The sequence below is a fragment of the Leucopleurus acutus genome, assembly GCF_964270905.1.
Source record: "Leucopleurus acutus genome assembly, chromosome: 12".
In the NCBI taxonomy this organism is placed as follows: domain Eukaryota; kingdom Metazoa; phylum Chordata; class Mammalia; order Artiodactyla; family Delphinidae; genus Leucopleurus; species Leucopleurus acutus.
Window position 1 is genome coordinate 74662103 of NC_139154.1, and position 576716 is coordinate 75238818.

Consider the following 576716-nt stretch of genomic DNA (forward strand, 5'->3'; position numbering starts at 1 on the left):
AAATCTAGATTAAGCCATTTTTAAGATATTTAAGCCAGCAATGACTTCTTGAGGATACTTTCTCTAAACACTATATATATGAGAGGCCGCATCTACATGAAGTAGCTTTTGTCTCCATTAGAGATTTTTAAGCAGCTAGCTTGGTTTCAGCTGAGATATCGACTGCCCTCAGTCCTTGGGGCAGCTGCTCAGAGGCCCCGGCTGTTTGTCTTCAGCTGTAAGCAGCTTCTTCTTCTTGCCCCAGTGTGCATAACAAATACTGTATTATCATTTCTTCTTTTTTTTTTAATATTTATTTATTTGACTGTGCTGGGTCTTAGTTGTGGTGTGTGGGATCTTTAGTTGCAGTGTGCATGTAGGATCTAGTTCCCTGACCAGGGATCAAACCTGGGCCCTCCGCACTGGGAGCGTGGAATCTTAACTACTGGACCGCCAGGGAAGTCCCTGTATTATCATTTCTACTTGTGCCATTTGTGTTGAGAGGCATTGGTTCATATGATCTGTAATGATTTAGTACAAGGGGCAATAATGTTTTTAACTCCATCTCTCCTACTGACTAAACAATTTTAAATAGTAGCTACCCGAATTCAAGAGATACTTTATCAGATGGAAGGGCAGAGCCAGAATAAAAGCAGATCTTTACTTTGAGATTCCTGATACAGATAGGGAGGATTTCCGTCAAGAGGGAAGACGAGGAAGGACCACAGACCTCACACTCAACTCATCATCCTCCCATCCAATCCATCACTGAATCCTCTAATTTCTATCTCTTAATCGGACTCAAATTCATCCTCTCCACTGTCACTGTTTCAGCTCAGGCAAATGTCATTTTTATGTGTTTGCAATAACCTCTGTATTAGTTTACGAGGGCTGCCATATAAAACATGTTTAAGCTGGGTGTTTTAAACACCTGAAATTTATTTTCTCACAGATCTGGAGGCTGAAAGTCCCAGATCAAGGAGTGAGCAGGTTTGTTTCTGGTGAGGCCTCTCTTTCTGACCTCTGGATGATCACCTTCTTACTGTGTCTTTACATGGCCTCTTCTCTGTGGGAAGAGAGAGAGACAGGGAGAGAGAGAGAGATCTGGCATCTCTTCCTGTTCTTTTTTTTTTTTAACGTCTTTATTGGAGTATAATTGTGTTAGTTTCTACCGTATAACAAAGTGAATCAGCTATACGTATACATATATCCCCATAACTCCTCCCTCTTGAGTCTCCCTTCCAGCCTCCCTATCCCTAGTTGGACAAAAAGCACTGAGCTGATCTCCTTGTGCTAAGCGGCTGCTTCCCACTAGCTGTTTACATTTGTTAGTGTATATATGTCCATGCCACTCTCTCACTTCGTCCCAGCTTACCCTTCCCCCTCCCTGTCCTCAAGTCCACTGTCCTCAAGTCCATTCTCTACGTCTGCACACATATATACAATGGAATATTACTGAGCCATATAAAGAAACGAAACTGAGTTATTTGTAGTGAGGTGGATGGACCTAGAGACTGTCATACAGAGTGAAGTAAGGCAGAAAGAGAAAAACAAATACCGTATACTAACACACATAGATGGAATCTAAAAAAAAAAAATGGTTCTGAAGAATCTTCTTGTTCTCATAAGGACATCAATCCTAAAGGATTAAAGCCCTACTTTATGACCTCATTTAACCTTAATTCCTTCTCTAAAGACCTTATCTCCAAATTCAGTCACCTTGGGGCTTAGGAGTTCAACATATGAATTTGGAGGGGACACAATTCAGTCCATAACAACCTCTATGCTACAGTCCAAGTGACATTTCCAAAACACAGAGCAGCAAATAGAGATAATTTTACTTCTTCCTTTTCTGTTTGGATCCCCCCACCCCGACCCCCAGCCCTTTTTTTGTCTAATTTCTTTGTCTAGGACTTTCAGTACAATGTTGAATAGAAGTGGCAAGAGTGGGCATCCTTGTCCTGCCCCTGATGTAAGGGAAAAGGCTTCAGTCTTTCACTGAGTATGATATTAGCTGTGGGTTTTTCTTAGATGCTCTTTAGCATGTGGAGGAAGTTCCCTCCTACTTTTAGTTTATTCATTGTTTTTATCATGAAAGTGTGTTGGATTTTGTCAAAGTTTTTTTCGTTATCAACTAAGCTGATCATGTCATTTCTTTGCTTAAAATCTTTCACATTCTGTGTCATTTAGGGTTCTTTGATGGAGAAACGATTAACACTGATCATCTTAAGGGGGTTTCAGGAGCTTATAGGAAAGAAGCAAGGCTGAAAACGCAACTTGTAATGAAGCAGTTCCCGAAGGTTTCAATGGTAGTGATCCCTGGTTGGTCTTGTTTGGGTGCTTATGCTGTAATGAGTAAACTCTATCTGCTGTTTCTCTCCTTAAGTCACACTGCTCAAAATACTAAGTCCCTGGTTGGAGGACATTGTGAATGTACTTGATGCCACTGAATTGTGCACTAAAAAATGGTTAAAGTGGCAAATTTTACATTATATATATTTTCCCACAATAAACAAAAAATTAAAAATGATCTGAATGTAGCCAAATACTGAAAATTTTCAGGAAGGTGATCTTAGAGCAACAAAGCATAAATATAGCTTTTAATCTTTCTAGGGATTAAATGGCACATAATATATGGAATTAAACAAATGTGATCAAGTTAAATAAAATTGATACAACTGTGTTTGACTTTGGAGGTAACAAAGAGAGGTCAACAAAAAGTCAGAGAAACACAGAAGGTGACCAGACCTTGACATTTTTTCTTTCCTCCAATGAGGAAAATACTTTTTTTCAGGCCTTGTCAGTTTCAGTACTGGGCTCTGAAAGGACTTTTAGAAAGCATCATTTATAGCACAAAGAAATATTTTCATCAAACTAACTTAAATTAGTCTAATGGCTTATATTAGTAATACTAGAAAATATATTCCTTGATGTTATACCTCTAAGATTTGCTTCAGAAAAACCTGGGGACTGGAGGAAATGGAGAAATGTATACAGAGGTCAGATTGGCCATGAACTGCTCATTGTTGAGAATGAGTGTGAGTTCATGGAGATACACTGTACTATTCCTTCTACTTTCGTGTATGCTTGAATAAAGTTTATTAAATTCTTAAAAAAAAGTTCTAGGACAGAGAGTGTAGTTGTTCTAGTTTAGGTCACATACCCACCCTTGACTCTCCCAGGGAGGTGAGAGGAAAGCTTTTCCTCAGACTTATTGTACAATAATACAATACAGTATTATTGTAATAGTAAAACACTGGAAGCAATCTAAAAGTCTCAAAATAGAGTACTGGTTAAGTAAATACATGCACGTAATGGAACATTATAAAGCAGTTGAAATGACTGGTTATTTATTCCTTCATACAAAAATAAAATAGGTGGCAAGTTGTCCTCAAAGGGTTATATTAATTCTCACCTTTCCCAGCATTATACCTGTATCTTCAATGACAACAAATATTATCATTTAAAAAAAGGTGTCAATGGTATCTTGTGTTGTTTTATATATTATTTTCAAAGTGGAAAAATGCTAAAATTATATGTTTAAAAGATTAGCAATTAGGGAGGAAAGTACACCAGGTGCCATGGTTGAATATCAGTGTTTTTATTTATTTTAATTCCTGTAATTGGATGTGGCTTAAGCTTTGAATTTTGTTAATTTGGGATAGCTTTTGTCCCTAAAAAGAATTATTCATTGAAGGCCTAATGATATTTTGTTTGTTTTTTTTCCTAACTTAACCCTATATATTTGAGTCATTTAATCCTGATTGTCCATGAACGACAGATTTCTCATTTGCGTGTATTTGTATTCATCTAAATAAGGAATCATAGCTAAAACATAAAATGAGCCTTTAAAATGTTCCAATATTTAGGCCCAGTAATGATAGTTCTGAAAATAAATGCTAGGGCTATAATCCAAAATGGTTATAACACTGCAAAATTACCTAATAGTAGAGGAAATGTAAGAAAATTATATTATGTTTACAAGGTGGTTTAAGAACATGGGAAAATGTTAAAATGTTAAATAGGAAAAGCAGTAGATTAAGCTTGAATATTTATGACTATGTAAAATAAGCATTTAAAGTACTGCAAAATCTAAAATGCTAACCTAGTTATACTTGAAGCATGAGAGAGAATAGATCATTTTCTTTCTTCTTTCTATTTATCTATATTTTCCAAATTTCCTTTATGGTGAGTATGTGTTACCTTACGTTTAGAAAAATTTAAAAAATAAAGACTGTCTCAGTTGAAAGGGACAGAAACACAACTCAAATTAATTTAAGCCAAAAAGGGAGAGGAGTTGAAGGGAGGGTGAGAAAGAAGGAAAGAGAAGTTCATGGAAGGACTTGGCTTCAGGCCCACATGGAAATATCATCAGGTTTCTCTCCTCTTCCCTCCCCCTAATACCTCAGCTCAGCCTCCTCTGTGTGGTGACCTCATTTTCTTCCATCTTCCAGGTTGCCAGAGAATTAGGTTGCCCACAGCTCTAGGCTTACATCATCTGCATTAGGAATCCCAGTGGAAAGAGATCTCTCTCCCCCAGTGTCCACATATCAATTCCAGAGAAGAACTCTTATAGGCCCTGCTTGGGCCACATGCCCACCCCTATACTAATAATGATGTCTGGGGAATGGGGTACTAAGACTGGGTGGGCTGGTGACATATGCCCATATCTGTTCCAGAAGAGAGGATCTGATACTGGAAGAGAGAGAGAGCATGCCAGCCAGCCAAATTAAGAAAGATATCATGCAGCACAATATGCTGTCACAGTTCACTGTTATCATCCACACTCTTGATTTTCTGAACATGCAATTCCAAAAATGTCCCATACTAAATTTAATGCAAAACCTCCATGTACAGTTCATCTCTCAAAAGACAACCCACATTGTCTTAAAGTTTAGTATCTTTGGGCCATATGCTTTCTTCTTGGTCAGGTGGAAATCGGCTTCCTCCTGGTCCTGCAATGCAAATATCATTTTTTAAAAAATTTTATTTATTTTTGGCTGCGTTGGGTCTTCGTTGCTGCGCGTGGGCTTTCTCTAGTTGTGGCGAGCGGGGGCTACTCTTCGTTGCGGTGTGCAGGCTTGCGGTGGCTTCTCTTGTTGCAGAGCACGGGCTGTAGGTGCGCAGGCTTCAGTAGTTGCAGCACACAGGCTCAGTAGTTGTGGCTCGCGGGCTGTACAGCTCAGGCTCAGTAGTTGTGGCGCAAGGGCTTAGTTGCTCCGCGGCATGTGGGATCTTCCTGGACCAGAGATTGAACCCGTGTCCCCTGCATTGGCAGGCGGATTCTTATCCACTGCGCCACCAGGGAAGTCCCACAAATATCACCTAAATTGCTTCCCTTGCAGTGAAGTTCTTTAGTGATTCAATCTTGCTGCCCATGAGTCTGCACATGTGAGAAGCAAGTCTCCCTCATCCAACATGTTTTAGGACAGCACCAGTTCGGCTACCAACTTCTTATTGGCCTCATTATGGAGCCTGGGTATTGCCTTAGGCTTTGACCATTCACAGGCTTGTTTCCAAGTTGGGTTTTTCTGGCGATACAACTCCCTTCAGATCTCAGATGGCTTTTTGCCAATTCATACCTGGGGATTCCATAAACTAGGCCCCAATACCAGAAATCTTACCCAGCCCTGTAGTTTCTGTCTCTTAGCAACAGATCTCAGCTTTGCCCATCCTATAGGCTCTCAATTTACTGTATCCCAAAATGGCTACCCTGACCCTCGGCTGTAACCCAGTGGATAGTGTTTTCCCATGGGCATGATTACTAATTATATTTGGCAGGGAATAGCACAGTTGTTTAAGAAGAAGGGACAAGGGAAACAGGGTTTCCTAATTTTTACCAAGTTTCTGGTTGATTCCTGCCTCCTTCCTTTGTTATCAATTTTAGATTGGAACATAGATTTCAGCTTTTTCAAATCAGTGAGAAGAATTATTATTTGACCCTCAGTGGTCCTGGATTGCTGGCTCGAGGCAGAAAGGGCCTCCCAGTATGCTGTTGCCTTTCTGCTTTCAGATAAGTGAGTCTGGATTCAAGCTTGTCCCTTCCTCTTTGTTTAGCAGGGTTCTTCCTAGTGTCTCCATGTTTGCATCATCCCGGTTTGTCAGTACATCCAGAGAAATGGGGTACCATGTTTGACTGGGCCTGGGTCACGTGTCCATGTCCAATTTGATGGGGTCTCCTGGAAAAAGGGACAAGGTGTGGGAATGCTGAGGTAGAATACAATTTAGTACTTCATATAAAAATCATCAAATCTATGGACTTCCGTGGCGGTCCAGTGGTTAGGACTTCACGCTTCCACTGCAGGGCGCACGGGTTCGATGCCTGGTCGGGGAACTGAGATCCCGCATGCTGGTGGCACAGGTCAAAAAAAAAAAAAAAAATCAAATCTAAAACTGAAAATATATGAGGAGAAAAGTTTCTTAGGATCACACCCTCATGCTTAAAAATTGCAAGGTGATGTCAAATAGAATGAGAAAGAGCCAGAACCAGAGAACAAGGAAAACAGCAGAAGACTTTGTCACTCCGTCTTCACAACATCAGAAATGCAAGAGCCAATCCTATAAATATTCAGTAGCTTCCTTAGCTTTTGTCAACCGGCAGCGTCCAAATTTTTGACAGTTAGAGTCTAGATTTCAAAAGTACTTTTAAAAGGTACTTTTAAAAGTACTGGTTTTTAAAAGGCATCAACCAGTGTTCTACCCAACATTCTCATCTACATATATGTTTTGTTTTTATAACACTGTTATTAAAATCTTGTTTGTAGATTTACATTAACATTTAGTGGCCACCTATATTCACAACCTAGAGATTTCCCCTCCTTCTACCAGCTTTGCACCTCCTCACCCAGAAGCTCTCTTTGTTCCAGCCTCTTTGGTTTTGCATCTTGGTTCTCTGTCTTGTTTTCCCAGATAGCCCCAAGTCCAATCCAGATCCCTGGAACTGTGAGCCTGGCCTCTTTACTCATGGAGATAGACTGGAAAATATAACTTCAACACGCTGCTAAATTTTTTGTTTAAAAAAACTTAAAATTTCAGAGTAATTTTAGACTTACAGAAATGTTGCAAAGAACTGAGAGTCCCTATATCCTCCATCCAGTGTTCCTTAATGTTAACACCTTACCTAGCCAGGGTATATTTGTCAAAACTAGGAAATTAACATTAATATGTTATTATTAAGTAAACTCCAGACTGTATATGTATTTCACCATATATTTCCACTAATGTTCTTTTCTATTCCAGGATCCAATCCAGGACAGCACACTGAATTTAATCTGCTAAATTTTAAAACAAATTATTTTCCAAGTCATTTCCAATTAAGCCGTGACAGTTATGAAGAATTTGGCATTTTAATATTTAAGATAAACAATTCATTAGCAAAAACAACACAAGTTGTCAAGATGTTATTAGTTCTGTGATTATGAGCTCCTCTGGGGAGGAGTCTCTATTATCTGTTTGGCACATTTTATCTATATATAGTTTCATACATTCTCTACAGCAGGGGTCCCCAACCCCTGGGCTGTGGACTGGTACAGGTCCGCAGCCTGTTAGGAACTAGGCCGCACAGCAGAAGGTGAGCAGTGGGGGAGCCGCTCCCCATGGCTTGCGTCACCGCCTGAACCATCTCCCTACGCCCCTCCTTTCGTGGAAAAATTGTCTTCCACGAAACCAGTCCCTGGTGCCGAAAAGTTTGGGGACCCCTGCTCTATAGATGTAGTTTTCACAGCAGTAAAATGTAAGTACAAGAAAATTCAAAGCATTCTAACTTTTAGGGGAAAACAGTTTCATTCTTCCTAATGTAATTAGTAGAGTTAGAATTTTATTCCAGTGACATGCTGTAAAGGTAGTGGGAGTATAATTTATGAAAACATTACAGGTCTGATGCAATCATCACAGTCTAAGCTACAGAAACCACAAAAGACCACAGGACCAGATTCTTGTCCAGTCAACTTCTCCAGGGGGACAAACACTTGCCAACAAAACCCAAAAGTTCTCTTTAAGAAAAGAATGCTCTCTCTAGGAGTAATATCTGGAGGAATTTGGGGGAAACTGAAAGTTACTTGCTTCCCCACCCCCTGTACCCCATGGCTTGTGGGATCTTAATTCTCCTACCAGGGATTGAACCCACGCCCCCTTCAATGGAAGCGCCGAGGCCTAACCACTGGACCGCCAGGGAATTCCCTGCATTTTTACATAAAGCTGTTTTCAGACCTATTGAGGCTATCTTGACATAGGGCCTATTTTTTAAAATTACATGTATTTCATTTTAAGAGAACAATATTGTGGGTATTATAACAAAAGAGCTATAAAGAAGTCTACTTGAAGTCAGTTCAAGGACTTATCCAATCCAAGAGAAGTACAGAACTTTGCTAAGTATTATTCCATCTTGTTCCTAACACAATTAATAGTTATCTTCAGGTGCCGTCATCAATTACAGGATGACATGTAAAATTTCTGTAGAAGTCTCTCTCTTTCCCCATCCCAGAAAAAAATTAAAGACATCTAAGCGAAGACACGTGAGAAAAGTAACAAGAAACAACAAAATATTTTGCCAAGCATTATCCCATAAATAAAGGCGGCCAATAAAGATATTATATATTCAGATTTTCACTTAGCAGTTTGTTTTCTGGAGAAATAAGGAATATAGTAATTTACCTAATTAAAAAAAAGAAAAACTTAAAATAAAGGAAAAATGAATATTTACATAGTGCCTTATTGCTTTCTAATCACTTGCTCATCCATGATATATTGAATAGTTAAATCATGGCTTTATATTTTAGGCACAGATGTCATGGATGCTGGCACAAAGTATAGAATGTCTAATTGTCCTGATGCCACTTCACATGTAACCTCCTCCATGAAGTCTTCTGATTGCTCCCAGCCCCTGCATTTGCATCAAGGAAGAATTTGCATTCTTTCCTTTGTGCTCCCAAGATACATGGCCACTTTTACATAATTCTATGATAGCACTTCTTGCATTGTCATCTCTCTTAGGGACAGCCTCTTACTCAACTTTTTATCTTCATAGGTAAGTTGCAGTGTTATTGGCTGAATTGTGTCCCTGTCAAATGCATGTATTGAAGCCCTAATCCCCTGTACCTCAGAATGTGATTGTATTTGGAAATGGGAGTCTTTAAAGAGGTGACTGAGCTAGAATGAGGCCATTGGGGTGGGCCCTAATCCAATCTGACTGGTATCCTTATAGGAAGAAAAAATATGGAGACACCAAAGAGACACCAGAGACGAGCATGCACAGAAGAAAGACCACATGAGGACACAGTAGGAAGACCGCCATCTGCAAGACAAGCAGAAAGGCCTCAGAAGAAACCAAACCTGCTGACACCTTGATCTTGGACTGCTATCCTCCAAAACCATGAGGAAATTAATTTCTACTTAAGCCATTCAGTCTGTGGTATTTAGTTACAGTAGCCCTAGCAAACTAATACAGATAGTCACAGGTAAATGATATACAGTAAGTGCTTAAAAATAGTAGCTATTATGTGTAATCTGCAGTAATTTTATATATATGCCCTCTTGTATATACATTATGCATATGCTTAGCAAGTTTTAGGAATTTATGTGCATTCATGTCTGTTTTATGGTTGTCTTTAGGTTCTATGGGTGTTTCTTTGTGTGTTAGGCAGTTGAGTGTATTATTTTTTAAAGGTTTGCCTGCAAGAAATTTTGAAAGGATTCTTACCCATTACAAAGACTTCTATCATGGATAAAATTGATTCCCTGAGGTAAAAAATTTTGTTTTACAATTCAGTTGTGCAAACATTTTATTCAGATAAAGGGCATAGAAATTTTCAGGATTCAAATCAATTCAGGAGATAAGTAGCTCTGGATTTAATTTTTCAATTATTTTTCATAAATATTAATGTTTTCATAATTCATTTAATTTTATCATAAGAAAAACACAGATTGGGGAAATAAAGAGTTGATAATTTTTGATAAAACCATGAGGACAAAAATTCTTAGAAAAATCTTATTCACAAAATTTCATGTCTTGCCTGTATGATTTGTGGACCAAAGAAAAAAAGGTAAATGCAATCACCCCATTCTCTGTTCTCAACACTGCAAGCCCTTCGACTCAACATTTACCTTGTCATGAGGGCCATGGATGATCTGGCTGCAGACTACCTGTTCTTATTTTCTACCTTGTTCCCCTTTCTTTCTTTTCTTTAGGCTCAAAAGCATCCCTGTGGATTCTGAAACAAGCTGAACTAATTCTACTTGTCAGAAGGACTACTTTTCCTGAGAGTCACATGACTTACTCTTCCCCTTCATTCTAATCTCTACTTCAAAGTCATGGGATCAGGGAGGTCTTCCCTGTTCATCCAGCAAAAGAGCATCCCCTGTCATTCTCTATCTCCTTAACTTTTTTTTTTTCCCGGAGCATCTATTATACACCGGGGCATTATGTCTTTGTTTATCTGCTTTTTTTTCTGCTATATAACAAAGTGATTCAGCTCTACGAATACATATATCCCCATATCCCCTTCCTCTTGCGTCTCCCTCCCACCCTCCCTATCCCACCCCTCTAGGTGGACACAAAGCACCGAGCTGATCTCCGTGTGCTATGTGGCTGCTTCCCACTAGCTATCCACTTTACATTTGGTAGTGTATATGTGGCAATGCCACTCTCTCACTTCATCCCAGCTTACCCTTCCCCCTCCCCATGTCTTCAAGTCCATTCTCTACGTCTGTGTCTTTATTTATGTCCTGCCTCTAGGTTCTTAAGAACCTTTTCTTTTCTTTTAGATTCCATATATATATGTGTTAGCATATGGTATTTGTTTTTCTTTCTGACTTACTTCACTCTGTGTGACAGACTCTAGGTCCATCCACCTCACTACAAATAACTCAATTTCGTTTCTTTTTATGGCTGAGTGATATTCCATTGGGTGTATGTGCCACATCTTCTTGATCCATTCATCTGTTGATGGACACAAAGGTTGCTTCCATGTCCTGGCTATTGTAAATAGTGCTGCAATGAACATTGTGGTACATGACTCTTTTTGAATTCTGTTTTTCTCAGGGTATATGCCCAGTAGTGGGATTGCTGGGTCGTAGGGTAGTTCTATTTTTAGTTTTTTAAGGACCCTCCATACTGTTTTCCATAGTGACTGTATCAATTTACATTCCCACCAACAATGCAAGATGGTTCCCTTTCTCCACACCCTCTCCAGCATTTATTGCTTGTACATTTTTTGATGATGGCCATTCTGACTGCTGTGAGGTGATAACTCATTGTAGTTTTGATTTGCATTTCTCCAATGATTAGTGATGTTGAGCATCCTTTCATGTGTTTGCTGGCAATCTGCATATCTTCTCTGGAGAAATGTCAGTTTAGGTCTTCTGCCCATTTTTAGATTGGGTTGTATGTTTTTTTGCAATTGAGCTGCATGACCTGCTTGTATATTTTGGAGATTAATCCTTTGTCAGTTGCTTAGTTTGCAAATATTTTATCCCATTCTAAGGGTTGTCTTTTCGTCTTGTTTATAGTTTCCTTTGCTGTGCAAAAGCTTTTAGGTTTCATTAGGTCCCATTTGTTTATCTTTGTTTTTATTTCCATTTCTCTAGCAGGTGGGTCAAAAAGGATCTTGCTGCGATTTATGTCATATAGTGTTGGCTTATGTTTTCCTCTAAGAGTTTTATAGTGTCCAGTCTTTCATTTAGGTTTTTAATCAATTTTGAGATTATTTTTTTGTATGGTGTTAGACAGTGCTCTAATTTCATTCTTTTATGTGTAGCTGTCCAGTTTTCCCACTACCACTTATTGAAGGGCTGTCTTTTCTCCATTGTATATTCTTGCCTCCTATATAAAAGATAAGGTGACCATATGTGCATGAGTTTATCTCTGGGCTTTCTCTCCTGTTCCATTGATCTATATTTCTGTTTTTGTGCCAGCACCACACTGTCTTGATTACTGTTGCTTTGTAGTATAGTCTGGAGTCAGGGAGCATGATTCCTCCAGCTCCGTTTTTCTTTCTCAAGACTGCTTTGGCTATTAGGGTTCTTTTGTGTTTCCATACAAATTGTGAAATATTTTGTTCTAGTTCTGTGAAAAATGCCATTGGTAGCTTGATAGGGTTTGCATTGAATCTGTAGACTGCTTTGGGTAGTATAGTCATTTTCACAATGTTAATTCTTCCAGTCAAAGAACATGGTACATCTCTCCATCTGTTTGTATCGTCTTTCATTTCTTTCATCAGTATCTTATAGTTTTCTGCATACAGGTGTTTTGTCTCCTTAGGTAGGTTTATTCCTAGGTATTTTATTCTATATGTTGTGGTGATAAATGGGAGTGTTTCCTTAATTTCTCTTTCAGATTTTTCATCATTAGTGTATAGGAATGCAAGATTTCTCTGTGCATTAATTTGTATCCTGTCTCTTTACCAAATTCGTTGATTAGCTCTAGTAGTTTTCTGGTAGAGTCTATAGGATTTTCTATGTATAGTATCATGTCATCTGCAAACAGTGACATCTTTATTTTTTCTTTTCTGATTTGGATTCCTTTTTCTTCTCTGATTGCTGTGGCTAAAACTTCCAAAACAATGTTGAATAATAGTAGTGAGAGTGGGCAACCTTGTCTTGTTCCCGTTCTTAATGGAAATGGTTTCAGTACTTCACCATTGAGAATGATGTTGGCTGTGGGTTTCTCATATATGGCCTTTATTATGTTGAGGTAAGTTCCCTCTGTGCCTACTCTCTGGAAGGTTTTTATCATAAATGGGTGTTGAATTTTGTTGAAAGCTTTTTCTGCATCTACTGAGATGATCATATGGTTTTTCTCCTTCAATTTGTTAATATGGTGTATCACATTGATTGATTTGTGTATATTGAAGAATCCTTGCATTCCTGGGATAAACCCCACTTGATCATGGTGCATGGTCCTTTTAATGTGCTGTTGGATTCTGTTTGCTAATATTTTTTTGAGGATTTTTGCATCTATGTTCATCAGTGATATTGGGCTATAGTTTTCTTTCTTTGTGACATCTTTGTCTGGTTTTGGTATCAGGGTTATGGTGGCCGCGTAGAATGAGATTGGGGGTGTTCCTCCCTCTGCTATATTCTGGAAGAGTTTGAGAAGGATAGGTGTTAGCTCTTCTCTAAATGTTTGATAGAATTTGCCTGTGAAGCCATCTGGTCCTGGGCTTTTGTTTGTTGGAAGATTTTTAACCACAGTTTCAATTTCAGTGCTTGTGATTGGTTGGTTTATATTTTCTATTTCTTACTGGTTCAGTCTCAGAAGTTTGTGCTTTTCTAAGAATTTGTCCATTTCTTCCAGGTTGTCCATTTTATTGACAACCTGTAGTAATCTCTAACGTAGTAATCTCTCACGATCCTTTGTATTTCTTGTAGTAATCTCTCACGATCCTTTGTATTTCTGCAGTGTCAGTTGTTACTTCTTCTTTTTCATTTCTAATTCTGTTGATTTGAGTCTTCTCCCTTTTGTTCTTGATGAGTCTGGCTAATGGTTTATCAATTTTGTTTATTTTCTCAAAGAACCAGCTTTTAGTTTTATTGATCTTTGCTACTGTTTCTTTCATTTCTTTTTCATTTACTTCTGATTTGATCTTTATGATTTCTTTCCTTCTGCTAACTTTGGGGTTTTTTTGTTCTTCTTTATCAAATTGCTTTAGGTGTAAGGTTAACTTGTTTATTTGAGATTTTTCTTGTTTCTTGAGGTAAGATTGTACTGCTATAAACGTCCCTTTTAGAACTGCTTTTGCTGCATCCCATAGGTTTTGGGTCATCGTGTTTTCATTGTCATTTGTTTCTAGGTATTTTTTGATTTCTTCAGTAATCTATTGGTTATTTAGCAGTGTATTGTTGCACCTCTATGTGTTTGCATTTTTTACAGATTTTTTCCTGTAATTGATATCTAGTCTCACAGTGTTGTGATCAGAAAAGATACTTGATATGATTTCAATTTTCTTAAATTTGCCAAGGCTTGATTTGTGACCCAAGATATGATCTATTCTGGAGAATGTTTCACAAGCACTTGAAAAAAAAGTGTGTTCTGTTTTTTTTTTTGGTTAGAATGTCCTATAAATATCAATTAAGTCCATCGTGTTTAATGTGTAATTTAAAGCTTGTGTTTCCTTATTTATTTTCATTTTGGATGATCCTTCCATTGGTGAAAGTGGGGTGTTAAAGTCCCCTACTATGAATGTGTTACTGTCGATTTCCCCTTTTATGGCTGTTAGCATTTGCCTTGTGTATTGAGGTACTCATACATTGGGAGCATAAATATTTACTACTGCTATATCTTCTTCTTGGATTGATCCCTTGATCATTATGTAGTATCCTTCTTTGTCTCTTGTAATAGTCTTTATTTTAAAGTCTATTTTGCCTGATATGAGAATTGCTACTCCAGCTTACGATTTCCATTTGCATGGAATATCTTTTTCCATCCCCTCACTTTCAGTCTGTATGTGTCCACAGGTCTGATGTGGGTCTCTTTTAGACAGTATATATACAGGTATTGTTTTTGTATCCATTCTGCCAGTCTATGTCTTTTGGTTGGAGCATTTAATCCATTTACATTTAAGGTAATTATCAATATGTATGTTCCTATTACCATTTTCTTAAATGTTTTGGGTTTGTTTTTGTAGGTCTTTTCCTTCTCTTGTGTTTCCTGCCCAGAGAAGTTCCTTTAGCATTTGTTGTAAAGCTGGTTTGGTGGTGCTGAATTCTCTTAGCTTTTGCTTGTCTGTAAATGTTTTAATTTCTCTGTCGAATTTGAATGAGATCCTTGCTGGGTAGAGTAATCTTGGTTGTAGGTTTTTCCCTTTCATCACTTTAAATATGTCCTGCCACTCCCTTCTGGCTTGCAGAGTTGCTGCTGAAAGATCAGCTGTTAACCTCATGGGGATTCCCTTGTCTGTTATTTGTTGTTTTTCCCTTGCTGCTTTTAATATTTTTTCTTTGTATTTAATTTCTGATAGTCGATTAATATGTGTCTTGGTGTGTTTCTCCTTGGATTTATCATGTATGGGACTCTGTTCTTCCTGGACTTGATTGACTACTTCCTTTCCCATATTAGGGAAGTTTTCAATTATAATCTCTTCAAATATTTTCTCAGTTTCTTTTTTTTTCTCTTCTTCTGGAACCCCTATAATTCGAAAGTTGGTGCGTTTAATGTTGTCCCAGAGAGTCTCTGAGACTGTCCTCAATTCTTTTCATTCTTTTTCTTTATTTTGCTCTGTGGTAGTTATTTCTACTATTTCATCTTCCAGGTCACTTATCCATTCTTCTGCCTCAGTTATTCTGCTATTGATTCCTTCTGGAGAATTTTTAATTTCATTTATTGTGTTGTTCATCACTGTTTGTTTACTCTTTTGTTCTTCTAGGTCCTTGTTAACTGTTTCTTGTACTTTCTCCATTCTATTTCCATGATTTTGGATCATCTTTACTATGATTACTCTGAATTCTTTTTCAGGTAGACTGCCTATTTCCTCTTCATTTGTTTGGTCTGGTGGGTTTTTACCTTACTCCTTCATCTGCTGTGTGTTTCTCTGTCTCATTTTGCTTAACTTACTGTGTTTGGGGTCTCCTTTTCGTAATCTGCAGGTTTGTAGTTCCTGCTGTTTTTGGTGTTTTCTTCCAGTGGCTAAGGTTGGTTCAGTGGGTTGTGTAAGTTTCCTGGTGGAGTGGACTGCTGACTCTGTTCTGGTGAATGAGCCTGGATCTTGTCTTTCTGGTGGGCAGGACCGAGTCTGGTGGTGTGTTTTGGGGTGTCTGTGAACTTATGATTTTAGGCAGTCTCTCTGCTAATGGGTGGGGTTGTGATCCTGTCTTGCTAGTTGTTTAGCATGGGGTGTCCAGCGCTGGAGATTACTCGTCATTGAGTGGAGCTGGGTCTTAGTGTTGAGATGGAGATCTCTAGGAGAGCTCCCACCGATTGATATTACGTGGGGCTAGGAGGTCTCTGCTGGACCAATGTCCTGAACTCGGCTCTCCCACCTCAGAAGCTGGGAGTGCAGAGTTTATTGAATAACAATTAAATAAAATGAAAATTCAGTTCCTCAATGTACTAGCCACATTTCAAGTGCTGCATAGGCACATGTGGCCGATGGCTTCTGTATTGGACAGTGCCTCCTGGCCATACTTGATTGGAGCAGCAGCAGCCTTCTAACCACAGCTCAGCCAATCAGTTTCTCCCTTCCAGGAATTTGAATTTTGAACTGAGGTACGTACACAGAGATGGGAAAAGTTTGGCTCTGAATCATGTTAGTGGCAGAATTCCACAAGGAACGTTTGTGAGCAGCTGTTGTTAGGGTCCCCAGAGCTTCCCTGCCTTCTGCCCTTCCAGAGGCCTGGTTGGTGGTTCAATTCTTCTTTGGATTCTGTGAGAGAGCCTAATATATTTCCAGTAAGTTTTTATTTTCCCTTGAGCCAGGTCAAGCTGGTTTCTGTTACTTGTAATGACATTAATAAAAAAATAAAATAAACAAAAACTCATAACAAATTTCTTTAAAAGGAGATGCGTAAGAGTACATAATTATGCAGAAGGGTATATACATTTATGCAAAACTGCTTTGAATACCTTAGAAAAATCATAATTGTCCAGGCAATTATCAACTCTCAACAGAATGGAGCAGTACGTAGATGATTCAAAACAGTAAATTGATACAAAAAGAGCATCTATTTGATTCTGGAATGCATTTGTGTGAATTGGGGGTGGGGATGGGGGCAGAGCAGAAACAAGATACAGCTTCCTAATTGTTTTACAGAAAATTTAATCAGCACGAATTCTCCAAGAATGACGTTGATCACACAGCAGGTGCTTGATAAATGCATGTTGATTAATTGACTTAGAATACACCAGCTGTCGGTGAAAGAATGTGATCCACAATCAAACCACTTGACAGAAGAAAGCCAGGATGGCTTTTAAAATTAGTAACAATGTGGAATTCTACATGCAAATAATCCAGAGATGGTGTTGCTGTCTTTGGTTATCTTCCTAGATGAGAAGAAGATAATCATACTCTGCTTTGGGAGGAAGGTATTTAGTGTTTAAGGCTGTAAATCTAGGTAAACATATTCTCCAGTCATTTGCTCCCAGTATCTGGAAGGCCTTTAGGTTGCATACACCACATCTGTGGGAATGAGGGGGTAGGAGAGGCAGATGTAATTATAAATGATCTCTCCTGATCCTGGGGAGTTTTGATTTTCATCTCTTCTCAGCATCAGATAAGCAATACTTACATTTCACAGGGTAGAAAAAGAAAAGTTAAAAAATGTTTCAGAATACCATGTTTAAGTGGATGGAGGTGAACTTAATTAAGCCTCTAGTATTAGTACCCGTTTACAAAAAGTATCAGAATAAAAATACACACAGGGATACAATCAGCCAAATCCAGAATATGGAAAATCCTACAGAACAAATGACCTGGTGTTTTCAACAAATAATAAATTCTATAATTACCATATATTATAAATGGCACAATTACATTGGAGGGTAGTCGTGCCTCTGGTAGACCGTGTTTTAGGGTGGGTTCCCTTCACACAAATTCTAGCATGGAGAGTTGCATGCAGAACTTCATTAGAGAGATACCTCTGAGTGGGTAAGGAAGGTGGGACTGAACAGTGGAGAAGCTGACCCTGGTGAGGTTTCAACTGAGGCCTCAGTCATCCTATGGGGATTTCTGGAGGGGGGATGACCCTTCAGAGTTGTCCCAAATTGAGGCAAGGGGCCAGATTTTGTATTCATTTGATATGCGCTTCCTCCTAGTAGGGGGTATAACCTTGGGAGAGGCAGATCCCTGCAGCCAAGAGGTGTTCCCACCAGGGGAGGTGGCTGTGAGACAACAGCAGTCAATATTCCCAGCAGCCTGGGGATGAGAGTGCTGGCCCTGAAGGACTCTCATTGGAGCACAATAGTATTCAGTTCAATGCAATGTGGTATAAAACAGAATTAAGTTTTGAGATTATTAGTGACACTTAGCTAATCTTTAACCCATAATTTGCACAATAATAGCTATTTTATTTAAAAATTCTAATGGAATGTCACTGTACCATAAAAATTCTGGCATTTAGTCAGTGGCTATAGGGAAATAAACTATTGTGTTATATTCACTTGTTAAACACTTTAGTTGTACTGCCAGTTTTGGAACACTGGGTTGGGGGACACTTTGTTCATTTGCTTCTCAGGCTGCCATAGTTGTTCTCCTCACTGGCCTTTCCTTCCTGGCTTCCTCTGATGACTTCTCATATCTGGCCTGTGAACTTTGGAATGCTGTAAGGCTTAGTTCTTAGATGTCCTTTTTTCCTTTTTGAAAAAAATCTTACCATCATTTCCTAAATATTCCCATGCAGACTCATGCCTTTAAATATCATGTATATTTAAATGATGATGATTCACAGATATTTATCTCCAGCCTAGTCCACTTCCCTGAACTCCAGACTGGTACATCTAGATACTGGTACATCTAGACAGTCAACATCTCTACTTGATTATATACACACTAGTTGGTTATCAACACACATCTTAAACTTGACGTTGTCAAACCAAGTCCCTTACTTTCTCCCACTCCCATCCCCTGCAAAACTGCTTCCTCCTGCTGTCTTCAAATACCTCAGCAAATAACAACCTCACTCTCCTGGCTGCTCAAGCCAGAAATCTTGGACTCATTCCTGAGTATTTTAAAGAAAACTTTGGACATTATGTCAATTCACTCATAGATACTTCATTATACATCTCTAATTGATAAAATTTTCTTCCCCAAGTCATCATCATGCCTAACAAAATTAATGTTATTGTTTAATATCATTTAATAACTGGTCTATATTCAAACGTCCCTGACTTTCACAAAGATGTCATTTTACAGTTGCCTTGCTCAAATTGGGATTGAAATAAAAGAGAAAGTCAATAAACAAATATGAAATATGTCAGGTGGTAATCAATACTGCAGAGTAGGGGGATAAATAGTACAGAGTAGAAGGGACTAGTTAGTTGGTCGGCTATTTAACCCAGAGTGCTCAGGAAAGGCCTCTCTGATAAAGTAACATTTGAGTTTAGAATAGTGTTTTAAGGAAGAAATGACCAACTATGTCATATGATGCAAATGGGTTAAATGCAAGGTGAAGACTCATTGTTTAGAATTAGGGAAATAACCATCAAAAAGCCTTGAAACAGAAACAATTAAAAGTGATTCCAAAAAAAAAAAAAGTGATTCCTCCTGGGAAATTGAATTAGGGGTGGGAGGGGATGGGACAGTAAACTATGGTTTCATCATAAGCCCTATTACATTTTTTCCGTGTGTGATTACTGTGATAAAATGTTTTAAAATAATGACATTTTAAGAAAGCAAGAATGGGTTACAATTCATAGTGCCTGTACAAGCACAATAAAAACCTGGTGTTTGAATTATGTCAGTTTCACAGTGATTCCAGAGTGGAATTGGTTATTACAGGATCTACCAGCAGGAACAGCAGAGGAGCCTCATGTAGAGGGGGAGGGGAGAGGGGATGCTGGAGACGGGGCGGGGGCGGGGGGTGGAGAGAAATAAGCTTACTGAAATAAAAGGTTTGGCCGTTAGAGTAATTTTGAGTATGGTACAGTGTATTAATCATATTATTCGCTATCCAATTGTGTCTTAGGAACTTGAGCCAAAGCTCTGGGGAAAGACGGCTATTAATTTAGAAAAGAGTGAAATCCCTGGAGCCTCTGAAGGTGTGAGATGTGCAACGCAGCACTGCTCTGTGGGCGTCTGGAGGTAGCAGGAGATATTGCTCATGGCTCAGCAGACTAGGGACCCAGGCTTCAGACATACCAAGAAGGATCCTCCTGGGAACCCCAGGACTCCTTGCAGAAGCCCATGAAATACCTGGTGGATTTTGAGAGCTGAGGTCTTGCATTGCTGTGGGTGTAGGCTAAGCTAGAAAAATACTGTTTTCTTAATGTTATTATAACCCCTAGCAGCCACAGGCTGGCATGGCCTGTAAAAACATGATCAGCATAGCTGATTTTGTAGAAAAAGCATTAAGGGAGACAAACAGTATTTTATCATGATTAAAGATACATTTAAAAATGGAAACATATATGCTATAATGGTAAGTCTCAGACGTAATCCAACAATAAAACAGAATTTTGAATTGACAGAGATACAAGGATAAACCTTTTTGGTTGAGGCATTATGGGGGATAACATGGGGTTAGATTCTACTGTTGTTTCCTACTACTGATTGCCCTGCCTTTGAAAGGATTATGTGATCAGGTTTAGCCTTATGACTTGCATTGGCCTAAGGAATGCATGGAGAAGTGATGTATGCCCCACATCTGAGCAGACGCTTTAAGAGACATCCTGTGGTTCAGCCATGGAACAGCGTGTCTCACATAGAGGCTGTTCCTTCAGTCTACATCTTGAAATAAAGATCCCAGAACAGAGCTGTAGCCAACAGGTGCAGTAAAGGAGCACTAAACCATTGCTGCTGTAAGCCACAAGGATTAGGGGGATGGTTTGTTCCACAACATAACCTAGTGAAAGCTAACTAATACACAGTATAATCGTCAAACCCTTTTGCCACCTTTTGCTACCAATACCTAGAAAAGCTAACTGAGTTATAATAAACATAATTTTAAATTCACATTTAAACTCCACCAGGACCTCAAATTAAGGGGATACTAAAACAAAGGGTAAGTGCTTGAAATGATACTGCAGCTATAAATAGTAATAAGGAAAAAAAGAGAAATGCAATAAATTAACACAAAAAAATCTAGAAAAGGAAATGGGTAATATCTTAAGAACAAGCACAAAAAGGGAAATATTAAAAATAAAAGCAGAAATGAACAAATTGAGCAATAGAAAGCAGAACACTAAATACATGTACCCAACGACTATATCTATTCATTTAAAAATTGTTTCTAAAATGTATCCCTTCCCTGTTGTGGTCCCTCTCTCTTACTGTTAGGCTTAATTTACAAACTGTCATGGATTTGATTTTCGCTTTGAGAAAACGAATACATTTTTAGTATGCCAATAAATAACATTTAATAACAATGAATTAAGGTTACATATAGAAACTATTTAAATTCTGAACAAATTCTGCTTCCTTTAAAAATGAAACCGAATTGGGACTTCCCTGGCGGTCCAGTCATTAAGACTGCACTTCTGCTACAGGGGGTGCGGGTTTGATCCCTGGTTGGGGAACTGAGATCCCACATGCCATGAGGCGTGGTCAATAAATAAATGAATAAATAAAATAAACAGAATATATTCTCCATCAGAAACTCTACGTCTTGACCATAGAGTTGTCATGATCAAGGTCAGTGTTTTTCAGCTGAAGGTTGCAACCTGCTAGTGAATCATGAAATCAGTTTAGTAGGTTGAAATTTACACTAATAAAATAGAAGAGAATAGAACTGAAAATATCAGAGTGTAATACATGTAGTAAAGCTAAATACTGTTTCAAGAAACATTAGTTTCAATTATATAATTTGTGTGTGTGGGAATGTGTCTATGTCCTAGGTTGAAATAAAAATGTGTATCATACTGTAGGTGGGCTGGAGTCAAAAAAAGTTTGAAAGTCACTGATTTAGGTCCCTGAAATTGAAAGTAATGTTCAAAATATTTCACAACTGGTTAAGTTGGGTGTAGCCCAGTCAGAACTAAAGCTGGGGACTTCCGTGGTGGTCCAGTGGGTAAGACTCTGCACTCCCAGTGCAGGGGGCCTGGATTCGATCCCTGGTCAGGGAACTAGATCCCACATGCATAACGCAACTAAGACCCGGCACAGACAAAATAAATAAATAAATAAGAACTAAAGCTGGCTGCTGTGTTGGGACAGGGCTCCAGGGAACTTCACCATGCCAGGGGTTACCCCTTTGTTACTGGATTGAGAGTCCCAAGAGGAGGGTCAGGATGGCTGAGGCAGCAGTGGGCTTGGGGCAATGGCTTTGTAGGTATATCAGTTTTCTATTTTTGCAGTAACAAGTTGCCATAAACCTAGAGGCTTAAAATAACACAAATTTATTATCTTACTGTTCCGTAGGTCAGAAATTAGGCACAGGTCTCACTGACCTGAAGTCAAGGTATTAACACAGCTATCTTTCTTTCTGGAGGCTCCAAGAGAGAAACTGCTTCCTTGCCTTTTTCAACTTCTAGAGGCTGCTTACATTCCTTTATTTATGGCCCCCTTCCTCTGTCTTCAAAGCCATCAATATGGGCTTCCTTGGTGGCGCAGTGGTTGAGAATCTGCCTGCCAATGCAGGGGACACGGGTTCGAGCCCTGGTCTGAGAGGATCCCACATGCCATGGAGCAACTGGGCCCATGAGCCACAACTACTGAGCCTGCGCTCCGCAACAAGAGAGGCCACGACAGTGAGAGGCCCGCGCGCCGCGATGAAGAGTGGCCCCCGCTTGCCACAACTGGAGAAAGCCCTCGTGCAGAAATGAAGACCCAACACATCCAAAAATAAATAAATAAATACATAAATTTATTTAAAAAAAAAGCGATCAATATTACATCTCCCCTCCACCCTTCTTGCATGGTCACATCTCACTCTAATCACAGCTGAGAAAAAGTCCACTTTTAAAGACCCATGTGATTAGATTGAGCCCACTGGATAATCCAGAATAATCTCCTTATTTTAAGATCCTTAATCGCATCTGAAAAATCCTTTTTTGCCATTTAAGATAACACTTTCACAGGTTCTAGATGTGCAGGAAATGGACATCTTGGGGACCATTATTCTTCCTACCACCGTAGGTATGAAAATGTCTCGTTATTTGAAGAAACAGCACAGCCACACCTGTGCAGATTGCCTGACTGGAACTAAGTACACATCATCTGTGAAACGACCCCTCTGGAATCTCTATGAAGTTCTCTGTGACTGTGTCTTGAATGTTCACCCTATTATCTCCAAGAGGAGAGAGGGTTAAGTTTAAGTTACACAAACCAATATAACTTAATCCACTGCTTTCACCTTTCCAGTATTTTCCTAGGAGGATTAACTATGAAATGGGTTGACTACTTCAGACCCAGGAGAACTGGGAGAGAATGGTGCACAAACTTAAGAAAAGTATCTGACAGAAATACTCTTCTTTTTATCATGTGAAAATTTAAATATATATATGAACTTATTTCCATATTAATTTTCATTGATCATATAGTATGCATTTCATGATGACAGCAAGTAGCAGCTTTAAAAAAATGAAGCTCTAGAAAGATATTTCAACTTTAATAATTCTAAAACATTTCATAATTCTGAAAGAAGTTTCTAGAACAGCACTGCAGAGTGGTATCCCACAAAATACAGTCATAAATTTAAGATACATATATATTATATATGTATATATAATATATATACACGCATGTCCTGGCAGGAGCAAAGTTCATTTTAAAAGATAATGCTCTACATTCATAAGATTTAAAAAATTAAATTTGCTTTACTACAGAGTAGAATTTTCAGAAGAATCTTTGAAAGGATCTATACATGTTTAGTCATAGAGTAATCATCCTGCCCTGCATTGCTCATTGAATGTTTTTCATGCCAACTAACAAAATAGGAATTAACTCATTTTTGAGTCATATAAGCCATAAAGCCCCAGTGAACTCTAATAAAGCATTTTGTGAATCAGAGTGAAAGTGGTGGAAATATAAAGAAGTTAAAAAAAATTCCACATCAGGTATCAACTGATGGTAATGTGAGCCTTTTACAAACTCTAGTGGATGTGCCTGGATGGAATTTGAAAGGAAGTTAATTTGGGGACGACTCTATTTGGCTGTTTCACTTGTCTAAAGACACTGAAGGTGCTAATTTATGTAGCTTTGTATTTTTGCTGACTCATTTTTCTTCCATTATACAGGAGAATTTGCATATAATTAGCAAGCTAGATTCCTGCCTCACCCCCAGTTTCTTATGAAACTCATTGGCTCTTGCTACTCAGACAAAAAGAAAGGTTTTTATTGTTGCCCTACCTCCACCCTCAATTTTAGAGACAAAATATTTTTTTATTAGAAAGAGGAAGTCTTTTTCAAAATCCATACTGGCCTTTCATCAAGTTAATTATCCATGTGTCTGCCCCTGGACCTGTTCTGTCCTGTCCATTCTTCCCCTTTTCAACCATCCTTGACTCTCTGTCTTGTGCTAGTACCATCTTAATAAGTCTCAAAAGCAAGATTTCCCAAGAAATGAAGGGAAAGTGATTATTGCTATACACTTATCCAATCCATTCAGAAGTAATTTTATACCGAATGTAATTGATTAAAATGATTAAGGATCTACCTGAGAATATTACTTTGCCAATTATTTTTCTGCTGGCACAATGCCATACTCTCTCTCCCTTCTGTATTCCATAATCATAGGGGCTAGAAGCCTGTAACTCCATTCCCCAGAATCCTTTACTAACTGGCTACCGGTCAGGTTTGGCCAATGGGAGTCACTGGCGGGAGAAAAGAAGAAGCCATTTTAAGACTGGTACCAGTGGTAGAGGGGTCTCAACAGCAGATTCAGCACGGGCCACAGGGTGTCCGTTCTGTGGAGGTGGAGTTCCTGCACGGCTACCCAGTAACCTCTGGCAGCAAATGCAGCTGCAGGGCTCCAGCCTAAGCATGGTGGTAGCAGCCTTCTCAACTCTGGGTAACATTCCTTCTTTTTTCCTCTAGCCCTCCCAACACCTTTGTAACCATTTCTTAGAATTAAATCCCTTTCTGTTTGAACTACATACGGTGGTTTCTGTTTTCCTGACTGGACTGACTGAATGATTATAGACCAAATTATTTCCTAAAGTATCAGAGCTTTGGGAAATTGCAATGTTTATAAGTGAAAATAGTGGAACATTTCTCTGGAAACCACTGCTCCCCATGAACTGTTATCAGGCAAGTTTTACAGTTCTTAGTCTTAAGCACATGAGGCTCCACACAAACGTAATGGATCATGGAGTTTGAATCCTGTTTTTGGGGTACAAATGAGATAGCCAGTGCATGGTTTGGATACCCTGAACATTGGCTATGGGCATCAGTGAAAGTCCTTGGCCTATGGGTAATACAAATAGCTTGGTTTATCTGCTGTTCAGATACTCCAGACTAAGATCTCAGGGTCTAGTAGTTCCTTGAAAATTCACTGAGAATATTTAGTAATTTGCAAGTGGGGAATTTCCATTTTTGGGAGAGGAATACAGAATACTTTAAAAAAAAATTTATTTATTCATTAATTTTGGCTGCATTGGGTCTTCATTGCTGCGCGCGGACTTTCTAGTTGTGGCAAGCGGGGGCTACTCTACATTGCGGTGCACGGGCTTCTCATTGTGGTGGCTTCTCTTTGTTGCGGAGCACGCGCTCTAGGCCCACAGGCTTCAGTAGTTGTGGCATGCAGGCTCAGTAGTTGTGGTACACGGGCTTAGTTGCTCCCCGGCACATGGGATCTTCCCAGACCAGGGATCGAACCCGTGTCCCCTGCATTGGCAGGCGGATTCTTAACCACTGCACCACCAGGGAAGTCCCCAGAATGCTTTAAAGAGCTCAGAAAAATGTTTGGAAATAGGTGGATATATAAAATTGAAATAACATTCATATGTACTAACAATACCCAGTTTGAAATATGTAATTAGAAAGGAATCCTAATGTGTAATAGCAGCAGATATGAATATATGTTAATGAACTTTAATGGAAAATATATCACCAATATGAAGAAAATTAGATCTTCCTGAAAGATATTAAGTACAAGAAAAGTAGTACCATATTTTAGACTAATATTTTAATAATGCCATTCTCCTACCAATTAAAATACTTAAAGCAAATAGGCAAAATCCCAATTTAAAATACTTTCAAATAACTTGATAAAATAATTCTGAAATTATGTGAAAAAATAAACAGGTAGGGAATTCCCTGGCGGTCCAGTGATTAGGACTCCATGCTTCCACTGCAGGGGGCCCGGGTTCCATCCCTGGTAACTAAGATCCTGCAAGCCATGCGGAGTGGCCAAAAAAAACCCCAAAACAATAAAACAAAAACAGGTAAAAATAGTATCCTTAGCCATCATAAAAAATTATCTTATATTACATTAACTTTTAAATGAGGCAATCATACAAAAATAGATAAATAAAAAGGATTGTCTCATGTTTTATATTATTTCCTGTGTTCACACTATTATTTTGTTAGCAAAATGTTTTCCTAAGAAGCAATGAAAATTTAAATTTTATATCATGAATTGTGAGTTGGTGGGGACCAAGGTAATAAGATTGCATTTTATCAAGAAGCTAGACTAATCTTCTCAGTTACTGATCTGAGTGAGGTGTAGCATCTCCTTTCTGAAGAGTTTGTGAGTCACCTCTCTCATCCCTATTAGAATGGCCTCAACCACCAGACTCAGCATCTTTATAGAAACTTGTTCTTTTAAGTACCTAGCCAGTCCAATATTTTGATGCTTTCAGTATCTGGACTCCAGTCACAAATAATTTCATTTAAAATTAGCCTTTTAAAAAAATAGGTGGCTACCACTATTCTCAACTACTAAAGCTTCTGACTTGAATGATGAATTAATTTATTAAATGATGAAGCTTTAGCTTCAAATGAGGGGTTATTCCAATCTCTCTAAAATAGTACTTTGCAATCTGTTAATCAAAAGATAATTAACTGAAATCATTCCCAGATCTTATTAGGTCATTTGAAATCATAAAACTTGTCAAGTATACATTCAGATTGCTGCTATAGAAATACAAGAAGCAGGACATGCAGGATTGTTACAATAACATAACCACCAAATCTTAAAATTTTAATAATAGTGGCACTGGATGTGGAGAACACATGTAAAACTGGTGTATACTGAAGTGCACATTTTTAGAAAGTTTAAAGTATAATTTGGCTTCATCTTGAAAAGCAGTTCAATGATATAGCTGCAGTTTCCTTACTAAAGTGCCAATTCTATTTTTATAAATTCTCATTAAAAATTTTTGCAAATTCTTCTTGATCATATTTTACCCATGATCATCTTACTGTTATGATTCCGATATAATTATCCATAATTCTACATGGCAAAATGTTCATGTCCAATTTTTAAACCAAATCACTTTTTTTTTAAAGAAAGTACCAAAAATTCAGTAGGTTTGGATACAAAATTACAAAGACACCTAATGACAGAGCTAAAAGCATGTAAACAAAGTGGAACAACAACAACAGCAAATGCCAAGACAGGAAAAACAGAATACGTCTCAGAATGGCGAAAGAAGGTGGCTCAGCTGGGAGCTAAGTATTAAACCAAGTTTTTAAAATGCAAGTGTATACACAAAAATAAGCTCAAAATGGACTAAAGACCTAAATGTAAGGCCAGAAACTATCAAACTCTTAGAGGAAAACATAGGCAGAACACTCTATGACATAAATCACAGCAAGATCCTTTTTGACCCACCTCCTAGAGAAATGGAAATAAAAACAAAATAAACAAATGGGACCTAATGAAACTTCAAAGCTTTTGCACAGCAAAGGAAACCATAAACAAGACCAAAAGACAACCCTCAGAATGGGAGAAAATATTTGCAAATGAAGCAACTGACAAAGGATTAATCTCCAAAATTTATAAGCAGCTCATGCAGCTTAATAACAAAAAAACGAACAACCCAATCCAAAAATGGGGAGAAGACCTAAATAGACATTTCTCCAAAGAAGATGTACAGACTGCCAACAAGCACATGAAAGAATGCTCAACATCATTAATCATTAGAGAAATGCAAGTCAAAACTACAATGAGATATCATCTCACACCAGTCAGGATGGCCATCATCAAAAAATCTAGAAACAATAAATGCTGGAGAGGGTATGGAGAAAAGGGAACCCTCTTGCACTGTTGGTGGGAATGTAAATTGATACAGCCACTGTGGAGAACAGTATGGAGGTTCCTTAAAAAACTAAAAATAGAACTACCATATGACCCAGCAATCCCAATACTGGGCATATACCCTGAGAAAACCATAATTCAAAAAGAGTCATGTACCAAAATGTTCATTGCAGCTCTATTTACAATAGCCCAGAGATGGAAACAACCTAAGTGTTGTCCATCATCGGATGAATGGATAAAGACGATGTGGCACATATATACAATGGAATATTACTCAGCCATAAAAAGAAACGAAACTGAGCTATTTGTAATGAGGTGGATAGACCTCGAGTCTGTCATACAGAGTGAAGTAAGTCAGAAAGAGAAAGACAAATACTGTATGCTAACACATATATATGGAATTTAAGAAAAAAAAATGTCATGAAGAACCTAGGGGTAAGACAAACCTACTAGAGAATGGACTTGAAGATATGGGGAGGGGGAAGGGTAAGCTGTGACAAAGCGAGAGAGAGGCATGGACATATATACACTACCAAACGTAAGGTAGATAGCTAGTGGGAAACAGCCGCATAGCACAGGGAGATCAGCTCGGTGCTTTGTGACCGCCTGGAGGGGTGGGATCGGGAGGGTGGGAGGGAGGGAGACGCAAGAGGGAAGAGATATGGGAACATATGTATATGTATAACTGATTCACTTTGTTTTAAAGCAGAAACTAACACACCATTGTAAAGCAATTATACTCCAATAAAGATGTAAAAAAAATGCAAGTATAAATAATTTTGGAGAAGTGAGCAGAGACTGATATTGATTCTCAGTTGTCAAAATACCGGCAAGTGAAATTTATTTATGCATAATAAGGAAATGTTTAGTGGTGAAAACATTCTGGATTTTTTAATGTATCCCTACTAATTAAATTTTGTACCTTGAAAGTTGAGCTGTCCAATTTGGTAGCCACTAGCCACAAGTGGCTATTTAAATTTAAATTAATTAAAAATAAATAAAAATAAAAATTTAGTTTCTCATTTGCACTAGCCACATTTCAAGTCCTCAGAGCCACAGTAGACATTGGACACAGAAACAGAACATTTCCAACATGGCAGAGAGTTCTGTTGAACAAAGCTGTGATCTGTCAGAAGAGCCATAATGAATTATGAATATTATTCATCTGGAAGCTTACCATAACTATTTGCCATGAGCTACTTCTAGAGGCAAGATGTACACCTAGATAAAACAAGAGTCAAAATTCTTTATTGCCTTTTTCTTCCCCCGCAAGAAATACACTTCCTTGGAATATTATTATCTACCAGCACCTAAGAAATGCAATAGCTTATTGTGAAAAATATATAGGCAGCAACTTTTGACTTGGTATAACATTTCAGATGCTGAATCACTAGGCATAATTTTCTCACCATGATTGAGCAGAACAGCTGAGAAAAATAAAGGATTTTGTCTGCTTTATGTAATAGTATAACCCAGAGCACACTCAGACAGAGATAATCTTTTATAATGGGTTTGGCAGGCATTTCTTTAACATGTTGGGGTGGGGGAAATAACCTTTATTACAGTTCTTTAAGGTTTTGAATTATAAAACATGTTTAATACAAGCATTTGTTTATTTTCATTTAAATTTTAAAAACTGCATTCTTTTCTGATCAGCCTTAGAAACATAATAATAATAAAATAGATAAAAATCATTACATATTTATTCCAGAACATAAAACAGAGAAAATGATTGGGTGTTATCCAATTCTTTTATGAGCTAAACATAGCTCCGACACTATAATCTAATAAAGATGTGACACGGAAAAAAAATTTAGACAAACCTAACTTATGAATGTTAGACACAAAATAAATAAAATGCTAGCAAATCTAGTTCAAAATACACTAAAACTTTAACCCATTGAAATCAAGGAGAATTTACCTTAGACTGGAAAGCTGACAATACGAGAAAGCATTAATAAAATAACCATATCAATTGATTAAATAAGAAAAATCATATGATCCTCTCAGTAGATGCTAAAAGGCCACCAGGTGAAATTCAACATCCATTTATATTCTTAATAAAAACATATTACTATATAAAATTAAAATAAACACGATGAGTGTCTACTCCAAATAAAAAGTCAATTAAACATACTAAAGATACACTATTTATCATTATTAAATATTTCATATTTTATGCCATTTTTAGCCAATGTAATGAAGTATGAAACAGAAATAAGAGAAATAAATAGTAGAAAGGCAAGCACAAGAATTTTGTGATGCTTTCCAGATTAAGTCATTCCACAGCAGGGCAATTAAAAAGAACTAACTCATAGTTATTTCTTAATAAAAGAATGCAGAGTAAATATTAACCCTGCAGAAGTCAATATATTTCTATGAAATTGTCAAAATCCAGTTAGCATACATGTAAAATAAACCTGTTCCCAAGTGAAATTTTTAATGAGTGATGTGCATGATCTTTATAAGGAAAACTGTAATCCTTATTGAAAGATATAAATGGAGACAAATAAATGGGGAAAACATGTTCTTTCATGGGGAAAATAAATAGTATGAGGATCTTACTTTTTTCAAATTAACTTATAATTCTGATGCAATTCCAATTAAAACATTATTTTTGGAGCCCTAGAGATTCATAGAAAAAAATGAAAATATAAAAGATATTTAATCTGATAATAAAATGCATCAGATAATAAATGACATTACTATCAGATAATTAAATACATCACTATGGTTTAAAACAATGCCTTTGACTAATCTGCCCGACCCCCCCCCACCTCCCCCGCCCCCGCACTACTAATAGGAAACAAAGTTCCCTAAAACCTTTGGGCCATCCTGAAGCTGGGTCTTGGTAGGCATAGATTTCGTCTCCTTTTTCTTTTTCCCCGTGGTCTGCCATCTGGTGGCCTCAATTAGCAATTACGTTTTCACTGCTGCAAGATGCCTAGGGTTGGCTGTTACCCTTTAGTTTACACTTGTTCTAGTTAGCCAAAGAATTAGAGTTGAGTGCCTGAGTCAAAGGGCACTAAATGACATCTTCCAATCTTACGTAAAAGAACTCTATATAAAATGACATAATGGGTTTGGAAAAAATGTTGGTAATTGTTGAAGCATGGTGTTTCTTTGGTGTATGTGCAAATCTGCATAATAGAAAGTTAAAAAGAAACAAAACGAATATTGCTTTCGGGGCTTCACTTGGTGGCACGGTGGGTAAGACTCCGTGCTCCCAATGCGGGGGGCCCAGGTTCGATCCCTGGTCAGGGAACTAGATCCGCATGCATGCCGCAACTTAAGAGTTTGCATGCCACACACAACTAAGGAACTCACATGCCACAACTAAGGAGCAGGTGAGCCACATTTAAGGAGCCCGCCTGCCGCAACTAAGACCCGGAGCAACCAAATTAAAAAATAAATAAATAAAAATAAAAGAGTAATATTCTTTAAAAAAATTATTGCTTTCACAAACATAAATGGCCAATTAATATATGAAACATCCTCAGCCTCATTAACAATTAAACATTGGTAAATTAAAACAAGTAAATTTTTTTTACCTTTCAGATTAAAAAAAAATCACTAAAACACTAACGTTTCTGGTGCTGAAAAGGTGTGGAAATATAAACACAATCTTTTGGTGACAGTGTCAGTTTGTATTGCCTTTTGGAGGGCAATTTGGTAATACTGATGGAAAATTTTATTGTTCCAAAAATGTTTCATATCCTTACACCCAGAATTCTAATTCTCTTTTATGAAATGACTTGGCAAGAATGCAAAAATACATGTACATTGATGTTTAATGTAGCAATGTTTATAAGAGCAAAATATTATAAATGAATAAGATATTCATTTTAAAAAGGTACATCTAGGGATTCCCTGGTGGCGCAGTGGTTAAGAATCCGCCTGCCAATGCAGGGGACACGTGTTCGAGCCCTGGTCCGGGAGGATCCCGTGTGCCGCAGAACAACTAAGCCCGTGAGCCACAACTACTGAGCCCGCGAGCCACAACTACTGAAGCCCATGTGCCTGGAGCCCATGCTCTGCAACAAAAGAAGCCACCGCAATAAGCCCGCGCACCGCAACAAAGAGTAGCCCCCGCTTGCCTCAATTAGAGAAAGCCTGCACGCAACAACAAAGACCCAAAGCAGCCAAAAATAATAACTAAAAATAAAATAATTTATTAAAAAAAAGGTACATCTGTATAATGGAATACCATGCATCCATTTGAAAGAACAATTTCTTTGTATTAATACTGAAAGATCCTTGGAAAATGAAGTAAAAGCAAGTTAGACAAATGGGAATGGCCTCATTTTGCTTAAAGAAGATAATAATATATGTCAATAGGCACATTAAAAAAATCTGGAGGCCGATAACCAAACAATCACAGTGACTTTTTTTTAGGTGGTAGGAAAAATAGAAGACTTTCACTTTCTTCATTGTGTAGTTCTATACCGTTTGAGTTTTTTTCAATATACATATACAATCATCCTTTGGTATCCATGGGGGATTGGTTCAGGACCCCTGTGGATATCAAAATGTGTGGATGCTCAAGTCTCTTATGAAAAATTGCATAGTATTTGCAGTATTTGTATATAACCTATACATATCCCTCTTTATTTTAAATCATCTCCAGATTACTCCTAATACCTAATGCAATGTAAATGCTATGAAAATAGTTGCCAGTGTGGCAAATTCAAGTTTTGCTTTTTGGAACTTTCTGGAATTTTTTTTTTCAAGTACTTTTGATCCACATTTGGTTGAATCTGAGGATGCAGAACCCGTGGATATGGAGGGCTGACCATATGACTTTTCCAACAGAAGGAGTAATAAAGATAACATTTTAAAATGAATAGATAAAAGAGTGTTCCCCTGCCATCCTTAAAAAATATTCCATTATTAAGCCCGCTTCCCTACTGCCTCTGACATCAGGATGGTTCCCAGTCAGGGTATCTGATTCCACCTCTTCTGAAGGTGGAAGAGGCTTCTGTCATCCTTTTTTGCTTGAGAGACTTGATCTCAATGTTCTGGGTTCCAAATATGAACCTTGAAATTTTCTTTATCATCTTTCCCAGATATTCAAAACGGGACTAAAGCAAATAGGACACTCACTGGCTTCCTTACTATGCCAGAAGCCCAAACTACCAAGTTTATCAAGTCCAAACTAGTGGCCTCCACAGTGGGTCCACAAAATTATCCATTGGCACTCAGGGAAAAAGTATTAGAATTTCAACCTATATATTTTTATCTCATCCTTTGTTAATTTCAATTTTCAACTTTTTTTTTAATTATACAGTATACAATTGTTTACATTCATATATGTATATGTACAGGTCCATAAGTCATTAGTAAATATATATTCAAATATTAAGAGGAGTATTCAAAATTTTTTTTACTGATGAAGTATCTGGTCAAAAAAATTTAGAGGCCATTTAATTTAGGCTATAGCTGCTTTTAAGAAAAAGAACTAAAAGCAGATCTAAGATGCGTATAAACATGTTCTATAAATTAGTCATCCTCCCCAAAGTCACTAATATAGCAGTTAAAAGAAAAAGAGAAAATAGATAAGAAAACACAATGGAAGACAAATGCAGGAGTCAATTTAGTACATAATCCAAGGTAGAAGGGAAGAGAAGAAAGTAATATAGGAAAATTATCTACATATACACAAATAAGACAATGAAAAAACCTAATGACTAAAGAAAAGGGGGTGAAAGAAAAAGAGTAATTCACACAAAGATCCTGAACATTTAGAGATGAAATGAAAATAAGCCAACTATCATACAGTTGGAATTTAGAATGTACCGTATCTGGAGCTCTTTATTCTTGGTTTCTAGCATGGTGCTTGGCACACAGTATGCACTCAATGAGTAAAGAAAGGATTCTAAGCCATGCCATTTCACACCAAATGTATGTGCTGAGTCACAATCTGAAAAGTCATTGTATTTTCATTTCTTTGCTGTTATTTTAAATCAAGTTGTTGAACATTTTATAGATTATGAGCAATAAAAGACATTGAAAAGAGAATGAAAATTCTGTGATGCTACATCTGCAAATGCAATAAAAATCTAAGGATTCATTGGAGAATTTGAAGATATGGCAGGTAATTATTTATTTGCCAACCCATGGAAACCTCCTCCATCCCTTTGCTGTTATATAAACCAAATAATCAAGACTATTTGGAAAGAAACTATAATTTAGAACTTCTAAAAAGTCTTTCTATAGCCAGAATAAAAGCAATTTAGAGGATTAAAGCAGTGACCTTTTTTCCTTTCTTTACTTGAAAGCTGAATTCATACCATTTGGAGTAGTAATTAGGTAGTTCATTAGAGCTGTTTCATATGTTCTATAAATTACATATGAAAATGACACTTCTGTTGCATTGGTATTTTTAAGCTTATTGCTAATAATAACTTTAAGCCATCTGATCTAGAATGCAAGCATATTTTGCTAAAGTTAAAAAAACCCCACTCTGCCAGTAGTCACACCTTTACTGTCTCCCACAGGAACAGAAAAGAGAAATGGATTGTTTTCAGGCGAATATGAGGCTCTATGTACTCCAGTCATAATTCACATGTTCATCAAATACTCATTGTGGGTCTCTTGGTGCAAATCATTGTGTTGGAGTTGGAGATACATTTGTGAAATTAAAGAATTTATGTCCTCTGGAATTTACAATCATTTCTCTAGTCCTCCCCTGACTAAATTAGCAATCTCCCAAGTATCTGAGATATATTTGTGCATTTATAGGGACATGTAGACTCATGGATATAAAACAATAATAAAAGGGATAAGAATTAGCATTTAACCATGATGATTGCAGAATGCACAATACTTCCTCTTAAAACAAAACCAAACTCCATAGGTACATGTCTTTAAAAACTGCTTGCTGTATGATTTAGCAATTCCACTTTTAGGAATTCATTTTCACAAAGTGGTAAAGATTAGGGGCAAAGATTTAGTTACAAGGATGCATTTATTTTTAAAACAGTGCAAGAAACAGCCTAGGTAAATACGGAATTGTTTAAATAAATTGTATTATGTTCACACAAAGGAAATGAATTGCTTGTGTACTGCTAAAATTTGTATGTTGAAATCTTAACCCCTAAAGTGATGATATTAGGAAGTGGGGGTCTTTGGTAGGTGATTAGGTCATGAGGAGCCTTCATAAATGGGATTAGTGTCCTTATAAAGAGACCGTGGTGAACTCCCTTACCTCTACCACCTGGGAGGACACAGAGAGATGATGGTGGTCTATGAATCAGGAAGTGGGCCTTCACCAAATCAGCTGACTCCTTGATCTTGGATTTCTCAGCCTCCAGAACTGTGAAAAAGAAATTTCTGTTGTTTATAAGCCCCCTAGACTATGATATTCTGTCACAGCTGCCCAAGCTAAGACACTAGGTAACATTAAAAGGGGTCATGTAAACATGGAAAACCTTCTGTGATATATATCATAAAATTAAAATTGGAGGTTACCTTGTTGCTTAAGTGTCAAGTACAGAGAAGTGCAAGCCCTGACTTTGTGCTGACCCCGGGCAAGAAATGTGACCTCATACAGTCTCAGTTTTCCCACCTGTTATGGGCTGAATCATGTCCCCCAACATTCATATGTTGAAGTTCTAACCACAGTACCTAAAAATTTGACTGCATTTGGAGAGGGGGCCTTAAAAGGGATTATTAAGTTAAAATGAGGTCATTAGGGTGGGCCCTAATCCAATACGACTATGTAGGGAAGGAGAAAACCTTTCTTCTACTCTCTTAGGTTTAGTCATTGGGGCCTATGAATTAAACTGACAAAAGTCAAATTGATGGGAGAGAAGGCATACAATTGTATTAATATTTACAACTTTATATGCATGGAGGCTTCACCAAAAAGAAGTGAAAAAAGTCAAAGAGCAGAGAGACTTGTGGGCTTACGTACCATTTTAACAAAGGGTAATAAACTGTGGAGAAGTGACTAGACAAAGGAAAGAGGACTTGGGCTTCTAGGGCTGACAAATTGTGCGGAAGTGACTTGTAAATACATGGGGAAGGAGTGGTTAAGATATCTTTGAATGGAAGACAAGGGTTATTTTAGTAGAGTCTGTTTATGGAGACTCATCCCAGAATTGACTTCTCGTCTCCAGTGATGAGTGTTCTCCTCGCCTCTGCCTGGTACAGGGAAAGTAAGTAGGTTTCTCATGGGAAATTTATGTCCTGTTTTATGCAGATGGAGGAGAGCAGAGAGCTATTTCTGCATCTGCTGTTTCTCAGCTGCCTTCAGCTCAAAATAACCAATATGCCAAAGTGGCATATTTTAGGGTGTCACATTCTGATCCCCTTCAACTGATGTCCTTATAAGAGGAGGAAATTTGGACACAGACAGGTAAAGAGGGAAGACCATGTGAACACAGTGAGAAGGCAGCATCTAGACACCAGGAAGAGAGGCCTTAGAAGAAACCAAACCTCCTGACACCTTGAAGTCAGCCTTCTAGTCTCCAGAACTATGAGAAAATAAAATTTTGTTGCTCAAGCTATTAAAATCAGAAACAAAGGGAGACTGGCTTTGAAAATTCCCTTAGCCAATAAAAAGAGTTGTCATACAAACAAGGCTTAATTTAGTTTGTTGTGTGAGACCTACTTGACCTGGGTCATTTCTTGTTTATGCCTCTGGAAATCATAAGTGAAACTTGAACTGTTCCCCAAGGTTGATATCAGGTAATCACTGACAAATTCCCTATCGTTTAAGAAAATTCTAATATTATAACCAATCACTGTAAAGAATAAACGGTCACTGCTTTCTCATTACATAAGCTGCTTTATAATAATATACCCCTGAGCCTCATTCCATGTTTTGGTTTAAGAGCTCCTGGTCTGCAAACTGTCTTTTTGATGTGTGCACAATAAACTTCAACTAATTACTACTTTGGTGATTCACTGGTTTTACTCTGACTATTTCTTAGCCTTTGACAAAGCCACCCAGTCTGTGTTACTTTGCTACAGCCGTCCTAGCAAACTAATACACATCATCCGTAAGATGGGGGAAATCTTAATACCATCTTTACTTAGCTCTTAAGGTTGTCCTGAGTCAAACATGTAAATTTCTTTGTAAACTATGAACTACTACACAAATGTAAGTAGTTGCTATTCACGTGGTCCCTGAAAAATCTGGAGGAATGTAATTATCTTGTTAAGACTGAACTTTATAACCCTTTAGTAAGGCAGAGATCCAGTTCCCATACAGGGATGGGGAGAAGCAAGAGATTTCAGTAGGAATGCAGTAAAGAACGTAACTGACTTGTCAGTGAAGAGAGACAAAATAAAGAGAATGCAAGCTGTTAAAAAAGAATCTAAATTACATATAATAATAGCTAACATGTATTGAGCATTTACTAACTTACCAAGCATGGTCCCAAGTAATTTTTATGTGTTCTCTAATTAACCTCTTATCAACACCATGGTAAAAGTACTGTAGATATGTGTGTGTGTGTGTATGCTTACATGGGTATGTATGTTATCTATTTTAGTCTTTTCTGTTACAACAAACAACTTCAATGTGAACATTTGTTCATACATAGCAGATAAAGTGGTCAAAATGAGAAGTTGTGATTTTTCAAGAGAGGACCATGCTTTGTAGCACTGCAAAACATGAAAAACACTACCTGGCTGAACAAAGTGCTATATGGTAAAATGCACAACGCACACCCACCTTGTTTTCTTATTCTTCCTCCAGAGCACCCCACATGCATTGCCCTAAGAGTGTGTGCACTGTTCTCTTGAGTTTGTGTTTATTTCATAATAAGCATATTGAATATATTATATTAAATCTGTATAAGCATCCTTCTTATAAAGGTCCCAAGTACTGAATAAAAAGAAAATCCTTTCATTTGAGGAGAAAATTGAAATAATTCAATGTTTTGAAATAAATGAGAAAACTTGCAGGCCTGAGGGAATTCACATTGGCCACATTGAAGAATGACGCTGAGAAAATAAACGAAAGAAGAGCTTGTGCATTCCAGTTATTATCTGCTTCTAGTGGAATTGGAAAGCACTCCCAAGAGACTAAAGATAAAGACCCTAAGGCCAGGTAATGCTGAGTGCAGTTGGATAGCACTTGGTGGCCTTCACGCTCATTAGAAACCTGACAAGTAACTTCCTTATGAAGAAAGGAAACTGGCAGAAAAGAAGTATTTCTCTTTTAAGCTGGTTTAGAAGACAGAAAGGGAGAACAAGAAGCCACAGTAATCCCCTTCTGGTGTCACAATATTTTAGCTCCAAAATGATGATGTCCTTCTCTCCTTTTACCTCTTCTCAGTAACTCAAAACCCCCCACACTTACCACACCCATTTCCAGTAAGTGGTACCTGGAGCATGGCTATCCACTAAGGAAGATAACTTATCGGCTATCATTTACATAAAAAATGTAAAATTTCTATATGGCAAAAGACACAGTGAACTAAAAGACAGATTACAAACATGTCACTGCAACATGTGACAGAGTTAAAATTCTTATACTAAGGTATAAAAAGCTCTTTCAAATCAATAAGAAAAATAAATCCCAAGAAGAAATGGTCAAAAGGTATGAAAAAGTAACATAGAAAGAAACACAAAGGCTAATCAATATGTAATAAAGCTCAAATTCAAATTTAAAAATGCAAATTAAAACTATGTATCATCTTTAACCTAGTGGATTGGTAAAGATATTTTTCAAAAAGGCTTTTAAAAATAGGTTGGGTAATCTTTCCTTTGGGAATTTATTCAAAGTAAATAATGAGACTAGAGTTGAAAAACATGTGCAAGTATGTTCATTACAGAATTGTTTATAAATTTGAGAAATCGAAGTAATTTAACCTAGCTATTGAGAATTGGTCACACAAATCAAAGTATATATAGTCTTTCATTTAGCAAATCTGGTAGAATCTATCCTTTGGAATAGTCAATAAACCAACAGTTCTTAGAGACACACAGATGTTCATTTTAGCAGTTTGTAGAAGGGAAAAATGGCATGGTATATCCACACCACGGAGGGAAAAAAAACCCTGCACACTAATGACATCTATGCATCCAAGTAAGATACTGTGTGTATATACAAGAAATAAAAATAACGAAACGGTAGTTTATTGAATACCATGTAGCTATACAGAAATGATAGTTTTATGTTTATATGAAAAGATGACCAAATATTAAGTGAACAGTTTCATAACTGTACATACAATATGACCCCATTTATGTAAATACATATAAGGTTGTTTGAAAATATTTTGGGATGCCAAGTACCCTGACAATGACCTTTGAAGACCCATTCCACAAATGACCCCAATCCAAGAGTAGAGTTGGTGTTACTTAACAAAAGGGTTGGTTACCTAGACATTTATTTAAAGGAACATTTACTTTGATTTTGCTCTTGAAAAGGTCAATTCTAGTTATTTCTATCTGCGTAGGAAGTTTAAAGACCCACCTTCAGCTACAGGATGCAAACTGCAGAGCGAATCAGCAAGTCTCACAGAGCTACTTTGCTCAGGTTTGTATTTTCAAACAACCTTTTAATTGCAAACGTTTCTGGGCCAGCGGGTCTGAAAATGTTCGGGACTGAGTGGTGGGGATACAACCGTGTACTGAAGCCTTTAAAATTTTCAGTCATAGTCCAGGTGAGACTCGCCTTCCCGGCGCCATTTCTAAGCCTTGGTCTCACGCATTTATCTAGAGGGAACGCTGAGATTCTTTCCAGGACTTCCAGCCAATGGCTACACTCCTGCTCTCTGCCCCAGCAGCTCCGGGCCAATGGGCGGAAGGCTACCTTTCGACTCAATACTGTTCCTTTCCAGCCAATCGGAAGAGTTCTTCAAATACCTCTCTCTAGGACGCGCTAGCTCCGCGGAAGCTGGCTTCACTTCCGGGCGGCTTCTAGGGGCGGCTACGCGGGTTGCCATAGCGACCGTTTTACGTTAACTGGTTTGTAGCTTTCATCCAGGTGACTGCGAGACTGCGGGGGCAACTTGTCTTCCCATTTCCTCTCGCTTCCCTGCGGCCGAAAGGCCTTCCAGGCTCCGGGGGTCTGGCCTAGGCTTCCGCGGCGGCCCTCGAGGGCGGAATGGCTGCGGAAGAAGAGGACGAGGTGGAATGGGTAGTGGAGAGCATCGCGGGGTTTCTGAGGGGCCCGGACTGGTCCATCCCCATCTTGGACTTTGTGGAGCAGAAATGTGAAGGTAAAATTCAGATCCCGAATCGTCAATCCTTTCTCACCTCTCTCACACCAACAGCCTCTCCACAAACTGCCTTTCATCTCCCCGGTCTCCACTCCTGTCTGCCAGGTTTAGAGCTGGTTTTTAAGATGTGTTGCTGTCACTGCGCCGGTCCTTTCCTTCACGGAAATGAAAACGAGGACCGAGATACCTTTCCCCCTGGGCCCAAGCACATCCGAAAAACATCAGACTTTAATCCTATGTTGGGTCTCTCACCCCATCCTGCACCTTTCTGCCCTGGGCAGGTGCACTGTTTGTGTGGGTTTCTTCAACAACTTCCCCAGTGACTTGGGAGGGGAGACGTCAGTTTGCTTCTGAGTTCCTTCTGATCCCAACAGTTGACCGAAAAGTGGGTGGGCGAGGGGTGTGTGATTACTCCAGCAGGCCCAGAGCCGGTGATCTCGGTGGCCTGTATTCCCTTTTTTGAGTTCTCTGACTCTCGGTTATACCAAAAATGGAGGGTATCTTACAACAAATGAGTTATGTAACCGTGTCATAACATTTCCTGTGAGAAAAGGGTACCTCCAGGTTCTGATCAATTCACGCTTTGGAGTCCTGCATTCAGTTCTTAGAGACAAATTGGAGCCCATTCATGGAAAAGGAACCACAAACGATGTCATATGAATAATTCCAGGCTGTTGTTGCAGTTGTTTAGCCGGCCAAGACTTTAAGGGTAGTCATATCCATTAATCGTTTGAACATCTGTCTTATGTTGGAGGGATTAGACTTGTTTTTGTAAGCTTCAGTGAGATAGAGCTAGGGTCAGTGGGTACAAGCTAGAGGGGAACAAGTTTCTGTGAAGGAAGTACTTCATAACAGAGAGTATCCCAGATAAATTAGCCTGCCTCAGGAGGTAATGAGTTCCCCAGCCACTAGCAGTGTTTGAATGAATCTGACACCAACTTAATGGAGTTATTATAGAGGGGAATTCAACTATCAAATGGTTGGTTATCCTGGATGATCTTTTAAGAGTCCTTTCAGCCCTAAGATTCCATGAAGCCGGTAAAGAGGAAATTTACTTTGACCACCGAATCTTTTCATTACATTCTCATTGCCATGAGCAAAATTCAAATAGTATTTATTAAGTATTGTTCTTACAGGTAATTTTTAAAATAAGTTCAAAATAACTTTTATTTCTGCTCTTTTTAAGAATTTAAAATGCTATTATGAGACTTATGAAGCATGTGGTGGTATTCTGACCTCCTTTAGGAGAAAAAGGAAATTATGTCACCTTTTGATTCCATTTACCCTACTGAATGAAACTAAATGCTGAAATGGAAAAAAAAAAAAAATAAAGCATCGTTCCTTTTATCCCCAGATGTCAAAAGTGGCTGCATCTCAGTTGTAACACACCTGATTGTGTCATTTTACAGGGAAACAGTAATCCTCAGCCTTATAAACATGTAATGTAGTAATTTGGCTTCAAAATTAACTGAAAACAGCTTTAGTAGCTGCTACATTGCATGTATGCCCAGTGTTATATAGAGCAGATGCCAGGAGAAATGGAAGTAACATCCCAGTGACACTTGAAATAATAATGTTTATATTTCACTGACTTTGGGTTGTCAATGTGCTATTCATCACCTCAGATAATTTAAAAATTAGTTTTGTACTACTCTGTAATATCAGCCTTTATTTCAAAATGTATTGAGTGTCGTTCGGCCAGAAGCTGAGGATAGAAAGATGAATAAAACAAATCCTTGTGCTTGAGAAGTTTGCAATTTGGCAGGTAAATGGAATTTAAATGTAAATTGGCAGGTGTTATAATAAGGGTAGGCACATGGTGCTGTGTATTTTAAGAGTTCAGAGGAAGTACTCTAACTAGCCTAGGAGTTGGGAGTGGGTAGCAGATCATGGAAAATGTGCCACTTGCAATATTTTGGAGAATGGTTGGGAGAAGGGGGGCCAGGTAAAGGCAAAGAGATCTAAGGGCTTGAGCAAAGGCATGGGTTTATTTTGTCTTTTTGTGTTACATTTGTCAGTATTCCAAGTAATTGTGTATTGTTAAGAGTGCAAAGTTTGGGTTTTGGAGTGGTGGGAGTTGAGATTGGGGATCCAGTCTTGGAGGGTTTTGTCTGGTCTTCTAAGTATTTTGGATTTATTCTCTAGGCAAAGAGCAGTAATTGAAGAGTTTTAAATAGAAAATTACAGAAGTTAGTTTTGCATTTTAGAAAGATCATTTGGGGGGAATATTATAAAAAGGGGGTTTATTGCTTATAATTCATGAGTTTGTCTTCTTTCCTTAATCACATTGTAGCTTCTTGAGGGAATATATATCTTTCTAATCTACATTGTTTCACACATATGATCATTCAGTAAACATTTGTTTTTATTTATTTTTATTTCATTATTGATTTATATGTAATAAAGAAGGCCGAGTAACTTTCAGTAAAATTTGGATCAGCAAAGTTCCAGTATGATAAAATAATCTGGAACCTGTTGTAAAAGGAATTATTTAAAAACTATCAACAATAATGTTCCATTTAAAGTTTATAAAGAAATTGTTGCCTTATATTCTTGATTGAAAAGTAGCAAATTAGTGTTCATCTTCCATATGAAGTAGATTTTAAGTAGGAAAAAAAACTTGTTTACAACTAACACTATACACACACACACACACACACACACACATCTTTTTTTAATCCCAAGAATTTAAAGCAGAAGAGCTGGTTTATAAGACTGAGAGTTCTATTTGTAAGACAACTAGAGTGGACTTTGATATTTGCATTAATGAAATGACTTGTTTTTTTACACTATGCAATATTTTTCTTTTAAATTTAGTTTTTGATGATGAAGAAGAAAGCAAATTGACCTATACGGAGATTCATCAGGAGTACAAAGAACTAGTGAGTATTTTTTTACCTGATTTTAAATGTAATTAGAATAATGTTAATTCAAGATGTTCTGAATTTTAAAAATGGATTTTTCCATTAAAATTCTTTAATTAAAAAATTCCAATCTACCCTAATAGTACTACCAGTTGCATTAGACTCCAAGCGTTCTCTGTGCATCTCAATCAATCCTTATGACTGTAGAATGTAAGAAATAGATTTAGGACAACTATTTTAAGGGATCTTGCATCCGGTATTTAAATTTTATTCTTATTCTTCTGCTGATACATCCAGGGGAGTGTTAATTATTAATTTAGCCATGTTGTCTTGAGATTTTAAGGAATGCCTCTGGGTAGCAGAAGAGTTATACCACAACAAACTTCATAATTGTGACTTCAGTGATTTCTGGGAGAGTAAATAAAATTTTATTTGATTCTCTGCAAAAATTTTCACTTTTTGTTTGTTTTTTCGGTGAAAGACATTGTCACTGCCATATAATATAATTTTATGTAGATTAATAATTGCAAGCAAGCATTTGATTATAGTTTTCTAAACTCAATGTAAAATTTGGAATTTTTCTATGTAAATTACAAAAAAAAAAATTAAACTTTCTATTTTTAGGTTGAAAAGCTGTTAGAAAGTTACCTTAAAGAAATTGGAATTAATGAAGATCAATTTCAAGAAGCATGCACTTCTCCTCTTGCAAAGACCCATACATCACAGGTTTTTTTTTTTTTTATTCTGCTAATATATACTTTTAACAAAAATGCTCAGATGTCACTTAAATTTGCTATGTTTGATTGTCAAAGTATAATATTCTAGACATTGTAAGAGTGAAAAGCCAATTTGTCACATATGGGTTCTTTTTTATAACAACCTTGAGAAATGATCATTTGAGACATAATGAACTGATGCTATTAAAAAGGAACTTTCTGAACTCAGGACTATACTAGATCACAAGCTTTATGCAAACTACTGTTTTATTTATATAGATCTCGGACAATTTTGCAGTTGCCCGGTTTCTAATCTTAGCAGATACATAGCGCACAGTTCCTCGGCTTCCTTCTCTTAGAACTAATTTTATTGTCTCATTAGTTCTGCAGTGCTGGATTGAAGTAGGTCTTATGTGTATTTATAACTAATATTTACTGACGGCTCATGCTAGCTGCTGTTTTTTGTTTTTTTTTAAAACATTTTTCATTTTCACCAAGGTCTTTATTTATTTATTCTTGGCTGCATTGGGTCTTCGTTGCTGCGTGTGGGCTTTCTCTAGTTGCGGTGAGTGGGGGCTGCTCTTCGTTGTGGTGTGTGGGCTTCTCATTGTGATGGCTTCTCTTGTTGTGGAGCATGGGATCTAGGTGCACAGGCTTCAGTAGTTGTGACATGCAGGCTCAGTAGTTGTGGCTCGCAGACTGTAGAGCACAGGCTCAGTAGTTGTGACATGCGGGCTTAGCTGCTCTGTGGCATGTAGGATCTTCCCAGACCAGGGATCGAACCCGTGTCCCCTGCATTGGCAGGCGGATTCTTAACCACTGCACCACCAGGGAAGTCCCTAGCTGCTGTTTTAAGCAATTGGCGTGTATTATCTCATTGAATCTTCCTGACAATCCTTAAGAAATTGGTACTAGTTTACTTCCATTTAGAAATGAGAAAACTAATGCACAGATATATTAAGGAACTAGTGCAAAGTCCACAGCCAAGTAACAAAGCCAGGATACCAGCCCAGGCGCTCCAAGTGAGAGCCCTTGCTCAGAGATTGAGTATAGGGGTATGTTACTACCAAATATAGTTTACCAAATAAACTATAATTCCTTATAGTTTAGTGAGGATTGTCTATGATGTGACCTGAAATTATTATTTTCAACCTTCTCCTGCTGTCGTTCTCCAACACATTACATACTCTAGTAGTTCTGGCCACTTGCTCTTGTAAGCATCCATGTGCCTGGCTTTGCTCATGGTAGTCCCTTAACCTGGAATGTTCAGCTCCCACCTCCTCCTCCCTCCATCCTTTCCTTAGCCAGAGAAATCCATCTCATCATCAGGGTGTGCTGAAATGCAACTTTCCTGATCCCTCTAGTCAGACTAGCACGCATTCTACCTCACTGAGCACTCTTACATTTTCAATTCAATTCGACTGCCTTGAATTATAGTTTCTTACACATCTGTTTGCCTTGAAGAATTTATTGAAAATTATTAACTAGTATTTAAATTTAAGGCATTGGTATTTGTTTTTATTTTCCTTGTTTTCCAGGAATATTTTCTGCTTTGGTTAATATTTGTCAGCCTCTTAATTAAATTATTATGAATGAATCTGAATTACTTTGTGAAAAAAGATGTTCATAGTAATAGTAGTCACATCCATCTTTTGTTTTCATTATCAGGATAACTTTAAATTATTTTTGAATGAAGATGTTCAGAATTTTAAAATACTGTTTTCAGATCAATAGTAACACATCCTTCTCTTTTGCTCAGTTATACAACACCTTTTGATTTGGAGTTGATTGGTAGTACAGCCTTGTTGTGTACAAGGAGGCAAGCCTTTTGACACAGACAGACCTGGATTTGAGTCCCAGATCTTTTGTTTATTTTCATTTACCATGGGCAAAGTTGTTTTACAGTTTTCCTTATCCATTCTGATTCTCAGTTTCTATATCTATAAAATAGGAATAGTATCTACTTTGAAAGGTTTTTGTGAAATTTGAGCGAAAATGTTCATAAATGTTCAGAAAGCATTTAGCACAATACCTGACACATATAAGGTGGTCTATAAATGGAAGCACCTCTTAATTAAAGGTTGCTTTTTTGGTGGTTGATTAGCAGGGTGCTAATTAGGCCAGGGTCATGTGTTCAATCCCCATGTGGACTAGTTAGCTTTATTCTCTTCTGGAGCAAACTCATAGCCCCGGATTCTGAAGGCAACATGATTGAATCAGCACAAGGCCATCACTGTTAATCAGAAAAACAGCCCAAAGCATGCTATTTACTGCTTTGCAGCAATAATCTAATCTTTGTAAATAAAGGTCAGAATGCTGATTCCATTATGCTAATATAGGGTGCCTAAGAATGAATTCAAGAAACCAATTGCTTGCCTAGAGTAGTTTAGGAGGTACTTTTCATTTTGTTTTGGTCTGTTTGGTTTGATTTTGATTTTTTAAAACAGCTGCCAGCTCCCCTCTCATTAATTGTACTGCTAAAGCCGACTTGCAAAATTCTTTTCACCTGGTTTGGTCATTGTTAGCCCTAGACCACTGGTCCTGGCATACTCTTTGTGTATTAAAATCAGCAGTAGTAAAGAGTGCATCAGATGAAGACCTCTAGTTTAAAAACAACAAAAACAACAACAACTACCATCTCTCTTTCTTTTCTTGCTTTCTTGGTTTTCCTCCCTCCCTCCTTCCTTCCTTCCTTCCTTTCTTTCTCTTTCTTTCCTTTCTTTTCTCTCTCTCTCCATTTCTTTCTTTCTCTTTCTTTCTCCCTCCCTTCCTTCCTCCCTTCCCCGCTCTGTGCAGCATGCAGGATCATACCTCCCCCACCAGGGATGGAACCCGTGCCCCCTCTAGTGGAAGCACAGAGTTTTAACCACTGGACCATCAGGGAAGTCCCAACAAAAAGCTTTTTAAGAGCACGTTTTCCTGTCATATATGTGTGGCTTCTCAAAAAATGCTCATGAATTAGGATATCTTTCTACAGAGTTCAGAAAAATATAATAATATATAAATATTGAGATACTTATTATTTCAATTGTGTTCAGTTGATATTCTAATTTTATGCTGTTTTTCAGTTGAAGTAGGCAAAAATGCTTCTTTCATTGCTTGTGATTTTTTTTTGGTGAGGATAGAGCTCATCATTGATTTCTGTGTATTGCAAGAGCCAGGGATGACTATATGGCAAGAGACAAAGTGTTTTTGCTTTTGTTTTTGTTTTTTATTTGATTTGCTTTGACTTTTATAAGGTAGAAATTAACACTTTCAGAAATTAACACTTTTGCTTTGACTTTTATAAGGTAGAAATTAACACTTTCACAAAATTTGTCCTCTAATAATAGTAATTTGGGAAAATTATCCTTTTTTCCCAATAACTTGTATCATTGAAAAGATTATGTGGTATAACTTTATAACTATATGTGGTATAATTTTCTTTTTCTAAAAATACACACAAGATAATTAACAATATCTGTGGGACTTCTAGTAAGATTTTAAAAAATTAATAGACTATTTTTTAGAGCAGTTTTATGTTTACAGAAAATTGAGCAGTTAATGTAGTGTCCCTTTTTATTAACATCTTTCATTAGTGTAGTATATATTTTTTCTTTTTTTAAATTGAAGTATAGTTAGTGTAGTGTATTTGTTGATGAGCCAATACTGATATGTTATTATTAAGTAAAGTCCACAGTTTATATTAGGGTTCACTCTTTGTGTTGTACAGTTCCATGGATTTTGCCAAATATATAATGTCATATATCCGTCATTACAGTATCATACAAAATAGTTTCACTGCCTTAAAAATCCCCTGTGTTCCACATATTCATCTTTTCCATCCTTGCACCAAACCTCTGGCAACTGCTGTTCATTTTACTGTCTCTCTAGTTTTGCTTTTTTCAGAATGTTATATAATTGGCATCATACAGTATGTAACCTTTTCAGACTTCTTTCAGTAAGCAATATGAATTTAAGTTTTTTTCATAGTTTGATAGTTCATTTCTTCTTATTGCTGAATAATATTCCATTATATGGTTGTACCACCATTTGTTTATCCAGTAACCTTTTGAAGGATATTTTGTGGCTTCCAGTCTTTGGCAATTATGAATAAAGTCACTATAAATATTCATATTCAGGCTTTTGCATGGACATAATATTTTCACCTCATTTGTGTAAATACCTAGGAGCAAGATTGCTGGATCATATGTTAAGATTAACTTTAGCTTTGTAGGAAACTGCCAAACTCTCTTCTAAAATAGCTGTATCAGTTTGCATTTTCACCAGCAATGAGTGGGAGTTCCTGTTGCTCCATGTCTTCAGTAACACTGGTATTGTCAGTTTTTTGGATTTTAGCCATTCTAATAGATATGTAGTGGTATCTCATTGTTTTCTTCTACCCATTTTTAAATTGAGTTGTTTGTTTTCTAATTGTTGAGTTGTAAGAGTTCTTTGTATATTTTTGATACAAATCTCCTTTATCAGATATGCGTTTTGCAAATATTTCACAAAATATTCTTTTGTGGCTTTTCTCTTTATTCTCTTAACAATGTCTTTCACAGAGCAGAAGTTTTTTATTTTAATGAAGTTCGATTTATTGATTTTCTTTCATTGTTTGTGCTTTTGGTGTTATATCTTAAGAAATCATTGCCAAAAGCCAAGGTTATCTAGATTTTCTCTATGCTATCTTTTAGAAGTTTTATGATTTTGTTTTTTACATTTAAATCTATGATCCATTTTGAGTTAATTTTTTGTGAAAGGTGTAAGGTCAGTGTTTAGGTTTTTTTTGTTTGGTTTTTTTTTTTTTTTGTAGTACGCGGGCCTCTCTTTGTTGTGGTCTCTCCCGTTGCGGAGCACAGGCTCCGGACGCGCAGGCTCAGCAGCCATGGCTCACGGGCCCAGCCGCTCTGCGGCATGTGGGATCTTCCCGGACCGGGGCACGAACCCGTGTCCCCTGCATCGGCAGGCGGACTCTCAACCACTGTGCCACCAGGGAAGCCCTCCCGCATTTCCTAGATGGGTTAAGAACACTGTTTGAGAAGCCCTGCATTACAACTTTAAGGATCAGCTCAGACACTGACTTGCTGATAGCTCTAGTTGACACACTGCCTTCAAGTGTTTGTTGATGAGGATAGAGTACTTGATATTACTAATAAGAAGTCTAAGAAGGTCAGAACAATGTTATGTGGTGGTGTAATCCCATAAGGGAGCCCTGGCAGACCAGACATAACTACTCTAATACAGAGGCTGGCTGCAGTTGTCTTTAATACTGATCACTGGGCTGCAACTTTTGTTTTGTTTTGTTTTGAAGATTTTTTTCATGTGGACCACTTTTAAAGTCTTATTGAATGCGTTACAATATTGCTTCTGTTTTATGTTTTGGTTTTCTGGCCACCAGGCGTGTGAGATCTTAGCTACCCGACCAGGGATCCAACCCGCACCCCCTGCAGTGGAAGGCGAAGTCTTAACCAGTGGACTGCCAGGGAAGTCCCTGGGCTGCAACTTTCAGTTAAACATAGATGAAACCTATTTGTCATCCCCTACCCTGGGCCTTTTGAACAGTATATATGAATTTAAAGGAAAAGAAACTTTCCGTCTTTTTTTCCTGCAGTTGACTCCTTATAAATGTCACAGAGAGCTGCTTTCACACTTTATTATTTTGTTTTGCTGTACTGCTTTTGTCTAGGATGTGAGCTGGTTGCTGCAGGAAGGACTCCTTCCTCTCTGTTTAGAGCTCTTTGATGGAACATTTGTTGAGGTGTGTCTTTGACATTATTGCTGCTGCCTACCTGGTAAACAGTAGCACACCCTCGGTTACCTCTGCGTGATTCCTGTGGTCAGCTTTTCCATGAATGTCATGTAAAGCTTGAAATAAGATTTGAGTAAGGTGAATAATATCTGAGTGTTTTCTTTTGGCTTTTCATGCATTTCAATTTTATGCTACTTCTTACTGATTAGCTTGAGAATTTGTTTGCTTTTCGATATAACAATAGTTCTCTGTAGCTAAGAGAGTGTTAATTCGGGTACTCTAGGGTAGATACCTTTATTGTTTTTTCTTAATTTATTACACTTCTGTTTCATCCAGAAAAAGATTTCTTATCATAATTTCTAACTCTATTTCTTCCATAAAACTTTCTGCCTATAGGACTACTACAGTTGTGTTCTCACATTACTCCTACCACATTATGCTTGTTTTCCAGACTTCATTTTTCTTTTTTAGCATTTAATCTTATTTAATTTGGTAATTTTATTAATTCAAGGATTATTTTGTAGTTACTGATTTATCACCAAAGAGTAAATTTCAGGTTGACAGAGGCTAAACCAAATAGATATCATCATTTTGGCTGAAAAACAGATCCAGATACTGCAGTGGTAACTTTAAAAAGTAACCCCAATTCAGGTGTTGTTTTTCCGAGTTGCTCAGCACTGGCTCATTTGGAAAACGTATCACTGTCTGCCTTAGCTTCCTGGAGGGTAGGGACGGAGGGGTTGGAAGAGTCAGCTTCTTGAGAACCTACTTTAAAGGCTTTTAGAGTAAAATCTTAAAATTATCCTTTTGAGTCATCTAGTCATAAATAACAGTGCAGCATTCTTGAATTAATGCACTTTTTGCAGTAGAAATGATTTGAGTGTTTGGGAAATAGTTTTAAAACTTGAATCTTCGTTTAACTTCCTGACTTCTTTTCACAGGCCATTTTGCAACCTGTACTGGCAGCAGAAGATTTTACTATCTTTAAAGCAATGATGGTCCAGAAAAACATTGAAATGCAGCTGCAAGCCATTCGAATAATTCAAGAGAGAAATGGTAAAAGATTGAATTTAGAAATCTAAGTGCTAAATGCATTCTTTTTGGTGGCAGTTTTAACTAATATGGTCTTGATGTAGCTGCCTTGTATAAATTTATTTCAAGTTTGAAAGTCTATGGCTGACTTAAGAGATACAAGAGTGCAGACTTCCTGATCACTGAGTGGTTGACATCTCAGAGAAAGCAGACCAGAATTTGATTTAATGTTTTAGGTTTCAGAGAGCTTGATTTTTCTGCCCAGCCACTGCATTTGTGAAATTCAGCATTTTTGAGTGGTCACAGTTACAGTTACTGTCGAGAGAAGGTGACTACTTTTCTTCTGGCTTTATAGGAGACAGTGGTTCTCAAGCTCTTGGAAGCAGTTGGAGGGCTTGTTGAAACAAATGTGGCTGTCTCCCCATTTCTGATTCAGTAGGTCTGGGGTAGGGCCTAATACTTTGCATTTTTAGCAAGTTCCTAGCTGATGCTAAAGCTGCTGGTCCTGGGCCCGCACTGAGAACAGGGCAATGGGCAGATAGGATTGCCCCACCATCAGGTGGAAGAAAAAGCAGAACTCAAAGCCCTTGGTAACTACCTTTAGCTTTATCTTTTCCTTAACTCTGCCTAAACTCACGTTCTTTCTAGCTCTTCCTGCTTTTCTTCCCTTCCTGTGCACTTGAACTATATTTGACATCTTGACTCAGAACATCAGAGTTTCTAACCATACTTCTTGTTTTTGTACTATCTGATTTTCACCCCAGGTGCTTATCTCAGTTTCCCATTTCTGACTCTGATGACCTTCATACCTGTGTATTCCTTTGCTTAATAGATTGCCACTGATATTCCTTACCATGCCAAACTCTAATGGTTTGGCAGCAGGGCCTTTTTTTGGCTTGTTTCTTGAAGATATGGGAGCTATAGTTTAGTTGTACTGTTTGCTTTTAAGGGTCTGGAGCATGCAACAATAGGGCTTCTGTTGTTACAGGGCAAACATTAGAATGTTGCAGGGCCTTTGTGGTGGGTTCTACTCTCATTTGTCTGATATGTGTAAAGACTATATCCTTTAGAGCCAACCACCATCAAAACTATTCCCTAAAATCCTAAAATTCATTTCACAGCAGGTAAGACAGCTGTTGTCTGTGGTTTGGAGACGGCACCACCCTAACCCTGAACGATGCATGACACCGTGCTGTTGCTTTGGTATAAATAAGTTTGGAAAACAGTCTCTTTTTCTTTGTTTCTCTACCATAGTTAGCTTCATAAAATCCTTTTCTCTTGTGTTTTCCTGCAGCTATGCTTTATTCTGACCTATGGGATAATTTGAATAATTATTTCATGTTATTTAAAATTATTTTGGGGGGATCAGTTTTGATAAAAGAAATAGTGAACTTGATATTGGTACTCTATAGTTTTCAATTTAACCAGAAACATTTAGTTTTTTTTTTTTTTTTTTTTGGTATTACGCGGGCCTCTTACTGTTGTGGCCTCTCCCGGCGGCATGTGGGATCTTCCCGGACCGGGGCACGAACCCGTGTCCCCTGCATCGGCAGTCAGATTCTCAACCAGGGAAGCCCCAACATTTAGATTTTAATTAAAAGAGAACAGGTACACATAGCTTGTATCAGCTGGGTGCCTCAGGCTGCCATTAGCAGAATACCTCAGTGAAAATGGCCTAAGCAATAGGAAATTATCATCTCAATTGAACAAGAAGTCCAGAGGAAGGGAGGGAAGAAAGATCCAGGGTTGGTTAATTTGGTGGCTCAGTGATGTTATTAAGGACTCTGACACGTTTCCTCTTTATACTCTGCTAGTCTCAGGATCTTCTCTCATGATTGCACTCTGGCTGCATCGAATGCAGACTTTAATATCTCATGAAGAAAAGGGATGTTTCTTCCTGTACATCTTTTTTTGCTAGCAAGACAACACTTTCATGGAAGCCCCCTAGGAGATTTCCCCTTAGGTCCTATTGGTCAGGATTGGGGTGACACGCCTTTCTAAACCCTCTGGCAGGGGGAATGAGACCATTGCAATTGGCTTGAATCATGAGTCACTCTTGTGGGGTGGGGTAGGGCCCTGCCTCTAAGTACTTGGCTGCCTGGTAACTGCACACATGTGGCTTATATTAGCAAGGAAGGATGAGGGGAATGATGTGGAATAATGCTGCTGTCAAACCACAGGGTGTGACAGTTTGCTTACATTTAAACATAGACTAATACTTAGTTCTGCCATGAATTTTTAATACTTGTATTTAAGAATTTCACTTAACATAAATCCAGAGGAAAGTACCTTAGAGCAACGTTGATTGCACTCAAAACTGCAGACTGTTTATGTGAGAAAAATTCAAAGGCTCTCTGGATTCTGGTTGTACCTCATCAAAGAATTTGGGGAAGATGCAAATCAGAGCATTATTTTGATGGTTTTGTTACCAAGTCTAAGCTTGTACTGCTTGCTGCACGACAGGCCAGTAATCGAGAGACAAGTTGTTGGGCTAGTGCCCCAAAGAACCATCTTGCCTGAGTTAGAATTCAGGCTCATTTTATACTAAAAGGGGAGGGAGTAAAGTCAAACCTTTTCTGGTTCCCATCAGCTTCTGGAGGGGATGTGTTAATTTCTTCCTCCCTGTAGTCATTCACAGATGGGCCTGGTCAGAATGTTTCCTGTGAGCTAAACAAAGCTATTTTAGCTTAATGCTCATTACCTGGGAAGCAGGGTTCCCAGAGATGGGCCATTATGTATAATTTAAGTTTATAGGCAACATCCCTTTAGTGATTAACTTGTAATAGAATATAAAAGTGTCTTCCTTATTACAGTTTTGAGGTATTGCATACTGTTGTTTTAGTCTTTCCTTAGTTTTTAAAATTTTCCATAAAAGGTGAATAGGAGAATACTAATTGTATAGCTTTTGACTGAGCAAAAATGCACTTAAGACCAATTTTCTGGTTGTGATACTATACTATAGTTTTGTAAATGTAACCCTTGGGGGAAACTGGGTAAAGAGTGCATAGCATCTCTCTGTATTGTTTCTTACAACTGCGTGTGAATCTGCAGTTATAGCAAAATGACAAGTTTACTTTACAATGCATTTAAACATCAGGGGATTAGAATAATAAAGCTACTTTAATTTAGAGCAGATCCAAAATCCCGTAGTCATATATGGATAAAGAAATGGAAGGTAAAAATTAGGGGACATGCTGTTAATGTTTTGGGAATATAATAATTACAGATAAAAACAGAACACTTATTACCAGTCTACCTGCTTATCAGGAAGATATAGGTAATAAAGTAAATGAAACCAATGCTTAAAATTGCTTGCCATGAATTACTATTTGCCTTGGGCCAAAGTTGGTGCTGCCCTGGTTTATAGTTATTAGCCCAATATTTGAATAGAAGCTCTGAGGGCAGAGGTTGTTTTATTCATCTTTATATTCCCCTTAAGTGCTTAGCACCATGCTTTTCTGCATGTAGTAAGCGGGGCCCTTTTCAGTAGCATTTGTTTTAGTATGAATGAAGAGGATTAACATGCTGTTTCAATTAATGACGTATTTTATATTTTGTTTTGTAAACTCTTTTCCCATTTAAGGAATACTTTTGAGAGCATAATTTCATTATTAGGAGCTTATTGATTTCAATGGTATGTCCTGTATAGTATGATTATGGAAGATAATAGCTGAAATATAAGCTATTTATTCTATAAATAGCTTATATTAATTCTATAAGTTGCTTATATTAAATATAAGCAATTAATTTCTATTGTCATATATTATTATTGTTATTTTAAATAAGCAATACAAATAATTACCAAGAGTCATTTCTAGGTAAAATTGTGCTTTTTTGGTGGGGCTGATTCCCTAAAAGAAGAAAAAGTTAAAAAGACCATAGTTACAAAGATAATAGCTTAGAACATTTTTTAAAAGTTATAGATCTTAATAAACTTATTTGTACTTCTTGATGAACTAGAATAGTGAAAAATAAGTGTTTCAGTTGACTTGATATTCTTCTGTATGGTCTTTGGTTTTGAACAGGTGTATTACCTGACTGCTTAACAGATGGTTCTGATGTGGTCAGTGACCTTGAACAGGAAGAGATGAAAATCCTGAGAGAAGTTCTTAGGTATGCTTCTTTAATTATTTTTTGAATGGATCATTAGTAATATTACAATATTATCTGCATATGTGCTTTTTACTCAAAAAAATACTGTGAACTAGTAAAATATCTAAATTCTCTCCTAAAGACTATGAAAATGATTTATCATTTTATTTGTTTATAATTATGTATATATTACATTTCTTAATGGACAGAAAAAATTATTTTCAGATGACTCATACCAGATCAGCGCAGATGGGAGGGTCTTCCTCCACTCCCATCATGGGAATAGGAAACTAGCCACCAATGGGAACAAGATGCAGTAGACCCAGCCTGATGCCTGGAAGGGCTGTAGTGGCCTGAGATAAGCAGGAAACTCCTTGGCTTCTGGATCTGGGTATTAGAGGAGGCTTATGCCAGGTGTCTCACAGTAGGAGGTTGGATATCCAGACTCCACAGACCACATAGCTGACTCTTTGCTGGTCTCTTTCTTGCCTCAGTTACGTGATTCTCAGCCAAATACCTGGCATGGAATGTGCAGCCCACTAAAGGGGCATTTCCCCTCTTGGGCCTGTTGTCCCCTGACCCCTATGGGAGTTTTAGAAGGGAGGGGCAATTGAAGCACTTAATATTTAAATCTATGGGAATGTATAGGTTTAAGGCAAAAGGATACCTGCAGCTATTTGTGTCCCCTGCAGAATGGGGCCTTGGCATTTGGTGGCCCTGGCTCTCCACTCTAACCACATACATGACCATCTTCTAGCATCCTGTAGTCCTCCCACCTACCCAACTTGTCCCCAGTTCCAAAGCAGGAGGGAGGTTAGGCAGGATGGTGGTTAGGAGGATGGGCCTAGTGGGGGACTGTGGAAGGAGCTGTAGGACTTTGTGCTGCATTTCAGGGGATTTGAGTGGTTGTGGGGAGGGAGGCAAGTTTGCGGGTAAAACCCGGCCTTTCCTTCCAGGTCCTCCTTTCCATGGCGAGGGCAAATGGGAGCCTGAGACAACACACAACGCTCTGAGTTGAAAGATTTGAAGAGTTCAGGATATTTGGTAATAGGTTTAGAGGACTGGCAGTTTTGACTTGTACTGGTTGCTTCTTGGTTGATTGGTGGTTTGAAAACTGGTCAGCATTGTGCTTTTAGATTTTACTGTATTTTCTACGAGCTTCTGGGGGTGGTGTACTACTGTATAAGCAGTGGAGCTTAATCATGAACATGTATGGGAGTTGAATTGGCTATTTTCCTAAATCAGACTTCCCTCAGTGAGCGGTTTACAAAAGCTGATAGGGCTTTGGCATAATGGCATCAGGAGAGCTGTGTGGTAGCTCAGATGCCATGGAAAAACTAGAATGAGGGGAGAAATGGATCTTAGGAGGCATGTAACTGATCAGTCTAAAGAGAGAGATCGAAGTCCATATTCATGAGATTTGCCATTCAGATTTGGGTTTAGGATTTCAAACCTGTTGATCTTTGTTCAGCTAGGGGTCCTTCACATCTCCAGAGGAAATAGGTAAACCTGTATTTTCTGTGGCTAACTATATTATGCTGTTTATGCCTATGTATGTCTTTCTCAGTTGATTGTAAGCTGCTTTAAGTTAAGCCTGATTATTTCCATCTTTGTTTCCAAAATTTCTTGCACATATTGTAAGCTTAGGTTAGCATGTTTCTTGTTGAATATTTGTTCTTTGACCAAAAGAGAAAGTTTACTTTTCTACTTTATTTTTGTATATTTCAGAAAATCGAAAGAAGAATATGACCAGGAGGAAGAAAGAAAGAGTAAAAAGCAGGTGCCTACAAAACATATTAATATAATAGAAATATTTCATTGCTGTTATCCCTTAGGTTTACACCTGGGTTTTCTATTAAAGTTTAAGCTTAGGTGGAACGACACAGTTCCTCAGAGTATTTATATTTTCTTGGCAATTCTGAGCATTTATACTTAACTTTATAACTTTATTCACTTTATAATTCATCCAGCGACCTACCTTTTAAATTCCCGATAAAGAATGAGATTGTTCACTCCAAAAAAACTGTATGTAATACCATTCATATTTTGGGGAATTTTTAATAGAAATTCCCCTTAATTTTATGAATAAAAGAGGATTAAGAAAAACATTTTACTTCCCCACTCACCTTGATTCCTTTACTATTTTGAAACATCATCTGCAGTTAATACTGAGGGTCCCTTGTAGACTTTAACATTGCCAGCTTGAAGCAGAATGATTCAGTTTCACGTTTCCTGGCATACTCCTCTTTCATTAAGAACTGTTTCCATAAAGGGCCTAATCTTTCCTAAGGATCAATTAAACATGTATCTGGCTGAGGTGAGGGAAGATAATATTTATTTTTTCCTCCCCCCTTTTCTAGCTGCTTCTCTTTCCACATTTTCTCAAATCTCCCTGAAGGGAGAGTAAAACCTAATATAAACTAATTCTCAGTTGCTTGAAAGTCATTTTCCTTTTTTTCCTTCAATGACTGTGATACCTGCTTGTATCATTTACTATATTTGAAAAAACCTATTTTACTCCAAGGTAACCAATGAAGAGCAAAAGAGAGATGTTTTAGGATTTAGAGGGGATTTATGTATCTTTGAGTAAATCTCCTTTTAGTAAATGGAGGTGAAATTCATAGATAATAATATTTTTTAATGTAGGAGTATAGAACAGAAACTCGTTCAAAACTGCTCTCAGAAGACAGTAGTACTGGGAATTCCCTGGTGGTCCAGAGGTTAAGACTTCGCACTTCCACGGCAGGCGGTGCCGGTTTGATCCCTGGTTGGGGAACTAAGATCCCACAGGCCGGGCGATGTGGCCACAGACACACACACAAAAAGACAGTAGTATTGACTTTCTGATTTATATATAAACTATATCAGGCTTCTTGAATAATAATATGTTTTGGGGCGTATGGGTTTTTTAGACTTCTTTTAATGGAAATTTTCAAGCACACAAAAGTAGAGCTGATAATAATTTCAGTCTTCATGTTTCCATCACTCAACATATAGAGACTTATGATTTAGGTATTCATGAATTACCTGAAAAGTTACATGTGATTGGATTTTCCTGTTTTTAAGGAAAAATGAAGTATCAGTTTACTTGGTTCTTTCCAAGATTTAAACGATCTCTTTGGTTTAAATATAGTATCCCATTTTAGAAATGGAAATACAGGCATACCTCAGAGATGTTGTGAGATCGGTTCTAGACTATTGCAATAAAGCGAAGATGGCAATGAAATAAGTCACAAAAGTATTTTGGTTTCCCAGTGCATATAAAGGTTATGTTTACACTATACTGTAGTCTATTAATTGTGCAGTAGCATTATGTCTAAAAAAACAATGTACATACCTTCATTAAAAATTATATTTATTGCTGGGACTTCCCTGGTGGTCCAGAGGTGAAGACTTTGCACTTCCACTGCAGGGGCTGCCGGTTCGATCCCTGGTCGGGGAACTAAGATCCCACATGCTGTGTGGTGCGGCCAAAGAGGAAAAAGAAAAATATTATTTTATTGCTAAAAAATGCTAACCATCATCTGAACCTTCAGCAAGCTGTAATCTTTTTGCTGGTGGAGGGCCTTGCCTCGATGTCGATGGCTGCTGACTGACCAGGGTGGTGGTTACTGAAGGTTGGGGTGGATGTGGCAGTTTCTTAAGATAAGACAACAATGAAGTTTGTCGCATTATTTGACTCTTCCTCTCATGAACAATCTCACAGTAGCATGAAGTGCTGTTTGTTGGCATCTTACCCACAGTAGAACTTCTTTCAAAATTGGAGTCAATCTTCTCAAACCTGGCTGCTACTTTATCAACTAAATTTGTGTAATATTCTAAATCCTTTGGTGTTATTTCAATAATCTTCACAGCATCTTCCCCAGGAGCAGATTCCATCTCAAGAAACCACTCTCTTTGCTCATCCATTAGAAGTAACTCCTCATCCATTCAAGTTTTATCATGAGAGTGCACCAATTCAGGCACATCTCCAGGCTCCACTTCTAATTCTGGTTCTCTTGCTGTTTCCTCCACATCTGCAAAACTTCCTCCACTGAAATCTTGAAGCCCTCTAAGTCATCCATGAGGGTTGGAATCAATTTCTTCTAAATTCCTGTTAATGTTCATATTTTGACCTCTTTCCATGAATCATGAATATTATTAATGGCATCTAGAACTGTGAATCCTTTCTAGAAGGATTTCAATTGACTTTGCCCAGATCCATTGGAGAAATCATCATCTGTGGCAGCTATAGCCTTACGAAATGTATTGCTTAAAGAATGAGACTTGAAAGTTGAAATTACTCCTTGATCCATGAGATGTAGAACGGATGTTGTGTAGCAGGCATGAAAACAACATGAATCTTGTTGTACACCTCCATCAGAGCTCTTGGGTATCCAGGTGCATTGTCAATGAGTAGTTAATATTTTGAAAGGAATCTTTTTTTTCTGAGGAGTAGATCATAACAGTGGGCTTCAAATATTCAGTAAACCATGTTGTAAACAGATGTGCTGTAATCCAGGCTTTGTTGTTCCATTGATAGAGCACAGGGAGAGTAGATTTAGCATAATTCTTAAGGGCCTTATGATGTTCAGAACAGTAAATGAGCATTGGCTTCAACTTCAAGTCACCAGCTGCATTAGCCCCTAATAAGAGAACCTGTCCTTTGAAGCTTTAAAGCCAGGCACTGACTTATCCTCTCCAGCTAGGAAAGTCCTATATGGCCTCTCCTTCCAGTAGTAGGCTGTTTCATTTGCATTGAAAATCTGTTGTTTAGTGTAACCACCTTCATTAATTTTGTTAGTGAGATCTTCTGGATAGCTTGCTGCAGCTTCTGCACAAGCACTTGCTGCCTCATCCTGTACTTTTGTGTTACAGAGACAGCTTCTTTCCTTCAGCCGCATGAACCACCCTCTGTTAGTTTCACACTCTTCTTCTGCATCTTCCTCACATCTCTCAGCCTTCATAGAACTGAAGAGAGTTAAAGGCTTGAACTGAAGAGAGTTAAAGGCTTGCTCTGGATTAGGCTTTGGCTTATGGGAGTGTTGTGGCTGGTTTGATCTTTTATCCAGACCACTAAGAGTTTCTCCATATCAGCAATAAGGCTGTTTCACTTTCTTATCATTCATGTGTTCACTGGAGTATCACTTTTAATTTCCTTCAAGAGCTTTTCCTTTGCATTCACAACTTGGCTAACTGTTTGGTACAAGAGGCCTAACCTTTGGCCTATCTCAGCTTCCTTTTTTCTTAACATCATTATTGGAGTGTAATTGCTTTACAATGGTGTGTTAGTTTCTGCTGTATAACAAAGTGAATCAGCTATACATATACATATATCCCCATATCTCCTCCCTCTTGAGTCTCCCTCCCTCCCACCCTCCCTATCCCACCCCTCTAGGTGGTCACAAAGCACCGAGCTGGTCTCCCTGGGCTATGCGGCTGCTTCCCACTAGCTGTCTACTTTACATTTGGTAGTGTATATGTGTCCATGCCACTCTCTCACTTTGTCACAGCTTACCCTTCCCCCTCCCTGTGTCCTCAAGTCCATTCTCTAGTAGGTCTGCGTCTTTATTCCCGTCCTGCCCCTAGGTACTTCGTGGCCACTTTTTTTTTTTTTTTAGATTCCATATATATGTGTTAGCCTACGGCATTTGTTTTTCTCTTTCTGACGTACTTCACTCTGTATGACAGACTCTAGGTCCATCCACCTCACTAGAAATAACTCAATTTCGTTTTTTTTTATGGTTGAGTAATATTCCATTGTATATGTGCCACATCTTCCTTAGCAATTCATCTGTTGATGGACACTTAGGTTGCTTCCATGTCCTGGCTATTGTAAATAGAGCTGCAATGAACATTGTGGTACATGACTTTTTGAATTATGGTTTTCTCAGGGTATATGCCCAGTAGTGGGATTGTGGGTCATATGGTAGTTCTATTTTTAGTTTTTTAAGGAACCTCCTGTTCTCCATAGTGGCTGTATTAATATACATTCCCACCAACAGTGCAAGAGGGTTTCCTTTTCTCCACACCCTCTCCACATTTATTGTTTGTACATTTTTTGATGATGGCCATTCTGACTGCTGTGAGGTGATACCTCATTGTAGTTTTGATTTGCATTTCCCTAAAGATTAATGATGTTGAGCATTCTTTCATGTGTTTGCTGGCAATCTGTATATCTTCTTTGGAGAAATGTCTATTTAGGTCTTCTGCCCATTTTTGGATTGGGTTGTTTGTTTTTCTGATATTGAGCTGTATGAGCTGCGTGTAAATTTTGGAGATTAATCCTTTGTCAGTTGCTTCATTTGCAAATATTTTCTCCCATTCTGAGGGTTGTTTTTTTGTCTTGTTTATGATTTCCTTTGCTGTGCAAAAGCTTTGAAGTTTCATTAGGTCCATTTGTTTATTTTTGGTTTTATTTCCATTTCTCTAGGAGGTGGGTCAAAAAGGATCTTGCTGTGATTTATGTCATAGAGTGTTCTGCCTATGTTTTCCTCTAAGGGTTTTATAGTGTCTGGCCTTACATTTAGGTCTTTAATCCATTTTGAGTTTATTTTTGTGTATGGTGTTAGAGAGTGTTCTGATTTCATTCTTTTGCATGTAGCTGTCCAGTTTTCCCAGCACCACTTACTGAAGAGGCTGTCTTTTCTCCATTGTATATTCTTGGCTCCTTTATCAAAAATAAGGTGACCATATGTGTGTGGGCTTATCTCTGGGTTTTCTATCCTGTTCCATTGATCCATGTTTCTGTTTTTGTGCCAGTACCATACTGTCTTGATTACTGTACCTTTGTAGTATACTCTGAAGTCAGGGAGCCTGATTCCTCCAGATCCGTTTTTCTTTCTCAAGATTACTTTGGCTATTTGGGGTCTTTTGTGTTTCCATACAAATTGTGAAATTTTTTGTTTTAGTTCTGTGAAAAACGCCATTGGTAGTTTGATAGGGATTGCATTGAATCTGTAGATTGCTTTGGGTAGTATAGTCATTTTCACAGTGTTAATTCTTCCAGTCAAAGAACATGGTACATCTCTCCATCTGTTTGTATCGTCTTTAATTTCTTTCATCGGTGTCTTATAGTTTTCTGCATACAGGTCTTTTGTCTCCTTAGGTAGGTTTATTCCTACGTGTTTTATTCTTTTTGCATTGGTAAATGGGAGTGTTTCCTTAATTTCTCTTTTAGATTTTTTATTGTTAGTGTATAGGAATGCAAGAGGTTTCTGTGCATTAATTTTGTATCCTGCTACTTTACCAAATTCGTTGATTAGCTCTAGTAGTTTTCTTGTAGTGTCTTTAGGATTCTTTATGTATAGTATCATGTCATCTGCAAACAGTGACAGCTTTACTTCTTCTTTTCCAATTTAGATTCCTTTTATTTCTTTATCTTCTCTGATTGCTGTGGCTAAAAATTCCAAAGCAATGTTGAAAAATAGTGGTGAGAGTGGGCAACCTTGTCTTGTTCCTGATCTTAGAGGAAATGGTTTCAGTTTTTCACCATTGAGGACAATGTCGGCTGTGGGTTTGTCATATATGGCCTTTATTATGTTGAGGTAAGTTCCCTCTGTGCCTACTTTCTGGAGGGTTTTTTATCATAAATCGGTGTTGGATTTTGTCGAAAGCTTTTTCTGCATCTATTGGGATGATTATATGGTGTTTATTCTTCAGTTTGTTAATATGGTGTATCACATTGATTGATTTGCATATATTGAAGAATCCTTGCATTCCTGGGATAAACCCCACTTGATCATGGTGTATGATCCTTTTAATGTGCTGTTGGATTCTGTTTGCTAGTATTCTGTTGAGGATTTTTGCATCTCTGTTCATCAGTGATATTGGCCTGTAGTTTTCTTTCTTTGTGACATCTTTGTCTGGTTTTTGTATCAGGGTGATGGTGGCCTCGTAGAATGAGTTTAGGAGTGTTCCTCTCTCTGGTATATTTTGGAAGAGTTTGAGAAGGATAGGTGTTAGCTCTTTTCTACATATGTGATAGAATTTGCCTGTGAAGCCCTCTGGTCCTGGGCTTTTGTTTGTTGGAAGATTTTTAATCCCAGTCGCAATTTCAGTGCCTGTGATTGGTCTGTTTGTATTTTCTTTTTCATTGTGGTTCAGTTTCACAAGTTTGTGCATTTCTAAGAATTTGTCCATTTCTTCCAGGTTGTCCATTTTATTGGCATATAGTTGCTTATAGTAATCTCTCATGATCCTTTGTATTTCTGCAGTGTCAGTTGTTACTTCTCCTTTTTGATTTCTAATTCTCTTGATTTGAGTCTTCTCCCTTTTTTTCTTGATGAGTCTGGCTAATGGTTTATCAATTTTGTTTATCTTCTCAAAGAACCAGGTTTTAGTTTTATTGATCTTTGCTATTGTTTCCTTCATTTCTTTTTCATTTATTTCTGATCTGATCTTTATGATTTCTTTCCTTCTGCTAACTTTGGGTTTTTTTTTTTTTGTTATTTCTCTAATTGCTTTAGGTGTAAGGTTAGGTTGTTTATTTGTGATATTTCTTGTTGCTTAAGGTAGGAGTGTATTGCTGTAAATTTCTGTCTTAGAACTGCTTTTGCTGCATCCCATAGGTTTTCGGTTGTCATGTTTTCATGTCATTTGTTTCTAGGTATTTTTTGATTTCTTCAGTGATCTCTTGGTTATTAAGTAGTGTATTGTTTAGCCTCCATGTGTTTGTATTTTTTACAGATTTTTTCCTGTAATTGATATCTAGTCTCATAGCATTGTGGTCAGAAAAGATACTTGATACGATTTCAATTTTCTTAATTTTACGAAGGGTTGATTTGTGACCCAAGATATGATCTATCCTGGATAATGTTCCATGAGCACTTTAGAAGAAAGTGTATTTTATTGTTTTGGGATGGAATATCCTATAAATATCAACTAAGTCCGTCTTGTTTAATGTATCATTTAAAGCTTGTGTTCCTTATTTATTTTCATTTTGGATGATCTGTCCATTGGTGAAAGTGGGGTGTTAAAGTCCACTACTATGATTGTGTTACTGTCGATTTCCCCTTTTATGGCTGTTAGCATTTGCCTTATGTGTTGAGGTGCTCCTATGTTGGGGGCATAAATATTTACAATTGTTGTATCTTCTTCTTGGATCAATCCCTTGATCATTATGTAGTGTCCTTCTTTGTCTCTTGTAATAGTCTTTGTTTTAAAGTCTATTTTGTCTGATATGAGAATTGCTACTCTAGCTTTCTTTTGATTTCCATTTGCATGGAATATCTTTTTCCATCCCCTCACTTTCAGTCTGTACGTGTCCACAGGTCTGATGTGGGTCTCTTGTAGACAGCATATATACAGGTATTGTTTTTGTATCCATTCAGCCAGTCTATGTCTTTTGGTTGGAGCATTTAATCTATTTACATTTAAGGTAATTATCGATATGTATGTTCCTATTACCATTTTCTTAATTGTTTTGGGTTTGTTTTTGCAGGTCTTTTCCTTCTCTTTTGTTTCCTGCCCAGAGAAGTTCCTTTAGCGTTTGTTGCGAAGCTGGTTTGGTGGTGCTGAATTCTCTTAGCTTTTGCTTGTCTGTAAAGGTTTTAATTTCTCCATCGAATCTGAATGAGATCCGTGCTTGGTAGAGTAATCTTGGTTGTAGGTTTTTCCGTTTCACCCCTTTAAATATGTCCTGCCACTCCCTTCTGGATTGCAGAGTTGCTGCTGAAAGATCAGCTGTTAACCTTATGGAAATTCCCTTGTATGTTATTTGTTGTTTTTCCCTTGCTACTTTTAATATTTTTTTCTTTGTATTTAATTTTTGATAGTTTGATTAATATGTGTCTTGGTGTGTTTCTCCTTGGATTTATCCTGTATGGGACTCTCTGTGCTTCCTGGACTTGATTAACTATTTCCTTTCCCATATTAGGGAAGTTTTCAACTATAATCTCTTCAAATATTTTCTCAGTCCCTTTCTTTTTCTCTTGTTTTTCTGGGACCCCTATACTTCGAATGTTGGTGCATTTAATGTTTTCCCAGAGGTCTCTGAGACTGTACTCAATTCTTTTCATTCTTTTTTCTTTATTCTGCTCTGCAGTAGTTATTTCCACTATTTTATCTTCCAGGTTACTTATCTGTTCTTCTGCCTCAGTTACTCTGCTATTGATTCCGTCTAGAGAATTTTTAATTTCATTTATTGTGTTGCTCATCATTGTTTGTTTGCTCTTTATTTCTTCTAGTTCCTTGTTAAACGTTTCTTGTATTTTTTCCATTCTATTTCCAAGAGTTTGGATCATCTTTACTATCATTATTCTGAATTCTTTTTCAGGTAGACTGCCTATTTCCTCTTCATTTGTTAGGCCTGGTGGGTTTTTACCTTACTCCTTCATCTGCTGTGTGTTTCTCTGTCTTCTCATTTTGCTTAACTTACCGTGTTTGGGGTCTCCTTTTCGCAGGCTGCAGGTTCGTTGTTACCATTGTTTTTGGTGTCTACCCCCAGTGGCTAAGGTTGGTTCATTGGGTTGTGGAGGCTTCCTGGTGGAGTGGACTGGTACCTGTGTTCTGGTGGATGAGAGTGGATCTTGTCTTTCTGGTGGGCAGGACCGAGTCTGGTGGTGTGTTTTGGGGTGTCTGTGACCTTATGATTTTAGGCAGCCTCTCTGCTAATGGGTGGGGTTGTGTTCCTGTCTTGCTAGTTGTTTGGCATCAGGTTTCTGGCACTGTAGCTTGCTGGTTGTTGAGTGGAGCTGGGTCTTGGCGTTGAGATGGAGATCTCTGGGAGAGCTCTCGCCGATTGATATTACGTGGAGCTGGGAGGTCTCTGGTGGGTCAATGTCCTGAACTCGGCTCTCCCACCTCAGAGGCACAGGCCTGACACCCGGCCAGAGCACCAAGACCCTGTCATCCACACGGCTCAGAATAAAAGGTAGAAAGAAAGAAAGAAAGAAAGAAAAATATAATAATAATATAAAATAAAGTTATTAAAGTAAAAAATAATTTTTAAAAAAGTAATAAAAAGAAAGAGCGAAGAGAGCAACCAAACCAAAAAACAAATCCACCAATGATAACAAGTGCTAAAAACTATACTAAAAAAACCCCCCAAAAAACGGACAGACAGAACCATAGGACAAATGGTAAAAGCAAAGCTATACAGACAGTCACACACAGAAGCATACACATACACACTCAGAATAAGAAAAAAGGGAAAAAAAAAAATCGTTGCTCCCAAAGTCCACTGCCCCAATTTGGGATGATTCGTTGTCTATTCAGGTACTCCACAGATGCAGGGTACATCAAGTTGATTGTGGAGATTTAATCCGCTGCTCCTGAGGCTGATGGGCGAGATTTCCCTTTCTCTTCTTCTTCTTCTTCTTTTTTTTTTTTTTTTTTGTGGTACGCGGGCCTCTCACTGCTGTGGCCTCTCCTCCCGTTGCGGAGCACAGGCTCCGAACGCGCAGGCTCAGTGGCCATGGCTCACGGGCCTAGCTGCTCTGCGTCATGTGGGATCCTCCCGGACCAGGGCACAAACCCGTGTCCACTGCATAGGCAGGCGGACTCTCAACCACTGCGCCACCAGGGAATCCCTACCTTTCTCTTCTTTGCTCGCACAGCCCAGGGGTTCAGCTTTGGATTTGGCCCTGCCTCTGTGTGTAGGTCACCTGAGGGCGTCTGTTCTTTGCTCAGACAGGACGGGGTTAAAGGAGCAGCTGATTTGGGGGCTGTGGCTCACTCAGGCCGGTGGTTGGGGGGAGAGAGGGGCACGGAGTGCGGGGCGGGCCTGCGGTGGCAGAGGCTGGAGTGATGTTGCACCAGCCTGAGGCGCGCCGTGTGTTCTCCCGGGGAAGTTGCCCCTGGATCACGGGACCCTGGCAGTGGCGGGCTGCACAGGCTCCCCGGAAGGGGGGTGTGGATAGTGACCTGTGCTCACACACAGGCGTCTTGGTGGCGGCAGCACCAGCCTTAGCGTCTCATGCCCGTTTCTGGTGTCGGCTCTGATAGCCGTGGCTTGCGCCCATCTCGGGAGCTCATTTAGGCGGTGCTCTGAATCCCCTCTCCTCATGTACCCGGAAACAAGGGTCTCTTGCCCCTTAGGCAGCTCCAGACTTTTTCCCAGACTCCCTCCCATCTAGCTGTGGCGCACTAGCCCCTTCAGGCTGTGTTCATGCAGCCAACCCCACTCCTTTGCCCTCTGCACCCCTGTTGCTGTGCTCTCCTCCGTGGCTCCGAAGCTTCCCCTCTGCCACCCCCCATCTCTGCCAGTGAAGGGGTTTCCTAGTGTGTGGAAACTTTTCCTCCTTCACAGCTCCCTCCCAGAGGTGTAGGTCCCGTCCCTATTCTTTTGTCTCTGTGTTTTCTTTTTTCTTTTGTCCTACCCAGGTACATGGGGAATTTCTTGACTTTTGGGAAGTCTGAGGTCTTCTGCCAGTGTTCTGTAGCAGTTGTTCCACATGTAGATGTATTTCTGATGTATTTGTGGGGAGGAAGGTGATCTCCATGTCTTACTCTTCTGCCATCTTGAAGGCTCTCCTATCTCAACTTTCAACATGCCTTCCTCACTAAGCTTAATCATTTCTAGCTTTTGATTTAAAGTGAGAGACCTGTGATTCTCCTTTCACTTGAACACTTAGAGGTCACTGTAGGTTTATTAATTGGCCTAATTTCAACATTCTTGTGTCTCAGGGAATAGGGAGGTCTGAGGAGAGGGAGAGAAATGAGGGGACAGGTGGTCAGTGGAGCAGTTAGAGCACACACAACTTTCATCTATCAAGTTTCACCGTCTTACATGGGTTTGGTTTGTGGTGCCCCCAAACAGTTACAATAGTAACATCAAAGATTACTGATCCCTGATCACTATAACAAATATAATAATGAAAATTTGAAATATTGCAAGAATTACCAAAATGTGACACAGAGACATGAAATGAGCAATGCTGTTGGGAAAATGACACTGATAGACTTGCTTGATGCAGAGTTGCCACAAACCTTCAATTTGTAAAAAAATGGGATGTCTGTGAAACACAATAAATTGAAGTGCAATAAAATGAGGTATACCTGTAAACCAGTTTGTGGTTGCTTCAGGCATATCATAGTAGTGGTATTATTATTATATTTTTTAGATTATTTTAAGTGAAAAAGCACCTTATTAATCAGTGATTTTATTTCTTTTAGAGTATTTCTTGGTGTCTTGGTCAAGGTCACATGAGTAGTAAGAGTGAAGCCTAGGTTTGAACTCACTTCTTTCTGAATCCAAAGTCTTAACCAAACTAGTTATTCTTAGCACTGCATGATTGGAAATGAGAATGTTTACCTACCTCAAAAGTAGAAGATAAAAAATGGTGGAAACATCTTAAAAACTTTGGAAAAATAGAATCTCTGATTTATTATCCATTCAGTAGACAATAATTTTTTAAACTAATGTGTATGAATCCCTTAAGTAGTGAATTATGCAGAATTAATCTAAAGTATTTTTTAAATTATATTGTTGATTCCTGAAGCTATCAGAGGCTAAAACAGAAGAGCCTCCGATGCATGCCAATGAAACTGCAAAAATGAATAATTCCCAAGGGAATGGTGAACATTTTGCACACCCACCCTCAGGTAAGGTTGAAATGTACTGAAATTTCTGAATAATATGAATACATAAACACTGTAAAGAGTGTGTTACTTTCTCATACATACTTCACCCTCAAAAAGTGGCCATTGGTATTTAATGTTCTTTGTGAATTTAGCTAAAGTCGTTGCTTGTAGGAGATAGCTGACAGAGAGGGCGTAGCCCCCAAATTTCTAAGTGAAGCTTGGAACCCAGAGCCGTGATCAAAATTCCTTGGGGAAGCCCCCAGGCTTTATGCCATGACTACAGCATTCAAGGTATGTTCACATAACATTTGGTACTCTCTTCCTTGACCATAATTACATGGTGTTTGAGAGTTAGAAGCTGAAGAGGGAAAGATAACATTTTCCTACTGAATTAAAACACAATTAGAAAACAACAGGTAGCCAATTTATCTAGAAGTTGTCAGAAACTATTGTTGAAACCAAAATTGATGAGAATCCTTGTGGGAAATGTTAGTGGATGATCTTGTTCACTATGCAGCGAATCATTTTCAATATATGTTTTCTGATTTCCTTTATAAGAAGACAGGTAATTCTGAAACAGAACTTGAATCATGATCATGAATTTACTTCATTTTTTTAATGGATTTCTATGGTTTTTAGGTGCATGTCCTTTTATCAATTAAAAAAACGCATAACTCTGTGAGGTAGATATTATGGTCCTTATTTTTCTTTTTTTTTTTAAAATAAGAAATTCAAGGAACTTGAATGAGGTCCAAAATCACTGAGCTCTTAAATAGTGAAACTGTGACTTACCTTGGTCTTCTGACTCCAAATCTTGTGTTTTTCTACACTTTGTAGAAGTTTTATAATTGAGATAGATAGGCTTGTTGTGTATCCAGTGTTTTAAGGATCTAAATGCTTAGTTGATAAAACAATGGGGCATATGAAACAGAAGCAGGTTTATGAAGTTATCTGGCTTTTTCCTTCCTAGCAAATCTAATAATTCCTTTTCTTTTTTCATATTCTGCAGGTTCTGAGTAGAATAACCTCATTTGAATTATGTCTGTGAAAGCACCTGCTTTAGATTTGTTTGAGTGCTTTTAAAATTTGCTGGCCCAAACTTAGCTTTTTGTTTTATATAGACCTAAGTACATATACTGTTCTAATCTTGCGTCTGACATAATTTGAATACATTTGCTTATCTGACTATTAAGTGAAACTATTATAGAAAACTTAATCTCAAGCCATTTGTAACTCAGTTATGCACATTAGTGGTAGAGAAACTGGCAGATAATTTCAAAAGTAATGATTTTAATTTTTAAAAACTATTCTATTTTTTTAGAAAAATGAGTATATCTGATATTATGGGCAATCACTGCATACAAAGTGCCCATGAGAAAGGCCTAATGTGGGAGGAATCATAAAGGTGTTTGACCTCCTGCTTATCCCTTTGCTCATGTCTTTCCCTGGTTCCTGCTGGAAATGGATAGCATCTGTTCTCAGATTGACGCAGGGTTGCCAGTGATGAGATGATCTTTCTTTAAGCTAGCTGGCTTTCCGATTCTCCATTCTTAGAAATCAGAGAAGTTAAGTATTTTGGCTTCAGGTACTTTTCTCTCTAGTTAGAATATAAAAGGTGTTCATAACCAACAAAGTCAAGGAACTGTCCAGACCAAGTACATGAATTGAATATAAATGCTTATGTGCCTGGGATTCCCCCCTCCGCAGAATTTTACTGTCTTGTCCCCAGCTCTGTGGTTCCATATTTGGGGGCTAAGCCCACCACTGCTTAAAGTCACCATCATATGAATGGCATGTTTAATTTTGTCTGCATATTTTGACCAACTTGTTGAAGCTCATCTTCATTTCTGTTTAAGTTAGTTCTGAGCTAGTTCCCTGTCTAGGTTGGTTGGAGTGTTAGCGGCAGCCTCATCTCTTCCAGGGAGACTTCCCTTTCTGTCCAAGAGCCTGGAGAGCTTTTTCTTCTTCTAACTTCCCTGGCACTGCAGTCAGTCCACTCACCCTGTGCTAAAGCAGTGATCCTTGGGCAAGTTTCTTGCTCCTGCAAAGTTCTATTTCTGGTTTTACCATGCTGGATTTTTTATCATTTAGAGACATGAATATCATGTTCTCCCATGATGCTTTTAGTTCTTGGCATTATTTTTATGTCTTTGCTTGTCTCACCAGCTGTCTTTCATAGTCCATGTATTACAGTGAAAATGTTTTATCTTAAAAAAAACCCACCTTATATTATAATAAAAGATGTCTCAAAAGCAATTAGCATGTTAATCCTGTCTCTTGGCACAGTTACCAAATAACTGGAAGGTACTGAGTACTCATGTTATATCCGCTTCCAAGTTCTACTTACTGTATTTATTTATGTAGTTTTTTACATCTTTATTGGAGTATAATTGCTTTATAATGTTGTGTTAGTTTCTGCTGTACAATAAAGTGAATCAACTATATGTATACATATATCCTCATATCCCCTCCCTGTTGAGTCTCCATCCCACCCTTCCTATCCCATCCCTCTATGTCATCACAAAGCACCAAGCTGATCTCCCTGTTCTACTTACTTTAAAATCTTCATTTTTTAAATATGTTAGTAGGTTTATAGTTATCTTCAGTATGTAGTACAAATTATTGATATTACTGGCACTTATTCCTCCAATACAAAAAATTATAGCTTATTACAGTTTTTGCCTGCAAGCAAAAGTTTGAAAGCCAATTACATTGTAAGTAAGGGATTTTAGTGCACTGTTTATTTGGCTTGTATGGCAACCTTGTATTACATTTTACTGCAGTTCTGATCTTTAGACAAGAATTATATCTTTTTGTAGCTATAGTACCAAACAGCAGGAGCTTGGTATTTATTTGTTGAAATGTCATTATTCACAAGAACTGTAGTTCAAGCTCCTTGAGGACAGGGACCACATTTATTGTTCTCACCCAGTGCCTAGCACAATGTAGGCACTGAATCAATGCATGCTGAGTGAATGAGTATGAGAAAGACCAAAGTATTATTACCACTAGCTCATTTTGGTGAACCTAGTGTAATAACTTAATATTTCTTATAATATTCTAATTGGTCTCTGTCTGATTACTGCCAGAAGTTAAAGTGCATTCTGCTGATCAGTCAGTACAAACTTTGACAAGAAAGCTGGAAACATTGCCTGAAAGTTCCTCCCTCCCACAAAAAGACCTGAAGATTCCTGGCTTTGAACATGCAAACATTGAGGGACCAATAGCAGTAAGTAAAAAATATTGCTTTTTAAGAACTATGAGCAAAATGATAAAGTACTATGAACAAACAATGTAAACAGCCATACACACTTGGCTTTTGTTGCGGTCTTGGACTCAAACTTCTAATTTAATCAGTCAGTGGGTATCTGTGCCACTTACGCAGACTTGATTTTTCCTTCTCTTATTTGACCCAGAATTTATCAACACTTGGAACAGAAGAGCTCCGGCAACGAGAACACTATCTGAAGCAGAAGAGAGATAAGTTGATGTCCATGAGAAAGGATATGAGGACTAAGCACATACAAAATTCGGAGCAGAAAGGAAAACCTGCTGGGGAGGTAGAGGTATGGCTAGCTCTAGTATGAGAAAATTTGCAAATCTACGGATGGGATTCTCAAAATCAACATATGTGCTCTTGTAGATCTATTCATATTAACCTCCTTGTTAGTGTAGCACCTGATAATAAGTCTTTTCTAGGCAGTGAGTTGGTTGTGATAGGAGGATTTTGTGAAGTAGAAATGGTAGCAGTTTTATGATTCTTTACTTGCCCTGCTCTGAGCACTGAAGGGTCAGCCGTCTGTTTTACCTGAGCCTTTTGAAATATTTTATCATAGAGCAGCATCAGTACCCTAGCCACCACCTCTAAAAGGCTTCCCCAAGAAGAGATTTTTACAAAGAAGAGATTTAGGGAACTCAGTCCATGTGTGGCTTTTTTAAAAAATTTACTGAATGTTCTAATATTTGTTCAAGGCAGTATGTTAGGAATTTTAGAAAATGAACCCATCTTATTCTACTGTAGCCAATTTTTTTTCTTTTATTTTTCTTTTAAGGAAATGACAGAGAAACCAGAAATGACAGCAGAGGAGAAGCAAACATTACTAAAGAGGAGATTGCTTGCAGAGAAACTTAAAGAAGAAGTTATTAATAAGTAATTTTAAGAACAATTTAGCAAAGCAGTTCAAAATTTCTTAAAAATAAATTATTTAATCCTTAAACAGAGCCTGTTAGTTTCAAATACTTGTGTTTGTAAATGCAAATATAACATTGTTACTGTTAAACATTTGAGGTAAAGGGTGGCGGGGAAGGCAGTTACTTATGCTGACCAGTTCAATACAAATTTCTGAATAATGTTCTCTCATGGAGAGAAGATATAGAAAGCTGATAGTGCATTCATTCATTCATTGTTTGTGCTAAGCATTGTGTTGCATGCTAAGGATACAGTAGCCTAGTAGATCGACAGGGTCCCTGCTTTCATGGGGCCAAGTGAAGAGCCAAGTGTTTGTTAGAAGGGAAAAGGGCAGTGTTTTATCATAAACAGGGTCCTGCGGCTGTCAGTATGGCTAGCATACAGACAGAATGAGGGGAGGGGGTTAGCACACAGAATTGGAGATAGGTAGGGTGCTGATTTGCAAGGCTTGTAGGGAATGTGAGGGTTTTAAACATTTTATAGTGGCAGTTGGAAGTCACTGAAAAGTTTTAAAGCAGGGAAGGTTCATGATGAAAATGTTCATTTAAAAAAGATGTGTGGCTGCTGTGTGGAAACTACTGGGTGAGTTAGAGTAGCTGTGGGTGAACAGGTATATAGGGTGATCAGTCTAATGAAAAGAGTGGTTCTCTGGGGTGGTGGTGGACAGATTTTAGCATCCCACATCGAGGCAGGCGCAAACAGGACTTTGAAAATAGACGTGGGGATGTTAAAAATACTCTATTATTCTTTCTAGAAGAGCTACCATTAAAACAGATAAACGAACAACTGCCTGAGCCTGTTGACCTGAATTCTGCCATGGGTGTAGGTCTTCTGTGTGTGAAGTGATCCCGGGTAGTGTTCTGTTGTCCATTTGCTAAAAAATAACCAGAAATAGTAGGAGAGAAACCTTCCTTTCAGAAGCTTCCTGTGTTGTGTCATCCCATAAGCACCCTCTTTTCTAGTTACGGGCCACTCCTGAGTTTAACTTACAATTCCATTTTATCTCCTTAAATCTATCGTTATAAACTTTTTAAAAGGGATACCAAAATTACATTAGTTCCAACTTTCAACGTGCAGAGAAAACTCAGCATCACTTTATATTTGTCACATTTTCATCACAGATGGACAAGTTGGAAAAACTAGTGGTTAAAACACAGAAATCTGTTCATGTAGCTTTTTATTAAAAATAGTTTCTATATTGCATACATGTTTACAGATATAATTTTAAGAGAACCTCAGGCATACAAATGTGGGCTCCGGCTTGCTTCACTGAGTGAAGATAAAGATAAAAATCTTGATCTGCCTGAGGGTAGACATTTAAGACAGCAGCTAACGTGTTAATCTTAAGTTAGTTATTCTTTCAAGGGTTATTTTTAAGTCTTGTTTTCGTATCATTGTGGGTGAGCATCTGTACCATGAAAAGTGTTTTCCTGTAATTCAACAAAACATTCACATTTCTGCTATAAGAAAAGTTTCTCCTATGATGATTTAAATGATTTAAAAGACTTGTGGCAGTTCTTCAGAAAGGAAAATTAAAGAAACTTCATAAGATATATAAAGATAATACTTCCTACTGGAACTTAAAATTACTTAATCAGGAAGAGTCAAGAGTAAATAGGGAAACGCTTTAGGGTTGGGCTTATTAGAGTCCAAGAGGAAATTTAATAAGAGCTAAGAAGAGTGAAGGGGCTTGATAAAATTTGCTTGAAAGAAAATGTATCCATATGGTAACTTTACTGATCTTGGTTTAAATCCTGATTCACTTGCCTTTATGAGGTGGAAGGTCTTTTTCAATATATGTACCTTTAATCAAAGAGGTGGTAAAAGCCCAATGCTGTGATGCTTTGGTGCTGGGACTTTATGTGTCCAAGGCATACCTTCTGTGTGCAATTGACCCTTGTTTAGAATTCTTTCATTCAGATTGGTGTATGACACAGTGGTCTATAATAAATATCTATGGATAACTTACTGGCTTTAAAAAGATATTGTAAAATGGACACATCTCAAAATGGAGTTTACTTCTATTTACAAGAAACCAAACAAAAGCAACAAACATAGAATTACAGGGTCACATTTTAATTCCTGAATTTTACAGGTCAGCATTAATATCACCACATGTATACAAATGGTGTAAAACAAGTACAGTGGTATTTTTAATACAAAATAAACATCTGTTTTATGGAAAAACTATACTTCGTATCTACACAGACAGCCCATCTTCCAAACAATAGCCAAAATTAAAATTAACTACAAAATCTCCAAAACAGGGGAAACTGCTTCAGTTTAAGCTATTCCAGGAAAAATGGACCCGTAACACATTACAAGGGTGATCTGAAGGCTGTAGCTGGAATTACTATTTTTAGTTTTTTGGTTTTTTTCTTCCCAATGCATTAAATTGTAGTTTGGGGGATGTTTTTCTCACTTCAGCATCTCAGATCATAGATGAGCAAACTAACATTAAAATATTTACAGTTAACTTGCTGTTCTAAAAATAAAACCTCTTAACTGTTTGCCTCAGTTTATTATTTTATATTCATTTACGTACATGGAATGTGCTTTTATTCTTAAAAAAAAAAGCAGCTTTCATATTACACCCTTGTTAATTCTTGGAAAAGCTTCATGTGCTGCATACTCTGACACTGAAGTAACTTCTTGGATCAAAATGGCCTGTAGATATTAAATGCCACTTAATTCAGCACTATTCTTTGTATGTTAGTCTTTACAAATTACACTTTAAAACTTGCCTGCAGCTCTGGAGAGAGACAACTTTATTAACAAAGCAGAAAGTGACTTCAAAGTATCTTCCACAAAAGATTATACTGGTAGGCAGTTGAAAACATTCTGTTCAGTCCACTCCCATTTCTAGAGAAAATCATTCTGGAATACTACCATACTGATTCTTGGCATCTGTTATCTGTAAAAGTGCTGATTTTAAAGTTGTATTAACAAAACTGCCCATTTTGAATCCAGCTTGTTTGTTTTCATCAAAATACACACTGAAAGTTCCTGGTGTAGAAAACTCAACATGTGCTGTAATACAGGGTGTATTTCCCTCTACCTACCAGTAAGGCTGAATTTCTGTTATATCTTCAAAGAAATGGTCCCAACAGCTTAACTTCATTTTTTATGATAGTTGAACTTGTTTTCCATAAAAATTTCTTTTAAAAAGAGGCAACTGATTAAAAGAACAACATGGCCAGCACCATTATACAAGTAATGTTATTGGGTTTGCAACTGAAGTTTTATAACTGTTTCTAAATCAGAAACCCTCCTGGAGCAACCCTGCATTAATATTATTTTATCAACTTTGTCCCTCCCCTAAACCGTCCCAAAACCTGAGAGTTCCCTTGCTGAGAAGCTATCTCCCAGGTTCTGGTTACTAACTTTTTTTTTGACAGCCTGAAAGGCAAACCCATTAATTACTAGCAAGTGATCAAGTTCCTGGGAAGCCTGGTTTTTTTTTTTTTTACAGAGCTAAACTCTCCTAGCTGATATACTGAGTGTCTTTTGCTATTCCTTGTATATTTATAAGTTCAAGTGAGAAAGCTTTCTGATTCAGATTTTCAGCTCACTGAACAGCTGCAGCATTTTTGTACAACCACATGTTGAGGGTCCCCAGTAAATATTTTATGAGCCAAGACGAGGTCTCTTCCTGGGAGATGTTTCTTCTTCTTCATCTTCCTCTTCATCATCTGGATAATCCACTAAACCAACCAAACTTCCCTAATGAAGAATAAAAAAAAAAATTAACATATGTAACAACAAAAAAAGCTAATTAGTACAAATGTAGTCACTTTTAAAGGTATTAGAAATCATTTTTCTAAACTAACCACATATATCTGAAACAGATATATTTGAATTTGATAAAGGAACTGCTTGAAATTATGAACAGTTAGTAATAAGTACAACTGGTGGTATTCTTAGTTACCCTCAACTTTTTTATGGGATTTTTAATGATACCTCATAATTCAACTCAGCAAAATTTCACTGTGGAAAAATATCTCCAAACAGTAGGACTCACAAAGAATCATGACATTTGGAGCTAGAAGGACCTTGGAGATGAACTAGTTCATTTCTCTAACCTTACACGAGATGATAGCCAGCCAGTGACAAAAAGGTGCCTTTTAGTCTCTGTGTGTGTGTATATATATATATATATATATATACCTCATGTATATATTTCATCACTAAGTACACATCATTGTTTTTTCTGCTTTTTGAAGAATAATTTTAAATGGCTGATGATAATAAACACATGAAATGGTTCCTAAAAACTAATGACAAAAATTTAGGACTATCTCTCTCTACCCAGAAGAAAAGGATCAGATATTTCAGGTGTTTGACCCCTTTGCAAATCCTATTAAAGCTCTGGACACTTTACCCAGACAATTAATATGTCCTCAGGTCTGCATTAATTTGAACCAATTCCATGAAATCTGTACACATACCTTACAGGTTAAGAGAGCTACTGTAAACACTGCATCTAGTTCAAACCCTTAAGACCTCTAGGGGATAAGCAAGTACAATTGAAATGAGTCATATTTCAAACCTAAGTAGCTTCATACCTAAAGAATCCAGGCATCTAGCATTAACACTTTACCAGAATATAACTGAAACACTAATATTAATCAGCAAAGGGCTCTGAGCAGCTAGAAACAGTTATCAGAAAGTCTGTGAATCAAATAAAACTTAATAGTTAAGTGAGAATCTTTCTGCTTCTTTCTCAGCTTAACACACAAATTGTAAGCTGGATAAGCAAGAAGTAGTGTGGCTGAATTTAAAACAAAACGTAAAGCACTTGGCACAGTGCTTGGTATGTAGTTACTATTCAGTAATTGCTATTAGCTACTATTACTGTTATCATTATTATTTGTTATTTGGTTTCTAAGCCAAACAAGTTGGACGAAAGGAAGTAGAAGACATAATTACAGCATAAAAAGGCACCAGTCTGATATTCACACAGCAAATTAAGGAAAGTTTTACTTTTAATCCTATATATCATAATGTACAAACATTTTAGTTCCAAATGGTTAACATTTAAAATAATTTTTGGCATAAGATCAATAAATATTCTGACACTCGGCTACACAATTTAGTTTTCAATTTTACCTCTATTATCTATACATATATATACTATAAACAAACTCATATTATACATTTAAAAAATCATGTTTACCCTACAAAGAATAAAAATACAAAATATGAAATATTGGAAGTAAAAGGAACTATAAATCCACAGGTGCACACTGTGAGGAATTTGATAGGTTCCAGACTTTTAATATATAACTATAAATGTATTGCTTTTAAACAAATATCAGCTTTCAGTGTTAGTACACAAAGTTCTATTTCATTCTTTTAAACTCTAGTATTCCATGGTACGGATACACCGCCAAAGTTAAATTCCTTGTTGGACATTTAGATTGCTTTCCCAGGCATTATATTCTCTTCAAAAATTTTTGTTTCTGACAATATATCAACAAAGACAAAAAAGGAAAGGAGAAAACAGCAGATGAAAGCTGTTAAGACATTTTTGGAAAAAGAAATCAGAGGCAAAATAACTCAGTTTTAATGGAGAACGAAGTCAAGAAAGAAGGGTTTGCAGGGGGATATAGAAATAAGAAGCAAACTTACTTGTCTTAACTGCAGAAAAGACTAGGAAGTAAGGGAACCAAAATACTGGGGAAAGCAGGGAAGATGATTAACAGTTGAGTCAGTGAAACAGACAACTGAGTCCTCAATTCTACAATTCGTTCCCCTACCACACGCCTACCCCCACGGGGAGATTCCGGCTCCTCTACCACCACGAACCATAAAGGAAAAGCAACAGAAAGGCTCTGCACTTCAGGACTTCAGGCACAGTAAAGGGCAGGGGAAAGGTGCCAGTGTGAAACAGTAAATTCTGCATGCCAAGCAGAGACACGTCCACCTCCATTCTAAGCTTTCGTTCCCATCCAGGCTCTCAGAACACCAGCAGGTGAGCTTATACTCACCAGGTGTAGCAGACTAGCTATGCCTGTAAGAGCTAAGTGGCTCCACAGGGAAAAAACCCCAAACCACTAACACTCCCTAAAAAGAGCAGGGCATTTGCTCTAGTCTTTTATATGAAGTCCACATCAGTAGGCCCTTCTCATTGTTTTTAACTGCCTTATTTTAAAAATTGAGACATAATTCACATACCGTAAAGTTCACCCCCGTGCAGTGTACAGTTCAGTGGTTTTAGTATATTCCCAAAGTTGTGTGACCGCTACCACTAATTCCAGAGTGTTTTCATCAACAACCACCCCCCAACACCTCTACCCATTAGTCACTTCCCATCCCTCCCTCCTTCCCAGCTCCAGGAAATCACAAATCTACTTTGTTTCTAAAGATTTGCTTATTTTGGACCAGTTCTTATAAACGGAAGCATACAATATGTGGCCTTTTGTGTTGGGCTTATTTCACTTAGCATAATGTTTTCGGGTTCATCTATGTTGTAGCATGTGTCAGTACTTCATTGCTTTTCCTTTTTATGGCAAAATAATATTCATCGTTACGGATATATCACATTTTGTTTATCCGCTCATCAGATGATAGACATTTGGGTTGTTCCCACTTTTTGGCTATTATGAATAATGCTGCTATTAATATTCATGTACAAGTTTTAGGGTGGACATATTATTTTCAGTTCTCTTGAGTATATACCTAGGAGTGGAATTTAACTTTTTGGGGAACTACCAGACTGTATTCTAATGCATTTGCACCATTTTATTGATACATTCCCATCAATAATGTATAAGTTGCAGTTTCTCACTAACACACGTTTTTGTCCATGTGTTTTATTATAGCTATTTTAGTGGGTGTGAAGTAGAATCTCGCTGTGGTTCTGATTTGCATTTTCCTGACTAATTTGCATTTTCCTGACTAATGATGCTGACCATTTTGTCATGTGCTTATATGCCCCATCTGTATATCTTCTTTGGAGAAATCTTTTTAAATGCCCATTTTAAAACCAGGTTGCTGTGTTGTGCTGGAGAGTTCTTTATATATTCTGGATACCAGTCCCTTATCAGATATATTTTCTCCCATTCTGTGGACTGCCTTTTCACCGTATGATAGTGTCCTTTGAAGCAAAGAAGTTTTTAATTTTGATGAAGTCTGATTTATCTGTTTTTTTCTTTTGTAACACTTGTGCTTTCTGTGTTATACCTAAGAAATCACTGCCTAGGGGAATTCCCTGGTGGTCCAGTGGTTAGGGCTCTGTGCTTCCACTGCAGGGGGTGCAGGCTCAATCCCTGGGGAACTAAGATCCCGCAAGCCTTGCGGTGAATAAAAACAAAAAGAAAAAAAAAATCACTGCTTAATTTGAGGACATGAATATTTACACCTGTAGTTTTTTCTAAGTGTTTTATCCTTTTAATTCTTATATTTAAAACTTTTGTCTACTTTAAGTTCTGTAACATGGTGAGGGGCAGGGTCCAACTTCATTCTTTTGAATGCAGATATCCAAGTTGTCCTAACACCATGTTGAAAAGATGATTCTTTACCTCAGTGAATTGTCTTGGCAGTCTTGTTGAAAAGTCTACCTTTTTTTTTTTTTTTTGGTGCTGTGAGCCTAGCAGATGAATTTATTTTATATTTTTGCTGCATAAATAGATTAGCACCTCACTGAGGCACTTCTCAAGGCTTTCTTTTTTTTCTTAGTTTTTATTTTTATTTTGTATTGGAGTATAGTTGACTAACAATGTTGATTAACAGGTGTATAGCAAAGTGATTCAGTTATACATATACATATGTATAACTGAGCAGAGTTCCCTGTGCTATACTGTAGGTCCTTGTTATCCATTTTAAATATAGCAGTGTGCGCATGTCAATCCCAAACTACCTTACTTTTTAATATGAAAGAAAATCCAAGCATCACCAGACACTTGAGAAACACTTCTACTATGAAAGAAGGGATCAAAACAACTGATGTAACAATAACAAAAACCTATGAAGAAACAATGACTCTTTCTGAACTAAAACTGACAAATTAACAAATTTTAAGTTAGGAAACTTAACATAATTCATCATATTAACAAATCTAAGGGGACAGAATTCAAGAATTATCCTTGACTCCAGTGGGCCCCAAACTTTTTGTCACTAGGGACCAGTTTTGTGGAAGACAACTTTTCCATGGTTTGGATCGGGGCGGGGGTGGGGGGGGGGTGGGGGTGGGGGATGGTTCAGGCTGTAATGTGAGCGATGGGGAGCGGCAGATGAAGCTTTGCTTGCTCGCCTGCCACTCACCTTCTGCTATGCGGCCTGGTTCCTAACAGGCCTGGGGGTTGGGAACTCCTGCTCTACTCAATAAATAAAGAATACATAGATGGGACTTCCCAGGTGGTCTAGCAGTTAAGACTCCATGCTCTCAATGCACGTGGCTTGGATTTGATCCTTGGTCAGGGAACCAGATCCTGCATGCTGCATGCTGCTGCAGCCTACATGCTGCAACTAAAGGTTCCGTATGCTGCAACTAAAAGATCCTGCATGCCGCAACAAAGATCCTGAGTGCCACAGCAAAAAAAAAAAAAAAAAAAAAAGAATACATAGATCTTCCTTCAACATGATTAAAAATTTTTAATCATCAGTAAAGGTGATAGTCGCAACTACTGAGCCTACGTGCTGCAATTACTGAAGCCCATGTGCTGCAACTACTGAAGCCCATGCTCCGCAACAAGAGAAGCCACTGCAATGAGAAGCCTGTGCACTGCAATGAAGACTAGCTCCTACTCGCCACAACTAGAGAAAGACCATGTGCAGCAACAAAGACCCAATGCAGCCAAAAATAATAAATAAATTTCATTAGTAGCTACTGTTTCGCTGATCTTGAAAACTATAAAATTTTCAAAGAATGTGATTTTTAAAAAATATGTTAGAGCTTTAGGATGCCTCCCAAAGGAAAACAGACAAATTATCACCTGATCTATTTAATTTTAAGAACCAATCAATTTGATTGTAGCAATCAACGATGGTGACGAAAATTATAAGATGCTGATGAAAGAAACTGAAGACGACACAAACCGATGGAAAGATACACCGTGTTCTTTCCATGAAAGAATGAAAGAATCAGTGTTAAAATGACCATACCACCCAAGGCAAACTATAAATTCAATGCATTCCCTATCAAATTACCAACAGGACTAGAATAAAAAATTTAAAAATTTGTATGGAAACACAAAAGACCCCAAATAGTCAAAGCAATCCTGAGAAAGAAGAATGGGGCTGGAGGAATCAGGCTCCTTGACTTCAGACTGTACTACAAAGCTAAGTCATCAAAACAGTATGGTACTGGCACAAAAAACACCCATATAGATCAATGGAACAAGATACAAAGCCCAGAAATAAACCCATGCACTTATTGTCAATTAATCTACGACAAAGGAGGCAAGAATATACAATTGAAAGACAGTCTCTTCAACAAGTGGTGCTGGGAAAACTGGACAGCTACATGTAAAAGAATGAAATTAGAACATTCTCTAACACCATATACAAAAATAAACTTGAAATGGATTGAAGATCTGAATGTAAACCAGATACTATAAAACTCCTAGAGGAAAAGATAGGCAGAACAATCTTTGACATAAATTGTAGCAATATTTTTTTGGATCAGTCTCCTAAAGCAAAGGAAATAAAGGCAAAAATAAAAAAATGGGACCTAATTAAACTTAAAAGCTTTTGCAAAGCAAAAACGAAAAGACAACTTACTGAATGGGAAAAAGATTTGCAAATGATAGGACCAATAAGGGGTTAATATCCAAAATATATAAACAGTTCAAACAACTCAACATCAAAGAAACAAACCCAATTAAAAAATGGGCAGAGGATCTAAACAGACATTTCTCCAAAGAAGACATACAGAAGGCCAACAGCCATATGAAAAGATGCTCAACATCACTAATTATTATAGAAATGCAAATCAAAACTACAATGAGGTAACATCTGACACTGGTCAGAATGGTCATCATCAGAAAGTCTACATTATAATAAATGCTGGAGAGGATGTGGAGAAAAAGGAACTGTCCTACAGTATTGGTGGGAATGTAAATTGGTGCAGCCACTATGGAGAACAGTATGGATGTTCCTTAAAAAACTAAAAATAGAACTACCATATGACCCAGCAATTCCACTACTGGGCATATACCCTGAGAAAAACAGAATTCAAAAAGAGTCATGTACCACAATGTTCACTGCAGCACTATTTACAATAGCCAGGACATGGAAGCAACCTGTCCGTCGACAGATGACTGGATAAAGAACACGTGATAAATATACACAATGGAGTAAAACTCAGCCATAAAAAAGAATGAAATAATGCCATTTGAGGCAACATGGATGGACCTAGAGATTATCATACTAAGTGAAGTAAGTCAGAAAGAGAAAAACAAACATCATAATATTGCTTGTAAGTGGAATCTAAAAAAAAAAATGATACAAATGAACTTATTTACAAAACAGAAATAGACTAACACACAGAAAAGAAACTTATGGTTACCAAAGGGGAAAAGGGTGGGGGGGGGGAACAGATAAATTAGGAGTTTGGGATTAACATGTATACAATACTATATATAAAATAGATAACCAACAAGGACCTACTGTATAGCACAGGGAACTATATTCAACATCTTGTAATAATCTATAATGGAAAAGGATCTAAAAAAAGAATCTATCTATCTATCTATCTAATCTATCTACCTCTGAATCACTTTGCTGGACACCTGAAAAGCAATGATGGTGAAAATGGCTAAAGGGCCATTGGTGATAAAGAACTTGCCTTCACTTAGAAATGTGGTCAGTTTGCTGAAAAAGGTTGAGAGCCAATATAACTAGTGCTTTACTCTGTGAGCTCCTATCTTACTTAGTATCAAATTTTTGTGATAGTCTTAGTGACTGAGCAATTAATTAGTTTTCCAAGAACAACTGCTATTTTTCTATCTGTTCCCCCAAAAGATGTAGAACAAATGTATTCGGCAATCTGCTGTGTCAAAAAAGGTGAAATATGTGTTTGTGTTCGCACTTGATTTTGCTTGTTCATAAATAAAAAATTATCTGTAAGGACAGTAAATTAAAAACTCAGGGAAATAACCCAGAAAATAGAACAAAAAAATGAGTAATAGGAGAGAAAAATTATGAAAATTATAAGGCCCAATATCCAAACAATAAGCTATAGTGAAAGAGCATAAAATGTCCCAAAACTAAAGGTCATGACTGTTTAGCTGAGAATGCCCGAAGTATATCATCCTGAAATTTCAGAATACAGAGATAAAACCCCAAATGCTTCCAAGAAGAATCAAATAAAATCACACACACACAATCAGGAGTAAGAATGTCTCTGGAATTCTTGGCAGCAATAACTTCGAAGTTTTGAAAGAAAATTATTTCTAATTTGGCTCTACATTCAGTTAAATTGTCAATCAAGTATGAGGATACAATAAAGACATCTTCATACATGCAAGGTCTCAAATTTTATCTCTCATGGAATTCTTTTTCCAGGAAACAGAGAGGGTATTCTCCAACAAAATGAGATGGAAAATCAAGAAAGAGAACAGAGACCTGAGATCCAGGAAACAGTCAACATAAGAAAAGAAGCAAGGCAAAAGGAAGTATTAGTGTGATGGCAGAGGCAGCCTTAAGACAACAGATGAGCAGCAAGTCTGGAGAGGAACCAATCTAGGCTGGGACAAGATGGGAGACTTTAAGAGAGATGTCTCCAAGGGGGAGACTATGTGGAAAATAACCTGAGAGGTTATTTACTCTATAAAAAGAGAAAAGTTATAAAGAAAAACACAGTGTAGAAAAAAAGCAGGGAAAAAAAGAGAAAAAAGCAGGAAAAAAATTAATGAATAAAGAATATTTGTGTTATTATAGCTATAAAGTTATCAAATATTGTTTTAACCAAAAATTGTGATACAGAGAGTAATAAGGGTGAGGATCTGGTACAGAGTGGTAAAACAATATGGCAGTATTAGCATATTAATTAGAAATAGAAGAACGAGCTAGAAGAGTTCCAAGCCTTCGCTGCATAGAAGAGGACTGTTTTTTTTTAATACTTTTAATGCTATTTGTCTTTTAAAAGTAAGTGCATATATTACTTTGATTAAAAAAAAAAAAAAAGAAAAGCTAGTATATATTGAGAATGTGCCAAATAGTGTTCTAAACTCTTTACATTTATTAAATAATTAAACCTTCACAACAAACCTATAAAGGAGGTGCTGTTTTATCCCTGTTTAAAATGAGAAAACTAATAAGGCCCAGAGAGATTAAATAATTTACTTAAGGTCAAACACAAAGAGGCACAGCCAAGATTTGAACCCAAGCAATATAACTCAACAGCAAATATTCTTAATATAGTGTCATAATATTATACTAAATTGTCCTATCAAAAAATGAAAATTTAAAAATTCTTGTTCAATAATATAAACTGTATTTCACAAACAGGAGAATCCTATTGAAAATGCTACTTCTGTGATCATTAGTCAAGAGCCCACCTTGCTACAATACTGAAGAAAGATTCTACATTTCTGTAAAATAAATAAACTCAGACTTATATTCTGTGTTCAAAACAAGAAGCATCACTTCACTTAGGTTTTCTACTATGGCCTTCTCTTGTCCTTCTAACCTGATACTAACAGTTGTCCTTTATTTATGCCTTTTTATTTTAAGCCACTCCTTTTTGGGGAAAAGGACATATTACATATAATAATAATGTAAATGAAAGAAAAAAGTTTTATATAAAATTTAAACTTGTTTACATGAAAAAAGTAACCAATGGGAAATACATTTGCTATGTGAATGACAAAAAGGTTAATATTCTTAACCAAAGACTCACTCATACTAAAAAGACATAAACCAATTTTTAAAAAGGCAAGACTATGAACAATTAACAGAAGACCAAATTCAAAAGGCTAACATTCAACCTTACTAGTAACAAATGACACAATTAGGAACGAGATATATACTGTCTCCTCTACCTAACTGGTAAAGATTAAAAATCATTATAATAACAGTGCCAAAGCTGCAGTGAACCAAGCATACTCATACAATGCTTACGGTAACATTAATTGGTATAGCCTTTCTGGAGAGGAATTTGACAATATGGGTGAAAACACTGTTCTACTCATCTATCCAAGAAAATAACTTAAAATGCAACAATGCCAGTAGTCAGTGAAATATCAGAATCAACTTATGTGCTCCAAAATATTGGCGGGGGGAGGGGATGCTTACAAATACTATGATACAGCTAAATCAAATGAAATTCTACAGTCCTCATTAATGTTTTAATAACAGAGAAAAATTCTCATAATTAATGGAAGCAGGATACAAAACTGTGCTTATACAGAGACTGTAATTGTGTCAGATAAACCCATACACCTAAAGAAAAATCAATCAAATGTTAGCAGTCATATTCTCTGATGACAATGTGTGCAACTTTTTTTCTTCTTTGAGATTATTTTTATTATCCAATTTTCTTCAGGAAACATGAAATAGTTCTACAGACGAAAAAAGCGAAGTTTGTGTGTAGAGCAGTTTCACATACCTTGGTGGCTGTTACTGATGTAGCCAAGTTTGTAGTTTTGGAAGAGGATCCATTAGAACTTGCTGGTGGTGTCTGAGCCACTACAGATTTACTGTTTGTACTGTTTGTTCCATTGGCAGCACTAGTGGAGTGGGAGAAAGTAAATTTGAAGCCACCAGAAGATGTCCTTTTGGGAAGGTTTTCCTTGTCTTCACTTTCCTTTGCTAAAGCAAATGTAAAAATTTGAATTATCAGTAAATATTGCTAAGTCAAAGTATCTGAAAAGAACAATAATTTAAAAACTTATAAAACAGTGCCTTTGCTTTTTTGTAAGAGCTAAGAGGGTAGAGCATGATGTGTACAGTGACAAGTCTTTATTAGCTGGAGTCTTAGAAATCTCAGGATTAGAAAGAAACTTCAGAGTCATATAACAGATCAGCCACCGTATGCTAGAATTCCACACTGCTATATCTAGGACTCTTCCAAGGACTCACTAGCTGTCTGACTCTTCCTTTCATTGTCTCTCTGCAGCTTCCACTCACTGACTCTACACTTCCATACTCATTGTGAAAACCTAATAATCTCTCCCACAAGTCAATAATATTCCAAATGCCTAAAGAAAATGATTAGGATCATGTTTATCAGTCATTTATTTCCTGAATATTCCAGGTTCCTTTATCTGTTTCCTTTATCACAAAGGTATCTACTATCCTTTAACATCTGGCTGCCATTATTTTTTTTTTGCGGTACACAGGCCTCTCACTGTTGTGGCCTCTCCCATTGCAGAGCACAGGCTCCGGACATGCAGGCTCCGGACGCACAGGCTCAGCGGCCATGGCTCACGGGCCCAGCCGCTCCGCGGCATGTGGGATCTTTCCGGACCGGGGCACGAACCTGTGTCCCCTGCATCGGCAGGCGGACTCGCAACCACTGTGCCACCAGGGAAGCCCTGGCTGCCACTATTTTTGATTATGTTTCTTAACTGGATGCAGTACTTCAAGTATGGCCTCGCTGCCTCTTCTGACAGTACTCAGGGCAGGGCCTGTAATGAGTAAAGGTAGAAGAATTTGGCTACCGAAAGGTACCTATTCCTTAGGACATTTTAATAGGCTCTTGTGATCCCCCAAGCTGAAATAAATAGAACTTATGGCAGTGATGAGTGGAAAATGAGTGAGGCTGGTAGCAACAGTTTCAAGGAAAATGTAATAAGAAATTAATGAAACACTAACTAATGAGAAATGCCTTTAGAAAATCACACGTTGAAAATCACAAACTAGGAACCTCCCTGGTGGCACAGTGGTTAAGAATCCACCTGCCAATGCAGGGGACACGGATTCGAGCCCTGGTCTGGGAAGATCCCACATGCCGCGGAGCAACTAAGCCCGTGTGCCACAACTACTGAGCCTGTGCTCCAGAGCCTGCAAGCCACAACTACTGAGCTCGCATGCCACAACTACTGAAGCCCGTGCACCTAGAGCCCTTGCTCCACAACAAGAGAAGCCATCACAGTGAGAAGCCCACACACCACAACAAAGAGTAGCCCCCGCTCACCACATCTAGAGAAAGCCCACGTGCAGCAACGAAGACCCAACACAACCAAAAGTAAATAAATAAATAAATAAATTTAAAAAAGGGAAAGAAAATCATAAACTTATATATAAGTCTAGGAAATGCTTTTGCCTTTCAAGACATAAATTTTTTGAAACATTTAAATTATAGAATTAAAGTGACTGGTTCTTCTGAAAAACACTAGTAAGATCTTAGTTTTATAAACAAGTTAAACATATTTGAAAGACAGGAAATTTTACTGTTACTTTTCCGCTCTTGACATTTTATCTTTTTTTTGAACATTTATTTGTTTTGGCTGCTCCGGGTTGGGATCTTCAGGTGCAGCATGCAGGATCTTTTTTTTAGTTGCAGCATGCGGACTTCTTAGTTGCGGCCTGCAGGCGAGATCTAGTTCCCGACCAGGGATCGAATCTGGGCCCCCTTCACTGGGAGCACGGAGTCTTACCCACTGGACCACCAGGAAAGTCCCTTGCCATTTTATCTTTATGAAACTTTTATAACAATTTAAAACTTTCAAAGAGTAAAGTACTTCTTTCTTTAAGCTTAGTTTCTCCAGCTGTAAATGACAGAGCGCTTTGGAAAGTTTCTATGGATCTATATGGTCTCTATTATTATTGAAGATTTCAGTATAGAAATAAAAGCACAACTGTTCACAGAAGGCAAAGTATAGACAATGCAATTTATAAACAGCAAATGAAGAGAGTCACAAAATGGCAAGTTTCAAGAAAAACATTTTAAACACTTTTTTTTTTTTTTTTTTTGCGGTACGTGGGCCTCTCACTGTTGTGGCCTCTCCCGCTGCGGAGCACAGGCTCCGGATGCGCAGGCTCAGCGGCCATGGCTCATGGGCCCAGCCGCTCCACGGCATGTGGGATCCTCCCCGACCAGGGCACGAACCCGTGTCGCCTGCATTGGCAGGCGGACTCTCAACCACTGCACCACCAGGGAAGCCCCATAAAATGTTTTGAAAAATCAGATTTGAAAAAGGTGATAATTTTAAAAGGTTTTGATTTAGCATAAAATTCATGTCTTTCATGCTTTATAAACTATTATCACAACTTCACAAACAACTGAATAATTTCTATACTAAATAAGAGAATGAACTAATCAAAAATTCAAAATTTTAATACCCTTTTTAGTCTCCATGAATTTTTCATAACTATCTGGAAAATCATCTTCTGCCTTAGATTTTTCCACTGGTGCCACAACTGTTTTCCCTTCCTCCTCTTCATCTTCATTAAACCACATTTCTTCATCCTCTTCCAATGCCTTTGCATCTCTGCGAAATCTGTTACTACGCAATATAGATGGTACACTGTAAGAAATATATCACAAATATTAAGTAGTGATTTAAAATTCCTGACCAGATTATATGAGAATATGTATAACCAAGAGGAGCTGAAATAATTTTAACTGAGTATAACTTATATCATAATCACCTCAGTTGCGATATAAGATGTAACCAGAAACCAGAGAACACTCCAAGGATGTTTGTACACCAGCCTAAAAATTCATCTTGAGTTATGATATGGAGCAGTAATCTTTCATACAAAAGATTCGTGTAGGGAGAATATACTACCCTCCTACACAACCCTGTACTATCTAATGATGGAAAGAAAATTCCTGGGTAAATTTCATATGTAAGATCAAACTACACATGATTTTGAACATAATTTTATAGGCTATAAATGCAATATACTTAAACAATACCTGTTCAGTTTCTGATTTTGTCTGTCTTTTTCTTGCTCATATTTAGTCTTCAATCCTTTGAATGTCTGAACATATTCAATCGATTCAAGTGCTTTATAAAAGTTTTCAACTATATGTGTAGTAAGAGACTTGATATCTTCCTGTATAAGCACAAAATTTATATTTCAAATATAATACAATGCTTGTTAGAAGAAAAACTTAAAAAAATTTTTTTATAGTTCTAAAGCTGATCAAAAAAAAGGTTCTTCAAAATCATCTTCCAAAAATAAACATCCTAGTTTCTTTATACATGAGCCAGGACTCCACAGAACACTTGGAAAAAAGGAGAAGTAATTGACTGAAGCCCTTTTGGGGGGACTATAAAGAACATTTGAAAGGTAAATGTATTTAGTTTATGTTGTTTGTTTATTTTTTGCATTTACATAATAGCACTTTACAATTTAAAAAGCGCTTATCACATACAATTTCACTTGATCCTCATAACAATTCTATAAAATACGTTTTATTAACCCTATTTTACAGAAAGGGAAAATTGAGGCTATGACAGAGACTGGATGGCCCGATCAAGAGTGCACACCTAGTTAGAAAGCAGATATTGAAATTATATTTTCAACAAACATTGAAAGATATTATTGATGATGTCTTGTTTAACTATCAAAACAAGATAAGCCTTACTTAAAAAATAAACAGATTCCTCTGACTATATCACGTATACATATTTGGTAAAACAACTTGAATTCCTCTTGTATATTTCCACAGTTCTCTAGTGGTGTAATTTTTGTGAAATAAACCGATAGTAATAAATTTTAAATTCTAAATGAACCATTTTAAGTGATCACTGCAAATGAATGGGTGCAAAGCAGGCTCATCATTAAAAATAAATAAGTTGTGATTCAGGACTAATACTGGTAGGATATATACATGCCACTTCCTTAGAAGATATACCATAACCTGGTTGTATTAAGGACTGTTATATCTTTAAACTAGTTCCCCTGAATATCTGAATCAAAAAAATATGCAAAGGAGAAAAATTAGAAACCTAGGTAAAATAGTTGTGTTACACACAAACAAAAAAAGGTAAGTTTTGGGATTCAATGTACATTTATCAATCACTCAAAATTATTTTCAGAAAAACAAATTCAATCATAGGAATAGGGATGGGGCTGTGAACCTTACAATTCATTTTATCCATATCTCAACAAAAATTTTAAAGGAAAAAAATATATAAAAGTTAATCTCTAATTCATAGAACAGTACACTGTGAACCTGGGTTCAGATTCTTGGTGAGCTAGTCAACCATGTTCCTTTTTTTCCAAGGCTAAAGACAGTACTTCTATCTTCATCCTTTTTGCAAACCATACTCTTGGCAAGCGACTACTCTAAGAAAAACAATCTAGTCAGCCAAATAATCTTTATGTGGGAATACTGTGTCATCAGTACAAATCTGATTTGTAAGAAGCAAAACTAGAGAATGAATTTCTAGCTTTGACTTTCTTTTTTCAAGTTTTTTCTAACCATGTGGCCATTTCCTCCAGTGGAATCATTTCAGTGTGTGGGATGGTAAATTTATCTTACCGGTTCTTCAGTTATTCATCTTATCCCTGGTATTCACACAGAGCTCTCTCCAGATGTTTTTATGACAAATCTTTTGTTGCCTGACTGAGACTCAAGGATGAGCTGCACCATATCTTCAAGCCCTGCCTGTGCTCCTAACCAAATGAATGCACCTGAATAGGTCAGCTAATCACTTTGGGTGTCTCAAGCCCTCGTCTATAAAATAAGGCAGCTGAAGTAGTTCACCTAACTTCTCAGATTCTTCAACTTAAAATTCCATGATAACATCCTACGTTTTATGCATTTTGTATCAATGTCTACCAAGGGAATTATTTTTCAATCTTTCTATTCATTTTTATCACTACCCTTACAAAAGATCACAGAGATCACATGAATGGCATGCTTGAGTGAAATGTCCAATATGCTAAATATCCTGAAGCATTTGGCAAAAAAATGGAACTGAGAAGAATAGAGCACAAATGCAGTTTTAAATACTATGCTGAATTTCACAATTTAAAATATTAACATCACTAAACATATAGTTATTTTAATTTACTAAGAATCTTTTAATATAAACTTACCACTCTTATAAATTCAAATAACTCAATAACAGCTGAATTCAACAGATTGTACCGAGTTCCATTATCCAGAAGAGCATTTATAACTGGCTCAAAAAGATTTCCCTTGGTGATGTAACGATTGTAAAATTCATCTTTAAGGCCAATTATCCGCCTCATAAAACGAAGAGCACCTAATTAAAAATAATACAGGGAATAAGCTGCCAATCTTACTGGTATTAATTATTATACAGGTATTTTTACATAAAGCAATGTATATGTTCTTCTAAAGTAAAAAGCAAAACTGCAATAAGAACAATTGGATTTTGCGAAAAACAGAATTAGGGAAAAACCAACTCAAAATTTGTACAACTTGGGGCGAGAGCTAACAAAAGCCCCAATAATTGGTAGGCAGACAGCTACAAGGCAGAGAGATTAAAAAATACACAAACCATACAACACAAATGCCGGCACTACTTAGAGCAGTGCTGGTGGATGTGGAGACAATGCAGTGAAGGCAGCTCAGAGTCAGTAGGGGCTGTCACTGAGAAGGGGACAGGAATGGTGCAACCTGCCAAGAGCCGAGACTGCCTTACCTCTCTGGGGAACAGGGCAAAGAGGGGAGTGGGGGGAGCTTTGGAGGTAGGTGCTTCTTTTAAGTTTTCTGGAAATACAGCCAAAGGGACTCCTGCTACCAGTAAACAGGAGCGCCAAAGGTTTTTCTACTTTTCCGATGAAAGCTATTCCAGTTCTCTTTGCCTTGGGAAAATCATCTGTGAACCAACACTACCTCCGGATTATAATAACATCACTCCCTTGTTTACCAATTGCTTGTGAGCTGTTTAACCTTTAGTAAACATGTACTGTGGCAAATCAGACTGTAACTGTAAAAGAATGTTAGAGTAACAAATAAGCAGTATAATTTGGCTTTTTACATTTTAAAATATTGAAAAGAAAATTTCCCTTTAACTAGTCTTTTCCCCAGCTAAACATATTTAGCAATATTATTGCTAAAACCTTTATGGAACACAAAATACTGTAATTTCAATCCCTTATATTTATGTTTTATCTTTTAACTTGTAACCTCTCTCCTGAGTAGTTTAATTTATTCTACAGATAACACTAGCCACATCTTTTAAAACACAAGGTTTCTGATTTTGTAAGTCACTCTCTCATTTTAACCCTCTGTTCACAGATCTAAGTTATTAAAAGAAGTTGTGTCTGTCCAAAGAGGTTCTAAATATTATCTGAAAATAAAACAGAAATAGGCCACATAAGGTATAAATGTATGATAACTGTAAGACTAAACAGGTGCGGACAGAACTGCTAGACTTAAAACATCACCTCTTTTTATGGCAGGATAAGAAATAGTTTTCCTAAGATTAAAAAGACTGAAGTATTGCCAAAGACCTGAGCAAACAGGCACTTTCATACACTGCCTGTGAATGAAGTAACATGCACACAAAACTATAGTTAAAACAGCATTGTTTATAATAATGGAAATCTTGAAGCAATATAAACATTTAAATACTGGAGATTTGTTCAGTTATATCCATTTAAATGTGACCATTCTGCAGTCATTTCAGAAAGGACTACTTATAGAAAGCCATATAGGAAAACCTAGCATGAGAACATCAACTGTTCCAAAATTAATATTAAAATTTAGTGTAAATCCAATCAGGATGAACTGGATAAAGTTGTATTTAAGTTACTGTGGAAGAACAAATGTCCAAGAACCAAGAAAATTATGAAAAGAAAACTGAGGAGGTACTTAGCAGATATTAAACTTTACAACAGAGATACTATAATGGCATAAGAATAAACTTTCCCATTCATTTTATCTAGTGAAATAAAAGGATAAATGGTTCAGAAATAAGACACAAGTATATATGGTAACTTACTGAATACCAAAAGTGATATTTTAATTCAGTAAGGAAAATATAGTTTATTTAATAAGGTGTTAGCACAATTGGCTATACATCCAGTAGAAAAGAAAGCTAGACTCTCACTTCAAACCATATGCAAAAACAAATTTCAGATGCATTACAAATATACAAAATAATAAAAAATATTAGAAGAAAATTGAGGAAAATATTTGTATAAATTTAGGACATAGGAGACTTTCCTAATAAGCAAGGCAGAAAACCCGAAAGCCATGAAAGAAAAATAAGACATATTTGTCATCATAAAGAATCTTATAGCAATTATATGCAAAACATGCCATAAATAAACGTAAAGACAAAAGACAAATGAAACTGGGACATTTTTTTCCCCAAAATGTGATAACTGCTAATATCTCTAACATACAAGAGCTCTAAGAAAAAGATAAAAGGCAATTCACAACAGACAAAATGCAAAAGCACTAAAATGTGAAAAGATGTTATCAAGGAAAATGTAAATTAAAACACAAACAGAATACATTTTCCATCATCAGCTGGATAACATATTAAAAAGCAGTAAGAATGAGTGCTATTCATTGAGTGTATTCTTCATGTCAAGTGCTTCAATCTTTTGGGAAAGTAATCTGGAAAGTAAATTAAAATTGAAAAAGGATATATTAAAATAAATAAACATTTTGCTCTGGCAATCCCAATATAGGGAATCTATCCTATGGAAATAAACAAGTAAAGGAAGATTTATGTATGGGTTGGCCAAAAAGTTCGTTCGGGTTTTATGGAAAAACCCGAATGAAATTTTTGGCCAACCCAATACCAGGCTATTTATTACAGTGCTATTTGGAATGGTAAAATACCAAAACAATCTTGTAATCCATGCAGTGGAGAATGGTAGAATAAGTTGCGAAAGAGCCACTCTATGAAATGTTACTCAGCTATGTTTAGGAAAAATATTAGTTCACACCATATCCAATGACCTAGCGTATTATTAAGGGGCTGAGATGTGTGTCAGCATGATCCTGTTTCTATAAAAATAAAACATGAAAACATATACATGTGTGAATGTTTATGTAAATTTGCACAGGTGTGGAAAAAGGAATGGAAAAGAAGTAGTGCAGGCAGTTAACAGTGGCTATTTTAAGGCCTTAAAAATAAAGGAAGTAGTAGGGAGATTAATCTTTTCTCTATACATTAAATTAAATGTTACATTTTAACTATGATTTTCATGCTCAGAAAAAACCCACAGGGCTCTTTTTATTTCTAGGGAGAAGGTTTCTTTACCTCTATCAGCAGGTGAAACTATGAGAGGAAAGTAAAGTTAGGGTTCACCAAAAATCAACATTTAAGCAAACATCAGCATTTAAGTTTGACTTTTATTGGTCCAAGTGGTCTACTGAAGAGACCGTGAGTTATTTTACATGTTCAAATAAATAACCTGAGTTATACAAATACATTTCAAGGCCCATATCTCAAAAATATAAAAAGAGTCACTACTAAATGACAGTTTGATGAAGCAGATGTAAAAGACAGCAGGAGTGGTTCTATTAGTGAAGTGTCATTGCACATGGTATTATATCACAACTGAATCTAAATGTGAGCAATATGTGGGTGGAGGAAGCACTGTGACCTACTCCTCTTGTCCTTTAAATAAAAGAAAACAAAAGATTAGTATTTCTCGCAATCATCTCTTTAATAGCATATGCACTTGCTAGAAAAAAATAATTCCACATGGGTAACTCAGGCTTTTCTATTAAAAATGCTGTTCCATAAAACATTTTGTAAGAATGTTCATTGAAACTGTTACTTACACAAGGCCAGGAAAGTGTGCTTTGAATTCATCAAGACCAAGACTCTTCTTAGCAAGTCCTTGTTCATAATATAGTTTTTTATGTGATATGTGTGATGTTCCACACAAAATGTGAGTAGCTCTAAAATTAAGGCAAGCAGCTGTGCTGTTTGATAATTATCTACAAAGAAAGTCATCACATGAAAATAAACGTTGCAATACATCTAAGCAAAGAGAATAAAGTGTACATCCTGTATTTCAGAGCAAAAGTAAAACTGTATTTTCTTCTCCTTTTTGTATCAATTAAAGAAGCTATAGATTTTTATTTTTTCATTAGGTAGACTCTCCAGAAGTATTAGTTTTACCTACTAAATAGATATTCTAAGGCTCTTATATAAAATATTTAATAATGTTAAATAAAAATGTACAAATATGATAATAAAGCCCTCACTGCATTGAGATTTTCTTGGTAATGTTTCCTTAATATGTGCTGTCATTAATATTAATGGATCTATAAAAGGGTCCACTGCACAGTAAAAGAGGAAATACCTTAAACTTTTTGACTGAAGTGGTGTAACACAAATTTCTCAAGAAAAATTAATATGCTTTCTTTAAAGACTTCTTTAAGGAAAGGACTTTTTTGGCTGTTTGAATATTAAGTGAAAAATATTACATCATGATTTTAAAACAGTAATCTTTTTAACATCAAATCATATCCATGAGAGGCCTACTGAAATATACCAGCTCTTTCTTCCTCAAGAGGCTTTGGTTTACACATTCATGGAGTGATTTAAAATTGCTTCTTGAACATCAAAATTGAATGTATAGGTAAATTACCCATACCTACTGTAAATATTTTAGGCAAGAAAATATTAAGCTGTGAAGAAATTATGGAATCACAGCCTTAGAGAATAGAAAAAATAACTGACGTCATCAAATCCAACTATTTTATTTTTCAAGAAGACTACACAAATAAATATTTTGTGGAACATCACATGATACTATCAGGAACAAATCAGCAATCTTTTTAATTACAGAATGACTAGCAAGTATACAAAATACAATTCTGGCATTTCAAAGACCTTTTCTACTTTAAATGTAAGTAAAGAGTTCTACTTCTTTCAGACCAATTTGTACAACAGCCATCACCTCAGCCAGTATCTGAACTAGTTCCTCACCATTAAAATAAATTCTCTAAATTTCTCAATTCCCAAATTTTATTTACAAAAGATCTTGTAACAGTGATCTGTAGTGTTAATTAAATGCCTTGTTTTCACTTTTCCAAATTAGGACATGAAATTACTCATCATATCTCTAATAATCCAATCTCTGAACTGCTTCCTAATTTGACACTGGCTTTCCTAGAGCTTTGATGAGCCTGGTAGAAAAGACAGGAGGCCAGGTAAACACGGCATTATTTTCCATACTAACAGGCCAATACCTGATACATATGTTCCAAGTAGAAGCAACCATGTTTATACTCAGATTCATGAACGATACCTACGCATAAGACTATTGATGAAGACTAGTTCCTAACTGATTGGCCTTAGTTTACTAGATTTACAAAATAAGAATGAACTAATCCTCAACTTTAAGACATCTCCTTAAAAAAAAAGTCAGAAAACAATCTCTAAATTTACAGAGAAAAACAAAAACAAAATTTCAACTGGGTTTTGCATCTTTTATATTGGAGAAAGTGGAATTTTTTTTTTTTTTTTCGATACGCGGGTCTCTCACCTCCGTGGCCTCTCCCACTGCGGAGCACAGGCTCCGGACGTGCAGGCCCAGCGGCCATGGCCCACAGGCCCAGCTGCTCCGCAGCATGCGGGATCCTCCCAGACCGGGGCACGAACCCACATCCCCTGCATCGGCAGGCAGACCCTCAACCACTGTGCCACCAGGGAAGCCTGGAATTTTTTTATTTAAAAAAAATCTAGTTTTGGATTTTTTGCATGAAAATATGTCTTTCCTAGTTTTGTATAAGTGCATTATATTCTGTATAGGAAAAAACTTACAGTTTGCATTAGTTCATAAAGTATGAATCTATACTTACCGGGACAAATCGTGCTGTTTTTGTTAGATCCAACTATATTATCTAATAAAAAAAATTAAAATCAGCGACTTCAGTAATAATATCTCACACTTCCCTAGCACTTTACAACATACAAAGCATATCTCTGATCATAACCTCATTTTACCTGCATAATAACTATTAAGAATTAGTAGTTTCAGTCAAATATTATACCTCTATCTGAAATCTTTTAGAGAACTGGGTGCAGATGAAGAATTATTAAAAGACAGTATCATAAGTATTCTGACAAAATAACACAGATTTTAACAATTAGTCACTTACGTTTTGAATTTTTAAAAAAATAAGTATAACATTATAATTAAGTTTCGATTCGTAGGCTCACATCTTAGAGCACATTTATGTTAGGAAACACAATAATGTATATCAGAGCATTGTAACAGGAAAAAGCTAGAAACAACTTAAATATACATTAGAAGCAGGATGGCTAAATTACAACATACTCATACAAAAGAATACCACGCAAGAGTTAAAAATAAACTCTAGGTATCAATATGGATAGATCTCAAAAAAAGCATTGGGTAAAAAGGAAAAAAATGCACAATAATGTGTACAATGTTAAGTCAATTCATATCAAGTTTGAAACTGTGAAAAATAATACCACATTATACATGTCACAATAATATAAACAAACATAGGGGTGATAAACTCCAAATTCAGCATTTCTTGAGGGGATGGGGTGGGGTAGAATGAAAATGCATAAGAAACTATCTGTAATTTATTTTCTTTTTAAAAAAACTGAAAAAAATATGACAAGTTAGTTTTGATAGAGCCAACAAAGTATGTATCTGTGATGCTATCATGTAAATATTTCTGTATGCTGGGAATGTTTTATTTTAAAATGAAAGTTAAAAATGCATTTGTTTTAATTTACATAAATGGAACCTTTCTGCAAAACGTTCTGTGACATGCTTTTTTTTACCCAATTCTTATTTTTGAGAACTAATCAGTCGACAGATCAAAATTCAATTATTTTAACTGCTAAACAGTATTCCATTATATGAATATACTACATTTTCTTCATTTCCTACAATGCACAATGCAACAACATCCTTGTATCTGTCATGTATATGCATAAATGTCCCCTAGGATATAAACTCAGAAATGGAATTGATAGTATTATGTAGGGTGTACAATTTTATTAGTTTAGTAAACATTCTCTTAACTGACTTCCTCTTAATTGACTTAATAGATTAGCCAACATTTTCTGAGAGTATGCCCCCCCACATATCTCATTTCATCAAGCTGAGTTGTATGCTTATCAAAGTCAGTCCTTTGTTTACACTAGTTATATTTGGTAATATGATTACACAATTTAAATACTGCAGACTGATGAAATGTCACAGAACTGTAATATCTATGGCTAAGTTGAATACAGGAGACTTCAATTTAAAAAATGATACCAACTTAGTCATACGAAACTATGAATACTTAAGTACTTAAAGGAAAGTACTTAAAACCATAGTAGAATTCTACACTCAGACTGCTTCAAAAATATGTTTAGGTTTTCTCTCCACTATAATAAACTGAGACCAGAAACTGTAGCCGATGAATTACGGGTGCAACTTATGTAATGCAATATGGAAATACAAAAAAAAAAAAAAAACCATACAAAAAAAAAAAGCCTTGACCCTATACAAACTATCAGTAAATGAGCAGCATTTAAAGTAAATGTTTATAAACAGTTTATTTTTAAAAATTATTCTCTGCTTTAACCAACTTTTTTGATTAACCTAATAACCTGATCCTTATGTTTTGCAATTAGAGAGTTTTTACTGTATTGCCAAATATGTCTCCAAAATGACGGTTACCTTGGATTTTGTAGGCAATATATTCTCTGCACTTACTCACTCTAACATTAACTCTAACAACTTTGGGTACAATCTCCTTCTTTTGGTAAGTGTTTACAGTTCTCTCCCTCAAGGTGTAATACTTTTTGCCACGTATTCTATATCATTCTCTACCACAGACACTCTGAAACAAGGGAAATCATCATTTTATATTGCAGTTTAAAATTTTCAGTAGTAATTTCCCTGTCATAAAAAGCACCAAGTAAAGTGTCTGTTAGCTATAATACTTATCTCACTCTTTTAAAACAGAAATCATCAGCAGGTAAGAGGCCTTACCCTTTTCACATTTGTCTTCTGAAGTATTGGTCAAAAGTGGTGCTGTGAGGACATGCATACAATGGTTGTAGAAGAAATTTAGAAATTCACTTTTTTCAGTTTTCTGAAACATACAAAAAAAATACTTTATTATCTTTATAATTAATAAAACATCTTCAAGGATTAACAGTGCACAGAGATACTTTTAAGATACTGTGAAAGAATCGAAAAAAACTTGTTATATTCATCTTAACCTTATTTCTGCAGAACTGAATAGTCAGATCTATTTCATATTATATGTTAAATAAAAATGAATGTAAGAAAAAGATCAGATAGCATTATAAAAAGTTTTTCCAGGGAAAATTATCTAAAACAATTTTTTTTCAAATATGCATGTGATCTGAAATGCAATGAAAAATCTATCAATGTGAGAGCAACTTAACCGTTTAAAATTTGAAACCCCAGATTTCACAATGTATTCAAATTTTAAAAAACACCAAGTTGATTTATCAAGCCACTAGAAATGTTACAGATTTTAGATTTTTTTTTTAATTTTAAGACTTTATGACTTGGAAATTTGGAAAATAATTCCTTTCGGGTTTTTGGCCATTATTTTTTATATAACTGGTTCTATAAACTTGTAATGATTTAAAAATAATATACATTTTCTCAAAATTTGAGTGAAGTCTATAAAGGAGAAATATCCCAGCATTTTGAGATAACCACTATTAATATTTTGCAATACTTCCTTAAGCCCTTTTTTGTGCTGACTCCTTTCACCACGCAGTTAAGATCATTTGGTACATATTGTTTTCTTTTTTATTGTGATAAAAAACATATAACATAAAATTTACCATCTTGACCATTTTTATAGTTCAGTAGTGTTAATTATATTCATATTTCTTTGTTTTAATTCTTAAGATGTTAACATACAGAGGTCAAGGATCATAAATAGAAGTGCTAACATTTTACCAAGATTTTAGCAGATTACAATCTTGTAGTTTGCTGCAAAAACAACTGCTAGAGGAACAGTACTGCTACTTGAATTCTGAGTGTACAAATGCTTGAATATTTGTTTTTCAAAATTGTACAAATTTACAAAATTTTGATTTTTACATATATTTATACATAACTTATTGTATATAAAATCATTTAAAACTGACTAGACCAAAACGTTTCTATCGCAGAGTAATTTCTTACATTAGTTGTAGCCAGCATGTTCTCTGGATCAATTAGAGTACGAAGAAGTCCCATTAACTGAACAGCACCTCCTAGCTCAGGATCAGTATCACAGATCATTTGTTCAATTACTACATTAATGAGAAGGATATCCTGAAAGAAAATGTGTTTCTGTGAGACCTGGTTTGGATATAAGACAAACGTACCAGCTGAAAGAACAAAATCGGAATCATACAGAAAAAAAAAACAAAAACAAAGAATGGATGAACTTATTTAAACCTTTTTTCCCCAATGTTTTCAAAGTTCTATAAACACACCAGAGCATAAAGAAGCCCACTCAAAACCAAAACAACACAATGCAAAAATCAGAGCACATGACAGCTTACAATATCATCAACACAGGCAATGGAAAACAAAATCATTTACCAGAAATTCTTGTTCACTGGAGGTTCTAACATATTTTCAGTCTAGGTTTTAGCTTCAGGCATGATTTTAGAAGTTGACTAAACCCAAGATTACACACATCAAGTGACCCCAGAACACAGATTAGTATGTCAGCTTCTAACAAGAAAATCCTTTCTGACAAAAATATGAGAAAAAATAACCCAGTACACAGCTCTCCACAAGAGGTAAAAGGGTACACACTGTGTTATATAATGATCTAAAGCAGCCAAATAGACTTATTATTACATTAGTAACATGTTCTTGGGTCTTAATATAAAGAGCTACAAAGCAGCTTTGCAGATACAAAATTTATTTGCTTTCTGCCTATATTTTAAAAGTAGACACCTTAAGCATTAAAATAGGATAAAAAGTGATGGTTCAGGTCAAAGGAAAAAGTTTTGACATCAACTCAGAGGATTTGAGAACAGGTTTATTATTGGGGGAAGAAAGGTAGTAACTGAAGGAGATGAAATAAAAGAACTGCATGGAATGAAGATAAATTTGTTGAATTGGGAAGAATTCTGTAAAATAATAAAAAGAAAAGTTCCAGTATAAAGCACATTTTGTAATTATTTTGCTTTTCTAGTCCCTCCCAAATTTAACATACTGTGTTATGCTAAAATATTTCCCTGTGAAATTGTAATATTAAATGCAATGAAGAACCATCAAAAACCATGTCATAGCAACTTAACTGCTTAAAATTAGAATCTTACCCTCTACCATGTCTCAAAATTTGAACACCAATGAATAATTCTATCATGGCATCAGAAACAATGAAATTTCTTCAAAGAGAAATTATGAAATATAATTCACAGAGCTACATTAATAGACTCAAGCCTTATTTCAGTTAGAGGAGAAAGAGCAAATTCCACCTTAATCCGCTCCTGTTTCTTATTCTGGTATGTTCAGCAAAGTATATCACATATAAAATGTTAAGATATTACAAAAGGTATCAGCTAGTGAGCTTTCTTCAGAACAATGATATGGTATTTACTTACTTTAAAATTCATACCAGTGTGTACAACTTGGATTCTACCAGTTAATTAGGGGCTCAGATAATTTGCTCAATTATATATAAGCAATTACATAAGTTCATTCCTCCTCTTACATAATAAGTTCATTCATCTAAAACTAGGCCAAAAATATATATATAAATGATGAATTTAAGTTACATCTAAATGAAAACACAGTTGCAAGAAAGACTTCTTAAGGTATAGCTCATACACTAAAATAATATTTCAATATATATACTTTAAAAGCTTTTTACCCTTCTCTCTCAAATGTAGTTTCTTACAAATCCTGCCTCATAAGTACCAATACCAAATTCTGCTGGTCTACACGCAAAGATAAAAGGGAAATGACCTGTGCTGACTGAGAGTCCCATAATCTGGTGACTTGTGGAAGTGAAAAAAGCCAATTTATATATTTCATAGTGAAATAGACTGCTACAGAGAACTACAGCCTTTTCAGGAGATCAAAACTGCCTTTCTCAAAGACGTGTAAAACTTCCTTGACAGACAAAGGTATATGCACCATTGAATACTATTCTGTAGAACTTTTTAGGGTACCCGAGCTTGAGAAAGCAAGGGCACAGAGGTCAGTAGGTAAACGGGAACCTTCGGGTTTAAAAATTATGCTTAGATAAGATGTCTAGAATACACAAGAAAATAATTTGGAAGCCTACTAAACAGTAGAGGAAGCTTAACTGTAAAGTAAGCTTTTGCAACAGTCTATGACTGTTTGATCTCTAAGACCACCACTGGGTCAGAAAACTCACACTGACAGAAAATAGGCTACAATACAAAATAGAGCCCTGGAGGAAAGGCATCTTCCATTGCCTAGCTCAGATGCAGCCACAGCTGAAAATGTCCTAAGGGAAGGAACCTAAGCTTTGGAAGAAAATGGGCAAGGAAAATTCTTTAGAGAACAGAACCAGGGACAGCTGGTATGGTTAATCAAGAACCTCTAAGGACAATGAGTCTAAGCTACTGATATTCAACAAATATTTGACAGACCAGTGCATCATAGCTGTGAATGAATGACTGCTGTATGTATGTTCTCCCTTTTTCCAAACAAAAGTAGTTTAATTGTGATGTTGGGGCAGATAAATTATCTTTTTGTTTAAAGGTCCCTGAAACATAAGGAGCCTTATCTGGACCTGAAGAGGACTGCACAACACCCAAATATTCTGGACGTGAAGTCTCCAGACTGGATACAGAAGTCTCCCTTGAGGAAAGGGTGAGTGATGAAAGAAAAGTGTATATGGACGTTAGGTAGTTACAGAGATGGGCTGTGGCTGATACTACTTAGATGCCAACTTAGTCTCTATTCTCTTTGTTCTGCTAACAGAGCCCAAGCTTTGTTCAGAGAGGCAATGTACTCAGCTAAAACGCTGTATTTCTCAGTTTCCATTGCAGCTAAGGGTGATGCACTTCTGGCCAAAGAAATACAAGCAAAAATTGCTAAATGGAACCTCTAAGAAAGAGCTTTAAAATGAAACAGAAAAGCTCTCTAGCTCTCTCCATTTTGCCCTCTGCCCCCTTTCTTATCCCTGCTTGGAGGTGGAATAGCAATCTTGCAACCTCAAAGTAACAGACATTAAAACCAGAAGCTCAGGATGACTGACTCATAAGATGAGTCTTCAGGCATCATAGAGCTGTTCCTTGACTAATTGTGACATGAATAAAACAAAATTTTTATTAGGTAAAACTATTATAGGCTGGTTTTTCTTTCTTTTTTTAGGATTAAAACAATTACAATTAACATACTATCTACCCTCTTAGCAAATATTTAAGTATACAATATTAATTATAGGTAATATGCCATACAGTAGATCTCTAGGACTTGTTCATCATGTAAAAGTGAAACTGTATCTTTTGACTAATACCTCCCTGTTTCCTCTACTCCCCATCTCCTGGCAAGCACCATTATACTCTCTGCTTCTATGAGTCTATTTTATATTCCTCATATAAATAGTATCATATACTATTGTGTCCTTCTGTGTCTGGCTTATTTCACTTAGCATATTGTCCCCCAGGTTCATCCAAGTTGTCAAAAGTGGCCAGGTTTCCTTCTTTTATTAAGGTTGAATAAAATTCCACTGTATGTGCATGACAAATTTTCTTTATCCATTCATCTGCAGATGAACACTTCAGTTGCATCCATGTCTTGGCTACTATGAATAATGCTGCAGTGAACATAAAAGTGCAGCTATCTCTTCAAGATCTGATTTAAATTTCTTTGGATTTATATCCTTAGTGGGGCTACTGAATCATATGGTAGTTCTCTATTAATTTTTGAGGAGCTTCCACACTGTTTTCCATAGTAGCTGCACCAAGGTACAGGCCCACAACAGTACACAAGGGCTCTCTTTTCTCCACATCCTTAACAAGACTTGTTACCTTTTGATTTTTTGATAAGAGCCATCCTAATAGGTGTGAGGCGATACTTCATTGTGATTTTGATGCGCATTTCCCGGATGATTAGTGATGATGATCACTTTACATGCACCTGTTGGCTATTTTTATGTCTCTGAAGAAATGTCTATTCAGTTCCTTTGCCCATTTTTAAATTGGGTTGTTTTTTTTTTTTGCTATTGAGTTGCAGGAGGTCCTTACATGTTTTGGATATTAATCTCTCATCAGCAATTGTGTACAACTCTACACTTTTATTCCCCAACCCATATACTATGTTACTGGTATCAGAATTTCTTTTTATATTGTATCTCTATTAACAAATTTCTGTAGTTGTAGTTATTCATAATATCTTGTCTTTACCTTTTATACTGCATTAAAAGTGATTTACATACCACCATTAGATTATTCCATTGGTCTATATTTGCCTATATATTTACCTTCACAGTGAGATTTACACTTTCATATGCTTTAATTTTGTTGTTCAGTGTTCTTTCATTTCAACTTGAAGAGCTCCCTTTAGCATCTCTTAAAACGCAGATCTAGTTTTGACGAACTCCTTCTTCAGTTTTTGTCTGAGAAAGTCTTTTTCCTTAATTTCTTTCTTTTTTTCTTTTTCTTTTTCTTTTTTTTTTTGCGGTACGCGGGCCTCTCACTGTTGTGGCCTCTCCCGTTGCAGAGCACAGGCTCCGGACGCACAGGCTCAGTGGCCATGGCTCACGGGCCCAGCCGCTCCGCGGCATGTGGGATCTTCCCGGACCGGGGCACGAAGCCGTGTCTCCTGCATCGGCAGGCAGACTCTCAACCACTGTGCCACCAGGGAAGCCCCCCATGGTCTCTTTAACTTCTCTTTACACCACCATAGTAGCTTTGCAATTAAAACCTTCAATTTAGAACCAGTTTCTAAATACTTGCAATATTCTGGGGTCTAAGTCAGGGGTCATTAAACTACAAAACTACCTGGCTGGTTGTTCACTTTGTAAATAGTTTTACAGTAAAACATTTACTGGAACACAGCCACACCTATTCATTTTCAAACTGTCTACAGACAGTTCATACTAAAGTGGCAGAGTTATGACAGAGACCAGAAGGCCTACCAAGTCTTATTTACCTTTTGGTCCTTTAAGAAAAGTTTGCCATCCTTCATCTAAATAGCAACATTTAAGTGAGTTTAACCACAGTTTCTGGGAGATAGTTCAAAGTTTTAGTTGTTTCTAAATCAAGTTTTAGAGAAATGATACTCCTGTTGGTTTCATCACACTCCAGCCTCATGCTATTCTTAGAAACACATACTTTTGTTTTTAAAGTACATTTAAGTGGGTGTAAGAATTTTTCAATATTGCCAAAAATACTGAAAATATATAATTAGTAACGGAGGGAAAGTTTTGAGTATCTACACATGGAATTTAGAGATTATCCCAATTATCAGGTGACATCTCTATTTTCTGATTGGGAAACATAAAGAACATACTTTATTTCATTGCTTCTAAGACAGATTTCTTAACATTTTAACTTCTTGATGTTGAGATATATTTTATAACCTATGGCATTACACACTCACTGTTAGCCAAGTGGCAATCATGACAAAGTAACATGAAAAATTTGTACTGACACTTTCTGGTAAGATCAAGAAAACATCAGAATCTGTGTAACTTAGATTCCATGTATATAGTAAATAAGAGGAGAAAGAAAGAATGGCAAGAGCAGGAAGAATATTCTGAGGTAACAGGATAAAAATAACTGATGTATGTTGTGGAAACACTACCAGTTTTTAAAAAACTATCTAAATGTAAGAATCATAAAAAAAGCTCATGCATATGAAATTTGCTCTTGCAGCTACTTGAATGAAGGTTACAAGTATTACAGAACCAATACTTCTTTCAATCCATTCTGATGTGTTCAGAGAAAGCAACAACTGTTCTTCAAATTCTACAGAAGAACTTAATCTAACTTCTTTAGTCTGTGAAATGGCAAAACACCTTGGACAAAGAAAACGTAAGCTCATTTTTTAAAGTTGGGGGAATTTCTTGGTATGATGTTGAAAGAAATGTTACCTCTGTACTATTCCTGACACAAAGAAATAACCTGAATTGAATCATGAGGAAACATCAGACAAATCCAAATTTTCACATACTACAACAGAAAGTTTTCATTTTTGTCTTGGGTAACAAGGGGATTACGGAGACAACGGATAAAATCTGAATTAGGACTGTAGTTAGATAACAGTATTGTAAAAATGTTATTTAATTTCCTGACTTTCCTGACTTGATAATTGTACAGTGGTAATGTAGAGTTTTAGTAGATAGACACAGAAGCAAATAGGGGTAAAGGAGCACTGTGACATCATTTCCATACCTTTTTCTTCAATGATTCAGAAAAAATTAATTATATATTTATGTATGCAAATATGTATATACAAATACAAGCAAAGAAAGACAATGATAAAGCAAATAAGAAATAAAGTATTAACAATTGGGAAATCTGAGTAAAGTGTATATGGGAGTTCTTTGTACTATTACTGTAATTTTTCTGTAAATTTAAAATTACTTCAAAATAAAAAGTTAAAAATTGACACAATTTTAAGAAATAAAGTGTGATATGTTCAATACAAAATACTGAACAGTCAACCCATAGAGATTAGCTTATGTATTTATTTTAAATTTCTTTTTATGGTAAAGTTTGCTTTTCAGAATTAATTTGAAGCAAATTCCATGTATACAATTCTAGAAATAATTCAGTAAAAAATAAAATAACCCTAAGGCTAATATCATATCTATAGAAATTAACATATGAATTTATTCCTAAGTGAGAAATACACTGAAAATACCTGCCAAAATAAGCAGTTCAGCAGTAGCTGTATTACTTATCCCGTCAGATTCTAAAAGAAGTTTTACTGAATGTTTCAAAGGTCATTAGCATAAAAATGTTTGAAATCTGTCGCACAGCAATTATTGCTAAATCTATCCTTCCAGCTTGGATAGAAATAATGACTATAGTAAAAAAAAAAGTTAATATTGCTATTTCCTTGTGTCTCAACACATATTTTAATACTGTAATCCATGTTCCTAAAGCCAAATCTGCTCCCACAGTACCAGAAAGAAAAGTTTGAATGCTGTGCATTTATTTTAAGACAGCATCAAAATATCAACTGCCCGCTGAATACACAGGTAAGTTATTTCTTCTTTCCTTTAAACATTACTACCAACTCAGTATAGTAGAATTCAGCATGTAGAATCCTTAATTTTGGAAATTAAGAAAAAAGTAATTTATCTTCATTTGTGGGCTAACAATTATTTTGAGGCAACAAAAATTTTTAATTAGAAAATTGTTAGACCTCAGAAAATCAGGGAAATGAAAGACCTTGAAGACTGTGACTACAAGAAAAAGGGAAATTAAATAGGGACTTTTCATTGTTAACGATCAGTAACTGCTTCCCCATGTCTCATGCATCAACTAAATGGAAACAAGAAAATCTTTCTAATGAAAACAGAAATAAAAGCTGTAAAAGTTAAGAATTCTAAGATAGTAAATTATTATTCTCATAGTCTGAGAGATTTTATGTTGAATGCTCTTAATCCCACACATCACTAAGGATGAAGCAATAGAAGTGTTAATTTCAAAGTTATCTTTTGTAAAGGATGGCACTAAGATAAGAATGTCAACAGTGAGATTATAAACTGATTAATAAGCTAGGTATTTATTTCTTTAAAGTCAGATTTAGCATCATTTGGGTTTTTTAAACTTTAAAATATACTTAACACAAAATATTTCTTCTATTTCTTTTCTACTGCCTAAATAATAGCGTTAGCCCAAACCAATTCTAAAATAAAATTGCTTTAAAAAAAAAAAACCTGGAAATATCTAACAGATAGAATGTAAAAATCTAAGTGGACATTAATAAAAAACAAAACATATAAAACAACTATAGTTTAATTCAATAGTAACAAAACCATAAAAGAATCAAATAACATTGGGAATCTAAACCTTCTTTAAGAAGGGACGTAGTTGTATTTCAGTTATTTTCTACTTAACACTAACATATATTTAATATAAGAAAGGGTACTTCAATTACAGCTATATGTTCATTTTGTCTTTAAATAGAGATTAAGGGGAAAGTTTAAATATTTTTGTAGTGGGAAAACACAACATTGGTTTCATTATTAAATATTCATCCCCACTAAAAAAAAGACACAATGAACCAGTAAAAGCACTTCTTAGTTATACTAGATAAGTGCCTGACCTAAGGGTTCAGAATTACATTTCATTAGTACTTGAAACTTTTTTTAAAACCAAGAATTAAGAATTTGATTCGTTAAATCTCTTTATCTCAGTAATAGTTTGAACGCATTTTTTTTGTTTTTACAATAAATAAATCAACTGCCACATATTCTGGCCTTGTCAAAGTCACAACTGATCAGAAATCTATTATTATTCTTCATAAACAGTTAAAATTATGGTTATGACTTTTCTTTCAACAGTTTGCAAACACTATTTTACAGGTAACTCATATAGAACCAGAGCATTATCACTTACGTCATCACTCTGCTGGGCTTCCTGCATTACAAATTCTCGGACCATGGAAGGACTAAACTCTACTAGATAAGAAAATATATCTGTAGCAGCTGATCTGACTTGCAAATCATCCATGCCCTGATAAAAGGAAAATCAGGTTACTTAGAGACTGTGAACAAAAGTTATGCCTGCGTTCCCCCTTTTTCTCCCAAATCTATGCCAAACAAATTTTTGGATTTAGACATGGTACTGGAATCAAAACATATAATCTCTCCCATCCTTTTCTTTTACAAATATTAAAAACTTTAGGCAGCTCAATGATTAGTTTCTGCCAGTTTTTGTCTTTACCACCACAAAAATAAATATTCAGAGAATTTAAATATAAGAATCAGCACAGGATTATAAAGCACTGCTTTACAAATGCTGCAAAAAAATTTGGGGGGTGGGAGGGAGGATTCTTGATTTAAATATATGCAAAAATATGAATGAGGTCTCCTAGTTAAGGCTTTAAAACTTTCCAGAAGCTGTCTTTGGTCCTGTTTGCCAGTTAGGCCTTAGTAACTGATTCTCCCTTTTATGACTCTCCTAATAGAGGATGATTTTGAAAACAATCTGGGTATTTTCACTCTTTTCCGTAACTTAGTTTTCTAAGGTAGTGATTTTGAATGCTTTTTCCCTATCAGTACATGAAGGATACATGATTCAAAGATAAAAATCTCCAGGTGATTCTGAAAACATTCCCTAACTTAGCAGTTCTCAAAGTGTGGCCCAGGGAACCCTGGAGAGGGGTCTCACACACTGAAAAGTGGGGTTATAACATCCTTTTCAAAATTGCATGAGATTAAAACTATTTTCATAATATTATTTATTATGAAAATAAATATTAAGGCATTACTGGCCTTTTCCACTCCCAGTCTACCACAAGTATAGTGGGGTTTTCCAGAGGCTACAAGATGTAATATCGTTAACAGATTAAATGCAGACGCTGCTATGAGAACCTAGCTATCTTTTATTACGCCAGGCATCAAAGGGATTGGCAAAAAATGTGAAACAATGCCACTTGTCTCACTAAAATTTTTTTGTTTTGGAAAAGTTATTTTTTCATGAAAGTTATATTAGTTATCTTAACATATAATGGGTTATTATCATTTTAAAATGAATTAATAAGTACTTAAAATTTTCTCAGTTTTAATTTTTCATACAATAAATGCCAGTGGATAAAGCTCATATAAACAAAAGTAGGAGAGAGAACCACTCCCTTAACCCCATATTGTAGCACGAGCCCCCTTGGTCCAGTCTGCCCTTCTCCCATTCACTGGTCTAAAAAGGAAAGGTATTTTATTAGTTTCTATGAAACATACTTAATTTTGTTATAGAAGAGATAACAGTCTCGTAAAACCATGTGGGATTTTTATTTACTTGAAGCCATATTATATGAATCATATGTTAATATTACAAATTTAAGTTAATAAAAATCTGAAGAGGTTTTATGACTCACTACCAAATGAATCATAATCTAAAATTACAAAATTCAATATGCATTACTATAAAAAATTATTTCCCATCCACAATATAAATCTATTACAAATTCACAATTTCAAAAACATGAAAAGAAGCTATATAATTACCATTACAATTTCAAGAGCAGGAAGAATCCCCAACTTTGCCAAAGTTTTGAAAAATGCATCCCTGTTTTGAGGTTGTAATGTCTGAGAAAATGCACAAAATTCCTTGAAAAAATTAACCTGTAATGTTAGAAAGAATAGTGAGAAGTTGACACACATTAAAAGTAACTCTGAGGCAAACTGTAATGTGATCTACCACAGTGTGGAATTAACCTTCTCAGGGACCTAGAGTTTTTAGGGTATCCTGGCTCCTCAAAACCTAAAGAACATAGAAACCATGCTATAATAAATGGTGGCTGGGTTTTCAGGGAACACTCATATAGCACAATTCAATTTTTAAGAATTGTAAGGAACATTAGAGATTTCCTAGAATAAAGGGCTAATTTTATAAATGAGAAAACTGAGAAATAACTATACCAAAGATGACGTGGCTGATTTTAAGTCAGCAATCTTTCATTACTTCTTTAGTATCTGATTATAAGGTTTGAAAAACTGGCAGACTGCTGGTACACAGCAATCACCATTCTCTTTCCCCAGAGCATGGTTTATATCTCAAAAAAGTGATTACCAACACATTCTAAAGAAGAAAAACACTTCCAAGAACCAATTCATCATTCGTTTATTCAAGAAGGATTCTCCCTACCTCTTGTTTAACAAAACAAAAAAAGCATCTCAATAATGAATCTACAACCATAAAAATGTGTGAGTTTGTACTTCTGTCCTAACATAAACCACGTCTTGATTTTGTAATTTATAAGGCACATATTCCCTCACTGGGAGGAATAAAACCACGTCAAAATATCTCTAAAAACTTCTATGATATACAAAACAGTAAGTTTTAGAAACTTTGCAAATAATCATTTCATAGTATAATTTAAACACAGGTGACCCTTGAACAATACAGGGGTTGGAGTGCCCACCCTCCACTAAGTCAAAAACCTGTGTGTAACTCTACAGTAGGCCCTCCATATCTGTGGTTCCGCATGCAACCTTGGACCATGTAGTTCTGTAGTATTTACTATTGAAAAAAATCTGTGTCTAAGTGGAACCTGCAGTTCAAACCCACATTGCTCAAGGGTCATCTGTTTATATCTTTCATACTAATTACAAAAATTTTTCTCTTAAATTAACAATTTCAATATTAAAAGCTGTGTATGCCAAAAGAGTAAGTGCTCTTTAAGGGTGTGAATTTCAGTAATAAATAACTTACCAATTCACGTCGTTTATCATCATCCGTGGCCTCATCTGTTAATTGTGCAAAAACTTCAGACAAAAACTTTTCATCTTCCTACAATGAGAAAAAATAATTACTATGAATTTAATAAAAGTATAAAGTTATACTCATTTATATGATTTCACAAACTATAATAAAAATAGCTGAAAACCTAAGAGCAATTCCATTACAAAACCTAAAATTCCAGGTATATTCATATTATAATTTTCAAAACTTGACTACACCATTCAATATTAGTTAGACATATTAATACCTTGTTTAATCAGAAACCTCAACTATAAAGAACTCTTTGAAAAACAAAAAATAGATGTTCAAGAGGTCATGCATGAAAACTCTATTTACCTTAACCGAGAGCCTCTCTAGCTCCCTTTCAGGGTCTATTTATTTACGCTTAATTTAAACGTAATTCAAACAAGTCTGAAGATCTCATTAGTCCACAGTGGATTAGAAAAATGAGAGTTACAAACACGGCAATAAAGAACACTGAATTCTGGCAGTGATAAGATTATAAAGGTTAACTGTGATTATCTTTTGGTGATGGATTATGAGTGATTTTCTTTTTTGCTCATCTGTATTTTCCAATTTTCTATAATAAATATGGACAATTAAATTACAAAGGAAAAACTGACATGAATATTGAAATTTACTTTAGAGATTTCCATCAAAGTGTGCTGAAAGAAAGTTATGCTTTTAAGTTTCAATAATCTTCAAAATTCACTTTTATGAAATATAATTTGAATACTTTTAAGTAATTAAAATAGCATAACCTAAAAATATTTGTAATAGTGATAACTGCATGGTTGATAATAAAATCAAAGCATGACATATAAAGGATATAGCTAATATACCTGCCCTTTCTCTTACTGTGAATCATCCATGAAGTGGTATCAATCCCTTAAAGCCTTTCTGAAATAAGGTAGAGCACATACGAAAAAACGAATGAAAAGCACTAGTTATGGTCATGGAAAATATAACATGCTCTCCCGCTAAACATCCTTTGGAGCTATTCAAAGACACATCACTAACAGATAACACCCTTTTTGACTCAGAATAGTGTTCGTTTTGTTATTTAGTTGACTCCTTTTGGATCTTATGTATGGAGGCCTGAATCATCTATCTACCTTCTGAGAGAGTTCAACTACATAAATAATCTTTTACTTATCCCTCAAATCACTTTTTCATCTCAGTATTTTAGGTTTTGTTGAATAAGCACATATTTACCTCAACTTACACCTTTTATAAATTTTTATCTTCCTGCACCTCTCCCAGATTAAATCTTCCTTTCCTGTCTAAAGATTTTTAATTTTTTCAGAATCTTTTCATAGGAAAATAGTTCCAGTTCTTTGATAAATGCAATTTCCCATTTAAATTCTTCTTATATGACTCATTATTTGTTTGTTGATGGCTAGAACTGCATAAAGTATTACAGAAGCAATTTCAAGTATTACAGTCTGCTAGGAGAATGCTTTCCGATTCCTAGTATATTTCTTTTCTGATCTCTAACATTATTTTTGATATTATTCTACACAAGCACTCTGTTCCAATGTATTAAGGGAGCGATGTTAGGTAGCTTAAAGCCTATCATAGATATAGCTGGAAAACTTCCCCTAAATCCCTGGTTCTTCAAGTAATTAAAGTAGTTTCTTTAGATCACTTTAGTTTTTATTTTCTATTTCATTTTAAGAGCTTTTAATAAATCATAATTATTTTAAGTCATATTGTGCATGTTTACTATTTTGGATAACAAAACCTTAAAGGGAAAAGATGAGCTGCTCCTAAAAAGTCTGAAATCGAACTTTTTTCTTTGTGATGATGTAAAAATGGGCACACACACAAAACCAACATCCCAAACCTAGGACCCATGCAACATTAAAAATTCTAAAAGGATCACGTAGACACAGAAATTTAGAATTAGATGAGGCTTTAACAGAGTACCTAGAGATTGCCTAGTCTAATTTTAAAAGTCCATCCCAAAGAATGGATTTATCAGAAGCTAGCTAGTGATAAAGATGGATTTAGAATCCTGGTCTCCTGCATAATGAAGTTCTGTCACTCCCACAACAGAAAATATACAGGATAGATTCCTAAGTAGGAATCAAACCAAAGCAAAATATACACACAAACTAGAATGGGCCAAGTCCAGTATGACAAAATTTAATACGTTAAATCCTACACTTGAGTCCAAAAACTTCTAAAACAAAACCATATTATTGCAAAGTTGTTTTCTTAATGGTGTTGGAAGATTTTACATATTAAATTAATGGGATGAAAGGTTAGAAAGTTCAGTGCTGAAATCTTGCAAAATATGTCAAAAAAGAACTAAACCACTGATCCCACTGGGTTTGTTTTTCACCCAACTCTTATCTATGGAATAGTGAAAATTTATGTAACATGCTAAAATGTCAACATTTGAGATACCTGTCCTTAATCATTTCTAGTGCAGGGAGAAGTTAAAACTTCTTGTTCTGAAAAGGATCTTAACTCTATAGCTGTCTATGTGGAAATAACCTCAATTTACTGGCTTTTTGGAATTTAATTTATAAAACATTTTAAAGTATATTTCTCAATTCTGGACACAAGGGATTTTGACCTGTAATTAGGTAGAAAATTCAGGTTAACTAAAATCTTATGTCCCTATCATGGTTACGATAATCTCAACATGTATTAGAGTATATACTAGGAGCCAGTGACCACCCTAAGTGCTTTCATATAATTTCTCAGTTAATTAACCTAATTTAGGTTAGGAGTTATCTATGTAGTTTTATACTACCTCATTTTGGTCGAGTTAGATAAAATTCTTACATTTTTACTTGCCCTATGTAACTAATGCAACAACAGGCTAATACTTATTTAAGAAGCTACAGATATGCATACTAGTTAGCCAGATGGGTATCTGGAAACATCTAATGCCTGCAGGGAAATCTCAGAGATGGGCTTTAGGAAATGAGCCTTTAGAAGCCAATGGCCATAATCTTGCTTTCTCCTCACACACTGTTGAAAACAGAATTCAGCATCACGGCTGATACGTAAGAGATAACGAAGTGGTAAACCTTAAGTAAACAACAGGTAGCTCACGATATCTGGCTATTTCATAAAATGCCTTTCATGGACCAGAAATGAGTAAACCTTGGTTTATATAAGTATAACTTTCACAAATAGACCTATGACAGAATGTATAAAATGACATAGAAAGTTATAAATATTTACAGATTAGTTTGCATAATTTATTTTCAAAACATAAAAAGCATTATGATTTACTATTATGGATTTGGCAACTCTTCTGAAGTCAAAAGCAGTCATTTGAAAGCTACACTTGAGCTTCTGTTACTGGGTCCTTTATATCAACTACATTGACTATGGGCTTATTTCCAGTCTCCTGAGACTATAACTTTTTCTGTCAGCAAGTGAAATGGCACCCTGAATTGTACAGTATGGTTTTAAAAAGTGGGTCCCATGTATTATAAATGGAACCTAATGTGTAAGTCCAACTTGCCTCACACTTATTACTGTGGAATAATGAAAAACTGCCTGGTGAAAGAATTATCTGGGAAGTAAATCCTATACAAAAGTAAAGTTATAATGGTGAATAATGGTTGGAAGTATCATGAAATGGAATCTCATAGGTAAGTACTGAGACAGACATTCTTAACTTTTTGGTCTCAGGACCCCTTCAAACACTTAAAAACTACTGAGGACCCCAAAGAGCTTTTATTATGTGGGTTATGTTTATCAGTATTTACCATAATTAAAACTGAGATGCTTAAAAACATTAATTTTCATTAAAAAATAAGCTACTATGTTTGTATAAATATTTTTTTATGAGGAACAACTGTATCATCCAAAATCATAAACATTTAGAAAGAAGAGTGGCCTTGTTTTACATTTTTGCAAATCTCTTTAATGTTTGGCTTAACAGAAGACAGCTAGATTCTCACATCTCCTTCAGCATTCAATCCGTTGTGATATGTTGTTTTGTTTGTTTTTTTGCGGTATGTGGGCCTCTCATAGTTGTGGCCTCTCCCATTGTGGAGCACAGGCTCCGGACACGCAGGCTCAGCGGCCATGGCTCATGGGCCCAGCCGCTCCGCGGCATGTGGGATCCTCCCGGACCGGGGCACGAACCCGTGTCCCCTGCATCGGCAGGCGGACTCTCAACCACTGCGCCACCAGGGAAGCCCGATATGTTGTTTTGGTTGAAGTACATGAAGAAAATACAGCCTCACGGTGACAGAAAGTTGGAAAAGGAAAAACTTCACAGACTTCTCTGAAACGGCTTCAGGTACTCCCAGGGGTCCACAGACATTACTTGAGAACCACTAACTACACTAAGTACTATAGTAGCAGCTCAATAAACTTAGTGACTGATGTGTAAATAACAAAGGCAGTTATGCAGGAAACTGTTAGTATACTATCACAAGTAAAGCAAAATCTTCAAAATCATGCTTACCAAACTGTTAGGGTATAAAGGATTAACATGATATAAACATGGTATAAGACTCCTACTTTACAACTCAAGGAGAGAGAATAAAATCAACTTCCATAGCAAATAATCTATCATTTACTGAAAATTAATGAATGTTTCTCAATTCTGGCTGCACATCTGAATTATTTCGGAAGCTTTAAGCACACACACTCGCGCATATCCCCAATAATAACTAGGTCTCACAAAATGGAATAAAAAATATTAAAAAAAACAGCTGCCTGTTTCGGATGATGAAAAAGTTCTGGAAATGGATAGTGGTGATGGCTGCATAACACTGTGAATGTACTTAATGCTATGAATTGTACACTTAAAAATTGTTAAAATTTTGAATTTTAGGTCATGTACGCTCTACCACAAGTTTTTAAAAACAAAAAGTTAAAAAAAAACCCCAGCTGCATGATAGGACATTTAGAAATACAAAAGGTCACATTAAGAAATGATTCTTCTTCAGAAAACTATGAGATAAAGCCCTGTTTTCTATGCTTGATAGTACAATTAAAGTAAACAAAAGAAATCTTTCAAAACGAAGGAATGAACACCAGCTTACCTATTAAGGGGACTAAATATCTGAAAACAAAATTATGAAGAACACCTCAGTTTACTTACCTGCAACATGCTGACTATTTCAACTTTGTTGAAGAAAATAAAAGATGTAAGAGTAGAAAGAAAATTCTCTTCAAAAACTGATGGTGTAGGCAAAATTATGTCCTGAATGTACTGTACCCTGTAAGTCTGATGTATTTTTTGCCTTAGTTCAGAGTCTGTTATTGGTATAACTTCCTTAAACTTTGCAGTTTTGGTCAAGAATTCTCTGTGCCTTTTTGGCTGAGCCAAAGCAGGGTCATATTCAAGGCATCCCACGACATCCATGATACACTCATCAGAAAACATTACCTCAAACAGAGTTGCCTTATTTAGGAATAAGATTCCTCTAATAATTTCATACAAATGGTGTAAGCCTTCAGTGTTTTCTAGGTTCTCACAAGCTTGGAACAGCTGCAGTAGTTTTTTAATATAGCCTTCATTTTCCAAGGCCAGAGCCAGCTTTTCCCTACGGATAGGTGAGGAGAGAACTGAGGTAACTAAGTCAGCAATCTCTTCAAGTTTATTGAGTTCACATGTGGGCAGGTCAATCAGATGACTGGTTTCAGGCATTTCTTCAAATCGTTCTTCTTCTGATTCATCAATGAGGTCCTGTGTGACTTCCACTGATGGATCCTTACCTTGAACCTGAAAATATCCAAGTACAGCTGGTTACCTTAAAATACAAAAGAATTCAGAATTTTGGGAATCAAATCACTGATCATTCAATTTTTTAAAAAAAATAAATTTCTTTTTCTTGGGCCACGACTCACAGCATGTGGGATCCTAGTTCCCGACCAGGGATTGAACCCCTGCCCCCACTAGACTGCTGGAAGTCCCCTGACTAGTGAATTTAAGTAAAAATCAATACTTTCAAGGAATCAATACTAATAGTCATTGTTAATTAAAAGTGAAGTCTAGAGGGGGAAAATACAACTAGTTTAGAGTCAGTTATTTGAGTCTTAAGTTACTGACTGCAGATGGTTTCACCTCTAAATTTCCCAACTTACAACTTGAGATTAACTCTGATCCCTAATAACCTGAATATTTCAGCTAACGTTATGTTGTTTGATATTAAATTATGTAATAACCACTTGCAGTTGTTTATTAAATTCACTCTACCTAGTAGAGTGTATTTTGCAGAAAGTAACTCTCTTCTGTTGGTCCCCCAAAATTACTATGTATGACAAAGCACCATCACACTGGCTAACAAGGACACTACTGAGTTCAAACCAAATTAAAACCCAACTCCCTGTATATTCAAGAGTAAGAAAATATGATTTCCTCAAAATACTTTCGAAATTCACTTTTGGAAAAGTATTTGCTTTTGCTCTGAGCCTGAAGCTGATAAATAGACTAATAAATAAAGTCTATTCTTTTAAAAACTGGCATTCATTTAACATCTGTGATAAAGCCTTCAAGTATTATCTAGATAAAAATCACAACATAATGAATAAAGAACTGCTTTATGATTCAGGCTGACTACTTTATGATTCAAGAAAAGCATGGCTAACAAGTTTTCTATAATGAATTACTCTAACAAAAAATGTTTAGAACTTTACTTTTCATAAATTTTTCTAATTCATAATCCAAGAGTGCAATCATCCTCTCTTCTCCACCTTAAAACATCTCGAATATCCTAAGCAGAAAAAGTTCCACAAATTTCCAAATCCACCAAAGCAACATATGAAAAAAGACCTAAGAACTCAGAGAAAAAAGTAGACGGATATACTGATGCATACAAGATACTTTTTTTCCCTAGAGGAATGAGAGTATTTCTTTTACTTCTGAGTTCTCAACAGAGTAGCTGAGCTTAGGGAGGATGACACATAAATATAAGAGAAAATATAAGTAACAAGGTCATAAGAACAGTTCAGATAAAATGCCTTGGAAACTCAGAGGAGGGAAATTCCAGGTCTTGGGGTGTGGGTGAGCAGAGAACACAAGGAAGGAATCATAAAAGCAGTGGCATTTCATAAAAAGGAATGAAACTGGGTCATTTGTAGAGTCGTGGATGGATCTAGAGACTGTCATACAGAGTGAAGTAAGTCAGAAAGAGAAAAATAAATATCGTATATTAATGCATATATGTGGAATCTAGAAAAATGGTACAGATGAACCAGTTTGCAGGGCAGAAACAGAAACACAGATGTAGAGAACAAACGTATGGACCCCAAGGGGGGAAAGTGGCGGGGGCGGTGGTGGTGGTGGTGGTGGTGGGATGAACTGGGAGATTGGGATTGACATGTATACAGTAATATGTATAGAATAGATAACTAATAAGAACCTGCTGTATAAAAAAATAAATAAAATAAAATTCAAAAAAAGAAAAAAAAACAGTGGCATCTGAGATTTTAAGTGGACCTTCAAAGATAGGTAAGATTCTGAGGGGAGATAAAGGTACCCAAAGTGCAAAGGGAAGAGCACAGAGCCAGAGAAATGGAAATATGTGACATGCATATGGCAAACAGCAAAAATGGAAATGTAGACTCTAGCCAGATCATGAAAAGTCAAGCTAAAAGACCTGCATTACTGTTCAGGGAAGTGAATGTGTAGCACTGTCCTTTAGAAAATTAATCTGGCATCAGCTGCAAGAGACAAATTTGAAAATATAGATAAATTAGGGTGTTATTCCAAAGGCTACATGAACAACTGAATTTGGATAGTGATGTTGGGACAGATATGGGATAGCTACAAAAGAGAGAAGGAAACACAATGACCCTATAGTTTTAAACCCATCATTGGGAAGATTATGGCTTGTTTAACAAAAGCTGGGAATGTGGGAGAGGAATGCTAGGAAGAGTTCAGTTTTATTAAGTTTGAGTTGTTTGAATATCCAGCTGGCAATTCAATCTGTGGGCCTACTACTCTGGAAAAAGAATAGGACAGAAGATAGAGATTTGGCATTAGGGTAACAGTTAAAGCCAGAAGACTCTGACACTAATCAGAGAAAAGAGAAAACGTAGTGTGAGGGGAAGGAAGAAGAATCAGAGGTTACAAAGAACAAATAAGAGGAAAACAGGAGTTAACTTACACTTCAAATGAACATAGTTTGCATATGTTTAAGAATAAAAGCACAGCTCCAGAACCATGCATGTAACCACTAGGTTACAGCATGTTTATTTCTTTGTTATCTAGTATTACCCCTTACAAGCTTCCTGGATTCATCCTGAACGTAACCCTGACTGATCTAATCTGTCAACATCACATAAACCCAAGTGTCTACCTGGATGACAATAGTGCTGTCCACCAGATATTTCTGGTTCTCTCCCTCTTGTGGCACGTGAGTTCATTGCTTCCATGAAGTTACATGTAGCTGTGTGACTTACTCTGGCCAATAAAAGTGCCATGTATAACTTCTGGGAAGAGCTTTCAAAAACCAGTGCTCTGATTTGCCACCTTTCTTTCCCACTTTGCAATAATCATGGAAGTATTAAAATGAATTCTCTATCAACTTGGGTCCCTGAGAGGCTCTGTTAAGCACAGCCCCTTCCTCTCCAACACTGGTCAAACAGCATTAAGGGGGCTTCCCTGGGTGCAGTGGTTAAGAATCCACCTGCCAATGCAGGGGACACGGGTTCGAGCCCTGGTTCGGGAAGATCCCACATGCCGCAGAGAAACTAAGCCCGTGCGCCACAACTACTGAGCCTGCGCTCTAGAGCCCACGCGCCACAATTACTGAGCCCACGCGCCACAATTACTGAAGCCTGTGCGCCTAAAGCCCATGCTCTGCAACGAGAAGCCACTGCAGTGAGAAGCCTGCGCACTGAAACCAAGAGTAGCCCCCGCTCACTGCAGCTAGAGAAAGCCCCCGTGCAGCAACGAAGACCCAACGCAGCCAAAAATAAATAATTTAAAAGAAAACAGCATTAAGGAATAAACCAAACTTTTGTTGTGATAAGGTTCATGGTAAGTCCACACTATCAGTAGGCTTCTCGATGAAAATTTCTCTTTTCCACACTCCTATCCTAGTCCCTTATAGCTACCGCTTTAATTTTTTTCCCTTTTCAAGGGTCAAACACTATTACTTTCCCCTTTAAATCTCATAAGAGAGAACTTTTTCCCTTTGGGAAAAAAAGAGGCCATCAGTACTCAACTTCCTCCAACATTCTTCTTTTCCATCTCACAACTTATCTTCATTCAATTCCTTTATCTGTTTAAAAGAAAATGTCTCTACCATTTTCTGAGGTTAGAACTTCCATATGTACTTCTGATTTTATGCTTTCTAAGAGCTCAATATGTATCAATTATCTTAGCTCTTTTTTAAAAAATTAATTAATTTGGTTGTGCTGGGTTTTAGTTGCCAGCAGGTAGGCTCCTTAATTGTGGCTTGCTAGCTCCTTAGTTGTGGCATGTGGGCTCCTTAGTTGTGGCACGCGAACTCTTAGTTGCAGCATGCATGTGGGATCTAGTTCCCTAACCAGGGATCGAACCCAGGCCCCCTGCACTGGGAGTGCAGAGTCTTAACCACTGTGCCACCAGGGAAGTCCCTTAGCCCTTGTTTTTGTAATTTCTCTCCCCACAATGATTCTTTTGTTCTGTCATTCACCATTCCCCTTAAGATACTTATTGCTCTTTGAGCTGTCAATCTTTTTCAGAGAGGAGTTCTATTTTCTTATTATAAGGGGTTAAGAAATGACAAAGAAACAGGCTTTTTATTGAAATTGTCCTTTCAAAGGTCAGCAATGACCTCCCAGAATTAAAAAGTAAAACACAACGTATGGTTCTGTTGAATACAACACAGTAGCTGGGAGCAATAAACTAAATGTATACTCAGCAACATGGCTAGATCTTAAAAGTACAGTACTGAGTTGTGCAGTAAAAAATTAACCTTGCTAGACCAGCAGAGTGGCCAAACCTAACATTGCTTTCAAAGGCGGAAATGTTTGCGTAAAAATCAATGACAAATGGGGAGGAGAAATGGTAACAGAGGGCAAAGGAATAAATAAATAGGTAATGTAATGAAGGAAATCTAATATTAACACTGGTGCCTTACAAAAAGCTCAGAGTAAGAGACGATATTCTCTTAGCTCAATTGTAACAGATGCCTGGAAGGGTGAAGCCATATGTTTCCCAAGTCTACCCCTGCTCCTGGGACTCAACAAGGTCGAATGGAAGTCTGTAAGTCTACTTGATAGAGCTGACACCACCCTGGGAGACACTGTCATACTGATGAACTGGACCAATTATTAATGACTGAGTGGGATTCTTATAATGTGCCAGTATCTACTGACTCTTACTTTTTTCAGGTTACATCTACTACCATACCGCAATATGGTATAACATTGCCACTGTTGATCCAACTACCTCATGTACATAAGCCTTATGATAATATTGATATTATCATCAAATGTATTAGGAAACTGAATTAAAGCCTCCTTAGCATGTAATGTTGATAGAAAATGGCATGAGGAATAAGTGGACTTACTAACTGTTAACCATCAGCTAATTTCTATACCAAAGAGTTCTCTACGAGTTTACCATAAGGTACAAACTGTGGTAGATCAAGGAGGGTAATGAGCAATCAAAATAGTGCAAAAATATAAAAAGTAAATCATGGCTTTATAGGATAGAATAGTTGTTGCTTTAAATCTACTCCTAGCCCAGACTGACTCCTCCAAATGTTAGGCATATTCATACTGATACTATTGCTCTGTCATATAAATGCTACACTAAGTGTAGATGCTTAGACAAATATGACCATTTTGCTGTAAGTCTTGGCCAAGGGCCAAAGGGTGGCCTTTGCAGTAAAGAACTAATCTTGCCCAAAGAAAGGTTTGGACTTTGCCTAACTCCTGAGAGTCAACCTCTAAGCACTCTGAATATCCTATCTGTTGGGAGTTTTTTTGTTTACCTTGGGCTATGCTGGACAGTCCACATACATGTGTGGATAACTGTATGGTTTATGGAGGAGATCTTGGGCCACACAATATCAGCTCAACCTCTGGGAGTGCTGGAAGCTAGAGTTAGCCACATGGGTATTCAGCCTGCTTATATGACTAACACCCCAATGAAAATGCTGGGCACAAAGGTTTGGGTAAGCTTCCCTGGTCAGTAATACTCTGTACATGTTGCCACCCATCGTTGCTGTGAGAAGTTAAGTGCTGTCTGCATGACTATTCTGAAAAGAGAAAATTGGATACTGATGCCTGGAAGTCTCCTAGACTCTGCCCGATGTGCCTTTTCCCAATGGTAATTTTAACCTGAATCACATCATTGTAATAAACTGCACCATGAGTATAATAGCTTTGTGGAGTTCTCTAAGTCTTTCTAGTGAATTAGTGAACCTGTGAGTGGTGTTGGGGACCTCCCGAACTACATGAGTGAAAAGAGTAAAAAACAAATTTCAGCGAAAAGTTCTAAGACAAAAGTACAAAGTCATTAAGAATATATATATATATCTCCAAGAACATATATTAAACGGCATGTGCTGAGGTGTGGGGAGGGGAAAAGTGGGGCAAAGTATAACTGAATATGCTGATCACTGGAAAATATTAACCACAATATAAATTTATGTTCTAGCAGGCATGTAATTCAACACCCTAGTTCTAAATAAGATGTTTGTCTTCTGTTTTATTCACTCATTCTTCAAATATATACCGAGTACATACACAACGTGTGCCAGTTGCCATACTGGTATTGGAGGGAGAAAACAAAATAAAATATCACGTTTCAGTAATTTATCATAAAAAAAGATTAGTCTTTATATACTGCTATTAATATTCTGAACAGCCTTATAAATATTATGGAAAAGTAATCTTTCATTTTGAAATTATTGCCTTCATTATTTACATGGAATATTTTTCCCCCCATTTCATAGATGAATGAATTCATGGTTTAAGTTTATTGAATTAAGAACTGAACAGCAAGTATTTATGAACTGCATATGTATGTCTGCAATAGAGGTCCCTTTTTTTTAGATCTTACACCTCACTTTACAGAAGACTTTGCAAACATAAAATTCAATCTCAATCCTTGGAGAGCACATGAGATAACAAAGGGTAAAAATGAAGACCTTCTTGCCATCACCATCCACAGGTTTAAAAACAGGCAAAACAAAAAGGTGAAATATTAACAAAACAATTAGGATTATATTCTTATGTATATTGTACAAATTAAAGAAATAGCATATTTACTAATGTTTTCAACTGTTCATCAGCTAGAATTCTAGTACGTATGTATACTAATAATGCTCCAGCAATACATGATGCATACATAATCAGATAGGAGGTAGGAAAGAAACAAACCATCTACTCCCAGATAAGAAAAGTTTAGTGATCTAGAGCCATGTGTCAAATAAACTTTCTATGGAATGGTAAGATTCTTACTACGCTTTCGTAGGCCACTTTATTACGCTGTTTGGCACTGTTATTGGGAGGACCAAGGAAAAAGAATGCTTGTGGTCAGATCCATAAAGCTAACTCAAGAACCGTCAGTGAGGGCTTCCCTGGTGGCACAGTGGTTGGGAGTCTGCTTGCCAATGCAGGGGACATGGGTTCGAGCCCTGGTCCGGGAAGATCCCACATGCCGTGGAGCAACTAAGCCCACGTGCCACAACTACTGAGCCTGCGCTCTAGAGCCCACGAGCCACAACTATGGAAGCCCACGTGCCTACAGCCTGTGCTCTGCAACAAGAGAAGACACCACAATGAGAAGCCCGCTCACCGCAACTAAAGAAAGCCCACGCGCAGCAACAAAGACCCAACGCAGCCAAAAATGAATAAATAAATAATAAAAAAAAAGAACCTTCAGTGATAAGAATCCTTAGAGGTAAAGCTGATATAAGTGAAATGACGACAGTCAAAAAACACTATAGGGACTTCCCTGGTGGCACAGTGGTTAAGAATCTGTCTGCCAATGCAGGGGACATGGGTTCGATCCCTGGTCCGGGAAGATCCCACATGCCGCGGAGCAGTTAAGCCCATGTGCCACAACTACTCAGCCTGCGCTCTAGAGCCTGCGCTCCACAGCAACAGAAGCCACTGCAATGAGAAGCCCGTGCACTGCAACGAAGAGTAGCCCCCGCTCACCGCAACTAGAGAAAGTCGGTGCTCAACAACAAAGACCCAACGCAGCCAAAAATAAATAAATTTATATTAAAAAAACCTGTAATAGAAGATTAGCCTAGGCAACCACTGAAACACAGTGATCTCCATTTACAGAAAATAGTAATTAAAAATGAATTTTATGATTTACCAACTGTCATGGCCCAGATTTGCCCAAGGAGACATAACTACTAAATGTAATGTGGTACCCTGAACGGGATTCTGGAACACTGACATTTAAGCTGAGGAAATCTGAATAAATGTAGAATTTAGTTAATAATAATGTATAAATAATAATAATACATAATAATGTATGAATATTAGTTCATTAATTGTGACCAATATGTATACTAATGTAAGATGCTAATAGGGAAAACTATTTAATAGGGGAAACTGTGAGGGGAGGAGATATCAGGCAGAGGAGTATATAGAAACTATTTTCTGCTCATGTTTTCCATAAATCTGACACTTCTAAAATAAAAACTTCATTAAAAAAATTCCAAGGCACAACTGAAACATATACTTCACTTAAAAAAAAAATTCTAGTTACCCTGAGAGTTACCACCTATCCTATATCCTGCTACACTGTAAATTCCTTCTGAGTTGAAGTCATGAGCACTTTGGATTATTAGTGTCTGGCACACAGTTATCCATAAACATTATGCAAACAGGTGACCAAATATTAAAGAAAAGTCTAAAAGCCTTAGAACATAACTATTTAACCTTTTTTCTGTTAGAAGATCTTGACATTTTGTAGGGTATTAATTATGAATATATGCTATCAAAATCTAAAGTGGTAAAACAAAATTACAACTTGAAAAAAAATTTCAAAAATTTTGATGTATAACATAGGAGACATTTGTAGGTTAGGTTATCAAATTCTCACATGAAAATATTATCTCTCCACATTCTAATACACATCTGTTAGATATAATGAAAAAAATAAATCATGAATGCATGCAAACTTAAGTTAAACATTACTAAAATAACCTTACCTGACAAATTTTTTCCCAGATCTCATCACAGCCAGCTTTTTCCTGAAAACTTAGTGCCAGATCATAGTTCTCAGCTTCTGACCAAACAATTAATGTATCCTGTTTAAAAATAAAGATTTCTGTATCAGCACACCAGAAAAGAAACAACTACAAAGTATAAAAAAAAATCAAGAGGACAGGAAACAGAGCAGCAATGCCCTCAGGTAAGTGCAATTAATGTACACTCAAATGACATCATATAACTGTATTTTGTTATCCTTTGAAATTTTAGTAATATCTGGCAATGAAGTCATAGCTTTGGTACTGAAAATGACAGTGAGCAATTTTCTGAAACAAAAAATATTAAAACATGTTAGCAGGCTCTAGCTCATGTTACCAAGATAATGTTTAATGGAAAGTCTAGCATTCTTGGCCAAAATATCATGTAGACATTCTAATCATCTACTTCCTATTGTTTCCAGAAAGTCAGCTGTTCCACTCACTAACCACCTACCCGTTTATTTTTCCCTTCAAGCTGGTTACCAGTAGGCTAACTAAATAGCTGATAATTATCCTAAGGTTTGACCCTTTCTATTTTTGCCTTTTTAAAATCTGGAAAAGCCTTCAGGATATTAAGGAATGTGCAACAATGCTGACAGAAAATACTTGCTCTACCTGTATTACCAACAGCACCTAGTTCAGCAGCTTAGATAGTAAAAAATTAAAAACCTCAGTTTCAGATAAGTGTTTTTCTGGATGTCCTTAATTATATCCCTCCCAAAAGGTTATGCCTTTAGGGAAAAGTTGTCAACTCCCTTATTAAAAACTAAGGTTTGGTTTTAAATTAAAACACTCAAGTTTAAACACGAAAATCATTATGCAACACCTAAATGAAATGGACTTTTAAAGGATACATAATAATGAAAGTTTAATATGGCCAAAACTTTGATTTAAAAAAAAAATGCACATTTAAGTTTATTCCCTAATTATCAAAAATATAATCTATGAAAGCACCTTATATTTATTAATTGTTCAGCTGACAGTACTTATAAATATTATGCTGATATTAAAAAATATATAAAATTAAAAGTTAGCCCCAGGGACTTCCCTGGTGGTGCAGTGGTTAAGAATCCGCCTGCCAATGTAGGGGACACGGGTTCAATCCCTGGTCCGGGAAGATCCCACATGCCGCGGAGCAACTAAGCCCGTGTGCCACAACTACTGAGCCCATGCGCCACAACTACTGAAGCCCGAGTGCCTAGAGCCCATACTGAAACAAGAGAAGCCACCGCAATGAGAAGCCCTCGCACTGCAATGAAGAGTAGCCCCCGCTCGCCGCAACTAGGGAAAGCCCACACACAGCAATGAAGACCCAACGCAGCCAAAAAAAAAGAAAAAAGTTAGCCCCAGATTAATAAAGACAAAGTTTTAAAAATGAAAACATTTCAATACTTTGGTAGCTCATCCCTTAATTAATCTAGGCCTCAGATGAATACTTATCTGTTGTGTGATCAGGTAAGAAGAACACTGAAAATCTGTGTTCTAGCTTCTGGCTGACCATGCTTCTTGGAAGGGATATTTGCCATCAGCTATTCTAAAATTTTATCAGGTTGTTTAAAAACCTTTAGTGGCTTCCACCATGTAGAGAAGAGGTTGTGAAATCTTTTTAAAAAACCAGTAGAATGCTTTTTATAAACAAAATTTTAGTAAGAATCTCCATTAAAAAAAAAAAAGAGATAAAAACAAGGCTATTCTAGTTAAAGCACTAGGGCACCCACACAAGCTCCATGTTCTTTCCTCAGTTCCTCAGTTGTTTTTTTAAGAGCACTCCTCAAAACAGCTACATGAACAGTGCTCTCCAAACTTTTAAAAACCGTGTGCCTCAAATTACTTACATATTATATACAGAAGTATAATATTACTATAGCCATATTTTATAAAACATACAGTAAAATAGAAATTAAAAGGCTTATATAAAGATTAAATAAGCAATATTTAAAAATGTTTAAACTGCAATGGCTCCATAGCATTATTATTTAGAATTTTAAGACCCAATATTGTTAGGGCACAGTATATCCATAAGTGATAGGAGATACAAATCCGTATTTAGTGACATCCTTTTAATAATTCTGAATTTTGGGGGAGGGGAAACTTTTTGTAATATCTATTTTATCATTATTTCGGCTTTGTCACTTGCCCGACAGATTACACTAGGAGTGTAAATGTCAGTTGGACCATTATCTTGTTCACTTGCACTTACAGTACTGTTTTCAACCCATTTTAAGGCACATGCTCCTTTTGTTAGGGTTACAGGTTAGTTTAAATTGGAAAATATCTGTAAACAGTTATCTGCACATACAGGCTATAACTCACAATAGGCGGAGAACACTTTTCATGGAAACGTTACTCTTCTCTCAGAATACTATTCTTATTTTTGACTCTTGACCGCATGACTTTATTATATATTCGCAAAACTCAACTTCTCCTTTTGATACAATAAACAGGTTTCTTCTCCAATGATTCATACTGTGCATTCTATTTTGGAGATCACTATTACAACAGAATGAATGAAATTCAAAACCATTTATCCAGGCATACAAGGCCCTTTGCATTTTGGTTCCAATCTACCTTCTGAGAGAAAAGTCGAGGTAAGCAACGAAGTCTGAATTAAGATAACTGAGTCCCCTTCTTCCTATCATTTTCTTTTGTTCTTTCCTTCCCATTCTTAACAGTAAACTCTTACTCATAAGCCAGTCAAAATCCCAGAAACTAAATAGAATTTATATTCAGAATCCTTTTTCAATGCAAAGAGGACTGACCTTGGCAGATGGTTAAAAACATACATTCCCATGCTTCTCCCCTGGGTACAGGTCTGGAGTAAAGCCCAAGAATCCTTATTTTTTTTTTTTGCAGTACGCGGGCCTCTCCCGTTGCGGAGCACAGGCTCTGGACACGCAGGCTCAGAGGCCATGGCTCACGGGCCCAGCCGCTCTGCGGCATGTGGGATCTTCCCGGACCGGGGCACAAACCCGTGTCCCCTGCATCAGCAGGCAGACTCTCAACCACTGTGCCACCAGGGAAGCCCCAAGAATCCTTATTTTTAACGAGGGTCTCGGGTAATTCTTTGGGTAAGTCAAAATTGAGAACATGACCGAACTGTATCTCTAGTTGGTAAACAGAGGATAGGGAAGTGCCATCAAGAGTAGGCACCTTCCATCTCTATGCACCTATCCCAAATGGGTGACAAAATGCATCTTTCCTTTTCCTCGTCCTCCACATCTTACTGTCTCAGAAAAAAGTACCCATAAGAACAACTCCTTAGAACTGCTTATTCCAAGGGTCAAAGTTCCTAGGTGAGAGAATATAGAGATGGCACAAGAGTACTGAAACCAGAATGAAGTGTCAAGTGGCACAGTTTCCTATATATCCAAAAAGCCTAGATTGAGTCAAGCCCAATTTTTCATAGTAAAGTCTGTTTCAACCACTGTACTCTGTGACATATTTTTTCTAATCTGTGCGTGGCACACATATCTTTGAGACGTTATTAATGCCTCTGTTTAAACCAAGGAAAGCTTAGAGTTTTCTTCTACTAACTAAAACACTTAATCACCACTATGTCCCTATGGAAGTCAGATTTAAAAATGAGCTTGCAGGGAGAATTATAATTGGTCTCGTCCTTAAAAAAAAACAAACAAAAAGGTGATTATGTCCAAGTCCAGGATGGGAGTAAGACATGAGCTAGAGAAGCTTGACAATTTAGCCTTTACTGTATCAGGTTTTCACAGTGTAGTTTTATTATGCGAAATGGTTATTTTCAATCTTATATATTAAAAACGTACTCTGGAGCCAATTACTGTTTAAATCAGAGGTTCTTAATCCAGAGTCTACAGACACCTTAAAATTTTATCTAAAACCTGCTGCATAATATCTATTTTGGGGAAAGAGTCTCCAGTTTTTATATATTCACAAAGGAATCTGTGACACATTTTTAAAGGGCCTAACAAACCAATGGATTATCTGTTTCAGTTTTCCTCCTTGATACTGATCTACTTCATTAACATGAATAGTATCTAGTCATGAAATATCTGAGATCCTACTGCTTGCCAGACTAACCCTATCTTTGCCCCCAATGACTTTGACAAAATTAATAAAAAGCTCAAGTTTTTCAAAGGAATAATATTTTTTTAAAAAAAGGAAGATGGAAATATTAGATTCAATTTACAAGTTCAAAATCAATTTAAAGTCTGAAAATAAGTGAGATTAACCAGACAACGCAGCATGTAACTCTCTAGTAGTTCCTAATAGTAGCTGACTTAAACTCCTTCTGAGATAGATTTTTAAATAATAGTGTGGCATAACATATAATCCAAGACAGACATGATGACACTACTTACAAACAATGGTAGTATCTTATCTTCTCAAAATCTGTGATATATTTGGGTACAATGGGCATAACCATGAACTAGAATGAGGACCTGGGAGCACCACCCACAGTTTTACTGTCCACTATTTTGGTGACTTTCAGCAAAGTATTTAACTTCTTTGATTTTCTTTCCTTATTGGAAAAGAGGAAAATGCTGTCTACATAAAGATTATTGTAAGATTACTATGAATACAGTTATCTTATTGCACTCGTGTGTCAGGTACTATGGTAAAGCCCTTTTCATACATTAATTTACAACTATTATGTGAGTTAGGTAGCATCTCCATTTAAAAAATGAGATTCAGAGAAAATTTGCTCAAAATCATATAGCTAGAAATAACAGAATTAAAAAACTTAAGAGTATCCATCCAACTCTAAACCCATGTTCCTGTTACTATGCCCCATAAGAAATGTAAACAAATTCTAAAAGATGGCGAAGGTCTTAACAACTTGCTTCCCAAGCGCCTCCCCTGTAGCACTGTAAGAAACAGAAAGGATCCTAACAAAGAAAGCCCCCTCTCCATCTGATTCCCAAAGATTCCTCCATTCCAGACCACCACCCAGAACACATCTCTACCAATCACTCTGCTCCATCTTTCCAACCTAATCATTCACGTCCTCTACTTGTGCACCTGATCTATAGTTCAAGGTCAGAGTGGACCCTACTCATTACAAATTCATGCTGTCATTTCAATGCAGCATTCACAATTGTATAACCCTCTTTCCCTCTCACATACTCATCAGTCCATTCCTCACAGTGGCTCTCAGGCTAAACCCCAACATCCTTAATTTTATTGGATTATTTTGCCAATTAAGAGGTACAATAAGATCAGATCATTTGCATTTCCACCTTCATCTCAGTGGACATTCTTTTAACCAAAACCTAGAATACTCTCAGTCTTTCTCTTGGCAGGATATGAAACAGCATTTCTGCCTGATTGGCCCTTCTTTCCTTACCACAATTATATTCTCCTTTGGTTTGAAGACAACACATTTTCCAGATGCTCTATTCTTTCCAACTGCTTATTCTTTCTTTACTGGATCTTCCTTCTTCCTGATTACCAAACACCTAAACCTGCAGCATGCCCTGTCAATTCTATCTTCCATATATATCTCAAATCTACCCACCTCCCCTCTTTGTATCTACTGCCATCACCCTAACTTGATTCAACATTATCTCTAGCTTGGACCGTGCTACACTCTCTAAACCAGTCTCCTAGTTATTGCCTCTCTTCAGTTCTACAGATTCAGTAATAGTATTACTATTTTGGATAATGTCACTTCTTTGCTGAAAACTCTTCAAAAGCTTTCAACTGCACTTTAAAAAACCAAACTACCGTTAGTGACCAAACCATAAGCAGAACTCAACCAAGTATTATTCGATGAATGAATAAATGTGGACAATTCACAAGACTCAGTCTTAAGCTCTGTTCTTTTCTCAATTTGTATCTACTCTCTCAAAGGAGATCCTCTTTTGCAGCTAAAAATAGTGTTTAATGATTCTCAAATCAGAATCTCCTGCATCAAACTCTCACTCTATCTCTAGTCCCAGGTGTTCAATTTTAAGACCTTTCTATTTATTTTACTCCAAAGCCTAAATGAAAAAAAGGCACAAAACAATATATTGTTTGCTACCACTTATGCCAATAAAAAAGAGAATTTTATATATATATATATATATATATATATATATATATATATATATATAAAATTGCATGCATATTTGTTTACATATGCATAAAACCTCTAGCAAGATATACAAGAAACTGGTAACACTGGTGGCCTCTAGCAAGGGAAACTGTATGGACAGGGTCCAGGGTGCGAGAGACGTCATAAGCACCTTCTGATTTTTAACAATGTGAATGTATTACCTATTCAAAATAAAGAACCTTTTGTTTTTTAAATAAACAAGTCTCTAACCCAACGATAAATGTAACCCTGCTTTCTCCTCAACTTCCCAGTTTCTGGAGAGAACCATCATTTTTGTGGCCCCAAGGCTCAAAAACACTACTAGTGACCTTTGATTCCTTGTTTTTCATATTTAATCATTCACCAAATCTTCCAGCACTTTCCTGAAAAGGTACTGGAGTTCTTTTCCTTCTTTCCAATTCCATTTTCTACACTGGAACAGACTTTCATTTTCTTGATCTGAATTATTGCAAAGGTCTTGCTACCTAAAGTTCTTCTGTTTCGCTCCCTACCTCCAATTCATTATTCATGACATTGCCACACCGGCTTCCTAAACACAGTATCACTTTCATGTTAGGCTCCTACTCAAGAACCTATAATGGCTCCCTTTTGTTTAGCAAACCAAGCTCTCAAATAAGAAACCTTTTAGGTGTAATAATAGAAACCAAATAGGCTTAATAATGCCTTCTGTGTCAGGTGTACTATTTCTTGCCCTATCATAGTTCCTTCAGCAGGCACCACCAAGAAGAGTGAAGTTTTTCTCAATGACTGGCTCAAATCACTCTCTCCTTTCTCTAATTTTCTACTACCCAAGTCTGTGGAATAAAGTTACTTTTCACAGTATTTTGTGTTGGTGCATACCTACTATATAATCTCAATTAAGAAACTTAACCTTTCTGTGCCTTAAGTTGCCTTATCTGTGAAATGCTTTCATGGACTCTTGATGAGGACTGAGTTAAAGCACTTTATCAGCTATCTTATTACTATTCTGTAACTGTTTCACTTGTTATGTATTATCTCCCAATAAAACCCAGGATGAGGACTTCCTTATACATCTCTCCCAAACCCAATTAACACAAAATTGTGCTTAATATAAAAGGTACACACCCTATGAGTCTGCTTTTGATTTAGTCAAGTGGGATTTATTCTATTGATAAAGTAGAATTTTGACACATGTATCAGGCACTTTATTCTGTGTTACACTGTATAATCATTCTCTTTTCTTTCTAACAGTGTTTCTTTAAATACTTCACAAGTTTATTGGCTCCTTTAGGTTAAGTATATCTTCTTCCCATCAACTACCAATACTTCGATATTACCCACAGTAAGCAAAGGAAGTGATGTGAATCAATGATTTCCTATTGATATTGAGTCATTTGACATTAACTCAACTCATTCTAACTTATTTTGAACCCACAATTCAGTACTTAGCTCATTTTACAACTGTAATGTTAAAAGAAGAATGTTAAATATTCCTCTGTATTTATTCAATGAATTTTTAAAAATTAATTTTTATTGCCATAGTTGCTTTACAATGTTGTGTTAGTTTCTACTGCACAGCAAAGTGAATCAGCTATACGTATACATACGTCTCCTCTTTTTTGGATTTCCTTCCCATTTACGTTGCCACAGAGGACCGAGTAGAGTTCCCTGTGCTATAGAGTAGGTTCTCATTATATTCAATGTATTTTAATGTAGCAAAATTTCCTATAAACTATGAATGTCTCATTAACTCACTTAGGGCTTTTTTTTAAATTAAAAACCCACTAATGATCAATATATTTCATATAAATTTTACAAATAAGTAATTTTCTAGACTAATTTATTGAATACTTAAATGATGACACTTAAAAAAAGGTAATTCTAATGAACATAGAAAAATATGAGGTGTTTGGAAATCCCAATTTGTGTAATCTGGTAAAAAGGCAAACTGAAAAAGATTTTGGTGAAACAAACACATCTATTACAAAGAAAATAAGTCTAACATAACTCCTATATAGCTCTTTGATTTCTATTAGAAAAGTGCAGTCTATTTAAACAATAAAGAAAAAAAACAACTGACTCCATTTACACACGTTTTTCATTCTTATACACAAAGCTTTTCCAGAGTATTCTCATTGCCAAAGAGTTCTCTTAAGCTTTAATGTTATTCAGTAAAAGTACCTCAATTAAGGAAAAAGATATTTTTAAAAAGCCCTAATAGTATATTATTTAAAAGGAATTAATTACAAAAAACATTTCCCCAATGGCATAAAAATTTTTTTAAATATTTTTCTCCCGCAATACTTAAATTTTCTAGCAGAGTAACATGACACACAAAGTTATGTCCCAAAGTTCCTAAAAATATTCACAGAACCACTGTGTAATTCTGGACTAACGATGGGGGTTTATACACAAACCTCCGCTATAATGTGATCTTTCTAGTTAAAAGAACAGCTAAAGGATCTTGTATACAATTTGAGAAGAATCCATAATATAACTAATTTTTAAGGAGTCACACTTAAGAAGACAGTTCCTGAGAATTATATTCATTCAGGTAGAAAAAAATGGTTACAAAATATTGGTACTCCTTTCCCCCAAAGCAAGCAAACAAAAAAACAAACCAAAAGTGGCTATGTGGTAAAAGTCAGTACAAAGACAGAGAGTAACCATCTGCCTGGCTGACTTAGAAGTTAAATTTAGTTAAATTTACCTTAAAACATCTAAGGTATAGGAAACAATTTCAGGTGTTCAATACAGAACAAATGTTTGATTCTCCATCAAAAAAGACATAATATTTTCTTAGCAAAGGAAAAAACTATTAACTGAATATGGAAAATTTTAAAAATATTTCAAAGTACTAAGAATGCACTGTATACACAAAACTTTAAAAGTAAGACTTTTACTAATAATGCACTGTGCAATAGATGTAATTTCATTCCTCCAAGTGTGAAGTATTTGTTTCTGAGCATCTAAATTTTCATTGACCTTGAAGAAAGTAGGCACTGATGATGCAAGTATAATTAATTTATCTTTTCCTTCAAATTATTTATCTTTTCCTTCTAAAACTTCTGCCATATTCACTTTACACACTCCACACAAAAAAAACTGGAAAATAATTTATCTTTTCCTCCAAAAATCTCTGCCATGTTCACTTTACACACAGAACACACACACAAAAAAATCCTAGAAATAATCCAAATGTCTAACAATAGGTGTATATCATACATCATACAGTGTTTTAAAAAATGCCCAACTAAATCTACATTAACATGAACAAATCTTCGAAGTAACTTTGAGTGAAAAATGAAAGTTGCAGAGTACATGTAAGAATAGGAGATCAATTGTGTAAAGTTTAAAAACACACAAAAGACTACGTATTATTTATGGATACATACATATGCAGAAAAGGTATAAAGCATGTACAGAAATAATACACATTAACTTCAGAATAGTGGTTACCTACAGGGAGGGTGGAGAATGGATAGAATGAGATGGGTACAAAGGGAGTTTTAATTCTATCCACAATGTTCAACACTACAAAAAGATTTGAAACAAATATGGTATAATGTTAACATTGTTAAATTTGGTGGTGTTACACAGACACTCATTATATTATTCACTGTACTTCTCAATTTTGGAATCTTTCATAATAAAAATGAAAACATTCACAGGATAAAGGAAAAGTTGAATCACTGCAGCCATTTCCAGACTAGATAATTAGCACACTAAAACACAACACAGGTTTTCTTTTCCCAAATAAGACAATAAGTATCAACAGAAAACATTGCATAATAGTCAGTGTACACTTTCATGAAATATCCATTGGTTATTATATTAAAAATATACAACAATTAAAGAACAGGATTAAGTGCTTCTACTTCAAAAGCTTTATCTTTGCATGAGTCAAAGGATCCACTTTCACACCACAAACAGGCTTTCCTTGCTTTAAAGAGTACCCCTTTGAATTTTCTTTTATGCCATTTCCTTTATATGTGACTGAGAATAAAAGGCTTAGTGTACAGGGTATAGAAGATACCTGGCTAACTGCAGTTAAATAAGACTAATGAATACGTCGTATTCCAATATAAACTAACAGTGGCTCAATTCAAAGATAATAAATTACTTCCAGAACAAAAGCTTTCACTTTTCAGTTTGAAACTTTTAACCTGCAAGGGAAATACATATAGCCTGTAATTCTGTTTACCATCCATGTTTTTTTTTTTTTTTTGTCAGAAAAGCTTTCCCATCTTTGTCAGATTAATACTTCCTTGATCACAGATGAAGTCTTTCAAATTAAAGATAAACAACTACTTGCCTGTTGTTTCTGATATGCAGTGTTTGGATTTATCTTTGATTCCAAGAGTAGTGATCCTGCAAGTTAAAAAAATAATATTTATAAGTTTCAATTTATAAAACACTGAATAAAACGTCAGAATACACATTAAAAAAACAACTTTTTTCTTCCCCCAGCAGGACATCTGAAGTAATCAAATGTATTCCAATTTACATTCTTCTCTCAAGATCTAGGCTTCATATTTAATGTAGAACATATCATCCTATCCCCATATACCCTTAAAGGAAAAATTTCATCTAAGAACAACATTCAGACCAAGAATATGCGGAGACTAGATTACTTATTATAGTTTTATTGAAATGAAAAATTTAAGGTCTAAATGACCACCTGAAGCCAAATTTTTTTTAACAAGGTTATTTTATTGCATTTCCAGTTTAACAAATAAAACAAATTACAAAGGACGACAACAGGGATTTAAGTACTTAGTACACAAATACAGAATTGCATTTATCCTTTTCTCCTTAAGAACAAAAAGCAGGACACCTCATGTAAACATAAATGTCCATGATTACTTTAAAGAAAAAGTGCAAGAGTAAAAGATATGTCAAAAATAAACCGAAGACTGCTATTTTTCTTTAATCTGCACAAATCAGTTGCTCAAATCCAGCGATCAGATACAGTGAGGAAGGTGTTTTACTTAAGGCTGTACATTTTATAATTTTAAAATATTTCACTTAAGACTCGTACAATAAATCAACGAATACAAGTTTACAATCTGCTCTGGTGTCCTAACTTGTTTTGGTTGTAAAGTATCCACTTGTTCACAGCACCTTCTACAAAGATAGCCTGGAGGGATCCCAGACTGAAGGTGTATGTGCTTGTGCGTGCGTGTATCGTGGCAACAGTCTGCAATAACCCCAGGAAATAACCCCTGCATTTTGGTTTTCCCCAGCACCTGTCGACTGTGGCAACTGGGGCTAGTTAGCAAAATCAGCTAAAAAAAAAAAAAAAAGTTAAGTTTCACTAAACCTTTTGTACCAGGCATATAATGGGATAAGAAAATAAAGGGGGACGGGAAGGGTCAGTTCCCTAGAACAAGATCACTACTACCTTGTTTCTCATGACTTCCTCTCTTCTCTCTCACACTCTTCCCCCCACCTCTTTAAGAGGCGAGACTGGAGAGGAAGGGGTCAAAGGTTTAATAAGGAGAGGAGGCGGGGGAACAGAGAATCGGCGTCCGACTGAGGATAAATCCCGACAAAGTAGTTTGTCTTCACCGTACTGAAGTGCAGACAGAAAACCAATGCGCTGTCCCAAGCGGTGGCAGTAACAGTACTCGGCCCAGGGCCTAAACCCCAAGGCTGTGCCCAAAACGGAGGCATGGTCCCCTACCCTACGGTTCCAATAACCTTACCGTCGGACTCTGCCCGAACCAGCAGCGACATTCCCTTGAGCTCCTCCACATAGGTGGAGGAGACGTGCCCGGTGCCTCGGTCGTCCCATTGCCGGTCTTCGTTCAGGGTATAAACCTTCACTCGCCGCCGCGTATCCGACATGGTGGCTGCTGTCCCCACAGCTCCAGCCGCCGCCTCCTTGCTCACCTCGTCCGCGCCCCTCACTCTAGAGAGACGGTAGCGGCGGTGGCTGCAGCGGCGGCGGCGGCTCCGGAGAGGCCCGAGTTCACCATGGCTCCCAAGGTTCAGCCGCGGGAAGGGGCAACAAGAACCACTGAGACCTTTCCGCCCGGAGTCCCGGTTACCTCTCACTTCACCCCCGCACACACCCACCCTCCCCACCCTTTGACCCCCAGAGCTCGCTCGCTCTCTCGCCGCCGCCGCCGCCGCGGTAACTACTACAGATCCGCCATCTTGTAACCCGATTCTCTCTGCCTTTCTCTTCCTCCTCCAGCAAGCTCGCACGGGCTGTCCTAGCAGGGGCTACGGCGGCCGACGAGCCCAACAAGAGGCACCTCCGTTTCTGCATGCACGGTGTTCTCGCGAGGCGGGGTACTGGACTGAGGTGGGTGGGTCTAAGTGCGACTTCCTCCTATCTCGGCCCCGCCTACTCCCGTGGGATCTCGGGTGAGTGGGCGGTCCCTGCGAGCTCCTTGTCTCCACTGGTTCCGCGAGAGTCCTCTCTGGGCAGGCGGCGGGCGCGGAGTCATGGATTCGGCTTCGTGCGGATTGCTGGCTTCACCCGGCGTGTGACGAGCCGTGGGATCCAGCTCTGTGGAAAACACAAAGCAAACCTGGGAGGTACGCATCCTTGGACGGGACTCACCCTGAGCAAAAGGGAAGGAAATGTGCTCGCACTGCTTAATGGAAGCTCACCCTTTCAGCCTGTGAGAGAAAAACAGTTTAAACCTCATTCTGTGAGGAGGTTAGCCCTTTAATGCGACCCGAAACCCCCTGAAACTCGCTATGGAGTCTGTTACAGTTAAGCATCTCCTCAGGAAGTGTCCTGTGCATCTCCAGGAGATTGTAATATTGTACACAAGTGTATCGTTAGGCTTTTGGTGGCTGGCCATTGAAAAGCATACTTTCCGCTTCATGAAAATACAGTGCCCTTCCCGTGTTTGTAACGTCGGAAAATAAGTCTTCAGATAAGTTTAGGGAAGTGGCAGGGAGCTACTTTCCTAACATATCGAAGAGCACTGTTTCGATATTTTTGAGTTTCTCTTGCTGACATTTCTCGCGTTCTCTCTCGGGAGGTCTTATGCACTGAATAAGCGAGGGAGGAATTCTCTTGGCGTTCACGTTGTCAAACATCACATTAAGTGTCAGACATTGAGCGGTGGATACAAACCATGCACTGGGCCCCTGTTCGTTTTCGGTAGAATCCTTTTGTTCGTTTTTAAAGACAGTTTCAGCTTGTTGTGCCGCCAGCTTTTTACAACCCATTAGTCTGAAAGGTGAAAGTCAGGCGAGATGCACACGTTTTACCCTGCAGCGCATCTTGGGAGTTGTAGTCATTCCTTATCAATGGTGTTTTCAGAACGTGCTTATGTTTTGACCAGATCTTGTGGATACACCCTTCCGCGGTACACTAAAACGTGAGACGTCTTACACAGAACAGGCGCCTGATAAAAATTAAATTCTCGGTTCAACATCTGGATACATAGGATTTTTAAAAATCTAAGTATACTTGGATTAAATAGTTACAATATACGTGGCAATAGAGCCCGTTAATTGCTGTGATTGATGTGGACGAAATGCATTTTGAGCCCAGAGAAAATAACATTTCCGTCTCGGGTCAGAGAAAGCTTCACACAGATAACTTTTGAGGCACACTCAGATAACTTTTGGGCCTGATGTTAGAGGATCCCTGAGTGGGAGTTTGGCTTGAAAGGTGTTCAAGGCTGTGGGGACCAGGTGAACAAAGTCATAATGTGTTACTGGCCTAAAAAAACGTATAAATAAGTTATGTATTAAGTTAAAGGAATGAGAACTGTACAGAAGTCACTTTGACACCATACGTGTTAAAAGTTTACTGTTCTACAAATAAGATCTAACTCTGGAAAAAATTGAAACAACAGGAGTCATTTCCTGTATTTATTCAATCATTCAGCAAACATTTGTTGAGCATATATTATGTGCTAGACATTGTTCTATACAGTGAATAAATAGAAAAAGTCCCTCTTTCATGGAGCTTACATTCTAGTGCAGGAAGACAGTAAACAAAGCTATGCCAGGTACTGATAAATGTTGTGACCAAAAAAAAGAGTAGCAGAAGGTTAGAGAGTGAGTATGGGAAGGGTAATGGTGTCTATTGAGGGTAGGCAGTCTGCCATGCATTTCCCTAGGGGAAGGGAGAGCCAGAAAGCAGTAACTACAAGTACAAAGGCCTTGAGGCTGTAAGCATGCTGAGTGAGTGAGAGGGATAGCAAGGAAACCAGTATGATTGGAGTGGAGTGAGAAAGGGGGGAAATGGTGGGAAGTAAGGTTGGGAGTGGGGGAGAGGCTGTCTTGAAGTGCCTTGGGTTTTGCTTTGAATGAGTTGCAAATCCATTGGAGAGTTTTGAACTAAGGAGTGGAATGATCTGAACAGTGTTTCAAAGCATCCCTTCCACCTTCCCCTTAGTATCCCTTTTGCTGTACTCCCCAATATCTGAAATAAGGGAACAGAGTTAAACCCTCAGCACTCATCTCTGCCCCTTGCTGGATCCTCAGGCACAGGTTATTGGTTTTTTCTTGCCCTAGGTCACAGGGATTCTCTCTTCTGCAACAGGCCGACCTCTAACATTTGTAAGGTCCAGGACAAGCACACAAAAGGAAGACCATATACCATATGTCTAAAGATTTAAAAATTTTAAATCAAGCTATTAAATAAAATATATTTTCTTTTCCTACCTTTGGTATACCCTAAGCAATATATTTTCATATGGCCTGGAAACCAGATTCCAAATTCAAATCTAGAATTCTTGAACTCCTCAGAGTTCCAGAGTCTCCCTTTGGCTCCTGAAGTCCTTAGCCTGCCTTCTCTTCTCACACCTCAGCTCTGCCTGCAGTTAGACATCCCTCATGTGCGCACAGAGGGTACCCCAGCCTTTTGTCCAAGCTCTGTCTATGTCTACTCTCCCTGAATGTAGTCACCCTTTGGCCACTCCTCAGTGGCCAATTAAGGACAGAATTTGGGAAGAGGACTGTGCAGACCCTGGGAGCAGGCTTGGCCTTTGGGGCAGGGAATTCCAGGGTGCCCAGAGCATGGTCTAGAAAGGGAAGAGTGGGTTCCAAGTGGACACATCCCTTGGTTTCATGGACTTCTCATCCCATGGAGAGAAACATAGACAGAGGGCCAGAGCAGGATTCTCCAAGACACACTGAGGGCAGTAATGCACTGCAACAATGTGTATTCCCCAGCAAAGGTTTTCTTCAGGCAAGTTCCACTCCAAGGGTTGAGATAGATTTCTATATATGTATATGTAAATTTATACCTACCACCTTTTTTTTAAACACAAATAATGGAATACCGTACATACTATTGTACTAATATACCCTAGTTTATTTAAACCATTTTTTCTGTCTCTATATATGTCATTTCCAATAGTGCATAATTTCAAACAATAAATGATTGTACAGAAGTTGTTTCATGTGTGCCAATATATGCATAGGTTAAATTCCTAGAGCAGGGTTTTACAGTTTTGGCACCACTGACATTTTGGGCTGGATAATTCTTTGTTGTGAGAGGCTGTCCTGTGCGTTACAGGATGATTAGCTGCATTCCTGGCTTCTACCCACCAGATGCCAGTAGTATTGCACCCCATCCTCCTGTTGTGATAATCAAAATTATCTCCCATCATTGCCAAATGTCGCTTGAGGGCACATTACACTTTTTAATTCTTGAGGATTAAAAAATATAGTAATCTCTACAGAGTAAACTGGGTTCTCAGTCTTATTGACTCGTGTCCTTGAAATGTGAGGCTTTCTGTTTCTACCCTTCCTAATTCTGTGCGATGTTTTTGTGAAAAACTTTTATGAAAGTTTCTTTGCTATATTCATTCACTTTTTTCCTTGAGGTGATTAATCTTTAAGACCTTCTCCATTTAAATAAGTCATCAAAACTGATAACCTACATCCTCTTCAGCTACATTCCTATTTCTCTTCCCCTTTTCAGCCAAACTGTTCAAGGGTTAAAGTTGTTTATACTCCCTACATTTCCTCACCTCACCACTGGACTCCTTAATTGAACCTATCTATTGTGGTTTCCATCACCCAGCCCTCACCAAAAAGCTCTTGATAAACTCACTAAAGACATCTTTGTTGATAATGCCAATGGACATTTTTCAACCCATTTTACTTGATCTAAGTTAAAATTGACACTTATTTGTCTGAACTTCCTTCTTTCCAGTCATCTCATGATGACTCCTGCTTTATCATTATCCTTCAGATGTCACCACAATTATCACTTACGTAGAAGAGACTTCCTTGACTAGGTCAAATCCCCGTGGAACCAAAAAACCCAATTCACATCGATTTAAATGATAAGACAATTTATTGGCTCATGTGAATAGAAAGTCTGAAGATAAGATGAACCTCAGGATTGATTTAACTGAGTGACTCAAGAGTATCAGTGAGAACTTGATTTTCTTCTGCCTCTCAGTTCTACTTTCTGCTCTGCCAAATCCATCCTAAGGCTGATTCCTTTTGTATCTTAAGATGGTAGCCAAGAGCTCCCAAGGCTACACAGTTCTTCACATCAAAAGAGTTTCTTCACATATCTCCAGTTGCATTGTGATTATACGAACTTAGGTCACATGCCCACTCCTGAACCTAGAGTTTTGTGGTCTAGGGAATGTCATGTACTGGACTGGCTGAGGCAAATCAGGGCCCATGCTTGTAGCTGCGGGTGGGGTTAGTCCTACCCAAATCCCATGTATGTTACACTATGTGATATGGGTAAAGTAGATGCTAGGAAGACAACCAGAGTATTCATTTTATCTTCCTATTACACACTTATAGCACCATGCACCCCTCCATTGTAGCATCTGTCATACTTGTAGCTTTATATTTATTTGTACGAGTTTTTATTAATAACTGTCTCCACATGTAGATGAAAAATTTTCATGAGTCCAGGGAGTATGTTTTTCTCACCATTGCATCTCTGGTACCTAGCATCTCATTCTTCTGAGGTGGTAGGTGGCAGTGTTACAAGGGCGTGTATGGGTATGAATGTGTGTATGTGTGTGTGTGTGTAGGGATGGTAGTCCTTTGGTTATGCGGGTTTGGGAAGTGGAGTTAGGCATATAGCCCCTCTCTGTATAGACTTTTACCTTGCCCTCAAATTCTCACCCCTGATCCTTTGATTTTTTTTGTGTGTGTGTGGAGATAATTTGTTCTCTTTTCTTATCTGATCACCTCTGGGGTCATATAGATTGTGACTTCCTCTGTTCTGCTAAATTTACCACTGCTCTTCTATTTGCTTGTTATGCAACCAACATTTATTAAAATCTCTTGTCTGCTATTGTCTCTTTAGTTTGCCCTTTGGGCTCTACTTTTTAAAAAAATTATTTAACTGTGTTGTTAATTTTCCATGTTTAACCAAGGTATTGTCATGTTTTTATGGCTTTTTAATGTTTAGTTCTCTAATCCACTTGAAATTTTTTGTATATATGAAGTTGGATGTCAATTTAAAATTTTTCCTCCCAATGGAGAGCCAACTGTTAACATCATTTATAGATGAAATAATATGAAATGCTATTTAAATCATATTCTTTATTAAATTCACAGACACACACACACATATACACACATATATCTAGATTTGAGTCTGAATTCACTGTTCTTTTTCCATTGTTTTATTTGGCCAACTCTAGTATGACAGTTAATTACTATAGTTTTATAATTTGTTTTGATTTTTGGTTGGTGTGGTGGCCTTAAAGTGCACCACTCTGATCTCCTTAAAGAGAACCTACTCTGGGGAACATAAGTTATCTGACAGCGAGCTGCCTTTTGGGCTCCACCGTTATGTTTGTGCCACAAATACCTCCAGCTGCTCCCAGCCAGTGACTCAGCACAGCAGGGGTATAAAACTTGTCCTTTCTTGTCCAAAGCAGAACTCCTCTAATGGCAACTTTGGCTTGGGGAACTTAACAGCCAGGATGAGACTTTCTTGGAAATACACTAGTCTGAAGCTCCACCCAGTATTTCCTTCCCTTCCTCCTTTTACAGAGGTCAGACTTGCACTATGGTCTGCAGGCTCTTCCTGTCAATTCCTGAGCCCACGTATTTTATCCATCACAGACATTTCCCCCAATTAATATCTTGCAGATCCCTTCTTGGCATCTGCTTCTCTGAGGACCAGAACTGACATAGGTGATACAGGGAGTGATGTCAGAAATCAGACAGTAAGATGGGGTTTGGGGAATGGTTTACTCAGTCCCTGGCACAAGGTGGCCATTTGACTACTGATTTCACAGGTAGTGACCTAGGAAAACAGCCTAGAAGGGGTGAATGCTGTTGCCTATTCAACAGTTCAGGATTTGAAAGATATGGGAGAAACAATGCTTATGAGGAGAGGAGAGGTGGCCAATTAAGTTGTACTACTCCCTTGCTGAGGGCTAATGAATTGAGGGCACTTAATGCACAGTTAAAAACTACATTTGGGAGCCAGGGGGGGCTCTTTGGTCTTCATAAAGAGGCCCTTATTCCCTGCAGTGGAAAAACAGATAGGGCATTTGACAGTTACAGAGCTCTAAAGATATTTGAATGCTCAGCCTAGGGAGGCTTGCTATGCAGCTAGGGCCCTGGTTGGGAAAGCCTGAAGCTTTGAAACATGGGATGGATGCCCGTATTTTGGCTCTGTAGATATCCCTGGATCCTCAGGGGCTGCAGAAGTGGCTTATAACTCCTAGTAAGAGATAACACTTCCCCCTTGCAGAAAGACCTCCTCCATAGTTGCTCCCATTTCTTGGAGCTGAGAGGCTATGGTAACTAGGGTTAAATCTGGTTGCAGTATTTAACTGCATTTGACAGCTGATTTCACAGGTAGTGACCTGGGGACTGCTTTGCCTGATAAGGAAGGAGATTACACACCGAAGGGACTGAAATAATATGCTAGCATGTACTAGCGGGAGCTGGAGGAGTACGCTTGGGACTGGATTTTTAGGGTGCTTGATCAAGGGGGCTGGAGGTTAAGACTGAATAATCAAGACGTCATTGCCTTTGGGACTGAAGATTTAACCCTGGTCAGGACCACAGGGGATGGGGCAAACTCACTGCTGGTGTAGCTCCGTGAAGCCTGGAAAAAGAGAAGTGGAAATGAGCTCATTCCACGGCAACGTTTGACCGCTATTTATTTTGGCAAACATATGTGGCCACTGCTTGCTTATTAGTTCTAACTGTTCTATAACAATTTAAAGTGTTTTTTAGATGATCATCTGCAAATGTTTCTGTTCTTCTCCACCTCTGTTTAATCTCATCACATTGATTAGGACCTTAGAACACTGATGAGAATAATAGTGGTGATTCTTGTTTTGTTCCTGACTTTAATGGCAACATCTGCAGTGTTGTATACATGTTCTTAATTTCTGATAGATACCATTTTCCAAGTTAAGGATGTTTCCTAATATTCTAAATTCTCTAGGAAGTGTACATCGAATTCTATAAATTGACTCTTTTGCATCTGGTTATTATACGGTTTTTATCTATAATTCATTATAGAGATTATATGCTTACCCATTCTTGCATTCTTATAGAACTACTTTGTCCTAATAGCTATTGCCAATATTAAGATAATTTATCTGTTTTCATAAATGATAATGGCCTACATATTTTTATACTTAAAAAAATATCATCTCTTCTAACTTATGAGTCCTTGGCAATTGCATTAAATTTTATAGTCAATATCAAAACTATAACCAACTACGCAGTTTGGGTTTTCATGAGACATTGGGTATTCTTCAGTGTTTCCCAACACACGCAGGACAAAGTTCGGAGTCCTAAGTCTAATATTCGAAACCCCTCTACAATCTGACCTCTATTTACTGTCTTCTTTATCCACTGGTAAAACTGTTCCACTCCACAGGCAGCCTTTCCCTTTATAATCATCCTTTAAAGCCCAGCTCAAATATCACCTCTCCATAATGAAGTCCTATTGAAATTCCACTTCTTAGAAACTTTCCCTTTTTCTTCCAGTTAGAATTAACCTATTCTTTTCCTTTTTATGACTTTTTTAAAACCTTTACTAGACTGCTCATCAGTCTGCCTTTCATAAGTTATTGACTCTATATTAGAGTATATATAAGTCTCAGAAGGAAACAATTCCATCATTTAGTACTGTGCTCATAGTAGGTAGTTTTAATTACCTTTAAATTAATTTTGTAAATTTCAGACTAATTTTGAAACTTGTTGCAGTGATTTGAGATATGCTTGAGATGGTAAAACTGGAGTTGTTTTAATTATCTCTGCAAAAGTCACTTATGCCCCAACTGCTTTCTAGGATATTAAGGTGAATATCCAACCAATATGTTGGTTGGTGACTTCATACTCATATTTAATAAGTCAGACATCTTTCTCTTCAAAACTATTTTGCCCCCTCAGGTTTACTACTATTCATGTCACAGATCCTACTATCTTCACAATGCTCAGGCTGAAATCCTCAGTCCTAACTGCTTCTTTTTCTTCCAACTACATCCCCTTCTGAGTTAATCTAAGTCTATCCATTTTCTTTTTACATTTGTTTTGCAGTATCTTGGTATTGGCTCAGTCCATTTTTTCTGAACATTCTCCCTTCCCAAGGAGTGAGCCCTTGAGAATTCTCTGACTAGTTGCTTGCACCAAGTTTAGGGTTACCAGATTTAGCAAACAAAAATACAGGATACCCAGTTAAATTTGAATTTCAAATAAACAAGGAATATTTTTTTAAAATATAAGTATATCCCAAATATTGCATGGGCCATAGGACACTGAACATTTGTTTACCTGAAATTCCAGTTTCACTTAGCATTCTGTTGTTTTATCTGGCAATCCTAATCAGGTTTGACACTTTTCTCAAGCTGAGCCTATCGTTTTCTCCTCCAGAAGTTGAACTCAGAGACAAGTAACTTCCTGTGGGATAGCCATCTTTTGTCCCATGATATGAAAATACGTTTGCATAGAAGAAAAAAGCTGTTATATGGAAAGCAGCACAAATGAGAGGCCATGAGACTCTATAGGTAGGGAGAACTGTCTTAGTTCCTGATAACTTGACAGTCCTGGTTCAAGTCCGCCACAGGGAGTGTGACTTGCCTTCTGTGAAATAAATTCATGGCCCTGTGATAAAAATCCCCCGTTGCTTTAGCTTAACTTAGATTGGTTTCTGTCCCTCGATACCAAGACACATTCTCTTTTCCATTTATGCTGCCTACCACCCTAGTCTCTGATGAGCCTGGAATTTTGTAAAAGCTTTTTAAACTTTTACACGACTTTGGTATCTTCTGTCTTCTTACAAGTAACCAGGTATATTCTTGCCAGATTAAATGCTTTAAAAATATCACCTTGCTATCTCTTGTTTTATATTCTTTAATAAAATTTGCCTTCTAATTCTGGTGAAGAACAGGCACAAGATTAAGGAGTAAAAGACTGTGAAATTGGTTTATAGAAGGGAAAGGCTGCTATATATTCCAGACATACAATACCAATAAAGTTGTTAGTCCCTTTATCTGGAATTTTCTTTTCCAAATAGCTGCACATCTTCTTCCACTTCATTCAGGTCTCTGCTCAAATGTCACCTACTCAGAGATGCTATTCTGGATCATTTCATCTAATATAGTACCTTTTTTTTTTTTTAAATCACTCTATCCCCTTACCCATTTGTTTTTCTTTAAAGAACCTACCACTATCTGAGATGTTGTATACTTATTGTTTCCATCCACTAGAATGTGAGCAATGGAACTTTATCTGTTTTGTTTACTGATGCATCTGCTGTACACATTGTAGTACCTGGCACATAGTAAGTGTTGAATAAATGAATGCCATGCTTGGCTGAACTGAAGTGAGAAAGATACTGATGTTAGATCTAGAAATTCAAGATATTCTATAAGAGAAGAAAAAATGTATTAAAAAACTGTAATTTATGGGCAAGGAGACATCAATAACAAAGGTTATAAAGGAAAAAGTCTTTAAGTACCTATATTGCACTAACTACCAAAATGGGAACTCAATTTGATTTGAGTCATTATAATTTAGAGATCTTAGCATATGATAGCCCTCATAGAAAACCTTTTTTGGAAAGCAGGGAAAACTACCAAGATGTGAATGTGAAAAATAAGTCCAGACATAAAGTGTACGCTCTTGATTTAAGTGGAAATGAGACCCTTTTCGTGGTTTGTAGTTAGTGACCTGTATTTTCACTTTGTGGCACTACTGGTCTCTAGAGTTTAAGAACTAGCTTTATTTTTCCATATTATTAGCAGCTGGGAGTCTTTTTGAAAAATAAAATCTAAAACTCAAGAAAAACATAAATTACAATTTTGAAATTCTACCAGTAAGAGTTATGTCTTAAACAGAAGACAAAGTGAGAATAAAATTTTTTTTGTCACTATTATAAAATAGAACAATGAAATGTACAAAGCATATAATTTAAATTTAATCTTTCATTTTCAGTTGATCTTCAATAGTTCAGAAAGTATATCAACATTGCCTGTCATGCTATTTTACATACTATACATATACATAATCAATGTTTACTGACTTAAATACCCACATTTAAAAAATCTTTGGTCAGCTACATTTTTAGTATTTTCTGAACTAGTTAGCCCTGAGTCAAGAATTTACAAATATTTTATCAGATTTATAAAAGGAGGAAGATTCTAAATTATGACTTCCACGAACCATTTACTTTTTTTGTGGAATTATAATGTGATATATTAAAAAATGGGAATGAATATCATCTTACAGCTATTACTAATAATTATATCAATAGCCTCTAAACACGGCTGTTTCAAACATTTACTTATTAACTGAAAATCATGATTCCTCCATCCCTTCCACTAAGAACATCCATACATTAGCAACATACACACACAAAATGACCTAGTTCTATATGATGAGTAAATTATTTTTCTGTATTTTCTAAATTTGAAAAATGTATTACCTCATTCTCAACAGGATCCCATTTATAATATTTACTCCACTATGTTTATGGTTTTGTGACCAATTTGAAAGGTGGTATATCATTAAAATTAGATCAAATTAGCTCCCTCAGCTCCTTACTATATCTGGTAACTGTACTAAACAAATAGGCACTGGTTTTGAATATGGTAAGTTTCAGTTTGTGAAACAGCTGTGGGTAAGTAAAGCTATTATGCAGAGGTAAACCATAAGATGGCTAAGAGTAAACTGTCACTACTGTATAGGAAGAAGAAAAATATGTAGGAAGAAATCCATCATGCAGCAAATGTGACCCATTATTTCTAAATTTTTCAGATATTTCAAAAGTACAAGATTTAAAGGGTAGTCTTTTCTAAGACGTATAAATGACTTACTTTTAGTAATAAATATGTATTGATTTATAATGTAAGTAAGAGTAATATAGGTAATTCGGAATTAAAAAATGGAACACGTAAAGTGAGCATTTTAATATAAATCATTAGAATATATTTATATTATATATAAATCTACACATTAGAAGATACTACTGAAATTTTGCTATACAGAGTATCACTCTAGAATTCTTAAAAAAAAAAAAAAGTCACTGGGAAGAATTAAATGATGACTGTGGAATAGATTCTCCCATTACAATACTGCTTCTGTCACTTAAAGTTTTGACAACAGTTGTAGCTGGAGACTGGAGCACTTTCCGAGAAAGCCTCATCCTTCCATCAGCTGGATCACGTCCAAAGTATTTCACCTGTGTTAAAAAAACAAATATACTTTAAAAGTTACAGCACATTGACTGATGCCCAAATTATTGGGTTGGCCAAAAAGTTCGTTCAGGGTTTTCCCTGAAATGTTAATTTAAACTTACATGGTCCAAATAAAGCAATGCTTAATATTTTCACTTGTTCACTGAAATCATGGCTCAGTGCTAACTGGAGGTATATGCTAATAAATATAATTTGGTTAAGTAGTGATTATAAAAAAAGAAGAGACAGGGGATTTAGTTGCCCAATTATAATCTTCTGTTAGACTTATCTGTGCCTTATTCTCTCCGGACCAGGTGCCTATACTGGAAGAACAGTGAAAGCCATGGTCTGTGAACCTAGATAAGGGCTTCCTGAGCCTAAGTATGCTACAAACTATATAAGATTATGCTTAGGTCACTCACTGTTAACACTCAAAGGACCATCTATCACACTGGAGGTTATTTGGCTTGAACACAGACATTGAAAGTCAGGGGGAAATGTGGTTGTCTTTTTACATCAGAAGGGACTTAAAAACTATCTTATACAGAGAGATTATGTTTTAGTTCTTATCTTTCTCTAGAGGCTACTTGAACAATGGGACTACAGATTGGGAATAAACCAGAAGTCTTAGTTACTCAGGTCATGGGTATCAGAAACAACTAGAACAGAATGTGGTGCAGCCAAAAAAAAACCAGACTGTCAACCACTTCTTTCATCTACTCATACAGGACTATTAAAAAGGTAAAAAAAAAGGTCGATTTTGTTATCAGAATTCTAGAACTGACATCATGGCTTTCATCAAACTCAAGAGCTTTTAGCCTCAAGCAGTATAGAAGCAATTAAAGTCTCAACTCCTCAAATACCTTATACCTAATACTCTGCATAGCCATCCCTGACTGGCTCATGTATTTTTAAAAGCTCTAAAGGGGACTACTGTCCTAACTAACCCGTAAGCTCCTTGAAGGAAAGAATTGTATGTAAATCCCTAATGAGTCTGTTTTAAGCAACCCTAAAGTTAAAAAAGAAGCACAGCATATAAATAATATAAATCACAGATGTTGATTTGATTCTTTCAGCTTATTTGATGAAACAAATAATTGAAACTTCAAGTATAATTTACAACTTTAAGGCTAAAAGGTTGAATACAAGTACCTGAATTTCTTGGCCAACTTCTAAACCTAAAGCAGTGGGATGTTTAATCTGAAAGAGAACGTGTTAATCTATTAGTGGTCATGCATAATTACCTACTATCCATGGTAGTACACATTTTTTTCCAAGTGGAAAACAGCTTTATTGGTTTTTCTGATTATAAAATCTGTTAATTATAAAGATTTAAAATAATACAGAAGTATTCAGATGATAGTAAAAATCATCCAAAACCCCTCTGCTTGTAGATAACTAATGGTAACACTCCAATGAGTATCCCTTCAAATAGCTATTTAGTGTGTGTCTTGCATTTATAAAAATGGACCTTACTGAGCTTGTTGTTTTATAGTATATAGATTTTTATTCAATAATATGTTGAGATCTTTTCATATTAATAAATGAAGCATTATAATTGAATATTCAAATTAAATTATTTGTTTAACCAATCCCCTAAAGATGGTCATTTAATTTATTTTAAATTCCAGTGTTGCAAATGTTAATAATCAGTGAATCTAGGTGAAAGGTATATGGGTGTTCGGTCTATTATTTTTTTCAACTTTTCTGTAGGTTTAAAAAGTTTCAAAAAAAAAAAAAGTTTCAAAATACAAAGTTGAGGGAAAATAAACTGCAGTGTTGCAGTGATTATATATTCATATAGTCTATCCTCTCAGAACAAAGTATGAGAGGAACTTTGTGGTGGAACTTCTAGGTCCAAAGGTAATTGTATATTTACCAAACACTCTCCAAAAAGTTTGCCCCACTTTACATTCCTATCAGCAGTGTATGACAGTGTCCATTTTTTCTCTACACTCTTATTTATGCACATTGGGAATTTTCAACTATCTGAAAAGTTGAAAAATGGTAACTTGGCTTTATTTGCGTTTTAAAAAATTGCTGTTGATACTGAATATCTTGGTTAGCTTAAAAAAAACAACGAACAGTTTTTCCATGTTCTTTGTTCATTTTCCTATTGATATTCATCTTTCTTACTGACCTACACAAGCCCTTTGTATATGAAGCCTCTGTCATATAAGCAGTTTTTCCCCTAAGTTGCTGCTTGTCTTTCAAACTTACTGTAGTTTTGCCATAATTTAAAAATATCATGGGGTCAAATTTTATCACTTTACTTACATTTTTGGCTTTGATATCATGCTGAGAAAGATTTTCCCAGTCCCAAGATTATTAAATATGCATATTTTCTTCTAGTGTCCTTCCTCAACCCTCACCCTCCCGATGCCCAGATTTTCTTCTTCTGCCCTCACTGCCTTAAAAAGAAAAGTTTTCTTTTTTATATTTAGCTCCTTGATCCAAATGGGATTTTGGTATAAAAAGAGGAAAGATCCTGTTTTATGATAACTAGCTGTACCAATATGATTTATTGAATAATCTTTGTTTCTTCACTGACTAAAAATGTAACTTCTAGTATGTATTATACTCTTATGTATATAACTGGGTTTATTTCTGGTCTCTATTTTCTGTTGTTTATTTCTGGGCCAGTAATACTGTTTTATCCTGTATTACTTTATAATATTTGGTAAAACAGACCTATTCTTTCTCTGCCCCCATAGTATTCTTGAATGGTTTCATATTGGTTTCATAATGGTCTTCCAAATGTATAGACTACAACAAAGACTAAGAACATCCTAAGAATTATCTTTCCATGATTGACTGGTCAGGAAAATTGGGAAAACAGGGCTGTAACTAGATATTTTTACTAACTGCTATGTGTTAACTCTAGAGGCTATTGTACCTTAAAACACTCAAGAATGTTTTTATTCCATCATGGAAAGAGAAATATTATCTGGTAAACAGTGTAAAACAGCAGTATCTCTGTCTTTTTGGTTTTGTTTTTGTATTTAGGCTAGTAGTGGACAAGATGTACAATCCTCATCAACCTAGGTAATTTCACTATGGTTATTTTAAGGCAGTTTTTAAAATAATCAACTATGCCTTTCTTGTTTTTACCTTTCGTTGATCAAGTTGTGTGTTATGAAGTAGTACTGCAGTCATATTTGGATATAGTTTAACCATTACTCCAGTGTCTCTATGAAAAGGAAATAAGCCTGGTCAGAGCAATAAGTAACTCCATTATCTACTGATAATTAAACTGTGATTATGTTTTCATAGGAGAACAAAGTAAAAAAACACATAAAAACCCCTCTCCAGTACATGTTTTTGTAACTATAAAAAGTATCTAAGAGGGATACTTATTTTTCCAATTGAAAATACACTTTATATTTAAACACTTATAGATCAAAGGACAGAGAAAAGATAAAGGAAAAAATATGCTGGTTAAAGCTTTCGGAATATATATTCTTTTATATTTCTCTTCATAATATTTTCCAAAAAGTTTTGAAATGACACTAAATATTTTAAAATAAGTGTAGAATTATCATCAACCTATTAAGGAGTGATTTAAGGAAGGGGGTTACATAAAATGGCATACTTATTTCATTAAAAAATTTATCTTCCTTTTTTTCTTTAATCTACTAAAATAAACCATCTCATTTCTTAGTTTTCACCTGTGATATTAAACAAATTATCCCATTGCCTTTTATAATTCATTTCAAATAGTTCTGAACATGCATGCTACATCTGATAATTTTTTTTTCTTAAAAAGGGAATTTTCTGACTCAGAAAATGCAATCTTTTTAGCTGCTGAAAAAATGATTTGAGGTTGAAACTGGCATTTAAAAAAAGTGCACTACTTAGGCCTTAAGTAGTACTATCTTTAAAACAGACAAACAAGAAACTACCAAAAAAAAAAAAAAGAAAAAGGAAATATTGCTAAGTCTATTTGGGGCTTGTTTACTGTTTATTGGGAAGATTAAAATGGTGGGAAATTTGGTTAAAGAAGACAATTCAGTTAGAAGAATATATTAGTATAATTATAATCACAGAACCATGTTAGTGAAAATCTACAAACTGGTGCAGAAAATAAATTTTATGTTAAAAATAAATAATGATTATATGGTAATTGACATATAATCTAAACATCTTACAATTTCAAAGTAAATAATGCAAATGTGAAGTTAACATGAGCTTGTAATATAAATCTTATAAAAACCAGCACAGCATTTTAGTTGACATTACCTGATTTCAGTTATTGTGGCGGTATATACTGCTCCAAATTCTAATTGCTGCTCTTGCTGTAAGTGCAAAATAAGCCATAAGATTCAAAAAGAGAACAGCAACAAAAAGTAGAAAAAAACTGACTATTAAAAGATCTATTCTTACATCATCTTTGCAGATTTCGGTAATGAAGTCTCTTGCTTCATGCATGGCACTGGGTGTTGGTGCAAATATAGAAAATGTTTCTTCGTCCACCTGACTAATAGTTACTCCTTTAAAAAAAATAATTTTATATATTAAAGTTAACTTGCTCATTCCATTGGAGAATAGTCATAAAAGTAGATGTGAGAGCAGGGGAATGACCTGGAAGTAGCTGGGCAGGGTTGTGCTATGCTTAATCACTGCTTTAGAAATGAAGGGATTCATTTACCAACAAATACACACTGCACACCTACTATGTATCCAACACTGTGCTAGGCCCTGGGGATACAACAGTGAGCCAATGTCCCTACTTTCTGGGAGCCCACAATCTGGTGGGAGAAAGCATATAAGTTCTTATTTTGGAGAGTTTGGTTTTGCACTCTTAATTATGAGAAGAAACTATACTAGAACCCTTTCCTCACCTTTTCTTCTTTCTCCCTCTTACTCTTTAGAGTGGTGAACAGATGGATGAGGGACAAAATCATGTCCGTTTCTCAATCTTGAGAACTGCCCAAGGTGACTCTACTTCTCGCTCTCCTTCAGTAACCTCAAATCTGGTAAGTACTATGTAACCCAAAGATTGATTCCAGAAAAAAACAAATTGTAAAGCATACTACTTCTACACATACCCTTTAAATAAGAGTCTAAATAAATAAGACTAAGTGAAAAATAGCAGAACTCATAATAAGAAAAATTAAAGCAAAACTCCTCTAAAGTGAAAAAGTAATTTTTCTAAATGTTTGATTTTAAAATGTTGAAGAAAAACTGATGAATTCTAAGTCAGTCTTCTTGAATATAAAGATGATCGTTTGCTAATTTATTATGAGGCATACATAGAAAACTTACAGTAAAGACATGTCAGCATTACATCCTTTTTTCATCTCATTGAGATGTCAATGTTATATCTGTCTCTCATTTCTCAAACATATTTTTTGAGAAACACAATAGAGGTGAAATGGCAAACTTACCTGACCTAGCATTAAATAAAAAATCCCAAACGTCATACAACTCTTACCTGTTTCAGCTTGAAGTTTTTTTAAATGATATCCACCTGGTCCAATAAATTTTGCTCGTTTTGATAATGGAACCTGAACAGTTTCTGAAATGTAGTACAGACAAAAATATAAATTATTTAAATATACATATATACACACACATACACACACACACACACATATATTTATGAACCTAAAACATGTACTGGTCACTCAAGACTTGGTCTAGACACATGTAAAAATATTTCAGTATGAAATATAGAAAAACAATTTGCTATGTGACTAAAAACAATTCTAACATCTAAGAATATCCCCTCAAATTTAAAGTATTTTAACTATAAAAGCATTTGACTTTTTTGTTTTGTGTATGGATTTAAAAAAAATTTTAAATACCAATGTACTTTCATATGTTTACCTTATCATGAAATCAGTAATTTTAATGTATTACCTACAACAGGTCCATTTTCTTTTCTAGATGCTCGAGGTTTTGAAATAGTTTTGTTCATAATCTGTAATATCTCCTTCTTTGCCACTTGAAGAGATAAAAACATAATAAAATTATAACTGTATAAAATAAATGTGATCAGATATAGCAGTATTAGTTTTATGAAGTAGGATCCAAACTCTTTAGCTTAATAATCAAAGTTCTTTATATCCCAATTACCTTAACAATTCTACTTGTATTCCCTTCTCCAGTCCTATCTCGGGGAGTCCTTTTGTAAAAACTGAATTTTCACTGGTTTTCCACATTCATGATTAGTCATGTACCCAGTAACTTAATACTTCTTGATCTAGGTTGTTACATTAAATTTCATTTTCTAAAGCAGTATTTTATAATAAGCCTATTTTTAATAATAAGCCTAACGGGAATTATAGTTCGCATTAACACAAAGACAATGAAAAAAGGAGAATCAGGCACACTGGCTTGGCTTACCTGAGGCTTGCTGAATGGCCTCCATTACAATTTTTATTGGTATTCCAGGTAATTTAATGTCAGCCTAATATGGAAAAGCCAAAAATTTATGTAAATATTGATTTATGACCTTATTTAAATATTTTAAAGTGAAACAAAATGGGTTTTAAAATACCTGTAATGCAGTTATTCCCTTAGTAGTGCCGGCTATCTTGAAATCCATGTCACCATGGTAATCTTCAATCCCCTTAAAGAATTTAACAAATTATGATATAATTTTAAACAAAAGTGAAATTCACCCATAGTCACTGTAGAGGAATTTTTAAAAATAGCTTTATAAGTAAACCATGTCCTTTAGGATTATACACAAAAAAATACCTGTATATTAACTACTGCTTTCAATTTGTGGCTTTTTAAGTTATAAATATTTCATTAGAAAATCACTTTATTTTCAGATCATGTTCCCCCCCATAAATGCATAAGGATTAATTTATGATCATCCTAAAGTGAGCCATTATGGATACTTATACTGTAATATTTATTTTTAACTCACATTCTATAAAATCCAAGGCAAATATGCAGAAGAGGAAAGTAAGAACAAGGACTTCTATTTCTCCAGCACTAGCATTCTTCTAAGCACACTATGCTTGTAAAGTGTGTATAATCTTCACCATTAAATATCTGAAAATGTGAATATACTTGCCAGAATATCTGTCAGCAAACGATAATCTTCTATTTCACCCTTGTCAGGATTGTTTTTGGTGACCAATCCTATTGCCACACCTGCGACAGCAGATGAAATTGGAACTCCTATAATTGAGAAAGAGAACTTGTGTGCAGTGTGTACATCCGCCTAACATAGGTTATTCATCTTATTTTGACATTGGATGGTGTTCTAAATTGACAGTTACCAAAACTAAGTTAGAGTACAGGTCTTAATAAATCATATGACTATCTCCTTTCCTCTTTAACATATAATAAAACCTCCTTAACATAATTCTAATTTTGTTCTCAACAAAAACCTCTCTAATAATAGCAAACTTAACTCTTAAAGTAATCCATTTCTTTGCCCTTTGCTTTTGGTGCCTTATTTTTTTTTTTTTTTGAAAAGTAATCATGTATTTGTTAAATCGTTCCAGCCTGAGCCCTTTAGTCCACCTTCCCGTGACAGACACTATTAGATTTTTTGTATATCCTCCCAGAAAATTATACTGAGGGAGTAAAAATGTGAGTGTAATCTTTTCTTTACTTTACCTTATTCTTTTGAATGGCTGCAGAGTACTCCCTGTATGTGTTTATAAGCTATACAATAGAAGTGGGGTTACTGAGTCAAAGGGTGTGTGAATTTGTTATAGTGTCAAACTGTCTTCCACAGTGTGTAGCATTTTATACTTTTACCAGCAGTATATGAGGGTACCTGCTATTCTATATTCTTGTTAATTTTTGTCAAATCTTTTGACCTTTGCCATCTGAATGATAAAGATGGCAGCTTATTGTTTTTAACTTGATTTCTGTTTGAGTGAAGTTGAACTTTTTTTCATGTTTTTAAACCATTTATTTCTTTTTCTGTGAACTGCCTATTCATGGCCTTCAACCATTTTTTTACGTGGTTGTTAGTCTTTTTCTTATTGATTTGTAAGAGCTCTTTTAATATGGACAGATCTTTGTTAAATATATAGAATATTATGGTAAATAAAATATAAATATGAAATGTAATATAAAATATTATTTTCTAGTTTGTTGACTTTATTGTAATTTTTTTTTTTCTGTAGAGGATTTTATATGCAATCATGGTTCCTGGATTTTGCTTAGAAAGTTTGTTTTTTTTTCTGGCTGTGCCCTGTGGCTTGTGGGATCTTAGCTTCCTGACCAGGGATTGAACCCCAGGCCACTGTAGTGAAAGCACTGAGTCCTAACCACTGGACTTCGGGGGAATTCCCTAGAAAGGTTTTCTCTGTTCAAGATTTTCATAAAATCTTCCTTTTTTAATTAAAAAAAAAAGTTTAAAGTTTTGATCACTTGGAACTTATTTGGTATAAAGGAGTGTGACAGAGACCTCATTTCATATTCTCTAAGCAATCTCACATATGCCCAGTTTTAACTGTCACCTACAACGTTGATGACTTACAAATCTATCCCTCCTGCCTAGTTCTCTTTGCTAAACCCTGGATCTGTATAGCCCATCTGCCTATTGGACATCTCCAGCTAAATGTCCCCAACACATCTTAAATATATATATACAATTACATTCAAAATTTAATCACCCCCAATAAATCCCTTCTCTCCTGCATTCCCTGTCTTGTTTGAAAGCAATAAGACACTCATACTAGAATCAACACGTCTTTCCTCATTTCCTATACACTATCAAGTCACAAAGATCTGATTAGTTTATCCTCTAAATTAAAAAAAAAAATTGTCCTGGATTCTGAAATATCCATTTCGACTCCTTTATTCCAAGTCCACATTATTTCTTGCCCTGGCAGCAGTTTCCCTGTCCAGTTTTTTAGATTTTAGTAACCCCACCCGCACCCCAGCTCCTGTTCTCTCCCACCACATCCCCTAGGGCTCTCATGTAAGCTAGGAAAAACTACCCCCAAAAGAAAAAAAGCAGATTCGCATCATGCCACTCTTCTCCATAAAATCCTTCAAATTCCCTATTACCTGCTTCCAGGAATTTTTTATTTAAGTTCTGTGGTCAAAAAAGTTTGGGAAATAGTACATATCCTGCTCCTAGAGATTCAATATTCACATTAGCATTTTTAAGTTTATTTAAACCATATTAAACACACTTGCTTAACCCTGTGCAAACCTACTTTAGAACTCATTTTTTTTCCACAGTATACAATAATCAACATCCTGTTGTACTCTATTTTATGGAATACTGAGTTGGGAGATACTAGCTTTAAAAGTTCAAACTCCTTAATGTAATAATGATCTTTGAAATCTGGTCCCAGTTTATTACATCATCACTTCTTTCAAATACATTTCAGGAACACACTATACTGTTTCATAACTTTGCGTATGTTGTTCCTTTCACATGAAATATGGGCCCTGCTGATAATATGCCTGGTCAACAACCACTCAACCTTTAAACCCAGATGAAATGTCGCTGTCTCTATGAAGCCAATTATGTTCAACCTAGTTCTTCATCCATATTGTACATATTTGTATTATCTCTTTGATATGTTAGTATCTTTATCTTTGTTTTTGTTCCTGAAAATTTTTTAAAAACTGGGTACCATTTGTATCCCTGGAGCATAGACAGTGTCTGATGTAGGACATGGCAAGCACTCGTGTTTGAATCAAATACCATTTGTTGGCTCTTCTCACAGAATTTGACATTTATTCTTGTCAAATTTTTTTTCTATTTGGCTCCATATTTTTTTATCGTCAACATTTTTTTTTAGAGATTAAAAACTGTCATTTAACATATCAGTCACATACTCCTTTTTATCAGTATCCTTTTTATTGGAAGGCCAGTGTCCTTAGTCAAGTCAATAACAAAAAACATTGAAGGGGACAGGGTTTAGGATGGAGCAGCTTCAAGTATTCTACTTGAGACCCCTCTCCAACCTACCCATCAGATTATCCAGTCCTGGCTGCTCATCCTTCAACCAGTTATAAATGGTATACTTATTACCCGTTCGCAATTTCTGCATCATTTACTGCCAAGGTCATTAACTGCCAAGGTGAACTCTAGACACACTGCACAAGCAGCACCCTCCCTCTCTACTCTAAACCTAGTAATATTTTCAAAAACAGAAAATGAGTTTACTATGGCATGACTTATTTTAAATGAGTCTCTTCTGGTTCTTTTCTTAAAATACTTATACACTGTTCTTTTACCATTTAAGAGTCTTACCAAGGGTCACTGTCAAGTTCACTGGGTTATACTTTACAGAAAATACATTTCTTATTTTTCAAAGTAAGAATTCTTTGTGTCGTTGGTATACTAATCTCCATGATTTCTCCAATACTGCCAAATTGGTTCAGTTATCTTATGATGAAGTTCTCATCATTACTTAGGATGGGTTTTTGTCTAGACCTAACGATCTGAATTCATTTAAAGCAGTTAAAGACTCTCTTATGATCTTTTATTTTATCTTTCAGTTCACCTTTTTCAGGATTTGTTCTGTGTTTTCCAATACGAGATTATAAGAGTGATGAATGCAACCTCCATGAGGACAGGAACTTTGTTTTGTTTACCACTGTGTCCCAAGAGCTTAGATCAGTGCTTGGCACAGAGGTAGCATACAATAAAGATTTGTTGAATGAATGCATGAAGGTGAAAATAGAAATGGTATTTTACCAGCTACCTTAAATATCAGATTATGTTTTCCTTCCACTGAACACAACTAGAAAAGTGCCTTTAATTGGCTTTAGCTTTTTTGCTTTGGCTTAAGTTTTAATCTTTTTAGAAATGGTATTATACATTTATACCATTCTTTCATTTCATCCTTGGTTATGTTATCCTTTCTATCCTTCTGTTTTTCTGTACTGTAAATGTATGAACTTATAGGGAACTCTTTGTGTGGCCTCTTGAGTGTCTTTAGTTTCCTTTTCTCTTCTTGAATAGCATCATTGGTGACTGGCAGATACTGTTTTCAGAGTCTCTTAACATGTTGCCTCTTTCCCTTTTGGTGTTTCAGATCCAGAGATTATACTGAATCACTTGCAGTCTTCCTTCTTATCCTGAAGTTCTGTGTACTCTTCTGTGAGTGGCATTGTTCTTTTCAGGGCTTGCATAAATCAACTGAAAGACTACATAGTTACTTTCCTTTATGGGTCCTAATACTCCTGCTTGCTAATCCAAACTTCCTTAGTGAATGGAATCAATTGCACAGTTCTCAGAAAGCCTGCGGGGTCACCAAGTAAATAATTTCAGTGTATTGCTTTTAGCCAAGAATAAGAATTCCAGCAGATACCTGTATAGTTGAAGCTGTACTTTGTAACTATCTTCCTTCTGGCCAGGTTTGGTAATCTGTAATCTGACTGCTTCAAGTCTTACTAAAATTCAATTTAAAAAAATCCTGTATTTTATACTAATCAAGTATATGTATGTAAATAAGCTTTGGTAGTTTTGAGTCATAACTCTTTTACCTGCATCCATTAAAGCTAAACTTCCACCACATGCAGATGCCATAGAAGATGATCCTATACAAAGAAAGAAATAAAAATACTTGCTTTAATACTGATTTTTGTTAAATGTAGAATATTGCTACTACTGGTTATTTCCTTACAAATACTCATTTATAATTTAAATATTCAATATTCTTTCCTTCCTTCTTTTTAAAAGCATTTAAGGCAACCTTTCCTAAACCACAAACTGCAGAGCTGCACAGTCCAATATGATAGCCATTAGCAACATGTGGCCACTAAATGTAAATTATTTGAAATAAATTCAGTCCCTCAGCTGGACAGCACAGAGAGGGAGAATTTCTGTCACTACAGAAAGTTCTACTGGATAGCAGTGCTAGAGATTCTGATTCTAAGAAACCTACCAGAAAAAACAGCATGCCTCTTCTGTTGCTTAATGAGAAGGCAGTTAAAGATACCGGGCTATAGCTCTCTCACTGGACCATTAGCTATAGCCTAGTCACACCCAGTAGAGAACAGAAAGTCTCTAGTTTAAATTCTGACCTTTGGTGTTTTTTTAAAAATATCTATGAACATCTGATTTATGTCTGCTACATGTTTGAGAACCACATGCTCTTTCTGCCTTTAATGATTATATCACCTTTCCTTGATCTATGGACTGATTTTTAATTTAAATTTGACTTTTTGGGAATTCCCTGGCATTCCAGAGATTAGGACTCCGTGCTCTCTCACTGCCGAGGGCCTGGGATCAATCCCTGGTTGGGGAACTAAAATCCCACAAGCCGCACAGCCCTGCCAGAAAAAAAAAAAAAAAAAGAATTTCCTTTGAAACAAAAAATAAATTTGACCTTTTAGCCCAGTCTCTCTCTGTGATATATGACAGGTATTCCCTGCTTAATGGCTCACTATATATTTTTCCCTTCCTCTCTCCAAGCTGGCCTTGCTCTGTGGCTTGTTTATAAAAATAAAACAAATAACCCAAACTGGATCTATTGTAAAAGACACATAAAGAGAAATATTTGTTTTATATTATATTGTTTTCAAAAGAGCTCATTAGTGAAGAACAGAGATTCAGATAAGTATATGATTAAACACATTTTTCTCTTGCAGTGGGTTGGGTACTGTAGTAATAAATGTAATGTAACATTATTTATGAAAAGCTAAAACTATAACAGGGAGTCTGTTCTTTTTGACTAGGAAAAATATATTTCAAAACCATACCATTTGACTCTAGTACTTCAGATGTGACTCTTATGGTGAAAGGAAAATCTTTAGGAATAACAGGATACAAAGCTCTTTCAGCAAGCGCACCTAAATCAGAATAGAAAATAATAAGCAAAAAAAATATGCTAAGTCTCTGTAAGAATACCATGTACATATACAGATTTGTACTTACCGTGCCCAAGTTCTCTTCTATTTACACCAGTGACTTTGCCAATTTCATTAGTTGCGTAGGGAGGAAACTTAAAAACAAAAACCACGTACATATACAAATGACATGGAAAGATATCCCATATACATAATAAGTTACAAAACAGTAGAATCTCATTTTTGTTAATAAAAAAGTACATTCATATACACACAGAAAATGTCTGGACATCTAAAACATATACCAAATTGCTAAAAGTAGCTATTTCTAGTGTTTATGTGACCTGCGGTGGGAAATGGATGGTTATGGGGATTTACACCACAAATTTCTATAATGTTTAAATTGTTAACAATAACAAAATACTTTACTTTTGTAATACAAGAAATGTACGTATTTTTAAAAAATGCATATTGAGGAAACAGATCTTTTTCAATAAGGGTTTTACCTTAGCCAGGGGTTGCAAACCATTTTATTTGATCAATATATCGTCTTAAAAGAATGTGAACTAGTTGCAGTCATTTAAAAAATTGAGAAATTTCCCATAAAATCTGGAATGTTTTTAAAAAGGAGAGATGGAACATGAATCTGATAAAGCCTCTGGATCTAGCAGTCAATTTGCAGGAGACAGAAACAGAGAGGAACATGCTGAACTGCACCATGAGTGCAATCAGCAGCACCCAGACTGTGGGGAGCACTACAGGTCAGATGGCTCTGCGGCCTCAACAGGGAGACTGTAAAGAAAAGAATGTGATAGAGGAGAGACCTATAGATTAAAAGAGACAAAGAGATACCAAATTTTTAAAAAAATGGACCAGACTACACTATAGTACCTAGGGATGTGCAATAAAAATCCAAGGAAGTGATTACTATAAAACTTAGGAGAGTAGTTATTTTCAGGGGAAGAAGGGTATTAAGACTGGGATGAAAAACATGGAGGAGCTTCTGGGGTGACTGGCAACATTCTATACTGTGACTTGGGTGGTAGTTACAAGGGTGTCTGTCTTATAAAAACCCATTAAGTCATCCTTTGTTTTATATGGTTTTCAGTATCTGTATTTTATGATAAAAAGGTTTTTAAAAAATGGGACAATACAGCAATAACGGCCCATATCTTTCTCTTGCCCCCGCTCTCACCTCTTTCCCTAATAATCAGCTAGAGCTGCATTTTTCACAGGTGCCCTTTTTTAAAGATTGCCATGTCTTAAATAAAGGATGTGCCTTATCAATTGACAAAGGATGTGCCTTATCAATTACTATTCCTCTGTGGCTTCTGTAGCATGTTTATATCCAAAACAGGATATTGGGACTTAAAACCTGTGAGAATCTCCAGGTTTATGGATATTCTCTAGCATATTTTTTTTTACATGAAATGTTCTCTATTAACTATAGCAGATTCAACAAAACTGAGATGTTGGGATTCTGGGCAATCAACAATGGCCACTCAAAAGACCTGCTATGTTACACTAGCCCCCCAGCATGTATGCTTCAAATACTAAAACTAAAGTGCTATATGGTTGTGTTGTATCTGGTCCCTTAGGATTACTTTTGAATAAAGTCAATCCCAAACTCAATTATATGTAATGATTTCATATAAAGTAGTTTAACATTAAATACCTCAGTTCTTTTACTACTAATCAAATGAGTAAAAATATGAACATTTAAATGAACTAAAGGGAGATGGTGATTTGTCAGTTGAGGTATTTGAAAAGCCCCACTTGTCTGAAACACATGTGAACAGTTACAACTCTTTCTTGACCAATACAGTACTCTCTACTATACTTTAACTTTTATGTATGACTCAGACAGAAAGCTGTTGGTTGGAAAGCTACTACTTGTCTCTCTAAATCGCTTCTGTAAGCAATAAAGTAACAGTGATAGACATATGATAAAACTAGCATAGTAAAATGTTAATGGTAGAACCTAGGTAGTAGATATACTGGTATCTACTGTAAAATTCTTTCAACTTTGCTGTATTCTGGAAATCTTTCATAATAAAATATTGGGGAAAAATTCATCTTACCTCATAGTGAAGCATGAAATTTTTATCTTTTATCCCACTGCAAACAAAAAGCATAATATTAAAAAAAATCACACAGATACAGGTTTATTCAATAAACAACTAAAAAAGATGTAAGGGAGATTTAAGAAACAATTGGTTATTAAGGAGAGTTGGTCTGAAATTGAATACCAGAAGAATTAGAAGGATGAATGTCAGAAACAGTATTTTTTTCTGGGGCTTCTGAATGAATTCTACACAGATTTAAGAAAACAATTTTGCTTAAAATAAAGCACTTAGATATCCAGATTTGAATACTAAGACAACAGATGCATTTTAAAGCATTAATACATAGTGAGAATCCTAAATATAAACACATTACTTAAATCTCAGAGTTATGATCTTCCTCCCAGTCAAACATGTGAAATGAAGATCAGTAACTGAAATGATATAGCTGAGAGCAATCAGGAGATCTGACAAGCAAAGGTTTTTTTCAGGGTTTGAAAAGAGAACTGTTATGACTGAATCTAGAATAATGGGGAGAATAAGCATGAGAAGGAACAAAATTTCTGGAAGCAGGAAACCAGATTTATTTTTAACTGAGGAAAAGACAAGCATATACAGGTTCTTGGCACAAACAGTGTCCCCTTTGAGTGGGATTACAAAAGGCACCTCTTGTACAGAGGATTTAGAAAGTCCTGGGCTAGGGCTGAATCTGCACAACCATAAATTACAGCCTTGGGGAAAGAGATTCAAAAACCAGACACCTTCAGAAGACTAAAGGAATCATAGGTTTAGGGGCTAGAGAGGAGGCGAGGGATCATTAGCCCAGTACCTGCATTTTACAAGATGAGGAAACCAAAGACCAGCGTGGTTCAGTGATGTGTATGCCCTTATAGACTTAGGACTAGAACACAGAGAGGTATGCTGGCCAAACCCAGTGCACACTCTTATGAAGCTGTGTTGCCTCTTAGAAGGAGTCAAAATGAAGAAGGATAGGGCAACCATGTTTTGGTCTAGATGGGAATTTAAAATACAAAAGTTTAAGAGCTCCCCCACCACAAAGAATTATGATTATGATGAACATACAAGTCTTATACATACACCTGTTATTTTTATTAGGTACATGAAAAACAATTAGTGATGCTATCCTGAAGATACTGGGGATTATCATCAGTTGGGCAGAAGGAAGAGGGAGGCAGAGTCCTTTGGTCTTCTGAGACCCTTAATAAAGGAAAGGGAAGCAACCCTGTTAGGCACTGAGGAAGATCTGTGGCTGTGAGTTCCAGAACTCTGATGCATAAATGCTGGTAGGGACTGTAATATAGATTCTCATCATCTAAAATTGATCAACGTGATTTTACTGCTGACATTTTAGGAACAGTGGAGGAAAACCAAGTATTTTTTTTTTTTTAACACAAATTCAAATGTGCTTTGGGATTAGATAAGGTTTTTTCTTTCAACAACTTCCAGATTCTTTTTGGGAACTGGGATTCTTGCTTATTATTTATTTGCTCTGTTGTTTACAATATTCAACAGAAAAACCTATCCATTCAAGATTACCCAGGAAATCTGTCCAGAGGAATGGTTTTAGAGATAATAAACTAAATGTACCCATATTAAAAAGAATTAAATGCTTTACCAAAACTTGTTCTAACAAATGAGTTAGGAGACAAATACAGCACAAAAAAACCCTTGAAATCACTATTATGTAAATAGAAAAATGAAGTACAGAGATACAGGTTTTAAGAATAATGAATAATAATATACCACATGAATTATATATTGTAACATCATAACCCAAAAACATAACTTACTTTATAGCTGTTATAATTCGGTCTGATTTAATGCTGGATTCTAATGAATCAAATGTAACAGTACATAGCACCTAAAAAAGAAGAAATAAAATTCCTCAGGCTTACAACTACTGAGCCTGCGCGTCTGGAGCCTGTGCTCCACAACAAGAGAGGCTGTGATAGTGAGAGGCCTGCGCACCGCGATGAAGAGTGGGCCCCACTTGCCACAACTAGAGAAAGCCCTCGCACAGAAACGAAGACCCAACACAGCAAAAATAAATAAATAAATAAACTCCTACCCCCAACATCTTCTTAAAAAAAAAAAAAAAATTCCTCAGGCTTTAATTTACTAACAACGAAGATAAAAACTAAAAACATTTGAAGAACCCACTTAGCTTTTAAAGAAATGAGATAAGTACATTCTATTCAAAGCTTGCCAAAGTACAGTAAACATTTATTCATTCCATAAACATTAGAACTTATATTACTTACACATTATAAATATTATGTGTAAATCTCAATAATCCAGAAGTCTAATATCACATAGACTACATATGTAAAGCACTAGGGAGTGCTGGGGGAGGAGGACAGGAAGAGGAATATTTTAAAACCTGACCCTAAAGGAATCCTCAATAAAGGTTCAGCCAATAAAACTAACTGCTTAAAATTGGGGGAGAAAAAAAATAAGGTTAATCTAAGAAGACTGTAGGGACATAACATAATCCAAAGACTCTACAATGTATCATTCACAACATCCAGGATACAACCTACAAGAAAAAAAACAACAGGAAATGGGGCCCATTCTCAAGAGAAAAGAAAATGAATAGAGACTGACCCTGAGCTGATTCAGATGTTGGATTAACAGACAAGGATTTTCAATAGCTATCATAATTATATTCAAGGACATAAAAAAGAACCAACAGAAATTCTAGAACTGAAAAATAAATCATAATGGAAAGAAGATGGCAAGAGTCAGTGAACATGAAGATGGATTAGAAGAAATTGCCCACTCTACAGAACGAGGGAGGGAAAAAAGAACATAGCCTCCAGGACCTGTGGGACAATATCAAAAGGACTAAATATATGTACTTGCAACCCCAGAATGAGAGAAAAGAGAGAATAAGATAGAAAAAAATTTGAAGAAATTACAGCTGAAATTTCTCAAGTTTGATGAAAGATACAAATTTATAGGTTTAAAGCTCAAGAAACTCTTAGTAGGACAAATAAAAGAAAACCACACTTTTCATAGTCATACTGCTGAAACCAAAGACAGAAAATCTTGAAAGCACCCAGTTGAAAACAAAAAATAACATACAGGGAACAATCATTTGAATGAGCCCTGATTTCTCATCAGAAAAAAAAGGAGAACAAAAAACTGTAGACCATTTCTTTAAGTTCTGAAAGAAGAAAGCATCAACCCAGAATCTATATTCTGGCAAAAGATTCTTTGTAAAAAGATAAAGACATTTTCAGATAAATGATAAATAAGAATTTGTTATCAGAACATCCATAGGACAATACTAAATGAAGTCCTGTCAGATTGAAGCAAAATAATACTAAATGGAAACTTGGATCTTCAGGAAGAAATAAAAAAGCATCAGAAATGGTAAATATGTGGGTCAATATAAAAGACTATCTTTTCCCTCTTCTTTAAGTATGTAACTGTTTAAAATAAAAGTTATAATGTTGCCTTGTGAAGTTACAATACATGTAGATGTAACTCATAAGACAACTACAGTATAAAGGATGGAAGGAGGGGCAAATGGACCTAAGTGGTTGCAAACTTTACTCATTTTGTGTGAAGTGAAAAAAACTAACTGTAAACAGACTGTGAAAAGAATGTATACTGTATTCTCTGTAGTAACCAGTGTAAAATAACACAGAGGTATAGCTAAAAAGCAAACAGACAAATTCAAATGGAGATCTAAAAAATATTCAATTAATCTAAAAAGGCAGAAAGAATAGAAAAACAAAACACAGAGGGGCTAAACAAAAACAAATAATGAGACTAAACTCAAAAAATTAAATTGAACATTAATGGACTAAACACTCTAGTTAAAAGACAGATTGTCAGAAGGGCTAACAAAAGTATACAAAATTTAATAGAGTTATTTTTTAAAATTTTTATTAAAAGCCATAAAAGAAAACCCAAATCAAAGGAGCGGTACACTATATTTATTGTAAAGACTGTGATTGAAATTGTAAAAATATCATTTTTTACTCATTCCGTAAATTTAGTGCAAAACCAGTCTAAATCGTATTGGATAGAAAGATTTTTTCCAGAACTTGATGTGATACTAAAATTTAAATGAAAGAACAAATGTAACAGAAGAGCTAAGACAATTTGGGGTGGGAAGAGAAGGAAGAATAAAAAGGGATTTGCCCCTCAGATTTTAAAATATATCCCAAAACTATAATAATTAAAACAGTCTGACACTGGCCCAGGTTAACTCACAGAACAATGGAAGAGAGTATAGTTCAAACATGTATTTATAAACTTTGAATATGATAAGGTAACATTACAAATCAATGGGAAAAAAATGAATTTTTAGTAAACAGTGTTGCAAAATTGGCTCACTCTGGAGAGTTCTACTTAATACCTTGTATAGGAATAAACTCCAAGATAGATTAATAGTCTAAATTTAATAGCTAAAACTAGAAAGTTAATAGAAGAAGTAGGTGCATAATTTTGTGACTTTGGGGTAAGGGAGGATTTCTTTAAAGACCTCAAAAGTAAAGATTTCGGGTTCACTGTAGACATATACAGGCATACCTCATTTTACTGCATTTCACTTTATTGTGTTTAACTTTTTAATTATTTGCAGATAATGCCTTTTTTACAAATTGAAGGTTTGTGGCAACCTTGTGTCAAGCAGGTCTATCAGCACCGTTTTTCCAACAGCATTTGCTCATTTTGTGTCTTTGTGTCACATTGTGATAATTCTCAAAATTTTCAAAACCTCACCAGCAAAAAGATTATGACTTGCTGAAGGTTCAGATGATGGTTAGCATTTTTTAGCAATAAAGTATTTTTAAATTAAGGTTTGTCCATTATTTTCTTAGATGTAATGTTATTGCCCACTTAATAGACTACAGTATAGTATAAAACAAAAATTTTATATGCACTGGGAAATCAAAAAATTTGTGTGATTTGCTTTATTGTGATAGTCACTTTATTGCAGTGGTTTGGAACTGAACTTGCAGTATCTCCAAGGTATGCTTATAGTAGGCTACCACAAGCAAAGTTAAAAGACATATGGCAAAGAGGGAGATGATACATACAAATTATGTTTACTGAAAAGGATTAATATTTAAAACACATAAGAACTCAGTGAAAAACAGCAGGAAGGGCTTCCCTGGTGGCGCAGTGGTTGAGAGTCTGCCTGCCGATGCAGGGGACACGGGTTCGTGCCCCAGTCCAGGAAGATCCCACATGCCGCCGAGCGGCTGGGCCCGTGAGCCATGGCCGCTGAGTCTGCGCGTCCGGGGCCTGTGCTCCACAATGGGAGAGGCCACAACAGTGAGAGGCCCACGTACAGAAAAAAAAAACAAAAAAAAAACCAGCAGGAAAAAGACAGTAAACCATATTAAAAAAAGAAAAAAAAAATTTGTCAAAAGATATGAGCAGATAATTCACAAAAGGGCAAACCTTAACTAGGGCTACCACTCTGCTCAACTCTAGGGACACTATCTTTGTGAAAAGAGTGCCCTGGAGGTATGCAGCCCCCCAGGGTATGGTTTATACAGTTATCATGTTAATTGGCTAGAGATGTTCATTCCTTATCAGGAAACACAAATGAAAGCAATGACACACCACTTTGTACCCATTAGATGGGCAAACTTAGTGATTAACATAATTAAAATAAAGCATAATACCATACATGAAACAATGCATACACATATGTGTTAAATATAAGGGAATAGGTAAAGGAAAAGAATAGGACTAAGGTTCAGGCTAAATGGAGAAAAAAAGTGAGGGCCTGGCCATAGACCAACAATGCCAATATGTCATAAACTGAGGAGTATGAGTGACTTAATTTTGTGTACTTAAGATTAAAAGAAAAATGTAATAAAAATACCAGATAATTCTAGAAAATGCAAACTAATTTACAGTGACAAAAGCAGATCAGTAGTTGCCTAAGGAAAGGGAGGGGAGCAGGAAGAAGAGACTATAGAGAGGCATGAGGAAACTCTTGGGGAGGACTGATACGTTCATTATCTTGACTGTTAAACATTTTTTAAAAATCAAAGTACTCTGATTAGATAATATATTCCATATGCTAAAAACCTACATAATGTACTTCTATTAGAACTAATTAAGCAATCCTGTATTGGCAAATAATTGTAGCTTTTTACATATATTACCTGTGTTTGTCCCCTTTGAAATAATGATGATCCATGAAGAATTTTAAACATATCTACCTCACAATTTATATTCCTAAGTGAAGTCAAATCTCGACCATCACACCTACAGTAATAAAGGAAATAATTAAGAAAAGCAGTGTTGGAAGTCAGAAAAATCACACATTATCTTTTGAATCCTACCAGGAAGTTCTCAACTTGAACTGCATGTCATAACTGCCTGTAGAAATTTAAAAAAATAATATAGATACCTGGGCCCCATCTTAAGTCCCACTGAATCAGAATTTCAAGGGTTGTGACCCATACACTTATATTGTTAAAAAGCTCTGCAGGTGATTCTAACATGCAGTCACAGCTGTGAAGCAATGCTCTATACGAGGCCCACAGAGAGATGAACACATCTACCCAATGCACACACTCTTCAACAGGTATCCATTTATAAAATAAACATTATATAATTCTTTCCTGTTACTTGAAAAAAAAGTCTCTTGCTTTGAGCAAGTTGCCACTTTTGAGGAAACCTGCCTTCAATTCCATCAAAAAAGGATATGTTTACCTTTTGTATTCATTCAAAATAATACTTCTAAAAACATCCTTTGCAGCAACATTGAAGGATTCTATTATTTCATAGGAATCAACTTCTGGAAATTTTTCTATAGAAGAAAAGACAAACCAAAACAAAGATTTTCTCTTTCTGGAAGATAAGATTTCTCTTAAGTTCACAGTATCAAATAAATTAACTATGGAAGTAAGCCAAGGGAGTTGACTCTGAACATTTAGTCCTCAAAGTAGATAAATTAAATGTTTTTAAGTAGGAGAGACACAAGTATTATACCTCAAATGCACTGTTAATGGGAACTTAGTTTGCTTTCTACCAGAACAATACTGCTTTGAAATCAGCTTTCTATTACATTGTTATCTGACAAATCTAGCCCACCATACCATGAGAAGGTTTAACTGATATTTTTAAGAGTAGTCTCCTTAACTGTTTTGCCTTAGGATCTTTTTATCTTGGTCCACAAATAGAGGAATAATTTTTTTTTATATTTTACAAATCCCTACCGACTAGTTTTTAGTTAATAACATTTATCAAGTTCTTTCATAACCCAGGTAATTTACATGTTTTTTTTAAATGCCTTTAATCTTTATAGGAATTTATGAGGTAAATTCTATTACTATTATCCCCATTCTACAGAAGAAAAAAACAGGCCTAAAGAGGAGGAGTAAATTGCCTGAGATCACTCAGGTAGTAACTGACAGCTGTAACCTGAATACAGATTTGTCGGCCTAGGCTTATGCTTTTAAATGTTCAGCTACTTTATCTTACCAATTGATTTATGCCAAGTTTTAAGCACTGTTCTCTTAAGCAATTGGTTTATTAAATATAACTTTAAAGTAACCAGAACACAAGAAGTGGCCACAGAGAGATATATTAAGAATTGTGTCTTCATCAGGCAAGAATAATTTTAATTATATTTTAATATGAATTTTTATGCTTTAACTGAGTTGCACTTGGAGACGAAAATAATTAGTAACAAAACATTTAAAATATCCTATGAACCCAGAGGGTCATGAAGGTATTCTATTATGTATTAATACAAACACAAAATCACTTTTCTTTTTAAATAAGGCAACAGGTGTTATACAGCTTCTCTCTTTTTTTTTTTAAGGTTAGCTCTTTTATTGTAAATTGTTTAAGAAATTATTTCCCAGGCCAAAGTTATAAAGATATTAACCTGTATTTTGTACTAAATGCTTCAAAGTTTTTTTTTTATTCAAACAGAAAGTCACAAAAATTATAATCATCGTCATCAGTTCACTCAGTCCCATGTAATTAATTTTTTTTTCATCTTGATCTTTTGTTAGCACTTTTATGAATTCATCAGTTTTCCATTAGAGTTCTGAAAATGCTTATTCATTCAGTTCAACAACTTCTAATTCTTAATAGGATGAAATATAGTGAGAAAAGACCACACTTTTTCAATGGCAATTATAGGTAATGGCCTTAATATCAAGGCTAGCAGCAGAATTTTTGTCTTAAAATAAGATACTCAGGTGAGAGAATATTTGTCTGTTAACAGAAAAATTAACGAGAACTATATGTCATGCCTGGTACACATTCAGTTTGTGATTGATATTAAAACAATCAAATCCTTTGTTTAATAATTTTTAGAGAGCAAGATTCTCTAAAATCTAAATTTTACAATTCCACATGTTAATAATAACAACATCAGTTAACACTTACTGAACACTTGCTATGTGCCAGGCGCAGATGTAAATGACTTATTCATTCAATCCCCACAAACCATGTATTATTAGTATTGCAGTTTTACAAATTAAGAACAAGAATTTTAAAGAATATCTTTTAGATTTTCATGACAGGATACAACGATACCCATTTTGGAGTATGAGAGTTTGATCCAGAAAAGGTCAGGAATACCTCACATTCAGCATTTATTGGTGCCCACTCTATGTCAGGTGCAGTTCTTACCCACTTATAGAGGTCAATTTAACAGTAACCTTGGGATGTATCATTATTTTAAGTTTACCAAAGATAAAACTAAGGAGTAATGAGAATGACCAATTTGTTCAAGGTCTCACAACTGAAACTTTAAAATCTATTATTTCCTTTAAATATTTTTTAAACTAAAAAAAAAAAAAAAATTACCTTTTAGTTGTTCCTCTGTATCTAATCTAATCTTGTTAATGGCTTCATCTCTGGAAATCTAAAAGAAAGTTGAGGTTCAGTTATTATATTTAACATTTCTATTTTTTAAATTATTATACAATTAACACATTGTAATAGTAATCACATTTCTCTCTCATGGTAACATTCTTTAAAATATTGAAACTGGTTATTGATTTGTAGGGAATATTACCTGTTTAATTCATTTAAATATATTTCCACACTTCCCTAAAAGTTTTCCCTAAAACTTCCTTCCCAACAACAGGAGAATGGAGAAGCAAACAGCTAGGCTTTTATTTAGCTTTCTGTTTAGAGATTTTTCATAAAAACAGGACAAATATTCATAAACAAAACTGTGTAAGCTATGACAAAAAAGAATTCCCAGAACAATTATATAAACAAAATTCAGGTATACCTACTTTATCATTCAGGTATACCTACTTTATCATGTTCATGATCTGTAAAAACTGCGTAGAGTTTTTCCATGGCGAGTCTATTTTAAGCACAAAATAAATGTCAGCATATTTGGAAACACTAGGCAGTGTCTATTATAAACAAAACTGAAATATTTAATAATCTAAAGTATTTAACATTTCATAAAGAATTAAAAATATGTATTCATTGCTCTATAACACTGCTAATCTGTTTACTATTTATAATATGATACAAAACACAAATTTCTTTCTCCTCACATCTTAAGGGAATCACATACATGCCCTCCCTTCTTCATTGTTCAATTAATTTCACCTTAGATTTTTCTCTTTCTCTCTGCTCAGTCTCTCTCATATGACCAGTTGTTTTTTCCTGTTCTACGTGTTTTGGCTGTTATTGCAGGCAACGCTTTTGTTGGGGACAGTGTATATAACTCTTTAATCTCTGAGTAATGGCTGTGAGACTCATACTAATGGAAATATTAACTTTTTCAATTTATTTCAAATAAAGTGAAATAATTTTCTGGTCATTCATTCATAATTTACTGAGTGCTTATGTGCAGGCACTATTATAAGGACTGGGCATATAGTGGTGATTGTATTTCTTTTCAAGAACCTCAACAGTTTCCTTAGATATTCAAATATCTTATGCTTTATACACTCTTTTTCCTTGACACAGAGAGATATGAGGATGATCTGAATCTTCACCAGTAAACTCACTCTCCCCTTTCCTTTGAGATTCAAACTTAGGCCCTTCAAGAGGGATGTGGGTTTATCCTTTTTAAAGCATTAGACTGGTATTTATGGCAATGACTCTTAAAATAGAAGGGTGCTATTTAAGAAGTAATGCATGGACGATGCTTCCATGAGAAGTTTTTTCTGAGAGGAAATTAAATCTGGTGACACTTTCATATTTTCTTTTGTACAGATGTTCTTACTTATGAGCGTGTTTCACAATCTCTGGGAAAGGAACAAATAACTTCTGAGGTGTCCTCTTGGTAACACCAATTTCTTTTACCAACTGCTGGATGCCCTGAATTATTTGTTGTGTATATTTTACTCCCACTTTGATAGCATGGCAAAAGTCCTGCTGTAAAATATTCTCTGCAGAGGCTTCCAACATGACTAAAAAAAAAAAGAAAAAACAAAAGGACTGCCATTGAACCTTTTACCAATATAGCATTTTCAAATACCATGACAAGACATAAATACTACAGATGAATTTTATTAATCCTTTTTGATTTCTTTCCTCAGAATCAACATAATTCCAAAATATAAACAGTAGTAAATGAATAAAGAAACCTTGATATTTGAAGTTAGGTTTATATTCTTCATAAATTTAATGAGAGATTTCTCATAAAAAATGAAATGGAAAATAAACTATGCACACAATTTTTTATAACAGCTTTATAAGATATAATTCAAATACCATAAAATTCCATCTTTTAATGTGTACAATTGCATCTTTTTTTAAATGTATTTAAAATGAAATTTTATAATATCAGCACAATAGGTGGCCAATAAATGTTCCCTGTTTAACAATATTTGATGTGACTTCCCACTTAATTTGGTCATTGTCACATTGTCTAATTCTTGCACAGGTGGGGAAATCTTTGTAGTGATACTGTTTCAAGTAAGCCAACTAGAGAACCCTAGCTACTACCATAAAAAGGTTGTTTTTATAATTCTGTAACAGTAAAACTCCTGTGTAAAGCAGGGAAGCTCCAAAGTAAGGCTTCTAGCATGGTACCTAGCTAAAATCTACTATTCAGCTTTGGCTTTGGTTTCTACAAGGCTGAATAGACTCCTGCCAACTTGTGTGCCATTTCTGGCATTCCTCAACTTGTCCAAAGTCAAAGATCATGTAATACATAGTTGCCATCATAACTAATATGTTTAACCACATAATGTTGTCATTAAGATTTATTATTGCCTAAAAAGTCACTTCTAAGGCTTCTAGGCATAATGGAGAATGAAAAAAAAAATCTACTTATATGCTTCATATGTTGGAATTCCATCAGTCAATTGAAGCAGACCTGTGAAAGTGTAACAAAAGATATAACACTTGTATCACTGGTGTCCTGGAAAGAGAGGAGAAAGATGGCAGGGCTGAAAAGTACTGGGAAAAAAAAATAGCTGGAAACTCCCCAAATTTGGCGGAGACATAAACCTGCATATTCAAGAAGCTGAATAAACCCTACATAGGATGACCCAAAGAAAGACACATCATAATTAAACTTCTGATAACCAAAGACAAAGAAAAAAATCTTGAAACCAGCCAGAGAAAAATGACCTTACCCATATGGGAAAAGCAAACAACAGCAGATTTATCATCAGAAACCATGGAGGCCAGAAGGAAGAGGCATAATATTTTTCAGGTGCTGAAAGAAAAGAACTGTCATCCCAGAATCCTATACCCAGTGAAGATATTTAGGAATGAAAGAGAAATCAAGACTCTTAGATGAAGGAGAAAGAAGAAAATGTGTCACCCTAAAATGGCTAAGGAAAGTTCTCTAAACAGAAAGCAAACAATAAAGGAAGAAACCATGTTAAGAACATGTTAAGCAGAAATATTGGTAAGTACAATATACTTTCCTTCTCTGGAATTTTCTAAACTGATGGTTGAAGCAAAAGCAAAAATTGTGACACTTCCCTATTGTGGTTCTAAATGTAGATAAACACAAACGAATATACATGGGGGAGGGTAAAGGGAGGTAAGGTTTCAGTTCTTCACTTGAGGCATGAAGATGCTTCCTCTGATACCATGATATGGAGATATATCCTTTTTCTTATCTGTATTCCATGACCTCTCACTTTCACAGAATTAAATTGGAAATTTAAAAACATGCATTTAGAGCTTCCCTGGTGGCATAGTGGTTAAGAATCTGCCTGCCAATGCAGGGGACACGGGTTCAAGCCCTGGTCCGGGAAGATCCCACATGCTGCGGAGCAACTAAGTCTGTGCCCCACAACTACTGAGCCTGCGCTCTAGAGCCCATGAATCACAACTACTGAACCCACGTGCCACAACTACTGTAGCCCGCGCACCTAGAGCCCATCCTCTGCAAAAAGAGAAGCCACCGCAATGAGAAGCCTGCACACCTCAACGAAGAGTAGCCCCCACTTGCCGCAACGAGAGAAAGCCTGTGAGCAGCAACAAAGACCCAACACAGCCATAAATAAATAAATAAACAAATTTTTTAAAAAAACATGCATTTTAAAAATATTTATTTATTTATTTGGCTGCAACCAGGTCTTAGTTGCGGTATGTGCGATCTTTTCTAGTTGCGGCACATGGGATCTTTTTTTAAGTTGCAGCACACAGGATCTTCATTGCAGTGTGCGGGATCTTTGTTGCGGCATGCGTGCAGGATCTAGTTCCCTGACCACGGATTGAACCCCGGACCCTGCACTGGGAGCGCGGAGCTCCAGCCACTTGGACCACCAGGGAAGTCCCAAACATGCATTTAATGTATATAAATTATACCTCAGTAAATTCATTTAAAGAAGAGAATATGGCAAAGAAAATGAATATTACTCAGACTTTGTTTTCACCAATTAAATTTCAAAGCAATTCATTTTTCTTTCTTTTTTATTGTTTTATTTTTTGGCTGCATTGGGTCTTCCTTGCTGTGTGTGGGTTTTTCTCTAGTTGCAGCAAGAGGGGGCTACTCTTCGTTGTGGTACATGGGCCTCTCATTGCGGTGGCTTCTCTTTTTGCGGAGCATGGGCTCTAGGCATGCGGGCTTCAGTAGCTGTAGCTAGCAAGGTCTAGAGCACAGGCTCAGTAATTGTGGCGCATGGGCTTAGCTGCTCTGTGGCATGTGGGAACTTCCGGGACCAGGTCTCGAACCCATGTCCCCTGCATCGGCAGGCGGACTCTCAACCACTGCGCCACCAGGGAAGCCCTAAATATTTTAATAATGAAATGGTAGCAATTACTTTTTTGTATTTTTGTATCCCAGAAGTTCCATGATGATGATATTTGACTTGGACCCAATATTAACTTTAATACATGAACATGGGGTCAGATGTATATTTGGTATACCTTGACAAAAGTACAGAGTACTGGCTGAAAATAGTGATGCGGAAGTCATAAAATGGATGCTGGTAACTTCTGAAACCAGTCTCCTTACAGGTTGGTTCTGAATCACGTTCAGCCTCCTTATAATTACTCAAGACTACCCTGTGATGGTTTAAGCAGTTTCTGGTTTCATTCTTCCATCTAGAGAGGAACGGGTGAGAACAGCCAGCTGGAAGGCTGCCTATCGGGTTTCTGTGGCATGCCACAGATACAGTAAAGATCCTTAGTTCATTCCTCCAATATCTATTTAAAATTAGAGGGGTTCAAATTCTAAGGCAGATAGAAGCTATATGACCATTTAGAAGCAAGTTTATTTTGTGTCTTAATGGTAATAGCAGGTATTGACTGTTTGCTTTCTAGGTACTAGGTACTATGCCGGGTACTTTACAAACCTTGATTCTAATCATAAAGGCCCTGTAAAGAAGCCAAATCGATTTACTAATTGGAGTTAAATGAACATTGTAACTTTCAGCAAAAAAAATTTCAGATGGAGACCAAGTGAACTTCAAATAGTAAACCAATACTCTGCTCAAGGCCCTTTCTGAGATGCTCAAATATGATGTAGGGGTCATTTGTTATTCAGAGCCTCCCCATATCTTTGGAATCCTCTCTATATTTCAATAGTTCCCCACCTTCTCAAGGTAGAATCCAAAAACCATTTCCTTGCCTCCCTTGTAGTCATGGATGCAGATGTGTCACACTTCTGTCCAATAAGATGTAAGTGGAAACTGCTATGTGGGGACTTCTGGGAAAGTTCTTTAAAAGGGAGGCTGACTTACTCAGAGGGCACACTCCTTTTTCTATTCCCCTTTTTCTTTTTTCTTCCTCCTGCCTGTAAGTTAGAAAGTTAGAAAAGTTGGCCAGAGCTCTGGTAGCCTGTTCATAAGTATGAAGATGTGGGCCACACCCTGAGGATAGCAGAGTAGAAAGCTAAAAAGAATCTAGATTTCTTAAGACATTATGGAGCTGCTGTAATTGTCCTGGACTTATTACCTCTGAATTTTTGTTACTTGAGAGAAAAATAAGTTCCTATCTTGTTTAAGCCTTGTTATTTAGTTTAACCACACAATTCCTAACTAACATGTAGACAATACACAACTCCTGTTTCATGTGTTTTGTCTATCATATATATTGATAATACCTAATTCTAACTTATTACTAACACTCCAAAAGAAGAAGCTGGAAATGAGGTGTCTCACACATTAATGGTACAGAAAAAGAACTAAAAGTTTAATAGTTTACGTTTCATCAAAATGTTCCCACATTAGAAGATCCATTGTCAAAAAGTTCCAGACATCACATGTCACATAGTAGAATAAACTGCTAAGAGACCTTAATTAATTTGTCCATGGTTAACTGCGGCAGATGCTGGGTTTCAAACCAAGGTCATTTGGACTGTTAAAGCCCATTCTTCTTCAACAGAACCAGCCCCTGATTTTCATTCATGCAATTACGACATTTTAGTTAGAAGGAGTGAAGATGGCCCATGGTCAGAGCATTTCTTCTACTTTATTACTAGTTTTCCACCTACTGGAAATATGATACCTCTTTCTCAGAGGACAATAAACAGACTTAGAATGACTGCATTAGCCAAATTAACATATTTAAATGAATGAAACAATTAATTTACTACCATAGTTGGAACTTCAAATTTTAGACTAGCTTATCTGTCTAAAAATAATTACTAGAATTATCTTGATAATAACTTTTGTATATTTCAATTAGAGTGGTATAACAGTCTATAATTTTAGGTATTACCTGATATGAAGCAAGAGCGCTACCAAAATAGGGCAGCAATAAAACAAAAATCTTTATGGCTAATTAACAAAGCACACATACAAAAAAAGAGTTTAAATGCATTTTTAAGAAGCCAGAACTTGTAAGTAAAATCCAGAATAAATCTACCACTTAAACTACTTACCAATCTGACTTTTAGGTGCTCCAGTAACCACTAAATTTAAAGTACTGGAAGACATTTCTTTTCGTGTTGGGTTAACAACACATTCTCCATCAATCATTCCTATTCGTACTGCCCCTAAAACATATTAAAATATTGGCAACTGTTTAATAAAAACTCAGTTTTCAAGACATCTTAGTGACAGCTTCAATCCCTATCTTCAATTGTGACCACAGTAAAATCCATATTTCTATCATGGTATTTAAGGCCCACAGATTATACTACCTCACCCTACCTCTGGCCTTACTCAGTTGCTCAAGTACACCATTTCTTCTACATCTCTGTGATTATGCTCATGTTCTTCTCCTGGTCTAGAATGTACTTTCTCTAAGGCAAGTGCTTACAATCTGATCCTACTAAGGTTCAGCTTAAATGTCGATAACTCTGAGGAGCTCTCCTTGACAGCCTGACCTCACAAGACTAAACCCGCCCTTCTCTATCATTTTCTTAGCACTCTGACTATACTTTTATAATATTGTTTATAAATATCAATAATTATTTGTCTGTTTCACTTATGCTGAAACCAAGAACTGTCTCATTCATCTTGTACTGCTGATGCCTAGTCTGCCTTAGTTCCTTTGGTGCTTAGCTCAGTATCTGGCATTTAGGACAGTCAATAATTATTTACTTGATGAATCATTTGTATATTGCCTGATTACAACTTATAAGAGCTGTAAGTTACAAACATGTTTGTATTATCCTGAAAGAGTATGTACTCTGACAATTTCCCAGTCCAAAAAAAGAGAAAGTCCTCTAACAGAAGAGGCAACAAAGAAGTCACAGTATCTAAAAACAAAATAATCTTTAACACCATAACATACTGCTATAAGAAACAAAACCCAAAGCAAAGATAAAAATATCTCAAAATGCTGAAAGGACTCTTCTTAGGATGTCATTTAATTCAACTCCCTAAGAAATAATAATTCAGAGCCAATAAATTTATGCCCTTGCTATAGCATGCTTACTCTTATTTCTTGAAACAAATATAATGTTTCTTATTTTCAAAACCTAACTTACCAATAGGTCCATTCCAAGGAATATCTGATAATGAGAGGGCTACAGAAGCTTTAAGGAAAAAGGAAAAAAATAAGAGCTGAAATAAAAATATTTCATCACTTAAAAAAAAAACAACAGTAATAATTTGAATCTTTATTTTTATACTTACCACCATTAATTGCTAGGACATCAGGTTCATTAACACCATCTACTGCTAACAGATTACAAAGGATCTGGTGCAAGGGAAAAAATTCACAGCACTTAAAAAAAAAATCTGCTTGATTTGGGAGGATTATCATTTCGATTAACATCTTGTCCTAAAATATAGGAGCGCTATATGGTTAAAAGCAGGGCCTTTGTAGTCAAACCCCTTAATTCTGGTTATCATTTAACTACATGCTTGACCATTGACAAATTACTTAAATTAAGCCTCAAAAAGTTTCCTTATCTTTAAAAGGGAAAAATAACAGCATCTTCCTAAACAGTTCTTAGGAAAATTATAGGAAATATTGTGCGTAAAGCATTTATAATACTGAGCATGTTGAAAGTATTCAGTAAATGTTAGCTATGTTAGTAAATGTTACATAAAAATATTGTCTTCTGTTTGCTAAGCATAGACAAATAAATTACACTGTAATAATATGCCTATGTCATGTACTTCTTGAGGCAGTGACATCCTTACAAAGGGATATTTGCAAGGCATATTTATTTTTCTCAAATACATAAAATAGTTACTTAATTAAAGTATATGGGTCATTATTCTGAAAGAAAGTAATATTCACAAAGTATTAAAATATAAGAAGTAGAGGTTTAGAGGACCCAGTGATAAAAATAGGTAATAAAGATTAGTTGTGTCAACTGTCCTAGTCTGTTACTAATATGACCTTCAAGGCCCAGCCTGAACTGTCCCCACCCACCTCAATCACTCTAACCTTTCTTCAGATTTACCAACTTCTTTCCTGCCTTAGGGCTTCTGTGCTTCCCATTCCATCTTCCTACACTCCTACATTGGCTAATTCCTACTCGTAATTCAGGTATCAGCTCAAATTGACACCAAATAAATGTTAGCTTTTAAAAATTATTGTTTTTAAAAAAAACTTAATGTAAAATGTAACAGGATCACCAAAAATTCTTATTTTGTACTGTTTATACTGTTTAGCCTAGGAAGTATTAAATAGAGATTCAGTAAGTCATTTTTGATTGACCTGGAAACAAATAAACCTAAAACAGAACCTACCTGTGTATCATAAAAGTAGCCTGCTGGAAAGAGAGGTCTAATTGAACGATCTGCCAAAAGCAAAAAAAGAAAAGACATTAAATAGTTACTGACAGAAGTTGCTTCACAGTTTAAAACTTTTCCCTCATTAAACAAGCTAAAAAATAATATAACTAGCCATTCAATAAAACAAAACAATAATAACAAAAACAAAACCCTTGGACTAATTTACTGACAGGGTCACAGATAAATGTTAATATACATAATGCCCTGAAGATGAAAAACTAGCAGGGCAAGAGCACCCAAGTGTAAAATTGGGGAGCAGCTTTTCATTCTGGTTCCACAGGCATCAGAATTCATTGCTTATTTGTTATTTATTTATATAAGCAGAGGAAAGAGACTTAACCAACAGTAGACCAAAAGAAAATCCTTCCTTGGTTTTCTGTGTCTGATGAATGCATATAAATATAAAGTAGAAATTTTGGGTAGAAGAGCTATAGACTACAAATGATCCTCAATATTTAAGGATGTCGAAGATTTGACAGGTTATAAACATATTTCAGTAGTCGATGAATATAATGCTTTCAGGAATTACCATGTTGAACATAAAAATGGAAAATACTCAGGATAGGTTCAACAGAGTAGAGGCGTGGGCTACAGAATTTACGTGATTAATAGAGATTCATTCATTTAGTCAACGAATATTTATTGAATGCCTATCTTGTGCTGGGCAGTATGCCAGGTATAGGGGATTCAGTATTAAACAAACAAAAAGTTTTTTCTCTCATGGAGCCCACATTTGAGTGAGGGGATACAGAAAGTAAATAATCTTAGCCAGTGTTAATGTAGTGAAAGAAAATTTAAGAGATACTGTAGAATACAGATGGAAGAAAAGATACTAACACAGGCTTATCAGAGAGGGTTAATGCCTCTATCTTAATATCTTACCTATTACTCGACTTGTAAGAATTTCTTTATCAGAAGATCCAATCTCTCTTCTAAGATAGTTTGTGGGAATTCTACCTGCTGCAGCAGCCTTCTGTCTGTAGTCAACCTGAAGCAGCAATGAAAATGCAGTTCATTCGACTGCTTTTTGTAGTAGCAAACTATTCCCCAAGAATTTCTATATAGGTACAATTCTCCTGAGGTTGCAACAGCATATTCCAGACTACAAGTGGAGAACATTTTGTTTACTTTTAGTGTTTTGTATCTCTTAGGGAAAGGAGAGCTAATAGAAATGTTTCAGCAAATGGATTTTTAAAAAGCCTTCCACTTAGTCAGATGACTGTGTAGCGTCCCTACTTCCCACAGTAGCTTATCCTGGTCAAGTTCAACATTGCCTTTTTTGTATTACCTCTCTTAGATATAACTGCATTCCCCTTTTCATAATAAAAGAAGCCATAAAATACTAATGAGCTCTTTACTCTTCACCAAACATATACTTGCAGACTCATACTAAAGGGAAATTTATGAAAGCAATGAATTCATTGCTTATTAAACATCAAAGTACTTGTGCACTTCCACTGTTTTTGTCAACTTCATGAACTTGGACCTTGTAAACTATGCTTACCACTAATATGAGAATTGGTTATGAAGCAATCATTTTAAATTCTTTTAATGACTCAGTATCAAACAATTAAGGAAAATCCTTTATTGTGCAAAGTTTACACTTTGTACTCACTAGACACTGGACGAAAATACTACAAATTCTATATTTATGCTATAAATATATATATTTATGCTACAGTTCAGAAAAATCAGCAAATACTTACCACCAAAGGCATGAACTGGGAAGGTGAAGGTTTTGTTTTACTGACCGCTGTGACCATCACTGCAGTGTCACCTGACTTAGTTAAACATAAACAACAACACTGGTAACTTTTTTTAAAATCAGATATTAACATATAAGCAGTGAATGACTGAATCCTCCCTCAGTTAAATGAAGGGAAAAGAAATGTTATTCCATGACACAATGACTATGAAAATAATTATTCACAAGTAGTCCGATCTTAATCTCTTCTGCATGATCATGATCTGTATTAGAATAGTCGCTAAGTTTTTCAAAAGCAACAGAACTAAAGGGAAAAGGCTCACTGATAGCGTAGTCACATCCAATCATATTTTCTACTAATTATTAGGAAATTTAGCCTATAAAAGATTTCCCAAGTATTACTATTGAAGAAACCTGTAAAATTACTTTCTCTAGAAAAGCATTACAGAGTTTACAAGAATAAAACAGAACCCCAAGTTTGGAAGAGATCTTAAAGTTCATTTAATATACCTAGTCCTCTGACTCCCTGGTTGTCTGGAATGGTTCTGACACTAGAAATGGTCTGAATTAATTTCCAATACCAAAATTCTAAGAAGTTACATGATGTTGTAAAGATATTCAGTACCAGTCTTGATAACCATTTTTAAGATGAAAATTTAACAACTTGGACTTTTTACCTGTACTATAGCAGAGCCATCTGCAAATCTGGCCAGTTTTCCAGAGGATATTTCTAATTTTCTGTTTAAAATAAAAATTCAATACAAAAGGACTTAGGTCATCAGTACAATTCCCAGCTTAGTATAAAGCAATTAAAGATTCTGATAGAAGAACTAAAGGTTACCAAGCCCCACAGGCCCCCAACCAGCAAAAAACAAACTAAAAAGGGATAGAGTTCACTATCATTATTGAAGATACAGGGGAATTTAAGAGCTGCTTTAGGAAAAACATAGAAACCAAGGCACAGGATAATCTGAATGACACAGTATTTCTGGGGTGCAAAAGCTTTCTTCTTCTTTTTTTTTTAAATAATTTTTAGAGGAGTATAGTTGCTTTACAATGTTGTGTTAGTTTCTGCTGTACAGCAAAGTGAATCATTTATATGTATACATATATCCCCAGAAGCTGTCTTCTTAAGTGTTTTTCCCATTTACCACCTTAGTCTCTTTTGTTTTACCACCCTTGCCTTGTTGATTAAAGTAGCCTTTTACCACACAAACTAGATCATTTCTCTCCTTAAATCCTTTAAAACTTCCCTCATTGCTTTCCAAATATAAACTCCAAGATTGACTGCAGACACCTTCATTTTCTACAATGGCGCCAAGATAAAGTCAACGGGGGAAAGAAACAGTCTTTTCAACCAATGGTGCTGGGACAATTGGATATCCATATGCAAAAAAGTTAATACAGTTGGACCCTTTCCTCGTATTATAAATAAAAATTAACTCAAAATGGATTATTGACTTAAATGTAAAAGTTAAAACTATAAAACTCTAAGGAAAAAACACAGGAATAAATCTTTATAAATTTGGGTTAGACAACGTCTTCTTATAGATGACATCAAAAGCACAACAAAAGGAAAAGAATAGATAAATCTGACTTCATCAAAATTAAAAACTTTCATGCTTCAAAGAATAATATCAAGAAAGTGAAAGAAAACCTACAGAATAGGAGAAATTATTTTGAAATCATATACCTGATAAGGGACTTGTATCTAGAATATGTAAAGAATTCTTACAACTTAACAATAAAAAGAAACCCAGTTTTAAAAACTGGCAAAGGATTTGAACAGATGTCTCTTCAAGGAAGATCAACAAATGGCCAACAAATAATGAATATATGCTCACCATCATTAGCCACTAGGGAAATGCAAATCAAAACCACAATGAGATACTGTTCACATCTATTAGGATGTTATGTGTTGATGACGATGTGGAGAAATTGGAACTCTCATACACTGCTGATTGAAATGTAAAATGGTGCATCTGCTTTGGGAAATAATCTGGCAATTCCACAAAAGGTTAACAAAGAAGTGCTATATGACCCAGCAATTCTACTCCTGTATATATCCAAGAGAAATGAAAACATATGTCCATGTAAAAATCTGCACATGAACCTTCACAGCAGCATTATTAATAACAGCACCCCAATGGAAACAACCCAGATGTCTGACAACTGACAAACGAGTATATCAAGGAAGAGAGTACGGATGCTGACAAGGCTGAGCCAAGGAGTGGACTATCCCCACCCTGGCTAAGAATAAGCCTTCCCAATTGTATCAAAAACCAGGAGAGAAGTGGAGCCAGGGAAGCACTGTTAAAAGCTTCTAAAGCTAATATACAGCATGGGTTTGAACTGCAAGGGTCCACTTATACATGGATTTTTTTTTTAGTAAACACAGTCTTCGGTTGGTTGAATCATCTGATGCAAAACTATGAATAGGGAGGCCTGACTATGGGACTTGAGCATCCTTGGATCTTGGTACCCACGGCGGGTCCTGGAACCAATTCCACACAGATACTGAGGGATGACTGTATTTACAATGGGGACTGAATGAGTTGGTGAGAGAAAAACAAACAAGCAAACAAACAAACCAGCTCTGCAGTACCCCCAATGTTCTCAAACCCATGCTTGATTTATAGTCAAATACCAAATCCTCCTACTTTCTCTGTTCCCTCTCTTGAGTCTAGCCAATGTCTCCTTTAGGGATCCTAGACCACCCACCAGATAGTCCTATGGTCCTGCCTTGGTGATTGCCCTAATTTAAACTGTTTTTTCCCCAGGTGTGTGCAATTTATAGTATGTAAAGAACCAGGTGGTTACTTTCCATTGTCTCATGATCTCAGTTGGTGCTAACTGACCTATGTAATATTTTCTGTTAATGCACTTTTAGTTGTTTTTGGTGCAAATCTGTTATTAGTTTTGTATTTCATGGTTGATTTTACCTCTTATCAATTTACTTGCCAAACATTTTAATGTATAAAATACCTTCAAATATTAATACATAATAGATTGCTAACACATCAGTGGCAAGTGGAACTGGGTGGCTATGGAACTGTATGGGAAGGAGATTTTTGAGCTTTTTAAATGTTGAACCATGTGAGTGAATACCTAATCAAAAAATACTTTTGAAAAAAATAAATAATAAAAAGGATAAGATGAGCAGGGAGATCCTATTGGTGGGCAGAAGAGTGGGAGGAGGCAGCTTAGGAAGATAGAAGGGACAAGAGGAGCCATCTGCCACAGGAAGTAGAACTCCAGGGAGAGAGATATGCTTAAGGAACATTTTTAGAAACACTTGCAAAATGGTATGGAATGTAACCACCTTACTCCAACTTCCACCAAGAAAAATTCAGTAGTATTGATACAAAACTCACCCCACCCCCACCCCTGCAAACAAAACAAAACAAAACATCCACCTTTAAGATTTGGCCTTGCTTTGTTGCTAACTCACATTTCATCTTTTCACTCCATCCACAGTAAGTTATTTGTAGTTACTCAACGCACTCTCTCACTTCTCTGCAATTGCGCTTGCCACTTTCTCTGCTACCTTCTCCTTGCCTTTCAGGATTCACCTTGAACAGTAAGCTTTAGGGTGGGATAAACATACCTCTGTGCTCCTTCAGCACCCTGTTCATACCTAATACCTTTCCCACACTGATTTTCTCAGCACTGAACCTCTGTTTATCTTACTTCCTCATCAGACAATCTCTAGTGCCTTGTAACTCAATATCGTAGATGCTCAAAAATAACTTGTTGAAATGAAAATTAAAGTTACCCCAAAGGTTACTGTAAGTATTAAATACATTTACCACAGTAGTATACAACCTCCTAGGGCACTGTAAAGAATACATATAACAAGTATAAAGTATGTGGTACATAGTAATCACCCAAAAAAGTTTGCTGCAAACAACAAACTTATGACAAAGAAAATAATTGATTTACCCAGCAGGTATGATATTTATGAATCTCATTGTTACAACACACAACACAGGTTTAAAAAGAGGTTACAAAAGAGGTCCAGGTTGACTAATAAATGAAAGATTCAAAGTAGATTATTCATGAAAAATTTGGAGGGCAGAGGCTAATCTTGTTGCTTTGAGTCCCTCCTGCCTAACAAATAGGAAATGTCTGTTGAGTAAAATGTTCTGGGGCATTTCTTCAGAGAAGAATAAATGTTCGGTCCTTGAAGAATGGAAGAGATATCTTTTCCCTCAAAAAATCAAAATCAAGGAATGCCAGAGGTGGAAAGACCTTAGAGATCATCTAGCCTAGAGGTCAGCAAACTACAGCATGTTTCTTTACAGCCTTTCACCTAAGACTGTTTCTTACATTTTTAGACGGTTTGTAAACACACATGAATATGTGATACAGTATGCAGCCCACAAAGCCTAAAATATTTACTATCTAGCCTCTTACAGAAAAAGTTTGCTGAATCTTTATCTAATTCAGTCTCTTCATTTGCGGGGCAGAGAGGGAGGGCTGAGGGGGGCCGAAAGTGGTGAAGTAACTTGTTTAAAGATCATTCAGTAACTTAGGGAGGAAGTCTTGGATTCAAAGCCAGATTTTCTGGCTTTTGTATGAACTAGGATCAAAGTTTTTTTAAAAGTACATGTGAAAGGTGTAGATATATAAAGTAAGCATTAGCAGTTTTATTTATTCTAAAAATGAATCCGGTAGTTTTTAAAAAGTGATTTTCGACATGAATTCTGGCAGACAGACCCCTAAAGAGAGTAACGGTTTGAAAAACAAGTTCAAAATCCACCTAGCCTCATAGTACTAGCTTTGGTTGACTCTGAGCAAGCTACCTAACCTTCTCTGAGCCTCTGTTTTAATACATTTACTACAGGCCTAAACATGAGAGTATCATATAACCGGCGTTCAATAAACTGACCTTGCCCTTCCCTTTCTACCCAGGGTCATACAGGCCAAGCTTTTTAGGCAGTAAACTGAATTGGATGACGTAAGCATCAATGATCAACGCATTATCTTTTCATTTCATAGCCCAGGAGTCCCCGAAAATAAAGGGAACGGAAAACAGGTGGACAGACTCAGCTGGGGAAAAGAAGCCCGGAGTGGGGCAGAAGGGAGGAACAAAAAGCAAAGGGCACGAGGCTGAGACAGCGCGAGAAGGAGGGTGCCAAGAGACAGACTCAAAATCCGGAAAGGGAAATTTGGAATTTAGGTTTGGGATAAAGAGGGGGAAAGAGACCTGGGGTGTCGGATTCGTACTCTAGGAGGTGAATGTACTCGGGCTGGCCTGTCATGATGCCTTGTGAAAGAACAGAGAACGCACACCGTTCCTTACCTGCTGCCTAAGTCCACGGCCACGGTTCGCGACCCCGCGCCACCCCATAGTGCTCGCACCTGCAACTGGGTGAGTGTCCGACCCCGCCCTGGCAGACGGAGGGGACCATGGCCCAGTGGCCGGAGCCAGACGCACGAGCAGCAAGGCCTGCAAGCCGCCATGACACCCGGCAAGCGCTCAGCCCGGGCTGCGCCCTGATTGGCTTGCTCAGCAGGTAGTGGGCGGAGCCTAATGCAGTTTCGTTTCCGCGGTGCAGTGGGGAACGCCGGGGAAGCGGATACCGGGCCGCTTTCTACGAAACCTAGAGAGGGCCAAACCTATCTGAACGCGATTGTGACTTAACCAGTCCTTCTTTCCGTATTAGCCAATGAACAACAATTAGAAAAATAATGTGGGCTTTTTGGTTGTTTTTTGTTTTGCTATAGTAGTTTAAAAGAAAGTCCTAGAATAATGTAAGTGTTTAATAAGTAGAGTAAATATAGTAGTAATAGAAGTAATCAGAAAACACATTATTATTTGGCTTATGGGAGCTGAGAATTAGGAGAATTTGCGCAGTGGGCCATGGAAAGAGATCTTTCTCTCTCCCCTCCTTCGCCCTGGCTTTTATTTTATAAATTCAAGCAACAAATATATTACTACGAAGGTTTGCGTTAATTTATTTCTAGTAAGTTAATTTCACTTCTTGTTGACCTATATCGTCATTTTGTATATCTTTATGATCATTTTGGATTCATCTTCCTTTCCACTGATAATATTTAGCAGTTTATTCCTCTGCCTGTTTTGGTCAAGTGTTAATACTTTCTAAACCAACTCTTAAATGCAAAGTGCTTGCTACTATTTAAAAAAAATGTTTTGGAAAATGAAAAAGGTTTTTGGAATTTGAATTTGATCCATTTCTAGGGGGTGGATAAATTTCTCCCACCCCTCTTAATCTGCCTGTTGGAAAATCTTTACGTGGTTCCTGGAATGAACCAATGATCATTTTTCTACTGTGAGGGTCATATTACTCTTTTAAGGTCATAATCCCATCCCCCCCAAAGAAATCCAAACAAAATCCAATGCACATTCAAGCAGAGTTTTAAGAACAAAAAGTGTTAACTCCAGACAGACAAATTATAATATTTGGTGGCAAAGCAGCTCCCTTATACCTTGCTCTCAAGAGCTATTATCACTGATTTGGAATTTCCATGCCAATAGAAGGGATTACTGTTAACTCTATTTATAGGTATTTAGTGTTAAAGTAGTTTTTGCCTCTTCCTCTACCTTTGACTTTACCTTGTTGCCAGTGTTTCCAAGACCATTCCATTGAGACCTGTTATAAGGACAAATCTATCAGAATCTACCTGCCGCAATTCAACATGATTTTAGATTTATAAAATAAGAATACTAAATCACCTTTTGGTAGAGTACCTAAGTACTATATAATCATTTTCATTTAGGCAGTATTGCCTAGTAGTTTAGAGCATAGACTTGAAGTTGTTACCAATCCCCAAAGGGTCGGTGACCCCTCAATGGGTCCTTCGCCTGGAGTTGCAAATGCCACTTAAATGAAACCAGGTTCAGTATAGCACAGCAGAAACTTTTATTGATTAAGGAATTGAGAAAGGAGAGCTCATGCTCTAAAAATACCTTCTCCCCAAAGGGAGGGGAGTAAGGGAATTTTAAGGGGTAATAGGCAGATAAGTCATCAGGGCTGTAGGAAAGGGTAGAGATTTCCAGGGGCAGCTGGGGGTAGCTGGGGCATATGCAGTTTTCCATGCTTCTTTGCACAAGGCATGAATTGTGCCTAGCAGAATACAAATCCTCCCTTTGGGCAGAGATTATAGCACAGTAATTAAGCAGAGGTAACTTTTGGATACTTCCAGGTCTTGTGTGTGTAGGTGCGTTCCTGTGGTCAAGTCAGAGCTGGTTCAGGACAGTTGACCACTGCATATCTCTTAAAGCAGAGCTACAAAACAACTCTGTCAAACACCAGGTGATTTGGAAATAAACAAAGAGATATATCAAGGCAAGGATCCATTAGCTCTCAGGGACTGGTACGAATGACAAAGTATCTCCCTTCTCCATTCCTTGATGAATGAATTAAGTTTCTGCTGTGCTATACCAAATCTGGTTTCATTTGATTGACATTTTCAACTCCAGGCAAAGGACCCATAGACCCATTGAGGGGTCTCCGACCCATTGGGAATCGGTAACAAAGTTAGTCCTGAATGGTGCCAGTCTTGGCTTTGCCATTTGCTAGTTGTCTGACCTTATCTCTCTGAGCCTCAGTTTCTTCATCTGTCGAAATGGATAATACAAATCTCAAAGGATTTTTGTAAAGATTAAACATGACAGAGGATGTAAGATGTTTATCATGGTACATGGCACATTGTCAACAACTCAATAAATGGTAGATTCAGCTTTGATTCAGCCTTTTAAAAAATTTAATTTAATTTATTTTTATACAGCATGTTCTTATTAGTTATCTGTTTTATACATATTAGTGTATATATGTCAATCCCAATCTCCCATTTCATCCCACCACCACCACCCTACCCCGCTTTCCCCCCTGGTGTCCATACATTTGTTCTCTACATCTGTGTCTCTATTTCTGCCTTGCAAACCGGTTCATCTGTACCATTTTCCTAGATTCCACATATATGCGTTAATATACGATATTTGTTTTTCTCTTTCTGACTTACTTCACTCTGTATGACAGTCCCTAGGTCCATCCAAGTCTCTACAAGTGACCCAATTTCATTCCTTTTTATGTAATTCAGCCTTTTCTTAATTTTCCCTCTAGTTTCCTCTGTTTGAAATACTGAACAACCTTCTTTCCTTCAGAAACTAACCATGGATCGGTTAGCTTTCATCCAGTTGGAAATGCTAGAAAGCAGAATGTGCACATTAAACCCAACTGTTTCCTCACACCAATCCAAAATAATTGAAATGGTAGTAATTGGATCATAAACTCCAAGGCAAATGTGGATAGTGAAATCTTGTGGCAGAGCATTATTATGAAGTAGTCATACAGATGATCAGGCTATGTTTACATTAAGCATTTTAAGACTGACGTAGAAAGAAACGTATAAAATGTTTAAATTCTTGTGGTTGTAGCTACTGAAGCTATGACCCATGAGGTTCAATCTGAAATTGAACCTCACATTCTAGAAGTATAGTTCTGCCAAGTCTAGTTTGAGAGTCAAAATATAATTTAAAATCAGTTTCTTTACCTTGAAGCACATTAACGGTGATCCAATTTAAATCCACCAGCAATGTTTTTCAGATCTCCTTTTCTCTTTTCTTCAAACTCCAATGAAGCTGCATCAAAATAGTTAATACCACTGCACCCTCTGAGTAGCAATTTCATTTAAGTAAAACACCATTGCATTAAATGATTGTTAATTAAAATTTAATTTGGTTTGTAGTTTGGTTTAATATTGATAAATATTTATTTATTTATTTTAGTTTTATGACTAAGCTACCAGAATAAGGAACTTATGTTTTCTTATATATTTGTGCATATTTAAGCAACATAATAAAAAGTGTCTTCGGACACTGAAGGGTTACATGAAATTTTTTTTTTCTTGAAAGAATGTAGCATATTCAGCATTAACAAAGTCTGCTCAACACCATTGCCAGAGGGAGCTTTCTAAATCACAAACCTAAGTGTGTCTCCATCTTTTTCTTTTTTTTTTTGGTGGTACGCGGGCCTCTCCGTGTTGTGGCCTTTCCCGTTGTGGAGCGCAGGCTCCGGACGCGCAGGCTCAGTGGCCATGACTCACGGGCCCAGCCGCTCCGCGGCATGTGGGATCCTCCTGGACCGGGGCACGAACCCGCGTCCCCTGCATCGGCAGGCGGACTCTCAACCACTGCGCCACCAGGGAAGCCCAGGGAAGCCCCTGTGTCTCCATCTTGATTAAACTTCTTCTATGGCTTCCTAAATCTTTAATCTACATGATAAAATCTCAACTGCTTTGTGTGGACTATGAAATTTTTTCCTATTCAGCCTCATCAATTTTGACTTACTACCCTACTTCTTTATCTCCCTCTCCTCATTTTTATTTTATTTTATTTTTTTGACCACATGGCATGCAGGATCTAGTTCCCTGATCAGGGATCGAACCAGTGTCCCCTGTAGTGTAAATGTGGAGTCTTAACCATTGGACCACCAGGGAAGCCCCCCTCTCCTCATTTTATATTCCAAGTAAACTGAACTACTTGTTCTTCTCTAACATATCACCTTCTCTTTTGCCTCCGTGCCTTTGCATGTATGATTCTCTGTGCTTTGCACACATCCCCTCTCAAGTGTCAGTCTTGCAAACTCAGTCTTCTGGTCTCAGCTTCAATACTGTTTTCTCAGACTTCCCCAGACTGACTTATGGGTACAGTCTGTCTGTCCTCCCACTTATTTATTAATTCACATAGTCATTATTTCACCCATGGAAATGAATGTGGGAATAGGTACTGCATAGTGGTTAAAAGGGCTGGCTCTGGAATCAGATTGTCTAGGTTTGAATCTCACCTCTGTCACCTCTTAAACGTGTGACTCTTGGTAAGTCACTTACCCTTTCTATACCTCCTTTTCCTCATTTGTAAAATGAGAATGAAAAGAATATCTACCTCTTAGGGTTGTTATGTGGATTTAAATGCAGCCTTATTTTTATGGAACTAAGCATGGTCCCTGGCACGTGGAAAATGTAATATTTATTTATTTTTAATTAATTAATTAATTTTTGGCTATGTTGGGTCTTCGTTGCTACGTGTGGGCTTTCTCTAGTTGCAGTGAGCTGGGGCTACTCTTTGTTGCAATGTGCAGGCTTCTCATCATGGTGGCTTTTCTTGTTGTGGAGCACGGGCTCTAGGTTTGTGAGCTTCAGTAGTTGTGGCACGTGGGCTCAGTAGTTGTGGCTTGCAGGCTCTAGAGCGCAGGCTCAGTAGTTGTGGTGCACTGGCTTAGTTGCTCCGCGGCATGTGGGATCTTCCCGGACCAGGGATCGAACCTGTGTCCCCTGCATTGGCAGGTGGATTCTTAACCACTGAGCCACCAGGGAAGTCCCAATGTAATATTTATTAAATACCTGCTTTATGTCAGGCACTATATCCTAGGCTCAGAGGATATAAGGGTGTCAAGACAAGTCATAGGGCATAAAAATCCCTGCTTTATGGAGCTTGCAATATAGTATGAGAGATTGACAAAAACACAACCAAACAAACAGAAAAACTAGAGTGTGATTCATGCTAAGAAGGGGATAAGCAGATGTGAAGATAGAAAATAGTGGGATGAAGGCATAATTTACATCAAATAAGGTGCCCAGGGAAACACTTCCTGAGGAGGAAACATTTAAGCCAGCCTGAAGGATGAGAAGGAGATGGCTTCTGAGACATGGGGGCCAGGTGGGAGAAGCCACTTGCAGGGGGATGGTTACCCCTAAGTCGGGAAAGGCTTTGGCTTCTGTGAGGACATATGGAAAAGCCAGTGTGGCTAGAGAGTGGTAAGCAAGAATGTGGCAGTCGCTGTCAAAATGGTTGGAGCTGATTCAAGGAGAGGACCTAGAGTAATAAGAGTAATCAGCATACCAACGATGTCACAAGCCATGGAAATGCATGATATCACCTAGAGAGAGGTTAGAAAGAAAGAAGAGGCCTGGGTCTGAGCCCTAAGGAGGGAGAGGCTGCCAAGTCTATGGAAATGGAGTCAACCTTGTTGCAGGAGGAAAGCTAGGATGTACTATGCTAGGTATTTTCCATTTGCACCTGCTCCGTCCATTTTCTACCCTTTTCAGCTCTGCCCTGTACCGCAAGGGGCTGATTTATGGCTTGTAACACCCTGACTTCCTGGCCCTCTGACTTTTGGTTGGGTCAGCCAGTGGGAGACACCAGCAGGAGATCAAAGGACTAGAGGAGAGAGAAATTAAAAGCACAGAACCTTTATTCCTTGTGATGTGGCAGTGACTGCTTCCGCCTGTCACTGCAGCACCTTCCAGGTGGCCCTGCTTGCTTGACTCTAGCTATCACGCCAATTACACTGTTTCTCCTCCTTGCTGCTTCAAGCCTTAACAGCTTCCTCCTGTTGCCCATCTCTCAGTGCCTCATCGTTCCTCATTGTTAGTTCCAGAATCTGCCTTCCCCTCTCTAAATAGTCCTTTCATTAAATTCTCTTAGAACTCGTTTGAGTATGCCCTCTGTTTCCTGCTTCCCTTTCCTGCTCCTCAGAGAGAGTCTCTCTTCACTCTTTTGTGTCTCAGCAGTAGAACACCGTTACTTGTTACTAGAAGCATGTTACTCTGGAGGTGAGAGTTGAGGGGTATGCTGTTCTGATTAACCCTCAGTCTTAGGAAGGTATTATCTCCCTGGATCTTGGGTGGGAGTAGCATTCTCAGTGCTGAAGCCCCTCTTCCAGGTGTGATTCTGGGCCCAGCATGTATTCTGCCTCTTCCCCAGAGGTAAAGGGTTATGTTGTTTCTTCTCCCATGTGCAGTGGGTTTTCACAGTGCATCAGGGTGACAACATTTACCTTCCCACAGTGGGTAAGGCTTTTTTTCCTATGGGAAGGTAAGGGAGAAGGATCCAGTGGGGCTTCTGCCTTTCCCGCAGTGACTGCTGTCCTCCTTCTCCAGGATTGCACCAGGAAGGACACTTTCTCAGGACTCCTGCTCTCATCCTAGGCTTTTTTGTGAGTGCCCAGTGAGGTCCACGGAGAAGAGCCTGTGAGTGGTTGTGAATTCGTCTTGTATCTGCAGTGTCCAGGGGTTCTATAGTCTTTTGGCAGCCCACACTTGGCCTTTAGCAATTGGTTAAAAATGGTAGTTGAATTCTTCTTGCCAATGTCTTTTGGTGACTGTACCAGGTAAGCAAGGGCTCATGTCCTGTCTCTCTTTGGAGGCTCTTATCTTTCCTTAGGTTTCAGATTATCTGGTTACTCTGTCATTTTAGCTCTCTAATGGGTTCTAGAAGAGTTGTGAATTTCCAGATTGTCAGTTGTTGTTATTTATAAGGATGGGATGCTGTTTCAAGATTTCTGCATCCTAAGCAGAAGCCAGAGGTCTCACATGTAATTCAAGACCTCTCCTCTCCACTAGTCCAGAGAGGTGAAGAAAAAGTAGAATTTGTTCTTTCATTATTTTATTTTTTAGCCTCATCTTGCCTCCATAATTTATGGTTCTTCCAGGATTGGGACAAAGGAGGAGAGAGCAGAGAGAGATGAAAGATTTCAGTTTCTGGAGCCAATGGAGTCCTTATTTGACACTGTCTGGTTTTCATGTCCCCCATTACTGCAGGCATCTAAAACCTGGCTGTGATGTGGGGTGTATTGTGGGACCACCTCTGCTGAGACCACCAAACTGCACAGTTTCCTAATGTGGATACTTTCTGGGTGACATTTTGTGACCTTCCCAGCTTCTGCTCCTGGTGTTTTATTGCACAGCTTCTTACTGCTGAGATCCTTTTGTCTTGGCTTTTCATCAAAATAGCTTCCCTGGGTTCTCTTGGCACACGAACTCACACATCCTTTCCCCCCAAATTGGTAGCACTGTAGCTTATTTCAACCACTGACCTCTTTTCTTGCCCTGCCATTGCAGGTGGCTCCAGTCAGTCTCTGGCCTCCAAATTCTCTTATGGGGGAAGCAGGCACTAGAGTCCATATCCTTAAATGTCCCTGTATGACCACTTTGTAGTAGCAGGATGGACTCTCACCCAAAATTTGGTTGGATGTCAAGACTGATGTGACACCTCCACCCCCTCCTCCATCCACATACCAAGTGAGTATGAAAAGGTGTATTACTTACCTAATAAGGCTTATGGGGGAAGCAAGACAGACTTCACAAGCTGATTTGAAAATGGCTTGAGAAAGCCGGGAAAGGAGACTGGCTTGGAGTTTCTATTGTGGTTATGAAGTGGGGCAGGGGTGAGTGTCCCTATGTGTGGGTGGGCAGAGGTTTGTGTGCTTTGAATTTCCCACTGCTGCAAAAGGAGGGAGCACTTGAGCTTTCTTAACAGTGTCCCAGATGTAAGGCACAAGGAGAAGAGGGACAGTGAGGGTTACAAGTCATCAGCAAACATCAAAAAAATGGATTCAAATTCTTTATTCCAGTCCTCCAGCTCTAGGAGACATATGTCAAGCCTTCCTGAGAACTCTCTTACTGTGTTTGCTCCTATTTCATGGCATCACAGGGCTATTTTTTTTTTTTAATTGTTTGGCTGTGCCACGCGGCATACAGAATCTTTGTTCCCCAACCAGGGATCAAACCTGTGCTCCCTGCAGTGGAAGCATGGAGTCTTAACTACTGGATGCCAGGGAAGTCTATTCTATAGCTTAATAAATGTTTAGTTGGGGAAGGAAATAATATTTTTCTAATTCTCTTTCAGTGGTTCTCTTGAGCTCCCATTGCTTAGTTTGGTTGAGGGTGGGATGAGCAGGGTGGCTCTGTATTCCTCCATGGAAAGGGCAGGAAAATGCCACATCTTTCCTAACTAGGCTGGCAAGTCTCTACCTACATAACTTTCTTTAATTCGAGTTCCAAATTGTTAGCGTCCTGTTTTGGCTGGAATGGGTGATGGGAGTTGATAATCATGGACTGGTTCTGCTGTCTTTGATCTTGTAGAATGTTGGGGTAATTATCACTGATTATTTTCATTTTTGGAGCCTTAACCAAAATTCTGGTACAGTAGGAAAAGTCCTCATTTAACATCCTGTTTTACACATAATGGGAGGAAAGTTTCCTTCACTGAAATGGGAGAGAAGGTGGGGATAGGAGAAAATGTAGGTGAGTTTGAAGGCTTGCCTAAGGGAGAATCAAGGAAATTTGTCTTACTTCAGTATCTTTAATGAAGTTTGAGGTAAGGCCAGTAGCTGAGATTTGGGGGTTGGGGGAAAGAGAAGATATATGAAGTTTAGGAAGAAAGTTATTTTGGGGGATAGAAAAGTGAATCTGCTTAGGAAACATGATGGGATTGCCAGACATTGGTACATGGCTGTGTGCTCTTTGAGATTTGTGATCATGAGTTTCAAGGGAAACCAATCTATTCATTTGGGTGAATTTTTTTTCTAGCAAAGTTTACCTGTTTGGGGCAAGAATGGAGAAAGTGCGTGGTTGGATTCATCTAGAGATGCGGTTTTCTAGGTGCTATGGACTGAAATGTGTTTCCTCAAAGTTCATATGTTGAAGCCCTAGACCCCAGTGTGATTGTATTTGGGATAAGGAAGTAATTTAGGTTAAACCAGGTCATAAGGGTGGGACCCTGATAGGATTAGTGTTTTTAGAAGAGGAAACACCAGAAAGCTCTTTCTCTCGCTCTGCCATGTGAGAACACAGTGAGAAGGTGACCATCTACAAGCCGGGAGGAGAGCCCTCACCAGGAGCCAAAGATGCTGGATCTTGATCTGGGACTTCTAGATTACAAACCTGTGAGAAAATATATATCTGTTGTTTAAAGCACTCAGTCTATGGTATATTATTATGGCAGCCTAAGCTGACTAAGACACTGTGCATGGATGACAGAGGGAGAGAGGGGCAAAGGAGTTGGAGATATTTGCAGAGGAGTGATTATAAGGATGGGACTATGAAATCTAGGCTGGACAAGTAGCTCCAAATATGAAGTCAGAACACTGATGAACAGTGAGAAATGGTGGGGTCAATGGACTGAAGTTTGAATTATAGCAGTGGGAATAAAAGATGGTGGTTGTTTTCAAGGTTTACGCATGTTGAAGTATATATCAGTATTCTTTTTAATGGCACAATAATATTTCATTGTATGGGTATACAATTTATGTATCTGTTTATCAGTTAATGGATTTGGGGTCATTTCCAGGTAAATGATTCAATAGATTATTTTGTGAGTGAATTTGTATTGGACTTCTGACATTTTCAGTTAAAAGAGTCCCCCAAAATACATGGTAGATGTTTATGTAATACGTAATGAAGTGGTCTAGACTGTACTGCCTCAAAATAGGCCACATTGGCATAAGGATTATTTTGAGCTGAAGGAAATTGAGAACCAACAAATATAAGAAAAGTTCTGTGCCCTCCCCTTATCTGCCTAGAAATAGGGCATAAATTTCCCTTTGTGAAGATGACATAAAACCCCCTCCCCCTTCTTCTGTATCAGGATGGGGAGAATGACCCTTATCACTGGAAATGGAGAGCTGGCACTGAGATGAACCTGCATAAACAAACCTTACTAAAATAACTCTCATCTTCCACTCGTTTCCCTCAGTTTATCACTACTAGAAGCCCAAACCCCCCATTCCTTAGTCTATTTGCTTTTCTACAATTTATCACACTTTTTAAAAATGTTACAGTCCCTGAGTCTAACTGCTTCTTTGGGTTTTCACTTGTTTTCTATGAAGCCTCCGTGCATGTAAAAATATTAACATCAGTAAAATTTGTATGCATTTTCTTTTTTTAATATGTCTTTTGTCAGTTTAATTCACAGGCCTCAGGTACTTAAACTAAGAGGGTAGAAGAAAAGTTTAAGAAACACCTGTTCCTCATTGTCATGGATTTATTAAGAAAGCCGCAACTGGATATTACCACTGTCCCACATTTTCTGCTAAGAGGAAAGCAATAACAGGGGTCTGGACATTTCCCTCCTTTGGAACGGTCACCCAGCCTTTCTGGTACAGGTAGCAGATATCTCTTCAGTATATTCCCCAGGAACCAAGTGAACTGAGCAGTTTTAGGGCTTTGAATCATTTAGATAACTAAAAACTCCCACCTTAAGGCAGAGGGTAGGAGCAAGTTAGGTAATGCAAGGATAATACTTGCTGCTACTTTTTTTGGAGGAGAATAAGGGACAGTAAAAATCCCTTTAGCCTCTCTTTTTCTTGGTGTACTGAAATTGCACTCCATCCCAACAAAAGAAGAATCAGAAGGAGGTCTGCTCCAATGAGGGGATCACCCCTAATTTTTCCGTACCCTAAAACAGCTAGGTTCTGTTAGACCCTATCCAGACCCTGTCTTATGGGTGTCCTGATACCTCCAATCACCATTATGGTTGTTACTTCTACCACCACTAGTCATTGTCATTTTTCCTAATGGATGGATTTTCCTATACTGACCACACTTGTGATGCGTTCATTCACTGTCACTAACTGTCTAGGAAAAAGTTTTACAGAATTGTAATGAATAGAATTAACTTACAAATAGATTTTTGTGTGTCTTTAGGATTCTAACTAAATGCAACCTCCATCGGATTGTTATATAAATTTTCATGTTAGTTGTTCTTTGGATAGTGGGATCATTGTTCCTTCTCACAAAACAATTTCTTTAAAGTCAGCATGAAAGAACAATAATTGAGCACAAAAGCCTGACCTTGCCAACACTGTATTGCGTACTCAGTCAAATGAGTTCAGACCATTATGGCTTATATTAACTGTGTTTGTCATTTGTAATTAATGTGGATTAAAATTTGGAGGAGATTTTTGGAGTTGTTTTCTGTTGATTATGCTAGTGGAAATTTCAGACCATATTAACATTTTCTCTTGCTCCTTAAATTTGTTCTGTGTTTTCTTAACGGAATAATTATGTCTTTGATCTGATTTTGAAATAGGCTGACTTTAATGTTTGGTCAGGAACAATGTAGAGCCATCACTCACCCAATTTTCTCCTTCTCCTTTGACAATTCACACAAAAGTCTGATCAGGAGAGAAGCAATCTGTACATTTGACTTTTGGCTCACTGGGTAAGATGATATATCAATACAAATTTGGAATATCTTGAGGTAACTTAAGGTTTTGTATTAAAATACACTTACTGTGTCTTGGATATGAAACAGGTGGCGCTGCAGACAGGCGTGAGCTGTTGCTAATAAATGGACTATTGTGCGCCAAGTAGCTTTACATTATCATTATTAACGCTCATTAAAATCACAAGCCTTTAGCTTCTCACAGCTTGTTTTCTTTTTTTTTTTTTTTTTGCGGTACGCGGGCCTCTCTCTGTTGTGGCCTCTCCCGCTGCGGAGCACAGGCTCCGGCCGGCCGCGCAGGCTTAGCGGCCATGGCTCACGGGCCCAGCCACTCCGCGGCATGCGGGATCTTCCCGGACTGGGGCATGAACCCGTGTCCCCTGCATCGGGAGGCGGACTCCCAACCACTGTGCCACCAGGGAAGCCCTTGTTCTCTTTTAAAGAGATGATGTTCAAGGTCATACACTATTCCTTGAAATGTTTACATTTAAAATAAAACTTCTCTTGTTGTGGTTGTACACCTGCATCAGTTATGAGAGAAGAGGCTTTGAAGTTGAGCAGTAATATTAGCTTTAATATTTTATTGTCTTTTTCAGTCTTTCATGTAGCTTTCAAAAATTAGTAAGCATACAAGAATTCCATTTGTGCATCTATGTTTGTATTTTCTCTTCCTTTAAACAATCACTGTCTTTTTTTTTTCCTGCTTCCAATAATCATCATTCTTATTTCCATTAAACATTTATGGAGCCCACACCATTGCATGAGAAACCAGAGCAATTTCTGCAGTAAATGCCTGCACATTTTTGTTCCTTAAATACAGGCTCTCATGGACTCCTAACAAGGCAATACCAGGGTGAAGAGGGCAAAAGAGATTTCTTTCAGGCTGCTGCCTAGTTCTCAATAGGCCTCCTTTAATTTGGTTTTGGCCTTAGATACATAGCTTAGTTTAATTTTTCATGGCTGGTTTGTTTCACTCTTCTCATCAAAGTTTAACTCCTCCATCTCTCCAGTATTTTCTTATGGAAAATTTCAGTTTTAACCTTTCATAAAGTTTGATTGCTTTGACTGTTAAGAAGGTATACTTCATTCAAGCCTTGATTTTGGTATACATGCCAATTATTATCCCTTTTGATGAAGAGGTACATTTGGAAAAGGTACTTAAAGTACTAGGGTTCAGTTTCAACAATAATTTATTGTCTATTGGATATAGGCACTATACTGTTTTCACATTTATTATTTTACTTAATTTTAGAGAATAGGGGAGCATGGCCATGCAGACTTGGCTTAATATAAATTTATGAGCTAGGAGCTACAGGGAATTCAAATGATGCTGAAGACTGTCCCCTCTTGAGAAATTTGCAAGGAGACATACAAATATAGGGAGATTATATTTTGAGACACTTATTCCTCTTTTCCTGTATTTTCTGCTGTCCTACAATTTTCCCCTACTCAGGAAGTAACATTGGTATAGTATTCTCACTGTCTCTGAGAAATGTTATAAGAAAATAACAGATACTTAGTTTCTGAGTTTGAAAATAGATGCAGACAATACTTTGAAACAAGTTATTTGTGAGACTTTGGGCAAAAAGTCTGCATACCATAAAAAATAGATTAGAAAGAATACAGGATGATGTATGAATCATTCTTCCAGTTTGTGAAAAGATATCCAGCAAGGGGATAAATACAGGTGGGAGCAGAGTGGCAATAGGAGCTTCATGGAAGCTTGAGGATCTGTGAGTAGAGGGGACTTCAGCCAGGTGAGCTACTTTCAGTCCCCTAAAGAGCCATGCTCACTTATGCCTTGGTGATTTTGCTCATACTTCTACATTTGCTTGAAGTGTTTTCTCATCTAGATTTCTTCTGGCTGATACTTGTCTTTCAATATGCTGTTCAGGTGTTGTATGTGTTGAGAGGTCTTCCTCAGCCCACTTCAGTCTACTGAGTTTCTGTAAGCTGAGAGTGATTAACTCAGCAGGCCTGGGTTGCCCAAACCCTGAACATTCTAAAGGTCTTTAGGACTGACCCTTGACGACCTCCTGGCATATAACCTCTGAGCCCTTGAAATATCCTTATTGATAAGAGTGTCTATATATAACAGAGACTTTGTACCACACCAGATACAGGTATCCCAGGCCTTTCGGAAGTTCGCTTTACACCACTTCACTTTCACGAAAGACCTGTATTAGTACCTGTGTTCTCTAACTGAAGGAAATCTGAAGAGGATTTTTGCTTTTATGAAACATGGCAAAAAGAGAAAATAGTGTTCAGCATTTGTTTTGCAGTGAGCAGTTATAGAGACAGTGGCACCCCCAGCAGGGAGAGTGTCACCGCCAAGCTCCTTCCCCAGAGAACTACACTCAGCATCTCGGCATCAAGCTGCCATAGCTTTGAACTGGATTTATCTTGATTTATTTTGTACATCTGTTAGCAAGGTGTGTCCTAAGGTAATTGCTTCTTCACTTTACGCCATTTGGCTTATGAAAGTTTTCATAGGCATGCTTTACTTTTGGATATCTGGGGAAGACAGTAGTTTATGCTAACAGTGTGATTTGTGGTGAATGCCTGTATTTTCATTCCTTGGGAATGACTCCCCAGTAAAAATTCTGGAACCAAGGCTCAGGTGTCACACGTCATTGCTGGGAGAATTAAGTGCTGTTCATGAGACTCCTCTGGGAGAGTACCCTTGGAAGCTTGCGTTTAGTTTCTCCTGGACTCTGCTCTATGCACCTTTTTTCCTTGCTGATTTTAATCTGTATTTTTTCTGTAATAAATCATAATGTGAATGTAACACACATTCTGTGTTCTGTGAGTCCTTCTAGTGAATCATAGAACCTGAGGGTGGCCTTAATACCCTATGATAATTTTATAAGTGTATAACACTTACCATACAATCTATTCATTAATTCATTTATCCTTCCATCAATCCATTTGACCAATTAACTACTGAATGCCTACCATGTACCAGGTATTCTGTTAAGCCCAGAGGTTTGGGAGTGAACATGATAGGCAAAATATCTACCTTCAGCAAGTTTATAGTCTGATGAAAAAAAGAGACCTATGATAGGCATAGTACAGGATGACATAGGGAACAGAGAGCTCAGAATCCAACACAAACTGGTGTTGAGAGGTATCAGGTAAGCTGCTTGAAAAGTAGGAAAGTGGCCAAGGGATAGAAGAAGTGGTTAATGCAAATGCAACATACATGCAGAAGCCAGGAGTGAGAGAGGAATGAAATTCTTTGTGGCTGGATAATGATGTCTGAGGGAGAAAGTGACAAGTGATGAGGCTAGAGAAGGGGCCAGAAAATGCAGCGTTTTAGCTACGTTAAGCTCCATTAAGGAGTGTGCTCTTTATTCTACTATAAGTGGGGAGCCATAGAAGGGTTATAAACAGGTGAATGAACTGATTAGATTTGTTTTTAGAAAGACTGCTCTGGCTATGGTTTGTAAGAATGAATTGGAAAAGCACAAGGAAGTAGGGAGGGGCACTTATTAGGAGGCTATTTCAGAAATCCAGATATGAGATGATAGAGGTCTAAACTGGGATGTTGGAAGTTCACTGGAGAAAAGTGGACAGATTCACAAGATGCTTAGGAGGTAGAATCTATAAGACCAGGTGATACATTGTCTGCTGGGGAGAAGGCATGAGAAGAGTCAAATGTGGCACGGTATGCCTGTCTTAGAGAGGTGTGAACAACTGTGTCGCTCTTAGAGAAGTGTGAAGAAGGCCAGATTTGGGGAAAAAGATGAGTTCAGGTCTTGTCATGTTGATATTGTTTAATGATTTTTTTCTTCTCTAGTCTGTAAGCTCCATTTGGTCAGCCAGTTGTCCCAATACCATTTTTAATATAATCTATTCTGCTATAACTCAACAGTATCATTCCTGAGATACTTCTCACTGTGTAAGAATGTTATCAAAACAATTGTTTCAGTAGAAAAAGGAAATTAGGGGTTAGAGAGTTTTAGATTGGCAATAACCAAGTTATTTTTGCTGCAGGGATTTCAATAATAAAGGGATTTTGAATATAAATGTATTTAGTTATTAAACACTAAAAATAATAAATTATATTAAAATAGACAAAACAATCTTCTTCATTTTCTTTACATTCCGCTCACTCCAGAGCCTCATTCTCCTCTTTAATCTTAGGCCTTGACCTGGCAATTTTTCTTGTCGCACACCTCACAAACACCAAAGGTAAATGTAAGAACAAATGTTATGCCCAGGTAAATAAATATTGGAGATGCCAGTAGAGTAGCTAGGCTTCCTAGCAAAGTGGCTCTGTGTCCTATGCTTTTTACACATTTTCTTTACTTACTCAACATTAGCTCTCTATCAAATCATTAAACTATAGATCACGTTATATCCTATGTATATTGTAAAACTTGGCACTATTGGAGAAATGGTTGCTATCCCGTCCTTCCCTCCCCCCGGCAAATGATATGAAATGCCACCTTTGGAATATGCTCAATTCTCAGAAACTGTATTTAAAAAAAAAACTCTCCAGGAAATTTTGATATTCAGTCAGCTTTTTGTACGATGACTTTGGAGAATGTAAAGATATGTACTGTAAGCCAGAATTCCTCCTCTCTAGCCAATCACAGTCCTGACAGCAAGATGGCATGAACATAACATTTCACTTTAACCAGCATTTATTGAATGTATGAGACACTGGGCTAGGAGTTGGAGATAAGTAAATCATGGTCTTTGCTTTCAAGTCTGGTAATGGGAGAGGCAAACACATAACCAGATGATTAAAAAAAACAATATGGCAGCATGCTATACTAGAAGGCTGTGTGCACAGACTAGTGAAGAATTCCAGGGAAGCTTCCTGGGAGAGATGAATTTCAAATTGAACCAGGATAACAGGTCTGAGTTCCTCAGGTATAGAAATGGGGCTGAGGATGCCAGGGGCTACTGCTGGCACAACTAATTGTATCCTATGTGAATGGTACCCCCTGCCTCCACACTGCTCAGGTTATGCAACACAGAAGCCCTGCAAGAGGGAGAACCAAGCAGGGAGATCAATCCAGGCAGAACAATGGCAGAGAAGTGTAAAATAACAGATTGTGTTCAGGGAACTAGAATCAGTTTGATGTTACTAGATTGCAAAATGAGTCATGTCCTGATGCCTCGGTTCATAGAAGGGTGTCAAACAAACTAATTTCAATAAAATTTGAGAGTGGGCCTCAGGTCAAATGTTATAGATAGTTGGATCATAAGAGATTGAAAGGATGGAGTTGCCTCTATAGAAATAAAGGAATCTAATAGATTCCTAATAGAGAAACAGGTTTATAGAGATAATGTGTGGTAAAAGTACCAGGGGTACCTTCAAATAGAAGACTACCTATGTCCTCACTTGTCTTTTTCTTTGTCACAAGCAAAGAGATTTAAAAAAACAATAAGAAGGTAGTAGTGTGCCATAGTGGTTAAGAGTGTAGTTAAGACATCCTGGGTTTAAATCACTGCTCTGCTCTTAACTAGCTGTGTGCATGTACTTGGGTGAGTGTTCTAAGCACTGTAAATCTGAGTTTCCTGATCTGTAACATGGAAACAGCAAGAGTGCTCATTACATAAGGTTGTTGTGAATAGCATACAGCATTCAAGAATACTAAAAGGAAGGAAATACTGCAAAATGTAAGTCTAATTCAGTTACTATGTTAAAATATATAGTTCATTCAAAATTTTTATCAGCTCTTCAAGATGGATTGAAGGTTGGTAAGAAGATATCGATATCATGTAATAATATTCCAGCTGCTGGTTACTAGCAACCATGCAAGTGCTAGAGATTACCTCTTGGACTTAATTAATATTTTAAAGATGTTCTGAGCTGTAGGCCTGATTCTGAACCTGTAGGTATGTACTGTGAATCCAGAGAGATCTATGCAGTGGGTCAGGATACTTTACAAGACACAAAAGATAGCTTTACAAAATGTCAAGTAAGTGGAAGCAAGCCTGGCAACTTAAACAAAAGACTTGGATATTTTCAAGTGAGACCAGCAGAATATTTATAACTTGAGATAATTTCAAGAGTTTACTAGAATCCTAGTTTTTTTATATTAACTATTGCTCAAGTGCTTTGGAATCTATAATATAAATAAAAATATTTTTCTGTCATTATCTTAATAATTGATTTAGGCAAGAATTGTCAATGGAGCTAAGACTAGTGGGTAAAAATTTGAGAAGGAACAGATTTGATTTAGATCAATATACCTGATCTAAAATTTAGCCGTATTCATAACAGTGCTCTCCAAAATCTCTCTCCTCCAGTAATCTTTTTCTTTATATTTGTTCCCGTAAAACATTCACCAACTTCAGAGGGTTAGAAAAATAATGAAAGTTTCTTTTATGGTTGCTTCGCCTGGGAAACACTTCTGCTTGGAAAATGGAGAATTCAGTTCCCACCAGAGGGCGCTCAGGTGTTACTTAAGTCATCTCTTTAGATTTCCGGACCTCCTTTGTATCTCAAAATGTAAAATGCAATTTTTATTTTTTTAATATTTGTAGGTGAACTTAGTTTGAGGTTTTAGGATAAATGTAACTCCAATGTTTTAAAACTTGACTATATCTTGTTTTTCCTGTCAGATTAAAATAATTACCCAAATGATATCGTAATTAGAACCCATTACCAACAACAACAAAAAGAATTAAAAAAACACTCAAATTTCCACCACCTAAAAATACATTGTTGTTTTTTGTTTGCAGCAAACACTTCCAGCCCTGGTTCATTGCAGGTCTGAGAGCCAAGGTTCCTTCTCCATCTCAGCCACCTACTCTGGAACCAGATTATGAAGGTGGAAGGGCCAGGATGAGAGGAACTCTCAGTTTCAGGGGTTCTGGTGCAAAGTGCTGACACCCTTGTGAGTCCTGCTTCCCAGGACGGTCATGCTTTCTATTAGGCCACTCCAGTGGTTCTTAAAGTACCCCCAGCCAGCAACATCAGCGTCTCCTAAGAACTTGTTAGAATGCAAATTCTTGGGCCTCCATCCCAGATCTACTGAATCAGAACTTCTGGTAGTAGGGCCCAGTAGTCTGTGTTTTAACAAGTTCTCTAGGTGATTCCGATATATACTACAGTTTGAGAACCACTAGGCTAGGCACTTTGTTTTCACAAGGCAAGCTGGATTTGGGCAATCAGAGCTTCAGTATTATTGTGTAGTTCCCACTCTGAGAATCAGAAGCAGACTTCCTTCCAGGCTAGGTCTCAGACTCTTAGGCAAATGGTAGTCAATATCAAAGTGGTTTTCTACCTGCTTTAAGCTTCTAAAGGAACTTGTTTTCGCTGGTGTAAGCAGGGGCACCAGCCCATGGAAGAAAATTTTGGAAGTAGATCTCTCTTGTGTAGAGGGGACCAAGAGAGTCAGTTGAGAGTTTAGAAATGATGTGTAGCTTGGTGGTTAGACCTACAGATTCTGGATCCACTTTACCTGTTTCAAATAAAAGCTCTGTGTGATATTGGGCAAGTTATCTTACCTCTCTGTAACTCAGTTTCCTTATCTGAAACCTGGGGTTAGTAATAGTACTTATAGGATTGTTATGAGAATTAAATTAGACAAGATTTCTAATTCACTTAGAACGGTCCCTGGCACTATGTAAGGGTTTAAAAATACTGTGCTTTGCACAGATCACCTACCATCCTGCAGCACAATCCTATCATCTTTGGTCAGCAGCAAAACAACATAGTCATACATTTCCCCAATTCTTATGGGAATATCTTAATATAAACAATCTCTATCACATTTACACTGGTGTCAGTGAGACCCGCTGGGACCTGGGACCCTTTGCTGCAGTGCTTGCACCTGGACACACATTTCCTCGAGCAATGAAATACAAAGAAACTATTAGGGACTAAAAATAACTGTGTGCATGTGCAGTTGGGGCAAATTCTAGACAACTAGATACAAAAAGACCAAAAAAAACCCAACTGCCACTTCTGAAAAGTCCGAAGCAAATAACAGGGTGTTGGGAGCAAAAGCAGGGTACTGCGGATGCCCCCTGCACTCAACACCACCAAAGGAGTGGGCAAAGCACCTAAGCCACCCCTCCGGCCTGACCTCTGGACCCACCCCTACCGTCACCCCATGTAAGGAACCAGGTCGCCACCCCCCCCGCCCCCGCAAGGGGAGCAAGGGAACGTGTTACTTGTTTTCACTCCCTTCTGCTGCCGCAGGAGCCCCAGTAAAGCCTTGCCTGAATTTCTTGACTGGCCTTTTATCAATTTCTGTTGATTGGGGAAGGCCAAGAACCCTGGTCGGTATCTACAGGAGTCCTAGGATCTTCTTTGGAGTCAGACAGACCTGTTCTTTTAATCCCAGCTCTCCCACCTAATAGATGTCTGACTTTAAGTGAATTATTTGACCTCTCTTTAAATCTCACTTTCCTTTTCATTTGTAAAATTGGGAGTATAATATCCATCTTATAGGCTAGTGTAGAGAAAGGAACACAATCAGAGAGTAAATTGTGGAAATAAAGCACATTATCTGTATACTACTGTCCCAGGAAATGCTATAAAGAGTGCTTGGCACATAAGAGGGCTCAAAACACATTAGTTCCTTTCCATTCACAACTTTATACATTTTAAGTGCTCAGGGATCTTTTAAATCACCAAAGCTAATTATGTTCTTATACTGCTAACTTCTAGCTTCCCATTCCAGCTTCTGGATTTCTGGCCTGGAGTGACTGGGAGAGCTCTGTTTCCCAGGGGTTGAGAAGCCTTCGTGGAAATTAGCTGGACTTGAGCTGAATTGCCAGTACCCTACGCAAGAGGCTGTGGGGGTAACGCCAGGGGTAGCAACTGAGAGGGTATTAGAAGAGCAAGGTGGAGACCACGCCCTGGGGAGGCCCCTCACAAACCCCTAAAAACCCTCACACATGCAGCCCATGGAAGAGCCAGTGTTGAGATGTCTGCCACACAGAGGCCAATAAGCAGCATCCGCCAAGAGAAGGCCACAATTCAGCACTGAAGCAGACACTAGTCCCTGCCCATCTCGGCTTCTACTGCAAGCCCCAACCCCCAAGCCCACTGCTCAAGAGGAAAGGAAGGAGGAGTGAAGGAGGAGACCAAGCTGTCTACAAGCCAGGACAAGATCCCCGACAGGGAAACCAAACTGGCTGGCACATTCATGTGGCTGTTGGCTGGAGGCTTCAGTTCCTTGTCATATGGGCGTCTATTTAGGTTTCTCATGACATGGCAGTTGGCTTCCTCCAGAGCAAGTAATGAGAGACAGTGAGAGCAAGAGCGAGAGCGAGAGCGAGAGCGAGAGAGAGAGAGAGACAGAGAGAGAGGAGAGAACCCAGTCTGTTATTATATAATCTCAGAAGTGACATACCATCACTTCTGCCCTATTGGTCATACAGACAAACCCTGGTACATTGTGAGAGGGGGATTGTACTAAGATGTGAATATCCGGAGGCTGGAATCATTGGGGGCCATCTTGGAGTCTGGCTACCACATCTGGCCTATGTGATTCCTTGTTCATGTCCAAAAAAGAGAGTTGCTTTTTTTTTAGCCATTGAACAGAAGTTGTCAGATTTGCTCTGATTGTACCATCCTTAAACCAATCACAGTGGCTGGTAGCATAAAAGCTCTGCATGACTGAGCTAATGTTTGTTTCAAGGGGGATAGGATGACAATGATTGGCTTAGACAAATTAGTGTCCACCTAGAGCTGGAGATGTGGTTTGCTGCCACTCAAACAGCATGGTTTTCTCTACAAAAGGAGCGGATAATACGTTGGAGAGGCATCCACAGAGTCCTTTGTAATCTGTTTCTGGCTCAGCATCTATTCATATCCTTTTCCCTACTCATACACTGTTATGTGCATTTACAAGCTCTCTCCAAAGGAAGATAATCCAAGTCTAATTCAAGCTCCAAGTCCAGGATCTCTAGGTTTATCCCTTCCTCTCCATCAGGTGTGGACACACCTCTTTACAGTCTAGTGATCTAAGAGGTCCACTTCCAAAACAACCAATATGGAATTGTGGGGAAAGAACAGGATAATTTCAATAAAACTCCCATTGGAAAGAGTGGTTAGAATACAATACACGGTTTTCCCCCGTCCACAGCGCACATCATATCCCACTGGATAGGAATTTTAAGTTCTCCTTGTCCTGGTTGGAAGAGAGGGTCTGGGTAGAGAGGGTAGGAAAGGAGGTCCCTGGCACTAATTGCTGCTAGATTATTGAGGGCCTTTTACTTTAGCCTGTAGGCAATGGAGAAAGAAAGAGAATCATTGAGGGGTTTTGAGTAAGGTAGTGACATGATCAAAATTGCTTTGGTGAAATTAATTTGGAGGTACTATGCAGTATAAATTCACAAATCCCCTTAAAATAATTCCCTAGGGACAAGTTTCCTCACATAAACTGAAAGTGATACTTGAAAAAGAAATACTAACAGATTCCACAGTAAAAGTACATGTATAACCCAGGTTTGTCTCTTTCCAAATAGAAGTTATAAGTTGTTTCTAGGCACCTACATGAAACAAACAGGGTGGTTCACGTTGTGTCACTTCCCTGGCATTAATTCCAAATAGAATGAATGAGCTTTTAAGACTTTTTTGAAAAGGTTTGTATTAGAGGTTGACTTGGTATGTAGAGAATGACTGAGACTAAGTTTAACTTGAAAAAGTAAGAAAAAAGTTAGTAGAGAAAGCATTTTTAGGTAACAATAACCCTTCACTTACCTGTTCATTGTGAAGGAAATAATAAAAATTACTGTTTAAATTATTTTACCACTGCAAGTCCTAGACATGTTAGCTGGTTAAAAGTTTGTGCAGGTTGTGAAGCATTTGTCATTTAAAAAAGAATCAAGTTGAGGGGTAAGTGAAGCTGTGGATATGCAGCACCACCTGCTATTGTGAGGGGCCTTTACTAGTTCAGGATATGAAGGAATATGCTCTTCATAGACAGAAAGCCTATGGGATTTCTCCTCAGATGGCCTGGAAGGAATCCAAGATAGAAAGTGGTGGAGAAATTGATTATTCCTATTTGAAATTTCAGATATTAGGGTTGAATTTGTATTTGACTTATTCCTGAGAAACATGATGGAAACACCCCCCAGAATAAAGTTGTTATTTCTCTAGTCTACAGACTTGAGTGAATATGAGTGAGTGAAATGTATAAAAGAAAACATTTTTTGAGGTAGGAATAGATTCATCATTGAGTTTCCCTGCCAAATTCAGAATTAGATAGTGGAAAAATTCTATTTATTTTGAATTTGTGAATCTGCCAGCAAACTGTTGGGAAAAATAAAGACAAGCCAGATGAGGACTTGGGTTATGGAATGAACCATAGATGACATATGACTGAACTTTTAAAGAGAAGAATATAGTTTTTCCTACATTTATTTCCCAGTTTTAGAGTCTTTAATAACTAATTTGCAGCATGCTTTTCTATTGTACTGAACTATAGCAGCAAAATGGAAAACAGCATATTGCAGTGTTGAAATCAACCTTGAGGGTCAGGAAATTGAAAATATCAAGTTTCCATAGTAACACTAATTTAGTCAAATCACACATGTTTCTGAGCCATTAGTTTACTCTTATGATGTTAAAAGAACATAATATTTACCCTGTAATGTGGTTAAGCTAATGTTAAAATGCAAAATAATTTCATATTTTCTGCATGTACATTTTAAATCATTTTATTATGGTAGACTTGACATTTGACTCTTTCACTGTTTTGGAAAATGGGAAAATGTTGTAAAAGTTTTTTTTTTTTTAAGTTTCTGAAGATTAATTAAACAGGAAATCATGAACATATCACAACTTAGGAAAATAAGATAAACTGGACTTTGAAAGTTCTCACAGAATTTTTTGCTGAATTTCAGAGAATTTATTTGGTCTTCCAACTGGGTAGCTTTGATATGATCTGATTTTATTTTTCACAGTTATCACATTCTACATGGTGTATCCTTGATATCTACTAGGGATTTGTCCCAAGTCCTTTTTGAATTCATGAATACTATTATATTCATGAATAGCTTTGTTTGTTGGCTGACTTTTTGAGCCCACTTTTCCACAAAGACACCTTTTCCTCCACAACTTTATAGGAGTTGCTGCAAATATATGATCTAGAAAAGGGCCAATTTGCCTTCTCAGCAGGCCCTCTTCTGGTGAACATACCAATCACATCTCCATGACTGGTCTTCGCATACTGGTGTCACATTGTGTGGTTCAAATTTGCCTCTTAGTAAAATGACAAAATGCTGCATCTTCAAGGCCACTCATGATTATCACATTGACTTTCAGCTGTTAAATAACTTTGCATTCCTGGGATAAATCCCACTTGACCACAGTGTATAATTCTTTTTATATGTTGCTGGGTTTGGCTGGCTAGTGTTTTGTTGAGGATATTTGCATTTATATTTATAAGTGATATTGGTCTGTAGTTTTATCTTCTGGTGATATTCATGAATATTAGAGTGTACTCAAATTCCCATTTAGTTCACTGAAAGTGATAAAAACAAGTTAATTCAATGAAAAATGACAGTCATGATTTTTGATAGATACTGTGAATATGAATATGATTTTTTTGGTTGACTGGATTATTCATTTCTTGCCTGAGTCTAAGGAATGTAAGAAATTAAATTCAACTCAAGAAGTATTTATCGAATGCTTATTATGCTAGGTATCATGCTAGATACTGGAGGTATATTGATGAATAATGAATGGTAGTTAGCAGTAATAGTAGTAGTATAGTAGCAACAGTGGGTAAGAGTACTTAGATTTGACTCCTATCTCTACTACTTCCTAACTGATAGACCATAGGCAAATTACTTAATCTCAGTTTCCTCATTGGTGAAATGGTGCAACAAATAGCATGTAATTCATAGGAGTGCTGTGAGGATTAAATTAAGTAATATATGTAAACAGTGCCTGACACTTGGTAATCACTAAATACAGTTTAACTATTACTATTATTATTATTTGCTTTTCATGTGTCAGAACTTACATTACTTCATTTAATTCTTGTAACAACCCTGTTGAGGAGGTTGTTAGTATTACCTCCATTTTTATAGCTGAGAAACCAGGGCTAAGCAACTTGCCTGACATCACTGATACGGTGACTGGCAAAGCAGAATTCATACCCAGAATATGCTTGACTGCCAAGCTAGTGTTCAAATATATTACCCTATATAGCCTGTCTCTGGCTTAAAGGAGCTCTCACCTAGTTTTTCCAGGAAGCCCTGTCCAATAACTAGCTTAGATTCTTCAAAGTTTTCAGAGGAGGTCTTTTGGTGCCATATTCCAGTGACTTGTTCCCCTAAAGTGAGTCAGAAAAAAAAGTCTAACGCAAATCTCATCTATTGAACTTCAACTCTATTTTTTCATTAGTATAGACAAGAAATTATATCTACCCATGTGGCAACCTAAAGTCAATACATTCCAGTATTTTCTCTTACACTTATTAAGAGAATTCTTTGTTCAATGGGGGAAAACCACAAATTATCTATGAGCACTTTGTTTTTCTGGATTTCTCGTTAATGTTAAAAAGCTCAGTTAAGGAACTGACTCTTGTTGTCTGTCTGGATACTCTTTCTGCCCTTGACTTTGATCCTGTTTTAACATTATTTTCCAGGGCCTTCGGCTGCCTGCTCATGGATTAGGTTCCTACCTTGTAGTTTTTAAATGCTCCCAATTTTCCCACCACATGATGGGCATAAGAGGTCATGAGAAGGTGGGAAGAGGGTCAATAAATAATGTGAAGGCAAAGGTACACTTAGGGCCAAATTTACTGCACAACTCTTATGTAGAGAGAATTTTTCTGTTGTTAATAAAAAAGGCTATCATTTTTGGGGAAAGATGACAAGACTTTGGATGCTGAGGCATCGGGGGAAGGAATTTAAGTAGATTGAGACATAGAAACATGATGCAGAGTGAAGGTAGGGTAACTATTTTGCTTCTACTAAGAGACATCCTACAACTTGACAATAGTCTTATATACCCTTCAGGGTATATATATAGTTGAAATTTTGAACTTTGTAGAATTTTGAATTTTGTAAAAAACCAACCTGCTTCTCCCAAGGGGAGAAATTATTTAACATTACCTTTCTTTCTTCCTATCCACTGACTCTTATAGGTTAATGTTTTTAAACCCTATCTCAAGGGATTGGGCTAATGTTTTCCCAAAGAATAAAGTATTATGAGCAATAGATACTTAGAATTGAAATTCTCTGTGAAAGATGGGTGAATACCTAAAAACCAGGAAATTTTCTGAAAGAAAACAAAAGTCTTTATTTTAAAGGGAGAAAAAATACCAAGTATGACACAAGGCTGATACCCACCCAGTGGCCAGATATGTTTTCCTGAGGGATTTCATTGTGTTTATTCCTCTAGCATTTTTTCATTCCTGACTTTTGGGGTGGCCCTTCTGTGAAGAGTTTCCTCATCCCAGCTGTTATGATGTTTAATCTAGAGTTGCCAACTTCTGATCTTGCGGTTCCAAGACACAGGGTGAGGAAAACAAAGCTTTCCAGTATTTCTGAATCCTATCCTCCACCCGATTGGAATTAGTGCTTTCATCTCTGGTCAGTCCTGAATTGTTTTCAACCCTAGCTTCATCCTTCCTCTCCCCCAGAATAGCAGAACAATTACTAATGGTAAAGATCCATGTCCACGTTCAGAGTTCAAATTACATATGTCCCATGCAAATCTCAATTTATTCTTTTTTTCCTTTTCTATCCCTCTCCTCCCCTCTACCCAAGTAAATTATGGTGGTTTTCTTTGGGGGAAATATTTACTTTAAAGAGCTTTTTTTTTTCCAAGATAAAAATTAGATTTTGGTTTTTAAACTAACTAGGAAAAACAGGGTAATCTTTAAAAAGGATAATCATCTGGTTTTGATCCTAATGTTAGTCCATGGGATGGCTTGATACTTCCAGTAAGGGAAGTCAAGGCATTCCATTCTAGAAATACACAAGGATGGCTCCCTCCTGCCCTCAGCCTGAATTGTTTAATGTTAAGGTGAAGTGGTCCTGTCTGGTCCTATATTTTAGGCCTGGTCTGCTGTAGGACTAGGCAGATGAGGAATTAGAGGTAAGCAGAATTAATACTTGAAGTCAGAAAGCAGAGCACAGATATAGATGAAGAAATTGCCCCTTTTACCAAATATGGAAAGGCATAAATCTTATAGTACTAAAACGTGTTGCTTTCTTCTGGTGTGTTCAACATACTATTATACTGTGAATTAATCTACCCCTGGCAATGAAAATTATGTAGGAGATCAAATGGTGAAGTAGGAAAATGTGGTTCTTTGGTTCTCCTACTATCCCCAAGTGTCTGTTACAACACAGCTGTTCCCACATGGCTTTGTTAGGACCCCGCACTCAGAATCCCCACAAATTTGCCTTTAGGTAATATCCCATGCTCTGGATCTTTTCTTCACCCTTACCATCCACAGTAAGGATGGATATCCACTGACCTGAAATAATTTAGTGTCTTTTTCCTTTATATACATCTGCTCCCAACCATGTACAGCTAGCTAGCTAGATGGAAAAATATTAGCATTTGTATAACATTTTGTACTTTAACAATAGGAATCTTTCAGAATTAATTCCTTATACCCAAAGACACTCTGCTAATATAACAAATTAATGGAAATTTCAGATGGTGTCAGGCTAATTGAACAGGTGTCTAGGAACAGGCAGGCTCTAGTGTCCTATAGGATCTTATGCATAAAGTCAAAACTGCCTTGAATTTTCACTTGTTTTCCATTGAGAAAAATCCCTATAACTGCCGCTGAAACGTCTTTATGAAAGCTGCAAAGAAAAACGCAGATGTGCAATGAGGGAAGGATGTTTTAACCCCAAAATGCAAAGATTAAATTGTGTCCCCAGCATTTCACAGCAGTGTGGATGGGAAAAACCCAGATTCCTGTATTGTTTTTGCTATATAATTCTAAGACTTTCATATGCTTGATAACTCTTGTTCATGTTTCCTCTTTTTCTTCTTTCTGCCTCATCTGTATTATTTATACTTTTGTTTCCATATACAAAAAAATTCCTTCCAAATAGTTGAAATTCCTATAAAGTGTTTTTGTTGTTGTTGTTGTTATTTGATTGTTTTTAAGAATAAAGGTAGAGGGCTTCCCTGGTGGTGCAGTGGTTGGGAGTCCTCCTGCCGATGCAGGGGACACGGGTTCGTGCCCCGGTCCGGGAAGATCCCACATGCCGCGGAGCGGCTGGGCCCGTGAGCCATGGCCGCTGAGCCTGCGCGTCCGGAGCCTGTGCTCTGCAACGGGAGAGGCCACAACAGTGAGAGGCCCGCGTACCGAAAAAAAAAAAGAATAAAGGTAGAAATCTACCTTTGGCAGAATGGAAAGTATTTAGAAGATCCTAGTCACATTTAAACTGTTATTGGTATTGACACTGTACATCACATCCCTCAAATACTAAATATGGTGGAAACGTTTTATGAATGAAGCTTGTGTTGAGTGGATTCAACTTTCTGACTTACAGACGAGGCATGCCTTCTTTGGAATTTTTGTGTTTATGAAAACGTACCTTGTATACCATATACCTGAATCTGCATAATAATTAACTTCTGCAGAATTTAAACATTAAAATGTGTTTTACACATCCTGTTTAAACATTAAAATGTGCTTCTTAAATTGTATACCAATATAAGCATAATTATTTTGTTTAGCATTAAGGAGTTACATTGATCAAAATATTAAACTATTTTTTGGTTTGTTTACTCATTTTCAGTTGTCAAAATAAGTATAATTGGCAACAACTGCCTCAAGATTATTTTTGACAACTCTTCACATTCAACTCTAAAATGGATAACTTTAAGAAAATGGGCCTTGTCTAATTATGATTTTTCCTAGAGTATATATTCAGATTGCTATTCTGCAAATTAGAAGTTAATTAAAACCAGAAACTGATCATTTTAAAACTAGTACCACAGTTTTATAGAAAGACGTTTTCCATAGCTTTCTTATTTTTATGTAAATTGATTAGTTATATTTGGCTATTTTACTGTATTAACATCTTACTATTATTTGGAATGATTAAAATGTGGTAGAAGACTAATGAAGTGTTTCTCTACCCTTTTATTCTTGTCTTCAAGCTATACTTAAACTTCTTTTCATTTCTAGAACAGCTTAATAACGTGATTTGATATTAGCAAGAGGTTTAGGAATTTTCAATATTTTAATAACTTTTATGATTAAATAAGTACATTCATTTTAATAGTTCCTCAGATTAATTTATCTCACTCTAAATGAGATCTTGATTAAATTTATAAATTAGGAAGCTATTGGAAATATTTTTTAAAATGCCGGTTTAATATAAAGTTCTCTACTATTGGATAACTTTTTATTCTAAATTTATCCCTATAGTATTTCTAATTTATTTTAAGAAGTTAAAAAAGGCATATCGTCTGCCTTTTTTTTTTTTTCTTTCCGAGAGAAGAGAGTCTGGAAAAGACCAAAATAAAGATAGTCAAAGATACCATGTATGTGAAAGTATGGGAACTGCTTATTTTACTGTTCATGCTAGGATTCCATTCCTATGCACACATCACATCCAACCGACTCCTCATGTTTCCTACACTGTCCATTTCAAGCATTTTGCATTTTCCTAAAGGTTCACACTTTATCACAGGCACACTCACTGACTGCAGATGACTGTAAATCTGAGAACAACACGAATAGCACATCATGAACCACAGTAAAAACAAAACAAAATACAGGAACACTTTGTCTAACATGAGCCCTTGAATAATGAAGCCTTTTTGAGTCCTTTCTGGGGAGTTCCTGATGAAAACAAATTTACCCCTGACTTCTGCCATCTACAGATAGGTGGCGATCCTTGCCCATATGGTAGCCACGTGAGGAAATGGCTGCTTTTGCCCATCATAAACAGATTTACTGTTATCTTGGTAACCTTGCTTCTTTTTCCCTTAAATACCTGCTGTATTCTTTGGAGTAAATTATTTTAATGACTAGACTCCATTACAAGGCATTAGAATTAAAAATACTTTTTTAGAAGTAAAAATACTTTTTTTTCTTCTGTTTTGAAAGATCTATTCTCTTAGCAGCTTTCAATTATGCAATACAATATTATTAACTATGGTCACCATGCTGCACATTATATCCTCCCCATGACTTATTAATTTTATAAGTGGAAGTTTGTACCTTTTGACTCCCTTCACCCATTTTGCACCTCACCCCCTCTGGTAACCACCAATCAGTTCTTTTATCTATGAGCTTGTTCCAAGTATAAGTGAGATCATGTGTTTTTGTCTTTCTCTCTCTGATTTATTTCATTTATCATAATGCCCTCAAGGTATATACATATTTTCATGTTGTCACAAATGGCAAGATTTCATTCTTTTTTATGGGTGGATAATATTTATATATATTATTCATTATATATATATATATCACATTTTCTTTATCCATTCATCTGTCAGTGGACACTTAGGTTATTTCCGTATCTTCGATATTATAAATAATGCTGCTATGTACATGGCGGTGCATATATCTTTTTGAGTTAGTGTTTTTGTTTTGTTTGGATAAATACCCAAGAGTGGAATTGCTGGATCATATAGTAGTTCTATTTTTAATTTTTTGAGGAACCTCTGTACTGTTTTCCATAGTGACTGCACCAGTTTACATTCCCGCCTCAGTGCACAAGGGTTTTCTTTTCTTTTATTAATGCTTTTATCTCTGAGTTTTCTTTTCGAGCTGTACATTTTAATAATGAAGATTCTTCTGCCTCAGACAGGGTGTGAGGACCTCCTTTCAAAGACTGGCTCCTGCACTTGTGCTCTTACGGCTCTCAGAACATAGTTCCTTCATTTATCTACTCTGACCACCATTCTGCATCTTTAATATTTCTCCACTGTAGTAGTCTTCTTTGTCTGAAAAAGGCCTTTTCTTTTGACTTTATGACTCTCCTGTTACTTTCCTTTAGTTCACCTTTTCACTACCAAAAGTCTTGAAAGCATCATGTTTGCTTCCTCTGCTTTAGGGTGATCCGTAAATTCCATAATTGTTTGTAGCCTGACTTGGGCCTTCAACAATGTGCTGAAATCACTCTCTTTAAGGTGGCTAAAAATTGGTCGATCACTGAGCACAGTCACTTTCTGTCAACCCCCTAACCCACTGTTGGACAAATCCTGAAACACTTTCCTCATTTTGCTTCTTTACATTATATTCTCCTGGTTTTTCCACCTCTCTGCCAGTTCCTTTTCTGTCTCATCATTCTTGTTCTGTAACTTTGTTGTTACAAAGTTGTTCCTCAAGGATCTGATCTTAGCAACTCTTTCTTCATTTTTATCCATTTTTAGACTTATCCCACGTCTTGGAATCCACTGTTAGCTGTATGTGGTTGACCTCCAAATCTACATCTACATCTCTACCTTCTCAATTACATGACTCTCCCTCCCTCATTTCCTCCCATATCATATTAGTCACCTCAGGCTGTAATAACAAAATACAGTAGACTGGGTGGCTTAAACACCAGGAATTTATTACTCACAGTTCTGGAGACTAGGAAGTCCAAGATCAAGGTGCCGACCAGTTTGGTTTCCCTGTAGGGGATCTCGTCCTGGCTTGTAGACAGCTGCCTTCTGGCTGTGTCCTCACATAATGGAGAGAGAAAGCTGTGGTCTCTCTTCCTCTTCTTATGATGACACTAATCCCATCAGGAGGCCCTACCCTCATGGCCTCATCTAAACCTAATTATCATCCAAAGGCCCTACTTCCAAATATTACATTGGGAGTTAGGGCTTAACATATGAATTTTAGGGAGACACAAACATTCAGCCCATAATACATATTTATTTATAGAATATCTAACAGGTCCAATTCCAATGGTCAGCTAAATATCAGCAGTAGGATATTTTCTGGTACCTCAATATTATTATGTACAAAATGGAACTTGTCACCTAGATGCTCAAATCTGCCATACCTCACATACTCCCTTTTTGCATTAATAGAACCATCCATAAAAATTGCCCCAGAATTGAGACCTTGGAGCCATATTTGACTTTTCTCTCTGCCTTATTCTTTGCTTTGTTTACCAGTTGCTAAGTTGTGCATAGTTTACCTCCATACTACCATTTCCATTTAGTTCCAACAGATCCAATTTTGAGCCTTCATGTCCCCCTATACTTTTCTTGGCTTCAACTGTTTTCCATGTTGCTGCCACCTTAAACTTTCAGAAGTCAAGCTCTGACATTGTTAATTCCCTGTTCAAAAAATCTTCAGTGTTGTATTCATTTATGGCTCCTAGAAGGATCTCTTTTAGGAAACCACAGTCTCCTCACTTAACTCTTACATTCTAAGGGCCTTGACTATGTAATTGACTTATTTACTCTCCTCCAGACCATGTGGACTTTTAAGATATATGTGTAGTTTAACAAATATTTGTAAAGTGGACACCCCTGTAACCATCACCCAGGTCAAAAAATAGAACATTACTGATACACAGAAAGCCTCTTGTGTATGTCTTCCTAATTATCCTCCTCTCAATCCCAAACTCCTTTCCTTCCTCCAGAGATAATCACTATCCTGACTTTTATAGAAGTATTTCCTTACTTTCTTTATAATCTTACCACTTGGATATACCACCCTGAACAACATGATGTTTCTCTGTTCTTAACCTTTATATAGATGAAATCATTATTTTATGTATTTTGTGTGTGACTTGCCTTTTTTGTCTTGACATTATTTTAAGAATTATTCAAATTGCTGTTTGCAGCTATGGATTGTTCATTCTCACTGCTGATTAAGACCACAATTTATTTATTTGTTTTATTGCTGGTGGACATTTGAATTGTTTATACTTTTTGGTATTTTTAAACAATGCCTCCAGGAACATTCTTGTTCATGTACTGTGGTACATATAAATGTGTATCTCTAGGGTAAAGATTTGGGAGAATTGCAGAGTCATAGGGTATGCATGTCTTCAACTTGACGAGACAATGCAACAGGTTTTCAAAGAATTTCTACCAGTATATACCATTCATACTATGAAAGTTTCTGATGCTCCATATTTTGCCTAACTGTTAATATTGTCAGACTTTTACATTTTTTTCTCATCTGATGAATGAATGGTGGTATTTCATCATGGTTTTAAAATGCATTTCCCTGAGAAGTAGTGACACTGAATATTTTAAAGTATGGTATTGGTCATTGGGATTACCTCTTTTGTGAAGTGATTATTCAAATCTTTTCACCATTTTTACCTCTGGGTACTTTTTCCTTGTTATTTATTTGCAGAAGTTTCTTTATATTCTGGATACTTGTTCTTTATTTACATATTTAATTAGATGTACTGCAAATATCTTTTCCTACTGTGAGGGTTGACTTTCCACTCTTTCTATATTGCCTTCTTAATTTAAATTTAGTTTATTAGTTATTTTCTCTATTATGAGTACTCTTTGTGTTTATGTAGGAAATACTTACCTAGTCCAAGGTCAAGAAGAAATCATCCTGTATTTTCTAAAATTCTCTGTGTTTGATTTTTGTGTCTGCTATGAAAGAGGAGTGCAATATCATTTTTTTCACTGTCCTACCTTCTTTTGGAAAATCCATTCTGTTCTCACTGTTCTGCAGGGCCATCTCTGTCATAAATCAGTTTCTATGCTGTCTCTGAGCTCTCCTATTCATCTATTTTTCTGCCCCTGTGCTAACACCACATGGTTTTGATTACTCTAACATTGTAATGTGTCTTGATGCCTAGAAGAACAAATTTTCCTTTCTGTTCTTTCTCTTCAAGAGTGATGTTATGACAAAACAAGGTTGTCCACTCTCACTACTATTATTCAACATAGTTTTGGAAGTTCTAGCTACAGCCATCAGGGAAGAAAAAGAAATAAAAGGAATCCAAATCAGAAAAGAAGTAAAGCTATCACTGTTTGCAGATGACATGGTACTAAACATAGAGAATCCTAAAGATGTTATCAGAAAACTACTAGAGCTAATCAATGAATTTGATAAAGTAGCAGGATACAAAATTAATGCACAGAAATCTCTTGCATTCCTATACACTAATGATGAAAAATCTGAAAGAGAAATTAAGGAAACACTCCCATTTACCACTGCAACAAAAAGAGTAAAATACCTAGGAATAAACCTACCTAAGGAGACAAAAGACCTGTATGCAGAAAACTATAAGACACTGATGAAAGAAATTAAAGGTGATACAAACAGGTGGAGAGATAGACCATGTTCTTGGACTGGAAGAATCAACATTGTGAAAATGACTATACTACCCAAAGCAATCTACAGATTCAGTGCAATCCCTATCAAACTACCGTTGTCATTTTTCACTGAACTAGAACAAAAAATTTAACAATTTGTATGGAAACACAAAAGACCCCGAATAGCCAAAGCAATCTTGAGAAAGAAAAATGGAGCTGGAGGAATCAGGCTCCCTAACTTCAGACTATACTGCAAAGCTACAGTAATCAAGACAGTATGGTACTGGCACAAAAACAGAAATATAGATCAATGGAACAGGATAGAAAGCCCAGAGATAAACCCACGCACATACGGTCACGTTATCTTTGATAAAGGAGGCAAGAATATACAGTGGAGAAAAGACAGCCTCTTCAATAAGTGATGCTGTGAAAACTGGACAGCTACATGTAAAAGAATGAAATTAGAACACTCCCTAACACCATACACAGAAATAAACTCAAAATGGATTAAATACCTAAATGTAAGGCCATACACTATAAAACTCCTAGAGGAAAACATAGGCAGAACACTCTATGTCATAAATTACAGCAAGATCCTTTTTGACCCACCTCCTAGAGAAAAGGAAATAAAAATAAACAAATGGGACCTAATGAAACTTAAAAGCTTTTGCACAGCAAAGGAAACCATAAACAAGATGAGAAGGCAACCCTTAGAATGGGAGAAAATATTTGCCAACAAAACAACTGACAAAGGGTTAATCTCCAAAATATACAAGCAGCTCATGCAGCTCAGTATCAAAAAACAACCCGATCCAAAAATGGTCAGAAGACCTAAATTGACATTTCTCCAAAGAAGATATACAGATTGCCAACAAACACATGAAAGGATGCTGAACATCACTTATGATTAGAGAAATGCAAATCAAAACTACAATGAGGTATCAACTCACACCGGTCAGAATGGCCATCATCAAAAAATCTACAAACAATAAATGCTGGAGAGGGTGTGCAGAAAAGGGAACCCTGTTGCACTGTTGGTAGGAATGTAAATTGATATAGCCACTATGGAGAACATTCTGGAGGTCCTTTAAAAACTAAAAATAGAACTACCATACGACCCAGCAATCCCACTACTGGGCATATACCCTAAGAAAACCATAATTCAAAAAGAGTCATGTACCACAATGTTCATCGCAGCACTATTTACAATAGCCAGGACATGGAAGCAACCTAAGTGTCCATTGACAGATGAATGGATAAAGAAGATGTGGCACATATATACAATGGGATATTACTCAGCCATAAAAAGAAATGAAATTGAGTTATTTGTAGCGGGGTGGATGGACCTAGAGTCTGTCACACAGAGTGAAGTAAGTCAGAAAGAGGAAACAAATACTGTATGCTAACACGTATATATGGAATCTAAAAAAAAAAATTGTTCTGAAGAACCTAGGGGCAGGACAGGAATAAAGACGCAGTTGTAGAGAATGGACTTGAAGACACGGAGAGGGGGAAGGGTAAGTTGGGATGAAGTGAGAGAGTGGCATGGACATATATACACTACCAAATGTAAAATAGATTGCTAACGGGAAGCAGCCACAAAGCACAGGGAGATCAGCTCTTTGTGACCACCTGGAGAGATGGGATAGGGAGGGTGGGAGGGAGATGCAAGAGGGAGGGTATATGGAGATATATTTATATGTATAGCTGATTCACTTTGTTATACAGCAGAAACTAACACACCATTGTAAAGCAATTATACTCCAATAAAGATGTTAAAAAATAAAAAAGAATATTGGGGGAAAAAAAAGAGTGATGTTAAAAGCTGAATTGTGTCCCTCCACAAAAAGATATGTTGAAGTCTCCAATACCTCAGAATGTGATCTTATTTGGAAACAGGGTCATTCCAGTGGTAATTAGTTAAGTTGAGGTTGTATTGGAGTAGGGTTAGCCCCTACTCCAATATGACTGGTGTCCTTTTAAGATGATGACTATGTAAAGACAGAGACATAGGGAGAATCCTATGTGACGGAGGCAGAGAGTGGAGTTATGGCAGCTACAAGTCAAGGAAAGCTAACTATTGTCAGGAAACCACAGAAGCTAGGAAGAGGCAAGGAAGAATTCTCTGTACAGGTTTCAAAGGAAGCATCAACCTGGTAACATCTGGATTTTGGAATTTTAGCCTCCAGAACTATGAGACAATAAACTTGTTGTTTTAAGCCGTCCAGTCTGTGGTGGTTTGTTACAGCAGCCCTAGAGAATTCATATAAGTGCCTTGACTGCTTTTGGCCTTTTGCACGTCTATATAAATTTTAGAAGTAGTTTGTCAAGTTCCATACACACTTGTGATTTTGATAAGATTGCATGAATCTATAAATAAATTCGGGAAGAAGTTACATATTTTTAATATTGAGTGAATATCTGTGGACACAGTATTCTTCTCAATTACTTAGGTTATCTTTAATGTCTCTTAAAGGTCTAAGAAATCTTTTGTTAGATTTATTCTGAAGTAATTGGTAATTTTTGATGCTATTATAATATGACATCTTTTGTAAAATTAAAACTTCTAACTATTTGTTGCTGGTATAGAGAAATAAAATAGATTTTTGTACATTGACTTAATATCCAATGACTTTGCTAAACTTTATGTTCTAAATTCTAACAGTTTATTTGTAAATTCTTTTGGATTTTGTATAAAATCATTATCATCTCTAAATAATGATATTTTTGTTTTTCTTCTACTTTAATTTCTTACGTTTGATTTCTTTTTATTTTCCTGTTGGTGGGCCCTCCAGGACGATGTTGACTAGAAATAGTGATAGCAGACTTTCTTGTCTTGTTCTTGATTTCCAGTGGAAAACTTTCAGTATTTAAATTCAGTATGATATTTGCTGTATGTTTTTGTAAATATTTTTATCAGATTAAAGAAATTTCTTTCTGTTCCTAATTTGCTAAGAGTTTTATTTGATTAAACCATACATGGATGTTAAATTTTATTAAGTGCTTTTATCTGCATTTATTGAGATGATCACATGATTTTTCTCCTTTAATTTGTTAGTGTGAATTACATTACTAAATTACTGAATATTAAAACAGCCATGAATTTCTGGTATAAACACAACTTGATCATAATCTATTAATATTTTTATATGTTGCTAGGTTAGGTTTGCTAATATTCTGTTTAGGAGTTTTGCATCTGTGCTTACATAAGTGAGCTTGGTCTGTAATATTCTTTTCATATATTGTCATTGTCAGGCTTTGGTATCAAAATTATGCTAGTGGGGCTTCCCTGGTGGCGCAGTGGTTGGGGGTCCGCCTGCCAATGCAGGGGACACGGGTTCATGGGTTCGTGCCCCGGTCCGGGAGGATCCCACGTGCCGCAGAGCAGCTGGACCCATGGGCCATGGCTGCTGAGCCTGCGCGACTGGAGCCTCTGCTCCGTAACGGGAGAGGCCACAGTGGTGAGAGGCCCGCGTACTGAAAAAAAAAAATTATGCTAGCCACATTAAATGAATTGGATAGTATTTGCTGTTTTTCTATTCTCTGAAAGAGGTTGTGTAAAATGAGAATTATTTACTCTTTATATATTTGGTAGAACCTAAAAGTAGTTATCTGGGCCTGGAGTTGTCTTTTGGGGCAGGTTTTTAAATTACTGATTTACTTTCTTTAATGGTTAAAGGGCTTTAGAGTTTTCTGTTTCTTTTACTGCTACTTTGATATACTGTATTTTTTATAGTATTTTTTTCTATCTCATCTAAATGTTCAAATTTGTTGGCAAAAGTTGTCAATAATAGGCCATTATTGTCTGTTTATGTGTGCAGCATCAGTAGTAGTTGTTCTTTTTTATTTCTGATATTTATTATTCACTCCTTCTCTCTTTTTTCCCCCTGATTATTTACCAAAGGTTTGTCAATTTTGTTAGTCCTTTCACAGAAGGGACTTTTAGCTTTCTTGTCTCTTCTCCATTATTTGCCCTCTATCTTTGTTATTTCTTTCCTTCTATTTTATTTTGCTTCTCTTTTTCTAATCTCTTGAGATAAATGCTTAGCTTATTAATTTTCAGTCTTTTTTCTTTTTAATATATACAGTTTAGGTTATATGTTTCCTTCTAAGTACTGTTTTAGCTGCATCTTAAAATTCCAATATTCAGATTTTTACATTATTATTCAGTTCAAATAATTTCCTGATTTCTCCATTATTTATTTTTTGACCCATTTGACTCATTTCATAATTTCTCAAGCAAAATTTTTGCAGTTATCTTTTTTTTTTTTTTTTTTTGCGGTACGCGGGCCTCTCACTGCTGTGGCCCCTCCCGTCGCGGAGCACAGGCTCCAGACGCGCAGGCTCAGCGGCCTTGGCTCACGGGCGCAGCCGCTCCACGGCATGTGGGATCTTCCCGGACCGGGGCACGAATCCGTGTCCCCTGCATCGGCAGGCGGACTCTCAACCACTGCACCACCAGGGAAGCCCTGCAGTTATCTTTTCACATTGTACAGTGGTAAGAAAACATCTGTATGATTTCAAACCTTTGTAATTTGTTGAGACTTGCTTTATGATCCAGTGTATGGTCAATTTTTTTTTTTTTTTTTTTTTTTTTTTTGCGGTACGCGGGCCTCTCATGGTTGTGGCCTCTCCAGTTCCGGAGCACAGGCTCTGGACGCGCAGCCTCAGCAGCCATGGCTCACAGGCCCAGCCACTCCGCAGCATGTGGGATCTTCCCGGACCAGGGCACGAACCCGTGTCCCCTGCATCGGCAGGCGGACTCTTAACCACTGTGCCACCAGGGAAGCCCTGGTCAATTTTTTTGTAAATGTTTCTGTGTATTTGATAAGAGTGTGCATTTCACAGTTGTTAGATTCAGTGTTCTAACTAAATCTAATTCAATTAGATTGTGTTCAAATATTTTGTGCTTTTTTTGATTGTTTTATTCCTTACTGAGAGAAGTATGTTAAATCTCTCTGCATAATTGTGGATTTATTTAACCTTGTAGTTCAGTTTTTGCTTTACGTATTTTCAAGTCATGTTATCAGGTGCATACAATTCTAAAATTATGTCTTTCTGGTGAATTGAAATTTTTGTCATTATGAAGCCTCTTTATTTATAATTTTCCCTTGAAGTTTACTTTGTGTGATACTAATATATATATATATACACCCATTTTATTTTGGTTGTTATTTGCATAGTATATGATTTTCCATCTTTTTACTTTCAACTTTTCAATGTCCCTTTAAAATTCAGTTTGAAAATCATTGTTTCTTAAACTAGAATATTTAGTCTATTTATATCATATGTAACTACGGATATGTTTTGTTTAATTCTATCATTTTATTTTATTTTTTTAATTTTTTTCTATTTGACAAACCTGCTCTATATTTTGTTCTCTCCTTGCTTGTTTTTTTTTTTCAGATTGACAGAGTATATTTTTTAAAATAATTTTTTCTCTTTATTAGCTTGGTAGTTGTATAGTGTAATTTTATTCATTTAGTATTTAACCTACGTATTACAACACGCATAATTTACTTTACTTAATAAAAACTTTATCCTTCTTCCAGATAATACAAGCAGTTTAGTATTTCATTTTCCCTATCCCTGACTTTACATTTCCCTCCATTTTGACTTTTTAGATAATTTCAACTCAATTGCTCCACAGAAACACAGAAGGCAGTTCAGGAAGACATTGTAATTTAATATTGTTAGATACAATTCTTACAACAATTTTAACTAGAAATCCCAACTCCACTGAGTTTCAGAGCTGTTAAGTAGCATTTCAGTCAGTTTATGAATTCTTATGTTTAGACTTCCAAAGATTTTTTTTTTTAATGAATAGTACATTCTAATGGATTTTTTGCTTTAGCACCTTTATTGCAATGGACCAGTTCCAGACCAGGTATATCTACTTATCCTATGTAGCACTTGCTGCGCACTTCATATCTGAAGACTCCTGTATTTCTTCTATTTTGGAAAATTTTATGCTTTTCCTCAATGCTCTTCTTGTGGCTTTCTCATTAGATGTATGTTGGAGACCTCCAATTGATCCTCCATGTTTTTAAACTGTTTTTTCATAATTATGTTTTTGCCACTTTATCTCACTGTAATAGGTTTTAGGTAAGTTCCTCAGTACTCTTCCATTTTATTAATTCCCTCACCATTATCTCATTTATTAAAGTTAAAAAAATTAAACTCTAGTTTTCATTTCTAGGATTTCTAACTTTTTTTTTCAAAATGCCTATTTTCATTTCATTTCTGTTTGTTTTATTTCATAATTTCATGATTTTTTCCCATAGAAATGTTATTCCTTTCTTTATCTCTTTGAGTATCCTGAAGTCATGTCAAGATTCCTTTTTTATTTTCATTTTGTTGCTTCTTAGTTTTCCTCATGTGGTATAAAATTTTAATTTGTAGACTCATCTTGAGGGCAAGTATTTTTTCCTTTGTCTTTGTTTGCTCACTCTCTGTTTTGTTGCAGTTGTCTGTACATAGCCCCTGTTGTCCCATGTCCAGAATCAGGTCTTTTAGGGACAGCTCAGGGCACTTATCACTGGCGATTAGGCAGCAGCACAGATCCAATCACTTAGCCAGTGGTAGCTCAGCCCAAGTCCTGACTGTGAAGCTGTCCACTTGTCTCATGTAGATGGGTACATAGTTTTATATAAGTTATATCCCCTGCAGCAGTCATAGCTCTTTCCAGCCTCCTTTCCACCCCAGTCTGTTATTTCAAGCAGTGAGACTGGCTCTGGTGTTCTGCCTCAGATAGGGCACTTTTAGTCTTCATTACCTCCTAAGGAAATAAGCTCCTGGCTGCCTTTGCCTGCTACATTCACCAGGTTTATTGCTTTGTATTTCTGTAGAATTTTTTTCTTTTGGAATGTAAGGTCCATAAGGGCAGAGACTTTGTTTTGTTCAGTGCAGAATCCTGTGTCTAAAACAATGCCTATCACATAGTAGGTACTGAATAAAAGCTTGTTAAATGAATAAATGAATGAACAAATGAATGAATGTTTGGCTACTGATCCACAGAGATGTTGGTCTCTTTGTAAGCTTGGCTACAGTTTAAAGATTTTCACTTTTTTACATTTTATCTTTCATTGCTATGATCTTCTTTGGGGTGGAGAGTGGCTCAAAGCATGAGTTTACAACATCTTGATCTGAAGTTGCAGCCAAGTATATATGTTAATACAGGTAGCTATTTGCCTAATAGGGATGGATAAATGTGTGCTGCAGTTATTAGTACTTATTCTATCTTACACAGCCAAATGCTTTACAGTTTTAAGAATCTGAGTTCTACAAACTCAAACTAATTTCCTAAGCACATCTTGATTTAATTTTCCTCTATGCTCTATTGGTAGAAAGCATTAAAAATTTCACATTATATTTAGCTTGATGGAAACCTGCCAAATACAGTCATTGAAGAAAGCTTCTCTAATTAGCCTTTTTGTGTACTGTAATTGTGAAAGTGGTGGAAGGTTCTGCAGAATATAACATGCCCAGAGAATTAATTAGAAACATGCCACCAAGGAGGATTTGGCATATGTATTAATTTTCTATTGCTGCTGTAACAAATTGCCACAATTGTAGCAGCTTAAAACAGTATCCATTTGTTATCTCACAGATCTGTAGAACAAAAGTGTGGCATGGCATAGTTGAATTCTCTGCTCAGGGTCTCACAAAGCTAAATCAAGGTGCTGGTAGAACTGCATTCCTTTCTGGAAGCTATTGGGAAGAATTAATAGGCATGCTGCGTTAATGCATAATTAATAATTAATATGCCTTCTTATTTTCTATATTTCTGATGCTTTGACACTTTGGACTTTGCTGGCCCTGGAGAGACTGCCCCTCCCAGGGCTAGCCAGTTCCTAGACAGTAAATGACTTACCTACAAGGGTGCCTTTCATATGCAAACTAACCAATCCAGAGCCCATACCCTCACTTCCTCCTATTTTTGGGCTGTCACACTCAGAGCCAGTATTCCCTTGCTCTAATCAACCCAGGGACGGATACTAGGCAACTAGGGACAGCCCCTATGCCCTAGAACCTGCTGAAATTATTCAAACTAGCCAAGGCCAAGCCTGCTTACCCTGCCTCGTCCTTTCCTTCCCATCTAAACCACAATAAAGACCCACATGTTCCCTAGTCTCTCTGCCTCCTGAGTGACCTTGGTGCTTTCCTGTGTGGGCCTGTGTGGTGTGGCATGCCCCTCCTCTCGGCAACTGTGAGTAACAAACTATCTTTTCAATGGCCATGGTCTCCTGATCTGTTGGCCTTACCTTACCTAAATAATAATAAAACCTACATTTTAAAACAAGCTTACTCAGGTTGTTGGCAGAGTCCAGTTCCTTTTCATGGCCTTCCATGTGGCCCCTCTGCCTTCAAGCCAGTAACATCATATTCAGTCCTTCTTATGCTTTGAATCTCTCTGACTTCCTCTTCTGCTTTTAAGGACTCATGTGATTACACTGGGTTCTCCAGAATAATCCAGATAATCCAGAATAATCTCTTTATTTTAAGGTGAGATGATTAGTAATCCTAATTACATTTGCAATATTCTTTTACCATGCAATGTAACATAACCACAGGAGTAATACCAGGGGACAAAGATCATGGATGCCAAAATTCTGCTTACTACAGTGTTTGAGAAGTTAAATAAGGAAAGAAATACTGGCTTCACAATTTGCATTGGGAAGACATCATAAGCAATTGTAGTATGTTCTTATCTGTTCACATTGCAGGCTGCAGTCTCTGAGTTTATCTGTTTAGAATTTCTGTGGCTAAGGTAGCTTTAGATAACAATATGACTGAGAGAATTATACTGTAAAGAATTTCTCAAGTATGAGTCTAGTTTTGATGCTATCATGCATAAAGCCAAGATGTTAAGCTTGCTTGACACTTAGACTGTGCTCTCCTCTATTTGAAATTACTTATATTTCTCTAAAGGGGATCTTAGGTGTTTGTGTCCCTTCATGCACATTTACCCCTAACAGGACATGTTAACCATATTGTATTTTCCCATCATAGTACCTTTATATTGACTTCATCTATTTTCTTACATACTTATCGGGGGGAAAATTCTGAGACATAATTATACATTGATAGTTTAAAAGCTGTGACTTACACTGCCTAGTGCCTAACACAGTTAAAAATAGTTTATCCTGTTCAATTAATACAGGACCAAATAATGCAAATGTGAAACATCGCAGAGGCAAACATTTTCCAGGATCACTTTATGCTAGTATGCAGGGGCTCTTTGAGACAGTCACAAGTGTGTTCTCGCCCTGTTGAGTACTCATCCTCACTTCCCCTAGCACTGTTTTCTAATGCCCTTTTCTCTTTTCTCCTTTCTTTATCATTTTTTTTCTTTTCTTTTCTTTTTTAATTTATTTATTTATTTTGGGCCGTGTTGGGTCTTCGCTTCTGTGGGAGGGCTTTCTCCAGTTGCGGCGAGCGGGGGCCACTCTTCATCGCAGTGCGCGGGCCTCTCACTGCTGTGGCTTCTCCCGCTGCGGAGCACAGGCTCCAGACGCGCAGGCTCAGCGGCCATGCTCACGGGCCCAGCCGCTCCGTGGCATGTGGGATCCTCCCGGACCGGGGCACAAACCCGGGTCCCCTGCATCGGCAGGCGGACTCTCAACCACTGCGCCACCAGGGAAGCCCTTTTTTTTCCTTTTCTTATGTCTACTTCTTGCTTTCCCTTTTCTTCTGGTTTTAATTTTTTCCTTATATGCATGTCCTAATCCTGCTTTATGGATTTCATCACTATATGATTTCATCACTCATGCTAGTTTTTCAGTTTCCGTGGTTTGCCCTCTTACCTTTTCTTTTCATTGCGTTTTTCCAACACGTATTGTTTCCTTATATTATCTGTTCCTCAAACACAGTATTTCCCTTAGAGAAAACTATGCAACCAATCATTTGGCAAATAAATCTATAGTACCTGCTCAAGTTTATTACTAGGTGAGGTAAGAGAAGTAAAATTAATAATAAATAATTGATAATGTGAACCTGGATTTAGCTATAGGGTTCTCCTTAATTCTCTAAAATTGTAAAAATTATTCTTAGCTTGCAGGCAGTACAAAAACAGGCTGAAGTCCAGGGGCCCATAGATAGCAAATTCCTGTGCATAGTTTTGTTTTTTTAAACAATCCCCTATCAAGAGGCAGGTTGTTTGCATTTTTCACTATTTCAAACAGTGCTGCAGTTAAAACTCCTACTACTCATATCTCTGTTCATGTATATCAATAGAATTCTAGAAGTGAAATCAGTCCTTAAAATGTATTTGCATTTAACATTGGGACAGATATTGCCAAATTACCCTCTGCAAAGGTTGTACCATTTACACTTCTGCTAATAGTATATGAGAGTGCTATTCTCTATACCTTGTAAAAACTTGGTATTATAAAACTTAAAAATTTTTGCCCATCCAATGGCTAAAAAATAGTGTCTCACTTTTAAAAATTGTATTTTCCTCATTCCTAGTGATGTCAGGAATTTTAAAAATATATTTGTTAGGCATTTAAATATATTTTCTGTGAATTTCCTATTAATGTGCTTTTGTGTCCTTTTGTTTTTAATTTTAGGAGCTCTCATTAATTCCTTCTCTGTTTTATATGTGGCAAAGTTTCTAGCCAGTCTGTCACTTGTCTTTTAACCCTGTTTAGAAATTTCGTATTTTTATTTTAGACAAACTAAAACTCTTACTTTGTGACTTCTTGGAGGTGTTGTTTCTAGTTTTGGATGCCTCCACTCTCAGGTTAGAGGTATGTCCTTTTAAATAGTCATTTGACTAAATTCCTATCTGAATTTGACATAAGGAAAATAACAGTTGCTCTCAATTTCTTTGATTTTTAACTTTGATTGTCAGGAAACAGCTAAATCTATGGTTCAAGAGTGGTAACTATCCTACTTCTTAGGCTATGCAATAGTTACTGTGAGCTGTCAGTGATAAAATGGTAGCTGTAAACCTGAAAACAGGCACTGCGTATAGCTGAGCAAATATGAAAACCTAGCCCCTGAACCAAAATACAAGGCAGAAAAATAGGTCATTAGGAGACCTCAAATATGAGTGGGGCAGCTCTCAGTATCTGAGTTTGTGGGACAAATTTGATCGGCAGTACTGGGGAGTTGATGGGGATGCAAGGCCTAGAAATGGAAGTGGATGCACACACAATCTAGGGGAATCTATAGCCACAGGTTCTGATCCTGTGAACTTGCAACTTCTATAGTTCACAGCGTTTTACCTGCAATTCTGAAATCCCCAAAGCTCTAAAGACCTATACTTTAAAAAATTTTGTTGTCAAAATCTTACCTAAAAGGATGTATGTGACTATTTAAAGTCTTTATCCCACTTAGTTTGAAAATTCATACATTTTTTGCTTAAATAATAATGCAGTTGATTTTAAGTTGTTCCTCACACAATACTGGAGTGTATTGTGTAATATCTGGTGTATGTACCTCCTTACCTTTCTAAAATTCAAAATATTCTGAATTCTGAAATGTATCTAGCCTCAAGGGTTTCTGTTAAGGGACTGTGGACTTGTAATAAATATCTTACCCGAAGGCCCAGATGGAATTAGCTTTCTTTTTGCCTCTTTATGGTTTCTGGTTTCACTTTCTTACATTATTTTTAATAATCCTGTTGCATATGTATTTTTAGTATAAGCTCTCAATTTTTTTGGCAATAAGGTTGTGGAAGCCAGTCTCCAAGAGGACCCGCAATAATCTTTGCCCTTGTGTAGTCTTTTCCTATATTAACTCAGAGCTGCTCTGTGTGTACATATAGAATATGGGCAACAGTGCTGGTACGTGACTTCTGAGGCCAGGCCGTAAGAGACATTTTAGCTTCTGCTTTGGTCTTTTGGATCTTTGGTTCTGAGGGAAACCAGGCGCCATGGCATGAGGACACACAAGGAGCTACAAGAAGAATCCTAAGTGGAGAGGAACACACTTGCCAGCCATGTGAGTGAGACACCTTGGAACTGGATTCTCCAGCCCCAGCCAAGACTTTAGATGGCTGCAGCCCCAGCTGACACCTCAACTGCAACCTCATGAAAGATTCTGAGTCACAACCGTTCAGCCAAGCTTCTCCTATATACACAATCCACAGAACTGTGAGAATAATAAATGACTGTTGTTCTTTTAACCACTAAGCTCTTGGGTGATTTGATATGCAGAAATAGATAACTAATGTAATGAATGATAACTAAGGAATAATTAGTTCAAAAAAAGCATCTACTCTTTAGAAACTGTTTCTGCAGGGCCCCAAACCAATGAATAGATTTAATGTGGTAATTGATCCCTGCATTGCATTTCCTGCATAATTTGTATACTGAAAATATCTGGGATTTTATCCTTTATCATATATAGTATTTAAATATTTTTCCTTTTTCCCTCTCTGACAGAACTGCTGATATAATCTTATTTTCATGAAACTCCTTATGGTGTGACTATGCTGATTCTGGCCCAGAAATAGTTTTGCATCAATGATCTGTTGCTGTGTAACAAACCATCCCAAAACTCAGTGTTTTAAAACAATGACGATTTCTGTTTCTCATGATTCTGTGGCTTGGCTGGACAGTTCTTCTGCTGGTCTTGCCTACACTGCTTTATGGAACTGCGTTCATCTGGTGGGTCTGCTAGAGCTGCAGAGTCTTGAAGGTCTCACCCTCATGTCTGGGACCTTGGCAGGAATGGTTGGAAAACTAGGACCTCTCTCTCCACATGGTCTCTCATCAGTATTTGGACTCCTGCTTTTTTCCATGATGGCTGAGCCCTAAGAGGGCACAGGCGGAAGCTACAATCAATCTTTAGATCTACGCTCTGGAACTTTCACAATATCACTTCTGTTACATTCTAAAGGTCAAAGCAAGTCACCAGGCCAGTCTAGATTCAAATGGTGAAGAAAGAGCCCCCACCTCTTTATTGGAGAAGCAACAATGTAACATTGCAAAAGAGGCATAGGCAGAGGGAGAAGTGAGTCCTTGGGGACCATTATTATAATGATATACCCTATGCTTCATTAGGAGAAATTATAAAAATTAATTTACAAGTTTCTAACAATCTGCATTCATTAACGCAGAACTGGAAGATCCAGACTGATTCATTCATCGAACATACATATATTGAGAATCTACTATTTTGTGGACCCTAGGGAATAAAAATATATAATTCCTTACCTGAAGTAAGAAATATACTTTTTTTGGTCTCTTCAAATTCAGTCTTCTAGGATCAGGAAATAAGTGTTCTTCATAAACAAACAAAGCAACAGATATTTTTGAGTGACTTCTGTGCTTAGAATTCTGCTATTTATCCCTGAGGTGCTTTGCTAGGAGATAAATGTGGCAGCTTCTGTGAGTTATTGATGCTCTCTACAGATGTTCCTATGGATCCCACACTCTTGGCCATAACATCTGCCCTCAGGGTGTTTGATAGGGCATCTGAGTCCTGTTTGGCTCCACCTGCCTTTCCTATTACATGCTTTACCATATAGCAAGGATGCTAGGAGTGAACTCTTATATAATAAAATACATAATTATTTTACTCTTAAAATAATTGGAGTAGGTGTCAGAGGGAGGTTATGGAATTGTCTGTCTGTACTTCATGTGCTGAACAAAGTATTGAGCATTAGATTACAGAGACCTGAATAAGACATAAGACATAGAGTGGGAAGGGAAAATACAAATCATCTGGCCACCCTCTCATTTGAAAGATAAGAAAATTGAGACTCAGAGACGTTAAGTGATGTGCTCACATTAAGATATCTATTTAGCAACAGACATGAAACGGCAGTCTAGGAATTCTGACATGCTGACTGATGTTTTTTCCACTGATGCCTGCCATCTTAAGACCTTATATCCTTAAGGAAGAGAAATGATAATATCTAAAATTTATTGAGAATTAACTTAGTGTGTGTCAAGCAGTGTTGTAAACTTGGAGTTTCTCAGTGTGTCCTCAACAGCTGGAGGAGTGGGTACTGTTAGTACTCCTGTTTAGAAAGGAGGAGAGCTTAAGTAACTTTCCCAAACTCCTAAGACTAAAAATTTCAGAGGCAGGTTCTCACCCAGGCATTCTTTCTCTACAGACTATGCTCTTAATCACTGTGCTAGTCCCACTCTATGAATGAGGGTGACAATAGTGAAAAAGCCAGAGGAGGCTGGGAGCCTACTGAGGTTATGGAAAATCTTTAGATCCCAAGTGAGGGACTGTGCTGGAGGCAGAGGACATGCGCCTCTTGGGGGCAGGACACAGAACCAGGCTCATGGTAGAAGCCGAGACTGATTTTGAATGAATTCCAGATTTCCCATTTTTTGTTGAACTGACAAGTCAGTAGAGTACACATTATGTTAGAATTTTTCTCCTGCACTGAAGACATTGCTGATAACATGAATGAATTAAACCTAGACATTCTATGGTATGGGCAATAAATCTTTTTTTTTTTCATACTCCACTTTAGAAGTGATTAGATTTCTGGTCCATTCATTCATTCACTCATTGTTTCGTTCAAGAAATTGAGCATCAGTTTTGTGCAAGAAGGCATTGTATTAGGCATAGAGCCACTTCAGGGTTACCTTTGGAAGCTGTCTCTGCCTTCCTTTTTTTTTTTTTTTTTTTTTTTTTTTGCGGTACGCGGGCCTCTCACTGCTGTGGCCTCTCCCGTTGCGGAGCACAGGCTCCGGACGCGCAGGCTCAGCGGCCATGGCTCACGGGCCCAGCCGCTCCGCGGAATGTGGGATCTTCCCAGACCAGGGCATGAACCCGTGTCCCCTGCATCGGCAGGCGGACTCTCAACCACTGCGCCACCAGGGAAGCCCTCTGCCTTCCTTTTAGCTCTGATTATGTCATCCTATTTATCATGGTTCATGGCGCTTTCTTTACTTTTTGTTTTCTTGAGGTAATAGCCAAACATTGCAATTCTTAAGTTTATAGCACAAAATTAGAAAGTAATATGTCTCACATGGTTTTCGATTTGGTATTTTTTAAGGGATTCCAGAAAGAAGGAACACAAATCTGTCCTTGGTCAATTTGAATGAAAAATTATTGTTGTACCAGTTAGAGTATCGCTGCCTGATATAACAATGATATACAATGGCTAAAACATGATGATATGTAATGGCTAAATCATGAAATAAGTTTGTCCCTTGTTTGTATAAAATCCCAAAGGGGTGTTTCTGGTAAATAAGGTGGGTCTCTTCCAAGTGTTACACCGATGCCCATTTCCTCTGAAGTTGTTTGCCCATGTCGACATCAAGCTGGCGGAAGGGGGAAGAACATGGAGGGTGTCACACATGTGTTACTTTTATGGGCTAGACATGGAAGAGGCACTTATCATTATACTGGCATTCCTTTGACTAGAACTCAGTTACTTGGTCAAAACCTAACTGTGAGGGAGACTGGAAAACATATGCCACTGGATACCCAGAAAAGGAGGAAATAGTTGAAAAGTGGAGGAGGACTGTGAAAGCCTCTGGCTTACTCCACTTCTCTCTTAATTCACAAATTCTCCTTTAAACCTACCCATTTTCTTGAATTTCATGTAAATATTTCATTTCATAAAATTAAAAAATTATATTGTCAAATATCTTTTGAAATCATGTTCAATGCTTTTATTTTATAGATGAGAAGTATGAGGTCCAGAGAGATTAAGTAATGTGCCTAATGTCCCACAGCTTATAGGCAACAGAACGAAGGCTAGAGCTTGGAGGTTTCTTGATTTTCTCCTTTATTCTAATTTGAAATAATATCAATAATATCTGCCCAAGCCCTTATTATCTGTTTTACATTTTGGCCTCACACAGAACAGTTTTGTTGAATTTGTTTTGCGGAGAGCCTGATATGAATATTTTTAATTAATTTATTTATCATTTATTATTTATTTTATTTTTCCTCATCAAAGAGGTTCTCACTATAGCCTTTAGATGGCACAAGTTAGCTAATCCAAGGCTGTTTTGTAGCTACGATAATTATAGAAGTTTCAAGAAAAGATTATGGAAAATGGGAGCATTGAATAGTAATTTAAACAAGTAGACATGTTATCAGCAAAGTCTCCCAGCACTAAGAATCTGTCTTCTGAATTAGTCTTTATGTACAAGAGGCTAATGTTTAGAAGTGTTTCTAGGAGTTCTCTAATTCTGCCAGTGTTGGGAGTCACTGGGAATAAGTGATGTTTGGGACAGATTTTGGGATAAGAATTAGGACTGGAGAAGGATTTCTGAAGTGGATAGAATATAAATCTGGGAGGTAGGAGGCCTCAGTTTTCCACGAGTTCTCCAATATTCAGGACAAGTTTTCTATTAGAATTATGCTACTTATTGTGGATCCTCATGGCATTTGCTAATTATTTATCTCACCAGGGTTTTCTGAAGACCTTTGTGATGATGTATGGAAATCTGATATTTTATGTACCCCTGTAGGATGGTGCTGCAGCACAATGCTTTGCCCTTGTTAGCGATATAGCAATTATTTGCGGAACTGAATTTTCCCACTTGATTTTTTTCTCCTCATTCTTATCACTGGAGGGATTAAAAACTCCTTTCCTAAGATAGCAAGGAAAAGCGCTATTTACCTAGGGCCTCTTATGTTGACCAGCACTCTTGTAGCTGGTGTGAGGGATCCTAGGAAAATCTGCTCTCTCTTGAAATCTAATTCAGTTCTGAAGACAATATTCAGCTAAAAAAAAAAAAAAAAACATAAACAGAAGAGGTAATATAAAACCAAAACACTCTGATATGTGAAGTTAGTTCTTTTGCTGTGAGCATGTGCAAACAACCATTATATACACCAAATAGATGAAAATATGTTGAATTGAGGAAGGTGATGGTAAAATGTTCCTCTAGTATTCACTTAGAGTGTGCTCTTTGGCTTCACTATCTCTAACTTTCAAAATTCTATGATTTTATATGAGTATTGGAATCTTAAGTAGAATTTGAATATGCTAACTTCATTTTTCCCAACAATGTCAGTTTCCAGTTTTATGTAATAATATGAAACAGGCAAAGCTAATTGTTGGTGTTTTTGGACTCAGCATGGTGGGTCATTTCTCATCTTGGGTGATATCCCTAACCTCACCTCACTCCCAGCAGCTAAAGTCTTCTATTCTCTTCCAATAATTCTGACAAAATCCACTCTTTCAACCTTCACAATAGGGCATATGTGACTGATGCTGGCCTCAACTGTTTCTGATATCCACCGAGTTTTCCATTTTAACCTATATCAACAACCTTCTAAACCAAAGGTATGAAGTTAAACAGATGTAATTTGCTTTGCTTACTGGTAAGACAATTTACCTAATGAGTTCAGTAACTTAAAATACACGGTATCCAGTTATCTTCTGTGATTTAATGATATATCTGTCTTTTAAATATTCTGAAATGCAAAGGGTTATTTCTGATGATTCTCATATTGGAAAATAATTTGTCATGACTAAAAAGTCCATTTCTATTTTGGTACATCTTACTGCACAGTGTTTGCTAGGAGAGAACAGACACCTGCATTTTTGCCCTTAGTGCCGCATTAGGAGAGATTGTGAGTATGGTTCCTATTGACTGTATGAGGAAAAAGGGTTAGGAAATGCTGGGTATGAGTCAGTGAAAAAGTGACGAAAAACATATACGATAGTAGTGTATTGGTCCAGTCACTATTTTGTCTCCTAGAACAAAGTGTGATATCATGAAACTAGGTTATGGCTTCACTGTGCCCCTATTAAATTTAAAAATTTTATTTAGATTTTATATGGAAATATCTTCCATAGAACATAAAATTCTGTACACCTGATCTTTCGAGTACTTTTCTCCCATTCCAAATACCTACCAATCATTTATTTTTTCTTTCAGGTTTAGATTTTTCCTCTCTCTTGTCCTTATTCTAATCTGGACCCACATTTTTCTTCTTCTTTCCATTGTGAAGAATAGGGATTTTCATCAAAGCTAAACAATTAATTAAACAATTAAGCAAATTAAGAGTGTGCCTGAGTACACTGCCAGGCACTGCGAAGGTTATGAGAAAAGGCAGTGCTACTTAGTGGTCTAGCACTTGGATTTGGACTCAGGTTTCCAGGCTTTATATACCTGTTTTACTGGCTGTGTGAACATGGGCACTTTCACCTCTGTGTAGTGAAGATGACAATAAAAGCACTTCCATCAAATATAATTAATTGAGCTAACCTATGTAAACCACTGACCCCAGTACATGGTACATAATAAAGTCAATAGATGTTACTATTATTACTTATAATTCTTATTCTTCATTATTATTAAAGAGTATTAAACATGAAGCCTATCCTAAGGAAATTCACAGTTCAGCTGAATTAATATTCATAAACAAAACCACAAAGAATGAAGCAAAATAACAAAGTTGAGTAATGTAGATTGTGATATTGGCAAGAAGAGACTTAACTAAGGAGGAATTCATGGAGGTTGCAAGGATTTAGCTGAGCCTTAAAAGGTGGGTAAGGTTTGGGTCTGCAAAGAAGATAGAGAGACAAGATTCCCTTATGTAGGTTTTTCTTGATTATCAGGAGTCTTGGGATCCTTCCATCTTTTAGGGATAAGCTGCTTCTAGGGCTAGGTTCTGGCAAGATCAGGAACACCATTTCTTCAGGGCTTCAGTGTTTGATGAATTTGTTCTGTGAGGATTAATAGAGTAGACGAATGAGTAACAGAAAAGGTAATTAAGCAATATGATAGGACAGACTGTGGCATAACAATGATTAATGGGATGCCTCAGGTGAGCACTGAGGCACAAGGCAGAACTGAGAGCTCTTGGTGTACCAGAGAAGTGTCATTAATCAGCCTTACATCATGCTTGAGAGTAGTTTATTGGAATTATAAAATAGCTACTTAAAATAACGTTAAAAGTACAATTTTAAACATGTACAATTGATTCTGGTGAAGTACTATGCCAGAAATGAATTCCAGCCTTCCAGAGGACTGTACCCCAAGAAAAGGAAAAAGCTGTGCTCTTCAAAGCTGAAAGTAGCCCATTGACACAGTGTGGCCCTGCCAACTTTACCTTCTTAAAACTGTTCTTTTCATTGGAAACCACGGTAGAGACCAGCAAAAACAGAAACGAAATCTTGGCAGTGCTTCTTCCTGCCTCATGTGCCTTGTAATGTCGCCCAAGCTGTCAGCCAAGGCTGGCTGTTTCTTCCACACCACATCTCCAGGGAGTGTGTAAAGAAAGGGGTTCTGGACAACGCACAAGCATCTGTTGAATTTGGGACAACCTATCGCTTCTGCACATCAAAGAGGAAAGATGGGTTTGGGGGGTGATGGTCAGGGAAAGGGATCGGGTCTTTCACCTTGAACTATTGTAGGGGGTTCATCTCAGTAGGGGTACAGTTCAACGTTAAGCACCACAAATCAAGTGGTTAGACAAGAGGTCAACATCCAGAGTTAGATTTGGGTTGCTAGTTTGGTGTCTCAGGACCTAGAGAAAAGCTCAAGGTTTGGAGAGGCTTTTCTCCAAAACAGTTTGGAGCTATGAGGGCAGGGGAAGTAATGTAGTACAGAGCTGATGCACCTGACAGGCTCAAAGAGCTGTCTAGGATACCTAGTAATGCCTCCTCTACTGCCTACCCACTTTCATGGTTATGGCCCTCCCCTTAACTTGGGTGCCCTTCAAGGGACTCTGATATCGATTCATCAGAATTAATTAAATAATTAGGCACCTACTTCTCCTCTTTAGTTTTTCTATTCATTAAGAAAAAAAAGTTGTGACCTTATGCCAAAACAAAATATCTTTCCCCTCTTTCCCTGCAAGCACCTATTCTGGTCATATTAATTCAGATAGCTACCTCATTGGAACTGCACATTTTTTTACACTTTAATCTTGCTTTATTCCTTGTAGTGGGTTGAATGGTGGCCTCCCAAAATATATGTCCATCTAGAACCTGTGAATATGACCTTATTTGATAAAAAGAGTCTTTGCAGATGCAATTAAGTTAAGGGTCTTGGGATGAGATCGTCTTGGACTAGGATAGCTCTAAGTCCAATGACAAGTGTTCTTGGAAGAGAAGAGAGGAGAAGACACAGATAAGAAGGCAATGTAAAGAAGGACGCAGAGATTGGAATGATAAGTCTACAAGCCAAGGATTGTCAGAGGCCACCAGAAGCTAGGAGAGAGGTGTGGAATAGATTCTCCCTCAGAACCTCCAGAAGGAACAAAACCTTGCTGACACCTTGATTTTGGGTTTCTGATCTCCAGAACTGTGAGAGAATAAATTTCTGTTGTTTTAAGCCACCAAGTTTGTGGTAATTTGTTACAGCAGCAACAGAAAACTAATACAGCCTTGTAGAGCTTGCCTTAGGAAGCAATTTCCAGCTGAAGGGGTCCAGAAACTTGCTAACTTGCTGACCTTAGTATCCAGCGATCACCCTCTGAAGTATGTTGATATCCAGTGATGACAATTCACTCCTAAAGTCTGGGTTTCTGGGGCCAAGATAGCAGAGAGCTTTGACGTAGATGAATGGATAGATCATTCTGCCAGTTTTATTGCAGACCATGCCATGATACTGTTTTGTTTTTTTTTTCCCTGAAATAGGTGGAAGCCTTTTATTTTGCAACTAATGCCAACCAGTTTGCTATGAGAGCTGTCAAATCAGATGACTTTAATTGCTTTGATGAATAGCTAAAATACCATCTTAAAATGCAAAGTTGTTTATTATCTGTTAAAAGAGCACAATTCTGGAAACCACAGACAAGTGCTCTGAGCTCTGGTTTCATTAATTTATTCATTAAAATACATAATAGGCACATTCAAGGTCTCTGTCTTCCTGGAATTTACGTTTTATGAGGTCATTCCATTCAGTACAATAAACTTTGTTTGTCTTGGTTTACTCTTCCCTCAAGTTCCTCTCAGTTGAGGTAAAAAGATCCAGACTTTCAAAATGAGTAAGAAAGAGGCTGATGATTTGCTTTACAGAATGGTCCTTTGCTTCATAAAAGGATTAAATACATGTTTCATTCATTCATTTAGTGAATATTTATTGAGAATCTATGTGGCAGACAATGTTCTATGCACTGAGGATACAGGAGTGAAAAAGGCAACCTTCCTATCCTCACCAAACTTACTTTCTAACAGGAGAGGCAGGCACTGAACAGATATACAATTATATAAATTAATAAATATATAATGTCAAACAATAATAAGTAATATGAAGAAGGCCCTTTTTCCCCAGGGCCTGGACAGATCTTGACAGGATGTGTCTATCATTTATAACCTATTTTTTTTCAAGAGACCTTGGTTCCATTTGATCTCCTGGCTTCAACTCTTGAACCTCTTCAGATCTATCCTTCATCCAGCAATCAGAGTGATACTTCTAAAACATAAATTGGGTAATATCTTCCTGGCTTTGGACTTCAGTGCTTTTCTTGGACTTAGAATGCAATCCAGGCTCCTGCAAGGTCTTGTAAGCTTATTTCATGCCACTTGCCCCTTTGCTCACTTGTTGAGCCACATTGTTTTTCTCTCAATTCATTCAGTACCCATACAGGTAGATTCCTTTACCTGCAATGCTTTTCACTCCTACTCCCTTTCAGTAGATTCCCTCATTTTATTCCCTGTCACAGCATCTATTACAGATTGGAAATATGTATTTATTTGTTTGGTACCTGCTCCCTGCCAGTCTTCTCCTAGCTTTACTTGTCTGAAACTTTGTGAGGCGCTGGGATTATAGCTGCCTACCTAGAATCTAGCCCAGCACTTGGCACATAGAAACTATAGGCAAATATATATATTTTAAAAATAAATTTATTTATTTTTATTTTATTTTTGGCTGCGTTGGGTCTTCGTTGCTGCACGCGGGCTTTTCTCTGGTTGCAGCGACCGGGGGCTACTCTTCGTTGCGGTGCGCCGGCTTCTCATTGCGGTGGCTTCTCTAGTTGTGGAGCACAGGATCTAGGTGCGTGGGCTTCAGTAGTTGTGGCACGTGGGCTCAGTAGGTGTGGCTCACGGGGTCTAGAGCGCAGGCTCAGTAGTTGTGGCACACGGGCTTAGTTGCTCCGCGGCATGTGGGATCTTCCCGGACCAGGGATCAAACGTGTCCCCTGCATTGGCAGGCGGATTCTTAACCACTGCACCACCAGGGAAGCCCTATAGGCAAATATTTATTGAATAAATTTTAAAAAAAGGAAATGCACTAGTGAGTGAGATCCAGACTTTTAAGAAATCAGTCCAATGCAAAGAGTGAGTTACTTAAATTATTCTTATATTAAATTGTATTGCTTTCTTCATTTGTTATTCTCTAGTTCTTTTGTGTCTACTGTTGTAGGCACAGAAAGGAGAAAATTTACTGGAGTTAGGCAGTTTGTTGCCTTCAGAAATACTTTTGTGTTCCTTCCAAGAACCAATATGTTAGTTAAAGAATAAAAGAGAGCCATCTATTGATAATAAATATGACTGGCTGTTGACTATTTGTGTCACCAAGAAAGTAGGAGATGTTGAGATCATTCTTCAACACATTCTAGGAAGCAGGTCCCCAATTTGTGAGCATTCGATCTACCAGTGACCTTTTATTTTTTTAACATCTTTATTGGAGTATAATTGCTTTACAATTGTGTGTTAGATTCTGCTTTATAACAAAGTAAATCAGCTATATGTATACATATATCCCCATATCTCCTCCCTCTTTCATCTCCCTCCCAACCTCCTTATCCCACCCCTCTAGGTGGTCACAAAGCACTGAGGTGATCTCCCTGTGCTATGCGGCTGCTTCCCACTAGCTATCTATTTTACATTTGGTAGTGTATATATATCCATGCCATTCTCTCACTTCGTCCCAGCTTTCCTTTCTCCCTTCCTGTGTCCTCAAGTCCATTCTCTACTTCTGCATCTTTATTCCTGTCCTGCCCCTAGGTTCTTCAGAACCATTTTTTTTTTTTTTTAGATTCCATATATATGTGTTAGCATATGGTATTTGTTTTTCTCTTTCTGATTTACTTCACTTTGTATGACAGCCTCTAGGTCCATCCACCTATAACTCAATTTCATTTCTTTTTATGGCTGAGTAATGTTCCATTGTATATATGTGCCACATCTTCTTTATCTATTCATCTATTGATGGACACTTAGGTTGCTTCCATGTCCTGGCTATTGTAAATAGAGCTGCAATGAACATTGTGGAACATGACACTTTTTGAATTATGGTTTTCTCAGGGTATATGCCCAGTAGTGGGATTGCTGGGTCATATGATAGCTCCATTTTTAGTTTTTTAAGGAACCTCCATACTGTTCTCCATAGTGGCTATATCAATTTACATTCCCACCAACAGTGCAAGAGGGTTCCCTTTTCTCCACACCCTCTCCAACATTTATTGGTGTAGATTTTTTGATGATGGCCATTCTGACCAGTGTGAGGTGATACCTCATTGTAGTTTTGATTTGCATTTCTCTAATGATTAATGATTAGTGATGTTGAGCATTTCATTAGGTCCCATTTGTTTATTTTTGTTTTTGTTTCCATTTCTCTAGGAGATGGGTCACAAAGGATCTTGCTGTGATTTATGTTGTAGAGTGTTCTGCCTATGTTTTCCTCTAAGAGTTTTATAGTGTCTGGCCTTACGTTTAGGTCTTTAATTGATTCTGAGTTTATTTCTGTTTACGGTGTTAGGGAGTGTTCTAATTTCTTTCTTTTACATGTAGCTGTTCAGTTTTCCCAGCATCACTTATTGAAGAGGCTGTCTTCTCCACTGTATATTCTTGCATCCTTTATCAAAGATAAGGTGACCATATGTGCGTGGGTTTATCTTTGGGCTTTCTATCCTGTTCCATTGATCTATATTTCTGTTTTTCTGCCAGTATCATACTGTCTTGATTACTGTAGCTTTGCAGTATAGTCTGAAGTTAGGGAGCCTGATTCCTCCAGCTCCATTTTTCTTTCTCAAGATTGCTTTTGCTATTCGGGGTCTTTTGTGTTTCCATACAAATTGTTAAAACTTCTTTTCTAGTTCTGTGAGAAATGCCATTGGTAGTCTGATAGGGATTGCATTGAATATGTAGATTGCTTTGGGTAGTATAGTCATTCTCACAATGTTGATTCTTCCAGTCCAAGAACATGGTATATCTCTCCATCTGTTTGTATCATCGTTGATTTCTTTCATCAGTTTCTTATAGTTTTCTGCATACAGGTCTTGTTTCTCCTTAGGTAGATTTATTCCTAGGTATTTTATCCTTTTTGTTGCAATGGTAAATGGGAGTGTTTCCTTATTTCTCTTTCAGATTATTCATCATTAGTGTTTAGGAATGCAAGAGATTTCTGTGCATTAATTTTATATCCTGATACTTTACCAAATTCATTGATGAGCTCTAGTAGTTTTCTGGTAGCATCTTTAGGATTCTCTATGTATAGTATCATGTCATCTGCAAACAGTGACAATTTTACTTCTTCTTTTCTGATTTGGATTCCTTTTATTTCTTTTTCTTCTCTGATTGCTCTGGCTGAAACTTCCAAGACTATATTGAATAATAGTGGTGAGAGTGGGCAACCTTGCTTTGCTCCTGATCTTAGTGGAAATGGTTTCAGTTTTTCACCATTGAGAACTATGTGGGCTGTGGGTTTGTCATATATGGCCTTTATTATGTTGAGGTGATTTCCCTCTATGCCTACTTTCTAGAGGGTTTTTATCATAAATTGGTGTTTAATTTTGTTGAAAGCTTTTTCTGCATTTATTGAGATGATCATATGGTTTTTATCCTTCAGTTTGTTAATATGGTGTATCCCATTGATTGATTTGCATATATTGAAGAATCCTTGCATTCCTGGGATAAACCCCACTTGATCATGGTGTATGATCCTTTTAATGTGCTGTTGGATTCTGTTTGCTAATATTTTGTTGAGGATTTTTGCATCTACGTTCATCAGTGATATTGGCCTGTAATTTTCTTTTTTAGTGACATCTTTGTCTGGTTTTGGTATCAGGGTGACAGTGGTCTCATAGAATGAGTTTGGGAGTGTTCCTCCCTCTGCTATATTTTGGAAGAGTTTGAGAAGGAGAGGTGTTAGCTCTTCTCTAAATGTTAGATAGAATTCACCCGTGAAGCCATCTGGTCCTGGGCTTTTGTTTGTTGGAATATTTTTAATCATAGTCTCAATTTCAGTGCTAGTGATTGGTCTCTTTATATTTTCTATTTCTTCCTGGTTCAGTCTTGGAAGATTGTGCTTTTCTAAGAATTTGTCCATTTCTTCCAGGTTGTCCATTTTATTGGCATATAGTTGCTTGTAGTAATCGCTCATGATCTTTTGTATTTCTGCAGTGTCAGTTGTTACTTCTCTTTTTTCATGTCTAATTCTATTGATTTGAGTCGTCTCCCTTTTTTTCTTGATGAGTCTGGCTTATGGTTTATCAATTTTGTTTATTTTCTCAAAGAACCAGCATTTAGTTTTATTGATCTTTGCTATTGTTTCCTTCATTTCTTTTTCATTTATTTCTGATCTGATCTTTATGATTTCTTTCCTTCTGCTAACTTTGGGGGTTTTTTGTTTTTCTTTCTCTAATTGCTTTAGGTGTAAGTTTAGGTTGTTTATTTGAGATTTTTCTTGTTTCTTGAGGTAGGCTTGTATTGCTATAAACTTCCCTATTAGAACTGCTTTTGCTGCATCCCATAGGTTTGGGGTGATGTGTTTTCATTGTCATTTGTTCCTAGGTATTTTTTGATTTCCTCTTTGATTTCTTCAGTGATCTCTTGGTTATTTAGTAGTGTACTATTTAGCCTCCATGTGTTTGTATTTTTTACAGATTTTTTCCTGTTATTGATGTGTGGTGTCATAGCATTGTGGTTGGAAAAGAAACTTGATACAATTTCAAATTTGTTAAATTTACCAAAGCTTTATTTGTTACCTAATATATGATCTATCCTGGAGAATGTTTCATGAGCACTTGAGAAGAAAGTTTATTCTGTTGTTTTTGGATGGGAAGTCCTATAAATATCAATTAAGTCCATCTTCTTTAATGTATCATGTAAAGCTTGTGTTTCCTTATTTATTTTCATTTTGGATGTTCGGTCCATTGGTCAAAGTGGGGTGTTAAAGTCCCCTACTATTATTGTGTTACTGTTATTTCCCCTTTTTTTTTTTTTTTTTTTTTTTTTTTGCGGTATGCGGGCCTCTCACTGTTGTGGCTTCTCCCTTTGTGGAGCACAGGCTCTGGACGCACAGGCTCAGTGGCCATGGCTCACGGGCCTAGCTGCTCCGTGGCATGTGGGATCTTCCCGGACTGGGGCACGAACCCGTGTCCCCTGCATCGGCAGGCGGACTCTCAACCACTGCGCCACCAGGGAAGCCCTGTTATTTCCCCTTTTATGGCTGTTAGCATTTGTCTTATGTATTGAGGTGGTCCTATGTTGGATGCAAAAATATTTACAATTGTTACATCTTCTTCTTGGATTGATCCCTCGATCATTATGTAGTGTCCTTCTTTGTCTCTTGTAATAGTCTTTGTTTTAAAGTCTATTTTGTCTGATATGAGAATTGCTACTTCATCTTTCTGTTGATTTCCATTTGCATGGAATATATTTTTCCATCCCCTCACTTTCAGTCTATATGTGTCCCTAGGTGTGAAGTGGGTCTCTTGTAGACAGTGTATATATGGGTCTTGTTTTTGTATCCATTCAGCCAGTCTGTGTCTTTTGGTTGGAATGTTTAATCCATTTATATTTAAGGTAGTTAACGATATGTATGTTCCTGTTACCATTTTCTTAATTGTTTTGGGTTTGTTATTGTAAGTCTTTTCCTTCTCTTGTGTTTCCTGCATAGAGAAGTTCCTTTAGCATTTGTTGTAAAGCTGATTTGGTGGTGATGAATTCTCTTAGCTTTTGCTTGTCTGTTAAGGTTTTAATTTCCCTGTCAAATCTGAATGAGATCCTTGCTGGGTAGAGTAATCTTGGTTGTAGATTCCCCTTTCATCACTTTAAATATGTCCTGCCATTCCCTTCTGGCTTGCAGAGTTTCTGCTGAAAGATCAGCTGTTAACCTTATGGTGATTCCCTTGTATGTTATTTGTTGCTTTTCCCTTGTTGCTTTTAATATTTTTTCTTTGTATTTAGTTTTTGATAATTTGATTAATATGTGCCTTGTCGTGTTTGTCCTTGAATTTATTCTGTATGGGACTCTTTGTGCTTCCTGGACTTGATTTATCCTTTCCCATATTAAGGAAGTTTTCAACTATCTTCTCCTCAAATATTTTCTCAGTCCCTTTCTTTTTCTCTTCTTCTTCTGGGATCCTTATAATTTGAATGTTGGTGTGTTTAATGTTGTCCCTGAGGTCTCTGAGACTGTCCTCAGTTCTTTTCATTCTTTTTTCTTTATTCTGCTCTGCGGTAGTTATTTCCACTATTTTATCTTCCAGGTCACTTACCCATTCTTCTGCCTCAGTTATTCTGCTATTGATTCCTTCTAGAGTATTTTAAATTTCATTTATTGTGTTGTTCATCATTGTTTGTTTGCTCTTTAGTTCTTCTAGGTCCTTGTTAAACGTTTCTTGTATTTTGTCCATTCTATTTCCTAGATTTTGGATCATCTTTACTATCATTACTCTGAATTCTTTTTCAGGTAGACTGCCTATTTCCTCTTCATTTGTTTGGTCTGGTGGGTATTTACCTTGCTCCTTCATGTGCTGTGTATTTCTGTGTCTTCTCATTTTGCTTAACTTCTGTGTTTGAGGTCTCCTTTTCGCAGGCTGCAGGTTCCTAGTTCTCATTGTTTTTGGTGTCTGCCCCCATTGTGTAAGGTTGGTTCAGTGGGTTGTGTAGGCTTCCTGGTGGAGTGTACTGGTGCCTGTGTTCTGGTGGGTGAGGCTGCATCTTGTCTTTCTGGTTGGCAGGACCGTGTCCAGTGGTGTGTTTTGGGGTGTCTGTTACTTTATGATTTTAGGCAGCTTCTCTGCTAATGGGTGGGGTTGTGTTCCTGTCTTGCTAGTTGTTTGGCATTGGGTGTCCAGCACTGGATCTTGCTGGTCATTGAGTGGAGCTGGTTCTTAGTGTTGAGATGGGGATCTTTGGAGAGCTCTCACCGATTGATATGACGTGGGGCCAGGAGGTCTCTGGTGGACCAATGTCCTGAACTCAGCTCTCCCACCTCAGAGGCTCAGACCAGACACCTGGCTGGAGCACCAAGACCCTGTCCAGCACACAACTCAGATGAAAAGGGAGAAAAATAAAAGAAAGAATGAATAAAATAAAGTTATTAAAATAAAAATATTATTAAAATAAAAAAATTTTTAAGTTTAAAAAAAAGAGAGAGAAGAGAGCAGCCAACCCAATAAACAGATCCACCAATGATAACAAGTGCTAAAAACTATACTAAAAAAAACCATACACACAAAAATGGACAGACAAAACCCTAGGACATATGGTAAAAGCAAACCTATACAGAGAAAATCACACAAAGAAGCATACACATACACACTCACAGAAAGAGAAAAAGAAAAAAAATATATATATATAAAGGAAGAGAGCAACCAAATCAATAAACAAATCTACCACTGATAATAAGCTCTAAATACTAAAGTAAGGTAAACATAAAACCAGAAACAAATTAGATGCAGAAAGCAAACCCCAATTCTATAGTTTCTCCCAAAGTCCACTGCCTCAATTTTGGGATGATTCTTTGTCTATTCAGGTATTCCACAGATGCAGGGTACCTGAAGTTGATTGTGGAGATTTAATCCGCTGCTCCTGAGGCTGCTGGGAGAAATTTCCCTTTCTCTTCTTTGTTCGCACAGCTCCTGGGGTTCAGCTTTGGATTTGGCCCCGCCTCTGCGTGTAGGTTGCCCTCTGGAGTCTGTTCTTCGCTGAGACAGGAGGGGGTTAAAGGAGTGGCTGATTAGGGGGCTCTGGCTCACTCAGGCCAGGGGGAGGGAGGAGTATGAAATGCGGGGCGAGCCTGCCGCCACAGAGGCCTGCATGATGTTGCACCAGCCTGAGGCTCGCCCTGTGTTCTCCCGGGGAAGTTGTCCCTGGATCACGAGACCTTGGCAGTGGCGGGCTGCACAGGCTCCCAGGAAGGGAGGTGTGGATAGTGACCTGTGCTTGCACACAGGCTTTTTGATGGCTGCAGGAGCAGCCTTAGCCTTTCATGCCTGTCTCTGATGTCTGCGCTGATAGCCGCGGCTTGTGCCTGTCTCTGGATCTCGTTTAGGCGGTGCACTGAATCCCCTCTCCTCGCGCACCCTGAAACAATGGTCTCTTGCCTCTTACGCAGTTTCAGCCATTTTCCTGGACTCCCTCCCGGCTAGCTGTGGCGCACTAGGCCCTTTCAGGCTGTGTTTACACAGCCAACCCCACTCCTCTCCCTGGGATCTGACCTCCAAAGCTGGAGCCTCAGCTCCCAGCCCCCACCCGCCCTGGCGGGTGAGCAGAGAAGCCTCTCAGGCTGGTGAGTGCTGGTTGGCACCAATCCTCTATGTGGGAATCTCTCCACTTTGCACCCCTGTTGCTGCACTGTCCTCTGTGGCTCAGAAGCTTCCTCCCTGCCACCCCCAGTCTCTGCCAATGGAGGGGCTTCCTAGTGTGTGGAAACTTTTCCTCCTTTACAGCTCCCTCCCAGAGGTGCAGGTCCTGTCCCTATTCTTTTGTCTCTGTGTTTTCTTTTTTATTTTGTCCTACCCAGGTACATGGGGAGTTTCTTGCCTTTTGGGAAGTCTGAGGTCTTCTGCCAGCGTTCACTAGGTGTTCTGTAGGAGTTTTCCATATATAGATGTATTTTTGATGTATTTGTGGGGAGGAAGTTGATCTCCACGTTTTATTCCTCTACCATCTTGAAGGTCCCCCTACCAGTGACCTTTGCACACTAAAGTCCCCTTCTTTAACCAGATGGTTTCATCTTCCTTCCAACTATGGAAACTATTGGTGCTCTTAATGCTGCTTGAGGGAGCAGATGCCCACAAAACCAGTTTCTCTCTCTTTGTAAAGTCAAAGTTAGGAATCACCATTGCTTCATGCCCAGTGGGTGCCAATACTTCAGAAATGGCTGGCAAAGTCCTTGCCTCCTAGAAGGAGCCTCAAATCTGGTGGCTTGGTGTCATAGCTCTACCCATGTTATAGTTCAGCTTCATTTTTCATTAGGTAGGATTTTGTGGGCTTATCTAGAAACCTCATAGCCTTTCATGATATTATTTAAAAGGAGGAATGCAACCAGAGTGCCATATAATAAACCTCCAAGGAAAATTTCAGAACTTAATTCACCCACAAAATAAGATTGAACTTCACTTCTTTATTCTCTGGAGAGAATCAGAAAACAATTTCTTACTTAGCCAAGAACGCTTTTATATTTTCTAAAATTTTTATAGCGAATATGTCCTTTTTATAAAGAAAAAAAGTATTTTTAGAAGAAAGGAAATGGATTACAATAGCATAAGTATAATAAATAACAGAAGGACACATAGTGATAGAGGCCAGGGTAGGAAATGTGCACACTGCTGGGAATCACTCACACGTGATGCTGGCAGTCTTTGGGGGAGCTCTCGGCCTCAGCCTGAAGAGAAATGGATGCAAAAGAGCAGATTTGAAACCCAGTCCTTACACTGATGTTGTCTCTTGAGACTCAGCTTTGACCTTTCCCTTTGGAAGATAGGTCTAACTTTTGAAAGCACATTCTAGTCTCCATTGGACAATGCAGAAGGTGGCCAGAGAAGGTGTATGCAGTCAGACTTGGAACCTTCAGACTGTCATGTGAAAACTAACCTGGTCCCACTTTTTTTTTTGCTTTGTTTCTTTCCTTTTCTTAAAACAAATTTATTTTATATTGGAGTATAGTTGATTAACAATGTTGTGTTAGTTTCAGGTGTGCAGCAAAGTGATTCATTTATACATATACATGTATCTATTCTTTTTCAAATTCTTTCCGGACCCACTTTTTTTCTCCTTATTTCTATCTGCCATGAGGGGCTGCTGAAGTACAGTTACTGCCATTTTACGGTATGCTTCCCCTCTTTCCATCATCTATTCTAGATATTCAGAGAGGATTAAAAGTGAGTCCCAGGGCTTCCCTGGTGGCGCAGTGGTTGGGAGTCTGCCTGCCGATGCAGGGGACACGGGTTCATGCCCCGATCCGGGAGGATCCCACATGCCGTGGAGCGGCTAGGCCCGTGAGCCATGGCTGCTGAGCCTGCGCGTCCGGAGCCTGTGCTCCGCAACGGGAAAGGCCACAACAGTGAGAGGCCCACGTACGGCAAAAAAAAAAAAAAAAGTGAGTCCCATAAAATCCTCTTCTGGAACCTGCTCATTTAGAAGTTAAAAAGAATTAAAAGCATCATTAGTAGTTTTCATATGTGTGGCACTTTATAATCTACCAAGTAGTTTTCTTTTTTAAAAATTAAAAAAATTGTATGTGGTAAATGCACATAACATAAAACTTAATCATCTTAATCATTAGCATCTTAATCGTTTTCAGGTGTATAGTTCAGTAATATTAAGTACATTCAGGCTGTAGTGCAACATCACCACCATCCAGCTCAGTAACTCTTCTCATCTTGTATCATTGAAACTCTGTATCCATTAAACAATAATCTACCAAGTGTTCTCTCACACATTATTTCATATTTCAGGCTCTTCTCTATAGCTCTGCAAGTAGGAGGGAAGATGTTATTAGCTCAGTAGAGCGCAGTGGTTAATGAGGCAGGGTCTGAAATAAGGCTAGCTTGTTTGAACTTCGTTCATGAAATATTAATGGTTAATAACAGAACGTGCCTTATGAGGTTGTTGTGAGGATTACATGAGGTCATTCATAAAGTGTTTAGGATGCCATAAACATACAGATGCTGGCATTAATCATTCCCATTTTGCAGATAAGAAAAGCAAGACTCAGAGAACTTGAGCAATTTGCCAAAACTCACAGAATTAATAAACAAGTGGAAACATCAGCTGTGGTTGACTCAGTGTTCTTTTATACCAGTCAAGAATTCGTCAAGTCCCAGCTCAGTACCAGCACAGACAGCATGTTATAATCCAGATTTTAGGCTAGTTAAAAGGAGGTGATTTCACTTGAGCATTATTCTATGTTTTGACTTCAGAGTCAAGGCCTTGCAAACTTCTTTATCAGCCCTGGAATCCCACTGGTGGTGTGACATAGCCCTGACCTTAAGGCATGTTGGGAACCTGGGAGAGCAAGAGCTGGGGATGGAGAAGTTAGAGGAAAGGTGAATGAAGGTCAAATAGGAGTGAGGTAAATTTAGTCTAGTTCTAAGCTGTCACTGGAGGCCCAAAGGGAGTTTCTTTTTGGGGTGACTGGCATAGGGGATGATTTTAAATTACAGAATAGCAATGGTGAAGGAACCAGGCAAAGTAGGGTTATGCTAGAAAGCCTGTCTCAAAAGAGGGTGGAGAATAGGATAGGTTCCAAACCCAAGGCACAGGTTTACATGCATATGTGCGTGTGTGTGTGTGTGTGTGTGTGTGTGTGTGTGTGTGTGTGTGTGTGTGTATACCTAATCAGGTACCTGAGATATAAGGCAGGATTGATGGTCTCCTCACCTTCCTGACCCACTCTTTGTACCAGGGCCCTGAGGTTGTGGGAAAAACAGAGGACCCTCTCCTGCCCTAAGAGAGGCTAGAGGCTAGGCTGAAGTGGGCAGAAAGGCTCTCTGTTCACCTTATCGTTTAGGGATTGGTGAGGGTGGCAAAGAAGGTCTGCTACTGCTAGCACCATGCAAGTGCCTGAGTCTTTGGCTCTGGCATAGAAGAGCTCTACAAATTGTTTCCAAATCCCATGTTTCGAGATTTAAAGCTCTTGTTCAGTGATTCTAGGAGTGAAGTGGGGCAATCTTTTACATAGCTGGTTGCTCCCTTCAGAGCTGGCATGGGGCTAGGACACAACAGGAGATTATACAGGTAAGACTAGCAAGATGAGCTACAGAGCCCTTCTCCCATTTCCTGTTTTTGCGCCAGGGACCATCTTTATCCACACACCACCCCTTTCCTCTGCCTTTTTCTGTACTATTAACCTCTTCTTTTCCATGGCACTTTTTTTTTTTTTTTTGCATATAAGCATGTTCAAATCTCTCATATAATTAAAAACCGAAGAAAGGAAACCAATAAAACAACCCCTCATCCTTAGCTCCCTGTCCCTTTTGATTACTCTTCTTCATTCTTATCTCTCTTCATGGTCACCCTACTTGAAAGGGTTGTCTCCATTTGCCAGTTATACTTTCTCACTTCTCAGTCTTGCCTCAATCCATGGCTTCAGCTGTCTGCTCTTAGATAATGACTTCCAAATCTATATCTGTAGCCCAGACACTGTATTCTAACTGCCTGTTAGAAATCTCCAGTTGAATGTCTGCTATGTACCTTAAACTCAACATTTTCAGAATTGAATTCATCAGTTCCCTCCTCAACCAGCCTTTCCTGTGTGCCCTTTGCTCAGTTAACACCTACAACATACCCAGTTGTTCAAGCCAGAATCCAGCTGTGTTTCATTCCTCATTCTTCCTCATCTCTCACATCTAGTAAGTCATGAAATTCCACCAGTTCTGTCTTCCTAATAGCTCTCAGATCCATCTCTTTTTCTCTAACACTGCCATCACCCAAGTCCAGGCCACTGTCACCTCTCCCTCTATTGCAGTGGCCTCCTCATTGTTCTCTTTGGCCCCTGGCCTTCCTCAGCCTCTTTGCCTCATCTTCATCCTACTTGGCAAGGGTAACTTCGAGTCATTTCTTAAGTTCCACTTAATGTCACTTCCGTTAGAAAACTTACCTGACTATGCCCTCCCTACCTGTGAGCCCTAGGATATGCTGAGTGCTTCTATTATATGTGTTCCAAGCACTTAAATCATCCTATTATAATTGCTTGTTTAATTGCTTAATTATCTAACTAACACACTATATTATAAATTCTCTGTTTTGCACTGCTGTGTTTTTAGCACCTAGCACAGAGCGTAGAGCACATAGTACATAGTAGCACATAGCACATAGTAGGTACTCAACAAATATTTTTTGAATGAATAAGTGAAAAAATTCTCTAAACTGAAGGAGCACCATTTTGTAGTTCATCTGAAAATAAATGAGGTCAGTAGTTTAGCAAATAAATTTATGGTATATGTAAACCTCCCATTCACAGTTCATGTGGTTGATGAACCTCAACTATGTAAGTGAAATCTTATTTTCCAAATAAAAATATTCGGTGTGAATTGTAGCGTCATAACTTTTGGTGCTCATGACAACAAGTAGCTGCAACAAACAAAATTAGCAAAGAAACAAAGGTAACAAAACCTCATTTATTCATCCAGATCTTTTCTGTTTGACTCTGCAGGCTTAACAGTTCAATAATTCAGCTGCAAATTTGTTAAGATTCATTGCTTTCCAAGTCTATCACATGCTCAGGCCTATTTGTTCGTCTCTTCTGGGAAACTGTTTGTCTGTGGAGTGGCCCAGAAAACAACTTTTATCAATGTTAATTACTCACAGATTAAGAAAGGTAAAATAAGAGTTATGTAACAGAGGATTTGTTTTGCTCCTGGTTTATGTGGTAGTGAGAACGCATACTTATTCTTGGGAATTCTCACGATGATGTTATTTTATGAATGATAGGTTTTCTTCCTGTATCACTGTGAATAAGGTACTAATTTCCATCTTCCTACCCCCATCAATTAAATAACTTTGTCCTCCTGTACCTCCTGTACCTATAATTAAAGTTTTGAATTATTTACTATGTATTATTCACTGCAATGTGAGAATGGCCAAAGCAGAAGGAGCTGTGTTCTAGGCCCTCAGTACTTGTGGAAGCAGTGATCCAAGCCCTTGTGAAGAACGTGGGGCTGGGTTTGAGGAAGTAATTGTAAACAAAGCCTGGAAGGCCAGTGTTCCTTCCTGCTAAGCCATCAACCATTGTTTCTGGACCTAATACAGCCAATTAGATTGAACTTGAACTTGAATGCTTCAACTGTAAGGGTGAGTTTTTTACCAACTGAAAAGCTGGGAGCAGTAGCTTTCTTCTACAGTTGCAGTCCCTAGAACTATGGTGGTATAAATATATTTATAATATTACAACATGTGTATAAATCTATTTTAAGGGAAATAACTTCACTCTTTTCTCCCTCCCTTTCTTTCCTTTTATAAAAAATTAATAATTTCCTCCTTTCATCGAAGTAATATGAGCACATAGTCGTAAAGTCAAATAATGCTAATTGGCTTAGGCAAAATCCAACATTCTCTTAATTCCTCTGCACTTGTATTGCCTCTTGTCCTTCTGGCTGCTCCCTAAGGTAACCATTTTCAAAATCTTTAGCTGTTTAATCCAGTATTTGCTTTTCATATCAAAATACTATGCATATACTGCTGTTGTTTGAGTCAACATTTTTGGACATTATTTATTTTGGCCTTCTTATACTTCCTTTCCCAATTCCATTCCTTCCAAGGTAGTAGAGTCACAATTTTTGGTTGAATTCATATTCAGTGATTCATTATAACTGTTATATAGTTATATATTTATATAATTTGAGATGTATGTAATTATATATAATTCATATAATATGAAATATATGTAGTTTACACTGTGTATAATTAATCACATAGTTATACTATGTATACTATATATATAGTTTGTACTATATATTATATATATAGTTTAGACTATATATACTATAGTATTTAGTCAAATATGTATACAGTTTATATGATATATAGATTATAGTATACACTATATTATATATAGTATATATACTATGTAAAGTTTAAACATACTAAAACATGGTATGTATATATATGTATATAGGGTGTATATAGTTTATACTAAAATTACTTTTCTTATACAGTTTCTAAGTTATCTTGGAGTTAATAATTGTTTTGCATTTTCATTTGCTTAGCTGTCTTATTTTTTGAATCTGTGGCTGATTCTTTTCTGAAAGTGGCTCTCAATACAGCTTTCTACATGATAAAATCTGTAGGATAATCTGCAAATTCCATTTTATTTCTTTCCTAGAAATCCATCCTATCACCTTTTATCTTCCTTTTCCAATCAGGATTGGTTGCTTTTTAAACCTGTGACACATTTGTTTCTGAGGTATTCATTTTGACACCATCTTGAGAATTCTTTCTCTACTGTGCTGAATCTTCCCTTCTCTTGGCTTATTCCATCACTTGGCTTATTCCACACTTCCATCACAAGTGTCTGTCTTCTTTTTTGGTACTCCTTGATGATTTTTTGCATTATTATTGTTGGTGTGGGACTTTGTTAACCCTTAGTTTTAGGTCCACAATGATTTGAGACTTTTCTCTTTCTGACTTCAAAGAGAAAACTTAACATGGGTAGATATTGCACTTGTGGTTAGAATTCCATTAATCTTGGAGAGGGAGATCAAGAGAGCTGATTTCTTTTCTTACTATGTGTACTTCATCTTATGTACTTATCCTAACTATCCTTTGAGGTAGGATTATTGTACTCATTCTATACAGTACAGTAGAGTAAATGGAACCAGATTCACATATCTAGGACCAATGCAGCTGGGATTTAACTCAGGTCTTTTCAACTCTCTGACCTTTGCTTTTCTCACCCTGATATTTCTGCTGAGATTTGTCTGAGTTTTTCCTTTAGCTTCTTATTTCCAGGTGAGATGTACAAAATCATTCGTTTCACCACTCTTTGAAATGTCTTCTTTAAAACCTTTTAGAACATGAAGGCGCATTTTTATTATCATTTAAATCAAATATTTATTGAGTACCTACTGCTAAGCGTGGGGGATACAGAGAGTTCTAAGCCAGCCTTCACATTCATAGATGCATACATAAAAATACCAATACTTGACAAGTAGGTTTGTGTTTTGGGGGAGCGGGAAGGGGAATTGTCATTCTTTGTAGATTGTTTCTGAGTGAAACTGATTGACTTTATCCAGACTGATTTTTTTCTCAGATAAAAATTTAAGAAAAATGTTCTTCAACAGATGCTGGCCTTTCTCATTATCTTCAGTATACCATTGTTCTTGCTGGTTAGATTTATGGTTCCATTTTTCAGGTATGTTTAGTCCTGTGCATTGTTTCTATTGCTTGTCTAAGCTGATTATATTGTTAGTGCAGTGTTCCCTTGACATCTTTTTTTTTTTAATTAATTAATTAATTAATTAATTATTTTTGGCTGTGTTGGGTCTTCGTTGCTGTGCGTGGGCTCTCTCTAGTTGCGGTGAGCGGGGGTTACTATTCATTGTGGTGTGCGGGCTTCTCATTGCAGTGGCTTCTCTTGTTGAGGAGCTCAAGCTCTAGGCACGTGGGCTTCAGTAGGTGTGGCTTGTGGACTCTAGAGCGCAGGCTCAGTAATTGTGGCACACGGGCTTAGTTGTTCCGCGGCATTAGGGATCTCTCCAGACCAGGGATCGAACCCGTGTGCCCTGCATTGGCAGGCAGATTCTTAACCATTGAGCCACCAGGGAAGTCCTTTCCTTGACATCTTGACATCACTGATTCTTTGCTGTGTCCTTCTAAGTCTACTGTCTTGAGCGACTTCACTTCTTAAAAAGTTTCTCTAGTTTAATCAGTGGTGCTCAACTGGGGGTGGTTTCGCCTTCTAGGGAACATTTGCCAATGTCTGGAGACATTTTTGTTTTTCATGACTGGTGGGGGCTGGAGGCTGCTACTGGCATCTGTATACTACCATGTACAGGACAGCCGCTTAAAACAAATAATTATTTGGTCCAAAATGTCCACAGTGCTTGACTATTGATAATAGTATTGAGAAATCCTGATTTAATGATTTGCGAAGTTTAGAGTAGTCGCTTTCTTTAGGTTAATAATACCTCTAGCATTATGCATGCCATGCGGGTTCTTATCAGAGATTCATTTTGAAGCCTTCCTTTTTTTTTTTCTCGAGAGATTCCAAAATAACATCTGACACTGTTTTTTTTTGATAGAAAACATAATACAGTGGTCTGCTTTTATAGTTGCAGGTGTTTACTCTGGCACTTAAAACAAGACTCTCACTTGAGGCATTTCCAATAGCACATTTTTTGTAAATCTGAACTATCACGTTTTTACCTTTATTTACTCAAGGGACTTCATAAATCAGTGAATAAAGAAAGGTGATTGCATTTATAAAGCTAACATAATAGGCCCTCATTTTAACTTGGATCTTTTTTTCCTAAATGTTACTGAATGAAAAATATATTCTTAGCAAAGTCTTTTTAAGACCTGATCATTTTAAAGGGATTCTCAGCATGGACACACCATGACATTTGCTCAAGAAATGATTTAGCATATGTGCTGAAAACTCTGAAGTTGAGAAACTGAACTATTTCATTCCCTCTGGTTGAACTTCAAGTACTAATAAACACTATAGCATGAAGACATGAGGCTATTTTGGATCTGAGGCTTGGTTTGCAGTCTTGGTGAAAGATAGTTTGTTTTGTTATTATTTTTTCTTGTGCTTAGGTTTTGAACTAAGATACAAAAGGAAGTAGGAGAGTTAATGGTTTGCTCTGAAGTTTTAAGAAGAGGAAAGGGAGAATTTGTGTTCACTCGACTTGCTGATTGCACATCTTAAACCCCAACCAGGCAGATGACTTCCAGACTCCCTGAAAAGAAGTGGAGTTGCTGTGTGCTCCTCATCGTTTCCTACACACATGGCCTTTTGAACATGGCAACACATTTTATACTATATAAATCAAGTGTTTATTGACTACATATTGTGCTAGGTGTGGGGAATTTCAGAGAGTTATAAGATGTTGTCTTTGCATTTAAGGGATGCATACATTAATATATTAACAGCTTTCCAAGTTAGAACCCGCTAGCTGTGGAAAGAGTGGGACAGGCAGTTTTTGCTACTGCAGTTTCCTTTCCCGTCTCATGTGGCCAGCCCTGCCTTGAACTAGCTGTTAAGTAAAGTCTGCTCTCCAAAGGATTTGCTTGGTATGACCCTCTTGTGTCTAGTGTGCTGAGCCTGGTGCCCTGTGGCTCTTGGATATCCACATGGATCCTGGGGATTTGTGTCTGTGGCTAGGCCTCCTTGGCTTGGTGGTTGACTCAGACTACCTTTTTTGGATTACTGGCCTCTGTGCCTTGCCTGTCTCTCCCTTCTGCATCCTGTCTTGATTTTGTTCTTTAGCAGCTTCTGCGAAGTGATAGACTGCACTGGCCTCACAGCACCCCTACCTTCACTAAGCTGATACCTTCTGCCACTCCTTTCTCCCACCCTGGTCATGTTTTCCCTCCTGCCAGGGAAGATACCAGGCTTCATGGAAGAGGTGGGACTTCAACTGAACCTTGTGCAAAGCAGGGTTTTGAAAAGATTAATCTGCGAAGGCCATGCACATTGTAGTGAAGGGAGACTTCATGGAAGTTTTACAATAGCCCAGCATCAGGGAATAAAGTCCAAGTTGGTGGCAATAAGGAAAAAGGAGACTGATGCTAGTGATGTTACTAAGAAAGAATTATCTAGACTGACTGGGCAAAGGAGAAAAGGAGGATCCTTTGAATTCTTAGAAATGCTAAATGTAAAAATAAATAGTTTTGCTTTGAAGGTAGAAGTGACCATCTGGGGGAAAACATGAGAGACCTTTGAGGGATTGTCTGCCATCAGGATGACCAAATGTCCTGATGTGCCTAGGACTGAGAAGGTTCCCTGGACATGGGAGTTTTGGTTTCAAAACCAGGATGGTCCTTGGCAAGCCAGGGAATTGGTCACCCTACCCCCAACCAATGCCAACATCATATAGTGTAGGGTTGAGTAAGAACTTTTATCTTTTTTGGCGGGAGTCTCTTTTGACACTCCAAGTCAACTTTGTCTGGGTCATCTTGGACAGGTATCTCAAACAGCTGTTGGGATTTTAGTCAAAGAGTTTGAGATTTTATAACCTGGGGAGATGGCCACATATGAGTATCATGTGCCTTTGTGATCATAGCCAAACTTCATGCTTCCATTTTGGTGAGAGGCAAATTTAAAAAGTAAAATCTTTCATTTCAATGTACTTTTTCCTTCTCCCACCAATCCTTTAACCCCTGCCCGTCACCCCCCAAAAATCAAGGTTCAATTTGCATTGATTAAAATATTTTGCTATTTCCTTTATGATTTCTTTCCTTATCACAATGGATGATTTAATGCCTACTGAAATGGCTCAAAGAAGGAACCAGAGGGATGAAGAGAAGATAAGAACAGGAAGGAAAGGGGAGAACTCTGAGAGTGGACAAATTGCTAAACTTGACTTTGCAATACCCAAGGACAAGTATCTGGTAATGCTCTTCTGTGTGGTACAGATGAAGAGCTCAAAGGGCTTTGAGCAAACAGGATACATGCTGAACATTCATGTACTGATGGTTATGCATTTAGATCAGAAGGCTGAGCTTCAGAATACCATCCAGAACTAATCTACTTTTAACGTAGATGTTGTTACAACAAATTTGTTTGGGTTTCCAGTCATCTGCAAGCTGGAAGCAATGAACCCAAAGTTTGCTTCCAGGGACCGACATGTGAACATCAGTGCAAAGTGAACACTGATAGTTTGATAGTATGGAAAGGGACAGAAATAAAATTATAAAAATTTGGCAAAGTAACCAAGAAAGCATAGTGGCCTATTGAATGTAGGGGCAAATAATTTTACGTATCCGTTATTGTTTTATACACCAATGTAAAATAACTGATAGTTTAAAGATGACCCTAACTTATCAAGAAAAAGTCAAATACATTTGACGTACCTTGTTTGAGACCCACCAGAACTATTTAACATTTTAAAAAGAGTTTCTATCAAACTCTTACATTGGCAAGTCTTTCTTTATCTGAAAAATTGACTTCTTTGGAATACTTTATTCCAGAAACTGCCAATAAGGGAAATGTTACTGCATGTTTAAAACAAACAAGATGGAGGAAGCCAAGGGAGACTCAGGACTTTATGTTAGAATATTAGGGACCCTGAATTTCTGAGAAAATTGACTGGCAATACCTCTGTTCAGCTGGGGCTGCACAATGGATGCCAGCTGTAGGACAAAGCTGAATCTTGTAGGTATTCTGTTGCCCTGACTGTAGGCAAAGAGCCATCACAAGCTTAAGTACAGCCCCAAGGGGTGCATACATTAAAGAAAAAACAAGAGCCAGTGCTCCAAAATGGCTTATTTAAAATGCAAAGGGTAACAAGAGAGCTACATCTGGGGAAAGACCCGCTCTCAGAAGCAGGAAAGTAACACCAAATCTTGGTTAAAGTTGCTTACTCTTGAACTAATTAGCTGGGGATTGAATTCAGCATGAGAAGTCAGATTGTGGGTTAAGAGTGAAGGAAAATGTTATTTTTTCTCTTAGATACCAGCCTGGCACTTCAGAATGTAGTAGCAGGCAGCACATGAGATTCAGCCAATTTGACGAAATCACAAAATTGTGAAAAACACCATGGCTGATTGAAAAGGAGTTCCAGAGATATAATTTGGGCCAGATGCATGATAAAAGTCATTTTTATCTTCTTTGGTGGTAGCCTCTTTGTAATAAGATACTGGCACTTTGTCATTAAAGAAAAAAAACAGAGGAATTAATAATACAGAATCCAGTGGAACATAAAATAACATGTTCCACCACTTTTGAAATACTATTCCTACCTAGCATTGATCTGCTATTGTTTTCTTTCAAATCTCTTCTTGTTTTTCTAAAATGGGAGATTTGTGGGAAAATCATACATAAAAGAAGGAAGCTAAGATCTTTTGCTTTTGTTTTACTTGTGAACGTTTAAGAAACAGATAGAACTCATAACAAAGTCATATTACCTATTGATGGCATCCCTTACTAGATACGTACCCTTGACAGAACATGTCTGCATATAACAAGACCTTCTTAACAGGCCTGCGCTAGATTTAAAATTTTCATGCCTAATTAGGCTGTGTAAACACATTTGGGATTTAGGGAATTTTCTGTGTCATAAGGGAGTGAAGGTTTATTACTTATTATGTAGATGGTAATTTTGTAGAAGGTCTATTTTGTAGATGAGATTCCCCCCCACCCCCCCTCCCCCCAAATCTGAAATGTCTACACTGTCTGAAATCCATGCTATTCCCTATGGTGTTCCCTTTGACTCTTCCATTGTGTATTCCATATTAATTCTGCTGCTGCCTCTGCATTCAGAAGTGCTTGGAGCCAGAACCAAGGGTAGAACACCTCTGGGAGAATCATGCTGCCCACAAAGTTCAGGGCCCTTTTCAGCAGAGGACAACCAGCTCTTGAGTCCTGCCCTACCAAAGCCCAACTCTTATGTAAGATTCCCATGTCCGGGTCTCTGCCAAATTTGGGGACTCTGTGAATTTCTCTTTAGCTTCTTGCAGAATGAGAGGAGAGGCAGGTAGAGACTGTGCCAAATCAAGGGTGAGGAAAGAAATGGAATAACTGGGTGTGGCCATCCATTTGTAGAGAGTGCGCACCTCAGCATCAGCTGGCTGGAATCCACGGCAGAGCTGCAGGTGGGGTGGGGGCATGGGGGCAATTGTACAGGTCACCTGCAGGTGGATTTATCTTCCATGACTGACACTTAAATGTCAGAGCTCATCTGATACTGTTCCAGTCTTGCCGCTGGGTGTTTCTAATCATGTGTTTTAATTAATGTTTTTATTGTACTTGGGCCCAGAGAATGTTTCAACAGAGGAGCATATATTTAGAAGTCTCTGAATAAATAAATGTAAAACAAAGGAAAACTGACTCTGCTGGCATGATGAGAGTGATTGTTTCTAAAGGGGTAGATTAAGCCTTCAGACTCTACTTACTCCTTGAGACTAAGTCCTCTGCAATATTACGGCCTGTCACCTAAACACACCTTTTGGGTATAACAGAGCATGGTTTCAGAATCTTATCCAGGATCTGGCTTTAGAAGTCTGCACTCTGGGTCTTGAGGCAATTGGGGACACTGTGGAATTTACTATGACAATTTTGACTTAAAAAAATTAACAAAGAAATAGTAGGGATATTGGGTTGGCAGTAGTAACAAATTTCTGAGGCAACCTTTATTTGGACCAGTGAGGATCTCTTCCACTGCTGGAGAAAGAGGCAATTGGAACGGGCTAGTTCCTTTGTTTCCTTTTAGTATTTTCTCTTGAATTTTTGCTCTCCACTTTAAAGGGGGCTTATATCTCTTCCCCATACAATTTAAGTCAGTAGCACGTTTAGGGAGTATATTTAATTCAATTTAGCCAACATTTACAGAGCACCTCTTCATTCAAGGCAGGAGCTAGACTTCATAGGGGAACAAGACATTTACAAATTATATGAAATATATTTATAAGATACATCTTGATTCTAAATATGTGCTAAGTTGGAGTGGATGAAAGCATTCTCCGTTTCTTTTTGTCTGGATCCATTATTAGTTCACTTCTCCACTTGTTGCTTTCTTTGGGCCCCAGAGAGCTTGTGAAAGTTACTCAAGAGCTATAAGGCTGTAGCGTTAGCAGATTTTCCAGCAATAGTAACAAGGTCTGGTCCTGGTTGTAAGAGTGAGGTTCTGAAGTCTGTCTGGTTATCTGCCATCACTTTTTGCTTATCTTTCCTATAGTGGCACCCCTTTTATTCCCTTTTCTCTATCTTTAGGGGCCAAATCCTCCAAGATGCCCTAAATTAGTGGTTCTTGACTCTGGCTGCAAAGAGCATTGAAGAAATATTGATGTCTGGGACTCACGCTGAAACCAATGAAAAGCTCTGCACTGATTCTGTTAAGGAGCTAAGGTTGAGACTACAGTGCTCTTTGCTCACTGTCAGTGATTCTCCTCCGCGTGCCATTTGGTAAACTTACACTCATTCCTTGATTCAAGAAGCCACTAGTGCTAAGATATACTGTATATTTAATAATAACTTTTTGATTTAAAATAATAAGAAAAATATCACTACATTAAAAGCATACCTTAATTTTAGGTCATGACCTGGCTGCAGAAATATAACAATGTGAAAATCATGTAAATCTTAGAATAAAGAGAATGTGTTTTTTTTTGTTTGTTTGTTTTTGTTTTTTTTCGGTACGTGGGCCTCTCACTGTTATGGCCTCTCCCGTTGCGGAGCACAGGCTCTGGATGCGCAGGCTCAGCGGCCATGGCTCACGGGCCCAGACGCTCCACGGCATGTGGGATCTTCCCGGACCGGGGCACGAACCTGTGTCCCCTGCATCGGCAGGCGGACTCCCAACCACTGCGCCATGTGGTTTTTAATACTACATTGATGTAGTATGTGGTTTTAATACTACATTGGCTAAGAACAAAACTTTATGTGGTTTTTAATACTACATTGGCTAAGAACAAAACTTTACCTGTAAATTTTTGAGGGCTATTTGCATTATGAAAGAGAGTTCTTGTTAAACCAACATACTGCAAATATTGTATTTTTAATGATAAAGTTTCAAATTGGATTCTGGACTAGGGAAGGGTTTCTCAATCTTGGCACTATTTTGGATTGGACAGTTCTTTGTTGTGGGGTCTGTTCTGTGCCTTGTAGAATGTTTAGTAGCATCTCTGGCCTCTACTTATGAGATGCCAAGAGCAACCCCCCTTCCATTTGTGACCCAAAAATGTCTCCAGATATTGCTAAGTTGAGAACCATTAGGCTAGTGAAATAGATATTTTGGGAGTAGCAGCTTGTATTAGTTAGTGTTCAGTTGCAGAGAACAGACCCACTCTAGCTGGTTTAAGCTGAAATATATTAATGACAGGTTATTCAATGGTCTATAGAACTGGTCTGTGGGCAGAAGAAACAGACTCTAGGCTGGTGAGCTTCCAGAAACAAATCCTGATGCCACACCACAACTGAGTCATCAAAGAAACTGCTATACTTGTCTTGATCTGGATGCTGCCTATCAAATGGAGAAGCTGTGGGCAGGAAACTACTGCTAAACTGGGGAGTTAACACTCCATGTGCAGCAGTAGAACGATGCCTCATGTGCAGTCTCTCCTTGCTTTACTGAGTCTGAATTCATGTTCTGAAAGTGAATCTAATAATGGAGCCCTTATCGTACCCCAAACCCTAGTAACCCTAGAAACCCTAGAAAAAGGCAGTTTTCAGTTTATCATCCTCTGTAATACACAGGAAGACATTGCAGAAGGAGGTTGGAATAGGTGTTAAATGAGCTCATCTCTAGTATCTTCCACAGGGTTCTTCCCAGAGATCCTTAACTCACACCAGAAGGTAACCACCTATTCTAGGTAATTGGGGTCGGCCCAAGTGTCTTCTTCACTCCCTTTACATTTTTTTTAATATTGAGTTAATTTTCTTCTTTCTTTTATCCATTCTCCTTCCTATTTTCTCTTTGATTGCCATTCTTTTCATATCTCTTCCTTTTCTTTGACCCTAACTATAGGATTTCTGAGAACTTGAAGAGTATATGTTTCATACTTGGCTTTGTCTATAGACATGGCATGTGAAGTCTTTTTTGATGAGATGTGAGCTGAGGCCTAGGATGTTCAACTAACACCACATGTATCTCTACTTCACCAAAGACACCGTGAGAATAGATGTTTGGGGGCAGAGGCTTGTATCTTTGAATTGTATTTTCTCCATCTAGAAGAGTAAAGCATCAATTGATGTGAACCATCACATTGTCTGATTTGAAATAAATATTGCCTTAAGTCCAAGCAGGTAAAAATCAAGTGATGCTTTCTGTCTCTAGGTTATAGTCTTGCAGTTTAAAAAATGTGACTTTATGGCTGAGTATAAGAAGTGATTACTTACCTCATATGATATGTTTTTCTTCTCGTTTGTTGCTAAAATCTCCTAATTATTAATTTAGTTTAAGCTATAGGACTTTAACCCTAAGTTAAAATTCAGGCAATATCCTTGGGAGAGGCAAAAGCATCACAAGTCATTTACTCTTATTGTAGGGCTGCCACGTAAAATATAGGACAACCAGTTAAATCTGAATTTCAGATAAACGATGAATTATCTTATGTATGTCCCAAATGTTGCATGAGACATAGTTACACTAAAAAAATAATTATTTGTTGTTCATGTGAAATTCAAATTTAACTGGATGTCCTGTATTTTTATTTGCTAAGTTTGGTGTGAATGAGGGGATCAAGTTATTTCTTGCAAATACATTTCCTGAGATGCACAGGGCATGAAGAAAACATGAGGGTGATAGACTCCTGAGAGGAATAAAGATGAGCAAGTTGTGCTTCGTACAAAAAGGAAGAGGGACAACTAAAGACAAGGTCCTGGTTATCACTGACCATTCCCTAGGCATGCAAATAAAGCCCTGATGTGAAGATAAAGCTCCCTTCCTTCCCTGCAAATGTAGCCACTTTTCTAAAGCATTTGGATCTGGTCCCAGTGCAGCGTTCCGTTGCCCAGGCTGGACAAGCCAAGCTTCGAGGTAAGTGGAAGAGATGAGCAGCACAGGCACTGGATACCTTGGAGCCTTGTAATCTTGCTTGCACAACCTCCAGATTGCATGGTTCTTGGCTTCAGTGTAGCTGGGCACAATTTCAATGCACATCTATGGAGACCATGTCACAACAACAAAACAAACCAATGTAGCTGCGAGTTACATTTACAGCTTGAAAAAACAAGTCAACAGGCTTGAAGACTGCTCTGGGAGCCCCTCCCAGGGAGTCAGCCTTTGGCAGAAAGGGAGTTACTGTGCCTCCTTTTTGACATTTTTTCAGCTAAGATTATTCTATATGATCTGCAGCTTGTACCTTTCAAAGAACTTTTGTTTGTTTGTTTAGACAGAACCCTTGTTTGCTTCATTGTTGATCAGCACTAGATCTTCCTTAGGTCCAGAGTGTCCTGTATTGCATGCAAGTGTCTTATCCTAAGAGGTGGCTTCCCTGCTATAGATTTCACACTCATGAAAGGTATATCCTTTCTTAAGCTCTTACTCTGCTGTTGGTAAAAAATACATTAAGCCAGATTTTCAAAATCTTTTGATACTTTAATCACTGCGTTGCTGCAAATTGGTAGTCAGGAAGAGTTCACACACCTTGCAGCAATATCTCATATGACAATTCTGAAGTAATTTGTTGGAGACATCTCGCTACTTATAGAGAGTACACCAGTACATGGAAACTAAGGTTGGTAGAACCTTCCCCGTTGCTGAGCTAAGAACAAACTGGCTTCTTAATATTAGTGGATCAGGCCCAAGAGTATATGTGGATTGGAGTCTTGCCAATATCAGGAGCCTCCTGTGCTCATATATTTTTATTTTTCTGATTTTTATGAAAGATTTGATTTATGTGCCACTAACATTGGGGTATGTTGGTGAATGCGAGGAAGCTGGTGAAGAGAAGGAAAATTAAACATTTTGGAAGGGATCTTAGCTGTTCAATGTGACTTCTTAAAAAAACAAATGTACGGTATGCTTTATTTTGCATCTTGAATCTTTTCATTTGATTTGCACATATCCTTGGACGATCATATTTTACCTCAAAAATTTAGTTCCCTACACATATAGTACATTATAACAATTCTAATTTCTGCCTGGTTTAGTAACCGTAAACTTATGTTAAGAGAACGACAACAATAAAAACTTCATCTTCATTTTCCTTATTTTTCTTTGATTGTCTTTTTTTTAACTAAGTCTCTTCTGACTCATATCCTGGGCTATCTCAATTTGTGCATGTTTCCAGAATTTTTTTTTAAATTTTCAGTATTTTCCCTAATTCTTCTTTTTCCTGTTATTCATTCCCCAACTCCTGTTTCCACATATCCTCCCTTTTCTGCACCATCTCTTCCTATTTCTCTACATCTTTGTGGAGAGATTCATCCTTCTTTGCTCTTTAATCACAGAACTTTCATGAAGTTCTGTGCCAAGTCCCCTAAACTATGTGGGACAGATTGCCTTAGCTCAAGGGAACACTCAAGAGAGAAGCCTGGAATGACTCAGAGTTGCAGGTGTGAAAGGTGATGGGTTATGACCTCTCTTAGGTCCATTCCACCCTTAGGATGCCATGATTCCACGAAGAGATACACTTGGGATTTGTGGATCAGGTAAACTTTTTTTGTGCATTTAGATTCTCCCTCAGATATTATAGCTTGAAGTTAAGTTATGGTGAGCTGAAAAACAAACAGACAAAACAATTTCCAAGCCATAAAAAATTTTGGCTCTTTTCAGAGAGGCCAAAAGATCAATATTGTCAGATGGTCAGAAATCCTTACATCTGAGAAGAGATTAACTCTCAGAAGGGGGAGTAGCTGTGGCGAGAATAACTCCTAGTGCAGTTAACAGGTCTTCCTCTGGCACACCCTGGCTTTCCTCACCTGTATGGTAACTTTAATCCCTCCCAGGGGAACTAGAGGCCATTGATATCTGAAGTACTTCATGCCCTCCCCTTGGATTCCTGTGGTGAGGGCTTTATTCAGGGTGAAAAGGCTGCTTCCTTTATGGAACTTGCCCAATATGGGAACTACATGTTGGAAGACTACAAAGTTATAACCCAAGTGATAGTATAAATTCAAATCTGCTTGTTTTGTTTAGGCCGTTCATTTGTTTCATAGTGCACCTACTCTGTTCCAGGCACACTGTTAAAGCCAGGTATGGAGTTTAGGATCCAGTGAGAAAGACATACGGTAATCACACAATCACACAAATACATTTAAAATGATAATCAGTAATAAGAGTTAGAAAAATGGAAGTCGTGGAGATATTAGAGCATAAAATAGGTGGCTTTGACATAGTTGTGAGGTGGGAGGAGATCTGAAGGAACAAGAGGATTTATTTGGTTGAAGAGTGGGGTAAGTAGTTCCTTAGAGACTGTGGCCAAGCGCCAAAGCTCTGTGATAGGGGGACAGGGAAAGAGAAGGCCAGGGCAGCTGGAATAGAGTGAGGATGAGGCAGCAGGAAGGGGCAATGTGAAGATGGGCAGCAGAGCCCAGACCATCCAGAGGCTCAAAGGCCGTGCTCTTTAATCCTAAGAACAATGGGGAGCCATCAAAATGCTTTGGGGATAGGGTGGGAAATGTTATTAGATTTACATGTCAAAAATACTTATTTTGTTATTATAATAAGCATCCTGTGAATTATTAGAGGACCTCAAACATTTAAAACTGAGGTATATTTCCTTTTTATTTTATTAATGTAAAAAACACTTAACATGAGATCTACCCTCTTAACAAATTTTGTTTACAATACATTATTGTTGACTACAGACACAAATATTGTACAGCAAATCTCTAGAACTTATTCATCATACTTAACTGAAATTTTATGAGTATTGATTAATAACTCCTCATTTCCTCCTCTCAGCCCTGGTAACCATCATTGCAGTCTTTGGTTTTATGAATTTTACCATTTTAGATATCCCATATAAGTAGAATCATACAATATTTGTCTTCTATGTCTGGCTTAAGCATAATGTCCTCAAGGTTCACCATGTTGTCAAATATTGCAGAATTTCCTTTTTTTAAAGGCTGAATAGTATTCCATTTTATGTATATACCACATTTTAAAAATCCATTCTTTTGTCAATGGACATTTAGGTTATTTCTACCTCTGCTATTGTGAATAGTGTTGCAATGAATATGGGAGTTCTAATGCCTCTTTGAGATCCTAATTTCAATTCTTTTGGATACATACCCAGAAGTGGGATTGCTAAATCATACAGTAGTTCTATTTTTAATTTTTTGAGAAACTTCCATAATATTTTCCACAGTGACTGCACCATTTTGTATTCCCACCAACAATGTTCAAGTGTTCCAGTTTCTCTATATCCTTGCCAATGCTTATTGTCTTTTGTTTTTTTTCATAATAGCCATTCTGACAGGTATGAGATGATATCTTGTGGTTTTGATTTGCATTTCCCCGTTGACCAGTGATGATGAGCACTCACTTTTTCCATATATCTGTTGGTCATTTTTATGTCATTCAAGAAATATCTATTCAATTCCTTAGCCCATTTTTGAAATCAGATTATTAGTGTAATTTTTTTGTTGTTGTTATTGAATTGTAGGAGTTTCTTGTATCTCTTGGAGATTAACCCTTTATCAGATATTTGATCTGTAAATATTTTCCCGCATTCCATAGGTTGCCTTTCACTCTGTTGATTGTTTCTTTTGCTGTGCAGAAGCTTTTTAATTTGACATAGTCCCACTTTTTAATTTTTTTGGTTTTGTTGGCTGTGCTTTTGGTGTCATATCCATGAAATCATTGCCAAAATCAATGTCATGAAGATTTTCCCCTATGTTTTTTCTAGGAGTTTTACAGTTTCAGGACTTATGCTTGAGTTGGGTTTTTTCTTTTTTTTTTTGTATGGTATAAGATAAAGGTCCAGTTTCATGTTTTTGCTTGTGGATATCCAGTTTCCCAAAACCATTTGTTGAAAAGACTATCCTTTCCACATTGTGTATTCTTGGAACCCTTGTTGAAGATCAATTGACTGTATCTTTTAAAATTTTTATTTATTTATTTATTTATTTATTTATTTATTTTTGGCTGTGTTGGGTCTTTGTTGCTGCACGTGGGCTTTCTCTAGTTGGGGAGAGCGGGGGCTACTCTTCGTTGTGGTGTGTGGTCTTCTCATTGCAGTGGCTTCTCTTGTTGTGGAGCACGGGCTCTAGGTGCGTGGGCTTCAGTAGTTGTAGCATGTGGGCTCAGTCAGTAGTTGTGGCTCGCAGGCTCTAGAGTGCAGGATCAGTAGTTGTGGCCCAGGGCTTAGTTGCTCCACGGCATGTGGGATCTTCTCGGGCCAGGGCTTGAATCTGTGTCCCCTGCATTGTCAGGTGGATTCTTAACCACTGTGCCACCAGGGAAGCCCCAATTGACTATACCTGTGTGGATTTATTTCTGGGCTCTATTCTGTTCCATTGGTCTATTTGTCTGTCTTCATGTTCATGCCTTACTCTTTTGATTATTGTAGCTTCATAATGTATTTTGAAATCAGAAAATGTGATGCATCCAGCTCTGTTCTTTCTCAGAATTGATTTGGCTATTTGTGGTTTTTTGTGGTTCCATACAAATTGTAGAGTTTTTGTTTTTGTTTTTTTTTTGTGGTACGCGGGACTCTCACTGTTGTGGCCTCTCCCATTGCGGAGCACAGGCTCCAGACGTGCAGGCTTAGCGGCCATGGCTCACGGGCCCAGCCGCTCTGCGGCATGTGGGATCTTCCCAGACTGGGGCACAAACCCATGTCCCCTGCATTGGCAGGCGGACTCTCAACCACTGCGCCACCAGGGAGGCCCTAAATTGTAGAGTTTTTAAAGTATTTCTATAAAAACGTCTTTGGGATTTTGATAGGGATTGCATTGAATCTGTAGATCACTTTGGGTACAGACATTTTAACAATATTAAGGTTTCCAATCCATGAACATGGGATGTCTTTCCATTGTGCCATGTTTCATTTTCTTCATCAATGTGTTGTAGTTTTCAGTATATAAATCTTTGACCTCCTTAGGTAAGTTTATTCCTAAGTATTTTATTCTTTTTGGTGCTAATGTAAATAGGATTGTTTTCCTAGTTTCCCTTCCAGCTAGGTCATTGTTAGTGTATAAAAATGTAACTTTATTATTATTTTTTTTAATTGAAAGTCATTGGAGGGTTATGAGTAAAGGAATGATATGATCTGACTTATGTTTTAAAAGATTGACTTTGGCTGCTTTTTGTAGGATAAACTATAGGAGATTAAATTAAAGGAGAAAGACCATTTAGAAGGCTACAACAATAGGCCAGATAGGAGAATTGGTGGCTTGGACTATGGTAATGGCATTGGAAATAGTAAGAAGTATAAGATCCAGTGTCTATTTTCAGGATAGAGCTGACAAGATTTGTTGAATAATTGGAAATAAGAGAAGAAGAAAGGTGTCAAAGAGTGATTCTAAGATTTGGGCTTGAGCAACTGGAAGAATGGAGTTGCCACTGAGATGAGGAAGACTGTAAGAGGAGCATGTTCATGGTAGTTGGGGCAGGAATCTATCATGAGTTCAATTAAGTGTGAATGTTAAGTGTGAGGTATGAAATGCCTATTAAACATTCAAGCTGAATTGTCAAATAGACATTTGGTATAAGAACATAGCAATTCAAGGTAGAAGTCCAAATAGTGTACATAGATGGTGCTTAAAGACCAGAGTATATGATATCAACTACAGAAGGGATCTAGATGGAGAAGAGATCTCAGGGCTGAAACCTTGGGGGCTCCAGTGTTCGGGATTAGGGAGATGAGATGGATTCACCAAAAGAGACTAGAAGGAGACTGACTAGCAGTCACTGCAATAGGAGGAAAATCAAGAGATCATGATATCTTAGAGTCAAATAAAAAAATTGTTTCAAGAAGAGGCACTGATCAAGTGTATCAAATTCTGCTGGTAGTTTGAATAAGATGAGAACTGATCATTGTATTTGTTGGTATGAAGGTCACTGGTGACCTTGCCAATATCCATTTCGGTGAAGAGGAAGGGAGTTAGCTCATTTGTAGTAAACATGAGAAAGAATGGAAAGAGGGGAAATGGAAACTTTGTGTATAGACAGCTTTTTCCAAGGAAATTTCCAAGGAGAGTAGAGAAATGAAACATTAGTTACCTTGAAAGTGATATGCTGTCAACAGGGGCTTTTATTTTTTTTAATGTTTATTTATTTATTTTCTTATTAGTCATCCATTTTATACACATCAGTGTATACATGTCAATCCCAATCTCCCAGTTCATCACACCACAACCCCCACCCCCCGCTGCTTTCCCCACTTGGTGTCCATATGTTTGTTCTCTACTTCTGTGTCTCAATTTCTGCTCTGCAAACAGGTTCATCTGTACCATTTTCTAGGTTCCACATATATGCGTTAATATACGATATTTGTTTTTCTCTTTCTTACTTACTTCACTCTGTATGACAGTCTCTAGGTGCATTCACGTCTCTACAAATGACCCAGTTTCATTCCTTTTTATGGCTGAGTAATATTCCATTGTATATATGTACCATATCTTCTTTATTGATTCGTCTGTCGATGGGCATTTAGGTTGCTTCCATGATGTGGCTATTGTAAATAGTGCTGCAATGAACATTGGGGTGCATGTGTCTTTTTGAATTATGGTTTTCTCTGGGTATATGCCCAGGAGTGGGATTGCTGGGTCATATGGTATACTATTTTTAGTTCCTTAACGAACCTCCATACTGTTCTCCATAGCTGTATCAATTTAAGTTCCCACCAACAGTGCAAGAGGGTTCCCCTTTCTTCACACCCTCTCCAGCATTTGTTGTTTGTAGATTTTCTGATGATGCCCATTCTGACTGGTGTGAGGTGATACCTCATTGTAGTTTTGATTTGCATTTCTCTAATAATTAGTGATGTTGAGCAGATTTGAAGCAATGGATATGAAAACATATTGAGAAGGGCAGATTGCTAAGCAAGTTAACGTAGATATTGTAACTTTTAGGAGCTGTGAGCAGTCATTACAGCAAAAAAAAAAAAAACCCAAAAAACAAAGTCACAAGGAGGTAGCAGGCTTTGCTATGAATTACATAGCGTTTTATTATATTTTTACTTAAGTGAACTTAGTATAGAGTTATTCCTAAGACAGTAAAATGGTTACTAAATTATGATAGAGAATGTAATAATGAAAGTTTCTTCTTTTTCTCTTTCAGAGAGAAAATGAGTTAGGTACTATGTGTAAATAAAACAGGATATTTTGATCCCACCTTTTGATTTTGCTGTTTCGATCTTGCCATTTTGCCTCCATCATATTGATATCAAGGACATTTTGACCCTTCTATCTACTTTTTTACCTGCCATTAATAAAAAAGGTAAAAAGTATGATAGCTGCATTTATTGATTCCTAGGTGCTGGGCTCTGCTGTAAGTGGTTTACATGTATTTTCTCTTATAATATAACAATTTATAAGTTATGCACTATTATAATTCTGATTTTATAAATTAGAAAACAGAAACAGTCAGGTAGTCAGGTTAAGAAATTTGAACAAGATAATTCAGTCAATGATGTGGACAGTTGCTTCATGGAATACAAGGGTGATTAGAAGTATACAAACCATACAACTGGCCAGCCCTTAATAATAGGTCAATCCTGGATTATCTGAGAGAAATTACTCATTATCATGAACCAACAATCAGTTATTTTTAATCAAGAGCATAATGAATATTACATGTGTAAAGAATCAGTAAGAAATAACTGTGACAGTTATTAAAACTTCACACGATAAAATGTGTAATTTACCAAATTTAACAGAAGAAAATATTGTTGACAAAATTTAGATGGGAAAATTTTTACTTGGTATCAAAAAATGGTCACAAAAAGAAAATTCGAAATGACTGAAGGCACAATCAGTAACATTTGATATAGATAAAAACCTCATAAATGATAAAAGCTTCATTGCAAAATTCACCCCCTAAAGAATTGATCACAATGAAAATAGTATAGAAAGTAAAAGTAAAATAGAAAAATTAGAAATACTATAAATGTACATAGAAACTTGGTTAAAGAATTATAATGAATTAGTGAAATTTACTTCAGTGTGTCTTTCTCCATAAAAATGTAGTCAAACTAGTGGTGTAAAATGATTTTAGACCTGGTTTTGAATTTTTAGGTATATCTTATGAGCATCCTGTGCATCATAGGTACCTTACTAAAGTAAGATACCATGCTTGGTATGCTTAGTTTTTGATTTTTTTCTTCAAGTCATATTTTTACTTCATCTTATTTGGAAAATGAGTGAAAAATTAACTGTTGGGGTCCATATGCTACTTGGAGAAGAAGAGCTAAAAAGAAGTTGATTGTTCACATTTAATCAGTAAATAACCCTTTTATTTCTACCTATAAATAATATGGATACTTGTTACTGCTACTGACTAGTCACATTATAGTCACCTAACACATTCTATTGAATTATAATTACTCAAATTATTTTGTAAGTTAATAATTAATTTAATTTGTTATTTTTGACAGTGATTTATAATTTGACACTTTGGAGAATTCTGATCAGCTTAAAAGTATGAGATAAGTATTTGACAGAGAAGCCATCTCCTATTTTGACCATTTAAAAAAAAATTCAGATTCTGTTTCAAAAAGGGCTCACTTGAAGTTACAGTTAACTTCTCACTGGTAAAATATGTAGTAACTATTGGAATCTTTTATTTACACTTAGTGGAAAGTAACCCCATTTACAATCTACAATGTGTTATTCCAAAAACCAAGCATAATTTCCACTAATAAATTATGAGAACTGGAACAAGCTATGAATGACGACCAAAAGGTAGAGGTGCTAAATCTTTAGTTTAGAAAAAGCAATCTTCTAGAGAAAAAAGTCTAAGTTCTTGAAAAATATTAAAATAAGTGCATTCCTGTAGTTCTTAAAGTAGATGCAGTCTTATACTAGTTATAAAAATTAGCTAGTGAAATGAAATGCAACACATTCAGTGGAAAGGACAGCTTGAAAATTGTGAGACATTGAATTATTCTGTTTTAGATCAACACTTCCAAGACCTAATATAAAAGAAGAAAAATCTTAATTTTATATGTGGAAAACTTTTTTTTGTTTTTTGCGGTACGCGGGCCTCTCACTGCTGTGGCCTCTCCAGTTGCGGAGCGCAGGCTCCGGACGCGCAGGCTCAGCAGCCATGGCTCACGGGCCCAGCCGCCCCGCGGCATGTGGGATCTTCCCGGACCGGGGCATGAACCCATGTCCCCTGCATTGGCAGGCGGACTCTCAACCACTGCACCACCAGAGAAGCCCTGTGGAAAGCTTTTTTTAATCAAATTAGTCTCATGCATGTTGTTTATGGTTGTGTATATTAAGCCTAGTCAGTACAGCATGGTGGTTAAGAGGGCAGCCTCTGGAGCCTGACAGTTTAGGTCTAACTCCTTACTTTCTCATTTATTAGCTATAGAACCTGTGAACAACTGGGAAAATTACTTAACCTCTTTGGGCCCTGGTTTCCTCAATTCTAAAATGGGGATAATAGTTCTACTTCATAGGCTGGTTGTCAGGATTAGATGTGTTGATACATCTAAAAAATTCTACCTCTTGTTGTTGTTGTTAGTATTATTATTATTTTACTAGCTACAGGTGAAAAATTTTGGCCTATTTACACATAGCCTTCTTCTCAATATATAGTTGGTGTTTGGAGCAAATTCTTTCCTACCTAAATTGTTCTTAATCTTTCTATCTATGTTACTCCTGAAGGCCTACTAATCAGCTGTGTGCTCTGTGTGGTTATTAAGATTATAAAATGTAGCATACTAGTATATTGTGATAGGAATCTAATATTGCAGTTGTTAAAACAGCGGGGACACAAGAGAATAAAACTAATTCTGAGAAGATACTTGTAACTATGTGACCTTGGTAAAGCACTTTCTCTCATGTCTCAGCTTGTTTAAAAATTTTTTAGTCATGTAAAATGCTGGCATTGGATTAAATCCCTACTTTCCTTCTTAAGCTTCTGATTTACAGTACTCTTTCTCCTGTTTGAAATGCTCTCCTTACATAGCTGGTCCCACTTTAATGATGCCATGCATGCTTGGACACCTGTAGAATGGACCGGTGTAAAATGGATCATCTGTTTTTAACCCACTCAGGGTTGTCAGTGGAAACCACAGTATAAGGGGTAAAGTCATCCGGAAGTGAAGTTTGCAATATTATGTGCAATATTAATATGGAGGCAGTGCTGAATGACAAAATGACTTGATGAAAAGAGGGGAACTCCTGAACTCCTGTGGTGCTTAATATTAATAGGCATTTTACTAACGTCTTACTGAACTGAACTTTCTTTAGGAAACATATTGCAGACAGAAGCTGCTAGGAATTTTTATCTTTAACTTTAATCTTCACTCTGTTTATAAAAAGCTAATGCTTAAAGGGCTATTTGTTGAGTGTCACCACTATCAAGCACCCACCATTTTGAAGGTACTCTTCTGGGCATTGAGTAAATACTTGCCAATGTTCTAAATGCCAGGGCCTCTTAAGAACTTAAGAAGAATGTTGTGTAGGCAGGGATGGGGGAGGGCAACTTGCTGAGCAGCAAGTTTTGGAGGTCTGGGCTGAGTGTCTTAAAAAATGTACCACATCACTACTGCTTTAACTGTTACTGTGCTGGTGGCTGCATCTTCCTCAAGCTCCTTGAAATATTCTAACATGTTGACACTTTGGAGGAGAGTGCGAATTCTCTTTTCCTTTGGGTTTCGATCAGTGTTTGAAAAGGGAATCATTGAAATATAGGTCTGAGAGGGCATGACAAGGCAAGCCATCACCTCACAATGAGGGCTCAGCAAGCTGTTTTCCATTCAGAGCTGTCTCTCCTCTCTGTCAGCTCTTTTGAAGCACCCATAAAACAAAATAGGCTCATTAACTATGAAGGGGTAAGTGAAGTTGGCAGTTACACCTATTCAGATAGGTTTTCCTTTTTAGATGTTTGCCCTCCAGAAAAAAGAACAGTCAGAAGATGAATGCCTCCATATCAGTGGCTGCTCATGGCCTCCCTTTTGGGGTGAGTGTGGTCAGTCAGTGTCTGGGGGATGTGGGTATTTTGCTCCAGATCTAATTCTAAACTGGTCCATTAGGTTAATGTCTTGGTGAAAAGGCAGGATGGCCTTGTCACCATCATTTCATTCAATAAGTTTGCATATAAGGATAAAGACTGAGTGTCTGGTGTTCCTTTTTTAAACAGTCAAGGGCAATTCTTCATGACTCTTCTCACGAGGAAACAGACTTGTCTTAGTTGTGCCATCTTGCTGACAAGGACAAGCAATAGTTCTGGCCTGTGGACCAACTCTTCCCATCCATGGATTCTCTTCTTTCATGGAGCTTTCACTGCAAATTTGGCTCCTTTTCTGAACCTACAGCATCCACATTTTAATGAGCTGAGAGAGATGCCAAGATACATAAGAGATGGTTTTAACCCTCGAAATCTTAGTCAGTAAATGAGGTAACATGTGACGATGTTCAATAAATCACCATGCAAATGTGAGGCAATTTGAGACGATCCTTGAAAGAAAGATGGGAAATGTTTCTACGGTTTCTGGTTGTGGAATAGTTTGAGCAAAACCACAGATGTGTTTATAATCAGTGGACAATCTTTTTGGTCCTTATTTTATTTGGCCTGAGCAATATTTGACATTGTTGACCCTTTGCTTTATCTTGAAGGGTTCTCTTGGCTTCATGACACCACACTCCACTGGGTTTCTCCCTGCTTTTCTGACAGCTCTTTTCAACCTCACCCCCAGGTTTCTATGACCATATGTATGCTGATGATGCCTCACCTGTGCCTCTAGCCAGGCTGTTCTCTTGAAGGTCAAACCTATATACCTCTCTTCTGTTGACACTCACGTATCCAACTCTTACTTAAATACCTTGAGTCCAGCATGACCAAAACTGAACTCCTTATCTTTCTCCCCAGTTATGCATCTTCCTCAGTGTTGCCTATCTCAATGAATAATGTACATCTAGTTATTCAAGTTGGAAACATGGTTTAATCTTTGACTCCTCCCTTCCCAACACCCTCCATATGATAAATCATCATGCCCTTTATATTATAGTTTCTTAATACCTCCTGAATCTGTCCAGGTCTCTCTGTCTCCATTGTTACCTCCTTGGGTCAGCTTTCCATCATCTTTTGCTTGGATGACTATAGTAGCCGTCTGCCTTCAAGCTTTCCTCCAGCTAATTCTTTCTCTACATTGCAGGCAGAGGAGTCTTTCTAAAGTACAAATGCCATCATGCTTTTTCTTACCTTAAAGCCTCCTAATAGCTCCCCTTTGCCCTAAGGCAAAGTGTCTACATCCTTAAGTAAGGCTGCTTGCGTTTCTTGTTCTGGCCCTGCTGGCCTTTCTTGCCTCATCTCTTGCCACCACCACTCAGGCTCCCTGAGCGTCAGCCATTTTGAAGTGCTCTTGCAGTTTACAGACTCCCGAGGTGAGTTTTCCCATCTCCAGGACTTTGTGCACACAGTTCCCAGCTAGCACGCTCTTCTCCCTTGCTCTGCCTCTGGACTCAGCTGGGAAATCACTGTTCATACTGTATTCTAATGGCCTGTTTACTTGTCTATATCCCTTTAGGTTGGTCAATACCTCTTATAGAGCCTGGAACATTTCAGATATTCAGTAGATACTTTGTGGATGAATGAGTTAGTGATAACACATGGAGTGTCTTTAAGGATGGCAGATTCCCCCAGTCTGACTGGAATGTAGGCTATATGAAGGACAGGAGTGAAAGATATGAAAGGTGTTTGGGTGTCTTAGGTTGGGTTCCCTGAACACAAATTCTGAGATAAAGATTTCAGTGCAGAAAGTTTATTGGAGAATGCTCTTGGGGCCAACTCCTAAATTAAACTTTACTAGGCCATGGGATTCCACTGAAGGTATTTACACAGAGAAGTCATGTGACTCGGAGCTGTACTTAGGAAGATTAATCTGGCTGAGGTGTCTAGATTGGATTAAAGGTGGAGAAATTGGAAACAGAGAGGACAGTGGGAAACTTTTTAAATGGTCCAGGTGAGGAAATAAAGGCCTGAGCAAGGGTGTTGGCAGTGGAAATGGAAAAGGCAGGTGGTTATTTGCAAGAGATATAACAATGCTGGAATCCACAGGCCCTGGTGACTGATTAAATATAGGATGTATGGAAGAAGAAGGAGACTCAAAAGTCTGTTCAAGGTTTTGAGCCTGGCTAAGATGTAAGAATGATGGTACTAGTGATGGAAATTTAAGAAGACTATAGTCTTGGTAGTAGATATGTTGAATTTGCAGTAAGGCAGCCACTCAAGGAGAAGTGGCCTATAGGCGGCTGGGCAAGGAGAGATAGGGAGGAGATAATGACATTCTAAGTAGGGGTTGATGGTTTGAGATGGAGCAGCGAGGTAGGAATACACATCACATGTCCAGGGGACCATGAGAAGATCAATTTGGCTAGAAGAGAGAATTCATTGAAGGAAATATTGGCTTAAAAAGTTGGAAAATTTTTTGTGGAGGGACTTGAATAACAGGCCAAATAACAGAGGGGTTAGAGGAGTTCAGGAGATTTCTTATAAAATTGCCTTGTTTTCTGAAGTTTGATCCTATCTCCCATATGAATGTGGGTCTCCATAAATCCAAAGAACTAGAACTCTTCGCTTGAAAGACACTCTGTTTTTTACACTGAAGTGGCTCTGAAGACTGTTGGTCATTGACATTCTTTTTTGTGGAGATTATATGAAGACACATTAAAGGAAAGTCCAGTTTGCATGCATTTCTGAGATTTTTATATTCAGTCTTTGCTTAGCTTTCATGAGGCATGAAAGATCTGTGGCCTAATTGGTCAGCAGGTTTACTGGCTCACCCTGTAAAGTAAATATTGTGTAGCTGCAAGTGGAAAGTCAGTATGTATAATCTAGCTGCCTAGTCACGCCTGCCCCAACGCTGTTGAAAACTTTGACCAAGGGCTATAAAACTGTCAAGAGCTAGGGCCCAAGCTTGCTTCCACACCAAATAGCTCGTTACTGAAGCTATTGGGAAGATAACAGGGCATGCATTTGACTTGCTGGGATTCCTTCTTTGCTACAGAAGCATCTGGCAGAGCTAAATAGCTTTGTGTTACATAATTTTTCATTTCTTGTTTTTTATTTATCCTCTAGTTCGATTTATTTGACATCAAAACTTACTCTGCCCTCCTTTAAGCACACTCATAGAATGTAAAGTGTATCTTGATATCAGTGCAGTGACTTGAAAATGGAATCTTCAGATTGGCCCTCAGACCAGTAAAGAAAAAAACCAAACAAAACCAAAATTTCTTTGGTGTTGTTGAGCAGATGTTTGATTTTTACCCCCCTCCAAGGTGATCATGGGCTGCTATGAGACTTCCCCACTGCCATTTAATGACATTCGCAACATCACTTATTTTCTATTTTCTTTGCATAATTTAATCACAGAATATTTAAAACATCTCTTGAGAAAAGGATGAGAATTGCTGCTGAAGGGATTAACCTTTTTTTTTTTTTTTGAACAGGAGGAAGTAAATGATATGTACTGAAAGCCCCATGGTTACTTTTGGAATGGTCTACTCGATTTGACCAGTGCTGGAGAGTATTCAGTGGATGATTTGCAGTTACATCTGCTAAGGTAAAGTGGCCTGGGTGTGTTTATAGCTTTCTGCACAGCTAATTGCATGAGCTTTCACTCAACAGACGAAAACATGTCAAATCTTGATAAATTAAAAAAAAAAAAACCTAAGCGTGTTATTAAGCTGCAACTGATATTCAACAGCTCTACATAAATCTCTAAGAAGCAAACGAAGGAGTATTTACTCTTTTATTCATTGTTCAACTTTGCCCAATCGATTTTATGCTTCAGTCCACAGAAATGTTTACTGCACTATAAAGGTTTTTTTATACTTATATTTAACAGTGTCATTCAGATGTTTGGTCTAAAGAGGGTACGTTTCAGTGATCCAAAGAATCACATAAGGGCTGTATGTTGTGTTTTCAATTAGAAATCTTAATTGCTTAATGCCTTACTTATTCCATTTAGATCCTTCCTGAATCCAGGCTAATTTTCATGGCTGCCTTAGCTATCCCTAGCATAAACTTTCCATTTACTCTCTATTTACCTCAGCTAGAGATGAAGAAGAGTCATCTTCAGACCTTATGTTGTAATGTTAGGAATGCTGAGAAGACTTCCTTATTTTCCAAATTAACTCTCATAAGTCGTTTTTTTTTATTAGTAATATTCCTTTAACAGGCATCAAAGCCCTTAATGTAATTTACTCACCCATGGTGTCTATTAGCCTCATCCCTGGTAGACAGGATTTGTGGTTTACTGACATGTTTTTAAAAAGAAGCACAGAAAATATCCATGGCCACATAAAATTAGCCACTGACCAGTAATGAGGTGATTAAGACTGAGCTTTGGTGTCAGACTGACTTGGGTCATAGACCTGGCTCCACCACTTTCTCCCTGTGTGACTTGGGCAGCTTCTTCTCCAAGACTCAGTCTCTTCATCTTTCAAATGGGATAGAAATGCCCCTGTCATAAAATGAGATCGTATCTGTAAAGCATCTAAAGCATTTAGCATGGTGTGAGGCCACAGTCTATGGCATACAATAGGTGCTCAGGAAATGTTATCGTCATTACTATTTAAATATCCAGGCATTAAAAAATGCCTTTCTTGGAAAAGGGTAACACAGATATGGTAACACTAAGCTATGGTGTTTGTTTGTTAAGATGTTTGTAAACATGCCTTAGATTTTCACCTGAGGCCCTGGGCTAAATTCCATCCTAGGAGATTAATGTGAACTCCCGGCACCTGAATCCTTGCTCCCGACCCTCACTTCTGAATAAACACTTCTGAATAAAAACTGCTCCTGCAGCTTTTGCCTTTTGCATCTACTTGTTTGACATCTGGACCTCTTGCTCTGCTGTTGTGTAGCCCAGGGGTCCACAATCCCCAGGCTGTGGACCAGTACCGAGCCACGGCTTGTTAGGAACGGGGCCGCAGAGCAGGAGGTGAGCGGCGGATGAGCTGAGCCAGTGGCTTCATCTGCCCCTCCTCATCGCTTGTGCTACCGCCTGAGCCATCCCCAGCCCCCCACCGGCCTGTGGCAAAACTGGTCCCTGGTGCCAAAAAGGTTGGGGACCGCTGGTGTAGCCAAAGGCCGGCCTTTTCCCCCTGATTCTCTCTTACCAGGAGGTTTGGCTTTGTTATGCCTCCTCATCTACCAAAGTCTGATTCTCTGGTCTGAGTTCTTCTTTTTGGCTTTGCCTTACCAGGTCAGCACTGATGGACCCATCCCATAGGCTGCATGTAGGTCACCAAGATGTTGAAACCCCCAGTTAATGGGACTGGTGGGCTCTTACTACTATTGAACAAGCACTCATATGGAAGATTCTTGTAACCCCCTCACAAATTTTAGACTGAACCTTCAGCTTTAATGTCCATTTTTGCTTAGGAAGCTTTAATATGGCTTGGCTATGATTACCTATCATATTTCCAAGATTCCTATGGCTTTTTTGAGTTTGCTTTTAATTTTTTTTAATTGTAAAAAAATTAAATTGCAGATATAGGAAGGTACAGAGAGGAGAATACAGTGTTCTTTTAATCCTATCCCAGAAATAACTATAGTTAATATTTGGTGTCCCTCTTCTTTCCATACATATATTTATGTAATTGAGATAGTACCTCTTACATTGTCCACTTAATACTATATCACAAATATTCCCCATTCCATAAAAATCTCTTTATTAACACTTTAATCACTGCATAATGCCCCACTGTATAGATGTGCCATAGTTTAAACTTAGCCATTCCCCCATTATTATACATTTAAACTGTTTTCATTTGTTTGATTATTAGAAATGACACTAAAATAATCATATTTGTACATAAACATTTTTCTTATAAATTTAAAACCCATTACTGATACCCTTTTTTTTAATAAAAGAATAGTTTTCTTTCTGCCATCCTTGGACAAGGAGTAAACAACTAGACTGAGACAACTGTAGACATTTAAATATCCATTGAATGAATAAATAGGTATTGAAAAGGTGATTTGCCCTCATTAAAAATGAATACATACAAGTGTGGAACTAAGTAAAGTGTTCTACTTACCCTTGAACACAAGAAGTATGTTAAAGAGAAGGGATATAGAGAAAAATAAGTGAAACTAAAAAATAATCAAGGAGCTAGAAAACTGTTCTCTGCTCCAGTGGAACACTTCCATTGCCATACTAAAGAATATACAGTTGACCTTTGAACCACATGGGTTTGAACTGCATGGGTCTATTTATATGCAAATTTTTTTAGTAGTAAATAAAATAGTACTACACAATCTGCAGTTGCTTGAATCAATAGATGTGGAACCTAAGATAGGGAGTATAAGGTGGGCTGGATGGATTTTTGAGTGGGCAGAGGGTTGGTACCCCTAACCCCTGCATTGTTCAGTGGTCAACCGTACTCACTTTCTAGCTTCTCCATTGATGCAGAGACTGCTAGCTAGTAACCAAACTCCTTTGCTCTTCTTTTTGAATACACAGCTAGACTCTATTTCCCAGCCTTCCTCACAAGTGTGGCCAAAGGGATATAGCAGAGCGATGTAAGCCACTTCCAGTCCTGCCCCATAAAATGTTCTCACTTTCAACCTGCCATTGATCCACCTCTTGATGTAGATGAGCACAGGGACCTTGGAAGCCATCAGTTGCAGGGAGTAGAGGTCCCAAATAGAAGAAACTCGGTTCCTGAATCTCTGCTTGGAAACAATTGTCTGCCTATTGGGTTACCAGAAACTTAGGCTCATTCCTGACATGTCCTTCTCCCTTATTATCCGTATGCAACCTGTCATTAAGTCCTTTGTCTCCTATGTATATTGAATCTGTTCATTTCTCTTCGTGCTCTCCACCAATACTTTTGTCCAAGTTAGCATATCATCTTTTCCTGGGCTGCTTGCATAGTCTTCTAACCTGCATCCATTCTGACCCCCTTCCAGTCTATCTCAAGGTAAAAGGGTGTTTTACCAAAGTGCAAATATGATGACATTATTTACCTGCTTAAAATATTTAAATAGTTTTCAATTTCTCTAAGAATAAAGACAAATTCTTCAGTGGTACCCTGTCTAGCTTTATCTCCTATCAGGCCACCTCTTACATTTTCAGCTTCACCTACACTGGCATTCCAGTCCCTTGTATTCCATCCCACAAAATACTTCTTCCCTCCGAAGGGCCTTTGTGTATGTAGATCCCTTTCGGAAGGCTCTTCCCTCCCTTTTTTTTTTTTTCTTGCGGTATGCGGGCCTCTCACTGTTGCGGCCTCTCCCTTGCGGAGCACAGGCCCCGGACGCGCAGGCTCAGCGGCCATGGCTCACGGGCCCAGCCGCTCCGCGGCATGTGGGATCCCCCCGGACCGGGGCACGAACCTGTGTCCCCTGCATCGGCAGGCGGACTCTCAACCACCGCGCCACCAGGGAAGCCCTTCCCTCCCTTTTTATTCAGTTACCTCCTACTCATCTTCAAGAGCTCATCTCTAGAGACATTTTTCAAGGGATGCCATGGTAGGTCATTTGATTTCCTCCTATTATAGGCTCTTGGAGCACCACCTGCCTTTTTGGTAGCTTCTGTCATAATTGCAATTTTACATTTGTTTGTGGGATTATTTAATTAATTTGTTTCCCCCAATAAACTAAGTTCATTAAATGCAGGAAGGGTGTTTAAACAGCCATCATATCCATGCTTGTGGAAAGAATAAAATAAGGAGAGAAGTAAAGAAAGAAAGAAAGTTTGGGGAAATGAAAAAACTGATGGATGGAGTGAGATTTGTTACCACATTGTTTAGTATTAGGAGTCAGGATCTTGTTAAGTTAGGAACTACAAGATTTATGAGGTTTCTTGACATGTCCCTTGTTGTGTTTTACTTCCTTACCTTTGTGTGTAAATTCCCCTCTGCTGGAATACCCTTTTTTTTACTGGGACAAACCCTATTCCACCTTTAAGATCAGCCCAGCCTTCTCTGATATCTCCCAGGCAGGGTTAAATGCTCTCAGCTGTGCTCCCCTTAGAACATATTAAGGCTCTAGAGACAGATGGGTCTTGTTTCCAGTCATGGTCCTGCCCCTGCTTGATATTTGACCCTAAGCAAGTCACTGAATCTGCTTCTTCACCAGTAAAATGGAGCTAAAAATTCCTTCTTCATTGGATGAATATGAGGAATGAGATAATGGACTGAAAGCACCTCAATAAATATAGGTGCTCAATAAATAGTGACTACTTGAAACAAATTGAACCCAAATTTATTGTGTTTAATTTTCTAATCATATTGTAAGTTCTTTGAGGCCAGGGATTATGTCATATTTACCTTTGCTCCCTTAGTACTTAGCACAGTGCCCTGTGCATAGTGGATTCCCAGTGAATGTTTAATGGCTAATCACCAGATTAGGAAATAAAGGCAGATAATTGCTGCTAAGAGACAAACAGGGGGAACAGAATGTTGAATCACTACAAGAACACATCTAATAGAGGCCAGAGGTTGAAATATACTTTTGAACTTTTGAGCTTGAGTCAGAAATTAGCAACTCTTAAATACACAATTGTTATTAACAAGATTAATTGATGCCTGTACATTGTGGTGTTAAGTTTGAAATAAAGGGTCATCTCCTATACCTTTTTTCCCTGCCTATTCAAATATTCCAAGGCCCAGATTAAATGTCCTTGTCTATTTTCACAAAAGCCCCATATATGCTAGGCACAGGGTGACTTCATGCAATTAGGGATGTATCCAGGTTTTGAGCAAAACTTATACATATTTAGAAGCTCACTTTAAGGGAAAGAATACAAAATTATAAATGCAAAATTAGACACAAAAGTGAATTCTTATTTAGAATAGCAAAAGAAATCACAAATAAATCACAAATTTTAAAAGCTGACAGCAAATATCACAGTCTGGGAAAATAATATTTTTTATTAATTAGCTGCCAGGAACTCCTTTGTAATAATTTTTCCCCTACATTTTTTTGGAAGCATGCTGTTTGATTGCCTATGGCAATAATTTTGTAACATCATTTCTTTTTTATTAATTTTAATTTTATATTATAGTTGATTAACAATGTTGTGTTAGTTTCAGGTGAATGGCAAAGTGATTCAGTTATATATATACATGTATTTATTCTTTTTCAAGTTCTTTTCCCATTTGGGTTATTATAGAGTATTGAGCAGAGTTCCCTGTGCTATACAGTAGGTCCTTTCTTACAGAGACAATAGAAAGATAACTCTATCTTCTAGAATGGTTGAGAAAAAATGTTAAATTGACAGTTTACAGAAAGGCTTCTTTGGTTTCACAAGCCATTTTGGCAATGATATACAAATTTTTAGAATTGTTGTCAAATTTGGGAAACCTCTATCAAGTTTTTATCACATAAGATATGTACATCTCTAAATCACTCTAAGTTTTCTTGTGCAGGGACTAATGTTAAACACCCTTTGAAATGGCCACACTAACTAGTGAGTTGACAGTGCCCTTGTTGTGGTAGTAAAATTACAATTTTATGTTTTCTTTACTGGTGTTAGTGTTCATATCAAAGTAGCAGGACACTTAAATTCCTTCCCAGTGTGTTCACATGATTCATTCCTTTTCGTTAATTTGATCAACGCAAGAGTCTATTCATTACTTCTATTTAAAATTTATTTCTTCGTCTCAGTTAATTACAGTTTTTGGTATTATCTGAAACAGAGTTTTGGGGGTTATAATTCACTTCTCATTGTCAGAATAATTTCTAGTGAGTTCTTATAGAAATATATGAAAAATATTTTCATGGTATGGTGCATTTATAATTGCCTATGCTACATAATTAAATATATTCTTGAAAAGGCATTGAATAAAAACCAAATCCTCTGCTTTTCATTTTACACCTCTGGTGATTGGGAGAATATTCCATAGATTAGCTTCTGGCTCTGCATATTTCAAGACTTGCTTTTCTTCTACTACCTACTCTGGTGCTGGATACTGTAGGACACATTAAATTGTGATAGGACCCCTGGCCTTGAAACTCAGTGCATGCTGTCAGGTAAAACCAACACAGAAGGTGGTAGGAATATTTTTAGAAGCTATTCCTATACCAGACAGGAACTGGAATTAAACATACATCGAAGTGACTGTGAACTATATAGGTATATTCCACTAAGGCCAAGTTAAATGTACCCTCCTAACTCAATTTCCTGGGCTGGATTCCCAAAAATCCTTGTGACCGTCCCAGTGCTACCTAACATGAGGAGAAGTGTGAAGGGTGGAACCTAAGAGGAAAGATCAATACTAACCCATCCAGCTAAAATGTATTACTTTTTCAAATTTTACAAAAATAATATGACACTGTGAACACATTGTAGGGTCCCTTCAGGGCCTTGGAAAGGACTGGTGCAAGGCAAGGGCCTTGAAGTTTTAGCTTCACTAGGTTCCTTGAAAATTCATCTTTGAAGGGCAACCAATTTTATATAATACTCTGTAGTTGGACTTGTGATGTGCTCTGGAATTAGATAGACTCATGGTGTTAAGTATACAATACCACTTTATGTAATGTCTTATGTGTCTTTGCATCGAATGGACATGTTTGGTGCCTGATTTGCTAAGTGAGTGATACACAGAGGAGAAGACTAGAGTTTTCTCTACAGAAAGGAAGAGAGGGGAAAAAAAAGGTAGAGAGCCAACAGAAAAAGGTTAAGGAAAGACTCATGAGGTATGAAGCCATCAGGCCAGTTACATGTGCTTCTGTTGTCAGACTCCAAGCAGTGTGGATATTGCTGCCCACCAGACATCCCCTCAGCAACAGAAGCTTACTGGGGGTTGCAGTAGGAGTTTCTAGCTCACTGACAAGCTCCCCTATCAAGCCTCTGTTTCTCTTCTCCTCTGCCTGAGGGCTTTCTCCAGTGCCAGGAAGCTCACCCACCTGCAGGTAGTTATAAGTGGGTGTGGCATTAGTGGCCCAGGAGCCGACCCTCACCACAGGGATGGGAGTTGCAGATAAACAGCCCAGTCTAGGCGGCTTCTGGTGGGATGCTTTTGAGGTGAGTTCCACACTATTTCTCAGAGGATCCCCAAAGATACTAAGTGCTAGTTTGCCCACAGAAGTGACCCACTCATTAACTCACTCATTGATTGGCATCTCCCCCTTCCCTGACTCACTTTTCCTAGTTTCTCACCTGTGCTTCCTAAGTTAACCTGTCAAACCACCAACACTAAGTTCTGTTACAGGGTCTTCTTTTGAGGCAACAGAAACCAGGACACCTGCTTTAAGTCATGTGCAAGTAATTTACCACTTAAAGAAACAATCTAAATATTAAGATACAAAAAGATAGAATACAGTTTTAAAGGAAATAAACAGTTTGGAGCTATGCAACAAAATTATTCGTGTTATATGCATCTGTTTAAAAAGAGTGCTGAGATTTGGATGAAACTAATTTAGTTTCTATGGGAAGATAAAAAAGAACTGAATTATTGCATTCAGGTCTTTAAAATTCTCTTGCGTTTATATTCCAACTCTGGCTTATTAAAGGGGTCTGTGCTCCGTTAACATACACATGCGCTTACAATATAAACAGCTTAACTAGACATCTGTGTTGACTACATATAAATGGCAGTTAACTTTTTGCCTTGTTTCTGTTCAACGATCTTGATATTTCAGTCTGCTGGCCAGATGAAACAAGATTGGTTTTTTGGTACCAGATGTGTCACAGTTTGTGCTTGTATTTTGCAGGTGCTCCCCCCAGCTGGGAAGATGGAAACTTGCCATCTTTCTGAGATGATGATTCAGGATAGAAATATAAATGTGTTAAAAATAATTCGACATATTAATGGAAGGCTTTGTCCCTTGTGGGCTTCTTATGCGTAACATATGAGCAGACCAGCAGCTGTTCTATATTTTAAAAGAAGAGTTAGAAAGTTAGAAGCATATATGGCTATTCAAAACATAAGCAACTGCTTGCATTGTGGAAACAAGGTTCGACAATAAACTTGTATTTGTGAAGCTTCCCCCCAAATAATAATCCCACTGGGTTGTGTTCAGGTGGTCGTAGGGTATTGAACAATCTTTCTATTTCCATCATTTAGATTCACTAAAACACCTTCCTTGTAGAGGCAGAGTGGTAGAGATGACTACAATTTTTTAGATAAAAATGGGGATTGGTTTGTAGGTGATTTCCACCCTCCAATATTTATATATTTTTAATCACAATAAAAAACCCTAATTTGCGGGGGGAGGTCATTTTGACTTAAACATTTTGAAAGAACCAAAAGCCCCATTGAGGGCTGAGTTGTTAATAAAATGTGGTATCTCTTATCTTATTTCAAGCCTCTAAAGCAAGAATCCTTTAGGAGATGAGGTAATGATGTTCATTGTTTGCTCCTTCAGTAATCACCTAATGCATATTAACCAATGTCAAGAATGGCAGTAATCTTTCATTAACCCCTTACCTTTCACTGATCTTATGGAAGGAAGGACTCTTTAAGCCTTTTGGTCTAACTTTTGAACAAGGATAATGCTAGCCCCATTCCATCTTTACTGTTGCTCTCAAAGCTCCCCCATAGAGAGATCTCTGTTTGTATCTTTAGGAATAGGCTTTTTTTTCTTTTAGAAATTGCTATCCTCTCAAGTATCGTAAGGTCCACATGATTGGTCCTTGAATTTCAGTTTCTAGAGTTCAGGAGTATTTTGTGTAACACAATTATTTCCACCTCTCTGGAGTTTTTAAAGAGAACAAATGAGCTAAAGTTTAACAGAGTAAATCAGAATCAAGTTGGTATCTGTGCTTTTTCAATCCGACTGCAGTTAACAGCAGTGGTGACAACTAGTCATGGCAACGAGCAAAGCTGGTCCACAATTTGGGGTGGGCACTGCAGGAAGAAGCCTTGGAAGGAAGGGGATTGCTTGCTGTTGCTGAAATTTGGAGCATGGCCAATGAAAAGAGCCCTAATCTAAGTCATAAGACCTTTATTCAAGGCACAGGGATCTTGCTCAACAAACTGTGACCTTGAGCAAGTCTTAATAACATGGTTTGACCAGGTGGCATCTAAGTTTAGAATCCTATTATTATTAAAAGGAAGCGTATGTAATGGTTGATTTTAAGTTTAGAGGGGATGGAGATTGCAAGCTGTCAAAAAAAAAAAAAGCTATTTATGAGGGAAATTTGGCAGCTGAAGTGAAGGTATTCTCCTTTCTGAGAAGTCTTAAAAACCAAGAGGTCTTTCCTAACTGCTGTCAGAAAACAACACTGTCCAGTCAGAGAGCATGAAGTTTGAGAATCCAGGTATGGGCACTGGAATGGTGAAGTGATGGAAATGACTAGTTCAGTCCTCATTATTGAGGCTTACTGAGTAGGAACATGTGAATTTCCTGGAAGCAAGTTTGGAAGTGGGGGAACCCATGGCTGGACTTTTTTTTTGCTAGTGAAACAATGTAAAATGACTTTCAGTTTAACATGAGAAATAATACTTCAGTTAGAATCAGTGGAAAGGAGTAAAACATGCACGATTTAACAGTGAATACTAAAAATATTTATTTTGAATTGTAATTCAAAAAATTTATAGCTAAATTGGGTTATTTCTCATGTCCTTGTCCCCAATAGCGAACCCTCATTTTGAAGACCTGTTTTGGGGTAGGAACTATAGTTTTCTTTTTCACCAATGCCCAGTGCTTCCCAACAGCCACTACATACAAAAATACTCAAATGCTTTAAAAAGTTTGGCAAATAGAGTCACCTTTTCTCTTAGTACAGCTCTGGCATAGGGAATAGGTACAGTTTTTAAAGCTGGAAAAACACCTTGTTTCAATATCCCAGTTTTATGGATAAAGAAACCAAGGTCCCAAAAAGCTAAGTCTCACAGCTAGTTAAGGTTAGAACTGAGACTAGAACCCTGGTTCTTCTATGCTTCATCAGGCTGTGAGATGTTGGAAGAAATTACCATAGAAGTTGCTCAATGAAGTTTGCTGCTGAATAATTATGATTCTGATGATGAATTATTTTCATAATTCTCATCTATGGCAGCTGGTTTACATCAGTGATTCTCATGGAGGAGGGGAGGAGGGAGTCATGTGTAGTTTGAAAACAAAGCACAGCTTTGTCTTACTGCTTTGGTTTGTTTTCAGTGATGATATTTACTTTATTTTGAATTTCAAATTACATTTAAAGAGCGCATGAGATTTTTATGTTTACTGAGGACAGTTGTACCTGTAAAGGAACTCATGTGTTAGCTTTTCAAAGTTCTTTCCAGGACTTTGCTTCTGTGAATGAAAAATGATTTTTCACTTGCTGTTCATTTTAGTTAAAAATGAAATTAAAAATGGGTGATTTAGGCTGTAAAATTAGTAGATGAATAGTCTAGGAATCTATATGTCTAGGATAGACATGTAACAGTCTAATAGTCTAATAATAGTCTAATAATGTCTAATAGGAATTAGTAGATGAATAGTCAGATAAAACAAAATTGCAGGTGGAAACAACCTATCAACAATAGTCTATCCACTGATGAATGGATAAACAAATGTGGTATATTTATACAATGGAATATTATTCAGTCATAAAAAGGAATGAAGTCTGGTACATGCTACAACATGGCTGAACTTTGAAGACATTATATTAAGTGAAAGAAGCCAGAAACAAAAGGCCACTTACTGTATGATTCTAGTTGTATGAAGTGTCTAGAACAGGCAAATTCATAAAGACAGAGAGTAGATTAGTGGTAACACCAGAACTTGTGGGAGAGGGGAATGAGGAGTGACTGCTAATGGGTATGGGATTTATTTTTGAGTGACGAAAATGTTATGGAACTAGATAGTAGTGATATTTGCATAACATTGCAATCTGAATTGTACACTTTAAATGGTCAATTTTTTTTTTTTTTTTTCTGGTACGCGGGCCTCTCACTGTTGTGGCCTCTCCTGTTGCGGAGCACAGGCTCCGGACGCGCAGGCTCAGCGGCCATGGCTCACGGGCCCAGCCACTCCGCGGCATGTGGGATCCTCCCGGACCGGGGCACGAACCCGTGTCCCCTACATCGGCAGGCAAACTCTCAACCACCGCACCACCAGGGCAGCCCTAAAATGGTCAATTTTATGTGTATTTTACAATTAAAAAGAAGAAAAGGGATTGCATCAGTGACACTAGTTTATCAACCCTTTTCATGTCTTTATGATTTGTGAATAGGACTAAGCTTTGGGATGAAAGGGAAACCATCTTTTTTGCAGTTAATGGCTTCTGTAGGTCCAAAAATATATATAAAATATATTATTATTTTATCATAGATTATATTTAAATTATATAAATTATAATATATAAATTATTTATAGAATATATTATTATAGAAGTATATATAATCTATATGTAATCTATGTTTCTTAATATATAGATTATATATACTTCTATAATTATTTATATGTTTAGAGGTGGGGGTGGAGGGTCAGGACTTATGCATAAATATTTCATAGAGATTCCTGTTTCTCCTACAATCCTCTGTGGAGGTACAGATAAGACTCTGCCTTCTTGCTTAAGAGTAAAAAATCTGTTGTAAGGTCTTAGGCATTTTTTTTTTTTACTCTTATCTTTCCCAGCTCTGACTTGAAAACTGTGTCTATATGTAGGAAAATCAGTATATTGATTAAGAATGGAAAAGTTTAGATCAAACCTGAATTTACGTGGACTATAAGTAATCATGTGGACAGGGTGACAACATACGCAACAGTCCCTCTGTGTTGTGGCTGGTTGTTTACTCTGCTTCCTTGTCTGACTCCTGGTTACACCTGTTCTCTCATCACTGTTCCAATGCCCCTGTATCCTTTAAAAGCCCCTCCCGTGCCCTATTCACATAAGAAATTTATGTTTTGTTCCTTGGTCTCTTGGTGAACTTTCTTTTTGACAATTACTGCACATTTTGTCAACTCTTTGAGGAACATTTGTTTCTGTGGCAAGGTTATCTGGTTATTCATATGTGCTTTGAAATTGGATGTAAGAGAAAAATTGACTGCATATATTTTTGTGGAATGATTTTAACAGTCTTTTGTTTCCTCAACTTTAGATTGTTTCTTTTTAAAGGAGCAAATAGTTGTTTTTGCTCTGGCAGCTACAGATAATTTTTTCCTGGACACAAAAATTATATTGGCTGTTATTAGCTACACAGAAAAAAACCTCTAAAAGAATACTTATTTTTATTTAAAAATATAATACATCAAAGTGAAGCAGTTACATTTTAAACAAACAAGAAGGTATAAAATGTTTTCATAGAGTTAGGAGGGAGGGTAATTTGACTTAGTTCATTGTCAATCTGGATGCCAAGAATAAGAACCGTCACCATTTCTTTACTCTGTGAGCAACAAATATAAAGATGAGAAATTTTAGTTATACGTTAGTGAAGTTTTAGGGTTTTAATTTTATTCAGAAATCAAAACTTTTTCAGAAAAATAACTTTTCTTCATTTTGCTACACATCTTGTGGAAGTCCTGAATTCAGGAATGTTATTACATTTATTGAGTGTTACGGACTGAATGTTTGTGTTCTCCCAAAATTCATATGTTGAAGTCCTAACTCCCAATGTGATAGTATTAGAACCTGAGGCCTTGGGGAAGTACTTAGGTCATGAGGGTGGAGCCCTCATGAATGGGATTAGTTCTCTTGCTCTCTTTCTGCCATGTGAGGATATGAGTCTGCAACCTAGAAGAGAGTTCTCACCAGAACCTGACCATGCTGGCAACCTGATCTTGGATTTCCACCCTCCAGACTGTGAGAAATAAATTTCTGTTGTTTATAAGCCACCCAGTCTATAATATTTTGTTATAGCAACTCAAACTGACTAGTACACCGAGTTTGCTTCTTCAGGTCAACTCCAAAGTGGTTTAGAAAGAATTTGTTTCTCACCTCCTCCCCATAGATTTCTCTATATAATGATTTTCTAGGGGATATCTTATTCATTTGGGGAATTTTGATTACTGTGCTTTTTTACATTCATAACACAAAAATTTCTGACAAAATTTAAAATATCTTATAGAAACCACTATACTATGTGATAATGATTTACTACTATGTAATAAACAACTACATTTAGACTGATCATGAAAATAAAAACAAACACAAGTATGATAGATCCTCATTTTCTAAAGAAATATATCTTTATTGACTTTTTCCATTTTCTTACAAGCAGTTAAAAAACTCATTCTTGAACTTGCATGCTGTTCAATGTTATGATGGCTGCCTCCTTATGAGACTATCAGTGGAGCTATAGTAAGTTTCCTTAAGCACCACAGAAGACAATCATTGCTTGGTCCCACTTTTACAGAAAAGAATCCAAGTTTCACCGGAAAGAGTATGCTTAGCTCTCTTGAAGAAGACCAGTTTAGTGGATTAATGTCTAATTTACATACAGTAATAAAGACAAACTTTGAATCTTTACAGATTAAATGCCCACTTTATACCATGGTGTAATTGTTTGAATTATTGGTGAGTGTACAGTATATAGATGTAGATGTACTAGATATGTCTATAAATAAAATAGTGCTTTAAGATAACAATATTCTTTGGCTGATTTAAATGCCTATAGTGGACTCTTTTAAAAGACTAAAATGAAAATGGTCCCACTATTATTGTCAGTCTTAACACTGAGCTGGTGCGGAAGGTTCCCATACTGTTGACTGTCAGCATCTCCAGGTCCACTATATATTCTCTTGGTCCTGATAGCGACTTCACCAGCACAAGCATTGCACTTACAGGACTTGTTTGCTAAAATAAAAGAAAAAAGAGGGAGTGAGAGAATAATTTTTCTTGTATTGCAGTTTCTATTATTTGTGAATACACTTCCTATAAGAATTAGGGGAAGAATTTTTTTAATTAATTAATTTATTTATTTATTTTTGGCTGCGTTGGGTCTTCATTGCTGTGTGTGGGCTTTCTCTAGCTGTGGCGAGTGGGGGCTACTCTTTCGTTGCCGTGCGCAGGCTTCTCATTGCAGTGGCTTCTCTTGTTGCGGAGCATGGGCTCTAGGTGTGTGGACTTCAGTAGTTGTGGCACGCGGGCTCAGTAGTTGTGGCTCACGGCCTCTAGAGCGCAGGCTCAGTAGTTGTGGTGCACAGGCTTAGCTGCTCCGCAGCATGCGGGATCTTCCGGGACCGGGGCTGCAACCCATGTCCCCTGCATTGGCAGGCAGATTCTTAACCACTGTGCCACCAGGGAAGCCCAAGTGAAGAATTTTGAGGTAGGATTAAAGTCATTACTTAGTCCCTTCTTGGTTCTAATCCTTCTGGATCTTATCCCTTATCCACACATAGTCATTAGTTTCAGATACAGGGACCTGCTTTCTTTTGATAGTTCTTTGTTTTCTACTCATCCCTCTCTGTTAATGTTTCTCTTCACTTTTATTGAGTAGTTCTAGCCTTTATAGAGACTGGAGTTCATGTGAGAATCTGATAATTTTTTGAACTGATAAACAAATTTGTCATCTTTCACTTCTCAACATTGTGGATATGTCTACATTCTAGTAGGTGAAGAGGCATGTAAGTAGTTAATTTCAGTAGAATATGGCAAATGCTAAGATATACAGGGATATGCAGGGTATATATGAAGATACACAGAGGTGTGTATTCACAGAGAAAAACAGAGGGACCCTGAATCATTGAGGGAAGGCCTTTGAATGCCTGAGGGCAGTCACCCAGAATAAGTGGGAGTTTTGTAAAGAAGGATGTTCTGGAGAACTGGATGCAGTTTCACTTTGATGAACAATATGATGGGTGCTGGAGAGCGCAGGGAGATGAGTTTGGACAGGCAGGCAGGTAGATGTGTGAATCTGAATGCCAAGAGGAGAGCAGGGATAGAAACAGTGGATTAGGATTTAGCAGTCACATCAACAGGTGGACATTAAACCAAGGAAGAGAACGTATATGTGATAAGACTGGATCTGTGAGAGGCCAACATTTAAGGAATGGGCAGAAGAGAAGCTATTGAAGGAAGCTGAGAAGAAATAGATAATTAAGTGGTAAACAGATGAATGGCAAGCAGTGTTCAATACAGCAGAGGAGGATGAGGGTGACTGGAACTGAAAACTGCCTCTGAATATAGCAGTACGGATGCTGTTGGTGGCTTTTTTCCAGAGCAATTTCAGTAGGGTAGTGGGAATAGAAGACAGAAGTGTAACTAGGAAATAAGAAAATAGAGACTGTGATTACAGACTGTGCTTTAAGAACCTTGGCTAGGAAGGGAGAAGAGAGAGAGGAGGCAACATCTAGAGGGAAAACAAGTTAAATATGTAGGAGGTATATTAGAGTTTGATAGAATAAGATTCCAGAGGAAATGGAGTGAAGAATACAGGTGGTAGGTTGGCCTTGATTGATAGAAGTGAAACCTTGTCTTTGGAAAATTTGAAGGAGAAGGTTAGAGGGGGAACACATGGACTTAAGTTTGTAAGGGATGGGATGGGAAGTTCAAGTAATTTATGCCTGTTGGTTTCAGTGGTTTCAGAAGAGTAGGAGATGAGGTCACCTACTGAAAATGAAGGGTATAAGAACTTAAAGAATATGGGGACATTTGCGATCAGTGGCTGAAGAGAAGAAATAAAAGAAAGTAATAAGATTGTTGAGGACACATCTGAAGTTGGAGATTTATAGTATTACCAATCTGTGCTGACAAGCTGGGTGTGAAAATAGATGTGGATTACGTAATTGATGTAGAGTTGTTGGACAGGGAATTGAGGTGTTGGTGACAGAGTAGTTCAAGGGTCCACCAAGAAGTTGATGGAGTGGAAGAAAATGGTGGGTGAGGGGTCAGAGGATTAGTATCACTGTGAGGGTGAAGAGCAGATAGAGTGGGAGTGAGGGCATGAAAAAGAGGAAAGAGAATCAGTCACTGAGGGGGTCACCTGAGACTAAGATGATGATGTGGAACTGTTCTGCATGATAACAAAGTCCAGCATGTGGCCATGGGGTGGTGGCAGAGTGACATGAAGCTGAAGGTCATGGGGGATGAGATGGCCAGAGAACTGTAGGCTGAGGTAATGGATGACTATAATAGTGCCCAGATCTGAGTGATCTCACCTACTTCCTACATACTCTGCCTGAGTGATCTCATCCATAGCCATGGCTTCAATTATCACATATCTGCCAGTGACTTAAAAGTCTATATTATGAATTCCAAGCCCACGTATCCAATTCTCTACTCATCTTTACTTGGATGTCTCATGGTGACCAGGACTCAGTATGTCCAAACTGAACTCCTCACCTTCCTCTCTCCACTGGCTCCTTCTTCCTTATCTCAGTAAATGGTACCACCATTTACTGTTGCTCAAGACAGAAACTTGGAGGTTATCCTTGACGCTTCCTTCTCCTCCACCTCCCCATAGCAAATGGGTTACCAAGCCATGTCCTTCTTCCTATATCTTCATAAATCTGTCCGCTTCTTTTGGACTCACTGGCTACCACACTAGTCCCCCATCTTTTGAGCTACTGATTGGTCTCTCCATTTCCATTCTTGCTCCACTCCAATCCAGGCTCTACAGTGCAGCCAGGTATCTTTTTTAACATGAGACTCTGATAGCAACTCCTCTACTTGAAACCCTTAGTATGGTCTGTCAGGCATTGTGTGATCTAGGCCCTGCTCATCTCTCCAGGTCCCTCTCAAGCCACTCTGCCTGTAGCACCTGGAGTTCCAGATCAACTTGTCTGCTTTTTATTCCTTCCATTTGCTAGTCTTTTGTTGCTAGTCTTCAGCTTAAATCTACTTCTTCCAGGAATCTCCCAGACCACTGCTGCCTTGGTTAGGGGTTAACTTGTGGTGTACTCATGAACAATCTGCAGTGCTCAGTTGTAACGCTCAGCATACTTGTGAACACTTGTTTGATGTCTCAACTATAAGCCCTACTGTGGCAGGAATTGGCTTGGTTTTATTCACTGCTATGTCTCTAGAACCTAGCATGGTGCTTGCCTCTTATAGGTAACAGTGATACCTTGAAGATGTTGATTGAATTAATGTATTCATTTAAAAATATTTTTTGAGCACCTGCAATGTGCCAGGTACCATTCATTCTATGTGCTGTGCATACAAGAGTGAACAGACAGGTAATGTCTCTGTTTATTACACTCACACTCTAGTAGGTAGTAGGTGACACAGACAAATAAATACTATGCAAGGTGGTGATAAGGGCTGTGAAGAAAAATAAGTCTCAGTAAGGAAGGATGGATATTGGTCAGTGTGGGTGGAGAATGGTATTCTACCTTTAATTTCATGTATTACTTCTTTCTAATATGTTCCCTTTTCTAGGGAAGAAGATTTTCTGAGTATTGTCCCAAAAGGAATATAAATAAAATCCTATATCCCACAGATCCTTTCAAGGATAAGGTCCAGCCTCATGTTTCTCAAGAAACATTCTTTGACTATTGCAGCCCACGTTAATTCTTTGATGTCTTGGAGCATGGAGTTAAACACAAATTTGTCCTCTGCTTTTTTCATAGATGTTAACTATGCCACAAAGTAATATTTAAAGCTCTTTGAAGTAAGGAACTGTGTGTTACATGCACCTAGCATGAAGCTGAGTATATAATAGGTGCTTAATTAAGGCCTGCTGATGGAGTCTTATGATTAAATGCCCTCTGTGCAAGTGGAATTTCAGTGGAAAAATTTTGTAGGATTTGATACAACTATTTTTTGAATTATGGGATAATAAATAGTCTTGAAATATCTTCCTATTTTAAATGCTTTTTTGGTTTCAAATAGTAGTATTTAATTCTGGGATTATCAAAATTGGCAATGTTTTATATCATTCATAAAAAAGGATTTTACTTGAGAAAAGCACTGTATTTATATCTGAAAATATCAAGTCAATAAGTTCACTGATATGAATCATAAAACTTTAAAATTGCCATGTTTATTGCAAAAAAAAAAAAAAACCATACAGGTACTTTGCTTAACTCTTTGTTGATTCTGCTAAGAAATTTTATTTTCTTAAATTATGGCTAAGAATTCAAAATGGAAAATTATTTTTAAAGATGATTTTGAGATGAACCTATTTTACTGCCATGGATTACAAATAATGTTATTTCTTTGGGTTAAAATTATTAAATTGTTATTATCTGAACTGTGTGAAATTCATTTAGAGTAAACTTCTTACAGATATCTAGTATATCTCAAATTTAAACATCAAATGTTAAAGAAGTTTATTTTTAGTTATTAGAAAAAAGAATAGTAATAGATTGTATTTTGGGTTGGGTTTTTCTCTTCAGAAGTTGGTCATGAGAGATTAATCATTTCTAATTTACTGGCAAAGAAACAGAGTCACATAATTCTGGAGCTGGAAAGGAACTTAATATATCAAAGAACAGGATAAACGAGTAAACATTAAAAATCTGTAAACTTTACCACGAGGATGAATTTCCCAATTTACTTTTCATATTCTCAAAATGAAATATTGACCTTAAAATCTGATTAAAAATGAAGAGTGCCCAAAGGAGTTTTGAGAAAATTGGAATTGGATGAATAACATCCTTAGCGTGAAAGACTTACCGTAACCCTGCAAACTGCTTGGTGGGGTGCCATCATTTTCACATGAAGTGGTGAGCCGTATTTGAAATATGTCGGAATTTTAACCTAAAATGAACTTGCTAAGATTTTGCAGGGGGGACTGGAAGGCTGAGGCACTGGAGTCAGGGAGATTTGCTGGGAAGCCCTTGGAGGGATTAGAGAGGTGCTAAGAGCCAGTTTAAAGGAAGAGAAGCAGAGACACAAGGAAACAAAGATAACCCAGGGGACACTGTGGAGAGAGAAATGGCAGAATTCAGAGAAAGATTTCATATAGGCAATGAAAGAAAGGGAAAACATAAACGTGACCTCACCTCACATTGCCTGCCTGGAAATTTGCAAGAATGGTACAACTATCTGTTGTACACATGGTGCGGGGGGGTGGGGAGTTGGGGTCACTTCTCAGATACTTCTGGGTGTTAGTTTTGGTGCAGATGTAAATAATCTTGCGAATGTAACAATAAGGAATTCAGCGTTTTTGAAAAGCTCTCCAGGAATTATTTTTTCTATGTACAATTAAATAGCTATCACTGATTTGTGGTATCTATTTGAGGTGTGTGTGTGTGTGTGTGTGTGTGTGTGTGTGTGTGTGTGTGTGTGTGTGTGTAGGCTTGTGTTTTGGTGGTCACACACAACTCTGTTAGAGTGTGCAACTTTTATCTGAGTGACTTTAGAGAAGCTACTTCATCTCCCTGAGTCTTACTTTTCTTTTCTGTAAAATATGGAGATAAATATTAATCTGACCAAGCATTACCAAGAGGATTAAATTAGATAATGCACACTGGAAGGGCTTACACAATGCCTGCACATAAAAAACTCTTTAGGGCTTCCCTGGTGGCGCAGTGGTTGAGAGTCCGCCTGCCGATGCAGGGGACACGGGTTCGTGCCCCGGTCTGGGAAGATCCCACATGCCGCGGAGCGGCTGGGCCCGTGAGCCATGGCCGCTGAGCCTGTGCGTCCGGAGCCTGTGCTCTGCAACGGGAGAGGCCACAACAGTGAGAGGCCCGCGTAATGCAAAAAAAAAAAAAAAAAAAAAACTCTTTAAATGTTAGCTTTCTTTCTATGTGAATTACTACCAAACAACAACAACAAACTTGGAACTTTCTCAACAGCTAAGGCTGCCCTCAGGATACTTACTCTTAGGTAGAACTCTCTATTTTCATTTCCAGATTTAATCCGAAAAGTATTGATAGTGTTGGGATAAATGGTTGTGGCCTGTATCTGGAAGATGTCAGATGGCACAGACCTATCAGATCGGATGCTCATGTATTTGTGGACTATGGATTGGGGAAGTTCTCGGCACAGCGCATTTGAGACTGGGCAAACACATCGGCTGCAGAGACAAACAAAAGTATTCACCAGTTAGGCTTGGTAAAACCAAAAGATTCTCAGTTTCAAAAGTTCTGATTTTTCTTACTTCTCTGATGTTAGAACGTAAGGATCTTGACAAGGATTTCGTGGGTAACAACGGAAGCCGCCATGATAATTCCAACACATTTCATCTTCCCGACATTCATTTGTGGTCTCACACTCATTTATATCTGTAGAGATGTAGAGTCAAAGAGTTTACTGATATAAGTAAATTGCGTAAGTGGCAGATTCCAGTTTGCCACTGGAAGGAGGTGTATAAGAATCTGGACTGTGTTTAATTTGCTTTTAGACACAAGACTTGGTGGGACCTGGGTTCATTGCATTTATTCATGACAGATGTAGTGGAGCCATTCTCTACAGATTAATATGTGTCATTTCATGGTATTTTATCAAGCACCTATTGTTTATCTGTTGAATTCAAAGCCAAATGCTTTCCATTGACTTTGCTTAAATAAAAATGAAAGATACTATTTCTTGCCCTCTGGGGAATTAAGGAAAGCTGAAAAAAGGAGGAGGCCTCTCACCTTGGCCTTGAAAAGGGTGGTGGTTAGATGGGATTTTCAGATTGCAGTGGGGAGGGCCTTCCAGGCTGAGAAAGCAGCAAACAAAAACTATGGAGATGGAAGTTTATTGCCAGGCTCAGAAGCTTGGGAGAGAGGGAAAGGCTGGTATGTGGTTGCAGTAAGCTGTAGCATGCTGCTGGATAGTTAATGTTCTGGGAGTGGATTACACTGTCCATAGGAAGCTGTTCACAGCAAAAGAAGGGAAGCTCTGAAGTATCCTACCATGTAGAGCATGGCTATTTAAAGAACATGGGGAAGAAGGGGAATTAAGGAAGGGACTGTCAGTGTCAGCAGTGAGAGGCAACCCAGGAAAAAGCAGTGCAAGGAGATCAGAGCTAGAGAGGGTCCCTGGAAGGAGGGTTGTGGGAAGGCCAGGATGGACAAAGACTGAATTTAGATTTGGGAATTAGGAGTTCCCAGATGACATCTGAGAGAAGAGTTTACAATGCTAGAGAACCATTACATTTACGACAATGAAAATTATATTAATATCCATATCCCTATGTATGTTTGTCTCCCTTTACATTGGAATAGTGATTAGATTTTATCCAATATAAGCCTTTTCTGAGTCATTCCTTCCCCATAATCAGATATTTTCATTCATTAATTTACAGGTAGTCATGGCCTAGTTGCTGGGATATGATCTCTTTCTTCTCTCTGAATTCTTATATCTCATGTTCCTTTTCTGGGGCCTTTATTGCTTTTTGCTTTGCATTATTGAAATCTGCTTGTTTGTCTTAATCCTTCTATTAGCTTGTAAGCTCCTGGAGTGCAAAGGCTATTGTGCACATCTTTCTATCCCTTTATCACCTAGCATGAGTGCACTGGGGGCACCTGGATTTTAAGAAATATTAAATTGAACCAAGTTGCTCTTCACACAAACCATATGGAGATGGTGAGAAATACATTATCTCTATTTGGCATGAAGGGAAAACAAATAAGGGTGAAGTGGCTGACCCAAGTTCATATAGTTAGTGACAGGCATCTCTCCACTGCAAGGTATTGCATCCTCTAAATGAGAATAATTCCATTCCTTGTCTTTGGAGAAAAAAATTTCTTTTAGCTTCCAAACTGGCAAAAGCTATCTGGAACCCAAGAGGAGACTGGAAAAGCTATGCAGTTTCCAAGAGTCAGTTACAAAAAGTATCTTCTTTTGGACTGGCTATGGCTAAAGAAAGAACTTAGATTCCTCAGAAGAAATCACAACTGACTTGTCCTTTCAATATTTTTCACTTTTTTGAAAAATAAAGATGCTGTTTAGCTACAGGGAAAGTGAAGACTGGTTTGTTATATGGAGTTCAACAGCAGCAAAAGGAAACTTTATGTGATAATTTTATTTATTACTTCCAGTAATTTAGAGCCTAGCTTAATCAACTCCTTAATCATTTTGGAAGGTTTTTCAGAAATGATTAATAGTATTAAAATATTTGATGAATGTGTGTCTGTGTATCTGTGTATTCTCTGTTTCTCTCCTTCCCCACTGTCCCTCTCCCCTCCCCACAACCTGCCACCACACACACACAGAGTTTTAATTTTTCCAAGACTGTGGAAATGAGAACAGTTATTTCATCCCCAAAATAAACCTTTTTGGGGAAGGTAAGAATCCAGACTCTTTTGGTTTTACTTTAATCTGTGGACAGAGTTGGGAAGGAATGGTTTCAGTGGGGGAAACCAATTGTTTTGCACCCTAAAAGAATGGTAAGCCTCTTTCACAAAAAATGTTTTGGTTTAACCAAACATTCTTCAAGATATAACTCTAATGAATCTCCTATTTGCAATTCCATTGCATTTTCACCTTTCGTTATAACAGATATAAATAGAGTAGGCTGGTAAGATTCCACTGAATGTTAACTTGTTTCTGTCTTTTGCTGGGTGTCAAATCCATTTATGATCAGAAACACATAGCCATTTGTTTCAGGACTCCAGGGAAATTGGTTAAGGAATCCCACTGGCTAACATTTTCCTGCATGTAATATTCATGTTAAAAGTCTCAATTAGGGTTCAGAAAGTAAAACCATTGGAATGCAATGTTTCTCCACAATTAACATTACAGAGTCTCTAGTAACGTGGAAAGGGGTAGAAAGATGTTTATTGTGCAATGAACTACATTCTGATTATGCTCATATTTAGTGGTTGGATTCTAGTTGAATGATCACATGCACACTATAAAATCTCAGGTCATGGATGTTCCTGTGAATTAATATTTCCCTGTAAAATCATGATATAGACTGAGAATCCTGAGTCTCTCCTTTCCTTGATCTTTTCCTTTCTTAATATTTTACTGCCCTTCTTCTAGAGAAGATTTGCTACTAGTCATTTATATTGCTGGGTAAATTTCATAAAAACATCTTGAACTTTACAGTCTTTATAGTTTATAAATAATTTTTCTGTATGTTATTCCATTTCATTCCCTCAACTCCCTTTTCCAAATGAGAAAGTTGAGGCTCAGAGAAGTTTGATAATTTGTTCAAATTGTATAGATAGAATGCCATACAGCTAGGTCTCAAACAGATTTTGTGTCTTCAAGTTCAGTCATTTTTTTTTTCACTCTCTCACTGCTTTATGTAAACCTGTGTTTGTACCAATTTTTCCTGGATTATCTAGTTTTAGTTTTACCTGAATAGTCTTTTGCCTGTTAAAGAAATTTTAAGCTACATGCAGGAGGTAGGGAGGAGAGGGTGCACATTTTCAAATCTTTCAAAGAGACTCTGAAATCATACCATGTAGAGAGCCACTTCTTCCACCTACATGTAGCTGTGAAAATCACCTGAACATTTATTTTAAAACTGGGCCCGAAGACATTAGTTATTTTTGGATTAATAGTTTTTTTTCCTGAAGTATTCAAGTACTTTTTAATACACATGAAGCTGATTTTCTCAACACTTAAATTACTATCCAATTTATAATCCTGGTGTTTTAGAGAATTCAGATCAGTTTGAGGTGCACCTAACCACACATTAAGCTTATGCTCTACACTGAAACTCATGGTGAAATATTTTAATAATTAAATCTTTTCTGGTGGATGATTAGAGGATATATATCATAGGGATTATGTAGGCTATATAGAAGGCATACCAATATTTTATTAAAATTATTTATTTTAAGAAAGAAAAATGATTGCTTTAAATTTCAAAGAGAGTTAACACTGACTATCCTCTTTATGAGATGTGCATGTCTCATGATCAACAGGGGAAAAAAAAGAGCTCAAATTGTAAAAAATGAAAGTCTGTGATAGAGAATCCTACAACTTCCTCCCTGCTTTTCCTGGTTAAAACTTAACAGATATGAAAACAATAAACTTACCCTGACATGTTCTACTTCTCACCACTTGGTATCCCTGGGGGCACATACAAGAGAATTTCCCAGGCTCATTGACACATTGATATTGACACAGGTAGCTCGAGGTTCTGCATTCATCAATGTCTGTTGAACCAGACAAGAGCAATAAGACAGAGTTGAAAACTTACATGTCACTATTTTGGTAATTTTTTTTTCACACTTCATACTCTGAAACAGAAATACAATACTTTATAGGAAGCTCAAGTGCAAATTCTAACAATATCAGCTCATTTCCCATAGAGCTTCACAGCACAGAGAGTTTTTCTTACCATCAGTTTTACTCACTTATTGCTGACAGTTTGGCGAATCCTGGAACTAACCATACTAGCTGAGCAGACTGAATGAATTGGCTTGTGGTTGATGATCTTCATGTTGTGCTTGGCAGACCCACCCAGTGATGCAGATTCATATTTGCCTTCTCAGAAATTGGGTGGCTCTGCTCCCAAGTTCATCTGAGTTTTGAACTCCAAGTTCCATCCCTGTGCTAGCTTCTAGAGGTGATGCCCTGGCAGAATGCTTTGCATTTCTCAATGGTGCTGTCCCAAGAAAAGGTGGGAGCGTTTGTGAGGAAGTCGGGAGCATGAAGTATCAATGGCATCCCCTTCAGGATGTCTTATGCCTTTTGAATTACACAGTGGCAGGCATGACTAGGGGCCAGGTCTCCTGGTTTCTCTTCTAATGTTCTTGACATGCAGTCAGCCATTTTTGAACTTAAACATGCATGCCAGTCACCTGGAGTTCTCATTAGATGCAGAATCTGACTCAGTAGTCTGGGCTGGGGCCTGAGATTCTACAATTCTCACAGGCTCCCAGGAGGTGCCACTGCTGCTAGCCGTTGCATCACACTTGAGAAACAAGACCCTAGAGCACCCTTGCTAATTATCAGACCCAGCCTACATCTAATATTTCAATTATTTTGTTTCTTCTCCTTTCTTTTGAAAACATACTAAAAAATCAATGTTATAATTGAACTAAATTAACTGGATTTTAGAACAGAATTTCCATGGATAAAAATTTGCTTTCATAAACAGGTACACACTTGGATTAAAGCAACAGCAATCACAGGAAGTGGACCATGATTACTAATTATTTGGACAATATTTTACCTTCACAATTGAGCCTGTCACTGCTTAGCTCATATCCTTGATTGCACTGACAGATGAATGAACCAAGAATGTTGTAGCATTGCTGAGCACATTGATTGCTGGCATCACATTCATTTATGTCTGAAAGGCAAGGTTATACACATTTATATATCTATGTCTTTAAACATAGCCTTGCTCTTTTGTACCTATGTCATCCGATGATAAGTGAGTAATTCCCTAGCTGGATTCTTTGCTCTGCAGAAGCTCACTGGAGAACATCCATTCAGGTTTCATATTTGTTGGAACAACTTCAAACATCTGTCATATACTTCTTTTAAAAATACCAGAATATTTTTTTTTCTGGGAATGACAGTTAGTTTGGTGTTTGATGAATCTTTCCAAAAGAATTTAATGATTCTAATAAACATACATTCCAGTATCTATTTTCTTGTATTGTTGTTCAGATGCAAAATGCCAAGTCTATAAATAATTGATATAAGACACATACTAATACGGTCTCTCAGCATGCTGTAGTGAAGATTTATCTGTGCTATTTAGTACTTTTTAAATGGGTCCTGTTAAATTCCATTACAATTATAACATAAGCCTTTGAGACCCATACAGAGTTTTGCAATGCTCTAAGGCACTGAAAATATTGTGAAAAGGCATTTTTCCTGCACTAGATTCTTTCCATGTCATGCCAATCTTAAAATTGTGTGCCGTGACATTGCATTCTGAAAGGGCAGAAGAAGCATGTAAAAATCAGATGCACTTTCAGCAGAAAGTTTATGTATTTGAACTTGCAGTAACCCCTTTGGCACCTTCAGTGTTTATATCACACACTCTTGACTAATTGGTGTGTGTATATCAATTGATCTGTAGTTAAAAATGTTTTTTGATACACTCACAGAAGAGAACTAAAACCAAGGTTAACATTTTTTTCCATTCACATCTTGATGTGTTTTAAAAAACCAGATTGGTTACTGTCTTTTCAGCTTTATGCAGGGAAGTTGATGGAAACCAGTTTACTCAAGAACATAGAAAACTGGAAATACTGCAGTGTGGCTTGGAAAGACAGAAATCAGTCAGGATGACTGTTTCCAGAAGTCTTACCTACGCAGGTATAGTTGTTTGCTGCCAATTGAAACCCAGGACTGCACTGGCAATAAAATGATCCTGGCGTGTTCACGCATCTTTGGTGGCAATATGGAGGGATGGTACATTCGTCTATATCTAGGTTATCAAGTATAACACAAAAAGAACCAAATTATTGACTATCCAAATTACTATTATTGAGCTGTTTAATCTCAAGTTCTCAGCAGAGCATTATCTGGAAAACCTATCTAGAGACATCCTTTTAAAATTAATTATTTTTCTTTATAAAAAATTAGAGTATCTGTGCTTTAAATACACTTTGGTCTGCCCTCTGCAGTTAAATGAGATGTTAAGAACAAAGACTTCATAAACCTGGTTGGGTTGGTTGAGACTTAAAGAGGGAAAAGTAATTAAAACTATTTCACATATAAGTGAGAATGTCAGGCTGGGAATCTAAAAGCTTATTTATAATGATAGAAGTAGAAAAGAACTATGGAAGAAATGAGTGATATAGCGTAAAACTAATAAAAGGAGGTACGTGCTGTTGCTCAGCTGGTGACCTTGGCAAAGTCACTTAAATGTTCAGTATCTAGGTTTTTTCTTCTGTAAAATGTGGATAGTAATGCTGCGTGTGTATCTTATGAAGTTTCTGTGAGAATCACGTGAAAGAACACTATGGAAGGAATGGGACACTAAACAAGTTACTTCTTGAGAGTGCCCTTCTGACACACTGATAATGTGTTCCAGCCTGTGTCCTTCTCGTATAAATATTTCCAACTATAAAATGCTCAATTGAGAACTTGCAAAGTAGGATTACTATTTTAGAAGCATAATAGAATTCCATTAATTGATGATTCTACACTTTGTGACAACTCCAATATGGCATGTGTAATTAAAAATAACAATTATGCACAATCACTGTAATACTATGGAGTGACTATCTCATGGAAAAAATGAAACAAAACAAAACTTTATGCTGAACCCTTCCAGTACTTTAATAACTAAAAGTGTGGAAGGCAGTGTGCTCAAGTGACTGCAAGGTAATCTGAGTCTGAATCTTCATTCTGGCATTTACTAGCTTGGTCTTAACCTCTCAGAGCTTCCATTTCCTCTTCTGTGAGTAATAATCAGCAATGTGGCAGGATTGTTGGGAGGCTTACATGAGATGGTTTAGGTGAACTTCCTTGCACAAAACAGGCAAAAAAAAAAAAAAAGGGAGCTATTATGAACAAGCTGCAAAATATATTTGATTTAACTTGAATATTGAAATAAACAGTAATGATGTTCACATGGCTTCCCTCCTAATTTATTTAGGTGTCTGATCTAATTGTCACCTCAGGGAGGCCATCTCTGTCCATCCATATAAAATAACTTCTTCCCCATCTACCCCCTTAACCTGCTTTATATTTCTTTGTAGCCAGTGACACTCCTTGACATTGTATTATGTGTTTATTTGCTTCTTGTCTGTGTCCCTCCCTATAATTCAAGGCAGATTTCCTCCTCTTGAGGTAGAGGTAAAGTATCTTTTGTCTGTTCACTGTTGTGTGCTTAATACCTGGAACAGGGTCTGGCATAGTAGGTGCTCAATAAACATTAGCTGAATGAATGGAAAGTTCATACTAATTAAAAGTAATTTTAGCACGGTTCTTCCTAGTACCTAGTGTTACAGCCAGGTGCCAATATCAACAGCTAAATTATGTAAGTGGTACTTTCTAATAGTTCCGTGGGCTGCGATTCTGTAAAAGCTGTTTGTATACTATGATGGCCCAATACCTAGAACGTGGCACACAGTCAGCCCTCACTAAATGTTTGATGAACAAATAATGCATGTCTTCTCTGCCAGTAAACATTCATTGAACCATTGTTATTTGCTTTCATTGTGTTTTGTAATGTAGGTTTATAACGATGATAATCATATACATATATTCTACCCCTGTCTTGTATGGAAAACAGGCGTGAAAACAAATTAATGCATGGAATTATAAGATCAAAATAGAAAAGTGTACAAGGGAGAGAGGGAGCACCATTCTACTCAAAGTGTGTCCTGCTGACCACTACGGGTCCACGGACCATTTTGACCAGTCTGCAATGAATAAGTACAGAAATTGGGAGCAAGTGTTTAGGAATAACAATTTGGTGTTACTGCAACATTCTTACTGTACTCTACATAAGTATTGATCTATAACAGGTTGGAAATTTACAAAGGATACATCAGAGTTTGAGAATTACTGGCAGAGAGGGGGGAGTGACTAATTATATTTGGGTATATCATGGAAGACCTTCCAGAGGAAGTTACCTTGAGCTAGAATTTGAGAGTTGAACGGGAGTTTGTTAGGACTGCATGTCTCTGGTAGAGGCACTGAAGTGTGACACTGTGTGATGTATTGGGGAACTGTAACTAGTGGGACAAAGCTGGAGTGTTGTAATTATTTTGGCAGGAGAGGAGTGTTGATACAATAGAGCTGGGCAAGGGCTAGATAGAGGAAGACCTTATATGCTCGGTTGAGGAATGTAGTGTTGGTTCTATGGGTGAGGGGAACAGTGAGGAAGCCACATGATTAGATCAGAATTTTTTTTTTTTAATTCTTGGTGGCACCACGTGGCATGTGGGATCTTATTTCCCCTACCAGGGATGACCAGGGATCGAACCTGCACCCCCTGCAGTGGAAGCATGGAGTCTTAACCACTGGACCACCAGGGAAGTCCTAGATCTGAATTTAAGGACATCTCCTGCCATACCATAAAGGGCTCTAACCATAAGTTCCATTCGCTTTGATTCTTCCCATAGTAGGCTGGGTTTTTTCTTTTTCTATACTTTTTATACCCTCAATTGTTTATGTTCCTGACGAATACAGTGGGCAAAATTTTGGTGCCTGTGGAGTTTTCCACACAATTTTCTCTTAAGTCACAGCTTCAGTCAGTGCAAGCCCTGGTCCTTCCTCAGAGGCTGGGCGCTAGCCCCAGCACCTATGCACAACCCCATGGCAGGACAACAGGGCCAGGGCCCATAAGGAGCTCAGTGTTGACATCCTGACACCAAGAGCTCACATTCTCAGGTGAAAATTGGTGCTGGGTTGCCTGTCCCCACATCATTATCCTCTGTTCCTAAGAGAAAATAAGGACTCTTCACTGATCTTATGGTAAGAGGTGGTATGTAAATCAGTGGACAGAGGGAGTCAATTACAGAGTTTCATCCTAGTGCTGGGCCTCAAGATTGAACCCTTTAGTTTACTTGAACACTTTAGTTTACTTCTCATTTGCCAGTTGGCCTCCCCATATCGTGTTCTTCCTGTCATTCAAAAAGCATGCATTGAGCACCTACTTGGTGGGCACTCTTCAGGGACTGGGGAGACAACAATGACACAAACCAGGCCTGGCCCCTGTCCTCAGAGAGCTCAAGTAGAGCTCTCAAGGAGGGCACATGTGTTGCATCCCTAGCACTGCACTCACTTGCCACGTAAAGAATGTTTAGTACGAGTCTGTTAACTCATTACATAATGATGGCACACAGCTATACAACCCAGAACCAGGAGCCATTCTAAGCACTCCTGCACATGAGCTCCTGAGATAGGGACTGGTATTATCTCCATAGTACAAAAGAAAAGAGTGAGGCACAGAGTATTTAAGTAACTTGCCCAAGGTCTCAAAGTGAGTTAGGGGTAGAGCTGGGATTTGAACCTCACCATTTGCCCTATAAGCTATGCTATGCTACAACCAGTGAATGAAGCCCATAGCACCAGTGTTTTAGTGCTAGGGTACCAAATAACTAATTTAAAATGATTTTCCCGGTTGCTTTTGTGGTCTCATTCACACCCCAAATTTCTGCTTTTGCTTAGTCTAACATGTAACCAAAACTTTGATACCCAGAATATGCTCAACCTTTAAGGCTAGTTTTTTTCTTGTTAACATGGAAAATGGATTGGTAGTCAATGAAAAAATAAGCACTATCATTCTCCAAATAAAGATGAGTGCTTTGTTTTAAAGGCCTGAGGTTTAAACAGTTAAGATGCTCCAGACAGGACTTGGCTTAATGCACTGTTGTACTTACCTACACACTGCTCTCCTCGCTTCTGATACCCAGGAGGGCACTGACAGGTGAAGGAACCTCGTAAATTGATGCACACTTGGTCGGCTCTACAGTTGTGCGTCCCTGCAGTGCACTCATCTATGTCTGTTAAAGACACACAGCACAAAAATAGTTTGAGTCGGTTGTGAAGATGTTGATAGTTCCTCCATTTTGCCATCATACTTTTCTTAAAAAAACCAGGTTTTTACTCTATAATACTGTTATATTGGAAATGCTTAAAATGATACATTATTTCAACTGTTCAAAAAGTAATTTCATAGATGTCAGTGTGTACCACTTAGATTTAACAAATGCTAACATTCTGCCATGGATGCCTCAGCTCACTTTGTTTTGTTAAGAAATGAAACACTGGAGATGTACCTAAAGCCTTACTCCATCCTCATCCCTTTACCCACCCACCTACTACCATCCTGGTAGGTGTGAATCCTTCCCTGAGATTTTTTTATACTTTTATTATACAATTATGCACCCATTAGAGCATACAGTATTGTTTTAAAATGTAAATAAATTGTATGATACTTGCTTTTCCACCCAATATATGACATTTGAAATAATTTCTAGTAACTAATCTCTAAAAATCTGCCCAATAACTAGGTAAAAATCAAACTTTAATATTATGCATTCCCTGTTGCTGTTTTTTTTTTTTTTTGTAAACTTTAGCACAACATAAATGTATAAACTTTTCATTGCAAATTTCAAAATAAAAAGGATTCAATTTAATCACATTCCTCTAGGAGAGATAGGCTGGTGTAGTTTAAAATACATATCTTCCCAAAGCATTTCACTTCTTGGAATAGTTTACTAAATGTACCTTAAGGAGTAGGTAGATTATAGTTCCAGAAAAGTAAAAAGTATTCAGTCATAATATGAACTTGTTATAACAAATTTCTTTGCGATCAAAATATGATGGGCACCTGTGTGTGTCTCTCATATTACAGTAATTTATAAGTGAAATATAATTTTGCCTTATCCATATCACCTTTTCATTCATTCAAATCTCTCATATTATGAGTTTAAATAGCACAGATGAGAGGATTATAAAATTTTGGCATTCTTCAACAACTGAAGACTCTAAGCTTCATTAAAAAATATCTAAAATTTGTAATTCCTAGATGACAAATTTTGCATAAAAACTGAGAAAGGTTTAGGGGTGTTTAGATCATCACTGTGGCAGACCCATGGTGGTGCTCTGGAAGAAATAGTGGGGCAAAAATCAGTACCAAAAATGAATCATCAGTAATTAGAATTTATTCCTTAAATCCTGCCTTCCCTTTAAGAAGCTCAGAGAGTAGCCCCTGGTGTGTTGCCTTTCATCTTTCTTTATTTTCAAACATAACTGCTGCACTGTGCACATAAATGCACATTATTACACCCAGTAATATTACACCCAGTGTAATAATGTAGGAAGCTCAGGTTATAAGAGAGTAGTCCTCAGATATCGGCTTTAGTTAGCTGGGTGTGGAAATGATAAGAGAGATTCTCTCCAAAAGAAGGAGGGAGGGGAGATAAAGAATACTCGAGGGATGTATGGCTGTTTATTGGATAATAACCTATAAAAGCATCTACTTACATAATTCTTATTATCTGGTTTTAAAGTTTTGGTGAATTTTTTCTTATTTTTTATTTTTGTTTTGAAATTTTTTATTATTATTACTATTATTTTCAAAGCGGTGATTACAACTCTGTCCTTTTCAGGTACTATGCAGAGGTACAGCAATCTTGCTTTGAAATTATCTGCCCTTTTTGTGTCTTTTATTATTTTCTCATATGCACTTGATGAAAACATGTCTACTGGGGTTTCTTCAGAGCTTTATTACCCGCTAATGCAGAAGTGACAGCAGAGTTCATATTGTTTTATGTCAAGAACATCTGCCAGCATTTGCAGTGATAACAGCACTGAGAGATACGGCAATGTGAGATTCAGATGTGGCAAGTTTCCTCGGTACATGCTGGCAGAAGATCAAGGGCTCAGGCTGGCTGCTACATTTTCTAAAGGAGGCTTCACCAGTGACTGTGGACATCCCTCTGCAAACTGCCTCCACCCCATCGCATTCCTGATGTGATTTCATTCCTATTATTTTTTGTCATTTAGTTCTCTCTTTGATTAATAGGCTAACATTTCCAGTGGAATTAATATATCATTAAATAGATTTCAAACATAAAAGCCATGCTCCCTGGACCTATTCCTTTTTAAGAACCAGGTCTGTTTACCTTCTAAGGAGGATTATTTAATAAAACTATTAGGTGCGTTAAAGTAATTTAATAAAAAAAACAAAATAAAATACCACTGTCTCTACTGCCACTATATTCTTTTCCTTTCTCTATCAAAAACAAACAAAACTGCAGCAGGACTCACCTCACCTAGGATTGACTGGTGGTATTTTATTTTATTTATTTATTTTATAGAATAAGCTTTTTTTACAAAAAAAATATTTTATTTATTGTCTGCATTGGGTCTTAGTTGCGGCACACAGGATCTTTTGTTGTGGTGCTCGGGCTTCTCTCTAGTTGCGGTGTATGGGTTTTCTCTTCTCTAGCTGTGGCACGCAGGCTCCAGGGTGCATGGGCTCTGCAGTTTGCGGCACACGGACTCTCTAGTTGAGGTGCCCGAGCTCAATAGTTGTAGCACGTGGGCTTAGTTGCCCTGCGGCATGTGAGATCTTAGCTCCCTGACCAGAGATCGAACCCGTGTCCCCTGCATTGGAAGGTGGATTCTTTACCACTGGAACACCAGGGATGTCCCTGACTGGTAGTATTTTAAATACACTTTCTACTTACTTGGATTCACTTTTAGTTTTAATTCTTTCAGATGGGAAACCTCCCTGAAATTCAATAAAACACAGTTGCATGAAATCCCCTTCAAGAAATTATTCCAAAGGAGTTGAATGGATGCTTCATCTTATACCTTGAGCTGGATCTGCTAGTAAATGAACAGACTACATTTTCATTTATGGCTTTTCCAATTCGAGTTTAGAATATTTATCCTCTTTGCTCTTAGCAGGTTTTCTAATGCTGAAGGTTGTGTAGATAGACTGGATTTCTTGGAACTATCTTCAATTATGCCATCAATTTATTGGTTTATTTAAATAACACGGTTTTATTAATTTGAAAGTTGTAATTTGAGATCCTGTTTATTCACACATCTATACAAAATCATGTAAGAACTGTTTTACATTGTTAAACTCTTTTATGCTTATCTTTTCTACTTGTATGCATTTCTATGTCTTAAATATCATGTGATAAGAAAATCACTAAAATATACTACTATGTTAGAAACTCAAAGCAGAATATCCACCTCTGTGCAGATGCACCAGAAGACCTGGCTCCCCCAGGTATGTTTATGAAAGTCCTCCGTGGTGGGAATACCTGTATTAGCAAAAGCAATTCTTTATTCATAATGGAAACTACTCACATCAGCTATGGTTTTCCTGATAATCTAGGAAACAGTACTTTGGGGAGAGGCGTTTTTGTTTTGTTTTTAAACTATCTGTAAGTTATCCTTGACAGTTAAGCTCAATAGGTTCTTTAGGCAGACAGTTAACATATTCCCTGGGCCCTGAACCCAAGCTCTTTGAGGACAGGGACTATGTATTACTTTTCTCTGTATTCCTAGCACCTTGTAGAGTACAAGAAACAGGGTGGGTTTTCAAAACATATTTGTTCAATAAATGGATGAATGAACCAAGATTGTTTGCTAAGAACTGATGCCTAGAGTTTAAAGAAAGTAGGATCAGTGTTTTATCTCATGGAACTAAACATTTACAAGGCTGAGTAACAGGCAAGACGTAAGAAACACAGCAAGATGTCAGTAAATGGAAATGGCTGTAAAGCAATGGAGTGGAGAAGTGCAAAGCTAGGAAGACAGCAGCATCAGAGGTGGAAGGCTGGCCTGAGGAGGTGAATTTTGAGCTGCATTTTGAAGAAGGTAAGGTACATGGATTGGCAGAAATAGGAGGCTATTTCTAGGCAGAAGGGAGATCACATTAGAAAACGCTGATAAGACAAAAGCAGTTTGCATGAGAAGAATGGCAGATAGCTGGAATCAGCACAGCTGGAGGTGCTGTGTATGAGGAGTCTGGTGCAGTGCCTGGTTGAAGGTGCTCATAAAATGGTAGCTCAAGTCATGAGCAAAATTCAAGGCCTTATAGGTGCAATTAGAGTTTGGATTGCACACCACAGGAAGCATCTCTGAACTATGTAGACATAGCCTAATGGAAACATTACCAAAGTACAAAATAATAGAATGTGCTTCCTAAAATATCACAACACGTAAATCAACTCACATTTCATCATTCTAATGCATTAAGAATAGCTAATGGCAATATTTGGTGATTTCCTCATTTTTCAGAAATGTGCCCACACTCTCCCTTCTAGTGATTTATACTATTGTAGGTCCCTCTCTTGCTGACTTTGGCATCCTCATTGCGTTAAATAATCCAGCTGATCTTCGCTCAGCTCTCATTGCTAGCCCCTTTATCACAATGATCCTCAGTCTATGGAACTGCATGTTTGGTTTTCTCTCAAAGTTAATGGAGGCAACTGTGTCCACATCTCTGTCGTGTCCATTAAGTCCCTGCTTAGGCCCACATTCTCTATGTGTTTGGCTCCTGCCCTTCAGTCTGACTCATATTTCCCAAACCCCTGACTCATGCTGCTTTCTCTCTCTTATGCAACATTTTAATCTCTGCTATGTTCTTTCCATAATTTGATAACTTACCACGACATGGAGTCACTTCACTGTGTTTTCCTGGGCAAAGACTTTGTGTACCTTAAATGCTTTAGATTACCACTTAAACTTTTCTAATTTGTGCTGCTTTACATTTAGGGAATAATTCAGAACTACTTTGGAATAAGCCACCATTGACCAGATGGTGTGTTTGATGATAATGCACTGAAATAGGAATATTATTCCTGAAATAGGAATAATAAAAATAATTATTTTTATTCTGTCACTGCTTCTGTGATCTAGGGCAATGGCATCAATTCTTTTTCTCTCTGTTTCTCCATCTGTAAAATAGACTGTCTTCCTTAATGATAATGCACAGATTTCAAAAAGTTCAGAATTTTCAAAATAAATCTTTTTGTTTCCAGACCGTAAATTCTTAGAGTAAAATAACCATATCTTGACTAGTTCTGAGTTGGACACTGTGCATGCTTTGTAAATATTATTTGATGGTAAAGAAAAGGTAGTAGTTAAGTTCAAGTTGCTGCTATTTCTTGATCTGTGTGGGTCTAAAATGTTATTTTATGTCTTCCCCAACCATACTAATTTAATCTCATAAAGGGAGTAAAATAGGAAAAAAAAGGTCAAGATTCATGTTTGCTATAAGGATGAGCTACTTTATTCCTGGCTGCTTTCTTTCTTTCTTTCTTTCTTTTCTTCCTCTCTCTCTTCCTTCCTTTCTTCCTCCCTCCCTCCCTCTTTCTTTCTTCTTTCCTTCCTTTCTTTCCTTTCCTTCCTTCCTTCCTTCCTTCCTTCCTTCCTTCCCTCCCTCCCTCCCCCTCCCTCCTTCCTTCCTGCCTGCCTGCCTGCCTGCCTGCCTTCTTTCCCTCTCTCTCTTCCTTTCTTCCTTTCTCTAGTGACAGGACAATAAATTAGTTCCCAGCAAAGTACTCTTTCTACTTCATCTATGAAACTTTTTGAATAAAAGGGACTCATTGGGTGAAGATCTTACAGTTATTTTGGATATTAATCTTATTTTTCAGTATAATCCTGGAAGGTAGCAACTATTTCAACAAGTGCTGAGGCATTGCTATTTTATCGCTGCCTCATCCATTAATGGCTATTAATAATGATAACCTGAGTAATCAAGACATTAAATTATGTTGATTGAAATCTGATTAAGGAGAAGGTGTGTAATATTTTATAAAATTTCACATACAAATTTGTTAAAATTCTAAAATTAACTGGCATAAAAATAGGCAAATATTTAACAGTATTTAAACATCTATTATTTGATTAGGAAATTAGATCTACAGGCCTCTGATTTAATCCTAGTAACAGCCCTGTGGAATAATGGTTTCATTATCCACAATTTTTGGATGAAATGTAGGTTGATGAGTGACCTGCCCAAGGTCACACAGAGCAGAGATTCAAACTTAAGATTTCTATTTTGCTTCTGCAATTTAGGTTTCCAGAAAGGCTTATTTCTTAAGAGTTCGGGATAGCAGAAGTTTTATTGTAGTCATATATGTATATAAATTTCTTATATATATTATATAAATACGTAATTTTTCTTAAATTTAAAGAGAAGATTGTTAATCTTTAGGGCGTTGGTTCCTCCCTTGCATCTTTCTTCTACATTAGAATAACTTTCATAGCTCTCCAAATCTTTTGTTTCCCTCCCCAATCCTTAGCCAATTATCAACAATTTTTGTCAAAATTTTCTATTTCCCTTGCTGCTTCTTTCATAGTACTGGAATCAGATTTATCTGGGCAAAATGCCCAGTTCTAGTTAGCTTTTCACCCTTCTGAAATTATCAGCTAGAATTCACCCAAGCTAAGCAGTTCTAGAGGAGAAAATAAATACTGATATTAAGTAACAAAAGAGGACTGACTTCGTTGATGGCCAGCAGTAGATTTATAGTTCTAAATTCTTATCTGTTCTGGCCAAACAGATTAATAGTTTGGAGTGCTTTAAATGATAAACAAAAATATCACCCAAATCAACAAATATCAGCCTCCCTGATAGTTAATTTCTTTGTTTTAGAGAGTGGTGAATCAAGTGTTCTGGAAGTCCTTGACATTGCACTGTGTTCTAACAGAACCTTGAAATACGCTGTTCCCGTATGGAAAAATCGTGCTACATGTACTTGCAGTTGCTTCACCAGCAGTGATGATGGATTTGCACTGCACATCGACCCTCTCTCACCTAGTCTCCTCTGTGGCTAGTGGTGTTCGTTTGCAAGATGATTGGATGAGGTTAGACATACAGTTCATGTCTAACCTCGTGAATTCATATTAAATATTCATGAATGTGGGGGGGAAAACCAACTGGTGAACATGAACGATCAACTCGTGACTCCTCTGTACTACACACAAACCAAATGGACCAATCATAGGCTAAAAGAGAGAAAAGCAAGGACACAAAGACCTTAATCCTCATTCTTCCCCTCTTTTTGCACACTGGCAAAGTGAAGCTTATTGCTTTCAGAATCTTAAGGGAAAGACATTTTCTACTGATAAATGATTGTTAATTGTCAGGAGTGTTCTCTGGCATCTCTGAGAATATGTCATACCCAGGTAAACTCCCTTCTTTCTTCTTAAACTTAATTATCCATTAAAAAATGTTTGGGAAAGGATGACCCTGGTATTTGGAATGATATTACAATCAATCATCAATCTACAACCTTGTGGACGTAAAACTGTGTTTTGAAATAAGCAGCACCATTAGTCTTTGCTCTAGGATGGCTGAGTACCAGGAATTAAAGACTGTATGCAAGTTCAAGCCCATCCCATACAAGCTGGCCATCTACTTCAAACTGGATGGCCTTCAGAGGAATTATGATCCCATCTTATTAGGGGATGCCTCTGCATTGATATTTCAATTGCGTTTTCCTGGTGCTCCACTGCTTCACCTTGCCCCTCCCACCTCCCTCCTATCCCCAGCTCCAGATCAAACCCCTGGAGACTGATGAACTGGATGGAGACTGAGAACATTCAACTGAGTCCTCCATGCCCTCCGTGAGCACTGTGGCTTGATTCCTGGTCCCCCTCCTTGAGGCCTTACAGTCAGATCAGTCAGTCTCTCTAGCCCAAAGCACACACATTCCTGGCTTACTCCATCAGGGCAATCATCACTTGAGGTCACATAAGCCCCTGGCTGTGGCAATGCCAATTATAACAAGCATGGCCTGGTGACCTCCTAATTGTATGAGACCAATTAACATTATACTTGTTGTTCATTCAACAATAAACAGCTTTTGTGACCATTAAATTGAGGCATACTACTAAATTTGCTGAGTATAACTTGGCAATACTTCTCCAAATCATTAACTGCCTAAGACTTTGAAAATAAAGTGTATCTTTGTGCCTCTTGCCTTCAGAGAATGTTACATTCTTGTGTGTATTTTCCTGCCCATTTCATTACATCGTACTTACGAGGCTTCTGCACAATGTTTCCCCATATGCCTCAGGGCCCTTATATTTTTCTGAATTCCAAATGGATAGTAGTATGAAGGGAGTGAGGGGTGTGACTCATCAAATTTGTACTAAATTCCTTTTTCTTGTCTCTTTCTGATTCAAAATTCCAGCAAAATGAAAAGCAATGAAAGGATAAATATGTGGGTAAATCTTAATGAACACCAACTATATAAAACAAAAATAGTAAGGTGTTTTGTGATTTATAAAAAATTAGAATTAAAATACATGGGAATAAAGCACATGGGTTGGCAGGAAGGTAAATGGAGTTTAAGTTTTTTAAGGTCCTTCTATAGTCTGGGAAGAGGTAAAACTACCAATTTATTTTGAACTTTGATAAGTCAAGGGTACATGTTAAAGTATTCCCTAGGGAAACACTAAAAGAACAGCAAAGAGTATAAAACTGCAAATCTAATACAGGGGAGAATGGAATAATACAAAACAGTACATCATTTTAGACAGAAAGCAAGAAAGGAAAGAAAAAGAAACTAAAATGTGCAGAATGAAAAAAAAAGGCAGAGAGTAAAGTGGTAGTTTAAACCTAAACATATCAATAGTTACATTAAAGGTAAGTGAATTAAATGCTCTTATAAAAACTGAAAATTCTCAGGTTGATTACAAAATCAAAACCCAAATACGTTGCTTCAAGAGAAATGATTTAAATATAAGGACACAGGTAGATTAAAGAAAAAAGATGGAAAATATGCTATGCAAACACTAACCAAAAGAAAGTTGGCTTTGCAATATCAAAGTTGACTTTAAGGGAAAAAAGATTACAGAATAAAATGTAGTACTGCGTAATGATAAAAGTTTAGTTCACCAGGAAAATGTAGAAATTCTAAATTTAACTTCATTTAATCACATAGGCTCAATATAGATAGAGCAAAAATGGATAAAACTAAAGGGAAAAATGAATAAACACAGTAAGAGATTTTAACATATCTCTCCCAGTAACTAAAAGAATAAACCTACATTTTCAGAAATGAATAGAAAATATGAATAACATGATTAAAAACTTTGAACTTACATACACAGAACACTGTACAGAACACATAACCTTTTCAAGTATTGAGGAAATATTAAAATAAAATGACTATATTCTGGTCTTAAGACAAGTCTAAATAAACTTCAAAAATTGCAATATACAGATTTTGTTCTCTAACTACAATGCAAATAAGATAGAAACAGCAACAACAATGACAAAACTAAAAAATCCCTCTCTTTTGGAAAAGAAGAAATACACTTCAAAAGAACTCATGATTTAAAGAAGATAACAAAATTGAAATTTAAGACTATTTCAAACTGAATTAAAATGAAAATGTTACGTATCAAAACCTGTAGGGAAAAAGGCCAACCCTTAAGAAGGCCTATAGTCCCTCCTCTCCTTACATCATCCTATCTTTCCCCCCACCCCCCTGACTGTACTCAACTTACAAGATGAGATTTGTATCTGAGCTAGTCTGTTGTGAGAGTGGACTTGAGGATTTTGAAAGGCTGTTTAGAGAAGGAGGAAAAGATCTTGACCATGTCTTTCCAAAGAGCAGAACTAGAATAAGCAGGTAAAAAGAAAGGCAGATTTTAGTTCAGTGAAAGAAAAAAATGTTGTGGTCATTGGACATTTTAATATATTAGGAGATAATGAGGTTCCTATCACTGGAAATATGCAAATGGTGCAATGTGAATCCCAGTAGTGTGTGTGTGGGGGGATTTGACCAGTTACCTGTGTTTAAAGATGGTGCTAAAGCATGGCATGCAAATATGGCAGAATGTTAACAGTTTCTGAATCTGTGTCATACCTTCAACTTCAAGTTTGAAAACTTGATTAAAAAACATCGAAAAATAGATGCTGCATCCACCCCAATATAGAAAGTTGTGAAGATTCAACAAGATTGAATATCTATACTTTCTCTCTTTGACATATGGTGTACATACATCTATCTTGGTATATATACAATATGTATTGTGATGCTTACTTTTATACTTTTATAATTTTTCCTCTAACATATGAAAAACTCACTCTATGATAAAGCATAGCAAGGAAAGATCTCATCCTAAGTGGTTATTTATTCTCTCTCTCTTCCTTGAGCAAGGAGGTAGTTAAGAAATCCTAGACTTATTATTCCTTGTAAGTATTAAGAATTTTTCAGGAAGGGGGACTCTGCAGGCTTCATCATATTAAGGCATAAGATTATTTGGTGTTCAAAATGTTAAATGCAAGCAACTATCAGCTTGTGCCCAAGTGTTTCATATGCCATTAAACCAAGTGAGATTTGACTTTTTGGTTTTGTTCCAAATTGATACTATAGTTACTGTTTCCCTCAAATTATTCATGAATTATCATGCATACTTGAATTTAATTTGCTGATAAATTGTGTTTGATGTACATAGGCTGTGGGATATCTCCCAGCCCCTGTGTTAAAACACTTGCAGTGATGTGAAGAAATAGCATTCAAATAACTCCTGAGTATTAGTTTGAGGAGTACCTAAAGGCAATAGGGGACAAAAGAAAATACTGTTTCCTAAAACTATGACCTGGTGAGTTTTGATGCTAAAGAATTCTCAAGCTAGCATATAAAATAGTCTTTGGACTTTTAAATGAGTTTGGGGCATTTTACCTTACAGTTCTTAGAAGCAAAAATACATTTGGACTGTATATTCTCTGAAATGTCTTTCAGTTTAAAAAATCTGAAATTAAAGCTCACTTTGCTGAAATCCTGAACACTGTTGTGAAAAGGATTCATTTTCCAGCTCTTATCTCTTCTGCCCTCTCTAACACAAAATGTTGGAACCTGGGAAACCTGAAAAACATGCTCTTGCTTCTTGGGGGCCATGACCGTTTCTTCTTCCCTTCTTTTTCATTTTTCAGCAGTAACTTCTCCCTCCTCCTAATCTGTAGAATCAAAGGAGGGTTTAAAATGGACTCATCTTTCTGGACAGGATTGAATGGCTCTGTTAGCAGAGTGGGATGAATAGAAAGTTCTCTTCAATGTTTTGGTGCAGTACTGTGTGCCTGTAAAGTTACATACTTGCCCGGAATTTAGACTAGCTTAATGCTTGTTTGGCAGCATAAACTCTGAAAAAAATCTTGTGGGGAAACATGCCCCATACATGGTTTCTGTCTGTAGAGTACAAAGGGAGATGGACGTGTGCCAGTTATGTAGTTGATGTGTTAAAGGTAGATGCCAAACTAAGGCAGTCTTTGAGAGAGTTTCTTGGCATGAATAAACAGATTAAAAAAAAAGTCTATGTTCTTAGATCTGTTATATATACTTAAAATGGTTACTGCATGGAGCACATCCGTAGAGTCCATCATATTCCAAGTTTTCATTTTAGAAGAAAATGGAAAAATTGAGCAATTCATATTGTTAATTTTAAAATTAGCCTAGAATTATTTCTCCCTAGAAATGTAATAATTTGTTTGTGGAAACCTTTAAATGAAAACCTTTGGCTTCAGGCACATATGTGCTCAATATGGATGACTGTGAAGCTGCCAGGTAGATGTAAGGAGGTCCTGTCAGTGACCTTCAACTACAGGTCTCTTTCCATGGCTTTCAGAATTAGAACAACCATACTATTTTCTCACTGCATAGTATTTTTAAGTTCTAAATTATTTTATTTGAGGTTGTTTCCTTCTTTAGTTGCTTGTGCTAGCCTTTTTTCTAGCCTTATTATACCAAGAGTTTATTATACCAAGAATTAGAGTTTACAGGAAGACTTGACCTTTTTAGAAAGTCTGAGAACCACAGAATAATTTTTTTTCTTATACAACTCCCTGACAGAAAGATATGAAATACGATTGAGACAGAAGAGTGGGTAAGATCATGAGTTTTAGAGTCAAATAAGTCTCAGTTCAAACCCAAGCAACACCGTGTTTTTGGTATGTGTCGGGAGAAAGTCACTTAACCTTTCCAAGTCTCACTGCCATGTCTGTCAAGTAGGGATAATATGCATTTCTTAATATTCTTGTGAGGACTAACTGAAGTAATACACACCCCAAATGGTACCTGGTTGACACTAGGGCTCAATAAATTGTATTTAACAAAACTGTGAATTTGCTATATGTAAGGGTGGTACTTCTGTTATAGACAAGTGGAAGGAAGCAAGAAAACTGCAGAAAGGCAGGGCTTTTTAATATAGTTTTCTATGTCCTTGCATGTAATTACACATCCTATCTTGGTTTCTTTGCTCAGTGTCGTACTTTGAGTGTGACAGTGAAATCCAATCATGAGGAACAACCATAGCATCAAATGACTTCCCTTGCTTTTGTGTATTCCAGATGAATGGGTGCAAGAACAGGCAAAATCAGCCTTTCTTTCTTAAAGTTATTTCTCATTAGGGAAATTGCAAACATTCACACAAATGTGATCTGGCAAAACAAAAAGAATCTAGAATCTTTTGCATTTTATAATATTTTGTGATATGAAAGGACAGTTGGTGGCAATAGGACCCAGACACAGAAATGGAATGTTAATGCTTATGAAGACTACTTAGCAAACATAGCTTTAACTAGAGCTCTAATTAGAACTTAAGTGTAACTCTGAGAACTTTTGTGTGAACAAGTTCTAGCTATGAAAAAGCTGTGAAAGTGTAAAATTCAGAAGCAATTTTTATTTATTATATTGACTATGTCAAGGATATTATGGTCATCATCTTTCAAGACAGTGATGAAATTATAAATCAGAACTAGAGAACAGATGGGGAATATTTTCAAACGTAGTGGGAAAAACTGCATGTAAATGAGTCAAATGAGCAGGTCTGAGGAGTCTCCGCTAAACATAATAGTGATCTATATCATTTGTAGTTGGTGAAGCACCCATTCAATCATATCACACAGGAGGATTTGATCTGGAGCCAATTCTTGTTTGTTAAAAGCTATGCTAGTAGGGGCTTCCCTGGTGCGCAGTGGTTGAGTCCGCCTGCCGATGCAGGGGACACGGGTTCATGCCCCGGTCTGGGAAGATCCCACATGCCGTGGAGCGGCTAGGCCCGTGAGCCATGGCCGCTGAGCCTGCGCGGCCGGAGCCTGTGCTCCGCAACGGGAGAGGCCACAACGTTGAGAGGCCCCGCATACCGCAAAAAAAAAAAAAAAAAGAAAAAAAGCTATGCTAGTAATATAGTAAAAACTTATGGCATATTAGAAAAATTTTCTTTGGAAAATTAATTTTGGTTTCTTTGGAAACCAAATGACCTCCAAATGCTTTCATTATGGCCTTACAAAAATTATATATGTATATATGATAGATTCTTATTCCCATATTAAAGGTAAAACAGAGAAAATTAATAGGAAAAATTAAAGAATTTAAAGCTTGAGGAAAAACACTATGCTTATGGTGGCAGTGTGACAAATTAGGAGGTGACAAGGCTGACTTCCTTCTCTGTTGTCTTATTATCCCACCTTTTTCCATCCTGCATTTCTGATTCCTTCTTCCTATTTCAGTATTTGCTTTTGCATTTGCCCTTTCTCAAGTTCACCTCAATTGGGCAGACCATTCTTTTACCTTGAGAATTCTGACTGCTGCCACATCCAAGGTAGGGTGAGGACCATCTCCTACTGGTGTGCAGGCCTTGGGCACTGCTGCTTCAGCAATGGTTTGTGAGTGCTGTTTCCCTAGCCCAGTGCTATGACTCTCCAGTGCACCCCTCAGGAGCTCAGCAGGCTGTCCCCACCATCTTCATCTCCTCAGGGAGGTGGGCTGCTATACAGGCCCCCAGAACCCCAACACCAGCCACCTAATCCTGTGACTACTCACATAGATGTCAGTAAAAGGCAGAAGGTCCTGTATAATTGGATGAACCTCACTGCAATATAACAGGTAGTTTCATCTAAAAACTAGTCCTTTCATCAGTGCCATCTTGTATGGCCCTCCATATCAGCCAGGCAATATACTGCCATGTGCAAACATATGTTGCCGCTTGTCTGCCTTTGACCGTAATCCTCTCTCCAACCCTTCTACCTTAACAGGACAGATTCCCCTTCTAGGTCCAACTCACGTCCACCTTCTTTATGTTTCTTTTCCCGGGTTCCTTTGGCCAATGTAAGATAACTGCAGAAAGCAGCTTGTCCAACTGACCTCTGGGACTGCTGTATCTACAGATTATCCTTGCTAAGGAAGAGGAAGAGCAGCATACTTGCTATCTGTGGAAAATCCACTGCCTCGGAGAGATCTTGGACAGCTATCCCCCCACCCCTCTTCTCCTTAACTAGACTCACCTTAAGGATGAAGGGGTGCCTCTGGCACTCTGTGTGGCTTAGGGTCCTAAACAAGTTTTTCTCCGATCACTGAATTCTGGCATTCTCCACTAGGAAACCAGCAGCTGAATATCCCTAGGCACACATCAGTGGCCTATATAATTTTATAGCCTCAATTTGTTAAAGGTACCAGTTGAGCTCTCCATTAGATTTGATGTGTAAATTCTAGCACTATTATATTATAAAGTGGCAAAACACTTAAGATAAATAACACTCAATGCTTCCATAGTATTTCTACAATTATATTGTCACTACAACAATTTTTTTACAAGACTAGGGGATGCTATGCCAAATAAGGGAAATGTGTAGAACCTCTCGTAGCTTCTGCAAAGGCTGAGTTACAATTTTATTTTCAAACTAGTTTTCCAGTAAGTTTTAGTACAAATTTTAAGATGGAACAAATCTCAAGTAGTAAAAATGCTTTAAGAGTATACAGTTATATTATGTGTGGATAAAATCGTAATGGCCTGGAACAATGACTACATGCCGAGTGGAATTTTAAGGCTGGTTTTGACTTTATAGAAGCTTTTCCTTGAGCTAAGGTATTTTCCCCACTGTGTTATGTTTGATAAAGATTTAAACTTACAAACAGAACTGTGCTATTTTTATAATGAAATTCATACTTAATTTGCCTTTGTAGCACTGGTATAAATGAAGAATAAAACCAGTCCTAATTAACTACAATAATATTATCTTATTGGGTTAACAAATTTAGAACTCAGAAATAAGTTTTAAAAGCGAATGATGTGTTTACCTCTTCTGTAAGCAAAGCTGATTATGCCACTTCCCACTATCTTCAGGATGATATCCAAACTTTTTAACATGACATGCAAGGCCCTTCATGATTTGACTTTAACCTGTCATCTTGTATCGCTCACTGAATTGTACAGAACACTTGTTTCTTCTGTATTCTACTTAATGACCTCAGCAAATACTGTTCCCTCTGCCTAGAACACTCTTTCTCTTTCCCTCCTTTCCTTCCCCCAGTTCATTAAGGGCTAATTCCCACAACTTCCCAAGACTGATGCCTGGTAGTACCTTCTCTGGGAAGTTTCTGAAACGGGACTCAAAATTTCACATTGCTGTTACTGTCTACTTGCTCAGACTGTGAGCGCTTTGTGGGCAGGCACCATAAGCTTTCATCTTTGTATTCTCAACACCTACTGTGCTTTGCACACAGTAGTTACTCTACTCAGGCTTGTTGAATAATCTCACACTTTGAAATTATGTTTAGGGATCCAGCTACAGGATACCTCTGTGGTCTTGTGCTATCTCCCGAACTGTAAGTAACAGAGCAATTGTTAAAATATTTCCCCCCCATCTTATTATTCCCAAATCCAACATAAAATTAAAAAGCAAACCTAGACAACTAACACATCATCTCCAGCAGACCCCACTCTTGAGAAGAAAAGTATAGACCTGACTATTGTTTATGAAGTGTTCCAGAATGGACACTTAAATAGATCAATAAATGAACAAACCAGGTGTTTTGCCTTTGCAAAATTCTTGCTCTGGGTGGGTCCTCAAAAAAACAAAAGCAAAGACGAAACAAAACAATGTCCCCACCCACCCCCCCCAAACCAAAGAGTATCAAGACTTAGTGAAGTGATCTCTAAGTCTAGTTAAAATTCCTTTGGATTATTCCATAGGCTAAACTATATATTCTTATATTCTTAAGTTCTTGCTTTATTAGCTTAGCAGTCTAGCCTCACCCCCACTCCAAAACTGCTGTTCCTCTTTTTGTATTCCATTCAAATTCTTATTTTTAAACAAAGATAATTTTTAACTGGAAAATGCATTTCCCCTAGACATATCAGGAGAACTTGTTGCTCTCCTCTATTTATAAACAGATTACTCCCTTAGTTCATGCTTATTTGCAAAATGGATTGTAGGAGACTCACAGGGGAGAGTGGGCATTTGGATAATTGCCTCTTGCCATAATTTTCTGTAATTGCAAAACCTTATTTTAACTAAGGCATGAGTCTGCTTAGGTTGTATTCATTGCATATTGCAGTGTCACAGACTTAAACATGTTAAGATAAGAGAAACTCTTAAAGGTCTATGTTTAAACACAGTTTATGGTTAGAGACTTGCTCCATATTCCTTCGGTCATACATTATGACTAACGAACGTTCTACTGTTTAATGGATGTGGGCACGAAGCAGAAAGGATGATTGTCCAGAAGATCATTTAAGGGCTTACTTAGCTCCTAACTGGTTATTTCACTGGGTGCAGAAGATGAAGTTACACCAAAATGTTATTAATTTACAAGTTTGATGTTTACCTTTGTAATACCTATGAATAAATGTATTGCTAAACAATATCATAAACTGTTGACCCTACTTGGAGTGGAACTTGTTTAGAATCATCATTTGACTCAGGAGAAGCACTTACATACAAAAATAATGAATGTGTCTGTTAGAAATAGTTTTAAACAAATTATTAAATTATTATTATGATTCTGAAAATAGTCCTTATAGATTCAACTACCTTTTTATACCTCTTATTAGCATCGTTACTATATGTACTAACTTGAAAGTTAGTACCATTCTTTCTTGAGAAACTTACTCAATTTTCAGTCAGTCAGACTGACATATGCCCTCTCTGTCCCAGTCCCCCACCCAAGTCCTATTAGGGTGATTTAATACATTTAACAATATGTGTATGCTTATTTTTCCTCCTTATCCTACAACTATCTGGAGGTAGCATTTTTATTAGGTCACTCCTTGCTCAAAATCTTTCACTAATTTTGACAGTACTAAATCTAAATGGCTTAACAAGAATTCAGGGTTCTACATAAATTCCCTCCAATGACCTTCCTAATCCTGTTTCCTGCTTCCCCTATAGTAGTCCCTCTTTCCCTCACCCCAAACCCATTACTCTGTATACAGGGTGTCCACCCAGCAAAGCCTGCCTTTCTCTTCTCAGGTTTATTAACATCCAGTTCATCCTTCATGACCCATATCACATCTGCTCCCTCCACAAAGCCCTAACTGGCCCTTGGTTGCAGCAACCAATCCCTCCTTTGGACCCCTCCAGTGCTTCTTGGTAACCATAACTACCATTGACCACATGGGGACTGAGGCCCTCAAGGAGGGTTTTGTTGACTTGAATTGTTGAGCTGAATTATTTGTGTTGGTTACTTTTCTTTTCTTTTTTAAATTGACGTATAATTGACATACAACATCATATTAGTTTCAGGCGTACAACCTAACAATTTGATATTTGTGGATATTGTGAAATGATCACCACAATACATCTAGTTAATGTCCATCACCATACATTGTTACAGAATTTTTTTTCTTGTGATGAGAACTTTTAAGGTCTACTCTCTTAGCAGCTTTCAAATATACACTACAGTGTTATTAACTATAGTTGCCATGCTGTATGTTATATCCCCATGACTTATTTATTTTATAACTGAGAGTTTGTACCTTTGATTCCCTTCACTCATTTTGCCCACCCCCCACCCCCCACCTCTGGCAACCACCAATCTGTTCTCTCTATCTATGTATCTAATTTTTAAAAATCTGACCTTATCTAACCCCTTTCAGATAGACTGAAAAGTCCTTGCAAGAAAGGTGGTGTGGGGAGACCTTAAAGATGGCGGAGGAGTAAGATGTGGAGATTACCTTCCTCCCCACAAATACATCAGAAATACATCTACACGTGGAACAACTCCTACAGAACACCGACTGAACGGTGGCAGAAGAACTCAGACTTCCCAAAAGGCAAGGAACTCCCCACGTACCTAGGCAGGGCAAAAGAAAAAAGAAAAAACAGAGACAAAAGAATAGGGACGGGACCTGCACCAGTGGGAGGGAGCTGTGAAGGAGGGAAAGTTTCCATACACCAGGAAGCCCCTTCTCGGGCAGACACGGGGGTGGTGGAACGGGGGAGCTTCGGAGCCATGGAGGAGAGCGCAGCCACAGGGGTGCGGAGGGCAAAGCGTAGAGATTTCCGCACAGAGGATTGGTGCCGACCAGCACTCACCAGCCTGAGAGGCTTGTCTGCTCACCCGGGGGCGGGCGGGGGCTGAGAGCTGAGGCTCAGGGCTTTGGAGGTCAGATCCCAGGGAGAGGAGTGGGGTTGGCGGTGGGAACAAGCCTGAAGGGGCTAGTGTGCCACAGCTAGCCGGGAGGTAGTCCGGGAAAAGGTCTAGGCCTGCCTAAGAGGCAAGAGACCATTGTTTCGGGGTGCACGAGGAGAAGGGATTCAGAGCACCACCTAAACGAGCTCCAGAGACAGGCGCGAGCCACGGCTATCAGCGCGGACCCCAGAGACGGGCATGAAATGCTAAGGCTGCTGCTGCCACCACCAAGAAGCCTGTATGCAAGCACAGGTCACTATCCACACTTCCCCTCCCGGGAGCCTGTGCAGCCCGCCACTGCCAGGGTCCCGGGATCCAGGGCCAACTTCCCCGGGAGAACACATGGCGCGCCTCAGGCTATTGCAACGTCACACCGGCCTCTGCCGCTGCAGGCTCGCCCCGCATCCGTACCCCTTCCTCCACCCGGCCTGAGTGAGCCAGAGCCCCCGAATCAGCTGCTCCTTTAATCCTGTCCTGTCTGAGCGAAGAACAGACACCCTCAGGCGACCTACACGCAGAAGCAGGGCCAAATCCAAAGCTAAAACCCAGGAGCTGTGGGAACAAAGAAGAGAAAGGAAATTTTTCCCAGCAGCCTCAGGAGCAGCGGATTAAATCTCCACAATCAACGTGATGTGCCCTTCAACTGTGGAATACCTGAATAGACAATGAATCATCCCAAAATTGGGGTGGTGGACTGTAGACTTGGGGTTTGCTTGCTGCATCTAAAATTTGTTTCTGGTTTTATGTTTGTCTTAGTTTAGTATTTAGAGTTTATTATGATTGGTAGATTTGTTTATTGATTTGGTTGCTCTCTTCCTTTTTTTTTAATATATAGACATATATATATATTTTTCCTTTTTCTCTTTATGTGAGTGTGCATTTGTATGCTTCTTTGTGTAACTTTGTCTGTATAGCTTTGCTTTAACCATTTGTCTTAGGGTTCTGTCTGTCCGTTTTTTTGGACTTTTTCTTTTTAGTATAATTTTTACTGATTGTTATCATTGGTGGATTTGTTTTTTGGTATGGTTGCTCTCTTCTTTCTTTTTTTAATATTTTTAATTTTTAATAAGTTAAAAAATTTTTTATTTTAATAACTTTATTTTGTTTTATTTTATATTTTCTTTCTTTCCTTCTTTCTTTTTTTCTCCCTTTTCTTCTGAGCGATGTGGTTGACAGGGTCTTGGGGCTCCAGCCAGGTGTCAGGCCTGTGCCTCTGAGGTGGGAGAGCTGAGTTCAGGACCTTGGTCCACGACAGACCTCCTGGCTCCACATAATATCAAACGGCAAAAGCTCTCCCAGAGACCTCCATCACAACGTTAAGACCCAGCTCCACTCAATGACCAGCAAAGCTACAGTGCTGGACACCCTATGCCAAACAACTGGCAAGACAGGAACACAACACCACCCATTAGCAGAGAGACTGCCTAAAATCATAATAAGATCACAGACACCCCAAAACACACCACTGGATACAGTCCTGCCCACCAGAAAGACAAGATGCAGCCTCACCCACCAGAACACAGGCACCATGCCCCTCCACCAGGAAGCCTACACAATCCACTGAACCAAACTTAGCCATTGGGAGCAGACACCAAAAACAACGGGAACTACAAACTTGCAGCCTGCAAAAAGGAGACCCCAAACACGGTAAGTTAAGCAAAATGAAAAGACAGTGAAACACACAGCAGATGAAGGAGCAAGTAAAAACCCACCAGACCAAGCAAATGAAGAGGAAATAGGCAGTCTACCTAAAAAAGAATTCAGAGTAATGATAGTAAAGATGATCCAAAATCTTGGAAATAGAATGAAGAAAATACAAGAAACATTTAACAAGGACCAAGAAGAACTAAAGAGCAAACAAACAATGATGAACAACACAATAAATGAAATTTAAAATTCTCTAGATGGAATCAATAGCAGAATAACTGAGGCAGAAGAACGGATAAGTGATCTGGAAGGTAAAACAGTGGAAATAACTATGGCAGAGTAGAATAAAGAAAAAAGAATGAAAAGAATTGAGGACAGTCTTAGAGACCTCTGGGACAACATTAAATGCACCAACATTTGAATTATAGGGGTCCCAGAAGAAGAAGAGAAAAAGAAAGGGACTGTGCAAATATTTGAAGAGATTATAGTTGAAAACTACCCTAATATGGGAAACGAAATAGTCAGTGAAATCCCAGAAGTGCAGAAAGTATCATTCAGGATAAATCCAAGGAGAAACACACCAAGACACATAATAATGAAACTGTCAAAAATTAAATACAAAGAAAAAAATTAAAAGCACCAAGGGAAAAAGAACAAATAACATACAAGTGAATTCCCATAGGTTAACAGCAGATCTTTCAGAAGAAACTCTGCAAGCCAGAAGGGAGTGGCAGGACATATTTAAAGTGATGAAAGGGAAAAACCTACAACCACGATTACTCTACCCAGCAAGGATCTCACTCAGATTCAACGGAGAAATTAAAACCTTTACAGACAAGCAAAAGCTAAGAGAATTCAGCACCACCAAACCAGCTTTACAACAAATGCTAAAGGAACTTCTCTAGGCAGGAAATACAAGAGAAGGAAAAGACTTACAATAACAAACCCCAAACAATTAAGAAAATGGTAATAGGAACATACATATCGATAACTACCTTAAATATAAATGGATTAAATGCTCCAACCAAAAGTCATAGACTGGCTGAATGGATACAAAAACAAGACCCATACATATGCTGTCTACAAGAGACACACTTCAGACCTAGGGACACATACAGACTGAAAATGAGGGGATGGAAAAAGATTCCATGCAAATGGAAATCAAAAGAAAGCTGGAGTAGCAATACTCATATCAGATAAAATAGACTTTAAAACAAAGACTATTACAAGGACAAAGAAGGACACTACATAATGATCAAGTGATCAATCCAAGAAGATATAACAATTGTAAATATTTATGCACCCAACATAGGAGCACCTCAATACATAAGGCAAATGCTAACAGCCATAAAAGGGGAAACAGTAACATAATCAGAGTAGGGGACATTAACACCCCACTTTCACCAATGGACAGATCATCCAGAATGAAAATAAGTAAGGAAACACAAGCTTTACATGATACATTAAAGAAGATGGACTTAATTGATATTTATAGGACATTTCATGCAAAAACAACAGAATACACCTTCTTCTCAAGTGTTCATGGAACATTCTCCAGAATAGATCATATCTTGGGGCACAAATCAAACCTTGGTAAATTTAAGAAAATTGAAATTGTATCAAGTATATTTTCTGACTACAACGCTATGAGACTAGATATCAATTACAGGAAAAATCTGTAAAAAATACAAACACATGGAAGCTAAACAATACACTCCTAAATAACCAAGCGATCACTGAAGAAATCAAACAGGAAATCAAAAAATACCTAGAAACAAATGACAATGAAAACATGATGATCCACAACCTATGGGATCCAGCAAAAGCAGTCTTAGGAGGGAAGTTTATAGCAATACCATCCTACCTCAGGAAACAAGAAAAATCTCAAATAAACAACCTAACCTGACACCTAAAGCAATTAGAGAAAGAAGAACAAAAAACCCCCAAAGTTAGCAGAAGGAAAGAAATCATAAAGATCAGATCAGAAATAAATGAAAAAGAAATGAAGGAAACAATAGCAAAGATCAGTAAAACTAAAAGCTGGTTCTTTGAGAAGATAAACAAAATTGATAAACCATTAGCCACACTCATCGAGAAAAAAAGAAGAGTCAAATCAATAGAATTAGAAATGAAAAAGGAGAAGTAACAACTGACACTGCAGAAATACAAAGGATCATGAGAGATTACTACAAGCAACTATATGCCAATAAAATGGACAACCTGGGAGAAATGGACAAATTCTTAGAAAAGCACAACCTTCTGAGACTGAACCAGGAAGACATAGAAAGTATAAACAGACCAATCACAAGCACTGAAACTGAGACTGTGATTAAAAATCTTCCAACAAACAAAAGCCCAGGACCAGATGGCTTCACAGGCGAATTCTATCAAACATTTAGAGAAGAGCTAACGCCTATCCTTCCCAAACTTTTCCAAAATATAGCAGAGGGAAGACCACTCCCAAATTCATTCTATGAGGTCACCATCACCCTGATACCAAAACCAGACAAAGATGTCACAAAGAAAGAAAACTACAGGCCAATATCACTGATGAATATAGATGCAACAATCCTCAACAAAATACTAGCAAACAGAATCCAAGAGCACATTAAAAGGATCATACACCATGATCAAGTGGGGTTTATCCCAGGAATGCAAGGATTCTTCAATATATGCAAATCAATCAATGTGATAAACCATATTAACAAATCAAAGGATAAAAACCATACGATCATCTCAATAGATGCATAAAAAGCTTTCAACAAAATTCAACACCCATTGTTGATAAAAACTCTCCAGAATGTACACGTAGAGGGAAGTTACCTCAACATAATAAAGGCCATATATGACAAACCCACAGCCAACATCGTTCTTAATGGTGAAAAACTGAAACCATTTCCTCTAAGATCAGGAACAAGACAAGGTTGTCCACTCTCACCACTATTATTCAACATAGTTTTGGAAGTTTTAGCCGCAGCCATCAGAGAAGAAAAAGAAATAAAAGGAATCCAAATCAGAAAAGAAGAAGTAAAACTGTCACTGTTTGCAGATGACATGATACTATACACAGAGAATCCTAAAGATGCTATCAGAAAACTACTAGAGCTAATCAATGAATTTGGTAAAGTAGCAGGACACAAAATTAATGCACAGAAATCACTTGCATTCCTACACACTAATGATGAAAAACCTGAAAGGGAAATTAAGGAAACACTCCCATTTACCATTGCAACAAAAAGAATAAAATACCTAGGAATAAACCTACCTAAGGAGACAAAAGACCTGTATGCAGAAAACTATAAGACACTGATGAAAGAAATTAAAGATGATACAAACAGATGGAAAGATAGACCATGTTCTTGGATGGGAAGAAGAAACATTGTGAGAATGACTATACTATCCAAAGCAATGTACAGATTCAATGCAATCCCTATCAAACTACCAATGGCATTTTTCACTGAACTAGAACAAATAATTTCACAATTTGTATGGAAACACAAAAGACCCTGAATAGCCAAAGCAATCTTGAGAAAGAAGAACGGAGCTGGAGGAATCAGGCTCCCTGACTTCAGAGTATACTACAAAGGTACAGTAATCAAGACAGTATGGTACTGGCACAAAATCAGAAATATAGATCAATGGAACAGGATAGAAAGCCCAAAGATAAACCCACATACATATGGTCACCTTATCTTTGATAAAGGAGGCAAGAGTATACAATGGAGAAAAGACAGCCTCTTCAATAATTGGTGCTGGAAAACTGGACAGCTACAAGTAGACGAATGAAATGAGAACACTCCCTAACACCATACACAAAAATAAACTCAAAATGGATTGAAGGCCTAAATGTAAGGCCAGACACTCTACAACTCTTAGAGGAAAACATAGGCAGAACACTCTATTACATATATCACAGCAAGATCCTTTTTGACCCACCTCCTAGAGAAATGGAAATAAAAACGAAAATAAACAAATGGGACCTAATGAAACTTAAAAGCTCTTGTACAGCAAACGAAACCATAAACAAGACGAAAAGACAATCCTCAGAATGGAGAAAATATTTGCAAACAAAGCAAGTGACAAAGGATTAATCTCCAAAATTTACAAGCAGCTCACACAGCTCATTATCAAAGAAACAAACAACACAATCCAAAAATGGGCAGAAGACTTAAATAGGCATTTCTCCAAAGAAGATGTACAGATTGCTAACAAACGCGTTAAAGGATGCTCAACATCACTAATCATTAGAGAAATGCAAATCAAAACTACAGTGAGGTATCACTTCACACCAGTTAGAATGGCCATCATCAAAAAATCTACAAACAATAAATGCTGGAGAGGGTGTGGAGAAAAGGGAACCCTCTTGCACTGTTGGTGGGAATGTAAATTGATACAGCCACTATGGAGAACAGCATGGAGGTTCCTTAAAAAATTAAAAATAGAACTGCCATATGATCCAGCAATCCCACTACTGGGCATGTACTCTGAGAAAACCATAATTCAAAAAGAGTCATGTACTACAATGTTCATTGCAGCTCTCTTTAGAATAGCCAGGGCATGGAAGCAACCTAAGAGTTCATTGACAGATGAATGGATACAGAAGATGTGCACATATATAAAATGGAATATTACTCAGCCATAAAAAGAAACGAAATTGAGTTATTTGTAGTGAGGTGGATGGACCTAGAGTCTGTCACACAGAGTGAAGTAAGTCAGAAAGAGAAAAGCAAATACTGTATGCTAACACATATATATGGAATCTAAAAAAAAAAAAAAAGGTTCTGAAGAACCTAGGGGCAGGACAGGAATAAACACGCAGACGTAGAGAATGGACTTGAGGATACGGGGAGGGGGAAGAGTAAGTTGGGACGAAGTGAGAGAGTGGCATGGACATATATACACTACCAAATGTAAGATAGCTAGCTAGTGGGAAGCAGCTGCATAGCACAGGGAGATCAGCTTGGTGATTTGTGACCACCTAGATAGGTGGGATAGGGAGGGAGGGAGGGAGACGCAAGAGGGAAGAGATATGGGGATATATGTATATGTATAGCTGATTCACTTTGTTATAAAGCAGAAACTAATACACCATTGTAAAGCAATAATACTTCAATAAAGATGTTAAAAAAAGGTGGTGTGTCTACGCATCTAGTACAGTTTGAACACATATTAACTGAATGCATTGATGCATTAATTGATGAAAAAGTGACTGAAAATTGAATAAATGAATGTGTGAATGGTACAGATTTCAGGGTATACATGGAAAAATATATCCTAAACTAATACAAACAATTTGGAGTCTACTGAGGATAAGATTGATAGAATTCTTAAAAGCCAAGGCTCTTGATACTTAAATTATCCTTTAGTGTCTACAGGGCAAAAAAGTAGTGGGTCTAGCAAGAATAGCCAGAAATGGGCTCTTTTAGTTCCACAGGACTCTGTTGAGTCCTGTGTGTTTAGGGATTTAAGATCAGCATGAAGTTATGGTGACAACCTGTCCACACAATGTCCCCCTTTCCTTCTATCCAAGGAGGGATCATGACCTCATTCTCAGGGAAGTGGCCTCTCCTCCAAAGCATTTGAGGACCACTTCTTTCACAGATTAAATGAAATGCAAAATGGGTCCAGGGCAAAACAAGTCTTACTAATAGAGCATGCATGATTCCTGGGGGGAAAAGTCATTGCTAAGTTGTATATGTATTTTTTTTTCTGAACCTTTGAAAAGATCAACTCTGGTTTCAGTTTAATTTTTTTTTTTTCCCAAAAGAAACCTACATGGCCACTGCTTCAAATTTGTTCCAGATGGATTTAGTCATAGAATGATTGATTATCCACTCAGTTGCGAGCTATGTGGTTAAGCTCAGAAATCTACAACAAACTGATCTGGAGCTGTGTTTCACGGTAAGTGGCAGAAAGGATAATCCTTAAACTGTCATTTTAGAGTCAGTGATGAGGAAAGAGGAATTTAGTGAGGCTACTTATGTCAAGAGAATGTACTAGTAAATGGATGGCTGAATATGAAGGAACCTTATGAGCATAATGCTTTTTTTTCCTCCTCTGTACATCATGGTAAAGGGAACCAGATCTGACTGGGAGCCCCCCGAGGGCTTCCCCAACTCTCACTGCCTGCTTCATGAATTAGCCCAGCCTCCCGGGGATGCTCCAGGCCCGAGGTCAGAGGCTGGCTTCTACCTGGCTGCTGAGGCACCCATTTATCCTACTACCCACTCAATAGGCCCACAGAGGTTTTTATTATTGGCATCAGAGACACCTGAGAAAATCTGGAAGCTAATTCTGGGGGAGAGTGAACCTAGGAGAAAATGTACTGTTCTCTATACAGAGCTGTATTATGTACTTTAAAAAGCAATTTAAATTTGGTCCGTTCCCATTTTCTTTAAGGAAAAAAAAAACCCTTTGCTTTGGGTTTTGGTTATTCCTTTTAACAGCTGCATTAGCCTTTTCTCTATTCTTTTCCTCTGGTTAAGTCACAATCGTGCCATCAGAATATTCTTTTGGGGAGATTGGATGTGGCTGGTGGCGCTCCCTACATGTCACCATCTGTTTTTATTAGTTGTTCAATTTCTTGGTTTCCACCCTCACGGTGATTTTCTACTTTTGCTCATATATCCTTTCTCTTTTCCCTTTCCCTTAGAGTGCTATTCTACTTCATTACTGCCTCCTTGTCGAAAAACAAATCACTATTCTGCCCCTTATCATGATAACTGCTCCTCAGAACTGATGAAAATTCATGTTGGACTTTATGGCCTCTGAAGTTTTAGGTCTTACACAACTTATTTATTGTAACCTTAGGTTATATTTAGCACGTCTCCCAGTAGAATTTTGAGGCAAAAGATGTAAACATATTTAAACACAAAAATGATGACTAGGAAGCAGGCTTTTGAATAGGCTGTAGGAAGAAAAATGTGACTGAAACAGAACAGAGATTTCTATGAGAGAGATGGAGAACATTTTCCATGATTCCCTAACAAACACACAAATATTACAGATGTCTAGGACAAAAGTTCACGTTGAGGCAAGAACAGTGTTTATTAAATTTCTTTTATATAACAGGCATGTGGATACATGCTAATCTGCAAAAATAAAGGGAGTTTTTGTGTTTGCTCATAAAGTTTTTGTTCCATGGATATTGTTTATTTGTAGAGTGGAGTAAAGCAGGATTTTAACTAAAAAGTCTGAAAATCAGAGTATATATTCATAATTATTTATGAGTGGTTTTGGAGAGGATTGATAGCATTTTAGAAGTTCCATATCCATGAAGAAGAGAAGGGTACATTCATTCAAAACGAGCTGTTAGAAGCTGTGAGGTTCTTCTTTCGAACAGTACTTTGCCTGTTTCAACCACACCCATCAGGATACGTATCTGAGTGAGTCATCCAGGCTCCTGCACCGCTGGGGAGGTGGGTGCATTTTGCTTTTTAACTCATATTTTGCTTTTGAAACCATTTAAAATTCTAGATTTAACTCTAAAGTTTTGGATGGAATCATTTCAGGGAGAATTTAATTACAGATTGTGGTAGGCAGCTTCTGACATGGCTTGCAATGATCCCAGACTCCTGGCATTCACACCCTTGACTGTGGGCTGGATTTAGTAGCTTGTTTCTAATGAACAAAATATGGCAAAAGTGATAGACTGTCACTTCAGTGATTGAGTTACAGAAGTCTGTGACTTCAGTCTTATTAGCACTCACTTTCTTGCTGGCACTTTCTCCTGCCCTTTCCCTTGCTGACTCTGACGAAGAAGGCTGCTGTGCTGTGAGGTGCTCTAGGGAGAGGTATATGTGGCTAGGAGCCATGGAGGAAGAACTCATGAGAAATGCCGGCAGGAAGTGAATCCTGCCAACAACCACTAGTTGAGTGAGCTCGGAAGGGGATTCTTCCCAGTCAAGCCTTGAGACAACTGCAGATTGTGAAAGACCCAAAGCCTGAGGACCCAACTAAGCCGTACTTTGATTCAGACCCAGAGAAGCTGTGAAATAATAAATGTTTGTTGTTTTAGGCTGCTGCGTTTTAGGACAATTTGTCATGTGGCAACAGATAACTCATAGGCTTCCTTATGCTTTTTGTGTAACGGATAATAATGCATGAGCTCAGGAAAGACTGATTGCTTTGGTTTTAATCCTGGTTTGAATCTGAGGCTGAAAAACATCCTGAAATATGAAATGAACAAACCTGTAGACTTTAAACAGGCTGTTCTTTGCTAAAAGGTATTCATGTCCCCCAGTGAAGGCAGAAAATCTTAATTCAAAATTCAGAAAATAATAAAGAACCCGTAATATTTAATGTTGTCACCTTTATGTTTTAAATGAGTTTATAGTAATACATGCAAAAAGTATATTTACTCTGCACCAAAAAACAAAAAACGAAAAAAAAAACAAAACCAAAAAAACAACTCCTTTCCAAGCTAGGATTGAAATGGAGTCCTTGGCTGTGGCATGAACCATAATAATTACCCATGTCCATGCCTCGGGGGGAAGACTGCAGTGATCTAGTTTTTAAAGCTTCAGTGATTTGGTCCAGACTTTTAGCAAACAACCAGCACTAGGTGTGAACTGTTTTGTCAATAAAGCTTCAAGACATTAGAACTGTCTGGTTTTTTGTTTCTGAGTCATTAATGCTATTATAATCACAGAATACACCTGCATTCTTCTCAGGGCAGATTTTAACTTGCTCTGGTATGTTTTCCTGATAAAAATGCCATTTGAAAGTCAAAGAAGAGTTCCTATTAATAGAAATAGTTTAAATGCCACGCACGTATCAGTCAAGAACCATATAGTGACCACACTTCCAAGGCTTGTAGCCTAGACAAAGTGCACTCTCTCTACCTCTCTTTTTCTCTTTCTCATTCTTTTAAAATTATTTTGAATAAGAGCTGGAAGGGACAACTCTTAATTTTGACAGCTGAGGCCCAGAGAGGTTAACTGGTTTAATACAGTCAGAGTCACTTAGGGGAAGATTCAGATGGGAACCTTTTTCTCTTGCTGAGTTTCATGGAGTTTCTGCCACTTTTTGCTGCCAAAGACTACTTTCTGGATCCCCCTGAGCATTCAAGCATAAAAACATTCCACTACAGGAGAAAATTCTATTAATTAATAAGGGAAATATCTGTGCATTACAGCTGTAACTGTTACAATGGAATTTATATTGGAGAAACTGAGTGTCTAATCAGAGGAGAAGAATATCTTTTTGAAAAAAAAAAAGAAAAAACCCACCACATGCAGATCTAATTCTATCCAAAGTATACCACACTGCTAACTGCAGAAAATAGAGAATGAAGAATCACTAGACATATCAGCTTCTTGGTGGGCAGCACAAATTATCAGCTACTGGAAGATAGGCTCTGAATATACCAACAGAATCTGGGAGCTTGTTAGAAATGTGAACCTTGGGTCTCACCCAACACCTACTGAATCAGAATCTTCATTTTAATAGGATCCCCAAGGAATTCACATGTTCAGTAAAGTTTGAGAATCATTGGTCTATCACACATAGCATATAGAAGATCCTCAAAAACATATTAGAGAATGGAATCCCAAATTTAAAGAATCCCTCAGACAGTTTTATAAAAACAGAAATATTGATTTATTCAGGTGTCACCTTTTCTTTTTTTCTTCATCAGTCCTTTGAGGAAAATATGTACTTATACACATATACACAGGTAGAAAATGGTCACTGTAATACTATTTTACAAGATACTTCAGCAGAACCTATTTTTGATTAGAATAGTCTTATGCTTGCTCATGTCCTCTACTCTCCTATCTTGCTCTCTTTTTCTCTCTCTTCCAGTTCCATTCTACATCTCTTTTTCTGCCTCTCATTCCTCTTACAACTGCTATTGTCTCCCAGAGTAAGAGGAGGTCCCTGGAAGAGAAGGATATAGCTCAACTGTTTGCTCTGTTTTGCTTTTTTTCTCCATAAATGTATGAATACATTCCTGGCCTCTACCCTCACAGGTGTTCACTGCATTTTTGCTTTTTCCTTAGATGATTGATTTTCATACTGAGTGGTGTGTGGTGATGGTAGATGGTGTTGGGGGTAAAGTATCACTGTTACTTGAGTCACTCAGCAGAAGAGCCAGGGAAATTCTCATAACTGGCTTCACTGTTTCATCTTAAGAATATGTGGTATATATATATAGTTACCCCTCTTATCTTTGGTTTCGCTTTCTGAAGTTTCAGTTACCCACATGGTCAACCATGGTCTAAAAATATTATATGAAAAATTCCAGAAATAATTCATATGTTTTAGATTGCCTGCTATTCTGAATAGTGTGGTGAAATACCTTGCCATCCCACTCCATCCTGCCGATGACATGAATCATCCCTTTGTCTAGCATAGCCTGCCCATCAACCGATCAGTAGCATCTTGCTTATCAGATCCACAGATCCACTGTTTTGGATATCGCAGTGCTTGTGTTCAAGTAACCCTTACTTCACTTAATACTGGTCTCAAAGCTCAAGAGTAGTGATGCTGGCAACTAGGGTATGCTACAGAGAAACCGTAAGTGCTTCCTTTAAGTGAAAAGGTGGAAGTTCTCGACTTAATAAGGAAAGAAAAAAATTTTGTATGCTGAGGTTGCTAAGATCTACGGTAAGAATGAATCTTCTAAATGTGAAATTGTGAAAAAAGGAAAAAGAAATTCATGCCAGTTTTGCTGCCAAACTCAAACTGTAAAAGTTATGGCCAGTGCATGATAAGTGCTTAGTTAAGATGGAAAAGGCATTAAATTTGTACAATAAGATATTTTGAGAGAGAGAGAGACCACATTCATATAACTTTTATTACAGTATATTGTTATAATTGTTCTATTTCATTATTAGATACTGTTGTTAATCTCTCACTGTGCCTAACTTATAAATTAAACTTTATCATAGGTATGTATGTATTGGAAAAAAATTGTATATATAGAGTTTGGTACTATCCATGGTTTCAGGCATCTGCTGGGGGTCTTGGAACATATCTCTCAAGGATAAGTGGGGACACTGTATTTAAAATCGATCAATGGGCAAGCAATACTTAAGTCATGAATTTTTAGCTACAGTAGTTACCCAGTTATGATCTCTGTAGTTAACTGTAACAGAGAAGAGAAAGTATTTCTTCTCCTTTAAGGGAAAGTGGTGTTTTCTTTTTTGCTGAGTAATAGAGTTGACATAACACTGATGTGTCATCTACTAGAATAATTTTAAGATGTAGCTCTCCAAATCAACTACAGAGGCTTGGTCTGACTTTGAATCTGCACCTGATTCTTCTTTTCCTAATTTGAGATTTATACTGAGGAATAGGCAGGCCAGTTGCTTGCAGTTACTTTTACCCCTTGTCAGGACCTCTATTTGATTTTTTAAGCTCTTGAGAAAATTCAAAACATCATTCATATTTAATCAAATAATTCATGCAGTCTTCCTTATTGATGTTGTTCTTATTCCCCCTTGTCATTATAAACTGTTCCCTTTAATACAAGACCAGAAACTGTGTATTTTACCAAGAAAAATACATACATTTTGTTATGGATTCATAATGCTTTGGGGAGTGTGTAATTGTGCCTACTCCTGACTTTGATATTATAACCAGCTTTTCTAATAATTCTTTAAAACTCTGTTAGAACCCTAATACTGTTTGTGGCCAGGTTTTTACAATGACAACTAAATAGCCCAAGCTCTTTTTCTAATACAGTGATATTCTATTTGGGGTATTAACCATCAGTGATAGCTTGGTTTATTGGAAACTATTGCTCTGGCATGCTTAAACAATCCATTTTTCTGTTTAAATTGAAAAAATCAGAGAAGATTGTTTAGTTTACTTACAGTTGGACTCTAATTTACAATGGCTTTGCTATTAAACATTTTTTAAAATGAACTAGTCACCAAATAATCTTTCCTGTTTTTTCAGAACTATCATTAGCTGTATAAATTGCACCACAATTAAACTTCCTTCTTTTATTTAGCTTCTTTTTATCATTAGCTTTTCCCCCCTGCCCAATTACTAAAGAAAGGAGGTCTTGGAATTGAAGTTGAGAACGAAGCCCAGCATCTTTACCAGCTTGTGTGGAAGGACATTTTTCTCTGGCTACCTTCCTCCCTGGATTAGGGCTCTTCTGATGCGCCAAGTCGTGAACTAGTTTTACAAAAAGGGCCCACAGCTTTTACTGGGAAGTTTAATTAATCATGAATAACTGGAATTTTCTGCCTTGTTTGTTGAGTGACGTTTTGTTCTTGGCTACATACTGACTATATAATTTGCCAAAGTCTGAGGAATAAAAGAGCATGGGGATTCAATGTCAGTCCCAGATAAGTTATTTTCTAATCCACTCTATGATGGTCTATCTTAAAACTTTATTTTGTTAAAAATTCAGTTGCCCAAGAACACAAAGGTAGGTCAGGATGGAATCCAGGTAAATCTCTAAGAAAGATTAGTCAAGACATGGTCAGGATGTTGCTGAAGTGTAAGGCAACAGAGTGTTAGAGGTTACACCTTAACACTTTTATTTCTTTGTTGACTCTTTCTATATTCCATCCAATAATGTCTTTATTGATTAAATCATGTAGTAGCTGTCCAAGGTGCCCTTTCCCTTGTGATAGGTAAACACATGAATTTAGAAAGCAGTTCCCAGTGTTGATTTTACGAGAATAATAAGAGGAGGAACTGGGTTCCAAATCATTTTAGAAGCATTATCAGCTTTGATCAGTTTAATTTCTGTACATGTTACTTTCCTACCAAAAAATGGTGCATTGTTACATGTTTGTGCACATGCATGTATATGGGCATGAACTTGAGTGGGTATGTGTATGTGTGCATGTGTGTGAGTGTAAATAGCTGGAATAAACTAAATCTAGGAAAGAAAGGGGGTATTTAGGCTGTGTGGGCAGGTTTCTAAGGTGTCTTTTAACAGCTTCTTTTGGAATGTCCTTTCCTTTTTTAGACGAGATATCTTCTGATATCACAAACTGCTCAGGACAGAACATGGATAAGGAGGGAAAACCATCTTACATAACAGTATCTCTTTAGGCCTCAAATGATGAAAAGCAGTGATTAGGAAAAAAGCTTACTGGTGGGTTTCGAATGATGCCAAATACCTCAATCACTCATATATTTTAGGAGAATTATTAAAGTTGAACTAATTCTCTAAGAAGCTTCCTCAAATAAACAACAAATTTGAAGGATTCAACAACAGACTCTGAAAAACAGACTTATACTGCTCTTCATAATTTTGGTATATTTAAACATATTGAGATACTTAGGTTTTTTAGTGAATAGTGAAAAAGTCAGCAACAATTTAATGGCATACTCATTTTGTGAATGTATGTATGAGAGGAGGGCTTTGCTGCAAAATAGTGAGATCTAACTAATCACTACTGAACAAAAATTCTTCCCTAATCCAGGTTGTGATAGACCTGGTCTCCAGGGTGGACACTGAATGGGAACCTCTGAGTTGTTTCCTGTTTTGGATTGTGTTCCACATTTCCACTCAAGGGAGTAGGATTAGATTCTCTGCAGCACACACAGCTGTTTAGAGTGCAAAACTTATTTCACTACAGTCTCTGGAGCTTTTTGAGATTTAACTATTTGCATAAAGGCAGTTGCAATTTCCATCATGATTCTCCTTTTAGCTGGGCACACATAAAGCAATACACACAGCTTTTATGGTTGTCTCTAGTTCCATTGTCTACATCACACTCATATTTCACATACAGTTAAGTACGTAATACAAGCTAGCTATTAGCTCCCAAAGGACCCTCAGTAATCTGTGTTCTTTCCTGGGCCCCTCAGACCCATGGATTTCTTTCTCACTTCTCTAGAAATTCAGTTCTTCCTACCTTGGGACCAGATCAGAACTGTGCTTCTTTAAGTCACCTACAACCAACTAAGTGATTTTCCTGGGTTCTACCCTTTAGCATTTTAACAGAATAAATTTAAAAAGAATAGTTTCATTCCTAGCCACAGCAATCAGTCAAGAAAAAGAAATAAAAGATATCCAAATTGGAAGGGAAGAGGTAAAACTGTTACTGTTTGCAGATGACATGATACTCTATATAGAGAACACTGAAGACTCCACACAAAAACTTTTAGAAGTAATATATGAATTCAGCAAGGTAACAGGATACAAGATTAATCTACGTAAATCTGTTGCATTTCTTTACACTAACAATGAAATATCAGAAAGAGAAAGTAAAAAGTAATCCAGTTTAAAATCACATAAAAAATATTTAGGAATAAACTTAACCAAGGAGGTGAAAGACCTATATCCTGAAAACTATATAAAACACTGATAAAGGAAATTGATGATGATTCAAAGAAATGGAAAGATATCCCATGCTCCTGGATTGGAAGAATTAATATTGTTAAAGTGGCCATACTACCCAAAGCAATCTACAGATTTAATGTGATCCCTATCAAAATACTCATGACACTTTTCACAGAACTAGAATAAATAACCCTCAAATGTATATGGAACCACAAAAGATCCAGAATTGCCAAAGCAATTCTGAGGAAAAAGAACAAAGCTGGAAGCATAACCCTCCCAGACTTCAGGCAATACTACAAAGCTACCATAATCAAAACAGCATGGTATTGGCACAAAAACAGACATATGGATCAATGGAACAGAATAGAGAGCCCAGAAATAAACCCACACACCTACAGTCAATTCATCTATGACAAAGGAGGCAAGAATATACAATGGAGAAAAAAACAGTCTTTTCAACAAGTGGTGTTGGGAAAGCTGGATAGCTACATGTAGATCAATGAAATTAGAACACTCCCTTACACTATATACAAAAATAAACTCAAAATGGTTTAAAGACCTAAATATAAGACATGACACCATAAAACTTTTAGAAGAGAACATAGGCAAAACATTCTCTGACATAAATCATAGCAATATTGTCTTAGATCACTCTCCCAAGGTGATAGAAATAAAAGCAAAAATAAACAAATGGGGACAAATCAAACTTAAAACCTTTTGCACAGCAAAGGAAACCATCAACAAAATAAAAAGACAAGCTACAGGATGGGAGAAAATATTTGCAAACGATGTGACAGGCAAGGGGTTAGTATCCAAAATATATAAACAACTCATTCAGCTCAACATAAAAAACAAACAAACAACCCAATAAAAAATGGGCAGAAGACCTAAACAGACATTTCTCCAAAGAAGACATACAGATGGCCAACAGGCACATGAAAAGATGCTCAACATCACTAATTATTAGAGAAATGAAAATCAGAATCACAATGAGGTATCACCTCACACCGGTCAGAATGGCTATCAAAAAGTCTATAGATAATAAGTGCTGGAGACGGTGTGGAGAAAAGGGAACCCTCCTACACTGTTGGTGGGAATGTAAACTGGTGCAGCCACTATGGAAAACAGTATAGAGGTTCCTTAAAAAACTAAAAGTAGAGGTATCACATGATCCAGCAATCCCACTCCTGAGCATATATCCAGAAAAGACAAAAACTAATTTGAAAAGATACATGCACCCTAATGTTCATAGCAGCACTATTTACAATAGCCAAGACATGGAAACAATCCAAGTGCACATCAACAGGTGATTGACTTAAGATGATGTGGTATATATATAATGGAATATTATTCAGTCATAAAAAAGAATGAAATATGCCATTTGCAGCAACATGGATGGACCTAGAGAATATGATACTAAGTGAAATAAGTCAGACAGAGAAAGACAAATACTATATGATATCACACGTGGAATCTAAAGAATAATACAAATGAATCTATATACAAAACAGAAACAGACTCACAGACATAGAAAATAAACTTACGGTTACCTAAGGAGAAATGGAGGGAGAGAAGGGATAAATTCAGAGTATGGGATTAACAGATATGAACTACTATATATAAAGTAGATAAGCAAAAAGGATTTACTGCATAGCACAGGGAACTATATTCAATAACTTGTAATAACTTATAATGGAAAATAATCTGGAAAAAATATATAACTGAATCACTTTGCTGTACTCTTGAAAATAACACAATATTATAAGTCAATTTTACTTCAGTTAAAACAACTACATAACAACAACTACGAAAAAGATAGTTTCTGGCTTGCAGTCAAGGGAAAGAACCAAGATGGATTGCTCTGATCCCTTCTTCCTTTCTTGCTCTTATTTTATAGAGCTTCACCCAGTGTCCTGATTTTCTTCACAGTATTAGAGAGCTTACATAAATATTTTCCAGCCTTGTGATTATTTCACTTCAAATATCATAAATGTTAACATTTCCCCAACCCAACTGTATTTTCATTATTCACCATGAGATTTCTGAGGAAGGATATATTTGATATAGAGATGCATTCACTGGTTAAATGTCTTGTCAGAAAGTTAAAAGAATTCTAGTATTTCTAATTACTAGTCTTGCTTTAGGAATAACAGCAACTTATTTATTCACCAATGTTTGTTAAAAACCTAACAATCCACAATATAAAGAATAGACTTCATAGTTCCTTTTTTCAAGTGGCTTAAGCTTAAGATGGGAACTAGATATTTAAGACCTCCATTATTGTTTTTTATCTTCTTTTTCTTACATCTTTTTTGGAGTGTAATTGCTTTACAATGTTGTGTTAGATTCTGCTGTACAATAAGTTGAATCAGCTGTATGTATACATATATCCCCAAATCTCTACCCTCTTGAGCCTCCCTCCCACCCTCCATTATTAATAAGAAGTTTGATACATATAGAGTTGGGAAATACACCTTATACACATATGGTACATAATTGCTCATTTTCAAGGATGGTTTTAGAAGTCAAGTAAACTTTAAGCCTGAATTCTCTGATGATTAAAAACCATTCATTTATTCAAACACGCACACACAAACACGAAACATTTGCTTTGTGCCTTTTCAATAATAAGTAAAATGGGACACAGTTTGGGAAGATACTGAGACAGGGCTGGAGGAACACATTAGTGTTTTGTTGGGGAGAGTTACTGAGGATGGAGTACTAGTCATAGATGTTTGCTCTGCAGTGCTTCAGCATCACATGTACTATCAAATTTTGTTTTCCTCCACGTACCCCTATCCCTTACCTCATTATCATTCCTATCAGCAGCACCCTGCTTCTGGGGGACTCTCCTGGGAAACCACTCTTGGGTAGAAGGAACATGGACCCAAAGCTTTTCGCTTTTTCTGCTTGGCTATAAGATGGTTACTTCCCTAGCTCTTCGGATCTTAATTTCCTCATCAGACCTCTCAACTTCCCCTCATCATTTTCTTCTAAATGTTCCATTCCAGGGAGGAACCAGGCTTTTGTTCTTGACCACATTTCTGGGGACATGTTCTTTTTTCTGTCTAAATGTGGATTTTAATAAATTGTAAGCATACCTGTATCACATATTGGTTTTGCTACTACTTTTGGCAATTCATTATGTACTTCCTGTGATGTCCCGTGTGTTAAATTTCCTGAGCTATATATTTTGCTTCTTTTATTGTTATTTTATAATTCATGGGTTAATGATGGTCAGTTCCCTGAGGACAATGGCCACTCCTTCCTTCTACTTTTATTCTATCAAAGTGCCTTACAACAGAAAGTGGTTCTTAAAATTTGATTGGATTTTATTGAACATTAACTGAATGGTTTTGCATTCTGTTTGATCAGTTTCACTTGTGATATTGCCTGGTTACCCTTGACTAGTATGGATGTACAATTATTTCAAAGGTAGTTCAAGTTAGTTGAGTTGAGTTAGCCGAATATCTCAAGTTTTTAAGTCATTTTGTACACATTTACATAACATTGATTCATTCTCTATCCCTCCTTTTAATTTGAAAAGGTTATTTGCAATTGACAGCAATAAGCTGTTCATGCTGCTGCCAGTATCCTGGCACTCAGCCTTCCTTTCATGTCATTCCTTCACTTCATCTTTATTAAATGTTTACAAATCATTTAGGTTCAAGCTACAAGCCTGCAATTGTGGCTAAATGCTTGCAATGACAGCTGTTTTCTTCTGCCAATATTTGAATGCAGTTTTCTTGATCAGTTTTATTTTTGAGTGTGCAATTTGCAGTTACCTCCTGGAAAAAGAAGCATGGTAATGAATTTCAGATGTGGCATGAATTACTTATTTGTACCTTCGTGCAAAATCAAACACATTTGGGGCAAATTTTGTTTACTCTTTGGTTTCAAAGAATAAAATTGTGCCAATAATTCAACAAGTGCAAAGGCAATCCTTACAAATGGGGCAATTTGTTGATTTCAGAGACTATAGTTTGAAATTTTCTGCTGGAGAAAGAAATAATGAGTCAGTACCAGTGCACATTCCTGAAGTTACCCAGGCTTGCAATTCTAGTCTAATCTGCTTCTTTTTGCTTCTATGGGGAGAGGAAAGTTCATTCTACAGATTGTGTTAACTAGTTTTAACATGAGTCTTCTTGTCTTTGATGGGAAGTAAATCTGTGATAAAGTTTAAATTGAACAGAAGATACTTATGTGAACACTCTTCTAATATTTGATGATATTCACAGAATCTAAAGGAGATGTCAGCTGTGCATCAGATATTGAAAGGATCTCCTATCACTTTGGTAACCAAAACACACTTTAAGGCCAAAATCAAAGTCAACCTCCTCCTCTTTCACAACTCTACATGAACTGAACCTCCAAACAACAATGTTTGTGCCTTGAGTATAAGGGGGATGCCTATAGAAGGTAGGGGTATCACAGCACCAATCCTTACTATAGCCAAAACATAACTGCAAGTTTCACTTACTGACAATTTAAGGGCAGTTACAGCATTTTACACTTGCAGGTTTTATAGACAGGTGCAAGATCTCTTGTTTTCTGGTTAAAATGTCCCCTTTTCCTCTAGATTGCACATATGTGTCCTTGGTTTGGGGATATAGTCCTAACCAGGACTCACGGCCAATAATATTTAGGGATCAGAGCACTGGTGATGACAACAAGATAGGTGAGAGAAATGAAATGGAAATATTATTCTGTCCTATAAGTAGAATGTATATTTTAGATGTTTTCTCTTCATTACTTCCCATATCCCACGTAAAGTATTCTGACCTTGCCCTCTCGTTTTTATAACTGAATGCAGCTTCCTGAAGTTAAGATTAAGTTAGGCCATTGGTTCTCAAACTTCAGCAGGGATCAAAATTATAGAATTATTAAAACACAAATTGCTGAGCCCCATCCCCAGAGTTTCCAATTCAGTAGGTCTGATGGGGCCCAAGATTTTGCATTTCTAATAAGTTACAGGATAATGCTAATGTTTCTGATCTGGGGACCACACTTTGAAAATCATTGAGTTAAACAGTTATACAACTTAGTCTTCTGTTGCAGAAGAGTGATCATATTGACCTCTTCCATCCTTCCACCTCAAATAATTGTCACTCAATTTTTATGAAGGAATTTTAAAGAATTTTCTGACTATGCATGAATCAGATATACATATTATCTATAAAATGTATATTAAAAATGAGTCTTAAATTAACTGAAATTTTATGACTACAGTGTTTGGAAAAGTAAATTATGAAACAATGCTAGATTTTTCAGGAGGAAATCAATGCAATTACACTGTATCAGTTTATTTTAAAAGTAATTAAGTTTTCCCTATAAACTCAACTCCTATCCATTTATACGGGCCTTAGAGAATTTTCAGATACTCAAAGGTAATTAACAAGTAAACACAATGAACTAGTAGTAAGTTAATACCCATTTTACTTTGTGCTTGAAATATTTCTTTTCTGTTAATATCATAATTTACTCAATTATAGTCTTCCTTTTGCAAAATATCTATTTTCTGAGCTCAAAGCTCTTCGCTGGGCTGTATAATTACATGTAACAAAAATTAGGCGTTTCCTCACAAAACTAACAGGAGAAAACAGAGACCCTAATGACATTAGTGAGGATCAGCAAAAGGGTAGTGTTTGAAAGTTGTTTGGTAATGACAATGCCAAGTATGCTAAGCTACTTGATTACACTATAGTTTATAAATCCCCTTTTGGATATGTGATCATTTAAGTTTCAAATGAAAGAAGCCGAAGAGAGACATCCCTAGCATCTGAGAATCTATACATGTTAGTTCAAGTTTCTCTTTTTTAAAGTAGATGTATAGATAATAACATTTTTCCTTTTCAAAATAGTATTTTAGTTATCCTTATGTTTATAAAGAAATGTGAGGAGGATAATAGATGGTCCCCAAGAGCTTAGAGCTTTTTAACTCTGAGTATAAGTTTTTCATTCCTTTAGGTTTTCCAAAAGGCAACAGTTTTTTCTTTTTAGGTTTTTAGTTGCTCCTGTGTCATAGGTAATAATAATACAAATCAAATAAAATCATTGAAAATACAATTGAAAATTGAAAAAAAAAATTTTGGCAAATAAAACTTTATAATTGAAGTATGGTATTTAATTTAGCTGAGTGGTAAAATTTTTCCCAGTGGAAATGAGGAAAGATGAGCTAACTATGGTATGACATGTATCTAAGTATGTAGGTGCTAATGTATAGGTATCCTACACATGCAATCTAGAACAATGTGGAAACTGACAAACTGGCGGGATCCTGATAACTGCAAAGAAAGGCTCTGTCCAGGTACATAAAGATCAATGAAACATGGTTTTTCAAAGTTCAAAACAAATTGAAAAAACAGTTTTACTGGACAAACAATGCCTTAACCTGAAAAAGTGGCTCTAACATTCGTTTTTTCACTGTTGGCTGTGATGTGCAGGACATTTGGTTATTGGGGGTTTGCTAGGGTGATCCACAATGCCTTTCCCCAGGACTGAGGCACTTCCAGCGATGTGGGACATTAAGTTTTCAAACCAGGAAAATCTTGGGTAGACAGGGATGGTTGGAAACTTTCACATCTCTCAGTTATACCTTATATAACACAAGCCAGGTATTGCACTCTGGAATTGGCTCCACAATCAGCTTCATTAGACGTTTGTATCAAGTTCATTTTTTGATGGTATGGTTTCTTTAGCAAGTTAGTAATGAAACTTGTAAAACCTGCATGAGGTTAGTAATGACTTAATTGCCAGCTATGCAAAATATTCTACATTTAATTTTTTGAAAGTTCAATTAAGTGAACAAATTCCTTTGAATTGGGCAATTGATGCTTTCTCTTATTTGCCAGTTCCCAAATGATATTTTTTTCCTACAAGAATGGGGCTCTTGGAAACTTATATATGATAAAAAAAATTCTTTCTCAGCTTGAACTAGTGATTTCTAACTCCACATCCCTTGAAGAAGATAACATAGTGACTATGCACTAAAGATCCAACTTCCTTTTGGAGCAGATGAATATCTGTTGTCTTTGAGGTAGATAATATTTCATGGAGAAATGAATAATTTCTAAAACTTAATTTTTACATGACTCCAGGTATGTAACACTGAAATGATCTTCATGTAATGCGATAGCTGCCAAAGGTGGGACCTGTCTTTGAAATTCTCAGTGTGAATGGCCTCCCCAGTATCATGCTCAGTTGGCAAAAATTACCTGAGAAAAACTGCTTACTGTGAATTGATATTTGGATGTTATATTTTAAACCCCTTGGTTTTGCACAAAATTGAAAAACTCTGGACAAATAGATGAATAAAATTTAAAGGATCATGTTTTCACTAAATGTTAAAACATGGAAAGCTGGTTAAAAATATATTTATAAAATAGAATACATTTATTTATTTATCTATTTATGGCTGTGCCGCACTTCATGTGGGATCTTAGTTTCCCGACCAGGGATTGAACCCACGTTCCCTGCACTGGGAGCTGAGAGTCTTAAACACTGGACCACCAGGGGAGTCCCTAAAATAGAATACATTTAAAAATATCTAGTGGTATTTAAATTAGGTGGCAACTGTGTTTGGTAATAGTGCATTCAAAGGCATGACTGACTTTAACACTGAAACACAGTTCAGATTTCAGCCATTACATTAAAAATGTCGTCAGCTTTAAGTTATGTACTGATAAACTGTACCTGTTGAAAAATATATGTGGGAAAAAGAAATAATTGTAATACAAACACGACCCATCTACAGGCATTCATTTATTCTGATCCAGCAACCATGGTAAATATGTTTGGATTACTGGTCATAAGTATGCAACATTTAAAAGGGAGTGGAGATCTTTATTAAAACAGAAGGCTCCTCAAACTCCACAATGATGTCAGTAATGTAGGTCCTTGGAGCACATTATTGTTTCAAGCGGAGGTCCCCACACTTTCACATTGGTTATAAAATATTATTTTGTGCTGCTGGCCTGGAATGAGAATGTCATACATCTGCAGGCAATCAGAAGAAACTGGACTGCATGTTTGATTGGCTCAATAATAAACGGGCACAAGTGTGACCTGACTTATGTTAGTCAGATTCCCTAGACAGATTATCCTGTTGTTATCATATGAAATAACCCCCTTTTATCAACAATTAAGTAAATCCACATTTATGGGCACTTTGCAAAATTGTGAGGTGGGAAGAAATCCAACTTAAGCCTTAAGTCATCCAAAAAACTTTTAACCCTACTTTTAATGATACAGACCCCCAATCCCAAATTTTTGAAATTACTTGAATTATGCAAAATAGTTTGGGTTGGAAATGCCCTGTGTGCACACAATCAATGAATATGTATTTAGCATCTACCATAAGCATTTAATAGTTTTAGCTTAAAATTAAAAAGAAATTCCCAAAGAAGTAAGGATTATAAATATTTTAAAAGTAACTTACTTTGTAAGATAGTCTAAATCTTTAAGAAAAATTAAATAGGATTTCATTTTTATTATTCACTTTTTATTATACAGTTTCTACTGTAACCAATGCATGTTGTAAATCCTGAATATGTTTTATTCTAGAAATTTTTCATTCGATTCTAGGCATTGTTCTTGCTTTCAACCACAACTGTCAATGGTGGACCATAAACTACTTTGACAGTTTCTGATAAACGATCCATTCATTGACCTGGGTTTTCTTCTCCTAAGTACCATTAAAACCTACATCTGAAGTGTAAAAAATAATTCAGTATGTAAGAGTCAATACTTCAAAAATTTCAGTAAAACTTTTCAGTTTCAGGAAAAATACCACCAAACCTTCCAGTATAATTATATATTTAAATAACACAATTAACAGTTGGTATTTTAAATAAATTCAAGGTATTTTTAAACCAGTATTCACTCAAATACACACACCATATATATTTTATATAAATATATATTTATTTGTAAATATCTATTTATTTATATATATAAATAACCTCATGAGGTTATCTCTTTGACATAATCCTTAAATTAAATGTCTGAATATCAAGCAGATGCTGAAGCATTCATCATCAATATTGGAATTCTGACTCATGACAGTAACACAAAACAGATGCTAATACGATAGGTTCTCTGAAAAGTGACACCATCACAGCATGGGTTAGCTCTTGATGTGGGATACTTAAAATTTGAACACAAAATATAAAATAATAAAAGTCAGAGCCTGATAGGTTTCCTTACTTCATTTATAAACCATTTAAAATCTACTATATTTTATACAGAAGATAAAACTCAACACTGGTGAATAAGGGGCAGCATTCTAGAGGACCAGCAGTTGCTTCTTTCACTTAAGGCAGCAGCTAGGTGACCCCAGTTGAACCCTTCAGTGTTGAGGGAGGAAGGTGCTCTTCCTCATTCAGGCAGGTAGAAGGTAAGAACTCCTGGGCCCTTTCCATTGGCCAGGGGGTACCAGGCACTTATGGTGTCTTATGGGGTTTACCCAGTCAGCCCCTGGTAGTGAAAAAGTAGTCTGGAGCTTCTATTGCCACACTAGGCAGATCTAAAAGGGTTTGCTAAGTAGGCAAAGAGGAAGAAAATCCCTTAGCACAGTCCAGTTAGTTAATATCCTACATGTCTTCAAAGCCCAAGATTCTTATCACTTTGCTAGCATGAGTCTACAGCTGTTTCTAGAATACACAGTGATGTGTACTCTTTGTGAAAATAAACAGAAAAACCCAAGCGGACAGTGCCATGGTGCAAGTGATATAAGCGAAATGTGCTCAAACGAGAGCTTAAAAATAGATATAAATGTGAGTGGGGGACACTCCCTCAAAGGTAATGAGAAGCAGAAGTCCCATTTCTTTATTCCTCTGTGAGGAAAACAAGTCAGTGGCAAGTTCAATAAAAAGAAAGTTTGAGACCTTAAAGGCGGACATTTGTGGAGTAGTTTGACAGCACAATTTCAAATTCCAAATGAATAATTTGCTTCTTTTGACAGCTGTGACTCTGGCCCCATCTGTCTGGGTTTGAACGCTGGCTCTGTACTCACCACCTGTGTGACCCCTAGTTCTCAAACTTGGCTGCACACTGGGACCACATGGGGAACTTTAAAAAAAATACTGATTCTTGGAACCCACCCCCCAGAGACTGTTATTTAATTGGGCTGGGGTGTGGCTTGGACATGGAGAAGTTTTAAAGGCTCCCAAGTGACCCTAAATATGTGCAGCTAAGGTTGAGAACCACTGATGACCTCTCTGAGACACAGTTCCTCATTTGCAAAATGATGATGGTACTGGCAGCAACTACCTTTTAGGACTATTGTGATGATTGAATATGATAATGCAGGCAAAGCACTTAGCACAAAGTCTGGCGAGTGGGAAGCTCTCAGTAAGTATGAGCTGTTGTCATCCTCACCACAGGTGCACCTGGGCAAGAACTTTCTCATTAGCATTGAAAGTCATGCTTACCTTGGCACACGTTATGCTCACTCTGCTCATAGCCTGTTGCACACTGGATCCGGTGAGAAGGGTTGGAGGGAATGCGCTGAGGGTCAGCTGGGTTCCGCCGGATGACAAAGTTATTTCGGCCAGTCTGCACTTCAGCAGCAGCACTGGCGACAAAACCACCCCCAGGCACCGCTCCACTGGCTGCCATGCCACTGGCTGCTACACCCCCAGTGCCTGTACTAGAGGTCACAGCTGCATTTGTAGCTGCACCCGCACCTTCAGCTGCTGGTGTTTCTTGCTGTGGTTGTTCATTGTTGACAATAATCTGAGCTGTTTTAGGAAGGCAGAGGTATCCTCCATAGTGGTTGACGCATTTCATTCCACCTTTGCAAGCGTCTGGGACAATGTCACATTCATCAATATCTGTGGTCAGTAATAAAATAAGTCAGGAATCTTCTTAGAGGGGAAACTCAACATGTAAATATATGCTTATGCCTTTTGGGTATAATACAGGCAGGACATGAAGGACATACGAGATGGAGACAGAGAGCTACGTTCAGATGGGAAGTCTTTGAAAGTTGGCTCACCTTTGCACTGCTGTCTTACAGGATCCCACTCATATCCATCTGTGCATTGCTGTGAAGAAAACATCAAGATGGGGCCAGGAGACAGTTAATTGAGTATCCATTCTCTGAGAAGTCACTCTAAAAGCTTCATACTTATGGCAACAATCTTTGTGCTAGAGTCCTAGATAGATGATGAGATGGGTAGTTTACCATTCTGTAGCTATTTTAAAAAGACACATCTGTGAACTGGACCGCTTCAGGGATCCCTTCTCAATCACCAGCTGTCTCAACTCTTTTGTTGTATTTGCATTGGGTCCAGTTGCCCATAACCATCTTCTTGGAATTCCTTTCTCTCTGTCCCAATACTAATATTCTGCAATCTCTCTGACTGCTTTTTTGCTTTATTTGCCCCTTCTTCCACACTGTAAATTTTACCAAAAAAAAAAAAAAATTCAGCTGAGTTCTTTTCTTCAGCCCTTGACAATTTCCTCTCTCTCTCCAAATCCTCTTAGAGCATTCCAGACATGGCTTTCCTTATCATTCCTATTCAGTAGAGTCCTGAGCCTCCTTCTCACACCATGGCCTGCCTTCTAGCATTAGTTCCTATGGGTCCTCTCTAGTTCACTCACTGAAGGAACCATCTGTCAAGTACCTTCTCACACCAGGCACCACCCTAGTCCCTGGGAAAGCAAAGATGATTAATACCTTGTCCCTGTTCTCAAGCAGCTCACAGGCCTGAAGAGGAGACAGACAGGTAAATAAGTTGGAGCAAGATGTCAGGTGTCGTGACACAAGTCTACCTGTGGAAGGAATGATGGACCCTACCCAGGGCTGTGGGTGGACATGACAGGGTGTAAGGGAAGGCTTTATGGGCGAAGTTACAAGTGAATTGGGCCTTACAGGACTTTTTTCCAGAGAGATATGGGGAGTCTAGGATAAGGGACCACGTAAGCAAAGGCGCAGAGTTGTTAAAGAAGGAAGGAGTTACAAGTATTCCTGGGTGGGTGGAGTGAGGTTAGAGAGGTAGGCAGGGCCAAACCTGGGAAGCCTTTCTTTGGGATAGACGGAAACTGAATTCTACCTTAAAGGTCAGTGAATCTCAAGCTCCATTATGCTTAAGAATCATTCTGGTGCTTGTTAAAATGCAGATTCCTGGGCCCAACCAACGGTTCTGATTCTGTAGGTTTGGTTGGGGGCCTGGAATCTGAATTCCTAACAGGCATCTCAGGTGATTCTGATACAAGTCATCTATGGGCTACTTCTTGAGAAATGCTGGTATAAGTGATGAGGCCTCTGAAGAAATTTTAAGCTCAAGAAAACATCTGATCAGATGCAGATTTGAGGAAGAGGCTTCAGGAAGGATTGAGCAAAAGTAGAGTAAACAAATAAATAAACTTGAATTCTTTTGTAAGAGCCAAGTAAGTAAATAGTAAATTTACTTATATGGCTGAATGGAGACAGAGAGATGAGTTTAGGTATTTTACTGATTTCTGAGACTTAACAGGGTGAAAACTAAATTCACTTTATCTCCCAGACTAATTCTTTCTAGTTTCCCCAACACTGTCCAAGGCACTACCACCTTTCTCAGCACCCAGGATTACAACTTTAACATCAACTTTTCCAATTATTTTCCTTCAAGCTCTGCTGACTTTGTTTCCACTTTTATCTCTCCCACGTTGGTGTAAGCCTTCCTGGCCTCATGAGTAGGCAAGTCTCCTTAGGTGGTCTCCATATCTCTACATGCTGCACACAAGCCTCCATGACAATCTTTCTTTGCTCTCTTGGTTACATTGCCCCTCCATCTAAGGGCTCACAGTGGCCTGTAGACCTTTCATCTCCCACTATTGCCATCTCTAGGTTCTCCCCACTACCTAGCTTGTTGTCACCTCCTGGACTTGACTTGGCTGTTTTCACTTCTAGCCTTTGATTATGCCACTTTTTCTGATTCAGGTGCCTCTTCAGCCTTTCTAGAATAATCCAAAGTCTTCCTTCAAGAACCAGCACAGAGTTCTACCTCCTTCAATATGCCAGTATGAACATTAATTACCTCCTTGCTTTTGTATTTCTTTAGCAACATGTATAATACTTTGTACTTTTCAAAAGTATTTTCCCAAGGTAAATTCCCTAAGGTTAAGGTCTGAATTTTTTTAGTAAGCAAGTAAACTTAAATTCTTTTGATAGTGATGAGCATTGCTTATGCACACGGCAGATACTTGATGAGTGAATAACTGAATGGACCCTATCTTTAACATGAAAGAATATGAGGCTGTCTTGTGGATATGAACCCATCCTTCTGAAAAGTATCTTTCAAGCCAGGCAAAATGACAGTGCACTTGAATAAATCTGTATGCTAAATAGAGAAGATTTGCAGTTTGCTTTAGGTCTTCAGTTCCAGTACATTCAATATGGATCTACTATTAAACAAGCCTAGAGTGAATTTAGTTTCACCACTTACTGGCTGTGTAGTCTTAAGCAAGTTAGATACCTCTCTGATCTTCAGTTCCACTATCAGCAGAAGGAAGAGGGTGTCACTTACCTCATACTTTGCTGTGAGGATGAAAGGAGACAGTGTCTCCACAGTGGAATTACTAAAAATATAGCTACATTTTGTCCTTTAGCCATGAACTAACAGGCATACACAATTCAAAAGAGAATAGCTCTAATCTTAGCACAAAAAAGGTGTCATATTTGGGAAACCTGTTATAATATGATGAACCCTAGTTAGTTGTCTTAAAACTACAGTGTTTAATCCACAGGGAACTTTCTCTACTAAAGATGAGTAAGATTTAGGTGATTAGCAATGGGCAGGGGGTACAAGATAAGCAATTGTAAAAGCAATAAAATCTTTTATTAGATGAATATAAAAGTGGGTAGCTAATTTAATTTTAGCTCCCTAAGAAGGTAGTAAGTTTAGCCTGAATAACAAAACAATTTCATTTGAAGATAAACAACACATGTATTCATTTATCTTGCTTTATTTATCTTCAGCAGAGGAAGCAACTACATTTACCATTAAGTTAACAAAATATTTATATTAAACCCCATTTGATTTATAGTTGATCTAAACAACAAGGAATATTTGCCAGATGAATACATTCTAGGGATAATATCAAAAAAGTGAGATAATGTTTATTATCAGTAATTGACATTAGCTCACTTTTAAGAGTTTTATTTTCAAAAATTTTTCACATTCTTTTGAGTGAGATTACTTAATTTTAAATTGGGAGCAAGCAGAAAAATATGTTTTTCATATTCTGATCCAGGACAAATGTCATTTGCCTCACAACACTGATTAAAGACTAGAAAACACAAAACAGAGGTGCAAACAAACTCACCAGAAGTGAGGTAAGCACTGCCCTCTGTTCTCACCATATCCATTCCTGGCAGTGGGAGGGGTTAGATGATATATTCAATATTGTATTAAACATTGGTTATATCCATACAGTTAACTAATCAAAATTACTTGGAAATATCAGATATACTAATTAGAAAATGCAAAAACAAATTTCATACAATGCATTTTAAAGCCATTTTGCCAAATATCACATCCTGGTAACACGTAAAGTCTATCTGAATGGCATTTATATGAGTTATCAGTTATACTGTAAATGAATAATAGCCTTTATGAAGTCAAGAAAGTCCACTTACATGAGAACATAAGTCACATGCACAAATGAGGTGATGGGCTTTTGTGATGTTTAACATTCCTATTTGACTTGTCTTACTCCTTGAGTTCTGGTTTCATCTGCATGTATACAGGAATTCAGGTTTTCCAATTACTTATACCCATTAATTTGTTTAATGTGTCAGAAACATGTAGCTTACTTTGGGTTTTGTTTTAAAGGGGTTTCCCTTTTTGGCCTTGCACAAATCCTTGCATTTTGGTCCCTGTCTCAAATGGTGATCTAAGAGAACTTTTGTTGTTGTATTTTTAATATCTTTATTGGAGTATAATTGCTTCACAATGTTGTGTTGGTTTCTGCTGTACAACAAAGTGAATCAGCTATATGTATACATATCTCCTCATAACCCGTCCCTCTTGGACCTCCCTCCCTCTCTCCCTATCCCACCCCTCTAGGTCGTCACAAAGCATCCAGCTGATCTCCCTGTGCTAAGCAGCAGCTTCCCACTAGCCATCCATTTTACATTTCGTAGTGTATATATGTCCATACTACTCTCTCACTTCGCCCCAGCTCCTCCCCCGCCCCCACCCACCCCCCACCAAGTCCATTCTCTACGTCTGAGTCTTTATTCCTGCCCTGCCACTAGGTTCATCAGTACCGTTTTTCAGATCCCATATATATGTGTTAGCATACGGTATTTGTTTTTCTCTTTCTGACTTACTTCACTCTGTGTGACAGACTCTAGGTCCATCCACCTCGCTACACTAAGTGAAGTTTTGAAAGGACAGGCAATTTACAACGAATCTTAAACATGAAACTTGCTAACGTTTATTATCCACCACAGCGAACAGCCCACATAGACTGGCAGGAGTGGATAAAGTCTCCCTTGTGCCACAGAATCCCTATGAACCGCACTTATCTCAAATTCCATCACCCCTTACCGTGTACGTGATGGTTTCTTCGGTGTCCTGTGACTTGACCAACGCCAGAGTCAGCATAATTAGGAAAAGGGCTTTCACCATCGTGAATCTCAAAGAAAACACAGCACAAACCGATCCTTAGTATCTGCTGCGGGGGAAATAAAACTTTAGCTGTAAAGTAACAAGCAAGATAGCGAAGGCGGAGGAGGCTGAGGCTCCATCATACCCAACTTCCAATTTACTTTCTCATCTCCCCTCCCCCTCCTCAACCTTCCCTTGGCCAAACGAGGCACCAAAGACTGTAAAACGGCTGCAGAATTACATTTCACTTTACTCTGTCCGGCTTCGCTGAAATATATACAAAAGATATACAGCGTGCATTTTATACTGCACCTACACAACAGGCTCGAGAAAGGGAGTGAAAGAGAAAGAGTACAGTGTCATTAATTTCAAAGGAGACGGTTCATTTTTTTCCGAGGGCTGAAGTGGGGCAGCAAATCTCATATTCCCTTGAACGTTAAGGCTTTCCCTATAAGCTCACCTCCAGCTAGTTAAGTTCCTTGCACAGCTCAGCAGAAAAACCTGTGAACAAATATGAATTACTTTGGCTTCAAACTTCTTCTTCTTTTTTTTTTTTTTTAAACAAAACACCAGAACAAAACTCGGGAGCAATCTCCTCCCCTAGGATAGAATACCTGCCCTTCAGAGCTCCTTCTTACATTCCCCAGCGCAAACTCTCAAAGTGGCATTTCCAGGCGTTCTCTTTGCGCAGCTTTGTTTAAAACCCCCAGGTTGTGTAGAGGAGCAGCCCAAAGCGTCTCATGCCCTCGTGCCTTATCAGTCCCTCGGTCCCCGAAATGCTACCTTCAGAATCGGGGCTGCCTAGGGCCGGAACTGGGCAACCACACAGCGGCCCGAAGTACCAATTTCAGGGCAGCCGGCCAGGCACCCCCAGGGAGGCGAGGTCCCTTTTCTCAACTGTATGTTATCAGGCAACCGTCCCCGGGGAGCTGCTCAGCGCTCCAGTTTCTAACCAGCTCCTGTGGAATCCAGGTGCGGCTTAAATCTCTGGCCCCCTGAAACTTTCAAAACCTTGTTTATGGGCAAAGCCCTGTCGGCTGATTGTCGGCACGCACACACATGCCCATCCAAACAGATGTCACCCCGTACTCGCACATGCTGACAGATCGCATTCCTAGACCACACACCTCCACCTCCCTCTCTGCCTGAGATATCCTGCACAGTGTGCGGCAGTTCTCAGGTCCACTGCACCCCTCAGGTCACCCCACTTACTCCTCGGCGCGCGGCCCCGCGGGCACTGGGCGAGCTGGTGTGACCCCCGCTTCGGGGCTCCTACCTGCGCGGCCGCTCTGCGCTCCGGGCCCGGGCAGCGAGGGGAGAGAGCAGGGGAGGGCAGCCCCGTGGGTCTGAACTGGCGAGGTCTGGCGGCGGCCGCGGCGGCGGCAGGAGGAGGAGGAGAAAAGGAGGGAAAGGGGAGGGCGAAGGGGGGCGGAGGAGAGAGCTGAGGGAGGCGCAAAAGGGCTGAGCCGAGGGCTGCAAACCGGGCGGGAGTGCGCGCTGCGCAGCTGGGTCTGCGCCCCCTTCTACAGGGGCTCTCCACCACCCGCCTGCCCTCCCCTGCCATCCCCTCACTCTTTGTTCCCAGACGCGCCGGAACTCCAGGCAGAAGATGGCACGTTTGGCATGTGACGTTTGGGGTTTGAATCGGCCTTGGTGATGCTCCAGCCTCCCAGGCAATTTCTTGTGCGCCGCGGAGTGGAAAAAGGCTCTCCTAGTAGAGCTTGTTGTGAGCGTCCTGAGAAATTGCTGCTTATTATTATTATTATTATTATTACTATTATTATTATTCCCCAATAGGTGAATCCTAGGAGAGTATATTAACTCCATTTGTAGAACTGGTTCTTTCGCCTTTTCTTTAAGATACTTTTTTTTCTTTTTGAAGGGTGGGGAAGTGCCTGCTTCCTCAAAGGTAGAAAAAAGAGAATTCATTCATTCCACCAGTATCTGTGACTTACTATGTGTGAGGGCTTGGGGATGGCCCAGGTAGAACTCACACTCACAAGATCGTGAGCTTGGGTTGTCCTCTGGTCTCTCAAACCCCGTTTTTTATGGGCCCCTTGTCTCATCTACTGCTTTTCTTCTCTCCCCTCGTTCCCTTGTGGGAGTCTCCAGTACTGGTCATTCAACTTTGGGCATTTCACTCTCACCTTTCACACTAATGGTGGAATTTCAGGAATCTGGAGAGAAAAAAAAATATTTTTTTCTGGCTTCTTCAAATCTTACCACACAGATTGCAGTTATCTTTGAAAGCTCTAACTCTAAAGTCAGATTAAGAGTTTGCCTCCAAACAAATTAAGAGTCATGCCTTCTGAAGCAAATACGGTTTCATGAACGAGACAAATGAGACAATATGCAAGCTGAAGGTACTCACTCTGACCTCAGCAGCTCCTTCCCCTTCCCTGCAGACCAGAGGAGGGGCAGGGAGATGGCAGGGAGGGCAAGAGAGAGAGACTGCCAGGTGGAAGCCTCTCTCCATATCTCTGGGGTATGCAATGGGTCGCCAGCCCTGCCAGTTTGGCTGCAAGCCACGCAATATTGGACAAGATCAGAGGAGCTTCATGAGCCTGAACCTAACTTTAGTACATGGGGTTTTGCTAACAGTACTGAAGATTTTGGTACCAAAATTCAAATGTTTGTTTTCCCAATCATTAATGACCTCCAGACTTTAAAAGGTTGGATCTTTGCTTTTGTACAGTAAAAGATCTGTATAGACATTTTCTTCTACTTTTTGAATACTTTTTACCTATCTTCAGCCCTTTCCCCCAGAAAAAGTGAGTTAAAACTCCCAAATTTCTATTCTCAGCCTGGAACTCTTCCTGTACATCCAACTACTGACTTGCTGCCTTCAGCTGTACACCTAATGGTTATTTTAAACTGAACGGGTCTGCTGATTCTCACCCTCTCTCCCAACCTGCTCTACCCACCTGCTTCACCATCTCAGTGAATAGCAATTTTATCTTTCCATTTGCTCAGATCCAAGATCACAGTGTCATCCTTGATTTCTGTTTTTCTCACACACCCTGCATTCAATTCTTCAGAAAACTCTGTTGGCTCCATCTTCAAACTGTATCCAGAACTGAACCACTTCTCATCACTTCGTTCACGACCACAGTGGCTTGAGCCACCACCATCTTCCAAGCGAATTACTACAGCCTCCTAATTGGTCTCCTTGCTTATACCCTCGGTCCCCTGCAGCCATTTCTCAGCAGAAGTTCAAATAAATGGAATCCTAGAGTATGGACTTTTTTGTGTCTGTCTTCCTTCACTCAGCATGCTTTTGAGATGCATCCTTGTTGTTAGGTGTATCAGATGTTCATTCGTTTTTATTGATGACTAGTATTCCATTGTGTGGATATACCCTGGTTTGTTTATCTGTTCACCTGTTGATGGATATTTGGATTGTTTATGAATAAAGCTGTCATGGACATTTATGTAGAAATCTTTGTGTGGACAGAGGGTTTCCTCTCTTTTAGGTAATACTTAGGAGTGGGACCTCTGGATCATATGGTATGGGTATGTTTAACTTTATAAGAAAGTGCCAAAATGTTTCCCAAAGTGACTGTACCATTTTACATTCTTACCAGCAATATGTGAAATTCTATGTGATACTGTCAGTAATTTATAAGTTAGCCATTATGGCAGGTGTGTAACTGGCATCTCATTGTGGTTTTATTTTATGTTTCTCTGATATCTAATGATATTGAACATTTTTATGTGCTTATTATCCATCATTATGTCTTCTCTTGTGAAGAGCCCATTCAAATCTTTCATCCATTTCTTTATTTTTGGTTTTTTGTCTTATTAGTGGTAAGAGTTTTTTTTTTTTTTTAAATATAGTCTCCCTGCAAGTTCTTTGTCAGATATATATGTTTTGAATATTTTCTCCCAGTCTTTGCTTTGCCTCTTCATTTTCTTAATGCTGTCTTCTGAGAGCAAACATTTTAAATTTTGATGAAGTCTAACTTTTGTTGTTGTTGTTTTATGTTTTGTCCTCTTTATGTACTATTTACAAAATCTTACCTTGGGCAAATCTTGTAAGCTCTATAAACCTCAGTTTCTGCTTCTGTAAAATGGGTAGGATAACACACTCTACCTAAGGTTGTGGGGATTGAGAAAGAAACTCATCAATCAAACATCAAATACATGTGAATGATTGTTCTTAGGTATTACAATATATAATATGATGGGCTATAGTAGACCGTTCCTCCATCGTAACATAGCCCAGGATTATTTAGGTATTTCTTACAATAGGGTATCTCCTGACTAGTCTAAGGTAATGAAATCAGCAATGGCATTTTCTGGCTGTTGTTTCAGGGTAGCCTATTGTCCCACTTTGACCAATCAGAACTGAAAGGAAGGATTTCTTTCCTAGGTAAAAGGCTTTCTGAGCTCACAGTGGAGGAGAGCAGTGGAGTCCTTTGCCTCAGTTGCCACTGGCAGCCATATTACAGCCTGGAGGGAAGCCAGCCTGAGCATAAGGGTGACACATACTACGCATGGCCAATCACATGGAGAGAACCTGGATCTTGAGGGATTGTTCAGAGGGCCGACTGGCCCTAGAACTCATGATACTTTTAGGGGTTCTCCAGAAAGGTTTAATTTTTAAAGTCAGAAGGAAAAAATAAATATCATCCAGTCTGGATTATATTTGTCCTTATACCATTGCAGTTTGTAAAATATAATTTTTGTATGGAGAAAGGGGCCCATGAAGGCAAAATTGCCCAGGGACAATGAAAATCATAATGTGGCCCTGATTGTTGAGCTTCTAAATCAGCCAAAAGCAAACTCTGTCCTGCCTCTGCACCCCAGTTTTGTGAGGTGTAATGTATTTCCTTATGGCGCAAGCCAGTTTGAGTCAGGTGTTCAGTTACTTGGAGCAGAAGATGTCTTGCTGCTAGCGTGAGGAAGCCTCCTACTCCGGGGGCTCTGGCTCTTGCGATGTGTTGTACCTGTGTCCTGCACCCCAGAGTGGCAGGCCTTGGCTGCCACTTGGGAGAGGCTGTTGGGAGAGATTCCCAGGCTTTCTGTCCTGGGGTAAGCTGAACATTCCAACCACTTCTTCTTGGATCAGCTTCTGGGTCCCCCTCCATCCCCTTACCTTTGTGTGTGTGTTTGTGATTTTCAAAGATTTAAGACTTCAGATCTTCCTTTAATAGTCACTGCCTCAGGAAGACAACTCTGGCTTCTCTTCACAGCATTTGTCAGATAACCAGCGATCAACTTTTATAAAGGAGCCCTCTATTTCCCAGTTTGCCAGCTATTATACTATATGTGTCACAAAGAAAAACTTATATTATTATGTTTTCTTTACTATTTCCCTTTTTTAAAAAATCCCTGAAAATAATTAGAAGTCTCAAGGATCCACAAGGGTCTTTAATTAACTGAGTCATGGAGCCACAAGTCTTGCAGTTAAAACCTGTTTAATAATATTTTATTGGGTGTGGGCAACTGGAAAGTGAAATCTGTGAAAAAATGAATTCAGTAAGAAAGCAGTGAAGATGGAACAATTACGTAGGGATTAATGGTGGGGTGATCAACTCATCCCACTTTGCCCAGGACTCTTCCAGTTTTTGCACTGAAAGTTGTGTGTCCTGGGAAAGCCCTCAGTCCTAGGCAAACTTAAAGGTATAGAGAAGGGAATTCCCTGGTGGTCCAGTGGTTAGGACTTGGTGCTTTCATTGTCAGGGCCCAGGTTTGATCCCTGGTGGGGGAACTATGATCCCTGAAAGCTGTGCGGTGCAGCCAAAATAAATAAATAAAAAAGTGTACAGGGGCTTCCCTGGTGGCGTAGTGGTTGAGAGTCCGCCTGCCGATGCAGGGGACACGGGTTCATGCCCCGGTCCGGGAAGATCCCACATGCCGCGGAGTGGCTGGGCCCGTGAGCCATGGCCGCTGAGCCTGCGTGTCTGGAGGCTGTGCTCCGCAACAGGGAGAGACCACAACAGTGAGAGGCCTGCGTACCGAAAAAAAAAAAAAAAAAAAAAAAAAAAAAAAAAAAGTGTACAGAAAAGATGTGGCAGAAAGAAAATAGGATAGGACTCAGGAGTTCTTGCCTGGACTTTTGCCATGCTCTAGCTGGGGAACCATGGCAGTTGCTCAACTTCTTTGAGTCGGTTCTGCACACACATTGACCTGGGTAACAACATTTACTTGTAGTTATTATATTGTATTGATACTTGCCTGTTGTTATCACATTCTACTTTCCTGTATTTATCACATTGCTTTTGCCTGTTCATCATCTATTCCCTTATAGTGGTATGCCATGACCAGTTTTGCCCATAGAATGCCCCTAAGTGTACACAAAGGAAAAACTCCTAAGTCCAAAAAGTAAGGAGAAATGGCCCAGTGTCAGTAAAACAAGAATGTCAAAGTCCAGAACCTGGCTATTAGGTCTGGTGATGTGGCAGAATTATTGTCTTCTGTAGTGGTTTAAGTTGTTTCTGTGTGCCGATGAGCCTGAGGATACGAAGGGCACTGAGCCTGCGATTCCAGGTTTCTCTGACTGGAAGACAGCACATTCTACACGGGCTGTAAGGACTTCTAGATTTACGTTTGTCTCTGTGAGCTACACGGCAGGCCAGGAGCTGGGGCATCCACCCTGAGCTTTTATTTCATTTATATAGTCATCCCCTCTTATTCACGGGGTGTATGTTCCAAGGCCCCCAGTGGATGCTGAAACTATGGATAGTACTGAACCCTATATATACTATGCTTTGTCTTATACATACATACCTATGATAAAGTTTAATCTATAAATTAGGCACAGTAGGAGATTAACAACAATAACTAATAATAAAATAGAACAATTATAACAATATACTATAATAAAAGTTATGTGAATGTAGTCTGTCTCTCAAAATATCTTATTGTACTGTATTCACCCTTCTTCTTGTGATAATGTAAGGTGATAAAATGCTCACATGATGAGATGAAGTGACGTGAATGACAATAGACATTGTGACTTAGTGTTAGGCTACTATTGACATTCTGACGATAAGTCAGAAGGAGAATCATCTGCTTCTGGTGATCCTGGATCATTGAACCATGATGATGTCTATGATTGGATGTAGGCAGATGATGTCAATGGTTGGGGACCCCTGGTGGGGTGGAGCAGGATGAGTCAAGATTTTATCATGATACTCAGAATGGTACAGCAATTTAACACTTATGAGTTGTTTATTTCTGGAATTTTCCATATATGTTCAGACCGTGGTTGACCTTGGGTGACTGAAACTGTGGGAAGCAAAACCATGGGTAGTTGGGGACTGCTGTATCCTTTGCCTGCTTATTCTTACTATCTTTGAATCTAGACACCACAGTTTGGCCTTGAGTACTCCCACTTCATACAATTTGTATGGAGCTTATTTTTCCTGTGACTTTTTGGTGAGTATTTGGCTCAGTCTCTGCCAATCAACATCAAATCTGTAGACACAGTGATTGGTTCAGGAATGATGGACACATCGTAAGATAACCCCCAATGAGGGGTTAGTGTAGTGTAGGGCTTGGATCCAGAGAGCCTGGGTTCAAGTCCTGCTGTGCCACTCACTGACTGTGTGAACTTGGGAAAGTTACTTAACCCTTTTTGGGCCTCAGTTTCCTCACATGTGAAATGGGGTTAATGATAATTCCTATCTCATAGAATTTTTATGAGTATTAAATAAGAAAATGCACATAAAACCCTTAGTACAGTTCTTTGCACATAGCTATTGCTGCTGTGTGTAAGCAAGCAAGGCTAAAACTTGCTTCATATTTTTGTGTGTAACTCTGTCTAGTTTATGGGCTATTTAGAGGAATCAGGGTCTGGACACATAGTTTACTGCAGTTTGATGACTGGGTCATGGAAATCTGTGACCCCACCCTGAGCAGCGTCCTAAGACAATGGTATTTTTTGAATAAATGGCTCTGAGATACCTAATTTTTTGAATTTCAAGTGGCTTATAAAATTATACTTCCTTACTGGTAATAAATAGTAATAGTTAACATGTATGTAGTACTTACACTATGTCAGGAACTGAAGCAAGTGCTACATGTGTTAATTCAACAGCACTATTATTATGCCTATTTTACTAAAAAGGAAATTGAGACAGAACAGTTTAGTACCTTGCCCTGGTCATATAGGTAGTGAGCAGCAAAGTAGGGGTTCTAAAGCAAGCTGTCTGGTAGCAAGAACCCCTGCTCTAAAGTTTCCTCTATGTTACTCCCTCCCCACCACCAACTGAATATCTAGGATTGCAGGGATAGAACAGAAACATGGATGATTCTTCAATGTGGTACAACTACACAGATTCAAACTGGACATGTAGATTGAGTGGACTGCAACTGGAGATTGCAATAAATTCACCTTGCTAAACTGCTATGAACCCACGGGAATCTGAGATTTTAAAGATTTGAAGATCTGTTTGGTGGGGGGGGGAAATGACAATTTCAGAAGAGATTCACAGATGTCAATGACTATGCATCGTGATTTATTTTTTTTAAATTCCTTTTATTTATTTATTTTTGGCTGTGTTTGGTTTTTGTTGCTGTGTGCGGGCTTTCTCTAGTTGCAGCGAGCAGGGGCTACTCTTCGTTGTGGTGCATGGACTTCTTGTTGCGGTGGCTTCTCTTGTTGCGGAGCATGGGCTCTAGGTGTGCGGGCTTCAGTAGTTGTGGCATGTGGGCTCAGTAGTTGTGGCTCGCAGGCTCTAGAGTGCAGGCTCAGTAGTTGTGCTGCATGGACTTATTTGCTCCGTGGCACGTGGGATCTTCCCGGACCAGGGTTCAAACCCATGTCCCCTACATTAGTAGGTGATTCTTAACCTCTGCGCCACCAGGGAAGTGCCTGCACGTGCTTTAAGTCTCTGTCTGCTTTTGACTGTACATCCAAATCAAAGATGTCCTATCAGTGTGGCTCAGTTCTAAGAGCAGCTGATTAAGGCGTTGGCTAACTATGCCCAACCTTGGGTAACCCTGGTGTCCTCTAGACCAAGACATGAATAGCAGACATAACCTACAGTTTTTGGCCATGTAGCCAAATAAGGCAATATTTGGGTCCAGTTGGTTTGTGAAAGTATATGCCCTTATGAATCTGTTGAAAGAGAAGCCAATGCTTGAGCCATATTTGGCTGTATAAGTCTTTACCTTTCATAAAAATAGTTCATTTGTTAAATACTAGATTTCTTAGTGACATGATAAAATTTGATCACTGACTACTGCTAGCCCCTGTAGCATAGTCTTGCAAGAATAATGTTGATTAAATTATTTATTTCTTGGGCTGCTTTCATACTGATGCTTAAAAATTCAATAGTTCTGAATAGCTAAGTTTACCATTATTATCCAAGAAAATATTCTTGTGGTAAATACACATAAGGATTTCTGATATACTTGCCATTATTAAAACAAGCCCTTGGAAGAGATAGTTTCTAATTGTCTTTTAGTGCTAAAATTCTTTAATTTTTATCTTATCTTTTGTTACTGAATTGGAGTCAGCATCAGACCAAGAGAAAAAATGAATTTAAGTGGGCTTTCAGCACATGCTGAGTCTTTTCTAATACACACACACACAGACACACACACACACACACACACCATTATAAACTTCTACACAGAAGATAATGTGTTTATTAAATTGATTGCTAAAACACCCCCAAACATTAACCTATGTGGCTGGTGGCCTGTGCTAGAAGAAAACTCATTGAAGTACATGGAGCTTGGATTGCAGCTTTGGCTTCAAAGAATATTGGCAACTTTGCATTTATGTGATATTAATTTGCCTCAAGTATGTCACTGGTGAGTTCTTTGTTTTAGTGAGTGCCAGATGTATTCTTCTTCAGAATATATTTGGTGAAACTCTCCTTCTGAATGCCAAACGGACATGAGAAAACTTTCAGTCATCTGGAGCTTGTAAATTGTTCTCAAATTTTTGGAATTTTATTGAAGGCTTGATTTCATCATAGAGCAGAGAATACCTTGGATGAATAAAAAGCAAATCAATCAGAAATGATTGGAACGAGTAATTAGAATTTCCTTGGAGAGATAAAATGTATGATGTAAATCCACTGTCTTGAAAAAAAAAAGTTGCTTTCTAACAAGTTATCAGCTCTTACAGAACAACTTCAGATGCAGACACAGATGTGAAGCTTTATTTTGTTTTCAGCAACAAGTTCCTTCCTCCCTTTTTTCAAAATTAGCTTTTCTGGAAACTTCATTTGGCTAATCAAGGCCGATGGGGTTTCAAGATGATTGCATTGTGGAGCATGAAACTAGAAATAATATCCCCTGAAAATTAGTAATTTTATTTCAATATGTAATTTAACGAAATGGATCATCACTCTCCCACTTTTGCCAGTTTGGAATCTTTCCATAATATTTTGTTGACTTTTAGAATTTTCTGTGTTCTACTTTCCAATTTTGTTTTACCTTATTTGAATTATTTTTTCCTTCCCGTTGTTGATTTTTTATTAAAATAGAAAATCCTCCTTATCTTTCCTTTTGTGAATACTTAATCTTGTATCTTGATACCGATTATAGATAACAAAATGGGTTTTAAAATCTCTTTGAAAAAATTTCAATTAATTTTTTCGGGAGCAGTGGTTCAAACAAAATCAAAGACATTGATATGTTGAAATTTAGAATTTTTTAAAAAAATGTGTAATAGCATTACTAAAACTGATTTTTGATTTTTTTCTCCTTAGTATGTCATATCCTATACCAATGGAACTGCTGAGACCAAAACCTAAAATGGAATGGACATTATTATTTTCTCTCTGCCCTTAGAAGAATTTTAAGGCATAAATTATTTTGATAAACTAGCAGTAACTTCTTTATCACTATAAAATGTGGAAAGGGAAAAAACAGTCTTTCTGTTGGAATCTACAGTATGCTGCTAACGGATAAAGTATAAGGAATGACATATCTGACTTTTATCGTTGATTAAATAGGGCAAATGTGGAAACTCTATTCAAGGTAAGAGGTTAAAAGTTTACATATCCACAAGGGAGATAATGCAAGGATACTACTTAGATTTAAGTGTTTTTTTTTTTTTTCCTAAATAACTCTGTTCAAGCAGATGCTTCAATTGTAGTTAATTTTTAAAAGGGCCAAGAGTTATAAAATATTTGAATTTATTCAATACATTTGGAAGAATGGCAGGATCAGAAAGAACTTTCCAATCTGATTTAAGAAAGATGAATTCATTTTATGGAGAAAAGGAAAAAGAAGAAAAAAGGGATCTTATCTGCTCCAATTCCTTCATGAAACTTGGAGCTTAGATGACTTGTCCAACTTAACCCTTGTTAGTAGTAGAGCCAAGGACTAGAACCAGGTGTCTTGACACCTTGTCTTTGGAGCATTCCACTTCCCTGCCTCATCTATTTATCTACAGCCTCCTTTGTCTCTTTGACATAATCTTCATTATCATCATCTATTCATACAACACAAAGTGAGCGTTTGACTGAGGCATGTTTCAAGGTTTAGGGAGCTGTTGGGTGGAGCTGACATGTAAGTGTGCAGAATGAAATGGATCTTATATCTTCGGCTAGGCTGTGATTTTCTTGAAGGCAGGGATTGTGTTTGTCCACCTCTCTTCCAGGCCACATTGCAGAACATGCTCTATGAAGCTATATGTAGAATGCCCTCGCCTCAGGAAATTTCTCCACCTATCCCTAGCCTATGAATCCTCTTCTCTGTTTTGGTTTCTACCTATTGACTCCTACTAGGAGTCCTCCTCTCAGCCTACACTTTCCTTTGGACTGACAGTTCACTTGGTCAGCCTGACTTTGATTTTGGCTTTTGTATTATTTCTGCTTAACACTATGCTCTGCAGATCTTGGTCAAGTGACCCTCATATCTGCCCCTACTGTAAGCTCCCAGGACACTGCCCCTTGTCCATGCTAAAGCCCAGCTCCCATCTACCTGGGAGCTGAAATTGATAGTCTTATCTTCATACTGCTGAAGAAATGAAGATAGCCTTGCACTTGGTAGATACTCATCAGACATTTGTGGAATGAACAGTAAGGACACTAGTGTCATCTTTGCTGGCATCCTCATCTTTTTATTGAATGGTTGGCTTGGAGAGAAGGTGTGATGCAAAATGGATCATGATTCAATTGATCACATTCACATACATGAAAATAAAGCCTATTCTTAGTCTTGAATCTCCAGATGGCTGGTTTAAATACCTGGCAAATTCTATGTATATCTGGTTATTATTTTCCTTCTCTGTGTGTGAAGACTTAGTCTGGATATAAGTTTTGCTATATTGAGGAGTTATTTTCTCTTTTCTCTGAGGAACTATCCAATCAGTGAAGGAAATGGGGTTCTGCTGTGTACACACGCTGAGTTTCTATCACTTTGTCTTCTTTCAAACATTCAGAAATTATTGGTTGGAGTTAACTAATAACTAGCAATTTAAAAATAATGCACGAATCAGCTATATTTTAGACAAAATAGCATTTATTTTTCTTCTGAAGTATATTAAAGGAGTATGACAATAGGTTTTAAAATTACACCCTTAATTAGAAGCTTATTTTCTGTAGTTTGCTAACACTGAAAAATGAATTTGTTATGTTTCTAAACATTCTGTAGCCTCCTTCTTCCAAATGACTCTTTTGGACAACAGTACTTGTTTTTTTCTGATTTTAGAAGTAATATTTGCTCAATGAAGACATTTTACAAAAATAGGAAAATATAAAGATGTAAATTAAAATCACCCATAACAAAAATAACTTAAACATTATCACTCTAAGAGACAACTACTGTTAACATTTGGTTGTATTTCTTTCCAGACTTTTCTATATGCTCCCTTGCTCTGTCTTGATTTCTCTCTTTCCCCAATATTTATTCTCAGTATATATGCAAATGTAGACAACATTGTTATTTTGGAACATGTACATTATATATGTACAAGATTTTGTATATTGTTTTATTACCTTTCTTAACATTTATATTTTAAACATTTCTTCATATTTTGTAATGTTCTGTAAATCTTTTGATTTTCTCTATGAAAATTTTGATTTTCTCTATGAAAGCTTTGATTTTCTCTATGAAAAATCTCTAGCCCAAGTTCTAGTCATTACTGAATTGAACTACCATAATTTCCTGGATGATAATCATGCTGTATTTTGGTTAATTGAAAATCTGGCTTTTTTTAACCCTCAATTATGATAATATAATATATAGATTTTGTTGAGATATCTTACTTTTTTAAAAAACCTGATGGATCAGAAAGACCTTAAGGAGACCAGAGGGCAAACAGAAGAAGCAAGAAGAACTACAATCCTGCAGCCTGTGGAACAAAAACCACATTCACAGAAAAATAGACAAAATGAAAAGGCAGAGGTCTATGTGCCAGATGAAGGAATAAGAAAAAACCTCAGAAAAAACAACTAAATGAAGTGGAGATAGACAATCTCCCAGAAAAAGCATTCAGAATAATGATAGCGAAGATGATCCAGGACCTCGGAAGAAAAATGGAGGCAAAGATCGAGAAGATGCAAGAAATGTTTAACAGAGACCTAGAAGAATTAAAGAACAAACAGAGATGAACAATACAATAACTGAAATGAAAAATACACTAGAAGGAATCAATAGCAGAATAACTGAGGCAGAAGAACAGATAAGTGACCTGGAAGACAGAATGGTGGAAATCACTGCTGAGGAACAGAATAAAGAAAAAAGAGGGAAAAGAAATGAAGAGAGCCTAAGAGACCACTGGGACAACATTAAATGCACCAACATTTGCATTATAGGGGTCCCAGAAGGAGAAGAGAGAGAGAAAGGGCCTGAGAAAATATTTGAAGAGATTATAGTCAAAAACTTCCCTAACATGGAAAAGGAAAGAGCCACCCAAGTCTGGAAGCTCAGAGAGTCCCAGGCAGGATAAACCCAAGGAGAAACACGCCAAGACATATAGTAATCAAATTGACAAAAATTAAAGACAAAGAAAAATTATTAAAAGCAACAAGGGAAATACGACAAATAACATACAAGAGAACTCCCATAAGGTTAACAGCTGATTTCTCAGCAGAAACTCTACAAGCCAGAAGGGAATGGCACAATATATTTAAAGTGATGAAAGGGAAGAAACTACAACCAAAATTACTCTACCCATCAAGGATCTCATTCACATTTCTCTGGAGAAATCAAAAGCTTTACAGACAAGCAAAAGCTAAAAGAATTCAGCACCACCAAACCAGCTATACAACAGATGCTAAAGGAACTTCTCTAAGTGGGAAACACAAAAGAAGAAAAGGACCTACTAAAACAAACCCAAAACAATTAAGAAAATGGTAATAGAAACATATATATCAATAATTACATTAAATGTGAATGGATTAAATGCTCCAACCAAAAGACACAGGCTTGCTGAATGGATACAAAAACAAGACCTGGATCTATGCTGTCTACAAGAGACCCACTTCAGACCTTGCGACACATACAGACTGAAAGTGAGGGGATGAAAAAAGATATTCCATGCAAATGGAAATGAAAAGAAAGCTGGAGTAGCAATACTCATATCAGATAAAATAGACTTTAAAATAAAGAATGTTACAAGAAACAAGGAAGGACACTACGTAATGATCAAGGCATCATCCATGAAGAAGATATAGCAATTATAAATATATATGCACCCAACATAAGGGCACCTCAATACATAAGGCAAATAGCTATATAAGAGGAAATCAACAGTAACACAATAACAGTGGGGGAGTTTAACACCTTACTAACACCAATGGACAGATCATCCAGACAGAAAATTAATAAGGAAACAAAAGCTTTAAATGACACAATAGACCAGATAGATTTTTTTAACACTTTTATTGGAGTATAATTGCTTTACAATGGTGTGTGAGTTTCGGCTTTATAAAAAAGAGAATCAGCTCTACATATACATATATCCCCCTATCTCCTCCCTTGTGTGTCTCCCTCCCACTCTCCCTATCCCACCCCTGTAGGTGGTCACAAATCACATAGCTGATCTCACTGAGCTATGCAACTGCTTCCCATTAGCAATCTGTTTTACATTTGGTAGTGTATATATGTCCATGCCACTCTCTCACTTCGTCCCAGCTTAACCTTCCCCCTCCCTACGTCTCAAGTCCATTCTCTATGTCTGTGTCTTTATTCCTGTCCTGCCCCAAGATTCTTCAGAACCACTTTTTTTTTTTTAGATTCTATATATATGTGTCAGCATACGGTATTTGTTTTTCTCTTTCTGACTTACTTCACTCTGTATGACAGATTCTAGGTCCATCCACCTGACTACAAATAACTCAATTTCGTTTCTTTTTATGGCTGAGTAATGTTCCATTGTTAGGTGCCACATCTTCTTTAGCCATTCATCTGTCGATGGACACTTAGGTTGCTTCCATGTCCTGGCTATTGTAACTAGAGCTGCAATGAACACTGGTACATGACTCTTTTTGAATTATGGTATTCTCAGGGTACATACCCAGTAGTGGGATTGCTGGGTCATATGGTAGTTCTATTTTTAATTTTTTAAGGAACCTCCATGCTGTTCTCCATAGTGGCTGTATCAATTTACATTCCTACCAAAAGTGCAAGAGGGTTCCCTTTTCTCCACACCCTCTCCAACATTTATTGTAGATTTCTTGATGATGGCCATTCTGACTGCTGTGAGGTGATACCGCACTGTAGTGTTTTGTTTTTTGCGGTATGCGGGATTCTCACTGTTGTGGCCTCTCCCGTTGTGGAGCACAGGCTCCAGACGCGCAGGCTCAGTGGCCATGGCTCACGGGACTAGCTGCTCTGCGGCATGTGGGATCTTCCCAGACCGGGGCATGAATTCGTGTCCCCTGCATCAGCAGGCGGACTCTCAACCACTGCACCACGAGGGAAGCCCCGCATTGTAGTTTTGATTTGCGTTTCTCTAATGATTAGTGATGTTGAGCATCCTTTCATGTGTTTGTTAGCAATCTATATATCTTCTTTGGAGAAATGTCTATTTAGGTCTTCTGCCCATTTTTGGATTGGGTTCTTTGGTTTTTTTTGAAATTGAGATGCATGAGCTGCTTGTAAATTTTGGAGATTAATCCTTTGTCAGTTGCTTTATTTGCAAATATTTTCTCCCATTCTGAGGGTTGTCTTTTCGTCTTGTTTAAGTTTTCCTCTGCTGTGCAAAAGATTTTAAGTTTCATTATGTCCCATTTGTTTATTTTTGTTTTTATTTCCATTTCTCTAGGAGGTGTGTCACAAAGAATCTTGCTGTGATTTATGTCATAGAGTGTTCTGCCTATGTTTTCCTCTAAGAGTTTTGCAGTATCGGGCCTTACATTTAGGTCTTTAATCCATTCTGAGTTTATTTTTGTGTGTGGTGTTAGGGAGTGTTCTAATTTCATTCATCTTACATGTAGCTGTCCAGTTTTCCCAGCACCACTTATTGAAGAGGCTGTCTTTTCTCCATTGTATATTCTTGCCTCCTTTATCAAAGAAAGAGTGACCATATGTGCGTGGGTTTATCTCTGGGCTTTCTCTCCTGTTCCATTGATCTATATTTCTGTTTTGGTGCCATTACCATGCTGTTGTGATTACTGTAGCTTTGCAGTATAGTTTGAAGTCTGGGACCCTGATTCCTCCAGCTCTGTTTTTCTTTCTCAAGATTGCTTTGGCTATTTGGGGTCTTTTGTGTTTCCATACAAATTGTGAGATTTTTTGTTCTAGTTCAGTGAAAAATTCCATTGGTAGTTTGATAGGGATGGCACTGAATCTGTAGATTCCTTTGGGTAGTATAGTCTTTTTCACCATGTTGATTCTTCCAATACAAGAACATGGCATATCTCTCCATCTATATCATCTTTAATTTCTTTCATCAGTGTCTTATAGTTTTCTGCATACAGGTCTTTTGTCTCCTTAGGTAGGTTTATTCCTAGGTATTTTATTCTTTTTGTTGCAATGGTAAATGGGAGTGTTTCCTTAATTTCTCTTTCAGATATTTCATCATTACTGTATAGGAATGCAAGAGATTTCTGTGCATTAATTTTGTATCCTGCTGCTTTACCAGATTCATTGATTAGCTCTAATAGTTTCCTGGTAGCATCTTTAGGATACTGTATATACAGTATCATGTCATCTGCAAACAGTGACAGTTTTACTTCTTCTTTTCTGATTTGGATTCCTTTTATTTTTTTTTTTCTTCTCTGATTGCTGTGGCTAAAACTTCCAAAACTATGCTGAATAATAGTGTTGAGAGTAGACAACCTTGTCTTGTTCCTGATCTTAGAGGAAAGGGTTTCAGTTTTTCACCATTGAAAATGATGTTCGGTGTTGATTTGTCATATGTGGGCTTTACTATCCCTCTCTGCCTACTTTCTGAGGGTTTTTATCAACAATGGGTGTTGAATTTTGTCAAAAGCTTTTTCTGCATCTATTGAGATGATCATGCGGTTTTTCTCCTTCAATTTGTTAATATGATTCATCACATTGATTGATTTGCATATATTAAAGAATCCTTGCATTCCTGGGATAAACCCCACTTGATCATGATGTATGATCCTTTTAATGTCTGCTGGATTCTGTTTGCTAGTATTTGTTGAGGTATTTTGCACAGATTCTAGGCCTGTATTTTTCTTTCTTGGTCTGTATTTTTCTTGGCCTGTAGATTTCTTTCTTTGTGGCACCTTTGTCTGGTTTTGGTATCAAGGTGATGGTGGCCTCGTAGAATGAGTTTGGGAGTATTCCTCCCCCTGCTATATTTTGGAAGAGTTTGAGAAAGGTAGGTGTTTGCTCTTCTCTAAATGTTTGGTAGAATTCGCCTGTGAAGCCATCTGGTCCTGGGCTTTTGTTTGTTGGAATATTTTTAATCATAGTCTCAATTTCAGTGCTAGTGATTGGTCTCTTTATATTTTCTATTTCTTCCTGGTTCAGTCTTGGAAGATTGTGCTTTTCTAAGAATTTGTCCATTTCTTCCAGGTTGTCCATTTTATTGGCATATAGTTGCTTGTAGTAATCTCTCATGATCCTTTGTATTTCTGCAGTGTCAGTTGTTACTTCTTTTTCATTTCTAATTCTATTGATTGGAGTCTTATCCATTTTTTTCTTGATGAGTCTGGCTAATGGTTTATCAATTTTGTTTATTTTCTCAGAGAACCAGCTTTTAGTTTATTGATCTCTGCTATTGTTTCATTCACTTCTTTTTCATTTATTTCACATCTGACCTTTATGATTTCTTTCGTTCTGCTAACTTTGGGATTTTTGTTCTTCTTTCCCTAATTGTTTTAGGTGTAAGGTTAAGTTGTTTATTTGAGATGTTTCTTGTTTTTTGAGGTAGGTTTGGATTGCTATAAACTTCCGTCTTAGAACTGCTTTTGCTGTATCCCATAGGTTTTGGGTCATCGTGTTTTCATTGTCATTTGTTTCTAGGTATTTTTTGATTTCCTCTTTGATTTCTTCAGTGATCTCTTGGTTATTTAGTAGTCTATTGTTTAGCCTCATGTGTTTGTATCTTTTACAGATTTTTTCCTGTATGGATATCTAGTCTCATAGCGTTGTGGTTGGAAAATATACTTGTTATGATTTCAATTTTCTTAAGTTAACCAAGGCTTGATTTGTGACCCAGGATATGATCTATCCTGGAGAATGTCCCATGAGCACTTGAGAATAATGTGCACTCTGTTGTTTTTAGATGGAATGTCTTATATATATCTATTAATGCTATCTTGTTTAATGTACAATTTAAGGCTTTTTTCCTTGTTTACTTTCATTTTGGATGGTCTGTCCATAGGTGAAAGTGGGGTGTTAAATTCCCCTACTATGATTGTCTTACTCTTAATTTCCCCTTTTATGGCTGTTATCATTTGCCTTATGTATTGAGGTGCTCCTATGTTGGGTGCATAAATATTTACAATTGTTATATCTTCTTCCTGCATTGATCCCTTGATCATTATGCAGGGTCTTTCTTTGTCTCTTGTAATAGTCTTTATTTTAAAGTCTATTTTTGTCTGATATGAGAATTGCTGCTCCAGCTTACTTTTGGTTTCCATTTGCATGGAATATCTTTTCCCATCCTCTCACTTTCAGTCTGTATGTGCCCCCAGGTCTGAAGTGGGTCTCTTGTAGACAGCATATATACAGGTCTTGTTTTTGTATCCATTCAGCCAGTCTATGTCTTTTGGTTGGAGTGTTTAATCCATTTACATTTAAGGTAATTATCAATATGTATGTTCCTATTACCATTTTCTTAATTGTTTGGGGTTTGTTATTGTAAGTCTTTTCCTTCTCTTGTATTTCCTGCCTAGAGAAGTTCCTTTAGCATTTGTTGTAAAGCTGGTGTGGTGGTGCTGAATTCTCTTAGCTTTTGCTTGTCTGTATAGGTTTTAATTTCTTGTCAAATATGAATGAGCTCCTTGCTGCATAGAGTAATCTTGGTTGTAGGTTTTTCCCTTTCATCACTTTAAATATGTCCTGCCACTCCCTTCTGTCTTGCAGGGTTTCTGCTGTTAACCTTATAGGGATTCCCTTGTATGTTACTTGTTCTTTTACCCTTGCTGCTTTAATATTTTTTCATTGTATTTAATTTTTGATAGTTCAATTAATATGTGTTTTGGCATGTTTCTCCTTTGATTTATCCTGAATGGGACTCTCTGCACTTGCTGGACTTGATTGACTATTTCCTTTCCCATATTATTTAAGTTTTCAACTATAATCTCTTCAAATATTTTCTCAGTCCCTTTCTTTTCTTTTCTTCTGAGACCCCTATAATTTGAATGTTTGTATGCTTAATGTTGCCCCAGAGGTCTCTGAGGCTGTCCTCAATTCTTTTCATTCTTTTTTCTTTATTTTGCTCTGTGGTAGCTATTTCTAGTATTTTATCTTCCAGGTCACTTATCCGTGCTTCTGCCTGAGTTATTCTGCTATTGATTCCTCCTAGAGAAATTTTAATTTCATTTGTTTTCTTCATCATTGTTTGTTTGCTTTTTAGTTCTTGAAGGTCCTTGTTAAACGTTTCTTGTATTTTCTCCATTGTATTTCCATGGAATCATCTTTACTATCATTACTCTGAGTTCTTTTTCTGGTAGACTGCCTATTTTCTCTTCATTTGTTTGGTCTGGTGGGTTTTTGCCTTGCTCTTTCATCTTCTGTTTCTCTGTCTTCTCATTTTGATTAACTTACTGTTTTTGGCGTCTCCTGTTTGCAGGCTGCCAGTTTGTACTTCCCGTTGTTTTTGGTGTCTGCCCCCAGTGACTGAGGTTGATTCGGTGGGTTTTGAAGGCTTCCTGGTGGAGGGGACTGGTGCCTGTGTTCTGATGGATGAGGCTGGATATTGTCTTTCTGGGGGGCAGGAACATGTCCAGTGGTGTGTTTTGAGGTGTCTGTGACCTTATTATAATTTTAGGCAGCCTCTCTGCTAATGGGTGGGGTTGTCTTCCTGTCTTGCTAGTTGTTTGGCATAGGGTGTCCAGCACTGTAGGTTGCTGGTCATTGAGTGGAGCTGGGTCCTAGCATTTAGATGGAGATCTCTGGGAGAGCTTTTGCCGTTTGATGTTACATGGAGCTGGGAGGTCTCTGGTGAACCAATGTCCTGAATTCAGCTCAGCTAGCTTACATCAGAGTGACAGGCCTCACACCCAGCCAAAGCACCAGGACCTGGTCAGCCACACGGCTCAAAAGAAAAGGGAGTAAAAAAGAAAGAAGGAAGGAATAAAACAAAACAAAACAAAGCAAAATGTTTTAATGTTATTAAAATAAAAAATTTAAAAAAGGATTAAAAATTAAAAAGTAAGAAAAAGAAAGAAGAGATCAACCAAACCAAAAAACATATCCACCTATGATAACAAGTGCTAAAAACTAGAGTAAAAAAAAAAGGATAGACAGAACCCTAGGACAAATGCGAAAGCAAAGCTATACAGACAAAATCACACAAAGAAGCATGCACATACACACTCACAAAAAGAGAAAAAATATATATATCTATATATTAAAAAAATGGAAGAGAGCAACAAAATCAATAAACAAATCTACCAATGATAATAAACTGTAAATACTAAACTAAGATGAACATAAAACCGGAAACATATTAGATGCAGAAAGCAAACCCTGTCTACAGTTGCTCCCTATGTCTACCACCTCAATTTTGGGATGATTAGTTTTCTATTCAGGTATTCCAGAATTGCAGGGTACATCAAGTTGATTGTGGAGATTTAATCCACTGCTCCTGAGGCTTCTGGGGGAGATTTCCCTTTCTCTCTTTGTGAGCACAGCTCCTGGCATTCAGCTTTGGACTTGGCCCCGCCTCTGCATGTAGGTCACTTGAGAGTGTCTGTTCTTCACTCAGACAGGAAGGGGTTAAAATAGCAGCTGATTAGGGGGCTCTGGCTCACTCGGGCCATGGGGGAGGGATGGGTACAGAATGTGGGGCGATCCTGTGGTAGCAGAGGCTAGCATGACATTGCAGTAGCCTGAGGCGTGCCATGTGTTTTCCTGGGGAAGATGTCCTTGGATCATGGGACACTGGTAGTGGCGGGCTGCACAGGCTCCTGGGAGGGGAGTTGTGGATAGTGATCTGTGCTTGCACACAGGCTTCTTGTAGGCTGCAGCAACCTCAGCATTTCATGCCCGTCTCCGGTGTCCACACTGATAGCTGCAGCTCGCTCCCATCTCTGGAGCTCATTTAAGTGGTGCTCTGAATCCCCTTTCCTCGCGTACCCTGAAACAATGGTCTCTTGCCTCTTAGGCAGTTCCAGACTTTTTCCCAGATTCCCTCCAGGCTAGCTGTGGCACACTAGCCCCCTTCAGGCTGTGTTCACACAGCCAACCCCAGTCCTCTACCTGGGGTCTGACCTCCAAAACCAGAGCTTCAGCTCCCAGCCGCCACCCGCTCTGGTGGGTGGGCAGAGAAGCCTCTCAGGCTGGTGAGTGCAGGTCGGCACCGATCCTCTGTGTGGGAATCTCTCCGCTTTGCCCTCTGGAGCCCTGTTGCTGTGCTCTCCTCTGTGGCTCCGAAGCTCCCACCCCACCACCCCCATCTCTGCTGTGAAGGGGCTTCCTAGTGTGTGGAAACTTTCCCTCCTTCACAGCCTTCTCCCAGAGGTGCAGGTCCTGTCCCTATACTTTTTTGTTTTTGCTGTACGCGGGCCTCTCACTGCTGTGGCCTCTCCCGTTGTGGAGCACAGGCTCCGGACGTGCAGGCTCAACGGCCATGACTCACAGGCCTAGCTGCTCCGTGGCATGTGGGATCTTCCAGGACTGGGGCATGAACCCGTGTCCCCTGCATCGGCAGGCAGACTCTCAACCACTACGCCACCAGGGAAGCCCTGTCCCTATGCTTTGTCTCTGTTTTTTCTTTTATCTTTTGCCCTACCCAGGTATATGGGGAGTTTCTTGCCTTTGGGGAAGTCTGAGGTCTTCTGCCAGCGTTCAGTAGGTGCTCTATAGGAGCTGTTCCACATATAGATGTATTTCTGATGTATGTGTGGGGAGGAAGGTGATCTCCACGTCTTACTCCTCTGCCATCTTGAAGGTCTCTCCATATCAAGCATCTTCTCTGAGCACAGCGCTATGAGATTAGAAATAAATTACAGGGAAAAAAAACGTAAAAAACACAAACACAGGGTGGCTAAACAATACGTTACTAAATAACCAAGAGATCACTGAAGAAATCAAATAAGAAATCAAAAAATACCTAAAGGCAAACTACAGTGAAAACACGATGATCCAAAAACCTATGGGATACAGCAAAAGCAGTTTTAAGAGGGAAGTTTATAGCAATACCATCCTATGCCAAGAAACAAGTAAAATCTCAAATATACATCTAACCTTATACCTAAAGGAACTAGAGAAAGAAGAACAAACAAAACCCAAAGTTAGTAGAAGGAAAGAAATCATAAAGGTCAGAGCAAATATAAATGAAATAGAAACAAAGAAAACAATAGCAAAGGTCAATAAAACTAAAAACTGCTTCTTTGAGAAGATAAACAAATTTGATAACCTTTAGCCAGACTCATCAAGAAAAAGAGGAAGAGGACTCAAATCAGTAAAATTAGAAATGAAAAAGGAGAAGTTACAATGCACACTGCAGAAATACAAAAAATCATTAGAGACTACTATAGGCAACTATATGCCAATAAAATGGACAACATAGAAGAAATGGACAAATTCTTTGAAAGGTATAACGTTCCAAGACTGAACCAGGAAGAAATAGAAAATATGAACAGATAAATCACAAGTAATGAAATCAAAACTGTGATTTAAAAATCGTCCAACAAACAAAAGTCCAGTACCAGATGGCTTCACAGGTGAATTCCATCAAACATTTAGACAACAGCTAACACCGATCCTTCTCAAATTCTAAAAAAAAAATTGCAGAGGAAGGAACACTCCCAAATTCATTCTACAAGGCCACCATCACCCTTATATCAAAACCAGAAAAAGATATTACATAAAAAGAAAATTACAGACCAATATCACTGATGAATATAGATGCAAAAATCCTCAACACAATACTAGCAAAAAGAATCCAACAACACGTTAGAAGAATCATACACCATGATCATGTGGGATTTATCCAAGGGATGCAAGGATTCTTCAATATATGCAAATCAATCAAAGTGATACATCATATTAACAAATTGAAGAATAAAAACCATATGATCATCTCAATAGACGCAGAAAAAACTTTTGACAAAATTCAACACCCATTTATGATAAAAACCTTCCAGAAAGTAGGCATAGAGGGAACTTACCTCAACATAATAAAGGCCATATATGACAAACCCACAGCCAACATCATTGTCAGTGGTGAAAAACTGAAACCATTTCCACTAAGATCAGGAAGAAGACAAGGTTGCCCACTCTCACCACTATTATTCAGCATAGTTTTGGAAGTTTTAGCCACGGCAATCAGAGAAGAAAAAGAAATACAAGGAATCCAAATTGGAAAAGAAGAAGTAAAGCTGTCACTGTTTGCAGATGACATGATACTATACATAGAGAATCCTAAAGATGCTACCAGAAAACAACTAGAGCTAATCAATGTACTTGGTATAGTAGCAGGACACAAAACTAATACACAGAAATCTCTTGCATTTCTATACACTAATGATGAAAAATATGAAAGAGAAGTTAAGGAAACACTCCCTTTTACCATTGCAACAAAAAGAATAAAATGCCTAGTGATAAATCTACTTAAGGAGACAAAAGACCCATATGCAGAAAAATATCAGAAACTGCTGAAAGAAATCAAAGATAATACAAACAGATGGAGAGATATACCATGTTCTTGGATAGGAAGAATCAACATTGTGAGAATGACTCTACTACCCAAAGCAATCTACAGATTCAATGCAATCCCTATCAAACTACCAATGGCATTTTTCACAGAACTAGAACAAAAAATTTCACGATTTGTATGGAAACACAAAAGACCCCAAATAGGCAAAGCACTCTTGAGAAAGAAAAATGGAGCTGGAGGAAACAGGCTCCCTCACTCCAGACTGTACTACAAAGCTACAGTAATCAATACAGTATAGTACTGGCACAAAAACAAAAATATGGATCAATGGAACAGGATAGAATGCCCAGAGATAAACCCACGCACAAATGGTCACCTTATTATTGATAAAGGAGGTAAAAATATACAATGGGGAAAAGACAGCCTCTTCAATAAGTGGTGCTGGTAAAACTGGACAGCTACATGTAAAAGAATGAAATTAGAACACTCCCTAACGTCATACACAAAAATAAACTCAAAATAGATTAAAAACCTAAATGTAAGGCTAGACACTGTAAAACTCTTAGAGGAAAACATACGCAGAACACTCTTTGACATAAATCACAGCAAGATCCTTTTTGACCCACCTCCTAGAGAAATGGAAACAACAACAAAAATAAACAAATGGGACCTAATGAAACTTAAAAGCTTTTGCACAGCAAAGGAAACTGTAAACAAGAAGAACACATAAACCTCAGAATGGGAGAAAATATTTGCAAAGAAAGCAACTGACAAAGGATTAATCTCCAAAGTTTACAAGCAGCTCATGCAGCTCAGTATCAAAGAAACAAACAACCCAATCCAAAAATGGGCACAGACGTAAATAGACATTTCTCCAAAGAAGATATACAGATGGCTAACAAACACATTAATGGATGCTCAACATCATTAATCATTAGAGAAATGCAAATCAAAACTACAATGAGGTATCACCTCACACCGGTCAGAATGGCCATCCTAAAAATCCCTACAAACAGTAAATGCTGGAGAGGTTGTGGAGAAAAGGGAACCCTCTTGCACTCTATGGAGAACAGTATGGAGGTTCCTTAATAAACTAAAAATGGAACTACCATGTGAACTAGCAATCCCACTACTGGGCCTATACTCTGAGAAAACCATAATTCAAAAAAAGTCATGTACCTCAATGTTCATTGCAGCTCTGTTTACAATAGCCAGGACATGGAAGCAGCCTAAGTGTCCATCGACAGATGAATGGATAAAGAAGTTGTGGCACGTATATACAATGGAATATCACTCAGCAATAAAAGGAAAGGAAATTGAGTTATAGGTGGTTGTACCTAGAGACTGTCATACAGAGTGAAGTAACTCAGAAAGAGAAAATCAAATACCGTATGCTAACACATATATATGGAATCTAAAGAAAAAAAAAGTGGTTCTGAAGAACCTAGGGGCAGGACAGGAATAAAGACGCAAAAGTAGAGAATGAACTTGAGGACATGGGGAGGGTGAAGAGTAAGCTGGAATGAAGTAAGAGAGTGGCATTGACATATATACACTACCAAATGTAAAATAGATAGCTAGTGGGAAGCAGCCGTGTAGCCCAGGGAGATCAGCTCCGAGCTTTGTGACCACCTAGAGGGGTGGGTTAGGGAGTGTGGGAGGGAGATGCAAGAGGGAGGGGATATGAGGATATATGTATACATATAGCTGATTCAGTTTGTTATACAGTAGAGACTAACACAACATTGTAAAGCAATTATACCCCAGTAAAGACGTTTAAACAGAAAAAAAAGAAAGAAGGAAAAATGAAGAAACAGAGGCCCAGGGACGTTAAGTGGTCCCAGAGAGCAGGATTAGTCTAAGACCTCTTTGCTAGCAGGCAGGACTGGCCTCCTTAGTTTCTTTCTTACTCAAGTTACTTCAGGCCACAACAGGCTCACACTGAGAATAATAATCTGTTTTCTGGCCTTTTTATCTTTTTTATTGCAGGTCCTTCAGTCCAAATTCTCTCCTTCTGGGTAGGGCAGGCTTGAGGGGGTCTTACATGGGCTCATGAATACATCCTTCTCACTTCTGCTGGCAGCTTAGAGCTGTTGAGCCTGCAAAGTGGCATAAATCTCTTAGAGATAGTCCACTGGGCACTGTGACTCCCATAGTTGGCCCGGAGACCTTGAGGTTTCAAAGTGAACTGTTTTCTGGAGGCTCCAATGCTCTGAAACTGCCCTGGACCAATGCAAAAGTGAGGAAAATGTCTCTTGTCCCACCTTGAGCTATATTTTGTTACATGAGCACCAAAGTGGCATTGCATTGGCTATCAATATTTATACAGTCAATAGCAGAAACAGTTTCTTGAGTCTATCCTCTGCTCAGCATCATTTTTAGGAATCAGTGTGCAAGGCTTTGGCCATGGGAATAAATCTGAGTTGTGATACTATCCACAGGACATGCTGCTACCCTCCTCTTTTCCTCCCCAACAGCTGTGTCCTTGTGATTGAATCAAGCTTAGGTTTTCCATAGGAGGCTCTTCAGTCTCCCAATGCAAATCCTTTCAGCAGGCCCACCCTACCAGTTCACCAGACAAACTCAGATGTCTGAATTTCAACAGAGAACCTGGCATATGTATCTCGACATCAAATTATACTTTAGTCTGCAAGGGTGATTTGTTGGTTGGTAATGAACATAGAAAAGATTTTGAACTTCCACCACAGAGTGAAGAACTTTTGAACATTTGCTAATTTTAGACTTCCTTTTGGTTTTTCCTTGAAAAGTTTTGCTAATCTTTCTACATGCTTGCTCTTATTGGTATGTCTAATTACTACTACCTTTCTCCTCTTCCTCACAGCATCTGCTGTGTGTCTTTCCTCCCTCATGTCTTTTAGCCCCTCATTTATTTTTCTACCAGCTGCTGAGGAAAGCCAGGTTTCCCAAAGCAGCATCATGGCATTTACATGGGGTAGGTAACAACTGGGACATAGAAGATAAGGCTATCCCATGCCCTTTCATTGTTACTCCATTTTCTATAAATAACCTTGAAACTGGAGTTGAACAAGTTAATAATTTATTTAAATGAAATAAAACATTTCAGAGTCGTGTAAAAGGAACTGGATTCCTGTCTTCTATATTTCAGCCTGAAGATCATTTTTCAGGCCCTACTTTTTCTCATACTTATCAAAGATCATTAAATCAGCATTAGATCTTTCATTCTTTGACTCTTTTGCCATTCATGTTCTTTTTATGATTATATATACTTCAGAGCTCCACAGGTTTAATACAACTCCTCTATTACGTAGATGAAGAAATTACCTGAAAACCAACAGACACACAGATACACACACACAGATGCAGACACAGGCACACACACATTTAATAGCATAGCTGGGTCTGAAATCTTATTTTCTTGATTATTATTCTGTACAATATTAATCCCTTCATTTCTTTTTGGGTGCCTGCTGTGTTCCAGGCCCTGGGCTGGGTGTTGGGGATACAAAGAAGAAAGCCCAGTTTCTGGCCCATCCTCATTTGGGAGGAGAGACACATAAAGCTTAATCCTTTCTGGAGGAATCAAAAGTATTTTTTGAGACACATACTACACACTTGTAAGATAGTTATTCAGGTCTGGGAAGTGGTTTATAATAACAGAGTAAAATTATAAAGGCATATTATTGGGGTAAGAGTTAAGAGATTCATATTTTTTTCCCCCAGTAATAAGCTGCTGTCAAACATTCATTTCATCTGAGTATAAGCTCCACAAGGGCAGGGGCTGTTTTCGGCTTATCCACCTCTGTGTTGGTGCTTGACATGAAATAAGTTCTAAACAAAATGTGTGGATGAATTATTGAATGAATAGTTTTTTTTCTTGGAAGCTCTGGTTTAGTTGAAGAATCTCATAGCATACCCATGAATAATATCAAGAATATGACTCCCTTCTTCCCACACTCTAGTCAAGAGTGATTGGCTTCAACAAATGTTAATCAGCTTCCCTTTGTGACTCTGTTTTGCTACCATTTTCTTTGGAATATTGAAAAACCTGAAGAGACTGCTTGCTTAATAGACTTTGGAAATATGGTAGAGTTAATTTGTGTATGTTTTAGTCTTTCCAACTAGATTTCTTAAAGTGCAAATTTGTAAAAGTAAGGACTTATGTCTTTTTCGGTTGTTGTTTAATTTTTTTAAACATCTTTATTGGAGTATAATTGCTTTACAATGGTGTGTTAGTTTCTGCTTTATAACAAAGTGAATCAGCTATACATAAACATATATCCCCATATCTCCTCCCTCTTGCGTCTCCCTCCCACACTCCCTATCCCACCTCTCTAGGTGGTCACAAAGCACTGAGCTGATCTTGCTGTGCTATGCAGTTGCTTCCCACTAGCTATCTATTTTAGATTTGGTAGTGTATATATGTCCATGTCACTCTTTCACTTCGTCCCAGCTTACCCTTCCCCCTCCTGTGTCTTCAAGTCCATTCTCTACTTCTGCATCTTTATTCCTGTCCTGCCCCTAGGTTCTTCGGAACCACTTTTTTTGTTTGTTTTCATATATATGTGTTAGCATATGGTATTTGTTTTTCTCTTACTGACTTATTTCACTCTGTATGACAGTGTCTAGGTCCATCCACCTCACTACAATAACTCAATTTCGTTTCTTTTTATGGCTGTAAAAGAAACGGAAATAAAAACAAAAATAAACAAATGGGACCTAATGAAACTTAAAAGCTTTCACGCAGCAAAGGAGGCCATAAACGAGAAGAGAAGACAACTCTTAGAATGGCAGAAAATATTTGCAAATGAAGCAACTGACAAAGGATTGTATTGTATACATTGTATAAATGTGCTACATCTTCTTTATCCTATCATTTGTCGATGGACACTTAGATTGCTTCCATGTCCTGGCTATTGTAAATAGAGCTGCAATGAACATTGTGGTACGCGACTGTTTTTGAATTATGGTTTTCTTGGGGTTTATGCCCAGTAGTGGGATTGCTGGGTCATATGGTAGTTCTATTTTTAGTTTTTTAAGGAACCTCCATACTGTTCTCCATAGTGGCTGTATCAATTTACATTCCCACCAACAGAGCAAGAGAGTTCCCTTTTCTCCACACCCTCTCCAGCATTTATTGTTTGTAGATTTCTTGATGATGGCCATTCTGACTCGTGTGAGGTGATACCTCATTGTAATTTTGATTTACATTTCTCAAATGATTAGTGATGTTGAGCATCCTTTCATGTGTTTGTTAGCGATCTGTATATCTTCTTTGGAGAAATGTCTATTTAGGTCTTCTGGCCATTTTGGATTGGGTTGTTTGTTTCTTTGATATTGAGCTGTATGAGCTGCTTGTAAATTTTGGAGATTAATCCTTTGTCAGTTGCTTCATTTGCAAATATTTTCTGCCATTCTAAGGGTTGTCTTCTCTTCTTGTTTATCACCTCCTTTGCTGCGCAAAAGCTTTTAAGTTTCATTAGGTCCCATTTGTTTATTTATGTTTTTATTTCCATTTCTCTAGGAGATGGGTCAAAAAGGATCTTGCTGTGATTTATGTCATAGAATGTTCTGCCTATGTTTTCCTCTAAGAGTTTTAAAGTGTCTGACCTTATATTTAGGTCTTTAATCCATTCTGAGTTTATTTTTGTGTATGGTGTTAGGGAGTGTTCTAATTTCATTCTTTTACATGTAGCTGTCCAGTTTTCCCAGCACCACTTATTGAAGATGCTGTCTTTTCTCCATTGTATACTCTTGCCTCCTTTATCAAAGATAAAGTGACCATTTGTGCATGGGTTTATCTATGGGCTTTCTCTCCTGTTCCATCGATCTATATTTCTGTTTTTGTGCCAGTACCATACTGTCTTGATTACTGTAGCTTTGCAGTATAGTCTGAAGTCTGGGACCCTGATTCCTTGAGCTCCATTTTTATTTCTCAAGACTGCTTTGGCTATTCAGGGTCTTTTGTGTTTCCATACAAATTGTGAAATTTTTTGTTCTAGCTCAGTGAAAAATGCCATTGGTAGTTTGATAGGGATTGCTTTGAATCTGTAGATTGCTTTGGGTAGTAGAGTCATTTTCACAATGTTGATTCTTCCAATGCAAGAACATGGTATATCTCTCCATCTGTTTGTATCATCTTTAATTTCTTGTATCAGTGTCTTATAGTTTTCTGCATACAGGTCTTTTGTCTCCTTAGGTTTGTTTATTCCTAGGTGTTTTATTCTTTTTGTTGCAATGGTAAATGGGAGTGTTTCCTTAACTTCTCTTTCAGATTGTTCATTGTTAGTGTATAAGAATGCCATAGATTTCTGTGCATTAATTTTGTATCCTGCTACTTTACCAAATTCATTGTTTAACTCTAGTAGTTTTCTGGTAGCATCTTTAGGATTCTCTATGTATAGTATCATGTCATCTGCAAACAGCGACAGCTTTACTTCTTCTTTTCCAATTTGGATTCCTTGTATTTCTTTTTCTTCTCTGATTGCCATGGCTAAAATTTCCAAAACTATGTTGAGTAATAGTGGTGAGAGTGGACAACCTTGTCTTGTTCCTGATCGTAGAGGAAATGGTTTCAGTTTTTCACCATTGAGGACGATGTTGGCTGTGGGTTTGTCCTGTATGGCCTTTATTATGTTGAGGTAATTCACTCTATGCCTTATTTCTGTTAGGTTTTTAATCATAAATGGGTGCTGAATTTTGTTGAAAGCTTTTTCTGCATCTATTGAGATGATCATATGTTTTTTCTCCTTCAATTTATTAATATGGGTTATCACATTGATTTGTGTATATTGAAGAATCCTTGCATTCCTGTTTAAACCCCGCTTGATCATGGTGTATGATCCTTTTAATGTACTGCTGGATTCTGTTTGCTAGTATTCTGTTGAGGATTTTTGCATCTATGATCATCAGTGATATTGGCCTGTAGTTTTCTTTTTCAGTGACATCTTTGTCTAGTTTTGGTATCAGGGTGATGGTGGCCTCATAGAATGAGTTTGGGAGTGGTCCTCCCTCTGCTATATTTTGGAAGAGTTTGAGAAGGATAGGTGTTAGTTCTTCTCTAAATGTTCGATAGAATTCACCTGTGAAGCCATTTGGTCCTGGCCTTTTGTTTGTTGAAAGATTTTTAATCACAGTCTCAATTTCAGTGCTTGTGATTGGTCTCTTTATATTTTCTATTTCTTCCTGGTTCAGTCTCGGAAGGTTGTGCTTTTCTAAGAATTTGTCCATTTCTTTCAGGTTGTCCATTTTATTGGCATATAGTTGCTTGTAGTAATCTCTCATGATCTTTTGTATTTCTGCAGTGTCAGTTGTTACTTCTCCTTTTTCATTTCTAATTCTATTGATTTGAGTCTTCTCCCTTTTTTTCTTGATGAGTCTGGCTAATGGGTTATCAATCTTATTTATCTTTTCAAAGGAAAAACTTTTAGTTTTATTGATCTTTGCTATTGTTTCCTCATTTCTTTTTAATTTATTTCTGATCTGATCTCTATTTCTTTCCTTCGCTAACTTTGGGGTTTATTTGTTCTTCTTTCTCTAATTGCTTTAGGTGTCAGGTTAGGTTGTTTATTAGAGATTTTTCTTGTTTCTTGAGGTAGGATGGTATTGCTATAAACTTCCCTCTTAAGACTGCTTTTGCTGCATCCCATAGGTTTTGGGTCATCATGTTTTCATTGTCATTTGTTTCTAGGTATTTTTTGATTTCCTCTTTGATTTCTTCAGTGATCGTTTGGTTATTTAGGAGTGTATTGTTTAACGTCCATGTGTTTGTATGTTTTACAGTTTTTTTTTCCTGTAATTGATATCTAGTCTCATAGTGTTATGGTCAGAAATGATACTTGATATGATTTCAATTTTCTTAAATTTACGAAGGCTTGATTTGTGACCCAGGATATGATCTATCTGGAGTGTTCCATGAGCACTTAAGAAAAAAGTGTATTCTGTTGTTTTTGGATGGAATGTCCTATAAATATCAATTAAGTCTATCTTGTTTAATGTTTCATTTAAAACTTGTGTTTCCTTATTTATTTTCATTTTGGATGATCTGTCCATTGGTGAAAGTGGGATGTTAAAGTCCCGTACTGTGATTGTCTTACTCTCAATTTCCCCTTTTATGGCTGTTAGCATTTGCCTTATGTATTGAGGTGCTCCTGTGTTGGGTGCATAAATATTTACAATTGTTATATTTTCTTCTTGGATTGATCCCTTGATCATCATGTAGTGTCCTTCTTTGTCCTTGTAATAGTCTTTGTTTTAAAGTCTATTTTTTCTAATATGAAAATTGCTACTCCAGCTTTCTTTTGATTTCTATTTGCATAGAATATCTTTTTCCATCCCCTCACTTTCAGTCTGTATGTGTCCCTAGGTCTGAAGTGTGTCTCTTGTAGACAGCATATGTATGGGTCTTGTTTTTGTATCCATTCAGCCAGTCCATGACTTTTGGTTGGAGCATTTAATCCATTTACATTTAAGGTAGTTATCGATATGTATGTTCCTATTACCATTTTCTTAATTGTTTGGGGTTTGTTATTGTAAGTCTTTTCCTTCTCTTTGTCTCCTGCCTAGAGAAGTTCCTTTAGCATTTGTTGTAAAGCTGGTGTGGTGGTGCTGAATTCTCTTAGCTTTTGCTTGTCTGTAAAGGTTTTAATTTCTCTGTTGAATCTGAATGAGATCCTTGCTGGGTAGAGTACTCTTGGTTGTAGGTTTTTCTGTTTAATCACTTTTAATATGTCCTCCCACTCCCTCTGGCTTGTAGAGGTTTTGCTGGAAGATCAGCTGTTAACTTTATGGGGATTCCCTTGTTTGTTATTTGTTTTTTTTTCCCTTGATGCTTTTAATATTTTTTTCTGTGTATTTAATTTTTGATAGTTTGATTAGTATGTGTCTTGGTGTGTTTCTCCTTGGATTTATCCTGTATCGGACTCTGCGCTTCCTGGACTTGATTGACTATTTCCTTTCCCATATTAACGACGTTTTGAACTATAATCTCTTCTAAAATTTTCTCAGTCCCTTTCTTTTTCTCATCTTCTTCTGGGACTCCTGTAATTCGAATATTTTTCCATTTATTGTTGTCCCAGAGGTCTCTGAGAATGTCCTCAATTCTTTTAATTCTTTTTTATTTATTCTTCTGTGCGGTAGTTATTTCCACTATATTCTCTTCCTGGTCACTTATCTGTTCTTCTGCCTCAGTTATTCTGCTATTGATTCCTTTTAGAGAATTTTTAGTTTCATTTATTGTGTTGTTCATCATTGTTTGCTCTTTAGTTCTTCTAGGTCCTTGTTAAACATTTCTTGTATTTTCTCCATTCTATTTCCAAGATTTTGGATCATGTTTACTATCATTATTCTGAATTTTGTTCAGGTAGATTGCCTATATTCTCTTCATTTGTTTAGTCTGGTGGGTTTTTACCTTGCTTCTTCATCTGCTGTGTAGTTCTCTGTCTTCTCATTTTGATTACCTTACTGTGTCTGGGGTCTCCTTTTCATAGGCTGCAGGTTCGTAGTTCATGTTGTTTTTGGTGTCTGCCCCGAGTGGCTACGTTTGGTTCAGTGGATTGTGTAGGCTTCCTGGTGGAAGGGCCTGGTGCCTGTGTTCTGGTGGATGAGGCTGTATCTTGTCTTTTGGTGGGCAGGACCACATCTGGTGGTGTGTTTTGGGGTGTCTGTGACCTTATTATAATTTTACGCAGCCTCTCTGCTAATGGGTGGGGTTGCGTTCCTGTCTTGCTAGTTGTTTGGCATAGGGTGTCCAGCACTGTAGCTTGCTGGTCGTTGAGTGGAGCTGGATCTTAGTGGTCAGATGGAGGTTTCTGGGAGAGCTTTCACCATTTGATATTACGTGGAGCTGGGCGGTCTCTAGTGGACAAATGTCCTGTACTCAACTCTCCCACCTCAGAGGCACAGGCCTGACACCCGGCCGGAGCACCAAGACCCTGTCATCCACACGGCTCAGAAGAAAAGTGAGGAAAAGTGAAAGCAAGAAAGAAAAATAAATAAAATTTAAAAATACAGTTATTAAAATAAAAAATTATTAAAACGTAATAAAAAAAGAAGAAAGAAAGAAAGAAGAGAGCAATCAAACCAGAAAACAAATCCACCAATGATAACAAGTGCTAAAAACTATTCAAAAAAAAAAAAACAAAAAATGGACAGACAGAACCCTAGACAAATGGTAAATGCAAAGCTATAGAGACAAAATCCCACAAAGGAGCATACACATACACACTCACAAAAAGAGAAAAAGGAAAAAACATATGTATATATATATATATAAAAGAAGAGAGCATCCAAATCAATAAACAAATCTACCAGTAATAATAAAATCGAAATACTAAACTAAGATAAACGTAAAACCAGAAACAAATTCGATACAGCAAACCACAAGTCTACAGTTGCTCCCAAAATCCACTGCCTCAATTTTGGGATGATTTATTGTCTATTCAGGTATTCCACAGATGCAGGGTATATCAAGCTGATCGTGGAGATTTAATCCACTGCTCCTGAGGCTGCTGGGAGAGATTTCCCTTTCTCTTCTTTTTTCACACAGCTCCTGGTGTTCAGCTTTGGATTTGGCCCTGCCTCTGCATGTAGGTCGCCTGAGGGTGTCTGTTCTTTGCTCAGACAGGACGTGGTTAAAGTAGCAGCTAATTAGGGGGCTCTGGCTCACTTAGGCCGGAGGGAGGGAGGGGTATGGAATGTGGGGCGAGTCTGCAGCGGCAAAGGCCACCGTGAGGTTGCAACAGCCTGAGGCACGCCTTGTGTTTTCCTGGGAAAGTCGTCCCTGGATCACGGGACCCTGGCAGTGGTGGGCTGCACAGGCTCCCGGGAGGCGAGGTGTGGATAGTGACCTGTGCTTGCACAGAGGCTTCTTGGTGGCTGCAGCAGCAGCCTTAGCATCTCATGCCCATCTCTGGTGTCCACACTGATAGGTGCGGCTCGCGCACGTCTCTGGAGCTCGTTTAGGCCGTGTTCTGAATCCCCTGTCCTCGTGCACCCTGAAACAATATTTCCCCTCTTAGGCAATTCCAGACTTTTTCCTGGACTCCCTCCTGGCTAGCGATGGTGCACTAGCCCCTTCAAGCTCTGTTCACGCCGCCAGCCCCAGTCCTCTCCCTGTGATCTGACCACGGAAGCCCAAGCCTCAGCTCCCAACCCCCACCCTCCGCTGCAGGCAGGTGAACAGACAAGACTCTCGGGCTGGTGAGTGCTGGTCGGCACCGATCCTCTGTGTGGGAATCTCTCTGCTTTGCCCTCTGCACCCGTATTGCTGCGCTCTTCTCCGTAGCTCCAAATATTGCCCCCCACCACCCCTCATCTCTGCCAGTGAAGGTGCTTCCTAGTGTGTGGACACTTTTCCTCCTTCACAGCTCCCTCCCAGAGGTGCAGGTCCCGTTCCTATTCTTTTGTCTCTGTTTTTTCTTTTGCCCTAACCATGTACGTGGGTTTCTTGCCTTTTGGGAAGTCTGAGGTCTTCTGCCAGTGTTCAGTAGGTGTTCTGTAGGAGTTGTTCCACATGTAGATGTATTTCTGATGTATTTGTGGGGAGGAAGGTGATCTCCACATCTTACTCTTTCGCCATCTTGAAGGTCTCCTCCAAGGACTTATGTCTTATTCTTTTGGTTCACTATTTCATTTGGACAACAGTGAGATTTTAAAACTCATAGAAAGTTTAAGATACATGCAAACTCAAAAGTTCTTTGCAAATGGAAGTGAACATGTATTTCCATTATTTGTAAGTGGTAATGCATTAAGTCTGACTAACTTCCAATTTGTGGAAATGATATTAACATGTGAAAACTCTTAGTCGTATATTTGAAACCTATTAATAGACTGTTCCTAAATCATAAAATTGCTGTAAAGCCAGTGACTATATGCTCTTCAAGTAGTCTGTTAAATCAGTAAATTCTGTGAAATATAAACCTAATAGCCAAACCATTTATGGGTAGTAATGTAGACTAAATTATTGGTTTTATTGCCATACAGAGATACCAGTGTTTAATTTGGTGGTTAGGTTTAATTAGGTGATTATGTGCTGATTAACTGGTATTGCACTTTATTTGAAACTATTAAATACATTTGGTTGTTATAATTGAATCCTATGACTAGAAAGTAAAACTTAGACAAATATCCATGTAAAATCATCTGGATGGTTTGTGTGTGTGGATGTGTATTATTTATTTTACTAATTGTTTGTTTTTAAAAATTTTATTGGTCCCTCAGTTTTTCTACAGATATTTGTAGAACACATACCATGTGCTAAGCATTGGCTTACCACCATGCCCCTAAGGATATTATAGTCTGCAGGGGTGTCAAACATCTAAGCAGGCATTTATAATGCAATGTGATGGGGCAGCACAGAGAGTACAAGGAAGAGGCAATTAACCCCAACTTGGGAGGCCAAGGAAGATTTGTTTCCCCAAAGGAGGGACATCTAAGGCAGTCCTGGTGGATAAATCAGGTTAGTCACTGACAAGGGAGGAAATGGCCCTTCACTAAGGCTTAGAGAGCCTCCAAGGGAGCTGGAAGCACTGCAGTATAAATGGAGTCAAGAGATCAGTTAGGGGTGAGAAAGGGAGTTGAAGATGGAGGGATAACCTGGGGTTGGGTCTGAAGGCCCTTGTCTGCCACACTAAGCAACCTGGGCTACATGGTGCTCTATAAGTGGGTTTCAAGTATATTTGTCTCTAACTGAAAAATGTCAGCTGGATTTAGAAACAGGTCATATTTGACCTTGAAGAGAGCAGTTTAGTGGGAGGTGTGGGAGTAGAAACCAGACTGCAGCAGGTTGAAGAGTGAATAAAATATAATGAAGTAGAGACAGTGGCTGCTTTCAAGTCAAGAAGTTATTTCGATTTATGGAACATTTAAAGTTTGTCTGTCATTAAATGTATAGGATTAGTCTGGAATTACAGGTTGGCTACAGTAACAGATGCTAGGTTTACTATCATATACCTCTCTTGATGTTGCTAATTTTATTTTCCAAGAGTATTGTGAAGAAAATAATGTTAGGTGATAAAACTGTTTCCTCTAAAAAGAAGAGTTGTTTTTTTTTTTTATGATCAAGGCTAATATCTTCTACTTAAGAATTATGGTGTATCTGAGATCTGATAAGTTCCTACAAAGTTCTGTCTCATAGTGACTAATTGAGAGAACTTAAAAGTAGCTATAGTTACTGCTATAAACAAAGCAAGTCACAAGAATCTAATTTTTGAAAGTAGCTTATTCATTTCACACAAGAATTCTTGACATTATAAAAGACACTGGCTCTAGGATTTCTTTGGCTCTTTTATACATGTAAAATTATTTGAGTAACAAGAATTCTGCTTTCATAATATTATGCAAAGCAGCCCATCTGTAGTCTAAGTTCCATGTTGCCTTTCTTTCAGCACAAATTACTTATTTTCAGGCTGTAAGCATTAAAAATGAAATTAGTAGATGGTGCTTCTGATGTTAAAACTGCTATCAGAGGTGGGTTTACCTTGAAGTTAATGAAACTTCAGAGCCCCTCACTTGTACAGCCCCATATCCAATTTTGTATCTCAAATTTCTAAGACCCTGTACCTAATTTTGCATTCATAATTTCATATTCTTTTTCAGAAAGAGGGTCCCCAAATTGTATACATTTCAAACCAACAAAAATCTGGGTCTGCCCTGATTTCTCCATAATAGATAATACCTAGATAAAGAATCTCAATGTAAGTATTTAAAGCTTCTACTTTGAAATTTATCAAGAAAACTGGAGAAGTAGACTATTGAAGGGAGAAACACACACTTAAATTTTAAACAAATGTTAATGAGTCAAGAATATTCTTGAAAACCAACAAAGCAAAAAGTTCCTACAACTAAGTAATTTTATTTTCTCTTTGTGTGCCTTTGTGATCTAGCAATAGGACACGATTTTTGAGTCTTGCTGTTTGTGAGGTGTGAATTAATCTTCCCAGCAATGCTATGAGGTAGGACCTATTATTGTCTGCAGTGTACAGATGAGGAAGCTGAGGCCTAGAGACCTGCAACTGATCTGGGCCTGCTTGTTAAGGAAGCATTTAGCTTTCTGTCCATTGTTCAACTAATCAACACACACTGTTCACTGTTTATCTGTTTGGTACCTGAACAAACTTAACTCTTCACAGGAAAATATGTCTAAAGGCAAATGCCCTTGGTCATAAGGGAACTATCAGGGGCCATGGCTGGCCCAGGGCATATCCAGGAAAAGGGACACCAAACACATATCTCTTCAAGAGTGAGTCTATCTGTGCTATTATTAACATATAGAAAAAATGGATTATTACTTTGGTGTATTTTAGATAGCTGTTCTACCTAAAGTATTTTATTGCTTTTCCATCTCAGGAGAGCATTAAACCACTCAAAAATCCACTGGTTGTCCATAATCAGAATCTTGTTAGAACATTTGAATGACTGTCAGAAAACTGACTGTTTAAGAAAGGAAGGGTCAATCTACAGTCTTCCCACAAAAAAAGAAAGAGTTGGGTCTAAATTAACTATGGCCATGGGGAAAAAGAAATGTTAAGTAAAAATATTCAATAAAAATCCCCTTGTGTAGTTTCTTATATGATCCAAGTACCTGTTGTCATACGAACAGCTTAAGATTTGTCATTAAAATACTCAGCGTGCATGGGGCTTGTGGTAGACATAACCAAAGTCAGGAATCTCATCTATTCTAAAGCCATCCATGAGTAGCTAAAGAACAGATCATCCCATTTTTTTTTTTTTAAACCCAGCTGTCAAGGCATTTATATTACCCAAATGGAGTCATGTTATCCCATAGAACCTAGAGTATGTTTAATTGAATCCTCCTGTGGTAATTGTGTTTTCAGGCTGGTCCCTGGTCTTCAGAATTTCTAGAAGCCTGGAAAGGGTTTAGTTATTTATTACAGGCTTTTCCCAGACTATTAAGTCCTCCCTTACTTCCCCCCCACTCCAGCAATATTTTATTTTTAAAGAGCACCTGGTACTCTGAGCATAGTTTATTTTCACGTTTCAAATCTGAAATGTGATTTTGAGAAAAAATAAAAAGCCAACAGCTGGGATCAGGCAGCATCTACTTAGTTTCAGTAACATATTTCTTTTTTGTTTGTTTTTTTTGTTCTTTTTTTTGCGGTACGCCGGCCTCTCACTGCTGTGGCCTCTCCCGTTGTGGAGCACAGGCTCCGGACGCGCAGGCTCAGCGGCCCTGGCTCATGGGCCCAGCCGCTCCGCAGCATGTGGGATCTTCCCGGACCGGGGCACGAACCCATGTCCCCTGCATCGGCAGGCGGACTCTCAACCACTGCGCCACCAGGGAAGCCCCTATATTTCTTTTAAGTAGCTTTAGTTGGTTTTGTCTTTTTTCCTATTCTTTTCTGATTGTAAAACTTTCATCAGAAGTTGGGATTGGAAAGGGGGTTGAAACAAGTGAATTTTGGGGGGCTCTCACTCTATAATGTTACTGTAAAAAGATTTTTAGGGCCTCTGTGTTTGGTAAGAATTACCGAAAAAAAAATCTCCTGTTAGAAATTTGCCAATTCATTTTATAGCTGAAAGAGCTGCTTCTGAATGTTATATTTAACCTAAATAGCTGACAGATTTATCCTTCCAATAACCTTCCACCTCTGCCCCTCTAACCCCCTACCTAATTTTGTCTTATTTAGTCATGAATAAATAACATTTATGATTACAGTTGTTATGGCCCTTGGGAACTGTGAGATGCTCTCAGCTGGAATTTAAATCTACAACCAGTAATCCAATTTGTCAGATTTTGGGATCTTAGCCACGTATACTCAGCATTATTCAATCACCAGTCATATCTCTAGAAAAGAACAGGTCTTGCCACATAAATTCAGTTTCTGAATGAAAGCCAGCATGAGTCAAACAGACACAACTAACTGGGTCTTCACCGTAAAGAACATTTGTTAGCAAGTTGCGGCATAGTTGTTCATTATCTGATAGAAAACTCTTTACTGGGAAAATATTTTGCCATGAAAATATAAAATATATGAGTTGGGGGTACTTACTGGGAGGCACTCATTGGGAGGTTTAAACCATGCTTTAAATATAATGGAAATCTTGGACTTTTGATGCTAGGGCATCAAATTTGAAGTGAAATTTAAAATATTTTTGGATTCATCAAGTTTGTCTTCTAATTACAGCATGGTTTAGTGTTAATGAAAACTTATCAGCACTTTTGTGAAAGTTAGACTGGATAATTTTACTTGAAATTTAAGCTACTTGTATCCTGAATTCTTTATTTTCTCATGTCCTTTTTTTTTTTTTGCGGTACGCAGGCCTCTCACTGCTGTGGCCTCTCCCATTCCGGAGCACAGGCTCCGGACGCGCAGGCTCAGCGGCCCTGGCTCACGTGCCCAGCCGCTCCACGGCATGTGGGATCTTCCCGGACCAGGGCACGAACCCGTGTCCCCTGCATCGGCAGGCGGACTCTCAACCACTGCGCCTCCAGGGAAACCCTCTCATGCCCTTTTTTAATACATGTGTAATTATTTAGAGAATAAGTAAAACTCAGGATTAAGCTTTAATTTCTACAGTGTTTGCAGAGTCCTAGTAACAGTGCCACCTCAGTAGGTTGCTCTTCGGATTGAATACTTTTTCTCCAGGCAAGGGGGACCATGTAACCACTGGAAATGAAGTGTAGGTTATAATTCTTAGTCATTTGTTGATGTAGGCTAAAGTCCAAACAATGAACTAGAGGTGAAAGTCCCTAGGTCCTATTACTAATCCCCATGGTCTCTAAGGTTCCTTTTGTTTTTCTTCTCATTACATTATTAACTGTATAATGTCAAGGGATACATCAAACTCCCATAATGGAAGCACAATGTATAAACAATTTATTACCTAAAAAAATTTCTCATTCTATATGTAGGGTTCTCATACGTAATGTATAACAGTGCCAAACTCTAGATAACTTTTTCAAAAACTTTTTAAATTCTGCAGATTTTCTAATTTTTCCCCTGATATTTGATTTTAATTATTATGACTTCCTTACTTTGTTGTATTAGATTGTGGCCACATTACAATAGGGCATATAAAAATCATTTCACTAGAGACTTCTATCGTCTGTAGTTGAATAGTCTTGGTTGGATTCCACAGTACTTCTTCCTGAGCCTCAGCATCTTCCCTTTGAAAACTGCCAGAGTCACCATAAAGAAAAATGTGAAGTTTAAAGAAGTTGTAATTTTGTTATCTATGGTATTGTTTAAACACAATATAATTTTTCTAAGTAATACATTTAATTTTTAAAAAACATATTCATTAACATGATTATTACAGAAAATAATGACAAGCAAAAAGATATAAAATTACCTCAGATCCTACACCCAGTGGTAACAAGTGTTAACATTTTCATTCTGATGGATATCTTTTAATATCTCTCTATCTATACATATACACACACATATATATTAATATATATAATATGTGTATAAAATGGGGTCATACTATGCCTACTTATATTGCAATTGTTCTTTCCCCGATTTAATATTATTATCAACACATTTTCCTATTCACAATTAGGTATCTGTGCTATCATCTAATGGTTGCTTAAGGTGATGCTGTGTAGATTGCTATAATTTATTTAGCCAGTCCCTAATTATTGGACATTTAAATTGTTTCCAAGTTTATATTATTATTATAAAGAGTTTACTAATCATAAATTCTTATACATAAATCTTATGCATTTGGTTGTTTATTTTCTTAGGATGAATTTCTAGAGGCATGATTCCTAGGTTAAAGGATAAGCACACAATAAGGCTCTTGATATCTGTTGCCAAATTGTTCCCCCAAAATAGTACATCAATATATAGTCTCTCCTGTTGAATATGAATGATTTTTTTTTTTTTTTTTTTTTGTGGTACGTGGGCCTCTCACTGCTGTGGCCTCTCCCGTTGTGGAGCACAGGCTCCGGACGCGCAGGCTCAGCGGCCATGGCTCACGGGCCCAGCCAATCCGCGGCATGTGGGATCTTCCCAGACTGGGGCACGAACCCGTGTCCCCTGCATCGGCAGGCGGACCCTCAACCACTGCGCCACCAGGGAAGCCCTGAATGATCTTTTATTCCTTACTGTCCTTTTCTTTTTTTTTTTTTTATAAATTTATTTATTTATTTTTGGCTGTGTTGTGTCTTTGTTTCTGCTTGTGGGCTTTCTCTAGTTGCAGCGAACGGGGGCCACTCTTCGTTGTGGTGTGCCGGCTTCTCATTGCAGTGGCCTCTCCTGTTGCAGAGCACGAGCTCTAGGCATGTGGGCTTCAGTAGTTGTGGCGCACAGGCTTAGTTGCTCTGCGGCATGTGGGATCCTCCCGGACCAGGGCTCGAACCCGTGTCCCCTGCATTGGCAGGCGGATTCCCAACCAGTGTGCCACCAGGCAAGCCCTATCCTTTTCCTTTTAATTTTTGATGTTTTCACAGTTGAAAATGGCATCAAACGGTTGCTCTGATTTCTATTTCATTAATTAGTAGTGAGGTTGAAATGCGTTTTTAATGTATTTATGTGTACATCTATCATTTTTTAATGGAATGTCTGTTTCAGTGTTTAGCCTATTTTTGTATTAAATCTTTGTAGGATTTTTAAAATGTTATAACTTTTGTCTATTATAATAAATACAAGATTTTTTTACTTTGTCATTTTCCTTTTAATGTTTGTGATGTTTTTGACATACAGTTTAAACCTTTAACTTTTATTTTTAAAATTAAATATATCATTTGTACAAATGAACATGTAAATACCATACATATACTCTTTGAAGAAGAATAAAAAATAAAACAAGTAATCCTGTACTCACATCCCAGTTTAAGAATAGTACATTTCCAAAACTTTTAAAGCTTGTATGAGCTCCTATCATATCATATTTCTCTTTCTCTCTGGAGGTAAAAAATTTCCTTAATTTTGTTATTTTCTTTATATTTTTATCACATACGGACAATTCCTAAGTAAAATATTATTTAATTTTGCATATTTTTGGCATGATTTAGAACTAAAATCATACTGCATGAATTCTTTTGTAGCTTCATTTTCTAAAAAAAAACCTAAACTTTATTCATTGAGAAGCATCAATGTTGATGTTTCCCTTTTAATGCATGTATGGTATTCTTCTCTATGGCCATATCACAATTTATTTATTCATTCCTCTGTTGTTTCCAGTTTTTGATATTACAAAAAAAAATGCCACCATAAACCTTGTACATATCTCCTGGTGCTTAGGTGCAAAAAATGTATTCTTAGTATTAGAATTGCTGGGTTGTAGGGTAGGCATATTTTCTGCTTTAAAAAAAGCCAAATTGTTTTCCGAAGGGTTTGTACTATTTTATACTCCCACCAGCAGTGTTTAAGAGTTTCTGTTGCTCCAGATTATTGTTAACATTTGGTATTATCAGACTTTAAAACTACTAGTGGCTGTAAAATGTTACCTCATTGAGGTTTTATTTTGCATTTCTCTGATTACTTATGAGGTGAGATCTTTTTCATAAGATTACTGGCAGAATGCCTTTTCATATCGTCTGAACATTTTTTTCTATTGGGTTGTCTATCCTTTCATTATTCTTTTTCTTTCTTCTTTCCTTTTCTCCCTCCCTCCCTCCTTCCCTTCTGCTTTCCCTCCTTCCTCCTTTCTTTTTTCATTCCAAGGGGGTTCTTTATATATTCTGGATACTGATGTTAAGTTGGTTTTATGTGTGAAAATGCCTTCCCCTCCATCTGTGACTTCTACCCACTGCTTCCCTTTAATGGTAACATCTGAAATTGATTTTTGTGAATGCTTTCACATGCTGTGCTAGGTTGCATTATTTATTTATTATTATTATTTTTTGTGGTACGTGGGCCTCTCACTGCTGTGGCCTCTCCCGTTGCGGAGCACAGGCTCCGGACACTCAGGCTCAGCAGCCATGGCTCATGGGCCTAGCCGCTCCGCGGCATGTGGGATCTTCCCGGACCGGGGCACGAACCCATGTCCCCTGCATCGGCAGGCGGACTCTCAACCACTGCGCCACCAGGGAAGCCCTAGGTTGCGTTATTGGTCCCATTTCTTTACCCCTCCCTATATCCCCTTTGTTATGTGGCTTCAAGTTCCTTGGACAAAGTCAGATGGTATTTCCCCAGCTCTTGACTTGGGATCAGTCATGCAGCTTGTTTTGGCCACCAGAATGTGCAGAAGAGACATCAGTTCCAAGCCTAGGCCTTAAGAGGCTTTGTGTGTTTCTCCTTCTTCCAATGCTATTTGAAGAACATGTTTGTGCTAGTCCACTAGTCCCAAGAGAAGGAGAGCTACCTCAGTCAAGCAGCATGAGCTGAGCCCAGTTGATTTCAACTGAATCCCAGATGACTCATAGACATATCAGTGATAAACCATTGCTGCTTTAAGCCACTAAGTTTGAGGTGGTTTGTTCTGTGACAATAGTTAACTGATACAGGTACTGACTCAATTTCATTTTTTTTCTGTATGAAAACTAATCATCTCTCTTATCATTATATAGTAATGCCTCCAGTCTTTTGGTTTTCTTTGTGTTAGCAATTTTTCATTTATAGTGATTATTATTACTTTTGAATTTATCTCTACCATCTTAACTTTCATTTTCTCTAATTTTTTCTATGTTCCTTTTTGCCTTCTTTTGGATTGGTTTGTATTAGCCTGTTTTTTTCTCCCATTCTACTTTTTCTTCTAGTTTTTAATTGTGCTTACTATTTCTATTAATTTTGTGGTTACCTTAAAATTTTTAGCATGCATGTTTAACTTAACAATGTTTAAAGGTAATTACCTCTTCACTCTCTTGAACAATACAAGGACCTTAGAACACTTTAACTTTGATAACCATATTCTGTACTATTATTTTTGTCTATTCTGTCTTTTTAAAATGCTACAAATTGCACATTGTTATCATTGCAGTCAGTGTTTATGGAATTTGCCAATATGTTTACTATATTTTCTCTCAGTATTTCATCTTGCATTTCCTATTTTTCTTTGGAGCTTTGTCCTAGAGTGCTTCCTTTAGAAGCTCCTTTAGTAAGCGTCTGTTGGTGGTAAACTCTCTCCTTTTTTGTTTTTCTGAAATATCTTCGTCATGCTTATCTTGAAAGATACCTTTGCTGGGTATACAATTCCAGGCAGGCTGAGGGTTATTATCCTTTGACATAATGAAGGTATTATTCTATAACCTTCTGCCTTCCATGGTTACTCTCAAGATGTGGGCAGTCATTTAAATTGCTCATTTGTAGATAATCTCTCTTTTCTCTCTGGCTTCTTTTAAGACCTCTTTAATTCAGTTATGCTACAGTTTTTCACGTTGTGTGTAGGTAGGGGTTTATTTTCATTTGTCCTTCTTGGCATTATTGTGACTCATGAATCTGAGGATTTATGCCTTTCCACAATTCTAGCAATTCTCTTTCATCTCCTCATACTCTTGATTATCTCTTTTGCCTGTCCTATTAAACAGCTCTCTCTCCCTTCCAAGTCCTTTGACCTCTTTTTTTATGACAACCTTTGATTCCCTTTGCTGCATATCTTCTGGTTCATGGCTTCTCTCTTCAGCTCTAATTTGACGATTAACCTGACAATTGAGTTTCTAATCTTAATTATTATAGTTTTCATTCCTAGAAGTAACATATCTTTTAAAAACCCTATCCATTTTTTTATAATTTCTTACTTATAATTTTCAATATGTTTTTTTCTTTAAACACATTAAGCTCATATTAAAAAAAATTCAATATCTGACAATTCCAGGGCTTCCCTGGTGGCACAGTGGTTGGGAGTCCGCCTGCCGATGCAGGGGACACGGGTTCGTGCCCCGGTCTGGGAGGATCCCACATGCCGTGGAGGGGCTGGGCCCGTGAGCCATGGCCGCTGAGCCTTGCGCGTCCAGAGCCTGTGCTCCACACGGGAGAGGCCACAACAGTGAGAAGCCCGTGTACTGCAAAAAAAAAAAAAAAAAAAAAAAAAAATCTGACAATTCCAATACCAGCAATTTTTGAAGTTTGAATTGCCTGGTTATTCTGCTGACTCTTGTTCATGGTGGGTTGGTTCCTTATGTGTTTTGTGATTTTTATTTGTGAGCTCACAACCATTGGAACTCTCTCTGTGGAAAGACTATGAGGCCTGGATTAAAGGTAACTTTTTTTTTTTGGCTTCATGGCATGCAGGATCTTAGTGCCCCAACCATGGAACCCATGCCCCCTGCAGTGGAAGCATAGAGTCTTAACCACTGGACCACCAGGGAAGTCCCAAAGGTAACTTCTATAGATAGAATTTTCATCTGCTTCTGCAAGCCAAAGGGACACTACAAAATCAAGAGCTACTTTAGTCTACCTTAATCTTTAATATATTTTTTTTCAGGCTGCATAGATAATGTGAATTCTGCTACCAAAGCAAATGAAAGTTGACTTGAGGTTATGAATTTTCATGCATTCTCTTCTTTTTTACCTTTATCCAGAATCCAGAGTCTGGAATCTAGATCCCTCCTTCTGTGGGGTAGGGAGAAAAGTTTTTGTTTTGATGTTTGTTTTTTCAGTTTACCCTTTTCCCTGAGAATGTCTCCTTTCATGATTTCAGTTTTGTGGAAGTGTCTTAATCTTAATTTCTGTCTAAATTGACCTTGTCTCCTGTTCCTTGTCAAAATCAAAATCTCCAAACTACCAGAAATCAGCAACTATCAGCAAATGCCACCAAGCAACTGTGCACTTTAGTGCTTGATTGCCTTTTTGGATTCTATCTTTTAAGTCATTTTTGCCTCTGAAGAATTCCTTTATTTTCTTGCCATCTAAGCTATGCTTCTAGAGGATTTTTTAAATGTTTTATTCAGAATTTATAGGTATTTTGTACAGAAACATTACTTGTACACCCTATTTCTGGAATTATAAATCCAAAAATTTAAAGTTTTGATGTCATCAAATCTATCAACATTTCCTTGTACGGGTTTTGGTTTTTGTGTTAAGTGTAGGAAGTCCTGCTCCAATTCAAGAATACTCAAATATTCACATTTATTTTTATTTGGTAATACTGTGTTTTAAGTATTTAAATATATAATTCATGTAGAATTTATCTTGAAACATGAAAACTAGAAATTAATTCTATTTTTCTCTCAGATAGTTAACTTATCCCAACATCTAGGTAATTTTTCAAAAAATTTGAAATAATGAAGGCCAAAGTTATTATCATCAATGAATAGAAGTTGTGTTTGAATAGAAGTTATAATCATACTTATTAGCTGTCTAATATGGAAAACCAATTATGAAAATGAATGGCTTTGTGTTTTTAAAAGTATCTTAATTTCCTTTGTATTCTTGGAAAAAGGAAGACCTTTAATTCTTTGGTTTTATTTGCCAGTGCTTACTGTGGAAGATATCTTTTTTCCTCAGAAATTCCCAGGATACTCTAAAATAAGGCATTAAAACAGGAAACCCTGGGGAATAAACATTTTTGCTCTACTCATGTATGTATTCTTTCTGCTTTTCTAAAGTTAGAATTTTGCATATATTGAATTCCCCATTGTGACACAATTATTGGTGGTCTGGTAGAAAATTAGAAACAGACACACATTAATTTGGAAGGGAAAAATGGAACTCTCTTATTTCCCCAGGGATGTGTACTATGAGGGTACACATAGCCTCTGTGGAAGAGTACTAGGATCTTCTTCATAAATTAGATCATGATTTCTAATTAAACTCCCTGTATCTGTAGAATCATTTCCATGCAAACTAGAGAAGTAAAATTAAACTTCTAACTGCAACTTATAGCTCACATGGCTACAGATCTGTGTGGGAATAACACAGATTTGCATTATGGACACAATCTCAATCATTTGGCAATGATTGGTTGGCCTTTTGAAATCTCATGCTGGGTCTTGCTTAGGATAAGAAGAGACTTCAATCCCCATTTATTTATAATGTAAGAGAATAGGTTATTTTTATTAATAGAACATATGAATTACTAGTCACATTTTTTTTTTTTTTTTTTTTTTGCGGTACGCGGGCCTCTCACTGTTGTGGCCTCTCCCGTTGTGGAGCACAGACTCCAGACGCGCAGGCTCAACGGCCATGGCTCACGGGCCCAGCTGCTCCACGGCATGTGGGATCTTCCCGGACCGGGGCACGAACCCGTGTCCCCTGCATCAGCAGGCGGACTCTCAACCACTGCGCCACCAGGGAAGCCCACTAGTCACATTTTTAAATCAAATAATGGAAATACATTTGCAACTAAAAGTATATGGAAAAGACTTGACTCTCTTTAGAGATTTCTGATTTTAGAGTGTTTTCGTCTTGCTGTCAGAGCATGTACTGTTATTACCTCGTGGTTATAGATGAATAAGGCAGTTAGAGATGGAATCAGAATTACCTTTTTGATATGTTGCAAGTTGCTTTATGGACTACCTTTCTGAAAGCTTGTTTACTTGTTAGTTTTTCCTCATAAAAGAGAAGTTACACAATTCTAAGCAACATTTGTGACATATTTCATATGCCCGCAGCAAACGAAACAGTGTGAGGAACATAGTAGGCATGCAACAAACACCTGCACGTTAACTGAAAACGGAGCATAGGAAAACATCACTCTGTTTATTTTGACTTTCTGGTTCATTGCGTTCTAGATAAATGACAATTTATTGTAGAGAGAAAAACAGGACCTGATGGAATCTCGGAAAGATGTGGAAAGGGAAGGTTGTCCAGCAGGTCAGGAAACTTGAACCTGTTGTCAAGAGTTCTGAATGTTTTTCCTGTTCAAGGTTATGAGGTGCTTACCCATCATTAATTTTAGTTTGTTTTTATGTGAACTTAAACTTTAGGTGATTTCTTGACTAGCGCTTTTTTATTTAACATCAGTTGTTTTTTGTTTTGAATGATTTACATTTTGTTTCACAACAGTTGCCCAAAATACCTTTGAAAAAGGAGGGCTGTGTTCACCTTTAATACTTAAAAATCACTTGGAGGCAGTTCAATTGAGCATGAGTATGTGTTTGTAAGAAAGTAAAACATAACCAGAATGAGTAACCTCTGTTCTCTGAAGCTTATTGCATATCATTTATGCTTGAAAAAACAGAATGAATTTATTTGTTTTAATGTCAAAAAACTTTGAGAAGAGTTAAAAGGAGCTAGCTGACCAATCCAGTAAAAATGGCCCCCCCAAAAAGAAAAAAAAATAGCAGCAAACTTACTTTTTAACTTGGATGATATTTAACTTTGTACCTCATCACGGGACAAGTTGAAAACAGTTTGAAATACTTTTCTAGTGTTAGGAAGCACATTTAGAATGTCTACTCTGGTGATATGAAGTGTAAGTTGGCCAAATTATCTGAATAATAACCCAGGCCCCAAAACCCACCCTGGAGATAAAGGCGAGTTATTTTTTTAGTTTAAATTATCCAAATAGCTCATCTTTATAATCCCATGACACTCAATAATTGTTCAGTCTTCGAGTCCTTGCTGCCTGTGGACAGAGCTATATTAATACAATGAAAGGATTTAAGGAAATAGTATGTTAGAAATCAGTAGCAAAAGGCTCATTTTGCTTTTAAAATGTTATTTTTAAACTAGAGATGATACATGATAGTTTAGTTAAACATGAAGAAATGTTGATAATCTCTTTATATATCTATATTTTGTTGATTAATCCTGGGAGATTTTGCTCTGTTTTCTCTTTTCTCTAAAGGAGTGGGTCGGTCTTAGCTTGATTTGATGTTCTCTCCCAGGCCACTAATAAAGGCAGCCCTCTTTCCCAAAATGACTTTTTATTATCTTTCTAGAAAAAATGCTGATGATAATAGTTTTCTTTATTACCCTTTATACTGGTCTCTCCAAGCCTTCTCGATTGAATATATAACAGTCAAATCATTTAATGAATAATTTGGGGGCAAGCAAGGGCCTTTCTCCTCATGACAGTCATTTTACAGCTATAAGTGTACCCTAGAAAGCACAATAGAGAATATGAAACTCATACATTTAGTTGAGTTATTCCTTTTAGACTCTGAGTTTGATTATAGAGAAAGTAACATTGATTAAATGGCTCTTCAATAATTGGGCTTCCCTGGTGGCACAGTGGTTGAGAGTCCGCCTGCCGATGCAGGGGACACAGGTTCGTGCCCCGGTCTGGGAAGATCCCACATGCCATGGAGCGGCTGGGCCCGTGAGCCACGGCCGCTGAGCCTGCGTGTCCGGAGCCTGTGCTCTGCAACAGGAGAGGCCACAACAGTGAGAGGCCCACATACCGCAAAATAATAATAATAATAATAATAATTAAGCACTTTTGTTTCGTCCTTAATACTGTGCCACATGCATTGTGGGGTGTAAAAGCTTTAAGATGTGATTACTCTCACCAGCTTACTCGCAGTCTTCGTGAGGTGATCATATTTACATCTGAATGTTCAACAGTTAAATGGTGGCATAAGATAGCATATGACTAAATATCAAAATAAGCGGTGTAAATAGCAAGTACTACAAGAGCTCCTAATGGGGGTCAAGAATCAGTAGAGAATATTTGACTTAAGCAGAGGAGTCACATCATACTTGGGCATTAGGTGCCAAAGTTAATACACGATGTAAAAAGTATGTGAAGTCAGTATCCTTGAAACTCTCTTAAATCACCTATAGATTTCAGTACATATAGTCACAAATACCTGCTACACTGGATACTGACACACACTCTCTTTCTTAGCAAGTTCTGTACAGTTAGTATTTCCTTTATTATACAAACAGATCACTGAAGAAACTGGCTCGAGTTTATCTTCAAACCCAACAATTAGTCTCAGCGTTGTGAGCTGCTTATACTATGAGGGGTGCATGACAAGTGGGTCTGACTGACTCGGCATCTTTTGCTCCTGTAATGGAATAGTGGGCAGAATTGTCCACATTTTAAAATTCTTTTTATCTAACCCTCTCTTTTCTATTAAGCCTGTAGAGGCAACTTTACATAAGTTAAATGTGTATATGATGTGTTCCACTGTATATAAGTTATTCATAGTCTTGCTGTCTCTTTACCCATAGATGGTAAATTCTGAACTGTTTTTATGTGGCTGCACTTAACATGTGTGTGCATACTTAGCTTAGTATATTATTTTTTCGTGATTATTTTTTGTAAGATTGAGCGTCTCTTATTCAGCACTTCTGTATTCTTCTCTGTTATTTTCCTATATTTTCTTTCTTAATCCTTCTAGTTTCATGGGAGTTAATATACTCTATCTTTCTATAAGGTAAAATCACCACCTGTCCTGGATCTTATTCCTTCTCATTTCCTCTAAAATTCCATCTGCTGAAAGATTTACCAATCAGAAAATATTAAGAAATGCCTACCCTAATGCAAGGTATTGAGCTAAGCTTTGGAAAAGAAGCTTTGAAGTCTATCGGAAAGGAAAGCAGGGACATTTAATAGCTCAAAGTGCCATGTTGTAAATGCCAAGCTGGTGATACAGAAGGTAAGCGGTATGGCTATTCAGAGGAGGGTGACGATCCTAGCCTGGAATGAGTGGCCCAAAAATTCTGGGGAAGGGGCTGGGATTGAGTCAAGCCCAGAACCTTGGGTAGGATTCAGATAAGCAGAGGGCTGGGTGCATTTATAATCACATTAATTCAGATTGAGATAATAAGTACTACCTGGCACTGGTCTTCTGTGTGCTCACGGTCTAGTGTTGAGACAGACAGGTGAATAGATAAATTTCGACACAGTGTGGTAAATGCACTCATGTAGGGATTGGAACAAAGTCCTCTGGGGGCACAGGGACTGTTGGATTCTGACGTAAGCAAGGAGGGGTTATTTGGACTGCACTTTAACAGTAGGTAGGGGCTTGCAGGGCACAGAGGAAGAGAGGCATATTAGATCAAAGAAAGCACTCCTCCTAGACACAGATCTGGAAAGAGCAAGAAGCCACCATGGCAGTGACAAAGGGCTGGGAGTGAGGGGTGTGGCACATGGGGTAGCAGATTGTGAAACGTCTTCTAAGACTAGAGAAGGACTTGCTTTTTAACTTGTAGGAAAAGCGGAGTCAAAAGAGAGGTGTAAGCCACAGCCTGACATTATCAGTTTTGGTTTCTTACAAGAAAATGCATTAAGCCTGGTGGTGGAGGGACCAGCTGAGACTGAAAGCTACACAAGGGCAAAGTTGTGTTTAATCCCTCTTGATGTGCTTAGCACTATCAAATAGTAGGTGCTCTATAATCTTTTTCTGAGTTGAACCTTTTTGCTACCTGAATAGTCTAAGGAAATGTTGAGAGCCTAAGTTAAGGTCTTAAGCAGTGAAGGTGGAAAGGAGAAGCCAGATTTGAGTGAGGGTTGTGAGATGGAACACATAGGGTCTATTGTCTGATCAAGTGTAGTGGGAGGTGATTAGGGAGAAGAGAAAGTTGAAGAAAATGCCAAAGCTTTTCACTTGGGAGATGAGATGGATTTATCATGAATTAAAACAGAAACCGGGCTTCCCTGGTGGCACAGTCATTGAGAGTCCGCCTGCTGATGCAGGGGACACGGGTTTGTGCCCCGGTCCAGGAGGATCCCACATGCCGCGGAGCGGCTGGGCCCGTGAGCCATGGCCGCTGAGCCTGCACATCCGGAGCCTGTGCTCCGCAGCAGGAGAGGCCGCAGCAGTGAGAGGCCCGCGTACCGAAAAAAAAAAAAAAAACAAAACAGAAACCACTGGAGGCACTATGGGTTCACTTTTGGAAGTCTACATGTTTTGTTTCAAGGGTCTGTGAATTTCATGCTCAACCACATCCAGTGAGCAATGGGAAATATGGGCCTGGAGAGTGAGGCTGAGATTGAGGTCGGGGATACAGGTTGTAGAGTCTTGAGCAATGAGTAGATGGGTTGGAGGTAAATGAGACCACACTGGAATGGCCACTCTCTGAGGAATGGATGAGGATTGTACTGGATTGAATAGTGTCCTCCTCCTGGCAAATTCATGTCAACTCAGAATCCCAGAATGTAACCTTGTTTGGCAATAGGGTCTTTGCAGATATAATTAGTTAAGATGAAGCCATACTGGATTAGAATGGGCCCTAATCCAATGACTGGTGTCCTTCTAAGAAAATAGAAACGCAGATACACAGTGCAGAAGTCCATGTGAAGACAAAGGCAGAGATTGGAGTCATGCGTATATAAACCAAAGAATGCCAAGGATTGCCACCAACTACCAGAAACTAGGAAGAGGTAAGGAAGGACCTCCCCTAGTGCCTTCAGAGATAGCAAGGTCCTGATGACATTTTGATTTTGAACTTCTCATCTCCAGAATTGTGAGGAAATATACTTATATTGTTTTAATCCACCTAGTTTGTGGCACTTGGTTATGGCAGTCCTTGGAGACTAATACAAGGACCACGCATGGACCCTAGAACCTGACATTTACGAGTAGCAGAGGAGGAGGACCCCTGAATGAGGCAGAGAAGGAATAGTCCCAGGGGAGGAAGCAGTCATGTGAGCACAGGCGTGAAGTAGCACAAGCATGGTTTGATTAGGAGAGACGATTTATGTCAAGGGATGGTTTAGAGATAGGGTCCCAGAGGTACTTAGAACCAGTTTGAGGTGCACTTCTGTGCGAGATGCAGGTCTGTAGGCAGCCTCTGACCATTGAGGACAGACAAGGGGTAGGATGGGTCTGGGGTATTTCAGTGCTTTGAATCTTCTGTCTCTCATGGTCAGCCTTTCCCCACCTTGCCTCCAAACTCACACTGGTCTCCCCTATTATGTAAAGGACAAAACAAATGGCCCTGGGTCTAATCTGCTGACCCTTCACACCTCCCTTTGCACCACTGCCTCCTTTTCCTCACCACTCATTCTCTGGAATTTGATTTCTCTCCTTAGTTTCTCAGTTAGCCTTTAACTCGTTAAATCCAGGGTCTTTTCCCCTCTCCTTGTTTTCCTTGACCTCACTGCATCTCTGTAGCATCAACATTTCTGATCTTCTCTGCCTTGTTGAAAGTTTCTCTTCCTATGAATTCTCTGCTGTTCTATTATTCCAGTTCTTAAATTACATCTCAGTCTCCCCAGGATTCATTCTTCCTGCTGCTGCACAATGTGGACTAGATGATTCTTTTGGTTTAACTATGATTTCTAGGATTGTCTTCCTTCCTCCCACAGTCAGTTTATATACCTATTCATTGAATGAATTAATTCAAAACATTAATGCCATAAAAATCCCTTCTTTACCTCTGACCTCTCTCAGGCCTAACCTAATTTTGGTCAGGAGTACTGAGCGTCAATTCTAATCTGTGTCTGCTTAGAATTTCTCTTATTTTATTTAAAATGTTTCCTTAAGGAGCTCATTGAAGAAAATTTGGAAAATATGTAAAAGGAGAAGGGTGAAAAAAAATTTACCCAGTATTTCCCTTCATCTTTTTTTACCTGTAGGGATTTATTGTTTATTTTTATAAGCATAGCTAAAAGCAAATGTTTAATATTTGTCTATCTATAATATATAATATGTTTGTCTTCTATTAAATTTAATATAAGCATTTTCATGTTATTACCAATCCTCATAAATATTTATCATGGATTGCATAGTGTTCTGTTGAGAGGTTATATTAATTTTTCCTTAACCATTTTCCTATATGTTTGACATATAAGTTGTTTCTATGCTTTTCTGTTATAAATGATAGTAAATATCTTTGTACATGAAGCTTTATTTTAGTCTTAATTTTTTTTCTTAATGATACATTTCCCAAATGGACTTTTTGGATCCAGGGTATAAACATTTAAAACCTTAATATATATTGTCAAGTTGCTTGTAACAGAGTTCTACCAATTTGTACACCAGCAATCTATAAGGGTACTAATTTACCACAGCTCTGCTAAAATGTTTACTTGAATTTTCTGCTTTTTAAATACTAGACTTTTCCCCTCCAAGAACACCAATGATGTGTCTTACCGACTAGACTTATAATTCAGATATTTTAGTGATATGTGCATTTAGGGACTGATAGTAGAAGCTAAGTTGATGACAAGGGTTTGCCTTTCACTAACAAAAGCATGTTTACTTGGAAAGGAGAATCTCAGAAAAGGAAAGATCTGAAAAGAAAATTTGATATGGTTTTAGAAGCAGTCTTTTTCAATCTGTAGGACAGTATTTTGGCTTGAATTCCTCTGTAATTCCTTTGCAGAAAAGAAAATATTCTTAATTTCTTAATTTTAAGCAGAAAAACAATTCCAGCAGAGAGGGAATAACTTTCTATCTGCAGATATGAGATTCACTTATCCTTATAGAAAACATCTTCCCAGAGGCATGTACAGATGAATATACTCTGATGTGTTTCTTATCTGTTTGCCAAATGAAGTGCTTGTTTAGCAAAGCTTATATGAGAGAAGCATGCGTTACCCTAACGTAGGTATGTGTTGTTTGTGGTGTGTGGGTCGGCTCAAAACATTAATTAAATTCTTCCTGCTAGTTTATATAGAACATACTGTAAGTTTATAGAAGAGATGTTTATGTGTTTGTAGAGTCCTTTCAAAGAGTCTGAGATCTGATATGTTACAGAAAACCATCCATATCTTACCAAGTCTGATTTCTGAAATCATTTTCTCATAACTTCCTCGGTTTCTGGTTAGTGACACTTGAATAAAATTCAGAGAAAATATAGGTGCTTGATAGCACCTAATTATTATGTTCTGTATTCCCAACTTTTGGAAGAATCCAACCACTATTAATATGCTAAAAGCTAAATTTTGTAGAATGTTAAACATTCATGAAAGGAATGATGAAAGAAAGGATAGGTTTCCTGCCAGCATTGCGGTCAGCAGCAGTACTCTGGCCTGATTACTTAAGCCGATGTTTTTCCTAAATCAGTCATGAATCAGTAATTATCAAGTTTTGCAATACTAGGCAATTCTCCTGAGAACAGCAAATGATTTGTAATGTTAAGTTGATAGCTTTTTGAAAAAAAGAAATGTTTTGGCTCCTCTTGATGGGTTTCCCTGGGCACTGGGCAGAACCCCTATTGATTTAATGGAACTTTGTCTGTGGACGCTTTGTAGATTGAGCTTTCCTACATGATCAAATAGCACATATTTGCTTTCTTTCCCCACAAAAATAAGAATGCTGCTGGTGTGTGGTGTTTTGGTTTCGCTTCCATTCATTTGGCTTAGCCATTTAAACCACAATTTAGTCCAAAAGGAAAAAAAAGTCACAGATGCAAATTCCTGAATTAAAGGTTTTTTTGCTTTAATTCTGTTTCTTCCAGAACATTTTGTGATGAACTGTTTGATAAGTGTTTTCTTCTGTCATAATATGTTCTCCTTTGTGCATTGAGATTCTAGATCTTAGAGTTGGAAGGGACCTTGTGAAAAATTTCTAATTTAGTCCCCTCCTTTCTGAAGCTCACAGGAGTTACACTGTCTCAGTGACAGAGCCTGGAATTGGTTAAATAAGGATCCAAACATGGCTCTTTCTCTTACTTGATAGTACGTTAGCCAACATGCCTGCATCGAAGCAGTTGCCTTATTTTAGATACAGGAAACCTGGAACTCAGTGGATTACATCCTTTGCAATTTGTTCTGATGTGCCATATGACACCAGGATTTTAAACAGCTTGTTCCTTTGTTGTCCAGGACCCTCATGCTGTTGCTTCTCTTTTGCGATCACCATCCTGCAACTACATATTTACACAGGAGGCCTGTATAACTCTGCTGTGTCTACTCCCTGCTTATTTCACTTTGGAGATGCTCTTTTCTTGGACAAAGTAATTTTAACATCTTAATGTTGCAGGAGGGCCCCTCAGATTTGGGGACCTGGAGAGCCCTCATCAGATGAGCTTTTCAAAATACTCTAGAATCCTACATAGGTCTTCTTCAAGGGGCTACATTTTTAGTTTTTTAGTTAGTCTATGTCTTGGGGTGCTCCTTGTCTCATAGCCATGATCTCCTTTGAGAGTTAATGGATTCTGGCATTCTGAGACTCTCCCAGACACTCTGACCCCAGGAGTTTGGTCAGGCTTTTGGTGGAAGTTGTATGTTCTCATTCTCTCTGTTTCCTCACCACCCATTCTGACAGGGGCTCTGGTATCTGAATGAGCCTAAGTCGTGGCTAATCTGTAGTACTGTGACAGTTCTGCAGTGTGGCTTCCCAGATTCCTCTATTGTGCTATCAAGTGGGAGCTGCAGAAGTTCACACAATCACAGGATTGGAAGGGAGCCTATTGGTCATTGAATGCTTGAGTCACCCCTGCAAAATCACTGCCAAGTAATTATCTAGGCTGACGGGAAACTTATTACCTCCCAAGGCAGTTCATTCTAATTCGGACGGTTCCCACTGGCGGGAAATTCTTTCTCATACCTATTCAGTGTTGATGTGTTTCCCGTATTGAGTAAAACAGAATTCCTATTAATTAGGCACCCCCAGAGTCTTTCCAGAGTTGACTTAATACTTTTGGGAGGAAAACTTATTTGCGTTTACAGAACTTGGTCGATGCTGCCCTGAGAAATTCAGAATGCAGCCTTACATCATCAACAGACCTGTAGTGGGCATTTAATGTAAAACACTTGTTGAACTAGACTGAATTATTCTCTGAAGAAAGCAGCAATGACTAGGAGTATAGTGCTTATAGCATGCGTCATTCTTTTGGCAGCTACTGCCTTGGGCTTTTACTTACTTTATATGCACGAGTCTTGCCTATGTACAGCTAGTTGTTAAGCTCCTCAGGGTGTGGACTTGTCTAGTATGTGCAGTACCTTACAAGCTTACTGATGACCTTGCATTCACAGGATCAGCTAATGTTTTGCAAGAAAGCAAAAGCGCAAGAATTGCTCCTCCTGTCACTGAATTGCTTTTCTTCTTTTCCCCAGATGATGAGTGGTAGTAGTGGTGGAGGTGGTGGTGGTGGTGGTGTGTGTGTGCGTGTGCGCGTGCACGTGCGTGCGCATGAGCCCAGAGCCAATTCTGTCTTACTGAAGGTTTTAGAACTGATCTCCCAACAGAAACAAGTTTTCCCAGACTAGCCTGCAAAAACCTATTCCTTTTCTGTCTCTGACAGTGCTGCAGCATTGGCAGATCCACATGAGGGGTTAAATTAATGCCTGGGTGTTGGTCTGGCAGCCTGACAATCACATTCCAGGAACACCCTTTTCCACTCATCTGCCTGGTGCACACTTCCTCATTCTTCCGGCCTCAGCAGGAATGTCTCTTTGTGGAACCTTCCTGATCCACCCAGGCAGAGAGATCACCTCTTCTTTCTTGTTCTTGCTGTAGAGGACTGTGGACAGTCCTCTATTTTTACACATGCTACTTTGTATATACATTATTTGTTTCTGCCACTGTCTCCTTTGTTACTCTGTGAACTTCTGGAGGAAAGAGACTGAGTCTCATCTCTCTTCGTTTCCCCTGTGTCAAGAATAGTGACTAGTGCAAAGCAGGGAGATACTCAATGAATATTTTTGAAGGAATGACTCTTAAAATATATAGATGTGGGCTTCCCTGGTGGCGCAGTGGTTGAGAGTCTGCCTGCCGATGCAGGGGACACGGGTTTGTGCCCCGGTCTGGGAGGATCCCACATGCCGCGGAGCGGCTGGGCCCGTGAGCCATGGCTGCTGAGCCTGTGCTCCGCCGCAACGGGAGAGGCCACAGCAGTGAGAGGCCCGCGTACCGCAAAAAAAAAAAAAAAAAAAAAAAAAAAAATATATATATATATATATATATATATATATATATATAGATGTGTTGTTTGTGATGACTTGGGAAATACATTCCCAAGTGCTAGAGAACCTATTTACAAACAAACCTTTGGAACATAACATTTCTTGAAGCTGGGGATTGCTTGCACTGTTTTGTGTGCTCTCAGGGCTTTGCTAAATAGCGTCCTTTCAGTTAACCACAGTAAGGGGTGTGCGGTTCGGATAAGCCATGGGCTGGAACAGGAACAAAGTGGGGCAGCCTCTGAAGATGTCCTGAGGAAAACAGAGTGGCAAGTAGGACATGATATCCACTGGGTATGGCAACCAAGAACAGATCAGGCAAGCAGCTGGCTTTACAGAGTCTAGTGGAATAAGTGGGAAGTCCCCAGAGTGGCTGAATACAGAGCTGACCCTTGAACAACATGGGTTTGAACTGCGCAGTTACATTTATTTGCGGATTTTTTTCAATACCAAATAGTACTGCAGTACTACATGATCCGAGGTTGGTTGAATATGAGGATTTGGAACTGGAGACACTGTGGAGGGTGGGGGAGGGGAGACTATAAAGTTTTATGTGGATTTTGAACTGTGTGGAGGGTCAGCACCCCTAACATTCCCATATTGTTCAAGGGTCAACTGTAGTGGTAAGAACTGAGGAAGAGGTGATCCTCAGCAGTGTAGACTGCTGACCGGTCAGCCAGCATCAGTGAATTTGTTAGCAGGTAAGAGGTATATATATATATATGAAGGAAATACTGGCAAGAGCCCGGCAAAGCTTCAAAACTAGAGGGACACTGGCCATTTATTATTCATTTGTTCTGCAAATATTTATTGAATATTGCTATAGACTGAATACTTGTATACCCCCAAATTACTATGTTGAAACCTCATCCCCAATGTGGCAGTATTTGGCGGTAGAGCATTTGAGAGGGGCTTAGGTCGTGGGGGTGGAGCCCTCATGAATGGGATTAGTGTCCTTATAAAAGAGATCCCATGTGAGGACACAGTGAAAAGACAGCCATCTATGAGCCAGGACGCAGGTCCTCACCAAACACTAAATCTTCTAACACCTCGATCTTGGGCTTCCCGGCCTCCAGAACTGTGAGAAATGAATTTTTGTTGTTTATGAGCCACCTAAAGTATTCTGCTACAGCAGCCTGAATGGACTAAGGCACATACCTATGTGAAAATGCTCCCAAGAGGAGGTGAATATTCTTGGTTAGATTATGTAGGAAAAGAAGGAAGGACCTAGTTACCAGCATTGGGGCACATGACAGGGCCGGACTAAATACTGGGACATGATGTGAATTCCTTGTTATGGGGCTAGAGTACCTTTAAATGCCTTCTGTTTCCAATCAGGATTTATCCTAGAGACAGAATGGTACCAAGTAGGGCCTGACAAACATCTCTTAAACTGATAGAACTGTATCTAGCCTACAACTGTCCAGGAAACCATTAAATATAGTTGATTGGCTATACCAAATGGCACTGCAGAGCAGAGAACAAGAAACACTGATTTTAATAACACCTTGTACTTGAAAAATACTCCACACTTACCAAAATATTTTCACGTTTCACTATTTCATGGGATCCCCAAATTCTCTGATATAGGCCAGGGTGGTATACCCATATTTTGGATAAGTACATTAAGGCACTAACACTTTAAATGGATCATCTCACTCCTGGTTAGCTAGTAGCTAAGTCACTGCTTCTTATCGTTAAGTCACTGCTCTTTCCCTTATGCCACTGATTTGCTCATGTGATGCCGTGACAAAACTCTTGGAGGACCATGTTCACTGAGAATTCAGTCCAGTTTTGATTGACTTCTGGGAAACAGGGCCTAGCTGGGTCTGAGCATTCAGGAGGATACTCTCAGCAATAATCATGAACTCAAGTATTGTTTAAGATACTTGCTTTAAGAAATATGCTTCACTTTGAATTAAGAGCGTTATTATCTATTTTAAGGAGATCTCCTTAAATTACTAAAGTAAATTAGCAATACCAGAGATGTAAAAGTATCAGTTTCTAGTAAAAATGCTCCAATTTTTGTGATTTCACCATGTTGCCAAATTGAGTTCCCACAATGGGCTAAGTTCCCATTCTAAGCCTTGGAAACATGGCGGTAAACAGAACAGGCAAAATTCCCTTTGTCATAGGGCTTTTGGTCTAGTTGGGGAGGGGGTGCTTGCGCAGGAGACTCACAGAAACCAGATAAAATAGAAAGTATGCCATATATTGATAAATGCTATAGAGAAAAATGCAGCAGGGAATGGGGATGGGATATGCGAGGGGTGGGGAGAGGTTGCAATTTAAAATATGATGGTTAAGGTAGGCTCCAAGAAAAGCTTGAAGGAAATACATCTCTATATACTTTAAAAACTACAAAATAAAAAATTGGTAAATATCCAAACTAGCTATCAATAAGTATTAATGAGTACATACACACACGTATACACACGCGCACACACACACACACATACACACACAAAACCTAGCATTTACTTTTCAAATTAACTCTCAACTCTATTCACTGAGAAAATGAAATAAATTTGATTTTGTGTTTTTGTAGAACTGTAAGAATATGGAATTTAGCTATCACTAATCCCTGCTTTTTTGTTTGCAGACCTCCCACTGTTTTTAGCTCAGTGATAAAATTCCACAATAAATTTTGACTTGAAAAATTTCAGGATATCATGAAATGGGAATGACGAATGAAGGCTATGAGATGAGCAAATATTTGGCAAATCCTTTAAAGCACTTAGAATAAGCTTTGTTAAGTGTGGTGGAATCAAATGATCATTACTGGTTTTATTTTTATCTGGGGTCAAACATAATTAAAATAAAACATTTTCTGTGGGTTTCCAAATTAGCTTAGTGATTTACTGGTCTCCAAAGATCTTTGTAGATGGTAATCTTGGCACAGAGCTCTAAAAGAGGGCTCTCTAGATCTGGAAAGAAGTTGGAAAATAATCTGTTTAAAAACAAACAAAAAAGTCCCAAGAAACACAATGAGAGAATTGTGACATATTGAGAATTCAGTTTAAAGGTGCTATCAGTGATTCTATGGCAGGCTGAGCACTAAAATGCCCAGTTTGTCATGGTTTAGAACCGCAAAGATCAAGGAGAAAATGTTGTAGCTGCCCTCTTGTGGTCAGATTGGAGGTTTTTGCCTCTGTCTCAATACTTTGAGGAAACAATGTTATTGCACCCCATGCTACCCCCACCCCCCTAGCTATACATGAAATAATGTAAGAGTAATAAAACATTTCAAGTTTTCAGATGGGCTCAAAGACCTCCCCGCTTCCCCGCTAACCACAACAAGACCCGTCAAGTTAGTCAACACATACTTTTCAGTTGAGCAAAACCCCCGGCTATTGGTAGATTATATTAAAACTGTGTCCTCTTTCCACCATACCCCAAGGGAAGCCACATGAGATTTCTGGGAGAATTTTAAAGATGATATCCTTAAGTCTACAAATACTTTTTTGAGGGGGAAGTGGTGGGAATTAACAGCAGAGGCTGATACAGGAAATAACAGGAAGCGCTTTGGTACTTCTCAGCTGGATGATCAAGGCTAAACCACTTAACTTGAGAGCTTAAACTTCAGTTTCTTCCAATGTAAAATCAGAGAGTTCAAAGGCAACTTCCAATATCCCTTTTAGCTCTAAAACTCTATAAATAAGTGAGCTGATGGAGAGGCAAACTGCTCTTTGGTATCTGGGATTTATTTCCTTTCTGATTATGTGGTTTTATGATTAGTGAAATAAAGAGCCATTAGGGGAATTGTGTGATGGAAACTTTGAAAATTGCAGGGCGATAGCGATATTTATAGAAGTGTCCCATTCATACAAGTACTGAATTTATTAACTATCTGCTATGTGCTGTGCATTATTCCAGGTACAAGTAATGCAATATTAATAGAGAGAAGGAGAATCCTTGTCTTCAAGGTGCTTATAATTTGGAAAAAATTAAATTCATTCATTTTTATGTGGCTTTATATAGTTTACTTTTATGTTCTTATGATTCTGAAAATAACAAGGGGAACTTACCTTAAACTTTGAATATCTCCAAAGATCTTCTAGGTGGGATGGGCTTGAAGCTGAGCAAAACTCCCAGAAAACTTGGGCAAGACCTGGGTCTGGAATCAAAATTTCAAGGTCAAGGGAGTGTGCCTTTTGGTGAAGCTTCCAGTGGAAGAGGTGCCTGGCTATGCTTTGGTCATTTTGAAAACTGTTCTTCCATGAGCCATTTTTTTTTAACCTAAAAGGAAATCCTAATAGGTCCTATATCTTTTTGGTAACTGCCTTATTTGTGCTCCGTTTCATACCATGCTTTGGAAGGGTCAATTCAAAAAGAAAGAATATATTTTAAATAATTTCTAATTTTATTTTAAATTTTAATTTTATCAGGCTAAGATTGTTTTCCTTGTTTTGTTTTTTCTTCAAGTCTTTGTGCATGCTCTGACATCTAAAGTAGAGAAACAATCATAAATTTTGAAATATTAGTTGTTTTGGATGTGAGAAATCGTAAGCTATACATTACTAAAATGAAAGTTGACTTATTAGTTATACAGATATACACATGTGTGTAATGATCAGGTTACAGGATCTTGATAAAAATGCTTATTCCAGATTACAAGGAGTTCTGGGAGGACCTCTTGATGACACAGATTTTTTTTCCTGTTGCCTTGGTATTTTCGGAATATCTTACACATCATCTACTATATGTGTCTTTGTTGTAAGTTGGAGTTTGGTTAGATAGAACATTTGAACTCTATTCAACTTGGCAGTGCAAAGAGCCTGGAGTCCAATGATTTGTCTTTAGGGCGGTGTTTAGGGAATAACAAAATATTTCAGAATCATTAAGGGTATTACAAGAGGGAATTTGGGAGTGGTTGAAATGCTTTGTGTACTTCTAAGAAGGCAGGATGAGAGAGATTAGAGGAGGAAAATGGTTTTAAAAATTTCACTTAGAGATTTGTAAATATAGTAAGCATTATTGCAGGTTCATAATAAAATAAAATGTTCATAAACTGTTAAAAAGATGAGGCTTTTTCTGTTCTCAGTTTAAAAAAACTGAAAAGGTAAAACAGAAAACAATACAGATGTTACAAAGGCAGGGTCATTGATAAGTAATATTAGAGCTCCCTCCTGACCAAAGATATATCTGTTATGAAGACTTAAATACAGGGTGTGTGATACCATTTTGGTACAAATAGTGATACCATAGATTACTTCTTTAAACATTATTTTCAGGTAGATAGGCTCTGAGGAAGGTAGTGTGAAGTCTTAGAAAGAACACAGACTGGGTTCAGAACATGCTGGGCAGTTGGCTCTGTGGTCTAGGATAACATTTTCACCTCAGTTTCTTTACTTGTAAATTGAGATATTTCTCTTCTCTCATAAGCTTATCCAGAGAAGGCTCCATGCCTTCCCCTCCCTACATTTTCCAGGTTTCTAGAAGAATTTTACTATTTATCTGTTCTCTGAGATCATGCCAATCAGAAAGGCCTAAAGAGTTAAAAGAAGAGAAAAAATAGTTTAGATGGTATTATTTGGGTTAAGCAGTACATGAAAATTTAAACTACCTCTCCTAGCTATGCCAAACAAAGAAGAATGTTTTTAATAGTAAAGGCAAATGGATCTTAGCCCTATGACCTATAAGGAAACCTGTTTTTTTGGCTTTTTGTTTAGGTATGGGGATGTGGAGAAGAATAGCTGGTGTTTACAATTCCTGCATGTATGGCTCAAAGGCTTGTCTAAGCATAAGCAAGTGATTGTGATTTGAACCCGGTTGTTGATTGCTTTTTACTCAGACCTGTTTCCTACATGCATTTGTTTTTTCCTGTCATTCAAACATTTCAGTGATTGGGTGTACATTATTGAATGTAGTTCTTCTGTCTTTATGGAATGTAGTTCTTCTGTCTTTCTGTCTCTATGTTTAGAGCACTGCCTAATTCTGGATCACAAACTCAAATGCATGTGCAGGTAAAAAGCGAAGCACGGTCCACCTAATACAACTGTGAGCACTGGCAACTGTGGTGAATTGGAGAACATGTGCTCAGTCCAGAGAGTAGTCACCAGTCAGCAGCTTGTTTCGTTGAAAATATGGGCTGTATATTGCCAGGATCTCCCAAATTTTTTTGAGAGAAGTCAGAAATATAGGCTTCAATGTGAAGTCTCCTGATTTTTACACCACCGTGCAAACCAAGCAGAGCTTGTTAACTGAGGAGTGCAGTTTGTATACTCTGATTCCAGCTGAGATTAGCGCCTCTTTGTTGATTTGCCTCTTAGTTGGGTGATGAATAAGAGCTAGATAACCTGGGAGAAATCACAGTCCCACCACATACTACCTGTGTGATCTTGGCAAGTTACTTGGCAACTCTGTCCCTAGGTTTCCTCATCTATGAAATGGAGATGATAATAACAGTACTTATAGGGTTTGAGGGAAGAATCGAATGAGTTAAACTATGTAATAGTGCTTGGGATGTAGTAGGTTATATTGAAGTGTTTAATATTATTAGAGCCTCTTTCGTGTCCTCTCATTAGGAGGCTGCACCCTCTTCCTATGAGGCCTGGGGAGGGAGAAGGAAAAAAAAAAGGAAACAAACCTTTATTGAGCACTTCCTGTGTACCAGGAATTATGCCAGATTCTTTGTATGACATTTTCTCAGTTTAATACTCAGGTAGACTCTTGAGCAGGTTTTTTCTCATTTTACAGTAGAGAGAACTGAGACTCTATGAGATTCACTTGTCCAAGGCAGAGTTAGGATTTGGACTTAAGTGGATCTGATTCCAAATCCCATTGTTGTACCAGAAAGCTTTCCATGCTTGACCCAGGGAGATTTGCTGTGAATTTGATGCCTGACAGGATCTCTTTCATAAAGAGATTTAAGGGATATTGCCTCCTAAATGAATGAACTTGGGTCAAGATTAACCAGTGAGAGTTTTGTTACCCACAAACCTACTACCCACCCTCTACTTCACCCTCCAGGCAAGCCTGAGCTCCTTGAGGGCAGAGACTGGGTGTCTGCTCTATCTGAAGCTCCCAGCATATTCAATGAATTCAAGTGTTTATAAAGGTATGAAAGAGGGACTCAATATAGAAGTTTCTCAATCTACACAGTTTTGGGGAGTCGGACATGACATGTGACAAGTCTAGCCAGGCCAGCATAGGACCTTAATTACTTCACTAAAAGCCCACCAAATGTTATAAAACCTTTGCCCTCTTTCTTAATAGTGTCCTTTAAGATGTAAGTGAATAGAACCAGACTGGATGGAAGGAGTGGAGGTGTGTGTGAGGAGAAGGAAGAAAGAAGAGAAAAAAGAATGAATGGGAAATCTGTAGAGATAAAGAGAGCAGGTGGTAAGCAAGGCAAAAGCCATTGAACAAATGTCCTGTCAGCTGCACAAAATGATCTTAGGCTCAGATGAACTTCCCAAATTAGGACAGAATCAAAAATTACACACAACAGTTTCTTTGGAAAGCCTTTTCCACCTCAACATGCTGTTTTCTGCTGAAAACAGCTTTTGTTTTTGGTAGATGGAATAGAGTATGAGAAGTTTCCTTAGAAGAGTAACTGCTATTATAAATCACATAAAGTCTTTCCCAATTTGGGCTTAAGTCACAACCATCTACAACTCTGAAGCTGAAAATTATAAAAATCTTTCTTCTGGCTGGTGATGTGTTTTTAAAGGATTTTAATGCCTCTTCCACGTGAGAAGTTTGAATGTCCATAGATCTTGCTATCCTTGCCTCATTGACTCAAATGTGTTAGGAATCAGTGAAAGTATCAAAACCACAAACTAAATGATTAATAGGTCTGTTTTCAAGAACCAAGTGGAAACCAAACAGGCAAGTAGAAGTACAGTTCCCACTCTGTCCCTTTATCACTTTGACCTCTGTCTCTCACTAGGTGGAGGGTATTGTCAGGTCTACCGTGTCATCACTTTGCTGCTCTGCTTTATTCTATCCAGATGGAGTGCCAAGGCCAAGGGTCAGGCAGGCTCACAGATGGACCTTTGGAACTAATCCAGATTCAGAGCAACACTGAACCCATCCATCCAGAGCCAAAGGTTCGTGTCTGAATGAGTGTCCAGCAAGTACTTTTCAATAAGCCTACTCTAGAGTATTGTTATTTTCTGACCGAAGGAGCTCTGGCAAATTACTTAACCTTTCTGAGTCTCAATTTCCTCATCTGTGAAATGGAAACAATCCTAGAACCTACCTCAAATGTTTGTGATGATTAAATGAGTTGGGTTTTTTTTAATATTTATCTGGCTGCATTGGGCCAGTTGTGGCATATGGAATCTTTTGTTGTGGCATGTGGGCTTCTCTCTAGCTGTGGCGCTCCGGCTCTAGAGTGCACGGGCTCAGTAGTTGCACGACACGGGCTAAATGAGTTTTACAGCATATAAAATACTTAGAGCAGTGACTAGCACATGTTCATTAATATTGTTAATATTAATAAAAGGTTTTAGAGGTGATATTGATCACAGCGGATGATCATGTTTGCATTGGAAATAACCTTTTTTGAAGTGCTTTGATTTTGCAAATGATTTTAAAAGGCCCTTGGTATGAGATCAAGCACCTTCATTCACCACTCTCCAAAAATTAGCCATTTCCATTATGGGCAGACTTCTATCCTTTCTTGTGAATTGTCCAGACTTCCAAAATGGGATGTAATATGGTCTTGTTCCTTGGAGGGGAAAATGGTATAACTGTACAGCAACTATATGTAGATAAAGCAGTGATTGATTAGATGATTAAATATGATTTTTAAAAATAAATCAAAAGGGGGGCTTCCCTGGTGGCGCAGTGGTTGAGAATCCGCCTGCCGTTGCAGGGGACACGGGTTCGTGCCCCGGTCCGGGAGGATCCCACATACCGCGGGGCGGCAGGGCCCGTGAGCCATGGCCGCTGAGCCTGCGCGTCCGGAGCCTGTGCTCCGCAACGGGAGAGGCCACAGCAGTGAGAGGTCCACGTACCGCAAAAAAAAAAAAATAAAAATAAATCAAAAGGGAATGGAATTCACTTTTTTAAAGAACTGCTTTGTTCCATTCTAGATTATTTCTCATTTTCACTAAATGGGACACAAAATTGTCAGGCCTAAATAACAATTTCACAAAGCTTGGTTTTCTAATTCATACTACAGGTGTTTTCTTATCAGTGGAAACCACCATTGTCAATTCTCAGGGACTGTTCTTCGGACATTTCTCTGTATGACCTTACTGTAGGTAGGAGAACTGATCGGCATTATAGTGGCCAAATAGAATTCAGAATTGTGCTCTACAATCACAGTTCATTTAAAATATGCTTCATCCCCAACATCTTCCCTTGGTGAAGTTGGGATGGGGCAGTACAGTACAGCAAAAGGCCACAGGCTTTAGCACCAAAAACAAGTGGATATACCACTTGTTATTGAGTGTTGAATGTAGTAATTATTCCAATAAATTTATGGAACAAATGGTTCTCAAATTTTAGCATGGATCAGAATCATCTAAAGGCTTGTTAAACATGGATTGTGGACACCACACCCAGAGTTTCTAATTTGGTAGGTATGTAGCTTGGCCCAAGAATTTGCATTTCTAACAAGTTTCCAAGTGAAGAAGGTGATGATGCTGGTCTGAGGACCATACTTTTAGAACCACTAGGATACATTAGGTGCAGTAAATTAAGTTCAAACGGTTCCAGAGTTGGGCCAGAGATTCCACAACTATAAATGGGAAGAATATTGACTTGGAAAGTTTTCTGTGAAGATTAGAGATACTGTGTAGAGGTACCCAGCCCTTAGTGGGCAGTCAAAAAATAGTAGATATTATTCCCTAGAGTCAGACAGCCCTGGGACTCAAGTTCAAGCTCTGCTGATTATTGACTGAATGATCCGTTGTAAACTCCATAACCTCTCAAAACATCATTTATTTGTAAAGTGGATGCTATTGTCTGAATTGTGTTCCCCCAGATTCATATGTTGAAGCCCTAACCCCCAATGTATGGTATTCGGAGACAGGCCTTTGGAAGGAAATTAGGTTTTCATGAGGTCATGAGGGTGGGGGTCTGACGATGGGATTAGTCTCCTTACAAGAAGAGACCAGAGAGCTTGCTTGCTCTCTCTCTCCACCATTGAGGACACAGCTAGAAGGTGGCCTCTGCAAGCCAGGGAGAGAACCCTCACCAAGAACCTAACTGGTTGGCACTTTGATCACATTCTTCTCCAGAACTGTGAGAAATAAATTTCTGTTGTTTAAGCTACCCCGTCTACATACTTTGTTATGGCAACCTGAGCTAACACAGTGGAGTTCATCCTTACCTGGTAAATTAGGGATATAATGAGATGCTGTGTGTACGGCACTTGGAACAGTGTTGGCTACCTGTAGTAGGAGACAGCTAATGAGTTTTAGCATTATTATTTACTTTCATCACTATGCCCTTTCTTCCAATTGTGTTGTAGGATTTCTTCTTATGTTAACTTTGCAAATGTGATTGTAAGCTGATTTCAGGGCATGTAGGTGAGATGATAAGTAGTGAGGGCTAATTCACATCATTGCCTTCAATATTATTGCTACAGATTATTTTTCTGTCCCAGAATCTCATCTTTGGACCAGCACATACTTATATAAGAACAAAAACACTATCAACCCTCTTTCTGGGCTCAGCCTGTCCAAGAGAGTAAGCCATCTCCTATGGCTTATTTTCTGGTGATGTTCATTTTTACAGAACACACTGGTCAGTTGTCTCCTGGGTGGTATCTTGCACATGTGTTTCCCATTAAAGTAGCAACTGAAGAGTGGCAACTGTGAATCTTTTCTGGCTGGTACTCATGTTCTGTTTTCTTCCGTAATTAGCCTTGGGGTGGAAGTTTTTGGAGGAAGGGAGGGGGAGGCTTCTTTATGAATTGAAAATTAGACTTGATGTATATGACACTGGGCTAAATTGCTCAAACTTAGCTGTGATAAAAACTTCCCCTGGTTCTTTCTCTCTCATTAAAGTTTCCTCATTTGTAAGTAGATTCCTTAGGCTTTACATTTCTACAATTGTCAAGCATGTAACTTTCTTTTAAAAATAATGTTACAATATTAAAGACTTGATTAAGCTTTAAAAGTGAAAAGAAAAAAAATGAAATCAAATGCTTCTGATTATTTTAGGGGCAATATTTCATCATGATGAATAACATTATTGGAATCACCTAAACATGAGTGATTAAGCTATCAAGGGGTCACTTTTAATGGTTTTTATTATTTTACTTATGAAAAAACATTATATACAGCCATCTGGGAAAAGTTTGGCAGTTTCTTATACTGTTAAACATACATGTACCATGTGACCCAGTAATCCTATTCCTAGATTTTTACCCAAGAGAAATGAAAATTTACATTCCCAACAAAACTTGTACACAAATGTTTATAGCAGCTCTATTCATAATTGCAACAAACTGGAAATAACTCAAGTATCCTTCAATGGGTGAAAAGATAAACAAACTGTGACACATTCACGCAATGGAATACTACTCAGCAAGGAAAAGGAACAAGCTATTAAGGCAGGCAACAATTTGGATGAATCTCAAAGGCATTTTGCTGAGTGAAAAGTTACATGACAAGGGTTATATTCTTGACATTCTTAAAAAGATAAAACCATAGTGATAGAGAACAGGCCAGTAGTTTGCCAGTGGTTAAAGGTAGGTAGAGGATTATAAAGTAGTAGCACCAGAGAATTTGGGTGTGTGTGAAAATTATTCTGTAACCCTGATTGTAGTGATGGTTCCATGACTATACATGTAGTAAAAATTCATAGAACTGTACACCAAAAGAAGTCAATTTTACAATGTTAATTTAAAAAAAAAAAGATTGGTAGGGAGGAAAAAAGACATTATGTCTCTTTTAGGAACATAAGTGATTGTCCCAGAGTGTTATGCAGTGAGATTTTTAAATGTGTGTTGGGTTTAATTTATTATGAAATTTCTGTTCAGGTAGGAAATGTCAGGAAAATATTTATTTTTGATTGTGTGCATAACGAAAGGAAGGAGAAAGGATGGGTTCAGTTTTACCCATGGTTTCCACATACATGAACAACCAAAAATCATAGGGACAATATAATGAGTTAATAGTACTCATAAGTTGCTTTTTGAAATCTCTAATCCTCACCACTTATCAACTTTCTGATCTCCATTGCATTTTCAAAAATGGATTGCATTTGGATTCTGAGTCTGAGATGCTTGAGATGGGAAGTAGTTGGGTCAAAAGTTGGAGTTCACTTTCCTTTATACTGCATATCAGCTATTCATATCCTACCATCTGAAACTAATTTGTTGTGTGTAATTTATTCCATAAAGTTGCTGGAATAAACAATGCATGCACAGCTCCTTAGATGTGTATTCAGCAGGGACTTGCTTGCCTGTGTGTGATTTTCAGCTCTCTGAGAGCTTTCAGAAGTACCATCCAGCACTTGGGATGTCACGTGGGTTCTTGGAGGGCCTATTATTTATAAACTAGGGTACTTGTTGTGTGTGGTTTGTTATCTGTGACTGATGTGATGTGGGCCACGGTCCCTATTCCTAAATTGTTCTTAAGTCCAGATCAATAAGTTAGTAATGGGGAACAGACATGCCCACTCTGTGCCTCAGACAAACACAAGAGGATTGGGATTGTTTGGTCAAATGGGTGAGAAGTTACAGCATTGTGGTTTGTCACTTTCCTCCTAGGAAATGCAAGGCATCTCAGATGGTGCATTTTCCATGGTGGCAGTTTGTTTCTGGGTGTGACCTGACTTCACTGTGTTGTGGATGCTAAAGCATTTCACAAAGTTCCTCCTTGTTTCTGGGTGTGACCTGACTTCACTGTGTTGTGGATGCTAAAGCATTTCACAAAGTTCCTCCAACCCTTCCACCTCCCATCCTTATTGCCGGGAGCTTTTCTGGGTGATGACATGATATGGAGGAATAAGACACAGTCTTTCTCACAGATCTCACAGATTTCTTCACAGTCCTCACAATGCAAGCAAGTCCTTCTCAAACTACACATTCCAAACCGCATTTTGCCTCTTTTAATGGGGGCAATATGGGTTACTTCTAGAGCTCTTTCTCTCAAAAATCAATATTTTCATTTTGCCCCCATAATTAAATCAAACTATTAGGCTTAAAGATTTCCCTTCTAAATCCATACACTATTATTATCACTTTAAGATAAAGAGTACAAATCATTACAGAATATTCTAGAATGCTCTTGTCAGTTCTAGAAATATACTTTTGAGTTCCCCCTTGTAGCAAAAGGATTCCTTCTCTAGGACTCTTCTAGCTCACACTTGAACTTTGGCACATGGTTCCCTCTTGGCTGTTTTCTTGGAGGTCATTAATCCTTATGCTATTCAAAAGTACTTTTGGAACATTTTCTATATATCAGGCACTGTTCTAGGTACTGAAGAAATAAGACAAAATCACAGGGTTCATGGAGTTGGGGAAGGAAGGGAATAAAAAGGAAATGGAAAATAATTTTAGAACATGTGAAATGCTAGGAAGGAAATAAAACATGAATAAGATAGAGTGATTGTAGGCATGGGGAGAATGCATTACTTTAGACAACAGGTGGTCATGTAAGACCTCTTTGAGGAGGTCACATTTGAGCTGAGTCTATAAGTAAGAAGCTGGCCATGTAAAGATTGAGGAAAGAACATTCTAGAGCAGGCTGTTTATCTGTCAGGCACTACACTCTTCATGTTTGAGAGGTGGAGGTGGAAATTGCCTCTATTACCATTTTAACTTATAATCCCCTGAAGGAATTGTTTCTTCTCCTTAAACCTTGGGCTGTGTGGGTTTGGAAGTCCTAGTGTCCAAGAGAGGACACCACCACTATGGAATATAAATCATTATTCTGTGAAACTGGAGGTTGCTCTTCTGTAGCTGGTCATAGGCCAAATAAATGAGTTGAATAGGGATGTGGTGGGAATCCTCATTCTTGCTTATTTTAAGTCCTTCATGAAGGCACTAATCTCTGCAATCCCTCCAGGAATGAGGCATTGATTTTGGTTTATTATTTTCCTAGGAGAGGCAATTCTAGTAACTTCTACTCAGCCTTTCACACCATAGTAGCCAATTATGGTCAGGGAACCAATGTGGGAATTCTGCCAGTTGTTGAGTACATCTATTCCAATTATGCATTCTGGAACTCAGGAAATAACCACAGGATACCCACTGGGCCCACTGTGAGACAGACCTGAGCTAAAACTCTATTGATCATCTTACTTCCAGCCCCTTCTCTGACTGGTGGACTACTGTGACATTTTGGTTCTTCTGGAATTAGTGTTAGTTCAAAGCCAGTGTCCAGCAGTCCCCAAAAGTTCTGATTATTACCTTTCCCTAAAACATAGTTACCCTGATAAAAGGCTATAGGTCCCTTTGGGTATGGCTGAGAACAAGATTAACAGCATAAATTTTTGACAGTATACTGGGGTCCTTCCTCAAGGTGGTCTGTCCTCCCCTTCATTCCTGGGAACTAAGAATCAGATTCTTGTTCTGTAAACTGGCTCAGGCTGGGAATTGATTGAGGGTCGTGACTCTGCTTTTGTGATTCATGTTAGATTTTTGTTCACTTGACCTAGAACTTTTCTGCTTATATAGATAAGTGGGAATTTAGTAGCCTTCCTATCTATTTCACTTCTAGGAACACCATGATTAATCACCCAGTGCCATAGGTCTGCAGGGGTCAGACTGTCCTGAATGCCACTTTGACTACTGTCCATTATGGAAACCACGCCCACCCTGCCTTTGGTGGTTGAATGCTGCCCTTTGACCCTTGCCACTTGGGGATTCAATTACTTCCATCACATTTAGGTTTCCCAATTCAGTGATTACAGTTCCACTGTTAGGTCTGGCCTACAGAGAAGAGCTCTTCAAGGATCCAGGGTTCCCTCATGAATTCATTTCTCACAGTCATGGTGAAAGGTATGCCTCTGGACCATCCCAGGATGTGTGAGGTCTTAAATGAGAAATCCAGTCGAACATTCTAATCTCCCTAAGTCTTGAAATCCCTTCCTCTACATTAAACCAAAGCGAGTCTGGCATTTCTAACTCACTCACTGTGAACCACGTTTTGGTCCATGTTTTAGGCAACCAACTAACCAAACAGACTGTTAGAACCCTTTCTAACTCCCCGAGCTGCAACAATAGATGCAGACTCTTTACTTAGTGAGCCCATATCAGTAAATTCGGCCTGATTCAACTTTACGTTTCTTCTGCCATTATCCATTATCTTATTATCCATTCCCACACATATTCCCTGGATTTCTGATTGTGTAAGTTAGAAGACTCAAGTAGTTCTTTTGAAGTGTAGTGCAGCTCCTTATGGGTCACACTTTGTACCTCACCTTTAGGGGCCTGTTGGGACTTGTGTCTAGTTATAGATCTAGAAGCAAAGAGGGGTAGTAAGGGTAGGTCCTGAGTACAGTCAGCATCGTCTTGCATGGAAACTGTCTCAGTGAAGGCCATCACGGATTCCTCAGGCAGTACAGGGTTAATCCCCTCACACTGAGGGGGCTGGCTGGGGGTGAGAGAGGTGGAGAGGCCACCCCAATGGCAAAGAAGACTCCTCAGAATATAGGGGCTCAAGGTCCCCAGCTTCATCAGGGTCTTCTCACAGGTCCCCATTCCAACTTTCAGGATCCTATTCCAATCAATCCAATCCAAGAGTTGGATATATTGGTCTAGAGCTAGGGAATAGTAAGAGTGAGCAATATATGAATTGTGATTCATTAGCATATAGATAGTATTTAAAGATAACCCCAAGCCCCTCATGAGAGACCCTAGATAGAGAAAAGGCCTGAGGACCTAAATAGGAAGGTTTCTAAACTTTCACATTCAGGAAAGAAGAGTTTTCATGCTCTGGAAAGAAGAGTTAAAATGCTATTTTCCAGTACAACCAACTCATTTTTTTCAAACAATTACTAAGAGCCCATTGTGTGCTAGTAAATCTTCTAGGTGCTAGGGATATCACAGTGAACACTACATGGTCCCAGCCCTCAAGCTACCTACATTCTCGTGAGGAAGACAGACAATAAAAAACCCAAACAAGTATATAACCAATGTCAAGTAGTGATAGGTACTGTGAAGAAAAATAAAGCCAGGTAAGGGGATAGAGAGTGATAGGCTGGGGAGGGACAGGGAGGGGAATGGGCTATGTTAAATAGAGTGGTTGGAGGAGGTGTTTTTGAAAAGGAGTAGAGACTTGAAGTGAGATAGCTAGCTATGTGAATGTCTAGAGAATGGAGCAGAGTTGGATATGTCAAGCAAGGAGGAATGGAAGGAACTGACTGAAAGGGAGGCTAGGAGGCTGATTCTGTAGGGTCCTGAGAGGGAGATGGAGAAGCAAGGGGAGAAAAGAAGAGGACCAGAGGAGGAGAGGGGGAAAGGGGGGAGGGAGGGAGAGAGAAGGAATGAATGACTATGAGTAATGTGAATGAATTGGGAAGGCAGGAGGAAAGGAGACGCAAAAAGATGTAGAGAAAGCCAGGTGGGCTGGGGATTTTATTGGCAAAGTTTAGAGAATTGAGCTTGAGAGGCTCTAGAGCAAGTATGGGGCCATTAAAAAAGAACAAGAGAGGAGATGTCTAAAAGTATTGCTGAAAGTTATGAATTGTTTTTCCTTTGATGTTCTTCGTCAGATATGACAAGATGATTTTTACAAGTACTTATGGTCATTGGCCTTTGTTTCTTTTAATGTAATACTCCACTGGAACTGGGCCTTATGGTGCATATTTGGGTTATGTTTAAATTTAATAAACCTTAAATTTATGTCTCACATTACCTGCAGGAATGACTTCTCAGAGATCCTGCATAGTAGCCTTTTCTCCCTTTGCGGAACATATTTACCTGAGCCTATGAAAAAATATATAGTACATGTATAGTACACAGTATATAGTATGTAACTGATTAAATTGCTCATCAAATTTATTTATTTTTATTTTTTAAAAATGTATTTATTTGTTTATTTTTGGCTGTGTTGCGTCTTTGTTTCTGTGCGAGGGCTTTCTCTAGTTGTGGCAAGCGGGGGCCACTCTACATTGCAGTGCACGGGCCTCTCACTATCGCAGCCTCTCGTTGCGGAGCACAGGCTCCAGATGCGCAGGCTCAGTAGTTGTGGCTCACAGGCCTAGTTGCTCCACAGCATGTGGGATCTTCCCGGACCAGGGATTGAACCCGTGTCCCCTGCATTGGCAGGCAGATTCTCAACCACTGCGCCACCAGGGAAGCCCCAAATTTATTTTATAATTATCCACAAAAGTTGTATTATTGCTTGTATACAATCATGTTTGATCCATGTTAAAACATATGTATTTCAGGACTGTTACTCCTCTGAAAACTCTTGATTTTACACAAAATATTATAAATTGGTTTTCAGACTTCTCCCTTTACTAGAATGGAAGCTCCATTAGGGTAGTGACTTTTCTCACTGCTGTATCACAGGTGCCTAGAATAGTAGCTGGCACATAATAGGTGTTCAATAAATATCTGATAAATGAATTCATAAGTGAAGCAAAATAAGATTGCTTATCAAACCACCTTGACCCGTAAAGCTAGAAAATGCTGGAAATACAAATGAATTTAAGCTAGTTGAGAGTATACTTAGTTATAATATGTTATCTTTTATAGTAATTGCTTTGTAACATTTTCTTTCTTATAATATTTACTTTAGTGGTAAATGATGGGAAATAATCTCTATTCAAATAGCAATACCTATTTAAACTCCATAAACTCTTAAGTTAAAAAAAAAAAAGATAAGCAAAGATGGCAAACCAAATATATCTACTCACTTTTCTCACGTTATAAAAACAATCAGCAACGTTTACGTTGTTTTATTTAGTACCTATTTATTCAGCAAGGAAGATACAAGTGTATTATAGGCATAAACATGGAACTAGATTAACTTCTCTGGTTCCATGAACAAATCTATAAGAGTGGTAGGCTAATGATAGGTGTTTTAGCATCTTGGGACCAAGAAACATTTCTCTTTAGGGTTTAATTAAAAGTGCTTATTTTATTGTATAACCATAAATACATCACAGCAAATCTAACTTGAGGTGTTCACTGATGCTTGTTTAGATGCTGAAGGCAATGCATTAGGAACTGATGGTGACTGATTCTTATCCAATCAGTTCCTGATGCAGTATCTGCGACATCAAAAACTCTGCAATAATTATATTAAGTATCATTTATTTCTGAACACAGCAACTTTGTTCCCTTTTATTCCTACATATGAAATTTGCAATTAAGTAACTCTTTTTAACATGTCATATGAGAAATCAATCTGAAGTCACACTAACAAATAATTTCCCCAATTTACGAAGAGAGATATAATAAATGTAATGTGTATAACACTCACTTAGCACAATCATTTATTTCATGGCAAACTGGTGTGGATAAGTATTTTTTAGAGAGGGTTTTTAAAAATAGCTATCCTTAAGCCACTCATTCTTGTTTTTTAATGATTATCTTTAAAATATTAAAAAATAAGGTGGATTTGAATAAGACCATCTAATGATCACTTAATTTTAGATTCATGATTAGGATAAACTACATATACATTTTCAAGATAAGTTTATTATGTCTTTTAACCATTCTAGAATTCTAGCTCGCTGAAATGATATGGTTAGAATTAGAGTTAGTAAATATAGGAGGCGTGTGACACCAGGAAGAATGCCCTGGCCAAGAATACAACGCCAAGAATGTTACTAGTTTCTTATTGATAATTTTGCACGTCAGCCTTTAATGATCTCATTAGAAAATTCTAGCTAGTCCTCTAGAATTCCCCCAAATGTAGAATAAATGAAGGGCTCTAGTATTATTTAGCAAATCTATCCTTCTGTCCAACGGAACTTCTGATTTACATGGGCTACTTTGGACATGGGTAAGAAATAATTGGGTAGGGGATTTCGAAGCAGAATAAAGGTGGAGCTGAGAGGTGGAGATCACAAAATGGAGACTGACCAGTCCACTGATTGCTACTTGTCTGTCTTCATTCATCCGGATGGCAAGTAGACCTGAGAGTTAAGCGTTCATCATATTTTTATTTTACAGATGGTGAAATTTTGGAATACATTAAAATACTCCAGGGACATAATTTTCAACTCGTATGTTTTTTTTCTAGAGTTCTTACTATGATCAAATATGTTATTTCAATTGCTTAACAGACATTTCCTTAAGGTTTATATACTTTTCATAGAGAGTACTTCTGCAAAGCTAAAGGACTTGTAAGCAGAATGGTGTTGGGGACCCTAAAGACTTCTGCTGGAGAAGGAATTCTAGGAGAAGAACTCAAAAAGTCAGTCCATTATGATAGTTCCCTATAACTCTCATGGTCTCTCTGTAAGTATAGTTTTGTTTTTTGCAACTAGATTTGACAGATTAGGAAACTGAATTAACAACTTTTGCAGTAATTGGAAAATTAGTATTGTGTCATTTTGTAAACTAGGAGGAATGTGATAAGGAAATAAAAATATGTGAAGAACAGGGTCCCTCAAGATTTGATTGTTGCAATATGTTCTGTGTGATCTCCTCTATGTAGTGTCATTTATCAAAAGTAACTGGATAGGAGTCCAGTTGCCCACATGTCAGGATTCTAGGCTTCTATTGACTATTTGGAGTACCTAGTCTAAGACTGTAAGTTTTGAAAGCCCTGAGGACTGGGATATGGTGGCTGGGATGGTTAGATATGGGAATATCATTTTTCATTACAAACTGCTACAGGAAATTGGGTGGGGAAAGCGGGATTCACGGAGATGGGTGAAAGGTCCTATCTAGGCCAGTGGTTATCAAACTTGAGCATGGAGCAGAATTATCCAGCAGGCTGTTAAAATACTGTGTGCTGGGTCACACACTCAGAGTTTCTGATTTAGAAGATCTGAGGTGGGGCCCAAGAGCTGGCGTTTTTGAAAGTTTACTGGTGATATAGTCCAGTGACTGTAATTTGAGACCACTGCTCTTAGCCTGGCCCGAGACTTTGTGGTCTATTGGAAACAGGTGATCTTAAACAGGATGGCACTAAGTGAGTGTGATGATTTAGAAGGAAAAAGGCCAGAAGCAAGCACCTACAGAAGTTCAAGTTTTAGTAATTACTGGATTCAGCAATGTTGTTTGTTAGACATTATTATATTAGTACAGACCTTTTAGGGATACATTTTCAACTTCCTGTTTTCATTTCCTTTCACCCCAGAAATATCATAGACTAGAAACTGCAGTGCTTGGGATTACTTGAGTTTGGAAATGTAGCTCGTATGCCTGTGGACTATGCAAAATCATAGTAAGGGAGGACAACTCACGGATAGGCAGTCATAAAACAGGGGCATCCTAAAACCCAGGTCACAGTTTTGAGCAATCTTTGGAGCATTGTATAGGCTAAGGCCATCTTCCAGTAATTGAGTTGTCTATAATAGAATTAAAAAGCAGAGCATCACCCTTTCCAGAGTTATCTCCAGGAAGTTATTCCAGAGAGATCCTCCTGATTTGTCCATTCCAGCTGACAGACAGTCAGATAGCCAGGGGACACCCATATCTGTTCCTAGAGTCAATCAACTCCTCCCTTCTCCTAAGATTTTCACCATGCTGTTCGTACAATTCCTACTCATTCTTCAAATCTCTACCCGACCTTCAGTCTAGATGAGGTCTCCTCATCCTTTGCTCATAGCAGTTAACCACTATAATTACAATGGAGATATTTACGTGATTGGCTTAACAACCAACTCCTCCACTAGACTGAGGGCAGGGATGATTTTTTTCATGGCCCCATTCCCAGTACAGAGCCTGGTACCTCACTGGCATTAAGAACTTGTTGAATGGAAAATGAAAAGTGGCTATATTTTATGAGGAGCAGAACTTGAAGCTAGAGTTTCTTCTTGGTCAAGCATGTTGGCTGAGCTTAGCACCTTCCCCATATTTACCCCCTCCAGACCACCATGTTCACTGCTAGTGGAATGTGGGGCACAAGTGCAGCAAGTTTGAGAATATGAGTTAAATAATGCCATAACCCCCAAAGGAGAGTGTGTGTTTTTTTATGAGAAGTTTCAGCATTGAGGATTACTATGAAGAATGTGAATACATAGGCCCAAATTTGGTACCTGGAAGGGTTATCAGTCTTGATGGGCTCTAGCTGAGAATTGAGTCTGTAACCAAGAAGGGTTTCTTTAATCCTGCTCTACCTTAATGGAAGACAGCTCTGACTTGGATACAATGGCCACTTTCAGAGTTCATGGAGACCTTGCAACAGTCACTGAAAACATAGGCATTTTTATTTAATTTTGTTTTGTTGTTGTTTTGGTTTTGATATATAATATTTTTTGGAGCGGAGAGGTTGCCAGAGGAAGACAAAGGTGGCACTTTCTGGGCTTTCTACAACTGTTCATCTTCCAGTAGTGTAGCCTGGGAAGGGCCACAGAAAATTCTAAACTGGATGCCCAGAGAAGACGGACATTGTGAGCCTGGGGCTACTTTGCAGCTTTTATGCGGGTGCTGCCAGGATGTCTCTGGTTACTTTGACTCTCAGTGACTTCAAAGGCCTTCTTGGTGGCATATGAAACTTTTACTGGCCTGATTTGAGCCTGCCCACATTTCTTAACACATCCATTTGGCTGCAGAGGATAATAAATTCCTTTGATGGCATAAGGGTGGCCATCTAGCTAGCTTGTTCTCAATAATGGAATAAAACCTGCTCTCAAATTGAGGTTTCCTCACAACATAAGGCTCCCTGCAGCAACTGAAGAGCTAGGTCAGCCTCCTGAGCCTAGCGGTCTAATAGAAATGGATTTCTAATGGAAACTTTGACTTTTTAGGCTGGGACTGAAATGCTGATTTCTAGCATTAAGGAGGCTCAGTCAAGAATTATCTGGGGGAATGAGCTCAGGAGGAGACCTTTTCTCAGTTAAGAAACTGTCAGGTAGTAAGGAAAACCAGGAAATCAGTGGAGAAACCATTTGACTCTGGACTTCTGTCACTGTGGTAGGCATGGGGCTGGGTGGTGGTGGGACACGAGGGACTAGAAGTCTATACCTGGGGAGGAAGCAAGACATGTTTAGAGAACATTCAATACAAGCTTTGGGTACCACAGGTTGATGTGCACTACATGCCAGGACATCTGTTCAGGGCAAAACCAGGCAGCATTTAAAGAAGCTGTATTGGTATGCCCTCTGAACGGGGCCCCAAATAGCTACAAGCTATAGGAAGCACACAGCCACCATGGCTCCTAAGGGCAAAGCCAAGTCCAGGTCCAGAGGTGAGGTCTGATGTGAACAATGCTCAGAGCCTCAGTGAGTTGGGATCTATGGTCGGGCAGGAACACACAAGGTGGGGGATGAACAGAACATGGCCATCTGTGCTGAGCAGAAGTAGTTCAGATTTATGGCAATAGCTCAGGATCACAGATTTCGCACATGTCTAAGGTGCAGTCCTGCAGACTCACAATAAGCTCTGCCTGCTTGCTCTCCGAGAGAGGATGGCTGCTTCCACTTTGACTTACGTAGTCTTCAAGGTGTAGTAACAAGCCATGGTGTTGGTGCTGGCGATTGAGGCAAGGACTTAGTTCCCAGGGGCCCTAACAAGGTTCCAGATAGTGAGCCTGTTGTACTCCATTTTCAGTTAGGGCTGGCATAAATTAACCCCATCTAACAATACCTTGAATGTCTTACTGGTAGAGATGCCAAATCCTCCCTTTATTTTGATGCTAATAACTACCAGCATGCAATTCTAGAATTTTGAAGTTAAAAAAAAAAAAGGTCAAATTCTATATGGCTGAAAAGATAGGTGATTTTTTTTTCTTAAAACAGTAACACAGCTAATTAGTTGCCAAAAGGAGTTGGAGCTCCTGATTCCTCAGTTTCCTTTTTGTTCTTTCATCCTAGCTCTCCTCTTGGTGAGAATTGCTTATCCTATGGTCTATACTCCTAAAGTTTATTTGCAAGGAAGTTTTTTGGAATCTACAACAAATATTTTTCTTTAGAGAAAGTTTATAAATGATTCGGTTCTGAGAAAATCCTATTTGATCTATGTTACCTGTAAACAAGTCATGCCACTTCTCCAAGTAAAACTCTCCACTTGCTTCTCAAGTCATTCACATTAAAAACCCCCAAATCCTTAGCATGGCCCACCCCATCAGTATGCCAACCCCATTTCCTACTAGTTTTTCTTTCACTCCACTCCATCCTCAGCCTTCTTGTTGGGCTCAAAAACAGTGATTCTCACCTCTGACTGCACATTAGAATCCGCTGGGTAGCTCTTAAATAGTGATGCCACGCCCCACCCCTGATCAATGTGATTTAATTCATCTGTGGTGCAGCCCTTACCATGAGCATTTCTAAAAGCGCCCATGGTACCCATATGTGTAGACACTACTGCAGACATCTACAGACAGCAACAATACGCTTACTGCATGTGCAACACAGCAACAAACAGTGCCCGCCATGTGGTAGGTGCTCAACGATTTAAAAGTTGTTTCTTACCCTATTGAATTACATTTGTTTTCTTTCTTTTGAAAAAACAATTTTCCATCCTTTTTGAAAAATTGTCACCAAGAATTGGAATTGGGATTTTTTTTAATGTTTGCGGGGGAGAAAGTGGTTATTTCAACTAACAGGAAGATATAGATGACATTGGAGAGTTTCACAGCTTTAAGGGGCCCTAATGAGCCCTGAGAATTACTATGAAGCCTTCTTCTTACTAGAGGTAAGTTATTTGCTGGCTTAGAGTTCAGTATTTGTTCTGTTAGTCCAGGAATAACTGGTCCTCAAACTGACCTCCCACTCCTAACATCAATTTCTGGCAAGAAAACCTGATGTCATACTAGTCTGCCTCAATAGCAAAAATGTAATTTAATCAGGCGACACACAGGCTTCTTCTCTTCCTGAAGATACACAGGAGCTATGTGCCAGTCAAGACCTATGAAACAGCGTCTTTAATAAGTTTTGTTGTTAAAGTTAATCTTACATTTAATTATAAATTTGCGCTACCTAATTTGCTTTGTGTTGCTGGGTGAATGAGGAAGAGAAGTGGCCTTCATTTTTTACCCTAAGGAATTACATTTGTTCTCAATCTTTTTGCAGAATACAGTTTTCTGCCTGTTTCCAGGGGTCACCAAGAATTGGAATTAGGTACAGCTCAAAAGTCTTTTGGCAACCTTAGACTGAGCCACAGTGGATTCTAAATTTCAATATCAATTAGGACAGTTGAATGCAAAATAGTCACAGAAGGTATGAGGAAGGGCCATTCAATGTGATAATCTGGGCAGCTGAAGTTTGAGGAGGGCCTGGCAGGAGATCATCCCCTTTTGCTTGGAATTTGACAGAGTAGCACCTACTAAAAGAGTGGGAGGAGTTTTCAGAAGGAAAACATTTTAGGTTCAGCTTCTAACACACAGACTCCCTTGGTTGCAGTTTTTAAAAAAGCAAGTAGCATTGAAGAAATGCTATAAATAGCACATGAATTCAGTAAAGCCTTTCCAGTGTAAAAGGACTTCAGAAAAAGACTTTAGTAAGATGAAAAGAGGCTGAGCACAAAACAGTAACCATAACAGCTTTTTTGGGGGTCATGAAATAGAAATTTGGTATTCTAATTTTGGTTGCCATGTAAGTCTTTTGATCCATGAGGGCAAAGGAAATTGCTCTGTTTAGCATAATCCCAGAGACCACTGTGGGGGATTGTATGAACATCTCACAGTTGCCAGCTGAGATTAAGCCAACTCACAGCCATCCAGGTTAGACTTGCAAGAAGGAAATCACACAAGTGCCTTGGGTAGAAGCATGGCTTTGTTCACTGAGCGTACCAGCTGAAGACTCGTTTGATGTCTTGTGTATCCCTGATTTTTTTCTTTTTTTAAATATAAAATCAATCAATTTAATTAATAAGTACTGTGGTGGTTTTAATAATGTCCACAAATTATTTGACACTTCTCCCTCCAGGAGGTAGAGCTTAATTTCCTTCTTCTTCTTTTTTTTTTTTTTACATCTTTATTAGAGTATAATTGCTTTACAATGGTGTGTTAGTTTCTGCTTCATAACAAAGTGAATCAGTTATACATATACGTATGTTCCCATATCTCTTCCCTCTTGCATCTCCCTCCCTCCCACCCTCCCTATCCCACCCCTCCAGGTGGTCACAAAGCACGAACTGATCTCCCTGTGCTATGAGGCTGCTTTCCACTAGCTATCTACCTTACGTTTGGTAGTGTATATATGTCCATGCCTCTCTCTCGCTTTCTGAATTTTTCTTGATGAAACATTATCAAGTTAGTCCTCTTGCTGAGTTGAAACCTTATTTTCACACATTTCTGGCATATGCAAACATTGCATGTGATGTTGTAAAAGTATAATCTTTGCATTTAGAAAGGATTTGTCCTATTTAATCCTTACATTATAAGAAACACAATCAAGTAGGAGGATAGGTAGATGTAAAACCAATCACTCAAAACCCACTTATAAACAAGTTTTACAAAAGATTTTGGGAATACCAAAGCCAAGCACCCTAACATAGCTCCTCAGCAAGAAAACCAACAGTTACGTAAGTGAAAAAAGTAATGACCATATACTCATCAAAGGGGCAGGTATGACAATGGGGGTCCAGGTCTTACCATTTTAGATGGTAGTTTCCATGTTTGTTCATGCTGCTTTATTATGTCTAAGTTGGATTGGGTCTTGAGCCTCAGCCCCTTTATTTAGTCCACTGGGTGGGGCTAATCATTGGTAAGAATAATGATTGAGAAAGGAGAGAGGAGGAGGTGCCCGCAGAGGTTCTCCACCACCTAATTTGGGGTATGCTTCAGAGTGCATAAGAAGCACCAGGGGGGCTTGTTACAAACGTAGATCCCCTGGACTCACATTCGGGTTTTGATTCTGTAGGTTTGGTTTGGGGGCCAGGATGTGCAATTTGGCAGGGATTTCCCCCACCTTGCCCTCTAGCTTCATTTCACACTAGATCATTCCTTCCCCTGCATTGTAGACTCCAGCTATAACAAACAGCCTGAAGTTCCAAGAATCCAATGAACTGTATTATGCCTTTGCTCATATTCAGAATGGTTTCCTATTCCTCTCTCCCTCCTGAACACACACACATACACACACACATACACACACTTTGTGTAACTGACATACAGATACTGAATCTAAAGACAACATCAGACACTGCTTCTGCTTGCCAACTACCATCTACCTCTACAAGGATTAAATCATGAGCTGCTGCAGCTGCTGACCTTCAACAGCCCCTGAAAGGTGTTCAGGGTGGAGAGCAGGAATGAGGCACTCTGTGCTCTGGAAAAACTGGCAGGAAAGGTCTTCAGATAAGTAGATATTTTCAGGAGAAGATTTCATGAGCCCAATTCTTGCATCTCCTCATATCTAGAAAAGCACTAAAATCATTAACCGTGACATCTGCTCCTCGTGACTCGCAAGCCACTGCTAACGTGTGCTTGACTGCACGTACCGCCCCTCCCCACTAAAATCATATGTAACACTGACCTTCCCCGCTACCTCTCTGGAGCAGTTTCTCAGAGCTATCTGAAATGCTCTTTCCTGGGCTATAGTTCTCATTTTGCCCCAAATAAAGCTTAACTCACAACTCTCACGTTGTGCATTTTTTTTCCAGTCAACACTCTCTTCAGTCTCCCTTCTCTGCGATCCCTTTCGACTTGTACTCTCTCTATATTGGCACCTGTTATACACAATGGTGTTTTCTTATTTTCATGTTGTCTCCCTATTAGGCCATGAATTTCTAAATGTAGGACCATGCTATTCATATTTATATGAACATTACCATATTCTCAGTCATACAATTCTCAGTATAGCACCTGATACTTAATAAGTACTCAATAAAAACTGTTGAACTAAATCAAATGTTTGTTGAAGCAAAGAATTATGAATTCCAGCTCATAACATGTCCTTGAATAACTGACATTTGAGAGAATTAGGATAGTGATAATTTGCTGAGTTAGAAAAACACCTTTTATCTGGGAAAAAAATCAGGTAGATATAGAGTTAGAAAACAATTGAGAAAGAACAAGTGAGTATCATCCTGTTTTTCATATGAACTCCTAAGTAAAAGGTTACTTTTTGAAAAATAAAAATGTCTACTCAGTGGAATTTCATATTTGAAATATAGTTTTAAGTTTACCTTCTGGAGTCAAATTGTACAGCATCAAAAATAAATAGAAGATTTTATCCTAATCAAAAAACAAGGGCCTGTCATTTCTTCTGTCTTTTCTCTCAAGGGGTTAGGATGAATCAGACCCAACTTCAAAGCAATATGCATGATAGTTCACTTTTCCCCTTTCCTCTTAATCTTAGATTTGATTTTCCTTTCTTCCTAGAAGGTTTAACACTGACAAGTGATTGTAGAGATAGCAAGAATAAAGATGTAGTTCTTCTTTCCTCTACTGGAAACCATTAGAAAAAGAAGATCATAAATGGAAATACTGTACATTGATGAGGAAGATGAGACAGCTGTGGGTGAACCCGAGACAGGGTATGTCATACCTACAACTGCAGTGGGGAGGATTCTGAAGGGAGAGCACAGGTACACACTTTGTTGCTTGGCCCACCTTACTGACTTGCTGTGATGGGCATTTAAAAATAAAAAGGAGGGGCTTCCCTGGTGGCGCAGTGGTTGAGAGTCCGCCTGCCGATGCAGGGGACATGGGTTCATGCCCCGGTCCGGGAAGATCCCACATGCCACGGAGTGGCTGGGCCCGTGAGCCATGGCCGCTGAGCCTGCGCGTCTGGAGCCTGTGCTCCGCAACGGGAGAGGCCACAACAGTGATAGGCCCGCGTACTGCAAAATAAATAAAACCATTTAAAAATAAAAAGGAGACCCGCATATCACAAAAAACAATAATAATAAAGAAATAAAAAATAAACTGGAGGAAACTGATAGAAGTGGTTTTGGTAACAAAAGTATGCTAACCTGGCTAGATAGTCCATAGGCCAGAAAAACTGAAAATATAGTGGCAGAGTAAAATATCAAGGAGTAAGCTATTTCTAACAGTGTCTATACATCCTGTTTAGAGACTTAAGGGATATCACCAAAGAAAGGGAGCCTCTAAATCCATCGTAGGATGTTTCTACAGGTACCTTTAGGAGCATTGCAATGTATGCATTTGTGATTGTAGTTCTACTGGAGGTTTTCTGTAGATTTATATTTGGATGTAACAAAGAAATTCCTGTCAGGTCATTGGATCTGTTCAGATGGTGGCAATTTTACTATTTCCCTGAAGGCCAGTGATATGTACTCAAAGCTGGAATTATTTAGATACCTCCTGAAAACTTGGAAGGATTATTCTTCTTACTGCAAGTTGACTGTAGAACATAGCATAATGTGTTGAGAAGCCTATGAGCTTCAGAGTAAGGTAGACCTGGGAGTGATTCCTGGTTTTACCACTTACTAGCTGTGGGCTTTAAAGGCAAATTATTTTGTGTCTCGGAGCCTCAGTTTCCACATTTTAATACTTGTGCATGAGATTTTTAAGAGCTAAATGTGATAATCTCTGTGAAAATGTCTACCTAGTACAGAATCTGACACACAGATACTCAATTAACTCTAGTTTTATTTTAACTTTACTACCATGTGCTTTGGTTAACTTACTTTTTCTATTTTTTAAAAAAAATTTCTAACCTCTAGATTTTAGAAAAGATACCAAAATTCCACTCCTTTTGTATGCTTGCGTCATCTTTATTTTCCTTCTTCCTAGAAAATTTTCGTATCTACTGTACTTCTGTACCTTACTCAAGTCACTGATTTATTACTGATGTACCAGAGTAGACTAGGATGTAGGTCAAAAGGTGTTTCTATTTCTACACTGAGGGACTTCTGAGTTTACATGATGTTTATGGTTTCTTAGGACCCCATGGTATCTAGAGTTGACATAAGCTATATTTATAACTCAGTTTTCTCTTCTTTGTGGATATGAGCACTCCATCACTAGAGACATGTTGTTTAGAAATCTAGTCCTCCTTCAGCCTTCAAGTCTAAATTCTGAAACGTCTCTGGTCTTTGGGTACTCCAACTCACACTGGACCTGGAGTAGTATTAATTTTGTCACATTTAGGTGTCTGTTGCAATCCCCCTTTTGGAAATTAACTCAAATAAGACAGGAAATCTATTTTAAAAACAGCTGTAAAGGTGTTGGTGTGTGAGAGGACTTCTAAGAATCCATTCAACATGATTCTCTTCTGTGTCCCAATTTCCTGGCAGTTGTGCTGACTACCTGGAGGTTCCCCGCATGAACTTCCTCTCTTTGATTTCTGGGTGGGAGTCACTCGCCAAGCGATAACCTTTTTCAGGTCTGCTTCCTTTTTACCTTGCCTTCTTATTCTTTCTGGAATTGGGACTCTGAATCCCCCGAGGTTTGAAATATAGCCAAACATTATTTATTATTTTTGTAGACTTGTAGGCATTCAGAAAATGTTTGGCTTCAAATTGGTTTCAATAAAATAGTTGGCTGGAGTTACAAATGAGCATTTTGGCTGGAATTTTGTTAAATACCAGTTTGAAGCTGAATTTTGGTAAAGCTGCCCTGAATACATCTATCTTTGTCAATGGATTTGTTTGTTTATTAAGTGCATACTTTCTGGATTTTTGTGGGAAGAGAAGGTCAGACAGAGGAGCATGAGGATTAGAAGTGATTACGAATAGAGAAAGGGATTCATGGAGAATGGTGTCTAGAGATAAGGCGTTACGAGAAGGGAGTCTGAGTCATACTGTGCATAAATGGGTGTCCAGCCCAAGGCTGAAGCCAGAACTGCCATTGAGCTGAGCTTCCCACTGGCATGTTTTCCACATTCTGAATGGTGGAGACATTTTTGAATAGGTAGTCACAAGTAACGGCACAGCAGAAGTGTAACTGATATAAAGAATGGCTCCCATAAAAAAGGCTTTATCCTTCTCTAGTTCAAGCTTCTACAAAGGCTTAAAAAGAAGCCAGCTGTACTTCAAGGGACATAATGCATCTTTCATAACTGGAGCCAAGCAGATGAATGAATAACCTCTTCAAGGAAAACCATTAGCAGGTTGGATAATGATATTGACATGAGTAATTGGAGAGAAAGAAATGAAGTAATTGCTATTAGAACAGTCTTTAGAGATTGCCTGTGTATAATTGGATTGTAACCCTTAAGACTTGGCATATGCCACTTTCCCTTTCTTAAAAAAGAAAGAATATTTGGAAGGTCCTCTGGAGACCAGAGAAACAGCAATAGCTAGCTTCAGTGACATGAGGCATTGATCATGGCTCAACAGGGCTGTAGTCGTAGTGGCTGAATCAGCTTAAACCTACCTTCTTTTGTAGAGTACACATGCAGTAAAAGAAAGAGGGAAGGTTATCCCAGAAATTTTTAGAATCTTGGACCTCTGAAGATTCTTACAACAGAGAAAAAACTTTAGTCTCTACGTTTGTCACAGTTTTATAAGACAATACTTGATTTGGGATGGTGAGGAGATGCTAAAGGCAACAAACACAAAAGAATGGAAAATGACTAGGTACTTGAAGCTTGGAAAGCTTTTGGTCTCAAGGACAGAATGATGGGCAAAGTTGGAACAAGGTTGACTTACCCATTGTCTGTTCCTTAGAGGCTGGGGCCTGGTTTGAGATTTCTTCTCACAGTGCCTGATTGGGTCCCAAAGGCTTCTTATTGAGGGTTTGAGTGCCATGCCACAATCTGGCAGGATGCATATCCTGCAGGAAGGTGGTTATTTCAGAAGCAAATGCATCCCCATGGTCAGTTTAATTGGCTAATGACCCAGCAAAATGGTGTAACTCCTACAAAAACTCAGTTTTTAAATTTTGATATGGGATCCCAATATCTGTTTCATAGGATTGCTAGGGGCTTAAATAAGACTATTTATATAAAGTACTTAACAATGCCAGATATAGAACACTTAACAAATGGTAGCTGCTATTTTATTATTCCCTCAGCATTACAGCAATTTGCACAGGTTAAGAAATTTAGTATCTATATGAGATGAAAGATGTTCACTAAATTTATTGTGGTAATCATTTCATAATGTATGTAATATGTAAGTCAAATCATGCTGTACACCTTAAACTTATACAGTGCTGTATGTCAATTATAACTCAATGAAACTGAAAGAAAAAATGAATGAGTTGACTCTATTGTCATAACAAAAAACAACCTTAGCTAATCATACTACTATTAATAACAATAACGAAATCTGCTATTTACTGAGTAATGACAAGGCCTAGCCTTATACTAAGTATTTTATGTTGATTACAACCCTATCAGGAAGGTGTCTATAGAAATCAAACTAAAAACAAGAGAATGTCCAATAGCAGTACTTTTCCATGAAGTGGCAAGGAAACATGGGTCTCACTTTCTGGAAATACAAGTTCCAGAGGTATAGTGAGAAAAGGAAAGAGAGATACAAGGCATAGTCATTTTCTAATCATATGAACCCTTCTTAAAGAGGAGTTTGAGAAAACCACTGAGCCGGCACTTGTAAAAGGACATCTGGAGGTTTGTGGGCAGCAGCAAGGGTAGCTAGAGATAGTACTGGGAGGAAAAAATGAAGGAAACATTTTTTTGCACTGTTTTTGAGATATTAAGAAAAGATCAGGACCTACTGGAGAAAACAGGGGCCCAGTCTACAGAAGAAAGCCCATGAAAAAAAAAAAAAAGCCTGAACAGGGAATATCTGATGGGAGGGAGGCCCTGAAAACAATCTCTTAGAATTGAGGTTGGAGAATAAAAGTCCTTAGGGCAAGAACTGAGGGCTGTAGGAGAGGCAGAATAAATGCTCCCTGGTGAAATCAGATATTCTGATTGTGGGCTTGCAGGTGTTTGGGGGAGGGGATGTCAGGACTCTTCATATATATACATTTGTGTAAGTTATTTTATTGAGGTAAATACACTTACAGAAAAGTGCACAAATCACTAGTGTACAGCTTGATGAGTTATCACAAAGTGAACATACCCATGTCACCACCACCCATGTCAAGAAAGAGAACATTATCATCTTTATAAATATTTACTACTCATGGTTTTTATATACTTAACTTCTTAAATGAATTTATATCCTTCTACATAGATATTTAAAGTCAAATGTGGTCAGAGTGTTTTATATATCAAATGATAAAAGAGGGCTTGTTCTAAGAATGAGTTAAGGAAAACACTTAAAATCTGTAAAATTACATAAAAGTGAGATATTTAAAAATCTGAATAAAATCCTGATTTTAAAATCATAATTAAATCCTGAAATAAGGGATAATTTTATGTTCCTCCCAAACTCATTAGGGCATTGAAAATTAGGGTTCAAAGGGGAATTCCCACTTGAAAAAGGGAACACCTGGTCTTTCTTGCTTAAAGCCTTCAAGAGCATACAGTATCCAGCACTGTTCCAAGCACATGGTGTGTTCAGCAAATATTTGTCAATAATGATAATGGCGATAAGCTACTTTTTTCTTTTATTTATTTATTTATTTATTTTTGGCTGTGTTGGGTCTTCCTTGTTGAGTGGGCTTTCTCGTTGCAGGCAGCAGGGGCTACTCTTCATTGCAGTGCGTGGGCTTCTCATTGCGGTGGCTTCTCTTGTTGTGGAGCACAGGCTCTAGGCATGCGGGCTTCAGTAGTTGTCACCCATGGGCTCAGCAGTTGTGGCTCGCGGGCTCTAGAGTGCAGGCTCAGTAGTTGTGGAGCACGGGCTTAGTTGCTCTGCAACTCTGTGGGATCTTCCCAGACCAGGGCTCAAACCTGTGTCTCCTGCACTGGCAGGTGGATTCTTAACCACTGCGCCACCAGGGAAGTCCCAATAAGCTACCTTTTTCATATAACACATAGTGATCCTTGGCTTCCCTAAGGCAATAACCTGTGCAAAGAAATATGACTTTTAGTTCTACTGAAGCTCCTGTTTGGAGCCTCAGGGGAAAGAATAATCTATGTGAATTCGTGGTGATGTTGTTTTACACACCACTTGAAATGATTTTGCTCTTTACCTCAACCCCTCCCCAAAACCAAACACAGCTCTGAGTTTTGCAGAGATGAGGGAGAGGATAGAAGGAGGGAAAGAAAATAAGAGGTGAGACAATGAGGAGAGGAAGTAAAGAAGGGGAAAACTAATGCTGAGTTAAAGCTACTCAGGAGAGGTGTCTTTGTACTTTCTTTTGCTTCAAGGAAGTAACGTTACAACTTAGCATAACTACTAAGTACACCTTTGATTAGATCACGTTTCATTATGTGCTTCTTTCACTTTGGTAGGTAATCATTTATGAGCTGAAGGACGTTCTCCATGGCAGCCACCATGGTGGGTGACCACCAAGACAGAAAATTGAAAGCTATTTTTCAAATGGAAAGGTTATCTATTTTTTACATATTGTAATATCCTTAATGGGTCCTTCAGATGAAATTTTACAGAAGACAGAGTTGACAAGCAATGTGTACATTTGACAATGAGTAATGAATTTGGTAACATTTACCTGTTTATGAGTGCTAATTCAAGCCTGGTCTTAGAAACCCCCCAAATTATCCCTGCTGTGCTATAATATATTAATGATTTGTTTTGCCTTGATTTTTAGGTTGCCAGCAGAATTAGGAAAGGATGAGGTCTGTTTCAAAATTATGTGTGAATTTGATGGTTTGTCATGTCCTCAGCAATAGAAAGGCACGATTTTAGCATTTATGCATTTGTGTTAAACTATAAATAGATGCAGAATTCATATGAACCTTTCTTCCTTGGTGCCCACTCTAGGCAGTGGATTATAACTTAGCAGCTTTGAATCTGAGTCAGCCATTTGGCTTGCATCACAAATTGAATAATTCTATAGGGCACTTTGACAAGAATATAGACCGTTTACATAGGAATAAGTGTCATATGGTGCAGAGAAAACTGAGGTCTAGTTTCAGGTTTACCACTAATCAGTTGTATGACCTGTGGCCACTTAACCTCTGGGAATTAAAATTGGGTAGTAGTTAAGATGATGGACTTTGGAGTCCAACAGAATTGGCTCAAGGCCCTTATTAAAACTCTAGGGGCTTCATTTTCTAATCTGCAAAATAGGACCATTAGTAGGCTGACTTCATTCAAGGTTGTTAGAAGGATTAAATGGGACAGTGCATGTAAAATGCCTAGCATGAAGTCAATGCTCAATAAATAATAGATTTTGAGTAAGTAGTCATTATTTTTCTTTCCAGATCTGAAATGTTAATTTCTGTGAATGATAGAGCTTCTGAAATATCTGTCAGGATTGCATCCAGTTAGGAATTTCAGGTTCCGAAGGGGTGGCACATTATAGCCAAGCTTTATTTCTGCACAGGCCCTTGGGCATTGGTGTATTTTAGTTACATATTTATTGAAAACCTTGACATCTCTTGAAAGAGGAGGAAATCTGCTACCCAGTCAGAAGAAGAAAGACTATGTGAATTCATTTGGTATAGTCCTTCAAGAGAAGCTCTTTGCTTGCCCTAAAGATGAGGGGTCTTGGGATCACCAGAGTGGGACAAAGGAACATGGCTAGGCCTGGCAAGGAGGATGGTCAAAGACATCAGGCCAGTGTCCTTTGGAGGGGATAGTTATGGGGGCAAATCAATACTTCCATCAGCATTCTTTCTTTTACAGTTTCCATATCAATGATGGGGGGGAAATAGCAAGAAACCAGGCCATGCCCAAAGCTTGCCTAGTTCACCCCAAGTATAATAACAACATCCTACATCTTTTCAGCTCTTTATTGTTAGTAAGTGGTTTCCCAGCCATAGGAAATAAATAGTAAAGAAGATACTTTGTTTTAAAGATGAGGAAATTGGAATCCAGAGAGGCCATAAGCGGAGTCAAATATTCACAATCCAGGTTTCCTGACCCATAGTTCCATGCTTGTTCTTCCATAGTACTTTGTCCCAGATGTATAGTTGTACAGATACAGATAATTTCTTTCCTTTCCATTTATGTCTTTCTGAGCTTCGATGTCTTCATTCATAAAATGGTACTGTTTATATTAGCTTCCTTACCAGGTTTGTGTGAGGACTAAATTAGATAATGTGTATAGAGTGCTTCCTGCAGTAGTAGCTATTAGTTGTTGCTATCAATATCTCCCCTTGGGAGGTTGCTAAGTTTCTAGCATCACTTTTTATTGTAGCCTGCAATTAGCCCCATGTTTTGAAAAGATTTTGTATATCAAATTGCACATAACGGTTAGTAATTTTTTATTATTATTGATGGCATTGGAGCTCCTGATCAGTAATTGCATCAATACTGAATTGATTTAGCTCCAATAAAAGCAAAGAACCCTGATATTTAAAGAGCCTCTTCATCCTTGTCTAAGGAAACGTCCTTCTTCGGGTTGTCTGAGGTGTCTAAAACATCTTGCTGATATCTAGCACTGTCTTTGCAGATTTTGGACATAGTTGGGCTCTCACTTTTCATGAATAAGCCAAACCTTATTATTATAATCTGAGTGAGTTGGTGTTTTCTGTGTGATCTAATTCAATTTTTGAATGTTACCATATTTCCATCATATCATGGGAAATTGTTGTGGTCCAGAAATAATAAAAATGAATTCAGTATGAATGAAACTGAAGATAAATTTTTAACATGCTACCAGAAGTTACTGATTAACAGGCAAACCAAAATTTCAGACACTCCATTCTGATATACAAGAACTAAATTGTGTATTTTATTCATTGTCATTAAAGGCCAAGTTCAGTTATAATTTTTAATATTTTTGGGGTTTTGTGTTTCTTTATCCTTTCAGCCATGCAATTTTTATAATATCAGAGAGGAAAGGAAACTAATTTTCTTAAGTACACAGAATTAGATCTTTTATAGCCAAATTTAACTGTTAAGAGGGAAAATTGTAAAGGATATTGAAAAAGACAAATTTATACAACTCACCTCTTATTTTGAAAAGATGTTACATAGAGAATAAGTCTTGAGTCTTTCAAATATTATTGTGTCAGTGTAAAATAATTTCATTGTGAGAGCATTTTCCTTCTCTGTGTGCAGTCTAAGTGCGTATTTTGTGCTCTTAGGAATAAATTTCCAAAGCTGTGTGAAGAATGTAGCAATAAAATCTAGTAAGAATTATGGCTCATGACTTGAATGATGTCAGTACCCTTTTAATCCTCCCAAACATGAAAACGCTTTCTCCTCCTAAATAAGATTTCTTAACTCTTTATTTCTAAGGAAGTAAGCAGAGCTCTGCAATTTCATTGGCAAAGTAAGAGTTAAAGGAAGATGTTTCATTCCATTATTAATGCTTATGTTTATTACTAAGATAATCAATGTAGAAAGGAAACGTATCCTAGACAATAATACTTTTATGACCACACGTTATTTTGGCTGATTTTTTTCATATAAAACATCAGAAGATCTCTGAGTTCAGTGTTCCAGCAATAATCTTTGTTTTCTTTAAGCCAGTAGTTCTCAAACTTCAGTGTGAATCAGAATCACCTGAAAGGCTTGTTAAAACACATATCGCTGGAGCTCATTCTCAGAGTTTCTAATTCAGGAGTCCTGGGGTAGGCATGAGAATTTGCATTTCTCATAGGTTCCCAGGTGATGCTGCTGCTGCTAGTCAGGGGATCACACTTTGATAAAACAGCTTTAAGCCTTTTTAACCTTCTTATCTTACAATTTACCTTAGTGGGATTCAACCATCATGAGGCATTTTCCTTCTCTGTGTGCAGTCTAAGTGTGTATTTTGTGCTCTTAGGAATAACTTTCCAAAGCTGTGTGAAGAATGTAGCAATAAAATCTAATAAGAATTATGGCTCATGACTTGAATTATGTCAGTACCCTTTATGTATGTATGTCCCCTTGGTTTAGAAGAAACCAAAGTTTAGTAAGCTAGCTATAATTTGGTTATTTGGCTAATCCAGATTTATTTCAAGTCAAAGAACTGCATACAGAAAAGCATGGTTGATGAAACGTTTCGATGCTTGAAGATGTCAGACTGTAGAATCTCTACGGGTAAGTGTGTGATTTCTTTAGTGACATCACATTTGCCTGCAGAGATTTTCCAGTCTGCCACTTTGAAGTTGTATTTAAGATGGAAAAAAAGTTGTCTTCTTTCTACAGTGATATTTCCAGGACTGCTAGATTTTAAAACTATATTTATCCAAGGTTAAAATTGAATGGGAAAAAAGAGTTATGGTCGGGGTTCAGATAAGAGGGTAAATGAGAATGGACACTCTCTGATTCTGCCACACATCTCCCCGGAGAATGAAGGAAAATGGGAAAAGTGAAGCTTCCCCAAACCACAACCAATCTAATTTGTAACAGTGTTTTAGCCACACCAAAAGTCTTATGGTCAATCCAAGTAAATATTCTTGAGTTTCAAGAAATTTTATCTAGAGATTAGGCTTTGCAATTGGGTTTCTCAGTGTCTTTCTTAATTGACACATGTCTGATCACAAGAGAGATGAGTAGAATGAGGAGGTGTGCTTCTCACTTTTATTTTCCCCATTTCTCTTCTACTTAGTAGCTGTCTTATGATAGATAACATCATCTGCTACTAACTTTTAAAGTGCTGGAATAATGCATAATAAGTAGTATTTATGTCAGAAGCTCAAGAATAATCTATGAATATTGTGATATCATTAACTTTACAATGTTGGTTTTTTGGTTCATTTTTGAGAAGATACTTTTCTTCCAGAGTTAGCTGGAAATTTATTTCAACATTTGAGTACAGCAGGGACTTTGTATATTTTGTCCCCTGCCATATCTTAGCACAGAGAACAGTTCCTGGTACACAATAGGTACTCAATAAACACTTATTTACAGAGTGGACATTAATTAGGATATTTTTGTGTGTGTGCAAATGCTTATTTATCATTAGAAAGGCAGTAATATATACTTCAAGTCACGTATTGTTATCAGAGTGAACATATTTAATTTTAGACAAGACAAAAGTAGAACATTTAAGTATGAAAAACCTATCTTGGTAATAAATAACATTCCTATAATAAAATATTTTATAATGGAACTTTAAAAATTAATTTTCTTATAGTCTAACAATGTTATATTATGCTTTTCTGGCATGTAGTTTTATTTCAGATGATGAGTTTTCTAATCCTGGATTATATCCAAATTTATGTAATAATGAATCACAAAATCAGGTTTGATTTTGTTTATACTACACAACAAAGTGTCTTAATTATCTGTTAATCTGCCATATACACATCCTTTGACCCCAAGATGACTTTAAAAACATCCTCTCAATTGAATTCTGACTTTTCTAGGTAAACCATAAATACAAACTTAACATTAAATCTCTCATAAATGTGTAGAGGATGTAACAGGTGGCCCTGATCTTATGTGAGTGCAGCTAAATAATGTGGTGAAATAATTGGAGCTTAAAAAGATAGAAAACATCTGGGTTTCAAGGGAGAACATTTGCATCCTTTTTACTGCTTTTTAAATAGAGAGCTACATCATTCTGGGTTATGTAGAAAGAAAGGGCTAGTGTTAGGAACTCCATGATTCTCATTCTGTTCATCTGAGCTCCAAAGGGTGGGACTAGTATACTTGGTTATGGGAGAAAGATAAGGTTTCTTATGCCATTTTTCATTTTCTCTTTTCCAATCATGCTGTTTGTTTTATATGTGCTTGAAGGGCCTGGTTAACAGTATCACTTGTTCTTTTGAAGGAAATTTAACGTGTGAATGATGGAATCATAGTTGCCATGTCCTTGATTGTTGATGTCTTGTTTCTTTGCTCCATGGAAAGGCATCATCATTTTAGCTCCACGACTAGGCTCTTTAGAGACAGCCAGTCTATAATACCCCGCTTCTGTTCATTTAAGCATTTACATAGAGAGAGACCCTTTTATAAATGCAAACATTTGACATATAAGCATTATCTGATATTAACATATCACTACAGATGAATTTATAAGACTAAGCCTACCGGAGATTTAAGGTCTGAAAAAACTGAACAGTACAGTTAAATTCTGAAAGATCAGGAGGCCAGCATCTACCCAGTGGTTCTCAACCCTAACTATAAATCAGAATTATCTTGGAATTTATGAAACAGATACCCATACCTGACCCAAGACCTCCTGAACCTGAATTTCCAAGTTGTGAATTTGAGAATGCTCTATTTCAAAAAAATCAATAAACTTTATATTTTAGAGACATTTTAGGTTCAAAACAAAATTGAATGAAAAGTACAGAGAGTTTCTATATACTCCCTATTCCCACATACCCACAACCTCTCCTACTATGGACATCATACACTGTAGTGATACATTTGTTACAATTGATGGACTGACATTGATACATCACTATCACTCAAAGTTTATGGTTTAAATTAGGGTCATTCTCAGTGTTCTAGGGTTTTGACAAATATTTGATGACATGTATCTACCATCATAGTATTATACAGAATAGTTTTACTGCCCTAAAAATTCCCTGTGCACTGTCTATTTATCCCTCCCTCTCTCCAACCTCTGATTTTTTCACTCTCTCTATAGTTTTGTCTTTTCCAGAAAGTCATAAGGTTGGAAACAGTATGTAACCTTTTCAGATTAGTTTCTTTCACTTCCTAGTATGTTTTTACATTTCCTCCATGTCTTTTCATGGCCTGATAGCTCATTTCTTTTTGGCACTAAATAATATCCCACTGTTAGGATGTACCCCAGTTTACCCATTCACCTACTGAAGGACTTCATGGTTGCTTCCAAGTTTTGACAACTATAAATAAAGCTGCTATAAACCATGTACAGGTTTTTGTGAATAAAAGTTTCCAATTAATTTTGGTAAATACCGGGGAGCATGATTGCTGGGTTATATGGTAGGAGTACCTTTAGTTTTCTAAGAAACTGTCAAATTGTCTTCCAAAGTGGATGCACCATTTTGCATTCCCACCATGTTCCTGTTGCTAAACATCCTGTCAGCATTTAGGGTTGTCAGTGTTTTGGATTCTGGCCATTCTAATAGGCATGTATTGGTCTCTCATTGTTGTTTTACTTTCAATTCCCTAACGACATATGATGGTGAACGAGTATTCATATGCTTACTTGCTATCTGTATATCTTCTTTGGTGAGGTGTTTGTTCAAGTCTTTTACCCCATTTTTAATCTGGTTGTTTTCTTACTGTTGCGTTTCAAGAGTTCTTTGCGTATTTTGAATAACAGTCCTTTATCAGAGGTACCTTTTACAAATATTTTCTCGCAGTCTGTGGCTTGTCTTCTCATTCCCTTGATATTGTCTGTTGCAGAGCAGATGTTTTTAATTTTAACAAAGTCAAATTTATCTATTATTTCTTTCATGGATTATGACTTCGGTGTTGTGTCTTAAAAGTCATTGCCATACCCAAGGTCACCTAGGTTTTCTACTATGTTACCTGCTAGGACTTTTATAGTTATGCATTTTACATTTAGGTCTGTGGTCCATTTTGAGTTAATTTTTGTGAAGTGTGTAAGTTCTGCATCTAGATTAGTATTTTTGCATGTGAATGTCCAGTACCATTTGTGGAAAAGACAATCTTTGCTCCATTGTATTGCCTTTGATCTTTTGTCAAAGATCAGTTAACTGTATTTATGTGGGTCTATTTCAGGGCTCTCTATTCTTTTCCATTTTTCTATGTCTATCCTTTCACCAATACCACACTGTCTTGATTACTGTAGCTTTACAGTAAGTCTTGAAGTTAGGTAGTGTCAGTCCCCTGACATTGTTCTTCTCCTTCAATATTGACTTGGCTATTATGAGTCTTTTGCCTCTTCATGTAAACTTTTGAATCTGTTTTCAATATCTGCTGGGATTTTGATTGGCATTGTGTTGCATTTATAGATCAAATTGGGAAGGCCGAACATCTTGACAATATTGAGTCTTTCTTGAAATCTTTCATCAGAGTTTTGTAGTTTTTCTCAGACAGATCTTGTACATCTTTTGTTGATTTATACCTAAGTATTTCACTTTTTCGGGGTGCTAATGTAAATGGCAATGTGTTTTTAATTTCAAATGCCCCTTGTTCATTGCTGGTATATAGGAAAGTGATTGACTTTGCATATTAATCTTGTATCCTTCAATCTTGTTATAATTGCTTATTAGTTCTAGGAGTTATTTTGTCAGTTCTTTCAGGTTTTCTATGTAGACAATCATGCCATTTGCAAACAAATACAGTTTTATTTCTTCCTTCCCACTCTGTATACTTTTTTCATTGCCTTGCCTTACTGAATTAGCTAGGACTTCCAATACAATGTTGAAAAGAGTAGTGAGAGGGGACATCCTTGTGCTATTTCTGATCTTAGCAGGAGAGCTTCAAGTTTATCACCATTAAGTATAATATAGCTGTAGACTTTTAATAGATTTTTAAAAAAGAGTTGAAATTCCTCTCTATTCCTAGTTTGCTGAGAATTTTTATCAGGAATAGGTGTTAGATTTTATCAACTGCTTTTTTGCATCAATTGATATAATAATGTGATTTTTTTGGGTTTTTTTGAGTGTTGAGGTGTATAATTCTTTTTATGCATTGTTCATTTGATTTTCTTGGTGAGAATTTTTGCACTTATGTTGGTAAGAGATATCGGTCCATTTTATTTTCTTTGTCTGGTTTTAGTATTAGAGTAATGCTGGCCTTGTGGAATGAGTTAGAAAATGTTCCCTATTTCTTTAATAGATTAGGCCATTCAGATTGTCTATTTAATCGTGTGCGAGTTTTGGAAGATTGTATCTTTTAAGGAATTGGTCCATTTCATCTAGGTTATCAAATTTGTTGGCATAGAGTTGTTCATAGTATTCTTTTATTATCCTTTTAATGTTCATGTGGTGTCCTTTCTTTCATTTCTGATAATAGTAATTTGTGTCTTCTCTTTTTTTTTTCTTTGTTAGCCTGCTCAGAGGCTTATTGATTTTATTGATCTTTTCAAAGAACAAGGTTTTGGTTTTGTTGATTTTTTAATTGATTTCCTGTTTTCAATTTCATTGATTTCTGCTCTAATTTTTATTATTTCTTTTCCTCTGCTTACTTTGTAATTAATTTTTCTTGATCTAGTTTCCTATGGTGGAAGCTTAGATGATTGATTTTAGAGCTTTCTTCTTCTCTAATATATGCATTCAATGCTAAAAATTTCTCTCTAAGCACTGCTTTCAGTGCATCCCACACATTTTGATCAGTTGTGGTTTTGTTTTAATTTAGTTCAAAATTAAAATTTCTCTTGAGATTTCTTCTTTGACCCCTGCGTTATCAAGAAGTGTGTTGTTTAATCTCTATGTATTTTGTGATTTTCCAGTTATCTTTCTGTTATTGATTTCCAGTTTAATTGCATTGTGGTCTGAGAGCATATTTCTATTATTTTAAGGTGTATTTTATGGCTCATAATGTGGTCTATCTTGGTGAATGTGTGCTTGAGACGAATGTGTAGTTGTTGAATGAAGTGGTCTCTAGATGTCAACTATTTCCAGTTCATTGACGGTGCTATTGTGTTCAACTATGTCCTAACTGATTTTCTGGCTGCTGGATCTGTCCATTTCTGAGAGAGGGGTGTTAACGTCTGCAACTAAAATAGTGGATTCATCTATTGCTCCTTGCTCTATCAGTTTTTGCCTCATGTATTTTAATACTGTTTTTAGGTACATTCACATTAAGGATTGCTATGTCTTCTTGGAGAATTAACCCCTTTATCCTTATCTAATATCCCTCTTTAACCCTAATAACTTTCGTTGCTCTCAAGTCTGCTCTGTCTGAAATTAATATAACTAGTCCCACTTTCTTTTCTTTTTTTTTTTTTTTGCGGTACGCAGGCCTCTCACTGTTGTGGCCTCTCCCGCTGCGGAGCACAGGCTCCGGAAGCGCAGGCTCAGCGGCCATGGCCCACGGGCCCAGCCGCTCTGCGGCACGTGGGATCTTCCTGGACCGGGGCACGAACCCGCGTCCCCTGCATCGGCAGACGGACTCTCAACCACTGCACCACCAGGGAAGCCCAAGTCCCACTTTCTTTTGATTAGTGTTAGCATGGTATATTTTACTCCATCCCTTTATTTTTAATCTATATGTACCTTTATATTTAAAGTGGGTTTCTTGTAGACAATATAGAGTTGGGTCTTATTTTTTAATACAGTCTGATGGTCTCTGTCTTTTAACTGCTATATTTAGACCATTGACATTTAAAGTGATTATTGATGTATTTGGATTAGTATCTACCATATTTGCTATTGGTTTTTATTTGTTGCCTTTGCTCTTTGTTCCTATTTTGTCTTCCATAATTTTTCTGCATATTTTAGTTTTAATTGAGCATTTTACATAATTCTTTTTTCTCTCCTTTCCTAGCATACTGACTATACTTTTAAAAACTTTCTTCATAGTTTACCTAGAGTTTGCAATATATATTTACAGCTAATCCAAGTTCACTTTCAAATAACAGTATACCATTTCACAGGTAGTATAAGTACTTTATAATAACAAAATATCCCTAATTCCTCCATACTATCCATTGTATCATTGTTGTAATTCATTTCACTTATACATAAGCATACATAAACATATAGCTATATCTATCTATCTAGATATATAGCACATATATACATACATAATTTAATACATTGTTATTATTTTGAACAACTTTTATCTGTTAGATCAAATAAGAAAAATTAAAATAAAAGTTTTTATTTTACATTTACTTATCCATTTTCTGATACTCTCTTTTTCTTTATTTAGATCAGAGTTTCTGGCTTATATTAATTTCCTTCTCTCTGAATAACTTTTAACATTTAAGGCAGATCTACTGGCAAAAAATTTCCTCAATTTTTGTCTGTCTGAGAAGGTCTTATTTCTCCTTAACTTTTGAAAGATAATTTCAAAAGGTATAGAATTCCAGGTTGGTGGTTTTTTCTCTCAACACTTTAAACATTTCAATCCACTCTCTTCTTGCTTGCATGGTTTCTGGGATAAGCCTAATGTAATTATTATCCTTGTTTTTTTATAGGTAAGGTGATTTTTTTCTTCTTTTTCTGAGTTTTTTTTATCATTAATTTTCTGAATTTTGAATATGTTATGCCTAGGATGTTTTGTTTTATTTTGCATTTATCCTGCTTAGTGTTCTCTGAGCTTCCTGCATCTGTGGTTTGATGTCTGTGATTAATTTGTTGGAAATTCTCCATCATTGTGGCTTCAAATATTATTCTGTTCCTTTCTTCTATATTTGGTATTCCCATTACACATATGTTATACATTTTGTAGTTATCCCATATTCTTAGACATTCTGTTCTGTTCTGTTTTGCTTTTTTTTTTTTCAGTCACTTTTCTCTGTTTTTCACTTTTGGAAGTTTCTGTTGTCATATCCTCAACCTCAGAGATTCTTTCCTCTTTTGTGTCCAGCCTACTGATTAACCTATCAAAGGCATTCTTCATTTCTGTTATGGTGTTTTTTTTTGAATTCTAGAATTTCTTCTTGATCTTTCTTAAAACTTCCTTCTCTCTGCTTACATTAACCATCTCTTCCTGCATGCTGCCTACTTTTTCTAGTAAAGACCTTATCATAGTTTTTGTTTGTTTGGGGGTTTTTTGTTTGTTTTTGTTTTCTTTGTAATTTATGGTCTGATAATTCCAAACTGTGATTTTTGCCTTTTAGTATACCTTGTCATTTTCTTGTTGAAATGTAAGTATGACGTACTGGGTAAAAGGAACTATGGTAAATAGGCCTTTAGTAACATGGGGCTAAGATTTTGAGAGGAAGTGTTCTATAGTCCTATGATTAGATCTCAGTCTTTGATGAGCCTATGCCCCTGAACTGTGAATTTCACCAGTGTTTGTCAGCCTCCCAACCCCTGCACTTTAGGTGGGACTGGATGGCTAGAGGGAGCTGGAGTTCCCCCAGGTCAGTTGGGCTCTGACAAAACCCCAGTACGTTAGGCTCTGATAAAATAGTTTTTGTTTTTGTTTTTTTTTTGCTGTATGGGGGCCTCTCACTGTTGTGGCCTCTCCCATTGCGGAGCACAAGCTCCGGACGCACAGGCTCAGCGGCCATGGCTCACGGGCCCAGCCGCTCCACGGCATATGGGATCTTCCCAGACTGGGGCACGAACCCGTGTCCCCTGCATTGGCAGGCGGACTCTCAACCACTGCACCACCAAGGAAGCCCTGATAAAATAGTTTTACCTGAGGGCAGGCCATGTTGAGAAGAACAGAATGCTCTGGCGTATTTCAAAATGTTTTTTTTCCCCCTGGCCCTGATGAGATCACAAGTTTTTTCTCCAATATATGTAGCTAGGACCTGGTCGAGGTCCTGGAGGTGAAACTCACAAAAATGTGGGGATCCTTCTATAACTGAGTCCTTTCAGAGCTTTATTCTCAGACTTGTCCACACTGAGCCTCTGCAATTCATCAGTTATAATGCAGGTTTTCCTACATTGGCACTGGTTCCTGTGGAGGTTTCTCTCATGGGTTTCTGCTCCAGAAAGTTGTGACTCTCTGAATTCACCTGTCTCTACAGTTTTGGGGGAGTGGGTTGTCCTGTGAACTCACTTCTCTGAGGAAGCTAAGAAAAGTTGTGGATTTTTCCATTTATTCAGCTTTTGACTTATTGTTAGGATGGAGTGGGGACTTCTGAGCTCTTTACATGCCAAATGGGAAACCAGAAGTCTAGAAGTCTCTATTTCTCAGGATGACTCTGATGCTTGTATGGGTTTGGAACTCATTAGCTTTTAAAGTTTAAAAAAACAATGCCATCTTGTTTCAAAGAAAATCTAAGAATTTATAAATTTATTTTAAAATATAAAATTGGTAAAGTGGGGGCTGTTCTGATTTTAGGTGCATGTGTGTTGGGGAGGGAGGGACCCAGAGTTTTATCTTCTCAGACCCTCCGTTGATGGCAGCCCCAAACTTCCTCTGCAGAATCCCTCATTTGCCAACCATGCTGCTTTCTCCAGGATGGGGTTAGGCAACTATTTCTGAAAACTCTTAGTCATGGTGGTGGTGGTGGTGGTGGTGGGGTGTGGGTGCCTGTATGTATCTAAGCGGCCAGTCAAGGCAAGAAGGACAGCACCCAAAGGGACACTGACTTCCGATATTTGCCCTGTAATCGCCACTGAAAAGTGAAGAGGGCAGGAGGGTGATGCAACTGGAATCAAAGTTAGAAATCTGTTCTCTGCGCAAAAAGGCCATTTTGCAACTTGCCTCCTTTAAGTGATCCTGTTAGTGCTGGGCTATTTAGTTAACCCAGACTAAGGGGATGTTTTAAAGGTGGAGGATTGCCCTGGTGATGAACAAATATGAGAAATAAACTTCCAGTGGGGCTGGGTTGCCTGCTGACTGTGATTTCCTGATGATCTATAACAATGGTTATTCACTAACAGCTGGTGCATGTCTCCCTCAGACAAAGCCACTGGGAAGCGCAGGTGCTCGGATTGGTGAACCAGAACTGTTTCCCTGGTAACAGTTAACTAGCACGTGTTTTATTGTTTCCAACTGCTTTTCCTGGGGTATTTGCAGGTGGTGGGAGATGCTTTCTTAAAGAGGGGTCATAACCTCATGAACTTTCAGATGTTGCAACAAATTGGGGAACAAAACATTTTATTCTCTTTCAAATATATTAAGTAAATCTTATTACATAGCATTTTCAAGACAGATGCAGCCCAACAGTTTTTCTATTTTGCCATTATTTCCAGATGTTATCAGTTTTAAAGTCAGAGTTCCATTTTATGATCAGGATCTATAGGAAAGTAAAATTAGTGATATGTATGGCAGTAAAAAATTATTTTGGACTTTTGGGGGTGTGTTCTAGCTCTATATTTTGCTATGAAATATGAGATCAAACCATAAAATGTGAATGTATTTTTAATTGGCCTTTTAATGGTTTGTATATTTTGCCTCTTCATTAATTAATTTAGCTCATTGTTTTTGCCTCTGCTGGTAGTTTTCTTTCTTGTTTTTAATGCACCAGAAAATTTACAGTGTTGCTATAAAATGCAAGACCAAATAAGATAAGACTTGATCATATTAGGATTCCCTTCTATATTTATTTTACATTGTTTTGAAAGGATCAGTTAATTTCCAGATGGATAGCTCCCTCTTCTGTCTGGTTTGCAGAATTCCCATCTTCTGAAACCATAGATGGACGATAACAGTATGTATCACAGAATTCTCTAGCTTGGCTGTAGGTTGAATATAGTTACTATCAGTAGAAGAGCAAATTCATGAATTGGAATATGGAGAATGCTTCCATTGTAATAATTTGGTTTAAAATAAATCATCAACCCTGCTGAAAATGCTGGCTGAAAATAAATGAAAACATTCTTTTAATACTGAACTTTATCTGAAGATATCACTGAAAAAATGCAAACCTGATCAATCACTTGTCTGAACTCTGAAATACCTGGACTTTGGTTAAATAAGCATTTGTCACTTGATTTGCATAGAATTAAAACAATATTGCAACTCAAGGCTTCTCTTGAGTCTGATTTGCAAGGCCTCTTCTGGTAAGAGTTCTTCATGGGTTTTCAAACATGCACCTACTTATACATTAGATCAGTTATATTCAAATGCTCTTCTCCAGGACCTTAGAATTTTTTACAAAGTTAAAATTTTCTTTTTGTCTTTGTTTCCTTGGATACAATTTAATCACTAAAGCAAGAGTTAGGGCTCTGCTCTGAAAATGAAGACACAAACATCTATGACCTAAACTCATAACCCTAGAACCAAAAGCACTGATAAAACTGTATTATAATGATGAGGTACTTATGTACAGTCTTTGTTTCTGTAGACACTATGAAGTGAGAAAATTTGACTATGAAGAGGAAAACGTGGATTCATTCAGGCTCACCTCTCTTCTACCCCTCAGTGGCAGGGTGCTGGGGATTATATGACCCTAATTATGTGAATATATATTAAATGAGCACTGTTCACAGTTCTCCACTTTACTTTTTTGTTGGGTAGGCACATCTAGGGACGCTCTGAAAGAGAAAGCTCATTTTACCTCATACATTCCTGTTGGGTCACTGTATTCTTACTTTCTAGTTTTGTTAAAGGGTTATCAGGAACAATTTGAATATAGTGGAATGAGAATCAGAAGACTATTATCAAAATTTGGAGACTTAAGCATACATTTAAAAATTTTTAATTATGTCTTAATCTCCAAGTAGTGGAAATAATACTCTAAGAAATAAAGTATTAGATAGTAAATCTCATTTGGAATGAGGGATTGTCAGAAATCATAGACCATAGTACACACAATTCAACCTCCCCTTTCATTAACACTGAGTCTGGAGAGGGTAGTTGTCTTGTTGAGGGCCCTGCAGCAAGGTGGTTACAGAAATCTTTAGTTTTTTCTGGCTCCTACTGGAGTGCTTTTTGACTAGGCCACACCTTTTCAGTGGTCAATGAGTTCTTCACTACTAGGCTGTGGAGTCATAAATATGGAGTCTGTGATTTCTTTCTCCCTCCAAATGCACAGACCCTCACCCCCATTTCTCAGATTTGCAGCCGGGTGACTTAATAGCTCAGTGACTTTAGACTAGTTAACCAAACTCTCTGTGCTTTAGTTTTCACTTCTATGAAATGAAGATATTAATAGTACATCTCTCATAGAGCTAATACCAGTGATGTGCATGGCACAGTGCCTGGCACATAGTAAGCGCTTGATAAACATTGGCTATTATTTTTATTACTGTAATTTTCTACCATTCTTCACACAATGTGCACCGTGCTCTTTATTTACTCTATAGCCCATAGTAATCACATTCTAAAACAACTGAAGCTTGTATTCCCATGTTCATTATTCACAATAGCCAAAAGGTGGAAGCAACCCAAGAGTCTATGTATGGATGAATGGATAAATAAAATGTGATATATACATACGTTGGAATACTATTGAGCTTTAAAAAGGGAGGAAATTCTGACACATGCTACAACATGGATAAATCTTGACGATATTATGTTAAGTGAAATAAGCCAGCCACTAAAAGGCAAATACTGTATAATTCCACTTACATGAATGAACTTGAGTAGTCAAATTAAAAAAGACAGAAAGTAGAGTGGTGATTGGCAGGGACTGTGGGGAGGAAATCGGGGAATTTTTTAATGAATACAGAGTTTCAGTTTTGCAAAATGAAAAGACCTCTGTAGATTGGTTGCACAACAATGTAAATGTATTTAACACTGCTAACTGAATATTTAAAAATGGTTAAGATGGTAAATTTGATGCTATGTTATTTTACCACAATTTAAAACTCTTAAAGATTAAAATAAATAAAACAGAAAGCATATGCACTTAGAACATATTAGTTATATTAGTTAACCTGGAAGTTTTGACTTTTTGCTGCCAGAGTTCTGGGCCAGCGCTCCGGGTTAGGTTAAGGTTTGCTGGGTGGCTAAGTATGCGATAGTTCGAGTTCTTGAATATCGTATCTGTTTTAGTTCTGTTTCCTTCCTCTAGGATTGCTTATTTCCAGCCAAGGATGGACTTAATTTCCAGGGACTTATAGTTTATGGACTCGGCTGAAATTACAGAAGCACACTTTCCCCACAGACACATGACGAAACCCCACAGAGACTCTTCAAAAAATGCAAACACATGAAAAGCAAATTTGATTCAGCAAGTTTACCATTAACAAAAACTCCTTTGGGGGATGGTCTAAGCTGTTAGAGAGAAGCTTAGAAACGGCCTTATTGAACAAAGTAAGCAAAGAGGTAGAGAGAGAAAAAGAGAGAAGAAAATTTCATCTTGGTTAGAATTTTTTTTCCCAAATTTCTGTTTAATTACCATTACTGTCTACAGAGATGATTAAAAGCATCATACATTTCCAGGATAAAAAAGCAAGTGCAACTGGAAATGCTAAATTGGCATTTGATAATTTCATATAACAATCAGATGTAAAAGTTGTATCCCTTTTATTTCAATTCAAGAATTCCTTTTATTCAATATTTAATATTCTTTTAAATTCAATTCAGTAACATTTTCTGAATATCTGCTATGCAGAGTCTTAGAGAGGGGACTGCTGGGTTGGAGTTTTTTTTTAAGTTTTAGAAGAAGGTAAATACTTCAAAACATTTTTTTCAATGTTCGAAGTAAATGTACTGGAAATAATAATAAATAGCCATCCTTTCAAATAACATTTTCATTATGATCATGGGACTTACATAAACTAAATATTTCCTGAGGAAAATTCTTCAACTATATTGTAGCAAGAAAGTCTTCTCTCAGACATGCTAGTAGGGAACAATCACATGGATGAATATGTCTACTTAAGCCAGAGTCAAAAAAGAGACAAGATATGTACTTCTTCTATCAGCTTGTCAAAAATAGCAACGAAAATGCTTAGTAACAGGACAAGATTAAAGTGTGTCCAAAGCTGTCACTTTCAAAAGACCACATTTTAATTTTACTTTGTCCTTTTGAAATAACAGTCAGAAGTTTTGCTTTAAATGTTATATTATAAATTAAACATTGAAATACAATTATTAGCTTACTCAGAGGCACTACCACAATCCTCATTTCAGCATCAACTTAATAAAAAGCCTGGGTTTATGAATCCACCAAAAGGCCTCTTATTAGAATCCCAGAAGCTCAATAACAATCCTGAGATCACAAAATACACATAAAGAAAAACATGACTTACCAAGAAAAGTAGCTGTAACAGCACAAGACAAAAGGCAAATTTTGATGACATTATTCAGCTCTCTTATCTTTCAGCACTAGGTACTTTCTCTGACCATCTTAAGGCTCTAGACATAGGTGGGGGAAAAAGAGGGGTGGTTTTAATATTAAGAGCTATGAAAGGTGAGAAGTAGGCCCTGAAAAACACAGCAATGTATTTCATAACAGAAACGTTTTCCTTTTCATTCTCAATATTTCTACTTGAACAAGTACCCACCACTCCAAGGATTCTCAATAAAAACATTTTGCCCTTTTGAGAGAGAGACAGCATTAAGTTCATTTTGAAAGATTCACATTTAGCTTTTAGCCAAAAGGGAAACTTTGGTTGGCTTTTGAATCCTTTTCAAGTCGTGAAACCTCAGAGAGAAACTAAAGAGAAAGAGATCAGATCTCAGCCTACCTCTTTCAGCCCTTGAGAATTCCCTTTCCAAGTAGTTTCTTAAATAGTGAGGCTGCATCAGCATCCTTAGTTCTTCTCCTTGGAAGTTATTAAATCAGCAGAAAGACCGACAATAACGACACATGAAATCTAAGTTTTGTGTAGGAAACGGACGAGCAGTCTATACTTTGTTATTCACTTGATAGACAGAGCCATTTTGACAGCCCTAACCTTGGAAACCACAGGTCCTGCTGAGCTCAGCAGGAGTCAAACGCTGAGTACCATCTGTCAAAGCTTTATTTCCCCCTCCTTCTTATCCACGCCTTTACTAGAAGATGCTAAAAAGCGATGAATGAAAGTCGCTAACTACAGTTAAACTTGTGTGCATTGTAACACTAATGTTGGGTTACACTAAGAAATTCGCTCTGCAATCTACCAAATTTGAGTGAACTGAATTAGGTATTCTATGTCCTTTCTTAATGGTTATCAACAGAAGAAAGTGTGTGTTGAGGAACTCCAGAATTACACTCCAAACAACTAATGCTACAAAATAAGTAAATTACACATCATTTGGTATGATTTTGTCAACTCTGTAGTTCAAATGATGAATGGTTTGGAAAGTTCTCAACCCTCAGGATTCTTTTTTTTTTTTCTTAATGTCATTTAATTAAACATATATAAAAACAAATTTGCTTCTTTCCAAAAAATAGAGATTACTGAGTTAAACTCTTCATAAAAAGAAATCCCATTCAGAACACTCTCTCTCCCCTCTCTCTAGCATAATAAATTCTAAAAAATTAACAAGCCTAATCATAATAAAATCAATTAAATTAGTTGTGTTATATAGCTCATGCTGCACTTGTATAGAAGACAGAATATCTATTGATAATATAAGGGAGCTAGAAATGACATTGCTTTTGATTAAGTGCTACCAAAATGCTACATATTTTTGAAGCACATATTTATTTTGCACTGCATTTAAAATTTTTGTATATTTAATGAATAGTTTTAGGTATCTATTTAAAACCTTTAAATTTAGAATGCCATTTCTAGCACACACATTTCATTCAGAAATTTAGAAAAAGTTTCCGTTAACACAGAATCATACTAGAAGTTTAGAATTTAAGAGTAGAAGAAAGTGCGTTCTTTAGCAAAATTATTCCAAATTTTAATTTTTAGTTAAATTTTGTGTTTTATTCTGACTTATTCTTTGTTTATCTAATTTTTCTTCCAATTTCCCCAAATGCTAAAAAATAGTTAAGATATTATGTGTCATAATAATACTATACATATTACATATAAATGCTTGAAATGCTCTATATAAAATATTTTAAATAAACTGCACACCCAGAAGGTGATTTTGTTATCTAAAGTGATCAAGAAATGATTTATCTTGCAATGTCAAAACTAGTTAATTAATAATGAATAGTTTCTAACATTACAAGATTGAATTTTTGTGCACCAGTTTTGTGAGACACTTCAGCTGCATATATTTTCGTGAACATATAGACAAATGCATTTGAACGAAGTCTGAATAGGTAATATTTGAGTTGGGGCTTTGCCCCTTCTCTGAGCTCTCCTCACCTGTCCTACATCCTAGGAGAGGCTGGTCTCATTCAGGGGCTGAGGAAGGAAGCTGCCTTTGCTGGCAGCCAGGGTCCCTGCTTGGTAAACCTCTTCTACCAGTGTCTTAATGCCTGAAATCCTTTCTCCTGGGGGCAAGAAACAACTTTCATCACATTGAGAGAGAAGATTCAAAGGCAAAGGCCCTGAAGGAAAGAGAGCACGTGGATTTAAATTAATCTTGCTGACAGTTATTCTAAGAGCAGAGAGAAGCAGAGGTGAGGAGGAAAGGAGGCACCTCCAGATGGAGAAGGGGTGTAGACATGAGAGGCGAGCTTGGGCTTCCTCAGGGTTTCACCTAGGCAGGGCTGGTCAGAGTGTCCATAGAGTAGCATGGCTTTGCATCACGCATGTAGAGATTTTCTTGATTCTCATTGTTATGTGTTAATTGTCATAATATCAAAATCTCAGTGTTTAAGGGATGTTAAGGAACATTTAGTGCAACCCTTCATCATTAAGATGAAGAAATTGGAACCCAGACAAACCTACCCTGTGGTTTATCCAAACCTTGGTTAAAAAAAAAAAAAAAAAAAGCCATGTTTCAATGGGATTTGACTGTGTTTAAATCCTTCCAGAGACTTTAACTTAATAATTTGTTCTATAGTCTGTCAGTAATAATTATACTGTGTATTTTATATTTTATGTATATAAAATATACTGTAGCTGTTTCTAAAAAGGATGGAGACAAGAAGTTATGTTTACACTGAAGTTTAGTTTGTGAAATGCTTTCTGCATTGACTTTCTTATATTCTTAGTTGATCTGGCATAAAAGCTTTTCTTTCCTTTTTTCTTTCCTTTTCTTTTCTTTTCTTTTCTTTTTTTTTTTTTTCCGTAGGGGAGGAGAGTCTAGGAGTCATGCATATTGTTACGTCTGTAGTCAACTCAAGCCTACTGGATTTATTGTGCATCTATTAGTTACACAGCTCTTCGGTAATCTGGAGGAGGGTGTGGGGAGGAAAATAGTCACACAGTCATTCAACAAAGATTTATTAAGGATCTGCTTTGTGCTAAGAACTGGGGAGACTTAAAAAAAGCCCCTACATTCATGGAAGTTGCATTTTAGCAGGTGGGGTAACAACAGGACAAACAGGGACATTAATTATAGAATCATGCAAGTATTATAAAATTACAACTGCTCTAAGTAGCCTGAGGGAGGGAGACGTGAAGCTTTGAGTGGGTGCCACAGGGTGAGCTTTTCCTGTCAGACAAGCTCCCTGAGGAAGTTGTGACTGAGCTGAGGCGCTCTGGGGAAGGGCAGAGGAGAGAGATACCCAGGCAGAGGGAACAGTGTGGGCAGAAGCAGAGGGCACACGAGCCAGTGAAAGAGAGCTGGAGTGAAGGCAGTATGGGATGCAAGGTGGAGGGTCACAGGGAAGGCCAGACCTCACAGGGCCACGAAGGCTGTGCTGAAGATGATTGGGCTTTATTCTAAAAGCAACGGGGGCTTCCCTGGTGGCCCAGTGGTTGGAAGTCCGCCTGCCGATGCAGGGAACACGGGTTCGTGCCCTGGTCTGGGAAGATACCACGTGCCGCGGAGCGGCTGGGCCCGTGAGCCATGGCCACTGACCCTGCGCATCAGGAGCCTGTGCTCCGCAACGGGAGAGGCCACGGCAGTGAGAGGCCCGCGTACCGCAAATAAATAAACAAATAAAAGCAACGGAAGCAAGTGGATTGTTTGAAGCAGCATAGTAGTGTGGTGACCTGATTAGATCTGGTTTTGAGATGACCACTTTGGCAGCCATGTGGGGAAAGGATTGGCTGGGCAAGAGTGGAGCCTTGGCTGGGAGGAGCTGACCAGCTTTTTGGGCGAGCAAAACCAACACACGTCCCCATGGTACAGATGGGGCAGCTGAGGCCTGAGAAATGACATAACCAGGCTCAGAGTCCATGTTTCCTGATTCCTAGGCCAGGTATTGCTGTCGGAACTATCCCACCTTCATATGTAACACAGATGTCTGCTGCTTGGCATGTGTGCACTGAAAATAATATTGCTTCAGGAGTGTTTGAGGTGCCACCTAAATCTGTGCCCTTCTACAAGGCAGGCAGCCTTGTTTGGTGACAGCCTGTAATGGGTAGCACATTCAGGGAGCTGTTTCTCTCTCCATCGTGACACCATTTAGTTTCTACTCTCTTGATGACCTTTATACAGACCATACAGCTTAGAAAGCCAATATTGGCAGAAGCAATATTTTTTTTTAATCCTCAGGAGAAAACTGCAAGGTGAATATTATTATTGTCTCTATTTCACAAAAGAAGAAGCTGAGTTTCAAAGAGGCTGAGTGCTGTGTTTTCTAGTTTCCTCATCTGTAAAATGGGGATGATAATATTACTGACCCTGGAGGATTTTATGAGCAATGCTGATGAGGATTTTAGCACAGGGCTGAGCACAGAGCGAGTGCTCAGTAATTGTTCATTTTTGTTATTATTATCCATGGAATTCAAAGCCAGATTTAATGATAATTTATAGTAACTGTACGAGGTATCATGGTTAATATATTTGTTTTCATCTCCTTTTCATAATAGTTATTTTCTTTTAAAGAAATAGTAAAAGCAATTTAATAACTACCCAAAATTTGGAAAACAGTCATATATATCCTATTTATCTTGATAGAATATTATAGCTTTCATACATGTTTTCCTTTTTTTTCTAGAAGTGTACCTATCTATACATAGTTGGAATCATAGTGTACCACAATTTTATAACCTGCTTTTCCTCTTGACATTATACCAGAATTTTTCATGTTGTTGCCAAGCCTTGGTGAATATCTTTTTTTTTTTTTCTTCGGTACACAGGCCTCTGACTGCTGCGGCCTCTCCCGCTGCGGAGCACAGGCTCCGGACGCACAAGCTCGCGGCCATGGTTCACGGGCCCAGCCGCTCCACGGCATGTGAGATCTTCCCGGACCGGGGCACGAACCCACGTCCCCTGCATCGGCAGGCGGACTCTCAACCACTGCGCCACCAGGGAAGCCCCAATCTTTTTTTTAAAGAAGTGATTTGCTGAAGATCATGGGGGTGAGTAATGGCAGAACCAAGATTTGAAGTCTTCTTTCTACTATGCTAATGATGCCAATGGGAAAAAAAATTCTCAAGGCTAAGGTGTGAAACAGCCAGTCATTCCTTAGGGACCGTTTGAGGCAGAAAAAGGGCAGAAGTCTAGGATTTGGAAGTTCTGAGTTTGAGTCCTGCCCACCAGTCATGTACTGTTTGACTTTGGTCTTCTTAACTACAGCATAGATCCATTGGTTTTTGCCCATGTTTCCTGGGAAGTCTGAGGCTTAGATAATGCATCCAGGTGCTATTGGAGCAGTATTAATCAAAGCCCTGGTGTGGGGTAGCATTTTGCTCTGAATCCTGAACACTGAGCTGCTCTAAGAAGCTGTAGTATAGTCCATCTCAGACATGAATCTGCATGTGAATCATTTGGGAATCCTGTTAAATTCTGTTTCAATAGGTCTGGGGTAGGCCTGGGATTTTACATTTCCTACAAGCTCCCAGGCAATGCCTGATGCTGCTGCTGCTGCTTGGGCCATGGACCACATGGATCACACTTTGAGAAGCTGGCTATAGCAGCCACTCCGAGTGGTCATTCACCCGCACAGATGACTGTCCCCATGGTGCAGAGCAACCTGCCCATGGGGCAGTTTTAATAAGTGAAAAGCATAAGGATTAATAGTAGTTAGCCAGATGCTCCCGAAGTGGGGTCTAATATGCTGGAGTGTGTGAACTCCCCACCTATTTGTAGAAGACAGTAACCTGGAATAATGGAGTAATAGGGAAAGTCCTGGCCTTTCATTATTATCGTTTCTTTTACTTGACCATAAACCCAAGAATGACTTTTTCCATCCTAGTTTTATATTGTTGGAGATTCCACCAAGTTCCCCTTAAAAGCTGACCAAGGAAATCTGCCAGCAGCAACTTAGAAGCCACGATTCATTGTTACAAATCTTTCCAAACATCTGCTGCATGAAAAGAAGCAAGATCCCGCAATGGCTGGGGGCAAGAGGGCTTCTCCAAAGTGGGATGTCCCAGAACTGCTCTGAGGAGGCCCTTTCTCTGCATGCTGGCTGCCCCGGGAGGCTCCAGCACCTGTTCTTACACACTCCTGCTGGCTTCTGTTGTTTGCAATCACTGTCAAAAGCGTCCCGGGAGAGAGCTGGGACAAGCCTTGTCAGGGAACAAGAAAAGCCCTGGAGTGTGGCAGTTGGCCTCACAAATGTGAAGATGTTCACAGTCCCAGTAGGGACTCTCATTTCCCTTTTCACATCACCAGGAGCCTCATGTCAAAAGGAAATCCTTTGAATTTAGGTACTGTGGCAGAGAATAGTCCTTTGAAACTCAGGTGACATCGATAGCCGAGTTTCATTTTTCTAATACTGAAATGTCATGAGCAGTACTTGGAGGTACTCCACGGCTATCGGGCCCTGTGGAGTTATTGCCCAGAGAGTTGCATGCTACATGTTCAAGAAGAAAGATTCCTTGGTTGGGAGTAGAGGAAAAGTAGTCTGTGTGTTAGACCTGAGCTTTGAAAGATTAGTGTAGCTTTCAAGGAAACATTCCAAGGGAGAATATGATAAATGTACTTTTATTTTTTATTTTTGTTCCTTGGTAGAATTGTGCAGTTACTTCAACTTGATAGCGCAAGTGGCTCTGTCCTTAAGTGTCATCCTTAAGCCTGCATTTTAGGATGTGTGAACAGTTTTTGATATAATAAAGCCAGGATTTTCAACATTTTTTGTATTTATCTTATTGTAAGCAGTGGGGAAGCAGAATTCTTTTGCCTCAAAAGTTTTTCTGCTTTTTCATTGATTGTCAAAGTCTCAGTTTAAAATTTAAAGTGTAGAAAATAGTTTTTGAAATACAAAGAATACTGTTCAGGGGATGCTTAACTAGCAGATCTTATGTAACTAAAAGTTAACTTAGTAAAAGATACATTTTTGATATGCTAAAAGGTAGCATTTACGCTTAAAAGCTGCTTTCTTTTGCTTGAACATCGTCCATCCTAATGGCTTCACAATAAAATGAAGTTACAGCCTGGATTTCAGAATATTACTTATTTATCAGAAGTGTAATCACTATTAAGGTGCTGAATTTTCTTCACTCAAAATATTAATATGATTGACTTGAGGATTTTTTTTGACATCTTTATTGGAGTATAATTGCATTATAATGTTGTGCTAGTTTCTGCTGTATAACAAAGTGAATCAGCTATATGTATACATATATCCCCATATCCCCTCCCTCTTGTGTCTCCCTCCCACCCTCCCTATCCCACCCCTCTAGGTGGTCACAAAGCACTGAGCTGATCTTCCTGTGCTATGCGGCTGCTTCTTAATTGAGTTTTGATTGTGATAAAAGATGTCAGAGTTACTTAGATTTTTGGAGCCTTTTCAAATCTAAATAGCAGGGAAACAATAGTGCAAGCTTATTTACTTTATTTAATGGAACACAATTTACATTTAGGAACTGTTTTCATAGTGAATCTGCTTTAAGCATGAAGCAAAAGGTTTGTCTTTGAAATGTTCTTCCCTTTGTGACCAAGTAAATAACTGGGTTTTTGTTAAACTGATATTTATTATTTCCTTTAGTTCATTTGAGGTTTTATATATATTTTAAAATGAAATAATTTCTTCTATAAATAATTACTTTATTAGAAAACTATAAAATGATGTCTTGAACATTAAAATCAGGTTATTTGGCTACCAAATGAATCACCATTATTTTCCTTCGGAATTTTTAATTCTGCCGTATTACTAGAATTACGGTCTTTTAATGTAAATTAAATATATGATTTTATACTGGTTCTCAATTACTAATGAATGTCATAGGAGTTTAAAAAGTGTTTTTAAAACTGGTATGATCCGTAAGTAAGGAGATCTGATTTTCAGAATGGCTGGTTTTAGCTGTTGTAGAATCATGGACAAATCAGGGTAAAAGATCCATATAATGCAAAATTCAGAAAAAGGACATCCGGTCACCTAACTCAAAGGAGGATGATGAAAATAATTAGGATTAAAACTGTCAGCCTAAAGGCAGGTGTATTTTCACTGTTCCACGAATAGAGGAAAGTCTTCTGTCAGATGAAATTCTGGTAATTTTTGCAAGGCCTCTTATAGAGGACAATGTCCAGCTTTGAGCTCCCTGCCTGACCCCTCTTTTCAGTGGGAGATATTGCTGAAAGCTTGGTTCTTACCATGACAACCTTCCGCAGCAGAGAATGAGGGAGCTCTCCAAGCTTAGGATAATTGGAGCCTTTGTTAAAGGGGAAGTGGCATACTTCCAAGCCTTGCCTCTGCTTATAAATGGTGCATAAATTGCAAGCCTTTCAACCTTTCAAAGTCCCTCTTGCCCTTTTTTAAAGTCAGCATTGGGATAGTGACTACGAAGAGGGACCTATCACTTCAGGGAAGGAACTGGGGCTGTGGGATTGTGAACTCTCTTTCTACTATCCAGTTTATCCAGATGTAGGAGCACCAGAGAGACTGCTAGATAAAAGCCTGACTTTGGAGGAGAGATGCCTCTGGGTGTGAAGGTGCCCGTAAAGGGGCTTCTCCTCTACATGGACATCCACACAACCTTCACATTTTAAAATTTTGTTTTGGAATAAATCCTTCCTTGTTTAAAAAAAAAAAAAAGGGCCAAAACTCTAGCATGAACTGGTCAAACCAAATTTTAGTTTTTAGGTAAAAGTAAAAGTAATTATGACATTGTACTTCCTAAACTTGTATATTCTCGAAAAATCCTGAAAGCATACATATTCATTTGTAAGCTCATATAGCAACTGATATACAGAAACCTTTCAATATGTTCTGTCAGAGTAAAATGCTGTCTCATGATATTTATTCAGCCTACAGAGTAGATTTCTCCCATACAATATTCTTCCTGGCAATGTGTATGTTGTCATTTATTTGTATAGGCTTTATGGGGTTAGGCACTTACAGAATATTTTTCATGCTAGACAACCTAAGGAAGCTAATAGAGGTATGGCATGATTCAGTTTATAGATCATGAGCTAAATTTACATGGAGAGCCAAGTTTCCAGCTTCAAGCAAATGACTTATCTGTAATCTGATACAAGTAAAATGACTGACCTTTCAAATGTTTATTGGGCTTCAAGTGTCCGGAACAATCAATATGTACATTATTGTTTATATTTTATGCTCCTGATCCCATTAATGTATGCCTACGGAGTGCCGGGACACCATTAGTTTCTGATACTTCTGAAGCTATTGGGTGGTATCTATCAAACAGAAAGGCAGCCGCTATTGACTTGGGACAGTTTTTGCATTTCTTGAGCTCAGTGTTTCATGAACTGCTTCTCTAGTTTTGGTAATCAATCCTTTTATTGCTTCGAAGCGTCCTCAATTAAATAATAATGAACCAATTTGTTTAAAACGAATCTTTAACTTGCAGACTCATTAATTTCTCCATTGTGAGTGTCAGAAGATGAGTTCTTGGGCAGGGAAGACCAGAGAAGCTTGGTGGAGTGGACTGATTGCTGGGTGTGGGAGTCACGAGGATGACTGACTGTCTCTAACTGGTTGTGTGACTTTGGACAGGCCTCTTAATGTCCCGGAGCCTCTGGTTCCCCAATTGTGAAGTGGGTGAGGTGCACCAGATAATCACTAAGATCCCTTCCAGTGTGGACATCCAATAAATAATGGGATATCAATATGCAAATATGTGGGCAGCAGTGCAGCCTTACCAGTAAGTGCAGAACTGAGACATGGAGAAGTCCTTTAACCACCCTACCTCCCCTCTGAATAAGGAAAGAAGGGAAAGCTGCATTCCTTCTTATTTGCCCAGAATATATTGGACTCATTGTAGGTATTGGGAGAGAGGTATTTGTGAAGCATACGCATGTATAACAAAATATAGAGAGATATATAAAAATGTTAAATATATAAATACAAGTATAAATATATAAATATTTCATAAATACACATACACAAATATATATACTTATATGTAGACCTATAATTATATAACTATATATATATATAATTATACGTATTATATATAGACCCTCTTCTTTCACTTTACTTTCTTCCACTCCACACAACTTATCCCTACCTCACCCAAAAAGGGTTCAAAGTGAAAAGTGCCACCTGTTATTGAGGTAGAACAGAAACTCTGAGTTGTTCATTGAAGGGGACAGTTACGCATTTCTGTATTAATTAACTCTCTCTTTGTAGGGTTTTGTTATTGGAGAGTCTAATGACTTAAACATCCATGGTCCAATTAAAAAGTTATGACTTGATGAATTGGTTTCTAAATTCTCTATGTTATCGACAAGTTGCTGCATCCCTGAAGCTATGATATGTCATCCATTATTAACTTTGATGGCATTAAAAAAGATAAATTAGATCTTTTAGGCAGAAACGGGTTCTCACAAAGGCAGCCCTTCAAAAGGGGACATGGTCTCAGTTTTCTCTGAATTTCAACCCACTTATTTGTTTGAGTTTATTCTGGTTTCACTGAGACTTTATTGATTGTTTAGTAAACATTAACAGACAATAGAGCTTTCTTAATATAAGCAGATAATAGATAATGTATAATGCAGTTTAAATGATAAAATCCTTTTGCCAGAAATATAAAATCTGCCATAAGGTCTGGAAGTGACTTCATTAAAAAAATTAAAATTTACAATGAAAATTTCAGAAAGGAAACCTATCTCTTCAATGGGCAAAAAGTTAAATTTACTCTTAAGACAAGAGCAATAGATAAGAACATATGAATAAAATGTGCTATTTCTAAGGCACATTTAAAATATCCACATATACATTTTAGGAACAAATTAGCTTCCTTTGAACTCTTGTAGTTTGTGCCAGGATAAGGGTAAAAGTCAATAATAATAAATACAACTTAAAATAACATTCGAAATTTGAGCTCAATAACCATAGTTGATTTATTATAGAGAGAAAACGTTCTTACCTTGGCTTTTGCACAACTCCTTTTTCTTACTATTATTTACTTCTTCGACCTAAAACAATCTTTTGCTTCATAGTCAGAATCTTATTTTTCTAACATTGTAAGTCTGAGTCTACCGTTAAGTTTCCAGTATTGGCTGCAATGCAAGATGTGTTGGGGAAAAATATGACTTAGGCAAGATTTTAATACCTCAAATTGGACCTGCCCTTTATCCCACAATCCCTTTTGTGTACCTCATTATTGATCAAACTTATGCAGTTTTTTGAAGCCCTGGAATTACCAAGGCAGTATTTTATTTTTCTATTTATCTCCTTGGCAAAATTGTTGCCATCTCTGACCTTTCAAAAATGTTTATGCCAAGGTGTTCGCTATTAATCCCACACAGGAAGGAGTGAGAAGCCTCTGGGTTGGGCTCTCTTGTTTACCAGAAGATAAGATTTTCTTGCAAAATCAGAGGTTTAGAGGTGGCAGATTTTGGCTGCTATTTTAACTTTCACGTAACAATATAGCTTGAGAAGATTAATATTTCCTAATTAATAGACCCATTAATAGGATAAGTAAAGAAAGGATAAGGCTTTCTATAAAGTATGCAGTAGCTCTACCAGCCTAGATCTGTTTTCATATCTAGGAAATTCAGGAATGGAGATGTAAAATCACAGATTAGAAAAGACCTTAAAGATCGTTTAATTCAATCCATTTTATTTTGCAGATTGTGAAACAAACGTAGAGAAGTTGTCATTTCTGTTACTTAACCAGTAAAGATCACATCAAAGCCCTTTGACTACCTATCTAATGTTTTGTGATTGTCAGTAAGACCGAAGCTCTACTTGAATGCTGGAGATTATGTTCTGATGTGGGTTGCCTTTGTGTGGACAACAGCCTGCTACAGTCTATGTGGATGGGCAAATTTTTCAGTTACTGACAAAACAGAGAGACATTCTCTATCTTATAAGGCCCCACTTTATTTGGCCCTGCTTACCACTTTGACTTCATTTCTTGCCACTCTCTCCATCATCCACCTCGTCTCCACCCTTTCTACTTTTCCTGGGAACCCCTCAAGCTCTTTCCCATGTCGGTTTTCCTTTAGTCTGGAATGATCTTCCCCTAATCTTTTCTCAGCCAGTTTCTACTCGTCATTTAGGTTTCAGCTCACATGCCACTCCTCAGATGGGCCTTTCTTCACCACCCAATATAATAATGAGAATAGTCATATAAGTAATGAATCAGCAGCTAACACTGAGCTCTCAGTTAATGCCAGGCACTGTGCTATGCACTTATAGAAAGCACTTAATTCATTAACCCTCAAGAAAACCCTGTAAGGCATGTAGTATTTTTATTTCCATTTCATAGGCAAGGAAATTGAGGCACAAAGAGGGGAAACAGCTCCTCTAAGGTCACATAGCTAATTAGTGGCAGAGCCAGGATATGAACTCAGGTGGTCTGGCCTCAGTACTCAAAAGCTCCTTTATCTTTCATAGCCCCCTCCCTTGTCACTGTCTAGCCGAATACCCTATTTGACTGCCTTTGTAGATTTTTTGCTAGCTGATTAGATCCTGTTCTTTATCTCCCCTCCATCCCATCAGACTCTAAGTTCCATTAGAGCTGGGACCTTGCCTCTCTTTTCCATTGCTGTTTTCACCCAGGTCTAGAATAATGCCTCCATCTAGTGGTATCTCAATAAATCCTGCATGAATGAATGAATTTGAGAAAAGGCAGCAGAAACAGTGAGAATGAAAGAGGCTGTTGGGCTGCGAGTTGACTCCCTAGTGAATGTGGTATGAGAATCCTCTCAGCAGCAGAAGCAAGACTGATGAGAGTGGGAATAAGAGAGTGGGGGCATTAAGAATGGGCTAGTTTTCAAGGTTGGCAGTAAGGGGAGCAGGGGATGATACATAGCAGTTGTGGTTTTATGCTTTAGTCAGAAATCCTAATGAGAACCTTGCACCCTTGCAACTTAAGAATGCCCTCTTGCAGCTCTTTAATGATTACAGATATGTGAGGACTCATTTCTGTCTCATTTTCCCACCTATTTGACCTGCTGAAAAACTGAAATAATGGCTCGATCACAGATTTGTTGTCCACCTTCATGCATTTCACCAAGGCTACACTCCTCAGCAGTCACTTCCCAGGATCATCCTTGGGGGAACAGACCTTCCCTCATCACTTTCTGTGGAGTCGGGAAGTCTATATAAAGTACCCGCAACTTGCCTTTGAATCCCAGAATACGCATCATCTGTCCTTTTCTACACACTCTTTGAAGCTGCCTACGGTATTACAATTATAATTTCTTTTCCTGGAATTTACACCGGGATACAGACCATAGAAATAGTGTCAACTTCAGTGGCTCTGAACCTCCCCTGAATGGCTAACCAGAAATATTTCCATGACATCGTTCTGCTTTCTGATGTGTCCAATAGGTAGCCCCTCGTCCCCACTACAACATTTACTACCATCAAAAGGAGGGTGATGCCAGAAATTTCACTTGTAAAAGCTAACCCCTTTAAAGTGGTTTTGGGTAGCTTTCCTTCTGGTTTCTCTAACGAGGCACTGGTCTGAAATTGCAGGGGGAAGGAACCCTTGGTTTTACAAACACTGTCTTTATTAAGAAGCCAGATACTGCTACTATTTCAGGGAAGGAAATATTTGCCTTCCTTTCAAATGCAGCAAAACATGTTGTCTCTTTCTCAGCATCAATTATAAATCAAGGTTCTCTGCGGAATTCTCTTTTTTTCTCTGTGTGTGTTCTCGTGTTGTTAGTAATTTAGAAAAGTTAATAATTCAAAGAGAGCCAGGCAATAACTGTTAAAGTTCAAGGGCAAATGTCATAGCATGACACGATCTGGCCCAGAGTCTCTCAGAGACGGTGCTGCGGGCATTTGGGATAGACGAGTCTTCCTCGTGAGCAAGGTCCCCAGGCGTTGCAGGATGTGGAGCATTCCTGGTCCTGGGTCACAACTTCCAGTAGCAACTGCCAGTTATTGTGACAGCCAAAAACCCCTCACACGTTTGCAATCGACTTGTAGGAGTAGGTAGTATGTCCCTGGCCTTGACCTAGCTCAGGAATCATACACACAAATGCCAGTATCTAGCCAGATAACATAAATGTGATAGTCTGGCCCAGTGTAAGGCAATATGGAGTGGTGTGTTCTGTGCTTGCTGGGGAATGTGCATGATTTACTTAGAGGTATTCAAAATCAAAGTTTAATAGACTTTAAACTAACTCTTTGAAGCACCCTCAATGTGTCAGGATCACCCCTTCCATTTCCTGACCTTTGCTTTTCCATCTGCCTACTCTTCAATTCCATCACCTTGACCCTTTTTTAAACCGTCATCTACCCATTACACTGTATTGCAGTGAATTCATGCCACAGTTTTCTCCTCTGCTGAGCTGTGAGCTCCTTGAGGGCAAGGGTCCGTGTCTTATTTTGTCCCTGTATCTCTAACACCTAATATAGTGCTTGGCACATAGTAGGCCTGCCTTAAACACTAGCTGAAAGAATGAATGAATGAATAAAAATTATTCCAGGTCTTTAACAATTTTTGAGGAGTTTATAAGAGGGATGTTGAAGTTTTAAATTTTCCCTTAGGCAACAGCTGCTGTGAGTTCTTAGAAGGCATCTCTGGGTTCCCTTTAGGTCTTCTTCTTGCACATGAAGCAGGGCTTACTTTCATGTCTCTGTATCTGTTCTGTTTGTTCAGCAGTGCATTGGTTTTGCTGCAGAGTTGGAATAATTTTAACCTGAGATTGTAAAACTTTGTTTCATGAACTCTCACCACTGTGCTCTGCCCAGGATCACATGCTGCTTTCTCAGAGATGTCAGGGTACAGCTGCTTGTAATTCTTCTGTACTAATAATGTGCTCCACTTCTTGTTCCAGTTCATGGCAGGGGACAAGGGATTGCCTCTGCTCTGATCTGGCCTTATTGGCGTTGGGTAGTGATTTTAGTGGAGCTAAAAACTCCTTCCATTCCAAAGTCAAGACTTCCCTGAGTGTATCCTAGATTCCCCTCCCTCCCTCCCTCTGTCCCTCCTTCCTTCTCTCCTTTCTCCACTGTCTTCCTGCCGTCTTATTTGGCTATAGCGCCAAATAGGAAATGTGGCATTCAAAGTAGCAGGGTAAATTTATCCTCTGTCCCCAGGAGCTTAAGCAACTGGGTCACCAGGATTTTATGTAGAAAATCTTTTCTACTAACTAGTACATTAAGGAATCCCAGATGCTTACAGCATACCTCATCTTGTTTCCATTCATATTATTATTTCCTGGGAATGTTTTATATTGTTAATGCGCACATTTCTTTTTCTAGTTTGCCCTCCCATAGTCTGCATTTCTTGGTTTGGTTGGCTTTTAAAGAGAGTACACAGCTGTTTGCTTTCCCACAGCCAACATACACATGCCCAGGGTGTTCCCCTGTGATTTTCAAGGCCTGGCTTTCTTCTGATAAGGTCAGCAGCACACACAGCTTATCCACATCTGCTGTGTTCCTTGAGGTCAATCAAAGTATTCTTGCCTCTGGGACTAATGGGAATCTCCCAGAGAGAAACAATTATTGTACTAAAAAAATCTATTGATCTGCATTGTATGGTTCACCAGGTATTTGGGGTTCAGGGATACTTTTTTAAACTGGAAGATCGATTCCGTGGATTCAGAATGAGAAGATGCTAGTGAATACCTTCATGCTATACATTTCCAAGTGTTTGCTGCTGCTGCTACTGCTATAGAATAGCAGAACTCTGAATTCATTTGCTGCAAAATGTCAACAGTGTAGGTCACCTAGCATTATTGACTTCATTGGTTGAATTATAAGTTCATGATAATAGTATTGGGCACAGTCACAGATTAAAAACAATCAATGGAATTGTGATTGTTCCCGTTAGTGTGATTTCCCATTTCCCCTTTTTCTTTGCTTAAATTTGAGGCCTCCTTTTTAATGTCTCCTGATGCTGATCTGTATGGAAATATAAGGGGCAAACATCACATGTTGCAGAAAGCAAGAGCATGGGCCTGCCAACTTTTAGAATTCACTTTTCATGTGATCCATGTTGAAATTGTCAAAAGAAATTTGGGACCAGGACAACATTCCATGTGTTGCCATCCAGATCCAGGAATTGAATAAATAATTAAAACCCTTCGATAAACTATCCACCCTTTGGCTCTTTGTTTCAATATATTTTTGTTGTGAAATATTTTTTTTCCCACAGTTGCAAGCCAGTTAACTGAGTCCAATCACTTACCCTCCTTTTGGAATTAGAAGACCCAGATCTAAATCCCAGTCACACCCTTATCAGCTATTTGTATCTTTGCTCTGGGTTTATATCTGCAGAGTATGAAAGATACTTTCTTATACTTTCCCATAGCACACAGTGGACCCTTAGAACATTAACCTGATTTCTATCTTTACATTCTAGAAACTCTAAGAGCAATAAATGACCTAAATGCTGAAGAAGATACTGAATGAATCTCAGGGGAATAAAATTGAAGTTTTCTGGGAAAAAATACTTTGTTATGAACTTTTGTCCCTTATGAAGATACTTTTTGAGGACATAGAGGTAGAAACTTGAAAGTTATTATTCCATTAAGGAATAAAGTAATTTTCTGAAGATTTTGTGTTGGGACATTTATTCATTGCTCTTATATTCTCATATCTACTGAAGGAGTCCATAGGGTATTCATTAGTTAGTAGCCTCAGTCTTATCATCTATGAAATGGGGTTAGTCATTGTGACAATCTCATAGAATTTGGTGAGGATTGAATGAGATAATATATAAAGAGCTTTGCATCTGGCATAGTGTTCAATAAATACTTGGTTAATATTATTTTCAGTACTAATAAAGATCCTACCTCAGAGGTTGCTGCATTTCCAAAGGGAGGTTGAGAGGGATGGAACAGATGTTCTGGAAGTTCATCCTAGCTACAAAATGTATACTTTTGTAATTTTGATAAATCTAAAATACTAAGTACCAGAAAAATGTTGAAGGCTCCATCTTATTTGGACTTGGATTATTCTAAATGACAACTCTCACATATGGAAATCCACATTTTAAAATCTCAAAATGTTGAAAAGCCCCCAAACAAAAAGTAAAGAGCATCTAGGTATTTCTTCCTTTCAAATGGTTATAATTTAATGACAACTCATCCTTTTCACAGAGATCATCAAATATGTTTTAGAAGTTAATCTCTATTTTTTTCAAGAAATACAATTTAAAAAAAACAAATGGAAATAAACCAATCTGTATGAATATTTTTCTCTTGATTAGAGAATATGATGGCTTTAGTTGTTTGCAATGCAAAAGTGCTGCTGCAGGAAGGCCTAATTGATTAGAACAATATAGGGGCTGGCTTAATGCTTTGGGTCAAATCCTTGGGAAATTTACATTCCTTATGCAAAATTAAATGTGTTGCAAGCATCTTTCCTGTAAAATGCCATTTTTTTTTTCTTTTGCTCATTTGGCTCCAAGTTTGACTCGTGGAGATGAATCATGGGTAGCATTGTCACATCTATTCAGATGCTGTTTGTAGACAGCAATGAAATTCTGACTACTATTCTCCTTGCTATTTTAGTTTTGTATTAAAGTCTCCTTTTGCCATTAGAACAACTCAGCATTTCTCATTCTTCTATTTGTAGTCTGCAGGTTGTGGTTTGGTCCTATTTTGGGATAGGTTTTTTTTTGGGTTTTTTTTGCTGTTGTTGTTCTAAGTGATTCGCACTTTCATCATGTGCTTTGAGCTCCCTGTAGATGGTGAGTAGGATTATATCCAACCTGCTCTTAGGGTATAAGGGCCCCCAGAGAGGTTAGCGGTACTCTCACTCAAAGTGGCAGGTTTCTCATCACTACTGCTCTTCCCTGTGGTTACCTGTCCTTGCAGCTGACTACACTGTGCTGGGCTGTTTAGATGTGACCAGCAGACCCTTTGTTCTCTCCTTCAGTTCTACAAGTCTCAGAGTATAGCCCAGTTCATTGTTTTTGTTTCTTTTTTGTTTTGCGGTACGCAGAGCCTCTCACTGTTGTGGCCTCTCCCGTTGTGGAGCACAGGTTCCAGACACGCAGGCTCAGCAGCCATGGCTCACGTGCCCAGCTGCTCCGTGGCATGTGGGATCTTCCCGGACCAGGGCACGAACCCGTGCCCACTGCATCGGCAGGCAGACTCTCAACCACTGCGCCACCAGAGAAGCCCAAGGCCAGTTCATTGTTGATGGACCTTTTCTGATCTAGAATTGACTGGACATGACAAGTGCATGTGAGGAGGAGGGAGAGGGGGAAATTGAAAATAACTATTAGGTTTATAGATTAGAGCTACTGAGTGGATAGTGCTTGTAATACTAAGATAAGGAATAAGGAAATAGGTTTGGTTGGAAAAATAATAAAGTCGGCTGGTTTTGGACATGAGCTTGCTGTGCCTTCAGATCAACCTTGAGGTGGAGATGCAGAGAAGCCACTGGAAAGAAGATCTGTAGCTCAGATACGTAGGAGGTTGGCTCCTCAAAGGGAGGATCTGTACCTTAAAGTCACTTTTAGAAAAATAAATGCACACATTTTTCAGTTATGTGAAATCAGCTGTAGGTTACCCGGAGTGTGTGGGCATCTCCTTTTACAAGAATTTCCTGACTCCAAAATGTCTCTTTTAACTGGCAAAAACCGATACCTGCAGTTATTTTTTTTTCCTTTTTACTCTGGAAAATTTCAAACATATACAAAAGGGAGAGAACAGTGTAAAGGACCCCCACTTACCATCACCTCGCTTTACCAATTTCCAACTCATGCGCAAATTTGTTACGCTTAAACCACTCCCACCCATTTCTTCTCTTCCCAGGGACTATTTTGAAGCAAATCTCAGATATTATATTATTAAATCCATAAACATTGTGGCATGTACCTCTAAAAGATAAAACATTATTTTAAAAACATAAACATGGGACTTCCCTGGTGGTCCAGTGGTTAAGACGCCACTCTCCCAAGGCAGGGGGCCCCGGGTTCGATCCCTGGTCAGGGAACTAGATCCCACATGCCGCAACTAAGACCAGGCACAGCCAAATAAATAAATTAAATAAATAAATATTAAAAAAATAAGCACAATATGATTATCCCATCTAAAAATTAACAATAATTCCTGAATATTATTAAATATCCATGTTTAAATTTCCTCATCTCATAATTTTCTCAACCACTGCGCCACCAGGGAAGCCCTGTTTGTTTTTGAGTACTGTTACAGATGCAAAGTCTCACCCAAAGGGAACAAATTTCATTGGTAGGTTTCTTTAGGGTCTGACATAGGCCACTGGAGGAGATTTTGAGTGTAACATTTAAGCACCTAGGAGGTGCCAGACCCTCTTGAATTGTCACAGAAATCCTGGAAGTGGGAATTGTCCCTGTTTAGTAAGGCAGCACCGAGTGTCTCAATCTGCCAAGGTCTATTTCCCAGCTCTTCCACTGACTTGCTCTGGACCTTGGACAAGCAACATAACTTTTCTAAGCCTCAGTTTTATAGCTGTAAAATGGTTTGTTGTGAGTATTACATGAGGTAATGTGTGTTAGCGCCACTAGTGCAATTCCTGGCACAAAATAAGCACTCAACAAATGTTAGCTGTTGCTATTATTTAGGGTAGGGTCTTGAAATCCTTCCATTTTGTACAGTTTCCTACTCTTCCTCCCTGTAGGGCTGTGCTTGGCCTCTCAGAGGCAGAGGGGGATACTTCCTGTGTTGGGTGGCCACCTCCCCCCTGCACAGACCATTGAGGAAATTGCTTGGAACTGGAACCACTCTGGTTCCATCTCTGATCCCTTCTTTCTCACCCTGACCTTCTGCACAGCTTGCCTTACAGTCTACTGACTCTTCCTTGCTTAAAATGAAATTAATTTCTCCCTGAGGCATCATTCTCCTAGGCCACCTGCCTGCTATTTCCCCATAAAATTCAAATGATTTCAGTGTTTCAGGGAACTTAAGGTGAGAAATGTGGGAAGATGTGGAACTGATAGGCCTCAGCCTGGCCAGCAGTTTTAATTAGAGTGACTCTGTACTGTGCTGTTAATTAAATGGGGAGTTATTTTTAGATGTGTGTGTTCATTAGTCCTTCTGAGCACCTCTTCCTTCAGATTTGTAAAAAGCAGGTTAATTTATGTCCTGGTTAGAAGTCACTAACTCTTTATCTTCATCTTGTTCAGCAAAATCACTCATGGGGCTTCTCTGTTGCTAGAAAATCCAAGTGAAGGCAGGATGGACACTGCGCTTGGGAAGCAAAGCTGCTTTTCTTCCTGTAGTGCATTCTCTACAGGAAGTGATACCTCCCAAAGACAGAGCTCTAGGGTGTGGAGATTTGCTCCAAATACTCTTATATTACGTGCTTTTGCACTTCATCACAGAATCCAGCTCTCAGAGCTATTAAGTCAGTTTAAAAGCACAAGCCTTTGCTATTTGTTGGGGGTTGATTCACCCTTAGGTACACACTAGCAATTTATCTCCAGGGCTGTCTCTAATGTCTTGTTGTAGATTGCATCATCTTGAATTTAAAGAAACATACATAAAATTTGAAGCAAGATTATACCAAGTAAATATAGGTATGTGATTGTGTGTGTGTGTGTATGTGTGTGTGTGTGTGTGTGTGTGTGTGTATATGCCATATATATACTTTAAAAATAGATGAATCTTCAAAACAAAGATACATTCTGTATGATTCCATTTATATAACACTCTCAAAATGAACACTGTAGAGACAGAGACAAGATCAGTGGTTGCCAGGTATTAGGGATAGGGTGACTAAAAATGGAACACTTTTTGGTGATGGATCAGTTCCAGATCTTGACTGTGGCAGTAGTTATACAAATCTTTACATGTGACAAAATTTTATAGAACTAAACACACACACACACACACACACACACAAAGAAAAAAAGAAAAATAATCCCAGCATAATACATAATCATAGTACATGATTATGTATTATAACATGTATTAAGTCAAATATGCACAAATACAAAAAATAAAGTAGAAAGCAAATAAAACATGTATTGCTAAGATTTGGGGTAGACTTATTAGCTGTAGCTGGATAGGCAAATTATTACAGTTATTTAATCAAGTCCTATTTATGTGCAATGTCAGTTGAAATAGGTTTACTGAAGTCTTCTGCTTTCATATGGTGTTTAGTGCTTAATAATGAATAATAATGCATTTGAATTCCCTACAACTACGTTATGATTTCAGTACCTTGCATTTTGCTTCAGGCTTCATCAGTAATTTCATGTGGCTCTTCCTATGATCAAGGCATTAAAAATCTTAAGTTGGGCTTCCCTGGTGGCGCAGTGGTTGGGAGTCCGCCTGCTGATGCAGGGGACGTGGGTTCGTGCCCCGGTCCGGGAGGATCCCGCATACTGCGGAGTGGCTGGGCCCGTGAGCCATGGCCGCTGGGCCTGCGTGTCCGGAGCCTGTGCTCCACGGCGGGAGAGGCCACAACAGTGAGAGGCCCACGTACCGCAGGGGAAAAAAAAAAAATCTTAAGTTAACAAAGAGTTATTTTTTTGCATTAGAACAGAACATAGCTTTAATGCATGAGTTTATAAATGTTCATTCCTGTTGTGGACATTAGCCTCTGTGTGGTCAGTCATCAGTAACACAGAATTTATGGGAAATAACTCTTTTTTTCTCTTTCCCTTTAAGACCATCATCCCACTTCGATATGAGTATTGACTCTGACCGATTTTCAGAAGTGTAGGGGTAACTAAGAAGACCACCTTTCTCTTAGTTTCTGACTCTTGATTTTCTTGAAAACATTAACTTCTTATACATAACCAGTCTTGATAGATCATGAGGAGTTTAAGCTTATTTTGTGGGATCCTCTTTTGTGTTTATTGTCTCCCTTTTAATGATCCTTTGCACAAAATTCCCAGTGCCTTCATATGGCTGGGGTCCTATTTCTTATAGTGAAAGTGATCTGATAAGTAACTAACATGATAACCTGTTAAATCATCTATGGGCATTTTCATCTTAAGTGAGATCAGCAGAAAAAATAAAGGTAATCTATTATGATAAATTATTTAAGCAATTCTTATACCTAAAACACCAGTAATTAAATATGACTAGGAAAATCTAAATAATAGCTCACTGGTATTGGAAAGAAATTAACGTAAAGGAATGAATTTCTAAAATGTAGTAGAACTTTTGTCACTGTGGCACCTGGGAAGGAACGAGACTTTTTTAGGGATGTATACAGTTGTCTTTTTTCATACTGTTCAAGTTATGATGATCAAGTCGTCACATAACTCAAGCATGAAGATTTCCTTACCTCTGTATGTTCAATATATTGAAATTTTTAAAAGTAAAACAGAATTTGGGGACTCTATGGATCTTAGCATCTCCACCAGATTTTAAGTTCTCTGATAGCAGTGCCATGTCTTCTATAGCTTTGTGTCTTAGAACTATTTAGTAGATATTTAACATATGTAATATATTTAATAGTAGATATTTCATAAAGATGAGCACGTTTAATGAGTATATTGATATCACCAAAATATTTAGATGCAAATATACTCTTGCACAGGTGAGAGCAATCACTGATTGCTATATATTCATGTTCTCAGATCTCTGATTCTCCTTAACTGATATCACATTCAGCAACAATATAGCATTAATTGCCTTATATTGTTTGCCTTGATATTCTTTAAGAGGTCATTTGGGATATTAATGTTAAGTTTTTATACATGTGTAACAAGTTCTACTATTTCTCAAACTATTTCTCAAGCATTTCTCAAACATGCCTCCTTGCTTAAGAAGAGACCATCTATGCTTTGGGAAAATGGCAATCTGTTCTACAATGGGCATCTATGGTTATTATTCAAAGAGAAAACTTAATATTGCTTTTCAACAAAAATAGCTGGTGGCTGATATACAACCCATATTGTTATCAATAATGCTTTTACTACATTTATGGGCTTATATTTCCAAGTTTCATTCCCAGGAGTAGAAAAATGACCATATATTATTTCTGTTCTAAAATAATCCTAAACTCTGAATTCTAAAATTATAGAAATAAAAGGTTTTAATTCTTTTTCATTTTTATTAAAAAAAACTCCATGTCGCAAAATAGAGTTCAGCAAACTTTTTCTGTAAAGGGCCAGACAGTAATTATTTTTGGCTTTGCAAGCCAGTCAGTTTCTGCTTCAACTACTCAGCACTGCTCTTGTAAGGAAAATAGCCACAGACCATATGGAAATGAAAGGGCGTGACTGGATTTAGCCCACAGGGCTTAGTTTGCTAATCCCTGTTATAGACACTGTTAAAGGAATGTTAACCAGAAGAACAAACAAAAATTTTTTTTGCTTTATTTTGTGGAGAAAGTTAACGTTACAGAGGAGAGTCCCCTGGAAGCACTATTGAGATCTCAAAATGTTGGCAGTGACAAACATTTAGGAGATAGTGATAAACCTGTGGAATCTGCAGGTACTGACACACCGAGTTGGCGCTTGCTTTGAACAGAAAAATCAGGTCCTCTTGTACCCAGGTGAAAGGAGAATAACCTCGTTTTAGTGATATCAGTTGGTAAATGTCCATTGGCACTCTCCCAAGGTGATGTGTGTAGACCAGATGGTTAATTACAAGCACAAAGCCAAAGGCTGAGAAGTTTATTTTTGATAAGTTACTCATTGCCACCTCTTTGATATTAAAATGGGTATCAAATGAATATTAAAATGGGAACCATAGGCAATTTCTATATTAGATAAAGGAAAAAATAGCAATCCATTGTCCTTCCATTGAGACCAATCTAAATTGATTTTCCTCCTCATCTCCCATTTACCTTGCCATGTGTCTCTCTTAAACCATAATTTCAGGAGTAAAAGTATTTATACATTTTTGCTGAGATCAGGGATTTTAATATGCTGAGCAACATATCATTCAAGGAGCTGACCTGCAATTTTCTGATTGATAATGGAAATGTTAATGTATTGTTAGCCTTCTTATTTTTGGCCTAAAGTGAGCTAATAACTAGAATCATTATGTTGTGCCTGTAAAGTGTGTAGGCAAAAGGGAAGGTGTAGAAGTTGAAGTCTATTTTTCAAGTTAATTATAATATTGGAAAAATGAATTAGCTGGAAGGAAAAATCCAATTTCGTACCCTTTTGCTGGTAAAAGGAGCAATGGAATAACCAATTTCTGAGCTCTGTAATGCTATTCTTTGGGCAAGTTTATTGCAGAAAGTTTTCCCATTAATCTATGTCTTGTAGTTATTAGTACAACAGTTGCTACTGTGGAACCTAAGATTGCACTGAGTGAAATGAACCATTTCTCCAGACTTGTTGTCAGTCTCTCTGCCCTGATGCTCTCATGTTGCCATGACATTCCAAAGAGCAGTTACCCAGTCACCTTGGGTCACCTTCTAGCTCTGTGCCTGCAAGGCTCATACTGAGTCTGAAGGAGAGTGAGAGAAAAGATGAAAAAGAAACCCCAGGGGTGGTGCTCAGGAAGTGTCCTGTTGCTTCTCTAGGGACAGGTCTGTGACTTGCATTCTTAAGGGGAGGGGTATTGCCACCCCCAGGAGGGTGGGAGGGATCAGTGTTTGAAGAACACAGAAATCCAATGGCTTGTGGCCCCCTCATGATCACAGTACACAGATAAACAATATATCTATGACATTAAAATGTCAAGGAAGAGCAATTAGGAAAAATGTCTAAAAAGACTCATTAGAGGGGTGATACTGAAAAAAGCTTAAGAAACACTGCTCTGTGGGGGAAGAAAGAGGGTCCCTTTTGCCTCTTTTCTCAACCTTTCCAAAGCACTTGATTTGATCAAGTGGACACTGGGCACCCATCTGCTGGTGGATGGTGTCTAAATCCCCTAGGTGCCCCAAGTTTGCCTTGATGTAGGCAGGGGGAGAGACCTAATCCTCAAAGCACTCGTTCTTACATATTATTCTCTGGTTCCAGCTCTCCAGATCCACGAGCTAGAAGCTGAAAAACCAGTCGAATATTAGTTGTGGTATTTTGCGCTACCTTATATAATAGCATACATAGAGTTATTTGTGAGGAGACACTCTAAAAGACTTGAAAATCTTGGGAGCATTTTTATGCTGGCCAGTCTTACTGTCTTTAGAGGAAAGGATTGGGTTTTTCTTTTCCAACAGAACAATTTAAACTTAAACTCTTTGTAAATGTCAAAATTCCAAATAACACCCCCCTTCTCTAATATGTTACTATAGGTAGGGGAAATGGTGAAGGAAACACATCAGCTAGCCTTTCCTTGGTCCATCCTTCTCCCTCTGTAAGGACAATGAATTTCAGTGAAAACTGAGTGCCCTGGAAGACTGAGGACATTTTTCTGATATGACTCCTTTGCATACATCATCCCTGGTTCCTGGTTTCTGGGGTAAAAGAACAGCTGTGCAGTGTGGACCTTGAGTAGTTGAAGGTCCAATTAACAGAGTCTTGGGCTGACATGTTCACACTCAGAAACCTCTTTGAATACAGGCTATGTGGCAGTTACTGAAAGGATGTTCTCACCTCTGGGGCTGAGCTCTGTCAGTCAGGAATTGATTTAAAAAAAAAAAAAGCCATTGGCGAAATTTGGGAATGACATTAGAATCCAATGATCCCTAGAGAAATGCAAATCAAAACTACAATGAGGTATCACCTCACACCGATCAGAATGGCCATCATCAAAAAATCTATAAACAGGACTTCCCTGGTGGCGCAGTGGTTAAGAATCCGCCTGCCAATGCAGGGGACACGGGTTTGAGCCCTGGTCTGGGAAGATCCCATATGCTGCAGAGCAAACAAGCCCATGCGCCACAACTACTGAGCCTGCTCTCTAGAGCCCGCGAGCCACAACTACTGAGCCTGCGTGCCACAACTATTGAAGCCCCGTGCGCCTAGAGCCCATGCTCTGCAACAAGAGAAGCCACCACAATGAGGAGCCTGCGCACCGCAATGAAGAGCAGCCCCTGCTCGCCACAACTAGAGAAAGCCCACGTGCAGCAACAAAGACCCAAGCAGTCAAAAATAAATTAATAAAAAAAAAAATCTACAAACAATAAATGCTGGAGAGGGTGTGGAGAAAAGGGAACACGCTTGCACTGTTGGTGGGAATGTAAATTGATACAGCCACTATGGAGAACAGTATGGAGGTTCCTTAAAAAACTAAAAATAGAACTACCATATGACCCATCAATCCCACTACTGGGCATATACCCTGAGAAAACCATAATTCAAAAAGAGACATGTACCACAATGTTCACTGCAGCACTATTTACAATACCCAGGACATGGAAGCAACCTAAGTGTCCATCGACAGATGAATGGCTACAGAAGATGTGGCACATATATACAATGGAATATTACTCAGCCATAAAAAGAAACAAAATTGAGTTATTTGTAGTGAGGTGGATGGACCTAGAGTCTGTCATACAGAGTGAAGTAAGTCAGAAAGAGAAAAACAAATACCGTATGCTAACACATATATATGGAATCTAAAAAATGGTACTGATGAACCTAGTGGCAGGGCAGGAGTAAAGACACAGATGTAGAGAATGGACTTGAGGACACAGGGAGGGGGAGGGGTAAGCTGGGGGAAGGGTAAGCTGGGACAAAGTGAGAGAGTAGCATTGACATATATACACTATCAAATGTAAAATAGATAGCTAGTGGGAAGCAGCTGCATTGCACGGGGAGATCAGCTGGGTGCTTTGTGACCACCTAGAGGGGTGGGATAGGGAGGGTGGGAGGGAGACGCAAGAGGGAGGGGATGTGGGGGTGTATGTATACATATGCTGATTCACTTTGTTATACAGCAGAAACTGACACAACACTGTAAAGCAATTATACTCCAATAAAGATGTTAAAAAATTTTTTTTAATTAAAAAAAGAATCTAATGATCCCTCTTCTTTGCCATATATTTTTGCAGAGTGAATCATTCTACAGAATGGGAGAGATTAATTTGAGGTCAAGCAGATATTTATCAGTGCCAGGCAGTGCTCCCAACATTGCCAGGAAGTAAAAAGCAGTCTGAGTATGATGGAGATAAGAAAGTATAAACCCAACTGCAATAAAAAAGCAGAATTTGAGAGTGTCCTAAGAAAAACTCGAGAATGGATAATCAAAAAAAATAGATTACACCTGACTGGAAGGGCTAGGAGAGGCTTCCTGAAGAAGTGACATGTGAGGTAGGCCTGCAAGTAAGGATCGGATTTGAAGGCAGGATGGTGGGAAGCATGTTCCAGGGGGAGGGGATGAGGGGAGCAGAAGCTCATCACTGGTAAAGCAGCAGGTGTGTTAAGGGAACAGGCAGCTGCTTCTTGGACTAGGAAGTTACAGGTGATATCCGAGAGCACAGTTTCCTCTAGTGGAGGGCAGATTGGAAGCTACCTCGTAAATATGGAGAAAGGAGGAGCAGAGCTAGCAGAGGCTGCAAGCTTAGCTCTTTAGAAGGCCTGACATGGAGTTCAAGTTCAGAGCAGCTCACTCTGCAGTAACCTCATATGCATCTCAGTGTTTCAGGGTTGTGTGAGCTGACCACCTTGATTGCAGGGCCAGACATCTTGGTATCTGTGTGAGAGACCCAGCACTGGAGGGGCATGGAGGAGAGTTTCAGAGAGAAGCACTCTTTTCTGTGTCACTACTCAGAATTCAGTGGGTGTCTTTGAATCCAAGATGAAGTCCCAGAGGAAATGTGTGACTCAGGTTGAATGGGCTCCAGAACGCAACCTGGAGGTCCCTGGCTCTGCTAAGGGAGTAGGACTCCTCCCCTGGTTTTCTTGGGTGCCATAAACAAGTCCTGACCTCTCTGGACTTCCTTTTCCTGGTCTTGTGGATGGCACTATTACCTTCTCTATATCAAGATCCAGTGAGGATCTAAAGTGATCATATATGTGAGGGCACTCTGAAAAATTTTATTTCTAAGGTAGTATGAGCTGGTAGTTTTGATTAATAAATTATAAATTTTTTAATGAGCTCTTTGCTTCATTGGCGTAAAATACAGAATCTGAGCCTTTAGGGGTTATTTTAAACTCACAGATCAATTGAATGTAAACATTAGAAGGGACTTCAGTATCAGTTCTCTTCATCTGCTGAAAGGCAGCCCATCATAGTGGTCAAGAGTACAGACGCTGGAAATAGACTGAGAATGTCCGAATCCCATCTTTGCTACTTATGAGTTACACGATTTTGAGCAAGATTATTTTAAACGCTTCGTGCCTCAGTTTCCTCATCTGTAAAGTGGGGAGGAAAAAACACTCTCTATCTCACAGAGTTGTTGTGAGGGATAAGTGAATATGTGCAGCGTCCTGAGAATCTCCACATCGTCAGTGCTATATATTCACTGGTACAGCTAGTTCAGTCGGCTCACTTTTGCAGGTGAGAAGACTGAGGTCTGGAGAGGTGAAGTGACTTGCTCCAGGCATTCATTTGCTTGGTGGCTGGGCCAGGACTAGAACATGTATACTGTCCTCTGTTTATTCAGTAAGCAGGATTTGCTATTGATGAACATTTTAAAATGAAGAAAAAGCGGCCAAAATCTTTCCGGTATCAAGAGGGAAAAAGTCAGGTACTTTCAGGGAGAAGGAAGAGCCTTTCAGAAAGAACTGCGGAAGATGTGTCCTTAACGTGTAGATTAACACTGGGTAAATTCCCTGAGAGCCGTTCACACTGAATCGACCCCCGTGGATGCCTTTTCTCATCCTCCTGAGGCACTTACATCGCATTTGCAGGTCTGGGTCTTTTGCAACATTGAATGAAAATTACGCAAGGTTCTCCCTTGGCTATAGGAAGAAATAAATTATAGCCTGTTGCCTTGAGGGTACAGTTTACATTTCTTCATACTTGTATGCTAGCACAGCATCTAACAGGGACTCAGTAACTGTCCACTAAATTGACATGGAACAAAACAGTGTTCAGCTTGTGACATTGGAGAAAAGTTCTGCTTGTGCAGCCTCATTGTTGCCTACTAGAGACATTCATTTCCTGTTGTTTCTATCCAGTTCAGGGACTCAAACAATATGTAGTGAGGGGCTTCTTCCTGGGTCCCTCAGGAGAGCCTCCAGACCTCTCAGGATCTCAGTTTAGGTACCCATGAATCTATGAAAGGGGAATAATAATCTGGACAATATCTTTCAGATAAATGAGTATCGATATGCAAAATGCTTAACCAGCTGAGGGGAGAGATGTTAGGAAGCGTGCGAGATGTTGGGAAATAGTAAAACAGCAGGTAAATACCACCTGGCAGCCTGCACGTGGGAGCCTGGCTGGACAAGGAAGTCAGCCTCAGAGAGGATGTGAGAACACTGCACAACTAGAGAGGGACTCAGTGGGGTCTTCCACCCCCCCTTCTGTTCCTCAGAGGCTCAGGAAAGACAGGTGGCCAAGGGCTCCAGGACCTGGAAGACGCATATCCCTGTCCTGCTTGCCTTTGCCAAGAAGCAGTATGGAAGCACTCTAGCGTGCAGGTGAGGCCAGCTCCAAGTTAATGTAAGTCAGGGTCCCACTCACATTTGTGGGCCCCTTGGCATTCTGTTCCACGTTAATGGTAAAATGAGAAGACAAATTGTGCGTGTGTGTGTGTGTGCATGCACGCACACACCCACAAGGCAGACTTTTTTTCTCTTGATCTGTGTTTCTATTTCTTAACGATAAAATCTTTTCTTTCATGAAACGACAGTGTTGATAGATGGTAGTTAAAAACAAAAAATAAAGCCTCTTTACTGGGAAAAAAAAGTTGGTGCCCTATTTTGAACCCCATGATAATATCTATCTATACATCTATCTAATTCTATCTCTCTATCCCTATCTATCTATCTATCTATCATCTATCTATCTATTGCTAGCTGTCTTTACTGATGTGTGAAATCCCAAAATCTGGGATCTGCCTGTGGAAACGACTTGTCTAGGCTCCATGAACACAGAAATTAAGTAGTGGTGCTACTTTAATTGGAGGCTGAAAGCTGTGGGAGGCTTCGAAGAGCTGTTCAGAGGCTGGAGTTCAAAGTCAAAGGCAGGACTTATGTTCTGACTCCAGGCCATTAAAGGGCAATACGTTAAAAAATAACACTATTTATAGGAGTCATTGGTTGGGTATCTTCTGGAACAGTACTAGGACGTTTATATATTTTTACATTTAAGATTTATAACCATCCTGGAGATGGGTGAATTATCCCCATTTAATAATGAAGAAACTGAGGCTCAAAGGTATATTAGTTTGCCCCAAATTACCTAACAAAGAAGCTGCTGAGCTGGAATTTTAAAGCCTGTGTTATCAGTTCATGATGTGGGCTTTATACAAATAGCTACGGCATATGCAGGTCTTATTGTGTTCCAGGCACTGTGCCTAAGCTCTTTATATGCATTATATTATTCAGATATTATCAGAACCCTATGAGGTATGTATTATTATTATTCCCACTTTGCAGAAAAGTAAATTGAGGCTGAGAAAGGCTAAATTATTTGTCTGGGGTCACAGCTAATAAAAGCATAGTTGGCACCTGAACCAATCTGTCTGTCTGGCACTAGGGTCCATGCGCTTCACCATTAGGCTAAGTTGTTACGCAACAGTACAAGCTTCCTGGGAAAGGGATTATGTCTCTTTGTATGTCTTGGCAATCTCTTAGCTCATCTAAGATCGGAGAAGAGAAAGGACCACCTAAGTGCTGGCAGAGAGGTGAGGATTTGGAATTTATGGAAAGGGCTTCTCTGGATATAGAGAATGATGGTGAAAGGCAAGACATTTTCCTCCTTAACAGTAGGAAAATAGAGTTGCTTTGTAGTTGAATAAAATAGGAAAAGTGCTATTCTTATGGGCCCATATAATCCATACAAACTAGGAGACTATGTCAAAATGAAGTGAGGGGACTCCTCTGGTTGGTGCAGTGGATAAGAATCCGCCTGCCAATGCAGGGGACACGGGTTCGAGCCCTGGTCCAGGAAGATCCCACATGCTGTGGAGCAACTAAGCCCTTACACCATAACTACTGAGCCTGTGCTCTCGAGCCTGCAAGCCACAACTACTGAGCCCATGTGCTGCAACTACTGAAGCCCATGTGCCTTGAGCCCATGCTCCGTAACAAGAGAAGCCACTGCAATGAGAAGCTCGCACACTGCAACTAGAGAAAGCCCATGCGCAGCAACGAAGACCCAATGTAGCCAAAAATAAAATAAATAAAATTAATTAATTAGAAAGTAATGAAGTGAGAACCAGAGCAGAGGACAAGAAGGTAAAAGAGTGATGTCTAGAAATCACAAGCATTTCTGAACAAGTGAGAAACCCTTTGCACAGTGGAAAGGTGGTGGTACATTTTAGAGGTACAAGGAGTGAAATCCAGAGAAGGGAAATCTATCATAGTACTCCTCCAAGTGGGGCCACAGCTGGTGAGCATCCTCATCACCTGGCATCTTATTAGAAATGCAGATCTGGGGGCCTACTGAATCAGCTTCTCAAGAGGTGAGATCCACCAATCTGTGCTTCTTATGCATGCTACAATTTGAGGAGCACTGTGTTACAGTCATCTTTCCAGGTCCTGTCTCATGTCAGCCCTGGCAGTGCTCCAAGCTTTAGAACACCACATCACCCCGAGATGCCAGGTGACCAGTGCTGGACCCCTGAGCACTCATCACTCATTTGACACTGAACCTGATGCTCTGGACACAGTGCTTCCCTATCACTCTCTGTAGCTGCTCAACAACTACTAGAGGCATTTCTGCAGCAGGTTCTGTAGGAGACATCCTTACATCCCACATGTGAAGATACCAGTTAGAGGAGATGACAAGTCACATCTATTTCTGGCACATGAGGAAGAGCTGATTGTGATTGTGAAAATTCCTCTATGTTTAACCTTTTAGTAACACTTTATCTACAAAGTGAGAAAGAGAGAAGCCTACTATAAGGCAGAGAATCCAATGGCTCTGTATTTCAAGAGGAAAAAAAGAGCTTTTAAAAATAGTAAGAAGCTAAGGGTAAGTGCTTGAATTTATTGCCTAAAGAGGAAGAATTTCATGTCCATTTTGGAATGAATGAAAGTGAGTGACTTATTCTGTTGCTAGAAGATTTGACCTAATGTAACCCCGGTGCTTTGCTTTCAATTTGTTACTGGCCTGGAGAGCACTCAAATGGTCACCTGGCAGGACCTCAGAAGGTGATACTTCTAAATATCTCCCTCATCAAAATCCAAAATGCCTGAAGTGCCATCATTAGAGATGCCTTGTTTATGGCTAAATATTTCATCCAGGTATCTTTCTTAACAGATCAGGGGAAAATATGGCCCACTGATGTTAAAACCCCCATGTGAGATGGGACTCTGGGCAGCTGGGGCAGCTGGGGATGATGGGGAGGGAATGAGAAAGGAGAGGAATTATGCAGAAAGGGAGAGAGTAACTTTCCTAAGGTTTACCTCGTGTGAACCGATCACTCTCCCTAATACTTCTTTGAGCCCCAGCTAACCAGCCTAGAACCAGCTTTAGGAGTTCATAGCCCTGCCTTCCTTAAATGCCCCTATCAGGGAGCCCTGACCTGAGAATACAATTGGTCCTTTTGGCTTTGGTCTATAACTGAGGAAAGGGCAATTTCTTTACCAGTGAGGGGCACTGCTGTCAGCTTGCTGTGGGCAGTTGTAGATATTCCCCTTCCTTCTTTCATCTGGTTATATGTATGCAGGTCACATGCTAGACCCTGATCATGCCTTCTTAGGTCTCTTACCTTCTTCTCCAAATATTATCTCTACCACTGACTATTCCACATCTAGAACTGTGCTCTATGGGTTTTGAGGACTTCAGGAATCCCTTCTAAAATAAAATATCTCTGGGTGTGGTTATATTTTGTTTTATTTTCTGTTATGCCCTTAATCATCAGTTAATAACAGCAGATTTTGCTCATTGAGAGCAAGGAGACTATTTGGGGAGCTTGTGATATGATAACAAAATGTTTCACTCTCAAGAATGGCAGGACTCTGTAGAGATGTAGAAAGGACAATAGAGAATAAAGAAAAGTGAAAAAAAATAGAACTTGCCAAGATAATTACTGACAGTAACTATGTGATGAATTGTCTCTTATAAAACAGTAGTGTTGTAAGAGACCCAGGTATTTGTAAATGGGGATAATTTAAGGCTTTAGGTCTTTTAAAAGTTGCTATTTAATAAGATTTGATATTTAGATGCATTTTCTACAGCCTTATTATATAATTATTTGTATAATATGTTATATATAATAGATATATAATACTTTATTAAATGTATTTAATTTATTTAGATGTAGCAGGGGATAAAATATGGAGGAATTCCTGAAGTAACAAAACTTTAAATGAATGTTTCAAAGGAAGAGGAATTGAGAGGACTGGCATTTAGAGAGGGTGGTGAAAGCCCAGGGAGGGTGAAGTCACACAGAGGAGGCTGCAGGTTGCTTGACTAAGGCAGAGTGGCCAACAGGGAGAGGCCAAATGGAGGGACCAGCTGATGAAGCAACCAGAGTGCTAATCTTGGGAGGTGGATCCAGAGATTTCCAGGGAGCTCGTGAGCAGAAGGATGACTCAATACGAAGAGTGTGAGGGAAGGGCTGGAGAGGCAGCTAGGCCAGTACTGACGGGGGGAGACAGAGGACTGCAGGGGAATGAAGTGGCTGGTTACTCTCAGATCACAGGAGGGTGAATCTGAGAAGGGGACATAAAAAAATGTCTCCGCCTTCCTCTTGAGGTGGGAGTCGGGGGCAGTCTACTCTCACTTCCCTTTATGCTCCTCTCACCAAGGCAACTTCTTGGACAAAGACGATGAGACTCAGGGGAATGGTTCCCTGTGGCTAAGGCTGCAGACTGGGCCAAGTGGCTCTTTCAGGTGATGTTAACCCATCTCCCATGAAGGGGCTCAGGCTCCCTTCTGTGTGTCTGTTGAGATGAACCATTAGCAAAGCCATCATGTCCAGGAAGCTGAAAGTCTCTTTGCCTTGTGGTAGACCCATGGCAAATGCATCCATCAGGCTGGTGGTTGGCTCCATTTTGGGAGCCCCGCCCCCAAAATGATAATAATCATTTTTTTGACATTCCAGATTAAAATAACTAGCCCGAATCTCAAAGTGGCTCTTCAAATAAGTGGGCAAAGTGTCTTAATCACTCATTTTCAAAAGATCTCCCTCCATACCCCTGAAAATTAATTTAGAGGCTGTCTTTCTTTGAGAATAGAGAAGCAAAGAGAGAAAACTCATTTCAATCTTTTAGTCAGTTTTAGAGGGACAAGGTCGCAATTGATGTTTGAAGGGAAAAAATAGAGCCCCAGATGCTTCGAGGAGCCAGGAAACCTTCCATTTGCTTCTCAGCCTTAAAGAACACACCCTCAGGAAGATGACTGAAGCCTGGGAAATTATGAATATCAAATTAACTCAATAAGAAAGCCAGTGAACAGCTGCAATTTTCTGCCATGAGGCTTTTTGTTTTGTTTTGTTTTTTCCTATTTAAGGGATAGGAAACCTTTTATGCATTGGGTTTTCCAATTGATTCCAAGAGTATATTATACTAATAGATAGTAGCTTTACAAAATAAAAAGACGTTTGGCTTTCTATTCTGAATTTCAGGCATGGGGGTGCATCACCACTTTTATATCACACTTATTCACTCTGATGAAAGAAAAGAAGATTGAGCGTCAAAAGGTCATCCATACAGTTGTCGCAATAGCAATCTGTGTACCTTTAACCCTATGGAGGAAAAGTAATTACCCTTTGGCTTCTGGTGACCTCAACTAACCTTTGTTGAAGGGCCGGAGAAAATAAAGGCTGACCATCAGCTTGCCCTCGCTGCCCTGGGCTTAACCTGCTGTGTGAATGAAGAACAACCCAACAATAGGATGAGAGGATGTTGCCATGGAAATAGCCCTGGCCGAAGGAGCAAAAACCAGAAATTTATCACGATTAATTGTTTTATTAAGAACCTCCCATCTTTTGCATTATTCCCTGGGGAGGGGGGAGGATGGGCTCTCATTTAGATCTTATAGGAGAAAAATTCCGGTCAAATAAATGAAGCAGCCCATACAGTAAAACCATTAAGTTGTAGCTAGAACTAGACAGCTTTCTGAGAGGATCTATATCTTCACATAATCTATACAGATGCAAATGCGAACAGCCAGGATGAGGGCCTAGGAAGCTCATGCTACCAGGCAAATCACTTGAGGTACAGGTTTGGGCATCTGTCTTTGAATATTTTCAGCAGATGTTGCCTGTGCTTCCATGCCTAGGCAAGGTCTGGAAAGTATAGGTAATCATATTTAATAGCATATCAGTGAACAGAAATGCAATGTCACTTTTTGTTGTCCTTATTTAACCTTTATGCTAAATAGAATCTAAGTTCTATGTGTTTTTAAGGTGAGTTCATTCACATTAGAGAATAGAAACTTGCCATCCACTTATATTCAGATTAAACTAGACTAGCCCAAGATGCTCTGGCTGCTATAGGCTAATTGAAGGAAAAAGAAACCAAGTGAGTGAGAGACAGTTCTTTTATGGAGAGCCTGAAAGTTCTCTCTCAGGTATAAACAGACTTCTTTAGAAGTAATAATATTGACTTTTCACATTAGAATGTTTTCATTTATTTTATTTTTCATTTTAGTGCAAGGATGAAATTAGACTTTTAGAAAGTAAAAATGTGGATGTTTTTATTAGCTCTTTCATTTATTTTTATTAAGTGGATTAATGAATCGTTAAGTAAATGAGAACTGGATATTACCTTTTCCCTTTCTTCCTTCCTTCCTTCCTTCCTTCCTTCCTCCCTCCCTCCCCCGCCTCTTTCTTTCTTTCTTTCTTTCTTTCTTTCTTTCTTTCTGTGGATGGTAGAGTAGCAATGTGAAACACTCATTTGTTGTATTTCCTAAATAGTGAGTTATTCGTGTTAATCAGTTTTTAAAATAATTTGAGGTACTAAAACAAAGCAGGTGGATAAGCTCAGATATTGATTTTCTCTTTAACGGTTATTTCATCAGTGAAACTAACCACCGATAAAGGAGAAAAAAGCATAGCAGATGTCTACTGAAGACCCTGTTCACAATGAGAAGATTTTTATTTATTTTTTTTTTCATGGCATAAGATGCCAACCTGAGTTTCATTTATGCATTTTAACTCCAGGTGTTTACAGGAACTTACTCTCGAACTGGGGAGAAGGATTATTCAGCTTTTATTAGAACTTGGAAAGTTATGTTTAATAGATATAAACTTTTCAAACAAAAGGATGCTGTTTGCAATCTGTTAACTAACAATGAAATCCAATTCTTGGGCTTCCTGTTTACTCATCTCCTAACTGCAGTTAGTTTATCACTCATTCTCCGTGTTTCTCCTATTGTTGGGGCCAGAATTCTCTGTGTGCTGACACTCCGGTACCTGTGGCCTTAAGGCCCATCTCAAATAATATAGTAGACGTGGCTTGACTTAAATAAACTGTGGCCTTTGGCAGACTTTTACTCTTTTTCCCTGCTATAGATAACAGTTTTTCTTAAGTGGCGGCAACACATCTCTAAAAAGAAACCTGCAACAAAGTCCTGCTTGTGCTTACCTTAGAGTTCAGCAGCACCTTGCTTGTGATCATGCTTCTTCATTCCCGTGTGCTTTAGTTTTCTGGGGGAGCCCATACCTGCTTGTAGGGCACTAATAATGTTCCTTCTGGCTGTGGTACCTGCAGCGTTGATCTTGGTCTTCAAGGTCCTCACTATATTGGGACCATCTCCAGATTTTCTGTGTTCATTAACCCTCAGCTGGACAGCTTGACTGAGGCAGTGGAACCAAAAGTGAACACGGTAAGGGGTTTCTGTTGTTTTACCTGTTTGGGCCAATAGAAGAGTGAAAGAGAGAATGATGATCCAGATCAAAATGTAAAAAACAAGGTTTATCTGTCCTTATGTGAAGGCAGCAGATATCTACTTGGCCTCCCCCATTCAAAATAATTGTGCATACTTTCTGCTGGTTTGGGTCATCAGTTTTGTATTAAAATTACTGAAAGATGTCTTACTACATATAGTTTACTTGTGGACTGCATTTTTATTGCTCTAATTTTGTTTAGAGGAAAGACATCATATGCATTTATTTAATTTACATAGAAATCTTCCCAAAATAGTTTTGCAAAGAACAGGGTAGATCAAATCTCTCAGTGACTAGGTATTTAAATGAAGACATGAGAGTATTACTGATTTATAACTAATAGTGTTTCAACTTAACTGCTCTTCAATAACACCCATAAAAAATGATATTAAAGTATGAAGAGTCATTTAAAAGATGAAGACTACCGAGAATAGTTCTATATACTTTTCTAGTTCTCTACTCTTTGCTTCTAATCCTTAATCCTATGTATGCACACGACTGCTAAATAAATGTACTGCTAAATAAATGTAAATGAGGGACTAAATACAATATTCCAGAAACAAAAAGATAGTTATGCAATAAATGAAAGAAAAAATTAGATAACAAATATATATTTGGAAAAATGTTAAAATTGCCGTTCTGTACACTTTGAATATATGTATTTAAAAAACAACATGGAATTTTGTTATGAGAATTTAAGATAATTTTTAGAGAACATACATATTTGAAAAAGCAACATGATATTTTGTCAACAGAGTGTACAATAATGTTGAGTTGAATGGATACTTTCAACTGAAGGGGGAATAAAAAGCTATTTTAACAGCTTATGGGTATTAACACTACCAGCTCCAAATTAAGCATACATTAATGGCATGGCATTATTCTGCTACATTCTGTATTTAAAATATCTTTCCAAGTATTATGTGCAGTGTAATAGATCATATATAGAACATAGGATATTTTAGGGGAATACCTAACTATGATATTAACACTGTATTTGGGTTAAAGGATGCAAAAAACATTGTTAAAAATTATATGGTATCAATGTTCCTCATAAAAGGACATATTTCAGTCTTTTTCAACAGACTTATAGAAATATAATGCTGTTAAGCTCCCTAGAGTTTCAAGCACAATGTAGAAGGAAGGTAATTTACAAAAATAAATTTAGATCTATTTAAATACATCTCAAAAAACAAAGATATTCCCAAGAAATGGTCATATATGCCTTTCACAAAGTCTTACATGGTTCATCCTGAGTTTGAAGCAGGGAGTAGGAATTTAATAAAACATGTCATTTAAATCTATATATTATGTCATTCTAAAGCAAACGTTTAACCCAGTTTAAAGTCCCGACCACCAGAATTCCATATACAATAGTGCCATGTATCCAGCTAGGAAGTAGCTGGATTCGGTGCTGTCTAGTTGCACCTTCACACCACAAGCACATAAGTACAGTTAATATCTAAGCTTTCAGCAAGAGTATCAGTTACCCTAAAAGTTACCTTCAAGATTAAATACCTTTAAATGCTGCAGCGCTCTGGATTTCCAGTTAACCAAACTATATTTCCAGGAGAAACTCATGGAGTATAGAGTAGTTCTTGTCTGTAAGCCCTTCCTGCTGGTCTTCTTAGGAAGCGGTGCTGGAACGTTTTATTGTTTTTAAATCCTGTTGATAATTTGACTCTCTGTCAACTAGTGCTGTCGACCCATCACTAGCCTTTCTTAGGATGGAGATGACTGGAAGGTTGAAGGGCTACAGGCCATACATCATCGTCCCCTTCTCAGTGTACCTTAGTATGAACAAGGCATCAGGACTCTGAGGAAAGGAGGGAGAGCTGAGCCATCATATATTCCACAGATTGCAGGCTTTCCCTCTGTCCTGCAGTGCTGGAGAAGGGGATTATTGCTGCAGGAAAAAAAATCTGGCCACACTGTAGAAATAATCACCGCAGTTCAGCTCACCCCCCACCTCCCTCTGTTCTCTCTCTCTCTCTCTCTGTCTCTCCCTCTCTCTCTTTCTCTCTCTCTGTGCGAGGCCCCAGCTGATTCAGGCTGCATCCATCCATACATAAATCATTCCCCTTATTCTATTGGTTACATGGTACATGGCAAGTATTGATTTTTTCTGTTGCCTCATTGCTGGAGAACACTTGGTTTTTGTGAGACAGAAAAAGAAAAAAAAGAAAAAGAAAAAAAAAAAGGACAGACCAAACCAAAAAAAAAAAAAAAAAATCCTCACTGGAGTTTAGTCTAGATAAAAAATAATCAGGCAGATTTGTACCATCCTAACGACAAGCGTGTTCCAAAACGAGCATACTTTGGGGAGGCCCTTTCCTATCTGTTTGCATGTTCTTGCAGTATACTCTGTCTCAAAATAAAAAAGAACTGTTCCCAGTTAAGAAGAGCTCTGGGTTCAGGAATTAAGAACAGCATACAGAGAGGGAGACGGTCTCTCATTGTGCAGGGCAAGGAGTCATCTAATTGATCACCATTAAACCAGGAAAAAAAGAAAGTTTAGTTAAAACACAGCTTGCTCTAAAAATAAGAATAAGGAGGCAAGAATAATGCCTCATGGCCAAATGACATGTATGGGACAGGAAGAAAGATGTTTCTCTAGGTTTATTTTGTGTGGTGATAAAATGTGCAAGTGTGCCTTGTTTGTGTGAAATGTAAATATAGAATGTGCCTCAGCTATCAAAATATTGTGTCTTCTCATACTTAGAGACAAGACAGAACTAAAAAAGTGAATTGGTCTTAGTTTAGGATTCTGACATTTGGGTATCGGAGATAGAGTGTTCTTCAGAACCTAAGTTAAAACACCCAAGAGTCTTAATGTATGACTTGTCACAAAGACCAATTTGTTTTAAAGTGATAGTGGCTCTTGGACTCAATCCAAAGGGGTTTTATTTCTGAAATATCAAAATGATTTCTTCATGAGGTAATTCGATCCAAAGAATCATTCCAATATACAAGGAGATTATTGTAATGAGGAAATCATTATAAGAAGGTTATAGAGCAAATATAAGGAGTGAAAAGACAGTAAAAAGCCCAATTTTAATTTTGTAAACCTATGTGACAATTGATAATCTAACAAAGGGTGAAGTTTAGGAACAAACACAGTTCAGCATGTACACAGGTGACAAGATATTTTCTTTTGGGTTCTACTTAGAGTCATCAACTAACAAATGTACCATGTACCAGTTGCAGATGAGAAGTAGTAAGGGCTTCTCTAACCTACTTTAAGGTTTAAAAGAATTCCTCCTAACCCGAAATATTTACTCTGCACAATAAAAAGAGTCTATTAAGTTAAACTGTCACTAACCTCAGAAGTCAGACGAGGATTTTCCCTCTTTTGCCTCACAAAACTGTGCTGGGGAATTCTTTTTGTTCTTTTCATCTGTCAGTTTACTTTGTGGCCATTGGTGCTTGGTTCATGTTTATGATAGGGTCTGCTCAATAGAAGATTCTGTGGAGCGGAGCTGCAAGGGGCATGTCCATGGGAGTTGTGGCCAGCCCATCTGGGTGTGTGGCCCTTCTGGGCACAGAATAATACGTCTCTTTCTTCTTATTGTTAAGTTCATTTTATTGAAGGACTCCGAACATCTCTTTTTGTATAGAAGTACTAGTTTATCTAACTTGCCATTTCAAGGGAACCTCTGTGAATGAAAATGTGGAAGGAGTGAGACCTGCATGGAATTTTATCCAAATTAATGTTTTGTTGTGTTGTTTTGTTTGTGTGGCTCTTGTCCTTTTGGGTTCCAATTTAGATGCATGTTCTCTCAGTAATCTCATATCCACATACCAAGGAGAGTAAGATGCCTCTCTACCTTCCTACATGGTGAAGGAGTCCATAAAGGACTTAGAGCATTTTAGATTTAAAAGGGAAACAGACAAGAAAATAACAACAAAAGCTATAGGAAACCCTTTGAACCTGACCTCTTCCTTTTCTCTGCTTCATCCTTTCCTGATCCAACAACTTGAGCAACTGTTTATTGACCACTTACTGTGGACCAGGGATTCGCTGGAGCGAGGGGAGTCTGCCAAGCTAAATGCTGGTGCCCTATCCCAGCACAGGGACCTATCCCAGCAAACATCCTGTGTCTAGGCTGCTGCCCAGCAAAGGCGCGTCTCTCACGTGGTGAGCCTTCGGCTGTGTCACTCCTTTGAGCTCTCTGTAGGCCGCTTCTCTAGAAAAGTCATATAATTACATTAAGTATTAATACCCTTTTATCTCCATTAACTGTAACAAGACTTAGGTGGCCAACACAGAGCCTTGCCTATAGCACATACTCAACAGGAATTTATGTTAATTTGAGACACTGTCGGTCCGAAAGGAGAGAGAATTATAATCAAAGCTAATGATTATTACGTGGTGAGGGGGTTAAATGCATTGTCATGTAATTTTCACAACTCTGTTTCTAAATAACCTTATTTTATTCCCATTTTAAAGATGAGGAAATGGAGGTGGAGACAGGTCAATTGAGCTGCCCAAGCCTGCCCAGCTGCTAAATGGGGGAATTGGGTTTGAGACTCCTGCTTCTCTTACACACCACTCAATCTAGAGGAGCAGTGGCAGCTGGCAGAGGCCCTTAAATTCCAGCTGGGAGTCTTTTGAGAGAGGTTATGACCAGGAAATGGCTTCTGTGCTGGCCCTAAAGCATGTTGCATTCCATAATTTTTATACCTTATGGGTACGCTTTGACTCACCATAAAAAAAAAGGAAACATATTTAAAATCTTCTAGTGGGGATTACTATTAGAAGGAATTTGTGTGTGTGTGTGAACCCTTTTGAACATAAATATATCTTTTAGATACAAAAATGTTTATCCTTTAAATTGTCTGTTAAGGCAGGTCTGGACATTCATGGATGGAATTTACCTAAGGTGAGGCTCACCTGTGGAAGTGACAGTGGCAGGCCCCAGCGAATGGGAATCCCAGGCAGAATTCAAACACTGCCTCTGAGCAACAGTGACTCTCCATGGCAAGTGGCAGGTATGCTCATTTGAATTCATAGGTTTTCTTTTTTTTTAATTTATTATTATTTAAAAAATTTATTTTGTCATTTCCTTTTTTACTAAACTATAGTTGATTTACAACATTTTATTAGTTTCAGTTGTACAACATAGTGATTCAATATTTTTATAGATTATACTCCATTTAAAGTTATTGTAAAATATTGGGTATATTCCCTGCGCTGTACAATATATTCTTACAGCTCATTTACTTTATACATAGTAGTTTGTACCTCTTAATTCCCTACCCCGTCTTGCCCCTCCCCCATTCCCTCTCCCCACCGATAACCACTAGTTTGTTTTCTATATCTGTGAGTCCGTTTTGTTATATTCATTCGTTTGTTGTATTTTTTAGATTCCACATATAAATGATAACATACAATATTTGTCCTTCTCTGTCTGATTTATTTCACTAAGCATAATAGCCTCTAGGTCCATTAATGTTGCTGAAAATGGCAGGATTTCATTCTTTTTTATGCTGAGTAGTATTCCATTATCTATATCTACATCGATATCTATCTATATCACATATTCTTTATCCATTTATCTGTTGATGGACACTTAGTTTGTTTGCATATCTTGGCTATTGTAAATAAAGCTACTATGAACATTGAGGTGCATGTATCTTTTCAAACTAGTGTTTTCTTTGGATATATACCTAGAAGTGGAATTTCTGGATCATATGGTAGTTTGTTTTTTTTTTTTTAATTTTTATACAATGTTTAGAGGTTACTTTCTATTTACAGTTACTACAAAATATTGTACAATACATCCTTGAACCTATCTTACACCCAATACTTTGTACCTCCCACTTCCCGACCCCTATATAGCCCCTCTCCACCCCACTGGTAACCACTTGTTTGTTTTCTATATCTGTCTGCTTCTTTCTGTTATATTCACTAGTTTGTTGCAAGTTTTATTATTCCATATATGTGATATCATACAGTATTTATCTTTCTCCACCTGACTTATTTCACTTAGCATAATGTCCTCCAAGTCCATCCATGTCGTTGCAAATGGCAAAATTTCTTTTTTATGGCTGAGTAATATTCCACTGTGTGTGTGTGTGTGTGTGTGTGTGTGTGTGTGTGTGTGTGTGTATCACATCTTCTTTATCCATTCATCTGTTGATGAACACTTGGGTTGTTTCCATGTCTTGGCAATTGTAAATAATGCTGCTATGAACATTGGGGTGTATGTATCTTTTCAAAGTAGTGTTTTTAGATTTTTGGATATATACCCAGGAATGGAATTGCTGGGTCAGATGGTAGTTCTATTTTTAGTTTTTTGAAGAACCCCCTCATACTGTTTTCTTCAGTGGCTGCACCAATTTACATTCCTACCAACAGTGTACCCTTTTCTCCACATCCTTGCCAACATTTGTTATTTGTAGACTTTTTGAAGAGAACCAAAACACGACTCTTTTAAAATTCTCTTCTAATCAAACACTGCCAGGCAAGACTAAAAAAACTGTGAGGGAATATTCATCTGTAACATTATTTCCTGATCTTTTCAAAAATTTTGAGGTAGGAAGAAGTATAGTCGTGAAGCAGGTTGATTAGCTTGTTTGCAGCCAGTCCCTTAAAGGAGGAAGTCTGTTTAAACCTGTCCTGCCGGGACTAAATTAAGATTTTCCTGCCCAAGTGCCTTCCTTCCCAGTGCTCTTGGTCTCTGTAACACAGAGTGATTTACTTATAAAGCATTTATGCATGGCTTCCCTGGTGGCGCAGTGGTTGAGAGTCCGCCTGCCGATGCAGGGGACACGGGTTCGTGCCCCAATCTGGGAGGATTCCACGTGACACGGAGCGGCTGGGCCCGTGAGCCATGGCCGCTGAGCCTGCGCGTCTGGAGCCTGTGCTTTGCAACAGGAGAGGCCCGCGTACCGCAAAAAAAAAAAAAAAAAAAAAAAAGCATTTATGCAAGTATTGAGGGCCAAGAGGTATTTCAAGATGTAACAAATAACAATAATATTAATAATAATTATAGGGTTGATACTAATGTAGAAAAACATCATCAGGCATACATTTTCCTTCCTTTTCATTAAATCTCTGCCATTGCTTTTGGCCTTCTTAGTGCCCATCTGACTTACAGGTTGGCCAATCTCCAGACCAAGATCCAGAAGGTACATTATGACAGTAGAAACCTGAGAGCACACCCCAATAAATCCTGCTCTCCAGCCATTTGCTTGGTCCCCAGCCTGCATCAGCAGTAGACAAATCCCAGCAAACAAGGGCTGTCCAAATTATCAGCACTCGTTTCATGGCCTGGATGGAAAAACAAAAGAGGTATGGGAGCCTATGAGGGAGAAAACCCAACCTATACCCTGTGTTTTAAAACTGGGCCAATAAGAACTAGGGAACGGTTATTTTACCTGAATTTATTGCTTAGCAACAAAGGCTCTACCTCAAGAGAATGCTATTCTGCGGGTTACCAAGTAACTGACTGTGACAATTACCAAACAGTTGGCTAAGTAATCTACATACCCTTTAACCTCTGCCAGCTGAACAAGGGACTGTGGGCAGCTCCCAAACAATAGACACACATTTAATATTTTATTGAAGAGCTGACAGAAGCCACAGCTGTATGGGTCCTGCAGCCACATAGATTCAACTATTTTAATTTGGACATCTGTCTTTCCAGGATCTGCTGTGCTCAAAGGGTTGTTGAAGCAGGGGAGACACCAGAAACAGTTTCTATCAGAAGACTACCTTGTAGAGCTTTGGGGGAAAATATTTCTTAAACACAAAGTGCAAAGTTTTGTTGAGAATGAAGGCCCCTCAAAGATAGTCATTTAGAGAAAGGCAAAACAAAATCTAGTGCTTTGCAGTTTCTTATCGATAAATGCTGAGTTGGCCTGGCTACAGAATATAACATGTACACAATTGATTAGAACCTTCCAGCACTCTTAGATGTAGACAAGTGAGTATCACCATTTTATGTTATTTAGTTATCTTTATTGCTCAAATATTCCCAGGTGGCCTTTATTTCACAAAATTATTTCCATTAAAATTATTTCCTATACCACTTTTACTATATGATACTATTCAAATGAAAATCAATTGGCAAATTCACAAATTATACACTTTTAAGTCATTTCTTCTACTTTGAGGCTGTACACATCAGCCAGCATCAGTGCCAAAGACTGAGTCAGTGAATTCCTAATTCCTAATGCTCTTCCATTAACCTGGACACGGACTTTCACGTTAGGTCAAGTATCCGTTATACCAAAGCAGCTTCTGAATCATATGTCACCTGGCCCAGGTGGAGGCTTAGATTTTCTATGTTCTTGTGTGGTTTCCCCAGCCCGTTACTAAATTAATTAGCCAGTCTCTGACGACTGTGGCCTACATGGGATGAAGTCTACTGTCATGAAGGATGATGGAAACCCCCCCAAAAATCAAAAAATTTTTGGAAATAGGGTAAAAATGAGGAAAACTTCTGCATGAGACCTGTATTAATTTTCTGTTACCACAAACTTAGTGGCTTAAAACATCACAATTTTATCCCTTTACAACTCCACTGGTCTGAAGTCCAGTGGGCTAACCTTCAAAATGAAGGTGTCGGCCAGGCTTTTTTCCTTCTGGAGGCTCTGGGGGGAATCAGTTTTCTTACCTTTTCCAGTTTCTAGAGGTCACCTGCATTCCTTGGTCTGTGGTCCCTTCATCTTGAAACTAGTGACAAGTTGTTGAGTGTTTCTTGTAAGTCTCTTCAGTCTTTGTCTCCCTCTTCTACTTTTAATCCTGGATTATCTGGGTAGGCCCAGTCAAATCATATTAAGTTCAGCTGGTTAGCAACCTTAATTCCATCTGCCACCTTAGACTCCCTTTTGTTTTATATCACAACAAATTAACAGGTTCCAATGATTAGGACTTGGAAAGGGAGGGAGGGGCACGGGGGCATTATTCCAACCACAAATCTGAACAGTTTGTAGAGCTGAACACACAATTTTTAAGGGCAGAACTGTGTCTATACGGCACATACTTTTGATGGGCCGGTCTAGTTGCAGAAAGGTGGCCCCAGGGAGGGGCCTAGTAGGCTAAGGCAAAACAGCAGGAATCACCCCAAGGAATAAAGTGGTTAAGAATCACGAGGTCTGGGGAACAGCTGGATAAAGGCAGTTATAAGGAGGGAAGGACATTGCCATAGGAGGAGGGTCAGTCAGTGAGCAATTCCCAAGGGAGAAACAGCCAACAAGTTTGACAACAGGGTTGTTACATATTCAACTAAGACCTTGGCTGTGCTTACATACCAGACCTCCCCCACCCACCTCTCCCAGATTCTGAGTAAAAATCCAAAAACCCGCCTTGTTCCAGTTGAGACAGGCTGTGTTTTACTCGGAGTCAACAAATGAAGACAACGTGGGAAATCACATCACAAAAACTTGCAGACAGCTTGAGGAGGGCCCAGGACGTGGGGGAAAAGGCAGAGGGGTGCCTCGAGACAATGTTTATTAATTTTCAAAAGGACAGAGGCCCAGCTAACATCAGGACTGCTGCAGGGCAGGAGCTGCCACTAGAGCAACAGTGGTCTGCACCTACGAGAGCAGCCGAGACAAGGCTAAGTTCAATCTGAGGACACTTGGCATCTTGCCGTCTTGGCTGCCCAGCCTTCTCTGCTTAGACCCTGCTTCAGGAACAGGCTTTAATAAACCTTCCCAAGCCAAGTGGAACTCTTCAGCCACATTGAGCTAGAAAGTCAAAGCCTATCACACACAGACTGAAGATACTGAACAACAAGAGAGGAAAGGCCTGACCACCACACCCTAATGAGAGCTACCACTGTGGGGACAGGCTGGGGACAATCGCTCAGCCACCCTCCAGAATCACCCAGTAGGTGACTGAGCACAATCCTTCCTGACAGCCGAGCAGGCCCAAACTGCAGTGTGATCTCTCAGCAAGATAAAAACGATTAGAGAGGGCTTCCCTGGTGGCGCAGTGGTTGAGAGTATGCCTGCCGATGCAGGGGACACGGGTTCGTACCCCGGTCCAGGAGGATCCCACATGCCGCAGAGCGACTGGGCCCGTGAGCCATGGCCGCTGAGCCTGCGCATCCGGAGCCTGTGCTCCGCAACGGGAGGGGCCACAACAGTGAGAGGCCCGCGTACCGCAAAAAAAAAAAAAAAAAAAAAACCCAAAAACGATTAGAGAAGCAGTGGTCGGTTCCTTTTACACTGGGCAAGTTCCTGTAGTGTGGATCAAGACCAGGAGAGATTTATTCCCCTGTCGGAAGAGGACATGCCCTGGAGAGCCAACTCAAATGCAGGACCTTACCTTGTAGGCCTCTTCTGTTATGCATCTTAAGACTAAATCCATGAAAGGCCAAGTTTCCATTCTGAAGGAAAGTGGTCCACTTGAATCACTGCTAACACAGACTTGTAGGACTCTAGACCTGGCCAATGCTTGTTGGTCAGGACCCAGGCAGGCCTGCCTCACTTCTGCCTCATGGGGCAGTAGGGGACCCATGTTCATCTCACCAGCATCTGAAACTCAGCCTTCCTTCCTGACTGAGAATCTCCCTTCACATGCCAGGGGCTGGCTCAAGAATGGGTATGTGACCCACTGCTGGGCAATGAGTTATGACAAAAGGGCTTTCTGGAAGTTTCCTTGAACCACAAGAAGGTTTCTCTTCTTCTTCTGGAATGGTCTAGTGTCTTGATATGCTGCTATAGCCATCTTTCCACCAGCCTGATGAAGCCAACACTGAGGCTGGTGGAGCAGAGAGGAAACATTCATTTCCTTCATGGGAAGCTGAATCAACCCCCTACGACAGGACAGGACTCTCTGCCATGTGAGAGACTGAATTTCCTGGCTGTCCAGGCCTGCCTGAGATAGGATGTCTGTAGCAGGAGTTCAAGCCAAGTGGTGTGAAAAGGCCCAATCAGAGCTTATATTTTGGGAAGCAAAATGCTAGGTGAATGGAGAGAAGGTGGTCACATGTCAGTCGGCTGGCTGTACCTGGAGCTTTGTGAAGCTGACTGTAGAGTCAAGGTTTGGAAACACTGTTCCCAGGCTGATGGGACAATGCTCTGTCATCTGCATGTCTGTGCCTCCTGGCATTAGACCTCCTCCATGGAGGTCACCTGGAATTCTCTTCCTTGTGATTGAAAAGAATCCAATAAACATGTCCCTGGGAATTAATTTGCCATTGGTTCATGTGGAGGATTAACCAACTGTTCTCTAAAATGCCTTGTTCACTAGGGGCAGGACAGGAATAAAGAAGCAGATGTAGAGAACGGACTTGAGGACACGGGGCAAGGGGGAAGGGTAAGCTGGGACGAAGTGAGAGAGTGGCATGGACATATATACACTACCAAATGTAAAATAGCTAGCTAGTGGGAAGCAGCCGCATAGCACAGGGAGGTCAGCTTGGTGCTTTGTGACCACCTAGAGGGGTGGGTAGGGAGGGTGGGAGGGAGACGCAAGAGGGAGGGGATATGGTGATGTATGTATACATATGCTGATTCACTTTGTTATACAGCAGAAACTGACACAACATTGTAAAGCAATTATACTCCAATAAAGATGTTAAATAAATAAATAAAATGCCTTGTTCAGAATCCAGTTAAAGCAGAAAGATTAAATCCAAGCACAGCACTGGGGATGGAAGGAAGGGAGACACAAAAGGCAAGATGGGTTTAGAAACACACATCCCAGTGGCAGAGGAAGCTCAGCCACACCTGCTTGGTGGCAATCCAGACGCCTCATTGCCTATGGCTACTCCAAGAAGGGGGAAGGAAAATGAGCTTGCTCTTCCCCATTTACATTAATCCCACTTCCTGTTTGAGATTTAGACATGTAATAAGCTTCTGTTTCTTCAGGCAAAAGACATTTTAAGGGTGACATTTAGGGTGAAATTCCCTAGAGGGGACATTCAGCGTAGTGAATAGTGACATCGGCCTTGGGGCACAAAAGTACACTTGGCACTTACTGGTTGGGTGACCCTAGGCAGTGTTATTACTTCATCCCTGAACCTCAGTTTTCTCATCTATAAGATGGGGATAATAATAGCACCTGTTTCGGAATCATGAAGATTAAATACATTAATGCAAGGGAGACACGTATGTGCCTGGTACATAGTAAGCACTCGACAAGTGTGAGCTATTGCTATTTATACTCACTATCTTCAACAGAGATGGAAGCTTCACACAGAGAACGGTAGGGTTCAGCCACTCACGTGTTCTCCTGGCTCCTGAAACAAGCTGCCCTCACCCCAGTTTGTCCAAGCACATCAACGTAGTTGTCCCTAATCTTATTACCACCATGTTAACCCCAGGAGAATTGGATTGAGATATCCTGGTTCTAAAGGACCCTATTATAAACCCAAATTACGTACCAAGTAATTTCTGTTCTGGACTCTGAGGGAAACAAAAATCTCAAGATATATTTGTTTGCATACATTATTTGAATGCGTGTCTTTAGGAGTTTTACTTACATCTAAAAATACTTTCCCCTGTACCTGTGAAACCCCCCAAATGCCTATGCTTCAAGTCGCGGGCTTACACATTTTCCACCCACAAACAGCTGTGGAAGGTGAGTCTGTTGCACACTGGAATGTCCTAAATAATTTAGAGAAGACCTCACTATAACCCCTCCCCCGCTCCTGCCTCCACAAGACCCACTGAGGGCACCAGAGAAAACCTATTTTTAGGAAATGAAATCATGAATGTTTGAAACTTGTCTTTTGAAAACAAACATACCAGAACCTCCACATCCATGTCATTAGTGGTCATTTTTAAAAGCTTTGCTCCTGGGAGTTCCGGGAAGATGGCGGAAGAGTAAGACGCGGAGATCACCTTCCTCTCCACAGATACACCAGAAATACATCTACGCGTGGAACAACTCCTACGGAGCACCTACTGAACGCTGGCAGAAGACCTCAGACCTCCCAAAAGGCAAGGAACCCCCCACGTACCTGGTTAGGGCAAAAGAAAAAACTAAACAGAGACAAAAGAATAGGGACGGGTCCTGCACCAGCGGGAGAGAGCTGTGAAGGAGGAAAAGTGTCCACACACTAGGAGCCCCTTCGCGGGTGGAGACTTCGGGAGGCGGAGTGGGGGAGCTTCGGAGCCGCGGAGGAGAGCACAGCAAGAGGGGTGCGGAGGGCAAAGCGGAGAGATTCCAGCGCAGAGGATCGGGCCGACCGGCACTCACCAGCCGAGAGGCTTGTCTGCTCGCCCGCCGGGGCGGGCGGGACTGGGAGCTGAGGCTCCGGCTTTTGTCGGAGCGCCGGGAGAGGACTGAGGTTGGCGGCGTGAACACAGCCTGCAGGGCGTTGGTGCGCCGCGGCTGGCCGGGAGAGAGTCTGGGGAGGGCTCTGGACCTGCCGAAGAGGCAAGAGACTTTTACGTCCCTCTTTGTTTCCTGGTGCACGAGGAGGGGGGATTGGGAACGCTGCTTGGGAGAGCTCCGGAGACGGGCGCGAGCCGCGGCTAAGAGTGCGGAGCCCAGAGACGGACATGGGACGCTAAGGCCGCTGCTGCCGCCGCCAGGAGGCCTGTGTGCGAGCGCAGGTCACTAGCCACACGCCCTTCCGGGGAGCCTGTGCAGCCCACCGCTGCCGGGGTCCCGGGATCCGGGGACGGCTCCCCCGGGAGAGCGCACGGCGCGCCTCAGGCTGCAGCGTCACGCCGGCCTCTGCCGCTGCAGGCCCGCCCTGCACTCTGTGACCCTCCCTACCCCCCGGCCTGGGTGAGCCAGAGCCTCCGAATCAGCGGCTCCTTTAACCCCGTCCTGTCTGAGCAAAGAACAGACGCCCTCCAGCGACCTACACGCACAGGCGGGGCCAAATCCAAAGCTGAGCCCCTGGGAGCTGTGAGAACAAAGAAGAGAAAGGGAAATCTCTTCCAGCAGCCTCAGAAGCAGCGGATTAAAGCTCCACAATCAACTTGATATACCCTGCATCTGTGGAATACCTGAATAGACAACGAATCATCCCAAATTAAGGAGCCCTGTGGATGAAAGGCTCTTGGTGCTGCAGCCAGGACTCAGTGCTGTGCCTCTGAGGTGGGAGAGCCAACTTCAGGAACAAGAGGCCTCCCAGCTGCACATAATATCAAACAGCAAAAATCTCCGAGAGATCTCCATCTCAACGCCAGCACCCAGCTTCACTCAACGACCAGCAAGCTACAGTGCTGGACATCCTATGCCAAACAACTAGCAAGACAGGAACACAACCCCACCCATTAGCAGAGAGGCTGCCCAAAATCATAATAAGTCTACAGACACCCCAAAACACACCACCAGACGTGGACCTGCCCACCAGAAAGACAAGATCCAGCCTCATACACCAGAACACAGGCACTAGTACCCTCCACCAGGAAGCCTACACAACCCACTGAACCAACCTTAGCCACTGGGGACAGACTCAAAAAACAACAGGAACTACGAACCTTCAGCCTGCAAAAAAAAAAAAAAAAAGGAGACCCCAAACACAGTAAGATAAGCAAAATGAAAAGACAGAAAAACACACAGCAGATGAAGGAGCAAGATAAAAACCCACCAGACCTAACAAATGAAGAGGAAATAGGCAGTCTACCTGAAAAAGAATTCAGAATAATGATAGTAAGGTTGATCCGAAATCTTGGAGATAGAATGGACAATAGAATGGACAAATTGCAAGAATCAGTTAACAAGGACCTAGAAGAACTAAAGATGAAACAAGCAACGATGAACAACACAATAAATGAAATTAAAAGTACTCTAGATGGGATCAATAGCAGAATAACTGAGGCAGAAGAACGGATAAGTGACCTGGAAGATAAAATAGTGGAAATAACTACTGCAGAGCAGAATAAAGAAAAAAGAATGAAAAGAACTGAGGACAGTCTCAGAGACCTCTGGGACAACATTAAACGCACCAACATTCGAATTATAGGGGTTCCAGAAGAAGAAGAGAAAAAGAAAGGGACTGAGAAAATATTTGAAGAGATTATAGTTGAAAACTTCCCTAATATGGGAAAGGAAATAGTTAATCAAGTCCAGGAAGCACAGAGAGTCCCATACAGGATAAATCCAAGGAGAAATACGCCAAGACACATATTAATCAAACTGTCAAAAATTAAATACAAAGAAAACATATTAAAAGCAGCAAGGGAAAAACAACAAATAACACACAAGGGAATCCCCATAAGGTTAACAGCTGATCTTTCAGCAGAAACTCTGCAAGCCAGAAGGGAGTGGCAGGACATATTGAAAGTGTTGAAGGAGAAAAACCTGCAACCAAGATTACTCTACCCAGCAAGGATCTCATTCAGATTTGATGGAGAAATTAAAACCTTTACAGACAAGCAAAAGCTGAGAGAGTTCAGCACCACCAAACCACCTCTACAACAACTGCTAAAGGAACTTCTCTAGGCAAGAAACACAAAAGAAGGAAAGGACCTACAATAACAAACCCAAAACAATGAAGAAAATGGGAATAGGAACACACATATCGATAATTACCTTAAATGTAAATGGACTAAATGCTCCCACCAAAAGACACAGATTGGCTGAATGGATACAAAAACAAGACCCATATATTTGCTGTCTACAAGAGACCCACTTCAGACCTAGAGACACATACAGACTGAAAGTAAGGGGATGGAAAAAGGTATATCATGCAAGTGGAAACCAAAAGAAAGCTGGAGTAGCAATTCTCATATCAGACAAAATAGACTTTAAAACAAAGACTATTAGAAGAGACAAAGAAGGACACTACATAATGATCAAGGGATCAATCCAAGAGGAAGATATAACAATTGTAAATATTTATGCACCCAACATAGGAGCACCTCAATACATAAGGCAAATACTGACAACCATAAAAGGGGAAATCGACAGTAACACATTCATAGTAGGGGACTTTAACACCCCACTTTCACCAATGGACAGATCATCCAAAATGAAAATAAATAAGGAAACACAAGCTTTAAATGATACATTAAACGAGATGGAGTTAATTGATATTTATAGGACATTCCATCCAAAAACAACAGAATACACATTTTTCTCAAGTGCTCATGGAACATTCTCCAGGATAGATCATATCTTGGGTCACAAATCAAGCCTTGGTAAATTTAAGAAAATTGAAATTGTATCAAGTATCTTTTCTGACCACAATGCCATGAGACTAGATATCAATTACAGGAAAAGATCTGTAAAAAATACAAACACATGGAGGCTAAACAATACACTACTTAATAATGAAGATATCACTGAAGAAATCAAAGAGGAAATCAAAAAATACCTAGAAACAAATGACAATGGAGACACAACGACCCAAAACCTGTGGGATGCAGCAAAAGCAGTTCTAAGGGGGAAGTTTATAGCAATACAAGCCCACCTTAAGAAGCAGGAAGCATCTCGAATAAACAACCTAAGCTTGCACCTCAAGCAATTAGAGAAAGAAGAACAAAAAAACCCCAAAGCTAGCAGAAGGAAAGAAATCATAAAAATCAGATCAGAAATAAATGAAAAAGAAATGAAGGAAACAATAGCAAAGATCAATAAAACTAAAAGCTGGTTCTTTGAGAAGATAAACAAAATAGATAAACCACTAGCCAGACTCATCAAGAAAAAAAGGGAGAAGACCCAAATCAATAGAATTAGAAATGAAAAAGGAGAGGTAACAACTGACACTGCAGAAATAAAAGAGATCATGAGAGATTACTACAAGCAACTCTATGCCAATAAAATGGACAATCTGGAAGAAATGGACAAATTCTTAGAAAGGCACAACCTGCCAAGACTGAATCAGGAAGAAATAGAAAATATGAACAGACCAATCACAAGCACTGAAATTGAAACTGTGATTAAAAATCTTCCAACAAAGAAAAGCCCAGGACCAGATGGCTTCACAGGCGAATTCTATCAAACATTTAGAGAAGAGCTAACACCTATCCTTCTCAAACTCTTCCAAAATATAGCAGAGGGAGGAACACTCCCAAACTCCTTCTACGAGGCCACCATCACCTTGATACCAAAACCAGACAAGGATGTCACAAAGAAAGAAAACTACAGGCCAATATCACTGATGAACATAGATGCAAAAATCCTCAACAAAATACTAGCAAACAGAATCCAACAGCACATTAAAAAGATCATACACCATGATCAAGTGGGGTTTATTCCAGGAATGCAAGGATTCTTCAATGTACGCAAATCTATCAATGTGATAAACCATATTAACAAACTGAAGGAGAAAAACCGTATGATCATCTCAATAGATGCAGAGAAAGCTTTTGACAAAATTCAACACCCATTTATGATAAAAACCCTGCAGAAAGTAGGCATAGAGGGAACTTTCCTCAACATAATAAAGGCCATATATGACAAGCCCACAGCAAACATCATCCTCAATGGTGAAAAACTGAAAGTATTTCCACTAAGATCAGGAACAAGACAAGGTTGCCCACTCTCACCACTCTTATTCAACATAGTTTTGGAAGTTTTAGCCACAGCAATCAGAGAAGAAAAGGAAATAAAAGGAATCCAAATCGGAAAAGAAGAAGTAAAGCTGTCACTGTTTGCAGATGACATGATCCTATACATAGAGAACCCTAAAGATGCTACCAGAAAACTACTAGAGCTAATCAATGAATTTGGTAAAGTGGCAGGATACAAAATTAATGCACAGAAATCTCTGGCATTCCTATATACTAATGATGAAAAATCTGAAAGTGAAATCAAGAAAACACTCCCATTTACCATTGCAACAAAAAGAATAAAATATCTAGGAATAAACCTACCTAAGGAGACAAAAGATCTGTATGCAGAAAATTATAAGACACTGATGAAAGAAATTAAAGATGATACAAATAGATGGAGAGATATACCATGTTCTTGGATCGGAAGAATCAACATTGTGAAAATGACTCTACTACCGAAAGCAATCTATAGATTCAATGCAATCCCTATCAAACTACCACTGGCATTTTTCACAGAACTAGAACAAAAAATTCTGCAATTTGTATGGAAACACAAAAGACCCCGAATAGCCAAAGCAATCTTGAGAACGAAAGAAGGAACTGGAGGAATCAGGCTCCCAGACTTCAGACTATACTACAAAGCTACAGTTATCAAGACGGTATGGTACTGGCACAAAAACAGAAAGATAGATCAATGGAACAGGATAGAAAGCCCAGAGATAAACCCACGCACATATGGTCACCTTATCTTTGACAAAGGAGGCAGAAATGTACAGTGGAGAAAGGACAGCCTATTCAATAAGTGGTGCTGGGAAAACTGGACAGCTACATGTAAAAGTATGAAATTAGATCACTCCCTAACACCGTACACAAAAATAAGTTCAAAATGGATTAAAGACCTAAATGTAAGGCCAGAAACTATCAAACTCTTAGAGGAAAACATAGGCAGAACACTCTATGACATAAATCACAGCAAGGTCCTTTTTGACCCACCTCCTAGAGAAATGGAAATAAAAACAAGAGTAAACAAATGGGACCTAATGAAACTTAAAAGCTTTTGCGCAGCAAAGGAAACCATAAAGAAGACCAAAAGACAACCCTCAGAATGGGAGAAAATATTTGCAAATGAAGCAACTGACAAAGGATTGATCTCCAAAATTTATAAGCAGCTCATGCAGCTTAATAACAAAAAAACAAACAACCCAATCCAAAAATGGGCAGAAGACCTAAATAGACGTTTCTCCAAAGAAGATATACAGAGTGCCAACAAACACATGAAAGAATGCTCAACATCACTAATCATGAGAGAAATGCAAATCAAAACTACAATGAGATATCATCTCACACCAGTCAGAATGGCCATCATCAAAAAATCTAGAAACAATAAATGCTGGAGAGGGTGTGGAGAAAAGGGAACCCTCTTACACTGTTGGTGGGAATGTAAATTGATACAGCCACTGTGGAGAACAGTATGGAGGTTCCTTAAAAAGCTACAAATAGAACTACCATATGACCCAGCAATCCCACTACTGGGCATATACCCCGAGAAAACCATAATTCAAAAAGAGTCATGTACCAAAATGTTCATTGCAGCTCTATTTACAATAGCCCAGAGATGGAAACAACCTAAGTGTCCATCATCGGATGAATGGATAAAGAAGATGTGGCACATATATACAATGGAATATTACTCAGCCATAAAAAGAGACGAAATTGAGCTATTTGTAATGAGGTGGATAGACCTAGAGTCTGTCATACAGAGTGAAGTAAGTCAGAAAGAGAGAGACAAATACCGTATGCTAACACATATATATGGAATTTAAAAAAAAAAATGTCGTGAAAAACCTAGGGGTGAAACAGGAATAAAGACACAGACTTACTAGAGAATGGACTTGAGGCTATGGGGAGGGGGAAGGGTAAATGGTGACAAAGCGATAAAGAGGCATGGACATATATACACTACCAAACGTAAGGTAGATAGCTAGTGGGAAGCAGCCGCATAGCACAGGGAGATCAGCTCGGTGCTTTGTGACCGCCTGGAGGGGTGGGATAGGGAGGGTGGGAGGGAGGGAGACGCAAGCGGGAAGAGATATGGGAATATATGTATATATATAACTGATTCATTTTGTTGTGAAGCTGAAACTAACATACCATTGTAAAGCAATTATACTCCAATAAAGATGTTAAAAAAAAAAAAAAAAAAAAAAAAAAAAGCTTTGCTCCTGTTTCAGTTTTGATGCTACTGTGAGAGACATCTTTGGAATCTTCACAATTAGTTTACCATCCCGTAATAAAGCCCATCATCTTACTCGATAGTCACATTTCATTTGGGACCAACTGGATAATCTAGCACCTAGAACAGTGTCTAGCACACAACTGCCCTCAGTCCGTATTTTTTGAATGAATGAGTGAATGACTCCATCTTCATCCACCCATCTTATTAACCAGAAAGCTCTAAGTGAACTTGGCTGATTCAAAAATTCAAATTCACATCCACTAGATGAAGATTCGCCACTTTTGAAAATATTCAAAGGAATCTAATGTTCATTCATTCATTCTTTTATTCATTGAATGTTTATAAGGTGCCATCTTTTCTCTTTTTTACATCTTTATTGGTGTATAATTTTACAATGGTGTGTTAGTTTCTGCTTTATAACAAAGTGAATCAGTTATACATATACATATGTCCCCATATCTCTTCCCTCTTGCGTCTCCCTCCCACCCTCCTCATCCCACCCTTCTACGTGGTCACAGAGCACCGAGCTGATCTCCCTGTGCTATGCGGCTGCTTCCCACTAGCTATCTATTTTACGTTTGGTAGTGTATATATGTCCATGCCACTCTCTCACTTCGTCCCAGCTTCCCCTTCCCCCTCCCCATATCCTCAAGTCAAGGTGCCATCTTATAACAGGTAGTATTCTAGGTATTAGGTTATAGTGGTGAACTAGACAGAAGTACTCTTGACTTTCAACAAGGGGAGACAGAAAATAAACAAATATATAATAAAATGTCCAGTAATAATATATACCACAGAAAAATAAATAAAGCAGAGAGGAGGAGAGAAAGCAATGGGATGGGAGAACAAGTGTCTCTAAGGAGATGATATTTGATCAGAGACCTGAACGGATGAGGGAACAGGGCATGTGAAATCTGGGAGAGACTTTAAGGGGAAGAAATGGCAAGAGTAAAGAGCCCAAGGAGGGGAATTATGTAACTATTATAATAAAAAATCATTAATATAGACAAATTAATGAATAGCATTTTTGGAGTAATTGCAGAGCCCCTAAATGCACCTACTTTGTAGGAGGAAAATATTTACTGCATTCATAAGTTTCAGGAGGCATTTGGACTAAAAATCTTATTAATCCAATCCTAAGATTGCTGTGTTTGTTACTGAATAACTTTACAGTAAGCATTCTGAATCTTCTTCTTATACGATAATCTTTGAGACACCAAGAGTCCTTTGAAACTGTGTAAAGTTTTCAGGGCACTTAAGATACATGTATTGTGACACGTATCCTGCATGATCTGGTGTTAGAGTTGTTTGTGGGTTTGTCATGCTTCCCTGGTAGAGTGGAAACTCCTTAGGGGCATGGACCCTGTCTTTACCTTTGTATCCCGCCCACTCCCCAGTGTGGGGTCTTCCACACAGTGTGTACTCAGTAAATACTCAGTATATTAAATATACTCAGTAAATAAAATAAAAATACTCAGTAAATAATATACTCAGTATATTAAAGGTACATAAATATAATAAAACATAAAGCTTAGCACACAACCAAGCTGACTCCATGCCCCACTCAGATTCCTACTCACATGTACCCACAGCAAGTGCTGGCCCCTCAAATCCGTGCTTTTGGGAGGATTCCATTTGATCCAGAGCCAGAGTTTCTTATTTTGTGACTCTCCTTGGCACATCATACACCGGGCCAGGAGATGAATTTCTCTGCCTTCTATGGCCTGGCCTGTTCCTTCCTCTTAGAATGTTTTTATGGATAAGTAGTCCATTGTATTTTGCATTGGTCACAGCTAAGAAAAAAGAAAAAATCTGGCCCTACTTACCAGAGCAGTGTAATAGCAGTTTGACAGCCTGAGGTTTGTTTAAAATACTGTGCTTTAATGGATTAATGGCCTTTCAGCTGAAAAAGATCACCATTAGCTGAAACGGTGGGTTGAATGCTAAAATTTGATCAGACAGCCCCTGTAAATCTTAATATCTTTAGAATTTCACATAAGTTTTCCAGCCCTATACATTCTAGAGGTACTGGCTTTTCTAAACATTTATAAATATACTGATTATTTTTGGAGATGAAAGCTCTTTTAATGTTTTGAAATGTAATTCAAATGTCATGCATTTTCCATGAGTACACAACTCTCTGAGTATTTCCTACCTATGTCATCAAGTTAGTAAATCCTGTATGAATAATAGCTACCACTTATTAAACCCCTACTATATGCCAGCCATTTTATGTATTTCACCTTTATTCCTTGAATCAACTCTGCATGAAAGATGTTGTCAACCCAATTTTAAAAATGAGGAAACGGAAGCTCAGACAAGTTTAATAATTGACCCAATTAGTGAGTAACAGACTTGGGATTCAAAACTTATCCGCTGGGCTCTGAAATCCATGTTTTTTTCTAGTACACTGCAAAAATCCCATGCTTTTTCTTCGTAAAAAAATTTTTTTTAGAATGAGAACAATCTGAAGACTTTGACCCTAATACAGAAATAATTCCTTAAACTTTAACATTTATTCGGCGAGACATTCACTAAGAACCTACTCTTGCTTATGTCCTGTGCTAGCTGCTGATGAAACAGCATTCGTAAGATAGAACACTTCTCTAAGAGAAATTGCAAGTGTAGCTGGGAGGGCAGAGACATGTACAGCCAATGAAAACACAGTTGGGATGAGGATTATGGTAGAGCTACAAACTCAGGGCTACAAGACACAGGGGAGAAGGGACGTTGTGGGGACAATGGCAGTTGAAGAAGGCTCACTGTTTCATCCATGCCTTGAGGGATGAGGGGCATCCAATGGGCAGAGAAAGTCTGGAAGGATATTCTAGTCGACATGACCACAAGCATGGCACAGTTGATGAATGTGGGTGGGTCTTCAGGGAAGAGTCTTTCACTTACTGAGGTTGGAGTGTAGTAGTGAGTGCGGAGGACAGTGGTGGGATTGAAAGTTGGGACATCTCAGCAAAAGGGACCTGAGAATTCAACCTAAATGGAATACTTGGCACTTAGTTTCCAACACTTTTGGCTTTTCACCTTTTGGTCTTTTACTTTATTTCTTTCCTGATTATTAGAATTATGCATGTTTGCAATGGGAAGTTTGCAAAGTATTGATACAAACTAGTGTAACACATCAGAAAAACAAAAAGTCACCCTTGTCTAGTACTGCTAGCATAGCCAGGGGTTTTTATTCACATATTGAAAAGAATTTTGACTATAAAACTTTGCAGTAGGCTTTTCTTACTTAACTTCTTATTGTGAAGCTACATCACAATACCATCAACAGTGTAGTAGATGTGTGTTTTGTGCCTGCCCATCCCATGTCCCTGTCTTTGGAGTTACCTTGTTCCCAGACCTGCTGAGAAACAGGTAGGCCTTACCAGTTCCATGTCAATGGGATACCCTCTTGCCCAGTGGCCATTAATGGCTGAACTACGTATAGACACCTGACCAAGCTGGGCTTACTGTATCTTCTTCCCAGAAGTTTGGGACAAAGGCACCGAAAGATTGAATCAGTACAATGGTGCTGGGTTCTGGAGCCAGATTTGGCATCAAGGTCAGTTAAAACCACATGCAAACTAAAGTTACAGTGGAGGAGTAGGCACAGTTCCCTTCAGAAGAGAGAGTAGGGGAGGTGTGTGGAGGTCCAGAGAAAGACCACGTAGACAGGGAGAGATGGAGACGGCGAGAGGAGAGAGAAGCTGCTTTATCATTTTCCTGTTCCTATGAGGTGCAGCTGTACTTCCTATACTTCGTTTCAATTAGGGTCCCCATAAGTTTTTCTCAGGAAGTCATTTGAATGGATACTCAATCCCTCAACCAAAACATTCCTACCTATATCAATTTATTTAACATTTTTTTAACCCTAAGATTTTCCTTTTTTCCCAATTTTTGCTTTCAGTGTTTTAAAATACATACATGCTTTAAAATTTTTGATAGTTATATCTTTGATCTTTTCCTCTGTCATTACTTCCATTGCATTTAAACTTAAATATTCTTTCCCTAATCAGATAAGGTGAAAATTTACCTTTATTTTTTCTGTGGGTTTGAAAAAAATGATATGTCTTCACATTTAAATCTAACTCATATGGAATTTATTTTGGTGAGATGGGGATATTTTTGTTGAGATGGGGATATAATTGAAATTTTTTTTTAATGCAAATAGTTAGTTGTCCCAGAATCATCCTCCCCTTTACCACTGATTTTTGATATCTCCTAGATCACATGTTAAGTTTATACAAATTTCACATAGGTCTCTTATTAGGCTATCGATTCTATTTATTCAAAAGAAAATGTTTCTAGTCTATGGACAGTAATGATCCCTGGAGAAATCAACTGGATTTAGAGAAGGTTGGTGTTAAGTTAGAGGACTTAGGTTACCAAATCATTTGATTTCTATAACTTTACCCTCCAAGTCTCTGAATGACAAGTTGATATTTATATTGGAGTTATTTCCATCTTCTTTCTGGGGCAGCTAAGGTAACCCTGACAATTTTGATAATTTCTGAAGACTCAGAATAGGTTTTGTGTGTGTGTGTGTGTGTGTGTGTGTGTGTGTGTGTGTGTGTGTGTGTTATGCGGGCCTCTCACTGTTGTGGCCTCTCCCATTGCGGAGCACAGGCTCCGGACGCGCAGGCTCAGCGGCCATGGCTCACAGGCCCAGCCGCTCCGCGGCATGTGGGATCTTCCCAGACCGGGGCACGAACCCGTGTCCCCTGCATCGGCAGGCGGACTCTCAACCACTGCGCCACCAGGGAAGCCCCAGAATAGGTTTTATATTACAGATTTCAAGTTATGAAAGTGTGTTTTATTTTAGAAAACACAAAACTATCCAGAGTCTTACAATGTACTAGATTTGAGCACCTGACAGAGGTGACAAGCACATACTCTCATTTTCTCTTTTTGCTTCCATAGTAAGCATGTTAATTGATTAGGGTCTTCCTTAGCACTGAACTTGGATGCAACATCAGAATCCTTCTTAACACAGTGCTTCAAGAAACTACTATTACCGGGTTTCCCTGGTGGCTCAGTGGTTAAGAATCCACCTGCCAACGCAGGGGACACAGGTTCAAGCCCTAGTCCGGGAAGATCCCACATGCCGCAGAGCAAATAAGCCTGTGTGCCACAGCTACCGAGCCTGTGCTCTAGAGCCTGCGAGCCACAAGTATGAAGCCCACTGGCCTAGAGCCCGTGCTCCGCAACAAAAGAAGCCACCGCAATGAGAAGCCCACTCGCCGCAACTAGAGAAAGTCAGCTCCCAGCAACGAAGACCCAACACAGCCTAAATAAATAAATAAATAGCAATAAATAAAAGTAAATAAATAGATAGATAGCAATTCCTATATAAAAAAAAGAAAGAAACTACTATTACCAACTGGTATTGCCTGGTAAAATGTAATCTATTTTCAGATTAATTCTAGAAAGCAATATAAATGCCTAGATTAAAGGTAAAATAGAGGAGCTGTATTATGGAAATGGCTGGTATAGATTTAGATCAGTATTCTTAAAAATTTTGACTGCAGTCACTAATAATTAAGACACTTTATATTTCACATTTAACCATATAAGGAGGATGACTGTTGGACAAAAAGATTGATGCATTTTAGGAAAAGATACTTTATGCTAATTTTACAATATTGGAATGAAAATAGTTTAGCCTTTTAAAAAATCCTTATTATTTAAAAACAAAACACTCTAGTGTTTAATATTCTCAGAGATTGATATAATCAGCTGGAATGATTTTTGTCCCAACCTTTTTGTGATTTATCTGAAATGAAAAATCCAAATTTTTATTTCCCTGAACTTAAATACCCCCTCAAGGCTTAGAATAAACCTCAGTAGAAATTTGCCAATATGTAGAAAAAAGTTTGTACCATCATGAATTTGCAGGTCAGGGAATATTCATTAAGTTTGCTATAGATTTATAGGTTTGAGGATTATCATCTCCATGTATGCCTAATCATTATTTACTTAAAAACAGCAACAACAACAATTCTGGGCTGGATTCTAATGTTTCCAAGCTGTGTGACCTTACTCAACTTACTTAAACTTCTAAATTCGAAACCCTACAATAGGTTTGTATTACTTAAAAATCTAAACTTGAAGGTCTTATCTTTTAAGAAGCTTTGATCATTTCAGCTACAGTTTCCATTTTGTTCTTCTGTCAGTATTATATCCTGCATTAAACCACATAAGATGAAGTGATGCTAAGACATGTTCAACTGAGCAAAGTGAAGTGATGCTAGGGGTATGTTAAACTGAGCAAGGTCAAGTGAAGCGAGGGGTACACTTAGAGGTTGGATGAAGATGGAGAGTGGAGGAAAAGTATGGCGACCCTGCATCTCCCAAAGCAGCTTGCACAGCGTTAAATTTCATCCTCTGGTTATTTAGCATTTGGCTTTGGCATTTAAAGTAGGCAGAGGAAATATTTCTAGGATTTAATAACCATTGTTTCCAACCTTGTCATTAGGATCCAGAAGTTTCTAAGATTGCAAGTGCTCCAGAAGTGTAATCAATACCCTCTGCTAGAGCTCAAAGTTGGAATGTCTTATTGTCAGGATTTCAGTTCTGGCAGCCTTTTCTTTTCTGGTGGTTCAAAAGTGAGGAATCCCTGGGCTTAACCAGCACACCTTAGTAAAGAGACCTGTTGAGAGATTTATGATGCTTGGTTGTAAGATAAGATGGCATTCATAGAAAACTGGTGATTCTGGCAGGAAAAACAAGCAGACAGTTGGAGATAGTTCAGGAGTATCTGCTTCTACAGTCCAGAAGGAAATATATTTCAGACTTAGAGAGTTTCAGTGAGGTGGCTACTGACTTTAGAGTTGAAGACCATGGAAATTTCACCTGTTCTCAAGTTTTGATCATTGTATGGAATCATTGCCTCATTCGTTGACGATTAGAACATTGAAAAGGTGGAAAACTTGGGATGTTATAATTCAGCATACTAATGAGAATCTAAAAGTACATGATCATGGAACTAAAATTTCAATAAAATGTAAGGATGTCAAATGAAAAGTATGTCTCTTTCTATTATCCATAGCCTTACTCCCAAAAGTAAGGCTTAACACCCATGATACTTTATGCTTATAAAGCTCTTCCAATGGTTTTCACTATAGCTCTAAGTATCTATTTTTTTAAATTAATTTTATTTATTTGTGGCTGCATTGGGTCTTCGTTGTTGTACGCGGGCTTTCTCTAGTTGCGGCCAGCTGGGGCTACTCTACATTGCGGTGCGTGGGCTTCACATTGCGGTGGCTTTTCTTGTTGTGGAGCACGGGCTCTAGGCACGCAGCCTTCATTAGTTGTGGCTGGCGGGCTCTAGAGCACAGGCTCAGTAGTTGTGGCGCACAGGCTTAGTTGCTCCGTGGCAAGTGGGATCTTCCCGGACCATGGCTCGAACCCGTGTCCCCTGCATTGGCAGGCGGATTCTTAACCACTGTGCCCCCAGAGAAGTCCCTAAATATCTATTTTATATAAAACTTTAAATATCTATGTCTTGGCTTATAAGTTCAAGCTTTAACTTCTTGCTGTGAATAAATGACCATTTCAGCTCACATCTACTACCCTTCTTCCTGTTTCCCTGGACCTTCTCCCAATTTTTTTTTCTTTTTTTTTCTTTTGGCCCTCTTGTTGGTTATACTTCAAATAATACATTTGGCTTTTATTTCTTGTTCTGTCAACGCTAGACATATTGAGTAACTATCCATGGTATAAAATGTGGTGGAGTTGATCACCTCTACACTTTCCCCTATCTCTCCTCCCCACCTCCAACACCTACTGTTGGTCAGTTCTACCATTATTTTTACATTGCCAAGGTTTAAAGCATGTTCATCCTGAATGGTAACTTTAATTGTCTTCTATGCTTTATCTATATATTGATTCTGAAAACCAAAGAGAATTAAAAATTACTTGCAGGGGAATTCCTTGGTGGTCCTGTGGTTAAGATGCTGCACTTCCACTGTTGGAGGTCCGGGTTCAATCCCTCGTCAGGAAACTAAGATCTCACAAGCTATGTGGCATGGACAAAAAAATTTTTTTTAATTTTTAAAAGTTACTTAGAATATTATGATATTGCTCAATTTTATTCATTGTAGAACCAGAGTGTAACTGTAGATGAGATGTAATTTATGTTCTTAAATCAAGTCTGCTCGAAGTAGAATGCTTCAAGTTCCAAGTTTAAGATTCTCTTTTCTTAGACTCCATAAATTTCTTATAATCATGCTTCATATTTTTGCCATGAATTTTTGTACAGCATTTTATTTTTCCTGGAATTTCTACTTTCCTTTAATTTTTCTTGTTGACATCAGAAACATAAGCCTTCTTCATTATGCACCACTGAAAAGCCAGGCCACAGATTCTACAGTCAGCTGCATTAGCGTCTGCTCCCGTCCAGGTCCCCAGTTCTTGGGGTCTTTTTGTGGAGTGACAGCTCCCACCTTTATTGTGGCTTCTCTTGTGCCTTCTCTTCTATTCTGAGTAGTGCCTTTGTCTCTTTTCTGTTTTATCCATTAGTGTAATCTCATATACCATTCATCTTCAAGACGGTGACTAGTAGGATTATGCTTGCTCTCAGGTTGAAGATTTTACAATTTGAAAATTTTTAAATATATTTTTTCATCTAATTATACAAGAAATATTTATTAACTACCTACCATTTTTCAGAGATAGGCATTGTGGACAATATAAAGATGAATCAACCACATACCATTCCTCTTTAAGTAGGACAATAAGAGAGATCTAGCTCTATAAATAATTATAAAATATAAAGCAGAAAGTAATAAGTATAATAAGAGAGATGCAGGCAGGTAATCCATATAATGTGAATCCTTTTTTTTTTTTTCTTTTTAGAGGAAAGATAGTATTGATGAACTTGAATGAAGTGAGAAAAAAAATTGGATTTGGATCAGAAGACTTGGGTTATGTCCTGGTTCTTACTAAGTATGTGACCTTGGACAAGCTATCTAATCTTTTCCACCCAGATTTTACTGTCTCTAAAGTGGGGACAATACTACTTTTCCTGCTTATAGCACATAGCTATTGGGAGGCTCATAAGAGACAATAGATACAGTTTTTTTTATAAACAGTTTACACAAAATAGGCATTATTTCTTTCAGAGAACAGTAGAATAATTGGTTGTTTAAAACAAGGGATTAATTTATCCTCCTCTAATTCCAAGGAGGGAGGCCATGAGCCAGTCCTAGGAATAGTGTCATGGATTCCATTTAATTATTAATAGGCAACACATAAAGTAGCAAAGAGCCTCTCTTTGATGCCTCCATCCAATGTTGCTCTCTTACTGGTCTGGTTAGAGCCAGTCGTTTTGACTGTGATGCTGACTACCTCAGAAGCCCATGCTGTGAGGCAGTTTGCCCAGAGTTCAGCTATCTCACAGACCCTGACATTTGTCTTTTTTATTTTCCTTGATTTTCTCCAGTTCTTTCCTAGTGCCCACTCTTTGCTGAATGTAGCTGATGTAACAGATTGTGAGTGGGCTAAAGAAGCATCTGACTAAAGCAGTGGTTCTCAGCCATGACTACACAGGTTCTCCTCCTGACTGAGGAGCTTTAAAGATCCATTGATGGCCCCCCCATCCCAGAGATTCTGATTTATTAGTCTGTGGTGGGCCAGGTATTATTAGTTAACAAAATCTCCCCAGGTGATTCCAGTGCACAGACACTACTGAGAACCACCACACTGGTGCTTTAATTTTGGAGTGTATGCTCACCTGAAGAGCCTGAGGAAATGCAGTGTCTGAGGCCTCACTCCCAGAGATGCTAAATCAAGAGGTATGGGCTGGGGCCTGTGCATTTACTTTCAGATACATCCGACTAATTCTGAAACAGGTGATCTGGTGACCACCCTTTGAGAAACACTGCTTTGAATAGTGTCTTAGAAACAGCTCGTATCAAGACGGTATCAGTCACTTGGTGACCACTTCATTACATGGGTTACAGAGACCACCAGAGAGACACACTTTTTAATGCTTGGATATTTATTTTTTTGTTCATTCATTCAAAACAGTCTCTCTAACACCTCACAGGACATGGCAGATTCAAGGCTTCCAACTCAGGCTTACTTGAGCATGCTCTCTTTGCGTGGGATAAAGTTGGGGACAGTGTTAGGTGGGGGAGGGCTATGTCCCTGCACTATTTAAATAGGATTCCTTTCTTGCTCCTGCTGTCACTCTCTTCAAATTTTATTTGTTTCTCTAAATTTTCTTAAGGTCAATGGGTACCTGATAAATACAAGACCCTAATTCTAGAATGCGGAAGGTGTTTAAGGTGTGAAGACACAGGCAGCACCGTGTCAAATAAAAGAAATTTTAGCCACCTTCAAAATAACTGTAAAAATTGCCGGAGAGAAAATTTACCAGACTTTCATGAGCAATAAGGTGAAAATCCAAGAGTAAGTTTGTTTTGGGAGATTAATTGGAGGCGTCAAAAAATATGTCAAAAAATTCACAAAATGTAAAGAAAGGGTAAGACTTTAATGTATAAATGAAAACTCAGTGCGTGTCTCTCCAAGGACTCTGAAATGAAAACTAAAACTAGAATAATTGTGTTTCACCATAGCCTTGCTTAGACCATTGTGAACACACTGCAATGAACAAGACCCACAGAGATCATCCAGTTGTGGCCAAGCAGGGAATTTGCAGGGCTGATCACTTTCCAGTCCCAGTCCAGTAGGGACATGGCAGCCACTGGCAGGGCCTCCAAACCTGAAAAGTCCCTTTGTTACTTTAGCCTTCTTTGTACATTAGGGAGCCCTTAGACACAGGCACAAACTACATCCCATCCAAACAGAGCAGTCGTCCCAGGAACATTTGGCAAAGCCAAATCGGTCTTTCTCTGATACTGGCCCCATGGTCAGAAACACTGGGAGTTTCCATGGCCTTATGTATCTGCGTGGTTCCACCCGAGACTGAGAATGTTCAAGAAAAAAAGAGTCTCACTTTAAGAAATGGGAAGAGGCTTATTTTTCTACTTACGTTGTTGACTTACTTTGGGGCTTCAATTATTTTATGTTAACTTTTGGTGACTCATACACTGGCCACCCCTAACAGTTCAACACCTGGGATGAGAGGACAAATGGAGGCCCACAAACCATAGGTCTATAGACATAGAAGTTCTAAATCAAGCTAACAAACTGCTAAATGAAATATGTTCTTTTTTTTTTTTTACTTTGACAGCTATACCTATATAATGACAAAAAAATAATAATGTGGGTAAAGCCATGTTTTTTATAAAACAGAAAGCTGGCAAAATGTTATCAATGACTAAATTTAATTATTATTGTAGGTGCCTTGGTATTCTGTTGATGGGCCAGTGATGTTTCTTTTTTTCCTAATTTTTTTAATACTTATTTATTTATTTTATTTTGGCAGTGTCATGTCTTAGTTAAAGCATGCTGGATCTTTCATTGCGGCACTTGGGCTTCTCTCTAGTTGTGGTGTGTGGGTTCTCTCTCTAGTTGTGGCACATGGGCTCCAGAGCGCATGGGCTCTGTAGTTTGCAGCACACAGGCTCTCTAGTTGAGGCACGTGAGCTCAGTAGTTGTGGCACATGAGCTTAGTTGCCCCGCAGCATGTGGGATCTTAGTTCCCCGACCAGAGATCGAACCCGCGTCCCCTGCATTGGAAGGCGGATTTTTTTACCACTGTACCACCAGGGAAGTCCTGGGCCAATGATGTTTGAATTAGTATTTAAATACATGCATATTTCATCAATTATTATATATTTATTCTGTAAGGTAGCTTTTCTCTTTAACAAAATCACTGTGTTGTTATACTTAATATTTTTTATAATTTAGGTGTTGTTATAGAAATGAGCTAAATGATTAAAAATAAAATGTATTTGTACATGTACAATGAAAAGTATACAATTTGATTATATTTTGTCAAAATATAGAGTAAATGGAAAAATTAAAAAATATATATTTATTGTATAAGCTTTAAAAGTTACATTTATCCTAAAATATTCAAGATTTATCAAAAGTAAGGGGTAAAATACATATTATAATTAATGAATCTAATAATTTTTAAATAAAGGCAGCATTTAAAATTTATTTTTAAAATTTGACTATTTTTTTGAATATAAAACTATTGCACAGTTCCAATATTGAACGTTCAGCTGGTTGCCAACATAAAGAATTTGTATTATTCTTCTCATATATTATATCTAGATCTATAAAAAGGTAAATTTAAGAGTAATATGAATTACTTAACATTGTAACATATTCAAGCTCTGTCTGCAACTACTGCAAATATAGTGAGTACCTCTAGAAGCACAAATTGGTACCTGAAGAGAAACAATAACTCTCAGGTGAGAATGTATCCCATTCATTCTGAGAGGGAAGATTTGATAAGGGAATTAATTTGCCCTTTCTCTTGCCTAAGCGCTTTTGCTGTTCAAATCTTCCTCTGCTCTGAAGCAATGTCTACTATGACCCTTGCAGTTGGTACAATCCATAAACCTTCACAGCATTTGGTCAGAGTTGCCTTTTGTTTTGAGGACCTAGGACAAGACATATGGAAAAGCCTAAATGGTGTTAGTCATGAGACAGAAAGTTTAGAGTTCTGGGTGCCAGTACTGAGTGTCCAATCCTGAGTTGTGACAGAGATGCTCCTGGGTTTCTAATACATTTAGCGGGTGAGTGTGTGTGTGTGTGTGTGTCTGTGTGCCTGTGTGTGTGTGTCTGTGTGTGTGTGTGGTGTACTAGGCCCTCTAAAGAGCTCTTGGTGGGAGATATCACAGACATGAGCATCTTAAGAGCAGGGAGGGATTCTTTTTCATTCATCTTTGCAGCCACAGTACTCAGCTCCTTGCCTGGCATTTAGTACATGCTCAGTGGAGGTTTGGTGAGTTATTGGATGAAGCACCATCTGGTGAAAGCTTCAGGAAGTGTTGCCTTCCTCCCCTTTTCCCTAAGCTCATGGCCTATTCACATTCTAGGGCCATGACAGGGACATCAATTCTGGTTAGGGCAGGCCCAAAAGTTCTATTCTGGAGCTCAGTTACTGCAGATGATTTGACCTACAAGCAGCCTATCTTGACCCTCAGTTATAACCCTGAGACTGTCCTAAAGGGCCTCCTTATATCTCATCAGCTGCATATTGTGTAGATTTCCATCATTTCTTCTTTTTCTTTTTCCTTGCACTAAGACAGCTTTTTTGGCCAGTGTTTATGCCTCCAGGGAAGAAAAAGTAACAGAGCATCTGGTGCAGGTTTTCTCCCTCTTTCTGAATACAGCTCAACTGCCAGAGCCTTCTCCATACCTTTTCATGAGCCTCTCAAGAAATGGAACTTCAACAAGCAGAATCCAGGTCATGGACTGGTAAATCAAGTACTGGGCAGGAAGCAGGGAGACTTGGATTCTATTCTCTCTCTGCCATTCATTGGCTGTATGACCTTGACTTAACTTCTTAGGACTTTAGATACCTCACCCATGAAATTAAGGGAATTGTGCTAGATCTCCAAGGTCACAACTGTTCAAAACTTATGTAGTTTTATGTTAATAAATTAATTGAGAAAAATATTTTCTAGGTTTTGCATGTAGTAATGAACTATGGCAAGGACCTTTTAGGACTGTTAGTTGGGCAGACAGCAGATTGAATAGATATTTCTAACGCTTATACGGCTTGCAGGATCTGGCTAAATGATTTTTTTTTATTGACTCATTAAGAGTAAACAAAATCTACCTGAAAACCATTTATCCATCACTATGCATGTGAGGTGTTATGGCTTTAGAGGTGAAGCACCCAGAGTGCCTATTCTTAAGAAACACTCAAACAAATAATTTTAGTAGAAAGTGATCATCGATATCACTGAGAGTTTTTCAAAGTGCAGAGGGAGGCTCAAAGAAAAAAGGGGTTCCTGCTGAAGAAAAGGGGTGGGAGTGTCAGGAAGGCACCCACATGAGGAGAACCCTGAGGGGAGTAGTAGGATTACTGTCGTCTCTAGGTTCCCCAGTAGTGTGAGAGCTATGTGAGTGGTAGCTGTTGATGAGTCTCCTCTTTCTGGCAAAGCAATGTGACACCAGTGTTTGAAGTTACTACAAGGATGAGCCAGTGAGCATCAGACTTTGTTGTGGGCATTTGATTCATGTCCTTTACTATGGCAGCGAATGGTTCAGGTTTCAAATGGTGCATATTTTCCTGCAGTGGGCCCAGGGGAGGACATACTAATGAACAGAGCCTTAGAGATGGATTTACGGGCACGTTGCTCAAGCTTTTCGATTACTCGTCTCATTAACAGTGGCGGGAATGGCTAGGGGTGGAGGAAGGAAGGGGCCAGAGTCACTTGGTATGCAAATGATTTCATATTCATAGACTCAGGGCTCTGAGAGCAAAAAATTCCCATTGCGGTTTGTGAATCGTCTCAGCCGGGGAACTTAGTACTGAGTCTGCATATAGTGAGTTCTCAAGAAATATGCTCTGCATAAATAAAGAGTTACTAAGTACCCACTATAAACACCTACTATGTAACAGGCTCTGTTGTAGGCACTTGATAAATATTTGTGGAATAAATTAATTTAATATAACTAATACAATGCCAAAGAACAACCAAATAACCTATGTTGCCTTTGGTTGCCATAAAATGGGAATGAAATATTGATTAACCTCTAACCACATATTATACAAATGCATCCTTCCCTGAATATGTAGCTTGCCAATGCCATCCAAGGGAACAATAACTATTGTCTTTGTAAAATGTTTACTTGTTAAGTAAAAGAGGAAATGAAGAGATTTGTTTCGTTTTGTATTTATACTGGGTATAAATATCACAATTACATGTCCAAGTTCTCCAGATTCATCCAAACTACTCCTTTTGGATCAGCCCTTTTTCTTGCAAAGCACTCATAGAAAATTTAGATAGGACCCAGTAGAACAACATCCTCTATCTGAAAATTGTCAAAGGAATTCTCAAAAATATATTGGAAAAAGATAAGAGTTACCTGCAAGATGAGAAATAGAGGGAAGGAAACCTATTTTGCTCCAGCCAGGTCATGATTACCTGGAGAAGGAAAAAAAGTTGCATTGGAATAGAGTTTTTAGCAGCTAGGCTCCTCTTCAGCTCAATTTACCGATGTTGCTAATTCAGTACGCTGAGCTTAAGGGCTACATCAGGACCCAAATTTCCTTGCTGAAGGCTCGTGTCTTTCTTTGAACTTTGTCTTATCCTTCCTCACCTTCCAGAATTTGAATTTCCCTCATTCTCTCTGAGTTCTGTTTTCATCATCTTTTCCAGCTGGCCTTTCCTCACCATTGAATACCAAAGTGGACTTTCAATGTTTACAGATGTTTGTGGGCATGAGATAGTTTGCTGGCTGAGAGATTTGGTCACAAGTTAGAAACAAGGTAGGGAAAGGTAAAGGGAAGGAAATGACAGTAAGTAAAACAGTCTTTGCTGATCAGATTCTTAAATACTCAAATAATGTTTCGAAGAATAAAAGAACTTCTAAAATTGTGCAATTTAAATTAGTTGTGTCATGGTGGTAGAGGTGCTAAAATCAAGGTCAAGGGTCAGTTGTTCACCTGGGATCCAACTAGAAATTAAATAATGGTTATTTAATTTCTTAAAAGAATTTGTTTGTAATCAGTCTAACCTAATCTAAGCTTTTTTTTTTTTTTTTTCCCCTGCGGTACGCGGGCCTCTGACTGCCGTGGCCTCTGCCGTTGCAGAGCACAGGCTCCGGACCCGCAGGCCCAGCGGCCATGGCTCACGGGCTCAGCCGCTCCGTGGCATGTGGGATCCTCCCGGACCGGGGCACGAACCCGTGTCCCCTGCATCGGCAGGCGGACTCTCAATCACTGCGCCACCAGGGAAGCCCCTAAGCTATTTTTTTAATCTTCAAAAGCTGTGATGTGAGACTTTGTATTATAGTCTTGTGGCCTATTCTTTTGTATATAAAAACCCATAAAGGGAAAATAAAAACCTGTTCCCAGTATCCTGTGCCCTGAATATAAACCTTTATAGTATTCTCTCTTGTAGGTTCCAGGATTCGCCAAAGAGTAGACAGTACCTAGTTTTGGATGGGGAAGAGGACTGTTAACTGGTGGTGTCAACTATAGCATGAGGAGAAAAAGGGGGATGCTTGAAAAATGTCCTAAAGCAGTGCTTTTCCAACTTTACTGAGCCTCAGAACTACCCGAGAGCTCCTTAAGACATATATTGCTGGGGCTGTAGCTAATAGGTTCTGATCCAGTGGGTCTTAGATGAGACCCAGGAATTTTCATTTTTAACAGGTTCCCTGGAGAGACTGAGCTCCTGGCCTGGAAAATCACTGAGAATTGCTCTAAAGTCCAGGGGCATTTAAAAAGGAGAAAGAGCAGAGGAATGGGGCTGTCTGTAACAACACAATGAGAGAGGTTGATTGGTTTTGCATGCCAGCACTTTAATACAAATAAAATGTCCCCCTTTTTTTTTTAGTTTTTAGTGCTTTGTCTTAAGATACTGATGGTTCCCTTTGAGTACCAAGTACCTTGTGATTCCTTGACTTTCCTCTTCTAGGGAAAGTTGAATCTATTTGCTTTCGAGCTGCCTGTGCTCTTAAGTCCACAAGATACCACCAAGGGGTATCCACTAGTAACTTGGACTCTGCAGAACTAAGGATGCTTGTGCCCAACGAGGGCTCAGGAAGATGAACAGTCTGTATTTTACAGTCCCCGTGCCACTAGTAAAGTGTGTTCTTCGTTTAAAATTTTGTTTAATTGTAGTCCTCTCCTTTGGATCTCAGAATAAGTTGGTGGGATAAATTATGTAGGGGATAATTTGTAAAAAAAAAAAAAAGGTCTGCTAATATAGGAGAGAAAAAAGAGAGTTTAGTGTGAGAAAACTTAGGGGGAGTGATGAATGTGTGCTCTACTTGAGAGATGACATGGATGCATTGTGGCTGGAGGAGTTTGGTTTAGGGTGATAATGTCTGTAACATTAGAGAGAGATTGGGTCTGGACAGTAGAAAAAGGCTATTTGAAGAAAAAAATAGCAAGTCTGAAATTTTGCTCTGTGTGTGTGTGTGTGTGTGTGTGTGTGTGTGCGTAGATTGAACGTTCTTACTGTGATATCATAGTTGGAATGTCAGTACCAACGTTGAGTTCACCAATTCAAGGATGTGATATTCTGTGAATTCTTCAGGATACCTAGAGATCCAAGCCAACTGGATAAGGGCCTCTTTCCAAGGTGGGTAATTTATTGGTTAACCTCCCAGTCACCTGACAAGATATTCAAGCAAGGCTTTACTGGGGCTCCTGCTGCAGCAGTGGAGAGAGAGAACAAGTAACAGGTTCCCTTGCCCGCTTGAACCAGGGCGGGGACCTGGTTCCTTACATGGGGTGATGGTAGGGGCGGGTCCAGGGCTTGGGCCGGAGGGGTGACTTAGGTGCTTTGCCCACCCCTTCGGTGGTGATGAGTGCAGGGGGCATGCGCAGTACCCTGCTTTTCTCCCAACGCCCTGCTTTTGCTCTGGGCTCTTCAGAAGTGGCAGTTGGGTTTTTGGTCTTTTTGTATCTTGTTGTTCATAATTTAGCCCAACTGTGCATGCACGCGGTTATTTTTAGTCCCTTATAGTTTCTTTGTCTTTTGTTGCTCATGGAGACTTTGTCCAGGTGCAAGCGCTGCAGCAAAGGGTCCCAGGTCCCAGGTCCCAGGCTAGCCCAAAATCTCAATAATAAATTCCTAGGGCAAATGCAGAAGGTAAAGTGTTATTTTAGTTTTATTTATTGTACTCTAAAACTTTTGAGACATATATATGTATATAGAGAGAGAGACAGAGACAGAGAGACAAAGAGAGACTGTCATTTTCTACCTCCTTGCGTTCTACTAGCCTCATAAGTATACTTTTCTCTCCCCAGGAGGGGCTGATATTAGGAGGGAAATGTCTGTCCTCTTCTCCTTGCTCCATATCTGACTGGGAGGTTGGGAGGAGGATAGGAGTCCTGAGACCTTCCTGATATATATGGTTTCCTTTTCTGCAGTGTGCAGTGATCTGCCCTGGGTGGAATTTGGGGAAGGACCTGGGTGGGGGAAGGCTGTGGTTATATAATTTTGTCTTTAATTGGGGCAAAAATTAGTTGCAAAATTTGGCCAAGATCTGACCCCGTTTTTCACCCAGCCTTATCAGTTTATGAGCTGGTACTGTATTTTGACTACATGACTTGGAAATTCAGAGCAGATTTAAGGCGGTGAGCACTCATTCTCCTAAAACTCCTCCAAGAGACAGTGCTGTTGAGAGTCCCTAAAGGAAGTTATTTTAGGAATTTCCCTTTACTATAGGGCTTTAATATTTTTCCTACTCTTTAGCTGGGTCCATGAGTAAAGAGTGGAAGGGGTGGGAGAACCTCGTTATTTGCTTTACTCCTTCCACCAGAACTGCACACATGCCCATTACAACTCCTTACAGGCGAACTGCCTTTCCCAGTCTCTCCCCCTTCCCTGACTCTGCACCACCAGGTATTGTGTTTTCTTTTTCACTGTCTTTGCCCTTTTCTTAAATTCTTTTTTCCCCTCTTAACCTGTACAACTTTCCTGGCTCATAAGACTTTACTTTGTGCTAAGAATGTCACAACTTACATGGCTCAGGTGGGATTTATCAAATACAGCATTGTAAAAGTCACCTATATTGGATTATCTCTTGTGTTGTTGTTATTGTGGTGACATATCATTCTATTGTTATATAACAAGGCCTGAAATCTCTTTGAGGGCAGCCTCTTAGATTTATACTTGCTGGTATGTCTCAAAATGCTTTGCAAATATTAGATGCTTCTTAAATATTAGTTGGTCAATTTACCTTGGACAGTCTTTGCAGTATTGTTTTCAGGTAGATATTAAAATGTGTTACTAGAAAGATGGGATCTCCAGGTGATTGATTCATTTCAGACAATAGTTTTAAAATTTGTGCACTCTTATTAGTTGTATTCTAAGTTGCTGATGGAGGTTGACAAAAAGTAGTTGCTTTTATTTTGGCTTAATAGGAATAATAGTAACATTCTTGAACTTCTGCAGCACAGCAGCCAAGCTAAGCGTACTTTAGCTATTATTGCATTTAATCATTACAACAGCTGTGATGCTGCTGCTGCTATTATCCTATTTCCCTAGAGAAGCTGAGGCTCCAGTATACTGCCAGGGTGTAGGTGTCAGAGCTGGAATTTGAACTTGAGGCTTCTTGACTCCAAAACCCAAACTTTTAGCCATAATACCATGCTGCCATAAAGCTTTTCCGTGCTTATTCTCAAGGGGTTATTCAGGCATTCAACAGGTGTTTTGTGCTCTTCAGCTGCGGTGCTAACCAGAAAGAATATGTAGGATGCTAGTCTAGTGGTTGAGAATATTGCTCTGAAATCAGCTGGACCAGGGCTTGAATCTCATGCTTGTTACATAAAAGCTGTGTGATGAGGAATGAATTTCTTAACTTCTCTGATCCTCAATTCCATCATCTAAAATATCAAGATAGTAATTCTGTTAACTGAGATAAAGCCAACAAAACTCTTAGCACAGTGCCTATACATGCTCAAGAAATGTGAGCTATTATAATTACAATCTTAATTCAAACTACCAAAAATTACATTAATGGAAGTAAGTGAGGAAATAAGCTACTGGAGCCTGTGCAAAAGGGATGCTTGAAAAGACTGACAGAACTGCAGTCTCCCAGGGGCTTAGAAATATATAGCATATCAATATTTTCTAAAAACTATTCTTTTCTTTAGATATAAGAGTATTTGCGTGGCACCTACCAGTTAGCCCTACGAGACTGCCAGCGGGTCAATGAAGTCATCAAAGGATTTGCAGAATGAGGTCCTCATGAGCAAGTTTCTGTGGGACACACACATCCTCCCCAGACACTATTCCACTTCCTCTGTGCAGGGCTCTAGCTGAGCCTTGTGCACAGCATGTGGAGAACTCTGAGGCGTTCAGGTGGAATGCTGTCCTCAGACAAGAAGGTCCAGGGCAAGTCAGGAGTAAGAGGTTTCCCTACATAGGACTGGGAAAGTTAGAGAGCTTTTTTTTTTTTTGACCCTTTTCTGTCTTTCTTCAGGTTCTCTGCGTTGTTTGTTTGCTAAATGAACTTAGGGCTCTGATGACTTTCTATTTGAAAGACTGTTGTACTAGAAAGAACATCCTCTTCAGGGGAAGCAGATCTTAATTCCCCACTCACTGGTCTAGTGACCTTGGGGAAATCCCTGACTGTGGTCTGTAAAGTAGGGACCATGGTGATGCCACTTCTCCTTTACTCTCTGTTGTCATGAGGGTCAAGGAAAGTACATGTGTGAAGTCCCAAGTTATGCAAACATTTTATTGAAAGGGCTGTCCTACAGCTGCTTTGCGCCTTTGTCCCTCCCCAAATTCTCTTCTCTTTGCATACTAATGAACTTACAGGACATGTTCTCTTGGTCCCTGTGCCATTTCCTCCCAAACTTCCCCCACCTAAGTCTGTGAAAAAGAATAGGAAAGTTTAAGGATTAAAAAACACTAACCAGTATGTATATGATGTTGGCCTTCACCCACCAAGGTTGAGCACCTTGGTCCAGCCATGAACCAGTTACCCTTCTGGTTCTGGGTAACAGTCCTCCTGAAGGCTGGGTGGAAAGGTAGCCCCACTGGGAACACCGCTGTAGTTGTTCAGGGGCCAGTCCTCTTCCATGCTTCTCAGCTCCAACCTAAGTGTCTGCTCAGTCATTTACTGAAGTCCTATCATCAGGCAGGAGATAATGTGTTAGAGATGAAGCAGTAAGGCCTGGAAAGAGAAGTTCCGCCCCTGTCGCTAAGTGAGGAAGTAGGAAGCGGACCTTTTCACTACACCATGCTGTGCTTCCTTCAATCCACCGAACAAGGGAAGAACGGTAGAGAGCCAGGGCCTGAAGAGGGGAGAGTTAGAGGAATAAACATAAAATGAAGAAAATGGAAGGGCTACTTATTTCCTTTTCTAGCAGTAAAAACATTTATACAAACATACATCTATACTATAATATGTGCCTACATAGTATACAGATAGCTACATAAGTCTCCCAACTGCTTTAGATAAAAATTCTTAGCAACCTACCTAGAATGGGGAAAATCTGAGAAAAATTCTTATCAGATACCCCTGGTCCAGCTCTAACTCTTGCTTCAATTTTTTTTTTTTTATAATTTAAAAAAATTACAGAAAAGGGCAAAGATGAAATTTTAATAATCTCTATTTCTATTACTTAAAATGAACCATGGGGGCTTCCCTGGTGGCGCAGGGAAGTGGTTGAGAGTCTGCCTGCCGATGCAGGGACACGGGTTCGTGCTCCGGTCCGGGAAGATCCCACACGCCGCGGAGCGGGTGGGCCCGTGAGCCATGGCTGCTGAGCCTGTGCGTCCGGAGCCTGTGCTCCACAACGGGAGAGGCCACAGCAGTGAGAGGCCCGCGTACCGCAAAAAAAAAAAAAAAAAAAATGTAGTTTGTCATTATGTTTATAAAATTATAAATGCTATTTTGAAATAAAAAGCATTAAATTTAATATTAGTTGAAGTTACAGAAGTAAAACTAGAGGAACTATTGAACTTCACTTACCTATTTCTTCATCTCATCTCATATTTCCTCTTTTATTTCATAAAAAAGCTGCCCAAAGTTAAGAAAACATGAAAGATACTGATATTGGAATCAAGATTTTAAAGTTGCATATTTTAATTTTCAACATTTTAAACCTACTCTGCTATGAAAGAATAGGGTCATAGTACTATCACACATCTTCACATCTTCTCTCTCCCCTTTGCCTTCAGTTTTTGCGTGTTTTATTATTATTTTCATATTGTTTGGGTTTATAACATTGCACCTTATTCTGTAACTTCAATTTATCTATGTTTAATAGTCAGTGAATTGACTGCTCACCATTATTTTTTTTTTTTTTTTTTTTTTGCGGTATGCGGGCCTCTCACTGTTGTGGCCTCTCCCGTTGCAGAGCACAGGCTCCAGACGCGCAGACCCAGCGGCCATGGCTCACGGGCCCAGCCGCTCCGCGGCATGTGGGATCTTCCCGGACCGGGGCATGAACCCGTGTCCCCTGCATCGGCAGGCGGACACTCAACCACTGCGCCACCAGGGAAGCCCACCATTAATCTTTTTTAAAAAGACTCTTATTTCTCGGAGTTTTAAATTTTGATCAAAAATAAATTGGCAAGTTTTCATTGTCAAGTTTTTTTTGACAGGCTCATGGGTAGCCTGCTTTCTCAGTCCTTTCATGGTTCATAATGCTTTTATACTTGATTGCCATTTTGGATATAACATTTTAGAGTCATGCTATTTTCACCCAGAACAGTGGTTTCATTGTTTTACAACACTGATTGATCTAAGGCAGCCTGATTTTAGTTCCTTGTGTGTTATTTGCTTTTTCTGTCCAGATGCCTGATATTGTTTTATTCCTGAAATTCAGGAGTTTAACTAGAATCTGTCTTGGTGTAGAGTCCTGTGTTAAATTTTCTCAGAACACATGTTCTTTCCAACTATAGGTAATTTCTAAAAGTTTCCTTTGATTCAGATAAATTTTCTTGTAGTATGTTTTTGAATATGTAACTATTCTGTATAATAGGGTTTCTCAAGAATATCCGTTATCCTATGTCTTTTATATCAATTGTCTTTTTTTTCCACTGCTTTAATTAATCTTTCAATACATGCGTGTATCCTAATTATCTCAAGCCTTTATTCTATGCCAGTAATTTAATTATCAGTGGTACTTATTCTGCTCCTTGCTTTTCTAGTTTATTTATTTCTTTAATGATACTGCTTTGGTTTTTCAATTTGTTTCCACAGGTCTTCAGTTTTCTTTTTCATAACATTCTTGTTTTATCATTATATCTTTGGCCCAATATTGAACTGATATTCTTGTTAAGATGTTCTGTGTCAAGAAGCATTCATAAGAAAAGTTCATTGAGACATGTTTCTTTAAGGTTTTTTGTTTGTTTTATTTTTCATTTGATTTTGTATTTGTTTTGTGGGCAGTAGGCTTCCTTCTTTTCTAATGGTGAAAAAAATCATTTCCCAATTGAATTGAAACAAAAAGCCCAGAATTATGCTGAGACACCTGCACATTTGGATTATGATTTCCTAACCAAAATCTCAGATAGAAACCAGGTGAGCAGAAGGGATTTGTACACACACAACCAAGGTGAACACAAGTATCTACACAGAAAGCTGACACCAGGTCAAGTGTTTCCATGTCATGACTTGTTTTCTATTCCCACTCTGTTCAATTCCCAGGCCTCTTGTAGACTGTGTGCTTTCTTGTGGAGTCAGAGAACATTTCTAATTTTAGCTTGTTGTCTTGCTTAAGTACAAGTACTCCCATAGCGATAGATTAAGAAACTTGCCTTTAACCCACATTTTATTTGTATGTTGACTAGAAAATGGATACATTAGAAATTTTTATATTAAAACTTAAATTGTCACATGCTGGGAATCTTCCCTATAGAGTTAGCAACTTACCACATCCAACAATACTTTTTTTGGCAGCAAAAGCTGAAAAATAACTAATTGGCTGAGAAGATTAGGTATAAAGTAGTAAATGCAGAGTTAAATCTTTCTAAGGGAAACACCAACGTACTCATAGGGAAGATACGAAGACTTAAGACTTCTACGGTATTTAAACTGTATTCAAGTAATAGCAGGATAATTGGTAAGAAAATTAACGAGCGTTATTTTGAGAACTCAATTCATCACAATACCCAGTATTTTTATAGTTTCTCCTCAATGCTCTCACAGTTAGAAGGAGGCAATCCATTTCAATTATATGTGCTAAATTTTGTGGTCTTCTGAAATGATACACAGTAATGGGCTGTTTCAGCAAATATAATCAAATTGTTTCATTTATTTTAGCATGCAAATTCAAGCTCCCTAGTGCAGTTTAAAACAGAAAGAAAAGTTGCTGGCGTGGCATACATTGATGGCTTTGATTCTCCTTAGGCTGAGAGCAGGTAAAGAGTTAGCAAATTTTTGTAATTTTATATGGAAACATTACAACAGCATGCAAAAGTGTTTAATAGTGTAGTGATTTTTGCTTGAAGTACATGTTCACCGGAATCTCCTATATAAATGACTACCCTCTGCAAATATGTTAAAAACTCAAAATTTAAATTTTGTGAAACCTTGTCTAGGAGTCAATTCTATACACATAAGAAGGGGAAAACAACCCAACATCCTTTCCGTTAAAATGGGAGAAATGTAAAAGCTGGAAAAAAACTAGATGTCGTAAGTAATGTTTTTCTTCTCTGGTAGCTCATGATTCCTGGAATGTCCCATTGAGAAGAATCATTGTGGAAATCTGGGCCCTCTAGGGATGAAAGCACAGGATAAAAGATGCCCCAGTCTCTTTTCTTGGCCTCTCCTGTGTTTATCAAAGTTTGTATTTCCTTTCATTTGATATCATAGCCATGGGCACATGTAGTGCTTAAAATATATTTGCTTTAAAACACCAGGAGTAATAGAGAGTAAATTTAGTCACCCAAAGGCTGTGGTGCCAATCAGAGTAAGAGGATTTTATGGATAGGAATGGTCATTTATGTCCACTTTCAAAACCAGAACAAGTGTTTGCTTAAATACCTACTGAGATGGCCATTTTGCCAAATGGTACATAGAGTAACACTTGCAATGAGCCTTGGGAGAAAACAATACGGGGCAATGAGCAGTGCTCCTTAGAATTGAATGAGGGGTGTGGTTCCACAGGAAATAGTAGTGACTACTGGGTGTCTGGGTTTTTGTCTTCTGGGACTCCCTGGTCAGACCTGGAAATCTGTGGGTCCAGCCTTGCTGGGGGCTCAACAAATGCAGTAGCACTGGATTGTGACTCTGGGAGAGGAGCTGGAATGCTTGGCAGGAAGACAGTGAGTGGATTGACCAGTGAGGATTACAGGTCATCTTTATGCTATGACATCCAAATTCATGTCTGGTTATGTTTATGAGCTCCAGGCTCACATATCCATCCACATGTTTGACACATCACAACATTAATGTGTGTCTGAAACAGGGCACTTAGTTCTCTACCCCCTGCTTTGTATCTTCCCTACCTCATTAATGATACCTTTGTACCTTGATCCAGTTACTCCACAGAGAAAGTTGGAAATCATTCTTGATAATTCTTATCCTCATCCTACTCCACACATCCAGTCCATCAGCAAGGCATGCTAATTCTCTCCTCTAATTTGTAAATGTGCCTGGAATCTATCTACTTTCTTCCACTGGTCCTGACCACCATCATCTCTCATTTAGATTAAGAGAACAGTCTCCAAATTTACAATCTGTTTTCTTCCCAAACTTAACCCAGTTACCCTTGTTGGCAAAGCTAATCTTGCAAAACACACATCAGATTATGTTACTGCCATGATTAAAACCTTTAGACAACTTCTCAACAAGTTTAAAATAAAGTTTAGGGGCTTCCCTGGTGGCGCAGTGGTTGGGAGTCCGCCTGCCGATGCAGGGGACACGGGTTCGTGCCCTGGTCCGGGAAGATCGCACATGCCACGGAGCGGCTGGGCGAGGCCACAACAGTGAGAGGCCCGTGTACCGCAAAAATAAATAAATAAATAAAAATAAAATAAATAAATAAAGTTTAGTCTCCTTATGATGGACTACAAAGCTCTTGGTGATCTGGCTCCAGCTGATCCCTTCACCCCCACTGCTTGCCTGACTCCCCCAAGCTCACGAGGCTGTAGCCACCCTAATTCTATGTCAGGGTCTCATTCTGAGCCCTTCGCCACCTGAGGACCTCTTCTTTCATGTGGACAACCTTCTCTCTAGTCATCTCCGTCTCAGACTCTTGTTTCTCTTCTTCATTTCATTGCACTGAAATTATTTTATTCATTTGCTTGTTTACTTCTTGTCTGTCTTCACCTATTAGTAGGTAATGGCTATGAGAAAAGGGACCATCTTTGTGGCCCTGCCCTTCTTAGCAGCACTTAGAGGGAACCCAATAATGTTTGCTGAATGAATGAATGGAGAATGTGAAGCAGGCAAGACTGTGGCATAAAGACACGCTGCAGGCTCTGTGTCTGACACGAGACACAGGCAGAATCTATAAAATTATGAACCAGAAGGAAAAGGAAAATGCCATTTGGCCACCAAATCCCAAAACACTGGGCTGGGGAGGCTGCCTTTGATATTTCCGGGAGATGATTTTAGAGCAATAAACTTGTGAGACAGTAATTAAGAGGTAAGCTAAGGGGGATATACAAATGAACCAGGATGAATATCAAAAAGGTATGGACAATCTTGCAAATGACAGTGTCATAAAAGGCCACCAAATGAGGCCTGTCTGACAGGAATTGTTATAGGGGAAGGCCAAGGAAGATTCACTAGCCAGTCCCTTTTTTCAAAGGTCATAGCTCTTGTCAGTCTGGGTTTAATTCAATATGAACAGAAGTAACCACCATGTTTTTGTTTTGTTTTGTTTTAAACTGAGAGCTGTACTAAGTGCTTTATCCTCCCAACTCTTTTGGCGGACACTCCCATTGTACTGGTGAGAGCGCAGAGGCTTGAGAGGCTAATTAACCAGCTGTTGGTCACATTCGGTGAGGGGTAGAGCTGAGGGAATGAAAGCAGTACTGTCACCAGAGCCCTGCTCCTACCTTCTGTCCTGACCCAATTAATATTCCCATCCCAAGCCCTAGGGAAAATGGCATAATTTGCCTTTAGCATTTACTTCTCCATCCTTTACCCTCTTAGGTGGTCCCTACCCAGGACCACTCCCTGGCTAGAGTCCCTTTAGAAAGAATGAAAGCTGATAAGTCATTAACACCTTAGCGTGAATTAGCTAATGACCCTACAAGGAAACCACTGAACTTTATGAGGTGAAAATATTTTGACCAGAGCCCTACTCCTCCCCCCTCAAATCCCAGACTCAGAGCTGCAACTCTTGGGTCCATGCTGGCTAATGAGCATGTGCAGGCAGAGGAGCTCGATAAAGATTGACTGATTTATTGATCGATGGGCGCGCAGCTGAGCTTAATCTTCCCTTGCAGCTGCTCCTTTCCTTCCACATCTCTGGAGAAGTGTGTTCGGCCCTACCCAACATCCCCACACGTCACCCACCCCACTCTTTTGAACTGGGCCTTAATGGGAGTCTGGTGTGAAGTTAATAGTTGGCGGAGAAACATCTAGAGACCCTGAAGAGGAGGGGCCAAACCTGTAGCCCCAGTGCCGGGCTCCTGGCAAGGCAAGGATTTCCATATCACACAAAGGGAATGCTGGCCAAGGGCTCTCCCACCGCCAGAGGGGCTCAGGGACGCAGAGAGAGGACAGGCCTGTGCAGCTCCAGGCCCCTGCCTCTGTGTATGAAGCTGTGAAGGAGCTGGGAATGGCTCACAGACCCTGGCACGTGGGAGGAGAGGTGGCACGGATGCTCCTGGCCCTCCTTGCATAAGAGCTGGAAGGGAGAGAAGCCAGACTCAGGGTGACTTTCCAGCTGGAAGATGGAGAGTGCCTGACATCTGGCGTGGAGCTGAGCGTGCGGGGACCCACCTGGGCGGAGAGCTGCCTGCTTCCAGGGGCTCAGGGTGCCATGCAGCTGTGGCAAAGAGGGCATTGGTGGTGAGGGTATCCAGAATCAGGAGCAGATGGCTTCAAGGCCCACAGCACACATTTTATGTTTAGTTCTGGGGGCTGCACTTTGCAAAGGACACATAACAACAACCACATACATGCAGTATGGAGAGGGGGCTTCACACACGGTCATATGAGCAATGATAGAAATAACTGGGGCTTTTATCCTCAACACAAACAGACCTGGAGGGGACCTGGAGGGGACCCGAGAGCCAACTTCAATTACTGGTAGAGTTGTCACACAGAGGATGGCTTACTTGTTCTCTTCCCAGAGACTGGTGGTAACACCAATGAATAGAAGGTAGAGAGAAGAAGGATGTGTTTCTAAAGGAGGGGTTTCCTTACAACCAATGCCATCTGACATTCCTAGGGGGTGTGGTGAGCTGCTCATCGCTGAGGGGCATTCAAGGAGAGGCTGAGGGAGTAGCATGGGCATTGTATAAGGTGCTCATATATCTGATAAGAGATTGGGCTAAACCACTGAGGACTTCTGCAAATCTGAGATGTTGGGTTCCAGGAAATCAGGACGGCAGAATCATCTTCCCGTTTGGCAGGATAATAGAATTGAGAATCCACAGAACTGTCTACCTGTGCACAGGGGACTGGGCACCAAGTCCTTGCCTGTCCTCCTGTAGGAAAAGACCAACACTGACACTCAGAAACATCCTTTCAGCACTGGGGCTGAAGGTGATCTCAGAGTTCATTTCCAAATATCTGTAAACCCCAAGGCATGGAAAGACAGAGTCTTAGTGAAGGGAACTTGCCTTTACCTAATATTTACCATGTTTCAGACCTGTGCTGCCCCATATTATAGCCACTACCCACAAGCACTTGGCAGGTGGCTAGTCTGTATTGAGATGTATAAAATACATATAAGATTTCAAAGATTTAGTATGATAAAAGGAATTTAAAGATATCTCATTTATATATTTTATATTGATGCTGTTTAAAATGGTAATATTTCGTAACATATACATAAAGTTAAGTTCAACTGTCTTCCTTTTTTAAAAAAATGAAACTACTACAAAATTTAAAATTATATACACGGCTCAAAATATATATCTACCGGGCAGTGCTTTTCCAGACCCAGGAAAACTATTTTTGTTCATTATTTTATTTAATCCTCACAGCTATTCCAAGAGTTAGGTACCATTATCGCCCCTATTTTATTCATGAAAACACTGGAATTTAAGGAGGTTGAGTAACTTGCCCAAAGACACACAGCTTCTAAGTTGCTGACTTGGGATCTGAACTCAGGTCCCCCAGACTCTACAACCATACTCTCCTACCACTTTATGCTGCTATATTGACATCCTCTGTAGGGAATCGCTGTTAAGTTGGAAAATGCTAGAGGAAGGAACATAAGAAATGATTGTGGAAATGCTGACAGCGGTTAAATGACATAATTAAAAACGCAACAAGGCCTTTGAAGTATGTGCTGTTGGGGCAGGAATGGACAGTGAATCTGGCTCCAAGTTCAACTGCAAAATCCATGCCCTCAGAAAAGGGAAACTGCAAACTTGGAACCTTGGAAATGCATGTCACTCAGGGAATTTTAAAGTTTCAGAGACGGTGGGGCATTTCGGGGATAGAGCCTCCCTGGATCTGAGCTCTGTGGGTTGGGTTTAGGCCAAAGTAGGAACTCCTTCTACATCATGAAAAGCCTTAATAGGAACACCTTCTGTGGGTTTGTTTGGTGGGATCATTGATGGAGCAGGGAGGGGAAGGGCAATTAGGAGGTGTCCTGGGGAGCATTTAAACAGCCCACTGGATTCTGGCTTAACAAAAGTAACTCATAAATAACCAGCCTGTATTTGGAACTGCTTTACTTGACTCAAGAAGGCGTCTTCTTTCTTCTCCCTCCCTCCTTCCTTCTTTCCTCCCTTCCTTCCTTCCTTTCTCCCTCCCTCCTCCCCTCCCTCCCTCCCTCCCTCTCCCTCCCTCTCTCTTTCTTCTAGTTACTGTAGTGAGGGAGGTTTGGACCTCTTTGCAAGGGGTTCTGCCGCACATTTCTCAATACACATAAAGCTTCCTCTTTCCCCGTCCTGCCCTCAGTGCGTCCCTTGTGGAGAGAGTGTTGCTTCCTTTGGCCTCATTACACCCCAGGGGCATCTCCTGAGGGCTGCAGGTTGGGGAGCCCTCCAGGGCTGTGCATCAGAAAGGTTTCTTCCTGCGGATCGTCTGCCTGGCCCTTGCACTTAGGGAAACAGAAGGCCGCCCTGGGCTGTGGAGGGCAGCGAGATCGATGACGGGCCTTCTGCTGTTCTGAGTTCAATAAATAAGTACAACCCCCCAAATAACATTCAGTTGAGAAGATTCATGAGGCATGAGGTAAATGGCCTGTACAAATGTCTGACTGAGGGGAGAAGGGAGCCATGGTAATGATTTTACCTGCCCAAGGGGAAGAGAAGCCAGAATTGGACGGGAAGTGATCGACTTATAATTACACTGACTGGGGACCCTGGGGTTGTGACCACAGAAAATTACTCAAGTTTTCCATAGCCCTAGAGCATCCACAAAACCCCCAAAGCCCAAGGCTCCAAAGCAAGTTGGCTACAGTCACCTCTGGGTCTCTCAGGAGGAAGTGCGGTATGTATAGTGGGCACTGGGATGTTGGCCAGCCCAAGGGGGTCAGGGTGAAGCTGTGGATGGGCCTGTTTCAGGGACCTACCCACCCAGGACCATGGACGGCCGTGTTGGGGGGCAGGGGATGAGTCAGAAAGGGAACATTTTTCATGCTTAAGCTGTGAAGAAAATGTGAGGCTCCCATCCTCCCAGCTTCCAAGGACACTGGAATGGGGTGGTAGGGCCCAGTGGCCAGGACAGACAAATGAATGACTCTTAGCTCAAACCCACAGTTCCTTCAGTCTCTGCTTTCAGAGTCTGGGAGAGACGTCCGAAGTGACTTGAGGGAATGCAGCCATTCTTGTTGATCTCAGTGTCTGTACCTGCAGACACCCTAACAGACATGCCTGCTGGGAATTCATCCAGCCCTTTTGAAACCCACTTCTATTTCTCATGAATTTCCCTTAGTAGTACTGTTAGCAGTAAGGGCTGTGACCAGTTAGGGGGTAGAGCCAGGTTGGGTAGGTCAAGAAAGGCACTGGCATCTTTCGACCAAAGTTTGCTGCACTAGGTGTCTGCTATCATCTGCGACTCTGGTCCAGGTGCTTTGGGAGAGCAAGGCTGGCGTAGTTCTGAAGAGAATTCTCAACTCCCATCAGCCCCAGTAATTCCATCAAAATTCTTACCAGAGTTCTAAACAAGAAGGTGAATTAAAAACTTGAGTTTTCTCTCTGTGTATTTTCTTAGCCCACACGGTAAGCAGTTATTGCAAGTGAAATAAATATCTGAAAGCTGTAAATGATGGCTTTGCAGTTATGTTTTTCCAAGGGCCATTCATTGTATTTCCTCTGAAGTAAGGAGGCAGTGGTGAGAGAGACTTATTGAACCAACTGCCTGCAGGTGCCCCTGCCTCATACAGATTCTTCCCTCCATGGCATCACCAGTGAAATATCCACTGAGTCACATCAATTCAGCCAGAAAAATACACACGTCTCCCCGTTTCTAATAAAGCCAGCATGTTATTTTAGGCTGCTTAGGTGAGCCTTCTAGAATTCCAGACAGAGGCTGAGCAAAGCTTGTCATTTGATGACATTTCCAGTAAAAGCATTGAAATGACAGCAATGATTTCAAAGCCCAAAGTGAGATGCCCAAATGGTATCTGGAATTTAAAAGGGCTTAAAAGAGGGCTTCCCTGGTGGCGCAGTGGTTGAGAGTCCGCCTGCCGATGCAGGGGACACAGGTTCGTGCCCCGGTCCGGGAAGAACCCACATGCTGCGGAGCGGCTGGGCCCGTGAGCCATGGCCGCTGAGCCTGCGCGTCCGGAGCCTGCGCGTCCGGAGCCTGTGCTCCGCAACGGGAGAGGCCACAACAGTGAGAGGCCCGCGTACCGCAAAAAAAAAAAAAAAAAAAGGCTTAAAAGTTAAAACTAGCTCAGCGTCTCCCGCATGTCTGCCCCCCCTCTTCCTCAGAACTGAATGGAAAGTAAACACCCCATAGATCCAGATCTGCCACAGTGTTAGCAAGCAAAATGCAGAGCAGGTCACAGTATTTCTAATTCAGATTAACGACCCCACTCAGCCCTGTCTCCTTAGCAGGAAATTAGAAAGTGTAGGAAGGAGCAAATAGTGATTCATAATGCGTGACTCTGGGGTATTGGCAGTTGTGCTCGTTAAAAGCAAAGATACTGTTTTGATATAAAATAATTGAGTCTGACTTATTTATGGGATAAAGTGTTCTCCATAATACGAGCTCCCTTTTACAAACCAGCTGGTTACATACCCATATGCTTGAAGGACAGAAGAACTGACCTTTGCCCATTTTGTGTTTACTGCAGTTCTGTCAGACACAGTAATTTAGGGTAATAGGCTGGTAGGCTGTTGCACTTTTCTTGTACTCTGCTGTTGATTCTTTCTCTCTTCTTCCTCCCATGGTCATCTCTCCTCACCAGGGCTGAGTTCCCACCTTCTGTTCTCCACCCTCCACGCTCACTTCTTCAGGGAACTTACTTAATTAGGGGGCTTCATTTATCACCTGTTTGCAAACAGCCATGACCTATTCCCCAAGTTTTATTATCTCCCCTACTTCTTAGCGCGTGTGTGCACATGCGTGCACACACACGCACACTTCCATTAGATTCACATAGACTTAGGTATAGAACCAGACCTGTTGTCATCCCCATGTAAATTCCTTTCCTTCTCTAAATCCTCATTTGCATATCTGTTCGTTCCTTCCTTTGCCCTCCATATCTTGTCTGTCACCAAGAGCTTCCCTTTCCTCTTTGGATTCAGTTATTTCCACCATTTGCACATTCAGTATGTAAGCTTGACTCAGACTCTTGTTTAGGAGAGAGAAACGATTTTTTTGAATAAAAATCATGCAAAGCTCAGTCCCTGGGCATGCCTAATAAACCTTTCCCTATGAGGATGCATTCTTTGTTTTCTGCTGCAGGGAACATGTCTACTCTCAGATCTCACACCAAAATAGTGTTGATGAGAAACAGAAAAAGTTGGATGAGCTTTAGAAATAATTGCACCTGAGAAGTCATTTCCAAACCTGTATGTGTATTACAATCTCCTTTTTAAAAATGCAGATTCCTGTTAAATCTGAATCTCATCTACCACTCTCCTCTTGCACACGCCCCTTCTGCCACTAGTCTCCTTTCTTTGAACACACTGAGCACATTTCTGTCTCAGGGCCCTTTGTACTTCCTCTTTGGAACTCTCTTCACCTAGATGTCTACACTGGTTTGTTCTGATGGATATTATCTCCTCAGAGAGGTGAACACACTAAGACAGAGTCCTCTATCTGCCCATTTGTAACAAGGGATTCAAAGAATCCCTTGTTACATTATGTACTTATTATTTCCTGTCAGCCATCCTTCCTAAATAGCTCCTTGAGGGCAGAGATTTTTTTTTTTTTTTTTTTTTTTTTTTTTTTTTTTTGCGTTACGCGGGCCTCTCACTGTGGTGGCCTCTCCCGTTGCGGAGCACAGGCTCCGGACGCGCAGGCTCAGTGGCCATGGCTCACGGACCCAGCCGCTCCGCAGCACGTGGGATCCTCCCGGACCGGGGCACGAACCCGCGCCCCCCGCATCGGCAGGCGGACTCCCAACCACTGCGCCACCAGGGAAGCCCGAGGGCAGAGATTTTTGTCTGTTTGGTTTACAGCTTTATCCTCAGAGCTAGAAAGAAGCTTTACACATGGTAGGCACTCCAGCAATGTCTGCTGAATCAGTGCCCCAAAACTGGATCAGAATTCAGGAAGGCTTGTTTTAGAACAGTGGTTCTTCAAGTGTAGTCCCTGCACCAGCAGATTCAGCATCACTTGAGAAATGGTTAGCAATGCAAATTCTTGGGCTTCCCACCAGTCCTGCTAAATCCAAAACTGGGAGGCAGCTGTGTGAGTTTCGACAAGCTCTCCAGGTGACTCTGACACTGGGGAAAGGACACTGGGGAAAGCTTGAGAACCGCTGCTCTAAGACATTGTTTGGGTGCCACGTTATCTTTTGCACTTACTACTATCTGTCAAGGCAGAAAAAATATCTGGCGGCACTCATGTTCGACATTTACGCTAATCTTAGACTATATCCTGATTGTTTCAGGTGCACTAGGTCAGGAAGCTGGCTTGTCCTGTGGTCGTCAAGTATCAGGAAGAACTCAGTACACCTTTGTTGGCTGGTTGATTTTGCAAGTCCTTGGATATTCCTTTTTTTAGCTTTAAGTGGTATATAGAAAAGTATACTCTTCCACTTAGAGTTAATACAGGTATGTATGCTATTAAAATGTAGAAAATACGTTGATTAAAAATACTTGCACGTTGGTTAATTTTGACTCATTTTATTACTTGTTAAGAAAGTATTAAAGAAGTTAAGTGCACAGGCTTAGGAGTTGGATTTGGGCTGGGTCAGGCCTTAGTTGGTAAAATGGGCAGTAATACCTGCCTTGGAGAATTAATAGCACTGGCACACAGTGGGTACTCAAAGTAGCTATTATTAATAATGATAATATTTGGCATTTTTATAACTTAAAATATGTAACATTTTATTATCCTGGGGGGTGTGTGTGTATGTAGGTGTAATTATTAAGGCCCACAGAAGACAGTGGAAAGTGTATTTTAGAACACCGGTTCTCACAAAGTGGTCCTAAGACCAACAGCAGCATCACGTTGGGATTACTAGAGGTGCAAATTTCTGGTCCCACCCAGATCTACTGACACAAATCTAACAGTGTGGGCTGACTACTGCCTGTTTTAAAAAGTCCTCCAGGTGGTTCTGATGCATCCTAAGCTTTGGGAACCCTGCTTTAAAAATCACTCTCTCCCTCCCCCTCCCCCTCCCCCTCCCCTCCCCCTCTCCCCCTCTCCCTCTCTCTCTCCCTCTCTTTCCCTCTCTCTGTCTCTCTCTCTCTTCCTCTCTCTCTTCCTCTCTCTCTCGCTCCCTCTCCCTCTCCCTCTCTCTCTCTCTGTCTCTGTCTCTCTTCCTCTCTCTCCCTCTCTCTCCCTCTCTCTCCCTCTCTCTTCCTCTCTCTTCCTCTTCCTCTCTCTCTCTCTCTGTCTCTCTCTCTCTTCCTCTCTCTCTCTCTCTCTCTCCCTCTCCCTCTCTCTCTTCCTCTCTCTCTCTCTCTTCCTCTCTCTCTCTCTCTTCCTCTCTCTCTCTCTCTTCCTCTCTCTCTCTCTCTGTCTCTCTCTCTCTTCCTCTCTCTGTCTCGCTCCCTCTCCCTCTCTCTCTCTCCCTCTCCCTCTCTCTCTTCCTCTCCCTCTCTCTCTTCCTCTCTCTCTCTCTTCCTCTCTCTTCCTCTTCCTCTCTCTCTCTCTTCCTCTCTCTCTCTGTCTCTCTCTCTCCCTCTGTCTCGCTCCCTCTCCATCTCCCTCTCCGTGTTCCTCTCCCTCTCCCTCTCCCTCTCCGTGTCCCTCTCCCTCTCTCTCTCCCTCTCCCTCTCCGTGTCCCTCTCCCTCTCCCTCTCCATGGTGTGCCTCTTCGGGGAAACAATCTATTCACAGATAAAAGGACCCTGGTAGCTAACAGCTAGAGAATTCCTGCTGAGGAACAAGTCAATAGGACCCAAGTCATTTGAATTTGGGAAAGAGACCCAATTCCTGGTTTCTGTATCAAATCCATGCCGTGGCCTAGCTTTCTGACAGGTGTTTGAAAAATGAGGTCCCCAGTAATGGCCCTCTCTCCCTCCAATGCTTCCCTGGCCTGCAGCAATTAAACTGCTGAGCAGAAACTGGACCTGATGGTCTGTTAACCCTTTGTCAGCTAAAGCACAGAGGCAATTTGTTTTGCTGGAGAGATTTTCTCCTCAACCTCTTTCCCTCCCACTGCACTACAAAGGAAAACTGTCTCCTTAAACATCTCCTTGTTGAGCTGCCACGTCTGTGTGATTGAAACAGCTGGGTCAGAGATCAACAGAGGTGAAAGGTCATCACAAACTAAATGTGGCTGCTGAATCTCCTTGTGCTTCTCCTTGGCGTCATGAAGACAGATAGCATTAAAAAAAATTCTCCCAATGAAGCAGTTCTCATTTTCTCCTTTCTCATCGCCCTTCAAGCATTTCTTAATGAACTACAGCTCAATCATCTATGAGCATGATGGTTTTAAATCTGAGCATAGCCTAGCCAGAAACGATCAGAACTGAATCGATTAAGACAACTTTCTGAGTGCTTTTGTCCTTGTGTTACTAAATTTGGGGTTTTACCACAGTCCAATTCCTCATTGTTACCATTTACGACAATATCAAACAAACCTGTAATGTCCAGCCAGTCCTTCAGTGCTAGCCACGACAGACACTGGGCAAAAACTTTCTGGTTACTGATAATTATGGTGTCTTTGTCTTTACATATATTCATCGTTTCTTATTGTCCACATGTGCTTCATAGATTTTCTCTGTGAATTTTGAATTCTAGCCCAGCACCTTCCACCGTCTATGCCGGGATTTCTCAGGGATCCCCAGCTAATTTGAATGTGAGTTTAAGCAAAAGGCAATTGGGATCATAATCTTATTTAAGCCACATGTGTTAGAACCCAGGAACTCTTTATTAAGGAAAGACAATCCTGTCTTCCTAGTTCTCCATTTCTAAAGTTGAGAAGAGTTTTGAATTTGACAAACAGAATAGGAACCATCCAAAAATATCCAAACGAACAGTTCTTTAATGATGAGAATCCCCAGTATTCAACCCAAGCTGATTTTTAATGAAGTCTTTATGGTCCTCAGTATAGCGCTTTTCTCACAGTAGTTACCCAACACCTTTTTCTGATTCAATATTATTTACAAATGTGAGTTTTAGACGTAAAAACCATAGAAACTGGAATTGAGATTTAAGAGATGGAGACATCTGATTTTATAGTAAAATGAGAATTTATTAATCAAACTTGGGTTTTGACTGTGTTGATGCAGATGATGGAAGAAGGAATTGTATGTATAGCAGCTAATATGGATCTACACTTGTCACGTAAGTGCTCCAGGAATGTGACTTTTCTTCTCTCCTCAGGTGAGTGGTGGCCCATCTACCTGCCAAGGGACAACTGTGCTAGAATGGGTAGGAATTAAAACTGGAGTCAGTGGTTTCTCACCTTGGCCTGTGGTCCTCTGTAGGCAGGCAGGGTTAGGGGAGGGGCGGAGGAAAGGTTTGCAGAGTTATCTGCAAAAGATTTAAAATTTATATGTGCATCAAACATTGCATATAGATGAATTAAACACAATCTCTTGCACATAGTTCCTTCTCACTCTCAAATATCTATTCGCACGCTATTGTGGTAAACATATACATGTTTATCTATAATCACTACAAAATGAATTGTAGTTTTTTGCCATCCTTTGTTTTCTCAGCTGCTATCAAGTGATGTCTAAGAAATGTTTTGAATAGAAAAGGTTTTTTCCTCCTGTTGAAAAACAGTGGGAACTGCCGTTCTATAGCATTGCTTAAGGTAAGGCTTCCCAGGTGTAGTCCTAAGACCTGTCGTACCTGTTTAAAGTGCAGTTGCCCAGCTCCACCCCTCACAGTCTGGATTAGAATCTCCCAGGCTAGGAACTGGAAATCTGCTTTCTAACAAATGTCCTGATGTCAATTTTCCCATGCATTGAGAACACCGGGCTTGAGATAGTCGGAAAATACGTTGACAGAATCAGGAATCAGGTTCAGGAGGTTAAAGCTTTGTTTCTTCAAGTTTTACCTGAAGATGGAGTATTATTTCTTTCCCGTTTAAATCCTTGCATACTATCCAAAAACTGGCTAGAATATCTATCAATCATGTCAGATAGTCTAATGACAATTTTAAAGCACCGTATCCCTGCTGGAACTCTAAAACCGAAGACAGATGGTTTTGGATCATCTACAGATGAGGCTTAGTCACACAACTATTTGCCTTCATCCGTGTGCAGTGAAATACAATGTGAATTAAATTACAGTGGGCAGGGGAGCTGGACTACAGATCTGAAATCATTAGCAGCTCCTGAGAGCATCCACCTGAGTTGTGTGTATTTAAATATAATCTTCAATACAATTAGGAAACATTTACCACCATCTGTGTTGTCATAGCAAAGTGCAGGGGCAGCAAATATCTGGTCTACGTTTTGACATCCTCCCCACCCCCACCAGTTTGCATGGCAGCTAGACGTTTCTAATCAATTCTAGCAATCCTTCCCCTTAAGTCAGGATATTTATGCCTCAAAATCCTTTTCCCCAGGCAGCTGTTAGCAGATGGGATGATGGAGGATGAAACCTATTTGCTACGTCTGGGATGGTGAAGGGCATGGGCTTTGCAGTCGTGGGTTTAGGGGGTTCAAATCCCAGGTTTGCCACTTACAGGTTGTGAGACAGAGCAAGATACTTACAAAATTTAGGTACTCTTGCAGCCTCATTCTCCTTATTTGCACAAGTGGGATTACAGCCCCATTTCACAGGATTATTGTGAAGGTGACAGAAAGAATACATGTAAATTGCTTAGTATTCCTAGCACATAGCGAGTACTCAATAAATTTTAGGTGTTGTTATTTTTAATCTGCTTGAAATGATGTGATGGGCGCAAGGAGAAAGGGACTCATTTTGCGGGACTGCTTGAGTTCTATAAAGCAGGTGTGGAAGATTTTATTAGCAGAATGCTTCCTTACTGCAACCCTCTCTCTGGGATTATGGCCCACATTTACTGAGGGCTTAACAATTACAGAAACTGTTCTAAGTACTTTTTGAGGAGTAACTAATTTAATCCTCACAAGAACCCAGTGAAGTAGATGTTCTTATCCCCAGTTTATAGAGGCAGCACCTGAGGCATAAAGAGGTTAAGTAGCTCATAAGGGACGTGCCGTTTGAAATGGGGACTCCGGCCAGCAGCCGCACTTGGAACTTGTGAAAAGGCAGATTCTCAGGCCCTGCCCCTGACTCCCTGCATCAGAACTCTGTGGGTGGGCCCAGAAATCTTTGTTTGAACAAGCCCTCCAGGCGATTCTGAGGCACATCAAGCTTTCAGAACCACAGTCCAGAAGGCAAAGGAGCATTGGCAGGACAAGAAGTCCATCAGGAGTGAGGTGAGCTGATGAAGAAGCATGTCCCCATTAAGGAAGGGTGAGTGTCTTTTCAGAACTTTGATTCCTAGATGTACCTTCCAGTATTCATCTGGGAATTCTGTGTGTTTTTTCCTGTTTATGAGGAAAATTGGTTTATTCTATTGTTTTTTTTTACTTTGTGTTACAAGTTCCACTAGAACAAATAAGAAACCCCTTGTCTGTCTAGCACCTGCCAGAGAAGTAACCCTCATCAGTGGAGGGAGGGGATCAAATGCCTAGCATGGTGGAAACTTACCAGCTCCCAAGGTCTGGGCAGTGGATCTGAAACTTCAGAGTCCCTACGAATCAGCTGGAGCCTTTGTTAAAATGAAGATTCTCAGGTCCTGCTCTCCCCTATTCTGATTCAGTAGGTCTGAGGTAGAGCCCAGGAATCTGCATTTTAATAAGCATCTAGTCCATATGCCTCACCTTGAGAAATAGAAGTTTGCTGATGGTAACAGGGGTGTCAGACCATGTCATATCCAGCCTTTGGATGACAGAGGAGTTGGGGTGGGAGTAGTGAACCAATGTCCAGACTAGGAGAGTGAGACAGTAGTACAGGAGCCAGGGCAACAAGATAACAATCTATATCCTCACACTGTTCCTCCCCTCCTCTATCCCTTTCCTACTGCCTTCTCTTCCAAAAGGTGTTTCTGACGGTTCTCTGAGAAGGACAATTTATTATACATAAAACAGCTTTCAGCAAAGCTCAGCCAGTCGTGAGGAGGGGATCTGGAGGGCTCCAAGCTGACCTCTCCTCCACTTCACCCCTTGAGGAAGCTCATGAGGTAGGGCCATAGACACTTTAAACTTCCCTCAGGATTAGTTTGAAAATAGCCTTAATCTAACCCCCATTTTACTGATGAAGAAACTGAGGCCTAGAGAGGTGAAGAGACTTGTGTAAGGCTGGCTGGAGGCATCACTAGATGATTATCCTCATCTACTCATTCTCAGGCCACTGAGATTTCCAAGCTATGTTCATTAGAACATCAGTGTCCAATATGAGGTCCATAGGTGTTCTGGAGAACATAGGGGTGAGCTGGGGCCTTATAAATAAGTGCAAAACACTGGATGCAGCCCATCTAAGCAGGTTTCCTTATGGGAGGTTTTCACAGACGCTTGTATATTCTGATGCGAATTGTGAATCTCCAATAAAGGTTATGGAGGCAGAGTTTTCCAAACTCATTTAATAACAGACACTCACCTTACCCCTTGTAACATATTATCAAGCCTCTCAAAGGACACTATTGTTGTAAAGAAAACTGTTTGGTGATAGTTGTAATACTCGGTGCTGCCCTGAGAAAAGCTGGAGAGAGTCCATAGTCACTAAAGATCAGAGTCTTAGGAGATTACGAATTCACACAGACTTGCTCTGGACTAGCCACCTGTGAACTGCCATACGTGGGCTCCAGGTGGATCTGTGTGACCTGTTCCTATGAGAGGGAAGCCACAGAAGGTCAGGAAAAGCTGTAAGCTGGCTGACGCAGTGGCTGCAGAATGGGTGTCCGCCCTACCCCCCTTTGGATGCAGAAGTTCAGCGCTCAGAATTGCTCAGCTAGAAGGACGACAGCGCTGAGTGTGTCAGGGAGGCAATGCCAGCTCAGTGTTCAGCTGAAGACATGAGGAAGGGCTGCTATGGTCAAGGCTCAAGCCAGGGGCGGGCAGGATGGGAGAAATCCCCTGCTGCCTGCCCCTGGAGAAGATCTATTAACAGGAAAGTCGACAGAGCCAAGAAGTGCTGGGCCATCAGTCACGGTGTGGCCCCCACTTCAGGAGACGGCCGGTGAAGGGGAAATTATGCTGGCAGCTTTGTCTTCTTTTCTGACCTTTTTTTTTTTTTTTTGCGGTACGTGGGCCTCTCACTGTTGTGGCCTCTCCCATTGCGGAGCACAGGCTCCGGACGCGCAGGCTCAGCGGCCATGGCTCACGGGCGCAGCCGCTCCGCGGCATGTGGGATCTTCCCGGACCGGGGCACGAACCTGTGTCCCCGGCATCGGCAGGCGGACTCTCAACCGCTGCTCCACCAGGGAAGCCCCTGACCATTTTTGAAGCTGTGCCTGTGATTTGTGGACTTTTTAATCCCTTCTTCTAAGGCTACCTACAAGCGAGCAACATAGGTTCTGCCTGTAGGTGAACCAGAGACTTGGAAGCAAAAGGGGGATGGAGTTGAGGTAGGCATCAGAGTCTGGAAAAACAGAAAGCACAGGTCAAACCAACAGTCATTAGATCCCTGGGTTAGAACCCTGGTTCTGAAGCAGATCAGCCAGCAAGTGTTCCCAGAGAGGGCATGAGCTGAGCCACCATGAAGGAGGGCATCTGCTGGCTGGAGAAAGTGACTGTAGGGTTGTGTGTCCTGTAGGCACTTGGCCAGGGTAAGGCTGAAAGGCACTGCAGCCCAGATTAACCTTTATGGTGAACAATGGGCCAAGCCCAGGAAGCTCCCATGTCCTGCTAAGTAACCATGCACTGAAAAAAATGTGGATTTTTAAAAAAAATCTGATTTCATTTTAATCGTTAGTTTTTTTCCCAAGTAAAAACTAAGTATATGTCTATTATTAGTGAAAGGCACAGGTATATTGTTTGAGCAAAGTCTTTGGAGATTGAGTTTGGGTCCAGAACTTACAAGCTGTGTGACTTTGGGCAAGTCACTTACCATTTCCTCTTCTGTAAAATGAGAAAAATAATCACACCTGCCCCAAGTGGTTGTTATGAGGATTTAATGAGACAATGTTCTTAGCAAAGTGCCTGGCATGTAGTAAAAGCTTGGATTTGAGCTATTATTAGTATAATTATTATAATCTCATCAACCCAGATGGATGGTCTATTAATGCTTTAGTATATTCCCTTTCAATCTTTTAATCATCTCTTTATGTTTTTAAATAGGTAGGCTCATATTAGAAACATACAATTTTGTGCCAGCTTTTTTCAATTAATAGTCTATCCTAGGTGCTGCATTTATAATGAGATAGAGGTAAGAGGACTGGCTTAGGAGTAAGCAGACCTGGGTTAGAATTTAGCTCTACCACTTACATACCCAACTGTGTGACTTTGGGAAGTTTCTCAGCTGAGTCGGTATGATAATTGTTACCTTACAAGGCTGTTAGGAGAATTAATAAGATAAAAGATTAAAGGCCGAGGTTGAGGCCTGGCACATAGTAAGTATTCAACAATGGTTGGTTCCCTTGTTATGGGGACAAAAAGTACAGTAATTTTTCTGAGCTTCCAGGGAATGTTTCAACTGCATGTCTCCACTTACTGGAGAGTCTTTTAAAATGTCCGTGGAAAGATCGATGACATGTTTGCACGTTCATTTTCTGTATGATCAACATATTTGTTCAGTGTTCTCTTTTGCTGTGCCCCAGCCCTCAGCCAAATTGCCTCTGAATAAGTTAACTGACACTGCACCTTGGGTCGCAAAATTTCTCTGAGCTTTTCCTCACATGTTTCCTCTGATTCCTGAGAGAAAGATGAAAGTGCCTGAGGCAGAGACATGGTGTGAACACAGGTCTCCAGAAATTGGTGCTGGGACAATGATCTACCTACCACCCAGCAGTGCTTAAGAATCGATCAGCACCTTTCCCGTGAAGAGTTGATAGTCACTTCCTGAACCATGCTACACTGACATCTAAATATCATCTTTAATTTACTAATCATGTATATATGTTTGAGCTTTTAATTATTTAAAAGGCAATATATAATTCACATAGTTCATTTTATACTGTGTCTGTTCTCAACCATCTTTTTTGATGTTTAAAGGCTTGAGTCAAATAAACCACTATGGGGGGAAAAGAAAGTATTTGTAATATAAAATACTACAGCCCTACAAAATGGACTTTAAAAAGACAACATGAATGGACCTAGAGGGTATTATGCTAAGTGAAACAAGTCAGACAGAGAAAGACAAATGCTGTATGACTTCCCTTAGACGTGGAATCTAAAAATCAAAAGAAATGAACTTACATAACAAAAGAGAAACAGTTATAGATCCAGAGAACAAAGAGGTGGTTGTCGGAGGACAAGAGGGGAGTGTGGAGGAGAAAAGAAATAGGTGAGGGAGATTAAGAGGTACAAAATTCCAGTTGCAAAATAAATAAGTTATGGGTATGAAATGTACAGTGTGGGGAACATGGTCAATAACTAAGTAATATTTTTGTATGGTGACATCGTAACTAGACTTATTGTGATGATCATTTTGAAATGTATAGAAAAAAATCATTATGTTGTGTAACAGTAACTAACATAGTGTTATATGTCAATTATACTTCAAAAGAACCCCAAACATACAAAAAACTCGTCAGAAAAAGAGATCAGATTTGTGGCTACCAGAGGCAGAGAGTGGGGGGAGGGGAGATTGGACGAAGGTGTCACAAGGTTCAAACTTCCAGTTATAAGATAAATAAGTACTAAGGATTTATCAAGTTCAACATAATAAATATAATTAACACTGCTCTATGTTATATATGAAAGTTAAGAGAGTAAATCCTGAGTTCTTATCACAAAGTTTTTTTTCCTATTTCTTTAATTTTATAACTATATGAGATGATGGATGTTCACTAAACTTACCGTGATAATCATTTCATGTTGTATGTCATTCAAATCATGTTGTATACCTTACACTTATACAGTGCTGTATGTCAAATATATCTCAATAAAACTGGAAAACAAAAGACAACATGGATGTCAACAAGGTGGCAGAATAGAAGGACCCCAGACCTTGTCCCCCATAGAATCACCAATTTAGCAACCATCCATGGACAACAGTGCCTCTGTTGGAAGCTTCAGGATCCAGGTAGGAGGTTGTGACACCCAGGTGGAGTCCAAAACTAAGGAAGGCTGACTGGAGAAGGGGGGCCAATGGCCCCGGTAGCAGGCCCACAAACTGTGAACCTGACTGCAGATATGGAGGCAGCACCATGACCTGGCTTTAGTCCCGCCTGTCCAGGGACTTGATGGCCCCACCTGTGAATCCCAGCAGTAAGCTTGCCTGTACACACCACCAGCTGATCAGCCTGGAATCTCTGACTAGGCTGACTAGTGAAAGTCTTTATCTGCTGAAACCAGCCTGTGAAGACTGGAAGAGGTGACTGCACCTTCATATGTACAGACACCAAGCCAGAACTACAAGGATCACAAAGAATCAGGCAAACATGACACTGTAAAAGGAAATTAGTAAAGCTAAAGTAATGGACTCCAAAGAAATGGAGATTCATGTAATGCTTGGCAAAGAATTAAATAATAATCACCTTAAAGAGATTCAGTGAACTACAAGAGAATACAGATAGATAACTAAATAAACTTTTTTAAAAAACATTTTGAAATGACCGTATATAGCAAAACTGAAACAGAATCACAGATATAGAACACAAACTAGTGGTTACCAGTGGGGAGAGGAAAGGGGGGGAAGGGGCAAAATAGGAGTAAAGGATTAAGAGATACAAACTACTATGTATAAAATAAATAAGTGACAAAGATATACTGTATAGCACTGGGAATTATAGTCATTATCTTATAATAACTTTTAATGGAGTATAAACTAAAAATAGGGAATCACTATGCTCTACACCTGAAACTAGTAAAATATTTTAAATCAACTATACTTCAATAAGAAAAGAAAAGGCAAACAACCTATGGGATGCAAGAAAAACAGTGCTAAGAGGGAGGATTATAACAATGAATTCCTACGTTTAAAAAGAAGATACATCTCAAATAAACAATCTAACTTTATACCTGAAGGAAAAGAAGAACAAACTAAACCCCAAATTATCTAAAGAAATAATAAAGATCAGAGCAGAAATAAATGATATAGAGAATAGAAAAAGAATTTTAAAATGAGGAAACAGAGTTGGTTTTCTTGAAGAAATAAACAAAATTGAAAAACATTTAGCTAGGCTAACTAGGAAAAAAGAAGACTCAAATAAAATCAGGAGTGAAAGAGAAGACATTACAATCCCACAGAGCTTTAGGAACTAATATGAACAATTATGTGCCAAAAATTAGACAACCTAGAAGAAGTGGAGAAATTTCTAGAAACATACAACCTATCAAGACAGAATCAAGAAGAAATAGAAAGCCTGAACAAATAAAAAATAAATAAGGAGCTTAAAAGGGTTATAAAAACAAACCTCACAACACAGAAAAGCCCAGGACTAAATGATTTCATGGGTGAATTCTACCAAACATTTAAAGTAGAATCCATATCAATCTTTCTTAAATTATCACCACCACCCCCAAAACAAAATGGAAGGAGAGGGAACACTTCCGAACTCATTCTATCAGGTTGACATCACCCTGATACCAAAGCCAGACAAAGACACCATCAAAAATACCATATCCCTGATGAATATAGATGCAAAAATCCTCAAGAAAATGTTGGCAAACTGAAACAACAGCACATTAAGGATTCATACAGCATAACCAAGTAGGGTTATCCCTGGGATATGGGTATGGTTCAACATATGCAAATTAATTAGTGTGATATACCACATGAACAGATGAAGGATAAAAACTACATGATATCTCAACAGATGCAGAAAAAGTATTTGACAGAATTCTATACCCTTTCATGGTAAAAACTTTCAACAATTAGGAATTATGGAAGGAATTTACCTCAACACAATAAAGGTTATTTATAAATGGCTAACATCATACTAAATGGTAAAAAGCTGAAAGCTTTCCCTCTAAGATCCAGAATAAAGCAGGAATGCCCACTCTCACCTCTCCTAGTCAACATAGTACTAGCAGTCCTACCTAGAGCAATCAGGCAAAATCAAAGGCATCCAAATTGCAAAGGAAGAAGTAAAATTGTCTCTGTTTGTAAATGACATGATCTTATATATAGAAAACCCTAAAGACTACACACACAAAAAAATGTTAGAACTAATAAGTGAATTCAGTAAAGTCACAGGATACAAAATCAGCATACAAAATCAGTTGCATTTCTATAGTAATGGTCTATCTGAAAAGGAAATTAAGAAAATGGTTCAATTTACAATAGCATTAAAAAGAATAAAATACTTAGGAATAAACTTAATCAAAGAGGTGAAAGGCTTGTACACCAAAGATTACGAAACATTGACAAAAGAAAATTTTAAAAGACACAAATAAATGGCAGCATAGCTTGTGTTCGTGGATTGGAAGTATTAACTGTTAAAATGTCCTCATTTCCTAAAGCAATCTATAGATTCAATGCAATTTCTATAAAAATTGTAATGGCATTTGTTTTACATCAATAGAAAAAACAATCCTCAAATTTATTTGAAACCACAAAAGACCCTGAACATCCAAAGCAATTCTGAGCAAGAAGAACAAAGCTGGAGGTATCATACACTTAGATTTCAAAACATATTACAAAGCTACAGTAATCAAAACAGTATAGTACTGTCATAAAAGCAGACATATATACCTATGGAACAGAATAGAGAATCTAGAAATAAACCCAGGCATATATGGTTAACTGATCTTTGACAAGTGTGCCAAGAATACACAATTGGGAGGAGATTGTCTCTTTAATAAATGGTGTTGAGGAAATTGGATATTCACATGCAAAAGTATGAAATTGGACCCTTACCTCACACCACATACAAAACCCAACTCAAAATAGATTAAAGACTTAAACATAGACCTGAAACAATAAAACTCTTAGAAGAAAAGATAGGGAAAAATCTTCTAGACATTGGACTGGGCAATGATTGCTTGACTATGACACCAAAAGCACAGGCAACAAAAGCAGAAATAGACCAGTGAGACTGAATCAAACTAAAAAGCTTCTGCACAGCAAAAAATAAATAAATAAAATAAAATGAGAAGTCAACCTACAGAGTGGGAGAAGATAATTGTAGACAATATATCTGACAATATACCCAAACTATATAAGGAATTTCTATAACTCAATAGCAAAAAAAAAACCTTGATTTTAAAAATGGACAAAGGAACTGAATAGACATTTCTCTGAATAAGACATACAAAAGGACAATAGGTGCATGAAAAGACGCTCAACATCACTAATCATCAGGGAAATGAAAATCAGAACCACTGTGAGATATACTCCTGTTAGGATGGCTATTATCAAAAAGATAAAGAACAGGCTTCCCTGGTGGCGCAGTGGTTAAAAGTCCGCCTGCCGATGCAGGGGACGCAGGTTCGTGTCCCAGTCCGGGAAGATCCCACATGCCGCGGAGCGGCTGGGCCCGTGAGCCATGGCTGCTGAGCCTGCGCGTCCGGAGCCTGTGCTCCGCAACGGGAGAGGCCACAACAGTGAGAGGCCCCTGTACCCCCCCCCCCCAAAAAAAAAGATAAAGAACAATAATGTTGGCAAGGATGTAGAGAAAAGGGAACCCTTGTAAACTGTTGGTGGGAATGTAGATAGGTGAAGCTACTGTGGAAAACAATATGGAGGTTTTTCAAAGAATTAAAAATAGAATTATCATTTGATTCAGCAATCCCACTTCTTGGTATATATCCATAAGAATTGAAATATGCATCTCAAAGAGATATCTGCACTTGCATGCTTATTTCAGCTTTACTCACAGTAGCCAAGATATGGAAATAACCTAAATGTTCATTGATGGATGAGTGGATAAAGAAATGTAATAACCTAAATGTCCATTGATGGATGAGTGAATAAAGAAATGTAGTGTATACGCACAATGGAATTTTTTGTGTGTGTGAGTGGTATGCGGGCCTCTCACTGTTGTGGCCTCTCCCATTGCAGAGCACAGGCTCTGGACGCGCAGGCTCAGCGGCCATGGCTCACGGGACCAGCTGCTCTGTGCCATGTGGGATCTTCCTGGACCGGGGCACGAACCCACGTCCCCTGCATCAGCAGGCGGACTCTCAACCACTGTGCCACCAGGGAAGCCCCAACACAATGGAATATTATTCAGCCATGAAAAGAAGGAAA

At 38.3% G+C, this 576716-nt stretch overlaps 4 protein-coding genes and 1 long non-coding RNA gene across 8 annotated transcripts; 2 read left to right on the plus strand and 3 right to left on the minus strand.

The window, feature by feature from the left end:
• Nucleotides 1–39700: 39700 nt before the first annotated feature.
• Nucleotides 39701–72114, plus strand: CFAP36 (cilia and flagella associated protein 36). The gene is made up of 10 exons (XM_082852281.1): nucleotides 39701–39941; nucleotides 42759–42823; nucleotides 43430–43531; nucleotides 50194–50308; nucleotides 54310–54397; nucleotides 56105–56156; nucleotides 67798–67900; nucleotides 70969–71108; nucleotides 71296–71445; nucleotides 71932–72114. Exons 1-10 carry the CDS (start codon nucleotides 39827–39829, stop codon nucleotides 72031–72033), a joined length of 1032 nt encoding a protein of 343 aa, XP_082708407.1. The 5' UTR covers nucleotides 39701–39826; the 3' UTR covers nucleotides 72034–72114.
• A 1953-nt stretch (nucleotides 72115–74067) lies between these two features.
• Nucleotides 74068–137514, minus strand: PPP4R3B (protein phosphatase 4 regulatory subunit 3B). 3 transcript variants are annotated; one of them, XM_082852379.1, is made up of 16 exons: nucleotides 137158–137514; nucleotides 135765–135820; nucleotides 125377–125475; nucleotides 116649–116984; nucleotides 111248–111325; nucleotides 110041–110157; nucleotides 108434–108550; nucleotides 100065–100196; nucleotides 98886–98988; nucleotides 96724–96765; nucleotides 94693–94851; nucleotides 91014–91183; nucleotides 88879–89018; nucleotides 88299–88483; nucleotides 85621–85823; nucleotides 74068–75791 (listed from the first exon to the last, which is right to left on the minus strand). In XM_082852379.1, exons 1-16 carry the CDS (start codon nucleotides 137297–137299, stop codon nucleotides 75696–75698), a joined length of 2175 nt encoding a protein of 724 aa, XP_082708505.1. In that variant the 5' UTR covers nucleotides 137300–137514; the 3' UTR covers nucleotides 74068–75695. The 3 variants fall into 3 exon arrangements, with proteins under 3 accessions (XP_082708505.1, XP_082708504.1, XP_082708503.1); XM_082852378.1 differs by having other exon boundaries at nucleotides 88299–88462; nucleotides 116361–116984; XM_082852377.1 differs by having other exon boundaries at nucleotides 116361–116984.
• A 371-nt stretch (nucleotides 137515–137885) lies between these two features.
• Nucleotides 137886–331982, plus strand: LOC309969972. Of its 2 annotated transcripts, XR_014326660.1 has the most exons (4): nucleotides 137886–137998; nucleotides 153936–154040; nucleotides 283015–283127; nucleotides 331506–331982. It is a non-coding gene; the product is annotated as an uncharacterized lncRNA (long non-coding RNA). The 2 variants fall into 2 exon arrangements; XR_014326661.1 differs by lacking the exon at nucleotides 331506–331982 and having other exon boundaries at nucleotides 283015–283334.
• Nucleotides 147817–188626, minus strand: PNPT1 (polyribonucleotide nucleotidyltransferase 1). Its single transcript, XM_082852086.1, has 28 exons — nucleotides 188458–188626; nucleotides 183830–183890; nucleotides 183154–183228; nucleotides 182330–182435; nucleotides 181403–181452; nucleotides 180335–180398; nucleotides 180187–180234; nucleotides 179134–179247; nucleotides 174067–174253; nucleotides 173139–173190; nucleotides 172680–172737; nucleotides 170568–170664; nucleotides 170015–170117; nucleotides 165671–165741; nucleotides 163878–163914; nucleotides 161885–161951; nucleotides 161710–161799; nucleotides 160492–160545; nucleotides 156095–156201; nucleotides 155567–155638; nucleotides 155413–155476; nucleotides 154927–155010; nucleotides 154499–154582; nucleotides 153448–153554; nucleotides 153304–153359; nucleotides 152176–152254; nucleotides 150217–150264; nucleotides 147817–149069 (listed from the first exon to the last, which is right to left on the minus strand). Exons 1-28 carry the CDS (start codon nucleotides 188616–188618, stop codon nucleotides 148911–148913), a joined length of 2355 nt encoding a protein of 784 aa, XP_082708212.1. The 5' UTR covers nucleotides 188619–188626; the 3' UTR covers nucleotides 147817–148910.
• Nucleotides 296578–364890, minus strand: EFEMP1 (EGF containing fibulin extracellular matrix protein 1). Its single transcript, XM_082852087.1, has 12 exons — nucleotides 364821–364890; nucleotides 364005–364045; nucleotides 363485–363572; nucleotides 358942–358990; nucleotides 358376–358777; nucleotides 313523–313645; nucleotides 309493–309612; nucleotides 308401–308520; nucleotides 307259–307378; nucleotides 303439–303562; nucleotides 303159–303354; nucleotides 296578–297242 (listed from the first exon to the last, which is right to left on the minus strand). The coding sequence occupies exons 3-12, from the start codon at nucleotides 363563–363565 to the stop codon at nucleotides 297081–297083; spliced, it is 1497 nt and encodes a 498-aa protein (XP_082708213.1). The 5' UTR covers nucleotides 363566–363572; nucleotides 364005–364045; nucleotides 364821–364890; the 3' UTR covers nucleotides 296578–297080.
• Nucleotides 364891–576716: the final 211826 nt, after the last annotated feature.

What these genes read in the sequence shown, in the direction of transcription:
- PPP4R3B (XM_082852377.1), bottom strand. Translation starts at nt 137,299, where the DNA reads ATGTCGGATACGCGGCGGCGAGTGAAGGTTTATACCCTGAACGAAGAC. An exon ending in ATGATAAACGACGTGAATTG is followed by an intron (nt 110,158 to 111,247) that starts GTAAGTTATTTA and finishes CTAACATTACAG; the next exon opens with GTTAATTTTTTCAAGGAATT. An exon ending in CAAAATCAGAAACTGAACAG is followed by an intron (nt 88,484 to 88,878) that starts GTATTGTTTAAG and finishes TATTTCTTACAG; the next exon opens with TGTACCATCTATATTGCGTA.
- EFEMP1 (XM_082852087.1), bottom strand. Translation starts at nt 363,565, where the DNA reads ATGGTGAAAGCCCTTTTCCTAATTATGCTGACTCTGGCGTTGGTCAAG. An exon ending in GCGAGGAGAGCAGTGTGTAG is followed by an intron (nt 309,613 to 313,522) that starts GTAAGTACAACA and finishes TTGATAACCTAG; the next exon opens with ATATAGACGAATGTACCATC. An exon ending in GAGAAGTAGAACATGTCAGG is followed by an intron (nt 303,563 to 307,258) that starts GTAAGTTTATTG and finishes ACATCTCTACAG; the next exon opens with ATATAAATGAGTGTGAGACC.
- PNPT1 (XM_082852086.1), bottom strand. Translation starts at nt 188,618, where the DNA reads ATGGCGGCTTGCAGGCCTTGCTGCTCGTGCGTCTGGCTCCGGCCACTG. An exon ending in CAGATCATGAACATGATAAA is followed by an intron (nt 172,738 to 173,138) that starts GTAGGTATACCT and finishes ACTTTCTTTTAG; the next exon opens with ATTTCCAGAGATGAAGCCAT. An exon ending in GCCACAATAACTGAAATCAG is followed by an intron (nt 152,255 to 153,303) that starts GTAATGTCAACT and finishes TCCTTTTCATAG; the next exon opens with AGACACTGGAGTAATGGTTA.
- CFAP36 (XM_082852281.1), top strand. Translation starts at nt 39,827, where the DNA reads ATGGCTGCGGAAGAAGAGGACGAGGTGGAATGGGTAGTGGAGAGCATC. An exon ending in ATCAGGAGTACAAAGAACTA is followed by an intron (nt 42,824 to 43,429) that starts GTGAGTATTTTT and finishes TTCTATTTTTAG; the next exon opens with GTTGAAAAGCTGTTAGAAAG. An exon ending in AAAGAAAGAGTAAAAAGCAG is followed by an intron (nt 56,157 to 67,797) that starts GTGCCTACAAAA and finishes TGATTCCTGAAG; the next exon opens with CTATCAGAGGCTAAAACAGA.